Source organism: Erithacus rubecula, assembly GCF_903797595.1.
Source record: "Erithacus rubecula genome assembly, contig: scaffold_96_arrow_ctg1, whole genome shotgun sequence".
NCBI classification, from domain to species: domain Eukaryota; kingdom Metazoa; phylum Chordata; class Aves; order Passeriformes; family Muscicapidae; genus Erithacus; species Erithacus rubecula.
In genome coordinates, this window is record NW_027635362.1 from 165,001 (window position 1) to 660,310 (window position 495,310).

Here is a 495,310-nt window from a genome sequence, read left to right on the forward strand (position 1 = left end):
CCATCCATCCATCCATCCATCATCCATCCCTGTGTTGTGCTTCTGCTTTTATTGAGTGTTTATAATTATCCTTGGCATTAAAATTGGTTATTTTGATATTTTTTCACGTAGTTTTGTGGCAGGAAGAGTTCTGCATTATAAACAACATCTTCTGTTGATAATAAAAACTCCAGCGCTCTCCAGTTTGTAATGTTCTGGAATAACTAAAAAACAACAGAAAATAAAAACCTGTTTTCCAAACTGGCAGAAAATATCCTGAGGAAGTTCCAAACCCAGACTCTGTCATCTACTGAGAAAAAAAATGGTATTAATTAATGAAATTTCTCTTAATATTTGATCCAGAGAAAGTGCTTAAGGGGCTTTCAGAAGACAAAGATTCTCATGCAGCTGATGATTCAATGGAATCAAAATATGCTTTTTTTTTTCCTCTTTCTTTACAAACATCTGGTAGAAAATGAGCTTTCACAAGATGCTGAAAGACTCTCCTAAATCCCGCCAAATTTTCCCTAATAGCTCCTCTAAGTATCTCCGGAGCTTCAGTATAACCCAGGGAATTTTAATATTATTAAATAGCAGAAAATTTCATATTCTGCATAACTTCATCAAAACTGGTCTTTATTTTAAAAAGCTTTTAGAAAACCACCTTACAATTTACCCCCTAACTCAGATTTTTTTTCAGTAGAGTTCTTGATGACTTCTGCTAACATCACATTATTTTTGTAGGAGTCTTTGTGATTATTTCCTTTTGCAAACCCCAGAAAAAAAAAAAATTAAGGAAAGAAACAACGTCCATCTTCAATAATGTAGAAAAAAGGCAATGCCAGAATTCAGGATTTTTCACAGCAGTTGTGGCAGGACAGAACAGTGGCACTGGGGAAGTTCTTCTCAAAGGGGAATATCTGAAGGTATTTATAAGTACCAGAATTATTATATTTGTGGTTAGTGGAGGGACAAGCAGGAGGATGAAGCCTCCTACTCAAATATCTTATAATTTTGTGCAGCAAGAAGTGGGGGAATTAACAGGCTGAAAGTCTTGGTGCACGATCAAAACTGCAAGTTAATAAGCATAGCAGGCACTTGTTCAAGTGATTTACATGACTGGAATATTAATTTGTGAGGGTATAACTTTCCCTGGAAGGGTGGGGAGGGCAGCAGAGAGTGTTTTCTTAAATACCAGGATGATATAAGGCCTGGGTGGGAAAGAAGATGGGTGGGTCATAAGCTGGTGAAAATAACAGGAAAAAAAATCACAGATTTTGTGCACTGTGCTTTTGTAAGCACAACAGTGGAATTTGGGGAAATGCAGAAATTTAACTGCTCCAGAGGTGAGGCAGGAAACCAGGAAAAACAGGAGAAAAACCAGCTTGAAAATTGAAGCAAAACAAAACAAATGGTCGTCAAGAAGCAATTTTTCAATAAATACACAGATGGAGAGAGATTTTCTGGGGAGCAGGTCTGAGATATCCAGTAGATTTGACAACTCCTTAAAATACAATATTGAAAGCAGAACCATAAACTCTGCCAATGCAGAAGCAGGCTAGAAATGAATGTAGCTAAATCAGGCATATTTCAATGGCTTAAAACACAAGAGGAGAGTACAGGAAGTTGGAAAGTAGGTCAAACTACCAAAAAAAAAAAAAAAAAAAGAATTGAAAAAAAAGGGTAAGGCAGGACAAAAAAATAATATTAAATACAACTAGGCATTTCAAAGGCATTGTAGGATGAAGAAGAAAATCAAGGGAGAAAGTTGTGGATCAAATAATAAAAATATTCATAATCTTCTAGAAGACAACAAAGACACAAGCAGCAGCCAAGATGGATTTGTCCAGAGCAGATCATGTCAAAACAAACTAATTTTGTTCCATGACAGAGTCCCAGGCACCAGGAGCAGGAGGAAGCCTGGACATGGAACAATTTTGGCTTCAGTGGGTTTGTGTCACTGTGCCCCAGAGCTCCTGTGTGCAAGGCAGGGGAAACATGGAATTACTAATCAGCTTACTGAAAATGTGTTTGGAGAGCACAGGTGTCACATTACTGAAGTAGAAACAGATTATCAAATGGGATTTCACACTGGGGGCTCTTCTCTAGCCCAATGCTGTACGGCAGTTTTTAGAAATGGATTAGTTAATAAAATACAAAAGGTTTCTCTCCTCTGAAGGTGGCAGCAAGTGGAGGTCAAGGTCAAGGGCAGGGTGATAACTCAAAATTTTGTTGGAAAATTAGGAAAACTCTGAAAATCCCATTGAAATTCAATTAGTAAAGTCAGAATTACACCCTGAAGAAGTACACAGGGTAAGGACAGACTTTGTGATGGAGCTGTGGAAATCCAAAGTGAAACAAAACTCCAAAACCATCAGGGTGCTGTGAGAGGAGGTGGGCACTATTCAGGGACACAGAGGAAATACGGAGTAGTACATTTGAAAAGTTCAAATGCCAAAAAGTACCTGGAACTAATTTCAGTGCATCATTCTACTTTTGATTAATATAATAATATTATTATTATAATAATATAATACACAAAGTGCTGCAGTAACTGGATCAACCCTCTCCAACAGACCAGCAAGTGCTGCAAGTTAAAAACTGAGGAGGTGTGAAGTTATTTTTCCCCACACACAGATCTTAAGGTTTTAATAAATTTACCTAAAAGCCACAGGAACTTTATTTAATCTGTTTTTACCAGCCTCAGATGAGTGCTGCAGATCTCTACATCTCATTGACCGTGGTACTTGTAGCAATCAATAAAAATGTTGATGGTATAATGAGTAAATATAATAATAAAAATGAAAATGTAATGAATAAAAATGAATGAGCCTCTTCCCCTCTCCCACCTGTAGCTCAGTGAGCTACAGAAACTTTACTGGGAGACAGAAACTTTCACATCAGCCTCTGTCAGTGTGGCAGAATATAAAATATATGGATAGGCTGGAGGGCTGGAAAAAACACCCAGGTGCAGGGGATTCACACAAGGACAAAAAACATGATTGCTCTTGAGAAAATGTGATTTTTGATATTTGGCATTTAGGGTGCTTTACTGAGTTTTGGCATTAAAATACATTTAATCACTGGTGCCTACCAAGCAAGATAAGAGTGAGATTATTTGTGCAGAGGAACTTCCCACCAATATTTGGTCTTGCTGCCTTTCAGGAGCCAGGTGGGAGCAGCTAAAAGTTCATAATCCTGCAAGTTTTTTCTGTCAGGAGAGAACAGGAGCAGGGGCTGCCAGCTCCCATTCAATTTATTGGTGGGGATTTATTTCAATTATTGGTTCGATTTATTTACCAAGGTTATACAGAAGATGCATAGGGGAAAAAAATACTGTTTCCTCACTTGTTTCAAGTGCCTGGCACTTCTTTGCTCACAGCTACTCTGATTTTCTGCCCAAAACAGAAATCAGGGATTTCTAATCCCATCTCCACCATCCCTGGGCTACAGGAACATCCAGCCTGGTTTTGTTCCCTGTCCCTGCTCCTCACTGTTGGAATCACCTGGCTGCTCAGGCACAGCCTGTGGTTTTTGCAGCTTTTTTTGGGTTTGCACCACGCCAGGGATGCTCCGGGGCTCAGCTGGGCTGCAATTTTGGGGGATCTCTGGGAATTGTGCAGGTCCAGGATTCACCTGCATTCCCTGCCCCAAAAGCCTCTGGAGGGTGAGGAAACGTCCCCTGCCAGGGGTTCTGGACCCTTTTCCCTGATTTCCCTCGGCTGAAGCCGAGATTATTCCCCAGCACAATGGAGCTCACTGTCAGGAAGATTTTAATGACATTCAACCTGCCTTTCCCACGTCTTCTGATCACCCCATTATCCCTACTCACTCGTTATCTCCTTTTTTCCCAGGCCCAACCCCTTCCCCAAGCCAGCCTTGCCTTGGCTGGGATGAAGGAAAGGATCTTGCTGTCACCTTTGCTATTCAGAGGATGCTGCTGCTACCCGTGATGTCATCATTCAGGTAAAAAAAAACAAAAAAATCACCCCACATTCCTCTGTTTTTATTTCTGGCTGCAAAGAGCTGAGCCTATGGCCACGCTGAAATGAAAATGAAAAGGCCTGCCAGCACAATTCCCAGGCAGAGAGCATGATAAAAATATGAATTTTTAAATAACATTTGATCTTCCCCAAACATTTTTATCGTCTTTCCGACTGACGTACGTCTTCACAGCTATATAAAAACCTGCAGCAAAATTATTGGAAGTAGTTTTCTTTGATTAAGGACTCAACATTTGTGGTTTAGAATGGCTTTATAATTTGCTGTGGACAAGACAGATAACGTGATACCTCTTCCTCAACAATAATTTATAATGTATAATTTGGCCTTTCTGGATGGTTGGATTGGAATGTGTCCTAAATTACCAGAAGTTAAATCCTTTTATTGTACATGCTAAAAAATTATATTTCCTATAGAATTGCATTAAAGCTTTGGTTTTATTTTGAATTAAGGCATATCTCCCATGATGTTGGGACAAGAGTTCTGTTTCCATCTGTGATTTCACAGCACTGGCCATGGAGTGGAGAGGATTTTGGGGGCAGTGCAGTAACACTGTATACTGAATTTATTTAATTTATGGTAATAAAATAATACCAAATAAATGGAAGAGAGTGTGGACAATACTCTGGAATAATCCAAAATATTTGGATATTGGACAATACTTTGGAATAATCCAAAATATGTTCCCATCACCTGCTGGGACCACACTTGGGATTGGTTTTGGGTGAAAACCCACAAAATTCTGTGTGGACATCAGCCTACCTTGTGCTGCTCTCATGGGTCAGAGTTTCAGTCCTGTATTGGATTTTTTCCACATCAACCCATGGTTATTCCTCCTGGTCTTTCTCTGACTGATGGTGCAGCTTTCACAATAAAACAAATTAGAGAAATAATCAGCATTTAAGGGGCAGGGCTTGTCCCCAGAGCCCAGTACAGAACCAAAAAAGAGAATGGGGATGAAATTGTGCCATGTGAGGAGGGCAGAGGTGGGCTGTTGAGTCACCTCTAAACTAACTAACTAATTAATTAATTAATCATTAATTACAACCACTGAAATCAGATTGTCACATTAACACACCTATTCCAACCAGAGACTTTTGTGATACACACTAAAAACAGTCTGGTTATATTCAGGTATGCTGGTTTTTGCAGTCAGTGTGATGTGAGCACTGTTTTTATCTGATATTGCAGTGGTTCCACAGATTAAATGCTGGGCTGTCATCACCTCCTCTTGCCATTAGCCTTGTTTTCCTCATTAATAACCAGCCTGGAGCAGCAAGAGCCACCCCTGAGTTCAAGCATACAAACCAATTCCCTTCCCCAGGCTTTGGGGCTGAGGAGGGTGAGCAGAGACATTTCTGCTGGGAAATGTTTACAGCTCCACAAACAGCAGCTTTTTACTGCATTTCCTTGGTTTCACCCTCTCAGCCATTCCAACCCTGACACAATAACCTGATCCATGTGTACCAAAAAGCCCTGGCATATCCAAAAATATATATATAAAAAAACCCCAACAAATGTAAAAAAAAAATATTAAAACCCCAAAGTATCCTGGACCTGGAAAATCAGCCAAAAAAAATCCATGGGAAGATAAGTATAATGGAGCACAGATGATTAACATTTCTATTTAGCAGAATAGATCCCAGCACCAGCATCTCCTGTTTATTCCTCCCCATTCAGTCCAGTTTTGTGCATCTCATGTTGGGTTACATCTGATGAAAGAGCAAAGCTACAGTGGAGAAACAATGTACAAAAAAATGTTTGTAATGTAATATGAAAATGGTGTTCACAATTTTAATACACTGTAATTTACCACAGTGATTTTTTTTTTCCTGTGAAAAGATAATTTGGTATGAAAATCGTGCAGTACTTAAATAATGTAATTTTGATAATGACAGTAAAATACAATTTCTGTAAGGCAAGTGAATCATAAACTTTTTCTCATTCAAATGAAGTCTGTAATATGTCTGAATGCTGTCACTATTATGCATTTTAAAAATAACTCTGCCATGAACTATTATCGAATATTATTACATTTCAAATACATAACAAAAGCTAGCAAAGTCACAATACAAACATGTTGAAAAACCATGTTGCATTTATTGGGGAAGTAATGAATCCTGCAGGAGTGAGTCAAACTTCTTCCTCCAGACAATTCTATTACAGTTTTTTTGGTTGTTTTTTTTTTTTTTTTAGGAGCTTAACCTTAGCAACTGCCTCCCCACATTCAGCTGAAAACTGAGACTGGGGTGGGTGTTGACCTTCTGAAGATAAACATGAATTTCTATGGATTCTCGAGGTTCCCCTTGCTGCTCGAGTTGTGCCAGGATTTGCAGACAGAGGGGTTTGATCTGCTCAGGGTCTGCCCAGAGCTGAGTTAACCTGTTGGTAAAAATGCACTTTTTCGGTAAAAACGCACTTTATTGGTAAAAAACGCACTTTATTTTGCTCTGCTGATTTTCCATCACAGCTTGTGGAGGGAGCGCCGCTCCGGGGAGATCCCGGGGACACACGGAGCTGTGAGAATCCATTCCAGCACTTTCTGCAGGTCGGGGTGTTAACATCCAAAATTCCCGGTTTCCTTTCTTTTCCCCCGGGGCTCCGGGGCTGCTCCAGGTGAGGATGAGCACCCCATCCCTGCCCAAGCCTGCTGCAAACCCTGGGCATCCTCTGCTGTTTCCTCTGGAAATCGAATGTATAAAAATGTTCTCCCACGCTGCTCCGTTTCGCTCCCAAAGAAATGTTTGGGAGCCCGTAAATTCCGCTCATTCCCGAAAATTCGCCGGCCTGGAGCAGACAGAGGAGGGTGTGCCCTGATGCATTTGGAATTGTGTGAGGTGTGAAATTCGCTTCTCCTGGAAGGTTTGGAAAGCTAGGAGATTTTAAAAAAATAAAAATAAAAATAAAAATTATTTTCTTCCGCAAAGTGAGCAAGGGGAAGCAAAGATGAAGGATCTCATCTCTGGGACGGGGAGGGAGGAGTTGTGGCTCCGAAAAACATCCTCAGGACAAAAAGGAAAGGAACTGGGATAAATATTTTCTTTCTTTCCTCATCCTATTCGTAATACAGACAGTAATGGTTTGTTGCACAAAAAAACTGAAACAAATGGTTGACTGAGCTACACTGGATCCTGAAGCAACAAAAAACTTTTACAGATACGAAGTTCAACCCCCATACAAACTTCATGAAACAGCTGTTTCTGTAACTCATGGTAGAAACCAAGAACAGCATTTTTTGTGGTGGACAAAACCACCTTTTTTTTTTTTTTTTTTTTTTTTTTTTTTTCTTTTAAGCGGACTTAAGGTTTAATTTGAAAATTACCGTCATTTCATGGAGGTAGGCATGAAAAGTCTCTGAGGCGTGGGATCCACGATAAATACCTGTCCTGGTGGCTCCTGGCCTCTCGGTCGTTTCCTGAGCGGGGCACTAGGAGGCAATCTGCCATTGGAGCTGTCCTCCCTCACTCCAGAGCCGGGGAAAAATCAGATTTTTGGCACCAAAAGGCGACGAGCTCTCTGTGTGCCCTCCCACCCATCACTGCGTTGTCTCCCATAAACCATAAAACGGTAGGCTGGTGATGAAAAACACCTTCCTGACACTCCAGCCATATATTTACCCCGAAATTCCAATTTCTGGCTTGCCCAAGGTAGGAGCAAGCTGAAGTTTAGGTGCCCACAGCCAGCCTGCCTGAGTGGACATAAAATTTGTTTCCAGAAGCAAACCAACCCAGGTAGCCTGCACAAGGAATATTTGTGCACCTCCTCTCTGGGGGAGTAATCAGCCAAAAAGGGGCTGAGGTTGGAAAATGGTAATTTGGGTCCAGGTACAAAGGGCAGGAGTCGTGCCTGACTTTGCTTCTCTGTGTCCTTTTATTTTCATGGAAGTTCTTCTGCTGTTCTTTGTGAGCAAATGTACTTTTATATGTTTTTACATGCTTTTATATACTTTTACATACTTTTTTGTATTTTAATGTACTTTCATTAGTTTTATAAAGACCAGTATTTGGAAATTCTGAAAAGTCGAGGCAGGGCTAGAAATGTGCTCCTAAAACTCTCCTAAAAACTCTCCCACAAGTGTTTACTGAGACAGAAAGTTGAATTTGACTTGGCTACATTTGTGCTCCTTTTGTTTACTTTGCGTGAATATTTCAGCTAATAGGTTTACAGTTGGGATTGTTTACAGAAGCTGCACAATTTAAGCAAATAATTCAAAAATTTCACGTATATTTCAGAGGGTCGGACGCAAATTGTCCTCACCAGAGCCCCGAATAACAATCCTTGGTGTTTTTATGTATGTTTTATTATGCAATCATGACGTCAGGAAGGGTGTCTGTGCACACCTGGGTTGATGTTTAGTTAGCAGCTACCAGCTCCTGGTTAAACAGCAACTGCTCAGAGGGCACCACAAATCTCCCCCAGCACCCTCAGAAAGTCCAGGCACTCAGCATTTCCAGAAAAAAACAGATTCCCCCAGACCTGCCCATTCCTTGGGATGCTGCCCTTTGCAATCCCAGGGATTCCAGCCACTGGGAAGAGCTGGGCAGATCAAACGATGCAAGGAAACAGATTTGCACATTGTTCAAAGAAAACAGAGAAATTCAGATCGTGACAGAGGAAAAACCTGTAATAATGGTATTGTTCATCTGCCTAGTGCAATCCTTCATGTGCAAATTCCCTCCTGCAACCTTGAAATCTTACCTAGAATTTTGTCTTTTAGAGCCACACCCCAAACACACATTTTGGAGAAAAAAATTAATAATAATTTTGCGTGTCTATAGCATAAACACAATTAACAGTGGTGGCATATGGAATTAATGCTGCCTGTGAGCAAAGAGCCTCACAATGAAATCACAGATTTGCTGCTGTGCAGGTTGAAGATGTGAGCTTGGCTCAGCAGACAGTGGGTTTTTTCCATGGTCCACAGATTGTCATTCCATGTCTTGTGTCAGCACTACTGCATTAGGCAACCTCACCACTTGCATCAGCTCACATTAATATTATTTTTAAGACAAAATGGTCCTTGTTGTGATGCTGCCACTCATCATCAGAAACAATCGTGCTGCAGAACGTTAATATTAAAGTTAATATATGATAATATTACCATTTGTTTCAATAATTTCCAATGGAAACAACTACTGTTTCAGTGAGTCATTTTATTTTCTTGCATTTCCTGGCAAGTGCTGCAGGACTGTTTAAGGAACAGAAAAACAAGTTGGCTGCAGCTCAGAGGAGAGGCTTCTTCCATGGGCTGTGCTAGTTGGAGATTTCCACTGGAACCAGTGGTCTGCACTGGGTGCACAGTTTTCTCAGCTTCTAAACTAAACCCTCTTACACAGTAGCACTAATTAAAAACATTATTTAAAACTTCACATTCAACCCAAAGCCCTCAGTGAATATATGCATTTCCAGATCATTCCACATTGTGTAATATTTGGGATGTTGAAGCTTACTTAAAGAAGGGAAATAATGGAAAATGTAATCGTGTCAGTGGGAAATATATCAGATTTTCTTAACAGTTTGGAGAAAATTGTAAAGTGAAGTATGCAAAAGTAGTTCTAATTAATATCCAGTCAACGGTATGTCAGGGAAAAAAACCCTTCAAAGTTTTGTAAGCAATTTTGGCTCAGTTAAATGTAGTTGTTATTGGCCACTGTGATTTAGGACAGTAAACAATTTCACTATTATCTCTTTTCAGAAGGAATCAAAACTGACTCAAAATTGACAGCTGCTGTTACTCCCTTCAGATCTCAGTGAGAAGGTGAAACCTTTCTTCCCTCAGCTGGTCTGGGCTGTATTTCCACCAAAAACAGAGAAATTCTCCAGCCATTTAAACCCACCCAACCCTGTCGACCTCGGCCGTCCCCTCACCCTGATTTACAGCCTCATTAGGATTTTAATGATGTAAACCGAGGCAGAGCTTGCTCCTGAATCTTCCCCCCGGAGTGTTCAGCTCTGGGTGCAGGCTGTGGGAGCTGTGTGCCTGGGAGAGGGAGGCCAGGGAGGGTTTGGGGTGTTTTTTCTGGGTTTTGGGTCCCTCCAGATAAGCGGGCGGCGCGTTCCCCTTGTAAACCCTTTAACAGCCCCACGCGTGCATGCACAAGTGCAGCACTGTTTTTACAAGATAGACAACAATTCCTGCTTGCATATCTTTGTGGTGAGGGCATCCAGTCATCAGGCTAAATATATTTGGGGTTACTGGAGCTGTGAGGCTGCGGGAAGAGCAGGAGCTGCCCAGCTCTGGTACCTGGTGAAGGACAGCAGCTCCAGTCCCAAAAATCTCCAAAAGGGCAGCAAGTGAGAAAGGAGAGGCTTTATCCATCTATTTGTTTATTTATTTATAAGTCTTGCCTCAAAGCCTCATCCCAGAGCTCACGAAGGGAAAAAAATCTCATTAATGTCAGCAGCCCCAATCAACTCCTGAAAGAGAAAACACCACGAATCACTTTCAGTATCTTCTATAATTTTAAACCAGAAAACCTTTATGACTTTGAGCACCCTGTATATTAAACAGTGCTGTGAAGGATTTAATATTTATATTACACAAATCCCACTGTGTTTAAATGTATTTAAAGGTGCCATAAGCAGCACATTTACTCAGCCCTGTTGCTCATCGTGGTTTGGATGTGTTTGTAACTCCTCACACCCATGCCAATCAAAATCATTCACCTCCCACCTTCAAAATTGCACCAGAAAAAAAAAAATGCCTAAACTTCCCCCTGGAGGTTCATTTCCATATAGCCTTTCTTTAAAAAAAAAAGAAATATAAAGGATGGAGGAATCAGAATGACCCTGGGCAGTTGATTTGGTGTGTTGAGCTTGGAGTTTACCCAGCCCTCATCATTCCAATGCCAATGAAATGTTCAGTGTCATAGTTTTTATATATCATTAATGGATCATACATACTTTTATATATATATATAAATGTCATATATTAAGGCACCACAGTTGGGGAGCTCCAGACAAGGGACAGGATCCCCAAAATCATTACTCCAAAATCAGACTGTGTTCCATACAGAGAGGTTTGAATAACCCTGCACAAGAGGAAGGAGTTAATAATTTCTTGCTCCTATTAAATTAGGGCTGCTTGGGTTCTGAGTTTATTTTAAAGCACATTGAAGCTTGATGACTTTTAGTCATAGGTGAAGTGCCGCAGAGTCAAGAAGCAGAAGGATTTTTAAATATCTTACATAACTCCAGTGATATTTTTAAGCATATTAATTGGCAGGTGCTTCACACAAACACGGAGGTGACTTTCTGAAAATACAGATCTGCCCCTTGAGTACAGGAATTTTATCTGGCAGCTTCTACCAACAACTGAATTTGCCACCTGTAAAAATGAAGAAGGAGGTGGCACTCGTTTTTAGAAAGAAGTAATCAAGAGGAAGTTCTGCCCCCCCCAAACAAAATGAAGCTGTGAATAGACCAGGGATCAGGGAGGGAGCACGACCGAAATTAGGCAGTTTTCAAACACTCAGAGTTCAGGTACCCAGCCCCATCCCTCACAGCTGGGAGAGAGGTGAAAAAAATCTGAGTGTTCAACAGCAGTGCTGAGAGTAGCTGGCTTTTATTAATTCCCACCCTTTCTATGTGCAGAGCCAGCCTCAACACCCAGCAGAGAGAAACACCCACCTCACCTTGAGGGCGACAGCACTCTCCCTGTTTATGCCTTAAAAAAACACAAACCTTGGCAGAGCTTTTTTTTTATATAATTTTTCCCCTTTCTGTTGTTTTTTTTTTTTTTTTTTTTTTTTTTAATTTTTTTCCTGGGTATCTTAATTCTGCTGATGCAAAGCTGGAGTGAAATTACAGGTGCCTGTCTGTGGAGCAGGATGCTGATAAACAACTCACCACTTCGCAGTGGCTGGTCACATCTGGAGCCTTTTGGGATGCAAAAACTACCGGAGGATTATTGCAAAACTTAGAGCCGCTTGCGTTTCCATAACTTTTGTTTTTAACCTAAATTTTGTGGGTTTTTCCCCCCTCCCCTCTCCCCTCTATTATTTTTATAATTTTTTTTTTTTTTTGGGTTTATTCTAGCCAGCTCAGTCAGCAGCAAGGCAGAGTCAGACCTGCAGCTCTTGTCGGGAAACTTTTCCAGTTTGACCTTAGACTGAGACAGGCTGGTATAAAACCATGGAATGGTGGATTCTGTGTCATTAATTCCAGCTTATTTTGAAACTCCACAGCCCACAGCAGTCCCCAGCTCCAGCTGAGTTAGCACACGCGGTGTGCAGCACTGCTGTGCAGTCTGGAGAAAATAAAAACAAAAAGAAAAATAATCAAAAAATGAAAAATAAATAAAAAACGGCAACCAAAAAAAAAAAAAAAAAAAAAAAAAAACCCAAACAAAAAAAAACCAAAAGAAACAAAACAAAAAAACAAAACAAAAAACAACAGCAACAAAAAAACAAAGCAAAAAAACAAAGCAAAAAACAAAGCAAAAACCCCAAAATAAAACAAAAAAAGGGGAAAAAAACCCCAACAAAAACCTCCCCCAAAACAAACAAAAAAAACCGAAAAAACCCAAAACAAAACCAAAAAAATCCCACAAAAAACATAAAAAAGCCCAAACCCCAAAAATAATCAACCAAAAAACCTCCATAAAACTACAAAAAAAAAAAAACCCAACCATGGCAAATTTGAATTTTCCCCCCTTTGCATTATCCATAACACAGGAAATCAACACACATGGAGAGGTGGGTGGATTTTGAGGGCTGTGTGGATGGGGCAGCCAGAGTCACTCTGGCTTTTCCTCCCTTGTGTGTCACTCCTGCAAGGAATGGATGGCTACAACACTCAATTTGCTGCAGCCTTCTGCCATGTTCAAGGCACTCAGTTACCCCCTGTGCACTTCCAGGGGCTGGTGGTGAATTAACACCCATCCATGACATTATTCCCCATCCCTTTTTCCAGCAGGGTGAGAGGGGGAAACACAGAAAAAAGGTCTGGGGGAAGGTTCCGCTCCCGGCACGCAGCATCTTGAAATCCCTGCAAAATTTCCATCAGGTCACTGTGGTAATAATTATGCATGTATGCAGTTAATGTTCCCTGACTGCCTCTGATCCTCCGTGCCTGTTCCCTGCCTGTGCTCTCCCGTGGAGATCACACGGGCAGGGTGGAACACACAGGACTCCACGCCCTGGAAAAACCTCCCAGCCCCTGCTCCTGGAGGAAACCAGCTACAAATACAAAAGGGAAAACCTGCAACCCTAAATGCTAACCTGCACATTTATTTATAACCCCATGCCCCGCTCCTCCAACCTCCCCCCCCCCAAAATAACATTTAGTGCATGTTGTGTTAGAAATGTCTGAAATGGCTTTGATGTATTTTCTGTGATTATCCACAATTTCCTGTTATGTAAGGTATCTCTCAGGAGACTTCAGGCTCAGGAATAGGTTGCACTGGGAATTATCACTAAGATCTGGCCCAGTCTGGTTTTTTAGCTCGCTGAGCATTGCTGTTGTGCACAGCACTGTATTTTTCCTATACTGTTTAGTCTGTTTATATAAAATATTCACTCTGAATCCGAGAATGCTCCAAATTTATCCTCTTGTGGCACAAGTGATCTTTCATGAGAATCCATTAAATATAGTGGGTTTTGGTCATGGTTTGTTTGGGTGGTGGGTTTGTTTTGTTTTGTTTTGTGTTGTTTTTTCAAAGAAGACGTTGTCAAGTTGGGTCTGGCTTTCTTCCCCGTCCTGTTTGAAGGTCAGTGATCATTAGGGACAGATTTCTATCATGCACTAGGGATGCTAAGGCAGTGTCTGCAGCAGGAGACAGGCCATGATTTATCAGTGACTCCCAGGCTGCTCTCCACCCCTGTCCTGGTGAGGTGGTGCAGGGAAGCCTGGCTCCATTACCATTCCCAATGGATGGTGCTGAGCACTTTATTCTGTGTGATTTCAGTCCCCAGCCCTGCACACTCCTCCCAACCCATCAGGAATTATTTGCTGTGGTCCTTCTTGGCCAGTTGCTGGTGTCACCTTGGGGGAAGGATGGGTGTGTGCCTTGGAGCCACCTCCTCCTTCAAGCACAACGTGGAACAGATCATCCTTCTTGCACTCCCCTGTGTTTATTGTAGCATCTCCTTCTCAGCCCCACACCTCTCCTGGACTTTGTGCTCTCCTCTCCCTTTCCTCTACAGCTCCTGCATTCCAAGCCTGCTCTCCCAGCCTCATCCTACCTGGCTCCTCTAGCACAAAACAGCCTTCAGCCTGCCTGTTTGCAAGTATAAGTGCTTCTACAAAGAATTTTCAGCACATTCAGGGCTTTCCCCCCTGTTATTTCCCATACCTTTTTCCCTTCCTTGACATTTTTCTCTGCATGTGAGACAACTCCTTTACAGCTCCTTGGCTCACTGCAGAAACACCTATGGCTTTCAGATTTTGGCAGTAAAATGTTTTTAAGACCTATTTAAACTGTTGAATGTGCCAATCACATTAGTTTTATGTTAACCAAGCTGGATAATAGTGCACGGATTTCCTTTGCGATTTCTGCCCTACCAGTGTGGAGACAACAGGGACTCAGTTGATCCCTGCTTTCAGTGCTTTCCTTGTCTCCATCCTGCACTCCAAAAGGTAGCAGAGAAGCCTTCACATCCAGTTAAAACTGATTAAAACTGATTAAAAACCCTGTGCTGTTCTGAGGCAAAATTGAGATGTGGGTGCCTTGCAGCAGCCTCAGGGGAGCCAGGCTCCTGTGCTGTCACACTGCTGGCCACTGCCACACACCCTGACACACCTGCACCTGATGTCACATCAGATTTCACCTCGCCAGGGAGTTTTTTGGCTCTGGTGGCAGCAATCCAGAGCTCTTCCAGCAAAGCCCTGGCTCAACACGTCCCCAGCGCCGTCCTGCACCGTCAGCAGGCAGGGAGCAAGAACCACCAGGATTTACAGCTCTCCAGGTCCTGCTGATTCATGGGCAAGGCCAGAATTAAACTGTGCCATATCAGAGCTGTTCCCACCCCTGCTGCAGGCTGCAATATTTCCAGGCTCCTCTCGTGGTGACAGAGGGTGAACTTCACCTGTGCTGCTCGCTGACCTCCCCTGGAACCAGCACCAGCTTCTCACCCACAGCTTCACTCCTGCTTGTGGCTGGGATTCTGCCATGGAAAACTCAGTGAGGAGAGTGGCATCCAGATTCACACACGCTTTTCAGAAAAAGAAAAAAAAGGTAAAAGTTAAAGGCTGCTGTTTGACTGGGATTCATCGTGGATTGGCGTGGTGCTGCAGGAATTGCATCCCAGCAGATGAATTTCCCTGTCACTGTTCCCCCAGGCAGCTCTGGGATGCTACACTTGACCCTAAAGTCTTTCCTGACAGTGCCTGTGGTATCTCTGTGGGCTGGTAAACGATATAATGACCATGGTAAAAGGAGGGGATGCAAGGGTTAATGAGCTGCGAGTGCTTCTCCTCTTTGTGCACAAAACAACTTTGTTCCAAATTCAGCACATTCGGAGCCCTTATCAGAAAGGAATCTCCACTTGGGCACAGAAGACTCATGGCAAAGTGGGAATCTCCCTGAGAAGATGTGATTGCCAAGAGCTCAGTGGTGCTGAGCTTGTGGCAGGAGCACAAACACCTCTGTGGCATCCCAGCTCCACCCCACAGCAGCTGGCAGTGGTACCCAAAAAATCCTTTTGTTTTTTGGATGCCACCACGGCTGGAGCCCATCCAGCTTGCACAACACTTTGAAGAATTAAAGAGCTGTGCAATTAGTGCAGATGTTGGATTGCTAGGGCAGGATCAGGGCTGTGTTGTGCTAAGCCCTTCCAGACGGGTGGATAAAAGTCTCTGATCCACAAAGTAGACAAGGCATTAGTAGAAATACAAGAGATGAAGCTGAAAAAACAGAGGAGAGCTGGGACAGCAGCTCCCAGGTTTTTGCAGGCTGAGGGGCTGGCACTCATGGGCAGAGGAGGGGACAAGGAGAGGTGGCTCTGCTTGGCCTCACAGAGCACTGACTGTTCTTGCAATCACTGTCAAAGCTGGAGGAAATTGCTCCCATTTTACTGTTGAGATGTACAGAATGTGCAAAGCTTCCCCAGCATCCATAAACAGTTAAATGTATTGGAAAGCAGAGGACAAGAGCTTGCTGTTGTTCTTCAGCCTGAACTTGTGTTGCTTCCAGTGGCCACTTCACCTCAATAAAGACAGAAGGATCCAGGCACAATGTTTTTAATTACAAGTGGCATTTCTAAGCCCTCTGTGGTCTGTGCCTAATCCAAAAACAGTGACTTCACTTTGGACTCTGGCTTTGTGGATGCTCTGTGTGGAAGTCAGGATGCAAACTGGTTCCCATCCTGCCTTAATAATAGGTTCACCATCCAAAAAGGAGCTTTAAACACTTTACCTCAGTATTCAGACTCAATGTTCTCTCTCTGAAAAGGGTTTTATAACCCAGCAATAACAGTCTGCCTTTGAAAGTTGACTTGAAAGGTCTTAGGAAAGCTGGGGAGTTTTAGATTTGAAGCTTCCAGTGCTTAACTGTTGAGCAAGAGGTAAACAAATTGGCAGCTTGCACGAGCAGCTCTGCCCTGACCAGGTGAGAGGAGTCAAAATAGAGTCAACTTTGCAGAGGCAGAGCGTGCAGGATGCTCACCCTTCCAGCTGTGCTTGCTGCAGAGCTCCTGGGATGGGGTTTGGTGGGGCACAGCATGGAAAAGACCCCAGAACCAGGGGGAAAGCAGAGACAGAGAGCCAGAAACTCAGAGGAAAGGACCAAGATGAGCACTGAGGTCTGGTTTCTGGTGGCAGATGGCCAGGAGAAATATTTCTCTGCTGGGTGGGTAAGGGCTGGTCTTCTGCTGAGGTGTAACCAAACCCCACTGAGGCTCCCAGGAGCTTTCAAGGAATTGGCAGAGGCTGGGGGAATCCATGTGGAAAAAATCCCAGTTTTTATCCAAATGGATGTAAATGTCCTGATGGATGAGCTATTCACCATTTCCTTTGAGAGCATTGTTGGGCATCCGCTGTGAGGAGTTTTCCCTTTATTTCAATGACTTATGTATATTATTGATTTCCACACAGTTTGCCTAGTTGTGCTGTTTTCTCTGCAGTCAGCTGTTCTGTGTGAGCCCCAAGGATCTGCCTTTCCCTCAGGAAGCTCCTACTGGAGTCAGCTGCAATATCCCTGAATTGACTGGTGAAAGCCATTTGTGTTTGTATTCTCATGGCCTCTAAATTCTGGGACCTTGCCAAACCCTCATGGTCGCCTTTTAACCAAGCTATTTTTACTGTATATATATAAAAACATTAATCCTCTCGCATTGGCATCTGGACATTCTGCTTTGCTCCTTCTCTAAAATTACCTCTGTTTGTCAATACTTTTTTTCCAGGATGATGCCTCCAGAACAAGATGTCAAACCACAGCAGAATATTTTATGTAATGCTTCAGTGTCACTTTTTCTGGACGTGGGGGAGCAAACCAGCCTTAGCACAGTTTGGAATTTGAAAAGGGCTCTCTTTAGGAGGAGTCCTTGAAGAATGTACTGCTCAGAGAAGAGAATTCTTAGGAATTGTTGGTAACTTGGGCACTGAGCTCAACATCCATAAAAGATTATTTCTACGAGAAAGAGTTTTCTCACTGCCAAAAAGAAGAGCAGTAAAAAAAATAAAAAAAAAAAAAAAAATTAACCTGAAAGAGGTTTGAAAAGGGGGAATACAAAGTGTGTCATGGAGTGAGGTAGGAGTCAGCTCAGAGATGGGGCAGGTGTGAGGTTGCAGGCAGGAGGGAGCAGCCTGCCTTGCCTGCTCCTCCCAAAATAGGTCTGGGCAGCCTGGATGGCAGCTGCTCCCTCCCTGCCACGTCCTGGGAAGTGAGGGGAAGGTGTTTGCCTCCCCATGGAGTAATTCCTGAGCCTTGGAGAGCCACTGTGTCCCTCCCCAGACACGCAGGCAGCCCTTGTGTGGAGAAATGGGAACGTAGTTGTATAATCATTTCTATGGTGACAAGGAGGGAGAACATAACTTCGAGATGTTTAGAATAATAATGTGCCTAAGCAAGTGCATATTTTAAAACCCCTGCTGCTCGTGCATGAAAAAGGTCCTGGGCAGCTTCTGGCAGTGAGGAGAGACAGTTTGCCATCACCCTCCTCAGAGCAGCCTGGAAATTAATTTCCAGCAGCACAACTGACCACAATTTTAGCAGTAGATTTTGCACAGCCCTTTGTGGTAAACACTGTTAGCCCAGCAAGGGGTGTCTGGGCTTCCAAATGAGCCTGCAGGCAAGGGAGGGAACACCACAGTGCTGTGGTGGGCTCCAGCATCCCTGTTTTGGGGTGCACTCACCCCTGAATTCCCACTCCAAGTGCAGCTCTTGGAAAAGCAGGACAGGCTGTACTCACTCACATTCACCTGCTTGCCTGGACTCTTTCTGGAAAATAAGCCCTAAAATATTTCTAATAAGTCAATTTGTAAAGGGGCTTCCAGTTCTCTGTCAACAGATAATGGTTGTTTGCAAGCAACAAACGTTTTTTGGTAATTTGGGTCTGAATGCAAGACTTCCTTGGGAAATGTGGTTGATGGGATTCAAATTCAAATTGCAAGACAAGAACCAAGACTACGTATGTATATATACATATATATAAATATATATATATATACATAGGCACGTGTATATATATCGTTGTGTTCCAGGAAAGATGCACCAGGTTATTTTTAAAAGGAATAGGAATAGATGGGAAAGAAATAGAAACAAATAGGAAAGAACAGAGTGAATCCTGCCTTCTCTGAGTTTTCACACGGCCCTGTATGAACTGATTCTCCTCACAAACGCTGAAAAAAAAGAGAATACCATTACAGAACATGTTAATAGCTTCAGGAGACAGTGAATTGTGTGGAACATTGGCCATTCCTCCACCTTTTGCTTTGGCCTTTGGTTTTGGGTCCTTTTAACTCAAGTCTTGACGTGGTTGTCTTCCAGTGGCTGGAACAAGGAATGCTCAGATCTTTAACTCCAGGGCTGTGCAAGGCACTCTCTGTGTTTCAGATAGCTTGGACACCAAGCTTGTCAGATTCCCCTTCTGTTTCTCATAAACTCACACAATACTGCAGTCTAGGCTTCATCCTCATGCAGAGAAACATCCAGACCCATCCAAAAGACTGTTTACATTGACATCAGAGAGGATGGAAAACAAATTATGACATTTGTGTTTGTGCTAGGAGCCAGATACCGCTGGAACCATGGAAATCAGGGACAACATTCAGATTGGATGCTAGTATCTATAAATCTATTTTTAATTTCCAAGCAGAACCTAATCTGGGAACCTTGAAACAGTTTATTAGTCCCCTACTGTTCTGACATCCATCTGTCCAAATGCTTCTCAAATGAGGAGAGGGCTGTGGAAAATCTATAGGTATATATGAGGTAGGTTCACTGGAAGGGTTTAAAAGAAAGATTTTCTTCACTGCTTCCCTCATGGCCTTCAAAAAAATCTAAGATTTGCTATTTCCTTACTCCTTAGCAGCAACTGCTGGTCCTGCAGTGTTCCAAACCATCCTGGTTTAAATGGGAGCCTCAATCTTGAGCAGACAACACAATCTGACCTGCTGCAGCTGAATTCAGCACTTGTTGTTTTCCCAGACAAGACAACCACTTATGGAGGTGAAAGGGGATTCATAAAAGAGAGAAAAAAATTCCAACTGTAAAAAAAATAAATTAAAAAGGTATTTCTAAAAATTTATTTTAAAGAATCAGCATGTAGGGAGAAAGAGAAATATAACATAAATGGAATCTCCTTATTATTGTGTGTTTCTTTGCTGGATTAATTTGTCATTTCTTCAATATGCAAGTTACCTTTAATACAGCATTTTTTAAAAACAAGGACTGTGTTTGTCAGGATTAAATGTGCCCAGCCTCCAGTATCCAACCCAGGGCAATCCTCAGGAGCAGCCACTGATTGATGATGGAAAAGTGGAGTGCTTGGGGAGCCACATCACTCCTGATTCCCCTCGAGCCAGCAAGAAATCAGGGCCAAACTCCTTCAGGAATGGTGAAAAAGGAGGACCAGGGAGCAAGCTGGCACATGGAACATGAGCTGGCAGATGGAAATGAACTGCTTCCCTGATTCCTTGGAATTCCAGGCAATTTCTCCTTGTAAAACATTTTTGTCCCCACAATCTTAAGTAACAATTTTTTTTTTCCACCCTAAGGTGGGACACTTTTGGGCTTATGGGAAATTTGAATGCACTCAACAGAGAATGTCTAAAATCCAAAGTATGACCCAGATTCTTGCTAAGGCTACACCAAATAAAGCAGGTCTCCACAAAAAACCAATACACATGCCAAGATGCTGGGAAAATCTGGGTGTTGGGGCAGAAAAATGGCATTGGAAGGAGGAGCTGTGCAGGGAAACCAGGATGGTGTCTTTACAGAAGGTCCATGATCAGTCTCAGGATTGCTACAAGGGTTTTGGGCCGGGCAAAGGGAGCAATAACAAACTGAGGAACTTTTGGCATTTCAACTTTATTGAAAAAGGGTACAAAGGAACCACCTCTGGATATTGTAAAACTCACAAATAAATTCTTTACAGCTGCACGAGGCTAGATAACAATGAGAGCCTGATATTTCATTCCTGGCACAGTAAAAAATCCCATTATGGCCAATGCAGTTAGGGGTGCAGCATTCTGGGAATTCTATATAATTCTGGACCAAAACCCCCAAGGCCAAGGAGGGAGATTAAAAACTCCTCCTCTTCCTCACCCTTCCACATCCCTGTTTTCTGGTCAGGGTCTGGAATGCAGTGAGTTGCCATAAATCCATACCTTGAAATGCACTGGTCAGGCTGCTGGGAGAATATTTTGGGTTTTGTGTTTGTTTTCTTGTTTTTCTTTTGGTTGGGTTTATTTTTTTATCGTTTTTATTGTTTTGGTTTTGGTTTTGTTTTTTTTTTTTTTAAGAAAGGAAAGGAGAAAATGAAAGGGGAAAAAATAAATCAGAACATGGAAAGGAAATGGAAGGAATTAAAACATCTCTGCTTCTCAAGGCCACTTTTAAACCACCATGGGGAAAAGGGTGCCACAGGTCAGGCAAGTGCCATGAAGCTGGGCTGTAAATTTTGATATTTTAAATAACACAATTCTCCTTAGATTTCAGGCTCCTCCTTACTCAGATATCCTAGGAAAACACCGTGCCAGGCAGCAAGTCTGTGAGAACTCCAGAGGACAGAGCAGATGGGAGAACTCTCTGTTTTCTGGCCATTTTTAGGATGATTTTTGGGGGGTTTTGCCCATTGAACATGAGATTTTAGTTGGATTTTTCCCCCAACCTTTTTCCCACTCTTTTCCTTAGAAATCACTGAAATCTGGCTGGGTTTTGGGACCATATTTTTGTGGGTTTTGTGCAATTTTAGGAGTGTTTGGGCCATTTTTCATGAAGTTTTTAGGGGATTTTTGTGTTTTCTAGTGCAAATTTTTAGCCATGTTTCTGGGTCTTTAGGCTGAATTTCTCCTGGATTTTTCCTGATGCTTTCCCCAGCAATCCTTGAAACTTTCACAGATTTTAGGTATTGTAATGCAGATTTTAGGAGTTTTTGGGCCATTGTTCATGCAATTATTAAGAGATTTTTGCGTTTCTTGGTGCAAATTTTTAGAGATTTTTCTGGGGGTTTTTTTAGTCTGAATTTCTCCTGGATTTTTCCTGATGCTTTTCCCAGCAATCCTTGGAACTTTCACAGATTTTAGATGTTTTAGTACAGATTACAGGAGTGTTGGGTCATTTTTTGTGCAATTTTAGGGGGTTTTGGGACTGAACAAGAGGTCAGAGGAGCTTGCTGTGTTCAGCTCCCTAAAAAACAGCATCAGGATTAGACAGGGGAAGAACAGCTCAGAAACCAGCAGAGAAATTACCAGCACAGGATGTTTTGTTGGTTTTTTTTTTTCAAGTATACCATTTATACCCAGAAATGGAGAATCAAGAAACCTTTTGGAGCTCTCAGTTCACTCCCATGGCTTCTGCAGGCTCTCACAGGCTCCCTTTGGTTGCTCCAGAAATCCCAAAAAGGGTTAAATATATGTTTACCTTAGACCCAGCAGTCCCTGGAGACCCATTTGGGGTTGTCCTGTCTTATCCCTCGTGCCAAATTCCCGGAATTTGGCTTAAAATAAAAATGGTATGAATATAAGTCCTTTATTGAAAAAAAAAAAAAAAAAGCAAAAAAACAAAAAACAACAAAAAACAAAACATAAACAGAAATAACAACAACAAAAAAACAAAAACAAAAAACCCAACAACAACAACAACAAAAAAAAATCCCACCAAAAAACCAAACAAAAACAAAACAAAAAACCAAAAAAACCAAAACAAAAACAAACAAACAAAAAAAAAGCGCTTAACCTTGGTATTTAACTTTAATTTCTCATTGAACTTATCTGGAAGTGAAGCCAGGATGGACCTGACATGGATGCACACCACAATACAGACTGGTGGTGCTGATTACTTCTGTTCAGTCATTTCTTCCAAGTAACTCTCAACAAACATACAGGATTTTTCTTCTCTTAGAAGCCAGGGGGGATTTTTTCCATATTCCCATACCTTTCCCTGGCAGTCTGATATCAGGGCACTTAGCAAGTATTTCAGAAGGGAAGTCTGCAGATTCGTGTGACATTAGTTTCTCAATTAAATAAATAATTTCAGAAGAGGATTTTTTTATATCTTGACTGTTCACAAGTTGGTGTCATTTGACTCTCACTGCAGTCATTAAGTGAAAAATTGAAGAACTGGGCTGTGCTCCTGGTTTGTAGTTCATGCTGGAGTTCCACAAAGGCAGTTTCAGGACAGGGACCTCAGCAAAGGAAATGATGAAGCAGAAGTGCAGAGAAGAAAGGAGGGAGAAAGGAGAAGAGTTTGTTCTTTCCATTAATATTAAACTGTCCATTTCCCAGCTGCAGGCTCATGAAAAGGAGACTTCTTGGTTATTACCCAGTAATTCAAACCTTACAAACCCACCTCAGAACACACAAAGACAAGGTAAGAAAGGATTTTTTTATTGCAGTTTCATGAAATCTGATCCCCAGCAGAGCTCAGAGAATTTGCTAAGCTTTTGAACACATATGCAGACTGGTATCAATTTCTTTTTTTATTTCTTCCTCACCAGATGAACAATATATATGAACAATATCACGTGTGTGTGTGTTGAGAGAAGCAAAACATACATAAGAGTAAATTAATGAATAATGCTGTGATTTCCTTTCTTACTTTTAACACTGCTCTGGGCCAGCTGTTAAACAATCAGTCAGAGCTGGTACCACTTTGATTTGACATGTGCCAGTGCTTTTTATCACCACCACCCCCTCCTTGGGCCACAGGTCCAAAACAGAGAAATTTTCCCAGTTTTCAATATATTCTCAGCTGAACAGAAAAACCCCAAGTGGTTCATAAAAAGCAGAAGGAGCTTAAATCTTGGAAAATCAGTGGAGGCACCCTCGGTTATCAAGGACCACTGGCACATTTTGTATTTGCTGGAAAGCAGAGCAAGCCCACAGGCAATTGTTTAATTTTCTGTGATCCTGGAGATCCAGAAAAGTTAGCTCTTTGGAATTCTGAGCCCACAGAGCAGGCTGAGGTGATGTCCACCCTCTGTGGTTCACAGATATCAGCAGAGGCAGGGAGGGTGCAGAGGGGCTGGATGTGCTGAGGGAGTGTGGATCAGCAAGGGGATGGCACTTAATCCACCACTGTGTGCTCAGTAAATACGTGGGGAGAGAGAGAGAGAGACAGAGAGAACCATTTTATTCATCTCCTGAGTTCATTTTATCCATCTCCTGAGTTAGGTGTGAACTTTTAATGCAAAGACCTACCCAGAGAATAGAACATCACGCGTGTTTGTTTTACAAAACTGTGCAAAGGTTTGCCAAAGCTGTCACAGTGCAATAGCTTTGGCCATTTATTCTCCCAGATCTTCACTCTGAGCACCACTGCTTGCTTTGGAGTCTCTTTTTTATGAGCAGGCTTTAATAAATGTAAAAATCTTGAGCACTCTGAAGAGGTTATTTGCCCTAACTGTGGTTAACTCCAGGCTGAAGGGGAACACCTTCTGCTGTCATACTTGTGCAACACGAGTCCTGCCAGCCCTAGTGCAGGCAGCCTGGCCAGTGCAGCTTCACAAAACTGCATTTTGACTCATCCTAAACCCAAAAGAATCAAGTGTTTTAAATAAGCCTGTTGAAGTCGACAGCAGCCTGCATATGTCAAACCAACTCGGGAATTATCAGCAGCTCCATACTGGGATCAACCTTTTCCTGCAACATATTGCTGGGGCTACTGACCCTGAAAATAAAAGCAATTTTGATGCTGCTAATGTGATTTCTGGCTGGGCTTTTTTTTTTTTTTTTTTTTTTTTTTTTTTTTTTTTTTTATCACAGCACTAACTGCTAGAAGTGGCAGATATGGCACCACAGCAGCAAAGTCCTTTGTCACAAATCTCTGCACCCACAGAGTGGATCCTGGATCCACAGAGATGGGTGTGGAGCTCCATGCAGGATCAGGGTCCCATTTAGCCTCACATCCACCTGTATCCCCAGTTTTTGTGCTGTTTTTCTCCTCTTTGTTGCCACACACAGCACAAGGAGACACATTCCTGATGTGACACATCACTGAGCCAGCAGTGGTGACTTTCTACTATCCTTCAAATGATTAATAACTAAGGCAATGCACCTTTTTTCATACTTCTTTTTTTTTTTTTCCCCCTTGCACAGACTGGGCTGTCTGGTAAAATATAATTTCCATAAATTTAAAAACACCAGCTAACCAATGAAATCAGGGAGATGTCACATACTAAGGGTGTTAATATGTAGGCATAATTTAAATACAATTATCACCATAAAAAGTATCAACTCCATTCTAGAAGTAAAAAATATATGACCAGGGAGCAGAGGAAGACTGGTTTTGAAGTTTTCTTCATGAGAGGCAGCCTGAGCTCAACCCTTAGCCAGCACCAAAGTCACACACATGAGTCTGTGTGAGAGAGAGAAGCTGTGACAACCCCTCCAGTGGAAACAGCACCAGGGAGGGCTGAAACCACATGAAACACCAGGAAAAGAAGTTGTGGAGGAAACCAGTACACACAAACGTGGGGTTTTTTTTTCCATTGCAAGGTTCAGAGCGTGTGGCACTGGGTGCCCTGTACAGATAATTTCCCCATTCTGAACTGCACGTGTGAACAGGCACAGCACAGTGGGAGCAATAAACCCCTGGAAGGTTTGTTCTCAGCAGGTTTTGCTCCCCAGCTGATGGTGCTTGTGCTGTCTCTGGCCCCTCCATGGGTGAACTGTGTGACAGGAGGCTGCAGGATCATCCTGGCTCCTTCTGCACAGACAGGAGGGAAATTCTGGAAGCAGAAAGTGCAAGGGGTTATTGTGCTGTTGGTAAGCCTTTCTCTGAGACCCAGAATCACAGAGAATCTCAAGCTGGAAGGGACCCACAAGGACTATCCCTCCTTACCCCTGAGCTATAATTATTTTTCCCCCCTCCCTGGTGGAGATAAAGATTTTGTTTTGACCCGGCCATTCCTGCTCTCTCCATTCTCCAGTAACGATTTAGGACTCGTTCAATCACCTGAGCAACCCCTGCTCATCTGTATGGCACGAGAATGAAAAAGTCTGCAGAACCAGTCTCATAGTTAGACACTCCACAGGAAGATTAAACATTCTACAGAAGGATGAAGTATTCCTCAGAAAAGGCTTCAAAGCTGCCTCGGTCACGTATCTGTTGAAAAAGACTAAACAAAAGCGTCTCTCCCCCATGATATCTTGCCCAAAAAATCTTCCCAGCTACACAGCAATAAGTATAGATAACTGGAATTAAAATAAGGGGGTAGCACTTACTGAGTTAATTTCCTGAGTAGCCCTTTGTTAAGGGCTGTGTGAGACCTGCCAGTTAGATTAATCAATGGTTTTTGAGGATCAACAGAAGGGGCAGAAATGCAAAGTAATTGCACATATTACTGTACCAGTAAAACTGTGATCCTGTAACGTGACATTAAGTCAGTCTTGCACAGCCACACAAGCAATGTTTCACTGCAGATATCCTTAACATTAATCCATAACGTAACTAGCTGCAGCAGGAGAGAGGGGGAAAAAAAACACCAAACAACCCACCCAGTTTGGAGCTATCCTATATCTCAGACAGGGTGATATAACATAGCATATGCTTTAAAATGATAAAGACTTCCAAGAATAAGACACGGTTTCCAGAATAATATTCATACACGCCCAAACAAAAGCAAAATACTGTAATAATTGAAAAATTGCAGGTTTCTGTATCCAAGAAAAAGTTAAAGGGGGAAAAAAATCCAGCCCAAACCAGCCCTTTTCAGTGGCTTAGCTGGTCAACACTCTTACACACAAAGCCCAGTGCTCTTCCCTAAAACCGAAGAATTAATCAGCATTATGTAAGAGATTTTTATAACACTCTAAAAATACATTGTGAATTCCTTTCCAGTGTCGGACTGAGAAGCTTTAAAGCACTGCCACCCCTCATTCCCCCTTCCTCAACAAAGGCTGGATCTTCATTTCTGACATTGGAAACGCGAGTTTTGTCTGGGCGCTTGCGCCTCAAATCTCGTTAATTACAGCGCCGGCCTCGTGCGATGTTCCTGCTGGGAATGTTTGTGCTGGGAATGGCTCTGGAGCGAGGGCAGGGCATCGTCAGCCCGAGTGGGAATTCCTGACACTCCGCCCTTGGGTGATTTTTCGCCCGTATCTACCTGCTGGCCGGGCTGAGGTTTTGTCCCCACTTTTGTGGCGAGGTTTTCTTGCTTTTTTTTTTTTTTTTTTTTTTTTTTTTTTGAGTGTGACACCCCGGGACAGCGTTGTTCCCTCGCTCCTCTCCCCGCTCCGCTTTCCACACGCACGATAAATTAAGGGTTAGCGCCGTCCCCGCGTTTCCCACTGAAGGATCTCGGCGCAAAATTACGAAGTCGTCGCCTGAATGTTAATGGTAGCTTGGGAGGCAGACCTGAGAGGAGAATGAGTTTCAGCAATTCACATTTTTGCATTTCCCGGGGCTGTCCTGCTCGTGTCCCAGGCCCATCCCCTCCCTCCCCAGGTTCATCCCGCTCTGTCCCAAAACACAATTTGGTCTGCGGTCCTTCAGGCCAAAATAAACCACAGGGATGCAAATAAATCACACGGAAAACGGGAACAAAGCTGTAAAAGCCCCGTCCTGGGATGCATATCCAAAGGGCATTGCAGCTATCTCACCGTCACATTTTTAGGAAACACCTCAGCATTGTCCTTTGGAAGAGGAAAAATTCTCGCCTCACAGGGCTGACGCAACACCGGCACAGCCGCCTTCTGGAAATATCCCCCACCCTTAAACCACAAACAAATCAACCAAAACCATTGAGGCGAACAGAAGGGGAGTTTCGGGAGGGCAGTCCCGCCCGGGACGGATTCCGCCGCTGTTATCGGGGGTGTGAGAGCCCCGCTGATAGCAGGGGAGTCACTCATCGTGTCGGGCGGGTGATCCCGGCCCTGCCCCGAGGGCAGGCGAACATTCCCGAGGATATTCCGCTCTGGGACACCCAAACTTTTCCAGCTACCTGACCAAGGATGGCCATGCCCATGCCCTCTCCCTCTCCCTCTCCCTCCTTTGTTCTCTGCCCTGGTTCTCCCTCCCTGTCTCTCTGTGCCCTGTCCCGCTCACCCCGGGTGTCACCAGCCCCATTTGGTGGCCACCTCAGCCCCGAGGGATTGCTGAGCCCCAATGTGGGCAAAACGCCTCCCTTGGGTTCGCTCTGCCCTAACTTCTCATGTTCTCCGCCTAGTTTTTTACCACCCAAATTCACCCTGCATTGTGTTTTTACTTTGCTTCCTCGTTTTCGCATCCTTCATCCCCTCCTCCTTCATTTCCTCTGCTGGCTTCTCCTTCCCTTCCACTCACTCCTTCCTCCCTCTTTTTCTCCTTTCCCACTTTCTCCTCACGCCATAACCCGCTTCCTCTGGTTTCCTGGGTGTAACTCGGGAGCAGGAGGCTCAGTCCCGACCAGGGTGAATGATGTCAGCCTAATTTACTTCCTTTCCCTAGACCCACTCCAACCACACTCTCACACCGTTAATAAAAATAATAATAATTAAAAAAAAATCATATAATGGGGTGAAAGCCCAAGACAACCAACTTTGGCACAAAATGCATTTTGTCGCCGTGTGCTTTAATCTGATGAGTTATTGCGGTGGGTTCCAGGAGCACACACATCCCACTGCCACCAGCACCTCGGATCCTCCAGCCTCTCTCGCTCCTTCCTGTTGTCTCTGCTACTCCCTCGCTAATTTGTTCCAGCCGTTCATTAATACTCTCCTAATCCCCCCCTCCCCAGCTTCACCTCACCAACCATTCCCCTCGCTCCGGCAGCTCAGAATCCAGAGGATGTTTTTTTCCCCTCGCAGCTCCAACAATGATAAACAGATGCTGGTGGTCTACGTCTGGCACAACTTTTCTGCTCGGATTTTGGTCGGGTTTTTTCGTGGCCCTGGTCGTTCCTGACATTTGACTGCCAACGAGAAGGGGGGGACAGATGTTGGGTGCGTTTGACCAAAAAAAGAGGGCTTGGCATTAGAGACTTAAAACACCCAAATACTGCAAGCCCCCTTCCCACGGGTCGCACAGGGGAGTGGGTTTACAAGCTTAGGGGTAGTTTGAACACAAGCAGGCATCAATATCTGCAAAATTTGGGACTGTGGATGATGAGGAAGAGCGGAAAAATTCCAGAGCTTCGGGTACTTAAAAAAAAGAGAAATCAAGTTAACAAATGGCCCCAGTGGCTGCTCTCCCTCTCTCTGCGGAGCACGCAATTATTGCCATGTAACTTAAAACAAAAAAATTAAAAAAAAAAATCAAAGCATTTCCTTGAATTTTTCAGATCGTGGGTGGGTTTTTTAAAATTTTTATTTTATTAAAAACAAAAAAAAAAAGAAAAAAAGAAAAATTAAGCTACTCGAAGACACGCTGCTTGGGTTCAGGAAATGCTCCCTCCCCATATGCATCCAGGCCGGTCCCGGGTTTCGCTGTCCACCGTCCCCTGGGGGTGTGCAGAGACCCTCGGGGTGATTTTTGGGGTGCGGGTGCCAGTGGGGTCCGGCTACACACACACACACACGGAGCGCTCGGGCCGCGCCGGGCGCAGAGTCCGGTCCGCAGTTTGCGTCTCTCCGGCGCGCTCCCCGCTCGGCGGCGCGGCGGCGGGGGGCGCGGCGGGCGCCGGGAACAGCCGGTTGTTTAAAATCCTTCTCGAACCGTTTCTAATTCCCCCTCGCGCGGGGAGGGCGGGCAGGGCGGGAGCGGCGCGCGCGGGGGGGGGCGGGGGGATGGAGGCAGCGCGGGGGGAGGCGGGGCCGCGCGCGGCCGGATGCGCGCCCCGTCCATCACCGCCGTGAGGGGCGGGCCCGGCCAATGGCGGGCGCGTGTGGCGCCCGTCACCGTGGCGACGGGGCCGGTCCCGGGGAGGCGGTGATGGGTTGACAGGTGCGTGACAGTCGGGAGCTTCTCCGCAGGCATGTACGGCAAAGGCAAGAGCAACAGCAGCGTCCCGTCCGACAGCCAGGCCCGCGAGAAGTGAGTGGCCGCTTAACCCCCCCCCTTCCCCCCCACCCTCCCCTCACGGCCGCCCTCATTCCCCTCACGGACCCGCGCGCGCGCCCCCCTCACAAACTTTGCGGAGGGAAGGAGCGGGGGGTCCCCGAGCCGCTGTCCCAGCGCTGTGTCCCGACACAGCGGGACACCGCAAGGTGCCGGGACCCCTGCGCTAACAAAGAGCCCGGGCAGAGCGGGGCCGGGGCCGCGTCCCGGAGTCGCCGCCTCGCAACTTTTTTTTTGCCGCGGCCCCCCCCCATTGTTCGCTCTCGGGGGGCTCCCGCCGCACAAAGGGGAGCTGGGCTCCCGCTGCCTGCCCAAACTCGTGCTGCTTATTATGATTTCATTATTAATATTATTATTATTATTTCTAATTGCGCATAACGCGCTCCGGCGTGCCCGCTGCCCCACGGGGAGGGCTGGGGGTGTCCCCAAGAGGGGAAAACGAGGGGGTGAAAAAAAAGCCCGCAGTTTTTTTTGGGGAGTGGACGGCGTTCCCCTCAAGTTGTCCTGTAGCGGCTGCGACTTGGCGTGAGCCAGCCCGGTTTGGCACGGCGGGGGTGGAGGGGAGCAAAAGCCGGTGCGAGGAGGAGGAGGAGGAGGAGGAGGAGGATGGGGACGAAGTGTAGGAGGAGGGAAGGTCGGGGTGAAGCTGCTGAGAGGGTCCGGAGGCGGAGACCGCCGTGCAGAGACCGGCTTCGCACCTCTCTGTCCCAAAAATCGCATCGCCCCAGAGAGGGTTCAGCACCGGCCGAGGAGTTTCCCTTCAGGCAGCTTGTCTTGAACCTTCACCTAAAAGTTTTTTTTTTTGTTTGTTTGTTGGGTGTTTTTATTTTTTTTTTCCCTCTGTGTGTGAGTTTAGGAATTTTGGGTTTGATGGTGTTATTTGGTTTTTTGCCTTTTTTTTAATGTTGGGTTAGTTCTTTTCGTGCGTTTTTATTTTTGGTTTTGTTTGGGTTTGGTTTTTTTGGTGGTTTGGTTTTGTTGTTTTTTGGGGTTTTTTTAGTTTTTTTTCTTAAAGACTTCCCAATTCCAGAGGCTGGCATGCACGCTTCCTGCTACAGCAGCAGGCCAGGCATCTCTGTTTCTACAGGAGAGAGGGAATTTAAGGCTTTTGACAATTTCGCACCTAACTTTGCCACGGGAAAGTGAAGGGAGACGGAGGCAGCCCTGACGGGAAGCGTTAATTGCTGAGATGGAGCGGGAGACACAACTTGGGCTCTGAAATCTGATCAACTAGTGGCGCTCCTTAGTTCCAGAGGAGGGGTAATTTTAAAAATAATTGCCTAACCGGCTAGTGGAAGCACTGTTTATTTGTCTGAGCAAGAATTAGGGAATTAAACCATTTCCTCGTGCTACGTGGTTGCTGGTGTTTGTCAATACCCTCGGTAAATCACTGAAGGGCACAGTGGGATCTCACAGTGGGACTGAAAACAAATCCATAGGGCTGCTGTGCCTCGGATCAGATGAAGATCGTTGTTGTTTTAATTCTGCTTTGCAAAAGCTACTGAGTGCAAGCCGCACACACGAGTGCTCTGGTCGTGGGGCTGAAACTTTAAACGGTTTTCAATTGTATTCTTTCATTGCAGCTGATTTTTCTTCGGGGTTCTTGGTGCTGTAAAGCACATAGTATCTCGTTTGATCTGAAAATGCTTAATAATTTTCAGGGCAAGCTTGCCAAACTGACTTATTGCCAGGCAAGTAAGTAAAGTTGTGAGGACCTGCTAGATGGTGCTGTTCGATTTAAATACACGTTGTCTCCCACTTGCAGCTAACAGCTGGAAATGTGGGCTCCCCACGTGTAGATTATTTTATGCAAAACACTGAAGTGGTTTGTTTTTAGATCGTGGACCTGACAGGTCAGAAACTTCACGGTCGCATCCACTTAAAAGTGAATTCAGCTGGGAGTTAGAAACACCCTCCTTCTCCCCCCTCCTCCTTCCTTCAGTGAGGGAAAAATAAAAAATAAAAAAGAAACTTTGAGACTTTATAAAACTTTGAGGCTTTATGATGTGAAATACGTTATGTTTAGTCCACATTCCAGATTTTTTTGGTATTTCATCTGTTAAAATTTCTTCTTTCTGATCAGATTACTTCCTTGCTGTTTTCATATGCTTGCTTTCTGACTTCCAAAAACTATGATTGCAATTTATTTAATTTTTTTTTTCCTCTTAGGACATTGTTTTACAGCCATGCAATGCTTGTCACAAGGTGTTACGCATGAGTTTTTGTTCTGCTCAAAAAGAAGTGGCTGTCGAATTAAATATCTCTACAAAAACACAGCTATGACTTCTGCATGAGATTCTAGTAATTTGGAATTCAGAGTAATTCAGAGAAAAATACATATGTTTGACTGATACAATAAGTACTTATTTAATCAAGAAGAGTGGGATTATAATTATGTTTAACATCAAAGTTTTTAGAATATTCAACTGAAAATTGGTGTTTCTCCTCAAGATTTTAAGTGCCTAAAATATGTAGCCGATCTCCAGAATACACTTGTTGTAATTGAGGTGTTTTTTTTGTTTTTTGTTTTTTTTTTTTTTAAATTACTCCCTCAGTTTTTAATGGCCTGATTATGTGGACCTCTTCCCCATGAGAATGTGTGCCAGTGAGAGGACCAGGGTGTGAAAAGCTTATTTAGCAAGTGTGGAAAAGATGTGTGTTGTTCAGCTGCTGTTTGTGATATTTGTTGTGATAGATTTTACAGAACAGCCCAGTGCCAAGTGTGTCTCCTAGCACGGTGTCTTGCTGCGTGCTGCATTCAGTATTTGTGTCCTTTGAGGTTATGTAATTACTATAAAAACGAACAAGTTTTCGCCAGCCATTTGTAATAGCCCTTGGCATATTTTCAGTTCCAGGATGGCATTTGTTTTATGGCCCCTCTCTTTGTCCCTTCTGCTTGACCTCTGGGGTAAATCGCCCGTGTTATTTGGCTTCACAACACATGTGAAGTGTGGGTAGATGATTTTGGGGGGCAACAACACCGAATTCTGTGCCGGAGAGGTGCAGCACAGCTGGGTAAAACACTGAAGGTGAGGGCACACCATGCCTGTGTGGCGTGAGGAGAGTGAAGAGACAAAGATCACAGGAGTCTTTGTGCCCCTTCCTCTCTCCCTGGAACCAGCCGTGCCTTAATTTTGGGCTGCGTCCCTGCCAGTTGCTCAGGTACTGAAAAGTTGTGTTAGAGTAGCTCTTCACCACACCAGTGCTGTGCCGGCGCCACCTCAGACCCGACTACACTGTCAAAGGAAAAAAGATTAAAAAGTATCCACACATCCTATTTCCATAACACTAAAACAATAGTGTTATCTCTTCACAGCAACTGTGAACAATTTTTTTTTCCTGCACTCCCCTTATTCCTTTTAAAATAGGACTATTTCAGATTGGGAGCTTGGACCTGTCAACACTTCACTTCAGTGGTGAAACTGTAAACTTTTAATATTTGAGGAAAAAAAAGGACCAGACCACACAAGTTCCAGTCGCAAATGCAACTATCTGTTTACATATCAATAATACTTTACGTTAAAAATATGTATGTAGAAAAAACAGTTCTAAAAAACATAAAAGGAAAACTAAATTCTGGTGGGAATAGATGTTTTGAGTTCGGTTCTCTTCATATTCCAGTGGTTTTACAAACCAGTCCCCTTCCCAAGAAGCCCTTAGCCTTCTTGGGGCTTGGCAGACACCCAGATTTTGGTTAAAAACTAACTGGATAACTAGAGACTGCAACTTAATTTGTTATAAAAGGATGCCTTATCAAAATACTGTTTCTCTTCAGGTCTGTGTTGACAGGTTGGCTGTTTGTATATACAGTTGCTTTGAGTTCTTTGGATTTCTTTTTTCATTTTTTTTTCCCCTCTCAGATGTGAAAACACTGCGTTGCATGAGTTTACATAGATAAGTCTCCTTTTCCCACTGCAATGTTTGTAAGCTATGTAAAAATAAAATTCAGATGAAAATTAACTGGCTTCAGTGATGAATTTGCTACCTATCCCTGGGAAATGGCCAGCTAGTTTTTAAGTTCCTGGTAGTAAAACATACATCAATTTCCCTCCACCCCGTCCTTATGAAGGTAAACCTTTTAGTTTAACCCTGCCTGTTTTAGAGTTTGGGTTTGACATCTATCCATCAGGCCTGACTTTAAAAGTTGCAGCTGTGCTGCTCAGGCAGTCTGTGAACATCAGGCATTTTAGAATATACCTTTTAATAAACTGCAGAAGGGAGGGCTCAGGAAATAGTAGATACTTGTCAGTGTTTATTATTGGCCATGTGCTTCAGGTGCTCCCTTACCCCGCACAGGTGTCTGGGGAGCACATGAAAATGTTTCAGGTAATGTATGTGCTGCCATTCAGGTGAAACACAGAAGAAATTAATTCTGCTTAAGTTCCAGGCAGATGGTACTGTCACAAGTATTAAAGCAGCCAAGATTTTAGTAACTTTGCCGAACTTCCACTGTTTGGGTGGAAAAGTTACGATGCAATTTAATTTAAGTATTGTGCTGATTTATTTAACTATTTTTAGTGTGTAAAAGCTCAGTTGAAGCATGGTCCCTTTTGAAAATTGGGCAAAGACAATATGTTTTCCAATGTTTTAAAAGTTTTCTCAACTTTTACCATGGAAGACCAATGATGTTATCCCTGTCCTTTGGAACACTTGAAATGTGGTTGAAAAAGAAAAGGATGAGGGATTCGATTCCAGAGATGTGTGTTTCTCCATTTGCATGACAAAGCATCTGAATTTAGCCAGGATACAAGCCTTTTCAAAAAGATGCATTTGCATATGCTTAGGGTTTACTGACTGTAATCGCTGAATATTTCATCTTCGCTGGGAGGCAGCAGATCCTGGGATCAGAGGGGAGGAAAATTGGGGCTGGGTGGGAAGGAAAGTGGAGATGTGAGCAGCTGGAGCCTGCAGCTGTGACCTGCCAGGACACAGGGATAACAGGGAGCAGGGAGCAAACTGGAATAGAAATGGCCAGTCTGGAGAGGGGAGACAGAGAATCGCTCCCTGAGAGAGATGGCCCTGGGATCGGGGCTCAGGGATGATGAGGGGTCTGGGATCAGGGATCTGGGATCAGGGATCTGGGAGGAGGCTGCAGCATCTGGACCAGGGACACAGACCTGGCGAGAGGGAGCAGAGCCAGGACAGCCAGGAGGCAGGTCAGGAAATGAGAGGCTTTTGTTGAGTTAGGAGGAACATTCTGTCCCTCCAGGTGCTGGGAAATGACCATTCCTTTGCTGCCAGGAAGGACTTGAGAGAGCAGGGGCGTAAAATTTGTTGTCTCCGAGGTAAAACCGACCCACACCTATGAGATGGCAGCTGGCCGAGGGGTGTGTGACAGTCCTGGAGCTGTGTCTCAGGGATGTCAGAGCCCGGAGGGAAGGGGAGGATTTGCCATTCAGAAGCAGCTGGAACAGTGTGTCTCTGCAGTGTCTGGGTGCTGTACTTGCATTCCCAAAAATGTTCTTTTAACTTGGAAAATGCAGATATACACTGAGCGTATTTCTCACTTTGCCCTCATTTGCATGTTCACTGATTTTTTTTTTTCCCTCTGGAGAAAAAAAAAAAAAAAAGCTCTGGGGTTTTTATTGTGCAGGGAAGAGCATTGTTTTGGTAATGAGCAGCTATTTGATAATTTGCTATTTTGCTGTCTTGCGGTTTGTGCCTTATGGCTGCCTTGCTGTTTCATAATACGGCTGTTCCTACAGGAAGATTGTGTTGTTTCTTTGGTGCCCAGCTCCACAGTGTCTGAGCTTCACCTCTAAAAATAGGCATCAAGCCACTCCTGACCGACAGCCAGTTTGGAAGTGGCACTGAGATGAAGAAAAGCAAAAGACTAAAATGTTTATTGGCTGTTGGGTGCCCAATTTGAGCTATGTACCCCTGAATTTTTTTTTTTTTTCTTTTTCTCTTTTGGAGTATCACATAAACCAGAAATGCATATAGACAGCTTCCACTGTCTCTCTTTGCCACAGGATGAAATGCCAAAGGACCTTGTAGAAATGTAGTATTTTTGTGAAACTGCTGTCTCTCTCATGGATACACTTCAGACTGGAAAATGCACTCGGAATTATCCAGGGTGGAGAGCTGAGAGCTGCACACTCACCTGCAGCAGGGCCTCTCCAGGCTGCTGTGCTTAGGGAGGGAGACTCACAAATGCCTGGTTCTGTGGTTTGGTTCTGTGACTGAGCAGAGCCACTCCATGGGAGGGTCATTGCCCTGCACAGCCCCCTGTGGTGCTCTGCACGTAATGAGTAATGGCTCAAAACATCTTATTTTAAAGAATTTTCTGCTAAGGCTCCTTTGGGCATAACCAGATGACATGTTTTCTCTGTCAGTGTTCAGGAGCTACGTCTACAGAGCCTTCCAGCCGTGTTGCTTGGGTTTAGGACCACTTGTTTCCTGCTTGTTTTGGTGCACAAACATTCCAGGAAGGAATGCTGGTCCAGGCTGAGTCACAGCTGAGGGGTTTTTTCTGCTCAGTTGAGCCACTGACCCCTAACACCAGGTTGGTCAGGCAGTGGGCAGGTGTTGTTTCAGCTCCTGAGAGAAAATCATCCTCAGATACCACCAAACGTGTTAATCCAGAAGTCTTGATGACCTCTGTCCATGCTTCTCTAGTCTCTGAGATACTTCTCACTTCCAGTTCCAGGAAGGGAACAGGTGAGAACATAAAATGTCCCTTTCCAAGAAACTGAAATGTGGCAGTCATCAAGACCATAGAGTGCTAGCTTTCCACTTTCCAACAATTATAAAAATAAACTGAACATTTTTGTGGTGGGTCATTTTTTTCTTCTTTCACATCTTCTGTTGTTCTTGCCTCTGGACTGTTTGGTTTTTTCCCTCCATATTGTTAGTGGTGTACCCAAAGCAGAATTAAATAATTACCTTTTATTTGACATAATATAGATAAAAGTATGTTGTTAATACTCCCTGTAACACTTGCATGTTTACTGTTGTTATTGTTGGGGGAGCTGTTTGTTTGTTTGGGGCATTTTGTTTTATTTTATTTTTTAAATAATCAGTTTTTTCAGTCACACGCCCTCCAGGTTCTTTTTTGCAACACAGCTGCCTTGCCAATTATTCCCCATTTCATATTTGTGTATATGATTTCTTAGTCCTGAGCATGGTACTCCACATTTGCCTGTATTGAATTTTCTGTTATTAACTTTCCTCATTCTTTTCCTGTCCCCAGAAGGGCTTGTAATCTTTCCTGATTTGTCATGTACACTTCTGTATTTCTACATATCACTCATTAATGAAAGTCTTTTAGTGGAGCTGGCTTAGGGGGTAGGAAGAGCTCTGCTGAAACGTTCTCTCTTCTGTAGAAACATGCTGTTAGTGACTCTTCTATCATTTTTTTAATGTGATTGTACCCTGATTTTTCATTTCATGAAGATGTTTGCTGATGCAGGCGTCATGTAACAGGCTGACAGACAAAAGTTAAAATATTAACTTTTCCACCTGTTCCTCCTTGCCTACTGCCCACTCTCCCAGTTGAGCCAAACTGAACTGACATTACCTTTGTAATGTTGGCCTCTTGCTATTCTGTTCTGAAGGTGTTTCTGTCCCTGAGGTCGTTCCTTTCCTCTCCCTTTGCCCCTCCATTCCCTGTGCCCAGAGCGACCTGAGCCTCTTGTGGGGAAGCCTTTGGCTCCTCCAAGCCCCAGATGCTCACAGCTTTGACAAACACATCTCCTCTCTAGGAAAACCAGCCTAGTTTGTGATAAAAGAGCAAGCATTTAAATTAATGTAATTTATTTTGCCCCTTTATTCTCTAGGCTTTCCAAAGTTCAGTCAATATTTCTTTCGGCAAGAGCACCAGCATTGTTGAGGGTTTATTTTTAAGCTGGAGCCACCTATGGAAGAACACTGTGATACCACACTTTTTTTTTGCCATGCCTTTTTTTTCCTATGCAATTGCCAATTGAAAACGACAATTTGAGGAAATCCAGATTTCAGAAATCACATTTCTGATGGCAAGTATAGTTTTTCAGCTGTGGTTGTGGATAGTGAGAGTTGTTTAGCTCCTCCATGCGTTGAATTTGTGGGCTGCTTTATCCTGTCCTTGTTAGGCTTTAAATCTGCCTTTGAGCTTGTCTTTGCAGTTTTTGGTGTTTTTGGAGTGTGGTCTGGTTGAAGTGTACAGCCCTTGATGCTAACTCCAAACTCTTGATCAGGCCTACATTCCAGTGAATTCCTAACTTCCTTAAGCTTGACTGTTTCTTTTCTTCCTTTCTCCTATTCCTAAATAAAATACTATCTTTGAAAGAAGTTTCCAGCACGAAGAAGAAATTTTAAGCAGTTATGGATTACACAACGTCCTGTGCATTACATTATTTCCATTTGTTTCCAGTGCCTCTAAGTCTTGGGGGAGATTTCACCTTCAAACCAAACCAAACCCTTCTAAGTTTTATTTTGAAAATATAGAAGCAATAAGTAATCAGTACTAAGGAGTTACCAGTATATGTAAATTCCGATGCATGCAATTTTATTTTTATATTGCTATTGATAATGTCTTGTTACTGGCAGGTGTACTTTTATATTGATGTAATGAGTTTGGAAAGTTAATAAGAATGTTCCACTGCTGGAATTAAGCATTTTTACAGATAGAGGAAGACGGTAAAATACTGTCTATGCTTTCTGTGATGAACACCTTAATGCTTATAAAAAAGTGTTGAAAACCTGTTTTAGAGGTTAGGAAAGAATTCCAGCAACAACAGTGGAAAACTGAGGCAGCCTGTGTTCCTTTCCTTGGGAGGTGTTGTGCTTTCTGAGGAAGATATTGGAGTGCAGAAATGGTAGTTAAGTAATTCCCTAATAAATAAGTTGTTCTTGACAGTGTTGGGACAGAGTGGATCATGTGGCTGGCAGGGCGTGTGATTGTGTCATAAATACGGGAGGATTTGTGAGGATCGAGGTGAGGCTGCCACCTGATGCTCTTCAGCATATGTGTTGCTTTATCACATCCCTCCAGCAGCAACAGCAGGATTTGGGAAACCAAAGCCCCACCTGATTCCTCCATGCTAGATGATTGTGTTCTTCTCCCAGCTAACTCTCAGAGTGAGGCCAGCCTTGGGTGGCTTCTGTTTGGTCAGCTTGCGAGTTGAGGTGCTGCTGGGGAGGTGCAGGTGCTTTTTGAGTGGTTGAGTGGGTGAGTTACTGAAATTTAATGAGGTCTGTCAGGAATAATGAAGCTCCCTTGCCAAATCTGAAGCTGCCCTGGAAGTGAAGGTTGTGACTCCTATTGTGTGTCTCTTGAAATGTTTGGCTCCTTTAATTGTTTATTGCTTAAAATTTCTTGAAATGTGAGTTTAGAGATGATGCATATACTTGAAGGTGATATTTAAAAAACTAAAAGGCACTATTCCAGCCTGAGGAATTTAGTTTTTCCTGTGTGTTTCTATGCACATTGTAAACTAATACAAATATAGGCTGATTTTTTGGGTTGGAGCAGAAGTACATGATCAACAAATAAATACGCAGAGCTTGCACACAGGACAGTTGGTTAGCAAAAATACAAAGCTGGAAAAGATGAAGGTGGTCTTCTGATCAGGAGATGAAGAGCCATGTTTGTTAGAAGTTTGGAAATGTGCCTCTGGTGATGGTAATGGGATTGACAGCAGATCTGAAAGGTAAAACACTGTTGGTGTTCCTGACTTCTGATGCCGCTCCTCAAATCCAGTGTCACTTCTAATTGTGCTAAGTGTACATCTAATTCTTTGTTAAGGAAAGATGTTTACTTTTACAAGACCATTATGTGTAGGCATGTGCATCCACAAACCTTGTTATATATACTTCAAAATATCTATATAAATAATAGGAGGTATTATAATGCAGCAAAATCCAAATAAACAAAAAACTCCCAACCCCAAATAAAACTATGTTATGCTTCAAAGATGCAAGACTTAAATAATTTGTCCAACTGTAGTTGTGGAACATAGAAATGAAAGAACTATTTTGAATTATTTCACAGACCATCCTAAATAGATGATTCAAAACAAAAGCAGACTGGAGAACGGGATGCAGATGTATTCCTATTAAATCCAGTAATTAAAGAAAGTTGGTTTAAAATGTTACCCATATTCCCCAAACGGACCTGAAAGTATGTAGTAAATAACAACAAACTAGACAAATAAAAAGAAAGATAGATGTTGCCCTCTGTCAGGCTCTCGTTTAGGGAGAAAAAAACCCCCAAATAATAGACAGAAGGGGTTTTTTTGTCATAAAACTGGAAGTATTTTTCCTGTCAAACAATATAAGTGGATTGAGCAGTTTTTCACTCATATCACTATCTAGTAAAGCTCTTATGAAATACTTCAGGAAGTCAAAAAAGGACTTTGTGGTTTCAATACTACTTGGAATGTGAGCCAAATGAATGCATTTGAAAATGCAGGGTCATGCCTGCAGGAGCTTGTGGGAGTACCTGTTCCATATTTCAGAGAGCAGGTCATGCATAAGGGGCTCCCTGATGGAGCAGCACTGGGGATGATCAGCTGCAGCCACAGAGAAACACACGGAGCTTCTGGAAGTATTTTGGTATTAGTTTCTGTTTAATTTCTCTTTGCACAGTGTACACATTCAATGGGCGAGGCATAATTAGAGGGGCTCTCTGGTGTGGTGTGTTTTTACAGAGAGCTTTGCTTTCTGCAAATGGTTGTGGGCTGAAGTGAGCACAAGCACTTAATGCTCAGCACAAACATTGGAAATCCTCAGTAATTCAGGGCACAAGTGAAAAACTAATTGAGCGAAGTGTAGGGAAACCTAACCCGTGGCAGTGTCAGATGTGCCTCGGGCTTCCTGACACCTTATTCTGAGGCATTCCGAGGGTGTTGTGAAAGGAACCAAGAAACGAGATTAAAGGGACCAACAGTGCAACTTGGCAAAGACGTAGTTGTGTATTCTGCAGCCTCAACATGGAAATGCTTTCGTGTTCTTCCTGCCTTTGTGATTCACTTGTGGATTTCAACTAAACTTCAGTCCAGTTCTATGACAGGCAGCTTTTAACGAGCCCATAACCATCTTGGTTTCTCATTTCCCAGTCCAGAACCATATTTAAAGAGTTAACATAGCTGAAAGAGAGGCAACTGCTGCATTCCCCCAGCCCCAGTTTTTTCTCACTGTGCTACCTGTGTTTGTTTTTATAGGTGTATGAATGAATGTTTTATAATATTTATGTATCAAGGGTTGGTATCTTCCTCTTTAGAACAGGCAAACGGGCATCACTTGCATGTGTTGAATCACAGAAGCAGACTGGTGGGGAAAAAATGATGAATTAAAAGTTTTGATTCAAATATGGCATAATTACAAAAGGCATTTTCAGAGTTAATAGAGTTACTGCACTCTTGGTCCACTTTTGAGCTGGTTCAATGTCAGTCTTACACCCTTGTCACGTTGTCTGGTATGGAAACACAACATTTACTGTGTCCTACCTGTTGGTTGGGAAATAACTGCAGTCATTACACAGTTACCTCACCAAGGCTGATTTTATGTTCAACACCTGTATTTACTTCTCTTCAGGACCAACAAAAGGACTACCCAATAACCCAGCTTCTTAAAGCCAAGTTTTTGTTTAGAGCAGTGTGGGTGAAAGCCTCTGAAAACAGCAAAAGCAGTCCATATGTGTAACTTCTTTTTGCCTGGGAATGCACTACTCCCATAATGCTAATCTGGTAGAACAGGCTAAGTTTTTTCTTACCTTTTGACAGGCCAAGTGATCTGAAGAAGCTTTTGTGCTCCAAAAGTTTACTCCTTCTTGTTTACCCACTTTTTGGTTTGTGGGTTTTTGGTTTTTTTTTCCCCTAGTTCTTTTCATTTTACCTAGGTGTATGACAGAACCTCACAGTCTGTTTCCAGGGCTTGGGGGAACTCTGAAGGCAGCATGAAAACCAGGATGAAGGGTTCTATTCTGGAAGTGGTGGAGGGATCTCAGATGGGTGGAGAGCTGCTGCTCTTAAACCAGCTGGCAGATATTTTAGCTGAACACAAGCATTTGAAGAGGGCAGGACAGCTCTACCACTGTTTGAAACAATACAGAAGCCATCTCAAGGATCAAAGTGTGTTTGAACCCTCTTTGCCCCACAGCCTTATGGCTGTAATGGTAACAGATAAAAATTCTGTGTGTTCTAAGCTAATATTTAATGTAACTGGGTACTCAGATGTGCTGCTGGGACAAACCTTCCTGTCTCTTCTCTTAATCCACTGTTCAATGCAGGAAGCTTCCCAGATCCTCTGTGTGTCTTCATCCAACATGTAAAATTGAAAGATTACTGTTAGAAACTGTTAGAAAAAGCTCTTTCCAGGATGTGATACAATCCGTGAGTTATGCTGTGACACTCAGTGTCCTTACATCAGAGTAAAGGTTTTTTCTGTTTACATTCAAAAATTTAATTTTGATAAACAGTCATCTTCCAGCCTGCTCCTACTGTTTTGCATTTGCATTCTAGAGTCCAAGAATATTTGTTTCTGAGGTGGCTGGGATCTGAGTATTTCCTAGTGGCAGGGTTTTATGTTTTTTACTTACCTCATGCAATTTGTAAAATTAAGTAAATTTCATCAGTCTCTTGGGCGTTCAAGTGATGTTCAGATAACAGACTTACACCAGTATTCTCTTTATTTCCCGAGGTTTTATTTTGACAAGAACTGGAGATGTTGGTGTGCAGAAGCATCCTGCCCTGTTGTGGGATACTGCTGGGAGGGAGGCACTGGAGATGGCTCTGAAAGATCCAAAGCCTTTTGAGTCTCTGTACAAATTAATTGATTATGAAATGGTGAGACTTGTGATGTGCTTTAGCCAGATCATTTCTCTTTATGCAGAGTGCTCCATCCAGAACGAAGGAATGGGATGCCATTGTAAATTATTTCCTGGTTTAGTAGTCCTAAGCCCCCATGTTTGCTGCGTTTCCTCTGCAGCTGAGACAAGCCTGTCCTGCTCATCTCCTTTTTCTCTGAGTGTGGAAGGCTGTTAAATGTAGGTGGTTTGGGCTTGCTTTTGGATACCCTGCCTGCTCAAAAATGAAAGAACTGGGTGATGTGCGTGTGTCTGCTTGCAAACCAAAGCCAAGCTGGCTCTGCTAGTTCTGGGTTTTCTCATTTTACTGCGTCAAGGTAAGTTTGAGAAATATATAAGAAACAAAGAATGCAGCCGGTGTCTGGAAATATTGCTTGCTGAGAGGTGAATTTACAATGTTCATAGCCCTGCAGCTCCTGCTGTAGGTGTTGGGAGTCTTCTGGAGGAGCACCCCACTAACCTCAGGAGAAGGCTCCAGCCATTTACTCAGTGTTGTCATTTGGTGTCTCTGGAGCCCCTGAGGAGACACAGGGTCCCTCAGGGCAGGGGTGTGTGTGTGAGACAGAGCTGAGCTGGAGCTGGGAATTGCTGCTCTCCCAGCAGGACTCCTGCACTGGGTTTGCATCCCTGTCCCCCCTCCCCTCCTTCATGCACTGTGTGCTGCATGTTGAAAGGGGTGAGTCACCTCTTTTATTATGTTTTGAATACTTTCTCCCAAATGTAGTTTATTTTCTGCAGGGAAAGGAAAGAATTTATGCTGTCCTGGTTCCTTATTTTTATCAGAGCTCTTGCTAACAACTTCCAGCTGAGGGAGTTCTTGATATTTTTAGCCTGAGATATTTAGCTATTTGAGCCTCTCTACATGTTTTCCTCCTGATATATATTAACTGGAGGGGGAGGATGGTTCTTGTCAGTTAATATATTCATGAGCATGCCTGCCAAATTGCCCACACTGGCTCCCAGGAAACTGAACACTTCAGAGTTGGGGGGAAGTTTGAGTCTTGGTCTGAAGTATTTGCATCAGCTTCATTACTCCGTTCTCTGACTGATGCTGCCATAGCTGTGTGAAGCTTCACTGAAGCTTCCTTTTTATTTTAAGAGGTGGTGTTTTATAAAAAAATAGACATAATTGATTTCTGCTTAAAAACACAAAGAAGTAAATAAACTAAAAAGTGGAGAATCATGAAATGGGATATTGCATTAAAAATATAATTTCTTTGGAAATATCTTCTTTTTTTTTCTTTTTTTTTTTTTTTTCTCAAGTAACAGAATCCTCACTCTTACGACTAATGATGTTACTGTTTTATTGGTGGTCTGGCCTGTGGTCTGATGGAGTTCTTCAGTATTCCAGATATTGTACTTGATGTCACATCTTACAGCATTTTCAAGTTTCTGAATTACCTTACCTATGAAACCCACATGAACTCTGTTTTGAAAAAAAGTAATAAAAATCACTCACATTGACATTTTGCCTTTAAGATCCACTTCAGCCTATTTAACCAGAATTTCACAGATCTCACTGTCATCAGTTCTCCCTTTTCCTGATAAAGTTTCAGAATCAAGATGAAAAGCTGTAGTTTTGCCTCAGTGAAACGTAGTGATTCCAGCAACTGCCCCAGCATTGTCCTTGTATGGCCTGAAAGGGGCAGGTGGGAATCATGCTCAGTTTAAAATGAGAATTAAATGGCATTTGCTGTTGAATATGTATGGACATGGTGCCTTTTCTCTGCATCCCCTCCAGGTGTTTATGTTGCACTATACATCCCATGCTTTGCAGAGTGAGGAGGTGACTCTGCCTTCTCTGCAGAGGCTTTGTCTGAGTGCTCTGGTTCCAGTCTGCTCTGTGGCAGGAGCTGGAGCTGTATCCCATTAACTGGGACCAGCTGGGCACACTGCACTGGAAAGCCTGAAGCAGCTCCTCACCACCCAACGACTCCTTTTGGGACCCTGAACCTTCCAGCAGCCATTGGCAAAGCTGAGTGGAACCTTAAAGTTGGCATCTAGAATAGTGCTGTGGGTGGTGGGGTTATTTTGGAGGGTGTATGCCCAAAGGCTTTCAAAATTTTCAATATGTTTTTAAAAAGATATTGTTTAGTCCTTCCTGCCCTGCTCCTCTCTGAGAGTGGGCAGTCCCTCCTCAGAGCAGATCACTATAGTGAGATCAAAATGCCGGTTTTGATGGTAAAGACAGGTTCATGTTGTACCCTTAGCTGTCATCTCAGCCTTTTGGCACAGAGGGTCTCTGTGCACCTTTGAGCACATATATACGGTATGTAAGGTGGTTTTGGGTGAGCTGCTGCTGTTTGGAGCTGTCAGTCTCCTGCTCCGTGATGAGTGATGCTGCTGAGAAGCTGTGGGGCAGCACTAGCACCTCCAGAATGCTGTGTCTGGTGCTGAGGGCTTCTCCGTGGGTCTGAAGGATTAGCCAATACTAATCTTAAGCTTCTTAACACTTAGTGAGAATTCAGAATTTCATTACCTTTAATTGTTTTGTAGCAGGCTAATGTAATCACACTCTTGGCATCTTGGTTGGAAACTTCTTTCTCTTTGCAAATTCAGTCCAGTGTTTAAAAGTATTTTTTACAATATATTTTGTGTACTGAATTTTCTGTGCAGCTTGTTTTAAACTGCCATGCAAGTCACAGGGATCCTGAATAAATTTAGCAGCTGATTCAATTTTTTTGCCATTTGTACAATTATTTTTTCCAGTGGTCCTTTTTGTACATGAAAAGTTTTGATAAATCCTTGGGATAGGGATTTGTTACAGAAAAGGTGTAGTGAATGACTTCAGCTCAGTGTATTAAAGTTTGGTAGTCTTATTTCAAGCTTGTATTTTAAATCTCTTTTTCTGATAATGACCAGGCCGGCTCTCTGCTGATGAGACTTGACAAGATCGTCATCCATGTGATTTCGTTTGTTGTTTTCATGGCAGCCCTGGGGATGGAATTAACTGGAGCAGGAATGAAGCTGTGCCCTCCTCCAGAGCAACTTGGGCGCTGAAAACAGCAGAGATTTTAACAGATAAATATGTATTTATGTAGGACACGCATAAAACGCGGGCATCAGCAAAACCCTTCAGAAGCCCCGGTGGGATGAATGGGAGACAATCACCCTCCCGGAGGCCAGGTGGAGCAAGATGCACTGGAATTTGGGGAACTCCGAGTGCTTTGTCAAACCAGTCGTTAGCGAGTGCCTTCTGTTAATCTTCCATCTCCAGGTTACTGGTTTTGAAATTTACTCCTGCTGTTGTTTACTCCTGCCCATTGTTCACCTTGAGGGAAGCGTGAAAAGTACCTCAGGGGGCTAATGTTCCCCCACTCACCTGCAAAGGTCACTGGTTGCATGAGAAAGGGACAAGCACCAGCCTCGGGAGCTGCTCTGAAAAGCAGTTTTTAGAATTAACACACAAATTCTTGGAATAGACACATCAGGGCAACATTTTCCTAGTTAAGGTTAGTGTGTACTGAATGCTTCAGCTCCAGATTGAAGTCACAGGCACTGATTTGGGAGTTCGAGGATGCGATTTTTTTTTTTTTTTTTGATTGTGGTTTGGGTTTAGTGGGGGTTTTTTGTTGTTGTTCTTTTTTGGTTTGTTTGGGGTTTTTTTCTTTGTTGGTTTGGGTTGTTTTTGTTGCTTAGTTTTTGTTCGAGGTTTTTTGTTGCTGTTTGTTTCTTTTGCCGGGCGTATTGGTTTGAGGATTTTCTTGTTTGTTTTGAGCATTATTGGGGGTTTTTGGGGGTGCATGTCTTAGCTTGTTTTGAGGAGGGTGATACCACCTCAGGATCTCTCCATGCCGTGGTCATATCCACATTTTATACCCTATCCAGGTATTTGGTGCCTGCATAGAAGAATAGTGCAGGTGAATCAAGTCTGTAACAGATTAATAACTTTCTGAATCAAAACATCACATACTTTATCAACATTTGTTATGGCAACAGCTGACACATCTTGAAACGCGAACAGTATTTTTCTTCTACTGTTTTAAATAGTTTTGTGTGCTTTTGTGTGAAAAAAGCAGGAAAGCACATATAGGTCTGAGGCAAATGATGAAAAATTGCAGCCTCTCGATAAACTTTACTCCTGCATTCCTTGTAATTACTTCAGTAATGTTGGCTAAGGATGAATATAAAAATAAATCATTGCTACTCCTTGTGTTTTCCTTCCAAAAAACCCACCCAAAACTGTAATATTTGGATGGTTTAATGAGATCATCACTGTAGAAGTGTCATCAAACTTATGAACAAGCAGCAAATATTGCCTTCATTAATTCCATGTGAGGTTTTCACAAGCAGGCAAGCAATGGCTCATGTTTATTAAAGTGAATGGATAAGACTACTAAACAGTGAAAGGTGCTGAGAAGAGTTTCCTCTGTTTCAGTGAGTGGCCTTCCAGGGAAATGAGGAGGTGACTCTTTGGACTTAGATTTTCAAGTGTGGCATTGAGAGGTGAAGACAGGAAGGGCAGGGCTGGGTTTCCTGAGGAAAGTTCGTGGCCATCACTGGTGAGCAGCTTATCCCTGGTATCCCCACAGGTCTGGGAGGGAGAATGGAGCTGAGTCTGGCTTCTCTTCTGAGAACAGGGACAGAGCCCTGGGACAGCTGTCCAGGGAGAGCCTGGAATCCTCCTCTCTGGAGACATTCAAAACCCACCTGGACACGTTCTTGTGTCCTGTGGAGGAGGCTGTAGCACTCCTCAAGCCCTAGGAGGCAAAAAACCACCAGGGGATAACCACCTGGATTCTCTGCTATGTGTGGAGGAGAGGAGTGAGCTTTGTAAGGAGATGCTGCTTTTCTCTTCCTGGTCATGACAGATCTGGTTGGTAAAAGGCTTGGTTTTGGGGTTTTTTGGGTCTGGGTGAAAGGCCCAATAAATGGTAAGAACTCTTCACTTTGTTCACCATCAGTCCCAGAGCTCTCACAGGACTTTAATTTGTTCTAATGGTTGATGCCCATAATAAGCTATCTTTGGAAAATATATTTCATTAAAAAATATTTCTCCGTGGCTTTGCTCCTTCAGGGAGGACTGAGGAAATTGCAGGAATTCCCAGTAGAAATAATTTATAAAGGTAGGCTGTATGGGGCTCAGATTTCTGTTACTTTCACCGTAGCAAGACTTGTTCACCTCCAGATACTCCATTTTCTCCTCATGCTGCTCCCTTTCTCCGGCAGTCCGACATGCTAAGGGTGAAGAGAATCTGACAGACACCATAGAGATCAACATTTCCAAGTGCATCTCCATCTCTTGCAGTCTCATGGTTGATACAGTTCGAGGTTTACCCACCTCTTGACCCTTTTCAAGGGCATTTCATTTTGGGGTTTTTTGCCATTTCTTCTGGGGCACAGGAAGCAGTGTCTCCCTGGATTTAGGTTTCAGTCACAGTAAGGCTTGTGCTCTGCTGGGGAGAGGGAGCAGTGAGGAACCACAGAGTGGCCACCTCCTGAAAAGCAAGGACATTATTTAGGTCAGAAGCGCTGAGAAAGGAACACATTGTGAAATAATGCGCAGTTTTGTCTGTGCTGATCTTGACAGAGTTGTCCTGAGGTTCCCATTGGACTTTACAGATCTTCAGATTTGCTTGTTAGTTTGTTATTCTCATACATGCATTTGTTTCCCCCCACCTAGGATTGTTGCTTTGTAGTCTGAGGACACCTTCAAAGCTGTGCATCTCCAGGGACTCAGTCTTCAAAGGGTTGGATAGCTGCGTGAGATCCTGGAAGGGTTGTGTTCATCACCCTGGAGGGTGCCTAAGACCTTTTCAGTGACTGCAAATCCTGCGTGGGCTTGTCTTGTTGACCAAGCAGTGGAAAGACTGCATCACATGTACAGGCATGATGGAAACACCAGGAAATTCTCTGCTGTGTTGGCACTTCCATTTCCTTGCTAGAAAGAGACCAGAGGCTGCACATAGGGGATGTTGAAATTCCTGCACCTCAGTGTTGTCATTACAGCTGTGTTCTTTCCTGCTGCTCTCATCTCCAGCTCTGCTTCTCAAATTCCCTCCTGGTACCTCTCCCCATCCAGCTCTCTTGGCTGTCTTGCCAAGGATCTTACATGCCACATGTGTGTCATCTGTGGTTATTTTTCTCTGTCTTCCCTAATGTTTTCTTTTACCTGAATGTTCTGTGTTAGCTCGTTCCACGTTTTAAAAAGCAACAGTTAGTCTTGTCATCACTCAAAGCTTCTTTTTTTTAATTCAAATTACAGTTATTCTCTTGTCATCTTTCCCATGGGCTTCATAGGGGCAAGAACTTGTTTGGTTTGTTTCTCTGTTTGTGCATTCATGTTAAGTGAGATGATACATAGAAGGCATAATTTAGATCTGAAGAGGACATTTTATTGTTAAGGACAAACATTTTTCACATGCACAAAGAGCAGCCTTGACTGTGATTTATATTTCTCATTGACTTTAAATAGATGAGTAGTTTTGAACTGCATGAGTTAATCTTACCCTGTGAGCCTTTGTGTTTTTTGTGTTTTATATTTCCCTGGTGCAGTGTTTCTTTCCTGAATGAATCCAGACCACTGGGAGCAAGGAGTTAAACAGTCTGTGCTGTTTTATTCCTGATTAGAAATTTTTTTGCATGTGGTCTTACTTGCAGATGATTCTCCTGAACATGCTCTCAAAGATGAGCAACACAGGCAACACGTGTAGCTCCACTGATATTTTTGGGGTTGATGTTCCACCAGTTTGCTCAGATCTTGTGCTGCTCAGATAAGATGTGTCCCATAAGGAAAATTCCATAGGGAAAATTCTGAGTTTAATCAGAAAAATGCCACAAGTTTTAGCAGTGTTACAAAGCTGTGGTTGATTACTCACTGAGCTGGAGAAAAATACCAGAGAGGAGAGGTGCAAACAGCAGACTTCAAAACTTAGAGGGAAGTGTTGTTCCCTGTGTCTTGCCACTAAGGAACTTTCCTTGTGTTTTGCTGTGGTGTAAGTATTTGCTTTAAATTTAATGCAGTTCTCACGCAAGAAGAATTAACATTTAAGGAAAAAATCAACCCAGCACAGTGCCAGAAGGAGCCACAAAATGCCTTGTACATGCTAAAACTCTTAACTGATTTTAGTACTAAAAATATAAAGAACGTCAGCTGGTCTGAAAGAGAAGACTGACCCTCAGTTAATGTACAACATTATTTCCAAAGCTGTTGAAAGCTAGAGTGGCAAAATACACAGTTTTCTTAAAATTTTCACTGTCTCCTGGGCAAGTAAGGCACCCTAGGCAGCCATGCCTGGGGTGATCTTGTTAAAAAGAGTATTTGTAAGACACTCCAGCCTACCCAAGGTGAAAAATAAAACTTCTCCAACAGATGCATGACAGAGGTATGAAAAAACTTCTGTTTCCTCTAACCATAACTCCAGTTTTGTTAACAGTGCCATCGTAACAATTTTGCATAAATTTCTGGGAAATCCCCTGCATAATACTGAATTCTGAGATAAATGATGGGCTGTGCTGTTTGGCTATATTTTTATATCCCAAAATGTGTATTGCTGTTAAGTTCTTTATAAGTGGGGTTTGCTTCTTAATGCAGCAGTTAAAGTTCTGCAGACGCCTTCGTTGTGGGATTAAAGGCCAGTCCAGTCATGCTTTATAGTAAGAGTACATTTATAAATTGTTTATAGAAGGCTAATAAATAATTAATGTCTGTTATTAAACAGGTTACAGGCATGAAGAGTGTCTATTATGTATGGCAATAAGCACACAGTAGAAGGTGTTAAAGACAGTGTTTTGTCTAACTGCTGCCCTAAAATCCATAACAAATGACCCTTTGTTAAAATATATATTAAACATTTGATTTACTCAATGCAGATTTATAAATACTTTATAGTTAGTACTAAATATAATTCCAGGACTTGACTCCAGCCTTCTAGTAAAACTCCCTGCTGAGGAGGGAATGGCTTTCTGAGGTGAAATTGAAATCCAGAGCTGTGAATGCCTGGTGCTGTGCTGACAAGCTGTCTTCTTGTAATATACTAATAAAAGGATATTTTAGAAAACTAATGTGTGTTTTCTAAATAGACACAGGACCAAGTCAAGCATCAGTAATTTGGAAGATAAAGCAGAGTATTTTAACTTTAGTAGAAGATTCAGATTCAAGTCTCAGTTTAAATCACATTGAGAATAAGAAATGGTATTCCTAATGAAAAACAATTTCTGTGTTTAAACAGGCAGTTACATTTTCTTTATTTTTGGTGTTAATGCAGCCATCTGCTGATGCAAATAAAAATGTTGCATTTAATGCAGATTTCTATATATATGCACAGTTTCTTGTGAGATTTGTTTCTAGTTTTACCTTTTCTTTTGAAGAGGGAAACTTTTGCAGATCCATTATACACTATACTGAATTAATATGATAGATGTATTGTGAGGCTCTTTTTTAGTCATGGGTCTTTGTGGTGTGCCTTTCCTTGTCCTTCTGTCTTTGATGACAGCTGGTTGGTTTTGTTCATTTCAGGTATAGTCTGATTTTCTTTGTTTCAATCTGTCTCCAGTAGAGACAGGAGTGAAGGATATCCACCAATTCGCTGAGAACTGAAATTTCTGTGGTTTTTTAATCTGTTCAATGTCAAATGAACAGTTAATGCAGAAACAGGAGAATTCCTTAGTAAATCACAAGTGTTGGTTTCCTTTTCACTTTAATGCTATTCATTGCAAGTTTAATACCTTTTTCTTCACTCAGAGTTTTTGCAGTTGTTGAGAATCCTGCACCAACACTTCTTTTTGAAAAACTATTACAGTTTGATTAATAATTTTTCTTAATAAAAGCTTTATGTGGCATAAACACAGTTTCATAATGATTTGAATGTTATGTATTTTAAAACTGAAGTGGTTGTTCCTGAAAAATTATATCTTCTGCCTTTCTGTGTATAAAAGGTGAAACGGAGGTATAATTTGATTAATTTGTGTACACTGATAAAAATACATGATTGGTGGAAAGAGTAAAAGGATCTTAATAGGCTTTTGCTCATCAATTGGTGCTGGAATCGTGGAGAATCTTTGGAGCCTTGGAATGTCTCCCTCCCCTCTCCCACCCCTGGCAGTACCAACAATTCACACCACAGCAGAGAAAATGCTGGCAGGCTGCAGAAAAAGCAGCCCTTAAAAGAAAGTCTCTTTCCCCTTCCTTCTGCAGGTAAGAGTCTTGTCGAAGATAAGGATCAGCATAATCCCTGTTCTCTGCTATTTGTAATTCCCATGTGCTGACTTCTTACACCAAAATCTGCTTTCGAGAGTTTCCAGAGTAATTCAAGATTAGTTTCTCTTTCACTGCTAAGAAACAGGGAAAAGGAAGAAAGGAGGATAAAGACGCTAAATGAAGCATGGAATGGCAGTGTAATTATTGCAGTGTGTTTGGCAGTGTCCAAGGCCAGGTTGGACAGCTTGGAGCAGCCTGGGACAGTGGAATGTGTCCCTGCCCATGGCAGTGAGGGGACAGGAGGAGTTTTAAGATCTCTTCCAACCCAAAGCCTTTCCATGAATCTGGTATTCTGTGTATGCACTTTCGTGGCTCAAGATCAGAATCTCTTTAATACCACATAAATACCTCAAGTCAATTTCAGGTAGTGTGTAAACAGCATCCTAAATACAAATATTTGCTGAATCTTAATATTCTATTCATTTTTATGAGAAGTGAAAAACACATGGAATTTAAGTTTTTTTTAATGAATTTTTCTGTGTTCTCAAGCAGATTGATCAGAATTCTTTAAAATGTCACTGAGCAGAAATGAAAAACTGTACTCAAGAGTTTGCACATGAGCAATAAGCAAACTTGTGTTTATATTTAATAAAACATTTTTTAATTAGTTGTGAAGATTTTTTTTCTTTTATTATAGAAGATATGAACATGAAATGGTTTATCACTCATGATATATTGGAAAATATTTTCTGAAACTCTCCTTAGCAAAACTGCCTGAAATTCTTGCATAGAGCTCACCAGTATTTTTAATCTGTAAACCTTTGACTCCATAAAGACATCTTCACTATCTTTTTCCTTTTGATCACAAGCTGAGAGTTTTAAGTACTTCTTTGCTATGCCTGGAGTGCCAGGGATCTTGATTCTTAGAATTGTGCAATGGCTGTGGTCAGGTATTGGCTCGATCAGTTACATTAATAGGGCTGCAGCTCACTCAGACATAAACTTCTGGAACAATAAATTGTCAGTCTGTGAAGAGCCCATCTGGATTTATTTTACCTTATTTTTTTCCCGTTTCTTTTTCTCTCATTTTTATTCCTCCCCCCACTTTTTTAAACTTTGTGTATTTATTTATATGTTTATTTTTACTTTTCAGTGCCAACTCCTGGCATCCTAAAACCTGTCCATGCCCAGTTGAAGTCTCCCATTTGCCTGTTAACCTGCTGCAGAAATTGCATCTTGACAACATGACATTGACTTATATCCTGTATTTCCTGCTCTGCCTGCCTGTGAAGTTATCCATGAAGTTAACTTAATAACTGAATCCAGTGTGGATTAGAGCATTCTAGTAACACTTACTTAAAAAAAGAGAGAATTTTCTATTTTCCCCTGTAAAGCAAATGTAAGGCCATCCTGTTTTTTAAACTGAATATGTCCTGTACAGAAATGCGTTTATATACCAGTGTGAATTGGGTTCTGCTCATGGTAGAACTGGAATCCTTTGGGTGCATAAGGCCTTTAAATTTTGTTTGAGCAATAAGTGCACAGACAGAGATTTTGTGACAAATACTTTGCCTGTTTTCCCTGTGTCATGTACAAGCAAATACAACACTCTGTGTCAGTTCTACCAAACATCAGCTGTCAGTTCAGAATCAAATACTTCCTATCCTTTTTGTTTTGTATCTGGTTTCTTCCTTTCAAACACTAGCCAGTGGCAGCAATTTGGAGAGCTAGAAATTTTCTAGGTTTTCTAGACTGATAGTCAAACATTTGGTAGTAGAAATTCAGTACTCCAAGATTTTATTATTGCCGAGGTTTTTTAAAGTTTTGGTGTTTTTTATGTGTGGATAAACTCTTTGTGAGCCTGATTTTTAAATAGCTTGCTCCTGGTGCTGGGATTCTTTGTTTGGAAAGTGTTCTTACTATAAAAAAAAATAAAATTGTGGGAGGATATGGAAAACCACTGTGGTTTTTTATGACCTGCATTTTGAAAGGAAGGTGTTTCTGTTAACTTCCAGTTCACAGTCTAAACAAATTATCTGTAATGTTATAAAATACAGATCTTTGGGTATTAGACCATCCTTTGGGCAGTCTGAGAGGACTGGAGGCTCAGGTAAGTGATCATGTGTGAGGTGTAGCTCAGGTTGGAGATGTTGCTGAGTGGAAACTTGGAGTAATTGGGGGTTTTGGCTGATCCTTCTGGGCATGGTCCAGTCTGGGAGAGCAGCCAGAGATTCCCTCCAGCTCCCTCTGTCAACCAGGGTGTAAATCCTTGGGGAAGGGTGGCTGGATGTGTGGGGGCTCTGCAGGTGAGACCTGAGCCAGGTGTGTGGGGGCTCTGCAGGCAGGTGTGGTCTGGCCAGAGCAGGCTGTGTGCAGCTGTCCTGTGGGTAAAAACTGCAGTGATTTGAGGAGAAATCTGTGCTTCAGGTGTTGCACCTCCAGTTCAGGTGTGCTGAGAACCTCCACAGGTGTGCTCTCCACCTTCTGCTGTCTGGGCTGGCTGCTGTTTTGTTTTTCCTTTGTAGGGAAATGCCTTGAGTTCCTCCACCTCAGGCCCCAGTGCAGAACTTGCCACCCAGCAGGAGTCTCAAAGCCACGGGGGTGGTTTGTTCCCAGGAACAGCATCCCTGCTCCCTGTTTTGGGGAGGAGCTTAATGGTTCAGACAGGGGCTCATTTGTCATCTACTGACTCAAATACTTGGGTTTGTTAATATTGTTGCATGACTTTGCTTTCTTCACTGTTGTTGCAGTCTTTTCTTGGATCACTGATGAATTTTTGGATGCAGCCACAGTAACCTCTTATTTGCTATTTATCTTCCCTTGATATTTGCCATCTATTTTTTTTAATGTAGCCTAAAGCCCTGAGACTTGTCTGCACTTCTTTTTTCCAGGTTATCTCTAAAGAGGTTTTTCTAAAGAGACTCTCTTCACCAGTTCCCTGAATTTCTTTGACTTCTGAGGTCTGACAGCTTCATTCTGATCCTTTCAGAACTTATTCAATCCAGAAGAAAATTTTACTGCGTCATAATAACTCTTACAAATTACTTTCCCCCCTTACCTTTTAGGTAGAGACTTGTGGAATTTCATCTTGTGTGTCACCATCCCATATGATTCCCGTAAAATTCATGAGGTGAACATAGTTTCTGTCTCTTCAGGACATCCTACCAAGCTCTAAGTGCAGTTTGGCCTTTACAGAGTTTGCACACATAACTGGAGCACGCAGTGAGAGGGGGGAATGGCACAGTCTGTATTTAACATCTGCATCTGGGTTTAACCAGGATCTGCTGCAAAAGAGCAATAAACTCTTCTACCCAACATTATTGATAACACATACAAGGGAAACCAGCAGTCCAACCCTAAATATCCTGGGATTCTTTGGACAGAATATTAAATTTTCACTCTCTGACAAGAACTGGGGAAACTACCAGCAAAACCATGTGTCCTTGTAGGAGTCAGATACTCAGAAACCCTGATTTCTTTTTGTGAATGAAAATCAAGTTGGGTGCTGCTTGTTTGCTGGGGTTGGTGGGCACTGCATGTCCAGTCAGTGCTGATCCAACTTGTCCTTGGGGAGCTGCTCAGTGCATTCCTGCTCTCTCTCCCCCTCAGCCTTCTCCAGGGGATGCTGTAGACAGTTTTTTTTTTCTACTCAGAGCAGGCAGCTGCTTCGGGAACAGCTGGAATATTTTGAGCTTTCATATACCAATCAGTAATTCTGTGATTTTAAAGCTTTGAAGTTTGTATTTTGGTCAGGACTGTGCTTCTGCCTTTCTCTCTGATGGTGATTCCATGCTAGCTCTGTGCTGCTGCCTTTGCTTACTGCCAGGGCATGACATGAAACTCATTATATACAGCAAATTATATACAAGGGACAAAAAACCATGTAAAAACTCATTACTATCCCATTGAAAGTACTAGGGAAAACCAAGGTAACCACCTTTACTATCAGGAAGAGCTGGAACCTCAAGTATTTTTATAAAACTCTCAGCTTGCACTTTAAAATGTATTTTATTAGGGAACTGTTTTTTAGCTGCCATTTGGAATACTTTATGGTAAGTTGTGCAGTTTGTGTGGGTTAAGTCCAAGAAACTACTTAGAGACTACCTTTAAAAATCCATGTATTTTCATAAAATCTGTTACTTTTTCCCTAACCATGGACTAGGAAGCCTGTGAAACTGCTGGAAACCTTGAGGAATATATGTGCCAAACTTAGGCATAAAACTTATTTGAAATTCTGGAGGTCATCAAGAAAATTTGCCTTTTGATTAAGTATTTGAAAATCGATGGAAATTGTCCCATTCAGTTGTCCCCCATGGAGACTTCAGAGGAGTGTTTTGATTCTGCAGTTGTTTGGATCTGTAGCAATTTCTATGAGCTGAGACCTGAGACATGAAGCGACTATGAAATTCAGCCAGAGTCAGATAAAAACAATGTGGGGAACGCTGCAGTGTGACAGCACAAACCAAGGCATTCTTAGCAGATAAAAATAAGTAAACCCAAGCAATTAAGTGCATGTGGGAGAGACTGCAGACACCAGCACAGCACACATCTCTGATCTTTCCCGAAAGATCAGTGCACACCAGATACCTATTCAGTGTTTAGTCACACACTGGTGCTCAACTTAGCACGTGGCTGGAAATGGCTGTGCCAGTGCTTGAAGTCTGCAGGAGTTTAAGTAGCAAAAGAGTGTGAAATTAGAGAATGCACATACACACACAGGCAAAGAGTGAGCTGCAAGTATGTGAGTGAACTGAAAAACCCTTCTGTTGTTTATGTTGCTGTCAGAACAGTAACCAAGAGGAGGGTGGCCACACGTCAGGAGGTGAATTTTTGGGATTTCTTGCAAGGAGTCAAGTGGAAAAGAGACCAGAGGTGGATCTGCCTGCCCAGAGCTTTCCTTATCTGTGAAACTAAGGTGAACAAGGAAAAGGATCTGCTTATTTGGGAAGTACCACCAGTCTCCTGTAAGGCCCCCATTCCTCACAGCCCATGGTGCAAGCCTTGTGTGCTTGGATAAATGCAAAGAAAGTGTTTCCTGCTATGTGCAGAGTGTCACTCTTCCACTGGCTGTATTTGCAAAGTGTCTGAGGACATTTCAGTGCCAGGCAAACATCAAGGATCTCCCCCAGGACTGTTTCCTGACCAGTGCTTGGGTTCTACCCAATACCTGGGTGTCCCTAAGAGCACCACTCAGACTGCTGATGGTTCACAAATCAGCCTTCAGCTGGGACAGGCAGCACTAGAGTGGCCTGAGTGGAGCCTCCTGGCAAGGGCTCAGGCTGAACAGCCCAAAATGTCAGTGGTGGGATGTGCAGGTGACCCTGGGGTTGCTGCTTGTGCTAGGGGGGGCAGGGAAATAAATCCCTGCAGCCTCCAGGCCCATCATGGAGCACAGGGAAAAGGTTTCATGGTTTTCTCAGGCAGTGCTTGAATTTGATCCGGTACTGTGGCTTATCTGGTCTCTTGTCCAGTCCTCTCCTGGTGGGTGGTTGACAACAGACTGAATCATCTGAATCTCAGGTGAGATGAGTAGGAAAAGATTATATATACATTTATATATATGTGTGTGTGTATATATATATATACACATACATACACACACACACACATACATATATATATACATACACATATATATATGAATATATTAAAAATAAATACATAGGAAAAATTATATTGCCATATAAATATGTTAAAAACACAGGGAGAGAAGGGGAAAAAATTACTTTCAATATGACCACATAGGCCAGAAAACGTGGTTTGGCATATTAAATAAACATCCTTAGAAGGATTGTTTGTTGGTAAAAAACTTGGTAAAACCAGCTTGTCTCCAGGAGCTTTGGAGCAGGTTTCAAAGTACTGAATTGATGGATTCAAGAAAATTTGTTCATAAAAACTCTGCTTAAAACATGTGATAAGATTCAGTGCTACTTGCTTTTGTTTTAGGGAATGGGATTTGTAATTTGGATGTGAGATGAGTGAGATTCCTAGGATTTGAAATGAAATATGTATTTGAACTGAAGTCTATAAACATTTTTGAAAACAACAGAAAAGCAACTTCTCTGTATAGTTCAGAGTAGTAATTTGGGAATGCATGAGGTCTTCTGAAACATGGAGAGTAACATTTAAGATCTCTTCTGTGAAGTTGCTTTTCATTCTTGTTCAGCTGCTTCACTCAGACTTGCAATTATGTATAGATATTGATTTTCTAGTTCTTTAATTACTGTTTTGAACCCATCAAAAGTTAAATGGATGGTGTGCCATATGCTAAACTCTCCATACAGGAAGAGTTTTCAAAAAATTATGTCTTAACTATCTAAAAATGCTATAAATGCATCTTGGTGATGCTCAGATCTGGAACATTCCCGTTATAGATACTTTATTTTTTTACATCCAACATCAGATGTTAGCAGCATAAAGGCTCTTGGTGATGGAGGAAGTGGTGGGAGCACTTGTGTGATATTCAGTCTTAGTCTTTTGGATTTGAGTTGGGTGAGTTCACCATGTTTTCGTCAGTGGAAATACTGCTGCAAGGCTTGAGTTGTAAGTTCTCATTAAGCTAATTGCATCTCCCCATCTTTACAATGTAGGAATGTCATTTCCACGGCACAGTTAGAGGGATTACTGTTTATTTCCTGGTAATGTTCTGATAAATGCGTGGCTTGAGCCACTTAAAGGGTTATTTTCTGTGGAATTCAGTAGCAGCTTGTGGGATGTAGGAATTGTCTTGTCCAATTGCCTTGTCCAATTAGAGCAGGAACTTCAGGCAAAGTGCACCAGGTTAGCAACATGAGTCAGACAGTAACCTTTTTTGTTTGTTAATGGAGTAAATGTATCATCAGGGTACAGATGAATGTGTGCTCTAATTGTCTTGGCAGAGAGGGGGGAGCTCTGGCCTGTGTCATGTCTTTAACAGAAATTACTGCAGCATTGTCATAAATTGATTGGAAATATTTTTTCCTCACATTACTCATGGGATGTCAACAAGTATGCAAATGTGAAAATTCAACATATGTCTGCTTGCTGCTTCTGCACTGTTTCTCACACCAGTTTAATGAGTAAAAACTGTCTTTTTAAAATGTCACTTCAAACTCAAGTCTTTCGGTGTCGAAGACCACCTCACTAATACTTTCTTAGTCTTGTGCCAGGATGTGAAACAGTTTATTAATTTGTTCATTTTACACACTTGAACTGTAGTCTGGTTTTTGTCTTATTCTCTTCCTCGCCTGTCATTACAGTTTGTTTATTTGGTGTTCCTCCTTGTTACACAGTGTTGCACCTTGTGGGGCATCAGTTTCCCATTGATCCTTGGGCTGTGACACAGTGAAACATTAGTACCTCTCTTTTGATCTCTGCAGCGAATGCCTTTATTTCCGAATGAAGCCATAATATTGTTATGTTGTGTAAAGACTTCCTGACAGCACAATAGCAAGGGCTGGGGCAGCTGCACAGACCCAGTGACCCCGGTGGGGTTATTCTGTGCCGTGCTCCTGTCCCACATCTGTTGGTGGGATGCTCCCAGCTGTCCTGGCAGCATGGAGCTTACCACAGTGCATCAACCTGGGAGCCTAAAGCCTGGCTATTCTTTTACTGAAATCTGCCACCTTTACCCTGCACACTCTCATTAAACACCATTTCCTTGCGGGTTTGTTTAGCCCAGGAGGTAACAGCATTTTCACAGAGCTGGAGATGTTAACCGTTAGCAGCATGCTTAATTAGCATACCCTGTGTGCTTAGGTCAAAAGTTTTAGGGTTGTCTTTTTGTTGCAGTGTTGAAATGTCTTGTGTTTTTGGAGAAGGGACAGTGGGGACAGGCAGGGGTGTTGGGCTGTGCTGAAGCACTCTGCAGGTACCCCAGAATCTTGAGAGGAGGCACAAACTTCTCTGGGCAGTAAAGTCTTGTGCTGTCAGTGTGGGCATCAAGATGCCCTGTGTGCCCAAGCTTTCAGTCGAGGGCAGACCCGAGGGGATGCTGCAATCCCCCACAGCAAACCCAGGGTTTGTGCTGCTTTGCTTTCCTTCACGGGGCAGGAAGGATGTGATCACACAAACCCTTTTATCTGGGCTGCAGCCTTGTGTTTGGATAAGAACAAAAAAGGGACTCTCATAAGACAAATGAGGTGCTTTAAAACATTGCTGGGTATTCAGGATGTATTGGCTATGGCAGAAAAGCATTTATGCTCTGTCCTTTACATCTGTCTTAGATTTAGCCTACAACATTTATTGCTTAAAATTTGCATGATAGTTGAGCTGAGAAGAATTAAGTCAACTCTTAAAAGATCCTCTCTCCCTACAGTACTTGGAGAGTTCAAATTAAAACTAGTCACGTGTTTGAATTATATCTGTTTAATTTGAGGAAAATGGTACATCTTTGGTTTTGCTTTGCTTTAAAGTTGGACAGAGAGTAAAGTAAGATGTATATGTATTGCATGTACAAACAACTAGTGAAAATTTTTTTGGGGGAAGGCATCTCTGAGATTTTAAAACTTCACACGTGATAAGTCTCTGCAATAATTAGTGCTCCATCAGAGCCATGGTGACAGCGATCACACAGAACACAGCATAGGGTTTTGAACAGGAAGACACATCCTCTCCCTCTCTTCTTTTTGTAGTTATCTACAAGTTTTTGAAAGTTAGTAATAAGAATGTTTCAAATAAGAATAGCTGTGTATCACTAGGTGCATTCAAATACACTTTACTTCTTAGAAACAGCGCAGGTAGCTAATACAAAAGATCTTCTCCTCCTCCTTCTCCTTCTCCTTCTCCTTCTCCTTCTCCTTCTCCTTCTCCTTCTCCTTCTCCTTCTCCTTCTCCTTCTCCTTCTCCTTCTCCTTCTCCTTCTCCTTCTCCTTCTCCTTCTCCTTCTCCTTCTCCTTCTCCTTCTCCTTCTCCTTCTCCTTCTCCTTCTCCTTCTCCTTCTTCTCCTTCTCCTTCTTCTCCTTCTCCTCCTTCTCCTCCTCTCTCTTCCTCCTCCTTCTCCTCCTGGAAAGCCTGGAGGCTCTGGGAAGTCAGCTGGAGCTGTGGCAGTCGTTTGTAGCTCTGCTGCCATGGATCCCAAGTCTGGATGAATCTCAGGATCCGTTCCCTTCGCTGCAGAGCTGTGTTGTTTGGCCGTGCTGTGTGTCGAGGCATCGTCGCTTCTCCTGCTGTAGCCTGAAGTTTCCATGTTCTTTGGAAAAACCACAGGACTATTTTTCAAGAGTGCTAACAGCTTGACACATTCCACACACTAAAAAAGTTGACCTGGAAAAGCAATCAGTGATGGTGTATGAATATATTGTATTTACAGTAAGCACACTTGCTCAGAGCAGCACTGGGTCACTTGTTAGCTCACTGGGCACTTGTCCAAATATTAAAAATGTTGACATTAAGTAATTTGGGGGCTTAATAATGTTTTAATTAATGGCTCTTTAAACACCTCTGGTCAGATTGACCTACATGTCTAGTTGAAAAATTCTGGTAGAGGTAATAGATCTGGCACATTCAGTGCATTGTGGTTTGTGGAAGGCAGTGGGGCATACCTCAAATTTGTGATAACCCTTTATTTGTGTAGAAGAGGAAACAATAAATGCACAACACTAAATATTGTCCTTTCTGTTTATTTTTCAGATTAGCACTATATGTATATGAATATCTGCTCCATGTAGGAGCGCAGAAATCAGCCCAGACATTTTTATCAGAGGTGAGTTTTTTTTACATGACTTCTGGGGGTCTGCAAATGAACTTAATATGATTTAGTCTAGAATAAAAGTAGTGAGAACCTCTGCTTTTTTTTTTTTTTTATCAGTTTGCCTCAACCCACTGTTCCTTATCCTCTGGAACCCAGTTTGCCATGTCATTTTACATGATTTTGTGTGGTTTGTTATCCCCATTCACTGGGGAAGATTAATCTATTTTCTCTAATAAGTGGGCATGTTGGAGAACACTTCAATGGTACTCAGTTTTGATGACCTTTTAACTTACTGTTGATATCTCCAATTGTGAATGATGGGCTCTTCTAAATGTATTTTACATCCCACTGTCATACACTATCAGTTCTCCTTTTCTGAAGCACTGCTGATCTCTCTGTGCTTTCACCATGCTTTTAACCACTTCACTTCTTTTCATCTGTTGAATCAATGATGGCCACAACCACTTAGGTACTGCTTTTTTAAACACTTTCAACTGCTAATGGATTTTTTACCTTTACACAGTAGTTTTGGTGTTTTTTTAAAGAATCTTTTCAAAGACTTTTCATGCATGCTTTGAAGGTTGAAGTAAATTCTGTCTCCTCAGCATTTTACTTTTTCCCTAGAATACAAATGTATGTTGAACACATTGAAGTCTTCTGGGTTTATTATTGTTTTTAATCTTTGACAAGAATGTATAAGAGAAAAACAACAATAGCAGTAATTAATAATAATAATAATGATAGCGTAGTTCTAATAATAGGAATAGTGAGCAAAAATTGGGAATTGTCCTAGGAAAATTTGCTGCTTTAACTGATCTTCGTCCAAAAGCTAATACAATTATTATACTGGTGATGACATTTTGGAGATGGAAGAGGAGAAAATGAAAATTCAGAGAGTTGTTTGTGATGTTTATACAAAACTGACAAAGGATAGATAAGGAAAAAGGGTGGAATTATAGTAGGATCAGTTTATGTTTGCAGTAAAGCATGTTTTTGACAATTGTTTTAGCTCTGTGGTAAAGCATTGGAAAAATAAGAAATAAAATAATGCATAGTATCATCTTGGCTTTTCCAAAACAGCTGTCATTTGTAAATAATACATAGCACAAGGTAAACTTTGCTCACTTTGTTTTCACAATGTATTTGCAAAATGAACAGTTGGCAGAAGCATAGGTGGTATGACATCTGGATTTCCTGAAAACATTAAATACAGTGTCTTCAGACTCAGCGTCTAAAACTAATTCAGTTCTGAGTTACAGAGCCCCTCTCAGGTCTAAACAATGAAACATAAGAATATAAGTTTTCAAAATTAAGATTTGTACTCATCAAGAGATGGTCAGCATGGTTTAGGGACAATTAGTAGTGCACAGGTATGAGATATGAGCTGTGAGTTTATTTCCCTCACTAATTAGCAATGCAGGAGGATAAATGTGCTGACAGTTCTTGTGAATGGTTCTGTGACTGCCAGGCTGGATGCTCTCTCAGTTTGGGTGTGTTTCATTTTAAAGTTGAGCAGTTCAGAGTAATTCTAAAGCTGAATGTTGGGGCTTAAAAGAAGAGCACACATAGATTTTGTGAGCTGTAGGGCAGCCAGTGGTGTCCAGAGGTTAAGAGCCCTCTCTCACAGATCTGCCAGGGACTGTGGCTCAGAGGAATGGGACCAAATTAAAGGAAAATAGGAGCTGGATATCCATGAATCCACTGTGATACTCTATAACTTGGGGATGGTTGTCCAGAGAATCCCCGTGTTTTTGTCATGCTTTGTGTCTAGTTTGACTTTTGTATGCTTCCCTGGAGGAGTTGATCCTTATCCCACGTATTTTCTATCCTGGAAGTCAGATTCCAGCCTTGGATAATTCTACTAGCCTGGCTGGACCAGGTTGGTGGGCATTTCCCAGTTTAATCATTCCCTGGCTACGAGCTTAATCAGGACACTTGACAAGGAAGAGTTTTTTCCTCTATAAATAATAATCCTTGGTAAGTCTCATTGATCAGACGGACTACATCTGCTGTCTTAGACACAAGTATGGATATTTTGAAAAAACAAAACAAAAACCCTTGAAAAGAATGCCACATTTCCACGTTCCCTTCAGTCTCCTTCTCCCAATCAGTTTCTCAAGATGACATATCTCCCAGGACCCACAGAAGACCTGAACTGGGTACTTTCTTCACCAGGCCCTGTTTGAAGAAATAAATCTCTGCTTAGACATAAATGTGGATATTCTTCACAGACATAATTTTTACTCCTAAGTGAGTGATATTTCTGCTTCAGGAACTCCTTTTTCTGGTAGTACAATGCATCTCTTCATTATGTCACTTTGAACCTTTTTAGAAGTACTGTGTGTTCCTGATTATTAATACAAGTCTTTCCAAGACATTCCCAGGGCACATGAGGAGCAGCTGTGTCTCAGAGAAGTGTATTTGAAGAGTGTGTGATATCTTTGTAGTGGCTTTGGCTTTCAAATGTTCATCACTGTTTTCTGCCAACACTTAAGCAGGAACTTTGTAAAGTATGGGTTTTTTTGTGTATTAACTACTGTGTGAGGGATGTTGGTTTTCATTCTGTCAGCTTTACCAACTCAAGTAATAGTGGCTCAAGTTTATCTTTTATAAACAATTTAAAAGTGCAAAATTATTTTTTCATAGTTGTGTTCATATAATATATCAAAGTTGCATTAGGTTTCTTTGTGTCTAAGATTTTCTATATGGACTTTCATGTAAGTCCAAACAACATTTTTAGGTGTATGAGCTACATATTCTGCTATTGACAAAACTTGTATGTGTTTATATTTCCTAAAAATTGGAAATCAAGTGTGAGTTGAGAATATAAAATCTCTGAAAAATGCCAGCTTTAGGAAGGCCCCTGGCTGCATGAACATTATATCTACTTTTAATATTAAGCTTTTTATGTAGTTTTACATATATGTAAATTGATATATCTCTTTAAATTCCTTTCATATAAAGGCTGTTTAAGCATGTAATTAAAATAAACCTCTTCTTGTCTGCTATTGCTTCTTTCTCTAAAGAATAATATGGTTTGTGCTTTTAACAACTCCTTTTTTAACAGAGTTGGACAGGAAATGATGCTGTGTGTCATTGTAACTGAAGAGTTTGCAGTGCATTCAATGCCTTAGATCCACCAAGTTCTAACATGAGATATTCTTCTGGACAGTGTTGTGTGGGCTTTATTATAGCCCAAACAATGTAATTTTGGAGTTAAGGACAAGCTGCTGAATGGCATTGAAAAGGTGGTTGTGTGATTATAGTTTAGATACAACATTTGGGAAGTTTTGTAGAGAGGCAGATGCAGTTGCTGTGATGGGTGTTGACTGATGGGTTCCCTGATCAACAAGAAAAGTTTGAATTCATGATTGAGAGTAGGGAAACTGCATTTCCTTTTGAAACAACATAAAGCAAACCCATTTACCTTGGTGGGAAGGAAGTCCCAGGCAGTGCAGATGTTGAGCAGAGCGTGCCAGTGCAGGAAAACTGGCCAGAACAGCTGTACATTTTCCCTGGGTGGTGGGAGCTGGGTTATGGCAATGGTTCTGCCCTGCTTTTGCCACATTACCTGAGACTGAAGCACTCCTTGAGGATTATAAAACACTGCTGGCCCTGGCTGCGGGGGGAAGAGTGCCACCTGCTGAATCCACAGCATCAGTCCTGTGCACATGGGAAAAGACTTCAGGTTTTAAGGGTACTTTATCATCACATTTTAATCATGCATTTTTGATCTTATAATAGTACACAATATATTCAGAATTTAAAAAAAACACCCAGAGAATAAAATTCTAAACTATGCTTGCCTAGCATACGTGGAACTAATTTTAAGTATCAGCTATATCAATAAATGTAAAAATGTAAGTAAATAGGGCATCCAAATTGATGATCATAAAGCATCTCATAACGATGAAATCTCTTCCTCATCCTTTTTCTCTCTGAATTATGTAATACTTTTTAGTCATAATGATCACAAGAATCACAGTATAATCACAATATACCTCTTGTTTTTATCATTTTGTTTTAGATAAGATGGGAAAAAAACATCACACTGGGGGAGCCCCCAGGATTCTTGCATTCCTGGTGGTGGTAAGTACCAGTTTTCTTCTTCTCTGATTTTTATAGGATATGTTGATGGCCAGTTCCAGCTGCTGGAGGCAAGAAATTCAGGTGAATGCTGTAAAAAGTATGAGAGGATCAGGATTAAGAAGCACTCTCTTGTTAAGGAATAAAATAACAGAAAATTAGATACAGGAAAATTTGATACAGAAAAAGAAATAACAGAAAAAAGGTACTGGGTATTGGATACAGAAAAAAAAAAAAAAATTAGGGCATACTGCATTGATAAGAAAGAAGATGGCCTGGCTTTCCTTCTTCACCACCTTCCAGCACATTTTGCAGCTAAGGGACCATTCTAGATATCATAAATACTTGCACTTGGAAAGAATACACAGTAAATAGAGAGACTTGTAGATGTGAGGTTGCTCAGTCTGCAGTCCATAGCTGTGTGTGTAGAATTCCCCAGGGGAGAAGAGTGCTCATAGGCACTGCTGTGTAGCCATGGTCTTTATTCATTATTTTAATATATCCAACAAAGCTGTGTTTGAAGGAATGCAGAAGTGCAGAGAATATGCCCAGCTCTCAGGAGCACAAGAATTCACAGGTTTTGAAACAGTCCCACTTGAACCCAAATAATTTGCACAGCTGCATGGGAAGCAGGGTATCCTTCTTTGACCATTTTTTCACAGCTTTTGGTGTGTGATGGAAGCCTGGCAAGAACATGTCCATTTTATCTCTAATGTCTGCATTATCCTTAATTTTGATTTTGTGCAACAGAGTCCTCAGATTGTACACTAATCCCTGTTATGGTGCTGGATTAAGTTATAGAGGATTAAGTCTAAACCAGTAAGAAAAACCACTATGAAACTCCAACAAATTTTATTATTAAATATATTATTAAGTAATTCTAGCATACACAGTTTCATTCCAGAAACTTTGTGGTAGAACTGTTTGGTATATAACTCTAGTTGAAAGAGTTTGTGGAGGAAGAGTATCAGGATTATGAGCTGTAATACCCCTGCTTTTACTCTTTATGACCTGAGAACATGCCCACCCATTTTCTGTGCTTGGCCAGGCACCAGATCCTCAGGGACCTTTGGTTTAAGCACAGGACTTGGGCATTTGTCAACAGAAGCTGTGGCTACCCCTGGATCCCTGGAAGTGTCCAAGGCAGGCTGGATGGGGCTCAGAGTAACATGGGATAGTGGAAGGTGGTGGAGACTGGATGGGCTCTGAAATCATTCCAATCCAAATCATTCTGTTATTCCATGAACCTTGACCATGGAAGGATTCCCAGCTTTCTCTCCAGTTTCTTTCCATATTATTACAAACTCATTCCTTCCCATTCTTTGTGGAAGACATTTGAGCAGTAGCCAGAGGGATAAGATTAAATGCACAGTAATACACGTTGTGTTCATATATATTAGGCCAGATTCTTGGTCTGTAATGCAGTGGTATTAAAGGAGTACAGCACTGCTTGCCTCAGAGATCAGATGGCAGAACCTGTTTCTCACAGATGGTTTGTAAATCTAAATTCTTCCTTAGAGGTGAGTGTTCCCAGAGAGATAAAAAAGGACGTTTCTGTACAGAAACATCCATGGGGGGCATGTGCATGCCATAAAATACACATGAGCATCACAGTGACCCTCTCACCACCCCTGTAACCTCTTCCCTTTTAGTGTGTTCTGGGATCTCTACTGTGCAGCTCCAGAAAGACGAGAAACATGTGAACACTCGAGTGAAGCAAAAGCCTTTCATGACTACGTAAGTTCTGTGTGTCTTTACCAAGGCTTCACTAATTGCATGTATACATGTGACAGAGAAGTATTTCTGACTGCAGTGGCTCAAAAACAGGTGTTGGTCATAGGTAACTCTCAGTTTTCTGGGGATACCTTAGGAGTTCCTAATTCTTAAATTGCCAGCACAATATGGGTGACTCCTGGAAGCTGTCTCAGAGATCAAGGTGCTGTCCCATAAGGTAATGCAGAATAAAGAGTGTCCTTCTGTTCCCCATGCCAAGGACACCTGATGCTGGTCACAAAGGCATAGGACAGATGGAAACCTGGATGTGACCTGCCCAAATATCTGTGTTCTGTCAGTGTTAACTGTAGATGGAATTATCTCTGGCTTCTGTCAGGACCACCCTGGCTGAAACTGGGGTGGTTTGTATGTTTCTGTAACCTGAAGATTTTTTGTCCTAATGAACACTCAAGCATCATAGAACAAGTTAAATCGGGCAGGAATAAGATGACAAGAGTAAAGACAACAGGAGGAATAAAGGGCAGAAGTTTCATGACAGTTTTGCTGCCTTTGAGACTTAGTTCAAAACACAACAGGGAGAGTCTTGAGTGAGAGTAGTTCTCACAATACAACTGTTAAACCTCATTCCTTGAGTCTTTTCCAGGTCTGTCACACAAATACTGTCTAGTTACTGCCAAAAAATATTTCTACAGATAAAACTGAAATTAGACTGCCCTCAGCCCAGTGTCTTTCAAACACAGAACAGAAACAACAAAAATGATCCAGCAAAGTGACCATTTTCCATTCTCTGTTGTCAAAATCTGGTAATGGCTTGGCATCCTACATGTGAGCTAATGGTGATCTTGCCTTACTTGCAGTAAACAATACCTTAGACTGTGAATGCACCATCATGACAGTCAGAGATGTCCAGCATCTTTTACCAGTGTGTCTTTAACACCCTGCAGTGGTGGTTAAATTGTGAGGGTGACTGGTTAAGGAGCTCAGACAATGCTGCACAGTCATGTCCAGGCTAGGTCAACCACTAAACATAACTAATGAAAGAAGTAATTATCAGAGAGAGGAATGAAGTTTAAGGACATTTTGTACCCACAGAGTTGTTAAGGTCAGCCAACTTAGTAAGGCACATTCCTCAAATTATTTTTTAAGTATCTCCTGCAAGTACAATAGCTGTGGTCATTTTGTCCTAATCTGTTTTAAATATAAAGTTGTTGGAAAAATAGAACACTTAGCTATTAGTATTATCTACTTAGAATTTTGGTTCTGTGTTGTTAGATGAAGGTTTAATTACCCACTGAAGGAGCAGTTGTTTTATAGGGATAGTGTAAGACCATGAAGAATGACATTGGAGATTTAAATCTGGGAAGATTCAAAGCACAACAGCTGACTTCAGTGGGGAACACTGTGTTCTCAAAATAAAGTGTATGTAACAAAAGCCAAAAATCCAAAAAATGTAAATATTGTTGTGAAACAAAATTGTGAAACAAAATTATCAGCAAGAGGAAATTTTCAGTGAAAAAGTATTTGGAGTATATAAGGAGTCCATAAACCTTTAAGTTCAGGAGAGTTTAACTGATCACTAAGTTCACTATTGAGTTTAAATTTAGAGGTATACTAAAGAATCCGAGTAGGTGAATCAAAGTAGTTAGAAACATCCTTAAGTATGTTCCATTAGCAGTTCTAATTTCTACAGGCCTTGGAATATTACATGGCCTTATTGCTCAGTTCTGTCTTCATTTATGATCTGTATTGTCATAATTCAAGAAAAGTGAGAAAATGTGAGTTCTGTGTGTGATCGAATATTTAACTTATTTTATAAAGTAGTGTTTGATGAAGTAAAGATAAAATCTAGGTATGATTCTATTTGCACATCAAGACAGGACAAACACTTATTTTGGAAACAATTTGATTTATTTTAGAAATTCATTTACCTGGTGTTCGTAAAACCCATTCTCGCAATAATGTGAGGTGGCAGGAAAAGCTTTGCATTGCTTTTGTCACAGTTGTGATAAATTCATTTAATTCCTCACAAGACTCACAATGGTCCTTGTTATCACTCAGGTTTTGCTTGGGACAGTCTTCATCATGGTTTTTGTGTCTGGTATTTTAAGGTAGCATTATGAGCTCATGTCAAAGAGCTCATGAGCTCATGGTAGTTTTTGCAAGCAGATCTCACAGCAGAAGAAGATAAACATGTTAAGTGAAATCCTGATCCACACAGTGTCTTGCCATTGACTGTGGAGGGGTCAAAATCCCACCATCAGTGGGGACCATCAGCAGCTGCTGCTGGATTCTGGCTCCTGCTGAGGTTGAGGGGTCTGGTAAATCAAAACTCTGCTGCCACACTGCAGGTCAAGTAGCAGAGCATTTGTAGCTGTGCTATCATATCTGAAAACTGCTATTGTACGTACAAAACAGCACAGAAGGCTTGTTTATTAATTCATATGAGCAATTCAGAATTTTTTATTAGGCATGTGTTCCACTTGACCTAAGAAAAACCTTTCCTGCTGAAGGGGCGCGTGGTCTGGCTGCTGCAGACACGGCAGCTGTAGCTGAGTGGGCTGTGTTTGGAGAGGAAATAATCTTGTCTTTGCTTTTGTGGAGAGAGGAAGGCTTAGGGATGCTTGATGGAGGAGGAAAGCACTTGCAGATGATTTAATGGTTTGGAAATATTGCTGCCTCACTCGACATAGCTACGAGTCAGGCAGGAACACACAGGTTGACTCATAAAATGAATACACAGAAAGACTGAGTTTCTTTGAGTTTGCTTACAAGTTTTACATTACCTGAACTGCAACTGTAAGATTAATGCTGTTTGATTTCTCCCCCTCAGATAGTACATTGTTGCTTGCAGCACTACACTGCTCATCTTACTGAAAATCCATTGAATAGAAAAGCAAAGCCCTATTCTGGCTTTACAAAGATTTTCCATGCTCATCATGAGTTTAAGTATTTAAAGCTCCCTCGTATTTAAAATGGATGGCATGTTTATTTTCTGTTAAGATTTGCTACTGGATATGTGAATGAACAAAGTTCTGATTTTTGTAACATATTTTTATCAATTTTTAGGCTTGAAAAGATGCATGTCTTTAATGTGCATGTGCTGGATTTTGGAGATAGGTGCTGGCCTGGAAGTTTTGAGATACATGATGTAGAATTGGAGATTGTTTCAGGTGACTCAGGAAAGAAAACTGTTGCTTGCTCACCCAGCCTGCTAATACTGCAGGCATTTCAGTAGAAGTAGCTTCAGTTGAAGCAAAAAAATCCCCATGATTATTTTCCAAGTACCTGTTACTTTACTTTTTCCTGGAGGAAAACTTGAGCATGCTTTGAAGTCTTGTGAGAAATCATGTATATGGATGGTCTGAGGCAAAATTCAGTCTTCAGTGTTGAATGGTTTGTGTTTCTTCACGGTGTTCTGAGGAGATCTCTTCACCTCTCTAGTTAAGAGCTCATTTTTCCACATTTTGAGAACTGCTGAGAGAAGCAAGTTCCAACATGCATCTCTTTCCACTTCTTTCCAAGCTGAAAACTGGGTCCAAAAGGGGGAATTAAAACTGGATTTTTAGCAGCACCTCTTCTTCTGATGGCCACAAATCACCATCCTGCTCTTCCTCAGGCCTGGCCATTCATCCCCATCTCTGAGTTTGAAGGGGTGCTACCTGAAAAACCTTCCTTACAAGATGATTTCTGTACATAGCAGCTAAGATATTTTTGCTGTCCCGAAATTCCTGTGCTCCTGGTACTCTCCTGTGGCACTGGAAATTTTTTCCACATGGTGCTGGTGCAAGAAGGGGTTCACTGTGTCTCACTCGTAGCTATATTAAAATATTGATTATTTTCCAGGTAAGGTTTCATTAGTTCTTCTCCCCAGCTCTTAGGAAGATCAGTTCTGGTATAGGCAAAGGTGTCTGGTTTGTGTTTGTGTCTCCCAGAAGAATTCCATGTAATGCACAGGGGAGCAAACCAGAGACACTCCTTGTCCCAGAGACTGAAAAGCCTCATGAGTTGGGCCCACATCCCCTCTGCCCTCTTGGCACAGTTCAGTGCTGAGCTCTGTGACAGAGGGCTGTAAAATGTACCAGAGACAATGCTGTCATCAGTTTAATCCAGATTATTCATTTTGAGGGTCACAGAAATAAAATAGAAGTTACTGAGTAGAGTGTTTGGACATTTGAGATGGCTGATCAGTCTCTGTGCACCTCTCTTCAGAAAAGTTGAGTCTCTGCATTTATTTCTGTGTTTTAGGGGGAGAGAAATTACTGCTTTCTTCTCTGGACCCATCTCCCTTCAGAACTAAGATGCACTTGCACAGCCTTAATACCTCAAATCCGCTTAAGTAATCATTATCAATACTCAGTATTTGAGAAGTTATGAATGCTTTAATGTTTGTTTTGGACTACAGATTACCGTGAGAAGCCTGTGAGACTGTTCTCCCACAAGGACTCTTTTGTTTCTGGTTTCATTAAACTGCTGTCCTCCTGTGCCTTTTTTGCATCAAGGATGGAGGAACTTGTTTTTGTTGTTGGTTGCCTCACCATCTCTTGCCACTGAACCTTCTGCAGGCAGCCTAGCTAGGGCAGCTTTTGCTTCTGGGTTTATTGCTGAAAATTTAATTGTAGGTCTGTTTTCCAGCTGTCCAGCTCCATTCTGTGGAGAATGCATGTTAAACTCTTTCTGCTTAAAACAGAAATTGAGGAAAAAAAAGCTCCCCATCATCCTCAACCTCCCATAGAAGACCAAAAGATGACAAGTTGTACTGCTTTGCTCCAAGGCTCCACATCTGAGTTAACTGTTAATTCCTTACCCAAATTCTGGAAGGCCTTTTGCATGTTTACTGGTCATCACTAATCAGTGATTTCACCTTCAGATATGTTCTTCAGACAAATGATTTGTCTACTCAGTAGATAGTTCTTGTATCCAGGTAGTGAACAGGTTATTTCTTAAAAGTAGAAGAAATTTATTAAGTGGCCACAGCAGTCTTTTTGTAGTTAATATGGAAGTGAAAAGCATTTCCTTTCACACATTCATTGTTAATATTGCATTCTTTCCTTTTGTGTAAGTAGCATTCATACTTAATCGTAAATGAAGTGGCTTTCTTTACTGCTCTTTTCATTCTGAGGAGATCATGTCTCACACTGTTCAGGTGTATGTGCAGTAAAATGTGCTCTTAGTTATGGAAGCCAGAAGAAAACCAAGAATTTGCATTTGCTTTGAAATTTCATTCCTGAACACATTAGGTAAATCCATATGGTTAAAGACTGCACAACAATAATTAACAAATGATGCTTTTGCAGAACACTGTTTGGTGCAGTCTCACAAGGTGGTGCATCCTTCGCTTTACCATGTGTGCAACCAAAAATGCTGTGAACTTGAAAAACTGGATAAATGTTTAGGATTCTTGTCCTTGGTGTAGGAGCACTGTTTTGTCTACGTGGAGGCCAGTGCTCATTGGGAGGTTTGGGGTCTTACACAGAGTTTACACAGGAGAGCTGGGCTGCTTCAGTCTCCCATCTCCTTAATTTCAGTGCTCAGTAGCTGCTCATTAATGCAGTTGTGTGGAAAGGATTAGTAAAAGGCATGCTCCAGCTCCCAAAGTCTGCAAACAACATTGGCTGGTGTTAGGTGTTCATAAGTGAATATCAGAATATTGTACTGGATCTCCAAGAGTATGAAACTTTTTTGTTGGCTCACCAGAAATTTTTCGAAGTTGACCAATTTCTACTTCCCTTGGATTGCAGAGATTCCTTTTGCAGGGAAATCAGGATTAATTTCCAATTTCCTGCTAAGAAATCCCCCAGTTGAATTCTCGTTCTGACATTTTCATGAGGAGGGAAGATGTGCTGGTTCTGCTCATACCATCCTCCTTCATCATCCCTTCCCATAAATTAGTCAAGAATATAATGATTGGATTTGAACTGCTCTGTGTCACAAATGTTAATTTTAAGCTCTGAAATGTGTTGCTTCTTACAGCCAACATAATTTTTCTCTTTATAGAGGTAATTTCCCAGGTAATTTTGTGCATTGCCTCTCTTTTAATGTGAGAACTCAGCCACTTGTTTCAGAGAGAATAAGCAGCATTTCCTCTCCAAAATTCCAATTGCTCTTCTTTGAGTGAATATTTAATTTCCTTGGAATTTAGAAGTAAAATGGTTAATTAGTTTGAGCTCAGTGGAGGCCTCAGACAGGATAAGGAACCAATGTTTCCCCAAAGGTAATTTTGCTCCTCTTTCATGGTTCCCAGAGGGAGGCAGTGGACACATTTCTTTCTTTTTCCTTTTCTAACAACCATTTTAGCTTCATTTTCATTGGAAACAATGGGACATAACAGCCATTTTAATGAGGGCAGGCTTTGGGAACATTCTGTGTGAAAAATAGTATTTATTTAGAGTGGAGCACCAAAAAGATTTATATGCACTGTAAGCAGAACCATGCCAAATTTATAAAATGGGACAAAAATTGGCTTTCTTTTGCTTTGAGGAGAGGAGGGGGATGTGAAGGCTCAGGAAGTTAAGGGAGAAGTGAGTGATTGAAGAGATAGTGTGGATTTCACAGGATGAGGTAGATGCTGAAAGGCAAAGGGAAGTGGCTGGAATGCTCAGGCTGCTTCACAGCTTCCTAGAGTAGCTTAGTTTTTTTTCAAAAACAGGTAAAATCTAGTCGTAAGATTTTTAGTTAGTTAGGTTTTTTATATTGATAGACTAGATACTTTAGTTCATGATAGGTGTCTCCATTGATTCATTTCTCTTCATTCTGAAGTCAAAGACTTTCTTTAGAATTAAAATAAAGCTGAGGTCCTTCTGCTGTGAAGTTGTGACACGTGTCATTGCCTGGAAGAAGGCTCCACAGGAAATTTCTGCCCTGTTCAATGGGAATCTCAGGGTACTGCAATTTTTTCCCTGTGTGGTTGTCCTGATGAACAGCTGTTAACTTCAGCCATTTCTCAGAGTAATGTTGTTAAATGTATCTTGTGTAAAATGCCTTGCAATTGAATGAACTCTGCTCATTCAAATTTTAATTTTTTCATTTGCTCTAATGGATTATTTATGCTACCATAGTGAAAGCTGTATTACAGTTTAAATTTTAAACTTTAGCATTTGGAGTGAACTTAAAATCAAGGTTTCAGAGGAGAGAGGGTATTTTTTCTTCTACAAATGAAAGCACTTATGCATATACACACTTCATGTGGTGTGTTAAAAAATCTAATAATTCAATACACGGTAGTGTAAACCTTCTGGATTTTGGACATTGCCTCAAAAGTTGTAGATCTGCTTATTTTTAATTTATTTCACCTTTAAGAGTAAGAAGATACAGCCTACTGCAAGATTAAGTATCATTGAGAAATGCCCTGTTTCCAAACTTTTGTTTCAGTAGCTATATTTAAAAACATTTTACTTGTCACTGTTGACATACAGTTCATCCTTACTCATGGCAGAGTGCACACAGTATGTTCTTACAGCACTGCAGAACGTCACTGAAGGAGGTCAAGTTGTAGCTTAGTAACACTGGGAATGTTAAATGGACTAACTCTGAATTTAGGGTCAGAGATTCTCTGCAATTAATATTTAACACTGATTGTACATAATGCCCTACATCAACAGAGTGCTGCACAAACATTTGATCAATAGGGAGCAGCTGCTGGGTTCAGCCTTGCCAGAGCCCACTGCCTCCACACACTCTTCCTCCCCCTCGTGCTCTTCCTCCTGATGGCTCATCTTCCACACCAGGGTTGCTCCTGATGTTTTATGGTTCAGGGGTCTGCACTGAGCAGTCCCACTTTAGCTGGTCAGATCTCCTTGGGCTGAGGATGTTTTGTGGCTCTGCACTGATGCTATTTGGTGTTTGCCATTTTTTCTTTTCTGTGTTCTCTGTTTTCTTCACACATACTTTTGTAGCTCTGTAGCCTATTGCATCAGTGGCTCGTTTTCTCAGTAATTTTCCGTGCTCTTTCCCTGAACAAAAAGACAAATTCCAGAACTCCAAGCCCCAGGGGGTTCAAGGCCCCTATCCTCTCTTAGTTCTTCCTGGCTGCAAAGGTTGGAAACAGCTCTTAGAGATAATTTCATGGACAAAGTACAACTGGTAGCAAGAGAAAGACTCCAGGGAAGGAGCTTGATCTGGATGGAGTTCCATCACTTGTCCTCCTAATTGGTGCTTTTTCTCAATTACACTAATTTCCTAAAACCTGTAAAATGTCCTCCCCTCTTTGCAGGTGGGCTTTTATAGACACATTTCCATAACTGCCCCTGAAGGTTTTCAAATAAGGATCCACTCTTACTCTACCTCCCTACTAAAATTATCTCGAGCTTCATTTCCAGGCTGGGGAAAAAGGCAGCAGCAGAGCTGCCTCTGGTGCATGGCCATGCCTTTATCTGCACCAGGTTAAGCACAGCTGCACTGATGGGAAGCATTTTCCTTTTCCTGTTTGCCTGGGCTGCAGGCACTTCACCTAAATGCAGTCTCCTTTAGCCTCATGAAAAGCAAAAGTGAAAGTGAGAGTCTTATGTCTGCACAATATGCCAAACACAGATTTTGTTATCAGCTCGACTGCTCCGTTAATACGTCTAAGTGACTCATTTCAGACTTGCTTAGCACATTTCTGGAAAATCCAAGGACTTACAACTTCCATCTGCTCTCTAATACGATGAAAGATGAATCCTGAAGATCACAAATTGCAGGAGACGTGCAGCTCTTAATAAGAACAGCTGAACAACAAATGCCTTATGAGAGGTGGTGAAAAGTGAAGTAATGAGGAGGAAAGGCAGGGAGGCCTCTGGAGGGAACACGGATATCCATGGCTGACTAGAACTGTCACATCCAAACACCACACTAAATATGAGATGCACATTACATAACACGAGTCACAGGGAGCAGATTATGGTTTGTCTGAATTTTCTGCAGAATTAAGGCCTGGGTGTTACAGGCAGTCATGTTTATGTGGGTCCTTGGGTCTGCACAGGATGTGGTGCTTAGGAAGAAACGTGCAGCTCTGGAGATTTTAGAGGAAAGCTTGGAAATCTTGTTTCTTATTTTGAGATCTCTGCATTCTAAACATAACCACTGGGAACAGTAAACCAGCAGTGTATACAGATAGATAAAATAACACATTTCAACTCCATTTTCTCCCCTCTAGAGAAAAATTGAGGTTGTGACATAATCAAGGAGAATAAAAAATATTAAACTTGACTTAAGGTGAAAATCTGCCCTGCACTTAATCCTTGTAGCCTGTTTTATTGTGACCCCTCCTTAACTTCAGTGTACATCTCCAAAGTGCTGTCACAACATCCACAGACTGGATTTATGCCACTTAGGGAGGATACCTGTTACAAATTCAGATGCAGCAGTCTGTAACCCGTCACAGGCTCATTTACCCAAGAAAGTAGTTCTGTGCATAATTCACACCAGAAGAGGTGCATGACCTGTCTGGTTTTCTCTGACATAGGAAGTAGAAGACAAAGTTCTCCATAAGTTGGATAATAAATATTATCTTCTGTGACATAAAGGATCTGGAAAACATTTTCCAGTTCTGCTTTTAGATCTGAGTTCCATATTGCAGACCTAAATTTTAGTCTGAAATGTACTGGGATCTTAAGTAATAGATAATTAAGGGAATAATTAACCCCTGAGGTGAATTTTAGTGTATTTTCTACTTTAAAAGACTAGCAGAAAAATGCATAGACTGTGCATTTGCATACAGTTGAGTGCAACATTCCACTTAATAAATCAGTTTTACACGAGTGGGATTTCAGTGAGATTTGTAAAAGCAGGCAGTGAGTCTCTGCAGAGCACGACCCTGTTGGCTTGATCCCAGCTCTGCACAGATGTTGGGATCTGCCTGGACAGGTCCAGCAGCAGGATCAGGGGCTCTGGCCCTCGCCTGGCAAACAGTTTCATGGTCGAGTAGCATTTGATGTGTGAATATCCTGATTAGAGTCACTCGTGTTTGCAGTAGCAGGGTCAGAGAAAACAGTACAAATGCAGAGGGTCATTCCTGTTTACTGTTCAATTTTAGAGTTTCTTCTCTGTACCAAAACTATTCATTTATTTCATCTGGATTTTTTTCTGTATATTTGAAGCAAAGACACCCTTCTCCAGTTTTCTCTGTTGTGAAGAAAATCTCAAATTTTCTGTTTACAAGGACAAAATTGTTAAAGGGTGGCTGCTGGACAACCCTTAGATATCCCTGCAGAAAGCTTTTTGCTCCCTCTTATGATCTACTGTATAGTTTTTTGTTTATTTTCCCTGTATGTACAAGGTTTTGTGTTATTCTGTGTACACAGGGTGTTTTTGTGACTCCCACTGCCAGTTGCTTTATTTTTCTTGCTCCAGCTGCTGCCCCCCCACTGAAATATGGATAACATGTGTTGAATTTCCTCTTAATAGTAAAAAAATGTAGCTACTTGACATCCTTGCTGTCATATCCTGATAATGTGCAAGATTTTTTCTTCTTGGAACAAGATGGGTATTGTTATTTATTGTTGCAGCACTGTAGTATGTGAAGGGTTTTGTGGAAGCTGCTAAATCACGTTCCTGAAATTGAACACAGGGCTAAGCTTTCATTATTAAAAAAAAACCCAACAAAAAACGTTCTTAGCCTGATTATTTAGAAAGCATGACCTGAGCAAATGTTGGAAAATAATTAGGTACCAAAAGAAAGACATTTCCTCAGTAAAGCTGATATTGCTTCTATTCAGCTTTGTGAATTCCAGATTAGCACAAGAAAGTGATATTGAAGGCTAAGGTATCCAAGAGGGTGATTGCAGAGGAGGGCTTTAATAGGTTTTTAGTGTTCTACCCTGTTACTAGATGCCATTTCACACCTTAGGGTGAAATGTAGTTCTCAAACATTCATCATTAATAAATCTACTTTTTTCTGTTGCCACTAAAACACATAAACATGTGTAACCTTCCATTTTTGTGCAGTATGGTTTACAAAGCGTAATCTGTGGTTTAAGATTCTGTTTTAAAGCCTGGTTTTGGTTGCTTTATGTTTTTCCTAAGCTTCAGCAGTTGCAGCTGAGTTGTCTGTGCAAAATATCCATCTATGAAATGTCTCTGTGATGCTGCTGTGGCCCTCAGGCACCTCTTGAGCTACCTGGTGACAGAATTAGGGTTTTATGGAGGTGTTTTTTTATTAAACACGTGTGTTCAGCTGTGTTGTGCCTAAATCCCATGTAGACACACAAATTTTGTTGTGCAGAACCTTTACATCCTTCCAGAAGAGTCTCTTAGACCCCACCTCAATCTTTGCAGCATTTGTCAGTGATGATTTTTTGGTTAGTTTACATTTGTGGACTGGAAAGTCCTCAACAAAGTGTATCATTAGCTTTTGAGAAGCCTGTGACTTAAAAAAGAAAAAAGAAAAGAAAAAGAAAAAATTACCACCTTGTTATGCCTTTTTTCTGCTTTCTTTTCAATTTTCCCACTACCCAAATGCATAACAGTGATGATTTGTTAACAGTGTCAACTGGAAATGGCCCAGTCAACATTATTAACACCAAGTATAAGGTTTGAAAGGTGGTAAAACCTCTGGGTTTGTTCTGTGCCTTAAAAATATATTTAAAGAGAGCAGGAGCTGAAACAGGTAGTAATTTGTGTTCTGATGATTCTGACATCATGAATTAAATCTCAGCTATGCCTGCCTAAATTTTAGCTACTGGTACATGTTAATATAAGTACCCTGTCAATGGTTCTTTTTTTCTTCTTTTCTTCTTTTATTTTTTTGACATAAAAATGTGGAGTCTGCAGCAGCTGTTCCTGACATGAGATGAACTCCAGAGGTGCTCCAGCTGCCATAAATTAAGCTGCCTGTTCAAGAGGCTGAGTTAGGGTATTTATCTGTAGTAAGAATCTCTTTTCTTAACAAAAGAGCCTTTTTTCTTATTTTTAATACAGGCCTGATACTGGATTAACCAAACTCTGTACATCAGTCACATAAAAGAGGTGGTATATCCTGGTTTTGTCAGGAACTTTTTAGGTTAGAAAAGTTGCAGAAAGCACAGTAATCCAAATTAGATTGCTCACAGTTTTCAGAATTTCAGGCTGAGGTCAAGCCTGAAAGAAATAAACATTCATTTACAAATTAAATTTATTAGTGACTAGAAGCCACCTTAGAAAATGTGTCCCAGCTCTATTAAACAGGGCCTGGAAAATGCTGCAGTTGTTAAAATATTGCCTGGTAGCAGAAACTGAATTATTGTTTGTGGTGGTGTAAGCACTTCAACACAGCTTTGCCTAAACAGGAGAAGAATTCTGTAAGTTAGAATTGTCTTTTTTTGGTAGTAATGTGTTGCACTTTTGCTGAGTAATCAAACCATGGAGCTGTTGGAGCTGCAGAATGTCTCCATTTTTGTCTCATGAACAACACACTTCCTTGAACAATTAACTCTTGTGCCGTTGGCTGGTGCTTTATTTCACCCTGGGGCTTCTAGCCTTTATTTTATTTTTTCTTTTTGAGTTCGTTGTGGTCACATTTGGCTCCTCTGGTTGTCTTCAGGGAAATTTCAGATGCCCCAAATCATAAAATACTGTTGGAGTTGCTAATCCTACAGTGTGATTTCCACGGAAATAAAAAAGCTTAGCAAATCTTTACTGATGCTGACTCAGAAATTACATTACATGAGGGCAGGAGTAATGCAAAAATATGTGGTATTCTAGACTCTGTGAATTATTATAATTAATAATTATTGAGCTCGTAATGAAACGGAGTGAAGTTCAGTACAAAAGAAAAAAACAGTGACTGTTATGACACAATCAGTGACATTAAAAATGTTTTTAAAGTGCCATTGCTAATTTGTCCCATTTTGCAGAGACCAACCTATAGTAAATTAAACTTGGAAATCTCCAAATATATTTATTTATAAAGAATTAAAAATACAAGAGTTTCTTATAATTCTTTTCATGACACAGAAGATGTGTCCTAGATCCTCCTCAAGTTTTCCTGATTGTTTGATCTGCAATTGGAGTGCTTCTTGCATTTGAGGTATTTTCTTTTATGGAAGAGAAGGATCTTTTGGACCTGCTTCTGTGGCTCACACACTCTGGCAGGCATTTGGCATTTCCATACTGGGTGATTGGTTTTGCACAAACTGCAAGAATTGAGCTGTAATTCTGATATAACTAATGGGCACAAGTTATGGGAGTTGCTTTTGGTTGCACCTTCCCTCCATTCCTATGAAGTACTGAAACACCATGACTTCCTTTACAGATCAGAACAAGCATTATGTAAATTACTATTTAAAAATTATCATTATTTTATAATTTATTATTTTGATTTATTTAAACTTAGATAATCACACAGATGAGATGACCACTCTAAACACCCTTCTCTGTGTTTGCCTGTGGTAAATACTCCAAGACAAAAATTCTTTATTTTATGTCAGATTTGCTGTGTGGAGGCAGATATCCCATCATACACTTTAGTGATGTAACAAACCACTTGTATCTTTATAAAAACAGTAAAAAATGTCTCAAGTATTGCTTTCAAGCATGCTGAAATGTCAGACTTCAAACTGGCTATCAGCCTTGACAAAATACACAGATTTTCTCCTCCTTTTCTCAACCCACTGTCACTTTCTGGTGGTGATCCTCCACTGATCAGTGATTTTGCTTTTAAAATATATGTTTCTCCTTCTTTTTTTCCTTAACAACACGAATTCCTGACAAGCCAGGGCCTCTGCTTTAATTTTTAATCCCAGCCTGACAGACATTGTGATTCACTCCCTGTAACTGCACTAGAATCAAATATTATTGCAGATGTTTGATGAACCATAGAATTGGTTCAAGTCTCATTTCCAGTTACTTGGTTTCTAAATGTTCTCTTTGGGGACCCAAGCAATGCTGTCAATATTCTTTGTTTCAGTTGCTCAGCAGTTTGCAGCTTAATATTGTCGAGGGGTTTTTGTACTGGACCAGCTGCTGAAGTCAAAACTTGTTATGGAATGGAAGAAATATCCTATATATCCAGCCCTATATCCAGTGTCAGACTGTGGAAAAGGCTTTTATTTTAATTGCTGTGCTAGGTATTGATCAAAGCCAACCAATATTTCTTGTATCTGTGGTCTTGTTGGTAGCTTTTTAATTAAGCAGCACCCCCAAAATTAAGAATTCATTATTATATGCAGAAAGTTAAATTTGCTGCCTGAAGTAGCTGACATTCTTTTCTGTATTTCAGTTTTTCCAGTGGGGTTTTCTTTCCCTTTTATTTCTGAAGATATGCAATCAGCACATGCTGTGTCACTGTAGTACTTTTATTTCTGTGGCTGCAAAGTGAAATGCTGAATTGTGTTGAGTAATTCATGTGCTGTGGTACTTTTGTGCTGATGTGCTGGAACCAAGCTTTCATTTGCTGGTTAGTACAAAACCCCTTTTTTCTTATTAAGTTGCACTGTGTCTGTACATGGTCCTCAAACACTGCTCCCAGCACGAAGTCTAATACATAAAATTTTGTAAATTCACTGCTCTCCAGCAAAATCTGATTTCCTGTATTGTAGCAGAGTTTCTGGGAATTTCAGGAGGACTGGGGAAAAAACAAGGACCTAAATTGTCAGGTCTTATTTGTAAATCTGCTACTTCTGTGCCACTGTATTGGACACTCAGAGAGTCTGTTGCAAGGCTGTTTAGGTACTGAGTATTAAAAAACCCTGCAATTTAAACTCCCAGAATAACTGATCAAGACCCAAGATAATATTTTCCATAGGGTGATGTATGAAAAAAGCCCCTTATAAAGAATCAGTGTTGTTGCACCTGAAGTTGAATTTTCCAGTTGACTATTGAAAGAATAATTTTTGGAGGTAGTTTTAGGGAACCTTTTCTTAATTTTAATTTTTTTTCCCCCCAATAAAGATAGCATTTATTGTTGGATTGCACTGCAGTGAAACAGAAATTACATCTGCAAGATACCTAAACATACATACATAGCTATATCTGATGAGTGCAGGCATTATAATCCGTATGTCTCACAGCAGAACTGTCCCTAATTTCAGTTTTCAGTTGGTGACATAATGTCAGGCCCACCCATATCTTTCAGCAGCACTGGTGCTGAAAGCAATCCCATGTTCCAGAATTTATATTGCTGCTCCCCATAGAGACTGAAGGAGGAGGAGGTTATTTAAACCTGCAGCTGTGGTGGATGGGAAGAGGAGCTGCTTGAATGTTGACCTGCTGCAGTGTGAAACTGAAGATGGAAAATTCACTGTTCCAGTTGAGAACTTGTGGTGTTGAGTGTGGGATCAAAACCACTTCTAGATCAAGGTGGCTCAGATGTGCAGGAATTGCTCATGAGCCTCCAGCTCTGCGTGTTTGTACCACTGAGAAACTGGGATTCCCCAGATCAAAGGGGAGATTTTCTGGAGATAATTGATATTTTAAGGTAATTAACACTGTGGTTTTCTGCTGGCACATCCATCACTTGCTTTCCCCCCTGTGCCGTCTGACAGCAAGACGTGAAATCCCCAGCCAGCCCAGCTCTGCAGGAGCAAACACTGCAGGTCCTCGCCCTGTTTGCTCTGACTCCCGGGTTTGTCCTCGTCTAACCACATATTTGAGCAGAGCTCTTGGGTAAACTCTGCTGTCCTCTCTCTTTCCCCCTACCAACTGCTGTCCCTGGCAGGCTCCCAGCATCCGCTTCCTGCGGCTGCGGCAGCGCCGGGTCCCTGCGGAAATCCTGCGGCCAGCCCCGCTTCCTCTGGACACAGATCCAGCTCCTCTCCCTCCCTGCCTCTCTCTCCAGCTCTGCCATCCCTGCACCGAGCAGCTTCGCATCTCCACATCCCCCAACAGCTCCCTTGGCCATCATCCCCTGTATAATTTCACACAATTAATAAAAGCAGAGCACAGTGACACACAGTGTGACCTTTCCCCTCCTTTGGTTTGCCTTCTCTGCTCTCCCTCCTCAGTTTTGTTCTGTCACAGTTTCAGGAAGGGGTTGTAGCTCTCCTGCGCTGCTTGTTCCAGTTGTTCAGCTTCCTTCTCTTGCATTCTTTGCATAGTTCTTCACCTTTCTCTTATTAATTGCTATTCCCCCCGATTTACGACAAAAGGTTTTTAATCCTTCTTCTCCATAAGAACACACATATACACACACACAAAATATTCTGATTTCCTTTCCCTTAGCCACATCACTGTCATCAGCTTTTTACCTCTCACTGGTTGTGTTTGGGGTACCTCTTCTTCACAGGCATGAGGGACCTTCTCCAACTCAGATTTCACATGTTGTATTTGTGTAAAAACTGATCCATTCTTGACCTAATTCAGCCACGCCTTCCTTCAGTGCCATTGAAGGCTTGGCTGTGTGTTCACCTCCTGACATGCCAGATGTTCCTGCATTGTTTCCTACAGTGACCTTCCCTCATCTTTTAACCTTTCATCTTTCTGCCCCTTTTCCTCTGGGTATATTCACTCTTTGGTCAGTTCCAAACACAAACACAGCTCCTGTCTTCATCACTTTACCTATTCACATCTTCAGAAATTTATTTTCTCCAAATCGGTATCCTAGTCTTTTTCTTGCACCTTCTCTTTTGAGGTAAATGGGATAATTAAGATTCCTGTTTTCTTCTTTGACTGCCTGGCCCCTCAGCCTTTTAAACTTGGTATCTCCTTTCCCTTGTTCTTACCATATCCAGGAATTCTTTGTATAATTACAAAGAATTATAATTATAATTGTATAATTATTTGTATTATTTCCCAGTCACCATATATATATAGTCTCATTCCAGTTTTTCTGTAGAGCTGAAATTACTGTCTCTGCTTGACCAACATATTAATTATGGAATTGTGCTGTCCTCTGACCCTCAAAAATTTGGGGTTGCTGTAGCACCCAGAGCACCTCTATAGAAAGCCTGCCTCTAACTTGCAACTCACTTTATTTGTGCTTTCCACTGCTGGTTGTTGATTCTGTGCTTCAGAGATGACACTCTACTGTTACCAGTTGCCAATAAAAAGTTAATAACCTTCCATAATACTATTTTTGCCCTTCCTGCATAGATTTTCAAGTCATCATTCCAGTCTTGTGCTTTTCCTTTCTGTTAAAGAGAAGCTCTCAATATTCTCAGGCTTCACTTGTTACCATTCTCCAGATTAATCCTTAAGCTTGACTTCAGTGTCTAGACTGAGGGTTTTGTTTGTTTTCAATTTTTTTTATACATTAAAAGTCAGGGAATTGCACTGTTAATATGGTTTGTCTGCTGCCTGTGTGGTGGTCAGTATTTTCTCTTTCTTCCCAGGATGTATCCTGTTTCTCTGTATCCATCTGTTTCTAGTCCTGGCTGTTCTGGTAGCTGAAATATTAAGGGTATTTATCTGACATGGTAATTATTTTGCCTTGTCTTTGGAATACCTATTAGTGATTTCTTCAGAAACAGTCCTGCTTAGAGTCATTAAGAAGAATATGTTTGGTTCAGTGCAATGTAGTCCTCATTATATTTGGCAGAGCAAAAAAGAATTCTGGTCTTAACATGGCACGAGGATGTGTTGACTTGCAGAACTTGGACAACCTCTTTTTCCAAAATTTCCCATCTAAGTAGGATCTGTTCCACATCAGCCTGTCAGCTGCTGCCCCTCTATACCCTGGGGACAAGTTTTGTACAGCTACAGCTACCTCAACCTTCCCTCACAACAGTCTTTTAAAAAATGGTTATTTTGCTCTCTTTATATTGCTCTCTACATATCAGTTGCCAAATAAATCAATAGCAAGATTAAAACCATTGCAGGTAATTGTAAGTAATGAGAGCTCTGTGTATATTTAAACCAAAGGAGTACAGACCATTTTCAGTTTTTTGCAGAAGAGAATTTATTTTTCCAGATCTTCATAGTTCTGTTAATGCCAAATATTCAATCAAATATATTTATAAGTGATTGTGTCATAGGTAGTAAACGGGGAGGAAAACCCCAGTGTCCTCAAGGTGAGATTTTTGGAGTTTAATGTTGCAGCTCCTTAGAATCACAGAATTCTGGGATGGTTGGGGTGGAGGTACCTCAAAGTCCATCCATCCCACCCCATTCCTCTGCCCCAGGCTGCTCCAAACCCAGTGTCCAGCCTGGCCTTGGGCACTGCCAGGGACCCAGGGCAGCCACAGCTTAGGCTGGAGGGTGAATAAAACCTTATGACCAAAGATTGTACATGGAAAATGTTTAGAACAGGAAGTTGAATTAAAATAGATCAGACCAGTCAAAGTTGTGCCCTATTATAATAGCATGTTTTTGGAAAAAATCACTGGATTTCCAAATACCAATGTAACTTGAATGTGGAGAATTTTAGCTCTTCCTTATTATGTTTTTTTGTGTTAGGAACTTACAGTTGTGTAAGGAACAGTTCAGTGTTGTGTGCTGTGGGTTCAAATATTATAGTGGAATTGATTTAGAATTTTGCATTGATATCTGTTCAAGATTTAGAAACTTTACTTAATACTGTCAAGAAAGTCTTGTTAGTGTCATTAACAACATTATGAATGCAAAGGATACTACTAAATGTAATAGGATTTTTTTCCATGAATCTGATTTTATTTGCATTCAGCAGTCTTCTCTCAGTTCATTCTTTGCAGCCTCAGGTGTCCTGGTTATGAATCCATTGCTCTGGCTGTAGAAGGACAAACTGGTTTTCTAATTCTTTTTCCCTTTAAGTCTTTGCCCACCACTTTTGTACCAATTTTGCCACTTTTATACCTATTCCATGCAGAGGAGGTGTGGTGAACCCTTATCTCCCAAGGGTGCAAACCTCTAACCAGCCCTTAACATCCCTCTTCAAGTGCAGCTTCATGCATCCAAACTTCAGAGAGGTTCCACAAAACCTTAGAAATATTAGTTTGTTTTCTGTCCTTCCCAGCAGGAAGAGTAATCCTCCTTACTTAGGAAAGAAAAGTCTATTTTTTAAAGTTTATACTTGAAACTCATCACGCAATTCGAAATATCAAAGAGAAATTAAAAAGAAAACCTTAAACAAGAAGAAGCAAGAGCATGTGCATCTCTTCCTCTCTCATCTGTAAGAGAAAAAGAGTTCTGAGAATTGGATCTGGATAGATCTGAGGAAGAAATTCAGGAAGGATTATTCCCCTCGGGTGCACATGTTTGTTTTTTAAAACAATGATTGAGTTATTTTAATACTCTGGATGTTCATCCTCATGTACGGCACAGGAAAAATAGAATAAACAAAGGAGAAAATATTTTCCACTCAGCATCATTGAAAAAAAAAGAGCTGTTGTCCTCTCTATGCAGATTTGGAAGATCTTGTCTGAGTAAAATAGAGACTCTGTAATAGTAGAAAATCCAAACTTTTAAATAATAATATTAATAATGGTAATGATAAAGATTGAAAATGTAGATAGGAGTATTTGAACATAGCTTTAACTTCTTCAGTTAGCCATGATACAGCCCAAAAGTAAATTCTTGTCCACAGGTTCAGCACTGAGAGGTTAGATCTCGGGTGATATCTTCTTATCAATGTATTTTAGATAAGACATTTTTAGGTTTTCCTTCTCTGTGGGCATTGCTTTCTGTCTCTTTCCAAAGGAAAGACCCAGCTGAGTAGCAACAGAAGTTTTCTGTTACTGCACTGGAGAGGGAAATAAAGTTATATTTATTCTAATATAATTCTAATTATTGTTCTGCCACAGAAGGAAAAGCAATGGTAAAGCCACATAATACAGAAATTTTAAAAGTCCTCTGGGAAGCTATTCCTGGCATTGCCAATGACACAGAATTTTTCAGCTTCAAAGTCAGTCTATTTGGTGTGTGTGACTGATTTCTTTCATAATTAACCACCAGACTTTCAAGTATCAGAATCACTGTGTTTCATATATTGCAGAAATTATATTTGTCAGGCAGCATACAGAATAAAGAACAGGTATGATTGCACTTAAAACGTTTATTTAATCAAAGAATGTGGGAATAAGTTCAGACAGTAAACACAGACAGTGAATGTTGTTCCTGGTCTTTTCGAGTAGTCTGAGTATAAGAATTTCACTAAGTTCTTGAAATAGCAAAACAGCAAATGTTAAAAGCCATAAAAGAGAGCACTCAGAAGTTGTTGAGTGTGGTTTTCAGGTCTTGTGTATTTTGATGAACTCCTTCTCCATCAGCTGGTTCAGAGGTCGAGGGAGGATTTCCAGTGGTTTCCTTCCACTCCTTCCCTTACCATGCAGAAGGAAAGGATAACCTTGTAGTTATTTACACAGCTTTATCTTCACATGGGAGTCAAGAGGGGAGGATGGAAGAAAATGCCCCCTCTGAGGCAGAATTCTGTATGGAGATAATTTCTTTGCCTCAGGTTCTTATCTGTAACCTGGGCTTAACTGTCCTTTTCTCACATCTCCTGTCTCTGTTTAAAGCATAAATTATCTGTAGTAAAAATTACCTCCTTCTTTTTCTTTGTACAATGTTCCCCCTAATCAATTGTGATTTGTCTGGGTCTTTTTTCAAATCAAACTGCAAATGGTAGGTGATAATAGCCATACATAGCTCATTGCAAATTAAAAAAAAAAGTCTTAAGACAGGCTGAAATTTATTAACACCTGCAGGCAAAGGTTAAATAGAGTACAGATGTTTTGGGGCATTTTTCAGATGTGCTGTGTATTTGTGTGTGGAAGTGAGAAGTGAGGAGTGGCAGTCAGTCCATAGCTCAAGCAATGCTTATTTTATTCAAGTTTCACATATTTCTTTACACAGCTGGAAGATTTAAAGCCTCTCAGATTTTCATTCCCAAGTGAAAGAAGCTAAATAAACTGCATAATTCAGACATGAGCCAAGGAAAGGATACTGGTGTGCCAGCAGAGAGGGATGGAGAGTCTGTTCAATCTTGTCTAAATTGGTACAATAATGGAGGATTTCAGTTAGGAATGAAGTGGGTGAATAGCACAAAACTTCAGATATGTTTTTGCAACACATTAAAAAACTTCTCTAGAACAGTTAGTTGGAGAGCCAACATTACTCACAATTTAATATTAAATACCTAACTGAAGTTAATATCAGATGGAATGGCTGAGCCACCAATTTAATAATAATTACAGTATCATTAAATTCAACATCCTAGGGAGAGATAGAGAACCAAGAGGCAACACAGAGGAGACTAAGCTTTAGAGGAAGTAAAATCAGATAGTTAGTCAGAAAGACACTGATGTTAAAAGCTAAAATGGTCTAGTGGATGCATGGTCTGAGAAGAAACCAGCAGTTTGTTAAAGGTCAATGTTGCACTGAGCAGCAAGGACAGGAAGATAGGGTGCCTAACCCAGTGTCAAATGTGCTTCAAAGAAAAACACACAGAATTCTGAAGAGAGGTGATTTTTGTGAGGTGAATAGCAAGGAACATAAATTTCAGCGAGGAGTATTGAAGGGAAAACAAGAAGGGAAAAGAAAACTAAACCAATTTTCTAAGTTTATCAGAAAAAGCCTGGATAATAAACAGTCTGTTCTTGAAAAATCAGGACCCACCCCTGAGATGCTGCTCTGTCAGAAGAGGTGTAGAGGACAGGGTCTGGACCACTGGGGAGGATATTTTGCCCTGACTGGGGCCACCTCACAGGGTCACAGCTCTTCCAAGCATCCCAAGCATCTCCTTTCTCCCCAGGGCAAAAAAAGGAAAGAAGCAGAGGAAGTGAGGCTCTGGGCACAGCAGGTAATTTTTTTTTCTCAAAGTGTGTAGGAACATGACTTTAAAAACAGCCTTACTGGAACAACTGCCATGCAATAAGAAACCCACGACCTCTTTCAGTGAGTGAGTTCTGTGTTTAATAATCCTGACTTCTTGGAAACAGCACTTAAGTGCTGAATAATTCTCAGTTTTAACAATATAACTGTAACCACTGGCTATTGGATCTTGTGGTGCTCCAGTATGGCTGGTGAGCCCTTTATGATCAAAGATTTTCATCTATTTGAGTGCCTGTATCCACAGATGGAATAATTTTAAACAATCTCTGTTAGAAAATGGATGTTGAGTATCATGAATATTTGGTTTAGAACTTGTGTGGTTCAGCATCTTACACACTTCTTAAAATTGCCCTTGAAAAATCCCAGTGTTTCCAGAGTTTAGTGGAAGTGTTCTAACTGTTGGCATGCTGTTGTTTGATTTGCACTCCTAGCACTGAAATGTGTAATCCTGCTTACAAATAAACAATATATATTAATATAATTGCTATATAAATTATTTTATGCAGAAAATAATTGTTTTAAAGTATGACAAAACACACCATCTATAAAAAACACTGCCTAGTTGTTCATGTGATGTATAAATCCAGGGCTCAAACTAACCAGTTTTTCTGACACAAATCTCTTGTATTTAACATTCTTACGTTGTATTTGTGAGATTCCCCCCACACCCCACTCTTTCTTTTTGTTATAGGTATTTCTGAAACTGGAATTTGAGGAAGTTCCCTCCTTAGTTGTAAAAACCACCATATTTCTCAGTTTCAAATTATTTCTGATAACACAGGAAAATAAGCTTGTGTAAGGTTTACATAATAAGCAGGATGGGAATTGGTATGGAAAATTTTACAAACTCATCATGAAAAATGTTTGTTAGGGCCTCTTCTGGATTCTGTGTGCAATAATGGTCCCTGCAACCACCAGAGGTTTTCTTCCTTCCAACCCCTTGCCCATACTCTTATGATAAAAGTGCTTTTTGGGCCTTACAGAACCAGCTTTGGTTTGGGATTGCTTTCCAGAAAGGATTCTGAACAATTATTTCAAATGGTGCATTTGTTATGGGAAATAATTGCACAATGAGCTAGATTTATAATATTAGATGCTACTGATTTTTTTTTTCAATAATGAAGAGTAATTGTGATGCTTGTAGGCTGGGTGGGTAATTGGATTTTGAATGGTGAGGGAGGAGGTTAATGTTCTCTAAACTGTGCATGCAGTGCCTGTTGCTGGTGGTAGCTCAGCTCATTAAATTATTGCTGTTGGAGGGATGGGTGTGCTCAGGGCTGCCTGTACACACCATGGGAAGCTCTTGAGTGCAGAGCCTGAGCTCACAGAAGGCGTGGAAACATTCTGAACCAGGGCACAGATAAATAACCTTAGCATGACATTCATTTTTAATGTAGGAAAACAAATTTTATAGCTTTGCTGTGGCATAGTTTTTCATTTAACCCCTGCACTGATGAGTTGCTTGTTCCAACAGCTGATGCCTCTTGAAACCTATCTTATAAAAAAGATAAAATGCAGCAATATTTTCGGTCATTCCATTACTCCTGTGTAGCAGCACCCAGACTTTTATTCACTATCCAAAGTAGTGTCTGGTCATTTTATTTTCATGTGAAAATGTCCTTAGTTTAAGATATTTTTACATCTTAAAATACTCTTTTTTATGTAATAATTGGTGAGATTTTATGTAATAAATGGTGAGATTTCTAGTCATTGACAGGACTTTTTTGGTTTTTCATTAAGGTAGTATTAATGCACAAAACCCCTTGTATAAAGTAATATTTAAGGTAACTGCAGGCAATGTCTTCAAGACTGAGTCTCTTTGAGAATAAACATGAAGTGATGCAGTGAGAGTGGGGAGAAAGAAAATATCTCTGAGTATTGATGTTTGGATAATTTGTGGGAAAATGCAGTGTGAGCTTGAGTATATCAGGTCACCAACATTTTATAGCAGGAATTTTTTGCTGTTGCTTTACCCATTGTACAGTAATCTTAGTTTTTAGGGTTTGTTTGTTTGTTTGTTTTTTCCCCAGGAAGAACATATAAGCAGGCATAATTTTGTCTTTTGTGTCCTATCTTTGAGAAACAAGTAACTATTCACTAGAGTTTGTTTTCTGTTGTTACGTAAAACAGAACCACAGAATCACACACAAAGTGGTTTGGGTAGGAAAGGACTTTAAATCCCATCCATTCCCACCCCATCCATGGCAGGGACCCCTCCCACTGTCCCAGGTGCTCCAAGCCCAGTGTCCAGCCTGGCCTGGGGCATTCCAGGGATCCAGGGCAGCCTGGCCTGGCTAAACCTCCTGAGATCCCCAGGGCCACTCGTGGCGTCTCCAGGTGTCTCTGGATGCCATCCCGTCCCCAGGGCTGTCCCTGCACCACAGCCAAATCCCTCTCTCTGCAGTGAGGGCAGGATGGCGTGGGGGTCAGTGTCCAAGGCTTCACAGCAGGGCAGGCAAATGCCACCTGCAGCCCTCCACTAAAGGAGTCTCCCCATCAGGGCTGGGGGGGCAGGACTGGCCCGTGCTGAGGCCATGCTGCTGTCCCAAGTCACCTGCTGTCCCCTGCCTCAGCAGAGCCTCCAGGAGGGGCTGTCCCAGCCTGCCCAGGTACAGAGGGAGGCTGCTCCCAGTGTCCTCCTTCCCACTCTTTCCAGAGAAGGGCACCAAGCTTCCCTTCTGCCAGTCAGCTGGGACTCCACCTGGCTGCCAGGCATTTCCAGGGCTCTGGAGAGTGGCTTGGCCACTCTGGCCTTCTGTCTGACAGACCTGTAGAAGCCTCTCCTGTTATTCTGTGTGTCCCTTAGAGCTTCAGCTCCAGCTCTGCCTTCCTCACCCCAATTCCTGAGCAACCCACACTCACCCCCACACTCTTCCCAGGTCACTCTCCTTTCCCATTGCCTGTGCCTTTCCTTATGTCCCTTCACTATGTCCAGGAGATCCCTGCTCCTTGGCCTCTTGCCTTCCTTACCCATTATCCTTGCTCCTGTGGGTCACTAGCTCTTGAACCCTATGAAAATATTCCCTAAAGATCCTTAAGGTACTTCTATTTAACACAGAATCACTTCGTTACTGGCATCACATCAGCTGCATTTGTTTATTTTAGAAAGCAGCATCATAGATGTGTATTGAAAATCAAGGATATTCTCTTGATTTTGGACAGTTCTTAAGTGGCTCTTGCTGAAATGGAGTTTTCCACTTCTGTAGGTGGGCATTAGAAAAAGCACTTTGTCTCAAGTGCCTTCCCCTAACCTGCACAAGTGGGCAGGATAAGATGCCCAGATACCACCTGCTCACCTTGTGGATGAAACCAGATGTCAAGAAAATGTTTGTTTATTTCTGAACATGTCTGCCTTTTCCATAATCCCCCCACTTCCTTTCCGCTTTTCCTCAAATGTTTTTTCTTGGATCCTTAAAACCAAGCAAACGTTTTCTGGAATCTTAAAAATAATAGTCAGTCCTACACACATGCATGCTGCAGTTACATCCAGTCATGAATATTATACATGGTTTCAGGAAGAAATTGTGTGATAAAAAGGGTTGGATGTGAGGCTGGCAGCTCTGGGATCCCCTGCCTGCTCCTCCTCTTGCCATTGTCTTGTCCTGTTAACATTTCTTTCCCCGAACATGCTGTCCTGTAAAATAGGGAAAGTGAATATTGCCATCTCTGAAAAAAATGTTAATGGTCTTAAAAATTAAACAACATACATTATTAGCATTTTACATATAGAAATTGATGGAAACAATCTGAGTACTAACTTTGGTCTGGTTAAATTTAAAAAAAAAAAAACACTTTACCTTTATTTTCTGTCTTCTGTTCCCCCCACCCCCATTCTTTGCTGCTGGAACCAGAGTTTGACATTAATATTACAGGGCAGGTTTTAGCCAGGGTAACACTGTGTAGCTTGATTAAAATCAAGGAGTACAAGAGTATTTACAGTTCTGTTTGCTAGGAATTTATCTGGAGTTATTTTGGTAACAAGAGCCTTTGACCATGTTGCACAAGAGTGTTACAAAATACTGCTGTGTGGGAGCACAGGCATGAGCATCTTCAGCATTTTTTTCAACTTTTAGGAGAGTGGCAAATATAAAAGAGACTTTTGTGCAAAAAAACCAGAAGCTGGAACAAACTTTCTTTTAATGGATATGTATGTTTGTTTTAACTAATGATTTTGTATTAAAATTTGGGTAAATCAGTTGTCGCAACTTCACCCCTCCCATCCAAAATCATTAAGGGGGTTGCATTTGTTAATTTTATACATATATACATTATACATATATACATATATACATTATTTATATTTGTTAATTTTAATTGTATACAGATCTATAAAGCTTTGCTTCAAAAGATGTCAGAGTCAAAAGAATATGAATATGAAATATGAAAATGTTCCATCTTCTGGTTCTGCCAGTTTTCTGAATGTCCATTGTGAAATTATTTATGGTTAATAAATGGCCATATAAGCCTGATTAGCTTTCCTCCACCATTAATGATCAAACCTCTTGCCACTGTGTTTCTTTAATTCTATTACAGTCCAAATTTGTTTTACTTAATGCTCAGAGTTTTCCATGTCCCAGCTGGGATCTCACAGATCATTTCTGGGCTGATATCAGTGTTCTCCTTTGCTTTACCAAAATTACTTCAAATTTCACATTTATGTTTGCTTTCACTGTCTCATAATCACCCTTTATTGTTATATATTGTTATATATTACTATATATTTATTCTGCCATACATTGATTAAAATATATATTCTGTTAATTTGTTGGTGTGCTATCCATTTCCCAGTTAACACTTGATAAATTTTATCCTTTTGAGGGTCAGCCAGACAGCCCTGGGTTGGAAGAATTGTGAAATTTTTTTGAGCTTTTAGTTAGAAAATAACTTAAAAATGACCACAGTAGAGAAAATGCTCAGTGTTTTCCCTGAAAGGTGTCACAAATAGAAGGGAATATATTATAATATATAGAATATAGAATATAGAATATAGAATATAGAATATAGAATATAATATATTGCCTCTGACAGAGGCAAAAGTTTTTCTTCCTCTGAAATTGCTGACACCCTACTCCTTTAAAAGTCTCAGACACAAAGCAGACTGGCTCCTGGTAATTCAGTAAATGATGGATTTCAAAGCTTGAGTTATTTATTTTCTTAATAATAAAAAATAAATAGTTTGGTTTATATACTAGGAGAGTCTGAATGGTAAGGCCTTAATAATCTATGTATTTACATCTGTTGGCAGAAAAAAGGATTATAAATGTGAGTTTGATTTTTAATTTAATTTAATGTTTTGCCTAATATTTACAAATGACAAAAAATAAAGGTGTCATGATTAATTAATTTAGTTTTAGTCCTACTCAAATGGTAACATTTGCAGGTTTTGACATGTTTCCATCTGTCCACATGCTTACATTGTACTTTAATCTGGTTTATAATGTCCACCTACAAGTTTTTCACTCCAAGTAGTTTTTAGCACAAAATTAAGAGAGAAAATCTTGGCCAGGTTCACATCCAAACTTCTCTTTACATCCCTCAGTTCAGAATTTACAATGATTTTGTACTGAATTCTTACAGCTCTCTTTTTGAGTATCAAAGTGCTTAAATCCAGTCAGATAAGGTTTTAAAGCTCTTCCTTTATGAGATATTTTCATGTCAGAGCCATTGAATTGGTTCCTTTCACTTAATGGTCTCAAAAAAAACCCCAACAAAACCTGAAACCCAAAACCACAAAAACAACCTGTAAACAAATCTTTGACAAGGGTGGAAAGAAAATTCCAGTTACTGCTGTGAAGCTGTTGGGGTGGAATGGCCAGTGAGGTCCCAGGTCAGACCAGCTGCACTGACAGTGGTGCTGGGGAAAATAGGCAAATTTTGGGACAAGAGGGGTTATTACACAGCTTTAAAGCTTATTGGGAGCAGAACCATGGGGAATTCTGGTGTGCACCTCATTTTTCTGCATCATTTTTAACTTATGCAACTTCTACGTGCTCCAAAATTTTTTTCCACCTCATAAAATAGCCATTAATTTTATCTCTTTTTGATTTGTAAAAGAAAATAAGCTTTGGTTCAAGAGTAAGTTATCCTAAGAAATCACATCTGTTAATTATTTAATTTGTAGCTATGAATTTAATTACAATGTTTTTATCTTGTTCTTTTTTTCTAGTGAAATGGGATTTTAAATTCCACCTTGGATAGGATTGGTGCAGTCAAAACCTTCTGTTAATTCCATGAAAAACCTGAAATATATGAAGGTGTTTGTTAGGCTTTGCAGTCTGGAGCTCTCCCTCCAGGTCTTTGATCATATTCTTGCCTCTCAAATGCAGTGTGTTCAGGGAGACTAAAGATCCTCATATAACAATCCATTTCTTCCTCTAAATTAAAAAGAAAAGGGCAGTGTAAGTGAAATGCACCAAGAACATGTTTAGTGTATTTTCAAGTTGTATGAATAGTGCAAATTAAATGGGCAAATTATTTCAGAAAGCCATTCTACTGGGTGATCTGACCTAAACAAGGTTTGAGCAGAACACAGGAAATTCCAGGTCAAAATAAGGAAAACCTTTTTTACATCAACTATGACAAAAACTCTGGCACAGGTTGCTCAGAGAAGTTGTGGTGTCATTTTCTGGGATACTCAGAGCTTGTCTGGTCAAGTGTCTGCTCAGCTGACCCAGCTTTGGGAAGGCTGAAATAGAGGAATTCCAGAAGTCTCCTCCAAATTAAATTACTTGGTGATCCTATGGTAATATCTAGAAATGGGGATATTTGTTCTCAGTGCCAGTAATGTTGTCAGAACTGCAAGCATTGGAGGGATCAAAAATGATAGATATTAACAGAACAAAGCTGATTGGAAGAAATGAGGACTTGGTTCCAAGTCATACAGAATTCTTGGAAGCAAAGGGAAGTAGTTACAATTTTTTTTTCCACAAAAACCCACCTCTAAATAGTTAGTTTTACTTCACTGCATCTTCTCCTGTTGTCTCCTGCTGCCCCACAACAACCAAACTGATGATTCTGGGATAACCTGCCTGATTTTGAGGGATTTTACATGATTTTACATGCTTAAGAAAAGCTCTGTCTGGGCACAGACACGAAAAGCTCTTGGAGTGGACACTTTCATCTTGAGTTTTGAGAACAACTAGTACAGTAAAATTGTATCTCTGAGGAATTCACAGTTACTGAAGTTTTCAGTGAAGTGTGTTATTAGAAACGAAGCTCAATATCATGTTGAACAGTGTGTTACACACAGATATAAATGCAACTATATGTGAATTTTAAAATGAATATGCAAATGAAAATACAAGTGTAAAGGTATGCAAAATAAATCACAGCTGGATTGAATGAAAACCACACCATTCATACAGTAATGTTTTATGTCAGAATGACAAATCCTGATTGAGATTGCTGCAAATATTTGCACTAGTCATTCTTGATTTTAATCTCCAGCTCTCTAAACCATTCTGCTTTAGTTATGATGCTGCTCACCTGTGTTCTACAGTTATGATTCTTAGGTTAAACTTTGTTTGAATGTGAGAGATGTAAAATAGTGTCATGATTAAAAACCTCAACCATTTCATCAACTCAAGACAGTGATTTATAGGAATCTGAAATTTGGTGAAGGGTCACAAAAGTACTTGGACACCTTGGTTGCATTAAAGATTCATGTTTTTTCAAAAAAAAAAAAAAAGGTCAGTGGTGTTTCATCTACTTGGGTAGCACATTTCAGGGAAAATATCAGTATGTGATGGATCTGCAGGATTGTAACCATGAAATATTTTCTTGTACTCCTGTAAAAGTACAGCTGCTTTATTGAGTTTGGGTAGTAGAATTTTTTTACAGTCCTTGGAAGTGTATGTATTTGTGAGAATCTCACATTTAGCTACTGTTGGAGATTTTTCCTCCAAATCAAATCCATGAAAGTTTAGAGGGAGCAGAAGCAACAGCATCCAAATGCTGTTTGTACGAGCAGGAGTCAGACATTTCTGCCTCTGTGCTCCCTGTTCTGCTGCCTGGCTGCTGAAATCTCCCTGAGGTCACACCAAAAAAGGGTATTTGCTGAGTTTGATATGAAATCATCTTGGATATCAGGACATCCAGTCCTAAGTGGTTAAAAGAATCAGCAGGGACCTGCTTGTTGATATAATCTTGCAGTCCTTCCTGAGGGGAGCTACTCCTACCATACTTACCTTGAAACAGAGTTATAAATCTTCTGAGTAATCATTTATTACAGAAATAAACTAAATTCCCTGAAAACAGGAGTTGTAAAGTGAGTTGCTATAATGTTGTGTGCTGCCATCCTGTCACATGTTCTGGTTTTTGGGTGATTGTTTACATTATATTAATTCTATTTTGTCTCTAGGTATGTCCTTTATTTAAAAATACAGAGGTTACAGGAGAGATCAACTCAGGATATTTTTAAGCCTCACCAAGGGCTGTAATTTTTCAAATAAATCAGTGATAGGTAGCACAGGTGTAATTAATTTCAACTTCAGATGACACAATCTCTAAGTACCATTTAAACACATTACACTGCCATTACTATGACAATAATGAGCTTTAATTTATTGTCACTTTAAATTTTGGCTATCTTATCCAGCAGCATACAAAGAAATGCTCCTATTTTTAAAAATACTCAGCAACAGCTGTTGCTTTACCAGTATGGAAAAAAACATCACAGAGCATCTGACAAATAGAAGTTTAGATGCTGGATTTGGGGCTTAAATTTGTACTTTTGATTGTTGGGTAAAGGCACGAGGAGATTTGGTTTTAATACTTTGCATAAAATAATGACATTTTGCAGTAATGGTTTAAATTGTACAAGTAGTGCACTAGTAATGGTGGGAACTGGAAACACAATTAGCCTGGAACCAAAGAAAATGTGCTGGTAAGAAAGCTGAAAATATAGATGGAGTTAAATGCAGAAGGCAGAAAAATGAGTACGAGCTGAAAAGTTTAAAAAAATAAAAGTAGAGATGGAGTCAGAGGAATCTCAGTGTTCTTGATTGCCATCAACACTCCTTTGCTCCAGATAATTGACTTCTTTTCTCAGTGTCGCTCCCTTTTTATTCAGTGCTTCTGCTGCATTTGTGGGGAAGTGTCAGAGTTCTCCATTCCCTGTCATATTGCAGTGCTCGGTGTGGAGCTGTTCAATACAAGAGTTCTGGGTGTTGCTGAGTGACTGGTTTTGGTTTGGCAGCAATTACAGACTCTGAATTCCCCAGTCACATTATTCCAAGGCCAGTAATGGGCACGTGAACCTTAAATACCATCAATTTGTAGGTTCCAATCCCTGTAGCGAGTCCCAAACGCTGATTGTGTTCAAGTCTTCTTTGTGTGAATAAAGAATTGGATTTTCTATACTTGATTAATGGTGCATTAGAGCACACATGCTGAAATTCAGAAAAAAAACCCAAACACAAGGTTGTCTATCTTCCACTTTTACTAAAGATTATAGTGATTTATAGCTCTGGCAAGGCCCAGGTTGGAACTTTGTTTTCCATAACTCAAAACACTTCAGAGTGTGGGTTATTTTAGTTGTGTTTGTTGCCATTAATTAGAAATGGCTGAAAGATTGTGACAGGTTAGAAAAAGATGGAATTTGTTTAAGTATGACCTAAAGAACATCCAGTTTGGATGATCAGCAACAGCAAATACATGGTGCTAGTTGCAGGTGGAAATTCCCATGAGTGAATTTTATAAACTTTATAAAACTCGGTAGAAATCCCAAAGAAAACTATCTCCAGGTTCAATTTGCTCCATCACTTACAAGCTCCAGGCTTGTAATATTACAAAGAAATTGAAGTTTTATTTTGCTGATTTTGAAGAATTGTAAGCAAGACTTGGGTAGAATCAGTGTTATTTGGCCATGATGTATCTTACATTTTAAAATTTTCATTAGTCTCACAGAAGTCAGCTGTTGACAGTGAACTGTGTCAGGTTTTCATCTTTTAAGTTATTTATAATGACATTTCTGTTCATGTTCTCACTGAGCAACCAAAATGTTTTTAAACCAAAGACTTAAACCATGCCCACAGAAGTCTGCTATTGCATGTACAACGTTACTTGAGGTTTCCTGAAAGTCTGTAGAGAGAAGATTGTGGAGCTGAAAACCACCACTATGGTTATTCATTTTCATAATTACAGTTATTGATAAAAACAAAAAAAAAAAAATTGTGCTAAATGTCTGTGTCTTGTAAGCCCCTTCCAGAAATGGTGGTTTTTTCTGGCCTTAGAAGTGAAGCTCAGAAGAGCTGGCCTCCCAAAACCATGAGCAGCCTCAAGGGGCACTTCAATGTGATTTTGAAAGGATACATCTGAAATAATCACAGGGTTGGATTGCTGGCCAGGTATAGGAATTTAAAGTTTGAGATTATTAATCCCCTGAGATTTGCTGTGAACACCAGGTGGATTTCTCTGTCTGTGTCATTTTCAGCAGAGATTAAAACCCTTGTGAACAGCTCCAGATGCCACATGGGTCACCTGAATAAATTGCATTTAAACATATTGTTATTATCTTAATTTTTAAAAAAATTATTTCTAGGCTTGTGTGCCCATGTATTTCACAATGATTAATAAGTATTTCTCTACCACCATCAGAGTCTTGAATGGCTCCCCAGTCCCATCACCACTGCTCCTCTAGCAGCAAGAAGGTTCTGCTGTACCAAATCCTCTTGGATTTTGGCTGGTTTTATGAAGCTTTTTTCACTGGGCCATGCCATGCAGAGGTTCATCAATACCAAGTGTATTTTTTGAGTAATAATAATAATAATAATAACAATAAGCCAGCGTGGTCACTGGAAGGAGTTGAAACTGGGACCTGAGAGTCTTCTTCTGCCTCTCCTCTTGTTTTCAGTGTTTGGTAGTTTTTTGTAGCTCTACTCCTGCTTTGTGCAGGCTGAAAGGCTTCTTTCTCGAGGCTGTGTCTGCTGGAGTTGGGAGTCGAGCAAGCAAACATCTTCCATTTCCCATTTTCACCAGGCTCTCAATGAACACCTGGCTGCAGGGCTGTTGTTGAGTTAAAACCATTGAGCAGCTCCTATTTTATCTGTCCAGGCTGGTGTTCCTTTCCATCAGCCTGGTTTCCTACTGCTCCACCACTGACCTGGATCTGGACACTTTCTGTCACAGTTTTGTACAGAGGGCCTCCGGAAATGCAAGGAAAAAGCTTCAAAACTGTAGGATTTGAGCAAGATTTTTGCCATTTTGAATTAATCTTCAGCAGTATTTGAGCAAAACATACTGGGCACTCCATAGGCTGTAAATATTTTTACCTTGGTGCAGCAAATAAATGAAATAAATATAAGCATTGAGGTGGAGACATGAATCAGGGTAATGTGTGCATTTCAATGTCCTGGAAAACCAGGCAAAAGCTGACATCAACACTCAGATCTTTCTCCATTTTTTGAGACTTCGTGATTTTTGATTTTCAGTTATTTGTTTTTTTCGGTCTTCTTGTCTGATTTGCCATTCATTGTCATATTTGCCTAGAAATTTTATAACTTTGCATCTTAGCAAACTCATAGTTTATATATACTTCTTACCATTACTTAGTAATTGTTTTAAAAATTAGGCTGGTTTTAGCTGTGCTGAATGCAGGCCATGCTCAGAGTGATGTGACAAAGATTTTATCTCTGCTAATAAGGCAAGTATGAATACTGGTGTAATTTGGATCTAGAAAAATGCAGTATACCTTTGGGATAGATAGACTGGTTTCCATGACAACACTTTTCTTTTGTATTTTTTAGGCTAGAAATGATGGGCAGAAGCTGTTTTATTCAGCAGTGGTTAGGTCAGTCTTTGGTTTTGGTTAATTAAACAATGCCAGAATTCCCAAAATTCCTTGTCTTGTGATCTCCATGTAACCCGGCTGCAGCAGAGAAATAGACTGGAAGGTCCCCATTCTAAAGGGAATTGGCTAAATATTGGCAATTGTTTTACAATGATCATTATTCAGCATGGAAACAAATGGATAATCTTTCTTTTTCCAGTTCCCTGCTCCTCTAATCAATCTTTGCAGTGCAACAGTCGAGTTCAAGGTGCCTTGAGAGCTGTGAGTGCCTTAAACCACTGTGAGCCTGGGCTTTTAGTTTCAAGTAATCCTAATGACCCAGACTTATTTGTAATCATTGGCCACCTAATTCTTTTTTAGTCTTTGCTAATCTACTGTAAATTGTTGCCATATCCTGTGCACACACACATATTGCAAAAACAGGAGGTTCCACAATGAATTCTCCCAAATCCTCCTGACTCCATTGATTTATTTTTCCCTGTGGTTGTGAAATTCCTGTTGTTGTTAATGAGTTTCCCATATATCATATAATAACACTGAGGGTTTTTTTTTTCTCTAAAGCTGTAAAATAAATTAAATATAATTATGCAACTGACCTCGTTCAATGAGAGGAGGATGCTAATTTTCAAATCAATTCAGAGATGGAGAACTGATTTGCCATATTTCAGAATAAGACTTCCACCTGCTTTAGTTTTTGTTACAAATCTATAATTTCTACAGCTGCAGAAGGTGTTCACCACCTATGACTCTGCAGACTGTCACTGTGCAATTTTTCTTGTGTAAAATCCAATTTTTGGGGGTGTATCCCTTCTCATTATGAAGGCTCTTCAAATGTTGTCACAGGTTGTAAGATTTCAGTTTCTTTTCTCTTCTTAAACTGATCATGGAAGGTGTGAATTGCAGACATGCTTTTAATGTTGCTTCTTCAGATGAAAAAAAAAGAGCACCTTTTAGTTTTAATAGATTTTCATAGATTTTTGTACTTTTTCCATACAGCCATTAGCACAGCACCTTGGCAGAATGTGATAATATTTTAGCATCAGATGAGACTCTCACTTCAGTTATTTATCAGGGATTCATGTGCTCTCAAGTAGTCCTGTAGCCTCTGAAAAATCCAAAGAGTAGGTGATAATTAAAAGCTTATTTTTAAAAATCATCTAAAAATAATATAATGTTTTAGAATTTTTTTTTAGGACTTGCTTTTTATAATTTCATGTTCATACCTGTTCAGTTAAAGACTTAAACATGTCTTCAAACGCTAAATTAGGTTTAATTATGAAGAAAAGGCACTATTGATAGTTAAATAATCATGGGCATGTTTATACTTTCCTTTGCAATTTGAATTTCCAGGGAGTTCTTTTTTCCTTCCTCTCTTTGGAATTGGAGCAGAATTTATAATTTCATGTTCTTTTCAAGCTGATATAAACTTCATACCTGCATAATACTTTCCTGAAAAAATATTTTTGTTTACCAGCTGCTTTATTTCCTCTGTGTTTAGATTCTCAGAACTCATATCATTGAATTGGAACTTAACTCAGTAGGATTCTTCTTAAAAATTGATTGTTTAGTATTTAATTATTTAAGTTTTGAAACCTGGTCATCTTGGTATCTTCAAAGGTTGAAGTGAGTTGAGTTTCAGTGAATTTCTTCAAAAAAGAAATATTTAAATAAGAGAATCTTTAGGAAGCAACATGAAGAATGTTGTTTATCAAACAAAGAGCATCACTTTGTTTTTGAGCTTGGTTTCACAGACTTGTGAACTGCATGACCAGCCCTGGGATGTCTTTGTGAGGCCAACAAATATATCTATTTGATACATTTCTGTTCCAAGTGTGGTGGAAAACCATCTCTTTTTAAATCTCTGTTTGGATTGTGCCCATTACCCAAGGAAGCTTTTTAAGGACTGTTTATTTTACTAACATTGGCCACAATTTAACTTTTCTGCATCAGATGACTCCTATTCATGTAGAATTTATCTTTTTTTCTTTTTTTTAAGGTGTTACAACATATTTAATTGGAAATACCTTTTGAAACTATCAGGAGTCATGTACAGCGTTTAATTCCTTTAAGAGTGTGTTTATTGTAAATTGAATATTGAGCAAAAGTAATATAGCAAGATCTTGCTAACTGAGATGAGTTAATGCACAATGCACTGATTGAAATACAGATAATTCCATTTGGGCATCATAAAAAGCTGTTTTACTGTGGCAGCAATAAAAATTGAATGTGACTCCAGCTGCTTCTCCCAGAAGAAGAGAAATGGTACCTTCTTCAGGTTGTGGTGATCAACCAGAGCAGGTGTGGGTAAAACCCTGCCTTGCCTCTATCTTTTCATCATAACCCTTGAAGATTTTATCCTTTAATCCCCTCAAATGAGGCTACTCCCAAGCTTCTGGAACAAACTAAGAAACTTGGAGATGCTTCAGTGTGAGGCAGAGCATCCTTCAGGGCTGATCAAGAGCTTTGTGTGAGGAGACTGAAATGGGTTTGAAACCACCCCGGGCAGGAGCTGCTGCTGGGGCTCCTGGGGTCTGTCCCAGGCTGATTAACAAGTGAAAAATAAAGGAAAAGTTTGCACCAGGAGACAAAACAAGAGTTTCTTGTAAGACAATGTCAAGTTGTTCCTTGGACCTTTCTAAAATCATCCCTCAAAATTCTTCATTTCACTCACTCACTGCAGTAAAAAGGATCAGATGTTCGCTGGCCTCAGTTTTGTCTGACCTCAGTACCTGCTTGTAAGTCATAAATTAAATAATTTTGGAGTAAGAAGTTCTTCTTCCAACATAACTTAATTTTGAATGAAATTGACATAAATCTCATTAAGTAGGATTTAGCTGGGACAGATGCAAGCACTGTGGATGTCTGTAAGTGCACTCTCTTCTCTTAAATTCTGGGAAGGTTTTAACAATTCAACTTGCTCCATTTCTTAAAAATAACTTTATCCTAGGGTTTATTTCCCTCATTGCTACCAGGCAGTAAGAAGAGTCCAGCTGTACTTATTTTATATTTACTACACCTCTCTTCCTCTGGTGTTAACTAGCAATACTGTAATTACAGGGCTTTTGTTTTTCTGCCTGCTGAATAAAATTAATCATATCATGCTCATGATGCAGGTATTTTTTATGTGGTATCTGCAATCCCTGGCTTTTCTTTGTAAGAGAAGCAAGTGATGTCCCACCCTTAGTGCTTCCTTTCCTGCTGCTGAGGGGAGAGGAAGGAGTTGACAGTTTACACACAAGGTCTCCTCAATCCCCAGAGAAGTTATATCCTGCTTGGTCCAGAGATTTTTTGCACCCCCCTCCAAGTGCAGACTGCTGATGTCTATTAAGATACTCCTCATTGTTATTACTACACCAAAGAAACTATTATTTATTTAAATATGTAATGGATGTGCAAAGTTGTAGGAAACTGTTAGGAGCCGTTAAATGACAAGGTGACTTTTCAGTCTTGGTCTTTTTGGAAAAATATGTCAGGAGAGGCTTTAGTTTTACTTTGATAATAGTTTTTCCCCCTTTCTTAATTATTTAAATTTTGGATAGCCATTGCAATGAAGCTGAAAAGGTTTTTACTGTTAAGTACCAGTCCCTCAAACTACTGGATTTAGCTTCAAAACTACCCTGTGCAATGTGTATTAGCTGTAAATATTAACATTTCTGTTTCAGTGCTGTTATTAAAAGTCTTAACTGCAGCATTGAAGCACAAATGGACTCAATTTGTCAGAATTGAGATGTCTTACTTCTGGCCATTCAGTTCAGAAGGTTTTTGCTGCATCATGTGGCTCTGAAACTATATAAATGCCTCATAAAGGAGTCACAGTGGTGCAGAGCAGGTGAGTCTCTCCCTGAGGAAAAGTATGAGGACATGAGTATGATTGGTAGGAGATTAATGACAGTGTGAAAAATCCACGCTCAAACAGGTAGATTTGTGCTCCAGTTTAGAGTATGTAACATTCTGAATGTAGCAAACAAATGAAAAACATCCCAACTTATTTCTAGGGGCATTCAGTGCTAATTCCTTGCAGACTTATCCTGCTTTTCTGTGGAATTAACATGAACTGAAATTTAACCTTTCACTAACATTTCGTTTTGGGGAGGAAGAGATGTGGAAGGTTTTGTGCACGTGAGTACTTTCTATTCTGCTGGGAGTGATGTATTGTTTTTGTCCAATAGTTGTGTTGTGCAGGTCTCCAGCTTAGGTAGGGTTCCCATGACAAAACCTGGCTGGTGGTGCTGGCCTCAGCCCAGCTCATCCTCCTGCTTCCTGGAGAATTCCTCTTCAATAATTTAAACTTGTTTTGTTGTTCACAACACTCCGTAGGCATGTTCAGAACCGTGGCCAAAGGCTGCTAGTTCTGGCTGGTAATAACAACTGTGCTTCTTAAATGGATAAACAAACTAAAATGAAATATTTTGAGTTTTTTTCTTTTTCTTTTCCCCTTTCTTTTTGCCTTTTAGGTGTTGTACCTGGGCATCGCTAACACAATGTTTGTCCTCAGTGAGGAGCAAAGGAATTTAATCCTCATGGATTAAATCACACATTCCTGTTGCTTCTAAACATGGGTTTGTGTGGTTTCTCTTTAAAAAACAGGATCCTGTAATTAAATCCTGAGGCTCCACACGCCCTTTGTCACGGTGGTTTCTTGATACATCTTGATTTCCTTTGAACATGAAAATCTGAGTGTGTCAGACAGTGTCAGACACACTCTGAAATGTCTCGGTGTGATTATGAAATTGTGCTTATATTTTATCATATAAGCACGATAAAACAACAGATGTGTTGCAAAACTAGGAAGGGGATGTGTAAAGGTAAAATTATGTCAGTTATGCTTTTAATTATTTTGTTTTCTACACCTTTAGGACTCGTCTGAAATTAAAACTCTAACTGGCACATAAAATAACTCTGAGCCGTAGTTCAGATACAAAAGCTGGAGAAACTGTGGCAGGAAATCCCTCTTTTGTCACAGTTTTATCATTTTGTATGAGGACTGTGCCTGTGGCAGAGACAGGGTACTAGGAGGGACACTTTTAATCCCCATTCGTTTTTGCCAACAAGAGTTTAACTCAAAAATGTGTTTTGTTTTTCCAGGTTCCCATTAACTCTTAGCAACTAAAGTAAATCAAAAGAGGTAAAAAGGACTGGTGGATTGAGGAATTGGGAGGAACTTAAAGAAGGCAAGAAAACGAGGTGTTTTTTGGACAGGAAAGGAAAGGGAATGAGAACAGAATAAGCCAAAGCAAAAAAGTTGATTTTCCAGGTGCTGCAGCAGTCACTGGGGTTGTCAGAAAAGCCCATCTTGAGCTGAATTGCATTAAACTCACTTATTTTGTGTGTCTGGTGCTCCTTTGCAGGCAAGGTTTGCTCCTCTGAAAATTGAAAACAGGTGCAAAACTTCACTCCTCTGTATTTTTTTTTTTTAAACTTACGATGGTCCTCACTTACATTTTTGCAAAGTTGCCCCTTAAATTATTTACTGTAACTTGATTTAAAAAAGACAAGCAGCATGCCAAGAATGAATTGAGGTACTACAGTTCAAAGTATCTGATACAGAAGAACTACATGGAAAATTTGATTTTGCACAAGTCTTAATATCGACACTAAAATACTTACATTCTGATCACTGAAAATCTACTGCATCTTTAAAATAATGCTAAATAATAACATAGCAGGGTCAGTCACTGAGCTTCCATGAATCTGGCACTGGGTATTTTGTTTATTTTTCAGCCTCTGGATATTTCCCGGATTGGGAAATCCCTCAGCCTAAAAGAACTCCCAAAACAAACCGAACAATAAAAGCCCAGATTTGGGGTTTTATGAAACAGCCTCTTAAATTCAGAACAATAAAGCAAAATTAACAGAGTAAGCACATGGAAAACGCTCCTTACAAGGAGCTGTTGCATCTCCTGGCACGTTCTCCCAGAGGAAGTGATGAAATGTGGCTGATTTTGGGTGGCTGGAGCGCAGGGTGGGTGAGGCACAGGCAGCTGCCCTGGTGCTCCTGGTCCCTCCAGGGATGGATTCAGCTTTAATCCAGAGCTGTTCAGCCCTGGTTGCTCACGTAGGGCCGTGCTTTATATTAATGTGCTTCTCCTTTATTCAGGAAGTGTCTAATGGCGCTGGGGGGAGGGGAAACTCATTAGCTTCCTTCCTGAGTAATATAATTTTTATTTCCTGTTGTAGCAGCAGCCTCAGCCAAAAGCAACAGCCTAAAAAGTGCAAGGGGGGAGGGTTGCCTGTGCAAAACGTTCCCATCTCTGGAGTGACATGCTGGTTACAAGGATTCTAAGACCTGTGGGCAGTTTTAAGATGCCCTTTTCAGTCAGATTTTGAACTTTCTGCCCTTTCTTCTTTAATTGTGAGGACGGAGGTGACTCAGAAATGCACTAATGGGAGCATTTACATTTCCTTTCCCCATCCTCCTGTCCTCCTGAGACCCACAAAGGTCACCCCAAAAGCTTTCTGCCATCTCCAGGTGTTGGTGGGATCTGTTGGGTCAGCCTGGCCGGGTTTGGGGTTTTGGGGTGCCCTGAGTCTCCCTGCAGGTACCACACAACGTTCCTCTTGGCACAACTTAAATTGGAAGATATCAAGCAGCCTTTTCTTGCCTCCTGTAATTTTGTCTTGGCACTGTAGTGCAGCAAAAACTCTTTTTATTTTAAAACCTTGTTTCTTGCTCCAAAATAAGCAATACACTCAAAACTTGAGTGCTTGAGAAACACCACAGGAATGGGCACAGGTAGAGTTGAGGGTTGTTGGGGATGAGAAGGATTTAACAATTACACTGAGAAAAGTAATAAGACACTGGTTGGTTGGTTGGTTGGTTGGTTGGTTGGTTGGTTGGTTGGTTGGTTGGTTGGTTGGTTGGTTGTTTTTTTTTCCCCAGTGCTTTATCAATCCGTCTTTGTCATTGTCATGCTAAAAATGCACACTGTCCTGGGCATAAAGAAAAATGCTAAAAATCATCAAAAAACCTGTACAGGTTAATTCTTGTGGCTCATAACAGTTTGTGATAGTGTTACCTTAGCCTGAGAAGTAAAAAATTCTTTCCAAGCTTCATATTGTACATATCTAAATTGAGATATTTGTCACCTTTTCACACATTGTACTGTGTTTTAGGGTGGTTTTCAGTCTGAAAATTACAAGTTGTTTCACGCAGTCTGCTCTGGCTAGACTTTCACCCATCTGAAATAATTGTGCTAAATGTGAATTTTGCTATGTGTTCAATTGCACTAAGTGCAAACACAGGTTCATACAGGAATTAACACCAAACGGAGGCCACTAAGGGAAAAAAATAACCATTGGATTGTCCTTCTTCTATACAGACTTGGCACCTTTCTCTTGGATTTTCAGGCTGGAGTGGTAGCATTTTAATTATGCAGCAGATGAAATAGACCTGGGTAGGAATGAAATAGTCCAGACATTTTAAAGAGGTAGCCAAGTTGAGTGCATAGAACGTAAAAGCAGCCTCTGATGTGTATGATCTTGATCAGTAAATGGTAATTACAAGGAATGAGAAAAAAGGGTGATTTCTGGAAAACAGGTCCAGGAAAGTCCCTTCCATGGAGTGGCACTTGCAGAGAAAACCCAAAGTGTTTTCAGTTCATTTCTCATGAAGGGATGTCAAGTGCACTGGTGAGCAGCTCTGAGGTAATTGCAGGAAAGAAACTTCACCATCCCAGGAATCTGCAGTCCCTTTCATCAGCACTTGCTCTGTGCAGGCTATTAGGGTAGATGAGGCAGTTAAATGAAGAACTACAATTATCCACTGTTACCTGACACTTAAATTTTGTCAGCTTTTGTAGGAAGCATGAATATCCTTCCCCTGGGACCTTCTGCCTGCAGAAACCTGCTTATTTTTGTCTGATGGGCTGCTGTCCCCACAGAGTGAAAAGACTGGAGCTGTTTTGAGGGATTGAGAGGCTTAGAACTGGAAGTGAAGAAGAGGAAATGTGGAATTGGGGAGATTCTGAGTTCTCTGCCTTGGCTGCCATTTACAGCTATCCAAATAAAAGCCACATTTTCCTCCTCCTGGAAAATGCCTCTGTTGTAGTTTGGTACAGTGAGAATGCTTCAAATTGACTTCAGTTCTCATTTTCTCTTGTTTCCAGCCTGTACATTGCATAGTTCTCATTCTGCTGTGTTTTAACCTGAGTTTAAACTGAATTTCGAGGACACTGTGGGCCGGGGGCTGTTCAGGCAGCACATGGGTGACTGCTGCTCTCCTGTAGATAATTTTTTTAAATAACAGAGCTAAACTGGATCTGTCTGTACTTTTCCTTCTGTAAGCCTCTCTGTGTTAGCTGAGGAGGAAGCCAGTTTTTTATACATAGTGAAATATGGATTATTGCAGGCACTAAGTGCTCACATTAATCTCTGGTGTTTTAGGCCATCTTGGACACAGTGCTGAGGTGAAGGTGACCCTGACAGGTCTGCACTCACAGACTCAGCCAGGGACCTTGGGAAAACAGGCTTGCTTTTGTTTTGGATCAGTGTAATTTGACCTGATTTATTTATATAAACAAGGGGGTTTATACCTGCCTCACTTTGTAACGGTTTCTTCACTGCAAAATGTGCATTTTTACTGAAGATACATATACACATAATTCTCATTTAAACCCAGTCTGTTTCTATATGCAATCTGTGCATGTATAAAACTGTTTATGAAGGCAGTTTTTCATACCATATTCCTGGTTTAGCTGATCTTCTTTTTTTTTTTTTTTTTTCTTTTTAATGAAGTGCAATGAAGAATTACATGGTGAAGCAGAAGTTTTAGCAATCATTCCTGCATCAGCTGAATTTTGAATCTTGTTCCTTGTATAACATAATGTATTTAAAAATACACTGTCAGTGTTGCTGTTTTCTGTGTGGGTGACCCAGCAGTCCATGGAACAGCCAGGTGGAATAGCCATGCATGGATCACCACTGTCTGTGTGGGCACCCCCTAAAAACCTGAATAATAATAAAATAAGAAGGAGAATAGGATTTTAAATGTGTCCTTAAGAGCTGTAGGAGGTAGTTAACCCTGAAAGATTCAAACCCTCATTATCACTGCTATGGATTTTCACACCACGGGGTGTAAAATAATTGGTTCCCTGAGGAGGAGGCACCTGAGATAGGTTCACCTGCTCTGCTGTGTGACTTGGGAGTTTGGTCATGTTTGGAGCCAGGTTTTTTCCTGGCAGGGCTGTTTCTCCTTGCCCCAACCCTCACCAGCCCTGAGGTGCACGCTGGGCACTCACAGGCTTGATTTTCTTGGATCCAATTCCCAAAGAAAAGGAATTAACGTGGTTTTATTTTGCATTTGGGGGGGGGGGTTATTTTGGGTATTTTTTCTTGTTTGTTTGTTTGTTTTTGGTTATTTGGTTTGGGGTTTTTTTTGTTGTTGTTGTTGATTGGTTGATTGTTCTGTTGGTTTTGGTTTTGGTTTGTTTTTTTTTCCCAGAAGAACATCCAAAAACCAGGTCCTTGGAGGACCGAGCCTTTCACAGCTGTGCCTCTGCTGTCTGTGGAGGGTGGATGGATGGATGGATGGATGGATGGATGGATGGATGGATGGATGGATGGATGGATGGATGGATGGATGGATGGATGGATGGATGGATGGATGGATAATTCCCTGAATTCTGGTACCCCCTGGGGTGGGCTGGGGGGCTTCTCTTGCTCATGGAGTTACACTCCCTATAACTCCTTTATAGCAAATAATCACCAGCATGAAAATGTGAGGTCTTGATAAGCACAGTGCCTAATTCTGGTTTAGCACTTAGAGGTGTTAACTCTCTGCTCAACAAGTTACATTTATCCAAAGATAGATATTCAGGCAACATGAGAAAAATGAGATACTTTAGAGACTAGCTTTCCATGAGCTTTAAATTCATCCCATTTTCTTCAAATGAACACATATATGTTAGGGAATTAAGTATTTATTCTTTAGCACCTGCACACACAAGAAATACCATTGGTTTTAAATCAATGAAATCAGCCCAGAGAGTCTAAAGTGTGTATTGTGTTATGTACCACTAATTCCACTGATAATGGAGCTAATGTTCAAATAAAGCTCCCAAATGGATGCTTCAGTAAGTTTTGTCTATGAAAACAGGCTATCAGAATTACAGTGTTGTGAAGTCACATGTTCTCACATTTTAGGACAGAGGAATAACTTATGGAGCACAGACTTGGAAAGCAGAGATGTATCCATGGTTGCTATCTTAGTAAACGGTTATTAAAGAAGAATTTCATGACATGAAAGTCCAGACAAGAACACGCAAATGAACAAATTTTCAGGCTCTGGAGAAGCAGAAAAGCATTTTCATCATGAAGTAAATTCTGCAGTTCAGGTCCCTCTGAAGTAAAATTTAGCTCTTTGTGCATATGACTTTTCCAGTCTGCTACATATGGAGACAAAAATCGATTTTGAATTGTGAGAGAATTACTGAAGGGTTTTTGGTGTATTTTCCTTTCTGAAGTTGTGCATATATTTCCAGCATTGCTGAATCACTCCCAGGCGACCTGAGGATAACCCCAAACCAGGCTACTTTGCATTTCATAATCAAATTTTAGTCTTTCAGCTCACAGCATATTTGTTCATTTGTTTCATAACTTGGAAAGGACAGAGAGATACAGAAAAACTTTCATCTTAATAATCACTATATTCCTAAAATGGAAAAGCACTCGACTCATGTGGAGTGCTGGGCCATGAGAACTGGGATACAATACTCTGGCAATCTTAAAATCTTTGGAAAATAAAGTGGGTTTAACAATTAGATTAATTAAATGATTAAAAGACACTGTGCCAACCACTTAATTGCTAGGGGAAGTCGGGGTATGAGATAGTCTTGTCATACTAGTCCAATTAGCACAATTGTACCAACCATGAATTATCTGTAGAGCATGGAAAAAAATGGAAGAGCTTGATGGGGAAGAAGGAGGAAAGGATGAGCAGCTCCAGCTCCCTTTGCGCAGCGTGGCGTGCCTGGAGCACAGGGAATATCCAGCACCAAACAATCCATCTGAGACAGAAGGTGTGGGGCTGAGCCCTGCCCCGGTGAGGATGTGGTGGGGCAGGCAGGGGTCAGCAGTACTGCCATCCCAAAGGGAGCAGGAGCGGGAATTCTGCGCTCCCAGCCCAGCCGCTCGTCTCCAGGGACTCTGGAGGAGGGGTGTAAGTGTCACTTCTGGAAAAGAAGTCATTTTGTTGAAATATCACTGCAGCTCGGCTCCAGGCTCCAACAGCAGCAGCGTTCTGTGTCCTCAAGTGCCTTTTGCAGCGTGGTGGTTCCTGCTGGGCTGACAGTGCTGCTGCAGCTCCTGGGCTGGACCCTCACCTGCACACAGACACACCTGGCTGGGAATTCACTGCTATGGCTGCCCTCCCCTTCGCAGAACACGGGCTGAAAACAGTGCATCAATTCTGATCCTCCCAAAGAGCTTCACAGAAAGTGACTGGACTGGGCTGGGCTGCCCAGGGAGGAGGAGGAGGAGGAGTCACTGTCCCTGCAGGGGATTGGAAACAGGCTGGATGTGGCACTGAGTGCCTGGGGTCAGCTGGTGAGGAGCTGGCAGCTCATGGGGCACACCTGATGCTCCCAAAGGGCTTTTCCTGGCTTGTTCTGTGATCCTCTAATGGAGAAAGATGGGTATTCTGCTTTTCAGTACTGGTCTATTTTGGAAAAAAATAACCCAACAGAATGGCAGGTATTACAAAGAATATAATAGATTTATCTTAGGTTTACCATATCTACAACACAAATCACGCTAGCACTTTTTTAACAGTGAACAGTCCATTGATACCTATTCATAGTTCTTATTTTATTAACTTCGAGGAAATAATGAAGGTTTCTTTTAAATAACTTTTCTTTATTATCATAATTTTGAGAAAATCTTTTCTGGAAGTTATGTTCTAAATAATCCAAGAAGCAGCAGCTGAGAGATATGATGGAAATGCTGTCTTGTAACAGGATTTTGAAGTCCTTTTACACACTTATAACAAAGCTTTCCTCAAAATTAATTTTTATTCCATCCCAGTAGCCAGTTTTCACCACTGTAATGCAATTTCTCTGTCTCAGCTAAGCAGGATGAAATCCCCAGACTGGGGACTGGGATGCAAACTGTGATCCTACTTCAGATATAGGGAAGCTTTTGAGGTGGGTTTAGGGGTAGAACTATTTATAGGGGAAGAAGGATGGGTGAAGTGTCAGAGGGCACCTCCTTCATTATCATCATCATCATCATCATCATCATCGTCACCATCATAATCAACAGATCTGCTCTTCCCTAACTGACCGTGTCTGCTGCTTTTGGTGTTTCCAAGAAAAGGATTAAATGTGATTTTTTTTTTTCCCCATCTGCATTGATGGCATCACTATTCTTGTTCTTCTTTGTTACCCAATAAATAAGATGGAATGAAGAGAAATAAAATACCAGAGTCCAGATGAAACCATAGGGAGCTGGGATCAGAGGAAAACTGAGAAGTTGTAAGGAATGACCTTCCACAGTTGCACTTCTCAGGCTTGTGCTGTCATGTGAATGCCTTCCTGTTACACAACAGAAATTAAGCAGTTTAGACAAATATATATATCAGTGGAGCTATGCCAGGATTTAATTAGGTCTCATGATCCAGATCTTTCAAATTACCTGCCTCTTTCAGTGTGATGAATCCACCTCTTTTTGGGTATGACCTTCCAATCTGTGTTGAGTAAACCAAGGCTGCTCAGGCTGAGGGCTTTGGCTTCTTGGTGTACAGCCAAGTGTTCTAAGGCTTTGTAAAAGGCACAGAGACTTATTTAAAGTGTTGGGAGTTTTAAAAATTTTCTTTATTGTTGTTGAGAGTGATGAGTAGTTTTTTGTTCCATCTTGGAGAAAACAAGGAGGTGTTGCTAGTGGTTAATCAGTGTAGTTCCTTTAATACTTCTTTAATTTATGATGGGTACAAATAGGGAATAGGTACAAAACAGGAACTAGCTGATGTCTTAGAAACACTTGGTAGGGTACAAGTTGAAGTGTTTACAAAAGGAAATTTGGTAATTTTTTATGGTACTGGCTGCACTATGTCTGCCACTTCAAATGAATGACCAGAAATTGAACATGTGGTAAATGTGACTGGAAATAGTAATCATCCATAGTTTGTCTTTCCAGGAAAAAAACCAAAACCAACCAACGACTACATTTAAATTCCTTACTTCCCATAATTTCTTGAGTTAATGTACTGGTTATTTATCCCCTGTCCCCAGAAAAGGAGAAAGAAAAAAATACAGGCTGCAATTGTTTAAATGTTTGACATTTTTTGATTTTCCTTCTGACTGTACTGCTCTCATCAGCATTTCAGACATGGTTGTGGTTTCCCTGCATTGTCCTTCACATTCAACATTCACTGTTCAATTTGTTTGATTAACCCAATACCAGTGTATATAAAAATATCCTGAGATTCTGATCCTTTCTGCTCTGGCTCAGCTGATTGTGTCTGTACCATCCATGGCAGAATATCTTTGTCTGGAGACACTGAGCTTTGGTTACTTGTATGAAAATATGAAAATATTATATCCCTAAATGATCAGAGTAGATTTAGGGAGGAGGGTGAGGTGATGAGGCAATTGGGTGCCAGCACTTTTATTTGTAGGGTCCAACTCCTCCCCTCCACTATCCAGGAGATTACATCATTTGCCATCAGTGAGACTTCTTAAAATCAAAACTCTGCCTTGGGTGGACAAATTTAGTAACTTGTGGTAAACTGCCTGGTTTGGATAAAAATAAGGGAGTCTTACTGTAAGCAAAACAACCTGGAATTGGATGTCTGGGTAAAAGAAATCCAGGTGAGGAATTTGATAAAGTCAACTGATTTCTTTGTAGCATTCCTTGGTTTCAAGGAATTCTGTGTAAGCTTCTCTCATCAGCCACTTCTTGAGATGACATCAAAAAATGAGCATTGCAGGTTTATCTCTGGACTTTTATACTTCACATACTGTACTAGTGGAATAGCTAAATTATTTTACTTTACATTTTATTTACTTTGTGATTTCTTTATTATAAAATCCATCCTAAACCGTAGCTAGTTTTATTAGTTACTATAATAATCTAATTTACCATTGCCAAGGGTAGCTTGGGTAGAGAAGGAATGACCATAATAAATTTTACTGAAGTACACAGTTTTAATTAATAATTGTAAATTATTATAAATTAATTAATATAAATTCATTATTTTAGCTACAAAAGCAAATACAGATTTCCATTTTTAAGGAGGGAAGCTACTGTACAAAGAGTTTATACCATCTAAATTTTCCGATTTCATCTTTTTATGAAAAGCAGGGAAAGCAATTTGCAAATATTTAAAATGTCAAACTAATGGAACTATAAATGATGAACATCTTGTAAGGCATGCAAAAGGAGGCCATGGTTTGCTATGGGACTGTGGAAAAAGAATGAATAATTCATCAGGATAGAATAAATAAGAATATTTCCATGCAGCAGTTGCAGGTTTGTTTATTGATCTACCTGGTGGAAGTTCTTAAAAGATTCATTATTTAGCACAAGCTAGAAAATGTAATATACCCAAAACACTGAAAATACTTTATTTCTGGCTTTGGGACTTCATTGCCCATCTGGGAAGAAAATCCCAAACAAACATGAAAACAGAAAAAAAAGCCCAAAACAGTGCATTGCATAATGAAGGGTAGGAATGGAGGCTTCTGTAACTCTGAGAGTGTGTAACTGCAGAACTGTTAAGAGTTTTGGAATGGCACTGCAGTTGTCAGTAACCCTGCCCCACTTTGCACAGGTGTCTGTGACATGGGAGGGACATGCAGCCCCAGGCACTGGGGAGATGCAGAAACAGTGGGGGAAACCCCCTAATTATTATCTACAAAATTATAATGAAAATGTTATTTTCAGGTATATTTCTTACCAAACCTCTTTAGGACAGCAAATGGCTTACAGTTACAACTTTAATCCTTTTCTCCGTCCATTTTGGAATAGTCATTATTTCCTCCTCTATTTTTAAACTAAATTTTCTGTTCTATTTTTTTTTAAAACAATTTTCAAAATGGGAAAGAGCATGAAGTGTCAACAGCAAGATGCTGTATCCCTGTGTGAACTCTTCATCCCAAGGGGCTGTTCCCTCCCCTGTGACCCCAAATTCCTGGCAGGGGACACAGGACAGATTCCACAGCCAGGGAGAGGGATGATGGTGCTGTAATAAACCCCATCAGTGCCCCCTTAATGGGCTGCTCCTCCTTGGTCAGCCACTGCAGCTCAGGCTCTTTGGGGCATTTGGAGATGCTCAGGCTTTTAACATCATCGATTTTCTCCATCAGTGGTGCTGCTGTTGTCATCCTTCATCCAGAAAACCTGTACCTGCACAAGTGCATCCCACGTGCTCCACTCAGACTGTGCCTGTCATGGGTTTATTGCACATTAATGCTTGAAGAGCTCATATTTCCCTAAAAAATCCCAAACAACAACAAATAAACAAATAAAGTTTTTACTCCCATTTTCCTTTGGAAATGGAGATGATACAAAAGTAATTATTTGACACGAGTGGCAGTGGCTGGCAGAGCACCACCTTTTTTGGCCACAGATTCCCAGGCTGCTCTGGCTGGTTCGTGGTGGCCTCTCCCTGCATGATTTGTGGTTATGATTCCAAAGTGTTTGCTGCATCCAGCTCACCTAGCTGCCTCTCCCTGTCAGCTGCAGTTCTACAGTGTCTTAGCACTGGTCCTTGCATAAATCATACCCTTTATTAGAGGATTTCTTCATGAACCAAAGCCCTGCAATCATTCTGAAAACCAGCACCTTTTGCAGACTTTGTATTTCAGTGATACATTCCAGACTTTTGCAAAGAACGCTGAGCTTGGATGCTAAATATGTTACTGCTAGTTGTTCAGAACTTTAATTCTAAAACACAGCTTAAGCCATTGAAGAAATCTGTGGTGATTAGCTGAATGTTTCCTTTCTGCTTGGTTGAAAAAAGTCATCCCTCTTTTTGTGTCAGTTTTTAGATCTTTCCAGCTTTATTCTTTCCTTTCCCAGGTATTGTGCCAAACACCTGGAAATGCAGTTTCCAGATCTGCATCTTTAGGGTATCAAGTGTGAGTGCACAATAAATAGAGTGATAATTTAATATCTGTGTGTTTTGCAGGGCAGGCTTTGGCAGGTCATTAGTAACCTGCCAGTGGCTCTGGGAGCATTCTGGCTGCTCCAGTACTTTCACACAAGATTTTGAGCATTTATAGGTGATTCAGCCTCATGCCCTACAGAAACACATTGCAGGAAGGAAGAATGCTGGAAATTAAAAGTAATTGAGGTTCCAACACATGACAACAGAAGCAGTTTGGCTTCTCTTTTCTGTGACAATCTCCTGCGTGTAAATTGCCAGGAGCAATATTCTTTACTCACTTATTCCAGCTGAAGGATTTGCAAAGGTAACTAATTTCATCCTCTGATTCACTCCTTAGAAATCCCTTTTTTCTTTTCCCTTCCAAAACCGTAACCTGAATTCTTCTAATTTGTCATGGTGGTTATTTTTGGGGTTGGCAAAATCTTGAGCATTACCAGCAGAATCATGAGCACTCCTTCTTGCACTGTTTCTAACAGAGCCCTGTTTTGAAGCTTGTTGTTGTTCTGGAAAAATATTACAGGCTGCTTAAATTATCTTTAAAGTGCTTAGAAATTGCTGATAAAATGCATAAATTACTTTATGCTCTGTGTATATCCTTGTGCATGTGTGAGACTGTTCATATGCATAAGACAAGAAGTGTGCAAGTTACATTCACCTTGGTGCATGTAGAGACACTCAGATACAACATTTTAAAATTTAGTCAGGATTTGTCTAATTGGCATGTGCAATCCCTGGCACCTTTCCTCTCAACATACATTTGTTATTTCAACAAATCATGGTGCTTGTATAGACAAAAGTCTAAACTATTTTAATTTACCTTCAGATGAAACAATGGCATAATGACATATCCAGAGAATTACTTTTTGCACTTTGGTCAGGTTTGGGGCTTTTTGGGGGGTTTTAATGCCTACCATGCAATGACAAAGGTTTATTCTCCCTTTGTTCTTTTCAGAGTGCTGCAGCAGCTCCCAGCCCAGTGCTAGGAAACATTCCCCCAGGAGATGGCATGCCAGTAGGTCCAGTACCACCGGGGTTTTTTCAGGTATTCAGACAAAAAAAATTATGATTACAGGATTTTTAGGATAGAAAATCCTCTGTAATACTGTTTGCAAGTCTGTAGAAAAGGTCCTGTTCTGAACTGTCTCACTGTGTGGTGCAATATTTGAGAGTTTATTTTTAAACAGAAGTGGACAGGTGGGAAGGAAGGGACCTGACTGAAGAGTAGTTAATTTATGAAATAGTACTGCACAGAGCAAGAAATGGTGCCAGGCTTTTAGCAGAGGTCGAAAATGCTCGAGGACAATATTAAAATAATTTCTTATGATAATACATATCACATTCCATGGAAATTTTGAAGTCAGAACGTTGTTGGTTGTGTTCAGCTCTGTGCTAAAGCCAAGGGCTGGATTCCTGAGTTTTTGTGGGAATTCAGCCTGGGCAATGCAGAATATCCCACTGAGCATCACCCTGCCCCTTGAATATATCAGCCTCAGTACCTAAAAAAGTGATGTGAGGGATTCAGACCCTGTGCTGCTTCTGTTCAGTTTTTCCTGTGTGGAGCTAAACACTCATTTATTTTTGGGCAGTACCAGCACAGGAGATATGATGGTGGAAGAAATTCCATTGTAATGCAAGCCCAACATGGTGTTTGTGACCTGAGGCTGCACTGCTCCCAGGTTGGGCTTGTATCTCCTCCTCACCAAAATTCAGTTGTTTTCCCCCACACTGGCAAATTGAGGCTTGATTTGTAATACATGAATGAAAAGACACTTGGAAGTGAAGTGGAAAATATCTGGCTGCTGCCAGTCTCAAAATTCTTGGGAGGTGGCAAAACTAATTAATTACTTTATTTCTGCTTTTAGTGCTTTGAACAGCTGGTTAGGTAGGCTCTTTTGCACATGATTTTTGTCTTAATTTTTAGATTATATCAATATTTCACTTTTTTTTTGTTTTTAAACTTTAGCCTCCCACTTCAGTTGTGGTGTCAGAAGAATTAGCATTTTTTGTTATTGTCTATAATGACTGCTAGGATAGGGAAGGGGCACAGATAGGACAAGTGTGTGAAGTACAGAGGAGAGAGTAACTATTTTAAAGGTTTTGCAGGAGGAGGATGTGGGAGTTTTGTTTTTAGAAGCGTGAATAGACTTCTAGCCACTCCAGATCTTTGAAGATGTAAGAAAGACAATCTGATAGAAAGTTGTGTGTGGATAAAATCTCATTATAAGCCAGTATGTGGCTTGAGTCTGACTTGAAGCCACAGCATCATCCTGCTCTTTTTGCGAGGCTGGGGAGTGAAAAGGAACATTTTCCAAGACATTATTAATCCTTGCTCTAGCTGTGTGCTTAAGAATCCATGTAAGTTTGGAATTCAGGTGTGGTAGTGGGTGCGTTGATGTGTTTGGGAGCAATCCCAGCAAGGGGAGCTGAGCCAAAATCCAGAGGGTTGCACCCAGCGAGAGCCTGAGGTGTGTGAGCCTGTGCATGCACAGCTGAGCCCTGCTGCTGCAGTGGGTGTTGTCAGAAAGCACTTGGTGCCAGGCTCTGAAACCTTGCTCAGAGCTCAGCCTCACCAAGGTCAGCTCGCCCCAGGACAGGAGAAAGTGCTGGCAGACAGAGCCTGTTGTGTGAAACTGGGAAAAATGGAGGGGCAGCATCTGCTGCTGTGAAATGCAGATGAAAACACAGGCAAGAAAGGGAAATTTGTGGTGCAAACCTCCTTCCTTCATGGTGCTGCTGTTCTGGTAGACCTTTACCTGGACAGGCTGTTTCTGCACCCCCTGCTGCAATTCCTGTGATCCCAGGGTAAAACAATCCACAGAGAGCATGTTCTTGTGTCTCGCTCTGAGAGCTGGCAGCCCTCATTCTTCTCCACCCAGCAATTGGGAGCTGAGACCTGCCCCTGGCTCCTGGATTATGGCAGCAAACAGTTTGTTCTCCAGAGTCAGACCGCATGGGCAGAGCAGGAGAGAGGTGCCCGTGTCTATATTTAGTGCACTGAGACTTTGCTCCACAAAGGCCTCGTAGCCCGAAATTTATCTGGAAGGTCACCCTGGAATGATGAGGGTGCCTGTTGTTGCTTTCAGAAGTTGTTTGGGTTGGGCTGAGCTGAAGCTGCTGACAGCCAGCACCTGCCAGCTCTGCTTGCAGAGCTCAGGGGTCACAGATGATTTAAATTAATTTCTTCCCTTTTGGTTTTGCACTTGTGTTTTGGGTGGGCACCGAGCACTCACAGGAACACAAACAAAGTGGGATCATTGCTGCTGCAGTGGGTTCTTACCAGAGCAGGGGAATGTCAGTCTGGGGTGGGAAGAGTGCTGGGAATGAAGAAACACCAACAGGCTTCACTTTGGGTTGGCACTGCTGACCTCTAACATGATTTGTGAGACGTCTGTTTTTTATAAAAGAAAATAAATATATTTTATTTTCAAAAAATAATGCAGTCTGCTAGTATAGCAGAAATACAGGAGAATTATTATTTCTCAGACAGTATGTGGGAAAACTCTTCTCTTTGTAAAATGAGGTTTTCTCATGCAGGTAGACAATTAATGCTGATGTTAATTAGCAACCTGTAGCATTTGATGCCTGGTTTACAGAGGTAGAGGTTCTGAAGCCAGAAGCTGAATTTGTCTTGTCTCTCTCTGTAGTTGTACTTTAATGGTTCAGTTCAGGTGAGGGATGATAGTCACTGCAGTGCTGACTGTCCAGAAAAATGGCACAGTGCAGGGAACAGCTATTGGCATCAAATAAATGAGTTTTGGGGATTTTGCTTGTTTGTGGGGTTTTTTGTTTATAAGACAAATTTTTTGCAGTGTCAAAAGTGAAATTTGAAAAGTCAGTGTTTAGAGTTAGGATGTGCCTCAGTTTCCTCCACTGGTGTGTTTGTGTTTGAATGTAACTTTAAGTTCAGAGATACATACTTTTTGTCCTCATCTTCTCCCAGCCTGAGCAGCAGTGGGACTCTGGAAATAGCTCAGTGTGAAACAGAAACTGAACCTGCTCTGGTTCATTAGCAGCAGCACTGAATGTGTGGGGCACACATACAGGACTCTTTAACTCCAAATAGTATAACCCAAACAGCTGCTTTGGGCAACAGAAGTCATGAAACCATACTAGATTGCATAGAGGTGAGATGATTTTATTTTATACATGTCTGAAATGCCCAACCAACCCCAGCCTGAGGAAATACCTCATCCTTTTCCAGTTTTCCCATCTAGAACATCCTGGACATGAAGCTGAGGTGTGAGGAAGGCACTTAGCTACTGTGATAATAAAATAAAGAAATTTAGGACATTTTTTGGGTCATTTTTAGACATTTTTAATCCACATCATCTGTTAGTTTCTTCGTATGGGCAGTCATGGATGTCAGTGTGACCTGCTCTTTGTCCCTGGTTCTGGAGCCATGTCTGACTCTGATACAGTAACTGAGCAACTGAAAGACTGAGTAAGATCATAATAAATAATTACCTTTGGGTCTAATGTTAGTGCACATATATAATGTCAGCAGCTTTACAGAACCTTTACAGAAGGCTCTTTAAAACTCGTTTACAGTGAGTTAAACCTTCTGCTTGTGATCAAAGAGGTTCAGGTTGTAGAAGTCAGAGATTTTCAGGTTTACACATCAAGTCTTGCTGGTGCCACTGCTGCTCTTCAGGTACTGAGGACCATTTCCATCCCTCTCTGAACTGATGTTTTAAGGCAGCTAAACAGTTTGAGAGGTGCCACATTTCTGTTTTTGCAGATCATTTACTTGATCCTTGTGGACAATCCTGGTGTTAGTAAGCAAATGAGCAGAGGCCAGAGGGAAGCTTGGGAGCATGTGTTCATTGAGTTGTTTGGAGTTTTTAAACGGAGTGTAAACTATTGATTTCACAGGATTTTATTTGCCTTTTAGTTACATTTCCAGTCTTAGCACTGCTAAATGCAGAGTTTAAAACAGAGTGACATAGAATGGTTTGGAAGGGACCTTAAAGCCCCTCTTGTTCCAACCCCAGCCATAGTTCCCCAAGTTACTGACACCCAGCACTGCCCAGAGTCTGACCCTGGCTGCTGCTCATGCACTGCAATTAGGAGAAACATTTAAATGTATGTTTGATTAAACCCCAGCTGTCCTCAGCTGCTCTGCTCCATGGCTGTCCAAAGGCTGGCTTTGGACACACTCACCTGAGAGACCCTGCTGGGACCTGTAGGGGAAGCAGGTTGCTTTACAATTGACAGTTCACTTGTTTAATTTGGTAATTCTGTTAAAGTCAAATTCTAACACTTGTCTGTACCTTTTCACACATAAATGAAGCGCCCTTTCTTTTAAGCACATTATTTTTCAGCACATTTGTTAAAATCTCTTCAACTTACCACTAAGCATTATTTCTGTGGTGCCTGTGTTTTCTAAAGGGTTTTTCAAGTGGTTGGCTTCGTTCACCAACTTCAGATCACCAGATAAACTTGGAATGGCATGGGAGAGAAGTGTCGACACCATGTTTGAAATACAAATGTTACATATTCCTCTTATATAAAGGGGAAAAAAAACAGATCCCAAACCCAGCCCTGCAAAGTAATGTGAGCCTGCCTTGCCATCTAGTGGCAGCTGCTTGTGCTCATTTCAGCTCAATCCATATTATTCTCAGGTATTATTTTTAGCCTTGTTTGCCATAGTAGAGCTGACTTAATGCTTCAAGAGAGCATTATTACAGTAAGGCACATGAGCAAAAAGCACTTAATCTTCCTGCCTAAATAAATGTTTATCTGCAATGGTAGCACTAGGCAGCAAAATAAATAAATAAATTTTAAAATATAATAAATATATGAACATTTGTATTGGTTATATATTAATATATAGCAAATATATATCTATCATATGTAAATAAATATAAATTGAAGTTTATCACTTAGTTAAGTGAGAACAAGCAAAGTCAGCAAATTAAAAATTAGTAACACGCATCTCCTGCATTTTGAGCAGAAATGATGAGCTACTTACACATGAAAAGAAAATGGATTTGTAAGGTGCAGTATAAGGCTGTAAAATATTTTTGTGATGTGCTATTTTTGTTCATAGTTAATATTTACCATATTTACAATAAAGTTATGGCATGGTGCATTGTTGACAAACAAAAGTTTGTATTCCAGACACAAATAATGCAGCATTTGGTTAAAGCAATGTAAGGAAGGAAGATGAGGAGGGAGGAATCCCCCAGCACCTCTTTAAAGCCATTTTGGAGTGAATTGTCCCCTGGGAATTGTAATTTGTGCAGGGAATGAGGAATCCCAGTTCCAGCTGTGGAATGGCACAGCTGGCACAGAGGATGTGCCTGGTATGTGCAGAGCCAGCACCTGTATTTCTGTCAGTCTAAAAACATTTTGTTTCTTTTTAAACCCCTTTGAACTCTTTGAGCTCTCCCCTTAACTGCTCACACAGTCTCCTGGTTTTCCAGAGTTTCTCCTTGTTTTATCTCCCCCTCCCAGCAGCCACACCTCATTATCAGTCCAGGATCCACCACCCACCTCCAGTGCTGATCCTCCCCGTTTGTGCAGCATTAACTCTCTGTAAAACTGAGATAGTCACAAACTCAACAGCAGAATTAGCTGGATTTGGCACATGTTCACACCCAGCCTCAATTCCAGTGCAGCAAGTGGGGCAGGGGAAGGAGTGAAAACTTGAAGAATCTGAGCAGGGCAGATCCAGGGACAGAAGCCTGGGAACATCCTGGACTGAGAAAAGATGGTGATGGGAGAATGAAACATCACCAGAGCTGCATATGCAGCTTGTGAGCAAAGATAGCAGCTTTGGTAGCCCTGAGAAACTTTGAAAATAAGATTTTAGGGGGGATCTTTTTCCCTCTGAGTTTATATAATTCACATTGTTAGGAAGCATTTTATTGTATTTTTAGTATCTCAGTGTTTTGTCGATGTATCCACCCCAGTAGAGCAGTCTGGGAATGCTCAAATTCATGAAATTATATATCATATAATTCTTGGCAGAATTGGCATATGTGCATTTTTGTCCTCAGCAGTATCACACTGCATTTTAAAATATTCCATTTGTTAAAATTATTTTGACTTGTTGCACTATGTGAGAGGGTATTATCATCTAGAAACATCTATAAGTAGTTTGTGTTTTTCTCCTGTTTGGGTTCCTTTCCCTAAATACCAGCAGTAAAGTCAACTCCTAAAAAGTAAAGTTATCCAGGATCTGCTGGCCTCAATTATCCCACTCTGCAGTTGTGGCAATGCTTTTATTGCTTGTAACTTTTGGAACAAATTAAAACTACTCAGTTTGAGGAGTTAATCAGCCATTCCAAAGAATCAGCCATGTATCATAATCTGGTTTATCAGTCTGGGGAAAATGCTTTCAGTCATTTGTCTGGATGTTGTCTAAATTCTAAAAATTTAAATTATAAATTTAAAAATTTAAATTCTAACAATGCAGGGATTTTTGTTTTGGGGGAGTTTTTAGGGTGATACATCTTGGATGTTTTGGCTTGTCATGTTTGAAATACTCTTTTCCCTTCTATTTGCATGTAATAAAATTAATGTAAAGACTATTTACCTGGTTTAAGATTCACACAAGTAATACTTTTTATAAAATCTGAATTGCTTTCAAAAATTCTTTGAAGTATCATGTACAGAACTTAGCAACTTTATCTCCAAATTATGAAATCTTGAACATCAGATAATGATGTTCCCCACAAAGTGACACAGATGTAATAACAGTGCAATTCCTACAGATCATCTAAAAGCAGACCTGGCTTTCAACATCTCAGACAATTATTTAGCTGTGGGCCAAAGGTTTTGTTTGTTTCTTTGTTTTAAGCATGGAATGTATTTTTCATTTTTCTACGCCAAACAAGGTGTGTGTGGCAGTGTCCTTCCATATGGAGTTCCTTGACCAGGGGTAAAACATTGAATTTATTTTAAAAGCTGGTGTTGCTGTGACTTGCAATTCTGGATGTGGAAGGAGCTCTTCAATTTAGGAAGGAAAAAAAATTTGCTCAATATTCTGAATTAAATCAGACCTGTTACTGTTGCTGTTTATAAATTGTCAGTCTCCTCTTAGAAAACCCTAAAAACAGGAATTATTTTTCAGAGATCCTTTTCTGAGGCACAGAGAAGAACTTGCTCATGGAAATGGGTTTGGTCATCAGTGTAGAGAAATCCTCTCTCAGTCCTGAGAACAACACTTTTTTATGTAAAATAAAATAGATAAAATCAGCTGGTTTGGTTTGCACTGGTAGACTGCAAGACTTGCAGTGTGCAACCCAAATTTCATCTCTGAAATACTTCAGAAAAAAAACAATTTCAACTTTAGTCCTGTTTAAAACTAAAATGTGTTAATGAAGAGTGACTGTCCTGAAACTTGGGTGATTTGTCTCTGCTGAGGAAGATGCCACCAAAAAAAAAAAAAAATCACAGAGGAAACTGGAAAATTAAAAACAATGAAGTGAAAAATGAATTGCAGAATAACTTGGATAAATTCAATTCACACATGTTTAATGGCTCCCTGTGGTCCTCCTAGGAGGGCAAACCCCCTTTGGTTTGGGAATGGGAGATACAGGTGTAAAACACCTCCAGAGCATTTCCTAAAACACTGGAGTCTTAAAGAGAAATATAAAAATAGTGTTTAGCCTTACAGGAAAATGAAATAAAGATGGCCAGCAGTCTTATTTTTTATCATTTGGATATTAATACTAGTAATCATAACAGTAAGTGAAGCCAAACCTTTTAGCCCAAAGTTGAGTTTGGAAACTGAAAAGGTGAAGATAAATTGTATTTTACAGAATGTATGACTTGGCAATTGATTTTTAAACAGAGAGGAGAACAAAGATTTTTGGTTTATTTCACTTGTGATCATTTAGAACTTTTAAGTGGATAGATAGAAAGATTGGGTCATTTTCAGAATTAACAGAGGAAATGTGACTTTGTCCCTTGCAGCTTGAACTGTTTTCCAGTGTTTTTACCTCCAGTAGCAGCACAATTAATTTAAGATCACTTATAGTGTGTACAAATAAGGTCTGTGGTTCCATTTTCAGCTGCTAGGATAAGTGGTGTTTATGTTTGTGCTGTAGGTGGCTGAGTTATAAAAAGCAATTATTGCCATTTCAGTCCTTCTCCACACCAAGTGTGAAGCTGTGTCTCACCATGTGATTTTTAATTTGTGGTCAATATATTGAATTAAGTCTCCATAGGAATTGAAACATTTAGGATTACTTCTCCGGGCTGTTGGTTATTGTAAATTTTGCAAATTTATGTGAGACAAAATGTGATTGATAAATGTAAAGGTATGAGGAGAAACAGGATAAAAATGTCAGTGCAAAAAAAAAACCTGTATCTGGAAGAAAATAAATTACATTCCCAGCTTTTAACAGGGAAGTAAATTTAAAGCAGCAATGGATGTATGGAAGTATGTCATGCTTAGTACAACACCACCCTCTGAATTCCTTATTTCACCACAATTTATTGGAAGTGAAAATTAACCCAGATCATCATTTCAGTCTCCTGAACAACTGAAAAAGAGAGCAAGAACTGCTGGATTGGCAGAGAAACATCCCAGCCTCTGTGCCTTATTAACATCAGCTTCCTAAAATCACATTTTCTAGCACCAAAATGTGGGCAAGATCATAGCTGTCCTTCAACACTGCTCTCTCAAAGACTTTCCCACTGAAAAAACTTATTTTTTGTTGTGTTGAGAGCTAAACAAAACAGGATTTTACCAGATTTTGCTGTTGCACATCTCTCAGACCTGCATTAAACACTCAGGTTATGAGATACCCTTTGCTTTCCCTGTACACAGCTGGATTATTCTTGAGCAGAGAGAAAACAAAAAAATGCTGCAACTTCTGGCACTACCATTCAAGTTCCTGAGCTTGCCTTTCTTTAAAGCACTTTGAACAATTCAACAGGAAATGTCGCTGTAAGAGCAGAAAGCTTATTAAATTTTACATTTCACATCTTGATTTTATTTTGTGTCATCTCTGTTATTCCAGAATTCTAATACTTCCCTCCTTTTAGGTTTTTTTTTTATCCATCACTGTGAGTTGGTAAATGCAAATATTCTGCAGTGACTACACAAAGTTTTTTCTTTCTGCCTTCTTGTTCTCCCAGTTTAGTAGAAGATTCCTCTTCCCTTGCTCTCAGCTGCAGGATGGCAGTCCTCAGGATACTCTTTGGGATGCCAAATTAGTGAAATTCATACCTGTGGGTAGGAATTACAATGTATTGCTGTCAACAGGTGTTGGTGGCATCTCTGTCTCAGCAGTGGCTTAGATCTGGCTTGCTTGCCTTGTTATTTTGTTTTATTAATTTTTGAGGGGGTTTGTTTGAATGGTTGTTTGATTGGATTTAGTTGGGATTTGTTTTGAGGTTGGGGTTTTTCTCCATCTTTTTGGTGGCTGCTTGTTTGATTTTGTCTTGTTTTTTGGTTTTAGTTTTGAGGGATTTTGGAGGAGGCTTGGTTTTGTTAGTGTGTTTGGTTGGGTTTTTTTTAATCCAGTTGAGTCTTATATCTGTCCTTTGGTTTTTTTGTTTGTTTGTTTTTTTGCTTTGTGTTATTTAGTTGGTTGCTTGGGTTTTGCTGGGGTTTTTTTCTTCGCTTGGGATTTTTTGTTTGGGTTTTTGGGGGGGATGTTTTTTGGAGTTTTTGTTTGTTGTTATTGTTCTTTTTTGTTTGTTTAGAAGTGGTTCTTTGGTAGAAGTATTTTTTTTTCTGCTTTTCCAAACACCTTATCATGTCTGCCAGTTCTTGAACTCCATTGGAATAGTTGATTTTAGCCCCTCTGTTTTATTCCTACCCCACAGTTAAAGTTGCCCTCTGCATTATTGAGTATTTTTCCAGCTTAATTCCAAGACAAATAAGGAGTGCATTCTCCTGAAAATTTAGTGTGAGCATCCATTTAAGGTGCATTTAAAATGCTGAATTTTGAGTTACACAAGGCTGAGGCAACAGGCAGAAATGTCCAAGTTTTCAGCGTGCAAACATTTCAGAAACAAGATGTGAGTGACCAGTTCAAGGTCTGTGGTCACTGGTTTTGATTCAGTACAGGTATCCTGAGCCCAGGAAGTTCAGGGGTGTTTGTGCTGCAAGAGAAGGGGAAGAAGAAGCTGCCAAAGAGTTGAGAGAAGGATGCCTGCTGTGAGAAATGGAAGCCCACAGTGATTCCTCCCTAATGGATATTTCAGCAATTCCTAATTTAAAAAAAAAAAAAAAAAAAAAAAAAAAAAGTAGAATATTAAAGCAAAACTAGCTCAAATACTAAATGTCAGGTGTTCTGGAAATGACACGGGAAGTTGTGAATAAACACATGACACAAAGTTTCTCCTGCTTGAGTTTGTGTCTTTCAGAATCTGCCACTCAATAATGTGTGTGTGGACTTTAAAACTGCTCCCACTGTTATGAAAAACTGACAGTATTAAATATATTTTCATTAAAATGATGGACAGAATTTCTTTGTTGTCTTGTTGTCTTGAAGCATCTTGGTGGAACCTTTTTGTGGACAAACAATATATTGGTAGTGGAGAGGGAGAAGTTCAGTCACTCACACAAAAATGAGAATATTTATGTTCGCAATGGTGAATTTTTTGTGGTAAGCGAAACCATAGGAACAACTTGAAATCTGCTTGTCACTGATTGCAGTTCCACCTGAGTAAGGAGTATACATAGATACATTAATAATTTACAGTATATAAGCCTTGTAAAGGAGCAGGGGTTTTATTACTATTACATAATATTAGTAGGCTGATTCTGCTCTTGAGAGACAGTTCAAATTTCCCTTTTTTTTTTGAGCTGCACAGTTGTAAATGAAATTGAGTTTAGTTTGCTGGAGGAGGCAAGTCAAACCCAAGGTCCTCACTGGACTGGCTGCACTCAGTTGACCTTTGGGGAAATGGTTGAAATTCTAATTTCCTGACACTTCTACTGTTTCACCAGGGCCTTGCCAATGCACAGCCCTTTCTCTTTCTTATCAGAGGTTCTCACCATCAGAGTGTGCACAAAGGAGCCTCCCTCTTCTGCAGCACATCATTTCAACTATCTTTTTATTAATCTTTTTACAATTGTTATTGAACTTTCTTCTCCAGTTTGTAAACCCTCTGTACTTTAAATTGCTTTCTAGCACTGCTTTGAGTGCATGTTTATGTAGGTTACATTATTTCAGCTTTCATCTGATTCCAGGATGTGAAAGGTTTCATTAATTTATTGATGTAAGATCATAGGAAAAAATCCAGCAGTAATTATTGATAAAATAATTGCAGTTTCTCTGCTAGCTATTGCTAGTCTAAATCAGTCTTTCTGTCCCTGCACTCAGTCACAGCACACTTTTATCTCTTCATTTTCTTCTGGAGCTGTAGGTACTCCTGCTTGCCAAACCATCCTCTTCATCTTCTGTTTAGTCAGAAATTTGTGCCCTGTAGATTTGCCACTCATCCTCTTAGATTTCTAGGCTATTGCCACACTTTGGGGTGGAATGAGCAGAAAAGTGTAATGTTTTTGCTGCCAGTGGAATTGTGTGGGGCCCTGGCCTTGTTTGTGGGTGTGAGATTCCTCAGGAGTAGTCAAGAGCCACCAGAACCTCACAAGGTGTGGATGGTGTGCCAGATTTGGGTATAAATTGAGGTGTGAGAGAGGAGATCCAGTGTGTGAGCAGGGAGGGGTGCCAGGAGTGCAGCACTGAGCTGACATGACACTCAAACCAGCAGAATTCTGAATATTTACATCATGAACTGGGAATGTGTGCCCCACAAGTTAAATTTTGTAATGCTTTTTATTGTATTATGAAATAGCAAATGAAAGGTATTTGTGAATTCCCCTGAACTCTCCCCAAGAAAACTTTTATTTTCTGTTGCAAGGTTCCCATCTTTCCCCCTTTTCCAGTGGAAAGTACAGATGTCTGATTATGGTTTATTCTTCACTATTAATGCATTATGTTTTTTATATTCTGCATTTACAAGCTCCGAAACAAAATGTTGAATAATCTGTTGGCTGAGAACCTCTGAATTTATGTAATACTGCTAAGCATTGTGGAGCAGTGCTCAGGCTGGATGGGTGTGAACGTGGCAGTGGCACAGGGTGGCATTTACAGGATGAGTGGGATTATTCACCACTATTTCTTTTTTTCTTTTTATTTCTTCCCCTGCAGCCTTTCATGTCGCCCCGGTACCCTGGAGGTCCAAGGCCCCCTCTCAGAATACCCAACCAGGTAAGGCTGGCCCAGGCTGAGGGTTGTGTCCCTGTGTGCCTCAGTTCTGTGTCAAATTCCCTGCCCATTTCTGCTGGACATGCAAATCATATTTATTTCACAGTAAATACGGGATTATCAGTCAGAAGTGAACCTCATAAAGTGCTCTGTGGTTCCCACAGACTCTGTGAGGACTGTCTAAAAGCACTGAATTCCCGATTTTCTCTCGTCTCCATCAAAGGATGCACAATGCCAGGAGGCAAGGATGAGTAATGAGCATCAGCAAGGACCTTTTCTGCCCCATCTGTGAGAGGAGGGTTCTGAAAGCAGAGAACATTTGTGTTTTCAGGTTCTCCATAGTGCAGAGAGAGAAGGAGAAAGAGTTGTCAGCAGATGAAAAGTTAAACACAAGAAGACAAAAAAACATCAGTGGAGCTCTGAGAGGAAAACTAGGTCATTTACAATATTGGGGATGGTAGAAAGGATAAATGGAATGTGTATTTGGTTCAGCTTTGGCTTCCAGGACTGCCTTTCTATTGTCACACTATACTTCTTTTCTGACTATTTTTTATATTTGTGTAGCACAGTTTCAACAAATGTGTCGTTACTTTTGACACACTATCACCAGAAGGTATGAAATGTAAATTTCAGTGAGCTGGATATATCACTTGGTAAGACTTGCCCAGTGTTGCTCTACCTGGTGATGTTTGGGATCAGGTTCAGTTACATGTACCAGGGCTACTTTCTCACCAGGGCAGAGGGGAACTTAATTAACCTTGATGAAGTGATTATCTGTGCAGTGCCCTTAGTACTGCACTTCATATTTGATAACATTTTACTGCTGTAATTCAGTGTACTCCTGATTTTTGCACTTCCCAGTTCTGTCTTAGGCAGAGGTGTCTGAGCTCCTGAGCTGAGTGTTTGGGTTTCACACCCTCTGTGCCCAAGCTCAGTGAATCCTGGCAGGTGGGATGTGGTGGCTGGAAGCAATGCCAGCCTGCAGGTTTGGTTTCAGGAGTGTTTTTGTCAGTATTTTTGGTCCAGAGTGGAAGATAATAGAATCCCAGTGAATTGCAGCTCTTGCTATGTTCACATTACATGAAGTTCACAAATTGCTGCTTTAGCAGCACTGATGGGCACAGTATAGAACAATAAACTATTGTGGTGCAGCTCTGGGCACAATTTTGATTAGGTTTGGTCCTGGGATTGTGGAAGGAGGCCCTGCCCATGGCAGAGGGGTTGGAAGGAGATGAGCTTTAAGGTCCTTTCCAACCCAAACCTTCCTGACATTCTCAGGATACATTTTTACTGAAGATGTGGTGCTTTGAAATGCTAAATAGCACCTCATGGATCAGCTACAAAGATCCATTCATAAAAGTGTTTTTCTGCTTGACCCAGCTACAGGTAAAATCCTGTAAAAATGAGCTTTAAACCTAATTCAGTAAACCCAGAGGGCAGATTAATGTAGGGATTTACAAGCACATTAACTCTTGACTCAGAGGAAGCATCCAGGAATTAGAGTGAAAGGCGTGTGTTGTCTTTAACATGAATTTGAAGGCATTCTGTGTGTTGATGGTGTGTTTTCCCTGCCTCAGGCCCTCGGAGGTGTCCCGGGGAGTCAGCCCCTCCTGCCCAGCGGGATGGACCCCACACGGCAGCAGGGTGAGTGTGGGACCCTCCCACAGAGCTGTCCTCACTAACTGGCACATCCTCAGGCTTTCCTGTTAATTACAAACAGATGATCCGTTAAAAGCAGCTGTAGAAGGTGCTTGCATCTTGCATAATTAAAGCAGTCGTATTGCATATGTAAATATAATGTGTTTTATGTTTTACTTCCAGGTCATCCAAACATGGGTGGGCCGATGCAGAGGATGACTCCTCCAAGGGGAATGGTGCCATTAGGACCACAGGTATTTTCTACAGATGGTTTATCCTTAGTGATAGGCCTATTCTTAGTCTATATTCTCTGTCTTTGTGTAGCTTGAAGACACTCAGGACTTGTTTTCATAATCCTTTTTTAAAACAAAACTCCTGTTTTACAAAAAAATCAGTTCTGAGTTGCAGCTGTACAAAGTCAAAAATCTGTCATTTTCATTAATATTTGGAATTAAAACAGGAATCCCTCCACTTGCTTTCTTTAGAAAAGTGTGTGTTGTAATCAAAGACTGACACTGGCAAGGGAGACCAGAAGAGGAGTAGGTGTTTCCTCCTCCTCCTCGTTACTGATTATGCTGTTTAGGAGGAAAACATTAATACCCTCTAACTTTGCCAAAAACACCTCTCCAAATTCTCTGAAAGTTTTTGTTTCCTCCACTGCTGATCTAAATTTTGGGGCAGAGGTTTCAGTGCAGAGTGAGACATCCTTGTTGCCCCTTGTCCCCGTGGGCACCTCGAGCTGTGTCCCTGCAGAGCTGGGCACCAGTGCAGGAGGCTCTGTGCTCCCTCAGCTCTCAGGGGGCACACGTGGCTGTGCTGCTCCCCACTGCTGCTGCCTGTGTTTTGTTCCACAGTGTGCTTCTTGTGCCCACACTGTGTGTTTTTGCTTCCCTGTCTCACATAATCTCTCTGGTGGCTTCTCGTTTGAATAACAGCTACATTCTAAACTATTGAATGGCTTTGCCTTCCAAGTCTGTTCACAACTGTCTGTGCAATTTGGTCTTCTTGCTAAAAACAAGTTGTGCAGTTCTTCACAACCTCTGCTGTGTGACCAACAAAAAGTTTTTAAATATATTTTCTATTTTTTTTTACGTGGCCCTGGAAAGTGTTTTCCACTTTTGGAGGTGGAGAGCAGAGAAGCTCTGCTGTGCTGCCATATGAGATTGAGCTGATCCTTTATGCAGCACCATTAGTCACACAGCAGGCAAACCTCATGCCACTTTTTGCAAGGATAATTTTTCCATTTCTGCTGTCATTTAAGATCCAGTGTTTTTGTAAGCTTCCTTTTTCTTGTGCTCAACATCCTAACCTACACAAAATTCTAGGTCCACAAAACTTAAGTTTACAAATGACTCCATAATTGCATCACCAAATTCCTGGGCCACCAAACTCTGCAGAGAGCATCACTGCTCTGAAAGGACACCTTTTATTTAGGGGAAAAGAGTACATCTGCTTAGGATTAACAGTAATTACTGTTGGAAGTTAGATTGTCAGGTGGGACAGATTGTTCTGCTTATATTCCACTGAATAAAAAGAGGTGTAATTTATTTTTTGTGTAAGTAATGCAGTCAAACTTTGGTCATGATATCAGGGCATAAATTCATATTTTATGGGTGCTGGGAATTTAATTTGTTAGCATTGCTAGGACATTGATTATCATATTAAATACTGTTCATTTTGATTATCACAGACCTGGGATAGTGGAAGGTGTCCCTGCCCAAGGCAGGAGTGACACTGGATGGATTTAAGGTTCCATCCTGGGGTTCTGTGATTTATTGGAATTGAATGATGGAAAGAGAAGTGTAATGGCACATTAGAAAAGTTTTATCATGTGGTTTAATTTTATACAAACTTAATGAAATCTAGGTAGAAATAATACCATTTAATATCTTCTGTAGGGGGTTCTGATTTTGAATTGCCTTGGTTTAGTAGTTGAATTCATTATAGAACCTGACCCTTGCTGGCCATTAACTTGAGCTCAATGTGTGTAAATAATATAACTCCCCCTGAAACCATGTTAACCATTCTTAGCCAATTTCTGTTGTTTGTATTGTTTCTCCTTGGGGTTAATGATCCCGTTTCTTTAGTCAACAGTTAGGGAATCCTGAAAGCATGAATGGCATGGCCTGTCCTGGCAGCAGCTGCACAGGGATGTCATTAACCTGCTGTCCTTTCTTTCCCCCTCCTCTTTGGTTTTGTTTTTTTGTTTTGTGGTAGTCTGACCCTTGGTTGTCGTTGCAGAACTATGGAGGTGCCATGAGACCCCCTCTGAACGCTTTAGGTGGCCCGGGGATGCCTGGGATGAACATGTAAGCACCAATAAATCCTACTGTACCTGGGAAATGCCTTTATTGCATTGCAGGAGGAGCAGTTGGGATAGATAAGGCAAGGAGACTGTGCTTTGGTGACCAGGAAATGCAATTTTAGGAACTGTGAACTCACAGTCTTGCAGGAGCCTCTGCTGTCCTAACAAGTCTGTACAAATGCTCAGTTTCTTTCAGATATCAGACTTCAAATACTGGGAATATTTTGTCAATGTAATCACTGATATATCCTTGTATATATTTTAAAAAATTACTATTTATATTTCTACTTACTAAATATCTTGTGATGAATGTTTTTTTCTCTGCAAAATAAATCAGTACTTAATTGTAGCAAAATAGCCTTTGTGTAGAACTATTTATAAGAAAAAGAAATACACAGTTGGTTTGAAAGTCTTCCTAAACTGCATTCATATTTCCTTAACAATATTTATTTCCAGTCTAAACAGATAAAGGAGCTTTACAGATATGAGAGTATTTGTTGTCAGTGTTTCTGTATATTTCTGGGTCTGGAAAATCATCTGGTAAAAATGGATATAATCTGAGTTCAGATTTATTCCAGACATGGATTTAGTCATGGCAGAGTGTTGCTCCTTGTGTCCCTGAAAACAACCCCCCTTTTAAGTGTGTAGAAATACTTCAGATATAACATTAAGAAAGCAGTAAAGATTTCTATATGCTTTCTCATTATATCATAGATACCTATTTTACTCTAGTTTTTTTCTAGAAAACGTAAATAAGAAATTTTAATTTTCATTTCAAGTAAAAAAGCTACCATCCTGAAGAAGTCAAAGAGGTACAGAAATAGATAATGTAATTTTAAAAATCCACCATACTTCTGATTGGTTTAGATTTCCAGACATACATTGAACTCTTGAAGCAAATAAATTAAAATCTGTTAAAAGTTGTGTGTTCTTCTGTCACAGACACCACATGTGGGGATTTAAGACAATCCCAGGAGCCTTCCAGATTTATGTTTTTCAATTAAATTGATGTAGAAAAAATATTTAGACATTTGAAATTCAGTTTGAGTCAAGCTTAAGCACTGTAGAGGTTTTACTCAGCAGAAGGCTGAATTATAAAAAAAAACCAAAATTAACTTTTCAGAAGTAAAACTGAGGGATAGATAAGGTATTTTGAAACTATTTATTCACATAAATAAGAGCTTGCACAGGAAAAAAATGAAAAGAGTTTCCTGGATGACAAAAGATTTCCTGGCCTACCAGAATGAGAGAAGATGGAGAGAAGTACTAATGTTGCTGCTTTTTATAAATACATTTTATCAAAGGGTTTCTCTGAATTGTGATTCTTTGAACTGTATTTTCAGTCCATGAGGGTGTTTTCCTGCTGCCCTGGTGCCTCTGAAATTGCAGTGAGAGCTCAGAATCAGGCTGGGCTGGGGGCAGTGGCAGAGGATGGACCCACATTTGTCCCAGTGCAGGAACAGCAGTGTGGGTCACCTGAGGAAACCACATTTCAGCCCTTCATACCTGAGCGTTTCCTTTGCATGACAATTTTCCAGCTCTTCTTTTCCTGGGATTTTTGGCAGTGTCAAGTGCAGAAATGTGTGCTGCACAGAAACAGCTGCTGTTTAAAATCCAGCTTCTCCTCCTGTTGGAAGGTGCGAAGGGAAGCTGCTTTGGTTAGGAGCAGACTATCTGCCAAATGAAATGTTACCATCCTTCTGGGTGAGAAAGTGTTGTTTGTGGTCAGAAATGGCAGCTCCTAAGGCAGCACCTCAGTCCATGCAATCCACAAATGCTGGGTGATTCCCTGCTTTGTCATCAACAGCACCATCAGATTTCTGTTGGACACAGATGATGCTCTTCCACAGAATAACTTCATTTTAGCTGTTAGTTTTCCAGTTGGAACTTGACACAGTCGTTTTTAGGAAGATCTCATGTCTCTGCCAGTTTTTGGAACAAAAAGGCAGATTTCAGGGAGCAGTGTTACATTTCACTGGTGATTTTTAACACTCCGTGTGACCTGCAGTGCTGTCTCAAGCACTAAGAATATCTCAGTCATGCCTCAGGTTTAAAAAAAAAAAAAAAAAGAAAAAGGTGTGATTCTGTCTTTTAACTTCAATTCACAAACTTGAGTCTAGATGTTTCATTTCCTGATGGAATATATTTGCTTCTTGGAAAACTAAAATTTCAGACTTTTATTTTTTCAATCCAGGATTGACACTTACAGGACAAACTCTAAAAAAATTGCAGCTAAAAAATTGGTCACAGCTACATACACTTTGTGAAGTATTTTGGAATCAGTACTTTGTATGGTTATATTTTATGGCCTTGTCGGTACTTCCAAAATAAACATTTAATAAAAGACAAAAGACCTGCTTGCATGGAATTGGGGAAAAAAATATCCATTTTGGGGGGGTTTTATGTGTGTTTTATAAGCATTTGGCTCCACAAAATCCATGTGGCTTTCCAGCAGAATCTGCTGCAGTGATTTCTAAGTCTATACTGAAAGCAGTCCAATAAATCTGAAAATTCCAACAGCTTTTTAGATGAAAGGTGAGTTCCCATGTCTCAGTGTAAATTTCTGACTTTCCATATTCCTGTGGCTTAACCCAGTTGTGTCTCTGAGTCAGTACATATCACAGAAATGAGTGCAAGGGTTTGGGGTGAAAATAGACTTTTAAGTGTTGTTACAAATATTCCAGTTTTTTCTGAAAGAGAGGATCCAATAAACCAATGAAAAAAAATAACAACTAGAGGGAAAAAATGCTTAATATTTCATCATGTGATCATCAGCAGAGGAGAAATTGCTGAATATTTGACCTGAGGAGCATTTCTTTGCTCAGTCTTTCATTGAATGAAGCAGAAAAGACCATGCCAATATTCTTGATTTCCAGCATTCCAAGAATAAAGGCAGTGGAAACAAATTTTCTGTTGATTTTTTTTTTTTTTTGAGACAGTTTCTTTATGGTTTCATCAACAGTGTAATAAAAAAAAAAAAGATTCAATATTAAATCCCTCAGGCATTGTATGCACTTAATAGTTTTTATTTCTGCAAGACTTAAAAAACTTTCAGAACTCATTAATAAAGGGTGATTCTTTCTCTCTGTTTAAGTCTCTCTCCCATGCCTGGTGAGCTGCAGTGGTTAATGTTGCTTTTCTTCAGCTAATGAGGCCAAAGTGCCATGGAAAATGTGAAAGTTTTGTCATCTGCTCTGCCTCTCCATTGTCAGAGCCTTCATAAAGTGATTGAGTCTTGTTTATAAACAATCAGGAGCTATTGGCGCTATTAGAAATTAATAATTAGGAATAATTATGGGTTTGAGACATTGTGACTGTAAACATGGAGATTCTGCCTCTGGTGTGCCCAAGTCCCCTCTGAATTATTAAGAGATGAAACTTCACCCCCTAAGTGTTTTTCTGGGTTTAGCTGAGAGTGAGAAACTTGAAATAACAGCAAAAGTTGTGAGGAAAAACCCTCAAGAGAGTTTTCTGGGTTTAATACATCAAATTTATTATCATGGCTGTTGTTGTTATCATCATGGTCACCATCATCATCATCCTCATCACCATACAGGGATCATAGCAACATATTTTGTATGGCTTGTTCTGTAATAAATTAGGTGTTCCCAAAACATTTATTAGCTAATTGCACAGGTTTTACTAATGAAACCTAACTATACTGCAGTATTCTACATCCACAGTAAATAAATGCATCCTCAGTACTTCAGCCATGTGCTTAATTATGTGAGCAAGATTACTGGTTTCATGACAGAACATTTATTCATTTTATGACTTAAATTTATTTTCCAAGTAGTAATAAATTAATCAACTCAGCAAGTGATTGAATAGCACTGCAACAACAAAAATTCTGCTCTTGCACTTTAACTTGGTGTAGTTATGGCTTGTAAATATCTTAGTTTGAAAAAAGCTATTTCCTTCCTCTGGAAACAGGTTATTCAGCTTTTTTTCCTCAGAGCTGGACAGAGAATGGGGATGGTTCTGTGCCTCATCATTCTTCTTCTGTTTCAGGGGTCCTGGGGGTGGTAGACCTTGGCCAAACCCAACCAATGCCAATTCTGTAAGTAAATATTACAAATACATTTGACATGTTCCTGTGTTTAGGGAAGTATCTTCATGGCAGGCTCAGCACTGCTATAACATAAAGGGATCCTACATGAGCAGCAGTGTCTAGTGTTTCTCTAGAAGGCAGAAAATCTTCATTTTCATTCAGGGATCACATATCATGACTTTAAAAATGTCCATTTTTGGCACTTGCAGATGGATAAGGTGGGTCTGGCTTGCCCTCCTACTAAACAGTTCTTTCTGTTTTTTCACTTTCGGCTTTTTAATTCTATTAGTGAAGTTCTTTTTTTTTTTTTTTTTTTTAATTTTCTTATGCATGTACTGGATTAAAATGGATATTTTTAAACTGATAGTTAAAGTCTTTTCAGTCCCTGAAATCAATTGGCAAGTTCAATAAGAGGTTTATTTGCAACAATCACTTGGCTGACAAGTTGCCTGTAGAGAAATTTGTGTTTGTCAGTACAGTTGCTGCTCCCACAGCAGCAGCTGGCCTGTGTTCCTTTGGAGAGAATAACAGCCAAGGCAGCAACAGAGAAGGAAACCAGATTTTTCACAGGATTTCTCCCGAATATTGCCTTAAAAAAACATAAATAAAAAATGGAAATAAATGCCCATATCTTCTAAGGTGAAAGATGTGGTGGCTTCTTTTCCTTTTATGGTGAAGATTGTAATCAAAATAAAGTATTTCAAAGAACACACTAATTCATTTCATGCTTGAAGTCCTGCAGACTGAAATGCAAGTATGCCCTGCCTGAGTTCATAAACCTTTTGAACTACATTGCCTTAATAGTCTGATACCTTAACATTTTAATACTGTATTATTTTTATAGTCAACATTTTGAAGTTGCTGAAAGGAGATCTTTATTCAGCCAGTAGAGGTGTTTCCCCCATGATTTTAGCTGTCTTTAGTTCCCCTAATTGAACGAGCCTGGAGCCCATGCCAGCACAGAGGAAATCACTGTTTTTTCTGTTGGTGTTACAGATACCTTACTCCTCAGCCTCTCCTGGGAACTACGTGGTGAGTGCCTTCATGAGTGTTTTTTGGACATCTCCTCTCATTTAGGCAGGGAACAGCAGCCCAGATGTGCTGGCTGGGAGCTGCACATCTGGTGTGCCCGAGGCTTCCAGCACCTCTGGTGCAGATGTGGGTGCTCATCACCACACTGCCCTCTGAAAACGTTTATATTCCATTTATAAAACATTTATATATTTATATTTATATTCCTAATACTTCCTAATATTGTCTACAAAACTGACAGACAAAAGCCCCTTGGCTTCCTCACTGAAACAACTGAGAGAGTTGTACGAGAGTTTCTGAACTTCTGCAGGAAAAAGCTGTTGATGTGCAGTGCTGGGGTTTGTCTCTGTCACTAGAGATTAACTGTGTTTATTGTTTTAGGCTCTTTGTTGTTACTGCTGCTGCTGCAGTCAGGTTGTTTGTAGGGCTGAGGAGCTCTCCTAAGGCAGATTGTTTAGTCTGTTTTTATGACATGCACAGGGCTGGTATCACAGGGTGGTGAGGGAGGATTATAGAATTAAAAGCAATTTATTTTGCACTTTATTTGGACAATTATCTTTGGCAAAGGTTATGATTACTGCAGGAGTCTATAACTATAGGCCTCCTTTTGTCACAACTTAGTGGAAATAGACAAGATTTGCTGTCTCAAATTCAGTTCTTTCAATGCAGAACTCCACAGAACTCTCTGTATTTGGAGGGGGGTTTCTGCATTTGCATTCTATGTTGAAGAATTTAAATTTAATATTTTGTGAATATTTGGTTTCGTAGAGAGCAAGTATTTGGGGGTGAGAGCTGGGCTGGAGAGCTCCTAATGTTTTTTGTGAGATTTGTAATCTGGAATTATTCACTTTGAGAACTTAATAAGATTTATCTATATATTATATATCAATACAGACTAATATATAAACTTGTCTACTAATATATGAGTATATATAATATGTATAAATTTACTGATATATACTCTTTATACCTAAATAAAATTGTATTCTCAGAGTGAAAATAATTGATACCAAGAAACTCTCTAAGAGAAGAAGAAGCACAAACAATGAGAGTAAAAGGAAATATAAAATGAGATGCAAAAGTTAATGAAGACATGTAACTTTTCTCATAACTAATCAGTTAGCTGTTCCTACATGTCTTTGTGATGTTGGAAAATAGGCAGATAGAGCTTTTAAAATAAATCAAGTGAGTGAGCTTAGTACACAGTATATGGATAAAATGTATGTGGACAGCCTGTGATGCTTAGGAAGTCATACAGGTATGGATAAAATGTGGACATAAAGTTATGGATAAAAGTTAATAGGCAAAAAGTATATGGGCAGATATCCTGTAAGAAGACAGAGCAACCAGACCCTTGTAGTCACTGCCACTAATAATATATCCCTGTCTGAAATAGAGGATCTGCTGTTTTAAATGGTAACAAAAGAGAGAAAGTGCCATAATAGTCATATGGCAGTGGAAATAATAATTATTACTTGTAGTCTATGTATGTTTTATTATGGAAAGTCAGTATTTATTGACTTAAATTGATGTAGGCATTTTTATCAAAGTGGAATTTCATATTTTTTCATGTCACCTGAAGGGGTTCTACAAATGTAGGAAGTAAGATGTTAGGTTTCTATTCTTAGTAAGTGACTAGAGTAATTACAATGAAATTCCTGGAGAAATCTTAAAGAATCTTAAACTTTTCTTTAACAGCCAGAGCATTTTGTGTTTCTTAGTCTAGATCAGATTTGTGACATGGAAATACCCAAAACTTAAAAAAAATATGCGTTCCTTGATGTGGGGTTTTTTGTGTGTCTGCTTTAGGATTTTTCTAAGCTTTTAATTCATGCTGACAATTTTTATTCTCCCCAGGGTCCTCCAGGAGGTGGAGGGCCACCAGGAACACCCATCATGCCTAGTCCTGCAGGTACTGAAATATACATGTAAATAACATAATTATAAGAGATTTTAGGCTTTACATTATTTTTTTATTTAATGAAGAATTATAACTAAAGTATTTGGTCTATATTTTCTGTATCAGGTTTTTTTTCCCTACTTGCTCACTTCTCCAGCACAGGAGGTTAAGGAAGTTTCCTAACTGGCCATAAAAACTTACTGCTATAATAAGTATAATAACTTCATTGAATACAATTCCAGGGATTTAAATGAATACAAATAAAAATGAAAACCAAAACAAATTAAACCCTCTAAAAATGAACAAATTGAAAAAGGCAACCTAAGGTAAAGATATTTTGAAATTCTGTTTTCCAAAGCATGAAAACACTTAGAAATTGGCCACCTGTGAGTTTTGCCAAGGTATTTATTCGGGTCTGAGACCAACAGCTCAAATATTCCACAGCCCAGCCACCCCCTGAGGGTTCTGACATGAGCCACCAGAACCTGGGACAGCCAGGGATGCAAAAGGATCTGTTGGGTAAAGAACTTCTTGCCTGCCTCATTGAATATTAAAAATAACTTTATAGGTCAATTGTACTTTAGGGTAAAAGCTTTTCTGTTCCCCCTTTTCCTCAGACAGTGTCTTTGAATGTTGTACTGATACTGGTAGTCCTCTGTGTACAATGGAATTATTTGCTTGGATTAATGCGTAGAAAATCAACTGGGAAATATTAATTAGTAGACAAAACATTTGATTTATGTTCCTGCTGTACACAGAAGACCATTGGGTGTGGAATGGGCTTGTGGAGGTTCTGGTTGCAGAGTGCTGAGCTCCTTTTATTCTGTGCAGATACTGATTTTCCAGAATTGCCAATATTTTTTTAAATCACACTGTCCCCTTAGGGATGTATTCAGACTTTTGTCAGGTCATTCTCCTTTGGGTTTTTGTCAGTTTGAGGTTTTTTTGCAAGCATTGCACCAGGCTGCACCATGAAGGTGCAACAGCTACAGCCTCCCTTGGGAGTGAAGGATCAGCACTCACTGAAGACTTGGATATATCAAAATCATATGGACTTGACAGGGTGAGAGTGAAAAACTGTAACTCTCAGTCTGTGTAAGGAGAAGCTTTTTATCATTTATTACAGATGGAAAGCAAATTACAGGAATTGTTGATAAGAAACAAAATCCTGTTCTATGGGTAATATTGGAGATGAGTGAAGAAATTTAGAACTCCAGGAAACGGGGTTTTAGGAATTAAATAGTTAGAGATTCTTGATGATTTATAAACCTTTTAACAGTAATGCATAAAACCAGAGCCCAGAAGTAGTCACTTGGCAATTATTTCTTTTCATAGCCCTGTTGTGTGGCAGCAAGGGATAGAAAGGGAATAAAATCTGCCATTGTATTGCCACTGTGTATGGGATTGAGGCACAGTAATAATAAGAACAAAATGACAGGAAATGTATGAGGTGAGTAGTTTTATTGAAAAGTGTATTTTAGCACTTAAAATAATCTCTTATTACAGATTCAACCAACTCTGGAGACAACATGTACACTTTAATGAACGCTGTGCCACCTGGGCCCAACAGACCTAATGTAAATACAAATCTACTTACATCTTTCTTTGAGTAGTGCAGCCTTTTGTTTACCAAACACTGAGTTTCCAGCAGCTATCATTATTGCTAAGCTTTGCAATTTTTTGGGTGGCTCTTCAGTTATGGGCCTTTGGGGAAAAAAAATGCCAGTACAACTTAAAAGTAAATATATGTAGATTTGCTAAGTCATTATGCAGTAAACTGCAGATTGTTTGGCTATAATGGTAATGTCTTTTAAATGTGTGAAGAGCTAAATTTAAGGTTAATTATGTAATTGGACAGAAACTGCTCAAGTTGCAGAAGTGATGAGGAGCTTTCTGACTGAGGATAGGTCAGGTGGGTTTGAAAGCTGTTAATTAATCACTGATGGATTTAAGAGAGTTGTAAAATTCCCTATAACTTCAGTAAGGATAGGGCTGAGTTGCCACCAGCAGTCTGAAAAGTCAAAGAAAAAGCATTGAAGTAAATAATAAATTATTACTGTGTTGGATTCCAGCCTACAGAGATGACAGTCTCCAAAAATCATGAAATTGACCCAAAAAATGCTGGTTTTCAATCCTCGTGAAAGACCTTCTCTGAATGGGACCTGAGAGTCTCTTCTCATTCAGAGCTGAGGATTTCTCCTCACTTTTTTCCCCCCCTTCTCCTGAGGAATATTTTCTCTGTATTAGGCTGTGTGAAAAACAATTGTGGAGTTTTTAATGGCTGCTCCTTTTGCAGTTTCCACTGGGGCCAGGCTCAGACGGACCCATGAGTGGACTGGGTGGAATGGACTCACATCATATGAATGGATCATTAGGTAACAGTAACTGCAAGTATTGCCAGCGTGGTGAATTGTCAGTGCCTGTGCTATTTCCTGTGGCTCATTCTTGGAGCTCTGTGGAAGACAGTTTGATAAAATGCATGAGGAAAGTTGTATATACATCAGTAGGATGAAGGGAATGATTTGAAGAGGCTGTGGCAATGAAAATAAAATTAACTTTAGCTCAGTGATCCATTGTGAACAATGACAGTGCAGCATAGGCATCTGTCTCCTAAAGAGAATACTTTTTTTTTTTTTAGGAAAGCAATGTCCCTGAAATTTTAGGTTACTTTCTGTAGGGATATTTTACAGCCTTTCTCTACCTGTTACAATCCTAAAATGGGTAGTTGGTTTAACTACTAATGATGCACATTGCATTCAAATCAATGAAAATCTGTGTGAGAGGCAGCCACACCTTTTCCTGTTGTTTTCTACAGCCTGAGAATTTTTTCTCATTAGCTAAAATGAAAAATTAAATTGCAACAGTTATGAGAGGATTTTACATGTACCTAGAACATAATTTATCCTTCTGGGCAAAATAACTCCTGATAACATCTGTGTGTCTGACATTTTTAGAGAGAGAAATCATATTCCTTCTCAGCCCTAATTTGCCTGGCTATATAAAATAGCTGTTTCACTCTTCTCCCACAGCTCCTACATTTCTGGCTGTTTTCCTATGATACTCTTCTAGTTCTATACTCAATACTCTTCCAAAATTTGTCTTTCCTGAGAATGTATATCTTTTGCTGCTAAAAAAAAAATGCCTTTCTTCATTCATCCATCCTGAAATTGCATTTCCTTTATTCTCTGCTTTACCTGAGGTGAGAGCTACAGCATGTGAAAAAACCCCTCAATTAGTTTTCAATAGTCTTGCACTCATTGTATTTCATTTTATTTGATTTCCATAACTGCTCATCAGGATCATCTGTTTTCTCCTAAGAGATACTCAGTACATGAAGTGCAGCCACAGCTGATGGGGCCTCAGATTGATTGACTGGATTATTCTGTACCAACTGCAAACTTTTACTAAGTTGGTTATTTTTTAAAATGTTGGTGTTGCACTTTGTATTTTCTATGAAAAAAAATTATTGGATTAGCTTCAGCTAAAAACTAACTGAGCAACTGTCTGTTTTAATTTCAGGCTCAGGAGACATGGACAGTATTTCCAAAGTGAGTATCTAATCAAATATTTGGACTTTTTAGATTGTTTCACTCCAAACAAATTTCCTTTGTCTCCATTATTAATCTTTTCGTTATGCACCTTTATTATATCATATCTTAATTATATATAATTACCTGCAGTTCATAATCTGATTGATCATGTTGTAGTCTTTGATACTCTTAAAATAAATGAAACCAGTTCTAATAGTCAATTCTAGTCAAATGAAAATTTGGGACAATCCCCTTAGGGTGTCGCAGCATTGGGTTTGTCATCTCTGTAAGGTAATGTTAATATCTTAATCCTCAGGATATATTTCTGAAAACTAGATTAAGAAGTAGTTTCAGAAGAAGCACTGTTTTGATATCACAGCCATTAAATAGCTGGAAAAGGATTTGAGTTTAATCTGCAGGGATTTTGCATCTACAAAAATAATACTTGAATGCGTCACTTCTGTACAAATAAACTGCTGTGGATGTGATCATCATTAATTTAGGAATTAATGAGCTGATGTGGTATTGGTAAAGGGGCATAAATAAAGAGGATCCTGTGTTCTTAAGTTCTATAACATTTTCAGACTCTGCACAATGTAAAGTGATGGATGGAAAAGACATTGCCTCAGTTTGGCTGGTCTGTGCAGAGAGGGACTCAATAAAACCCTCCTGTGAGATGACCAGCACACATCACATTTATAACCAAAGTCTATGTTTTTTCTTCAGTATTCTACTGCAAACTGCAGCACTTTTTAGCAGAAAAAAGCCAAAACATTTCCATTTCCATGGAATAACTTTTAAAGCCAGTATTCCCCTTACATCTGTTCAGTATATGCTGGTACAGCTATCAGCAGCTCTGAAAACTTGGGTCCTAAACAATTTACCTGGAAGTCTCATAATATGTTAGCCTACATGGATAACTCATGAAAATCACATTTGAGCTATGTGTTTTTTAAGTAACTAAAAAAAAATGCTGTTAATTTTGCCTGTAAGACAGTTATTCATAGAAAATGGATCCTGTCCTGGCAGAATCAGTACAGCTCACAGAATTCATAACTTTCTAGAAAGATTTTGAGTAAATTGGCTGAATGGCAAAACACAAAGTTTTTTATGAAGTAAATTCAGATGCGGGCCATAAATTAACTGAAATTATCCATGTTAAATAAGCATTAATAACTTGTGTGCAATGCACATGGAATTTGTGCAGGCATCAGGGGCACTCTTGCTTTGGAAAATCCCAGCTGGAACTGTAGTGCTGGATCCCCAGTGGCCACAAAAGCAGCCTGGGGGAGTCACTAAAGTGGGAATTTTCCAGGAATTTGGCCCTTTGGGGCCTGTGTGGTGCAGCAATGGCAGAATGTAAAAGCTTAGTTCTACACAGAGCAAGGTAAAATAGGGGGAAATGCCCCAGGAACCAGTAAAAGGGCAGGAGCATTATATAAAACAAATGTGAGCAGGTCTTTATATTGCTGTATGTTGAGTCCAGGGGCAGTGATGTGGTTGTGTTGCCCAGGCCATGGGCTCCCCTGGGTTAGTGCCTGCTGAGGGTCCAGCAGCACTGGCACAGCCAGGGCAGTGGGTCCAATCTTCTCTGAGCTCTGGGTCTCTGAATATCTGGAGTGCTGCCTTCACTGGAGAGCAAACTTGATTAGCTGGTGTCAATAACCTCATTAGGATTTCAGTTGTGTTTGATGTGACAGCACTGAACGTGTTGTCCAGTTCTCTGAGGATCTCAGTTTTGGAAGTAGTGAATTAGACTGAGGAAAGCAGAAGGGCTAAGGCAGGGCTTTTGACCCAACTCTCTGAGCTTCATTTCAGATGCTGGTGAAGAATTTCTGCTTGCATGTCATGAATGTAATTAGTTTGGTATTTATATTTATATTGCATTCCATTTTTCTGGGTTAAAACAAAAGCCAAGGAAAGCGCAGTGACAGATGTAAGGATTTCATTGTGAGATCCATGGTTTCCCTCCTCTCTTCCCCTGACTGTTTTTCCACCATGAGTCTTCTGAGTAGGAGGTGTAACAGTGATGGAAAGAGGATTGCCCATGGCACAGGCATGTCAGGGTGCTGCAAAGCAGCTTTGTAGGAGTACCTGACTAATGGTAGTGTGTACAGCAACCGTGTGTGAGCTATTGATACGCAATAATTTCTATGGCAAATACCGTGTTTCATCCATTCTCCTTCTCAAGTTGCAGAGGTCACTGTGCACAATTTTTGAAAGGCTTTAGTTTGTTAGTATTTCAGTAAATTGTGACCATGATGAGCAGCCCTGAGGCACAGGCCTGTGCAAAGGTCTGTGTAGCCCTGATCCATCCTGCCTTTAACTACATCTTTTGTCTCTCTTTAAGTACATACTCATAACTCACATATGGCAGGGCTCACAGACCTGGCTGCATTCAACCACAGGATTTAATGTGGTGACAGAACTTCCTCATATCCCTGCTGCAGCCTTTTATAGCTTTTCTTCACTTCAGCAGAGGCAGATGCTGCTTATAGCCTGAAAATGAGGCACAGGTAAATAATCCTTACTTCAGGGAAGAGAACATTCCTTAACAGACTAAAATTAGTGACTGAATCCTGCAGAACCCTGCTGGGGCTGATTTTTCATCCTTGAGAGGCCCAGTGCACCTGAGTGCACCAAGTTCTGTGTGGAGCATACCCTGGGCACACCTGGTGAGGCTGGGAAGTGAACCGAAGCCTTCAGCACTGAATCTGTGTTTTGCAATCTTGTTTAACAGAACTCTCCCAGTAATATGAGCATGAGCAACCAGCCTGGCACTCCCAGAGATGACAGTGAGATGGGTGGAAATTTCCTAAACCCTTTCCAGAGTGAGAGTGTAAGTATTTCATTACCTTTGTTGTTGGATTGCAAAGGTGAACCTGTATGTATCTCCGGCCTTTTGTTTAGAAAAAGAAAATTTACAGGTTTTGTAGTGTGCTTGTAGTGCAGCACTGTGTCTTGCATGTTTTTAATAGTTTCTGAAAGTACAGTAGTGATTTAAATAAAAAATGCTGTGCAAAAAGCTGGAACTGGAATAGGTGGGAGGCACAGATTTACTGCAGAAACTGCAGTAGAAGGTCAGTGGAAAAGCAGGGTTTACACTGAAGTGTGTGATGCAAGCACCAGTAGATTTCATGTTGCAAAGATGCAGTGTGCTGTTACACCCATAAGGCAGAGGTTCCCACTAGTGTTTATTCTGGGGCAAATTATGTTTAAAAAAAAAAAAAAATTGAATGCTCAAAGCATCAAAACATGGTGTACATGTTTTACAGAGCCAGGCTGTGGAATTGTCATACTCATGTGCCTGAAGTCGGGTTTCTGAATCTATGTCTAGGTCCCTGAATAGGAGTGTAACCTCCTTACCTGTGCCAGGGGTGACCTGCAGCTTAGTAAACAGCTTCTGTTAGATCACAGCATAGTTGAGCTCCATGGAAAATTTCCTGGGAAGATTTTATGAGGTTTTGGGAGGTTTTCTTTTTTAGCTAGTGAAAAGGAAGAGTCTCTGCCAGTTAGCTGTTGGTGGGCACACATTCAGGTTGTGTGGAGTGTTGAAGAAAACTGTCATACACAACCTGAAAAGAGCAATGTTTATTATCTGCCAAAATGGCAGCAAGCACAGGATCTCCATGAAATGTGGTCCCTGCTCCTGGCAGCCCTTGGCTCCCAGAGTGGCACCCTCAGCTGTGCTGAGAGCAGGCAGGGTCACTGCAACAGGGAACAAGAGGACAGCAGTGGTGCTCTGCAGAAAATCAGTGTTCTCAGACACTTCCTGGGTTCTGGGTGCTGTTGTGCTGCCTGGAAGAGCCCTCAGCACTCAGATTTCTCAAGGTTTTGTTGAGATGTGTGCCTGCAAGGCAGGAGTGACACATGCCAGGGGTGTCCCTGTCTGCTCCCAGGGGCTGCTGTCTCTGGAACACTGTGGCTCTGTCATCCTGCAGAACTGCTTTACTGTCTGATCCATGTTTTGCCACTCAGCTGCTCAGAATAGGTGTTACCATGGAATCCTTTCTCAGGGAGATTTGCTGCTCAGTTCACCAGGAATTTTGGTTAGGGGTAGGTAGCAATGCAGGGCTTAATAACTAAGTTGAAAATACTAAACACCTTGAGACTATGCTTTGATTCCTTTCCCAAAGTGATTCCCCAGATCCTTGGCTCAGATACAGGAAATAACTTGATCAGGTGATTTGCTTTAAGCCTTGGAATTGATAGCCAGAGCTGTGTAATTTACAGGGACAATACCCATGTAAATTACTCTTTCTCTATGCTTGGACACTTGGAAATGACCAGCTTGGAACTTAAGACTTGGCAGAATATTTAGGGTACATGTGGTTTTGCACAGGCAAATTTACCTTACCTTTTTCTTCTGTCAATTTTCCAAATGCTGATCTTACTGCATTTGAACATTTTCCTCCACTTAGAGGATGTTAGACCAAATTAAGTGTTTTTGCAGTCCACAGTTTTCCATTTGAAAGCAAATTAGGTGTTTAGATGTGCAATTCTTCTTGGCACTGTGGTGTGCCATTGATTACTTTAATGAAGCACTGCTAACCTGAGGGTAGCTGTAGCTTGGGTAAGGGCTGCAGTTCAGTTTGTGTCACTGCATATAGTGTGATGTGCTGATTGGATTTTTGATTCACATAAAGGAGGAGGACCACTGGTCCTTGATTCATTCCCCTAAAACTGCTAACACAAAATAGGACAGACCAAAAGACTAATTTAATCACAGTCATACGTGTCTATGTTCCCTTCTTCCTGTAAAGTAATCAAAAACTCCCCAAAATCTTGTGTGATTCAGCTACTCATGAATGCAGCCAGTCTACTTCGGACTAGGACCCTGCCCAGGTAAATTCCCCAGCAGGCAGCACTGGGCAGGAAGGGGTGTGGAAAGCCTCAGTGAGGTATTGGTTCATCACAGCCCCCAGGTAACACCAAAGCAGCCCTCAGGGCAGCTGCCTTTGTCAGCAGTGGCTGGTTTTTTGCCTGAGAGAAGCACAGCAGAAGTTTTGGGAACACAAACTGCACTGCAGCCCCAGCAGAGGCTGAAGCACAAATTCAGGAGGGAGCACAGGAGCCTTTGCTGCAGTCCAGGTGTGGCTCTGCCTTCCTGGGGGCGGGGTATGAGTGTTTGTTAAAATGTGGATTCCTCTTTTCCAGTACTCCCCTAGCATGACAATGAGTGTGTGACCCGTTCTCAAGTGTCGCCATGAAGACCACAGTGAGTTGGCCCTCTCCAGAGAGCTACTGCAGAAGAAAAATATTCGTCCCAGTGTACAGTTTAACTAAAGGATCTCAGACACAATCAGACCCACCTGCTTTGTTTTTTTCTCCCTACCATCTCCCCCGTTTTGTCAAGGAAGTGGGTCCCAAACATGCTTGAGGCACCTGTAGAAGGAGTGGCATGCGAGGAGTGCCCAGGTGGAGCTGCCAGCACTGTCTGTGTGTACATGTGTGGGTCGGCGTGGGGTGTGTGTGTGACACACCAGGCACACACACACAGGCCCCAGGACACTGTAACATAGGATCACATGACATCTTACCTAGAAATCAGAAGTAGGGACTTTTATTCCATTTCTTTTTTTTTTTTTTTTTCACGTTTACATTTTAATTATTAAAATTTGCTTTCCCTCTCCCCTCCTGAACTGTTTTATGTTGCATATATCACTGCTTTATAAGTTATTTTTTAAGTTGAAGTCAAAGGATAAATTCTTTTGATTTTGTTAGTGTCTGCCATCATGGATAGGAATAAAATTGCTTATACGAGCTTTCATTACCTTGTGTTTGATACCAGCTACCCTGTGAATCACAAATTGTACTGTCTCAAGAAATAGAAGAAAGCTCATCTTAATTTTTTGGAGATTTTAGTAACTTCCGCCTAGTTTGGGGATTTTTTTTGATACTTTGCCTTTAAGAAAAAAAAAAAAAAAAAAGCACTGAAGGTTATTTTTCTTCTTTAATTGAAGCCTAATATCTGCAATATCTATTTTAAATGGAAGCCTGAATTTGATACAAGCTTCTCAGTTTATATAGAGTACTATAAGGTTACTGTAAGTGAGCTCCAATTGCTATAGAATCTAGCAATAAAGTGTCAGGGCTTCTCCTGCCCTTGGAATTGAGTTTCTATTTAGCATGGTCTTCTGTAGGGGTGGTAGTTAGTGGAAATATAATAGAGTCCTTATCACCAAAACATTTTCTAACAACTTACAATTATGTTTCCCATTTTCAGTGATTCTCAAACAAATATGAGCAATCCATTTTCCTAATCATAAACAGTATTTCCCAAGCAGATATAGAAAATCAGGTCACCCTGCTGCTTGGGTGTGTGTTTTCTGCCATATCTGCCAGAATTAATTCCCACAAAACTTCCCAGTCAGCAGCCGTTTTGGTGGGTTTTTTTTTTTTTTTTTTGAGCCAAAATGCCACAGTAAACTTTTTATGACTACTAGCCTTGTTGTGAGGGTGTTACCTTTTGCCATGAGCAGAAGAGGGTCTGGGCTCTTTTTTAAGGAGGACAGTTAGGTATGAAAGCTGGGGACAGAATGCAGAAAAAGGCCTAAAGGAAACACTTTTGGAAGCATTCCCATTTCTCTTCAGGCAGAGCTCTGAAACCAAGATTATGGTACATTTACTTAGTTCCTGATGATTTTCATCTCTCCCAAGAAAACAGTTTATAGTGGTACAAAGGCTGATGATCAGCAAGGCACAAAGTGGCTCAGCAGAAATTGGTGCCACAGACAAACAGCAAATTCCTCACTTTGAACTTAAATCCAGAAGAGCCACTTGCAAAGGAGCAGTAGTTCTGGGATGTGGTATTTCCATGTGCAAGGGGATTTTCTTTCATGAACTTGTGATAAAGGAATATCACCCATATGTGATGGGCTTCTGATAGCAGCTGGACATAACAAGATGTGTAAGGAATTCTACAATCTCCTAATTCATTTTTATTTCCATATATTATTATATATGTGTATAATATATGGAAATAAAAATATTTTACACTTTACTTTCCTGGTAGGGCTATTCAAAGATAAAAGTCTCAGAGGATTAAAATTATGGTGAAGTATCAAAGATCTTGGTTGCATTCCTTTTTATTAAGAACTACTTGATTAGATGTAAACATGACCTAGATAGTCATTATATGGTTTTGTAGACTGTATTCTTATTGATTATGAAGGTCACATTCATTTGCTTCTCTTTGGAAAACACTTTGTTGCTGTCTCCCAAGATGCTGGAAGACCCTGCTATTGGCTTGAGTCACAAATACAAAATCAGGTGTAATTTCCTCAGACCCTTTGCTGTTGTCACTAACACTGCTGCTGTGTCCCCATCACACCCAGAGTCCAGGTGTCCTTGCAGCCTTTGTTTGCCACCTGTATATCTGTGGTAGCCTTCCAGGGAGCTGAGGAATCTCCTGGCCCAGTTTCAGCCAGATGATGTCACTGCTGATGGACTAAGGTAGATGGGAACGTGCATCAAGTGCCAGAGCCCATTCCCAGGTCAGTGTTGGTCAGGCACCTTGGGAGCATGGAAGTCTGACCCTTTGACCTGTGCATGGAACTGCTGGCACAGATTGGGTATCTCTATTAAAGCATGTTATCCTCACTTTGATACAAGAGCATAATGTCCTCTCAGCACGTAATTTAGTCACTGTGTCCTGCACTTCTCATACCCAGGCAGCAGCTGATGTCACTCATGCTTTGTCCAGGGCTTCACCCAGCCTCAGCCAGGCTCTGCAGCTGAAACATTAGAACACAATCTTATCAACTTCAAAATTGCACCCTTTTTCTTAATGTGCACAGGGCTTTTTGCTTGTTCATTTTTCTTTCTTTTGCTTACAAATCCTTGGAAGATTTTCATGGTATCTGGAGTATCAATATGGAAAGAAAGACTATTCCCAAGCACTCCGTTTTTGCTCCCACTTACATTTTTTATGCTCCAGATACCAGGAACAATGTAACTGCTGTTTGGTTCTGTTCTTATGCAACAGCACTGTTGATAATATCAGAACTTGTCTGGCTGTAGTAGGAATTTTATTTTAAATATCTTCTCACTGGGTTTTTAGATAGATCCTGCTCTTGAGTATAGAAATAAATAAAAGGTGACTCTGTGAATAGGTCTTTCAGGCAAAGTTGAAATAAGCCTTTTTAAAAGCAGAAGTGATTAAATCTTAGAGTAGCAGAAATAAAGAGTAAGGGATCTCGTAGGCTATGAGAACTCTTGCAAATACTCCACCTTTGTAGAAATCGGCTGAAACTGGATTCACTTGTGAACATCACAGTGTAACCGGTGTCTTACCTGCTGCTTAAACCTATGGAAAGGAGTGTCCAGATCCAGATGTGTCTCCACCTCACCCAGATTTTATTGCTGTGTCTAAGAACGGGGCTTGAGGCAAGGAAGAGGCTGTCTGAATCACAGGTGAAGCATGTGGCCTGGCATGCATTAACAAAATACCTGGATAGTTCCATGAAAGGATTAAATTGTTTTCTTAACTATCTGAAAATGAAGAAAAACTGCAGTTGCACTTCCTACTCCCCAGAAATTCCATTTTTTATTTGGAAGCCCTCTGGTTGCAGAGCCCTGGCCACCCAATGTGTCACATGTGCAGAGACAGTAACGACTTCCAGGCTTTCAGCCTGCTCCCCATAATGTAGGATTGAATGTTTAATGTCCCAGGACATCCAGCTGTTCCTTTCCTTTCCAACAGGAACACACAATGAGAAATATATAGGCTAATAATTTATTTTAAATAATTCCACTTGGGAAGAAGTGATCAGAAGTTTGCTTAAGGATGCATTAAAGGACAGCTTCTTGAACTGCCTAAAACCAACTGAATTTTCCTCTGTTCTGTGGCTACCAAATGCAATACTGCACGTGCAAATGATTTGGAATTAGATTTAATGAGGGTCCAGCTGTTACAATATTTAGTGTTGATCACTTTGTTCAAAATTACTTTTCAGCTGATATATGTTGCACAGGTTTCTATTTCTGTGTCAGTTAATTATTAGTGTTTTCCCCTGTTCACAGTGAGCTCTGATCCATTGCTGTTGCTGTCATGGCTGAGTATGGACTGGATTCTTCAGTAATCCTACATCTTTGCATTTCAAGAGTGTAAAATATACCTTAATGATGTAAAAATTACAGATAAATTTCTCTTTAATTCACTGTAAGTGTTGATTTAACTGTAGGTGCTGTCACAGACACACTTTGCTCAGGCCTTAAGGATGGGAATCCAAACAAAGCTCATCTTTCAAATAAACCCCTATAGACTATTTCAACACTGTTATCTCATATTGAGGATCCAATTCATTATTTAGTAATTCAAAACAACTCTAAAAATTCAAAAATAAGTTAGTTAGGTTTAAATTTTGCTGTATGCAGCTCTCTACTTTTCAGATATTATTGGCACAATTCTATAAACTGCTGCTTATGCCAGTTCTTCTGAAACTTTGATGAAACAATTCACATCAGGTCATTTTTTCTTGTCAGATTTCATCCTAATCTGAGTCAAATATATTACTTACCTATGGTGTAACCTTGTTTGGCAGATGTAAAAGCAGAGTACATAGAGCAAAATACAGAGGGTCTGTTGAAATTACCAAAATAGCATTTCAACCTGAAAAATGAGAAAAAAAGAGTTTAAAATACTGCTTTGAGTGCAGTCCTGTATACTGCCTGCATATTGGAAACAAATTGCAGCACCAAATCTAGAAAAGATAAATTATATCATCTACTCAGCACATGAAAATTCTGATCCTGCCAACAGCTTCACCTTGATTTGAAATTGAGTCTGCACATAGTTAATTTTAAACAGATCTAAGAACACAGCTATTATCCTTCAGGAAATTAAAAAAGCAGGACTAGTAATCTAAACCCATGCTTGAACATGGACAGTGTAGAGCTCAAATTAAATCTTTCTTAAGCAGACATGATTTTACAGATTTTACCAGTGCAGGAGCATATTTATGTATCGATAGTAGTGAATGCAGAGCGGATTTGGCTTTCTTCTGTTTCTTACTTTATTAGAGCCTTGTTCACTATTACATGAACTATTTCTGTGAATTTGTTCTGCCATCCTGTTTTCTGTTGTGCAGCCATAGTTTCCCTCAACACAGCCAACAGTTTTGTAGTTTTAGTCCAAACTTCTGTTTGGTTGCTGTTCTTTATTTAAGCTTAAAATGTGTAAGAAAGCCTCTCATGTAATAGGAAAACTTGCCATAGAAATGTATAAAGATTTTCCTGGGTACATGTTTTCAAATTTAATAAATGCAGTTTACAGTTATAATTTGAAATGGTCACTTTCTAGCCACTATTCCAGTTTTGTGTGCTAAAGGAAATGGAGAGAGAAAAAGAAAATCACCTTTTTTGTCTTTATTTCAATTCAGCATTGTAAATATTTGCTGAAAGAAGTGGTTTTGGGGAAATCAGATCAAAAAAGAGACTTGCTGCCTAGTTGCTATTAATAATACAGCTGGACTCCATGTTGAAAGCTTCTTCCACATCCCCAGAAGTGTACTGCTTGACAGCTGATTAGCGTGAGCTTGTAGAAAGCCTGCTTCACAGTCAGGGGTTTGATTTGCCTGGCCGTGCTTTCAGGGTTCTGTGGTCTCAGAGAGGGACAGTGGTGGCTCGGGGGGCTCAGGACTGGGCAATCCTCCACAGAAACGAGGCGTTGGCTCGCTACCTCGCCGTTCTCTAGAGAACTCGCACAACTCTGCTTGCCTTGGGTTCCGGGGATCCCTTCCAGACTTTACAGTGCTGAGACAACGGGCTGCGTTTTGATAAGAGAAAATTCTGGCAGTTTTAGCAGCAGTTTTCAGTTTTTAGCACAGAACATGGGGATTTTGAAAGGTGATGTGTTCTCAATAGCCTGGGTGAACTAGGAAATGGACTGTACAGTGTAGGAGTTTGGGCTATTGCAGAGATACTGAAATCATCAGTAATCGCTTTTTGGTGGGAAAAATTATTGTTGTGGAACAACTGCTCTGATCCCTGAGAAGTCAAACTGTCAACGGGATGAACTGGGTATTTTAGGCTTTATTTCTGTTCTTTTAATCTTCATGTTTTACACTTTCTGTCTTGGACTGCCCCATTAAATGTACTGTGCCAGATCTTTGCAAAAAATAAGAGTATTTTGCCCAACAAACACGCAGGTGGTTGTTCACATCTGTAACTAGACCCCTGCTGTAGAGAGTTTATTTTATTAGAAGAAACTGAGTATAAACACCAGATAAGGAGTGGCAGTGCAGCATCCTGATAGCTCTCACTGCTCAAGATCAGGAAAGTTAGCATCCCACATACTTGCAAATTAGATGAGATGGTTCCTAACAATGATAAAAAATAGCCTGAAAGAAAAACTGATTCTTGTCATGCAGATTGGAGGAAAATAAAATCCCAAATCAGGATATATTTAATTGAGATAGAAACTTACTAAAGTTCTCTGCAACAGAGGCATGGAGCACATCCAGTGGTTTAGTGGGAAAGCAAAGTGGTGTTATTGAATTGTTGTCAATACACATAACATCCAAAAGCAGGTATAAGCTATTTTCATTTTCATTTTTCTAGTCTCTTTTATTTTTTCTGTTTATATGTTGTAGTTTTGATTTGTTTTGCATTTACATTGATGGATAAGGAAGAGAACACAAGTTCCTAAAGTAGGGCTGGAATGAATTAGGGCTGGAATTGGAGACATGGAAAAGTGGTGTGAATAAAGCTGGAGTTTTCTGTTAGTTAAAAATCAAGTGAATTTTTATATTACTATTTTTCCAGGACAAAAAAGCATCCATACAATAAACTTTGGCTCTCTCATGGCTGTTTAAGAAGTGTGAATCCAATTGCTGTGTGTGCTTGGACACCAGTTTCGAGGAAATTTTTAAATTTTATTTTAAATATCCCCTTGGAGTGCATCTATTTTGTGCATGTTTGGCTAAAACTACAAAAACAAACCACTTTTTTATTTTATTAATTGCTGTACACACATCTGGTTCTGGTGGGAAGAGGAGGAAGATTTGTTAGCTGGTGGGTAGCATATTTATGTGAATTACTTCAGCGTTGGTAAACTACTGTCAACTTTGTTCACATTGCACAAGATACTCTGTATTGTCTGTTGCTGGTGTTACAGCCTCGGTGATCCATGCATATCCTGTAAATTCCTGTAGGTTTTGTGTAAGAATTCTTGCCACCACTGCTTGCTACTGTAAATTCTTGTTTTGAAGCAAGAGGTGGCATTTGACTGTACAGCCATGTGTATTATATACTGCAGCAGTCCTTGTTCTGTCCTCTGAACTCGCTGTCCACATAGGGTTGAAGCTCTGTTAAGCACGCTTAGTGGTTTCAGAATTTATTTCAAACAGCAGATCTATAAGCCATTTACAGGAATATTAAATGTAATGTAAGAGAATTCAACCCAGTTCTTATCCTTTTCTGAGAGCTTGGGGTTGGATTTGAGCAGGCAGCTGCAGGTTTTGTGGCATCCCAGGTGCCTGTGCCTGCACACCTGAGAGGTGTCACACGTGTGCAGTGTCCCCTGGCAAAGGGGTGCCCCAGGCACAGCACCTCAGCAGCTGCTGCCTTTCAAAGATGTCTGAGCTGGTGTCTTTTTTATTCCCCAAAAACTGCGGTAGTGCCAAGACAGAAGCCCATCTCTAAGGGCATACAGGAGGCACAGAGCTCCCTCTGCATGTCCTTATCCCCACCCACCACAGGCTTTACCTTAGGTGGTGTTTGAAGGAGATTGAACTCTCTGTCTGGTTACCCAGAGAGAAAAATAACCTGAATTCTGGGACTCTGCATTCTTTTTTACAGTATTTTATGATACACAACAAAGACCTGAAAATGTCTGTGTGTTCTTTGCTGGTTTCTGACATCAGAATTTCAAGTCCTGTCTCGTCTGAAAGGCAGTGATGGGAAAAGTGAAGAAGCTTGGAAAGTTGAAGGGGATTCTTACTTGGATTATTTTAAATTCCGTGTTTCTATTGATAGTTTAATTAAATGAGTAGGCTAATCTTTAGAATCAAGGCAGTCTTAATGACTTTGCACCTTCACCCTTTCATGTAAGATTTTGAGAACTTGCAATAAGCGTTCCTCATGCTTACAGTCTGATTTGTAGATAAATTTCCTGTATTTCTACAGTTACTTCAGCCCTTTACAGAAAACAACAGGGCAATCCCAGTCCCATAGTCCCAAGTATTTGTAGGTGTATTTTAGACAAAAAAATTACTTTCAACAACATAAATGAAACTTAATGTTCAATGTTCCAGTCTCTGGAAGTAAAGGAAACCTCAGTAATTTTGCAAACCAGCAAGAATGAAACTTGTCTATATAAATACTAATGTAGAAAGTGCATGCAAAACTTGATACTGCCTCTGACCTTAATCGTTACTATTGATACTATTGGGGATCTCACAAATGTGTGTTTCAGAACGCTGTATTTCTCCTCAGTGTGTGCTTCATCCTCATTGCTGACAGCTCCTGCAAAGAGCCAGCCCATGCCGTAGCCAAGGCTGGGGATGCACAACTCCCACAGCACCATGGCTACGTGGACATGTGTGCGTGTTGTGTTAGGATGAGCACCCACTCCAGCTGCAAACCCTCCAGAGCTTGTGTGTCACTCCAGGGTGTGTTACTCTGGGGTGTCTGGGAGGGCTGCAGCCCCTGTGCACCACAGCACCCCATGCCAAGTGGCTCTGGCTCTTGCCTTGGGGGATCGTCATGAACTCAAGCCTCACTGTTTAATGTGTGACCAGCTCCTTGCCAGACTGTGAGCTGCAAAGGCAAGGGTGGTGTGGGACACTGGCCCAAAGCATGTCTGGCTGGGAGCCTCAGGCAGGGCTGGGACAGCCTGGATTGTCATGGTGATACTGTGCCACCACATCAGACTTGTTTCCGCTCCATGCTGTGGCCTGATTCATCCTGCCCTAATTTCAGCTGGCTAAAAGTTACCAGCCCAGGTGTCATGTAAATCAGAGGAGGGACACAAGTGGAGATGCAAGATTGCATTATGGCATCATTTGTCCTCATCACTGATGAGCAGCTGGAATTAGGTGGGATGAATCCAAGGGCATACAATTGGCTTCTCACACCTCTACACAGAAGTGTATTTATTTGAGCTTGGAATGAGCAAGAATAATGCAGCTCCTTTGAACCTGAATCCGAGTGACTTGCAGATGACTTTCTGAATTCAATCTCAAGCATGAGATTTCTGCCCTGTAGTGCTATATTCTTTACTTTTACTTCAGTTTTAATGAACAGCTGTAGCTTGAACTTGCAACTTGTTGGAACATTTCTAGAGGCTCTGCCCAGAATTCCTCACCTTTATTTCTTAAGTGAGCTTCCTTGTTACCTGCACTGATTCTCATTGGAAGCAATGCAGGGAGAAACCACTGCATAGATCAATCAACACCAGCAATAGCATATTGCATCTTTTAATTCAGCTGTGAGCTTGTAAGGTTCATACTTTCCAGGTGTGGCTAAAGATTCGTTTCCTGAGAGCTTTAGAGAATAAATCTAGAAGATCCTGATTGAGGATTGTGAGACTACATGTAGTAATGGTAGGATTTTTGGGGGCGGATCTTGTGATAAATGTGTTGGGATTTGAAGTGCAGGTTTGGAGATGAGGGAGTATCCCATGTCAGTTAGAGCAGGTTTGCTGGCAGCGTTGCTGTGGGTTAGCAGAGCCTGTCCCAGCAGGTTCCCCCTCTAGCTGCCCCTGATCCCTTCCTCCGTTACCTGCCGGTACGAAATCCTGACAGCAGTTGTGCCACTTGTGGTGAGCTGAGCAACAGCTCAAGGTTTAAATTCAAATGTTGTAGCTGCACCTTTCACCTTCATCAAGCGTCCACCTTCTCAGAGCTGGGCTGGGACAGCAGTCACCTCCACAGTTTCCCTGTAATTTCATCACACAAGAGTGGGTGTCACTTTTTATGCGTTTAACAGGAGCAGTATTGATCCGTTCACTTTATTCCCTAAGTTGTGAGTCATTCTCTGTTGGAAATGATACAGGTGATGTGTAGGTATGAATGGAAAAATTGAGATTTGTTTCTTACGATGAGCTGGTACAATTCCTGCTCTGCTGTTTAATATTTCTGAGTGCTGAAGTTAACCAAAATGCTGCCTTCATGGATTATCTCAGCCTCAGCTCTGCATGAAAATGGGTATGAATTTCCAGTTGCTGTTCCTGGTTTCTCTGAATTCTGAGCCAAAGGTAAAGCAGTGGGAAAGATTTTTGTGGCAGCCACTCACTAACAGCTTTTCAGATGCATAAAGCCATTCTGTCTGTCATCTGACAGTGTTCCAGTTTTCTCACTGGGTCACCATGTTGTCACCCAGTGGAGGAAAGGTGGATGAGCTCACCACCCGGGAAGAGTAGAAATGTAGCAAGTAGTGAGCTGTGTTCTCCAACAGTCCTTTATTTGTAGAGCTTCACTTTCAATTAACATTTGTACCTTCAGTTATTATTGTACCATTCACTATCTTGAGGTGGTATGAGCAGAAATTTATGAATATATATTATTTACCAGAAATATAGGCTTGTATTGTGCCTTTGTAATTCTCTTCAGCTTCAGTATATATATGCTACGAGCAGACGAACTTCTTCCCTCTTTTGGGGTGTTCTTTACTACAACAGTAGCTGATGGCTTCATTAATATTGGCTCTTTTAGTCTTCTGGGGCTAACATTTCTGTTTTTCTGAGTGAAAATGCCATAGTGCCCTCAGCAGACATAAGCACAATGACATAACACTGCAGTGCATGCTGTCTCTTAGCTTCTCTCTCTACACGTGCTTGCATGTTGGAAAATCTGAAGAGATGCTGTATAAATTGCTACATTATTTACCCAATACAGGTGGTTTTCCGCATCCCTTTTTTGCTCAAAACTCCCATTAACCCAGAAGTTAGTGATGGCTTGAAGGGGGGTTTTGGAAGCACAAAGGATGCAGGGAGCAACTCTTCAGTAGTTTACAGGCTGCTATAAATGTCTTTTCAGCAACGAAATGTAGCATTTTAGCAGTAACTTCCTAGTGAAAACACTGAGCGTGCTTATCACTTAAGATACTAAGAAAAAAAGTGTCAGACTGTGTAATTGTATCTCATATAATTTTGACACTTAACCAGTTTTATCTACGTGTTCATGCTATACCAACCAACACAGACCTGAAAGGTGACAGCCATGTTTTTTGTTACACAAGAAGTCACAGTTTTCCAGAGGTTCTGTTTTGATTTTTTTGTTTCTCTACCACATTTTCACTGCAGAGGTATTTTTCTATATAGTTACCTGAGGCTTCCTTTCACCAACCAAAAGAGTCTGTAGCCCTCTGCACTGTGAAAGGCAAAGCCCTGTGGAGAGACAGAGGCTTCGCACTTGCCCAGCAAATTAGCAGAAATTTCACCCAAGCCATAAAAGCCTCTTATGTTAATCTCTGTTTATGTAATTAAAGCAATTAGGGATAGGAGCTTCAGGAATAATGAGGTCTCTCTATCCTCCATTTACTCTCTCTGTGCTTCATAGGGATTTAAGGGTTCTTTTTTCAAGGCTCAGCTGTGTCTCTTCAAACCAGTGCAGTCTAAGCATCGTGTGAGATGCAGTTTATGGAGATAGCATTGGAGCGTGAAAGATTTACTTCTGGTAGCAAGGAAAAACGCATGTCCCTGTGGACATGGACACTTGCAAACAAGTCTGATACCGAGAATTAAAACAAACGCATTCGAGATGGTACCAGTACATCAGACTCTGTTCTACAGTGGGGTTTTTAGCTTTTGTCATTTGTATTTTATTTTGTGAAAAAAGGAGTTGGGGGGATCTCAGATCACATGGGGAATATTAGAAGTATATCACTCAACAATCATTTTATAAAGTCTAACTTCAAAATGCACTATGATTTATTACAAAAGTATATTTTCTTCTGTTTGCCGACATGGTGGTTCCATTTTGTGATAAGTTAAACTCAGCAGTTAATTTGTTGCACTGCCTGGCTGCATGAATTCATCCAGTGTACATACGTACCTGTGCAGCATTACTTTTGGGGTTTGTATTTGAATTTGCAGTATTGATTATTATTTTTGTATTTTACTTTGCCTCTGTTATTGGAATTGTAGTAAACATAATTTATACATATGATTTTACAACTGTTTTGCAACTGAAAAGTCTCCTTTAAATTGTAAAGTTTTATTGATGGATACTCATTAAAATGGTATAAGAATTATATTAACAATTGTTTTGTGTTTTGATGCTCTCTGTACATAAATATATGTCTATTTATCTGTTTAATGGTGCTTGTGTCTTGCAATTTTGGATACATTTTAGAATAAAGTTTCATTTTACAAGAAGTAGTTGTATTTTCACAAGCTGTGTCCCAAAAAAAAAAACAAACCCAAAACCAAACACCTTTTTCCCATAAATAATTAGGATTATGAAAGAAGTGTACAAAAAATATTGATAACTTCAGGCAGCAATGCATTTGTTTCTAGAACATAGAAGCATGCTGTCTACAGAAATGCACAGTTCTATATTGCAGTTGATTTACTGCAGCAGCTGTAATTACATAATAACTTAATAATATTTTAATTTAAAAATTTTTAAATTTCCACAACTATGCATTTTAGAGCACTTCTTGGTAAGTCTAATGGCTTTACTTTACAGAAGATTTATTCACATCTAGGACTGATCTCATTGTTTATTAACTGGAAAAGATGCACAAAGATGCTTCTACAAAAGCTGCCTTAGGTCCAGCTACTTCAGTGATGCCACAGGTGCTGTGGTAGCTGTCCCACAGAAAGTACTTTTCAAGTGGGAAACCATTGAAAAGCATAGATCTCCTCTCTGAACTGGGGCCAGCAATTTAATTTCTCTTTTTCAGCAGTGAAAGAACAATACCAACTTGGCAGGTATTACCTGAGCACCAAAAGCTGTAAAACACTGTTTTAGTGCATTGGAGACTGTGTGAGAAACTGCAGGAGTCAGCTTCAGTGGTTCCTTTGCAGTCCATTATGCTCCTTTAGCTTCTATCTCCTGTAGCTGGAGGGCAGAGGAAATGCAGCTTGTGAAAGCAGATAATCATGTGGGAAAGCTCATTTGAGAGTGTGAGCTCCCTGAGCGAGTGCCCAGGTGAGCCTGCCTTGGGCACTGCTTATTTGTATCCCTGTTCCACAGAGAACACCCCCTGGATGGCATCAGGCAGATCAGAGGTGTGATTTTGGAACAGCAGCTTTCCCTTGCTCCAGCTGCTTCCCTTTCCCCTCACCCCAAGCACGTGCTCCCCCCCCCCAACACTGAGCAATTCCAATTTTACTTTGCCCTCCTGTGATTCCAGTGGCTTTGTAGCTCCTCATCTCAGAGCAAATAAGAGATCTGTAACAGATCAGGCACCCCATCACTAGGTCTGTGTTTAACAACAGAGGTGCAGAAAGCTACCTGTAGAAGAAGAACAAACAGCATTATCTTAGACAATGCCTGGATGTGACAATGTAAACCTGCAAACAAATTTGCTAATTACTGGCCTAAGCAGGCAAAATGTGAATTAAGGGCTTTTTAATAGGAAAATGTTCAATTCCGTTTACAGACCTTCTAGCATCTAGGATCCACAGTGTGAGAAACTGATGATGTTTTTGTCATCTGGATTGAGCAGTTGAGGAAGGAGAAAAGACTGGGTGCAAACCTTTTACAGACCTTCCTCAGGTAGCAAGGCCATGGTGTCTCACTGCCATGACAGTCTGCTTTTCCCTTCACAGAAGCCAAAGAAGGAGAGAAATCCCAGTTAATTTTTTTTTTTTTTTTTTTTCCTGAAGCAACAGAACAAAAATAAATGTAGGGAATAGCACAATGTGCTGATTTTCAGAGCCAGGATCTTCTGAAATGTAACAAGTGAGACGGTACAGCCATGGTGTTGCTTGATAAAAAGAGTATGTGCATAGAAACAGAGATAGTGCTATAACAGAGCAGTGATAGTAACAGACCGTGTGGGAAGAGAACCCCTACTGCACTGAGAAACTCTGTCTTGGTTAAAATTCAAATTTTCCTGGCTGTTATAGGTTAAAGCTGGATCTTTAACAATGTTTAAATGTACAAGTGTTCACGATATAAACTCCTGGATGTATGTTTCTGAAAAACATGGGAAGCCCTCTCTGGAAGAGTAACTACCAAGAGGAAAGGCTGTAAGGAAAGGATACAGAAAACAGTCTTGCTGCTGCATTGAAACCACACAGCACAATAGTCAAATACAAGCCTTGCATTGTTTCTGAAAACCATTCACGGTTTATACCCTCTGCTACATTGCAGTAACACAAGCCCAGGCACTGAGCATCCCCTAGCTGGCTGAGCCTTCAGTGGCAATAACACTGTATCCGCGGTAATAATAAAACTTTGACCCTCTTCCTCAGGAACCTGTGTATTTTCACAGTGTGCAAGAACAGCAGCATCCTTACCAGCTGTGTGAGAAGGAGGAGGTCAGAGAAGGAGTTCTCTGTGAGCTCTTGAGCTGTTGACTCCTGCAGGGATATGTGACTGGGGCAGTGGCCACAGAGGTGGGAATCAAAACATTCATGCTGGAAGTGCCAGGGGTTCTGCTGCCTCTGGAGATGAGAACGTGTCTGCCCTGGACACATCTGCTGGGCTGTGGTTGGTGACAACACGAGAGGGCAAGACTCCAAAAGAGAAATAAAAATAAAAAATGTGAGGTTTTCGTGAGCTATGAGAATAAGCCAGGTTTGAGACATTTCCATAACAGTGGACACACCTGGTGGCAGGCTGCAAGGTGACCTCGGGAGTCCTGGGGCAGGAGTGGAGGCAACATCTAGTCCATGGTGTCCTGTACACAACCAGCACCTCCTTCACTGGAGCTGCTCAGCTTGGAGAGACCGTAGAGCAAGAGAGTTGGAGAGAAATTTTGTAAAAGGGTAGGCAGTGGCAGAACAAGGGGGAACGGCCTCAGACTGAGATGGTAGGTGAGGACGGGATTTTGGGGCAGGAATTGTTGCTGGCAGGGTGGGCAGGGCTGGGATGGGATTCCCAGAGCAGCTGTGGCTGCCCCTGGATCCCTGCAGTGCCCAAGCCAGGCTGGACACTGGGGACAGTGGCAGGGGTCCCTGCCATGGATGGGGTGGGATGGATGGGGTTTAAAGTCCCTTCCAACCCAAACCATGTCACGATTCCCCTCAGCACGGGCACCCCTCGCTCTCATCTCTTTTCCCTCACGCCGCTCCCTCCATCCCTCAGCCCCAGCGCCTCCTCTCCCTCAGCGCCTCACCTCCGGCCGCCCCCTCACACACCCTTCACCTCACCCGGGCCCTCCTTTCCCCACAGCCCCGTCCCGCTCTTTCCTTCTAATCCCCTCAGCTCGGGCTCCCTTTCCCTCATGCCAGGCTCCCCATCCCCTCATCCCTTCACCCCGAGCGCCCCTTCCCTCATGCTGGGCTCCCCATCCCCTCAGCTCGGGCTTCCTCTCCCCTCATCCCCTCATGGCGGGCTCCCTCTCCCCTCATCCCAGTCTCCCTCTCCCCTCACCCCGAACGCCCTTTCCCCTCAGCCCGGGCTCCCCTTCCCTCATGGCATTCCCATCTCCCCTCATCCCCCAGCCCTCTCCCCGTTTCCCCTCAACCGTCCCGCCCCGCGCTAGGCCGGCTCGGCCGGCCGGGCCGTTCCGCCCATGGCGGGCGGGCGGGCCGGTCCCGCCCCGCTGAGGCGCAGGCGGCGGCGGGCGCTGGCCGCGGTGCCGGCGGAGCGGGGCAGCGCTCGCCCATGGCGGTGTGCATGTGCCAAGCCGTGCTGCCGGCCCACGCCGGGCCCCGCGGCGAGCTGGGCGCGGGGCCGCTGCTGCGATGGATGGACGCCGCCGCCTGCCTCGCAGGTACAGGGCAGGGGGCGGCGGAGGGAGAGAGGGCTCTGGAGGCGCGCCGGGGCACAGGGTGAGTGGGGCAGGGTGGAAGGGGCCGCACTCGCCATGCTGTCCCTTCTCGGGGTCACCCCAGAGCAGGGATATGTACAGACTCTGCTGGACGGGCCCGGGAGCTCCGCTGCTCACCCTCTCTGGGCAGTCTGAGCTCGCTGGAGTTCTTCATCATGGAATCACTGAACACCCCACAGGGATCCCCCAGTCCGGCCCCTGGCCCTGCACAGACACCCCAGATTCCCACCCTGTGCACCGCTGGGAGCGGTGTCCAAGCGCTCCTGGAGCTCTGGCAGCCTGGGCTGTGCCCCACGACCCTTCAGGGGGAAGAAACCTCTCCCAAAATCCAGCCTGACATCCCCCTGACCCAGCTCCATGTCCAGGTGGAGCTTCCTGGCATCATTGCCTCATGTCACATTGCTGGGCAGCCGAGCAGAGCCTGCTCCTCGCCTGACACTCTCTGGCTGTTTGTACAAGGACATTCCCGTCTCGCCCACCTCTGAGCACACCCAGCTCCTGGTGAGGAGGATGCTCCAGTCCCCCAGACACTCCCGGAGCCTTCGCTGGCCCCGCTCCAGCAGCTCCACGTGTCTCAAGGAGCCCAGGAGATTTGGGGTCCGGTTAGGAGCAGACACCACGAGGGCGAGGCGTCAGATGGCTCCGGAGAGCGAGGAAGGCAATGGGAATGTGAGGATGAGGAGAATTTTAAAAAGGAGCAGCAGAAGGGAAGAAAAGAGGTGGGAAAAGATAAGTTAGAGAAGGAAGAAAACTACTAATTTAAGACTATTGGTACACGTGTGCCAAAAAAGAAGGAAAAGTGCCACTGCCTTGGCAGGGGATTGGACTAAATGGTCTCCGCAGGACCCTTCCAGCGCTAACTATTTTGGGATTCTGTGGAACAGTCACAAATCCAACCAACTCCGCGCCTGACTGTATCCCGGCTTAGAAAGCTTCTAAAACCCCCTCCTGTAACTTGTAGAAGTGACTTGTGAGCGCGGGCGGCAGGGGAAGCACGGCGAGATCCTGGCAGCGAGCTGCGCTCCCGGTGCTCGCACCAGCAGCCCTAAGGGGGCTGGCGGCGCTCCGTGGCTCCTGCCGGGGTGCCGTGGCTCTTTTCGGGGTGCCGTGGCTCTTTCCGGGGTGCCGTGGCGCTTTTCGGGGTGCCGTGGCTCCTGCCGGGGTGCCGTGGCTCTTTTCGGGGTGCCGTGGCTCTTTCCGGGGTGCCGTGGCTCTTTTCGGGGTGCCGGGTGCTGGGGTGCCCGTTCCCGGCGCGGTGACCGCACTCTGCCCGAGCGGGGCTCACACCGACACCCCGGACCCTCTTCTTTCAGGTTCCTGGGGGAGTGATTCCGTTTCAGCCCTTCAGTGTTTTAACTCTCAGCAGTGCTTTTTGAAAAGGGACTGCGGTTTCCCCTTGTATTTTCAGATGGAACTATTCAGGTATTGATAGAGAGCCTCTGATTTCTCTGAGCACCACTTGTGATGCTCACTAAAATTATGGAGCTGTTTGGGAGTGAGAGCTGCGTTCTGTGCAGTGCTATTTTCCAGGTTCCCTGTCTTGCCTCTGTCACTCAGGACTTCGGAGCAGAGGTTCTCTGTGTTTATACAGCTCCTACTTCACCGGAGATCTACCTTTTGACTGGAAGCTCTAGGTGCTATGGTCAAATAAATAATATATCATAATAACTTGCTATAAAAACCATCAGGTGATTAAATATTAACAGTAAATTAAATATTTGCCTTTTCCAGATTAGCTTTCATAATTAATACAAAAAGCGTGCCTTCTTTTTCACAGCCAAATGCATCCCAGGAAGATGAACAACAATTCAAATTTGGGTAAAAATATTTCACAGCAGGCAAATTCTGGTTTTGAATTTTTAAAATCTTGTCTTTATTTTTATATAATTCCTCCATTTTTGGTGCAGCACTAAGGACAAGTACTTAGCTGCTGTCCACTGTTGTGAATGAACTAATAACCTAAGATTTTTACCTACCACTAATCAGGTTTTTCTCCTGTATCTCAGAATCCTCAGATGACATAAAACTTCCCCACTGGATTGCCCTAGCTGATGCTCTCTGTCATGTTTTGAGGGAGAATGATGAGCTTTCTTTGAGCTTGCTAACACTTTGTGGCTCTTTCTTTCAAAGTGCTTGTTAGGGCTCTCTTACCAGAATGCTAATTTTTAGAAAAAGACTTTAGATAGAGGTTTTCAAACTGAATGAGATAGTTGCTGTCATCTAGTCTCATCTCTATGATGTTACCCATAAATATGATCACCCTTTACACCAAAATCACGATAAAAAATGTTAACTTTAATCTTATTCAGCTTTGTTTTTTCCTAAGGGGCGCAGTGCAGAGTTGCATTATGGTGTTCACAGGAGGAAGCAGGATCTGCTGCGTGCAGCCCCTGTGTCAGGCTCCAGCCCACAGGTGAATAGCTCCCTGCAGGTGCAGAGTGGTAACTGTGTGCCCCTGTGTCTCTTTTGAAGCTGAGAAACATGCTGGGGTGTCCTGCGTGACAGCGTCCATGGATGACATTCAGTTTGAAGAGGCTGCCAGGTACACAAACCAGCTGACTGCAGTCAGATGTTTTCCTTCTGGAGATTCTTGTTTGGCAGAGATAAACCCAGGCATTATAAAATGGGAGATAGCAGACCCGTGGACTCACCACAGACACAGGGCTAAGTCTCAAAATTGGTTTTTTACCTGTGATAGCCTGACCCACCCAGAGAGCAGATCCATTCCAGAGGGCAGAAATGAAGTGTTGCTACCTGGACCTGGCAATCGAGATGCCTGGTGATAAACTGATGGCCCAGTGCTCTCTGGCTCTGGTGAATGGCTGCAGGCCATGGGTTATCTCTGTTAAATAATGAATACACACCTATAAAACTTACTGCTATTAGTGTTTTTATTGTTGCAAGTTCTCATTTGGTTCACTTCTTAACATCTTTTTCTTTCAGCTCTTTTAGAAAAAAGAGGAATGTTTTACATTCACTGATCATTGAATCAAGTGGGTTTACAGGATAACACAGGACTGAATTTGTTGTAACCATTTTTCATACTTTTCAGTGGGATAAAAAACACTCTAGGAGGAAATGGGACCTTTATTCCTAAACTGTATCTTTACAGAAACCTAAAGCCATGACCTTGTGTGGTTGTGCACGGTGCAGTCTGGGAATTAATGAGAGGTTAGATGGGATAGACCTGGCAGCACAGAGCAGTGCAGATGCAGTTACTGTGGCTGTGAGCAAAGCACCACTGGCTGCCAGAGACACAGCTTAGTTTGTCAGTTTAAACCTCTTCATGGCATGAGTGTAAAATAAGCACCCACTCAGACTTGACACTGTCCATTAGAGTAGGAACTAGAACCAGTGGCAAAGAGAATGTAATTCTAATGAATCTAGAACTCAGAAGAGAATTTCTTGGTCTGTTTCACAATATTGAAGTGTTGGTCCTGCCTGGAATTGCTCTATATTTTTAATTTTGTCCTTAGAAAAAAATCCTGCCTGTGAAAATTAATCAAAGTCAGGGTAATGTTTCCCTTTCAGGTGTAATAGTTCAGATTTAGTATCTTCAGAGCACTTTTCTGTCCTGTTTCTTGAGAGCAGAACAGAGTTTCTGGAATATCATGAAAATACTTTTCCTTCCAAATTTGTTTCCAAATGTTTCTAGTTCCTCTTTCACTTGTAATACCAATGTTCAATTTGTAACACAAATTTTGGGTACAAATCTTGTAACTGAAAGAAATCATTTAAGAAATTATTTCTCTCTGTCAGGTCATCCCTAACGTCCTTCTTATAGCTTACTGTGCAATTTCCTAAATTTTGCCACATCTAATTAATCTTGCATAAATAAGAGTTCTTGCTGCTCTTTCTGATAAATTAATAAGATGGTTTTTAAATTACTTACTGTAAGGTTTATTTACCTAAAACAGATTACTAAATCTTCTGCAAGGATTAAGTCTGCTGTGCTTATTTCAGCTGAGATGTAAACAGAAATTGTCACAAATCTATACAGTTCAAAACTTAGTTTTATACCATGATAACCTCTTCCTTTTCTTGTAATGCACAGCAGTTCAGTTGTACTGATTTTAAATTACATTTATTTAGATTTTATTAGTGTTCTGTATGTGAATCACAATCAGTTCATTCAGCAAGTTTCTGACAGTTTTAAGTGGAAGTGTGGTGCTGTGTGACTTCTGTCCCTGCTTATCTGTAGATCTGAACACTCCCTATCTGGAAGGCACCTGGTGGCTCCCTTAGCTGTGAACTTGAGAGCAATTGCCTTAACAGTTTTTCCTTTGCAATGAACAATGCACAAACTGCCTCTGAGCATCTTCTGCAGAAGCTGAAGAGGGCTGTGCCCCTGCAGATGGTCAGTTCTTCCCACTGACCATTTCCCCTGCCACCACCCAAAGGATTCCACCTCAGTTCTTGGGTGTGAACAGGAGAGAGAAAATTGTTGAGTAGTTTGTTGTTCCTGTCAGGTCCTGTGAAGGAACAGGTTTCCTGTTTCCTATTTCCCATTCTAGTTCTGCAGTGGAATAAGCAATTTAGGTAAGCCTTTACCTTGAAATGTCAAAGCTTCATTCATCTAAGTTAGGAAGCCATTATTATTATTATTATCATTATTATTTTAAATAAACTGGGGCAATAACTGCAAAATCCTTTGCTGAAAGTGTTTTGTCAGTACCCCAGTGCTCTGAGTTAAATTTTACTTCAGTCTTGGCTGTAATTAGCTCCACTTTGCTTGCCCCAGGACTGCTTTTCAGCATTTGTAGCTCAGTGTGAATTCCCTGGAGGCAGTGGCCTGACACCCTGCACATTGTGTCCTTTTGATTCCTGCTCAATGGGAAAACTTGAGGGCAAACTGCCTTCCTTCCACCCTCTCAGCACAGCTTAGGGTTGGGATTGGAGGGGTTTGGAAACAAAGTTTGCTCCTGGAGCATTTAGGAATTCCAGAAGGAGAGATCGTTTAAATTTGCTTTGATGATATAACAAAGATGATTTAAAATAGAATAAATAATAAAATAAATGAAGCGATGAAAACAAATAATGCAAATACAAATAAAACAAATAATGAAAATTGTACATAATATGATGAAATCACACTAGAAAATAAAGTAAAAAATTCTATTTAGATATTTTGTAGGCAAATGGGGAAGAGTAGTTTTCAGAGGCATAATGTTAGCACAGAAGGGACAGGCAGTCCTGTTCTTGGCCAAGGCTTGGAACACAAACTCTTTCCCATCCTTTAAAGATGAACAAGAGCACTTTTTGTCCTGGGACTGTCTCCTCTTGTGCACATACCTGTATGCCAGAGGTGCATGTGGAGTGTCTCAGTGCTTTTGCAGCTACATGTACTCCGTGTTTCAGTGCAGGATGTGCTTTCAAGCAAAAGCCAAAATTTCTGGGTGTACCTGGAGCACACCTGCTGTCATACAGACACCAGCAGAGAGAAGGAATGTTACCATTAAGGCTATGCAGATCTCTGAGTGGCTGTAAATGACCAATCTGACTGGTGAATAACAGTGTTAAACTGAAAACAGTGAAAAATTCACTTTCTTTCAGTGAATTTTCAGTGCAGTGTGAAAGACACAGATTGATTAATGAGATATTATTCACTACTTTCAGGAGTACACAGAGGCAGATTCAGGCCCTTACAAAGCTGCATGTTTGTATGCTATAAGGTCTTACTCTTCCTAACAGGGTTGGACAAATTATTGCCATCAGAACAAAGGTGAACAGAGCATTCAAAACTAGCATGGAGGTAAGAGATCATCACTCTTTTTTTCTAAAGATATTTAAGGAGTAGAGCAGAGGTGGGAGCAGCAGAGAAACACAGCCTGGGTCTTTATTTGTTGCAGATATCTGAACAATAACACTGTCTAATGGCACTGCTTTCAGGGTGTTACAATTGTGTGTTTCCCATAAAATAATCCATGTCAGAGTAGCAACTGGACCCAAAAAAATTAAAGCATTTGGCAGGTGTAGTGGGCAGAATAGGGTAGGTGGTGTTGGTCCAGGCCAGATCCACTGAACAGGTGGAGTTCAAAGCATTTTTAAAACTTCTGATACAAATGAGTGTATCTCAGGTGTACACATGATCTTAATCTTCATACTGTAGTAAGCAGGCAATGCCTTGCCCAGTCACTTCAAATCAGAACTGAACTTTGGGGGTGCTTTTTGTGTCCAATTCCCATTATTATTAATGGAAGTGATACATCTCCCAGGTAATGTATTCCAAAAGCTTCTGAAAATCAGGAAAAATCAGAATTTTGATGTATGTCAGGCCTATGCCACAAGATCAAATACAGTGTTCCACATTCAAGTGTTTCATTGTGCCTTGCACCTCTAAGCACACGTTTTTTTGCATGTACAGATCTTAGAAACTGATTCAGATGGGGATTCCAAATGCCACAGAAGTAAATTGAAGGAAATATCCATAAAATTACATCTAAAAGTTTTGTCATTTTAGCCTATAAGTGATGCTAAACAAACATAAAAGTTCTGTACTAAAAAACCTTTCAGAGCTGTGTTAATATGATGACCAGAGATGTATGAGTGATTAGAGAAGTTTTTTTTACCTTTTGTCCTTTTAGGTGTAAGGGCCTGATAAAAGCTGCATTGTTTTGTCTCAAATCAGTTGACAATGATGTAAACACCTTTTTTGTCTCCTTCCTCCACCACCTTCTTCCTTGTAGGTTGGCATCAAGGTCACAGTACAGGATGTTTTGACTAATGCTGAAAAGATTGTGAGTGTGGCATATGCAACATATGTGGCCAAACCAGTTGGTGCTGGAAAGGTATTTTTCCTGTTTTCTCCTAAGCTTTGAGTGACTGAGTTTCTGTGAAATGACCCAGCTTTTCCAGTTGTGAAACACAGCAGAAACACTGTTTATTCTGATCAATTACAGGAAAAAAGCATAAAGTCCAGACTTTGTAAGACAGAATTTTGGGGGTTTTTTTTCCCCAGTTTGGTGCTGTGAAATGGTTAGGTTGTTGTTGTTATTATTATTATTATTATTATTATTATTATTATTATTATTATTTCCTTTTGCACTTTGTTCATTACAGAAGTGGGGTCTTTGTGAGGGCTACAATATTGACAGAGGCAAGCAGTGGAAGAGGGATCCTTGTGAGTCTCTCTTCTTTTCAGAAGTTGATTGCAGGATGGGATTTTTTATCCTTCACTTCCCCTCTTGGGGAGGTTGTTCAGACAGAATACATTATTTTTAAGCTCACTTCCAATCTAAATTGGAAGCCATTTATGTTGATTAGTTTTCACGCCAGGGCTGTTTCCTCTCCCCAGTGTTTGGGTCTCTGGAGGTGTTTGGAAATCAGTCATGGTACCATTGCCCTTCACATTACTGTGCCAGGCAGGCACTGCCTTTTACAGTTTTCTTGTGAGGAAGGCCAAACACTCCTCAGGCTCTCTTAATAAACTCCTTTACATGTGAAATTCTACTTTTTTGATTGTGAGTAGCATCATGGATCTGACTCTCCTGTGTCACTGAATGTGTTAATGACAGCACATCTGGCTGCTAAACATCCACTAGAGACTGGCAGAGTCATCCCATGAGCAATTAATACATCCAAGCACTACTGCTTTGTGAGGATATGGCACAGTTTGGACAAGAAACAGACTGCAGCAGTTTACTAAAACTAAAGCCCAGCTCTTGTCTCTGAAAGGCCAGTGGCTAAATTGCTACCCTAACAGCACTAAAATAGTATCAAGTAAGAGTTGTTTGTTTGATATCATACTCATAACATCAACCTGTTTACCTTTTGCCCACATTTCTGGGGAGATTAATTTGGGATTAAATTGGTGATGATTAACTAAGATTAGGCTTAAGACGGGAATGTCCCAGAGGGAGTTTGAGAGTTCAGTTCAAATTCCATCACAAACTAAAGTCTCAGAGACATTGAAAAATAATTTTTTCAAATCCACTTTTCCGAACAACTGTTTTTAAAACTGTACAGAGAGAATCTCAATATACCTACCATCTTAATTTTCTAACTGGGCCATCTGGGAAAATCTAGGAAGCTTTTGGAAAGGACTAGAAAGGAGGCAATGAATCTGCAAGAGGGTTATAGGGAAGAGTCAAAAATTGACAAACATCAGTGGCAACACTGCAAGACACAAAATGTTGAATTTTGCTTTGTGAATTATTTTAACATTTCTGAGGCTAGGTCTTCTAGACAAATCTGACAAGTGATTGCTCAGTGACACCTGTGCTGTTGTGCTGTAATTATCCAAATGTAGTAATTTTCTTAAGCTAGTACAAGTTTGGATGCAGTTTGTCATTGAACTGACATATACAGGAATTTGAATTGACACCACTGACCAGTCAAAGGAATTATTTTTCTGGTTCAAAAATTCCATCCTCAAACATTCATATTAAGCTCATCTTTTCCTCTCTTTATTTTTTAAATTTTCCTTAAATGAGAACTGTCTTAGTGTTCATTTTTCCTAAATGAACACTGTGTGCTCTCATTGATGTTTGTATTTAAAAGCTGAAAGCAGTTTGTCACTGAGTTTTAATAAATAATTCTGAAAGGATAACACAGAATCTCATGAGCTTTAGACTCTGCGCTTGTTGTATTAATAAACTTGTCATCTTGGACAACTGATAGCAAAAAAGTTGTAGAAAATGCTGATGCCATTTTAAGTTCAAAGTGCACTTTGTTAGGATTGTGAAATTCAGAGCTGTTGTGTTGTTTTCCTCTCCATTTGCACAGGTTGAGTTAAAACCTGTGGAGCTGCTGTCTGCAGAAGATCACCTGGAGCACAGCCTGGCTATTGAGAGGAGAAGGATCCGCCTGGGCTATGTCCAGGTGTTTCAGAAGCTAATGCAGGAGAGCAACAAGGAAGGTGATTTCTGTACTCACCACAGAAGGTGGAACACTTATGGGCAGCTGGAAGGAAGGAAGGAAGGAAGCAGATGAAACATCTCCCTGGGGTTGTGTGAGGTAGAAATGTCTGTGGCAGATTTGTGGTTAGAGGTGCCAGAGGCATGTTAGGCAGTTATTCTAATAGAATGGTATGTCTTTGTCTCTCACAAATTACAGATTTAAAAATGCAGGGTTGAAGGCCAATATTTGCATTATATAGGTGTGAAATACAGATCTTCACGTGTGTGAGGTTTCACAGGTCACACAGAGCTCTGAATTACAGCAGTGAACTTCTGTGACACCAGTTGTGATGTAGACAGAAGCATGAAATTCACTCAGGCTTATGGCCATGTCTTTGCCAGAAAGCAAAGTAAGAACTATGTTTATGCCCCAAGATGATTCCCAACAAGCAGAAGTTTCATTACATGGAGGTCATAACAGGTAAAAAAGTTAGAAAAGCTGAGCAAAGAAACAGGTTCTTCCTTATTTATGGTAGTAATTTCTGTTCTTAACGAAAGTTGTGCTCAAAAGTTGTTCTGTTCCCACACAAAAGAAATTACTCAGAGCAGTTAAGAAAATATGCTGGTATTTGGAAAATCTGAGCTGTAGCTCCATGTATAAATTACAGGCATTATGTGGCTTTGCTGAGGAGAGATTAAACCTGTTATAAACAAAGATCAAGCCTTAACGATTTAGTAAGACTTCACAGAACTGAAGAGTCTTGTTTGGTACAAGAAAACAAGCTATTTATCTTCATGGCAACTGTCTCACAGGGTAGAGTTTAATAACCTGAGTGACAAATCAGAGGTCAATGGGTTTTGTCTTCACTGCCTTTCCTGGAAACTTATTTCAAGGATATTATTGTAGCACTAACTCACCTCCTTAAGGAGACAGAACAAGCAGAGTGGGAGAAGAGAGAACATTGTGTGTAAAGACTGCTAGGTAGCAACACATGTACAAATCATACCCTGAAAGTGAGGTTTATTGGGTGAGTGCATCTTAGGGAGCACCTTAAGTGGGTCCAAAGTACAGGTTAGTCATATGTTTCCACATGCTTACATAATCACAAAGTTGGTTAATTATGGCATAAGTCAAAAGTACCATTCAGGTCAAGCAGCTTCTAGCACAGATAGCCACTTTTAGAATTACTTGATGTAATCTCATGCCTAAATCTTTTGCTGAGAAACATCACCGAAAATAATTGAGATTAGAGTGAGGATGCATGGCTAAACCCTGAAAGTGACATCAGAAATGCTCAGGTAGTGCAAGGTGATCACTGGTCCAGATCCTCATTTGTCTTCTCTGTTTGATATTGTCTTAGGCAATCACAAAATTTGTAGCAAGATGAAATAATCGTGTCCTGCTCTAACCTTAATTAAGCACATCTGTACAGGTGCCCCTCACACACAGTACAAAGCCTTTGACAGACATTTGGGTTGGTGCTGAGCTGCTCTGACAGCTCCTGATGGGGCTGTGCTGGCAGCCCTGAGCACCCTGAACAGCACATGGTGGGGCTTTGGCTGCTGCTGGCCCTGACATGGGGACAGGGACACAGGAACAGCCCCTGACACGGGGACACGGGAACAGCCCCTGACAGAGGGACACAGGGACACAGGAACTGCTCCTGACCCAGGGACACAGGGACACAGGAACTGCTCCTGACCCAGGGACACAGGAACAGCCCCTGACACAGGGACACAGGGACACAGGAACAGCCCCTGACAGAGGGACACAGGGACACAGGAACTGCTCCTGACAGAGGGACACAGGGACACAGGAACTGCTCCTGACAGAGGGACACAGGAACAGCCCCTGACAGAGGGACACAGGGACACAGGAACTGCTCCTGACAGAGGGACACAGGGACACAGGGACACAGGAACTGCTCCTGACAGAGGGACACAGGGACACAGGAACTGCTCCTGACAGAGGGACACAGGGACACAGGAACTGCTCCTGACCCAGGGACACAGGGACACAGGGACACAGGAACTGCTCCTGACACAGGGACACAGGAACTGCTCCTGACAGAGGGACACAGGGACACAGGAACTGCTCCTGACCCAGGGACACAGGGACACAGGGACACAGGGACACAGGAACTGCTCCTGACACAGGGACACAGGGACACAGGAACTGCTCCTGACAGAGGGACACAGGGACACAGGAACTGCTCCTGACACAGGGACACAGGGACACAGGGACACAGGAACTGCTCCTGACACAGGGACACAGGGACACAGGAAGAGCCCCTGACAGAGGGACACAGGGACACAGGAACTGCTCCTGACAGAGGGACACAGGGACACAGGAACTGCTCCTGACACAGGGACACAGGGACACAGGGACACAGGAACTGCTCCTGACACAGGGACACAGGGACACAGGAACTGCTCCTGACACAGGGACACAGGAACAGCCCCTGACAGAGGGACACAGGGACACAGGAACTGCTCCTGACAGAGGGACACAGGGACACAGGGACTGCCCCTGACACAGGGATGTGAGCATGCACTGAGGGCTGGCAGCAGCAGCAGCTCCTGCAGAACACAGCAAATGTTCAGCCTCTTGTTTCTTCCCTTGCAAACCACAAGGCTCTTCTGTGCCTTTCTGTTTTTCTTTTCACTGAGTCTGAAGCAAACTGCTCTCTTCACTGGGCTTTTTTTAGTCTGAAAGCATTCATTGATACATTGGTGCTGTGTTTCAGACACTTGTGAAGAGAAGGATGCAGTTTCAACTGAACATACTCACGTACAGAGCACTGAGCTTGTCCTGCCTCCTCATGCAAACCATCATGGAAACACTTTTGGTGGCCAGATCATGGCTTGGATGCAGACAGTGGCAAGTATTTCAGCAAGGTACTTCCCTACAGCATTGTCTCTGCGTGTGGTTCTAAATGGATGTGCTTTTAATCTTAAAGGTTTCACAAGGATTTGTTTTATGAGGAATATAGACCCAACCCCTTGTGACTTTTCTTCCTCCTCACATTACAGGAGGCCTTTGAACTATTTACGTGGTGCATCTCCCACAGCATGCCATGCCACTGAGACTCAGACATTATTCTGTTCCACATACAGACCCTAAGGCAAAAGAGGCTGTCATGCCTTCCTGGGAATCTTTGCAGAAAGCCAGCATTGGATACAGGAACAGACACCTGCCCTCCTTGTGCTTGGTGCAGTGTTTTAAAAACAAAGTTAGTTGTTTAATCAGGGTAAAACCAATGCTGGCCCTGTATCAAGTGACATCCAAAAATAAACAGCCTGCAGATATTCATGATGCCAGAAGAAAATCAGTCAGAGAAAGAGGATCCACACAAACAGATTCTGTTTTGTTGGTGTGTGCACAGAATGGATGCACAACCCTCAGCAAGTCACTTGACCTTTCAGTGCCCCTGAGTTGCACGTCCTATGGCTTGCAACAATTTTAGCAGTTTAAAGAGCTTGGGAATCTTCAGGTAAAAAGAACAAAGTATGTTTTGTGATGCTGCTTGCCAGTGTGACCCAGGCACATAATCATTTAATTCCTCTTCCCTGGAGTCAAACTGTTGTTTGTCTCCCTTCCTGTTCCTGGACACTGTACAAAGCTTCTTTGTAAGCAGCACTCAAGTTTCACTCTGAATTCTCCTTGCATACTGAGTGACCTAATTCACTGCAGGGACGTTAGATATGTTCTCCCTTTTTATCTTTAATAATTAAATGACTTCTCCATTCATTATTCATACGGTTTTGATTTGTAGCCAGTGGTTGTACTGATAACAACAGATTTTCTGTAGTGGTTGGATAAACAACTTGTTTTAGTAACATCAGAGTGCACTGACCTTACCCCTGTGTGCAATTCCAGTGGTTTGAAGGGACTGTTGCAGATTTTTGCCATAATATGACTCAGAATATTTTCTTGTTTTCATCTGATAAGTTTTACCTAATGTGATGCACATTTAGATTTAAAAAAGGAAGGGGAACATCAGCAAATGGAGTATTGAACAAGTTGTCTTTGAACTAATTAATGTCAGACATTATTACTCATGTTGGAAATTTCAGGAATAATAACTGGTGTCAGAGGCTGGTTGAAAACAGAGATGTTGTAGTTTTTGCTGGAGAAATAAAACTACTCTCACTGTGAACCCTTCATGAGGCCACTCAGAGTTAGACCCCACCTTTGAAGGTGCCAGGTGAGAGTTTCTATGGCCACAGGCTGTGATGGAGGAACAGAAGAGGAGGGATAACCCTGGAAAAATAAATTTCTACAGGCATTTTAAAGGTTACTCACTCTCCTTCTTATGTCCTCACTGCCTTTTTTTGGCTGGCCAATACATGAAAATCTTGCACATAGGAATAACACCATTTGAATATTAGTAATATTAACCTGAATTTGATGAATACTTTCTTATTCCTTACATTTGCAATAAAAGCATTCAGGGTATACTTTTCCAGGAAGAAATGAATATTTAAACCTGATTTCTGGTTTGTTCCTCTCCTCATCCTTATTGTGTTTGCATCTTTAGAGTGAACATTGTAAATAAAATCAACGCTTAGCATTTTAAATCAGAAGAGCAAATTATTTTAATTTAATTACCAAGCAATCCAAATGTATTAGACTATTGAAGAGATGTACCAGTCAGTTAATTAGCTGCAGATAATTGTGTGCATTTAACAACACTGGTACATTAGTTTTCAAAATGCAGTTGAGTTAAAAGCTAGGAGTGCTACAGAACTGTATTTTCAAATGTAGAAAACTTCACCGTGGAACAGTCTATCCTAGATGTGCACATGGGCTCCTTACTGACAGCAGTGTGTTGCTTCAGAGGCTAAAAATAAATGGCATGTGCTGGATATTGTCCCCTCTTCCTGTGATGCACAGACATCCCAGTAGAAGTGAGGGGCTTTGCATGCAGAACTGATGAAGAAACTTCATTTTTGCCTGCTCCAGAGAGCTTGGAAATGAGATTCTATTTGCACAGACTGCATCTGGTAGCTGATGGTTTTTTTAATTCTCATTTCATATCACACTAGCAGAGAGCATCTAAAAACAAGCCAAAAGTACAGATATTAAGACTAAATAAACTGGCATGACATTGCTTGGACACTGTCCCTGGTTCTCAGCTTTTCTGCTCACGTTTCCTTTAATTGTTTAAAGGCTTTAAGGTCTGGCATTTTTGCACTGCTCAGGAGCCTGCTCACCTGCAGAAATTAATGAAACTGTGAGGTAAGTGGTTACTCTGTAGGTAAGGGATTCATGGTCTGGCTTTAAGAGAGGGCAGTCTCAAGCAGTGAGAACTAATTGGTGTTTGTAAAATGTGTTGGAAATGAAACAGCATGATGTAAGTGGTATTATGAAGGCTGAAGCTTGAGTTCCATGCTCTTGGAGCTGAACAGGCTAACACAGGGTAGATCTGTGTAATTTAGTCACCTTCCAGGCCCTGCAAACCCCGTTTCTGTAGTCAGCCACCCTGGTTGTGCTTCCAGCACAGCTGTGTGATCTGCTCTCTCTGGCTTTCTGTTTCAGCCGCCTGTGTCACTCACACCCCATCCTGAAGTCTGTTAACATGTTCAAGTTCTGGGGGCCATCCTTCGTGGGGGACCGCCTGGTCTTCAATGCCATTGTCAACAACACTTTCCACAACAGGTAAAGCTCCTCATCTTGTCTCCCTTGGCATCTCCAGCACCAGCCTACACTCTGTGTTCCAGGTTTCATCAGTAGGATTTGCATTTGTGAATTACTGTTTTTCAGGTGTGACTTTCAGGGATGTATCTATATCTCTAACTGTCTGTATGTGCCTTTTCTTTGTTTCACTTTTATCAGAGGAAGTTTTTAAAGAAAATATTCTCTGACTTCCAGTTTAAAGATTATTTGTCCCATTCCTGCAAATGCAGATAACAAATATTCCTCTGAAATTCAGGGATTTTCAAGTGCTGAGTTGCTCCCAGAAATCTGATTTTTCAGAGAATGCCAGCTTCTTGCCAGGATCTTCCCATCTGGGCATTTGTTGACAGATCTGGATTCTATTTATTGCTCATTTTTGCTAATGCTATTTAGCTACTGCCATAGTTTATTTTATTTCAGAACTGTGTCTGTCCAGACTGAGTAACTGATTTTCTGTGCTACAGAAGGTGTTTGAGTCAGGCTTCCTGCACACCTGGAGGCACTGCAGTCCTTTTCAGCATGTCTTCTGCATCACCTGTAGCAGTTCAGTGATTTATCTGAACTTCCCTTTCAGTGTGGAGGTTGGTGTCCGTGTTGAGGCTTACAACTGTGAGGAGTGGATCAAGGACCAGCCACGGCACATCAACAGTGCATTCCTCATTTTTAGTGCTGTGAATGACAAAGGGGAGCTGCTCACCTTCCCCAGGGTCAAGCCCACGACACAGGTGAGTTCTCAGAGCAGGGTGCTCCCCACAGCCTGGCTGGGAAGCAAGGAGCAAGCAGGGCACTGCAGTGCATCTTCTGGCAGGAGAGGACAGCTCCAAATGAAGTGTTTGCCCTCGAGTGAGAGTTTGTTATTGTTAGCTTCAGTCTTCCAAAACTGAGAGGCTCAGTGGAGGGTCCTCATGACTAGAGATTCTGTGGCTGATGGGCAGAGAAGAAGCTGATGTGTTTAGAGAGTTTTCCACTTGTCTAGATCTTGTGCCAGTTCCACTGACTGTAGATGAAATGTATAAGAATTCAGTGAATAACTGTTTCTATAAACTCTTAACAAAGATGAGGAATAGAGTGAATGAAGAAGTCTGTGTGAATCAAATGCCATGATGTGGGTGGGCTTTTCAGTTCCTTTGACATGGAGATCTGTTTGTGATTCCCTGAAAGTGGTTCATGAAACACTTGAAACACTTTGAACGCTATTGTTGAATTATTTGCTGTGGTGACACCTGTCACTAATTTTCCTGCTCTAGTTACAAGAATTTTAGAGAGCCAGTTGTCACAGTCCGCAGAAATAAAATTATGTTTTAACATCAGGGACCTTGTTTTTTATAGGATGTGAACTAGGCAAAGAAATCAAGATGTCTTAAGTACTCATCTGGGCAGTAAGTTTCACTACTGCCCATTGCAGGCTATCCCAAGAGGAGAAACTGACGTTGAAAAATAAAATTTTTCTTTGTGCCTTGAACACCAGAGGATGATAAATTGGGTTAAGAGTTTATTTGGTGGGTGGCACATTTGGAAAGATCTGAATGTGTGTGGTACTCTGCCCAGCTGCAGAGACCAAAAACACTAGGAGGATGCTATAATGATACAACTCCTGTATCATAATGGTTTATTTCAAATTGTTTCTATATTGCTAAGGCATAAAGTAAACCACCAGTTTACTTGGGTTAGCCTGTGGAAAAAACATTGCACAAAGTATTACTCTTTAATTGTATTACTGCTCTGACCTTTACCCATCTATAATAAATAATTTTTAGTTGTTTGTTTTGTTCTAAAATAATGAGATGTGTTGCTCTCTGGTTCACTTTTCATGCAGGATGATGTGAGGAGGTACCATGGAGCTATTGCCCGGAGGAGGATTCGACTCACCAGGTACAGCTGGGCCATGGCAGGTCTTGATTTTGAAAACTTAATTTTATAATCCTCTAAATAAAATAACTGAACTCTACCTAACACATATATGACTCCTATATGGCTTACATTTACAAGTAATTTTGTTTCAGTGACACTGAAATTATTAGAGGCTACTTATCTCAAAATTACTTTGCTCTAGAGGTTATTTTGTTTCACTTTCTTTCTCAGAAAGAAAAAGCAGTTATTGCAATAAAAAAATTGATAAAGTACCTGCATTTAGAAGACACTTAGGCCTATAGAAAGTGATTTTTCCTAGCATACACAGACATGTAAAGAACGAATTTTTGCTACTATGTCTCTTTTTAATTATGTTTTAGAAAATGCATGCTATCTGCTAAAGGAGACAAGCCCTCTGATGCTTGGGAGACAAGCAACCAGGTAATCTGTAGGTGCACAAAGAGCTGTGTTGGTACATTTTTGGGGTGTGTGAAGCAGCTATCCAGGCTGTGGCAGTACAGGTTGAACCTCTGAAGTGTTGTGGCAGTCATGAGGAATGGATGGACGTGTAACAGAGTGAAATTCCTCTTCTAGAAAGAGAGAGCATATGATTCACTATTGATGTAAGAATAAGTTCAATACAAATAATAAAAACATGTCTTTAAAACAGGTGCATGCAAGTGGTCCCTCAAGGTCTCATGCAGGTTTATACCTCAGTGTCCCCAACTGTTATAAAAGCTGAATTCTCCTGCAGAGGAAGTAGTTTAGGGTTTTGTTCTTTGTCTTTATCCAGCATGGAATGTCTGAAAAATTGCAGTGAGGAAACCATCTAGCAAATGCTAAAAGTGGGGGGAAGAGATAGCAACAGAGAGATGAAACTCTAAAACTTTGTTTCTGTGGAAAGAGAGGTGAAATCATGTTCATTCCCAGATTCCCTACACCAAGTGTCTCTGGTTTGGACAGGAGGCACCATTGACTGTTCCTGTGTCTTGCAGTGAATGGTGTTGAACCTGAACTTAGATGGATTTGTAGATAAGCTAAATGTTGTTTCAGTGTCCAGTTTTTGTGGCCAATGCAGATTTTTTTTTTCTGCAAAACAATAAATGTAAATATGCACTTCCATCCACTGCAGCCAAACATAAAGAATGGATATATTTGCAGTTTCTTTGCTGTGAGCCTGCTGTGTAAAGGAATTGCTAAGATGGACCCAGCTTGGTAGCAAGTAAGAGGTTAATTTTCGAGTAGATTCTAATTACTTAAGAGGAAGATGGACAAAACCATAAATTCAGTGGTCTGAGAGGTTATCTGTATTGTCTCCCTGGTGGCCAAAGTTGTTCTTCACAGCTTTATAACTGGAAAAACTGAAAATAGTGTTTTGTTGTCCTTTAATTAAGATTGTTTTGCCAACAGCCATTGAGTGCATCAGGAAGCCACTGGAAGTGTTTTAATTCAGAAGCTACTGAAGTGTGTGTTCACTTGTAAGGAAAATAAACATTTGTTTTCAGTTGCAGCACAATGATAGAAAAAAGAACAGCTCATTTCTGCAATGTTCAGTGGAATACATACTTTTACCCCTCCATTTTCAGAAATGTATCTTGTTTTTCAGGCATATTTGAGTTACAGCAACATAGCTGCACTGACACACCTGGCAAGAAAACCAGGATGGGACATAACCAAGACTCTGGATAATGTAAGTGCAGGAAAGAAATTACAGAAATCCGAAAGCAAAGCACTTCCCTGTTTGTGAACTGGTGTTATAAGCCCAAAATCAGTGAGGAACTTGTGTAAACCAGGTCTAGCAGAGGAAGATGCTGCTAGGAAAAGCAGAAGAAAGTCAAGGGAAAACCTGGTGTTAACTCTGTTTCAATGCATGTTTTCTAGACAGTGGAGAGACATCAGGCATCTGCCAAGGCTGTTTCTGAAATGTGGGTAGTGACTGCCAGTTGGATCAAGTCAATCCAGAGGTGTTTTGGGACAATAAAAAATACTTGCATTATTTTATTCTGACCTCCTGTGCATCACAGGCTATGAAACAGTGCTTAGTGACTCTTGCATGTAGACAGCAAGATACTTGAGTAAGAGCAGATGCAAATCATAAGGAATTCCAGTGATGGCAAAACTACCAGTGCCTTTGTAGGTTGTTCCAGTGGTTAAAAGACTTTCAGTGAACACTGCTGTGCCAGATAAACAGCAGACAACATTGGTGCTGGGAAAAGCAAGCTGGATCCAGCTGGGGGAGACAGGCAGAGAGAACAACTGGGGTTGTTCATCCTGGGGAAGAGAAGGCATTGGGGAGACCTTGAAGCACCTCCCAGTACCTAAAAGGGCACTACAAGAAGTCTGGAGAGGGACAGCACAAGGGGGAATGACCCTGAAGTGCAGAGGATTTGTTCCCTTTTCCCTGCAGCTGGAATGACCCCAAGCTGACTGACAGTTTTTGGAGGTAAAAAATGGCACTCTGATGTCTTTGACACAAAACCACAAGACCTGTAAGGCTGTAGAGATAATCCAGCCTTGCTAATGCTCACTTGGTGAGAGGTGTTTTGACTGCTGCACCTCCTGCTTTGTTTTGTGATTTGTCAAGTCTAGAAGACTCCCAAAACAAAGTGATTTCTGTTCTGTGCCACAGAAGAATATTGATGCAGACCTCCTATAAATGGTTTTTAAAGCTCTTAAGCATTTAATTTTACACCAAACTTGACTTCAGCAAGGTGTTTGCTGGATTGTGTTGGAGTTTATTTCCTCTTCCAAGATAAAGGAGAGAACCCAATTCAGAGAAATACAAAATCTGTGTCGATAGTGAAAAGATTGTTCATTTTTGATGCAGAAAAAAGAAACTGAAACAAACCAAACAAAATCTCAACAATGATGATGAACCTTAGGAAATTTTCATCACTTGAAAATCTGTTAAACTTCTCAAGATTGGAGAAGCAAAAAAGCATGTGAATTTGGAAATAAAATCCTCTAACTCTAAACATTCTGTTGTACCCATCTTCTTCCATTGTAAGGGGCTTGTGGGAAGTGCCAAACCCTTCTCTTGTGTGTCCATTGTTATGTACAGGTTATTCCTTTTAAAATCTCTGTGTTTGGATTTAGGCCTATGAGTAGAAATAGACCCAAAATAATCAAGGTAAGATAGTACAGGTGTGGGACAAAAGATGCAAAACTATGATTTAAAGTTAGTTCTGAGTGCTCTGCTTCACAGAAGAGCAAGGGAGAAAAAGGAAGATATTTTGGAAAGGTTGGTGCTGGGATGCTCCAGGGGCAGGAGGGCTAGGCCAAGGTGTGGCTGATTTTCCTGGACAAAGGCATGTGGCATTTTCCAGGAACTCCTGAGAAAATCGCTCAACTCCCAAAGGGGTAACATTTATGCATCTAAACGTTTACAGCAATCATTCTTTGCTTGTAACACATGCTGTCTTGTTTGTTTGTTCTTCCCAGGTAAAGATCTGGACCCACGAGGAGGGAGCTGTGCTGTCATTCAAGGTGGAGATGCAGGTGAAGGTCCCATCCCACGTCGCCTTCTCGCTCCTGTCCGACTTCAGCCTCCGCCAGCGCTGGGACAGACACTTCCAGTGAGCCCCTGAGACTCCTCTGCTCTGGCACACACACTCGTGATGTGCTGCCACCTCCCTGCCCCCTTAGCAAGAAAGGCTTGAAAGAATTTTTGAACATCAAACATTCATTAGTCAAAGTATGGGTTTTGCTTTTTCTACTGTAGAAGCTAAAAATTTGGTTTGGGGTTAGTCTGGTTCCAAAATTTTGTCAAAAGAGAGGGATAGGAGACAGGGCATCTTTATCTGAAATGAGCACAGTTCCAATCCTAGACATGTGTATGTTAACTGACAAAAACTCCAAACAAGTAAAAAAGAAAGTTAAAAGTAAGAACTGAGGTGGATACGTTCTGTGTGCTAGTTTTAAAAATCGAGGAAAACCTGGATTCCTTCATGTTTGTGCTGTTAGGGATACTGATGGTCAGTTTCACAGTCAAAGCAAGAAATTAAGAACTGAAGTCCTTCAAAATGCATATTTTCAGAAAGATAACATGTTTGAAAGCCTGTATGATTGGAAACTGTTTTTGGAATGGCTCTGAAAGGTTTGAGGTTTTTTGTGTACCTTGTATGGTGCAGAGTAGTCATTAGAGACAGCTGAATTGAAATTATACCAACTTGATTTAGTGAAGCATTTTCACTTAGTTATTCCATCCTGAAAGATTTTTACAGGAGGGTGGAAGTTGCTCCTTAGGGATACTTGAAAATCTGCAAACTCTACTGAGTTTACAGCTTGTAACAAACAAAACCTAAACAAGTACTGCTGATGAGGTGCTGCAGAAAACCTGAATTTCTCAGTCTTGCTGCCATGCTGCTGAAACCTGAAAATCAAAGGTTCAGTGTCAGGATGGAGCCCATTTGCCCTGAGTTTGTTGAAGGAGCTGCTGTTAAATGTGTGTGTTAAATGTCTCCACAGGACGTGCGAGGTCCTGCAGGCTGTGAGTGAGGAGGAGAAGATCTACCACGTCACTTCTGCCCCCATGACAGGCCACCAGGCCAGAGACTTTGTGATCCTGGTGTCCCAAAGGCAGCCCTGCAGGCCACAGTGAGTATGGCAATAACTTTAACACTGGATTCTAACTCCAGACTTCGTGGGCACAGTCTGGTCACCTTGACCTGCCACTGGATGACAGAGATGGCACCTTATTTTCTTAGGAGTGAGATTCCTGTGTTGATGCCTGATTTGCATTGCAATGAAATAAATCCAGATCATCACAAATTTTTAGCATGGTCCAGTATGGATTCTTTGATATGACTCTTTGGAAGTGGGCCAATAGGCCAGAATTTCAAATGGGCAAATGGGGAAAAAAACATGTCCCAGAGAGCCTGTCAGTGGGCTGAAGCACCCAGCTGGGAGTTTGTTTTTCATTTGTTTGAATTGACTTTGTACCCCCATCCCATGTAATTAGAGTTTTTACTTAGTCAAGGAAGTGCTTGCAACTTCACATATTTATTGTATCTGTACATTCTGCCAAGTCCCTTGCTCATTTTAACATACCCCGCTTTTTAAAGTTTTATTATTTTTTATTAGATTTCCTTTTGTTCCCACATAGTGAAACATGCGCAAATTGAATCTTTTGGTGTCTGTTACATTTCTTCATCCTGTTTGTCTTCTCACATTCAGTAATTCTTCAAGTTAGCACTAAAGACAGTGTCCTGTACTGTGCTGGTTTCCCCCTCCATGAGGGGATTCAGTGAGTTTGGATACTTTCACTGTGCCACACTATGGACCCTCTGGGTAAGGGCTGTTCCCTGATGCTGTAAAGGTGGGCTGAGGAGAGCAGGGTGAATTAAAAAGAAAAGGTGGGGAATTGTTCTGTGTCTGCCACAGAGATCTCCTGGACTGGAGTCTGTGCTGAAGCCTCACTGAGGCTCAGCAGGGCCCAGGCTTTGAACCAGCTCCTCTCCCTCCTGTGGAAATGGCACGTTGTGGTCACTTCCCTGAGTGTTTCTAGCAAGAGGAGGGGTGTGATGCTTGTCCCTGCCCTGCAGGGAGCCCTACACCGTGGCTGTGAGATCAGTGACCCTCAAGGCGATGCCCCCGAGCCCGCAGTTCTGCAGGAGTGAAATCCTCTGTGCTGGCTTCCAGATCTACAGCAACAGCACCAGCTCCTGCACTGTGAGTAGCCCTGCAGGGCCCAGCTGTGCCCCCTGCCCTGTGCCCCCTGCCCTGGGGCTCTCACCTCACCTGAGCTGACAGTCTGCAAAGGGAAAGCAAAGCACCTCCCAAAAAAGTTCAGTCTGGGTGTGTGGAGTCTGTCTTGTCCAACCTGACTGTTAGAAATGAGCTCCAGACCAAGCACTGGAGGCTGCCCTGCCCCTCCAGGGTCACTGAGTCCTAAAGTACACCTCTAGACAAAGTGCAGTACTGGTCTCTGGTGCTGTCTCTCTCTTTTCACTGACTACAAAGGCCAAGGAATTAGTTCAAATTAAATCTCTCACTTGAACTTCCATATGCCAGAAATCACACAATCTGATTCCCATCTCTGGACCCATGCCAGGGGAAGGCTAAAACTTTGCCATTTAAGAAAAGACATTTTTGAAAACTTTCAACAGCTCTTGGTAGCTGCAGTTCCTTTTTTCAGGGAACAGCTTTGCTCACAAAGCACACATATTTAACATGTTATACAGTGTTTCTTGCCGCGCTGCTCTGTACATTTACCTGCAGATGCTGGAGGATCTGAGAGCAGCGAGGACACCCAGATCACTGGAGTGCTGTAAAAAAGGCATGCTTCTTGCAAAATTATTGCCTTCAGTTTCAGAAGCACTGTGTGCTTCTATTCACATCCATAAAAACTGTGGTACTCATCCACGCTCTGCAAAAAAAATGGCTAAGTTGCAATCCAGAGGCTTTTTGTTTAATTTACTTTTGTTCAAACAGGTGTGTTACTTCAATCAAGTGACATCAGGAGTTATGCCTTACTTAGCTGCAAATCTTACTGGCTCATCAAAATCCATTGAAGACACTGCTATGGAATGTATAAAGTTCTTAGAGCTGAAAGACAGCGAGTGCTGAAGTTAAAAACAGATTTCTGAAGGGACATCTGAAGATTATCAAGCAGTTCTGGTTTAAATTCCTGCAAGGGTGTCGATCATTCTTCTGTAGGTTACTTGCTTCAGATCATGTAGTCAGTATTGGGCTTCAGCCTGAAAATACCTGGTGCAAGCATTTTCTATCAAACCAAGCTTAGGCCTTAGGCTCTAAATTCAATCTTTAATTTAAAAAAGATTAAGGAACAGATTCTGCTTCTGATTGCATTAATGAATTTTATATAAATGGAGGCAGAACTTGGCTCAGTAGAGCTGTAGTTCATAAGACTATTTCACTGTTTTAATGCTACATTGAACAGAGTGGCATCCAGGCAGTTTTAAAACACTTGTAATCTGCAGAAACAGGGCTACCAAGTAGCTTTGCCAGTGCTCTAACCTGCCCGTGCAGGTCCTTGCACACCCATTATTTATAAACTGATTTCAGCCCTTGTAAATTAGTGTGTGCTTTAGTACTTGTGTGTTTATCTGTGGCTCCCAATAAATTATTGTTCCGAGGTTACAGGCTCTCCACGGGTTTCATTACAGGATTTTGGGGGTGTAGAAGGATGCCTGCAGTGCTGGTGGGTCCTGCAGGAGAGCTGTGAGCTCCAGCCTCTGTGCCAGCTGTGCCACTGGAGCAACTCCTGGATGCTCCTCACCAGCAAACAGTGCCCTGGAGGGGACAGCTCCAGGGGCTCTGCTGGGCTGTCTGCTTTGTTTGCTGCTCCTGTTTGAACTCAGAGATCTGTTCAGAGCCTTCTGGATCCTGGAGAGGACCTGGGGGTGAGGGGAGCAAAGCACAAGAGCTGCAGCACTGCCACACTCAGTGTCACTGCAGTGTCACCACTGCCAGGGTGAGAGCTCATGGGGTGCACAATTCCCACTGGGCACACCTTCAGCTGGCCCAGCAGCCAGAGCAGAGCTGCTGCAGGGATGTGCAGGCTGCAGAACCCCCCAGCACAGTGTGCAGGTGAGAACTGTGGCAGGGGAGGCACCGAGGGGAGCCCTGGGGGTGTCACCTCTCCCCTGGCCCGGCTCAGTCTGGCACAGCTCTGCCTGCCGAGCTGCTCCAGCGGGCTGTGCCTCCCCAGGAGTGCAGGGAAGAACACGGCTCCTGGCCTCTGGTCAGCAGCAGGGACCACAGACCCAGATCTGAACCTGCATCAGCATTTCCCTCAGGTGGATGACATGCAGCACCTCGCTCTGGGAGCACGGGCAGCCCCCTCCAGAGCACAGAAGGCACCAAGGTGGTGCTTGCAGAGAGGGTCCAGCAGCTGCCGCCCCCACCCTGCCGAGACGGCAGAGCAGCCCCGGGCTGCACAGGCAGCCCGAGATCCAGCGCTGGTGAAGAGAGACCCCGAGATCCAGCACTGGTGAAGAGAGACCCCGAGATCCAGCGCTGGTGAAGAGAGACCCCGAGATCCAGCGCTGGTGAAGAGAGACCCCGAGATCCAGCGCTGGTGAAGAGAGACCCCTAATGTTGGCTCTGCACACAGCCACAGGGACAGCCAGCGCCAGGCACCCACAGGAACGGACCTGCACCTTCTGCTTTCCAAACACCTCCTGCACCTCACCCTCTGAAATACCAGAGCGTGCATCTAGCGACTGCTTTAGTCCAGCAGTTACAGCTCAGACTGCTCTGCAGGAGCTGGAGATCAACCCCTCCTTAATTCATAGAATAGAAAGGGAAATGCTTCCTAACCTGGGATAAATGTCTGTTGCCAAAATGTCCACATTAAACGGATAGCTTTGAGCTTTTGTCCAATAGTTAATTAAAACCGCATAATTAATCCTTGGTTTCATTCACGTCCAATCCTCTTCCACATTTTAAAATGTGCTCTGATTAATACAAACTGAACATACACCCACTACCTCCATCTCCACAGCAGCACCAAGATACCTAAAACATGACCTCTTAACCACTGTATTCTTTAGCAGCATTTTATTAAAAATAATTACCTGTACAAATATAAAATACCTCCACACAATTTCATTCCCTGTATTTGTTTTTTTGCTGCAACAAAAGTGTGTGAGGCAAGTTCAGGATGCACTTCTCCAGTAATACTGATGGCTGCAGGAATTCTGGAGTTGGTTTCCTAATTTTTCTTTTCCATTTCCACCACTTTTTCTAAGGCTGCAGTTTCCATTTAAAAACACTAAGTTTGCCATAAAGCAGGCAGGTGCAATACAAAAAAAAATTATCCCCAGCTTACCAAGACGTGGAAATTTTTGGGCATTTTCTTTGAAAAAGAAGAGAATAAACTAAGAAAGATTCTCACGTGCTCTCCTATTCTTCAGGGGGGTGTGTGTGTTTCACCACAGGTTTCAGAGGAAGGGCTTGATTCTGTTAGTGAATACACTCAAATGACCCAATGTGCACGACCAGTCAGGTTTATGGCTGAGAATCAACCACAACCATCAGGAGCTGCACCCCAAGCTCAGCAGCCCACAGGGCTCATCTGTAACTGCACCACCAGACTGCTCGAGCTGGAACCTATGCAGGCATAAGTTCATTATTCCTAAAATGAAAAGGCAAAACCAAACTGGAATCCCACTAGAACCTTTAAAAAACACCCACAATTCCTTTAATAAAACAGCCACTTGCTGTGTTCCTGTTGCTCCCAGCTTCACAGTGAGCCAGGCAACTTTGGAGGACAAAACGGGAAAACGAGGAGAGACAAAAACCCAACAATTCCTCTGCAGCCTGCGTGATTTCCTGGATCCTGTTTGTGGAGTGCAGCAGTGCAGGAGACCTGCGTGGGAGGCAGGAGGCTTCAGAAAGTGACAACCTTGGGTGGCTTGGGCTGCGCCGTGCGCGGCGGCGGCGCGGCCGCGACGTCCTCGTGGTCAGCGCTCAGGCCGGGGCTCCAGCGCCCGACTGTCACCTGCTCTGCAGGACACAACACAGCGGTGACAGGGACAGCTCTGCCCACGGGGACAGAATGCCACGGCGCCCACGCCAGCCTCTGCACACCCCAACCGGCCCAGCCCGCCTGGGAAACGCAGCTGCAGGGCCTGGAGCCCTGTGCCTGCGCTCACCTGCCTGCCTGGCACACTCTGCACAACGCACCCCTGATCCCAAAGAGCATCACAGCTCTTGACAATGCTGCCAACTAACTCAGCTGGTTTTAACCAGCACCTCCAGGTCTGGAACAAGTCCCTTGGGAGAATACAGCCTTCATTATGCATGTTAAAATTACCAGAAAAAGGTAGGAAAAATCTGGTTACGGGCTTCTAAAGCATCAGTCACCCAAGTGGGCACAGCCTCTACTTGCAGATGAGTTTGGGGAAATTTCAGAGCCTTTTGGTGTCACAAACTTCTGTCATACCAATTCAGACTGAGCAAATTCTAAACTGGCAAAGCAGCACACACCTACAATCCTACATATGGTCTCTCTCTAAAAATACCATAAATATAGGATCAGATATAGAAAATGTCATATATATTTCTTACATAAATTTCACCTAAGTGGCTTATCATTAAGTGTGTCATAGAAACAGAGTAGGAAAATGCACAGCTGTGTCACCGCTGCAGTAACTGGATCATTCTTCAAACCCTTTTTTGATGCTTTGCCTCCTGCAGCACAGGGGGGTTTGGGGTATATAATTTAATTTTTCTACCCAGATGGAAAGCTGAGGGACACGTAAGAAGGCAGTTTATTAGCTGTGAATCCAGCTGGCCAGATCTCCTCAGTCCCTGTCCAGGGTGGCTGGCACACCTGCCTGCACACACCACCACCCTGCACCTGCCACTGGGTTCAGCTCCAGCACTTGACACGGGAATCTGCAAAAAGCAGCAGCCAGTTCTGCTGCACAGCTGCCAAACTGTGAACAGCAGCACAAATACAGCCAAAAAAATACAGATTATTTCATATGGCATCCAGATACAGACAATATGAACTTTCTTTTTAAAAAAAACAATTACCTCCGTTTTGCATTGAAACTTCCTGCCTCCTCCACACCCTCCCTGAGTGTTCCAACAACAGGTCACCTCTGCAGCTTCCAAGTTCTCTTCCCAAAGCCTTTCCCCTGACCACAGTCGTGCAGAGCAGTAGCTGAACACTGCTGGACCCACACCCACCCACACCCCCTGCAGCTCACCTGCATTCTGCTTCTCTGGGCAATCTTTCTTGAAGTGTTCCACAGAGCCACACAATTTGCAGCCCCCACCTGTTCACACAGAAAGTTGTTACTCATCTGAGGGGGAAAAAAACACCACAAAACACCCAAAAAACAGCCAAGCCAACGTCCTCCCTGTGTCTGCGAGGGACAGAGCTGTTTGGGATCACACTGTTCTGTACAGCACCACACCCCACAAACTCCAGCCACTGCTTACTGGGTATCTCTGATTTGATGGAAGCTCTCTTTTTGAGAAACAAGCTGAATTCTGCTGAAATCCATACTAAACATAACTTTTAAAATGGACAAGGGCTCTTGATAGGCAGATAATCCACCTGCAGGTACTGAGATGTGAAATTCTACACAATATAAACATCTGAAAGCAAGGTGATTTTTGTTCCACTTTTAACTGTGCTGGAAGATCACCTTCTGGAGTTTGCCAAGACCCCACATTTGTGCTGGGAAACACCAGGAGACAAAATGCTGGTTGTTGGAGCCAACAGAGAAGTGAAACCCTCAAAGTCAGACCCCAACTCCCATTAAAGTTACCCAGACTGAAGACAGTCTCCCTTTAGTGGGAGCCCCTGTTTTGCCACCTCCCAGAATCTTAAGCTATTGGGTGCACGTACATGTAAATACACATTCACACAGGATTTTGCTCCTTTGTGCATTGCCTGATACTGATTTGAAAATGCCACACTTTGCAGCTCGTCCTATCATTTAATACTAAAGCTACACTTAAAACAGAAATCCTCCAGCTAAGTATTTGACAATGAATTCCACAGAATTACTCTGCTTTTACTGAAAGATACACAAGAATTCTTTCTAGCCACATTCCCATTCACTTGCAGTGTTCTGTATCAGGTAAGGAGGACACAGAAATTTAATTTTACTGAATTTAGTGGATCAGTACACTCACCTTCAGCATACAACCCCTTGGGATTGTCCGGACACGACCTTGACAGGTGCCCCATCTCACCACAGATGAAACATTTTGCATATGGAAATGGCCCTGCAAAATCCCACAGGGTTTATGGTCCACATCAAAACCTTTCTGAAGCCACAGACCCAACACAGTGCCATGACAATATTTTATTACTGTCAGGCTCCTTGTTATCGTACTGCAAAATTTAAATTTCTAACCCACAGAGCCTCAGGGTCAGCAGTCAGACAATTGAGACCCGATGACTTCACAGCACCACAAATTGCTGAGACTCACCAGCAGCTGGATGCACCTTGGCTCTGCATTTGCTGAGGTCGTGCTCCGTGGACCCACAGCGGTAGCAGATCCCTGTCCCCATGTCCTGGCTCTCCAGCACTGCAGGACAATCAGCCACGCCGTGGCCAGGCTCTCTGCAGTGGAAACACACCTGGGAAGAGGAAAAGGCAGTGATTCTGTGAGCAGCACCAAAACCTGTAAATCCCAGCCCCACAGGGCCTAAAGAGTAAACACTGTTTTGTCCCCAGGAAAAAGCAGCCAGGAAGGAACTTTGTGCTCTGCCATCAAACGGTGCTCTGTGCCATCAAACCACGTTATTGTGGGCACTTTTCTCCTTCAACCACCAACAGTGTGACGAACCACACAAAGAAATTACCTGGGTTAGTTTCACCCAGGAACCAAGAGGGGCTGGGGGTCCTGGAAGGGGCAGGGGGAACAGTGCTGAGCCAGAAGAGCCATGTTAAACGCCACAGCTGGAGCTGAAAGACTTTTGCTCCATCTTTTTTTGAAACATCTTTTGTTCCAAACTTCACATTTTTCATCTGAAATACGTTGTGCCTGTGGCTGGGTAGGGAAAGAGATCTGTGCCTCCAACATGGAGTTCTCTTTTAACAAGAAAGAGGGAAAGTGACTGGGGGCTGAAAGGGGGAAATTTCAGGGGAAAATGCAGTGGCTATTCCCTGGATGAGACCCCACACACACACCACAGTCCAGGCAGGACTAACACAAGGCAGAGACCCCACAGCTCTGCCAAAATCCTTGCAGAAGAAGGAACCTTGCAACTGATTATCCACACAGCAGCTGAAAGGCAAAGGGGATAAAGGAGGATGTTCTGCAGTGAAATCCCTCTCTTTGGGCTGTCCACATTCCACCCCAGGGGCTGTCCTGAGTGACCCTCTCCAAGGCACGGCCACCCCTAACTGAGATGTGCGACTGAAATCACTGAATCTCCACCTCAATGTAAATAAAACAGTATAAAAGTGAGTTCGGAACGGGGAGAAGTTTGGGAAGAGCCACGGCAGCCTGTGGGATCAGCTGAGCCTGTCTCTTCCCCACAGCCGCCCTAGGCGAGCCAGCTCTGTGCCAGCTTTACCACAGTTAGAGTTTGTCTAGGGCTTTAATTAGATTGTTTCGGACACTTTAGCAGTCAGACGCTGACATCGGCATCCCTCCAGCCTCAACCCGCCACATTTCATTACAAAGGGTGTACGAGCTGGCACGCTGCCCACACGTGAGGGCTGTGATAAAAAGGCAAGGTTTGTCCCTTTTCTCCCCGCGGATGCAGGACAGGCCTCACCATGGCGTTCTTCTTCCTCTCCTGCCTCCTCAGCCTCCTGCTCTCCCTCCGCCTGTCCTTCCTCCTGGCCTCCTCCTCCTGCTGCCGCTGCCCGAACCCGTTCACGTCCTGGTTCTCGTACTCCTTCTTCCTGCGGCTCCTCCTGGCCGCCCGCGGCTCGGGCTGCGCGCTCAGCTGCTCCCAGGGGGTGGCGGGCAGCGCCCGGGCCGCGGGCGGGGCGCTCCGCCGGGCCCAGCGGGTCATGGATGGGCCGGCACCGGCACCGGGCCGGTACCGACACTGCCAGGGCACGGGGAAAGCAGCCGGGCCCGCACGGCCGCGCTCGGTGATGACGGCAGGGAAGGGGAGGAGAACCGGGGCAGGAAAAGGCGGAGCGGCAGGAGCGGGACGGGAGGAAAGGGAGCCGGGCGTGAGGGGAAATGGAGCCTGGGATGAGGGAAAAGGGAGCCCGAGCTGAAGGGAAAGGGGGCTCCGGGTGAGGGGAGAGGAGCTCGGGGTGTGAAGGGATGAGGGGATGGGGAGCCCGGCATGAGGGAAGGGGCGCTCGGGGTGAAGGGATGAGGGGATGGGGAGCCCGGGCTGTGGGGATGGGGAGCCCGGCATGAGGGAAAGGGAGCCCGAGCTGAGGGGATTAGAAGGAAAGAGCGGGACGGGGCTGTGGGGAAAGGAGGGCCCGGGTGAGGTGAAGGGTGTGTGAGGGGGCGGCCGGAGGTGAGGCGCTGAGGGAGAGGAGGCGCTGGGGCTGAGGGATGGAGGGAGCGGCGTGAGGGAAAAGGGCTGAGAGCGAGGGGTGCCCGTGCTGAGGGGAATCGTGACATGGTTTGGGTTGGAAGGGACTTTAAACCCCATCCATGGCAGGGACCCCTCCCAGTGTCCCCACTGTCCCCAGTGTCCAGCCTGGCCTTGGGCACTGCAGGGATCCAGGGGCAGCCACAGCTGCTCTGGGAATCCCATCCCAGCCCTGCCCACCCTGCCAGGAACAATTCCTGCCCCAAAATCCCAGCCAGCCCTGCCTGTGGCACTGTGTGCTGTCCATAGCATAGAGTTAAAATGTTTCTAAGACACAGGAATTGTATACAATGGATTCAGCGGGTGGGAAGAAAGGTTGGGTCTGGTAGGGCTGGGAATGGGGACCAGGCCCTGAGAACGAATGTTGAGCTTTGTCTGCACCTGCGTAATCATCATATGATGAATAATGTGACTGTTAAATATAATGATTTTTTGGTAATTGAATACAATTATTGTTTAATTGTAACAAGAATCATAAGAAAGAATGTTTGGGAGTCCTGATGAAAATTGCAAGAATACATGCTTGGATGAGATCCATGTATACGATAGAACAATATGTGTTTAATAATTAATATATAATCATATAACAAAAAGGATATGGAAACATATCCATTTCGAATCCATGCTGGAATCAGATTTGGGTTTGTACCCCTGATTCCCAGAGCTCTTCAATAAAAGCACCTGCATGTAATCATCCTGTGATAATGTGTTTCAAATGCTAACAGCCCCAGCCTGTCAGGAAAATTAACCCACAAACACCAGAGGTTCATGTCCAGAAAGGAGACAGAGGAGTCTTTTTGCTTTATTCCAATAAAGGGACAGGCCATGGGGCATTCACATTTTTGGATTTTTGGAGGACTCAGCCTCCTTTTATCCCAATTTCCCTCTCTCTTTCCCCATTGCTGAGGCACTTGAGAGGCACAGACTGCCCAAACACCTGACACCTGAGATTCCCCTCTCATGTACAACCCTCCCTTTAATTTTAATTCTTAGAGAATCCATGGTTCTTCTCCATTGCTTCTTTCATCTTCCAATATCCAATTTCATTTATCAGCAAACCTACAGTTTGTAAAGGCAAATATCGTTTTCCATTCATCAATGAGTGGAATCCATCTCTTTGTTTCATTTATCTCTCAGTGCTGGTTTTATCTACCAGCAGATCCACAGCTCGTTTGTTAAGACAAATCCAACATTCCTCTCAAAAGCATTAGTAAAAAGAGCTAAAATATATATATATATGAGAATATAACCTTGAAGAGAACCAGACAAACAACACTGAAAAACACTGAGCCTCAATTATCAATAACTGTCAAACTGCAGACCAGGGGCCTCGTGAGGAAACAGGACTCTCAAAATCACATCTGCATTATGGCATGTACTCTAAGAAGATAAAGTCAAATAAGCTAAAATAAATGATTTCCAGAATGGAAAAACTCAATGAATGTTTGAATATGTATAATACTCATTAATATGCATTTAACCAATTCAAAGAAAGAATAATATGTAAGAATTACAGTTAATGGTGTGCTTTTGTTTGGCAAAGCAACCCAGCCCTGGAAACTGTCCCTTTTATCCCTTATTAAACTTTTAAATGTTTTAAACGAGGGGTGACCTGAGCCAGTGTTCACAGAGGACCCCACTCAGCAGCTTAAATGAATGTTTATCAGCCAGAAAATGCTCTCCCCCCTCCCCAAATTCAGGCTGCTGCATCTCAGTTTCAGTATTTCACTAGATCCCTGTGGCATTCCCGGTTGATTTTATATAGTATGTGCATTATACATACACTGTATAAAAAATGTAAAGAATATTACACTTTCTCGGGTAGCTGTCCCTAACGCCTGACACAATCTCCCTGGAGCAATTTGCGGATTTTGCCGATTTTTGAGTGGTTTGGAGCCCACTAGAGGGAGGTGTGCACAAAGCCTGTTTTAAACTGCACCTCTGCCAGGCAGGACCAGCTCGTTCTAATTGTTCAAGAGCAATTAGAGCTGCCTGCAGATAAAAATGACTGGTGAACGCCAGGAAACAAAACCAGAAGGTATTTTATAATCTAATTTTTAAATTAAAAACACCTCCTTTGCTGATGTGGTTACTTACAGCTCAACCTGCAACTTGCTTTGCTTTCTGCTTTGGTGAAGTCCTGATTGTGCTGTCCTAACTTTCCAGCCTGGAATTTTATCTGTGTCTAGGCAGGATCAGCCACCCTTAGGATCCAGGCAGTGGAAAAGGTGTTTAACACCTTCCTGCTAAATCAGTCAGACAGCATGTACCTCAAATATCTCTTATTTGGGAGAGGCCACACCTGTTTAAATGTGCACTGCTTTGGGATTTGTTCCAGGGTGACACTACTGGAGCTCCCCTGTACCTGGGCTCCAGGTGAGTTATGAGCAAGGCAGCAGCAGTGCAAATAATTGTAATATTTTACGCCTTTTTCTTTCATATTTTCCTAAGAAACAGCAAATTGTCTGAACACAGCACAGTGTTCATATGTTCATCATCCTCATACTCCAAAAAGGAGGTTTTGTCTGCTGAAGGGATACCAGAATTTTTGGCTCTACACACAGAGCTGATGTTATCTTTGTTAACTTTTTTTTTTTCCTGCATGGTTTGGGTAGTTTATACTACTTGGCAGAGTGTCAGGGTGACATTTTTGTGGTTTTAATGTGAATGCAAGCCTGGGGAGAGAAAAGAAAATTAGCCCCTCTTTCCTCTTAAATTCTGTTACATCTGCAATATTCTGAGAGTCCTTTGCAGGTGGTTCACTTTGGTTTATTCTCCATAAGATCAAGAGATTGCTTAGCATTTAGTGCTCTGCTTTCTTGTCAGTGTTAAATGATTACCTGTGTTATATTTGATGTTAAATATTTATGGATTTTGACTGCTACAACCAGGGCAGCATTCTCCTCAGTGGGTCTGCTCAGCTGACCCTGGATGTCATTTCCACCAGGCTGTGCTGCTCACAAATGTGATTCAGGATATCTAACCAGAGTTTAAATAATTTGCTCCACTGACTTCTAGATCAACTCAGGTATTTATTGGTTTATATTCATGCAAATGTTTGAGTGCATGGATTAACTGAAGCCTTTGAAGGTTAAGGTCAGTGGTCAGTTATTTTATTTTTATTGTATTAGTTTTGTTTGGTTATTTACACTGCAGAGCTGCTGTTTGTTATTCTTAGATCAGAATGACAATCTGAGAAACATGGCTCAAGTAGGAGTATTAGACATGCACTGTTAGGGTGGCACAAGAATTTCCCCAGGTTTTAGTTTTGGTGGCTGCCTGTTAAACAGAAAACACAATTTTCTCACAGGAGAATGTAACTTTTTATTTTTTTTCAGAAACCCACGGTGAGGAAGTGAATGAATTCATTTGCACAGCACTTCACTTAAGTGAAGTCTTCACATCACAAAGCTGTAATTTCTAGGGTTAAAGGTATAAAGGAATAAGGGAAGTATGAGTTATCCTGCTGTGTTTGGATAAAAAGGCCTTTTCTGCAGTATTGGTTGTGCTTTAAAAACTGCTGCATTTCACAGAGAAAAGGAGGAAGAACAGGCTGAAACTGCAGGCAGCACAGAGTACAGATTCCTTGGGCAGAGGGATCAGCAAGGGAGAGTGCTCTAATCTTTTCTGTCTTACTAATTTCTTATATTCCTCTCAGCCAAGAAAAGGGTAAATTCCTAATTTCTACAGAAAAAGAAAAAGAAAGTAAAAAAAGTAGAGTTGCCAGTAGTTCGTGCAGTTATGGCCGAGTACCAGGTAGATTTTCAGTCATTTCAAAACCCAAATGTTGGTTCAGAAAGCAGAGCATAAAACTGCAATGAGAGCTAAAATAGATATTTCTTGAAGGTGTACACTGAAAATTTACAGCATTTTAAAACCAGAATACACATTGAATGAGCTAAAAATTAACTGGCATAATTTATCAATGTCTTTTTCCTCTTGGCTGGGTCCACCTGAGTTCCCTGAGCAGTGAGTAGATAAAAAAAACCACTTTCATTACCCTTGTTTACTGATAGATTTATTACTGTAATGTAACTGATATTTTCTCATTAGGAGCCCAATATTTTCCTGTAATAATTTTGAGTGAATTAAAAATGTGCTACAGTTATCAGCAGTAGGCTGGGCAGGAGGTGACTGTGCCCTCTGGGAAGATTTGGCTTGGTAGGACTCCTGTACTATATGCAGTGCATTTTGGTGTTTCCCACAGGCATTTTTGCAGGCAAAATAAGTGATTATTTAAGTCATTAATCTTTTAATTAAACCTTAGGCTGAAGGCGAACTGTAAGAGGCATTGCAGGAGGAAGATGAGCATGCAGGTCTTAAATTGCATTCCAGTGAGTCTTAATTAGTAAAGTAATTCTGTATCAATATTAGCTGTAACTCCTCGTGTTATGTGCTGCCTCTTGGTTGTGATGCTTCCAGAGAATGTTATGTCAGGTGTGCATTGACCTGTAGGAGTGGCAGAGTCGTGACCCTCCAGAGCCTGTTGTCAGCTTTTTTTGGACAGGCAGGGATTTCAGGAGCACAGTGTCACATGTGAGATCAGTTTCAGCTGATGTAGCTATAGAATTCACAGGCTGGTTTGGGTTGGGAGGGACCCTAAATCCCACCCAGTGCCCTGGCAGGGACCCTTCCCACTGTCCCAGCTGCTCCAGCCCCAGTGTCCAGCCTGGCTTGGGCACTGCAGGGATCCAGGGGCAGCCACAGCTGCTCTGGGCACCCTGTGCCACCCTGCCAGGAACAATTCCTTCATCATATCTCATCTAAAGTGCCCATTTCTCTGGTCTTGTAATGGGAAATTCCTGCCCAGCTCTCACCCTGCATGAACTGCCTAATGGAGCACAGGGCTTTGAAGGATTTGGGCTCTGATGGAGCTTGACCTGAGAGATTATTTCTGCTGATCCCTCGGTGCTTTGTCAAGGGCATTAGGAAAGTGCTTGAGGCATGACACAGAGCTCCTGGGGCACTTAATAAAATAAATTTCAAAGATTTATAGAAAATCGGTGTCTATCAGGAAAGAGTTTTATTTGGCAGAAAAGGACAGTGCAGTACTTGTGGCATGGAGAAAATAAATATGAGAAACAAAAAGTTGCATTTTATGCTCAGAGCTAGTGCACTAACCCCGCTTTTGATTTTTTAATATTTTCTTTTTGGGTCATTATCTGTCATTATCTGTATGCTTTTCTTTCTTTGTGTGGGCACAGAACCTTTCAGGTTGTTTGTTTCCTGCTACAGCCATTCTCTCTCATATCCACCTTCCAGCTGCCCCTGAAAGCACAGAGGGGCACAGCCCCTGCCCCCACACCTCAGCCCCAGTGTGGACTCCAAGAACAGAGAAAACTGTCCTGAGTGTTGCCATGAGGGAGCAGGACTGAGCAAAGACATCCTGCATTGACCTAATAGGCGTGTCACTGTCCAAGCTTAATTTAAAATATCAATTAGTGATGTGGGATAAAGAATGAGAATATGCCATTTGTATGAAACAGCTGAGTTGCTCTTGCTGAATATATAGAGATCATGGAGAGAGAGCAAGGTGACAGAAGTGGAAATTGTAGGTGACAACAAGCCTTTTCAAAATAATCCTTGTGAGGAGGAGTATTTTGGTTCTGAAGGATGTGCTTGGACACCAGGAATACAGAGAATGCTGCAGTTGGAGTAGAGCAGGGTGTAAGTCATACCTGGGTGTCCCTGTTTTGTGCAGACTTACAATTCCCTGTCTGGCCAGAGCACAGGGTGGCCAGGGCACTGCTCTGGGTAATTTGCACATCACTTTGCAGTGACTGATTCAGCCTGGGATCACACCTTTGTGTGGGCTGGGGGTCTGGAGGTGTTCTGTCCCAAAACACCCACCAATCCCACCCCACCCACAGTGTGGATCATATTATTTAGAGCCGTGCTTGCTGAGTTTTGGGTCTGTTCCAACATTTGACCAACCTTGTAGGGCAGAACACCTCTCTGATAGGTAACAGGGATTCCCAGTATCCTGACTCTGTTGCCTCCTGTCCTGTCACTCTGCACCCCTGTCTTGGCTTGCAGGGAAGGACATAACCAGCAGTGTGTATTCTGTCACCATCTTTAAACCAGCTGGGCAATCATCTTTATCTTCCCACAGCCCATCCTCCCTCCAGCAGATATCTCCTGTTCATGGCCAGTGAGTCCCAGGGCATGGCTGATCAAATTCCATCATCCCATGGGAGATGCTCCAGCCAGGGCAGGAGCCAAGCCTTTCCTACCCAGAGAAAAACTGACATTTGGGACACCAAGGCACCTTCTTTCCACTGGATTCCAGAGGAAAACCAGACCCTTGCACATCATCCCTGGAGCTTCAGAGGAAACTGCCCCTTCTCCAGGAGCACTGCTCCAGCTGAGCCACATCTGCCCCTGCAGGAGGATGCAGCACCATGGAATGGGACTGTGCCACCACCCTGACTGACTGAGGGTGTCAGCTTGGATTCTGGCTCTGGCAGGGCTGGGATTGTTCTGTGTAATACTGCATTGCTATTGGAATTGTCCTAGTGAAGGACTGTTATTCCTATTCCCATATCTTTGCCTGAGAGCCCTTAATTTCAAAACTGTAATAATTTGGAGGGAGGGGGGTTTACATTCTCCATTTCAAATGAGTCTTCTGCCCTTATTGGCAGATACCTGTCTTTCCAAACCAAGACGAAGTCTGAAGAAGACTCTTGAGCCTGGTTTCCCCTGATGCACACAGGGATGGATATCATTGAGATATCCTCTTAGCCTTCTCCTACCAGGCTCTGCCTCTGGAGCCCATGAGGTTTTCAGCAGCCCCCTCCCGCTGTGAAATGCTCTCTGAAGAGCAGCCCTGCTCTCCAGCTTTTATGTAGTGCCCTCAGTGGACTGAGTGATGCTCCTCATGCTCCAGGATGTTGTTGAAGGCACTGAAACAGCCATCAGCCCCATTCCAGCCCCTCAGGAATGCTGCCAGCAAGTGGCAGCCCTCTGGACATTGTGGTGCTGCCCATCAGCAGGTTTACAAATCAGCAGGAGAAAGCAAAATACAGGCTAGAATCTGAGGACACTTGGCCCACCGTTGGATGTTGTGTTGAGCTGAGAGTTTTGGAGAGCTAACAGTGAATTCTTTTCAGTTTTGCTTATTTACTTTCTATGTAAAATCAGCAAAAGTCTGTTTCCCTCCGCCAGAAATACTATTATTAACCACCATTTGGAAAGCCAGCATCAAAATGCTAGTTAATGTGCCCAGCACAGATGAGGAAGTGACAGCAATCACATGGAAGCTCCAGCCTGCTTTTACACTCAGCAGCTCTCCTTCTGAGCCAGCTCACCATGCTGCTGATTTTCAAGAGCAGCTAATTCACCATCCAGCTCTCAATTAGCTTCCAATTGTGGCTTTTAAAGCCTGCAGACAGTTAAGGGCCAGCTAATCCAGCCACAGCTCTGCAGATATGACTCACCCAGGGACCTTCCTGCATTCTGGCTGTGAAACGCTGTGTTTCCATATGCAAAACAGAGGCAATCAGTGGGATTGTGAGCGCTGGCTGTTTTTTTCCTTTCCGCGGTGCTGCTGAGCACATGGGGCCGTGGTGAGCTGGAGATGTCCCTCGGAGTGGCAGCACATCCTCAGGCACTTTGGGGAGCGGCAGCTGAGCCAGACCCCATTGCCTTGGGGGCTGAGAGCTGCAGGAGGGGGCTGGAGCAGGTTTAGGTGGGATGCAGAATATCAGCAAAATTATTTGCCTCCTGGATTTGGGCAGTTTGCTGCAGGGCACAGAGCAGAAATGAGCAGTGCGCTTATAGGAGGCATTTTAAATATGTCCAGGAGTGCAAGTGCTGCATAGAATTAGAGATTTGTGCTTTTTGCACAGCTGAAGTGAGACTATTCTTATCACCAACCACGAAAGGAGAGCAGTCCCCCCAAAAGAAGCATCCCGAAGTGGTTGTATGGGTGCACCCCAGTAAAGCTGCACCCAGACCAGTTTGTGCCAGTGCAGGCAGGCAGGGAGGAGACCCCAGGTGTCAGGTAGTGTTTTATTACACAATGCATTTATACAGAGATGTACAGGGGTGCCTTTCCATCAGAATGGCAGCCACGTTTACCCTCAGCAGCAGCTTCATCTCCTGCTGAACTGAGGCAGAGGAGGTGGCACCTTGATGTCTTGACCTCTTTCCAGTTTCTTCTCGCAGTCAACGAGGTAATTGACCCCATCAATGACAATCTGGACCAGCTCCACCTACAACAACAGGAAAGCAATTGTATTAACAGAGGATTTAGCTCATCTGTTCATAGAGGAGTGGGAAGTTGTGCTTGTGCTGTAAGTGAGGAGGGTCACAGGCAGCACTCCTCCTCTGGCACAGGGAGTATGGGTTGTGCAAAGCCACAGTAACTCCCTTCTCCTGCTGGCCCTGAGTTTGGACCACCAGCAGCAGAAACTTTTGAGAGGAATGAGGGATTAGTCTTTACAAACAGCTGTGGGTCTGCTGGTAGATAAAACCAGCACTGAGAGATGAAAGAAACAAAGGGAGAGATTCCACTGATTGATGAATGGGAAAAGATATTTGCCTTTACAAACTGTAGGTTCGCTGATAAATGAAATTGGATATTGGAAGATGAAAGAAGCAATGGAGAAGAACCATGGATTCTATAAGAATTAAAATTAAAGGGAGGGTTGTACATGAGGGGAATCTCACGTGTCAGGTGTTTGGGCAGTCTGTGCCTCTCAAGTGCCTCAGCAATGGGGAAAGAGAGAGGGAAATTGGGATAAAAGGAGGCTGAGTCCTCCAAAAATCTGACAGATCCCAGGGGAATGTCCCATGGCCTCTCCCTTTATTGGAATAAAGCAAAAGGATTCCTCTGTCTCCTTTCTGGACATAAACCTCTGGTGTCTGGGCACTAATTTTTGCAACACTTTCAGTTAAGTCCCTAACTGCCCTAACCAACAGGGCAGAAGTCCCTGTGTGAAGTGTTGAGCTGTTTCAAACACGACCCCCAGGAGGGTGCAGGGTTGCTCCCCAGGTGCTGCTGAGCAGGGATTTGTGGCCCAGAGTGTTCCCAGTTGGAACCCTGGCCACTGAGAATTTTAGATTTTCTGTGCTGACAGGCAGTGACCTCCAGGAGAACACTGCATTTGACCTGACACCGTGGAGAAACTTCCAAAATTGAATAATAGAACTGGGATCAGTTTAAATAGAAATATGTTGGAAACATGTTGGAAGACTTAAGAGTTAAAGGTTTTGGTATATAGTTATATATATAAAACAAGATGAAGGTTTTAAGGCATAGGTTTGTCCCTCTTCTTCACCTTCTTCTTTATAAATCTAGATGATATTGTGTGATTAAATAAAAAGTCCCCATTGTGGGCCACGAGTAGTTAGTTACTAAGGTAAAAATAAATAATTTAAGTAACATTTCATAATTGGACACTTAACTTTTAAAAGGCCCTGTTAAAAAAAAATTTTAAAAAATTCCATTTTTAGTTTGTTAGCTTAAAGTACTATAACATTCACTTCTTATGAAATTGTAGTACCAATAAAAATTAATAAACATCTAAGTCCAAAAAAAGAATACTATTTTGCTCATTTAATCCCAACCCTAAAATAAAAAATAAACCTCATTGCAGTGCAGGAGGGTGAGGACGCAGAGCAGCCCTGCTGTGAGTGTTCAGCCCTCCTGGCAGTGCCTGAGGGAGCACTGGAGGTCTTGCTGTGTCTCCCCAGCTCCCAAAACACTCCATGTTTCCAGAGTGTGTGAGCACAGAGATGTGAAAATGAAGTGGGAGGGATGCAAGGAGAGGAACAAGGAGGGTTCTCGCCCTGGTTCACACCAGCCCTGAGCTGCTGGGCCAGGGTGGGTGTTTGTCTTGGGCTGCAGCACAGGATGTGACCAGCAGTGTGTGTTCTGTCACCATCTGTGAAAAAACAGGTAGGGCAGTGTCCTTTATCTTCCCACAGCCCATCCTCCCTCCAGCAGATATCTCCTGTTCATGGCCACTGAGTCCCAGGGCATGGCTGAGAAAATTCCATCATCCCACTGGGAGATGCTCCAGCCAGGGCAGGAGCCAAGCCTTTCCTACCCAGAGAAAAACTGACATTTGGACACCAAGGCACCTTCTTTCCACTGGATTCCAGAGGAAAACCAGACCCTTGCACATCATCCCTGGAGCTTCAGAGGAAACTGCACCTTCTCCAGGAGCACTGCTCCAGCTGAGCCACATCTGCCCCTGCAGGAGGATGCAGCACCATGGAATGGGACTGTGCCACCACCCTGACTGACTGAGGGTGTCAGCTTGGATTCTGGCTCTGGCAGGGCTGGGATTGTTCTGTGTAATGCTGCATTGCTATTGGAATTGTCCTAGTGCAGAACTGTTATTCCTATTCCCATCTCTTTGCCTGAGAGCCCCTTAATTTCACAATCATAGTAATTTGGAGGGAGGGGGTTTACATTCTCCATTTCAAGAGAGGCTCCTGCCTCTCTTAACAAGCACCTGCCTTTCAAACCAGGACAGTGTCCTTGGTGTGGCTGGGACTGGCAGGAGGGCAGGGACATTCACAGTGCCTGAGGAGTGGCCATGGCCCTGCTGGGGTGGTCCCTGAGCTGTGGGGAGCATCCTGCCCCTCCTGCTCACCCTGCCAGGCTCAACACACACAGCTCAGGAATGATGCTGGCTCTGCAGCTCTCTGTGCTCCCAGCTCCTGAGCTGATGCTGTACAATTTGGGGTTTATATTTTTCAGATCCTGTTGTGCTGCTTTAGTGTATAACTCTAAAATCCTGTCAGCTGCTGTTATCCTATTTTATTCTCTCTAGGCCTGAAACTCAAGGACACCTCACTGTCTCAGACCTGGAGGGATGGAAACAAAAGTGAATTGAGGGGAGCAAACTTGGAGAAAATCACTTAATTATCTGAAGCTGTAATTGGACAATTAATCCCTGATACGTAAATGGACTAAATTTATAACTGTGACAAATTTGTGACCATTGTCCATCTTGGGTGAAGCCTCTGGGAGGCTTTTGACAGCCCAAGGTATATTATTGAAGTCTTTAATAAATGCTTGCATTTGTTCTCTTAACTCTGCCCAGCCTCTGTTCCAGGTAGCCATTCCAAGCCACCCATCAGAGTGGCACTGCCAGGGCTGGGATTCACTCCAGTTCCAGAGCAGCACCAAAATCAGCAATTCTGAATGGCAGGGGGTGGGGGTGTCCTTGTAACCTGTTTCAAAATTGCTGCAGAATAGAAGGAATTTGTCCCCAGCAGAGAGGTGACAGGTAAGGACCACAGACCCTGTGAGACAGCAAGAAAAGCTGGCATTTCTTATTGTCCATGACATGGCTCATTAGCAAACTTTAATGACTGGCTTGTTAAATCCAAGTGCAAAGACTAAATCCCATTGTCTCTTTATTGTGACAGTTGCTGATTTTCAAGAGATTTGATTTTGCTATGAAGCATTTTGGTGGCAATTCAGAGGTCTGAATTTGCAGCCTCCATAAGAAAACAAATTTCATATTAAGTTTGCATTGACCAGTAACTGAAGCAGTGCAAAAATACAAACAGTTTTATCTTGCACCTTTGGGAACATAATTCAATTCTACAAGCACATTTACCACTGAATGGAATTTATTTAATTACGTGCTGGAAAAATTGTATCCTATAACAAAACTTTTCTTATCCCCTTGAATATGTCTCATCATATTTAGATTTCAGAATTTCCAAGGGAGGGCTTGTGTCTTTTCTGTTCCCTTAATCCTTTGGATCCTTGCTGTAGGAGGCATCACTGACATCAGTGGAACTCTTCATATAGGCAAAAATTTGTAGGCTTAGGCTGTCTGCCAGCAGAACTCAGTTAAACATGCTGTGTAATCCTTTTTTTATTATTAATGTCACTTTAATATAAACACACATGCTGATGTGTCAGGTGTTAATAGATGTCTTTGTCACAGGCTGTTTTGGCAAATAATACAGCTTAATAGTATTTCACTCTTGTTTATTTTGTTCCCTGTTACTTATTTCATTCTAGATCCAAAGGTGCCTACATCAAACTTCAATATTTGGAGTTTCCAGGCATCTGCCCGTGGGGACACTGAAAGGCACATGTGGATCAGAAAGCCCAGCTCACCTGGCTGGGCTCTGTCCCTGTGGCAGGTGAGCCAGGAGGGGAGGGCACTGTGGGCTGGGTTATATTTCTGTTATGAAAACCTACCTAGAATCAGGCTGGCTCCAGGTCTTGGGGCTGCAAGGGCAGGATATCCATACCCATATCCATACCCATATCCATACCCATACCCATATCCATACCCATATCCATATCCATATCCATACCCATATCCATATCCATATCCATATCCATATCCATATCCATATCCATATCCATCCTACCACAGCATAGGGTTTGGGTCAGCCAGAGCTGGGAGGAGGCTGCAGCTCCCCATCCTCGTTATCTGTGCTCTTGGGAACTCTCTGCCTCCTGAAGTAGCAAAGCCTGAGGCTGGAATGGGCTGTGGGGCCCGAGCTGCTGGGAGGGCAGCAACTGCTCCAGGCTGCAGGGTCATTTCCAGGCTCTGGCACTGCAAATGTTCCTTCTCTCTGATGGCTTTGCAGCAAAAGTCTGAGGTGCACCCACTTCACTGGCAAAGCTCAGGGCTCACTATTAAATCTTTGCTCTGATTCAAATCTCTGATCTAAACACTCTGTGTCCTGTGCTGAGTCACACAGGATGTGTGAGAACAGCCCCAGCTCCTCAGCCCTGTGGAGTGGGAGCCTTGTGATGCTGTGTGACCTTGGAGAAGCTGAGTGACTCAGTAGGGAAAGGAGCACAACACCCTTCACCAGGTCTTGCTTTAGTGCCTGAGTCCCTGGGTGGGTTCCTGTGTGGATGTAGTAAATGTAAATGAGACTGATGCCATTGCAGATTTAATCAGCGTATGCAGCTTGATAACCAAGATGCCCTGGCAAGAGCAAACAAGAGTTCTGACTGAAAGAAGATTGGATCATGTTTGGCTGGTGGGAAATGGGATTTTAGTAAGTAGAAATGTAAAGTTTGTCTGAGTGATGTTTAACCCAATGAATGTAGTAAAACATTACTAGCTTTCCTGAGCTGGTGTATAAGCACTTGTAGTGCTCAGTGGAGCTGGATTCTGATCACCCTTCAGTAGTCCCCATCTCTCACTCAATAATCAATATTCCTACACCTGCATCTCCCCACGGAGATCCTCAGCAGGCATTTGTGCAGCTTGCTCAGGGCTGGGTTTTCCCTCTGCCATGGCAGGGGCAGTTACCAAGCGCTCCACGCGCATTCACAGTTTTCTTCCAGCGAGCATTTCCACTGGTCCAGGAGCAGAAACTGCCGAGCCCACCGGGTCAGCAGAGGGACCTGCCCTGTGCCAGCACGCACCTGAGAGGCCAGGGGAGCCTCAGGAAGGGGCCAGGAGGGGCAGGTTACCTCTGAGCGGCCGAGGCGGTCCAGGTTGGAGATGTCGTAGATGTCGGCCACGGCCGCCGTGTCCACGCCGCCGGTGCCGCGCTTCTGCAGGCGCAGGTTCTCCAGGATCTTGGAGAACCTGGGGTCCTGTTGGGAGAAACAGCCCTGAGCCTGCTGCCTGCCTCTGCTGCACCGAGCACAGACACTGCTGTTGGACCCGGTGGGTCTCTGAGCTCTCCAGAGAGAAAACAGAGTGCAGGGGTTGAATTAAAGCCTTTGGATGCAGTGCCGTATATTAAGCCACTCACACATAAAGCAGACATTTAAGTTAATAAGTTAGTAAGTTTTAGGCTGAGCTGTAATGCTTTCAGTAAGTGAAAGGTTTAGATTTCACAGTAGCAGTATAAGCTCTAGTGAAGGTTAACAAACACACTGGTATCTTCAGTACAGGCTCCAGGCCCACAGCTGTACACAGTGTTAAGACATTATAGAGCTACAGTAAGAACATTGCTTACATTTTTCAGATAGAACAAGATAGGTTCTTAGCAGCTTAGTAGTTGTATACATAACCTGGTGTGCTAAGAAACTAGAATTCTAACAGGTTAAGGAGTGGGGGTCTGAGTTTGCATCTTAGCTTGTTGGAAAAGTCCTATATAAGAATTTGTATTGGGAAGAGTTGGTGCTTTTTAGCCTTTGCCTTTTGCCAGGGCTTCCAGCCATTGGCTTATTGCAGCTGCTTTGCCATTGCTTTGATACTGCTTTGCTATTGCTTGTCTTCCTTTTGAGACTGATGTGCTTTGTGATAAGATGTGCTTTGTAATAAATAACCTTTTTAACTGTTAGCTGCTTTGCTTATTTAGGATAACCCGAGGAAACAGGAGCCAAGATCTCGGAGTAGGAGCCAAGCGCTCCGGAGTTGCTGCTTTGGAGCACCGGAGGTGTGGAATCTCTCAACTGCAGCGCTGCGATGCTTACACAGCATCAGCCAGAGGTGCGGGGTGTTCTCACCGCTCCCATCGCAGCCACCCTCGCTAGGCAGGCTGATTTCCATGACAAGCACGGCCATTTGCGGGTTACAGCCTGCTGGTTTAGCCCTGCGCTCCCCCGGGACCCCATCCTGTTACACACATCCTGGCAGCATTTCCCGCAGGTTCCACAGGCTGTCCCTCCTGCCCTGTGGTTTGTCCCCGTGCCTTGGCACACGGGAGAGCTGGCGTTTGTCACTCGTGTCGCGTTTCCACGCGTACCTTGCTGAGCCGGGGCAGCTTGACGTGGACTCCGGCTCGCAGCCCCGTGCCCAGGTTGGAGGGACAGGTCAGCACGTAGCCCAGGCGCTCGTTCCACATGAACTCCCAGCCCCTCTCCTTGATCAGCCTCTCCACCTGCGGGGCAGCACACAAACAGCGACACAAACAGCTGAATATTCAAATATCTTGTAGGGGGGTACCGGTGGAGCAGCAGGAATTTGCACCCGGGTGCAGTCAGGTCTGGGTGTGACACAAATGTTTGCACTCCTCAGGGACCAGGAGGGTTTCTTCTCATGAGCAGGGTCTTGCAGAGTCTTGGTCATCAGAAAACTCCCTGCCGTGGTGTTTTGGTAAAGCCTTAGCCCACGGAGCTAAATTTTCAAATAAGAGTTGTGGATTTTGCCATTTGTTTGTAACTCATTTATTCTGAGGCAAGTTTGCAGCATGGGATCCCAAAGGACTCAGGGAATACAAAACAAACAGAAGGAGCTGAACCTGAGTTTTGTGCAGTTTTCCAGCTGGTGTCATGAGAACATTTGGCCTCTAAATGCCACACTTCCACTACAAGGAGACAGCACAGCTTGTAGGTAAGACTTCTCATTAGTAGGTCTCTGACCAGAACTGACAAGAGAGTGAAATAATTACCTGTAGGAAAGTCACAAGGCTGTATTGCCCTTTGAATAACCTGGCACTCTGTTCACTCATCTATTCAGTATATTCAATATATTCTATACAATTTCAGTTCTATTACTATTATTATTTTTATAATTAGTCAGTTTTCTGAGGAGAACTGGATACATGAACCAGCTCATGCTGACAAGATTCCTACAAATGTAGCTGAATCCTTCAGGTCTGAAGAAGGATACGGAATAAATTATTCTGCTAAGATAATTTCTGTATTTTGTGAGGATAACACAACTGATGGTGGGAAGCTAGACCTGATTTTCTGCCCCAGACACCTGCTGAGGGCACAGCTCCCAAAGCTACTCCACCACTTTGCATGTCCACAGGTTGGCATGAGCTCAGTTCAACAGCAGAGGCTGTGAGCTGTGTCACCTGGGCCACCAGGAAACCCACCCTGAAACTCTCAATGACTACTTTGATGCCAACAGAGCATAAATCTCTTTTTCTGTGCCCCAAAACCCACTGCAAACCCTAACCCAAACCACTCCAGGGTTTCTGGGGATTACCTGTGGGACACAGTAAAGGTCTATTTCTCTGATAAATCAACGTGGTTTTTGTGCCAGAACAGGTCAGAGGGCTGGACTGGGCACAAACCCAACCTGAGTCACACCTGGGCTGTCTGGACAAAACTGTTTTAACCCACACCCTGTCCCAGAAATCCTTTCTTACAATTATGATTTTCTAAATAATACCCAGGAGCCCTGACTATCAGTTCTTAGTATTTTAATCACAAATCCCCATATCACCCCAAAACAGTGGGTCCTAAACCCTGAGCACAGCCTGAGCAGCCTCCACTCTGCTCCCAGCCTCAGAAATGAGAACCAGGGGTGACAGCAGTGAGCAAACAGGAATAGTGAGGAATAACAGACCCCTTGAGACACTACCTCCTTTAATCCACGGCAGAATCTCTCAAAGACACGTTTCATGTTGCCACCCTTCTCCATGGAGATCACCCTGGTGTGGTCCTCTTCATTAATCCAAATGAGAAATGTCTTCTCATTGTTGTGCCTAGTCAAGAGGGGAGGAAAAAAATCAATAGCTGTAAAAAGGCAAGCCCTGGGAAATAATCCTCAGCAGCCTTAGTTTTAAAAATCCCTAAAATCTTTAGTTTTATCACAGTCTTTCCAAGCAACAGAGGTGTTAGTAGAAGTGTTTTCTGGAGCTGGTTCCACCACTGGATCCCTCGTGCCTGGGGCATTCCAGGGTATATTGGGCAGAGTTTTCTGGTGGTGCTGGGCAAGGAAAACGTGTGGTGCTCCCTCAGGAGCACAGCTGGGATGCAGCCAAGGGAGAAGCCAAGCTCTTCACCCTCTGTGCTCAGGGAAGGGTTCTGTTGCTCTCAGGAAACCCAAATATCCACGTGCTGCCAGGAGCCAAGCAACGTGTGCTGACTTAATTTTGTTCTGCCCTACCTCAAACCCCAGCAGCACTGGGTGTCTGCATCCCTCAAGAGATATATCTGGGATATTTCTGCTCTGCCAGAAAGGACAGAACCCCTGGAAACACTCCAGCAGCCAGGGCTGCCTTTGTGAAGTGCTGGGTCACTTTTCCTGCCTTTTCCTCTGCTTGGCCAGTCTCCTACAGCATGTAGAGGGTGATGGATGGGATCACACCCATTTGTGCCAGCAGTGAAATATCACCAGGCTGAAGACATGGAAGTGAAAGTTCAAGATCACTGAGAGCCCGACTTCCAGCTGGTCTTTTGCTGTGTCTGCTTGTTCCTCCTGCAGTTGGAGCTGCCAGTGCAATGCTGAGCAGGTGCAAACATCCTGTGCCCTGGCACTGGGGTCAGGCCACTCCAGACACCTCCTGCTCAGCCCCCAAGTGCTGAGGCAGGGCTTTATAAATAGTCTGAGTTTGGCCTAACTCACCTCCCCTGTTTAGTTAAACAAGCGTCCCCATTGCCTTCAGGACCCTGCACTTAAACTGTGCCATTGCTGGCAGTGCTGCTGCTGGAGATGGTCCTGCAGCTCATAGGATCAAAGTCACCAAAAGCAAAATTATTAACACAATGTGCACACTTTTTGACAACAACTTTTGCAAGAGAAAGGCAGATTTTCAATATGTGGTTTACAGAAGTACTTTCCAATCACACTAATTTTTTTTTTTTCATTCTCCCTGATGTTTCAATGAAAAAGAAGCCAACACCCAGGTCAGTTTTATTCAGGAAATCCCTGGATAATAAATATGTTGTTGGTAATTTTGTTTTTAGAGACAATGAATGAGGTACTTCAGGCTTTATCCTTTTCCTTTTCCTCAGACTTTGATGGAGACCAAAGAGTCTGCACAATGTGGAACCTAACAGGATTGTTGAAACGAAAAAATCCTCACAGTCTTCCATCAGGCCACTGGGTTTCAAGGATGGTGAGGTCTCACACTATGCCTCAGAATGCTTTTTGCCTGTTTTTTTTAGCATTAGAGCTCCTGGCAATGCCAGGAGGATGGATGCAGATGCACTGCACAGCTTCCCCCATCCTCTGCTGTTGGTTTGGGCACTCATCTCTGAGTTTGGGCACTGGTTTTACCCATTTATATCCACAGCAGATATTATATTTGGGCCCAATATCAAATGTGCTGTGACAGAACCAGACCTAGAGCGAACCAGACCTAGAGCAGAGCAGGAAATTCAATTTCCCACCCAGCTCATTTGAAGAGAAGCATTTCTTTCATCCCCAGGCACTAAAACATTTCTCTTTTTAGAGCAAACTGGGCATGCTGTGAGTGTGGGGGCAGGGTTGGTGCAGGGTTAGAGGAGCAGGGAGCTGTAGGATGATCCTGGGGCAGGGCTGGTGCAGGGTTAGAGGAGCAGGGAGCTGTAGGATGATCCTGGGGCAGGGTTGGTGCAGGGTTAGAGGAGCAGGGAGCTGTAGGATGATCCTGGGGCAGGGCTGGTGCAGGGTTAGAGGAGCAGGGAGCTGTAGGATGATCCTGGGGCAGGGTTGGTGCAGGGTTAGAGGGGCAGGGAGCTGTAGGATGATCCTGGGGCAGGGTTGGTGCAGGGTTAGAGGGGCAGGGAGCTGTAGGATGATCTTGGGGCAGGGTTGGTGCAGGGTTAGAGGGGCAGGGAGCTGTAGGATGATCCTGGGGCACGGTTGGTGCAGGGTTGGAGGAGCAGGGAGCTGTAGGATGATCCTGGGGCAGGTCAGGGAGCTGTAGGATGATCTTGGGGCAGGGTTGGTGCAGGGTTAGAGGGGCAGGGAGCTGTAGGATGATCCTGGGGCAGGTCAGGGAGCTGTAGGATGATCTTGGGGCAGGGTTGGTGCAGGGTTAGAGGGGCAGGGAGCTGTAGGATGATCCTGGGGCAGGGTTGGTGCAGGGTTAGAGGAGCAGGGAGCTGTAGGATGATCCTGGGGCAGGGTTGGTGCAGGGTTGGAGGAGCAGGGAGCTGTAGGATGATCCTGGGGCAGGTCAGGGAGCTGTAGGATGATCTTGGGGCAGGGTTGGTGCAGGGTTAGAGGGGCAGGGAGCTGTAGGATGATCCTGGGGCAGGTCAGGGAGCTGTAGGATGATCTTGGGGCAGGGTTGGTGCAGGGTTAGAGGGGCAGGGAGCTGTAGGATGATCCTGGGGCAGGGTTGGTGCAGGGTTAGAGGAGCAGGGAGCTGTAGGATGATCTTGGGGCAGGGTTGGTCCAGGGTTGGAGGAGCAGGGAGCTGTAGGATGATCTTGGGGCAGGGTTGGAGGAGCAGGGAGCTGTAGGATGATCTTGGGGCAGGGTTGGTCCAGGGTTGGAAGAGCAGGGAGCTGTAGGATGATCTTGGGGCAGGGTTGGTGCAGGGTTAGAGGGGCAGGGAGCTGTAGGATGATCCTGGGGCAGGGTTGGTGCAGGGTTAGAGGAGCAGGGAGCTGTAGGATGATCTTGGGGCAGGGTTGGTGCAGGGTTAGAGGAGCAGGGAGCTGTAGGATGATCCTGGGGCAGGGTTGGTGCAGGGTTAGAGGGGCAGGGAGCTGTAGGATGATCCTGGGGCAGGTCAGGGAGCTGTAGGATGATCCTGGGGCAGGGTTGGTGCAGGGTTGGAGGAGCAGGGAGCTGTAGGATGATCTTGGGGCAGGGTTGGTGCAGGGTTAGAGGGGCAGGGAGCTGTAGGATGATCCTGGGGCAGGGTTGGTGCAGGGTTAGAGGGGCAGGGAGCTGTAGGATGATCCTGGGGCAGGGCTGGTGCAGGGTTGGAGGGGCAGGGAGCTGTAGGATGATCCTGGGGCAGGGCTGGGAGCTGTAGGATGATCCTGGAGCAGGGTTTGTGCAGGGTTAGAGGAGCAGGGAGCTGTAGGATGATCCTGGGGCAGGTCACACACGTACCAGATGCCTCTGGCGTCGGGCCAGTCACGGGCCATCCCAGCACATGTCAGCAAGGGGGACACTGGCTTGTCAAAGAGAAAGTGATCCTGGGCACCCCGCAGGGCCAGAGGCAGACAGAGACACACAGGAAACAAAACAGAGCTCCAGTTTATCCAGGAGGCACTGCCAGGCTGCCCAGAGCACTGTTTGTGAAGGCAGTGGGAGCACAAGAAAATCACTCAGCCTCGCTCCTTCTCCTGCCAACTAAAATCTCTCTACCCAGGTGATTTTCTTAAGTCTTGCAGGTGCTCACTGACACCTTTTTCCACAAACTTTTTTTTTCCCAAATGTAGGGAGGGATGGGAGGTGGGGCCTAAATCCACATGGGCACACCAAAGGATGGTTTGGAGGACCTGGCTCCAGACATCTTCTCAGCATTCAGACACATCTCAGCACAGGAGAGGAAAATTGGTTATTAAAGATTAAAAAAAATTTTAAAAAAACGAAAAATAAAACAATAAAAAGTGCTAATTCTGAAAAGGTATGATTCTCCAGCATGGGATTTAGATATTATTGTGAGCATGAGCTCAAGGAAGGAATTAAATCAGTGCTAATCTCAACCTTTTGGAATCTCAGGCTTGTTATGTTCCTTGACAGAAAACTCAGCACTTGCTGTGCCACCAATTTGCCCCATGATTAATAGTTTAGATTTTTCAAAATTAATTGTTTTGGGTTTTTTTTTCCCCCCCAAATATTTGATTTCCTTAAGTTTTTTGTGTGCTAGAAACCTGATATTTCTTAGTTCCTTGAATGCCGCCATATCAAATATTGGGATTTTTTTTGCTGGCAATGTTGTTGGTTTTATTCTGTTTTTGGGGTTTTTTTTATACCTAGAGCTTAACAAGAAATAGAGGCAATCAATCCAGAAGGCATATGATGTGGCAGACACATTGATGTGCTTTACTTCCTTTTTTCCCTTAATGAATAATGTAATAATTATGGTTATATTCTTCATTTAACTTAGGATTTCATCTTTGAATCCTTTGTGATGGACATAGTGCAGGCTGAACTCCAACCATGCAGGAAGAAAAGGTGCAGAGTTCTTCAAAGGGACACAAAATTTCCTTCCTCAGCTTGCTCCAATCAGAACAAAAATTCCCCTTTTTGCAAGAAAAGAGCTGCTAGTTTTCCTCACTATCATATGGCCTGAATCTGCAAAACACCAAATGCCTTCTGTGCTGAGTGCAACTCAAGTAGCACTGATTTGTCTCACTGAAATAAACTTTGATCTTGCAGAGCTCAAATGGTGCCTTTTGGAAGCTGGCAGGAATCCTGATCTCACAGAGGTGCCAGCTCCTGGAGGGTGTGAGGTAGGGAATGGATCTCAGGCTGCTACACCAATGTCTGAGCTCTGTAAATCTGCATTATCAATCACGAAAACAAACAAAATTAGATAATCTGCTCAATCAGTGAAGCCTTATTCCACTTCCCACCGGATTTAGCCTTAAACCATGAAGGAATTTCACTTTCCACTCTGGTGTTTCAACCTCTGCTTCCTGAGGAGCTGCCTTCTGCTGGGAATAAAACCCGTGATCGGTCACCAACATCTTGTCAATAAAAAATATTACCAGGGACATTCAATTAAAAAAGTTACTGACCTTACATAAATTCTTAACTGCTGGTTAATCCAGACACCTGTTTGCAGGGTTATAAATAGTTACCTTACTGCATCAGCTCCCCTTTGGTTGATGTTATGGAATAATGTGCCATGAATATAGCTAAGAGGGTACAGCCATTCCTTTGGACACTTAAAATGCACATTTCAAGCTTTGTTTGACATGTCACATGCTGTGACAAAATCCATGATGAAAATCCTTGTGTTTCCATCTGTGTGACAATGAAAACTCTTGTTATGGGCCAGATCCTTCAATTCCTTAAACACAACGAATTCACCTGGGTGCGATAAGCTACGGCCACTCTTGGGAAATTAGAATTAGTGTAGTGTCCACTTATGGAATTGCAGCCAAATTTTGGGAAATTAGCATTAGTGTAATTCTGTAGAGAAATCACAAAGCCCACTCCCACCCCCACAGCATGGGATGCAGATAGGATGTAATAGCTATTTAGTGTAATACTTTTAGTTAGAATGGTTAGTAATATAGAAAGTATCAGTGTTTCTGTCTAATATATAAAATATCAACCTTTCAGTTTAATATAGAAAGTGACAGTCTTTCAGCATAATATAGAAAATATCAATGTTTCAGTCTAATATAGAAAGTGTCAGTCTTTCTAGGACTAGTAAATGAGCAAGGAAAGGGGCTGAATTTATCCCTTCACTGGTCCAAAGAGGCAGCAGCAGCCGCATGAGCTTGATGTGACTTTGCTCTCTGGAGTACAAATAAATATAAATAAAAACAAATATGTAAATAAATATATAAATAGATAGAAATATATAAAATATATATAAATATATATAAAAATATATATTTATATATATAAATAGAAAAACATATAAATATATAAATATAATAAATATATAAAAATATATGTAAATAAAAATAAAAATAAAAATAAATTAAAATAGAAATAAAATATAAAAAATAAAAAAAATTAAAACAAAAATAAGAATAAAAATAAAAATAAAAATATAAATAAAAATAGAAATAAAAACAAAAACAAAAAGAAGAATAAAAATAAAAATAAAAGTAACAATAAAAATAAAAATAAAAAATAAAAATAAAAATAGAAATAAAAAAATAAAAATAGAAATAAAAAATATAGAAATAAAAAAATAAAAATAAAAACTAAAATAAAAATAAAAACTAAATTAAAAATAGAAATAATAATAAAAATAAAAATTAAAAATAAAATTTAAATTAAATTTAAAAAGAAATAAAATCCACGTTTGAGCCCTGCGGGGTGATGCACCTAGCAGACAGACAGACCGTGGGCTCTCGCCATCCCGTCACAAACACAGGTTAGTGGTGCGGTTATCCCCGCGGGCAAGCGGGGCTGGGGGGACTCACGTCGATGAGCTGCTGCTGCTCCCGCTCGGTCATGTTGGTGAGGCTGTAGTACTTGCCGGACAGGTCTCCGCGCAGGCCGGACAGCGCGGTGACCACCACGCTCTCCACCTCCCTGCGCTCGGCGCGGGAGCAGGCGGGCGGCAGGCTGAGCCCGCGGATGCTGCGCCCCGTGCGCACCCGCGACGACAGCACGTAGCGCTCGTCGAACTGCCCGTGGGTGATCTGCGGGGAGCGCGGCTCAGGGCGGCTGCGGCGGCACCCCGGCACCCCGCCGGGACCCCTGGGGGCACCACTCACGCCTGAAGGCTTAGCTTTCCTATTGTCCTATTGTCCTATTTCCCTATTTTCCTATTTCCCTATTTCCCTATTTTCCTATTTCCCTATTTCCCTATTTTCCTAATTTTCCTATTTCCCTATTTTCCTATTTTCCTATTTCCCTGTTTTCCTATTTTCCTATTTCCCTATTTTCCAAATTTTCCTATTTCCCTATTTTCCTATTTCCCTATTTTCCTAATTTCCCTATTTTCCTAATTTTCCTATTTCCCTGTTTTCCTATTTCCCTAGTTTCCTATTTTCCTATTTCCCTATTTCCCTATTTTCCTAACTTTCCTATTTTCCTATTTCCCTATTTTTCTATTTCCCTATTTTCCTAATTTTCCTATTTTCCTATTTCCCTATTTTCCTCATTTTCCTATTTTTCCTATTTCCCTATTTTCCTATTTCCCTATTTTCCTATTTTCCTAGTTTTCCTATTTTCCTATTTCCCTATTTTACTATTTTTCCTATTTATTTTCCCATTTTCCAGACTCTGCACTGCAATGGTGTGTAAATCTGAACTCCATACAGTGTCACAAGTTCTCCCCCAGCTCAGGCACACAAACAATCCTTTCCCAGCCCAGAACCAAGGACACGCTGCAGCTCCAGCCCCAAAAAGTGCAAACAGAGAATTGAGGAGAGAATCTGGGAGGGTGGGACTGCAGAGCCTGGAGCTGCAACTGGACAATGAACCCCAATGTGCAAATGGAACAAAACTGATAAAAGTGTGAAAATTGTGACTCAGAGTCCTTTTTGGGTTTGCTCTTGCACTGCCCAAGGTGAATCCTTTAAAGGTTTTTGATAAATCCCCGCTTTATTCCTTTAACTCTGTCCAGCCTCTGCTCCAGGGACTCTCCCAAGGCATCACCAGGAGTTGCTGTTGTGAAAAACAACTTTCCCTGGTTGAACAAACATGTTGGAGTAACCAGCTCCTCCCTCATGGCCCCCAAATATGAAGGAGTCCACAAAGATTTTGGGAAAGATGGATATGGGCAGAGGCAGAGGGCAAGGTAAGGAAGATCTTTGGAAGAGGAAACATTCAAAATGAGCTAAACAACCACACTGTAGCTGACTATGAAATACTGAGCTGCATGTAAGGTTTGATCAGGTGTATGTGGGGGGACTGGATTAAACTCCTGCTTTCACTCTGTGGCTTAAGCCCATGTCAGTCTGAGGAGCTGCAGCCCAGGGAATTCCATACACACCAACAAGTGTCTCCATCAGGTACATCTGTACAAAGCACTGTAGTGTGGGGGATGAAGAGGAGGGGCAGATGTGTGCATGGCCATCATGGGGACAGAGAGGGACACTGCTGTGAGCAGGGAGCTGCACTGGAAGGACACAGCTCCCTGGGAAGGCAGGCAGGGGACTGAGGAGGGGCTGTCACCCTTCAAAGTGCTATCAGGTGAGTGCAAGGTCACTAACTGGACTGCAGGAGAGCACACCTCAGCCTCTCCAGGAACCTGCTTGGCCAATCACCATGGGATAAACCCCTGGAGGGAGCAGGGGCTCAAGGATGCTGGGTATCATTCATGGATCAACTCCTCCAAACTCAGGAGTGATGCATCCCAAGAAACAGGGCATCACAAAAAACATCAGGAGGCCTGTGTGGATGACAAGGAGCTCCTGAAGAAGCTCAGACACAAAAAGGAACTCTACAGAGGGTGAAAGCAAGGCCAGGCATCCTGGGATGTACAGAGCAGCTGAGGCTGCCCTGGATCCCTGCAGAGCCCAGGACAGGTTGGGCACTGGGCTTGGAGCACCTGGGACAGTGGGAGGGGTCCCTGCCATGGATGGGGTGCAATGAGACGGGCTTTGAGGTCCCTTCCAACCCCACCATTTTCTGATGAGCCTATGATTTGTAAGCTCATGAACAGACCCACAGTGCCCAGTGAGACTGTGTCCCAAATGTTTGGTGCAGCTGGGACTGATTCCCTGCTGAGAACAAGGGATGCAGCTGGCAGGGCCATGACTGGTGCCCCATTTTCCTTAACCATAAAACTGGGTCTTCAGAGCTGGCTCAAGAAAAATGGAAGCCCTGTTGCATACAGCATCATCATTGGAATGGGCAGCTGAAAGCCTTTTTGTCAGTTTTATCTCAGTCCTACCTTGGATGCATCCAGGTCCGTGTGATGCTTCATTGTCCGTGGGTCGTAGCCATTGTGTCTGTTTTTAATGACAGGGTCAAAAATCTCAGCAAACACCTGTGGGGTGAAGAGAATCTAGAGAGAATCTGCAGCATCACAGAAACAGAAACAGAAACAGAAACAGAAACAGAAACAGAAACAGAAACAGAAACAAACAGAAACACATCCTCACAACAGCTCCAGGCAGAATTCCTGTCACCACAGACAGGAACCAGACAACCAGGCTGGGGTTTGGGGTGTGAACACCTTTTCCATAAATTTGGTTTAGTTGCAGGAAGGAGGGCAGCTGCTGCCCAGCAGGCTTTTTTTATTTTATTGCCTTCAGCTGGAGCAGAGGGGGCACCTGTGGTGATACCACATATTTCTGCTTTTCCTAAAAGCAGGGGAAACACCAGCCTGCCCCAGTGCACCCCATGGGACACAACTTGTCTTAGGAACCTTCCTCATCTGATGGGAACGACCCCACTGTTGGGGTGTGTGGAACAGAGGCCTCTCTGAATTCCTCAGAGAGCAGGAATTAAAACCTTTGGATGGAGTAAAGTATATTGAACCACTCATACATGAAATAGAGATATGAGCTTAAGTTCTAAATAAGTGAGTAAGTTTAAGTCAATAAGGATATGTTTTAAATGCCTTAAAAAGCAAAAGCCTTAGAATCTAGTGTAAAAACAGATTTCAAAAACAAGCTGCTGTGAGAGCTCAAAAACATAGTGCTAGACATAATAAAAATATAGTAGGAATATTGCTTACTTTTACAGATAGAACAGATAAGCTATATGCACAGATCATATGTAAACATAGGTATTATTGAACTAGAATTCTAATAGATTTAGAATAAATGCTCCAGATTTTTGTTTGTAGTTCATTGGGTAATTTGTAAATAAGAATCCATGTACTGGAGTGAGCTCCCTTGCTCTCTCTTACTCTACCATCATCATCATCATCATCACTACCCCAGGAAGAAGACAAATTAAAAAACAAAAAAAGAAAAGACTAGGGAGCATCTGCATTTGCTCAGGACTCTATACATGGCTGAAACTTTTGCTTCCATTTGGGACTGTGTCAGAAACTTTTAACACAGACTTTGTAGCTCTTTGACACGGATGTGCATTTACGATAAACAACTTTACAGCAATCAGCGACTGCTCAGCTCTTTGGAGACCTAAACCCAAAGCAATCCCCACACACCATGATGTCATTGGATACAGCTGGGAACCAGGGAAAAAACGGCCCTGAAGCAGTGGGTTTTTCAGCCTGCACAAGGACAAACAATTATAACAATGATTATGCACCTGCAGGGTGTGTGAGAGCCCTGAGTGTCTTGTGCTGTTTTGCACAAAGCATGTTTTCAAAGAGGTGTTGCCTTCTTGGACCAATGAGCCTTTTCTGTTTTGTTTTGCATGTCCTACCCTATATAAGTGTGGTGTTTCTTTAAATAAAGCTCTCTTTTGTATCTCCATTACATGAGGAACTACGTTGCATTATCTTTTTCTGTGGCCATTACAGGCCCAGGGAGAATTTTCCAGTCTGGCTTTCTCAGGCTCATCTAGGATTTTTCCCAAGCTAGAGGCCTTTTCTCTACTGCAAACACAAGAGGAAGAATTATAACAAAGATAAACACCTGCTGTATCCGTGAGAAGCCTGGGATGAGAGGTGTCTCCCTCTCTGACCTATGAACTGTCTGTATTTTGTTTTTCACGAACTGTCTTATTTAAAGCCATGGCTTCCTCCAATAAACTGCTCTTCCTTGTACCATGAGAGAGTGCCATGTTACTGTGTCCTTTCACCACTTGGTGACCCTGACACGTAACGTTTGGAGGTTCCACTGAGACCAAGATTTGGAGGTTTCACCGAGATCAAGATTCGGAGGTTCCACCAACACCAACACTTTCCGCCGCTCGCCTGCAGCCAAAAACGTGACGCCACGAGCGGGGTGGAACGCCCTTACCTCGTAGGACTCCTCGTCCCCAGCCACCATGCCCACAGTCTTGATGAAGGGGTGCCCGGGGTTGTCCACGCCGGTCTGGATGCACTGGTCCAGGGTGTAGCCGTTGGGGGTCATCTTGTCGCGCAGCCGTGAGTAGATGGCCGGGGTCAGGCACTCGGCCATGCAGTTGTTGTGCTTGCGCAGGTCGGGGTAGTCAGCACTGCAGGGTGAGCCATGGGTGAGCCCTGGCAGCACTCGGGGTGCTGAGTGAGGCTGGAGCCTGGCTGCTCTGGGTTTGTGTGCTGTGGGGTGTTTTTTGGGAGGGAAGGGAGGCTCTGGCTGGCACACCCCGCGTGGCTCTGCGCTTTGTGCGGAGGTGTGAGAGGGCACTGAGCCCCATCTCAGACAGGCAGCAAAGAGCACTGGTTTGTTCAGTCAGATAGATTTCTGAAATTTAGATGAAGAGGGGCTCTGCGGTTTGCAGCCCCGGGTGCTCTTACAGCTCCCTGGTAAGAGGAATGTCAGATTTGTCTTTATAAATGAGCTGTGGGTCTGCTCATAGATGAAACCAGCACTGAGAGATAAATGAAACAAAGGGATGGATTCCACTGATTGATGAATGGGAAAAGATATTTGCCTTTACAAACAAACTGTAGGTTCACTGATAAATGAAATTGGATATTGGAAAATGAAAGAAGCAATGGGGGAAAACTATGAATCCTATAAAAATTAAAAATTAAGAGGGAGGGTTATAAATTAGAGGGGAATCTCAGGTGTCAGGTGTTTGGGCAGTCTGTGCCTCTCAGGTGCCTCAACCCACAGGGAAAGAGAGAGGGAAATTGGGACAAAAGGAGGCTGCAGCCTCCAAAAATCTGAGAGATCCCAGGGGAATGGCCTTTATTGGAATAAAGCAAAAGGACTCCTCTGTCTCCTTTCTGCACATAAGCCTCTGGTGTCTGTGCATTGATTTTCCTGACAGTGGGCATCAGAGGGACTGTGTGACCTGCCAGCTGGGCAGTGCTTTGTCTGAAACACCAGGGCCTGGCTTAATGGCATCACTATTTGCAGAAAGCAGCCAGGGAAAATAAAGATGTTGGCCTTTAGCAAGGGATTTTTCAAGTCTGTCAGTCCTCAGCTATTGTGTACTAGTAGTGCTTGCTTTATGTACAGATATGCTATTTCTCTAACAATATATTTTAGCTGAGATTGTGTAAATCAAATAATAGAAGGAATCTGTCAGAGCCTGGCCCACATTACCTTTGGCAAAGTCAATCTACAGAGAAAAAGGTGTTTAATTAATTTGTAACCATCAGTCAGCCAATTTGTGACAGAATTAGGAGTATTTCCAGCACAGCAGTAACACAGGAGATTATTACTGCTTGCATGGAGAAAATACTTTCCCATTTCCCTGCAGAGCCCATTCAAGCAGCAGGTCCAATAGGTGGATTTGCAAAGCTGTTGGTCCGTGGTGAGTTAAATATAAAGATACAGTAATAATCCTGAGGCATTTATTGGGCTTGTTATCATTCAGCAGTGTTGGGTTTGGTTGGTTTGGAGGCATTTTTTGAGAGGTGATATTATCCCAACAATGCCTTAGGATTTCACCTTCCGTATTTTTCAAATCCTGTACTGCTTTAGTGTATAACTCTCAACTCCAGAAAGAGTGTTAGTTACTGTTTTCACATCTTGGTCAGACAAAACAATTCCTCTGAAAATCTAGGACACACCACAGCCTCAGATTCCAAAAAGTATAAACAAAAGTTGTGGACACTGCTGAAGGCTCTAGTTGGGATTTTCCCCAAGCTATTATCTTTCTCAGCTCCAGCTCAGATCTTCCTCAGGCTGGAGACTTTTCTCAGAGACAAACAAAAGAAAAGAAATTAATAACATAAACTAACACCTGTTTTTAATCCCAGAGCCATACGTGTGCTACGTAATGTTTTACAAAAAGGTGTTGCCTTCTTAAAACAATAATCCTTTCCTGTTCTGCATTGCACGATCTATCCTATATAAGTGCAGTAGCCTTTCTTTAAACTGCCTCTTCTTAGTGCTTTAGAAGTGATTGTGTGTGTGTGTGTTGCTGTATTATTGCTAATGAAACAATGCCAAGAAGTGAGCTGGGGGGAGCAAACTGGGGGTAAAAAAACCCAAAAAACCTGAAGCTGTAATTGAGGAGGATTAACACCTGACACGTAAACGGACCAAACTTATAACTGTGTGAAAAGCTGGTGACCACCTCGGGTGTGGGCTCTGGGAGGTTTTGGCAGCCCGCGGTGCGTGCGTTGCCGGCCTGCGGCAGAATCCCGCTGTTCTCCGCTCCTGTGCGACCCCGGCGCACCCCGCTCCGCGGGCGCGCATCCCGAGCACGGAGCGGCTGCGGCGGCGATCCCGGGGCGCTCACCTGGGCGGGAAGAGCTTCCTCTTCTCGAGCACGGCGGCGCTGACGTTGTGCTGGCCCAGCAGGTATCCCGCGGCCAGCGCCCCGGTGCCCGCGGCGGCGAGCAGCGCGGGGGCGGCGCGCCCGGCCAGCATTCGGCAGAAGGTGCCAGCCATGCTCCTGCGGGACACACGGGTCAGCGCCCGCTCCCTGCCGGGCTGCCCTGCGCCCCGCTCCCTGCGCCCCGCTCCCTGCCGGGCTGCCCTGCTCCCGCTCCCTGCCGGGCTGCCCTGCGCCCCGCTCCCTGCCGGGCTGCCCTGCGCCCCGCCACCACCCGCAACTGCCTCTGCTGCTGCACTGCGCTCTGCGGGGCTCCAGCCCGCTCTGCACTGCGCAATGCTTGCAATCTGTTTATAAATAATCTGATTATTTATATTTGTATGATAAATAATCTATATATAAATATATAATGTAATATAATATAATGTAATGTAATGTAATGTAATGTAATGTAATGTAATGTAATGTAATGTAATGTAATATAAGATAATATAATGTAATATAATATAATATAATGTAATATAATATAATATTATATTACATTATATTATATTATATTATATTACATTATATTATATTATATTATATTATATTATATTATATTATATTATATTATATTATATTATATTATATTATATTATATTATATTATATTATATTATATTATATTATATTATATTATATTATATTACATTACATTATATTGTATTACATTACATTATACTATATTATATTATATTATATTACATTTTATATTATTATATATACATATATATGTATATACATATATATAGAATATACATATATTATATGTAATATAATACAATATATATCATATATTATATTATATTCCATTCCATTATATGACATTATATTATATTACATTATATTATATATTCTATAATATATAATTTATATAATATATAAATTATATATAATTATAATATACTTATTATTATCATATCTATATTATATATCATACTATAATTTTATTTATTTTATTATAACTATTTATGGTATATTATTAAATATTATTAATAATTACGTATAACTATATTTATAATTATATATTACCTAAATATATAAATATAATTTTATATATATATATATATTTGGATTTTTAAAAAATAATATAAATATTTTAAAAATTTAGGTAAAAGGTTATAAATATATATAAATATATAGGTCTATAAATCTGAAAATATATAAATATATAAATATATATACATATAAATATATAAATATGCATGTATATAAATGTTAGTATAAAGAAATTTTTAAAAAATTAAAATAAAAATATAAAAATACAAATATAATTATAATTAGAATTATAATTACAAATTACAATTACAATTATAATTACAAATATAAATATAAATAATGTATAAATAATAGAAATAGTAGAAGTAGTATAAATAATATAAATTGTATATATAATCATATATCTATATTTATATTTATATTTATATTGATTCATTATATACATGTATGCATTTTAAAAATAAGTAAATATAGAATTAAAATAATTATATAAATAATCTAATTATTTACATAAATATAAATATATTATATTTATAATGCATAAATACATATTTTATATATTATAACACATTATATTTTACATATTATACATATACATAAATATTTTGCTCTTGCAAAATAGCAAAATTGAGACGATGTGCTATGCATTGCAACATTAACTGCTGCAAAAGTAGCCAATGCCTTTATTTGTGTTACTAACTGACAATGGTAAGAATGGCCAGATGATTTTATGAAATAGCTAATGTTGATTTGATGCACTGGTGGAGTCTCTTATCTGTATGATAACATTGAAGAAGGTAAATAAACATCAGAAGAAAGAATGCAAGGAGGGATTTACCACTGACCCTTTGGTTATCAAGAGCTGCCAATCACAAACAGGGCCTTGTGAAGAAATAAAATACATAAATTTCACGTATTTATAATACATAATTTAATACAGTTCACCCCACAAACTCATCTCCCTTAGCAGCTCGTACTCCTCTAGGATGTTCAGAGAAATTTGGGGATTTTGTGTATGTACACAAATACTGGCCCTGCTTAGTTGGGACTGTGACTGAGGCTGGCCAAGAAATTGTCATGTTCTGTGGGAGGCAATGCAGGTTCTTCCCGAAAATAATCAGATTTGGGTTAGAATCCTGGCTGTGAGCTCCTTAGGAAGATACAACTCTTGCCCAAATAAAGGACAATTCCATTAATCTAAGTTCCAATTTGTGTAACTGGCAGAAGCTTTTTCCTCAGACTGGACTTTTGTAAACCACCTTTGGGAAATGAGCATGGAAGAGCTACAAGAAAAACCAACCCATTACATTTTTTCCAGGATCTTCTGTTTCAGTTGTTTTACTAAAAGATTTTTCAAGTGTGATTTTTTTATGCAGCCTCTTCACTATTCTTTTGGGGATTATTCTAAATTCCTGAAATCTTTGGATTTGATTTTTACTGAGCAAATTCCCAATAATTTCCTGGTAGAGCTGGGTTAGTTAGAGCCAAACCCTTTATTTCTTTTTCCTTTTTGTCTTTCTTGACCAAAGACAAATGCAGTGTTGCACCTTTATCTTCTCACTCGGTAAGAAGTTGTTCTGTGCTTGAATATTTCTGTGTTGCAAACCTGTAGCTGTTTTCTACATCACAGAGATGAGGAACAGGATGTGTTCCAAGTTTGAGGTCATTTGTTTCATGTCCTCTGTTGTGAATTTTTTACCAGAACCTTTTTCATTCTGTCTCCTCCATGCCATTGAAACACAATATCCAGTTAATATAATGTCACTTCCAGAGAAAGGTGCTGACTGTTTGACAGGAAATTCACTATTTTTTCACTGAAAGATTCTCCCTGAGCCCATTAATTCATGTAGGTGACCTGCAGGACAGGCTCTTGTGACTGCAGGAGGATATTCCCTCCCAAAATGCAGTATGAGTGTGTTTGACTGTAAATAAAAGTCAAGTCAGAGGTTTCTGATGGAGCTTTTCCTGATCACTTCTTTTCTGTGTGTTTAGCAGATCGTTCCTGTGCCTTTTCACAGTGTAGCACCCTTATCCTACACTCTGGAAATATTTCCTTATGACTAATCTGCACAGAACTATTGTTACTCCTCAATCTCTGTGAAACACCTCGTGCATTTTCGCAGCAGCTCTGGGAATTTATAGTTCTGTTTCAGCATTGCGAGGAATGGGCTGGCAGTCCAAATCCTGTCCTGAAACCATCACAGCCGTGTCACAATCCCCACTGCAGGTGACGGTATCAGGACCCAAACAGCCCCAGGCACTCTGCTGCACCTCCACCAGCCTGGGGATTTTTGGGAATTTGTGAGCCCTGTGCTGTTTAAGGGGCAGTCATGGTCTGTACACTGATTTAATTGGTGTGTTTAGGAAGGAGGGGAGGCACAGCAGGGTGGGGATCCCTGTCAGAGCAGGGGCAGAAGCTCAGCCTGTGCTCTGGGTGCCAACAGAAACCAGAAGCTGTGAGCAGGGAGGGAAATGAATCAGCTGGAGAGCAAACAGCTGGGCTGAGCCCCTCACCCTCTCTGCCTGCCCATCCTGATGTGCCCTGCTGGGCTCAGCACTGGGGGCTCAGCCCCAGCCACACTGCCAGCCCCAGGAGCTCCCTGGCATCTCCCACTGTGGCTGCAGCTCATCCCAGCCCTGGGACACAGGCAAGGATCTCCTGACCCTCTGCTTCACCTCACAGGTTGTTTTTTTACCTGACAGACTCTTCTCTGGCAGCTCCTAGAAGCCTCCCACACTGGAGATGCCACAGACTGTGCAAGGTTGTCTACCTAAAAAAAAAAAAAACACAAAACAGGATCAGACAGAGGAACTTTCCCTCTTTTGTTAAAAAAAAACCCCACTCAGCTCTTCTTACAGTGGAAAGTCCAACTTTCTGAGGCAGCAGGGATTTGCCATAAATAATTTTGACTGTCTAATCCAAGGGTCTGGGGGAGCATGGAAGTCAGGACAAGGCAAACATCACCAGGGCTGTGGGAGAGTGAGTTCAGTTTTCCACCCCAGAGCTGTGGCTCATCACAGCTCTGGCCACAGGGGTGGGCTCCAGTTCTGGGAATGAACCACAAACACAGCACAGCCTGCTCAAAACCCTGTGTGCAGCTTAAAAAAACACATCTTTACAAAACGAGGGCACAAAATGAATGAGAAAACTGCATTGGACAGGAGGCAATATCACTGAAAAGGGAGAGTGGCAATTATTTTTTCCCTTCATGACTTTTAAGTAAAGCATTGCTTCAAAACAAACATCTTAAAAGATTCATTTGCAATGAGTCTGAATGGTCCCAAACTAAGGGGAGATCCTCATCACAGCTTTTTGCCAAGTCTGACCTCAAATCATGGATAAACCCAGCTCTTCTTTGCCCACAGAAACTGCCAGCTATCACTGCAGCAGGTTTGCTCCACCTTTGCCTCTGATCAAAGGAGTGTTTTTTTGGACAGGATTTCTGTGCTGTGATTCAGGTTTCACCACAGACCATCTTCAAGCCTCCCCTGCAAGCATTTCCCTTTCATCAGGGTAATTTAACCCCTGCACAGCCTAAACACTGGAAGTGCAGGTTTGTCTCTTGTAGCAGTTTCCTGAGTGTCTTCCCTTGTGCTCATGATATAAATTCCATTTTTGTGTGACTGTCTGTGGTGCTGCCACAGTGCAGCTGGGAAGGGGAAAGAACACGGTTTCAGGATCAGAAGAATTTTGAGTTTTAACCCTTGGGAAGGAATTGAGTGTTTGGCTGAGCTGACCAGGTGTGCTGGAAGGAGAACACCTCCCTTAGGAGGTGTTCAAAACCATTTAGAGACAGTATGGTCTGGAAAAGAGAAATAAATTCTAAGGGTTAATCAATCCGAGGTAAAAATAATTGAATAAAACTCTAATTCCTGGCCTGCATATCTGTTAAATTTGATTCAATGGCCTGTGATCGGGTTGTCTGCAATCCTATCAGCCCCACCAAGGTTTTTTTTTTCACTATTACTTTCATTTTCTCTTTAAACTGGAATGCCTTCTCAAAACACAGGACCTTTCTCCTCTTCTGGGGGATTCTGAAGGCACTGACAAAAAAATTCTTAAAGGGCTCTTGATTATGATTTATCCATTTTTAATTAAAATTTTATCTGTGGTAAGTTCATTAATTGCACCAACCTTCCTTAAGATTCCAGTTCTTTCAGTCCACCTCAGCCTACATGAGAGTTTGGGATTTATTCTAGACAGGACTAGCTGCATCTAAACTTGCACTGATTATTAGTGTATCATTTGTCCAGGAGAAATCTGAATTCTACAAGATTGGACACAGCACCCTGTTTTGGGTATAAACTTTAATGATTCATTTTTCAGATTTTTTACAAGACAAGATTCCTGGCATGAGACCTCAGCCAGGTGTCACCCAGGTAATGCTCTGCAGCAATAAAACCTTTTTTCCCAAAATGTAGTGGGCAAGCACACTAAGAGGCAGCTGTATCATGAACAAATTAAATTGTAAAATGAACAATATAATGATGTTTTGTGTAAGAAATAGAGAGAATAGAGCCCAGCTGAGCTGTTCCAGCCAGGCTGAGCTGCTCTGCTGCCTCCTGCCCTGTCTGTGCTGCTGTCCTGGCTGGCATGGGGGCTCAGGTTTCACGTCCCAGCCCAAATTCTACACCAGGTGTGTTTCCTGCAGGTGATTCCACCTGCAGGCAGGGCTGGGTTTGGGTTTCCCTCTCATTCCCTGAGTGTTCTGAGAGCTGCTTTAGGAGATGTGAGCCTGACAAAGGGTTTCCAGGACTTGCCTTGCACATTTCCCCCTGTAGGAGTCACTGAGTCAGGGGTCTCTCTCAATTCTTCAGAGAGAAATCAGAGTGCAGGGGTTGAATTAAAGCCTCTGGATGCAGTGCAGTATATTAAGCCTCTTACACATAAAGTAGACATTTAGGTAGAAGGAAGCCAGTAGTTTTAGGGTGAGCTCTGATGCTTTCAGTAAGTGAAAGGTTTCAAATGCCACAATTGCAGAGTGAGTTCTAGTGAAGGTTCAAACACATTGGTATCTTCAGTAGAGGCTCCAGGCCCACAGCTGTAGACAGGACTCAGACACATTACAGTTATAGTAATAATACTGTTTACATTTTTAAAAATAGAACAAGATTTAGTTTATATAGTTTATATAGTTTATATGCAACCTACCATGTTAAGAAACCAGAATTCTACCAGGTTAAGGAGTGCTGGTCTGAGTTTGCATCTTAGCTTGTTGGAAAAGTCCTATATAAGAGTTTGTATTGGGGAGAGTTGGTGCTTTTTAGCCTTTGCCTTTTGCCAGGGCTTGTAGCCATTGGCTGATTGCTGCTGCTTTGCCATTGCTTTGATAATGCATTGCTATTGCTTGTCTTCCTTTTGAGACTGATGTGCTTTGTGATAAGATGTGCTTTGTAATAAATAACCTTTTTAACTATTAGCTGCTTTGGTTTTTTAGAGATAACCAGACAAAGTCTGAGCCAGGAGCTCAGAGTTGGTGCTTTGCTTTCTGCCCAAAAGGAACCCTTTGGGTTGATCCCACAGGAATAATCCTGTGTCTGCAGGTCACAGCACTGACCCAGAGTCACAGCAGCCTGCAGGAGCTGCAGACCAAGGGCTCCCACCCTCCTCATCCTCACCCTGACCCACAGGGGGTGAGCAGTGCAGAATCAAGACAGAACCAAACCAGAATCTTGCCTTTCCCAGGGCAGAATTCCCTCTGGGAGTGTCCCCAAGGTCACAGCCCTGGAGGGCACAGCTCCCTGCTCTGACCAGCCCCGGACACTGCTGACCTGCCAGGGCTGTGTTTGGTGTCTGTGCCACCTGCCAGGCACAAAAAATAAAATTAAATGGGGCAAAGGCCAGCACCAAGGTGTGCAAACCTGGTGCTGCCTGCAGAGCAGCCCAAGGGATTGCAGGTGCCAGTTCAGGGCTCTTTGCAACCAAAGAGGCACCAAATAATATGTCTAAGTTAAAACAAATAAAAAAAAAAACCTCCAAAAAAGCCCCCCCTCCCCCTTTCTACAATTCCTTCCTTCACCAAGCTCAAAAAAAGTTTTTCTTCCAAAAAAAGTAAAAAACCTTTTTTTTTTATTAACAAAAGTGCAAAATAAACACTTCCCAGCACAAACTCAAATAAAACAAACCTAATCAATTCCCACAAAAAAAGCAACAAAATCTTTCAAACAAACTTCCAAAAGTAATTCCTAAAATTTAAATCTGTATTTTTTAAAGCCAACAAAACTTCCTAAAACAAAAAACAAACAAAAAAAAAAAAGCAGCTAAAAGCAAGCTAAAGCAAACCCAAAACAAAACCAAAACAAACCAAAGCAAAAAAGCAACCAAAACAACCAAAAAACAACTAAAACAACCAAAAAGCAACTACAACAACCAAAAAACCAGCTAAACAACAACAAAACAAATAAACAACCTAAAAACCAAAGCACAGCAACCAGCCGACGAAAAAACACCAACCTAAATAAAACAACCCAAAACAAAAGCCAACAGCTATATAGCAAAAAACCAACCAAACAAAAAAAAACCTAATCAAAACATTAACCTATAACAGGTGTCAGTTCAGGGCTCTTTGCAACCACAGCTTGAACCCCAGGAACTTCACAGCTGCACAACCAGCTCTAATTTACAAATAAATGAATAAATGAATAAATAAATGAATAAATAAATAAATAAATAAAACAATTAAATAAAAACAAACAAATAAATTTAAAAAGCCGGCAAAAATAAATAAATAAATAAATAAATAAATAAATAAATAAATAAATAAATTTAAATGAAAATAAATAACTAAGTAAATAAATAAATAAATATAAAATTAAAAATAATTTCCCCTGTTGATCCTTCACTTTCCTGAGCTTGTTTTAAGGAGGAAGCTTCCAGCTCCATCCTTCCCTGGGTGCTTTTTAAGCACAGGCATTGGTCATCCAATATTTCACACTTGCCTGGAGGGAAGGCAAGTGCCAGGGTTACAGTGACATTTCTAGAAATAGAGGTAGATTAAATATTTGAGCCGTGTCATGGGTGGTATTAATTGCCACGGCATGTGATGCTGAGTGACATTTTGGAGGAATGGCAGAGCCACAGCCAAAGTGGACAGGGCTGACAGGGGCTGTGGGAGCAAAGCTCCTGAGCTGGGCTGGAGCCCCACGTGGGGCAGGACACAGCTGCCCTTTCCCACCCCACAGAAATTCCCCTGAGCCACCCTGGGCTGGGCTGGAGCCTGCAGAGGGCAGGGGAAAGTTCTCCCTGGAAGGTTCTGGAGCCCCAGGAAGGGCTGCCATGGGTCACTGCTGCCTCTGGGGCTGTTTTGACACACCCAGAAATCAGTTTATTGTCTGCAGCACCCTGCAGCTCACACAAGACACACATTGAAACATCCACCCTCATAAACCAATATTGGTGATTTTTTTTTTTCTTCAGTTTCTCACCATTCACTCTCAGCATCACTCAAACCCTTTGGACCCATCTGGGTTTTGAGTCTCCAAAGTGCAGAAATCATTCTGGCCATTAATTACAGTGTGGAACATCTCCACCAAAAATACCAACCACCTTCCAGTTTCTTCCTCCTCATAATTGCAGAGGACAGACAATGGTTATAAAAACTTATTAATTTGAATGGAAAAAAAAACCCCCAAAAAATGAAATTTAAAAAATAAAATAAAATGAAAAAAAAAAAAAAAAAAATAATAAAATAAAATAAAATTAAAAAAATAAAATAATAAAATAAAATAAATAATAAAATAAAATAAATAAAATAAAATAAAATAATAAAATAAAATAAAAATCCAAACTATGAACCTGTGATCAAATTCATGTGAATAAACAAGACAAGGTAACTTCGCACAGGTCACACACAACCCCTTGGTGCCATCATGATTTTTGGTTTCTCTCAGCTGAAGGTCTGGCTGGTCAGACCTGACCAGGTGAGACCCAAATTCTCCTGCCAAAGCCCAGCCAAGGTGCAGGCACTGCTCACCCTGCTGAGCCCATCTGGTGCCATTTTGCAATAAAAACCTCTCATCTTCACAGTGCAGAGAGCTACAACCAAAACCACAAAAAACTCATAATTAGAGATATTTACTCTGAACTTGCTAAACATCTGCAAAGAGGTTCTCTTTCTCCAAATAAAATTGTTGCTTAAGGGTCAGCATTAATGTCTGGATTTGTGATCCTAGAGGTCTCTCCCAAACCCTGACAATCCTGTGATTGGGTTATCTGGAGGAGCTGGCACACACTTCCCTGCACCAAGCACTTCCCCAACCCAACACATTATAAAATTTGGTGTTTAAATTAACACCAGCAGCCTGTGGTGCTTCCAACCCATCTCCAACAACCCTTGCATTTGAAACGCTGCATTTTGGGGCTGGAAAAGCAGCGTTTGTGCAGCCACACTGACCTTGGAGCTGGAGGTGGGGATGTCCTGCTGCCTGCAGCGAGCCCAGAGTGTGGAGGGAGCAGAGCTGGGCACAGAGAGCAGCCCAGGAAACCTGAGACGGGCCAGGGAGGAGGGAAACCAAAATAATCCACTGCGGGGGCCAATCCTGCCCTGCTGGGTCCTGTGAGTGGCATTTCCCTCAGCAGGTGCCCTTGAGGGGAGAGGCAGCAGAGGGTGAGAGCAACTCCATCCCCAAAATCCCCTGGAGGGCACGGTGTGCACGCCAGGGATGGATGGACAGATGGACACGGACAGACAGGAGGGTCCTGCTGCTCCCCAGGCCAGCTCCAGCCAAAGGTCAGCCCTCTGGACAGGTCCAGAGCAGGGCAGAGCCACAGTTCCACCCACTGACACCCCAGGTGGGGCAGCACAGCTGGGATCACAGCACGGCATTTGGGATTTTCCCCTCCTCCTCTTTACTTTTTAATTCATGACATTAATTTTGGACTATCTGTAAGGCCAGAAACATCAAACAGCCTCTCATCCAGAATTACTGTTATTACATTACTATATTGCATTTAGAATTGCTGTATCTCTATAGCTATGTAGCACTAAATTACAGTAAGAAATAACACACAATGGTTGGGAATAATCAGTTTCATTCACCTGGCTCTGCTCCCACCAGAGCTGAAGGTGTGTCAGGGCTGAGAGAGGAGCACAGAGGCCAGCACTGTGCAGCTTTCAAACATCTAGCTTAAAAATCCTTGTCCCTTTGTACATTTAATATTCTTTTAGTTTTACATCTCAGTTTCCTAAACCCACGTTTCGGAATTTTGAAACTTTTCAAAACACAGACATCTCTCTCCCAAAATTGTTTGGGCTAATGGGAGCCATGCTCACCCCAATAATTAAAACCAAAACATCCATTCCAGATCAATGCATCTGGAAACCTCTCAGGCACACCAGTTTTTTATGAGCTGTGCTCCTGGTGCTGAAGGACAAAAAAAGCCAGCTGGATTTCTTGAGGTAACATGGGTAAGGAAATAAGGGCACAGCCAACCCATGGCTGGTGAGGGAGGGACATACCTACTTTTTACCTTTTACCTTTTTTTGATAAAGGCTTTGAACAGACCAGGACTTCCCTGGGAGCAGGTGGTGCCATGAAGTGCCTGCCTGGATTGTGCTGAGGTCCAAGCTGAGAGCCTGGGAGAGCAGAAGATGCAAACAAACCCCAGACTGTGAATTTGCAGCACAAGCACCTGGAAAAACACTGTTATAAAGTTCCCCAATGATTTCTGAAGAATATATCATTAATACTTATAAAACAGTTTGGCTGCACTGTTGGTCTGTGATCTCTTTTGTGAGAAACTCAGCTCCTGAAACAGTTGGGATGCCAAGGATCATCCATAAATAATGCCCTATTTCCATCTGTAATATAATTATCCAACAGCTCAGATGCTGTGGTGGTTTCATCGCTCCTGCTGGGAGGCAGCAGCAGCTGAGTGTTAGTTCAGGTGCAGCTCACATTAATCCATCTGCCCCTGCACAGTTTGCTGGGGGAGCTGCTGGGCAGGGGAGTCACCTGTGAGACAAATTTCTAATAGCCACAATTATTTAGAAGGCAGTTTATTTGAAGTCAAGGTTCAATAATTTGTCAGCGGGGACAGTCAGGAGTGATGAGCTGAGCTGCTCTGTGTGTGTGGAATTAGGGTTGGAGGGTGCTGTGTTTGTCCTGAGAGCTTTGCAAGGTCACAGGTGAGTGTCTGTCCTGCTGCTGAATCAGAGCTCTGCTAAATTAGAGCAGCAGGGAGCCCCTGGACACAATGTCCTTCATACCAGAGGCTAGACTGTGCCCTGCTGTAATGGCAATTCCTGGTTTTCCAGTTTCAGGGGTCTGGATTCCTGGGATTCAGAATAAGGCAGAGAGGCAAACACATCTGATACCCAGGGGTCACCCTGACCTGTCACTGAGAATTCCTCATGACTGTGGATGCTCAGTATCCCCTTACACAGTGATCTCAGGCTGGGGGAAAAAATCCCTTTTTGAGGGGATCCAACCCCTGCATCCCTCAGGGGCTGGGGAGAGAAATCCAGCACTTGGTGCCAGCCATGGGCACACACTGGCCAGGGGGACAAGCAGGCTCAGAGCAGCCCCCCCTCCCCGTCACACTTCCAGAAAAAAGCTCCTCAAGGACCCTTCACACATCTCCACTAAATAAAGAGCTCAACAAGGCCCAACCAGTGCTTTAAAAATAACCCCTGCTATTTTTAAGTTGTTAAAGTTGCTCTTCACAGGACATCCACTCCAGAGTAGAGGAAAGGCTGTCTATAATTAGCAGTGTGTTTTCTGGCTAAAGGGAAGAGAAAAGGTTTCCTACACATAGAACTGACCCTTTGGAAAAGCAGGAATGTCTGAAATCCAAAAAGTGATCCTTTTTTTGCTAGTTTTGGTTTTGTTTGGGATTTTTTGTTGGTTGGTTGGTTGGTTGGTTGAATTGGGTTTTTTTGGTTTTTTCCCCAGCTGTATTGCAATTCTGAGATGGTGATTGTCAAACCAGTAATGACCAGAAAACCACAGCTGACAAGGTATCACAAGAACCACACACTTCCAGATATCTGGAACTCTGGACACCTCTCCTTCTTTGTCATGAAAAACCCAGAGAGGAGTGCTTAGAGAGGAAAAAGGTGCTCTTTTTTCAGATGGTTTTTCCACTGGATATGAAACTTTGGCAGCAAACACAGTGGAATAAACCAAGCATTGCTATTTGAAATGGAATATGAGGTGCTGATAAGACTTTGTGTCTTCTCTTTCTGGAAAGGTTCTGGGTTTGCTCTGTGTGAAACACATCAAGGATCTCAATGTGATTTGTCCTCAATTCTATAAACACAGGACTTCCAGGAAGGGTAGAGTGAGAGAAGACAAGTTTTAGCAACAATTCTGTGTTTCTAGTCCATCCACCCAATCCAGGGGAAGTGCCACCTCTGAGGAAACAAACCTGAAGTGTTTTCTGCTGCCCCTGCATTTACCAAGCCCTGTGGGCAGAGCTGTGTCAGCAGCCAGGGGCTGGAACAAGCACCAGTCACTTTCATTCCTCTTTGAAACTGGAAATTTCCAGCACATATCTGGTCTTCTCAAATTTTACTCCTTTTAAGGCCACACTGAAGTAGGGCCAGAATACTGGAATGTAACTTTCAGGGCATAATTCAGTCTTCACAATTTTTATTTGTTATCTTGGCATGACCAGTCAAGACTAATTTCCTCACAGAGCTGAGGATTTTGTAACCTGTAGCTAAAGCTTCTCCTGAAGAAGGTGGCAGGGTGGGCAGGCTGGACACTGGGGACACTGGGAGGGGTCCCTGCCATGCCAGGGGTGGCACTGGGTGGGATTTAAAGTCCCTCCCAACCCAAACCATTCCATGATCCTAAAACGCCTTAGACTAAAGAAGTAAATCAACCAACTGTTTGGCATAAGTAAAATGAATGGTTCAAAGTGTTGGGGAAACAACTTGAAATGAAATTATCCTGCAGGACTCTTAAACAGTGCTGCTTGGGAAGCATTATATATGTATTTTTTTTTTCTTCCATTGACAGTAGTTGACAACTTCAAGGGTAGCTGCTCTCTCAGTTAATTTCAGTTTTTATGTGAAATACCAAAAATGTAAGCAGAATGGGGAAGATGTGGCCACAAGGTCACAAAGTACTGAATAGAAGCTTATTTTATTATGTCACTTGCTGTATCTCCTTCTTACCCAGACCTGCTGTGCCATTTCTGTTTACTTGTTTAAAATGTTAACTCTTGAAACAAATTTAAGAGAAATCTTTCTGTTTTCATGAAATTACTGAGTTCAACAGGGGAAAGCTGTAACAAGGGACTAAAGCATGTAACACCAGCTGGAGACCTGGTTCTATACTCCCAACCTCTTGTCAACTTTTTTTCTTCAATTTGCAAATCAGTTTATCTCCATGTGAGTTGTTTTCCTATCACAAAAGGAGGGACACGACCTACTTACAAACCACTGCGGTTTTTGCCTTTTCCTGTGTATAAAATGTGTCTTTACTGTTCTTTTAAATCCAGGAAAGGGCAGCAGCCCAGAGAAAGCAAGGGGTGTGTAGACACAAGTCCAAACCCAGTGTCAGTTATTACCAGTGATGCCCATGGCAGCTGCAATGCACCACGAGTGAAAAAGGAGAAAACTCATAAATTCAAACCATTCCTTCCCAGTATAGACCCAGAATTTTCCCCAATTTCTTTTTTCCTTTTCCATGACTTGCTTTTCTAAGGGACTCAGAAGTTCAGAAGGAGTAGATTGAACTGTTTATGACAGGGGTAAAATAATAAATGCCAATGAGAACTCCTGAAACTCAGGAAAGAAAAGAATGTTTATTAGCACACAGGCACAACACCTTGCCTGGTGTGCCTTACTAACAATACAAAGCAATAACCTCAGGTCAAGAGAGAAGTTGCAATACATGCAAAAACATCTGGATTGTGCACTAAGTAACACGTTTGATATAGGTACATCTGTCAAATAAACACACAGCTACTGTCCTAGGAAACAGAACTTCAGAGACTACCTCAGGAGAAAAGGTACAACAGAACAACAATCACTGAGCAGCATTTTGGACATGAAGCATCCTAGACAGAGACATTTGACCTTTGGAGGCAAAAACTGTAACAGGCAAATAGCTGAGAGCCAGATCCCCAAAGACTTATGAAAAGCTCTCGGTGAAGCCTAAGGTATTATCAGAATGAGGTCTGAAGGGTTTTGCCCTTGGTGAGTAAAATTATGAGTGGGTAAAAATGTCTCAGTGGGTGAGAGGTTTAAATCATCAAGGTTCAACGCTGTCGCTAAGAGTGGAAGGATGAAAGACTGAATGTTGATACAAACAAAACAATGTTTTTGTAAAACCCTTAAAATAAATAATACACATGAAGGAAAACTCGGGATAATTAACATGTCCTGAAATCAAAATCAACATGGTTTAAGTTAATAAATAATTAAAATAATTAGGTTCTTTTTTTTTTTTTTTTTTTATCCTACAGAACAATAATCAGTTTTAAAAACTAGGAAAGCAGAAAGAGGACGGGGACCTCCTCCTTACTCCGAAATCAGGGTGAGCAGTGCCAGCCGTCACCTGCTCCGTGCCCGTGTGTCACCGGAGCAGCCAGAGGGGAGGGACAGCACGGACACACACCGGCGCCGAGAGCTGGACGGGTTTTCAGCTCGGGACAGGGCGAAGGCGGGGGCGAAGGCAACTCTGACCCTGTGCCAGCCGCGGCGAAACTCTGCCCGCTGAGGAGCCGGGTCCGTGCTGCTGCCAGCGGACACATCTGGCGGCCGCGGCCACATCTGGGCGGCTCCGAGCCGCGGCAGGCGCGGCCGGCGAGAATCGCTTTATCCCCATAGCGGCCGGCCGGGCTCGGAGCATCCCCCGCTGGCTGCGGGCACAGAAGGCAAGTGGGGCCACAGGAGACCCTGAAGGGCCCGGCGGCGGAGCCGGGCTCCCCGGAGCAGCGGAGGCGAGGCTGTGCGCTGGGGATGCCGCAGCCAGCCCGGTGCTGAACAGCTGCTCCAGCTGTGCCCGCGCGGCCTCTCTCCTTGCTGTGCTTTCACCAAAGCATTTGTATCCCCAAGCAAAAACATCAGCGCCAGCCATCAGCAAGTCGAACACGACCGCGGCCATAGTGATTTTTAAACAATTTCGCTGCTGCTACGAACACAGATCAAGCATCCAGCTCTCCCGATTCCGACCCAGACTGGCCACGGGGGCAGGAGGCAACCTTTGGCATAGGAGCAGGATGTGCTTTCCCAGAGGGGTGATGGCTCTGGCAAAGCCCAGCCCTGCCCCGTGCCCTGCCCTGGCCACACAGCACAGCACACACAACAATGTGACAGGAGCACGCTGCACCCTGTAACCCTAACAACGACGAGGAGATTTGGTAAAACGGGGTACAGGCAGATAAAGCAGCACTTCATAGCGTACAACAGAGATGCCCATCCACACTGACAGCTGTTACACGTTTTGTTAACAGAGAAACAATAAAGCCAACATCAGAAATCACTTTTTGGACCACGTTTTCCCTGTTGCTCCATCACTTCAAAGTGAAACTACTGCTTTTGTACAGAAAATACACAGTCAGTTGGTTTTTGTGGTCCAAATAAACCATGCTCTTTTTTTTTTTTTTCTCCTCATATCATGCATTGGGATGCAATCAGCTTCTTGTCAATCATTAGTCAAAAGAAACAAACACTTTTTTTTTTTTTTTTACAATACAAAGCTTCTATAAGTAACGTTTCTACAGCAATCATTAGCCAGAGCTATTTAAAGTGTTCCTAGCATTTCCATCTCTCCTGCAGTCTGCTTGTCTAGTGGAGGAATTTTCCAGTATGAGTGACACCTCCCCATGCAGTTATTTACAAGGAGATGGTCCTTGTGGAGAAGGACCTTAATGAAATTTACAGTTGCTAAGGTACATTTGTAGATGCTGGCAGTCACACTCAGACAGAACAACTGGAACTCATTGTGCAGCTCTGGGCTGGGCCAGCAGTGTAATTAAAGTGCAAATAAAGACAAAAACCACAAGCCAGGCAGGTCCATTTTTCATGGCCAGCGTTAAGAAGCATCATGACTGTGTAAGATATGTCAGATCAAATAGGCCTAAGTCACAATCTATGCTAAACATCTGTCTCCCTGAGAGGATTTAAGGGAGGTATACGGTGATATAGCCCTATTTCTTCAACTGGCTGAGTATCATTGGAAAAGGACACTTTTCCAGCCAATTTTTGTTTTCAACAGTGCTAACACCTGTGTTTTATACTATGATGCTCTTCACAGCATTTGAGCTCACTTCCCATGCAGCTACAACAGGCCACTCTGGATGAGGAAAATACAAGAAGTACCAACTACTGTAGAAATTACATCTATCTATCTGGTACATCACAAAAGCAGAGGCTCTGGAAACATTTACGAATAGCACGTTTTCTCTAACATATACGCAAGTGATAGTTACCAGCTCTGATAAAAATACATACTTTGTGTTTGCTGGCATTTGGTGTTTGCCACTGACAAGTTCAATTTTACAGCTAAGTCAGTGCCAAATGCCTGACCCACAAAAAAAAAAAAAACAGAAAACCAAACAACCAGACATTTTTCAAAATACCAATTCCATGTAAAACAAAACTGTCACTCCAGCTCTGAGTGCTCACTGCTGATCACCACCTGCTGCCAGACAGACATGTATTTCCCTCCACAGTGTGTCAGAAAGTGCTCTGTAGCCTGACTTGACAGAGAAGCTGCAGGAGGTGCAGGAAAATAAAGTGCCTCTTGCAGGGCTGTGTGCAACGTCAGTCTCCATCCCCTGCACCACTCCTCTGGGTCCTCACCTTCCCAGCTGGCAACTATTTACAACTATTCCACCAGTCCTTGTGCTCTCCATGCTGCAAATACTCTCACTGATGAAAAAGATATTTACAAATAATTTCTACAGATACAATCAGTCACCTTAGAGAAGGCTGATGAGACATTTAAAGCCAAAAATGTTTTACAAAGAGTTGCATTAAATGTACAGCAGGTGTTTCTAACAACTGCAGATCTGAAGCTACTAGATGCTGCCTTAATACCACTCCAAAGTAGCAGATGAGTGCTAAAATCCTGTTTTTTCCATGAAATTGACACAATGAGAACACCACAGCCACTACGCCTCAGTGAATACACAGTTAGCCATCAACTCAGCCACCTCACTTTGCTTTTCCACCCTAATACACCTGAGTATATTACCACCATTTAAATCTGTACCCTTGAATTGCCACGTGAGATGGCTGCCATGAGTGCCTGTTCACAGGAAAGTCTCCTGCTTTCCACGAAATCATGATCCCTAATGCCAAACATGATCTTTGCAAAGCAGAAATCGCTGAAGCCGGGTAGGAAGGGTCTGTCTTCCACCTCCAACACTGGTTAGTGTTGCCTGAGAGGGAAAGGCAGCGAGACCCTGTGTCTCCTGCTGCAAGAGAGAGCTGTGGCTCTCCGAGGGGTTCTGTTGCAGGGCTGAGCGTGGTGGTGAGAGGTGCCAGGGCTGCTGCTGGCCGGGCAGGCGGCGCTCAGGCCGGCAGCCGCGGCTCGATCTTCAGCGACAGCTCGTACAGGGTGTCCTCGTCCATGATGAGGCTCTTGTCCAGCAGGTACTGAGTCACCTGGCGTGGGGAAACACAGAGGGACAGCATTACAACTGACACAGAAACCTCCCGGCTTGCTTTGCCTTTCAGCACATTTTGAGATTGCCTCGTGTTGTTTTCTTGAAAAACCCAACGGCTGCGGGCATGAAGATGCACCTGCAGCACTCTGAAATTAATTAGGATTAATTCCTCTTAGGGAGGGGCAAATCCTTTGCCAGGTTACCTCAGCCCAACAGTCTGAGCTGAGCCTTCTCTGAAGGCACTGACCAGCTTTGGTCATGGCTGCATCACTCTGAGAAGGATGAAGGGAGAAAGAATTGCAGGATGCCTCAGCAGGGGCTTGGGGCATCTCCTGACCCTCATCCCAGGATCTCAGGGCAGTGATAACACATCTCTCTCTGCATCCCTCACACCCTCGAAGGCTGCAATCCCCAGAGACCTTCCAAAGGAGCAAAAAACTTATTTATTTACAGGGCATCAGAGAGTCCCTGCAGGGTGAGGGTCTGGCTGCCCCAAGGACCCGTCCATGTGTCTGCCTGCCCTCTCCTCCAGGGGTGGGAGCAGCAGACACCCACTGCAGCTGCCAGTGAGCTGCACCCCACAGGACCTGCTGGCCCAGCCTGATGTCAGTGGCAGGCAGGAGCTTACCTTCTGCTGGTGCTCAATGCGGTAGGAGGTCTGCTGGAACTGGCGAATTTCCCTGATGATGTGTGAGATCTTTCAAAAGAAAACACAGATATAAGTGCAACCACAGTTTGGCTTCAGCTAAGCCACACAAAGCAAGCATTCTGCACCAAATTATTCCATTTAACTTGGGAGGAGGGGAGGGGAAGGCTCCTCTCCCAATAGCTCCCCAGGAATTCACCTTCCCAAATCAAACATTTATTCCTCATCCAGCCCTGAGTGAAATTTTTCTCTGCCCATAATGAAACCTCCCTGCTCCCTGCCTCGAGTCACTGCTGAAGAGTGAAGCCCTAAGATGGGCATTAAGCTGAGATTAGAGGAGAAATTTCCATGGCTCCCTCGGAGGAGCTGTTACAAAGAGCATTACATGGCAGTGGGAGCGGCAGCAACTTTAAAGTGCTTTTCAGACAGAGCAGAGCACACTTGGAAAAGAGCTTTGTGATTACTGCTTCCTGGTGAATCACTGCATTCCTGTAATTCTGGCTATGTCAAAAAGCTTTCTCTTGCTCCTTCACCAGCTCCAGGCAGCAGCTTTTGCTGTCCCTTCTGAGCAAGTAAACTGGGGACAAATTCAGGCTGTGAAAATGCCCAGCCTGCCAGAAGGTGGTGATAGAAGACTGGGTCGAGGAATTGCTCCCCAGTTGCTGCCTCTCTCACACAGCACCTTCTCCAAAGGTAAATCCAGAGGAGTCACAGTGAAATCAATAATTAACTCACACAATTAAACACCTGCTGGCGAAGCATGTAGGAAACTGAAAATTACCATTCTCATTTTGGAAAAATTGACAAGGCCTTCCTCAGTAAAGTTGGGTGTTCCTTCCTCAATGAATGCCAGGTCTGTCAGGTACATCCCAAGGTAGGGAACAGCAGGTGGGTTACAGCTGTAAACCAACAAATCAGCTTATTTGCCTGCAGCTACATTTGCAAATGCATTTTTTTTTTCTAATTTGTACAAACTCTCTATTACTTTGCCCATTTGTAATCAACGGGTTCCATTCCTTTCCAGGACATCTCCTCTGCCTTTGCTTGAGTTGTGTTTCCTCTGCCTGTGATAAATTGAATGCATTCTGCCCAATATCTAATATTAATGCCATTTTTAAAATATACCATTAATTATTTGGCTGTTCAGTTCTCAGCTTCTCTCAAGATCACTTGAGGTAGTTGTGCTACTCAATTCTGAAAAGCCTGCTTCCAATTACAAAACTCACAAAAACTCAGGTTTTTTGTGCAGCTGGAATCAATACATAAATTGTAGAACACTTCACATGGAGTATCTTGCATACTAAAATTACAGAATGTCAAACACAATCTGGCAAATCAATTAAAGAAAACAATGTTCAAGGACTACTGCACAAAAGAAGCAGGCTGTTTTCCAGCAGGCTGGGAGGCCACAGGAGAAGAAATATCCCTGTGCTTTTGTCCTCTCATAATTTATTTTCAGAAACAGAATTTCTTGTCATATAATGGGTCTGTGACCTGACACAGGCTTAGTCCCAAAGCCCTGAAATTCTTAACTAGAACAATCCTGGTTTTCATAAACACTTTAATTTATAAAGCTGGCTCTACACTTATTGAAAAAGTTTATCAGTGTAAGTGAAACCCCAACAGGGAATGTTCACACAGAAAAATAGTTTAATTTGTTTCAGTAATTCTCTGGAGTTACTATGTTTACCCATCAGGGGTATTCAATCACAGCATATTCAGCAAAACAATAATGCCAAATAGAATCAACCTAGAATTTAAAAGGTTATTAGGCAAAAAAAAAAAAAAAAATTAATTATTAAAGCTTAATCAAAGCCAATCAATCTTTACCATGAACTACCCACTGTTTATAACAAAACACAGTTGTATACTGTAGGGAGGCATACTTTTTGAGCATTTCTCTCAGGTTTTTAAATCTTCCTTCAGATGACACAGTCTTCTGAAGCTTGTCCATGAGTGCTTTTGTCTAGGAAGAAAATGCATTACAAATGTCATTGCTGGTGCACGTAAATGACTGGAATTAGATTCTAACAAAGGTGTAATTCACTTATCATCCCCACCCCATTTTCAAGAGTAGTACAACAGGCATTAGGAATTCAGCTTTACTGCAGTTCCTCCTGTCTTTCTGAAAATGGAGATTAGGCAGCATTAAAGTTTCCCCATGAGTGATACACAGAACCTGTATTTATGCTAATATTATTACCCTGCAGATGGAGGAAAACCCACACATTTATTGCATTAATGGTCTGGAATTCAGCTTTTTGTGCACACAAGAATTGAACAGATCCTGTGTGCTGCTGAGGATCCTCAGCTGCATGTACTGAAGTTGGTGGCAGCCAGGGGTGGTCGCTGCTGTGGAGCTTGCACTGAGCTGATTCTGCCTCCAAGTTCCACAGAAAAGATGAGTATGTTAATGAGAATATATCCATGTCTTACACAAATCACTGTCAGTGGGCACCCTGGCTCCTTCTTAAGTGAAAATTTGATTTTCAGCCTATTCATGCTACTAACTTGAGACTTGAGTGTAGAGAATGCTGAGAAATTCATCAAATTTGAAACTGAATTTCCAATTAAGAGAGAGTTTGCCTTTTACTTTCTTTTACATAGCAGGCTGATAAAAAACCCAGATTGCATTCCCAATAGGCACCAGAGGACTGTGCCACAACATCAATCTGCTATGGGTTTTGTTCCTTCTTTTTTAATTGAAAAGTTTAAAAATCAAACAAATTCTATCTATAAAACTTTTTAGAGGTAAACCCACTTACAACAGTTTGTACTTAAAGAATTTTTAACAGACTTTTTAAATAGAAGAGCATAGCACCAGATGTGAAGCAGCTCAGAAAAAGCTGACTGGAGAAGGTGGTACAGCCAGAATGTATATTTTAATTGTATTTCTCTGAACCACTTAGAACACAGAACACAAAAGACTGGATTATCTTCATCCTGACAGGCCTGCTCTTCATGTGTGTGTCTTGTTTTGTGGCTGGCAGTCATTCTCACAGGTTTTGCTGACATTCTCAGCAGCCAGGCAAAGGTTTAAGAGAGGTGTTCACTGCACCTAAACTTGATAAAGAAGACTTTACATCAAGTCAATTTCTGAGTAGAAAAGCTCAGAAATTTGAGAGGTTCTGATCTTCCTAAAGGCTTTCTGCACACGCAGGTCCTATTTTAGGCACCTGACCAGACTTTAACTACAGCTTGTAACCGCCCAGATGTGTCTATCAGAAAATACCTAAATTTAGTTTACTTGAACATGTCAGCAATTCAGACCAAATAATCTTTGGCACTCACCAATTTTGTTGAAGACATTTTGTACCCACACAATAAAAAAATTACATACAAAAGTCCTGGAGATGAAATGCCAGTCCCAGCAGGTGGAAAAGCAGAAATATTCACAGGAGCAGGGTAATGTCCCAACCCCGGGCACGGCGAGTGAGGGAATTGAGAACGTGCCGCGGCCACTCTGCAAGGACACAAACCCGTGTCTCTCTCACCTGTTTGGACACTTTTGCCCAGGTTTTCTTGAGCCTGTAGATGGCACTCCTGTTGAGGGCCGAGGTGATCTCCAGCACGCCGTTGTAGTTGTGCAGGCAGCGGCAGATGTCGGCCACGGCCACCCACTTCTCGATGGCGCTGGCCCGCGAGGGCGCGTCGGCGTAGCTCATGATCTGGGAGGCCACCAGGTTGCTCATCTGGCCATGCAGAAGTTGCAGCATATGTTTATTTTGTTTTATCCTATTCAGTTTATTGTTACAATGGTTTGTTCCTATGTAACCCTTTGTTTTCCCTGGTTGGTTTGTCCCCAAGTTGTATCTGCCCCTGAAACTGCCCTGTTTGGCATTCCCTGCCCCTTGTCCATCACTGTAACCCTGCCCCTTGTTCTGGAACCTTCCCTTTTCATCACTGTAACCCTGACCCTTGTTCCAGAGCCTTCCCTGTCCATCATTGTAACCCTGCCCCTTGTTCCAGTCCCTTCCCTGTCCATCACTGTAACCCTGCCCCTTGTTCTGGAACCTTCCCTGTCCATCACTATAACCCTGCCCCTTGTTCCAGTCCCTTCCCTGTCAGTCCCACCCTGGGCCAATCCCCAGTTGTTCCACCCCTTTGGAAATCCCCTATTACTCGAGGCCCCATTGGCCCATGTCATCCTTTCTCCTCCCCCTGCTTCCCTCATTGTTTGTAACCCTGTAGGACCCTGCCCTCCACTCCTCCCCTAAGGATCCCTTATTGGTTAATTGTTTGTACCTACCCCGATTTGCCCCTGTATTTAATCCTGGGCACAGCAGCACTCAGGGCTCTTTGCCCCAAACCCTCCAACCCTAATAATCCTTTAGAACACCAGAGGCAGTGAGCCTCCCCACCTCCTTTACCCAATCCTTGATGTGCGCCACTGAAGAGCCACTATCTGTAAAAGTTCTGCCTCCAGGAAATCTCACCTGGGGCAGTTCCCCAGAGCTGGTATGGAGCCAGTGTATTCCAAAGAGCTAGCCTGGGCTCCAGCAGCCCATGTCAGAGAGAGACAGGGACTCGGGGAATTGAAGCACAGCCCCTTCCAACGTGTCATGAACTGATGGACAAGGCAGAAGAGCCCCCAGCTAGGCATGACAGAAGCGACAGCTCTTGCTGAACCCCAGGGAAAGGACACTGGGAGCAGACCTAAGGCAGCTGGAGGGGATGGCAACAGGGAAAAAGGGCTGGGGAAGGTCTGCAAGTCATCAGTGATGAACCTGATTGGGAAGCCTCCCAGTAAAACTCAAGCAAAATGACGAAGGATCTCTCATTTAGGAATACAAAGGCATTAAAAAGAGTTGGTGTTACATTTCTCTGCAGAAATTGCAGTTTCTTCAGTGGGCTGAAACACACTGTGCTACAGTTTAAAATGTTCTGCTCTCCTAAACTGCCACTGAAATGCTGAGTACCAATTATTGGAAATGAGAATCTTCATCTGCTTTGATTTAGATGGTTAATCACAAAGAGGCTGCAGCATTCAGGCAGTCCATGGGGTTCCTAGAAAGCAAATCTGTATTTGAGAGTACTTACATCATTAAAATGTTGACTAGTTTTCATAATATAGGGTGTTCTCTCATTTTTATCCACTTTCATCCAGCCCTGCCCAAGGAACTCTCTAGACATTGATGGGAGAGAAAAAAGAAAACAAAATCTTCATAAACACAGTACGGAGTCTGTCTGTAACCACAGCCTAAGCAGATTTCAAGGATACCTCAATTTGCTGGAAGCTAATCACACAGCTTTACACTAATTCCAGCATCTCACTATACCATTTTTAATGCTGTCTGAAATGGTAAATATTGTAAAGAAGATTTATTTTTCTCTTAAATCCATTCTTCCCTGTCACCCCATCCTAATTTCCAGCATGATGACCCTATTTACACCTAGTTATAATTTTTTGTGTGCAAACCCTTTTGTCAGGGCTGTGCTGGGGGTGTGGTGGCTGCCCCAGCCTGGTGGCCACTGTCCCCCCAAGGGACACTTGTGGCAGGACTGTCCTCCCCTCTCTGGCTCAGACAGCTGCTGCAGATATGGGACAGATAATCCAGGGCTGGAAGGCCCAGCAAGGGTCATCTCTGGCCCCAAAAGGACTCAGGTCCCTGCTGAGAATCAACAACTTAGTCTGGAGAGCCAATGTGGGAAGAGATAGAAGAAATACTCTTGACTGCTTTACAAGCCATAAATGACACAGCAGTTATCACAGAGGCAGAAGCCTCCTACACCCTGAAAGTGTTGGAAATCTCTCCCTGGGGTTTGGACACAGGTTCTGTGGTTACTTCTCTGGGTATTGAGGGAAAGGATCTGGATGTTTGCCCCAACGACTGGATGGTAAGATCCATTGAATCCAAAGTTATATTATTTCTTCCCTACCTGTAACATTAATAGGTACCTTTAACCTTCTGCAGTATATACCTCCTAGAAGTCTCTTTTTGTCTTTATTCCTGTGTAATATTAGTTTAAGTCTTATGTCTGTTAGTTTTGTGTCTATTAAGTAAATAATTCACTCTATAATAGACCGAAGCAGCCATTATTGAAGAACTTGTGAACCAGAGTGGGTTTTGGGGTGCTGACCACCTCCATAAAGCTCCTGCCTGCTGCAGAGGCCTGGGCAAAGGGCAGGGACTGATCTAAACCCCCCAGAAGAGTTCCTGCCCCACTCACTCGTAGGGGATGCTGCGGAACACGACGTGGTCCAGCAGGGTGATCTGCTCCGCCAGCTCCATGGCCGACAGCGTCTCGAAGCACTCGGGCTTGGGGCAGTCTGCCTGCAAAACCAAGAGCAACACTGAGGGGGCTCCCCGTGTGCCACAGGGCAGGGGCAGCTGCCTGGGAACCTTCTGACAGGGTTGGGATTAACTCCAGGGTGAGGAGACATGAGGGTTAATAGCAATCGCAGACAAACACAAACACGCGGCTGGAAACTCAAAAAGCAGGCACACACCAGCTCAGGAGTGTGCAGGAAGGTTAATTAAACTCTGCACTCACAATTTCATATATCTCAATATCTTCCCCTTTTTTTAAATCTTGAGATTTCACCCTAAAGTACTAAAGTTATAATGCTCCAAAACCTTACCATCTCTAAACTGAAATGGACATTCCTGGTATTTGTATCTGTCCAGAAATACTTTACAAGTTCCAGTTTTGTTGCACTTCATTGACCCAAACACAAAATATGTCTATATTATATGAGTATTTATGTAGGAGTATTTATCTTTATCTCAAGATGAACTTACCATCTGAATTATATCCTCTATTTTCAAATGGTTATCGTCTTGATCATCCTGAGAAAGGGTTCTGAAAAATGAAGTACCAGGACATTCTACATAAATAAAATTGACCATGGTTTTGATGAAACCTTATCAAAGATCAACAAAATGGTTTATCTAAAATAAATCTTAAGTCTGCAATTGAGGAGATAAAGGAAAAAAATCTGTAACCTAAAAAGAAATGTCTTGCTTTAAGTAAAAGTGTATAAACTGTTCTAACATCAGAGACATGTAAGGCAAAATATTTCCATGGAGGTTTAAGATCTCTCAGCTAATGAATCCTGGAAATTGTCCTGTTCAGTGTCCCACACTGAGCTCAGAATGTGGAAATGGACAGCACACTGCAGCTTTTACTTGTAGTAAGGACTTGATTTCCTTTCAGTAATAAAATTGTTAATGAATGTTTCCAATTCTGCTACAGAAAACCTGTGATTATTATGGTTATTTCAGAATAATGGATCAAAAATTAATTAGGCAAAAGTAAGTATTTAACAAATTCCATCTACCCTGATGTAGCATATTGGCACATAATTACAAGATCTTAAAAATAAATGCAGACACACATCGAGAGGATCTCACACACCTCCTTCCATTCATTTTCAGCCTTCCAAATCCACACAAAATCCACTTTTTCAAATTTTATTTTTTTCCTTAAGGGCTGGAAACACCTTGTGTGTGACGGGCAAGACATGTTTACCTCTCCAGGAGAACCCTAAGCCTCTTGCCCAGATAATAACAACAGTGGAGTGCAGCCTCAGTGCCTGTAAATAGCCTGGCAATCTGCCCTGCAGAGCTGCTTATTCTGTGCTGCTCCTCCTGCCCTGCAGGAAGGTGGTGTTCACCCTGTGACAGGAATGGCAATGAATGCCACACTGGCCCTCTGCCCCAGGCATTCTCATCAGTCTTGTCAAATCCACCACCTGAGTTACTGAAATACAACTTTGTGCTGCATCAGGTTCTTGCCTTTGATGCAGGAATTATTGTATTTGTTTGATATGAAACATGGGATTCTTAAAAGACTGAAAACACTTAACTTTCCCCTATCTGTGCCTCCTGACACTCTCTACCATGACATCTCATATTTAATGTAGACCCTCAATCCGTCATTCTAAACAGATGCTTTTTTCCTAGCACAGTGGTCTCATGAAAAAAAACCCAAACCAGCTCTCCTTTTATCCATAAACATTCTTCAGTGAAATCTGCAGAGAACAACCTTAGCCCTGTGGACTGGATAAAGGTATTTTTGCCAGCATCAATAGCAGGTCTGTGCTGTTGCCAGCCTTGGGACACCCCAGTTTCAGCAGAGGACTGGGACCCTCACTGGGCTGCCCAGCCCTGCTTGGCCAGTCCCAGTGCCCTCCCTGGACACTCCTGGGAGCTGGGGAGAAGCAGATCCTGATGGAAAGAGCCACAAGACACAGCAGAGGCACAGAGGGGCTCTCCTGAGCAGGGTCACCCTTAGGGAGACTGAACAGGGTGACTCCTCCAGGAAGGAAAAAAATTATAGAAGAAACATCTTTCTAATTCTTAGAATCACCAGTTAAGATTCTCTCTTTGTGTCTCTCTCTGTGTCTCACTATTCTTCTGACCAGTTCAAATATTAAAATAATTTTCCACTTGAAAACATTAGCATGTGTTTTATTTATCCTTTATTTGTGGTACATAAAGCATATTAAAAAATACTTAAAACCGAGTGCAAGTGAGCCTGAAATGTGTTGTTTGGTGAGATCATACAAGGCAGATAAATTGTTCATCCATCATATTTTGACATCTGCATATCCCTCGATTTCATTTATGTTTAGTCTGAAAAAAAATAAGGAGAAGCTGTTTCTTGAAGCAACCTGGTTTGCTCCAGGTAGGTTTATCTATCACAGTTGTTCACTGCTGTTTAGTCTGAATTGATACTTTCCTGCTTCTTTATCAATTAAATTTTATCTGGATTTCAGCAGTCAGTAAACCAGGCTGATGAAATCCCAAGCAAAATGTACACTGAGAAGTTTGCCTAGCTTTCAGAACAGATACTGAATTAAAAAAAGCTTTTTTACCCTGAAGAGAAACCCTGTCAGTCCACACAACAGAAACCCCATCATGCAAGAAATACCAGCTGCTTTGTTTGATGACTCAAGGCATGAGGCAGCTCAGCATCTCCCATCAACATTTCCCTTGTCATTCATATTCTAAGCAGAGCCTTTTCCAGAGATGACCCTGATGGAACACAAACCAACCTTTCCTCCTCCTCTGCTCTCTGCTAGCAAGGGGATGGATTTTCCAAGGATGTGCATGCATGCAAAGGCTGGGACAGTTTGTAAAAAGACATATTTTTACCCAATATCCTTCAGGGACATATAGAAAGCACCACTGTTAAACCTCAGAAAGCTTGAACTGTTTTTATGAATGTTTGAAATTGAATTTTTAACAAGAAATGCTTGTCCTAAGCCCATTCTGCATTTGTCAGACTAAAGAGTAGACTAGAGAAAGTGAGATGTGGGGAAGCCAGGGCCACAGTGACAGCTGACAGGCAACCCAGAATTCTGGTAATATACATGTTTTGGGTATAATGCCTGCAGCAAGGACCTCTGCAGAACAACAGAATTTTATGGCACTCACTTAGCAAGTGGGTGAGTGCCTATTTTTATGAAGGGCACACCAACTGGATTACTCCTTCTTCCCATTTTCAACCTGTGCCAGAGAAACCTTTTGAATGAAAGTTTCATCAAAACTTCCACTTTCAACAGATCTGTGCTTTCTTATGAAAAGCACGCTGTCAGAAATGTTCAAACAAATTGGTTTCAGTAAAACAACAGTGAGGAAAAGCCCTTCAGTCCCAGATGGCTCACATTTCCCCTCTGAGTATGCTGGATGACAGGTCTCAGCTCAGAAGGAAGCCAGGAAGATGACAAGTCTCTGAGGAGCAGGGCACAGGCTGAGCAGCTTTCCTCAGAGCCAGGAGAGGAACAGAATCCCTGGCAGCACCTCTGACAATCTGCTGGAGGACAGACCCTTTGGACACCCCAGGGGATTCACAGCAAGCCCTTGCCTGAGCTCTGTCCATGGGGAAAGAGCCAGGATGCCTAAATTCAGAGAGTTTTGGGGGAGAGGATCCCCTGCATGGCAGGGAGGCACTGTGGCAGTGTTGCATTCCCTGCCTGCACTTTGTTCTGTGGCTTTGGTGCTTGAGGTAAACACAGGGACACAGGACAGGGCTCTTTGGTCATGCAAACCCTTCCCAATGAACCTGTGGAAGGCTGAAGGAGCTCAGGACACAATGTTCTGCATTGCAGTGGCTGCAACCTGCCAGGACAGAGTCCCCAGTGTGGTGCAGAAGAGGGAGGGAGGCAGTGGCAGGATGTGGAGCCTCTTCAGGGAGGCTCAGAGGGGCTTTGGCCCAAAGCTGAGCAGCTGTGGGTCAGCAGGAGCATGTTCCTACAGCACACAGTGATCTCTGGGACAAGCACCAGGCAGAGCTCTCAATCTGCCAGGGCACCACGGGGCAGAGCAAACCCTTCACACCCTCCTCCTGCACAGCCAGCACTGCTGTTGGCAGGGGAAATGTGGGAAAAGCTCTGCTCCTCTGGCTCTGCAAACCTGTGGGTCCTCTGGGCTGGTGCAGTTGTGCTGTTGAGAGGACACAGCAGCTCAATGTCACCTCTCCTGGCTCTGTTCATTTCCTATCCTTCACAAAATCACTTCCAGATTTGTAAAAGGACGTTTTCAACCTGCCAGGAAAGCTGAACGCCCTGGCAGAAGCTACTCCCCCATTTGATATTCTGATTATTGCAAGGCTGAATTGTCAGAGAGCAGCTGGTTCTGTGTGGGAGCCCAGGGCTACCCCTGGCCTCCTTGGGGGTCCCAAAACCCCCTGGAAAGGGTCTCAAAGACTCTTGAGTGAGACCCTGGTGTCACAGGTGCTGAATTCTAACCCCTGGGGGAAGTTGTCAGCACAAGGAGAATGGAAACAGGTCACAAAGGTTAGTAAAGTATAAACTAGATTGTTAGAACGTAGATAAATAGACTTTTGGGAATGTTTATGATAAGGGACACGTGGCCAAGATGGAGAATCTGGGGGGTGGACACCTTTTCCTCCTTCTTCTCCATGTCATCCATGCTGGGTGACACATTGGCACTCTTGGATTGGATGGGGTCAGGGCTGGACCATTTAATAAAATTGTATTTGGAACATTTTGTAAACATATAATACACAGTACAAACTATATAAGATAAGCCCAGGCAGATCCCACCATGGATGCCAGGCTGAGCAGACCCTGCTGGCCAGGCAAAAAGTCCCTGAGATAAAAAATAATAAACAATCCCTGGAACAAGAGAAAACCATCTCCTGCAATCTCTCTTTGGCTGCTTCAGGAAAAACCAGGGTTGGAACCACCTCATGTCCCTCTGGAGGCTCTTGGGGCACAGGAAAACCCCAGAGTGGGACAGTTGTGCCTCTGAATCCAGCACCAAACTGAGGAGCCCCTGGGTGCCCCAGCACTGACTGCTCACAGGACAGCAGGACCCTGCTCCCACCCCCAAATCCACTGAGGTTTTAAAACTTACAGATATTTACATTTTAAGAATGCACACTAAAATTTAAGGGCTGTGAGAAGAGCAAAGGAACGTGCACTGCTGTGTCAGTACCAAAGATAAAGTCACAAACAAACAGCTGCAGATTATTGCTGATATCCTGTAAAGGGAATTTGTGTGTGACTTTATCTGAAATTTAATTCACATAGAAGTGGGGTTGAAATATTTCCCATCACGTTGTCCTGCATCCATGTATGTTTAGCAGCACTGCCACTGTTGAAAAGTAAAGGAATTTTTAGGCAAGGCTAAAAGAAGAAACCATTTCCCCTTCCTTTTTCCTTTGCAAAAAAAAAAAAAAAAAAAAAAAAAATTAACATGAAATTTCAGAAAATGGTCATAAATTTGGTCCGAATTTTTGAAAAATTTGGAGAATTGGAAATATCTGATGAGCTGTATTCACTGGTGTATCAGACAGTGTGCTCAGGTACTCAGTAATCAGGTCTAGGAGGGGAGAGAGGAGAAACAATAACAACCATTTCCTAGAACTGCAGTAAAAGAATGCAAATGGAGACAATTCATTGTTTACACCTAAACACAAACATCCATTTTTTGATGCAACTGCTGGTGGAAATTGGCTGATTTGAAATAGGGCACAGGAAATTGTTGACCACCTTGTATGGCAGAGGCCTTTGATCCATCCATCCTGCCAGAACAGCCCAGGTTGTTCTCAAACATTTCCCTCAGAATCTGAAAGTTTAAAGGCAATTTCACCCACTCTGATAGAACCTAAGCTGTCACACACATTATCAAAACCCTCATCCTTCTTGCTCTTTTAACAAAGAAATATATAAAACAAAGTTAATGTTTTTACTTGAAAGAGCAGCACATGCAGTGTTATTAAAAGGAGCATTATTTTTTGTTCCTGTAAAAAAAAAGGTGCTTTTAATGCTTTAAATAGGAGCTTATCTGTGTTTCTTATCTCTTTGATATTTGTCCTCACAAATTAAATTTTCAGCCATTTTTTTAATCTATCTGTTGGAAACCCATTGAATGGTCTTAGAAAATTCAGACATACTCTTATTTATTGCACACTTATTGGATTACCTGCAGAATACTTACATGAAAATTAAAAAAGCATGCCATAGATTTATCTGTTTTTTTCATGATATTTCATTTTTAATCACTCCTTAGCCTGCAAATGTTGCAACTAATTTATTTATTTTTTTAATCACTGCTTAGTCTTTAAATGTTTGCTGCTCCTCAGGATTGCATAACAATGCACATGAAAACCAGTGGCTATAGAATATTCACAATTTGTAGACAGAGCTGTTTTCACTCATCCTTGAAGGCTGAACTCATGGCTGTCAGCTGTTCTGCAGCAAAGCTTTCCAATACAGGTATTTTTATCAATGAAACTTGAAACAGGCTCTGTTCTATGGCTCATAAAACACTTACTAATCCTTCAAAATTAAATACTCTGGAGGAAAACCCAACCCTGTGAATTCTGTGATGCACAGTCTAGTCACTCTGTGCTTCAGTTAACCTGTGAAATAATTAAAAATGCATTTACCTCAGTATGTTGGCAGTAGCTTTCCTCTCCTGTGGCAGGAGGTCAGGGTCTCTCAAAACTTCCTCCAGCAAATTTAACACATTCATTTTCAGCTCGTTGTTCAGCTCAAAATCCTGAAAGGAAAAAGGAAAAAGGAAAAAGGTTTGCTACCTTTGTGCTTAACAGCATTGATCAAACAACTGAGAGGATATACTTTAATGAGTTTGCCTATTTTTTTTTTTTTCAAATAAGTTGGAAGATTTTTCTTCCAATGTCTTTGCAAGTATTTAGAGAAAGCTGTGGTAGGGAAACTGGCCACAAAAGTAGGATCTCCCAAAGGCTGGGATTTTTCTCCTTTTTGAGCTTAGCCTTCTGTGTGGAGAAGGGATGATCAGGTAACCTTTTTCTGAATTCTCACCTGGATTGTTATGCATCTGCCCAGGACCCACAGCATCCTCTGTCCCCTCTGTGTTCACCTGCAGTCCTGGCCCCACTGCCTCCTCTCACTGCTCTCCTGAGTTTCTGTGCTCATCTGCCTCCCCTCTGGTGTTTTTTATCTCACACCCACCCTGTTGGACAGCTCTGCTTTTTGTGCACTACTCAAATAATTTCACTGCACGAGCTGGCCCTGCACTGCAGAGCTCCAGCATTTTAATTGCTTTTGGGGCAGACTGATACCTGACACAGGACTGCAGTTCTGGGACATGCAACAACCACTGAAACTGATCTCTGAATTTGGGAAAACCACGAGAAGAGAGTATTAGACATTCCACAACCACAGAACGTGCAGGCTCTGAGGTGGGCACTCACAGCCAAGGTAGGCTCCAAAAATTCTTGTGTTCAGCTCAAAGGTGGCATTTGGATAGGAAAACTAAACCCTCCAGCTGCCTGGTGCATCAGATCCTCCCTGATAACCCACAGCTCCTCACAGGAGGACAGAGTGTGCACAGCTCCCTCCTGTTTCCACGGCAACTGGAGGCACAAAAATTGGGAATATTTGGCACTAGAGAGTCGTGTTTGGCTCCCAGAGAACCCCCAGAGCCCCCCAGAGCCCCCCAGAGCCCCCAGAGCCCCTGCTGTGGTGAGGGGCTCTGCAGGTGTGGGGCTGGGAGCAGCAGAGCCCGCCCAGGTGAGCCAGCCCAGGTGAGCACAGCCCAGGTGAGAACATCCCAGGTGAGCACAGCCCAGGTGAGCCAGACCAGGTGAGCACAGCCCAGGTGAGCACAGCCCAGGTGAGCACAGCCCAGGTGAGCAAGCCCAGGTGAGCCAGCCCAGGTGAGAACAGCTCAGGTGAGAACAGCCCAGGTGAGCACAGCCCAGGTGAGCCAGCCCAGGTGAGCACAGCCCAGGTGAGAACAGCCCAGGTGAGCAGAGCCCAGGTGAGCACAGCTCAGGTGAGCCAGCCCAGGTGAGCACAGCCCAGGTGAGCCAGCCCAGGTGAGCAGAGCCCAGGTGAGCACAGCTCAGGTGAGCCAGCCCAGGTGAGCCAGCCCAGGTGAGCAAGCCCAGGTGAGCCCGCCCAGGTGAGAACAGCCCAGGTGAGAACAGCCCAGGTGAGCAGAGCCCAGGTGAGCCAGCCCAGGTGAGCACAGCCCAGGTGAGCAAGCCCAGGTGAGCACAGCCCAGGTGAGCACAGCCCAGGTGAGAACAGCCCAGGTGAGCCAGCCCAGGTGAGCCAGCCCAGGTGAGCCAGCCCAGGTAAGCAGAGCCCAGGTGAGCCAGCCCAGGTGAGCCAGCCCAGGTGAGCCAGACCAGGTGAGCAGAGCCCAGGTGAGCCAGACCAGGTGAGCACAGCCCAGGTGAGAACAGCCCAGGTGAGCAAGCCCAGGTGAGCACAGCCCAGGGGAGCAGAGCCCAGGTGAGCCAGCCCAGGTGAGCCAGCCCAGGTGAGAACAGCCCAGGTGAGCAAAGCCAAGGTGAGCCAGCCCAGGTGAGCACAGCCCAGGTGAGCAGAGCCCAGGTGAGAACAGCCCAGGTGAGCCAGCCCAGGTGAGCCAGCCCAGGTGAGCAGAGCCCAGGTGAGCCATCCCAGGTGAGCCAGCCCAGGTGAGAACAGCCCAGGTGAGCAGAGCCAAGGTGAGCCAGCCCAGGTGAGCACAGCCCAGGTGAGAACAGCCCAGGTGAGCCAGCCCAGGTGAGCCAGCCCAGGTGAGCAGAGCCCAGGTGAGCCATCCCAGGTGAGCCATCCCAGGTGAGCAGAGCCCAGGTGAGCCAGCCCAGGTGAGCACAGCCCACAGGAGTTTCCAGGAGAACCAGAGCACTCCAGACAGGTGGAGCCTCATCTGGGAACAGGAGGGAACAGCTCAGACCAGGAGGGGAATCAGTGCCCACCACAGGACGTGCCACAGCCACCCCTGCAGCATTTTTGGGAAAGGTTTTATTGTTCCAGAAATCACCTGCCCTGGGTGTTTCCCTCCTGTTGCAGCATCCCCTCTTAATTCCTCCAGACTCTCCTCACCTGGGCCTCAGCTAATTAATGCTCTAGAACCAATTAATGTCTGTGCCTTATGTTTCTGGAGATGTTTATTGGTATTTGAGGGTGCTGAAGAAGAGGAAGCTGCAGCATTAAGCTTTGGATGGGGTATCAAACATTGAGCTCAAAGACAGGCAAAAGTGATTTCTGGGCACTGCACTCAGTCTGTTTCCTAAAACACATTTTGTACAGCCACACTCTGAAATGCTCCCTTAGGAGCTGTTTGAGCCTGTTTGCAAGGAAAGGCAAGAGAACCTTTTCATATATTTGAGGTATGGAAATGGGACTAATTGGAGAAAACACAAGGATTGTAACTGAACTACATGACACTGCTGTGCACTCTGGTGATTTAGCAAAGAAAATAATTTGAAATATAAAACTATCAAAACTTAGTTAAGGGAGAAACGTTGAGTCTGCACAAGCCTAAGCAACCAGTGTAATTCTGTCAGAGCTTGTACCTCAGTGGCAAACACTGTATTAAGAGGAGGGGTGTCTCTGCAACAAAAAAATCCCAAATGGGCAGCACAAAGCATTTCCAGCTTTTGCATGTTTACATGCTAATTCTTTTCATTATGAGAATTAATGATTTGGTCATTAACATTAATAATTTGTTATACTGGGTGATGTCCATAAGATAATAGTGCTGGATTTGCTGGGGAGACTCAAATTTATCGTTTTCTTTTTTAAAAAAATGTCATCTGCTTCTCATAGTGTGATGAAGCAAAATAAAACTATGAAAAAAGGTGGGAATCAGAAGAAAAATGAAGAACTAATATCTTTTTCTAGTGAAGGTTATTTTAAGTGGCACTGAAATTCAGGTGTGATAAGCAATATATTTTTAAAAAATAGGGAAAATATTGCATTTAAACATGCACATGTACTTAACTTTTGTAGAGAAAGGTTGACATGGAATGATACAAACACCAAAATACTTAGCAACCAATTCTACATATAATTTAAAACTAACTAAATAACTCTAAATACATGCAGATTATCTGTATTATGGGTGTCTCGTGTGAATATTTATCTGTTTACACTACAGCACACTTAGATCCACAGGTGGCTATTTATGGCCCTAGATCTATGTGTATCACAGCTCTCTACATAATTTTACACCACTCTTTTTGACTTCTAGTTCTGATTTACAAATCAGAGAAGGAATACAGCTGGTCAGACAAGAATCCTTCCATTCTCCTGCAGGCACACTTCAATCTGACAGAGGTTCAGTTCTTCATGACAGAAAAACTCTAATATATTTTAGAGTTCACAGTAGCCTAAAGATTTGTGGGTATTATTCAGATTTGGAATCACTGGTCAGAAGAAAAGAAATGCAGCAGAGGCAGAAGAAAGCCAGGAAAAAAAGGCTTCACCATGTTAAGATGCCTTTTTAAACTAAAAAAAAGTTGATTTAGTGTTGGTGGTTTATAGAGAGAATGTGTTTTCAAGATTTGACACAAGCTCAGTGAAACCCCAGAACTTCTCCTCTCCCCTTTGTTTAAATGCTCCTCAGTGAGAGGAAAATGCATCTAAGCAATGGGGGAGCACTGAATAAACCAGACAAGTAAAATCAGGTTAAAACATGGGAACATGATTTATGTTTGAGCAGGACAGTGAGAAGATCCACAAAGGGAGAAGAAAGAGGCAGGAGGGGAGAGAGATCCACTGCAAGACTTTCTGCAGGGAATTTGGAATATTTGTAAGTAGATGGGGATTGCCTTAGTTTTTCATCTATCTGCTCTCATGCCAAAAAGAAAGCAGGTAATTATTTCAGTGGCAGCAGATGAGTGAGTCTGAATTTTGTGCACAGCAGATCAAACACTGCCAGATTCAGTGAGGTCCCTCCACTGCTGCTGTCCTCTACTACAGCATTTCATTTGGAAGCATAAAAACACACTTCACCTACTGCACACAACTGTGCTGAGCAAAAACTTCACATGCAACAAAGCACTGACACAGGTGGGAGGCAGAGATAAATGGAATTATAAAAGGCTTTGAGCCATTGTAGCTCATACAGCTCTAGCTCATCCTGAGCTAGAAATAAGTCTGGCTTACTTCAAGGAAAAAAACTGTTCCAAGGCAAGGGCTACAGGTCCTGGGGGCAATTTGGAATGTCAAAACACAGTGCATCTTGCTAATTGTAGCTTAAATGTTTGTTCATATTTCTGCAATTAACTTAGTATAAACTCACCAGACATGTTATTCATTACTTTATACCATTCAGTATGAGCTAAGTGGGACTCATATAAAGGATTTTATACCTATTTTTTCATTCCAATGAAATGGAAAGAAATGGAATTGGCCAATTCATGTGAGCTGTTTTTAACTAACTGAAATAATCTTTTCTTAGACAAGGCTCTGTCTCCAGGTGTTCTCCCCAGTCCCCAAGTGCTGCTTTTGACCTGAGGCCTTGGAGAAGGCTTCCAAAATTAACAGAACACATTAATTAATTGATAAAACTAGAATCACCAGTGTGTACTTTGAATAGAACTGTGTAATATCACACAGTGAAGGATTTGAAGTTTGGAGTTTTAAAATATAGCAATAAGTAAAAAGCAAGATGAAGGTTTTAGGGCAGAGGTTTTCTTTCTTTTTCACCTTCTTCTTCCTGGGTCTAAGTAGGATCTTGTTTAATTGGACAGCAAATGCCACACAGGTGTTTAGTTACTAGGCCAAAAATAAAAATAATTTAGGTGTTAATTCTTATTTACACAGTTTAAGTTTAAAAAAACCTCGCAACAAGAAAAACAGATTGCCTTTTCACCATTTTTACATTGTTAGCTAAAAGTGCTGCAGCACTCACTGTAACATAAATAAGAATTAACAAACATCTAAATCCAAACACAAAACTCCGTCTGTCATGCTTTTAATCCCACCCCTAACTAAAAAAAAAAAAAAAAAAAGGAAAAAAAAAAAGAAAAATAAAAAATTTAAAAGCAACAGAAGCAGTGTGAACAAGCCCCTGGAGAGGCCAGATGTGGCTGTTTCTCCTTTAGGCAAGCTCACTTCAATCTGTTTGCCACGGGAGCAGAGTTTCACTTTGCACCACGAGTGTTCAGAGAAGAGGCAAGGAAGTATTGTTAAGTAAAAGAAGGATAATAAAAGCCATCCTGAGTCTTTCTGCTCCTGGCCCCCTTTTTCCTTTCTGTTTTTCCAGCTGTGCAGAGTTTTATGCTCCCTCTGTGTCTCCACCAAGGCTCTGCTCCCAGGGATCCTCTGCCTCATTGTGCTCAACAGGAGAACCCTGCTCTGCTCCCCTCTGTCACATCTCAAAGACAAAATGTAAACATGAGCATTCTGCTGTTATTTAGGGAAAAAAAAGAAAGCTTTGCTGGCTTGCAGGTGTCTGAATGGAAATAGAAGAAAAAAAAAAAAAGAGAGGAGGGGTATGGAATAAAAAGAACAGAAATGTAAACAAAACAATCTGGAGTACCTAAAGCTACCTTTCATACTGTGCTGCTTTTGGCTGATGAGCAGCACAGGTTTGGCTGCTCTTGCCCCAGAAAGCAGGGTGGTAAAAACAGGGAAGGATGTGTCACCTCACCTGGGGATGGCTTGTCCCCAAACTTATCTGGACATTCATTAGCTCCTTCTGCCCTCCACACAGGGCTCAACATCTGGCACTACCATTGAAATTTAAGAGGCTTCTGCACTGTATGGCCCAAGTTTTAAGAGCAATTAATTATTTTTAAATAACTGTTTAGCATGATTTCAAGATAACAAAACCACTGTGTGAAAGCCCCTCCACACTGAAAAGGCTGATTAATTAATTTTAATGATTCTGTTTTCTGCTCACAGACAATTCTACATATTAAATGCTGCCTGTGCTTATATAAATTAAAGAAAAAAAAAAAAAAAAGAGCAGGTCTAAACCATCCCCAAGTGTGGTTTTGACACAGCTGCAAGACAGTGGAATATAAAGAGGCACAGATATTAATTGGTTCTAGAGCACTAATTAACCCATTTGGTACTACCAAAGCCAGACAGAGGGAAAACAGAATCAAAATTGCATGTTTATCTCTGCAGGCATCCACTTATTTTCACTTATTTTGTAAGCTGGGGGCTTTATTTTTTTTAGAGTTCTTTTAGAATAAAACCTGCCCTTTCTTTTGAGAATCAAACCTGCCCTTGGTTGCTCATGAAGATGCAAGATGTCTCAACCAAGTTTGCTGAGTATCCAGAGAACAATGGAAATACCTTAAGACATAAACAGTTTTTGTCAGGTATGTTGCTCTTAAAGAATTTCAATGCTGATATAATGTTTTGTCATTTTGGAAACTGAATAAGGATTTCCTCACCAGACACTGGTGGCTCAGGATCTGCACTTTTTGTTACTGTAAAATAAGCTTGAAGTTGCTGCTCTTCCAGGTCTCTACATCTTCACTGCCAACATTTCACATCATTTGGCCAGATAGTAATTCTTCACTAGTCCTCCTTAAACTAGTCCTGTCCCATATTTTTTGGCAGCAACTAGCCAGTCTTTTCTGCTTTGCTCAGGCCTGCCCTTTCTCTCTCCCTAGTCTCACAAATAAACAACATAAAAAGCTAATTATATGCTCTGCTGCCATAGCATTTCTTACTTTCCAAGCCAAAGCCCTTGCATTTTAAATTATTTGTTATACTGTAGGAACAAATGGACTAGGAGAGCTAAAGAATCAACATCTGACACCTTTGCCATGGAAAAAATAAATGGCAATGAGAGTACAGGGAGTGCAGGTAACAGATTCCACTTTGAAAATGCACCATGATGCATTAATCATTGTCTTTGTCCTCTTCATATTTTTATTGGTATTTTCACAATACCAATTGTAAACACAATGCAAAAGCAACTGCAAAAGAATTCAGTGAAACTACTTGTAGACATTGCCTAATGTAGATAGAAGTTTCCACATTTCCACAATCACATAAATTTTAATTAGAATAGAGGATCAAATCATGCCATAGAAGATATTAAATATGAACTGGAACACAATAAGCACCTAGAGTAACACCAACTGTAATAACAGTCTGCTGACACTTCTGTTACAGCTCAGTATTTGCTTGATTCTGACTTCAATTTAACAGGGAGTCAAAACCTGGTGTACATAGGCTGCTCCCAGTAACTTGAAATGATTAATCACTCCCCTGATACCAAGAGAGATTTTAGTGATCTCTTCTGGGCTGTTCAGCTTTCCAAACCATCCAATTTTTCCACTTACATCTCTTATACTGTGTTAATTCTCCGGCAAACTTAGCCTCTATGAAAATTAAACCCTTCACATGGGAAAAAGGGAATTAATTTCACATAAGAGAGTTTGACATGGCTGCAGTTATTTGAGATGAAGTGGCAAAGCAGCCTCTAAGTGCCATGAAGCACCAGCTGCACAAGGTGTACAGAAACCCCTTTCCTTTCCTTTCCTTTCCTTTCCTTTCCTTTCCTTTCCTTTCCTTTCCTTTCCTTTCCTTTCCTTTCCTTTCCTTTCCTTTCCTTTCCTTTCCTTTCCTTTCCTTTCCTTTCCTTTCCTTTCCTTTCCTTTCCTTTCCTTTCCTTTCCTTTCCTTTCCTTTCCTTTCCTTTCCTTTCCTTTCCTTTTCCTTTTTTTCTTCCCTGAAAATTCCCTATTTTCAATTCTCTTCCACATCCAGTTGAATTTCCTCAGCATGTTTCCCACCTGCCAGCCCAAAGGATGCTTTTACCTATGATATTGCACAAAAACATTCAGGTTTCTTCCTTTTGCCACCACAAACCAGAGCCCAGGTGCTGCCAGGGCCATGGACATAGTTCCCTGTGCATGAATCACCATGAATAAATAAATGAAAATAAACTTCTGCATGACACCATGAGTACTTTAACAGAGGCAGAGCAGCTGGGCTGGGCTGGCTGTGCCATAAGCAGTGAGATATTGAGGGTTCCAGGGTGTGGGAAATAGGAAAAAAAAAGGTATAAAACTCTCAGAGAGCTGTGTGAGAGCAGATCTCAGGATGGAGAAATGCAGGAATGCTGAGGATGCAAGGACAAACAATAGGGCTGTGAGCTGTGTAGAGATAGGCAACAGGAAAATATGTTAAGCAAGACTGTAGAAAGGAAAATATGACTGTAGAAATGTGTAAGTTTAATAATGAACCTTTATCTATTGTTTTGAGCTATTACAAGCATTGCTCAAAGCAAGATGTACATGTAGCTTTATTAACTGCTCTGAGTAAATGCTTGTCAGCTTTTAACATTGTTCTGTTGGCCAGAAAGTTGTTAAAAGAGTTTGTAACTGAGAGGAATATCAGATTTGTCTTTCCATACAAACTGTGGGTCTGCTGGTAGATAAAACCAGCACTGAGAGACAAAAGAAACAATGGGAGGGATTCCACTGATTGATGAATAGAAAAAAAGATATTTGCCTTTACAAACAAACTGTAGGTTCACTGATAAATGGAATTGGGTATTGGAAGATGAAAGAAGCAATGGAGAAGAACCATGGATTCTCTAAGAATTAAAATTAAAGGGAGGGTTGTACATTGGAGGGGAATCTCAGGTGTCAGGTGTTTGGGCAGTCTGTGCCTCTCAAGTGCCTCAGCAATGGGGAAAGAGAGAGGGAAATTGGGATAAAAGGAAGCTGAGTCCTCCAAAAATCTGAGAGATCCCAGGGGAATGCCCCATGGCCTGTCCCTTTACTGGAATAAAGCAAAAGCACTCCTCTGTCTCCTTTCTGGGCATGAACCTCTGGTGTCTGTGGATTAATTTTCCTGCCATAACCAAGAGGATTTTAGCTGTGGTTGTCAGGGTGAGAGCTTTCACCATCTCTGTGTCTCAGTCTGTAAAATGAGGCCAATGAGTCTGGAAATCCTTAAAATCTGAGGGTTTTGGGAAAACTGCAAAAATGCAAGCCTCAGAGACTCTGTAGTCAGAGCTAAGGTGCAGACACAAGGTTTGTCAGCAGAAAAGTTGTATGAGGTGTAGAAAGCAAGGACAAATAGAACAATGGTCTGTCTATTAATGCTTGGCTAGAATAACTCTCTAAGCTGCAGAAAAGTTTATCTAACAAGATATTAGGAAGGTCTAAGCTTAATAATGGAGCTCTGTGCATTGTATTTTAAGGCTTACAAGCAGTACTGTCAATATGCTTTTGTTTGTTTTGACTAATCAAAAAACTTTCAAAATGCATTGTAACATTACACTCTGCTGCTGAGGAGGTGAGCTGCTGGCATCTTCCTGTTGTCCCAACTGCATAATGAGACTGATGCTTGAGAGGAAAAAATAGAGGCACTGTGCTGGGTTGGTGTGTCCAGCAATGTGTGTTTATTCTGTCCCATCTGCTGACCCAGGTGGGGCAGTGCCCCTGATCTCCTGGCACACATTCTCTGCTCATGGGCCATCTTTAAACCAGCTGGGCAATCATCTTTATCTCCCCACAGCCCATCCTCCCTCCAGCAGATATCTCCTGTTCATGGCCACTGAGTCCCAGGGCATGGCTGATCAAATTCCATCATCCCACTGGGAGATGCTCCAGCCAGGGCAGGAGCCAAGCCTTTCCTACCCAGAGAAAAACTGACATTTGGGACACCAAGGCACCTTCTTTCCACTGGATTCCAGAGGAAAGCCAGACCCTTGCACATCATCCCTGGAGCTTCAGAGGAAACTGCCCCTTCTCCAGGAGCACTGCTCCAGCTGAGCCACATCTGCCCCTGCAGGAGGATGCAGCACCATGGAATGGGACTGTGCCACCACCCTGACTGACTGAGGGTGTCAGCTTGGATTCTGGCTCTGGCAGGGTTGGGATTGTTCTGTGTAATGCTGCATTGCTATTGGAATTGTCCTAGTGCAGAACTGTTATTCCTAATTCCCATATCTCTTTGCCTGAGAGCCCCTTAATTTCAAAATGACAGTAATTTGGAGGGAGGGGGTTACACTCTCCATTTCAAAGAGAAGCTGCTGCCTTTACTGGCAGACACGGACAGGCACGTTCCACAGCGGAGCCGCCCCGCTGGTGACTTTGTACATAAACCCGTGGCTTAGATGAGATGAGTCTGATGGAAAACAAGCTCTAAGACAGCCCCACCTGCTTCCACAGAGCATGTGTGAGGAGCATGGTGGTGGGCAGAGGTGCATACCTGTGAGTGCTTGGACACCCAGTGGCGCAGCACGTTGAGGACGCGGTTGGTGGCGGCTCGGCGGATGATGAACTCCTTGTCGCACGTGCGCTCCGAGTTGTTGAACCCTGCACACAAACAAACCCTGCAGTCAGTGCCCTGGGGAAAAACAGAAACTGGGAAAAAACACTGAAATGCAACAGGGGTGGCCTGGGTAAACTGAAGGCTTGTAGGGTATTTCTGTGCAATGAAAGGAAAGGTGCATGGCAGACGGCGAAATAAGAGCGTCTAGACCAAAGAAACTCTGCAGCATCAGTGCCTTGCCCATCACAGCACAGACACCTCCCAGGCTCTGCTTCAGCAAAATGAAGCTGGAAAACTCACTTTTCTAAAGCTGAAAAACTCAGCTTTACCAAGGTGAAGAATAATTGCCCGCGCAATTAAATTTCAAGGCCAGCATGGAAGAAATAAAATAGTCTATCAAGAAATAAAGTGTATCAAGAAATAAAACCCCCCTGAAAACAAAGAAGGATTTTTTTTAATTTTTTCAGTATGGAAGGAATTTACAGCAAAGGAAAGAATCATACCAATGCTAGCTAGGCCTGTAATCAAGCAGATTTGAAAAGTCAAAAGGGAAACAGGTAAATTTCAGAACTAGTAAAGAACAAGGGGAGGAGAATAGCTTAAACACAGGGGAGAAAAAGGTCAGTGGGAGAAATCTTCCTTTACAAGAGCAGTACTGTACAGGCTCTACTAATCATCACTTCAAATTAGTTGTTTGGTGATTTTTTACCACTGGGATGACAAAAAAATGGCAAGATATATGGAAACAGATTTATAGACCCAGCTGCCTGAAAACTAAGATTTTCCAGATGCAGCATTTCCCCACTCTTTTTTTATGGACAATTTTTTTCTTTGGCAGCAATATTTATTTATAAATAAATAGTTTTAATAACAAACAAGAGATTTTCTCCCTACAGTCATATTACTGCTTCTCTTTTTATTGTGCTGTAGCTTTATCAAAAGTAAAATCTATATGCTAAAATGAGGATTAGATGATTATTTTAATAATAATGAAATCGCTACACTAAACCCCTGAATGTCTTTTTAAAAACGATAACTCTGAAGATAGACCTGAGAAGCTTTCATGTTTCTGTGTTTCTGTCAGATTTGCTCTTGCACTGTGCTGCTCTCCATTCCATCAGTGCAGAATGCAGGAACAGCTGGGAACAGTCTCCCATATGACCAGTACTTTACTGTTTTTTTGGAATAAAAGCTGCTCGAAAGCCCGTGTTTTATTATAAATAGCACAGGCAGATTAAACTTCTATTTATTCTGTGGTAAACCCATTCTAGAGGCTTATATTAGTTTTGCTCTATTCTTAAAACAGACAATCCAGAAAGTCCAAACTGCTGCTCTGTATTTTTAGCAGGATAAGCAAGAGAGGAAGTGTTTAACTGCAGTTTCACATCTTTACTGCAGGTTAGACCACAACTCCCAAATGTATTTTCTATCCACACTTGCATTTCATGGGCATTTTTAAACTATGGCATATTACACTGCAGATGGCATATAAGATTCAATATCAAAGGAATTTCAATATTGAAGCATTTTAAGCAGTCTCATTTGCTCATAAAGAGAAAATCTCTGAGGCTTTTCTCAGCAAAAGGTAACACAGGCAACGTTTTGTATGTTAATTTTGTATGCTTTTTGTAGTTAACCTATGGCAGAAGCAGTTAGGAACAGACATTATAAACTGTTCAATTAGCCACTTAATTGCAGCAATGAAAGTCACAATGAAAATTATATATTAAAGCAGCAAAGTCTTTTCCAAGGTAACATTAAGGAAAAGAAGTTCAGTCAGCTAGGAGGAAAAGAGGGAGAAGCCTACAGAGAGAGTTTTCAGTGAGCTACCAAATAAAAAATAAAAAGAGGGAAGGAAAAAATTAAAGCCTCCAGACATCACTTCAGCTAACCTGTGTGTTCCTCACAATTTCACCAGTTTTTAAGCAGTAATTAGCTGTTGCAGAGAGTGAGCAACACGTTCACCCAGACCCATTTTCTCCATACTTGATGCTGATGTGTTGAAACAATAAATTGAGATCTCCATTTGTGAGAGAGAAGAACTGAGGTGAGCACAGCTGTCCCCTCCTGTCAGGAGCTGTGCAGAGCCAGAAGATCCCCCCTGATCCCCCTTTTCTCCAGGATGAGCCCCTTTCCCAGCTCCCTCCACACCTCTGAAAATCTGGATGTGCACACTGATAAGAACAAATAATTTAATTAGGATTCTGGATGGATCCAGATCTGATGGTGAAACAATCTGAAACATGGTAAATATCTGCTCCTCTCCTGAAGGAAGCAATCTTTCCACATCAGAAATACCAGCAGTATTTCTAGTTATTAATCATCTAAGTGGGCAGCTGCCTCAGTGAGTGCTACTTTCAAGTAATGTTTTTCACCATTATCTGTTGAAATTAATATGTACTGATTCCACAAATAGTATCTTCACATAATGGTGATGCAGAACTTTTACCACAGGCTGTCAAACACAAAGTTAACCTGACAGCATTGCTATTTCACTGAATTACCTCTTTCAATATTATTTAATCACTCTGTTCATGTATTTTGTCTTCAGATTGTATTATGCAAAAAAATCCAGTCTCACCTTCTCATGTTTTCTTTTGTACACTTCAATAAAAACCTTTTATAGCTTTCTCTATTACCAAGGATTAAAAAAAATAGCTGCTGAATAGACATAGAGCTTCACATTAAAGACTTTATTAAGAAGCTAATACTTTTATAGCTTTTATATACCTTCCACTATCACCAAAGATTTAAAAAGAATGTGCTGGATAGAGAGATAAATTACAGTATTTAAAATCCACTTTATCCCAGAGGAACATTTGTATCATGGTAAATTCTGCACCATATACTTTAAAGAAATTAAACATGCACATTTTCTCTTCTATTTCAGTTAAGATGTCAGAAACTCTGGCTCCAGTTACAGAATTTCTGCATCCAATAGATGTTCCTGCCCATGGCAGGGGGTTGGAACAAGTTGTCATTAGGGTTCCTTCCAAACCAAACCATTCTAAGATTAGTCTGAGATTAATATAACAGCACATGAATCCTGACCATAGTAATTAACTTGTCCAAAGTTTTGATGGTATAATAATAATATCCACTTTTAAGGGTTTATCTACACAAAGGGAAATCTGTTCACAAGAACTGGTGCAAGTTATTCAGAGTCATGAAGTTCCTGGTGTCTTTCTTAGCAAAAAACTTCATTTCAGGGGCTGACCTGAAGTGCCAGATCCAATGAACCACCCTGGAGTCTGAAGGTGTGTTACCACCCAGAAATGGGAGAAAAATGGGAGAAAAACCACCCTCCAGACTTTGGGGAGATCCCAGCAAGCCCCACAGAGCCCCAGGGATGAGGAAGGAGAACATTAGCACATGGCAGGTCATCCAAACTGATGGATGCACCCCAGATTTGTAGCCCAGCCTCACCACTAAGCCTGGCTTTAATCAAACACCAGTGCTGCTTTCTGACCTGCACGAAGCAGAAGGACAAGCCCCAGGATGAAAGGGGCACAGCACCCTTCATCCACAGACTGAAACTGAAAAAGCCTCTCCAATATAAGCAGCACATAAGAAAAGGCTTCCCTGTGCACAAGAAACCCACAAAAAGGAATAATATATATCTCTATATATCTATATCTATATATCTCTATCTATATATACCTTGACAAAAGTTTGGATGAGTGTTCATAGATTCCCCCCATTATTGGTCAGACATTCTCAAGCAAGTAAATGGGTTTCACACATCTCCACAGAAACATGTCAGAAAATGAGCATTTTAGTGTTGGTAAGAAGTCCAAATTGCCAGTGATCCTGACTTCCCCATTTATTTGTTTATTTATGATATTGGGCTGACATACACTGACCAGCCAAAGAATGGCAGAGCTAGAAAAGGAAACCAAATTATCCCAGATTTCTTACCCAAACTAAACAATGCTGTGGGTTTTTATATGAGCAATCTGAGGCTTGAGAGCACTAACTGCAACATTTAGGCACAGTCTTTTGCTTACCTCAGTTTATAAACAGGAATATTTAATTACTCACTAGTCCAGCTTTGATTTTATTGCACAAAGGGTCAAAAACTAATTCAGCATCAGGACTGACTGTCAAGAGCCAGGAGCAATCCAGAGCCCAATGCATTTCAGGCATTTAATTTCACTTTCACTGGTCCTTGGAACATATGAAATCATTTTGTTCTAAGAAACATGCCACTGAAAATCCCTGTTGCAACCACCCACGTCAGAAATAATTCCAAGTATGCATTTGATTCTTCTGCCTAAAGCCTCTGCCACACATACAATCTAACTATCAAATCAAGTCAAGGGATTATGGTTTTAGCAAGGTAAATCCCAGGGATTCACATGGGCCAGCTGATGTACAATAGTGTAACACAGATAGAGACCTAGTGACTGCATTTGATTTCTGAAAAATATTAAGGGAAAGGTTGGTAAACTATTTTTAAATGACCCTTGGTTTAAAAAGGCTTTTTCTAATCAGAGAAATTTAAAGAACACAGCACTGAGACAAAGCAGTCATGTCAAGATTATGCAGTAAACTTGGACTAAATCCAGAAGTCTAAAAATACATCAGTCCAGCAAAATAATTTTAGTTTAATGGATGGGAGAGAAAGGTAAGTGGCTAAAGAATACCTTCAAGACCAAAACAGTATTTTATCTCCTCATAATAACACTAAGGTTGCTCTGAGAATTATTATAATCTATGAGATTATATGCTTAAAGCATGACTACAACAAAGAATGAAAATATTCCTTTAAGCTCAAAGAAATATTCAGATTGAAGATTTGTCCTTCAAAAATCCTTAAAAACAAGGTTGCAGCTATAGCTATAATTTGCACACACTCTTGAGATTTCTGGGTTTTTTAATAGAAATATTCTCTTAGGAGAGCACATCAGTCTCATTCTTGAAAAATAAATTTTTAAAAATTGCCAAACGCTGAAAACATACTTGCCATTACGAGTTACATAATTTATTACTAAAAATCAGTAACTCATCTTAAAGTAAAATAACCAAATACTGTGCATTTTTGTGAGCTAAAACTCAGCAGCAACACGAGAACATCCTGTCCTCCTCTTCTTCTTTCAGCACCAGCAAAGAGAAACAACAAGGAGTTAATGTAATAACCAAAACCACTTAGATGTATCTTCAAAATCACATTTATTTGCACACAGGAAGTATTTGTGTGTGCATCCATGGGTAAACTCATTTTTAGGTGAGTTTTTCCCAATTTTTCTGGTGAAGCCTTAGACAGAACCACCCAAACCTTGTGTCTTTGCTCATGGATGTGCCTGTAGGAAGCAGCAGATCCTGAATTCCAAAGGCTGTTGCTGCCAATTGTGTTCTCAGGTTTCTGAGCACCATGACAAGTGTGCAATGTGACAGCAGATTTCTTTTTTTCCTACAACTTACATAAAAAAACTACACTGAACAACTGACAAAGAAGAGCCTTTCTGAGCAACTCTTAGCAATTATATTGGCAAATCTTTAGTACACCTTGGACTTCTTTTTTCACTGCAAAAATGTTTGAATTGTCTGCTATGAACAGTGACAAGAATGGCAACACTGCAGCTGATATTTCTTTGAATTTTTACATTTGCCTCTTCTCCTGCTACATCTCTTATCTTTCTGGGAGGAGATAAGCAATTTTTACCTACTGGTGTTTTTCTGCATTTCAAATGATCTCTAGATCTTGATTTCTTTAATGACACTTCATCTACACTCAACTTGCTCTATCATCAATATGAAGAGGAGTACAGCAGATATTTATTGCATAATGTTCACAGTCTTTTCAAGAACTATTCAAAGGAAGCTTTCAGATGCTTAAAGTGCTCAGTGCACCCTACCACAAAGAAAAAAGTTAAAATACAGGCTGTGATAATGTACAGATAAAAAGAGAAAATCACATAAAATGGCTTTTGGAATTTTTACCTTTAGTTCATTGAAGTTGAAGGAAGCAGTTTGTGAGATTATTCATGTTTTTATAATGTCAATAGGAATAGAGGTTAAATGGAAAGGAGGAGATAATTGCAAGGAGCCAAATGTATCATTTTTCAGACCATCTGTGAACAGAGAGTTGACTGTCATGAAAAACAAAAGCTGGCAAGATGCACACCAGTCACCAAAAAATGTCTGAACAAAATGTCCATCTCACAAGCAGCTCCAGACCTGGGCCACAATGGAAGCTTGAACCAATATTAATTATGCATGCAACACTTGATTGCAGGGGGAATGGAATGAAAGGAAAAAAAGGCACAAAAATCCTTCCCAAACTTCTCTCTCCACACCACTACAGCTGCTAGGACTTACTGCTATATCAGGAAACAAAAGTTTCACAGCTCTGTAATTCAGAAAATGCCCAGTGAAAATACTTATTTCCTGAGTAGCCAGCACCTCCAACAAACTAGAGTAAGACATTAATCCAAAATAAAGGAATACATAAGTAAAAGCAGGAGATCCTATATTTCTGCTAAACAGGATGGAAAAAAAATAATTTTCTCCTATTTCTTAATTCTCAGAGTAGGGATCTCTTGAGGTAAAACTTTTAAGTTTCAAGCCATTGTCCCAGAAAACTGCAAATGACATTCAACTGTTTAGCCACTTATGTAAAGTTGCAAAGGAACTATTTTTGTTAAAATTTGTGAATGAGAGGCTGGAGCAGGGATCCCTGCAGGGCATGACCCCAAACCCTCAGAGACCCCATGTCCAGCACAGCCCTGACCACTCTGCTGTGGCAACAACCCCTGGGCAGCTCATGGATAACCCTGCAGCCCCAAAAAGGGACATTGTTTGGGGCTAAACTGATTTATTTTTTGGTCACACAACCATTTTCAGCAGAGAACACTGTTGGTTGTGGAGTAACTCAGTGAGTGTTTCCCATACTGAGTTTTTAATTGAGGTGGGAACTTCAGGGAAGTTCAGTGTGCAGGTCTCAGTGCCTCTCAAACCTCTGTGAATCTGCAGAAATGGGTCTGGGAAACTCATAAAAATGTGTCCCCAAGGGGGAACCAGTGCTTGCTTAGCCAGTTCCTGCCTACAGCCATTAGTCACACAAAAATGACAAGGAAAAAGACTTGGCTGTCCTGTGCAAGGGACATGGGGAGGTTAGCAGATCCTGCATCTTTATTTTCTGGGAATTAAACCTGTTAAATCCCTGATTGAAGGGGGCATTGGGAGAGTCAGAACACAGGCAGGATTGATAAGCAGGAATTTGAGGGCATCCTGTGTCTCTGACAGCAGGTGAGGTGCCTGCCCCTGGAGCTGCACATGAGAACCCACAACCTGAGGAAGCACAGGTAAAATTACAGTCTTCTACCAACTGCTTAGAATAAGCCTCATCTTAATCTTTACTTGGGATATCATCATCAGAATTGTTTTCTTTCATGCCTGGAGTCAGAAGGAGGAAGATCCACAAAGCTTTCCAGAAAATTACTGGAGTGCAGAATACTATTATTAACATCAATGTTTATAGCACTATGCTGAAAACCAGCTACAAAATGACACACATTTTCTGGTTTTGCTCCTGACATGGATGCTTTTATACAAACTCAGGAAGAAATAGACACCTTTCCAAAGGTCAGCATGCAGCTACTGATGCAATTTGAGGCATTTAGAAACACCACAGGACTGGATTACCCAGCCAGCCACATATTGTAGAATCCAGCTCAAATCACATCAGATACTGTTTGCTTGCCTTTCACATAACAAGGGAATCTCTGCCTGTCCTCTCTCAATGGAAAAAAGAAAGCAAATATTTCCCTTACAAGGCTTGCTGAATTCCAATCTTTGCCAAACCCCATTCTAACTCAGCTGCGTACACCAGGATCTCCATGCCAGGAATCATGATGGTGCAATGCCAGTTTGTTATTCCTGTGTTCAGAATCAGGGGAATCCTCCCTGAGCCGGACAGCTGATACCCCTGAAAGCAGAACTGTGTCCACGTCTCTGCTGCAAGACAGCGACAGCCGAGGAAATTCTGTGTGGAGAATTGGTCAGAAATCCATGGACACAGCTGTGGATATGGCTCAGCCTTGTTGCAGGAGAGCAGCTCCTGCTAAGGAGCAGCCAGGCCTTGCCCTTAAGCAGATTTTGCTGAGCAACAGTGTTTGCTGTTAAGAGACTTTTGCAAAAGCAATGCAGCTAGCATAATTTGCAGAGTTAGTCGATAAGTGATACATATGCCCATTGTTCAATCAAGGCCTTAACTTCCAGGGAAGCACATAGCAAGCAAGGTATAACCCTGGGATGGATACTATAATAAGTCAGTATAAGAATAATTATAATTATAAATATAAGAATAAGGGAAGTAGCAGCCAAGACCAGCAGCGAGGCAGCACGTGCAATTTTTAGCTAGAAATTCAGTAGGCGTGATTATCTCACACTCACAATAACCAATAATAAGAGAAGGCGTACATAGCAAAAACCAATAGGATTGTACTAATATGAATAATGCTGATTTATGCTATGTTGGGCTATAAAACTGTCTGATGCTCTCAATAAAGTTGGATTGTGCTTTACCAATCACATTGATTGGCTGGCTGATCCCCTCGCTATTCCTCCACGAGCAGCTCCGCAATTCTGCATCTGTTTAAAGCACCCCGTGTGTCTGCACAGTTTCCATCTCAGGGCCAGCAGGATCCCACTGGGGGTGTGTGCAGCCCTGAGTGGCAGCACAGAGGGAAGGGTGAGTGCACCTGGCAGCAGCAGGAGCAGCCACCGTGTCCCCTCCAGCACACTCGGGGCCGGAGCTCCCTGCATCGCTTGGCACGGGCTCTGTCGCTCCATTACTCCAATTAGTGCCACTGCCAGAACAAACAAAACAAAAATATTGTCACACTGGGAGCTGGCAAGTAGTTCAAATGACTGCAGAACAAGCTCTGCTGGTCACAACCCAAAATAAGCCAAGCAGCTCTCCCTGAAAACTTCCGCGAAACTTTCTCATGATAATTTTGATGTTTTTAAGTAAACAGTCTTTAATCAAGCTGCACCTGATTTATCAGAATGGAAAGACCCACTGTGGATCTTTATGAAACATGAATTACTACTTCCAGCTAATTTTCACCCCTCTAATGTTGTGAGAGTAAGCAAGCAGGGCTAAAGTGTGTCAGACTGAGAGCTCAGGACTCATCTGGCTCACCCTCAGTGCTCACAGAGCTTCCTAGAGAACTGTCATTCTGGAAACCACAGCTGTAATTTACAAAGGTCCATTCCTATTTGCTCTTGCTGTTACAGTTGGGTTATGTTACAGCTGACAAACTCCTACAGCACCTCTGAGGAGAGGAGAACATCCCATGCTCATTCCAGTGGCTACCCAAGTTGACACTTTCACAAAAGTATTTCCACACTGCTTATCTTCTGCATTCAGCTGCTCTAAAATTGAGGTTTGGCAGATCTAAATCCCAGAAAGTACTGAAAGGGCCTGCAATGTTTCATCCCAGGCAGTGATCACGAATACAGTAATAGCCAGCTCAAAATAAATCAGACATTTACAGTGCAAAAGAATTACACTCTCCCCTTTCTACATCTCTTCTTTCACTAATGCACAGGTTATGCACATAGTTAAATCACTAAAAATCAGTGAAATGTAGGCTATAACCACCTTTTTTTTACAAAGTTTTAGATTCAGAAGGGAACTTGATCCCTCCATAGACAGTGACACAAAGGCAGGACCATCAGAACCCACAGGCTGTAATAAAGCCTCGTCCAGAGGGCAGAACAGGGAGTGGGAGCACCAGGAGGGACATCTGAGTGCCCAGGAATACTGAACTGCTCTGAGGATGACTCCACTTGCATTCAGCACCTGCAGCAAATGAACAGAGCAGGTTCTGCACAGTGAGAAGCTGCTGCAGCTGGAAAGGTCTGGTTGCTTCTGCAGGCAGACTGTGAGAGCTGTGCAAAAGCAGAGGATGCCAAGAAATGGTCTAGCCAACAGTCAGATCAGTTTTTCTAACCTAAAACTGAGGGCAATTTAGATTAAGATTTCTTCTTCACGAAAAGAGAAGGAGATAAGTTACTCAAGCCAAAGGTAATTTAGCACAAGAGATGTGTGCAGTCAGTTAATTGAAAGGGGTCATATATATGCAATTAATTTTTGTGTAGCAGCTTCAAGCTGTCATTTTAATCACTCCTCTAAATCACTAAAATGAGAGAGATTAAACCTGTCTGTCCTTCTTGCTAGCCCAGGGCAGATTTTCCTGTGTAGATCATTATTTGTCAGAGATACTCCCCCAAAGACTCTTTTTTTTCCCCTGAATCTTTCTCACCCTCTGCCTCTCACATGTGCTTTAAAAAACAAATGCTTGTACTGAGGAAGCCAGGCCCTCCTGCCAACCACAGCTCCCATCCCACTCCCATCCTGTCCCATAATGTCACCTTGTTCTGGTGAGAAATGGGACCGAGGAGGAGGAGGAGGAGGAAGAGGAGGAGGAGGAGGAGGAAGGCAGCTTTGAGGCATGCTGGAAATCCAATGTACCAGCTAAAATCGTGTTGAAACAGTGCTGCTGTGTGTTCATTAGGGAACAGCTCGTTTGTTTGGGTGCAAGTATTTGCTTCTTGTCTTATGGGAATTGAATGTATGGGGAGATTTTACCCTCCAGCTTGAGTTGAGGAAGACATAAGCTTCTCAAAGTTATTTTAACTTATCTGTTAAAGAAAAAATATCCTAACTTAGTTTAGATCTTGAATTCAAGGATTTTTGTCAAAACAATCTCCTTGAAGCTCGCCTTCAGTAGAACAGTTTGCAAAATAAAATTACTGATTTGGGAATCCATGACTTTTCATCAAGTTGTGTTAGACATTCTCAGGAGAGAAAAAATCTATGCTTATATAAGAATTTCCCACTTTATTAACTGTTAACAAAAATGGCATTGTCCTGCTAACTTGGCTTCATCCACACAACTGTTCAGAGATTTTAATAAACTCAAATCTCCTCAAGTCACAGAAAGCACCTCCATATCTTGTGAGTGTTAACAAGTATGAGAGCCTCCAGAGACAGCACTTTTGGTAAAAGAACACCAAAAAGTGCTTTTTCTTTAAAAATCAGTGCATGAGATCTTACTAATGCTGGCACTGTGCACTGATTCTGCGCAGAACAGTTGTAAATAAAAAGTTAAGGAGTGAAATTAAAAAAAAAAAAAAAAACAACAAAAAAAAGGCAACAGCATGTTTCAAAGAATTGTACAAAAATAAACCAGGGAAATTCACAAGTTCTAGAAGCCACAGGTGGAAGAAATGATTCTCCATGTAAATGGTTTTAATCTAGTGCCAGGGTTTGTGTGGGTGCTGTGTAGATTACACTGCTGTTGCTGTAACATCTGTAGGATTTCTGCAGCAAGACTAGGGATGATTGGTGAGTATTTTGGCAGGAGGTTCCTCTCCCACGTTTCCAGTCTCACTGCTTGTTTTGACACTGGCTGTGTGACAGACTTGGAGAGGGGAGGAATTCACTCCTGAGGAGATGGGGCTCCCTGCAGCTGCAGCTCTACTCCAGGACTATTCATGGCAAAGATAAAACAAAGGATTACCAGCATACCTGGCAGGATGAGACCACTCACATCCAAATTTTTGTAGGGACTTTTCCTATTATAAAGCAGACGTGGGAGCAGATTAAAGAACTTCTATGTGGATTTTGTCACCAATTAAAGCAGGAATCAAGAACCAGTTTTATAGAGGTGCATAAACACAGTGAGAAGAAACTGCTGAACTCCATTCCTATACTAGAATCTGTTAGTATTGCTATACTATTGTTATAAATTGGGAAAGAAATAAGGTGTGCAACAGCCAATTAAGTGTGAGAGAGCACAAGCCATGAGCCATCCCTCAGAAGAGAAATGACATGTAAAAGACAGAACCTACTCTATTTATCCCTGCTGTGATTATTATCATGCATACAAAACCCCAAGCTGTGCACCTGGGGTGCCTTATTTAACTTTCTGTACTTTCACTTCATGTTTTTTATCTTTATAATGCTGTTAAAATAAACTACTAAGATTCAAGTTTTCTCAAAGAGAACAGGAAAAATATGTTTAAGATAGGTAGAGATTAATATTTAACCAAGCAGATGAATTAAACAATAGGAAAAGTTGCACGGCTTGGTTGGCATCATCAAAGCAGTTAACTGTAAAATAAGGGGAAATAATAGCAATAAAATCAGTAAGTTCAAAAACACCTGCAGAAAGGCATGAGAACCTGAATCATGCTGATTTAGGGAGAGGTTTAGTCACAGTTGAGGACCACCACAGGCAGTGCTCCCCTAAGTGCTTATCTAAAGAGAGGCAGAGCCAATGTACATCACCTGAGAGCTGTCCAGGGCTTTGCACACTTATCAGTTTATAAAGTTATTGTTGGATGGGGACAGCAATGCTGAAATGCTGTGGCCAGAGCTCTCCACAGAAGATATTTGCAAGTCCTTCATGGCTGGTTCTGAGAGAGTGTGTGAGTCTTGCTGTGAGTCTGTTACTTGGCTTGCCTCAGTGCATCCTAGTCAGAACTGGGAGATGGGAAGGGGAGAAGAGCTAAGGCCTCATACCCCAGGAAAACAAAATAAAACAACCAGCAGTAAACCCCAAAGATCCCCAAAATAAAAGAAAAAAACTAAATAAACTAATATATAAAGTTTTAAAAACAACAGCAAAACACAAAATGGCCAGAAGGCTTCAGGGAACAGTGAGGACAGAAGACACACAGGTGACTTGCACCTCCTAATTTCCCCCACAGCCTCCAGCTGATTTCAGCTGCTGATCCTATTCTACTTTTCTACTTTTTAACCTTCAATGACCCCTGCTTGCAGGCAACTCTCCACTCTGGAACCCAGGTGAGTCTCTCCCTTCGGAGTGTCCCTCAGCAGAACCTCACTGAGCTTCTACTGATTGCACAGAGTCACAAAGTCCTGCCCAATCTGAAACCTGGCCCCAAGGAAACCATCTGATGTGTCCTACATCCTGCATCAGAGAAGGCAGACAATCATGGAATTACAGAATTTATAGGGTTGGAAAGCACATCTTAGGGCACTGAGTCCAGAACTTTACCACACCACCGAGTTCCCTGCTGCTCCCCTGCCCTGGCAGCCAGCCTCCTGCAGAATGCCCTCATCAACCCTCTCCTCTCTAAACTTCACATGCACTGAAGTCATTTCATACCTCACTCCCACCTTTTTCCAGCTCTCATTCCCTCACCTCAATCAGGATTGTTCTTACTCTTCAGTATTGGTGCAAATTCTGCATTTGCACCGTGGCACTGTAATAACCTTCCCTGTTCCTTTCCATACAATTCCTGAGGTTTTCTTGACCTTTCTGGCTCATGCTGAGCACCAAGATCATTTCAGGAAATTACCTGTTCTCATCCTCAGTCCTAAGCCAGTTCTTGTAGGTGCAGAGCTCAGACTGTTTTGCCTTGTATGCATCACTTGGTATTAATCAACACTGGATTTCATCTGCCAGTCTACTCATGCTCCACGTAGGAGTATTGCAAATGACACACATCACTGTGTCTGCATCAGGGAAGCCAAGGAATGACTGAACAGAAAACAAAAAACCCCACCAATGCCATCCACTGCCCACAACTGATTCACTGACTGGTCGTGTCCATCCTACAAAGCAAACAGCACCAGAAAACACTGAGAAAAATAAAGGCATTACTTCAAAATCTCACAGTCATGATAGCACAGACATGGGAAATAAATAAAATTTGGTTTAGCCAAATTTGAACTTCATGACTCTGCAAATTTAGTACTACCTCTATCATGAATAATTTTGATTCTGGTCTGGTTTGTAGCCTTCAGTTTTCCACCATTACAGGTGGGCACTGGATTACTCTAATTTACTCTTTTCCAGACATTTTCTTGTCAAATCTGCTGCACAGCCTTCTGATTTTCATATCACTTGGGAGCATGACCTTTAATGAAGAGTTTGCTTAAACAGCAACACAAAAAAGAACTTATAAATGTCAGGAATGTTGTTCTTCCCTTTCAACATTCCCAAGCTTTGGTGCTCCTTCTAATGACTGCATAATTGAAGATTGTATTTGCTCTCATACCTCAGTGTTATGAATATTGAAAAGCAGTGATTTTAACAATACAAAAGCAGTACTTCTTTAATGGATTTAGCTCCTAATGGGAAACCCAGTGTTTTTCATCCCTACTTTGCTTTCTAAACAAAACGTACCAGGTTAATTAATAAAGCAAATTGTGTCAGTGATTTCATTCAGGATCTGATTCCAAAGGCAGATAATATTCATAATTGGAATAAAAATTGCTAAATAGAACTTTGAGCCAGGGGGGCCCAGGTGGCCAAGAAGGCCAGTGGCCCCTGGGCTGTGTAGGGACAGTGTCCAGCAGGGCAGGGCAGGACTGTCCCTGAGCTGGCACTGCTGGGCTCCATCCCCAGGCTGTGTCCAGCTCAGCTCAGGCAGGAGCCCCAGGGGCTGCAGCGTCCAGGGAAGGGAATGGGGCTGGGAAGGGGCTGCAGAATTCCTGAGGGAGCTGGGAAGGGGCTGCAGAATTCCTGAGGGAGCTGGGAAGGGGCTGCAGAATTCCTGAGGGGGCTGGGAAGGGGCTGCAGAATCCCTGAGGGGGCTGGGAAGGGGCTGCAGAATTCCTGAGGGAGCTGGGAAGGGGCTCAGCTGGAGAAAAGGAGGCTCAGGGCTCTGCACAAATCCCTGGCAGGAGGGGACACTGGGGGGATTTGGGATCTGAGGGAACAGGGACAGGAGGAGAGGGAACAGCTCAGGCTGGGCAGGGCAGCTCAGGGTGGAATTTCAGCAGGAATTTCCCCATGGAAAGGGAGCTCAGGGTGGAATTTCAGCAGGAATTTCCCCATGGAAAGGGAGCTCAGGGTGGAATTTCAGCAGGAATTTCCCCATGGAAAGGGAGCTCAGGGTGGAATTTCAGCAGGAATTTCCCCATGGAAAGGGAGCTCAGGGTGGAATTTCAGCAGGAATTTCCCCATGGAAAGGGAGCTCAGGGTGGAATTTCAGCAGGAATTTCCCCATGGAAAGGGAGCTCAGGGTGGAATTTCAGCAGGAATTTCCCCATGGAAAGGGAGCTCAGGGTGGAATTTCAGCAGGAATTTCCCCATGGAAAGGGAGCTCAGGGATTGTAGTGCCTATTCCTGGGGGTGGCACTCAGGGTTCTGGGCTGGGGACAAGGTGGGGATCAGGCACAGTTGGACCTGATGATCTGGGAGGGATTTTCCAGCCTAAATGATTCTCTGATAAAGTTTCTACCACTGAACATCACTCTTTTTAAATCTAAGCATCATGGGAAGTACACAAGACTAAGAAGAGCAGTGATCCATGCCCTTGCAGAAGTAATTTTGTCCTGATGTCTTCTCACCCACCAGTCAATGACCAGAGCTCTAGACATTGTGGATACAAAATCCACTGAGATTCACGGGGATCATTTCCTGTCTTACACAGATTTTCAGATTTTCACAGGTGATTGTGAGACTGGGGTTTTCTAAGCAGTTTCTTGACATGCCAGTGGGAAAGAGGCAAATGTGAGTTTACAGCTGGATTGTGCTTTGTCACACATAATCAAAATGAACTGTGGAATTGAGCATGTCAAGCCAAAGGTAAAATTGATTTTGTAGATGTTTAAAAAATTGTTGTTTATTTGCAACATGACCTGTGAGAGGACCCTGTTAGTAGAAGATATCAATATGTCAAAGGGTACACAACAAGATAAGCAGCACATTCAAAACTTAAATCCATGTTTTATCTTGCACTAAATGACTTCAGAAATTGCTTTCCAAGGAATATACAGTATACACTCCCAATAAGCAAAACTGCATACCACCACTGGACATAAAAAATCTTATTTTAAAGAAATAAAATCTTAAATTGCAATTGAATTTAAAAAAACCCAAATATGAAAGATATTATCTGGATGCTTAGCAGATCATATACAGATATTGTATATGATCATATGAGACATATTAATCTTCCAATAATAGTCTGGATTAGAAATCAACCAATAAGGTTGGAAAAGGGCCTTAAAAATACCCTTCCACCAAACCAGGTTGCTCCAAGGCCCATCCTTGGACCTGAGCACTTGCTCATGTTCACACAGAGGTGTGTTCCTGAGCAATGCTCACCTCCTGGGACCCTGTGTGCCACCTGTGTGTGCCAGCACACCTCACCTGGCGGGCTCCCGTGCCCAGCTGCAGCTGTGGCAATGGCAAAAGCAGAAGCAGGAGACACTGAGCAGTGGCTGTTGTCAGCAGTCTGCACTGTAAAGGGAAAGGACAGGAGAAAATTAACTTCTGCAGGCTTTTTATCGATCAACAGCAAGACTCAGAATCTTCAGGAATGTTTGTAACTTTGTGAGCATTGTATTTATTAACACTGTCGGATGATTTTCTGTGAAATACAACACAAGTATCATAATCATATTTATCATATAATCATATAATCATGTCTGTTGTATTTCCACACTGATATAACTAGTATTTCTATAGAAAAAAATCTAAGACACTGCCAAGGTGAGGAACAAGATATTAACCAAATAGGAGAGGGAAAAAAACAGATACAGGAAAACAATGGCATTGAAAATTAACCTAAACAAAATATTATGTCAGAGAATTAAGCATATTCACCATCACTGGATTCACACTGGTCACTGTGCAGTTTTGCATATTTTAGCAAACTTTCTCTACAGGGAGTGCTGTGAACATTGTCTGGAACTAAGACTCAGATAATTTGACACTGCCCACAGTTTCTAGCACCCAAGTCTTGCCTTCTTGCCACGAATGTGCCCAATCACAGAAAAGTAGTATTGGTTTAAATCTAAAGTGTCCTGGCAACTTATTACCCAGGTGAGAAGCCTCTGTTTTGGGCTTGTTTTAGTCCCAGGTATGAAACACCTGCCCAGAAATCTGGCCTGCAGGAGCTGGCAGCATTTTAAGTCTTCATGGACACAGCTCACAGCCCTGCTAATGATTTCAAAGAGCCACGTGAGAGCTATTTGAGGAGCTCCAGCTCTCAATTTTCCTCTTCAATTGAGCAGCTTTTTCAAATTTTGGAATGAATAATGTGAGACCATCTGTAAATGTTCAGTATTACACAAAGAAACAGACACAGTCACTCCCCATTGACAACAATGGGTGTTGTGTGTTTCATGATTACAGATGGTGCCCAAAATATGTCCCCTCATCAGCTGAAAAAAATATGTCAGAGTCTTGAGAGTTCTGTGAGAACAGGACTGATTCAATATTAGTCCTGAACTTGGGCACATCCTGCTTGAGCTATTTCAGAGCACTGAATCATACTGAAGTCTCAACACGCTTCCACGCCTCATTATTGCCGCTCCAATTTAACAGGCACACTTCACATTTTAATGGCTTTTTTTAAAAAAATATATTTTCAACACCTGAGAAACAAGAAAAACACAAGCAAGCCAGATGATTCAGACTGCATGCCTGCCTTGTGCTGCCCTGCAGAGATCAGAGGTGCTGTGGCTGAGCTGTGTGAAGCTCTCACCTCCGGGCTGGCGGTAGCGGAGGTGGCGCGGCGTCGAAGGGGATCTGCACGGGGACAGCTCTGCAGTGTCCACCACTGAGGAGCTCTCAGGAATGGTCCTGTCCACTGACACAGATTCCAGAACTGCTGCTTTAAAAGAGAATAAATGTCAGTACTGATGGTTGTGCATCATTTGTTTTTAATGGTTGTTTCAAACAGTGCCGCTCCTGTAAGCTGCCGTGAGATTTTGGCATTAATGCAGCAATAATTATCCCCTGGATGGAGTTAAAGGAGTGGGAAAGTCTTGTACCAGTTACACAAAAGCTCATAAATAAAGAACCTGGTGAAAACCAGCAAGTTGTCAGTTTTAAAGTATGTTGGATAAAACTGCACTTTCAATCAGGAGAACATGCAGTGACATGCACATATAATAAATAAGGGTATTTGAACTCATAGGTGTTCTCTGACCTAGAGAAAATAATCCCTGTTGAATAACAAAATGTAATCAAAATCTGTCCAATAAAACTGCCCAACAGCACTGGAGAGAAGACTAGACCACGGTGGAGTTCTTTTATCAGAATAATTTTAAAAGGGAATGGATAAACACTACTTCTAAAATGAGGGAAAACAAGCTGACAGCTCTGCCTGCAGCATAAGCACCATGTATGTAAAGCTAAATATAAACAAAAACTTTGGAAAACAGAAACTCTGAAAGCAAACAATTTTGGAAATAGGCAAAGAATGTGAAAATCCCACCTTGTAAATGGACAAGAATCATAGAAAACAGCAATCACCACAATAATATGTCCTGGAAACAGAATATGTGCAGTTGTATTGGACTTAGAGTAAGCCAGAGCTGTTTTTTTGGAACTCTGGCAGTATCAGAGCAACAGGACTACCCATTTCCATACCCCTATGATATTCCTTTTTAAACTTACTCATCTTCCTCAACATGCTGCATGCAGCTGGGCAACAAAAAGACTGCATACTGCAGGACAGAGCCTTGTACGTGCAAATTCCCCCAGACAGAGTGCAGGCTGTTCAGCAGGAGATCCCCAAAGGGGAGGGAGACTGCACTGACAGCAATTTAGCATTTTTATGGGCTCTGGCCATTTCCAAATGTTCCTCGTGCTGTCCAGGTAACAGCACAGACCACAATGAGAAACCTGAACAACTCCAACAGTGGCCACTGCCCACACTTGGGCACAACAACCTGCTCTTTACCACTTTACAATGTCTAGAAAAAATGCTACAGGTAAGACAGCACTTATCTGTCTGAGATTAATTTTAATGCACATTAAACTGAATATTTATATTTTGGGATATGCTGTGCTGTCATCACATTGGTTTGAATATGGCTAAAGAAGAATTAGCTCAACTTTGCATAGAAAAAAATTCTATTTTATATATATTTATATATACATAAATAGTCTGTTATGCAATTAATGTAAAAACATCCAGCATACTGGATATAATCATGGATATATCCAGCATTATGCACAACAGCTAACCAGTATGTTTTGGAAGTGTAAAGCAGGAGCAAAGATCACAGAATTACAGAACATGCTGAGCTGGAAAGAACTCACAGGATCATCCAGCCCAGCCCCTGTCCCTCCACAGACACCCCAAATCCCACCCTGAGCATCCCTGGAGTGCTGTCCAAACTCTCCTGGAGTTCTGGGGCTGTGCCCATTCCCTGGGGAGCCTGGGCAGTGCCAGCACCCTCTGGAGAAGAACCTTTCCCTACAATCCAACCTAACCCTGCCCTGACACAACTTCAGGCCTTTCCCTGGGTCCTGTCCTTGTCACAGGGAGCAGAGATCAGAGCTGTCCCTTGGGATGGAGCTGCAGCCCCTGCTGAGCTCTGCCCTCAGGTTCCTCTGCCACTCAGCTGCTCCTTGTATGGCCCTTCCAGACCCTTTACCACCCCCATGTCTCTTTCACACACCCTCTAACAGCTTCAGCTCTTTCTGACACGATGGTGCCCAAAACTGCCCCCAAGACTCAAAGTGATGCTGGGCCAGGCACCCCCAGGACAGGGATGTCCCTCCTGGCTCCAGGACACGGACCAGGACCCCCAGGTCCCATCCCACTGCTGCTCTCCAGCCCCTTGTTCCCCAGTCCCTCCATACAGCCAGGGGTGCCCACCCCAGGTGCAGAATCCCCCCTTGTTAAACCCCACACAGTGGTGATTCCCCACCCCTCATCTGCTGAGCTCTCTGCCCTCGAGGGAGCTGACAGCTCCTCCCAGTTGAGGATCATCAGAAAACTTACTCAGTACTCCTCAGAGTCCAGAGTCCAGGCTGCTAATGAAGATGTTGAAGAGCACAGGGCTGAGGACAGAGCCCTGGAACCCCAGCAGTGACAAGTGCCAGCCTGGTGTCACCCCAGCCACTGCCATCCCCTGTGCCCACCCCACAACCCCACTGCCCACCATGTTTTTATCCAGCTGTGGGCTGGACCATTTCTCCAGATGGATCCTGGGAGAGACTGAATCAAAAGCTTTGATGAAGTCCAAAAAAATCACATTACTGCCTCTCCTGGGTCAGCCAGGTGTGTCACCCAGTCATAGGAGGAAGTCAGGTGAGAGCAGCAGGACCTTCCCCCTGTGAAGCTGTGCTGACCCATTGTTGCCAGTTGAATACCTGTTTGCTCAGCTGGTAGGGAAAAAACAATAATTATTCTGTAAAATCACTGGCCTGTGGAACTGCATAATGGGGATCATGTTAAACATCAACCAAGAGAGGAGCAGGAGAATACACCATCTCCAAAACAATGAACTACATTGGTTGTGCCAACTCAGCTCCAGATTTGGGAAATAACACCCAACTCATGGGGTGGTCAAGTGTCACTTCAGCCACCAGAGACCACTGCACAGACCCCTGAGACAGACAAACTCATGTGAGAAAGGAAGGAACTTTGATGACTTTGGGGGGATGATTGTCATATGAATGTTTTTTCAGGAAAAACCTGTGAGCATGCATGTAAAAGCCTGGGATCAGGAACCCTTCCTGTGGTCAGCTTGCACAAAATTTCAGAGGAGACAGCCCCTCATGCCCTCAGCTGAATGAAGAATGGCTGCTGCTTCCTGCTGCACTGCTGTTAGGGAAGTTTTGTCCACCTCTCAGTAACCCAATGGCTCCAGGTGTTTTTCTGTACCTCTCCATGACCTTACCAGGCACTGCAGTGAGACTGATGGGCCTGTAGTATAAAGGATCACCTCTCCTGTGCTCTTTGAAAACTGGGACAATGTTAACCAGCTTTCACTCAGCTGGGACCTCTCCAGATCTGCAAGACCATTCAAATATTGAGAGAAGCTTCACAATGGCATCAGTCAGCTCTTTGAGTATTCTCAGATTAATCCCATCATGTCCCATAGATTTATAGGGATCCAGCTGGTGCAGCAGATCCCTACAACTTCAGAATCAACTGTGAGTTTATCATTCTGAAGCCATGATCATTCAGCTCAGGGCACTGGGACTCACGCAGAACATGCTGAAGAGAGGTAAGGAGAACAATAAATATCCCTGTCTTGTCAAACTCCCTATTTGTGAGGTGAGCGCTCTCATTCTGGAATAGGCCAATGTAATTTCTGCACTGCTTTTTGCCAACGTATTTAAAACCCTCTTTTTATCATCCACCCCCACCCCCCAGTTCTGGCAAGTTTCAACTCCAGTTAAATTTTGGCTGCAAAAATTTTCTCCCTGCAGAGCACCTTCTCTGTGTTCTCACCCTATCACCCAGCCTTCTCCTGCTGGGCATACACCTTCCTTTTCTGCTTCACCTCCAAAAGAAGATCCCTGCTCAATCAAGCCAGCCTTCTGTCTCATCTGACTTTCAACATTTTGGAATAGCCTCTTCCTGTGCCCTTAGGAGATGATGCCTAAAATGTGACCCACTCTAATAGACCCCAACAGCTTTGGAAGAATTTTCCCAGGGCTTGTGATCACTATTTCCCTGAGCAGCCTAAAGTCTGCACTACTCACGTCCAAGGGTGAAAATTTTCTGACACTTCTTGCAACAGAGATTTTAAACCCAATCACTTTGTGGCTGCAGTAGCAAAGATAGCCAGTAATCTTGTCATTCATGCAACCCTCTCTGTTAACCAACAGCAAATCAAGGAGGGCAGCTTTCCCCATCAGCTCTCCTAGCACTTGTGCATGAAGTTGCCATCCAGGTGTTTTAGTCGTCTCCCAGCCTGGACTGTACCAACTGTGTGATGCTCCCAGTTGTTTTCTAACAGGCTGAAGTGTCCCAGAAGGACAAGGGCAGTTGACTTGGACACATCCCTTAGTTGCATGGGTGTTATAATTTGGGCTGGGAGATCTACAGTAGAGTCCCACAGAGACATCTGTATCCTTTCACTGCCCCTCAAATCTTACTGTGCTGGGTTGGTGTGCCCAGCAATGTGTGTTTATTGTGTCCCATCTGCTGACCCGGCTGGGGCAGTGCCCTGATCTCCTGGCACACATTCTCTGCTCATGGGCCATCTTTAAACCAGCTGGGCAATCATCTTTATCTTCCCACAGCCCATCCTCCCTCCAGCAGATATCTCCTGTTCATGGCCACTGAGTCCCAGGGCATGGCTGATCAAATTCCATCATCCCACTGGGAGATGCTCCAGCCAGGGCAGGAGCCAAGCCTTTCCTACCCAGAGAAAAACTGACATTTGGGACACCAAGGCACCTTCTTTCCACTGGATTCCAGAGGAAAACCAGACCCTTGCACATCATCCCTGGAGCTTCAGAGGAAACTGCCCCTTCTCCAGGAGCACTGCTCCAGCTGAGCCACATCTGCCCCTGCAGGAGGATGCAGCACCATGGAATGGGACTGTGCCACCACCCTGACTGACTGAGGGTGTCAGCTTGGATTCTGGCTCTGGCAGGGCTGGGATTGTTCTGTGTAATGCTGCATTGCTATTGGAATTGTCCTAGGAAAAAGCTGTTATTCCTAATTCCCATATCTTTACTTGAGAGCCTCTCAATTTCAAAATTAGAATAACTTGGAGGGAGTGGGTTTACATTCTCCATTTCAAAGAGAAGCTTCTGCCCTTATTGGCAGACACCTGTCCTTAAACCAGGACACCTCTCTACATTCTAACCCTTCCACTGCATACAATGCCTGCCTCTGCCTCATCTGCCCTGCCTGCTCTCCCTGGAGTCTCTAACTGTTCAATAGGGCACTTCAATCACAGGACTCGTCCCAATAAGGTTTCACTTCTGCCACTGTTGTCAAATCACTGGAAGTGGGCCAAGGATTCAAGCTCCTCTCATTTGATCCTCATGCTGTGTGTAGGAACAGAAACACTTCAGCTGTGGTCTGCAGTAGCCAACACTTCCCACCAGTGCTCAGTTCCTCAAGTTTTGGTGCATCACCCCACTGCCTCTCACTACACAGCCTGGTTTTATTCCTTCTCCCTTCCAAACTAGTTTAAAGCTCTATCAACAAGTCCTCCTAGCTCCTATGCTAGAAACCTTTTTCCCCTCTGAGAGGTGCATCCCACCAGGTGTCAGCAGACCAGGTGTTGTATAGACCATCTCATGGGCAAAATAACAACATTATTCTGATGATGCCAGCCCCTGCTCTTGATAGGCAGCTTCCCACAATGCTACACTGGATAACTTGCCTGTTAAAAAGGGATTTGTTGTTAAACAATAGGCAACATTCTGTAAACACAATCCCTCAGCATAATGAAACATCTAATTTATTAGCAGGGCACTGCTAATTCATCAGTAGGGTGCAGACATGACTTTTCAATTGTATTTGTCTTACTTTGTATTTGGTAATCCTTTTCTTTTTTCCTCTCATTATTTTTTTGTTTTTATAGTACTAGCAACTCAAATTGAGCTACATTTTACTCAGACTTACACATCAAATTCCTCAGACTGTAACCCAGGTCATGTACAACCATTCTAAAATATTACTTTTAGGAATAATAAAAGAAAATTAAATTGCATTGTCTTCTGTTTAGTGTAACAACAATAAAGAAAGATTACTGCAAACTTCTATTCCAATTCAGAAGATCATTCCTCTATCCCCAAAGGAGAAATAATGCCTACTTCTGTTTCCTGTAAGACGAGCTACTTTCTTGCTTTGCCATTTATAACTACAATGCTCCCAACCCTAGATGCCCACACTGAGATTTTTATCAATCAACTTCAGCCCTCTGGAAGTAAAACCTATTCCAAGGTGCCTTACAGAATCCAGAGAGGAAATATGCATTTGCTCAGGAGCAATTAATCCATTTTAGACTTGTACCTTCTGGAGGGATAACCAGGAGACACTCACACCACCTGGTACAAATGTCACCAATGTAATGAGCGCATCACAGGCATTGTTTATTTGGATTAGTGATGAAATCTTCCTGGAAAACCAGCCATCTAGGCAAACATGTTAAAACCGTTAGGTCTTTCTTTTTAACTTAATATTTCACTTCCTGTAGTGCATGGTACAACTCAAAAATCTCTCCCCTTAGCAAACACAACTGGCATCAAATATTCCCTTCTCTCTTTCCCCTTAACACTGCACTGAAGTGAAAACAGAAAAGGTGTTGTGGGTTGGAACAGGATGAATTTTAAGGTTCCTTCCCATCCAGAGCATTCTGTGATACTATGACTTTGCCATGCTGCTGCTTTTGGGAAGAAGCAGCAAAATCCTGGGAACAGAGAGCACATCACAGCCTTGACCAGAGGAGCAGCAGAGGGGCAGGACTGTCCTCCCCTCTCTGGCTCAGACAGCTGCTGCAGATATGGGACAGATAATCCAGGGCTGGAAGGCCCAGCAAGGGTCATCTCTGGCCCCAAAAGGACTCAGGTCCCTGCTGAGAATCAAAAACTTAGTCTGGAGAACCAATGTGGGAAGAGATAGAAGAAATACTCTTGACTGCTTTACAAGCCATAAATGACACAGCAGTTATCACAGAGGCAGAAGCCTCCTACACCCTGAAAGTGTTGGAGATCTCTCCCTGGGGTTTGGACACAGGTTCTGTGGTTACTTCTCTGGGTATTGAGGGAAAGGATCTGGATTGTGCCTGAACAATTGGATGTTAAGATATATTGAATCTTAAATTAGATTATTTCTTCACTGGATGTAACATTAAGTTTACCCTTGTGCTGTATACACCTACTAGTAGTTTTCCTTTTTCCCTTATTCCTGTGTAAAATTAGTTTATGTCTGTTAGTTTTGTGTCTATTAAATAAATAATTCACTCTATAATAGACCAAATCAGCCATTATTAAAGAACTTGTGAACCAGAGTGGGTTTTGGGGTGCTGACCACCTCCATAAAGCTCCTGCCTGCTGCAGAGGCCTGGGCAAAGGGCAGGGACTGATCTAAACCCCCCAGATCCATTACTTGTTGGAGTCAATGAGTCAGGGGTCTCTCTCAATTCTTCAGAGAGGAATCAGAGTGTAGGGGTTGAATTAAAGCCTTTGGATGGATTGAAGTATATTAAGCCTCTCACACATAAAGTAAACATTTAAGTTAGTAAGTTTTAGAGTGAGCTCTAATGCTTTTAGTAAGTGAAAGGTTTCAAATGCCACAGTAGTAGTGAGTACTGTAATGAAGTTGAAACATGATATTTTCAGTAGAGGCTCCAGGCCCACAGTTGTAGATAGGACTTAGATATTATAGAGCTATAGTAAGAATATTGCTTATATTTCTCAGATAGAACAAGATAGATTGTATGTGCAGTTCTACACGTAAACTGGTTTGCTAAGAAACTAGAATTCTGACAGGTTAAGGAGTGGTGGTCCAATTTTTGACTTAGCTTGTTAGAAAAATCCTATATAAGACTACATATTCAAGAGAGTTGTTGCTTTAGCCATTCTGGCTTCTAGCCATTCGCTTTTTGCTAGCTGCTTTACCATTAGTTTTTGCTATTGCTTGTCTGCTTGCCTGTTGAGAGTGCAATTTGTAATTAGAGAGTGTGCTTTGTAATAAATCACCTTTATAACTACTAGCTGCTCTGCTTATTTAAAATACCCAGCAAAGCAGGAGCCAGGAGCTCCGGAGCTGGTGCCGTGGAGCACGGGAGGCTCTAAGAGCCCCGCACGTGCTGCCCTGTGTGTGTCAGTGAGAGCAGGCTGGGCTGCAGTGCTCATGCTGTGCAATACCTCTGCGGATGCTCCTCCTGAGCTTGTTGCACAGGTCCAGGCGTGGGTTCTCCAGGCTGTCCTCAGCTGAGCCCGGGCTCTGCTCGGGGGACGACAGCCCCCGGCTCAGGTCCAGCGGCGCCTTGCTGCCCGTGGGCGGCGGGGACGTGGCAGGGCTGTAGCTTGAGGTAGGACTGCTGGCCACAGAGGAGGCTGAGAGGTCCAGGGCACCGATCCTGGAGTTGAGAGGGGAGGTCAGGGACAGCTTGCGGGTCCTGGCAGGCGAGGAGGTCCTGGAGAGCGACAGGGGAGGAGGAGAGGAGAACTTGCGGCAGAGATGCGGCGACTTCCCGTCAGCCAGGAACTCCCCTCTGTTGTTCTGGCTGGTGGCAAAGAACAGCTCCAAAGACCTGAGAGTCACAAACACAAAAAGAGCAACAGTGGCTCAAACAGATTTAAGTGAAAGCACTTAAATTTTGAGTAAATCTGCATGGCACTGCAAAATCTGTGTGACACTCAGTCCTCAAAGCCTGGGCATACAGCTGAGACAGACCCTCCCTAAAACTGATGTCCTCTTTCCACACTAATTATATAAATATCTCTGTAGCTGTTGGCTTTTGCTTTATGTATTGATTTTTGCAAAATATTACTAATCACAACAATTTTGATATAGTACAGTTTGTAACACTTTTTGACTCCTTTAATGTAGTACAATTTGTCAGCCTTTATGGCCAATGCCCTGGCCTGTGAAGCTTAAGTATGAGTGTGATAGATATATACTATAGACTTTTGCAAAATATTAAAATAGAGACTATGAGTCGTGCATTGTAATGTTATGTGCTTTTATTTGTGTAACTAACTGACAATGGTAAGAATAACTCAGATGATTTTGTGAAACATCTATGTTGATTTTATGTACTGGTGGAGTACCTTATGTGAATGATAACATTGAAAAGAACCAAGAAAATAAAACACTGAAAGAAAGAATGCAAGGAGGAATTCACTACTGACCCTCTGGCTGTCAAAAACTGTCAAAACATAAAACAGAGGCTTTATGGAGAAATAAAATATGTTAATTTCGTCTGCAGCTCTGTTAAGAGGAAGGGTCAAGGGTCAAGGCAAGCAAAACAACTCCCAGGACATGTAAACTCAAATGAGTGTTTGAATATGTCATGGTCTTGGCTTGCAAAGCAGGATGTAGTCAGCAGTGTGTATTCTATCACATCTGTTAAACAGCAGGTAGGGCAGTGTCCTTTATCTTCCCACAGCCCATCCTCCCTCCAGCAGATATCTCCTGTTCATGGCCACTGAGTCCCAGGGCATGGCTGAGAAAATTCCATCATCCCACTGGGAGATGCTCCAGCCAGGGCAGGAGCCAAGCCTTTCCTACCCAGAGAAAAACTGACATTTGGGACACCAAGGCACCTTCTTTCCACTGCATTCCAGAGGAAAACCAGACCCTTGCACATCATCCCTGGAGCTTCAGAGGAAACTGCCCCTTCTCCAGGAGCACTGCTCCAGCTGAGCCACATCTGCCCCTGCAGGAGGATGCAGCACCATGGAATGGGACTGTGCCACCACCCTGACTGACTGAGGGTGTCAGCTTGGATTCTGGCTCTGGCAGGGTTTTGGGGGATTTTTTGGTAATACTGTATTTTTATTTCAGTTTTTCCTGGTAAAGAACTGTTATTCCTATTCCCAACTCTTTGCCTGAGAGCCCCTTAATTTCAAAATTATAATACTTTGGAGGAGGAGTTTTACATTTTCCATTTCCAGAGAGGCTCCTGCTTTTCTTAACAAACACCTGTCTTTCAAACCAAGACAGTCATGAATATGTTTTTTAACCAATACAATGAAAAACTATACAAGAAAATTGTTTAAAACTAACTGCTGTGCCTCTGGCAGTTTGCTAAGCACCCAGCACTGTTTCCTGTCCCTCTTATCCCTTATTCAACTTTTAAAATTTTTAAAGAGCAAGAGCTGTTTCTCCCAATATTATTCACAAGCAGAAAATAATGAGGAAAAACTCCCACAGAACAAACAACAACCGAGGCTGTGGATCTTTCCCAGAAACCTGTGACAGAAAGGTGACAGGAAGGTGCCACCCCTGTGTGTAGGAGTCAGTGAGTCAGGGGTCTCTCTGAATTCTTCAGACAGAAATCAGAGTGCAGGGGTTGAATAAGTTTTAGGGTCAGTTCTAATGCTTTTAGTAAGTGAAATGTTTCAATGCCACAGCAGCAGTGAGTGCTCTAGTGAAGGTTCAAACACACTGATATCTTCAACAGAGGCTCCAGGCCCACAGCTGCACACAGTGCTTAGACAGAATAGAGCTCTAGTAAGAATATTGCTGACATTTTCTAGGTAGAACAAGATAAAGTTTACGTGCAGTTCTATACATAACCTGGTGTGCTAAGAAACTGGAACTCTACCAGGTTAAGGAGTGGTGCTCTGAGTTTGCATCTTAGCTTGTTAGAAAAGTCCTATATAAGAGTTTGTATTAGGGAGAGTTGGTGCTTTTTAGCCATTTGGCTTTTAGCCACTTGCTTTTAGCTATTTTGTTATTGCTAGGTCCTTTGCCATTGCTTTTTGCTATTGCCTGTTGAGACTGATGTGCTTTGTAATAAACCACCTTTTCAGCTATTAGCTGCTTTGCTTATTTGAGATACCCGACCAAGTGGGAGCTAGGAGCTCAAAGAAAAAACCAAGAGCTGGGAGGAGGAGCCAAAAACTCCGAGGAGGGACCAAGAGCTCAGAGGAGGAGCCAAGAGCTCAGAGGAGGAGCCCAGAGCTGGGAGGAGGAGCCCAGAGCTGGGAGGAGGAGCCCAGAGCTCGGAGGAGGAGCCCAGAGCTGGGAGGAGGAGCCCAGAGCTGGGAGGAGGAGCCAAGAGCTCGGAGGAGGAGCCGAGAGCTCGGAGGAGGAGCCGAGAGCTCGGAGGAGGAGCCCAGAGCTCGGAGGAGGAGCCGAGAGCTCGGAGGAGGAGCCCAGAGCTGGGAGGAGGAGCCGAGAGCTGGGAGGAGGAGCCGAGAGCTGGGAGGAGGAGACGAGAGCTGGGAGGAGGAGACGAGAGCTGGGAGGAGGAGACGAGAGCTGGGAGGAGGAGCCGAGAGCTCGGAGGAGGAGCCGAGAGCTCGGAGGAGGAGCCGAGAGCTCGGAGGAGGAGCCGAGAGCTCGGAGGAGGAGCCGAGAGCTCGGAGGAGGAGCCGAGAGCTCGGAGGAGGAGCCGAGAGCTCGGAGGAGGAGCCGAGAGCTCGGAGGAGGAGCCCAGAGCTGGGAGGAGGAGCCCAGAGCTGGGAGGAGGAGCCAAGAGTTCCACAGTTCGGTGCCTGTGGGGCACCTGGAGCCCGCAGAGCCCGGCTCACCTGACGGGGATGGAGGTGAAGGGGCGGCGGTAGATGTCGGAGAGCTTCTCCAGCACCACGGCGGCGGTGGTGAAGATGCGGTAGGTGTGCAGGAAGGTGTTGAGGAAGTCGATGCTGAGGAAGCGCAGGTCCGTCAGCCGCTCCAGCAGCCGCTCCACGCTGGCGTAGCGGATCTGCGGCACCTTGCACGAGTTCAGCGTCTTGCTGAAGCAGATGTCGATGTCATCTCGGTGAAGACGGGCGTCAGACCTGCACAGAAGTAAAATTTAAAACACTTTATTAACAAGTGATGATGGTTAAGGTGATGCCTTAAGTTTCAGCTTTCCTGTTTTCCAGGTTACTGCATTAGTGACTCTCACCTCCATACACAGTGTCTCCTCCCAGCTCAGGCACACAAACAATCTTTTCCCAGCCCACAACCAAGGACACGCTGCAGCTCCAGCCCCAAAAAGTACAAACAGAGAATTGAGGAGACAATCTGGGAGGGTGGGACTGCAGAGCCTGGAGCTGGAACTGGACAATGAACCCCAATGTGCAAATGGAACAAAACTGATAAAAGTGTGAAAATTGTGACTCAGAGTCCTTTTTGGATTTGCTCTTGCACTGCCCAAGGTGAATCCTTTAAAGGTTTTTAATAAATCCCTGCTTTATTCCTTTGACTCTGCCCAGCCTTTGTTCTAGGTGGTGTCTCAAGGCATAAAAGGAGTGGTACCCCTTTACCTGTTCCTATTTACCTGAAAAGCAGCAAATATTTATGCACTATTGTGTTTCACCAGTACAAGCAAAAGCTTAATTTTCAGTGATACCTGCTTCCATGACTAAGGGAACTTAAATTTTATTTTTGGCAAATGCTTTACACTTCAAAGCCTAAGAAACTATTAATTATGCTTAAATTTCTGAAGTGGAAGAGGTGGCAGAACTGTCCCCTTTAGTCTTTTTCAAGCTATTGTGACATAGGTCACAATATTAGTAAAATCCTACTATGGTATAATTTATTACAATGCCTTCTGCTGGGATCAAGCTTTATCTAAAATAAAGTAATGAATCCTGAAAAAACCCAGCAAAATTAACCCTTTAGCTAGGTTTAAGGCTTACTTGCAAATTAACACCTGCCTTCAGCTCCAAAAATAACTTTTTGTTTTAAAACAGGAAAGAGGGAAAAGCACAAAACACCTCAAAATTCAAACCAGAAACCAAGAAGAGTCTTTGTTTGAGTGAAAAAACCAAAACACAACCAATTTTTGCTTGGACATCAAAAAAATAGAATAATTTCCATAACCGTGTCCCTAATGGGGAAGTTTTTCTCCTCAAATTCTGTTCTGCATTGTTTGTAAATAAACAGGATGAATACTAAGTAAAACATCTCTCAATATACCCCATCTTTTTGCTAAAAATTATTGGATTTTCTCAGAAGAAAGATCAGGATATTACACACAATTCTACACTGTATTACATAAAAGAAACAACAACAACAACAACAAAAATCTTGCTTCTTAAACTGGGCCAATTTTTTGTTTGTATCATCCAATGACATCTGGCTCTGGAAGTCAAACTGTGCTGCAAACCAGGCAAATAAAATTGAAAGAGGAGAACATCAGATTTGTGTCTCTTGTGAAGGTCCTGTATGTTCTTTAGAACTAATTCTCCTTTCTGTTGGCACTCAGACTGAAGTCCTGCTGTACTTTGAAAGAGGAAAGATGTACTTTAAAAACTCAGCAGGTCACAGAAGTGTTTACACACTCAGGAGTTCCTGGAATAAAGCTGAAGACAAATAAAATGCCTTATTTCCAGGGATCAAAGATATTTGCCCTAACAGTGCATTCCCAGATGTTTTCTCTCTCCCATTTCTAAGCACTAAGAGAAGAAAGAAAAAAGCTACAGAAAGGGCATTTGAGAAACCAAGAGATGTGACAGATAATAGTGAGAAGGAAAATAGTTTAATGTCTAACCCTATGTTTCATTCACTTATAAATTCATTGGCTACTAATAAGTAAAACTCATTTTTAAATTATATAAAAGAAAATCGAGATATGTAGAAGATCCAAGTTGTGTTGAAAATCTGGACTCGTACTGAAAATACCTCACTAGACACAAAAAACACTTATTACAATAAATAAGTGAGACAATCCAAAGGTGAGGGAAGCAGCCTTATAAACTATGATGCCACATTGATGTCATCAGTAAAAATCATGAGAGAAAATGATTTTTTAACAGAAATACAGAGACCAAAAGCTTTGGCTAATATAACAAAATACCTTTGGAAATGCTACTTGTCTGCAGACACATAAATTCTGAAAGCATTTTTTAAAATCTCCAATAACATTATGAAATGATAAGGAAAAGCTAACTGAAAACAAAATCATTCATCTGAGGTGTAACTGAAGCCCACTATTCAAAATCCAGAAAAACCTGAGTTGTGATCCAACACTGTGAATTAACAGTTCACTGTTCTGAGTGAACCCTATGATTCCAAGAAAGGGATTTGAAAATATAAGTTTTGGGATACAGAATTGGTTCCATTCAACCAAAATGGGAGAAAAAAAAAATTAAAGGTTTGAATTTCTAAACACATACTTTCTCTTGTTAAAATTTTTATTGAAGAAACACAACAATGTATTTTGCTTTCTGTTGCACTTACTTGATCATATGTGGCACTGTGACTTTGGAGTTTTCTTCAAACACTATTGTCATTAATCCATTGCACCTTATATTATCAATGCACTGTGAAAATAAACATTGAAAACTGTTAAAACCAAAACATAGAGTAGGGAGACTTATTCCCACATTTCTCATATCCCTGTAAGCTGGAATCATAGCTTTTGCAGGGTATGAGCTGATTAAGACAAGGTATTTTCTCAAATGAAAAGCAGTGATGCAAGAATTAGAGTCGACATGCTTCTCTAGCCTTTGCCTCTCAGGGTAATCCGTTCAGCAACCTTTTATTTCCACATGATTAAGTATTTTGAGTTGGAAGTGATATTTCCTTTGAAGCTCCTTTGAAAGGGAACAAACCTCTATTTCTAGTATTTCCTGAAAGAGTGTAAGCTTGAGAAATCAAGACCACAAGAAAGTCAGGATGCTTTATGTTCCAAGGGCTATAGCAATACCCTAACCTTTACTCTGTGCAAAAGACCAGGAGGGAATATAAAAAGCATCCAGAAACACACTTGTAAAAACAAATTCAAGTGGTGCTCCTTGTGAAACACAGCTGTGAGGAAGCTGTCCAAGCTGCTCCCTGAAAACTCTTGTATAAATGTTTCAGGCTAGGCATTGGGAGGGACTTTCATGTGAATTTTTATGTAGTTCAGATGAGCCCAGAGAAGGGAACGGAGCTGGGCAGGGGCTGGAGACCCAGGAGGGGCTGAGGGAGCTGGGAAGGGGCTGCAGAATTCCTGAGGGGGCTGGGAAGGGGCTGCAGAATTCCTGAGGGAGCTGGGAAAAGGCTGCAGAATTCCTGAGGGAGCTGGGAAGGGGCTGCAGAATTCCTGAGGGAGATGGGAAGGGGCTGCAGAATCCCTGAGGGGGCTGGGAAGGGGCTGCAGAATCCCTGAGGGGGCTGGGAAGGGGCTGCAGAATTCCTGAGGGAGCTGGGAAGGGGCTGCAGAATTCCTGAGGGGGCTGGGAAGGGGCTGCAGAATTCCTGAGGGAGCTGGGAAGGGGCTGCAGAATCCCTGAGGGGGCTGGGAAGGGGCTGCAGAATTCCTGAGGGGGCTGGGAAGGGGCTGCAGAATTCCTGAGGGAGCTGGGAAGGGGCTCAGCTGGAGAAAAGGAGGCTCAGGGGTCCTTGTGGCTCTGCACAAATCCCTGGCAGGAGGGGACACATTGGGGAATTTGGGATCTGAGGGAACAGGGACAGGAGGAGAGGGAACAGCTCAGGCTGGGCAGGGGAACTCAGGGTGGAATTTCAGCAGGAATTTCCCCATGGAAAGGGAGCTCAGGGTGGAACCAGCAGGAATTTCTCCATGGAAAGGGAGCTCAGGGTGGAATATCAGCAGGAATTTCCCCATGGAAAGGGAGCTCAGGGTGGAACCAGCAGGAATTTCCCCATGGAAAGGGAGCTCAGGGTGGAATTTCAGCAGGAATTTCCCCATGGAAAGGGAGCTCAGGGTGGAATTTCAGCAGGAATTTCCCCATGGAAAGGGAGCTCAGGGATTGGAATGGCCAGGGAGGGTTGCAGTGCCCATCCCTGGGGGTGTCACCTGGAGGTGGCACTGGGAGCTCTGGGCTGGGGACAAGGTGGGGATCAGGCACAGCTGGGACTTGGTGACCTTGTAGGGATTTTCTGACTTCAAGGATCCTGGGATTCTGGGATAACTCAGCACTGCAAGCCTGGAATTCACAAGTCTGACAGAGCATCAGATTTATATGGTCTGCAACAAGTACCTGCTACCAAACCCTACAGGACTCTTGTCTTCATAATACTTTCTACTTTTATTCATACAGATATGTATGCACAAATACATTTATGTATGCACTACCTCCTTACATCAGTAAAAAGGAGTTTCAAAATCTATCACACACATTTATCTTGACTTTGAGAATACATGTAGCCTTCAGACTTTGGAACATTTCATAGCAGAGCAGAGACTGATATCGGGTTGCTCAGACCTGATAATCACAGGTAATCTCCTCAGCTTTCAACTACATCTATAGGTACAAATTTAAAATATCATCAATGTCGTTTCATGTGGGTTTCAGTTCAGGATTTTAAGATCATTTGGAAAGTGCAGCTGCCATAATTCACAGTATAATTTTGTCAAATCATTACCTAAAAGCAGTGAGAAAAACATTTAATAGAAATACTTATATTTCTCCTATTTGACCTTGTTTCAAAGAAGCCCTTAGCACTAATCATGGTATCAGACTACTCTAAAAATTGTTATAATTTAGGCTAAGAATAGACTTACTGATGTTCTTAAATGGTCTTTCTGTGCCAGCAAACAACTCCAATAACTTTACAATGGAACAACATAATTCCCTGATAATCTGGTTTGCAAAAAATTCTTCAATCAGGTCTGTCTGTAAAACAGCAAGCTGAAGCTCATACTGTACTTTGAGATTTTTATTTTCCTATTTTTGTTCTTTGGAAAATGTTAATCTAGCACAAAGCAAGTCAGAATTCTTATTTTTAAGCAATTTCTACTCATTATGATGATGATTCATCTGGAGATGTTGCCAGCAATGATAGCAACTGTGGAAATTCATGACATTCCATGCTGATATTCCTCTAATCAGCTATTTCTCTCTAAATTAATTGAGGATTGGACCTGAATTCAGAACGACGAGAGATCTATGTTCTTGTTCATTGCATAAACAAAATACAAATAGCCTTGATTTAGCTCTGGTTAACTGGAAGTTCAGGTTTCTTTTTTGATTGCATTCAGCTTCTCTCCACAAATAGATTATGACGAAGTTTGTCTATTATGTTTTTAACTAAAAGCGATTTAAAAAAGCAACTTATCCCTGACATTTAAAAATTTTTAAATACCCTTTTTGTTTATTCACGACATGGACAGTTCCTGCACACTGACAGAATGCTCAGAAATTATTTATCATGTCTTGTTAGTATTCATTTTTTATGGAAAAAAGAGTTTATCCCATTTTCTTACTTCATTATTGATGTGATATAGCATCATTTTCAGACTAGGACTCTCAGTGGTTTTTGATCTGTATGAAAATCATGAATAAACCAGTACTATCCTTCTTCTTAAATCAAAATGTGTCTGGATGGGTTCTCCTTAGACATAAAAATGCTTATGTATGCCCGTGGACAATTTTGAAATTTATCCCCCTATTTCTGTTTTTGAGCAACAGAGACTCAAACGACTCAAACACAAGGGCAGAATTTGGAGGAGAGCAGGCAGCACTAAGGGGTTTTCCACACATAACACAGCAAACCAAAGGTGTTGAGCAGCCCTGAGCCAGGCTGGGTTCCAGAGGCACACAGTGAAGGGGGATCTCAGTGAAACCAGGTGAGAAAAGCAGCGAGGTACCTGGCTGATGTCACTGGTCCAGGCAGCTTTCTCCTGCCGTGACGGGGCCAGGAGGACAACTGTGAAAGGAGGAGCATCCGTGGGCTCCACGATCAGCTTGAAATCCAGGTGCCCAAACACCTGCCCAGAACCTTTTGCTTTACAGCCAGAGGGGGAGGAAAAAGGTCACAACGTGAAACGTCAGAGTATGAGACGGAGAAAACATTTACAATGGAAATTGCTTTAAAACATTTTCCTGAAAAAGAGCAAATCCATTCAGGCATCCAACAACTCGTTTTGTTGTTCACATGTGCCAAGCACAAAAATGCTGGGATTTGCTCTTCAAGGTAAAGTTTCTTATAACATTGTCTGCTAATACAAGCTCACCGTGCTACAAGCATCATACAAATTAACGAAACTACTTTCACAATTCAAGTACAATACTTGACAAACTGCAGGATGGAAGCCAAAATAAGTAACAGTAAAATCAGCCTGAGACTGTATTTTTAAATTCTGTTTGAACAAGCTTGCAGTCCAGATTTGTGGGGAGCCCAAGACAAAAATACTTCCCATTAATTCTTTAAATCACTCAACCCCTGTGTATTTCAGAAAACTAATTATCTGCTACTTATCAAAGGCTTTTTTACTTCTTACGTTTTTATTTTAAATTTTTGTTTTATTCTCCAAGATGCTCTGGGTGAACTTGAATACAAAAGTCAGCAAATAATTTGTCACACTTCTCCAGCCAACCCTTTTGAAAATCCAGTAAGGAGTGTTGACAGCAGGAAAAAATACAACAAAATAACCCCCATCCCAGCCAGCATGTTCCTTATTGGAACAGCCATTCTACTGAATCAGTTTTACACTGTATTCTACTGGATTCACAAAAACATATCTATTTGCTCTTATGAAAAAAATAAAAAAGGGTACTAATTTTAGGAAACTAGAAACTGTACTTACTACTGACAGCTGAATTTAACTTACAATCATCATCACTCGCTTCTGTCTCCTCGACCAGTGTGCATTCTATTAGAGACAGAACACCTCCTGTCTGTGGAAACACAGCACATTTCACACAAATGGTATTTATTCCCATTTGTCACAGTTTTTTTTAAATGTTGACATGCCTTACTCTAACATTTTACATTATTCAGAGCTCTAAGGAAGACACATCAATTTCATGATGCACATTTTTTCCCTTAAAGAACTAAACCCAAATAGATTAAATGTAATGCTTTTCTTAATCCTACAGATCAATAGTTGAATGCACAAAATTTCTTTCACTTTTATCACACTGTAATTTATGGCACACACAGACTTTTCACAAGTTCCAGAAAAGTTAATTAGAACTTCTTCTTCTGAATTTAAGTGAAATGCATACAAGGTTTTTTAAAGGTTCCATTAGACTCTATTTATTTTGCATAAATGCTCGAACCATTTAAGAGGTGCAAAATGAGAAAGCACATGAACTTTAATAACCTTTGGTATGCCAAATTAAAATTCCATTCAATATAATCCACTCCTTGAACTACCAACATCTCTTTACCAGCAAGCCAGCACCATGAAAGCCTGGTTCTCAACAAATATAACTATATTGTTCTTAGATGACATTTTAGTTTAAGAGAACATGCTGTTCAGGAAAACAGAATTCACTGCAAATTAATTTTATTAGAGCTCTGGAAAATGTTCTTTGGCAATTCTGCAGGGCTGTACTGACTGATTTATGCACTGAAAACTGACTTAAATTCAGTGCTACATACACTGAATTTATCCACTACTTCAAACAAATAGAAGCATCAATACCTAGTTTCTAAATCCCCAGTTTACTAGAATTAACTGGGTATAAAAAAAAATGGGCTGAATTCTATTATTTGCAATTAAAAGACAAAAGCAGTTAAACACTGTGCACTACCCCACTTCTGTCCATAACCACTAACGCAAAGCTCAGGTGAAAGCCATAAAACAGCAAAATGCTGACAGTTCAAAGATGTGCTTTCATTTTGCAAATGAAATCATAAAGTCCATACCTTAAGAAGATGCAGTTTTCCTCCTGAACTTCTTGTACAAATTAAGAAGTGCTTTGTAAACAAGAAGCATTGTCTTTCTCCCTCTTTCTTCAAAGACAGCGAGCCCAGGCGAACTTTACTCAGCTTGCCCCTCTCAACTGAGGGGACCTGGATAAGGGAACCTGGTAATGAAGGTGACAAATTTACTGTATTCCAGTAATATTTAGTAGGCAGTACTCAAGTTATTAATTCACTGAATACTATTATGTTAATTAAAGCAACTGTTCATTCCAGTATCAATGTGTATCAGTGTCTCCTTCAGGCACAAGTCAATCTCATTTTTTACTGCACAAGTTCCCTTTGTTTCCTATAAATAGACTCAAGTACAGTCTAGACTAACACTTGTGTACATGGCAGGATTAAATCTAGGGCTCATTAGGCAATTAAACACATTAGGAGGCCACAGATCAGGAAATGTGGCTGAACAGCAAACAAGACTTTGACAGACACTACACCTGCAAAAGACAAGGCACTTCCAAACCAAACAGACAGAGAATGGAAAGAACATGGAAAAGCTCTTTTTGATGGAAAGGAGTTTGTGTGTGCCCGTGTGCAAGAGAGATGGAAATGAAGCACATTTCTTCTTATCTTGTACTGCATAATTGTCAGTGCTCCACAGCTCATCTGAAATGTGTTACCAGTAAAACACTCCCGAACTAAATTGAACCTGCTTACATAACTCTGCATTTTGCTTTGCAGAGCTCCAGGCTGGGGACAGCTCTGCTCCTCAGCTCTATCACATCTCAGTCTGTGACCAACTTTTCCAGATTGATCCCACCATGTGTATCACCTCCAAATTTGGAGCAGGAGTTAAATTTGGTGGTGAAGTGCAACTCCTCTGTAGATTAAACAGAAAGATTCCTGCCATACAACTTGCTGTTAGCAGACAGGGCAGCCAAGAGACCTCCTAGTCTCATTCCCACACATCTCTCCTCACTATTACCTTTACACTGGCTCGTGTCTTGTTCCAGCATCACTAATACAGCTACACCAGAAGGAAAATAATGCTGGGAAGATAGGAGCAAGGTCACAAAGCACAGCAGAACAAGCAGGAGGAGAAGGCTTTGTCCTGCCTCTTCCAGGAACGAGCTAGCACAGCTGCACCAAAGCTCAAGGTAGTGGCAGCATCCTGACACAATGCCAGCCTGGCAGAATTATCCATTAAATAATAGATTAGCAATTCTTACTCTGTGTTGTCTAAAGAATTATCTTTCTTGAAGTTCACATATGCAATCTTAAATTAAGAAACAGAGAAATTGCAGTAACCAAGAAAACTGCTATTTATCTACATTTCTTATACACTTAGTTTTCTCTATATATTTGAGTAGCTTTAGGTTATTAATATGTAAACTTTTACTAACATGGGAAAACACACAGACATTTACCATTTGGACTAAACGTGTATAACACATCTTGTGTCACCAAAACAGAACAGTGGAGTGCTCTAGAATTCTGCAAAGGAATTTGGAACATTTCAGATTCACTTACATTCTAACTCAAACCCATAAAATGTTTATTGCCTGTTGTGCATTTCCCCTGGACAAACAGCCAACCCGCCTCAGCTGTAAGAGAGAGGGAGGAGATAATTTCCATGTGTTGGAACAGTGACTTTTCCACATTACACTGACTGTCCCTCAAGCCCCACTTCAAGGCTAGCATATTGGAAACAGCTTCCAGACAAAATTCCCAAGGTACTTTTAGTCCATAAATTCCATCTTTGCATTTAGGGTAGCAATATTCAATCTGTATCTTTTGTTTCTGCTTTGCTTAGCAGAGTAATAGTACCTATAAAAATTATATGCTTACAGAAGTAAGTTTGCAGGTGATTTTTGTTTATTTATTTGTTTTTATTTTCATTAGAATGCTTTCAGGACTGACAAACTCTGTTCTGCCACAGTGGGCTGAAGGTTAAACAGTGCTCTTGCACAGAGTTGAAATACTGTTTAATAAGGTAAAACAGAGCAAATGCCTCTAAAAGCAGAAAACAGAGACTGCATTTTCTGTCCTCCAACTTGCAGAGAGGAGCACATCTACACATTCTGCATGGCTGACACCAAGCAAGGACCTTGGGCATTCTCATCAGGCTTTAGTGGTTAACAAAACTGGGCATTGGCTCTAGCACAGATTTCCTCTTAAGGAAAAGAAATGGGCACAATTGGCCAATGTACAGATGCAATGAGCAAGTGAAGCTAATTTTAGAACATTTACTAACAGTATAGTTTGGACAATAATGTAATCCTATGAATTTTTATCCAGCTACAGGGCTAAGCACTTCCAGCACTTCAGCATTTCAACAGTCACACTCTCAGCCTTGGCTCAATCCAAGGAATAAAAAAGGCTGTATTTATAAACAAACCCAAACATTCAGAAGTCTACATTAAGATGTCTGATTTACCAACTCAGTCTAGCTTCCCCTGGCTCTTTTCTATTGTTTGAGAGGTGTTTAATTTGTTTTTCTTCTCTTTTCTGTTGTTTGTTTTTATTTCTCAAAGGGTTAAACCCTGGAAGAAGTTGCTCATTCAGGGAGGCTGTGGAATCTGTCTTTGGAAACAACAAAATTGTGACTGGACATAGGAGAAAGCAAACTCCTCCAGCTGGTGCTGCTTTGACACTGGAATTGATAATTTCCAAAGTCCCTTCCAACTCCAGCTAGTGCAGGATTTTGTGGTTTTGATATCTTTATCAGCAGAGGTAAATTCACAGCAGCTGAGGGCAGAAACATCAGAATGTTTGAAGGCACCAGAGGGGCTCAAGTGTGCCCAGCTGTTTGGATGCCAACAGATTTGAGACTCCCCGAGTGTCCTTTAGCCTCACAAAGAAAATGTTCTTCACTTGTTTGTGTGCCTGACTATAAAATCTGCACCTAAGTAAGAGGCAGGGAAAATCAGACCCCAAGAAACTCACAGGAGAATTAACAATCTGCATTGTAAACACTGCCAGGGACAGTTCCTGTGGTTTCAACATGTACAACTCAACAGAACAACCTCTTCTTAAAAATGCAAAGTCTGTGACACATAGAAAAGTTGTAATTAACATCCACCCAAAAAAGCCTCAACATAGGTAATGGCACCTCTCTCCTGTTTTAAACTGAAAAAGACATTCCAATGCCTATCTGCACTAATTAACACAATAAACAGAAGCAACTGAAACCAGAGGAGATGGACATCACTGCCAAAGTGACCCTACTGTCAGATGTAAAAGGAAAATGGGCTCCATTACTTCATTTGCTTTATTCAGATTTCTGCCCTTGCACAGAATCACAGGCAGTGCAGGTTCCACCAGATAATCTGATACAACCTTCTGTAACACACACTCCTGTCCACTGTCCTCTGACTGTGCCTAGAAATAAATCTGAATTTAATTTACTTACAGGGTTGGCCTGGGCCTAACATGTCAACAGTAATTTGTTCAGGTTTATTTCCATGGAAAAAAAAATTCTAAGTTTTACTGATGAAGCAGTGGGTACACAGACAAAACATTATCACTCAGTCTTAACAGGAAAACCCCAATAAATAAAAAAACATATTTGCACTATATATTGTAATAATCTTGAAAAAACATATAAAATTTAATTAGATTTCATGGTACATTTCATTAGTCAACCTAGGATAATCAAAGCATTATAATTTTATGGCTGTGGGTGCAAAACAATTTGTTTTTTCTCTTAAAGCCATATTCATAACTCTTACAATACCTCACAGATAACAAATGCATGCATTTAATGAATAATCAAGTCATTTAATAGGGTTTGTAAAAACAATATTGTTAGTGTATTTTAAAAATAATACTGGAAGTTATTACAGAAAATTTCATAGTTTGACCACATAACTACAAAAGCAGCACAAAAAGCATTTCAAAATACACAGAAAGCTTATTGATCACCAGGTGCAATATGGCCCCATCAAATACCAGAGGTTCTGCTGAGGTTATCTGGAAAAGGCTTGTGAAGGGATGCACCTAAATTATATTCCTAACCTTTCCTGAGTATATGTAATGCTTTTCAGCACAAAGGATCAAAACCTGTCACAATCCTGCACTACAGGTCTGTAGTTACTGTGTACAAACCCAGTAACTTACTTTAAGAGATCCAGAAGTAAAATATTATATAAATGGGAGGAAAAAAAGCAGTTAAAGTAAACACCACCAGGAAAGAATTGTAACTAATTTGCAGCTCCTGGCAAAAACTGTCACTAGTTTAAAATGGAAATGTTATTCTAGCATAGTTTTTTTGGAACTTAACAACAAATTCCACCTCTGCTGTAACTAATTTTCAACAGAAAGAGTTTCCAGAGCTACCATGAATAGACAGAAAGGAAAAGAGTGCTGCTCTTCCCCTGCTCCACGCCCTTGGGACCACAGTCCAGGCAGAATGTGAATGGGGGCTTTGCTGCTGATTTCCATGGTTCCTGAAGAACACAGCCCAGAGCTGAGGTCCAGCCACAGCCCCAAATCACCTGTTTGCAGGCATTTTGTGGCACCCTGCAGGAACTGGGGGCAGGCTCAGGATGCTGGCACTGCCCAGTGCAGCGCCCAGCCTGACGATGGCCGTGTGAGCCCTGCTGCCCTTCCTGCAGTGTTTTCCATGGTTATTGGGCAGGTTTGCAGAGGAGTGCCTTACCCTGGCGAATGAAGGTCTGGCTGGTGTCCAGCAGGATGTCACAGCCCTCCACTATGGTCCTCTCTATGGCCAGGTTCTTGCGGATGTTCTCCGTGTCACTCACCTCGTCGTGCATCACTCTGTTGGGGACACAGCCAAAGGCACTTTATCTCCCCACAATCTGCCTCACACCTGCTGTGTCCATCAAGACCAAGTGCATGCCCTTCACCACCCACGACAGAACTGATCTACCCACCCAGTGCCTCATCACTCTTGCCTTTTTTCCTCTTCTTTTCCAATCATTCTTGTGATCATTTTGACTTTTCAGCAGAGACAATTTTTCCAGACTGGTTCAGTGGCTGTTCCTGAACACATCTGACAAATACCAAGCTACATATACTCCACAGCTGTCAGAAGAAAACCTGAACCTTAATGGGCTGGGCTGCCACAGACAGGGAAGGGTTGACTAGAATTGTGTAGGGCACATTGTAGATTTCCTCTCTATGGATTTAGGGTCACATCTGTCCCTGCTTCATCTTTACATTCCATCCCATCATTCCACTTCTCCTTTCTCCTTTCCTTTCCTTTCCCTTCCCAAAACTTCCCAAAACTTCCCTTCCCTTTCCCCCCCAACATCCACAGCCTTGATACTTCACCATTTCCTTTGTCTTACTGTTTTTTTCATAAGTATCCTCCCCTGACAGAGAAAAGTACTGATTCTTTTTTTACATATCATCTTGTAAAGATATTTTCCTAAAGTGGGACTGGACTGCACTTTCTGGGATCTCCTCCTCCCTCAGAACTGCATTACATGAATGAAAATAAGCCCCTTTATTTTTATATTTATGGTCTATACTGACTTTATGAGCAGGGAGGGTCAGTCAATCTCAGAGTCCAGTTCTGAATGTTTGGTGATGAATCAGTTGGACCAGCAATGAACTCTGACTTATGAATGAAGCCAGCCCAAAGCTGATTTATCTGCTCATGCACATCTTTTACAACTAAATATTCTCCAAGCACATCTTTAGTGAATATTCCAGACACTGAGTATTTATATCCTGGAGTTCACTCATGGTCTCTGTTGACAGCAGAAAACTGCATTTCCCAGAGAGGAGAACCACATTTCTCACTGGGCTGATGAGAGGAACATCTGAGAAAGGTCTGGGGGTTCAGAGAAGAGGATTATTTTGCAGGTTTCCACAGGGAACATCAGTTCTCAGAATCTATCTTTACTTCCTGCTTCTTTGGCATTATTTGAAGCATATATGAAAGTAAATTTTCACATGAGCACACAAAAATTATAACACAGATAGAGAACTAAGTACTTTCTAAGACCATGTTCATTTAAAATGCCCTTTTCTCTTCAAATTGAGAACAATAAAATTCCTTTATGTAAAGGAAACTGCTCTGTTCATAACCCAGAAGTAGGTGGTTTCTATAGTGATTTTGATTCTCCCCTAACCAAAATTCAAGGAGACACTTGTAGATTTAAATTTATAAAAAAAAAAAAAAAAAAAAAAAAGAAAAAGAACAGACAGAATTTACACTTTGATAATTTTTTGTTATTTTTACTTATCTTCTGTTTTGGGTTTGATCCTTTTCTTTAAACTATGTATCTTTTTTAAAGGAGCAAAAACAAATAAAATAAAGAAAAACTGGTTTTCCTTTTCAAAATTATCAGACATAAGGTAGAAAAATCTTACCTTGAAAGTTCTTCTAGTTTAGATTTAGCAAATTCGAGGCTTTTTCTCTCAACGTGCTCGTGTGGTGTGTGAGCCAAAAGTTCATGAAGTGTTATAATATATCTGGGAATCTTGAAACCAATAAGGTATCATGTCAGTAAATCCAAATATATACCTTCCCTTAATTTTAATACATTATGAGTATGTAAATTTCTTTTGACATTGAAAATACCAGGTGACCTGCCTTCATTCAGAGAAAATTCACGTTGCACAAAAGGAGATGGAAGAATGTCCAGTATTTGACTATTAAAAGCTACAGGGTTACAAGGACTCTTCAGAGCTTTTAACCACAGAAAGAAGGACTCTTCAGAGCTTTTAACCAGAACCAAGTGATGGTGCAGCATAACTAGTCTGACAAAACAAGATTTATGTAGGAGGAGAGGCAACATTATGCTTATGTGGAAAGTCATCAGCAATGACATAATAACATTCCTCTTCACACAGGAACAGGACAATCTCTTTACCTCCCCTGACCTGGTTTCAACTGAACCCAAAGAAACCCAACTCCATAAAAACTTTTAAATATACCGCTTCAAAAATTAAAACAGTATTTCTGCAGGTGCTAGGGGCTTCTTAGGTTAATATGAACAAATACCACCAATGTAAGTGTCACTTATGTGCCCTTTTAAATGTTTTTTTCTCTATCTGGCTTGCCAATTACTGCACAAAATGAGGGGGCTCACTATTCCTCTGATGAATAACACGTCAGGTTAAATGAAAAATTCTCAGGCCAGATTCTTAAAGCAGCTGCAAATATCTACTCCAGTCAGATCACAGTAAATAATCAGGAGGGTAAGTACAGTGTTCAAACTTCTACAGTTTATTTTTCATTTTTTAAAGACCAAGTCACTGGAGACCAAAGCAGGGAGAAAGTGAATTTCCAGTAAGGTGCTTATGGCTGCTCTAAGTTACTGAATATCATCTCTCTGTGTACTTTATAATCTGGGGTCCTAAATCAAGGAATTGCTCCTTGCCAATTTTCTTTGGTGCCATTCTCATCCCACACTTCTCCTTAACATTCTTGACTGAACAATGATGAGCCAGCATAGCTGGCAAAGAGATCTCTACAGGCAGAGTCTTGGTGTAACAACAAAATGTATTAAACTAAACTAATTTCCAGGAGAGTATTTCTAGTTAAGCAAAAGGAGCCTTCGATCAATTGCAACACCAGTAACATACAGTGAATCCACCAAACAGTAAAACCAAACAGACACAAAAAATACACAGGGAGTACCTGGAACATGGGGTAGGTGAGGAAAGTTTCCAGCATTCGGCCCTCACATGCTGGGTTGGCCTCATATTGCTTCAAGAGTTTGTCAAAATCTCTGTTTTGCTTACAGTTTGCCAGCACTTGTAGGCTATATTGATGATTCCGAACAAATTCTTGATATATGTTCAGCATTGGCAGCAGAATGTCAAATAAGTCAGCTAGAAAAAGCAGAGAACATGCCTTTTTTTTTTCACCCAGCTACCCATGTATTGAAAATGCATTTTTAAAGAAAGCAGTGTTTTCTCCAGAAGTGAATTACTATAATCAGTTCTGTTTCCAAAACATGACAATTTAGAAACATTAAACACAGACCTTTCACCTGCCTGGTAATGGTTGCTCTGATTACCTAATGGACAGATAGTATTACCAAAAATACAGGTTTAATCAATACTTAGGGCAGAGGAATTCTCACATACAGAGCATTACTGCCCATGGGATTCCCACTACACCTGATCTTGTGGTTTTAACTTTGCAAATGCATTCCTTCCAAAAGGGACTTTCAAGAAGTCATGTCTTTAGAAAAAAGAAAAAAAATCCCTGCTGAATTTTCAAAAATAAATATGCAAGTTATACCCCCACAGAAAATAAAGTAACTTACCTAGAATTAAGGTAGGCCAGTTAGCTATTCTTGCTTTTAAGCCCTGGTGAAATATCTCATGAAGAAACATGATTGTTTCACTGAAAAACAAGTATTTAAACAAACAAAAAGACAATTCTGGTTTTATTTTCTGATTAATAATTCATAGAGAAACATCTCTTCCTCTTTTGCACTTGGCTAGAAAAAAAACAAAAGACAATTATTGTTATGGAAATAAGCGCTTCCTTTTATTGCATTGTTTAAAAATACTAGCTCAGTGCTGCTAAAAAACTCATAGTATTCAATATAAACATTCTAACACTGTATTCATATTCTAACAAGGGAAAAGAAACCTGCCTCATGACTAAAGGAACATATTCTATTTCTCAGAAGTTTGGGGCAGGCTTGGATGCAATCCCAATGCTGTATCTAACATTAGATGCCTCCTGGACTACTTGAACATGCTCATTACAGCAGTACTTGGATGCCTAAAGAAAGAACATTTTTTTTTTTTTTGCAGGATATGAAAAGACAAGTGAGAGGGAAGTAGACTCCTTAGGCAGGACAACTGAAAACAAAAGCTTTGACATTGTCATCCTCGAGGTCTTATTGGGATCATATGAGGCCACTAAGTCCAGTCATGCTCTCTTAAGAGAAAAAAAGAAGTAGGAAAGGTGACAGAAAATGGTGAGAACTGCCCCAAGAGGCACCATCTGCCCCTTTTTTCCCCTCTAGCACAGAATGTAGGAAGGTAAAGAGGTCATGCTGGTTCCCAACAGCATCAACTGCAGCACCTTTGCCTTTCAGCCCTGGAAGCGCGTCTGGCTCAGTGACCCCATCAGAGCCAAAACAGGGGCCAGGACTCAGCTGAACCAGAATGGGAACAAGCAATGGGGAAACCCACCAAAAAAACCTCCCAAAGCAACAAAAGAATCACAGATCAAACCCCTATACCTGTTGAGGAAAATGCTACTGACGTCGTCGTGGCTGATGGGCGGCTTCTTGGAGCTGGCTGCCATCCTGAGGGGCCGCAGGAAACAGTTCACCAGGACATAAAGCTGGTGCACATACTCCGACTCAGCCTCCACCATGTTGAAAACTATCTGGTTCCTCTTCCTCATGCTCTCTGCATGAGGAGAACAAATGTAATCTTGGACAATGGTTTTCCATTTTCTTCTGCACAACCAGCCCCGCATAAAGCTCTGAACCTAAAAAGGGATCATGCAGACAAAGAAAGTGAGGAAAAAAACCACATTTCTTAGCATAAGCTCTTCACTGTAGAAACAACCCTCAAAATGAAAAGTCTTTGCTCAGAAATAAAAACGTTCCCTTATTGATATATAATTGTTCTGTAATTAAACATGTTTTACATTTCTGTTTGTTAAGGGTCATAGTTGTTGCCAGGAAACAGACTGTAAAACATGGCATACATAGAAGGGAATCTTTCACTGCAAGCTGGAGTAATTGTCTCCTTCCCACTAGCACCAGTGCAGTTCCTACTTCCTCCTCCTAAAACATTTCTCTTACACCCCAAAGGTATCCTGCAATACCTCCAGGTAACACATTCCAACACAGACTCAATATTATTATTGACAGAATTCTTAAATGATATTTTCAGCTCAATTTGCTTTCCATTTTGAACAGATCACACTTGGCATGTGTATTTAAAGCTATGTATCAATACATTGCTTGGTATCAGACACCAAGGCAGCAAACATGGTATTCTAAAAGACAGATTTCTGGCATTCTTAAAAAGCATCTCTGTGTCATGGAAAAACCTAACTAAGCATATCTATTGAAGCTGGAAGTGGATCAAAGGTTACAAAAGAGGTCTACATGTGGGGACAGGAAATTTCATTATATCTGTGCCCTGATCTTGATGTGGAGATCATTCATCTTGAAAGAGAAGTGCAAAATTTCACTGGTATCAGTTTGCTCTGAAAAAATAACTTTAAAAAACCCAGGGGACCAACTGTCAAAATTGCAAAGATGTAGAATGCAGTGTATCACATACATATTGAATGCTCTCTTGCTACTACAAGAGGCATTCCCAGCTTCTGCCACAATGGCTGATCTACACAAAAAGGAAAACCAAGTTACCAGCTCAGTGCTGACCCTGGCTCCAACTGCACACTCCAGAAAAAGACAGAAAATAGATGTGTTCCATAAAGGATTTTATACAAATACATCACCAGATTAAATGTGGCTCTAAAATATGTATAACTGAAGATATTTAAGGAGGGGCAGAGTAAAGGAAGACTTGCTATTTGATTATGCTTAAAAAATAATCAGTAAAACTAGACAGACCAAAATATGGAAGTATAACCCTCATCCCACCCTTCTCCCTTTAAGCACAAAATACTTCGTGTTTACCTTCTTAATTTTTTTGATATCTGGATCTTCATCTTCCTGGTTGCCTTGATAAGGTCGCATTTTTTCCTTTGTTTTATTCAGTGCTACAATCTGACAAAACCAAACAGTCATTAACTGCTTCCTTGAGTTAATGAAACCCTTGGTTGGAGAACTAACAGAACAGCAATTTGCCCTTTCCCCAGCCTGCGGAAGAGGCACAGAATGACCAGCACACATTTGGGGACAGGGACTGAAGCACTTCAGCCCAGTACAAATTCCTGTCCAGCTGGAAGAGGGACCCAGAACGAGCAGGTTCTGCCCCCAAAACTAGCTGTGCCTTTTGGACTTTATCACCCTGGGACTGTAACTAGCTTTTTAACAATATCCAGGGAATCAGAGCAGTCTGGAACAGTCCTTAACACCATCACAGCCCAACTCAAACCTGAGGCAGGGAGGAAACAATGCAATCAGTGGCACCCACTCTGCAAAGCAGTGTGTCATCTTAAATGCCCCAACAGGAGAAGTAGCCCAATCAGCCCAAGAGGACCCAGTATTTCAAAGAAAATTATTTATCCAAGGAGTCACTGGGGGACTGGGATGTATTAACTTGGCTCTGCCATTTTCACAGAATGCTATAGAAATACTGAATACCACTGATGCCTTAAGGTTTAGTTTTCCTATTTTCCAGACTCTGCACTGCAATGGTATGTAAATCTGAACTCCATACAGAGTGTCACAAGTTCTCCCCCAGCTCAGGCACACAAACAATCCTTTCCCAGCCCAGAACCAAGGACACGCTGCAGCTCCAACCCCAAAAAGTGCAAACAGAGAATTGAGGAGAGAATCTGGGAGGGTGGGACTGCAGAGCCTGGAGCTGGAACTGGACAATGAACCCCAAAGTGGAAATGGAACAAAACTGATAAAAGTGTGAAAATTGTGACACCTTTTTGGGTGTAGCCATGGCCTGGCTCTTGCACTGCCCAAGGTGAATCCTTGGCAGGCTTTTAACAAATCCCTGCTTTATCCCTTTATCTCTGCCCAGCCTCTGCCCCAGGCATGCACCCAGGAGAGAGCTCAACCCAGTGGCTCCTGGTGGCTGTGGCACTCACCTCTGCCTTGAGCCTCTCGATCTCTGTGTCCTGGTCCTCCAGCTGGTGCCGCAGCTGGTTGGCCGCCACCTTCTCGGTCTCCACGATCTGCACCAGGTGGATGTACTTCTGCATCAGCACCTCCCGCTCAATCAGGATGTCTGAGTAGCTGACAGAGAAAGCACAGCTCACTAAAAACAGACACACTGGATTTTAGTGCTTTTAGTGTGAGAATGCTTCTGATCCTGAAACAAGTGGAAAAAACAGGAACTGATGCAGACAATAACATGTTTTAAATTATTCCTCTTCCGTGCCTAAAGAACTGTTCATAATAATCATTCTTCTTGGTGTGATAGCTAACTCTGCAAAACTGTTAGATATTTATTATTGTTAGATACTTGCCATTGTTAGATATTTATCTATTATTAAGTACCTAGGATTAGTAGGTATTTAGAATAGAGACTTCACAAGCCAGAGGCCTTGCAAGCCTCTAACAGGGGGAAGTGATGCCTTAAGGTTTAACAATCATATTTTCCAGACTCTGCACTGCATTAGTGACTCTGAACTCCATACAGTGTCACAGTTTCTCCTCCCAGCTCAGGCACACAAACAATCCTTTCCCAGCCCAGAACCAAGGACACGCTGCAGCTCCAGCCCCAAAAAGTGCAAACAGAGAATTGAGGAGACAATCTGGGAGGGTGGGACTGCAGAGCCTGGAGCTGGGACTGGACAATGAACCCCAAGATGGAAATGGAACAAAACTGATAAAAGTGTGAAAATTGTGACACCTTTTTGGGTGTAGCCATGGCCTGGCTCTTGCACTGCCCAAGGTGAATCCTTGAAGGGCTTTTAATAAACCCCTGCTTTATTCCTTTAACTCTGCCCAGCCTCTGCTCCAGGGAGCCTCTCCAGGCATCAGAACCCCACCATGGGACATGGACAGATAACAGGGCCACAACAACAATAAACCTGCAAAGCCACACTTTGGCTTAAATTATAATGTGCAGCTTGATCATAAACCACCCAAATTATAACCACCAAATCATCCAAACTGAGTTTAATATCCTTTTTATGGCACAGTACCCAGTCTCACAGTATCCAGCTATTGAGAGCAAGATAACTGCACTTTTTAGGAACTTCTCATTTTCACACTAAGCCCAAGAATTTGGTAAATTCAATTTGTTTTATTTATTTTAAGGTCTTGATGTTTTTCTGTCTTTTTGGGATGACTTGGGGGAGCATGTAGCACTTCATCAGAACTATTTCTCTCCATCTGCCAGATCTCTTTATGGAAAAATTCCCATCAAAACTGTCATTTTAGTGTGCTAACACATTTTATTCTTTAGGCCATTTTAAGACTACTGAAATAAATGCCTTTAGTCAAATCAGTGTTGGTAACCACAGTATCAGCCTTTCTTTCAGCTCTTGGGCAGTTTTCCCTGAAAAGGGACAATATCCCTAGGGCAATTAGATGCCACAATCAGAGCACCATGTCAGAAATGCTTTCCAGCATCAGGTAGAGGAGAAATCAGTGTCTCCCTGTGCAGCATCCTCACCAGACTGACCAGAAGTAAAATCAAGACACTTCACTGTCTCTTACCTCAGGAAAGTTGTTCCTTCTATCTTATAAATTTAAGTAAATTTATAAGATAAAGACCAAACAAAACACAGAAGAATGGAAGCCCTGAATCATTGATACGGGATCCCTTAATTTTGATATCATGTCTTTTTTTATTATTGAGTTTGAGCACAGGATTTAACAAAAGGAACTTTTGGGTTGCAAATCTCTTCCTTTTAAATTTCTTCCTGCTTGTTATAGCACTCATAAAACAATGAACATTTGCTATTAAATACTGTGAGGCTCTTAAAATGGCAGTAATGTGCATCCTCTACAGTGTGGTTTTCCTGTAAATATTTACTTGTATTTCAATCAGTGTTAGTGCACTTACACACTGGAGGGGGCCAATATTAAGCACAGCTATTGAATTCAACACCTAACCAGGAAAACAAGCTTAGATTTAAATAATTAGAATAAGTTCCCACAGCTATCATAAAGTAAAAGTTCTTCCTCCTTCTACCAATCATAAAAAGAATAAAAAGAGAATTTAATTCTATTACATTTGCTGTTATATTTTGACTACTGCAGAAGTAAACAATACACTGGAAAAAGGAAGGTTAGAGCACCTCTTCCAACAAGTAAAAAACATACATAAATAAACCTGTCATGAAGCAATCCTCTTATCACTGAGCTGTGCAAGAAACAGCAGTGAAATATGAGATTAGTTCTTTACAAAATAAATTATTATTGAAATTTTATTTCACAAGAATTCTGCGGTTTTTTCATAAACCAGAGTACTTCCTCTCTTCACACTCCAAAAGGAATTTTAGACAGTGTCCAAATTAAAAGCACTAATAGTGTCTGAGTTAGCAGTAATTGTTTCACAATATTATTAAGATGAAAATATACATACATATGTTACATATGTAACATACATAATAAAATTCTTTGACACACATTTACAAATAGTCTTTTCTATCTAAAACCAAATCCAGATGGGTGAAACACTTTCTTTTTTCTAAGTATCCTTGTCAATATATTCTAGAAGTTTTGCTACGAATTGTTTTCAATACAGAATTTGACAGGTTTCACTTCTGTTTTACTCTAACTGAGGAAAATAACAGGAAAATAGTGGGACACAGACTCACAAAGGATGAACTGCTGATGCAGGAGACAAGACATTGTTACATACCCATGGTTTTCTTTCACTTCCTTGTTTCCCCATTTTGGGGAAGAAATCTATGTATATTTCTTAGATTCTTTAAATGCATTAAGCTGGACTTCCACAGCCTTGTTTTACTGGGGAACCAGAGACTTTGCTCGGGAAGACTGAAGGTTTTGTTCTTCTGAGATGCTCTTAAAGCAATTCAGTGGGGTGGCTTTGGCTGTCTGAAATGTCAGGCTCAGCCTAGAAACCAAACATCTCCCTCACTCCCATAATTAGCAGTACAAAGAAGAGTTAGAAAGGCCTGTGTACACCTACACTAACTTGTAACAGTCTAAAATAATTTTCTTTCTCAAAACTACTGCTGAGAAAGGAAAAATTAGAGGCTTTTGGAATAAACTTCACACACTTCTCAGAGCCCTTTGCATCCATCTCTCTGCATACCTGAATAGAGATCACCATGTCCAAATATGTCATTAACATCTGAATATCCAGAGTAATCTCAGGAGCCTTACAGGATGACACAGTATAAAAACTGACATGAACACACATGTATAAAAAATCCACGTGCACAAAAAAGAGAAAATTGAACCAAAATGTTCAGATGTCTAAGGAACACAGAAAAAGACATAAAACAACTTGCAAGCAGCCAGTCTAAGTCTGGTTTTCTGTCTGGGGTATCATTTAATAGAAAGAAACAATTCCTGCAAACCACAGTTTATATGAATTTGTATTAATATTTTATTGAGGAAAGCAATTCCATTAAGTCTAGTATAGAATAAATATCCTGAAAGCTTAGTCTGAACCTGCCTGTTCCCATCATCTGTAGGGACAAGGCTCAAAACAGGTATTTCAAGAAGCTGTGATTGACCACCACCTACCACATGGAGAGAGGAAAAAATGAATAAAGCCCTGAAAAACTGCTGCACCATTTGTGCTGACATGCTCAGAAAACACAGGAAAACTGGAGAAAGTTTAACCATAACCTCATTATTAAAGTCTCCTTGCTCTGTCAGCAAGCCAGGATAGAAGTTCCAACAGAGCTACCAGCAAAAATTTTGGAGCTCTGTCCCATGAAACAAGACCAGGAGCACCTTTGCACTAAAGCTGTTCAGCCTCTGTCCCTGTTCCTGGAGCAGATCCCAAATCCCCCCGGCTGTCCCCTCCTGCCAGGGAAAGGTTCTGGTAAAACAGAACTGATGCTCAAAGAGGGAAGCCCAGGATGCTGCTGTCCCTGAATGCCACCAGCACCACCAAAAAGCCCTGCTCCTTTTTCCACCCCCTGGCAGTAGGATGCCTGAGGATTTCAGCTTCTATAGTTTTCAAATCCTGTACTGCTTTAGGGTATAACTCTGAACTCCATACAGAGTGTTAGTTACTGTCTTCTCATCTTGGTCAGACAAAACAATTCCTCTGAAATTCAAGGATGCCCCACAGCCTCAAAAAGTATAAACAAAAGTGAATTGGGGGGAGCAAAGTGGGGGTAAATGACTTCATTACCTGAAGCTCTAATTGGAGGATTAATCTCTGATACATAAATGGACCAAACCTATAATTGAGTGGAAAACTCATGACCATTGTCCATGTTCTTTCAGCCCAAGGTGTATCTATTGAAGACCTCTAACAAATACCCACTTTATTCTTTTAACTCTGTCTAGCCTCTGTTCTAGGCAGCCACTCCAAGGGGATGGAGGTCCAGGAGACACAGCTCAGTGATTCCTGGGGGGCTCACACTGGGTGCATGTACTGAGGCACCCTCTGCCTCACTTCCAGCCCACCACAAAATCGTGGTGATCACAGCCTAAAAACCAGCCTAAAAGCCTAAAAACCCAGGTAATACAGCTTCACTGAGTGCAAGACATCCGTACAAGGCAGCTCTGAGCTGCCACACTGAGCTTACAACCACCTGAAAACCACTGTGTAAAATACACACAAAGTGTGCCTGCTAATCTGAGGGAAAGCCTTTTTGCTTCTGGCTTTTTAAATTTTAAATTGCCAGTTAGAGGGCAGTAGTTCCTCATACACTTTCAACAGTGACCCATGTGAAAGAAGCATTCTCATTTTCCTCCCTGCTCTTCTCCCATATCACCTGTGCAGTGGAAGAATGAGATTGATTAAAACTAAGCTGGCAATAAATTTAAAAAAGCATATTTCCTTTTCAAATCAGTTTCCCAATTAAGTTAACAATTGAGCCTGTATGGAAGAAGGGTTTTAATTGCCACACTTGGTAAATGCAAGACTTTGGAATAAGCTGAAGTAGCAAAGTCAAATAAATTTTATTAAGACTGCATTCATATGAAGAAAAAAATTGAGCCAAATGCAAAAAAAGCCTTAAAATATTGAAGATTTTTTAAGAGAGAATTATAAGTATACCTCAGGGTATTGAGGGTGACACAGATTTTTTCATAAGAGAACAAGTTCTGGAACAAAGCCAAGAAAAGGACTTCCAGATGCTGTCACTGGCAGAGGAATTAGGATTTGCCAGGAATAAATCCTCCTGCCCAAAAATGTATGTCAGATGAAGCCAACCATGCTCTGCCATTCTGGATATCATTGAGAAACCAAAATAGGGAAAATTCAAATAAATTGGAAGGAGGAGAAAAGTAAGTACATATGTGGAATTAATAATGAGATTCCACTAAAATATACTGGATTAAATATCCCAGTTATTGGTCAAAAGCCAAACAATCTCCCATGTGAGGAGAGAGGTCCATGAACAGAAACAATGTACAACATCACAGAAAAGAAAAGATCCTTTACTTATGTACTGGCATCCAATTAAAATTCTGATTTACCCAGAGTGGACCATGGGGTGCACTGAGATTGGAGCATCCTTTTTTCAACACTGTTTATAACTGACAAAAAGTAAATAAGACATGGAAGAAATTTTGATGGCTACAAACATGTAATGGAGAAGGAAAAAAAATAAAAAAAAAAGAAAAAGAAAGCAGTCCAAAATTAGATTTCCTATATGTCAATCTATGAAAACAAAAAGCCTCAACTACCCCACTTGCATTGTCACAGCTAACACAGAGATTACCACAGGTCCTTGTGAGGATAAGACCCTCTGGAAAGCAATTACATATTTTCCTTTCTCAAATAGCAGCATATTCTCAGTGAACAAGATGTTCCCAGGTCTGTTTTCAATATAAGAGCAGCAGCAATCTTCTCAATGCCTCCTATAATTTGTAACCAAGACACCTGAGATGGAGAGCACAAAAAAGTATCTTCAAAGTGCTACATAAAATGCCATTCATCTGTTCCCAACAAAAACTTTAGGTTAGGCTCAAGTCAACAGTGGCACTTAAGAAGTTGCCAAAACTTCTCCCACTTGTCAAAAAAAAACAGATAAACTAAAGGGAAAAGGTCTAGATCATGACACAGGTAAAATTCAGTCCTTAAAGAAAATCTGTGCTATTTTTTTCAATTAGGTTGGCAAGAAAAGTCTTACACAACACTCTAAAACTATTACTTTAGCCTCTTTTTATATATCTTCAGCAAAATACCCAATGGTTTAGTAACTAATTAGAAACTCCAGGCTGTTCTGCTCAACACAATGCAAAGCAAACAAAAGCAGCTTCCAGTTGTTTAGAAAATCATCAGAGCAAGAAGATAACCCACAATAGGGAATGACACTCCATGCTTGCCAACTAAATGTTACAATTTAAAAAGAAAAGGTGAATAAGAAAATTCCCCAAATGGCACAGGACTATGAGAGTGTCCCTCATGAAGATGTCCATAGCTCAATGTCATCTGGAGGTAGGCTCAAATAAAGAAGAGACACTCAAATAGTAAAAGGGATGGAGATAAAATACTGATCTAAGCTACCTCAGAGAGCCAGCTGTCCTGTAAAGCCTGCAACTACAACTTCCTGGTGGAGTCAAAAGTCAGCCATCCTGACCCTGAATGTCACAGCCAGCTTCCTCACAAGCTCTCAATATTTTCAGCTGTGTATTGTATATCATTGTCTTCATTCTGTGAGAGCTTATACCTCGAAAATATGTGTGTGGCACATTTACAGGCTGAACTGCAAGCATATACAAAAATATTCACCTCATGTTACAAAACTTTTCTTGCTTAAACATCTTTCATGTTTACACACCTTTTTTTGCTTTTACACAAGGTAATGGAAAACAATCCCAGAACCCCAGGATCACTGAGGCTGGAAAATCCCTCCCAGATCATCAGGTCCAGCTGTGCCTGATCCCCACCTTGTCCCCAGCCCAGAGCTCCCAGTGCCACCTCCAGGAATTCCCTGGACACCTCCAGGGATGGGCACTGCAACCCTCCATGGGCACTGCCAATCCTGAGCTCCCTTTCCATGGGGAAATTCCTGCTGAAATTCCACCCTGAGCTCCCTTTCCATGGGGAAATTCCTGCTGAAATTCCACCCTGAGCTCCCTTTCCATGGGGAAATTCCTGCTGAAATTCCACCCTGAGCTCCCTTTCCATGGGGAAATTCCTGCTGAAATTCCACCCTGAGCTCCCTTTCCATGGGGAAATTCCTGCTGAAATTCCACCCTGAGCTCCCTTTCCATGGGGAAATTCCTGCTGAAATTCCACCCTGAGCTCCCTTTCCATGGGGAAATTCCTGCTGAAATTCCACCCTGAGTTCCCTTTCCATGGGGAAATTCCTGCTGAAATTCCACCCTGAGCTCCCTTTCCATGGGGAATTTCCTGCTGGTTCCACCCTGAGCTCCCCTGCCCAGCCTGAGCTGTTCCCTCTCTTCCTGTCCCTGTTCCCTCAGATCCCAAATCCCCCCGGCTGTCCCTTCCTGCCAGGGAAAGGTTCTGGTGAAACAAAAGTGAGGCTGCAAAGAGGGAAGCCCAGGATGCTGCTGTCCCTGAATGCCACCAGCACCAGGCAAAAAGTCCTGCTCCTTTTTCCACCCCCTGGCAGTAGGATGCCTGAGGATTTCAGCTTCTATAGGTTTCGAATCCTGTACTGCTTTAGGGTATAACTCTGAACTCCATACAGAGTGTTAGTTACTGTCTTCACATCTTGGTCAGACAAAACAATTCCTCTGAAATTCAAGGATGCCCCACAGCCTCAAGCCCCAAGAAGTATAAACAAAAGTGAATTGGGGGGAGCAAACTGGGGGTAAATGACTTCATTATCTGAAGCTCTAATTGGAGGATTAACCCCTGCTATGTAAGTGGACCAAACTTATAACTGTGTGAAAAACTTGTAACCATCATGGGTGCAACCTCTGGGAGGCTTCTGACTGCCCAAGGGGTATCTATTGAAGTCCTTTAATAAATACCCACTTTTATTCTCTCAATCTTGTCTAGCTCTGTTCCAGGTATCACTGCAGAGCATCAGGCACCCCACAGCAAAGGCTGTGGCCAAAAAACAGCGCAGGGATAATCCAAAGGGCTGTGGCTGCCACGACGGGCACGGCCGAGCCCCGAGCCAGGGAACCAAGGCACGGAATGACGTGGCCACACAGTGATGCCTTAAGTTTGGCTTTATAGTTTTCAGATTTTGTACTGCATTAGTGTGTGGCTCCATATAAAGTGTCACAAGTTCTCCTCCCAGCTCAGGCACACAAACAAACCTTTCCCAGCCCAGAACCAAGGACACACTGCAGCTTCAGCCCCAAAAAGTGCAAACAGAGAATTGAGGAGAGAACCTGGGAGGGTGGAACTGCAGAGCCTGGAGTTGGAACTGGACAATGAACCCCAAGATGGAAATGGAACAAAAGTTGTCAATTTGTGTGAGAACTCGTGACTCGAGGCCTATCTTGGGTGTAGCCATGGCCTGGCTCTTGCACTGCCCAAGGCGAATCCTGTGAAGGCTTTTTAATAAACCCCTACCTTATTCCTTTAATAATTCCTCAGTAATTGGGTCCAGCCTCTGTTCCTGCACTCCAGGCACCAAGGGTAGCATGCTGACAGTGTTTGACCGCATTTTGCATTTTGGCCCCACTCCAGGCGAGGCCGAGGTCCCGCACTGCCCAGGCCGCACCGGGCCTGCAGGCCCCGGGCCTCACCTCACCCGCTCTAAATCAAAAACTACGGGCTGCCCGTGCTCCAGCTCTGAAGCAGAACCACTTCTGTTCACAAGGCTCGTGTCCTAAGCAATTCAGGAGCTGCCTGGCTCCCTGTGCGTTACCATGGCACTGCAGGCTGGCTGGGGTGAGTGTGGATGGGAGGAGGCTGCAGAAAGTGCATTTTAGCAGCAGCTTTGCCTCCACACAACACTCCTCAGGCCTTCTGTGAGACGCCTTCCATCCTCATTACACCCAAACTGTGGCCCCTTGCCACACAGACCTCCCCTCAGGCACAGACTTCTGCATGGCTCAAGGTCCTCTCCACAAAATTGTGCTGCAGGTGGCTCAGAATTTCAGTTTTGAAGCCAAAATTGTATTTGTCACGCTTCGTCATCCTAAATGGCTTGACCTCCCCTCTCTCACACTTACTTCTCTTTAAGGAAAATTAGTTTTTAAGGGAAAACTCATTTATTCATCTGTCATATCATTACTTTCCTCATTCACATGACACACTTGTCTCTAACAGAAGACTAATCCTAGGGCTTGTTTCTAATAAAATAACATTCTTCCTGAACTAATTTCAACTGCAGCACAATTGCTTATGAAACATAAAAGACAGTGAAACAAGCATTGACTGGTATATGTGTTTTTTTCCTATAACATACTCATGCATTGCGAACAACACACAACTAATACACGGTAACATTTATTTCTGTTTGGAAGGTGGGTTTAGATTTTCAAAGTATTACCCGTTTCTCTGTAATAAAATGGATCAGAGGGTCACAAATCAAGTTTCATACCTTGCTTGGTGAATAGCTTCTACCCACTCATCTCCATCAGCCTCATCTTCACAACGCAGCTCCAGTGGCTTCTGCCCCTCATGGCCAAAGAGAACAGTAAAGTAATGCTGCAAATTAGAACAAAGGGAAAAAAGAGACTCCTAAACAAAAAAAAAAATATATATATATAGAATTTTTAAAATAAACAAAAAAACAACCAAGGGAAAAATACAAAACACAAAATACATCCCACCCAGCAAATAAAAAACACCAGCAGACCTTCCACTGTCAGCCCAATGTGCTGCCAGCCCAAGGACGATGTGTTTTAAGTTTTAGTCTTGAAACACAGATTGAAGTCAAAACTACTCTGAAAATATTCCCCTGTGTATCAAGGTAATAGCTTTCACGTATTTATTGCTAAGTTATTGTTCTTAAACTTCCACATCCAAGACAACAAAATACAGTTCCCTAAAGAGCTCCTGCAGGAACAGAATTACAGTGGGGTGTCTGTAGTTCTCTGCCACAGATTTTAACGTAAAACTTTCCTCACAAGCCAGCACGGGCACCCAAGCCTGGAACCACCCCAACCTCCTCCAAAAAATGCAGACTGTGCACTGGCTCCAGCTTATTCCCCACCTTCCCAGAGGAACAGGGGCCCTGCTCATCCATCACTCTCCCAAAACACGTTTGCCCCTCTCTCAAGAAGCCTCACCCATAACTGCATCACAGCCACCTTTTGTTTGCACCAGAAAATGCTGTTCACCCCAAAACTGTCATGCTTCCCAGTGACATTTCTTGTGTGAAGGTGTGTTCCACAGAGCTTTGAGGGAGGGTTTTGCTGCTCTCAGAATGCAGCATTAGCAGATTCAGCTAGTGGGGAGGGGAGCACCACCAAGTATCTACCCAGCTCTCATTTCCTACAGGGACAGTGATTTACAACCTTATTTTGCACAGCTTGTGCACCAACTTACAGCCAGGCAGCAAACAGACTTCTTCCAGCTCAGATGAAAATAAGTCAGAAAATATTCTACATAAACACACCTTCAATTTCCACAGGTGCCTTAAATGCACCTGTTGGAAATCCAGATGCTTCACAGGCAGCAGGACCAGTGAGGGTCATAAAAACATTTGGGTTTGGCTCTGAGGTCATTCAGGAGCAACTCTGACTGAACTTCTCTGGATCTCTCCACTGTCCTCACTGCCCAGAACTCCCCCATCCCTCATCCACATCCCCACCTGTGCACAGGGAACAGAAATTCCTGTCTGGGCTCCAGCAGCCAAACTCAAGCACTTGTACATTTGACTTCCTTTTGGGCAACACGAGCACCAAAAAAAAAAAAAAAAAAAAAAAAAAAAAAAAAAAAAAAAAAAAAAGGCATCCCAGGAGGAGAAACTATTCACTTGTGTATTGCATTAACTTTTTAACCATCACTACACTTATACAAAGCACTCTTCATGCAGAAGACCACCAGAACTGCAGGATTGCAGACAATCACCACAGAAATGAGGCCAAATCAGAATGCATTCACATTTAACAAGCTTTAACTAGAGGAGGTTCAGGCTCAGATCTATTGAGTTTCAGAAATTAAACAGCTCCAGAGTCCAAATGAGGATTAATAAATGAGTAAAAGGACAATCTTATAACCTGTGGGGTTTCAACAAAGCACATCACTTAAACCTGAATGTCATGAATAGGAAAGAAAAAACCATTTAATCAGGTCCATAGGATTCTCCATAGCAGTGAAAGATAAAAACTTTTACAACAATACAGCACAGTTGAAAATAACCTACAGCACAGTGAAAAGTGCAGTAAGATTACACACAAATGTGCTCTGTTTATAGAGTGGAATAGTCTATTTTAAAAAGCATATTTAAAGATAAATCACACTGTTCAGCACTGCACATTATGTAACAAGTTATTTGCGTTTCATAAAGCTGTTACATATAAAATTAGAATAAAGACTCAAGTGCAGACAAGCACTGGATTTAATCCCATTGTGTGGGGATTCAAGTTAAAGGGAGAGACAATACCAGAGTCCTCCCTACTTGTGAAGTGCAGCAACTCAGACCTCTTTAAAGCAAGACTTGCAGTGATCTCATGTCACAGAATTTAAACTTGGAGGTGTGCAGCTACCATGGTGACAGGCACGCCAGAAACACACAGTTAGACCAAGAAAATGCCTACATTTAACTAACTTAGGGGCAACCACAGTAGGTCTGGACATCACAGAAGGCATTTGCTTTGAAATCACCTACATCTGTCAGACCCTCAAACAGGCATTTTGCATTGCAGCCTCAGCATCAGCTCTCACTTCATTTATCCAGAAATAACCAGCTTTAGAGCAAGCAAAATGCAAGAAAAATATCATAACGTGCCTCTAAAAAGAATCTCGAAGTCATCTTCGAATAGTCTTTTCAAAATAAATGCTGCTCATTTTAAAAACTAATTTACTACAAGAAAATAAGATGGTATCTGTGATGCACTATTACATTCTCCAGTAAATGATGTATGTGAGTGGGCCTGTATATATAATTACACAGAGACAATATAATTTTAGCACTGCCATTCAATGCCAAACAGTTTAGCTTGCACATCTCTGCAGCACAGTACAGGTAAAAAATACCCTTCTGCATACACACCATCCTTCTCCTGAAGGGAAAACAGTAAATATTTAAGCACTGTAGCACATATTTACATCAACTACCCTCATCACCATCATTATCCCATCTGTTGGACACCAGGAACACACTTGTGCTTCAAGTTCTGCTGGACAATTTTGTTGTTCATATTTATTCTGAAAACCACTGGGCCCATAGAAGGTGATATGAACAATCTGTGTTGTGACATACAACAAATCAAGTAATTTCATTCCAAGGCGTCTTTTCAGCATTCTGGAGCACACAAGTGACATGGCAAGGCTCCATTTGCACAAAAATACCTTTGGCAGAGTTCTTCAAGGAAAAGTTGATAAAAAAGAGGAGGGAAAGCTTCAAGTACCTGGCACAGGTATGAAGGCATGAGTGACAGCCAAGGAAGGAGTTAAGGGACATGAGGAGCACTGCTGTGTGTCCCTGTGCCTGGGGCTAGCCAGAGTTTCTCCCTGCAGGGAAAGGAGGAATGAGGAAGGAGCAGATGGAGACAAGACTGGAGCCAGGCTCAGGCTGTGGGTGAAGAATTCCTGCACCTGAGCTGGGCTGTGCAGCAGCTCACAGCACAACTCTGCCCTGACAAAACTGCCCAAGCCATGGCAGTGCTCAAAACAGGCACCAAAACCTCCACAGCTGCCAACAGTTCTCCTCCAGAGGAGGAAAAACACTATTGCTCTGATTGAAAAAAAAAAACAAAAACAACAAAAAACAATTAAACAAACTCTCACCAAAAAAAGAATAAAAAGAAAAGAAAACCACAGCAGAAGTGTACAACAAAAACCAGCAAGCAAACAAACAAACAAACAAAAACATACACACAAAGCAACCCCACAAAAAGCAAAAGCCAATCCCCCAAAAATCCCCATACCAAAAAAAAAAAAAAAAAAAAAAAAAAAATTGCCTGAAAATACATGGCCTGTAACAGAAATACTGCTTTTAGACCACTGAGATCCATTAGTGGTGATGTCCCAAAGAACCCCAAACTGAGGCAGCCAGAGGAATGAGGATTCCCACAGAGACAGAGGAGCTGCTTCCCCAGGGAATGCCACCTGGCAATTCCCCTGCAAGCTCCTGCCTTCAGCTCCTCGTAAATTCAGACAGCTTTGACTGCCCAGGAGGCAAAAATTGCCATTTTAAAACTTAGTTGTGCCATGATCCCACTATTTCCTGATTTTTCACTGATTTATTGCAGGCCTGGTTTAACTATTCAAGCCAGGACACTGACAGTAAGTTAAAAAGAAAATTATAGGCGTCAGTATTGATGAGAATGGAAACCAGAGATGAAAAGCAATGGCAGAAAAATTGTCTGTGTACCAAGACTGCTACCAAAACATTAAGAGCCCTAACAAAAGCCTGTCTTCAATATCTTCAAAAGCTTAATAATTTGCCATGTATTTAAAGCTTCTATTCACTACCTGATGTTTGCAAGGGTGTCTTGCAGACCTTTGATGCTGAAAAAGGGTGGCAGAGGTGATTAATTGAAATTTAACATGACAAGCCAGAAATATTTCTTGTTCTACAGGTATTTTCATTTCAGAATCTGGAAGTCTGTGTGCAACCTGAAAAGCAAGTAAATTACTGAGCAAAAGAGAACAATCACTGCAGCAACTGCAAACTCCTCAGTAATCCCAGGAGAAAAAGCAGCAAATTGCAGCCTAAATCAAAGCAGCTTATGCTAGCCAAGGACACATTAACTCATGAAGTTTTCAGATGTGTTCTACTGACAGTATTTTGTCCAGCTTCTGAAACACAAAACAAAATGCGCATTCTGTATTTCTCTGCATCCTGGGGAAATGGAAGGGAAAGAAGGGGAAATGCTGGGAAGAAGGCAGCATCTCTAGAAGGGAATTAGTGGGCAAGGATGCATGTGTGCACATGAGAGAAACGTCTGTGGGAGAAGGCAGCAATCCCTCACAGAGAGGGATTATTTACAGCAATGTGTGGTGTCAGGACAAGGGGAATGGTTTCAGCGAGAGGAGGGTGAGATGGGATATGGGAAGGAATTGGGATATTGCTCCCTGTGAGGGTGGGAAGCCCTGGGTTGGGATTCCCAGAGCAGCTGTGGCTGCCCCTGCATCCCTGCAGTGCCCAAGGGCAGGCTGGAGCAGCCTGGGATGGTGAAGGTGTCCCTGCCATGCCAGGGATGGAATGGATGGGCTTTAAAGTCCCTTCCAACCCAAACCATCCTGCAATTCCACGGCTGTGCCAGCAGCATGTTGGTGGGCAGGAGAATGCTCCCCTCTGCCAGGGAAGATTCCCCCATGCTGGGACTTGCTGTGCCACCACTCCTGGCAGGAAACCCACATCCCATTGCTGTTAAATTAGCACAAGAGCAGAATAATGACAGGATGAGAATTCATTTTAAAGCTTCCAGGGAGATCTACTGAGCCAACACATTTCATGCTTGTATCACACCAATTAGTAGAAGCTATAATGAGAACAGGATTAGTGGACATCAGAATTAACACGGTGTACTCAGGAGCAGTCAGATGGTCTTTGTGCAAGGATGGCATCTCCTGTAAACCCAGAGGAGCTCTCAGAAGGGCTGAAAAGTCTTTGGACTGCCACAAAAATGGTTTTCACAATGATTTTGACAAATATTTAGGGAAATGCTTAAGCATCTAGGACTTAAAAGAAAAGAGTCACTCCACAGATGAAAAAAAAAAAAATCTGATCAAAAACTAGGAACCAGGGTTGGAATACTGAGCCATCTGTCAGCTCTTAGAATGAAACAAAGTCATCAAAGGACTTCATCAGGGAATTCTGTTAAGGACTGGGACAGGCATTACAAAGGATGATAAGGTTTGTACATTACTTGAGATAGTAATGATGAGAATCTATTATTAAAAACTTCTACAGAGCTGAGTTACTGGACAGCAAGATGCGAAACTGAATTAATTGTCACAAATGCAAAGCCACACATGTAAGGAAAAACACTCCCAGTTTCACATGTGGAAAGATGGATGCTGTACTTCCTACAGGAGCAAGATCCCAGGAAAAGTTCCATGAGAACACCATCCCAGTGCTCAGCAATGGCAAAATTAGCAAATCAGAATACAGGACTGACTGGGAAAAAAACAGAACAAAGTGAGCAAGTGAACACTACTAAATACCCGAATACTGTGGGTACTTCTGGGCTCTTCACACAAACATAAATCGGGAAAGGTTCAGAAAAGGACAGAAGTGGTGTGGAAAGGGATCAGCATGTCCCAGCTGGGTAAGTAAAAACCTAACCTGGGACTCCAGAGTGCAAACAAAGGACAAGGGATGATGGTTTTGAGGTGAAGGAAGACAATTTAGGCTGGGTATAAAAAAGGGGTATTTTACCCCTTCAGGCTGCCCAGGAGGAGGTGGGTGCCCCATCCCTGGAGATATTCAAGGTCAGGCTGGACTAGGAAACCCTTAAAAAGCCCCTTCCAACCAAAATGTTCTGTAACTCTGAGGAAGGAACAACTTTGGGAATACAACATGAGTCTGCAAAACCAGGAGATGTGCAGTGGATGGATAGGGTGTCACAGGTCTATTTCTTTTCCAATTAAAAATAAAAAAGATCTATTAAACAAAGGTCAGAGAAAACAGCTTCAAAACAAACAGAAGAAAGTGGTTCTTCACAGAGCTGGTGTTAGTCTGGTTGCTCTGTGACAAAGGAAGTGGTAAATGCAGTGGCAGTGATTTGCAGGGAGACCAGAGGGCTCACTGTGCAGAACACACAGAAATCACATATTTGGAATGCAAACTGTCCTGAAGCTGAAAATAACTGGAAAGTCATTTCAGAGGGGAGGGAAGGGAAAAGTAAAATAAATATCAAATGGATACCTTCCCCAGCATGTCCTCACAGGCACCATGTGGGACAGGTAATTAGAGAGGATGGACCTTCGGCTGAAGCCTTTCTCATAGTCCTAGAGGGGCTAATTAAAACTTCCCTTGGTGGCATGGGAGCCTTCTGCAGCCTTCAGATTGCTCTGCACCTGATTATAAACGAGATGTGCTGGTGCCTTCATGAAGTGCTGGCTCTTACAAGTTTACTGGAGCTTTTCTTGCTGATTTTGGGTTTGACTTTGATTCTTTAAAAAAAAGAAAGGAGTAATTTACAAACCTGGCAGAGGGACACTGGAGTATTTCAGGTTCTGTGTTTCTTTCTGGTGGATTAAGGAGGTTTCTCTACCATTTTAGTATTACTTCATTATCCTGGATAGGCAGACATCTGATACTGAACAGAACTACAGAGAAAAACAATTCTAGAGGTAAATGAGAAGAGGGCTTTGATCTGCCAAGAGTACATTAGAAAATAGTGATTTGGATCTCCCACACTGGGGATATTCAGGCTGTGGTATCTGCTTTAGCCTCAAACTAGACAAATAAAAAATACCTTGCACTGGGTGGGGGTTGGGATAGTTTGATGTCTCTTTTCTTCCACTAATATTGAATTAATTGAGTGCCAACCTGCCCCATAAAGTCTATTCTGGCATCTGACAGTGAACTGCTTCCTGAGCCATCCTGCAAATATTGTCTGGCCAAGAACAACTGAGGTAATTACATGCAATTATGCAATCAACAGTTTTCCAATTAGGGAGATTACACATAAATGCACCCTGTGCTATAAACTCTTACTCTATTAGAAAATACTGTGCCCAACTTGCATGTAAAACAGGAGTCAAGGAATACACAAAGGTCACTGAGGACCCAAACTCTCCTGCAACTCTGCTGACTTGCATTGAAATTACACCAAATTACAATGCTTATAGCATTTGTTTTCATGGATGAGAGAACCAGGCTAATATGGCCCCATCTGCTCTATTTTCAATGCAGACCATTTCTACTTCAGCAGCAGTTTACCAAGAGGGAAAAATCCTGCCGCAGAAAAGGAAATTTTAACAAGTAAAGCCTGCAGGAATGGGCGCAGCAAGTAAGTGCAGCTGAATTATTCACTAATAATAAACTGAGCACGGGAACCTTCCTATCAAAGTGCGTTTGACACAGTCCAGTGGGAATTCCCTGCCAGAAACCACAAGCCTTGCTTCCCAGGGACCCGAGAGCTGCCTTGCAGTAGCAGCAGAGTCTCTAGTAAACACTGCCAGCCCTGCTGCCTCCCCTCCCTCCCACATGCACCAGGGCTCCTGGGGCTCCACTGACACATCTCTGCATCTCATCTCCCCAGGTGGCTGATGCTGTGGCTGCCTGATGGCTCAGGATACTCCTACAGGCTGGATTCCTGAAAAGTGGAGAGTCATTCCTACACAGCACGGCCAAATCCAGGCTGCCCAAGAACAGAGGCACAGACAGAGCTGCCCCAAAGAGCTGGTGGTGGACACAGCCAGCCCTGTGCTCCCCCTCAACCCCATTCCCAGGAGTCTGATCCTCCCGAGCTCCGGGGAAAGGACACACAGCACCCACACAGCAGCTCACACCCCAACACAAAACACTCAGGCTAACACCTGCTGCCTCTGATCCCTCCCAGCTTCAGCTTCTCTGTAATACATTCCTTATGCTGGCAAAGGAGCAACCCTTTCCTTGGAAAGTGTTGGTTGTAATGGCAATTTCAGATGTTTTCAGGACACACTTGTTCATGCGGAGGGTTCAACAAATGGTTCAAACTGTGGGGACCACAGCAGTGAAACGTTTGCAGTGCAGGTGATGGAGAAGGAGCACAGAAATCCCATTTTCCCTAGGCGTGACCCCTCACTCCTTGTCCCTGCCCCCATCCCAGGGTTTCAGCAGCTCCCATTTGGCCCAAACTGGGGGGAATGAACACTCCACTCAGTCCAAATTCAGGTCACTCCTCAAGCTGAAGGGAACCAAGACTACAAGCCCTACCACGTAACTAACCACAGCACAAAGAGTAGAAATCCAACTAAATTAGCAGAAATAGAGCTGTACCAGTAGAAAACAGCAATGTTCAAACTGACACAGCAAGGACAAATGGGGTAGACTGACAGAAACAGACCAAAGCCCAAACTGATTATTACTGTAATCACTTGCAGTGTTCAGCATTTTTCAGGACTCAAAGCTTTCTGTGTTTTGCTCTTTTTTTCCACCCTGTCTCATTCGCTCACCGGTTGTCTCAACCTTAACCTTTCTCCTTGTACTGACAGCCTTCCCCTCCTTGTCCAAACAGCAGCCAGAGCTCTCCAGCCCTTTCCTCTGAAACCTGACAGTGCTGAAAGCTCCTCCACACCAATTCTGACACAAACCTCAGCATTTGGCTTGCCCTGCAGAAGACATCCCTGTATTTTAATTAAAAGATCAGACTTTAAAGGCCAGAAGGAACATTTATAACCTTCTATTTTGATTACTTATGTAATATGGGCCAGAAAAATCTCTCCAGAGAGCTCCTGCATCAAACACAGAGGATCAAGAAGAGACACACGCCCTGCTTCATCAATCCTAACACGGAAAGTAATGAAAAACCCTCCTGAGCCCAAGTTAAATTTTCCTATGCAATAAATTATCCTCATGCTGAAAACACGTAGCTTCATTTTAAACAATGAGCAGGCAGGTAAATAATGAAATTATGTGAACAGCCTGGATTTTTAAGCACTGTGCACTGCAAGAGTGAAGCCTGGCCTCCACAGCAAACACTGTCATCACAAATGCACCAAAAATAAAAAGGAAAAAAAGATAAATCCACCCCAGAGCATCCACACGAGCAATTTCTATAAAGCAAACAATTTTGATGTATTAATTTACAGGAAGCAGATTAATTGACTGTCTTCTAATTACATTCTGAAAATATGCAAACACGAGATTTGACATTTTCAAAGCTCTTTACAGACAGTAACTAATCTCCAAACTCCTCTACAAGGTAAGAGTTATGGTGCCCATTTTAGACACAAGGATATGTGCAAAGATGCCCAAATATAGATCTGCTGTAAAAGAGTTAAACTCCAGATTGCTATAAACAGAGCTCCTCTCCCTGAAGGGAGCCAACACACGATAGGGAGGCAAGAATAAGAAGTCAGCACATCTCAGACCTTGTTACACCCCTGTTATATATAATAATTTCTATCTATAAACATTTTCAGAAGAAAACCAAACACTTGGAATTTCAAGCAATTGCAGTTTTCTGCGAGATGAGGGACAAGACTGACACAGTCACACACCAACACCAGAGACTGGCAGGGCTCTGAGGGAAAATCAAAGGCCACTGCAAAGAGCCAAGTGCAAAGTTTTCATGACACCTGAGGGATTTTATGGGATGGGAAAACATCCTTTTGTTGGCACCACGCTCCCTGACAGCCACACTCTGTGGTTAAGTAGCCCTGGAGGGTCAGAATCTCATCACAGCCTTGTAAAAAAATTGGCAAAGAAAGTGCCAGGCTCTGGCTTTGAGCAAGAGAAGATAATTTCAGCACCAGAGCCTTAATCTCCACCTTCCATTTAGCATTTTTAGAGGAGCACTGGCTGGCCAGGATCAAACCCAGGAGGGCAGGGAAGGACATTCCAGAAGGCACAGAGCAGAACACAGAGCTGCTCTAACCACAGCTCTCAGAAAAACAGGTTCTTCAGCAAAATTACATTTCCCAGCCTCGCCCCCAAGGACTGTGAGTGGAAAAGTTCACATTGAGGGAACCTCTGAGCAGATGGGGCTCACTCAGGTGCACGGGGAGATAAAACATGACCTCCCCTCAGGGAGGGATCCAGTGATTGAGTCCTGTCCTGTCTCACCCACCAAGAAATTGGATGAAATGTCCATGACATTTCTGCACACATTCTTCAATCTACTGTCCTCCAAATTCTCCAAGTTTGCAATAAAAAAACCCAAACAACCAAAGTTAAGAAAAAAACCCAAAAAAACCAAAAAGACCCAAACAAAAACAAAACAACAACAAAAAAAACACAAAAAAACCCAACAAAATAAGCAAACAAACAAACAAACCCAAACAAACCAACCAAATTAAAAAAAAAAAAAAAAAAAAAAAAAAGACCCCAAATAAACACAAATCAATGCACCTCACTTTGGCCAAGCAACAATTAAGATGATTCATCATATGACAATCCTTCCCAAATCCCCAGGACTTCTGACTGTCCATTTTCAATTCCTGGTTTTGCACAAAGATTGCCTGAAATTTCCTTAACTGTTGAAGTTATGTAAACATCCTGTAACAGTAAATACTGCAATACTCCACCTTGCAAATTTAGCAAATAAATCTCACAGTGACAAGGGCCACAGCCACATGTCCACCAACATATTTTAAGAAAGGTAAAAATTGATTTGCACTACACCAACCATGAGCTGAAAATTAAGTTTTCAAAGTTTGGCTGGAGATTGCTGAAATGTGTTCCAGTTTTGTGTCAAACAAAACTATGTCCAGGCTGTAAAACCAATAGCATTACAGATAGAATCTACATTTTATAATATTTACTGTCAAAGACGCATTTAGGTATTCAGTTTTGAACAATTTACCCAATTGGAACTGCAGCACATGTTTTCAGGTTTTTACTGCTATGTCCCCAATTATATTCACTGTGCTATACTCAATAGCTTAGAGATTTTGGAGTTGATCCAGTTTGAAGGTTTCCCAGTGTGAAGTACTTTAAACATAGAGACAATATACCTAATGTTCACCCAAATTAGTGTCATGATACAGCAAAGGACAGGTTGAACTTTGCTTTTTAAGTAATTCAACAATTACTCATATTCTGTGATAACAGTGTAGAAATTTTCACATCTTACAGAGAGTGCCTGGATTTCTGCTCCCCCTCAAATTGGGTGTGAATGCTCTGCTTTCAGCCACACCAAACAGCAAAGTTTGTACAAGAGGTAAATTAATTACTTATGGCAGAAAGTGCAATCCCTTTCTCACTCACTGCACTCATTCTGGTGTTCTCACTCCTTGGCAGAATCTCCCACCCACCCAAAAGAGAGGAAGGGGCTTGAACCAAACAGACCAGAGGGAGCTGGAGAATCACAGCCACAGAACCATGAAATTGTAAAGGTCAGCAAAGGTCTCAAAGAGCAGAGCCCACCCCTGCCCCAGCACTGCCCCGTGTCCCCAGGTGCCACACACACAGCTTTGAAACCCCTCCGGGGATGGGGCTCAGCCCTGTCCTGAGCAGCTGTGCCAGGGCTGCACTGCCCATTCCAGGAAGCAATTTCCCCAAAATCCACCCTGAGCCTCCAGGTGCTGCCTGCCTAGGACTGCTCTTGGCTGGCACTGCCAGCTGTGCCTTGCAGGGAGGTGACATTCCCAAATGTATGAGACTGGAGATCCCCAAATGCCTGTGTGTGCACAGCAGGGTCAGGCTCTGCTCTGCCAGGACAGCCCCACAGCAGAGTGGCCTGGGAGGGGACAGCAGCAGGTCCCTGAGCCTGGGACACCCCTGGGCACTGCTCTGCCCTGGAAGGGGATTGATCCATTGCAGAAAGAATCCCAGAAAATCTGTGACAGGAAATGGCACTAAATAGCAGCAGCCTGAGGCCATTCCCTCTCCTCCTGCCCCTGTTCCCTGGAGCAGATCCTAAATCTGTCCCCTCCTGTCAGGGGGTTGTGCAGAGCCAGAATTTCCCCCTGAGCCTCCTTTTCTCCAGCTGAGCCCCTTCCCAGCCCCCTCAGGGATTCTGCAGCCCCTTCCCAGCCCCCTCAGGAATTCTGCAGCCCCTTCCCAGCTCCCTCAGGAATTCTGCAGCCCCTTCCCAGCCCCCTCAGGAATTCTGCAGCCCCTTCCCAGCCCCCTCAGGAATTCTGCAGCCCCTTCCCAGCCCCCTCAGGAATTCTGCAGCCCCTTCCCAGCCCCCTCAGGAATTCTGCAGCCCCTTCCCAGCCCCCTCAGGAATTCTGCAGCCCCTTCCCAGCTCCCTCAGGAATTCTGCAGCCCCTTCCCAGCCCCCTCAGGAATTCTGCAGCCCCTTCCCAGCCCCCTCAGGAATTCTGCAGCCTTTTCCCAGCTCCCTCAGGAATCCTGCAGCCCCTTCCCAGCTCCCTCAGGAATTCTGCAGCCCCTTCCCAGCCCCCTGAGCCCCTCCTGGGCTCCAGCCCCTTCCCAGCCCCATTGTGAGCTCCTCTCAATCACCCATCAGATGAGGACACCCCTCACCAACTCTCCATTCCCAGGGCTGTGGCAGCTCTGGGTGTTGAGCAAAGAGGTGCTCTCATTTTGCACACAGCTCACAGAAGGATTTGTGATAGAAAAGCTGAAGAATTGATGCTTGCTTTCCATGTGACAAGCACCTTCTGGCAGTGTTAGTTAATCCTGACCTCTGGCAGCACCTTTCTGGTAACAGAGGGCTCCAGATGTTCCCAAACTGCTGTGTGACAGCAGCATTTGGGTTTGTCACTGCCAGCAGCTCAGAGGCCATGCTGGGCTCTGTCACCAGACCATGGTTTGAGTCTCTCAGCACTGCACTGCCCTGGCACACGAATTTAAATAATGCTGCTATTTAGTGCCATTTCCTGTCACAGATTTTCTGGGATTCTTTCTGCAATGGATCAATCCCCTTCCAGGGCAGAGCAGTGCCCAGGGGTGTCCCAGGCTCAGGGACCTGCTGCTGTCCCCTCCCAGGCCACTCTGCTGTGGGGCTGTCCTGGCAGAGCAGAGCCTGACCCTGCTGTGCACACACAGGCATTTGGGAATCTCCAGTCTCATACATTTGGGAATGTCACCTCCCTGCAAGGCACAGCTGGCAGTGCCAGCCAAGAGCAACCCTAAGTGGGCAGCACCATTCTGGAGAGGACAGAGTTACAGAAGGGTTGAAAAGTGGGGGCAGAGAAGCTCAGGCATCACTTTCTCTCTCCCAGAAGAGAGTAAATTGTAAGCAGAACAATGGGATTTTCTGTTCATTTCCCACAAAGAGAATATTTGATGTTCCTCCTTCTTATGCAACCTCAAATTTTGCTTTCTATGTCAATACACATCCCCAGCAGCAAGAGCTTTCTCAAGCTAACCTGAATAAATACAGAGATTTTGGGCTCCCAGGGGACATCATCTTCGAGCAGGAAAGCCTTCCCATTGTTGCTCTTCCACAATAAATCCTGTGAAGCCCTGGCTTGAGAAGTGCAGAGCAGCATCCTCATCTCTCCTCTGTGGCAGGAAAAAGGCCAAATTTATTATTTTTTACCATTTTGACAATTCTGTTTGATAGCTGCAGTTCATTAAGTCTTGAACTTGCCATACAATTGAAAAAAAAACTTTTAAGTAAAGCTCTGCTTTCCACTTTGTTTGTTTCACAGTGTTTTTCGTAACAAATTGCTGAAAAATCTGGAGCAGTAAATGAAGCAGTGGCAAAACCAGCTTCAGCTTGGATCCAAGCAGAATTATTTTGGGGGATGTTATTGCACTTTCTTTTAGTGCTGCCAGTACCAAGTCCTAGAATTTGTGATTTCTTCTCTTCTACTGCAGTTTTGATAAACTATACTAAAGATTCACATTTCTTATATCATGTAATAGTACAGCCTGAATGATCAAAGAAGTATTCACATGGAAAATGTTGAAATTCAATTTGCTTCACATTTCTTTTTTTCCATTTGCACATAAAAGTCTTGGTTTTAACTGAAATCCCTCTTCCTGTCAAGCAATGCACATTGCCTGGTTTTACTTTTAATTTTAGCCAAAATTTATCTTGTTGTTGTTGTTGTTAAATACAGAAAAACACCCTGTCTTTGAGCCATCAGTTTCCATCAAAACGTCTGAGAAGCAGTTTATCACTCAGATCTGCATCTAAATACAAACAGTTTCTGTTGCTTTTTGTTCTTAACTCACTGGAATGTATTGTGGGAAGACTATGTCAGAAATTCAATTTCTCTTCTTGAAATCCTCTCATTTTTCAGAGCTTTGCAGCCCACATGAATATTACCCTTTTCAAAGGCAGAGAGCCACACAGCAGTGTGTAAGGATGGAAAAACCAGTTTTGCTGCTGATAACAAGGAAGGGAAACCATAAAGAACATAATTTTCTGCATTAGCAGCCATACAGGGCATAATGTAAAAAAATACAGTAGAATTCATCTGCAGCTTTCAGGTCAGTTAAATGCCTCGATCACTTTCTTGCTGAAAACATTTTTTTTTTTCCCTGCAGCAACAGATAGAATATTTTTTAAGTCATCTTTTCTCAAAGACTATTTCTAACAAGAGGAAAAATACTACTGAAATCTTCTGCTTTGATTTACACCAGAGCTGGGCAAGGGAAACTCCTATTTCCATGCAAAATAATTCTAACAAGAAGGTGAAGAGGAGCAAGCAGGGACACCTTCCCTGGATTCTCCCCCTTCTTGCCTTCATTCTTAGAATTCTATTTCTGACACCTCCTCCCTAACTTTTGTAATTTAATAAATTTCATTAATCAACTTCTTTGTTCTAGCAGTTGCATAAAATGGGATGCTACTACTATTACTGCAGGAGTTGTAGTAATTATGGAGATTGCCATCCTACTGCCTGACATGGTGTCAGAAAGATAACCTCGTTCAGGCTTCTCAGAGAGGAAAAAGAAACCCACAAAGCAATCCCTATCAAGCCCTTAAAATACCTTTTACAAAGACAAAACAATGCAGAAGTCTTTTGATAACTAAAGAAAAGTTTTAAAGTTCACATTTTGAACAGAACTGGGGAACCATTCTGTCTTGTAACATCCCATTTTTGTACCTCCATGCAAAAAAAAATTAAAAGACATAAAAAGCACATGAATTGACTTGCCTGCTGTAAAGACACAACTGATGGAGCCAGATGCAATGAGGGAGAAAAATGAGAAGAGGAAGAACACTGCTCAACCAAGTTCAAGCTGCAAGGTGGCATTGAGCTGCAGCTGTCTCAAGAGCTGCTGAGTAAAACCACATATATAGCAGTGTTATAAAATAATTTATACAATTTATATGTCGTAAAATATTGTAACGTGTACAAACAGAACACACCACAGAGGCACGAGAGGTGGCCACCAGCTGTGGTTACAGGTCTTGCTATCCTGGCTCAAATTGGCCACCTGCTATCCTCTCTGTGGCCACAGCCAATTGCTGCTCCTTAAATGATCCAGAGAATGGGGAAAGAGCAGAGTGTTCCCCAAAATGGGCCATAAAATCACAAAAACACAACTTTCAGGGGTTGCTTTCAGTGGCTATTCTGTGATTGAGGTGCCAGTTATTCCCTTTCTAATAATTTTAAAACGAAGACATGCTCTATTATAAAACACAGCAGACAGGAGTTCATTCTTTTCTTAAGAGAAACAAACCTAATTTTGTCTTGCAGTACAACTAACCAAGTTTACTTCTCCAAAAACTGATGGTTTTCTAGTACAGCACCATCTTGAATAGCTGAACAAATCTTTAACACTAAGAGACGTGCCACAGCTCCCTACATTTTTACAGGTTTGCCTTTTAGATATTTCAAGTTACCAGGGAAACCCTTATCTTGTAAATATTTATATCAGATAATTCTTTAAATTTCCACAAGTGCTGATCTATGCCATTGCTCCAGCTACATGACTACCATTGAAATGTGACACACTGAGCAGCAACCTGCTCATAATTCTTTAGTGCAGTGCATTGATAATGTCATTCTGCCAAAGTTCCTAATAAAACCAGCTGCAGGGAATTCTGCAGCCTGGAAAAGGGACAGTTGTCCCCATATATTTTGGGGCCAGAAACACCATGTTCTGCTTAGAGGGTCAGTCATCCAAATACAGGTATTTGCACTGCTGGGTGGAGGGTTGGGGTGAAGATTCTCAACAGCACCAGGATAATTAAGGATAGGTGGTGATTAACTCCCAGCAATGCCTCCTCTGATTTAGCTGGCTGAATTGGGACCACCATGCTGAAAACCTTGTAATCAATAAAATAAATGCCAAGCTTCACCTAAATGCAGAGGACCGTGGGGCCTGGCTGAATTCACTGAGGTTAAAAAGGTGCAATCCCAATCCCAAACCACTATCCCCAGAGCTTTTCTGTCTCCAAACAAGTTTCCAGGCACTGAAAGCACACGACATGCTGAAGGTCCTTACAGAAATTCCTGTTGTTTCTGCTCAGCCCCTCCTGTGTTCCACCCCCACTGCTCACTGCCCTCACTTCAGGGTTTTCACCGTCCCATGTGCAGGATGAGGAGCAGCAGTTCACATCATCTGCCCCTTGCAGAAACTCAACAGAGACAACCAAAACCTACCAGACATTCTAATAACGTTGTTTTCTTTGTACTGAATAAACAACGTTCTAAAGTTTTTATCTATTACTTCTGAAAAAGAAAAAAGAAACCATAAAGCAGATGCAAACACAGATCAACAAACATGTTATCATTATCATGCAGGTACCTTAGGAATAGAAAATTTGTATTTTCTGTCTGCTATCCTAATTCTTTTCCACCCTTGAATGTTAAAGAAAATAAACACTATATGCTACATATCAGGCAGGCTCCTAAAACAAATCAAAGAGTTGGAAAAAAAGTTTAGTATCCCTTCTGGAAGATTTTCTGAGATATACTTTCAAAGAGTTGCTCGTAGGCATTTCCCTCCTCAGTCTTTTTTTTTGTTTGTTTGTTTTGTTTTTTGGTTTTTTTTGTTTGTTTGTTTTTTGGGGGTTTTTGTTTTTTTTTTTTTGCATCCCCACCTACCATCCTCAGAAGTCCCCAGTGGCTGTTGCCAGCACTTTGATGGGTCCCTACAACTGTTGGTGCCTTTTTGGGCTAAAAAGAGGCCAGACAACATTAAGGGAATAAAAATCAGTTCTATTTATGGAAGGGCCTTCAGGTACATTTAGCCCATCCAGGGCTACACCCAAAATGGACAATGGGTCACAGGTTTTCACACTTCTGTAAATTTGGTTCATTTGCAGATTGGGGTTAATCTCCCAATTCCAGCTCCAGGTAATGAAGTCATTTACCCCAAATTTGCTCACCCAATTCACTTTTGTTCCCATCTCTGGCCCTGGGGCAGTGAGGTGTCCTTGATTCCCTTGGAGAGGAGTTATTGTGTCTGCCCAAAATGGGAGAGAGCAGCCAGCACTGGGTGTGGAGTCTGGAGTTAAACACCAACGAATTGCAGGATTATAAATGTATAATATATAGAAGCCAAAATCCTGAGGCATCCCTATCCCCCAGAACACCTTTGGTTTGATCAGCACCTCAAAGCTGTGCTGCTTTGGCTGATCAGTGCCCTGCACCTCGGAGCTCAGGGCAGGGACAGACCCACTGTGGTGGCCACACACCTGGACAGGCAGGTGTGCAGCCCAGACTGCTCTCTAATTAGCTCACTCCATTATTTTTCCACATGCACTCATCCCTCTCCCTGCCCTAGGCTCCCACAGCCATCCTGTGCAGCCCCAAAAGCTGTTCCCCACCTCCCATAAGCACAGCCCTATTCCCAGGTGACCCCAAGCCCTTCTCCTGATTTATCCTGCTAATCCTAGTCCAGGTGGAAATCCAGTCAAAAAAACCCACTGGATTTTGTGTGGCTAGCTGCCTGGGAAGTCATTCATTGCCAATTTATACTTGCTTACTTTTATTACAGGTGGCCATTCCAAATACCTCATGTACTTAAGGCACATAACAAACTTTGGCAGAAGTCCAATGTGAAAATTCCCTGAACCACAAAAGAAAGCTCTCACTGCTGAATAGGAATCCTGCCACCATGTAGTTTCTCATAGATTTTTTTTTTTTTAAAGAAAGGCTAAATGTATTGTACACATACCCAGAGAAACAGATTTTCCTTGAAAATTATTTTCCTCTTTTGTTGTGAAATTATTGTGTATGATTAAGGCATGCTGTGGGACAATAATTGCTTATAAAAAAAAAAAAACTGGCATATTTCCATCGTGTGTAATTCATGTAATTCCCTGGAAAACTCTACCCAGCCATCACTTGCTGAGCCCAGGAGAGAGTGGAGACCAAACCCTTGGTGGTGAAGCTCACTTTCACAAAATCCACACTGAACCTGCTGGAATCATCCCACAGGAATTATGAATGGCACATAATTGATGAAGCAGTGCTGCCATTGTCAGTGATCCCATGCTCTGCAGCACCTGGAAAACTCACACCACACACCAGGAACCACTTTACAGACCTGAGAGTGGGGCCTGACCAAGAGACTAATTCTAGTGCTGCTTTTCAATAACTTGTTGGGTTTTCCTTTTTCAATAGATTAGATGACAGTACATACTTAAAACAAGGATATCATTCCTGCTGGTTGTCCTGATTCTGGAAAACCAAAAACTCTGGGCTTGCTGGTGATGTGGCTAACCCTAGAAGAGATTATTCGAATAATTATTTTCACATTATTTTCACATATCCCGTGTTAGGGACATGGGAGTTACACAGGGCAACACTAAGGGTGTGATGGGTGCCAAGTACAGTAGGAAAGAGTTATTCCTGCCACATTTGGAGGACCCTGATGACAGGAGCTGTGCAGGCACACCCCATAAAGCACATTTAACCAAGTAGATTTAGGAAGATGTTTCAGGACTGCAGGCAGGAGCTCCTCCAGGTGATGACAGAGGGTTAAATGGGCTCACTTTGGAAACCTAACTCATGAATTTTTCAGAGCTTTGGGACACTCTGCCACACTCTAAAAGTTAATAAATTTAATATTTGCTAACACAAAATATATAAGATTTTATGTAATATTTAATAACATAAAAAATACCATTTTTAAGGTGAATACTTGTATTCATCTATGTACCCCAGCTCTAGAAACAACCTACAGTCAGCAAACCTTTCCAAAAACCAGGCTCACAACACCCCAGATTTCCTCTGTGCCCAGTGCAGGCAGCTCCAGGAACACCCAGCTGCACAATAAAATCCTGCAGCTTCTCCTGCCTGTGAAGGGGAACTTTATTAATGCAGAGAGAGAGCAAAGATTTCCAGCACAGCACCTGGCAGAGGGCAAGGGGCATACAAAGAAAATTAGAGGGGTTTGGGGACTCTGCTGTGGTAAAGAACTGGAGCCCACTGACAGTCACAGCCATAAGAATTTATTCTTATCTATATTCTATATATATATTTTATATATATATAATATATATATTCTACATATATATTATATATATATATTCTATATATATATTCTAAATATATTCTTATATATATTCTATATACAGCTCCTGTTCAATATAAACACTCTCCTATAAACCCCTGAGTGAGTTTCCAGTATCTAAATTAGTTGTTCCCCTTTAAGTCCTTACTTTAAAAAAATATAAAAAAGGAGGAATAAAAAACAAACAACCCCAAAAACAATGTTATGACATACTCCATTGTGCCACATTGTAATCCCAACGTTGAAAACAAGACAGGGTGCCAATAATTCCAGGCTGAAAGTTTCCATAATTTTACCTCAGCAGCCCTGTGCTGGTCTCAAATAGTTCATGGAAACTGCTGGTGCTCTAAGCACATCTAACACACTCCAGTTTCCCAAATAACAACTGAAAATGAACATGCACCAACATTTTCATGACATGAGTAATCTACAGTAGAAGCTGCAGGTTACACATTAAATATATGCAGAACTGGGTGCTATTGCTGATATAAATATTAATTGGATGGGTTCATGATTCAGGGTGTGTTGGGAGGGCAAAGGGAGCAGCCTGAATCTAATAATTGTTTTTAATCAAATGAGTCAATAATGTTTGAATACTGTTCCCTGGAAGCTCCCAAAACTCCCTTTTAAATATGTTTCCCATTAATTATCCACACTTCCCTCAGCACTCCACCCCACTCATATCCTTCCTGACCTGGGTGACTTAAAAATAACCTTGAATCAAGAAAGAACACCAGGAAATATAAATGGAAATGGCAGCTGATCAACCCTTAATAAAAGGTACATGGTATTAAAGCAGATCAGGCACCTGGTCCCTCTTGATATATTTAGAAAAGTCTACTGAAGACACTTGGATTTAATAATCCACCCTGTGAAATTACATCAGGTAAAGGACAGACATTTAATTTATGTCTTTGATGCAAGACATAGCATTCATGTATTTTTGTGAGACTAGGTGGAGTAGGAATAAATGAAAGTTCACAATGTCCCAGCTTTACAGGGGATGCACCTGCAGCACCAGGCAGGGATTCCCCAAATACACCCCAGAGGGAGGAGATTAAATAAAAAACCACCTGGGTGGACAGCAGGGAGAAGGAAAGGGCAAGGGAAAAACCTGAAAGGAAATAATGGGTGAAGAAATGACACATGCTGGAGCCAAGGTGAGTCTGGCAGGGTCTGCTAAAACAAAGAATTTATTTCACATTTCCCAGGGCACCAACACCAAGCCTTTCTGAAAACACTGATGCTGCTCAGCACAAGGGGAACACAAAAGGCAGAAAACCACTGAATTACAGATATATTCCAAGAAACTCAAGACAAGGGAAAAAAGGCTTCAGCCTGAGTTAGCAGCAGTTATATCACATTCTGTTCATTAGCACAAAAAAAAAGTTTAAAGTTAAGTTTACTCTAGTTGCACAATTTTTTCCTGCCACAATTTAAACGTGAGCCAAGCCAGAATGACTATTTCAAATTTAAATCAGATGGGAAGCGATTAAAAAGAAAACAATCTCTTTCACTTCCCCAGCAAAAAAAAAAAGAAAAAAAATAAACAGAAAATACATGCCATGGTGCACTAACATGTGCATTAAAGAAAAAAAAAAGAAGGACATCAAAAGCACAAAAAGACAGAAAGAGTTTCCATCTTTTTATTTTGCAGCAAACTCTTTAGAATTCTGAATTTTTTGCTACAGGTCTGAGCCAATAGTAAATTTCTTCCAGAAAGAAGACAAGACTCATCACTGCACAGCAGCTTGAAACAATGTCCTGGCATATATATTTCTTTTCACACGTGATTCCACTTCCTGACAACAAGCAGAGAGGAAAATTTAAGAAAGCAGAGTGGGAAGCCTTGCTGGTTTTCCTTATTAAAAAAAAAATTCCTACTATTTGGGCCAACACTCCCATCTTAGAACTAAATGTGCTGGGTGAAGGTTCAATATTCAATTTCACTATCCTCGGGGCTGGTCCTTCAGGGAGCTCCAACTGCTGGAGGGTACCAGGCTGGCCAAGAGTGATTTCCCCTTTGGGGTCCCCAGTGCCCACCCCAAATCACCTCCCTGCCCTCCTGGGTGTGGAAATATTTCCCAGGAGGATTGCTGGAAATGGCAATACAGTTACTGACTTTCCCATTTATGTACTGGCTTCTGCAATATATTATTGATCACAAAGATTTTGGTATAGTACAATCTTTAATCCTTTTAACTGCCTTTTATAATCTGTCAGCTTCTGTATGCATCACATATCTTACATAAATTGTAGCATGATAAATATAGCTGAGGCCTTGGCATAATATTAAAATAGAGACTGCATACTGCTAAATACTTTTATTTGTGCAACTGACTCAGATAATGGTGTGCAACAGCTATGTTGATTCAATGTTTTGTGGACTCTTATCTGAATGATAACAGTGACAAGAACCAAGAGAAAAATTTACTACTGACTCTCTGGTTATCAGGAACTGTCAAAAAACAGAATAGAGCATCAAGAAGAAATAAAATGCATTGATTTAATCTACAGGATGGCACACAGACAAGTCAAAGGTTAAAACCAAGCAAAAGAATTCCCAGAACATGTAAACCCACAGGACTGTTTGGATATGCAAAACCCTCATGAATATGCATTTAATTTATGAAAAGGATGTGAGAAAATTGTTTTAGCTAGCAGTGTGCTGTTCCCCTGAAGACCTGGGGGAAATCTGCTCTCCTCCAGTCCCCAGGAGCTTCTCCCAGTCACTGTGACCACTCAAGGTTCACTCTAGCAAAAAGCCTGGGTGCCACTGGGCTGCATTAGGAAATCACTGAGTATGGATGGATTCCAAGTCAAACAGGTTTGTGTTCCTGAGTCACTCAAGAATGTAGAAAATGCACAATTTTTGTCTTGCACCATGGTAATTTGTAGAAAAAAAAATTATCTGTTTTTACTGCGTGTAACTGTCAAATGCTGACATTACTGTAAGGTGGGAAAGTATAAATATCAAAACGTATTAGGAAAGAGGAAGAAACACAATTAAAAAAGATGAAATGCCTTACACTACTCAGAATAAGAGGGCTTGGTTGCTTACACCTCTCCACCCACCTTAACAGCAGCAGCAGCAAGGCAGGATCTCCTCAGCCAGGAGAGGAAGGGAAATAAAGCAAGAAATAAAACCTGGTTGCCCTGGAAGCTGCTGAAGCAGCTGCACAAATTGGACACAAAGGGCTGAGGAATCCATGAGAAAGGACACAAAACAGGAACTGAGTCCTGCACAGGGTCTTGGTGACACCTGTGGTGATTTTCTGTCCATTTTCAGCACAGGGTCTGCCCAGGCTCCCACAGAGCTCCCATGCTGGCCATGGGACAGCACCACCATCAACAACTGTGGGGCAGAAACAGCAGTCAAAAGCAGCTTGAAATTTACAGGGGGCAAAAGAAATGCTGGAAGGAAAGGGTCAAAGAGGGGAACACCACAAAGAGAGCAAAGGTGTGAACAAACATGGGATGTTACCCCAGCAATGAATGGCAATTACTAAAAAACTCATACATTCACCCTCCTAATGCAAGCGGTATTAGGGGGACCTGCTACAATTACAAATAACTCGCTCACAGAAGAAATATCAGGAATAGAAACTCTTTCCAGTTCCTGGCAAGTGCATCAAACCCTGAGAGCAGCAGGACCAGGGAGGACACACCTGCAAGGTGCAGAGGGAAATGAAGCCATGGACTGGAGAAGGAGCAGCCCAGGCACAGGAAAGGGCACCTGGCACCTCTCAGGTGTGCAGAACTTGCAGGTGACAACTCCTGGGAGCTGTCAGGTGCCAGTGCAGCCCCAGCTGGGAGAGCTGAGAGGACAAACCCACGCTGATGGTGACACACACACGGCACAGATGGATGGAATTCCCTGCACCAGGCTGGGCTGTGCCTGCAGAACTCACAGCAGGCAGGAAACTGATTCAGCAGGAGGGGTGAGAGGGGCTCAGGAGGCAAGTGGAGATAGATGCAGATAGCCCAGAACAGGTAAATGCTCCCCATCACCCAGGCAATGAGCACACGCAAGAAACACATTCAAACACCCTCAAAAAAAAAAGTGAAAATAAAATAAAATCAAAGCCACGTTTGCAGAAAGTCAATGAGCTTTAGGAAAACCTGTCTGAAATCAGTGCTGGGAAGATACTTTATTTTTCTCCCCCTCCTTTCCATGGGAGGTAAATATATTTATTTGTCTTGCACAGAACCACCTGGTATCGCTCTCAGTTTGTCAGGTTGACGCTTTTTTGGGCTACCTGCAACCAGAAGCAGACAAAATAAAGAGAGTAACAGGCAGTTGTATCTATTGAAGGGCCGACAGGAACATTTCAGGCAGGTGAAGCCCCTCTACACCCAAAATGGACAATGGGTCACGGGTTTTCACACTTTTGTAAATTTGGTCCATTTGCACATTGGAGTTAATCTCCCAGTTACAGGTAATGAAGTCATTTACCCCAAGTTTGCTCCCCAGCTCACTTTTGTTCCCATCTCTGGCCCTGGGGCAGTGAGGTGTCCTTGATTCCCAACCTGGAGAGGAATTGTTGTGTCTGCCCAGAATGGGAGAGCAGCAGCTACACTGGGTGTGGAGTTTGGAGTTACACATCAAAGAACTGCAGGATAATAAATGTATGAAAATATAAAAGCCAAAATCCCGAGGCATCAAGGTGTCTCAGGGATGCAGAGCAGCACCCAGGCTCTCCCAAACCCCTCCAGCATCACCCCAGAGCTCTGGCAGCTGTGCAGCCCCTGGCCCTGGTTTTCAGTGGGTTGTGTTTTGGTTTTTGGGGTTCTTTTTTCTCAGTGTTTGGCCTCAGGGTGCAAAGCCAGGCAGCAGAGCTCAGAATCTCCTTCCCCACATCCTGTGACCCCTCTCATGGCATCACTCAGATGCTCCCCAAAACTAACACCTTTATTTGCACAGTGGGGGTCGAAGGAATTGCTGCAGCAATGGCCAGCACAAACCCCAGCAGGTCTGGTGCAGCTCAGTGTGGGTGCCTGTGAGACAAACCATTGATCTGTGGTGTCTGAGTGGCACTATTGCCTTTTAACCACTACATTCTGAGACTGCTTCTGCCAGCACACCCACTCCAGAGCCAAGCTGGGTCCCCAAAATAAGGATTATTTACCATTATGAATCACAAGCACGATTCTCTGAGGACTTCACAAGAAAGGAGGCCCTGCCGTTTCTGTCAGCCATCACACACTTGTTGGGCCAAAAAGTCACAACTGCAAGACCTCAGTGACAAAAAATCAACATAAAAATCAGGGCTCAGCTCCAGCCCAGGAGCCCTCCCTTGCCTGATGCTCCTGATCAAGCTCTCAGAACAGGAAACTGCTTCAGGTGTCAAATGATTATCAACTGTTTATCCAATTTCCCTTCACCTGCACCCACAATCACCTGCCTGACAGTGCTGATGTGCACAGGGGTCTCTGCTGGACCCCTCCCTCATTTCCTCTCACACCATTCTCTCAGGAAAACCCTGCAGTTGTTAGATTTTTGTTAGATTTATTAGGAGGATGCATTTTTAATGGTTCACTGGAATTGTTCTGTGAGCACCAAACTGAAGAGAGCCTGAGTGGTGCTAAAGAAAGCTGCAATTTTCTTGTCATGCCTGATCTTCCATGAATGCATAGGGTTAAAAATAAATTCTGGTTCCCTTCTGGAGGAACATCCTGGCAAAGGTGCTGTACATGACCCCCACAATTCCAGAGGAGAGAATAAAATATAAAATATTTGGCAATTGCTGAAACAGAGAAACCAGAATGGAGCAGAAACAGGGGTCACCTGCAGCCAGCCTAAAAGTCCAACAGGGGAGGAGACAGAAAACACCAGTGGTGTTTGAGACATGGGAAAAAACCTGGGAAATGTCAGAAGAGATGCAAACACCCACCCTGGGATGGGGTGACCAATTCCCCACTGCCCCAGGACCCAGCTCAGGTGGGGCTCCCAAAATCTGCCAGCAGCACCTGTCCTGCCTCCCACACAGGGACAGGACCTCAGCCCCATCACACAGAATAAATAACATACAGCCCATAACACAGAATGCCAAATACAGGCACAGCATTTCAAAAACTCAGCACGGTGAAATAAGTACAATGAATTAAAGGAATTCAGTGAGCTTGCTGAGTTTGAGCAGTTGCAAAGGAAATCTTGCAGTAATTCAACAACTTGAATCACACTACTTCAAGCCTGCAGGACAATTATTCTGATTGTTTCTGTCACTCAGACATTTTTATCACACTCAAAAATCTCAGTAGCCAAAAAATGGACAGAAGTCTCAGTTCCACAGCACCATGAGAAAAAAGGAGAGAATATAAATTCCAGTTTTGTTTTCAGTAGCTACAGCATTTACCTCTTAAAACACAATCCAATTTTATGTCTTTTAAATATGTAGTGGAGCGGATCAGATTTACCACACACAAAAAAAACACTTCCAGAAGTAAAATTAAAAATGACAATATAGCTCAGCTCAGAACTGGCAGTTTATAAACACTTCCTAAAAAAACCCAGTTGGTTCTGAGCTCGTGGCAAACACCAAAAAATACTGAAATGGCTGGACTGACTTGGGGAAGCCTCTGCTTCTATAAATACAGATTCTGTAGCTCAAACAGAAAACCTTACGGGATTGGTAAACCAAAAAAAAAAAAAAAAAAAAAAGAAAAAATTTAAAAAAATTGGAAGCTCAAATGGAAGCATATGTTCCTACACATTTAGTGCAGAGGCACAGTGTTAAAAAAACCCATCCCTCCATCAGAAATGAGTGGTGCACAGAATGAGGTGCTCCCTAAAATCTCCTGCTCCTGCAGGGACAGGGACAGGCAGCTCTGCCCCAGCACTGCTCTCCACCCTGACAACCCCTGCCAAAAACACCAGAAAAAGAAAAAAAATAACCTTAAGAGTCAAATCAAGGTAAATTGAGACAAATGAAGTGCAATTATTCAGTAATTTAGGGACTGAGCTGCTATTTTTGTGCTCAGAATTTGCTTTCTGCAGATCTCCTGGTAGATCTGAGGAATTAAACAGATAAGGGCAAATCAATGCAGCTCCATCAATAAGGGAGACACAATGCAATGAGCAGTGGCACTGCAGGAGAGGTGAGGAATGGAATTAGTGTTAAACATTAGGAGTGCTTTATTGAGGTCTGTTTTCAGTGTTCTCCTCCCCAGAGCTGCCCCAGGCTGGGACTGTGGCACACAAACCCTCACCACGGTCATGGCTGGGGACATTTCTGCTCCTTGGGTTTTGGATTTTGCATTTCCAGCCAGGTCTGAGCTGTGCTGCAGCACTGACATCTCACCTGCTGGACAAAGCAGCTCCACAAACCAGCCCCTGCCAAATGCCACTGGCCTTGGGATCTAATTATCATACAATAATTAAATTACAGGCTGTGCACTTCTCTTAGCCCACTGCAATGTTTGAGGATCTTGCAATGCCTCGCAGGGAAAAGCTGAGGATTCAGCCCATGGTTTCTAACCAATAAAACTCTCACCAAAACCTGGTCTTGTTGCCCTCAGCCCTTTAATTATTATTCAGATGGGGTCTCTGCTGCTTTTCACCCTCAAGGGGAACCAAAAGAACAGAAAACAAAATGGATCAGGCTCAGGTTCCTGCCCCAAGCCACTGGATGGGGATGGAAGGTGTAATAACAAATTATTAAATGTCATCAGTGTTCTCCAAACTGTGTCTGTGTGGATTCCACTAACCTTTAGCAGGAAGGCAGGTCAAAAATAAACCACACCCTGCCTGTAAGTCGATTATCAGCAGTGCAGGTTCCCCACACATGCACAGATAAAAACAACAACACGACAGAAAAAACTCACATTTTCAGGAGTTGGGAGGAAATGCCCAAATTTTGGCAAAACTGCCATAAACATGGCTGTGACACTTTCCTGTTCTTCTCTTTATTCACAAATTGTGCTCAGCAAGCAGACACAAAACATTTCTCAAAGAGCAGAGCTCTGCCCCTGGATAGATTTCAGAAGAGTTTTTGTTTGTTTGTTTGTTTGTTTGTAGTTTTGAATTGGGTTCTTTTTAGTTTGTTTCGTTTTTTTTATTTCCCACCTGTTGCCTTAGGTCACAGGGGACACTGTAAATTTACTTCTGTTGAAGGTAATTCATTTTAAAAAAAGTTTGGAGAAAACCAAACCACAACACATCCTTTTACTTCTTGACAGATGCTGAGAAGAAAAACTCATCTGGTATTTTTTTTTAATTTCTCCCAAAAATTCTAAAACATGGTGGTGTCTGGCCTGCCTTCCACTGGAACATCCCAGGGAGTTCCCTGCCCACAGCAGTAGGATTTATGGACAATATTAATCCTAAGGGTGCCAAAAACCCCAAAAAACTCCTCAGCCATCTCCAGGATGCTGAGCAAGGGGGGGCTGCCCAAAAAAACTGAGTAACTTTTAATTGGTTCACCTTCATTAAAACTGCCCTGTAAGTGCTGTTGCTAGGTTAAACAAACATTAAATTGGCTGAGAGAACAGCAAAAGCTGTTGGGGCATGTGCCAAGGACTAAGTGTAAAGCAGGGACAAACATCACAAAATCAGCAGAAAATCACCAGAAAATCACCCTGTCCTCTACAAAACCAGAGCTGCAGTAGGCAGGAAAAAATTCAAATGATTGGATTCTGTTAATCTGTGGGGACATGGACCTAATACTGCATTTAATTTTGCTAAGTGGGAGGAAGATTATTGCAGGCAAGACACAAAGAATATCTCTGCTCCAGTCATGAGACATTTACAACCTCAGATACTCTGAGAAAGTTATTAATTACAGTATCAGAACATTTCCACGTATTCAATGCACAGTTATGAAAGAAACTAAACACAAAGGCCTCCTCCCAGTGCAGACAACAATAATAATGTTAATATTTATATTCCTCTGATCACCTGTTTCCATTAGTATTTTAAAAAGTATCTGTGAACTTGCTGGATAAGAAGTGCCAGCCTTCTGTGAAGCACTGCAAAAAACATGATTTGGGGGATTTTTGGTTTACTTTAGGAAGAGACTAACCCCTCACCTGCACAGAGCTTTGGAAAGAAAAGGTGAAATGTGTTCCCTCCAAACTCTCAGTGCCACAGTGAAGGAATCCTTGGGAGCTGCACTTGTTTACAACCCCCAGCTCCCCTGGGAAGAAGCAGTTTAACTAAAACCAGAAGCTGTTCTGCATGTGGTATTTACATGTCCTAATTTGCTGTTTTGAAACTCAGTGTCTTCCACCTTGTTGTTCCTTCAATAAATCTATGTCTCCTTTTCTCTTTGTCTGAAATGTGAAATCAGAGTGTACAGCAACACCTGTTTGGTGCTTATAAAAACTCTCCTGAAATGTGAAGGAGATCAAAACACTCCTTTAAAAGCAGGAATTCCCTCTGCAGATCATTTAGTGGATGCTGCACACTCAGTTTGATCACAGAATATCAGTTGATCCACTCTTTATGCAGCCATCATTACGACAAGTTCTGAACTTTTAGCTGATTTTTTTCTTTGCAGCAAATATCCCTCTGAAGGAAAAAAAAACAAAAAAACAAAAAAAAAAACCATACTAATGTGTTAATGGAGAAGGCAAAATAAATTCATTCTGCTGTGGCAACTGTTTTTAAGCCCTTAATTCTGCAATATTGAAGCAAATCTCATGAAGGCATTTGGCATCTCCCAAGGAATGGAGGCTCCTGTTGCCCCTTAACATCCCAGCAGGGTGAAATGTGCCACTGCCCTGGGATGGCACACCCAACCTGGACACACCAGTGCCAAAATCCTGTGTGTGCAGCACAGCACAGCCACACTCAGCTCTGACAGCTCACAGAGCTTCACCTGGCCCACAACCAACACCCAAACAGCTGAAAACTGACAAGGAAGGGATCTGCAGGCTAAGGAAAACAAAACTTGTATTTGCCCCACAAGCTTTGTCCATAATCTTTATTATGTAACTTGGAGAAAATGCATTGCTTTTCCAAATGTCCACTCAAGGTATGCTGATGAAGGTCCCTTGTGTGAGTAATTCCTCTTTCTCTCCCTCATTTGTGTAATTCTATAGCACGTATCACTCTAATGTCTAAGTTACTCCGGTAAATAAAACCCAGAGTAAAGAAGATAACTTTTGTCTTTTGCCCCTCCTCAAGAGAAGAGATCTGATTCTCTAAAAACTGCGAAAGAGCCTGGTTTTTTGGGGTTTTTTTTCCATTGCATAAATACAATTGCATTGTGAAATCAAAGCAAATTAAATCTATGCAGTATTTTTTCACTGCCAGGGGTTAGCATGTGCAATATTGACTTTTCATCATCATCTGATTGGAGCAAGTTTGCCAGCCTCTGTTAATAAACTGCAGGTTCATTGTTAATTGCTTTACACCTTTAAGAACACGAGCACATTTTCTAAGTGGAAAAGGCTGCTTGATTTTTGAATACTTTTTTTTTTTCCTTGTGATGGATCAGTTTCAGTCGCTGAGGGAATTTCCTGTAGACCTTAGCAAAGATTTGTATCTCTATGTGTATATACAAACAAGGGTGCACTTTAATGAGTAAACATATGTGAAAGCTACTATCACTCAAAAGCTTTGAATAAAGCTTGAGATCAAGCAAAAGGTGAACAGAAATGGATATTTCCTGATGATCTCTTGAAAATTCAAACTGGAATCCCATTAAAAAAAACCCCAAGCATTCTCCTGCCTCTTTAATAGCAGTCTGCTATTCTTTAAAACACCCAAATAGTTGATGTCTGAAGCAATAAAAGCTCAGCTTCCTGCCCTGTAATTATTACTAGATGTAATTATGAACAACTCATTCATCACTATAAAAGCACAACTTAGGGCTCCCAAAGAACAGGCATGGAAGGGATTTATTTTCAGGCAGCTCTGCTAGTCAAGCTGTAATTTAACAACACCGCTGATAAACAAGTGTAGTAAGCCAAGGTAAAGAAGGCAGGGCAACATCCATGTCTAATATCTTCTGGGGATCCTCCAGTACTCCATTTACAACCCTGTAAAAACAGAGCTGCGAGCAGGAGCTGGAGGGTGAATGTGACATAACTACAAGCACCAGCTCCCCAAAGTTTGCTCACTTAACCATGGCACACCCAGAGGCTGCTTTGGATTATTTACAGGTGGGGAGGGGAAAGCACAGATGTTAGACCAGGGTCTGAGCTCTCCTTGCGAAGTTCCCAGCCCGGGGGAGCTCAGAGATGAGCTGGGTTTCAGAGCAGGGCTGTGTCCCTTTCTCACAGGGGTGAGGCAACACCTGCTGCGGCCGCCCCGAGTTCCCCAAAAGCGGCACCGCATCCGCACACACCCAGAGCGGGGCAGGAATTGGGGTGAGGAGCGCGGCTGAAGGCTCCCGCTCCGCCAGCAGCCGCGGCGGGTTATGTAACCCACGCGAGTATTTAACCACGCTCTGCTCCGGCACTAGCGTGTCAAACACAGCCGCCTCGGGCAGGCGGGGGGCAGGAATCCGGCATTCCCGGGCTGCCAGGACAAGGAATGGCCCCGTGGCAGCCGGCTCGGGGCTGGGCCAGCATCCCCCGGCGGGCAGGGCGCTCCCCACGCCGCGGGATGCTGCGGGTCAGCGCCGGGGCTCGCACCTGCCCGGGGCCGCAGCAAGGGCGAGCTGGGCGCCGGGACCCCCGAGCACGGCTGGAGGGCGGCAGCCGAGCAGGGAAGGGCTCGGCGGCTCCTCCGAGCTGCTGCGGGACTCCGGCCTGAGTGAGGAACGCGCGGCAGGAGCGGCGAGCCAGCGCAGGTGAGACGATCCCACCTGGCCGGTGAGACTCCGCTCGCTGAAATTCGGCGGGGGTGCAACCGCACGAGTCAGGGAGCAGCCAGGAGTCACCGGCCAGCACTCCAGAACCACCAGAACCACCAGAACCGCCAGACCCACCGGCTCTGCCGCCGTGCCCTGCGGCGGGGCCGGGCCGGGGGCGGCACCCGGGGGGGCGAGGGGGCGGCCCGAGGCCCGGCCGGTCCCTCCCCGCCTGCCCCGCGCCCTCCACCCCCGCTCCGGCCGCGGGGCGGTACCTGCTTGTCCAGCGCCGCATCCCTGCCGCTGCCCGCCGCGCATCCCTTGGGAGCGGCCACCCGCTCGCAGTTGCAGCCCTCCAGCATGTACATGCCGGCGGGCCGGGCGCTCTGCTCGCCCTCGAAGTAGAAGAGCACGTTCTGGTAGAGGGCGAACCACTTCTCGTGCCAGCGGTTGGTCTCCGCCGTCTTCTTGCTGAGGTAGCCGCGCTTGGTGCCCTCCTTGCGGGCCAGCAGCGCCAGGTACAGGGCGTGCCCCTCGTTGTACCGCACGCTCTTCTGCATGGTGCCCGGAGCCCCGCGGCCGCGGCGCAGCCTCCCGGGCGCTCGCCGAGCAATTCATGGGCTCCGGCACGCACCGACGGGGCGGCCCCGGCCCCGCGCCCCGCCCGAGTGTCCCCCGGCCCCCGCCCCGCCCCGCCCCGCGCCGCCTCCCGCCGCCCCAGGCACCGCCGCCGGCGCCCGCCGGGCCCCCGGCCGCTGACGTGGGGGGATCAGCCGTAAATCCGCTTTGGAGAGCGATTTAAAGAGCAAAGTCGCCGCCGCCGCAGCGCCCGGGTCCCTGCCCCCCTCTCCACCCTTCCCCCCATCCCCGCATCCCTTCGCTCTCCATCCCCGCATTTCACCGCTCTTCATGCCCCCATCCCCGCGTCCCTCCATCTCCCCACTGCCCCCCATCCTCCCATCCCCGGATTCCCCCATCTCCCCATTCCCCCATTCCTCCCCTCTCCATCATCCTATCTCTCCATTCCTCCTCCATCGCTCCATCCCCGGATTCCCCCAGTCCCCCCCTCTCCATCTCCCCATCCCTCCATCTCCCCGTCCCCCATTGTTCCCATTTCCCACTCCCCCATCTCCCCATTCCCCCAGCCCTCTCCATCCCTCCATCTCCCCCATTTCCCACTCCCCCATCTCCCCATTCCCCATCCCTCTCCTCCCCATCTTCCCGTCCCTCGGGGCCGGGTGCGGAGCGGGTTCGGCGGGGGGATCCCGCGGGCAGCGCTGGCCAGGAGCCGCGGGGTGATTTTGGGGCTGCCCCGTGGTTTCTCGATAGTTTCCGCCTTGTCCATTCTTGGAGCGAAAATCTTGGAAAGCGGCAGGGCCGGGCGAGCGCGGCGGCCGGAGCCGCTAACTTCGCTCCCGAGCTGTGCCGAAAGAATTAAAGCAAAACGCAGCAGAGAAGCCGGGGAGAAACACCCAAAACCCGCCACTTTTAACCCGATATTCGCGCTGATAAAGGTGCGGGGGAGCGTCCCAAATCGCATCCCAATCCCCGGGTGTTGTTGGGCAGCGCAGGGAGCTGCGGGGGCTCGCCTGCCGCCAACGGGACCATTTACAGACCCCGACTGTAAATCTGTGAAAGATCCCGGCTGGGATCTTTTCTAGACCCCGACTGGGATCTTTTCTAGACCCGACAGGCGGCCGCAGCACGGGACTCCTCTCCGAGGAGAGGGCGGCTCGCAAGTGCCAAAAAGAAAACCTGCCAGGTGTGTTGTCACCGGCAGCAGGTGCGGTCCGGGTCCCGCACACCTTAATTATAGCAGATAAACTCTGGCGAGGGAGCTGGCGTCCAGAATTGCTTTACATGAAACACACCAATATGGAAATTTCTGCCAACTGCGGCACGCCGCGCCTTTAATTTAGCGACTTAAATTTCCTCTTAGGGTTCTTTCAGGAAAAAACCTTGGAATTCTTTCATTTGAGAACGTATTTTGCATAACGTAGCTTCTCTCTCTTTTGCTTTACTGTGTCTCATGAGTTCAAAAAGAAGAAGAAAAGAATAAAAATGTGGAAGTTACAATATTCAGTATTGCGGTATAATGCAAAGAATGAGTTAGAAAATATTTCCTGTGTGATCTGTGTCAGCACCTGTGGTTTAGTGTGTTATCTGCAGGAACTACGGGCCCATGCAGGGTTGGAAGGCTCTCAATCTCGTCAGCAGAGAATTTGTATTAGAGAGAAACAAACGGATACACAAACCCTGATGCGACTGGCTTCGATTGCCTCGAGTCTCCAGAGAGCGAAATCTGAGCCTGGCTCATCCCAGCCGGGTCTGGGCAGGGCTTGGGGTGGCTGCAGTGCCAGGAGCCTGTGCTCCATCCTCACCTGGCCCTGCAGGTGACATCCCGGGGTGTCATCCCCTGTGTGCCTGGTGGCAGCCAAAGGCAGGCAGGGAGAGCAGCAGGAGAGCTCAGACACTCAGAACCAGCACGTCCACAGCACGGTGAAATCCTGCAGTCCTGGCCCAGGCAAACTTCCAGGCTCTTGTCCCAGTTTATGTAATTTGTGCTTTAATAAAGCTGCTGCATGAATCGAGAGTGATCACACCAGGTCACCTGAGACACACACACAAAAAAATAAACAAGTTTTCTAAAGAAAGAGAGGGTTTTCTTCGACCACATCATTTTCTCCTCGACATGCAGGCATTTTTCCCAAGATGAAAATGTTGAATATGTCATTGCACAGCAATCTATAGGCACTAAAGGAGTCTAATATTCCTGTTCACAGCAGTGAATGCTATTTGTGTAACCATCCTTTATTGTCCTTTATTGTTCAAGTGTGATTTAATTCTCTCCATGATATTATCTTTATTACTTGATCATTCTTCTACAAGGACAACCTGCCTTTTCTTCCTTTAAATGTCTACAACGTACAAATGAATGCATATACTACCTAATATATCAATGTATCTATCTATATGGGATTACTTTTAAAAATTCTTCATTATCAACATTAAAGAAGGGCTTGTTTGTGCTTTTTAAAAAAAGGAATTCTAGGCCAAATTCATATGTATGAACACGATTGAGTTATATGTGCAAACAGATGTAAAGGAATCCGTGGATGTAATTTATTCCATGGGCCTCTGAGGAGAAGAACACACAGATAAGCACACTGTTTTACTTTATCTCATATCCCAATCTTCATTTTATTGTATCTCAGTTCTGGAGGATTCATTTATAAAAACACCTGCCCAGCTGCTGCCAGATGTTGCTGTGGATCTGCAGTGGAAAGTGGTGGGCCTGTGTCAGCAGAGACAATTTGACCCAATTATCCTGCATTTAACCTGAAATTTCCTTTGGGAATAGTCCAGTGCAAGGTGTTCAAAGATGTCCTAAGGGGGAAATGGATAATGCTGTGCTGCACAACAGTGGAATTGCTGAATCCCATACCCAGAAGGGATTTGGGGCCAGGGCAGTGAGCTGTCAATCCTCTGGGTGACAGGAGAACCAGTTTAGAAATCATTTAAAATTTAGGCTTCTATTCTGAAAAGCATTTTGGAAGAAGTACTGTTAATATAGAGGTAATAAAAGCTGACTAAATGTAATAAAAAAGCTACAGAGAGGAAGTTGTTACACTGATGTTTTTATGTCTGTTTTCTAATAGATGTGCTCTATGTCTTTATATATTTATTCGCCACTAAATCACTATTTGTGTTTTCATGTCAAGGTAATGTATCAAACACAAAGCAATTTAGTAAAGCTGTTGAGAACTGCAATAATTTATGGAGAAAAAAACCAGTTTCACCAAGAGTGCACCTCCACGTGTCCTCTTGCAGATTGAGAAGCAGAGCTGAACCAGTCTCTCCCTGTGATTTTACTCACTTCTGCTGATCTAATTGTTTACTCTTCCAGGCACAGAGTATAACTTGGCAACCTGAAAAGTATTTGTAATATTCAGCTAAGATTCACTTATCTGATAAAGCAGGAAAATTTTGAAATACACACTAAATATCACCTTAAATTAAATATCAATTCTATGTCCTGAGTATCTTGCAAAGAGCTTTGGGTTTAAATGCAGTTGATGCCATCATTGGAGATTTACAGCTCCTGCTTTGTGGAGCCATTTTTGGGGGAATTTTCTTGTTAAATCAATTTTAAGTCACAGTGGTAATTCATTCCTGAGGGATTCCTGCTCAGTGGTGTGAGAGGGAGGTGGTGGCACAGGTGTCCATGAGATTCCCCCCTTCAGGAATCTCAGGCCAACACTCAGTGGGAGCTCCAGCAGAAGGCAGGCAACTGAAAATCACCTGGTGTGCAGGTGAGGATAACGTCAGCATCATCAGCATCATAACAACAACATCATATTATTTTTTATTATCATGCCTTAACCTCAGTGCAAAATGTTGGAAAACCACAGGAAAACCACCCAAGCCAGGAGCCCCTCAGTCTAAGCACAAGATCAGAAACCTGGAGGCAAGAAGAAAGTGCAGGGACTGTGCTGCCCTTTGTGACAGGCAGCATCCCCAGGACACAGCTGGCACATTTGCTGCTGGTACTTTGGGAGAAGAATAGCTAAATAAGGTTGTAGAGCAACTTCAGAAAGGGACAGTTTGGTGTGTCTGCAGAGGCCATTGGTGAGTTCTTGCCTGTGGTCAAGGACAGCATGAGAAAATACAAAGGGCTGTTGAAAAGAAATGAGGAAAATAAATGCGTGGCAGAAGGTGTCTCACAGTCAGGCTGGAGAAAATCAAAAGCAGAAGGGGAAAAAGAAGAGAAAAGCTGGAATCAAGGGACTCAATTAAACTGGAGAAATAGCACTGGTTAGGCAGGAGGCAAAGGCACGTGGGCTGAGGGAGAATCCAGCCTGGCTGGCAGAGGGATGGTGATGAGTGGAGGGCACAGAGCAAACAGCAGAGTTGGGGCTGGAGGAGACAGAGCAGGGGGGAGCTGGAGAAAACAAAGCAGAGAGTCCTGCTTGGAATGGCTGGAGCAGGGTAGGAATGAGCTGGGAAAGGCCCTGGGGTGAGAGCAGGACCCTGGGACAGGACAGAGGGGGGTGGTGGGCAGCACAGGGGGCAGAAAGAGCAGGGTGTTGCAGGGCCAGTGCACTCAGGGAAAGGATTAGTGGGGAAGGAAAGTGGCATTTCAAGTGTGGAAATGCTGGTAGTCCAAGTCAGCACTAAAATAATCACGTGGGGAAGAAAAGACAGCAGCTTTTCTCCTTAAGCCTGTTTTCAGCTGGTTCCTTTTCAGCAAGGGTTTGCCAGCTGGGATTAAAAGGAAGAGCCAGGATCCAGCTTGTTGACCAGACGTGTTAATTAAGAGTTCCAGGACTATTTTATTTAATACAGATGCAGTGAGCATTAGCTAAGAACTAAACAGAGCTTCAAAACTTTTTTCACATGCCTAAAATTTTCATGTAGGGACACACTCTGACTTGTTGGAAATATGACAGAGCTGAGCCCTGGCTTCTAGAGCTGGTAGAGATGACTCCCTTTTCCCCTGCTCTGTGTAATGAGAATTTCACAGCCCCTGTGGTTAGCCTGGGGTCCTTAGGAAGGGTATTGTCCCTCAGCTCACAGATTGCTAAAGCACGAGCCTGTCTGGACGTTCTGGGGAGAGATGTCAAGTCAGTGCTCTCAGTGTTCCAAAGCTTTGGCGTGTCCCAGCACAGAGATTTCATAATGCTCTCCAAATGTGAGTGGGGAGAGGCAGAGTGCAGGCTGAGCTCTGAGAGCAGGGGTCAGCAGGCACTGCCTGGGACTGCTCTCACTTTCAGAAAGCCCTTGTAACTGGGAAAATGGATTTAGAATTAAAAAGGCATAGTAGGATAAATTTCCTTTCTTCCCCCCCCCCCCATTCCATGTGAACTGAGGATAAATGCAAATCACCCTTTGCTTGTTCTGTCAAGACACTCTCAGATATTGGCATAGAAATAGGAAAAATGTGTAAAATACTGAGGCACTCTCATTTCTGGGGGAAAAGTAAGCCCCACAGATTGGAAGGGAGATACAGAGAGCCATCTGGAATGAGTAAGTAACCCTGGGAAGAAATGGTGATGTTTACAAGGCCTGGTGCTGATAGTGAGGATTCTCTCCATCTGGCACAAAGCCTGCAGATAATCTGCCACAGGGGTGCATAATTCAACAGGAAAAATCTGATAATCTGCAGGCTGCATCCCCTGCAGGAGCCCTGAGAGCACAGTGAACGTCTGCACTGAGCAGGGTGAGACCCTCAGACCCCAAAAATGGGTTTGTGGCAAACGGGAGCCACAGAGACCCAGCCCTGCAGGGCACCTAAATTCATCTAAATGAATCTGTTCAAATGCAGCTGGGGCTGAACAAACGCCTGGAGAAAATGTGAGCAGCAGCAGGGAAAAAATAATCTTACCAGGCTGTAGGCAGATCTCTGACAAGAGTGATCTCAGACAATGTTTTCACCCCTCACACACACCAAACAACATCTTGTTTAGCAACAGCAAAGAAACTGAGCTTAACATCAGTTCCTGCTCATTTTGGGGATTTCTGGGCAGGTGGGGAGGGCACAGCAGGTGTCTGTAATTGCTGTTGATAATTCACATTCCTCCTGGTCCACATTTCTGCTGTTCACATTCTCAGATGAGAAGTTTTGTAGCTGCCTGGGAGGTGTGGGTTGTAATTTTCTGTGGGGGGAGGAAGATTAAAAAAAAAAAGGGGGGGGGAAAAAGTGAAAAAATAGCTCAGAGAAATACAATTTGAAAAAAATAAAATCACCAAATCCATCTGCAATTGTGTCAAGAACTCACATAAAATTTGTAACCTCATCATTAATAGTGGAATGTTTTCCAGGGGATAAGTATATTAATTGCACTTCAAATTTATGCATATATCTATTTTGAACAGAATACAAAATGAAATACGTATTGTACTTGTCACAAGGCCACTGCTGCTACAAGCTAAAATGAGCAAAGGCCTGAATCCACATCAAAGCACACTTCGTCTTTTAAATGCAGAAATAGAGATTAATTCACAAGTGTTTTCCCCTTATATGCATAGTAAAGAACATAAAAATAAAATAATTTTACCCAAAAATAAAAATAAATTAATGAATTTCTGTTCACCCCTTTATTATTATGTCTGTTTTTAAGTCTTGGGTAATGTGTATTGTTTCAAATGTTAACACAACCCTTTTGTTGAGCACTGGGGTTGCAAGAGGTGCTGAAAATTGTAATTATTCCAATTTGCCATTTGATTGAATCAATAATAAACTTAGCTTGTCAACATTCAAGGATTTTAAGTGAGATTTTTCCTTGACTGAGTGGTGCTTTTTTCACTAGAGAAAGAAGCAACAAGAAAAGACTTCTCTTGATGATCTGTATGTACTCTTTCTATTTCTGACTCTGGTGTTTAAAGGCTTTGGGGAAATAATTCTAAATTTCTGACCATGTAGATGCACAGATCACATGCATGGTTTTGTCAGTTATTAAGAAAGGCTAATTATATAATTAGAGTATTCTTCAGGAAGAGAAAAAAAGCATCTGGAAGTAACACATCCTATAGGCAGCTCACAGCACAGGAAAATCAGGGATGTGCAGAAACCTCTAAAAGAGTTCTCCAACACTCTGGGGAAGAGATGGATGAGAGTTAATTGTATTTTTGAACAGTTTTCCCCATTCTGATGGAGAACACACCCTGGGTAGTTCCACAGTGCTCTCACTCAAGTTCAACTTGTGTCCAAAAATACCATCCTCAATAAATTCTGACAGAAATCTCTGTGTCTGTGTATTTTGCCCATTTCCATGACACAGATTATTAATAATTATTAATTAATTAGTTAATTAATTATTAATAAATTAATATATTTATTAAATATTAATAATCAATTAATGTTATTTATTATTATATTTTATCATATCATATAACATGTTATATAATATAAAATAATATAATATAATATAATATAATATAAAAATATAATATTGTATTATATTATATTATATTATATTATATTATGTTATGTTATGTTATGTTATGTTATGTTATGTTATATTATATTATGTTATGTTATGTTATGTTATGTTATGTTATGTTATGTTATGTTATGTTATGTTATATTATATTATATTATATTATATTATATTATATTATATTATATTATATTATATTATATTATATTTATTATTAATATATTAAATTATTTATTACCTATTAACATATTGTAGTTACCCTATGGCCTGCTGATCTCTCCCTTCCTCTCTGCTTGCTCCTCTGCAGTGGGGCTGTTCTGGAGGCTGCAGAGGTTTCCAGTGCCTGGGCAGTGGCTCCTCCATCCCCAGCAGGGACAGGTTTGTGCCAGTGCTCCTGCCTGGGATGCAGGATGCTGCAGGGCTGGGATGGGTTGGGCAGGTTTGTCCTAAAGGAGCATCCAGAGCAGCAGGGACAGTCTGTGCAGGGCACTCTGCAGGTTATTTATTCCCAGAGCCACAGGAAGGGTCCCAATCCCTTTCCAGGAATGCTCAGAGTGAGTGGGAATGGCACACAGAGCTCCATCCCCCAGCAGAAAACACGGATTAGGACAGGTCCTGCCCCGAGTTTGGAATTTCCATGGAGTGAGTGACTGGCCCCTTGTCTCTGCTGGGTTACCTGGGGCTGGCCCAGGGGACACCCCAAGAGCCCTGGCACCCCCAGGTGAGCACAGCCCTGTCCCTGTGCCAGCCCCGGGGGCAGGGACAGCACTGGGCACCCACAGAATGCCATTCCCAAAAAAATAAACAACAGCCCAGCACCTCCCTGCTGGTTTGGAATGGATCCTGTGTGACTAACCCTACCTGCATCTGTAGGAGCTCTGGGCAGCTCCCACTGGACTAATTTCACCATGGTGCCTCTTCATCCACAGCTGCAGGAATGGTTTGGACCTGTGATGAATTACTGACTCACCTCTGCCTTGGTCACACAACATACAGATAGTTAGAGATGAAGGTTTTACTGTTTTCTGTGTTTTATAAAGGATTTTGTTCAGTGCAGCCTGTCCTTTCTTCCTAGCAGTTAAAAGATCTTAATTGCCTAAAATTAGAGCCATCAGACATGACTGAAACTGAGTTATTACATAAAAGTGGGTATGAAATATAGATGGAATATATATCATTTATATTAAAAAAAACTATTGTTCTGATTTCATTTCTCTGCACCGTTTCTGTGCTCTGTTGTCTTGGACTGTTATTGCTCCAACTTGAGCTGAGCTCTGAGCTGTGCATTGTCAGCCCAACGTGGATGTACCCTATGAATTATGTAAGTCTATTAACATATATGCATCAGAATAGCTGTTAAAATTAGAAGTACAAGCTCAACTGAGGAACAGTCAAGAAAAGGAGTTGGGTAAAAAAGTTTGGAAGAAAAAGATGAAAAAAAATTATGCTGGTTTCATTTGGATTTATTAGTAATATTCACTGTTCTCCTGGTTTCTTCCCAGATGGAGCAAGACTTCATAAAGAAAACAATCAGGAAAATAAAATCTCAAAGTGCTTGTTAATTCTGCTACTCATAAAACATGCTTTTCTCAGCTAATCTTCTTAATTAATCTAACAAAAGTAGAGCTACACACAGATTTCCTGCAGTGCTCATCTACCCAAATTAAAAAAAAAAAAAAAAAGTATATATAAAAGTAATGTGAAATATGAATCTATTTGCATTACAAACAGGAGTTTATTCCCCAAACACATTTTTCATTACAATCAATTACATTGGAAGTTTAGGCCAAACACAGCTTGTGGTGAAAACAATCATGCACTCAAAATAAAAACTACTTAGGCAGAAATAATCAGGGCAGTGGCTGCGGTGTCAGGGTGCCCCAGGGGGATTGGGCAGGGCGTGGTGGCCCCTGGGCACAGAATTTGGCCACACACTGAGCCCTCAGTCCTGTCCTCGAGGCAGCAAATCCATCTGCAGAAACAGAGAGCACAAGAAAACAGAGACCTCAAAAAAAAAGGGACCTCCAAAAACAGAGACCTCAAAAAACAGAGACCTCAAAAAAACAGAGATCTCAAAAAACACAGACCTCAAAAAAACACAGACCTCAAAAAACAGAGACCTTAAAAAACAGAGACCTCAAAAAAACAGAGATCTCAAAAAACACAGACCTCAAAAAAACAGAGATCTCAAAAAACACAGACCTCAAAAAAACACAGACCTCAAAAAACAGAGACCTCAAAAAACAGAGACCTTAAAAAACAGAGACCTCCAAAAACAGAGACCTCCAAAAACAGAGACCTCAAAAAACAGAGACCTTAAAAAACAGAGACCTCCAAAAACAGAGACCTCAAAAAACAGAGATCTCAAAAAAAGAGACCTCAACATCTCTGCTTCAAACTCCTCACCTGGGCTGAAGGTCCTGCTGAAAATGTTCAGGCAGCAGCTCCATTGTTTACACAGACAGAAGACACACAACAAAAAATTAATGTCCTGCAAACACCAACACCCTGTGATCTTCTTGTCCTTAAGCAGCTCCAAATGAATAGAATAGAATAGAATAGAATAGAATAGAATAGAATAGAATAGAATAGAATAGAATAGAATAGAATAGATAGAATAGAATAGAATAGAATAGAATAGAATAGAATAGAATAGAATAGAATGGAATGGAATGGAATGGAATGGAATGGAATGGAATGGAATGGAATGGAATGGAATGGAATGGAATGGAATGGAATGGAATGGAATGGAATGGAATGGAATGGAATGGAATGGAATGGAATGGAATGGAATGTAAATAGAATAGAATAGAATAGAATAGAATAGAATAGAATAGAATAGAATAGAATAGAATAGAATAGAATAGAATAGAATAGAATAGAATAGAATAGACTAGAATAGAATAGAATAGAATAGAATAGAATAGAATAGAATAGAATAGATTTGCACCCTTGAGCCTTTGAGGAGGGGTTTGGCAGGACAGCAATCTTTCCTGACTCCTGGAATTCCCTGAAATCCTGTCTAAAACCCAGGAATGCTGTACATGATCCAGCCCTGTATGACCCAGTGCTGTGTGTGTAAAATCTCAGACAAGGCAGAAAGCAGCCTGGAAGGAGCAAGGAGCTCATCCCTGTGCCCAGGGCAGGCTCAGCCTCCCTGCAGGGTCAGGGGTCTCCAGGGCTCAGGGTTTTCCTCCCCAGGGGCTCCAAACCATCTCTGCAAGCCATCAGCTCTCCTCCCTGAGTGTTCCCCTAGCACACACCTGGGCTTTCCTTTCCTCAGGGGCTCTGCAGCACCTGCTGCCTTTCACCACCCAGAACCTTCCTGTGTCCTTCTCCCTCCAGATTTGTCCAGTTTTTCATGGGTCTGGGTCTTCACAGAGAAAAAAAAAAACGGTTTTGTAAAATTGTTCCTTGCATGATACATCAGTCTCAAAGGTAAAGTGTTTACAATATTAAAGTTATTTCAGTCCATGCTAAAACTCTCTGGCACAGATTCCTGAGCAGGAGCTGCAGCAGCTCCCTGGGATTTCATCTCCTGTTCTTGTTCTTCTGTCTCCTCTTCCTCTCCTTCCATGTGTGAGGTGGAAGTGATGATGATGATGATGATGATGATGGATGCCTTTCTCACCCCAGTTCAGGGGGTTTTATTTGTAAATCATCCAATAAGCAAGAAAGACAAACCTAAAACATTCCTCCTAATGTTTAGAACCCTGGTTCTATAGTACAAAAATAGTGTTAATTCTGCCATAACTTACACATATAGCTCAATCTATTCACATAAACAGTTCTGTCTGCTCTGCCTAGAAAATACCAGCAAGATTCTTACTATGTTTTTATTATGTCTGGGGCTGAGTTTCTGAATTTTCAACCAGGCCTGAACCTTACACCAGATTCCAGGGATTTTTCCTCTCTTAAGGCACTTAAAGCCTATCCTTACTTAAAACTAAGACTTACACTCCTATTTCATATCTGTCTGACTTAATGTTTCTACTTACTTAAAAACAAACCTTACACTTCTACTTCATGTCTGTGTGGCTTAATATATTTTGATTTCTCTGAAGGCTTTAATTCAATCACTGCATTCTATTCTGTCTCTGAGGGATTTTATGCACTCCAACAGAGATTAAACCACCCTGCAGAGCTTCACCTTGGGCCTGTGTGGTGTCACAAAAAGCCTAAATTTAGGCTCTCACATAATATTAAAATAGAGACTATATAATATTAACTTTTGCAGAATGCTTTTATTTTTGTAACTAGCTAATGATAGTAAAAGTAACTTAGATAAGTTTGTGGAAATAACTAAAATCAGCTGTATGATTAAATAACATTAGAAGAACCACAGAGATAACATCACAAGAAAGAATATAAAAAGGACTTGTACTACTGACCCTGCAGCCATCAGTAATTCCCTGATTGTCATTATGAGGAAATAGGATACTTGTTGTGAAGGAATAGCATGTACATTGTAAAAAATAACACACATGGCTCCCAAAAATCATATCTACACTATTGCACAATGAGTCAAGAGTGGAGCAAAGGTAAGAAATTCCCAAAACATAGTAAAGAACCCAAAGAAATATTTAAATATGTATAGTCTTCATAAATATGCATTCAATCAGTGCAATAAAAAAAATACATTATATATATAGAAAGTTGATACAGCTAACTGCTTTGGGCAGTTTGCCAAGCACCCCAGCAATAGATATTATCCCTTTTATCCCTTATTAAACTTTTAAAAATTCTAAAGAGTGAGCCTTGTTTTTCCCAATGAGAAATCTGCAAACTGACACTTGAACCAGGCAAGAGGACAAGCTGCTGCTGGAACACCCAAATCAGAGCAAAACCTCCCAAAATCTCAGCTCAGAGAGTGGGATCCCTGCCCAGGGGTGGGACACAGGTGCCCTTGGGGTCCCTTCCAGCCCAAACCATTCTGTGATTCATGGTTCATTTTTGGGGATGTGAAATCATTTCTGAAGGGACACAAATGCATTTAATGAAACTAAACCTTACTTGCATCAGGCAAAACTTCACTGCCAAATGCCAGCTTTAGAAACCCCAGTGATCCAGCTCACAAGACATACCTTAGACTGTATTTTCCAGGAGAAAATCAGCATTTCTGTGGCTCCATTTTAGTGCTTATTTCTCGTGTAGGAGTGGTGAAATCACAGCTGGGGTGACAGTGTGTTCATATATGACCTTCTTTTGCTAATAGTGTTAAAGTGACTTTGAACAGCAAGAAAAATCAGCTTGCAGGTGTTTAGATAGTGACTCTTACTTCAGGAACCATATTTATTCATCAACTGATTACAAAAATAAAAAGCCTTGCTGGACATGGAGAGCAATTGGCAATACAGTTTGATAAATAGATGCAGAAGGAAACATTGATCTTATTTCTGTCTGCCTGAGAAAAGCAGTAAGGAGAGGGAGTGCAGAGCTGGAGGATGAGCCCAGGATGGTTTGTGCCACCTTTTCTCCAGCAGGATTTTGGCAGCAGAGGGATGGGGATGCCCCAAACCCACAGGGATGGGTCTGTGTGCTCCTGGCAGCTGGGAAATCCACGGGCAGAGGAACCAGGGAGGCAGCCAGAGTCCCCAGCAGCTCCTGATCCTCATTCCTTTGGGGTTCCCAAACACATCTGGAGCAGGGTTGGAGCCTGGCCCCTGCCCTGGGTGGGGAGATGCTGTGGGAATTGTCACACCCAGGGAGAACTGTCACCATGGCTGGGTTATCCAGGCGGGGAGAGAGGGAAACCTCACTGCTGTGTGCTTCACCCATGGCACAGGACAGGCTTGTGCTGATTGTTTCCCACCACATGGACCCCAAGGAAACTGCCAGGACCGAGCTCAGGGTACACTCTGTCCCCAGGCACAACCTGCAATTTCCATTTGGGAAACGCTAAGGGAGGAAGTGTAGCTTGTACAACTTATCTGAACCTATTTCCCAACAATAACTATTGTTCACTCCAGCAGCTTGACATAATGTCATTTGTTTTGTGAAAAATAAATACAATTTGCAGCCCGTAACTGTAGTGAGACATACTGTGATTTAATTAGCAGCAGTAGATGGATTATTTTCATTGCTTCTGAAAGAAATCATCATGGTTCTGTTTGCAGAATGCTTTAAAAACTCATCTTGAAACCCTTGAGATGGTGTTGCATTGGTTGGATTCAGTTCCTAACAACTTTAGCTGAGTTATGAGAAGCTGTGGCTTCCATATGCTGAAAAGAAAAGTTAATATCCCTTTAATTTTTGTGAAGTAGCACACACACCCACCATGGTTCAGTAGAGGAGTCTGCTTTGAAACCAAGAGAAACAAGGTTGTTTTTTTCACTTGTGTCCTTCATACTAAATCTCTGTGTCTTTTGTTGAAGTAATCCACCTGTGAATCCTCTGAGCATGTAAAACAAGCTGATTTGTTAATTGAGAAAGTGTAGATTTGGTCTGAAAACCTGAGGCATAAAGCTATGCAAAAGGAAAAATACATAAAAAAAAAAAAAGAAAGTCAAGATATATTCCTGCAGAACTTGCACTCTGTTGTGAAATTTTATTTTCATCTTTTACTTGCTACAGAAATTTCCCTCCATGAGTGCTGCAGACTATTTACACTGAACTTACTCTCACCTGCTTTGCCCAGCTTCCAGCCCTCCTCTCCATTATTCAGTGTTTCCCTTATTACTGATTTTATCTGTGCCTTTGATTCACAAATACAGCTCTGCAGGAAAAGCAGTGTGCTTTCCAAAGTGTGCTTTCCAGCACCTTGAATCAACTTCCCTCTCTCCTACAAAAACACCCTAAAACCTAATCCTAAAACAGGCTAAAATCACCAGCACAGAGAATCCCCAGAGCCACTCCTGCTCCTCCTGGGGAAGGTGCCCAAGGTCCTTTCCTGCCCAAACCATTCTGGGCTTCTCAGTCTCCCTGTTTTTGGCATCAGCCTGGATTTGTAGCTCCCAGGGGCTGGTCTCACCTGAGCCCCTCCCCAGGCAGGTGTTGGTGGTTCCAGGTCTGCAGCAGGCTCAGCCTGGAGCCTTTTCTCCCTGAGTTGTTCCTGGTTTACACTTTGCACACCTTTAAGGATTAAGGGGTGGGAGGGTGAGAATTGGTGCCACCAGTGCTGCCTTGAGAAGCTGCTTTCTGCCCTCACCACTCCATGAACCCAAGAACTGACTTGACTCCCCAAAAAAAAGTTGTTATTTTAAGGGTGTGGGAGCAGAGGCAGGCTTTACCTTAGTCATACCTGTAACAGCATGAATAACAGGCTCTCAGGGTGGCTAAGATAAAACAAATGATGCCTCTAATTATGCAAATTAGAAACCAAAGGAAGTATCCCTTATCGTGTTGTGAACAACAGCACCTTTTTCTCCATGTAAAGCCATGAGGCAAAGGGTTCATCATCAATTTCTGTGCAGCAGCCCTGGTGTCAGCAAGGCCCTGAGGAGCATCCCCTGTGTCCAGCCCTTCTTTTGCCCATTTCCACACATTGCTACCTGCACAAAAATTACTTGCCTCATAGTCAGGATTCTTGTCAGAACCCTTGCAGCACGGGGAGGATCCTGGTCCAGCAGCAGAAACAGCCTGAAGGAAGGATTTGGGAATTCCCTGTGCCAGCCACAGCTCAGCACAACCCCAGTGCCTCTGACTGCCACAGTCCTCAGAACTGACCCGAAATAAATCCCAAAAAAGAGAGAAAACACAGGATCTGAAGGCAGGGAGTAAGACCTGAAGTTTCTGTTAGCATTTTCCCCACTGGATTGGGGGAAGAACCTTTTGGGACCAGCTGGGTACCTGGGCTGTCAGACTGTGCACACTGCTCCTGGAGCTGCTGGCAGGGAATTTGATGGGGAGAAGGGAATTTAAATGCAGGAAAGAGGCTGAGAGAGGAATTGTTCATCCTGGAGAAGTTCCAGGACACCTGAGAGCCCCCACCTGTGTGCCCAGAGGGGCTCCAGGAGAGCTGGAGAGGGACTGGGGACAAGGGCAGCAGGGACACACACAGGGAATGGCCAGAGGCAGGGCTGGCTGGGATTTGGGGCAGGAATTGTTCCTGGCGGGGTGGTCAGGGCTGGGATGGGATTCCCAGAGCAGCTGTGGCTGCCCCTGGATCCCTGCAGTGCCCAAGGCCAGGCTGGACACTGGGGACACTGGGAGGGGTCCCTGCCATGGATGGGGTGGGATGGATGGGGTTTAGGGCTCCTTCCAACCCAAACCCTTCTGGGATTTCGTGACTCCAAGGGCAGACACCCAGGGACCACAGGGCACATTTGGACATTTCTCCTCCCATGTCCTGCTCTGTGTGCAGAGGCACTTTCTGGCTTTGGCACAGGAATCTTGTCCTGCTTTCTATCATTCAGGGAGAAGTGATGTGGAGAAATGAGCCAAGCAACTCCTGTTTGGTGTTTTCCTGCAGGCTGGCTCTGAGCTGTGGCTGTCCCCTCTCCAGGCACACCCAGTGCCCAAACACACCCCAAACTCTGAACATCCCTGCTCCATGAGCAGCCACCAGCACCCCAGAGCAGATCTGGATTTCTGGAGGAAAGCCCAGCTCAGGGCTGTGGGCAATGCTGCTGCTTGCAGGAATCAAACACTCACGCTGTGCACCCAGAGATCCACCCCAGCAAGACTGCAGGGATGTGAAACTGATGCTGTGCAAACAATATCTGCTCTTAAAGGGCAGGACTGACAGACTGCTGCCTCCTGCTTGTGTGAGAGGTGAAGGTTTCTGCCAGCAGATAAGGGCTGCATGTGTTGGTTTTGTGTTTTCCACAAAGGCTGGAATGAATTGTCCTCTTGAAAGCCTTCGCTTCACACGCAGAATGGGATGGTCTTCCATTCTGAATAACATAAAAATTTGTAAAAATCCTTGAACTACATTTTGTTTACAGCACAAAATGAATTCTTGGTGACTCTGCAGAAGGGAATAAAAAGCCTTGTTGAGAATCAAAATAGACAAAGTGTCTGTCAGTGGATGACTCTTGGGTAAGAGGCTCAGGTACAACCAGAAGTTAAAACATCCCTGCTAGCTGCTTCCCAAATCAGGCTGAGAATCAGTGTCAGAACAGTTTAGGCTGAAGGGACCCTAGAGCCCACCCCCCTTCACCCCCTGCCACGGCAGGGACATCCCCACTGCCCCAAGCCCAATGTCCAGCCTGGCCTGGGACACTTCCAGGGATCCAATCCAGCAGGAATTTTTAAACAGCTGCCTCAGAAAGGATCTAGCTCAGCCAGAGCAGTGTCTGCCCACAATAACCTGTGCTGTCAGGTGCCCCTCCAGGGATGTGTGTGTGTGAACAGCACAGCACTGACCCCACAAAGCTCTGTTCCCTCAGCACAGGGCACAGCTCAGGGAGGATTTCTGGCACCATCCCATGCCCAGGGGCAGAGCAGGGCAGGGCAGAGCCTCCCCCAGCCCCAGCTCTGAGCTGCTCCACCAAGCCCAGCTCATGGTTTTGGGGTGGTACCAGATAAAAAGTGTTTTATGGTTCATAAATGTGGTTCTACTCTCAATCATTTGGGATCCCTTCTGGAGATTCCCTTCCAGTCCTGCAAGGCTGTAACTCCAGATCACTGTAGAGCTCTGACTGCCCAAGCCTGGCTTTGTGTGCAAGTCTGGCAAGGAGTGGAGCTGGGGTGAGCCAGGGGTTTGTGCTGGGACCCTCCAAAGGTGAGTGCACCATGCACAGCCCTGGCTGCTGCAACAGGAGCAGGGTCAGCAACACAAACTGCACTTTCCCTAAAGCTCTGTCCACAGCTTGTCAACCCTGAGGCAAGTTCCTGTGTGTTCACAGGAACACACTGTCCAGCTCACGACCTGTGTGTGACAACACCTCTTTGGCACTGCTGCAGGACCAGGATTTGCTCTTGCAAATAATTTGCCTGCAGTCCTGTTGGGAGCCTTATAAACTATTCTGACACTCCTGCCAGCAGAGGAGAGGCTGTGTTGCCTCAGGTCCTGTCAGAATCTCCATTTCCACTCTTGCTAACCCAGCCCAAACGCTGTGCCCAGCTCCTGCAGGGTTGTGTCAGTGATGCAGAAAGAAAAAGGCACAGGAGAGAAAAGGGAAGGTTTTAAATCCTTGGTGGTGACCACAGAGATCTGCTGAGCTCAGGGAAACTCAGCTCTGGACACTTGCTGTGAACTTGTCTCAAAACTTTGGGGACCTAGACCTGACAGACCAAGAGACTGAGATGTGAAAATGTGTCAGATATTTATTTATTCCTTTATTGCAAAGCTGTGGGGATCAGCAGAGCATTAAAGAATTGGTGTGCAAAGGTGGGGAAGACTCAAAATGCTTCTCCTTGTTGCTCTCTTACCTACACTTCAAAAACACAGAAGACAGAAATTATCAAATGTGTGACTGAAAAACAGCTGTACAGGTGATGTCAGCTGAGATTTGGTGACACACAGGGAAAATAAATAACAATGACTTCTAACCCAGAGCCCAACAGACCCTTGCTGCAGTCCCTGGGAACATTTTTAAGGGACACTGGAGGTTCAGCTCCTTGTGCTGAGAGTGGGGCAGGGTCTGGGTGAAATCACTGACCCCAGGAGAGAGCCCAGGGCTCAGGAGAGGGGTCCCTGCACCCCTCAGTTCATGGGGTGGGTGGGGTTGATGCCTTAAAAAGCCTCTAAAGGGGGAAATGATGCCTTAAGGTTCAGCTTTCCTGTTTTCCAGATTACTGTATTAGTGACTCTGAACTCCATACAGTGTCACAGTTTCTCCTCCCAGCTCAGGCACACAAACAATCCTTTCCCAGCCCACAACCAAGGACACGCTGCAGCTCCAGCCCCAAAAAGTGCAAACAGAGAATTGAGGAGACAATCTGGGAGGGTGGGACTGCAGAGCCTGGAGCTGGGACTGGACAATGAACCCCAATGTGCAAATCGAACAAAACTGATAAAAGTGTGAAAATTGTGACTCAGAGTCCTTTTTGGGTGTAGCCATGGCCTGGCTCTTGCACTGCCCAAGGTGAATCCTTTAAAGGCTTTTGATAAATCCCTGCTTTATTCTCTTAACTCTGTCCAGGGAGCCTCTCCAGGCATCAGGGAATATGAAATCCAGAGCACTGCTGGAGCCTGCACTGAAGGAGAAGAATTCCCCTTAGCTGTAAGGAGCTGCAGGATAGAGGAAAGTTTACATTCATTTAAATTTCTATTTAAATAAAGTTTAAATTGAAATTCTTTAAATTACAGGATGTGAGGCTTTAAAAAAACTTATTTTCTGTTGAGCAGCCTCCTTCTTCATCAGAGGGAAGAAAAAGGCAGCTGTAGATGAGATGGTTGCAGCACACACCACTGGGGGTGAAGAACAGGAAAAAAAACATGTAAGAGTTAAAAAGGAGAGGGAAGGTCCATCCTAAAGATCTCAGGTGGAGATTTTTGTCTTGCTGCTGGGGAAAAGGGGGGGAGGAAAGCTGCAGCTTCTCAGCCACCAAAGGAACCATCAGCCACAGGTCCCTTCTAAGCCTTAATTGCAATGCAAAAAAAATGTGTCAAAAGGCTCACACAGACTCAGTTTGCAATTTAATTAAAGGATTAGCAAAGTTTTCTTTCCCTATGTGGGAGCTAGTAAGAATAGGAGCTTGAATGGGAGATCAGCTCGTTTAACACAGCTCCTTAATTGCATTAATAAGGCCTTTGCTGAGGCAAAGCTCTGCAAACAGAGCCAGGATTTCACTTTATGCAGAATCCTCCTCATCAGGGAGGGGATGAAGCACAGGGGGACAGGAGCAGGCAGCAGCTGTGGGTGGGACAGGGACAGGGACAGGGACAGGGACAGTCCAGCACTGGGAATGCTGCCTCAGGCCACCTCTGTGCTCTGCACCTTTTCTATTAAAACTACTGTGAGATCAGTGTGGGGAAAAAAACATACAAATCACAAGCTGCTACAAGGAAAAAAAAAATAAAAATAAACACTGCTTTTTCAAAAATGAAAAAACTCTTTTAAATTAAACTATTATAACCCTTAAAGCGTGCCCCGTAATTAATATAATCCTCAATAATAGTTCTAAAAAACTGTTAAAGGCCAAAAATTTTAACATAGTAATCAAAATTCCATTCTCCCAATTTATCACTTAACACCAAATCCACAAGAAAACTGTGTCTTGTAAAAAAAATCTACGTTAACTAAAACATAAAGTTAATAAAAAACTATTTCACTATTTTAAAAATAGTAAACTAAGTTGTTTTCTAAATGTTTTCAGTGTAAAAAAAGGTATATAAAAAAGAAAAAGTAGTCCAAAGTTTTATTTTAAGTTCTTTTTTACATATAGTTTCTAATAATAAAGTTCCTCTTTGTACCATTTAAAATTAAACGTTTCACCTTCTTCCTAATTCTACGTCACAACAAAAAAATCTCAAATCAAACCAAAACCACTGCACTAAACTGGTGTATTGCCATCCCTGGAAATGCACTTTGTGGGTAGGGTGTCTTAAACCAGGACCAAAATGCAGTTTATTCCTGAATTTCTGTGCAGAGAGCAGCACAAGGAGGAATAATTCCATGTGCAGGCAGAGGGAGAAGCTCAGCACCCAACTGGAACTTTCATTTAGTGTTACCTAAGAGTGAGATAATTGTATCTAGTGATCTTCATGGCACACTCTTGAGTTTTGGCTCACCCTAGATGTTGGGATTATTATGATTCAGAAAACCCAGCAGTGATTTCCAGCTCCTTATCGCTGATTGTGCATCTGAATTTTGCTGTGTGTTGTGTTTTCCCATCCCTTCTTTCCCAAGAATAATCCACAAACTGACTGTTTTAAAAATAAAAATAAAAGGTTAAAAATTCCATCAACATCAGAAGTGTTTTTTGTTATTGTTACTAGGGGCAGCTGCAAGTATATTAAATAAAAACAACCTTATAACACCTGAAAAAACACTTCTACTTACTCTCAAGGAAACATCTGGAAAGAGGGCAATAAAAAAATTACAGATTCCTTGCAAGTGTGAAAGAACATAAATATTTGAAAATTATAAATGTCTTAAGTCTCTCTCTACAGTTCATTTGTGGCTGAAGTCTCAGTGAACAGCCTGGCCTGCAAGGACTTGCATCTCAAATCAAGGTCATTGTTTCAAAAATTGCTAAAGATTTTTAGGAAGTTAAGAAAATATTCTTTGGAATGAAGGAAGTCCTACTTCTCTCTGTGCAATGTAATCCACTAAATCTTTATTTCCCCACAAAACATGAATTTATATCAGAACTACTATGATATTTCTACTAAAATAATTTAATTAAATTAGCAGTATTTTCACATAGAGTAGAAATATCTGGATAATTTACTTTCACATACTTACCAATACCAAACATTACTTTAATTGCAGGAAACCCACTTTTTGTAATACCAGACTCAGGTGACATTTCAGTGATCCCTAAATTGATTTATCCACCTTGTAAACTTCTGTGTTAGCAAATTCATGTCACTTCTATAAATACCTCTGGAAAACTGTGCAACACAAAGGAAAATCCTCTGGAGAATTCCCTGGGTGAAAGTTGTTGTCTGGCAGCAATAAAGGCAATTGCTGCTGGTAATGTATTTTGGTTTGCACATTCTGTAATAGGTTTTTAAAATAAGCAAACACAGAGGGGTGCACCCATGTCCCTCCCTCCCACCCACCCCAGGCTGTGCCAGGTTTGCTCACCTGGGCTGGGAGTCTGGAGGCAGCACTGCATTGAGAGCAGGGCAATGGCAAAGATCAATAAACTGCATTTGAAACGTGGATTAAAGTGCAAAATCCTGCAGCAGAGTGTGCTGTGTGTGCAGCTCTCACGGCAGAGTTTCACCATGCCAGAATGTGCTGGGAGGCAGAGGCCAGTACCCTCTCCAGGCTTCCAAAACCTGTAATATTTGGGAAATGAGACTTAAACCTTCCTTTGTGAAGGCACCCCAAGACTAGGATGAATTCCCAGTGTCACCATCTAACACAGCCACTCCTCTTTACTCTCAGAGGATCAAACCTGTTGATTCAGCACACAGACAAAACCTTATTATTCTGATTTTCAAATAGGACCAGCCTCCCAAGATGATCCCACTACCAAAACCTGTACTTGACATTCTTTCTTAAGATGAAGATTACCATGCTGGGACTGAAAAGAATAATTAATAAGGAGAACAAGAGCAGCTTCTCAGCTCTCTGAGAAGTACTATGAGAGACAGAACCCCCAAATTAACCACAGCAGAAGGATTGAAGACAAAAATTTCTTATGAAAGTAAAGCTTTTCCCTGTTTTTTAGTAAGTTCTTTATACCCCAGTGACTCTCCCAAGGCTGAGGAGGGTCTGTCTGTCTGTCTGGAAAATCTCCTGAAGGCCCAGACCCAGCAGTGTCCCTGTCCCTTGTCACAAACTGCCCCCAGACCAGCAGCAGTTTGCATGGCCTGCCATCCTCACCGCACATCCAGCTGGCAGGAATCAGGCAGCAGTGAATGAAGCAGTGCCCTCAGTGCATCTGGCGTGTCTCAGACCCCACGGGACAGCCAAAGCTCCCCTGGGGACAGAGCAGGGCTCTCCAGCACTACTGGGCTGCAGTGGGACCACAGGCACCAAAGCTGCTGACAGCAACACCAAATCCACTCCCCAGGCTGAACTGCACTCTGTGTTTCTTCCACTGCATCCAGGTCTTTTTTTCCTTCCTTGTCAGAGCATATCTGAATGCTCCCTCGAGGGTGAAGAATAGAAGTGCACTTAGCACATACAGGAATGTACAACTGGCTCACTCATTCTCTTTGATGACACCGGGCAGAGTCTTGAGGCCCCGAGCTGTGAGCAGCAGAGCTCTGTGCTCACTGTGCTGACAGTGCCTGGCTTACATAAACACACACCTGCAGACACACCTTGGGAGACTCATTTTCCTCTTCAGCTGGTCCACTGGGAGGAGAGGCTCCCACTGGTCCCTGCAGTTTGTTTCACTGATGTCCTGCCACCCCAAGAGCCTGGAGAGAGTTGTTTGTTTAAGGTTAGCAGGTGCTTATGGCAAGTACAGAATCACCCCCTTTGCTGCAGTCCTGCAGGGCTCCCTGGCACAGGGTCAGTCTGAGGGACAAGCCCTGCCACCAAACTGCTCCTGGGGTCCCCTGGGGCTCCCAGTGGGGCGGGGGCTCCCCAGGGCTGCAGGCAGCCCAGCCCAGCACGGCTTCAATTCCACAATGCTCTGACTGCCTGCTCAGCCCCAAGCATGTCCACCACTGTCCATTCTCACAGCAATGTGTGCAGTCTGGTGAGCTGTAGGGAAAAAACACTTCCACACCAACCACACTCCCAGGTGACATTTGGCTGTGGTAACTGGGAATTTAGAAACTGAGAAGCCCTTCTGAATTTTTCAGCCTAACGGAGCACTGAGGGTGCAGCTGCACACTATGAATCATTTTCACTCACCCTTACAATATCCCAACACTATTTTTGGGATTAAGTCTATCTCCAGACCGTGCCAGACAGAGGAAAGATCAGGAGGAAAGGATGCTCTAAAAATTCAGGGAGTTTTTAATGCATTAATATTGGAACAAGGAAAAAAGTCTCATTATAATATCCACTGTTAGCAGTTGCTGGCTGTATAGCAGAGTTGAGACTCAGCTCCATTTTCCCAACACACACAAATAATTGTTCAGAAATCAAAATGCAATAAAGGTGAAACACATTGTTTTATTTATAAAAACATTACCTTGTAATTTATCAATAATTTTTTCATGGTTTTCTAAACAAAATGTATCTGATCCCCATAGACAGTTTGCAGATAAAGAGAAGGGTGAAAAGCAAGGGATGTGGAGAGAGAAAATTTCACATGATGCAGCATCTGTGACTTCTCAGAAAGCAAAAAAGTCAAAAGTGCACCTGGAACTACACCCTGATAAAATCCATGAGTCTCCAGACATGTATTTTGCACCTCCAGTATCTTCCATCCTTAACCATGATCTCAGGATTAAAACCCATCCTCCCTTTCATCCTCAGATTCACACATATTTTTCCATTTCTGTAGATCCTGAGAATCATTTATCTTCCATGCTTCAGCAAAGGACTTCATTTTTTTCCTGTGGGATAAAAAAGAAACCCAACCCTAATCAAAACACAGTCATATTTTTAAGTGATGCACATCAAACCCTGAAAGTCCTACACTTATCTGCAAAATTTTATACACAGTCCAAAATAGCACAGCTCAAAATTTTATGTGATCTTCAAACAACCAGTTAATATTTTCTAAGATATGTGTTCCTGCTCTAGGTCAATTAATTTCATAACTTAGAGCACCAGCAGCATTGGCAAAATTATATAAACCAATGGTAAGAACCAATTGTTAAAGGAAATAAACAGCATTGTAGTCAGCCCTGTTTAATTTTCATAATTCAGTTTGTACAAATTTGTATTTGCAGGATCATAAAAACACATTCTCAATATAAATGAGTGTGCACATCCTTCCTGTTTCTCCTTAGCATTGTTTGATTTTTAAGAGCTGTGACAAATTAAGTTTAAAACGGGTTAACACACATCGCCGACGACAGTAATGTCAAAACTGGATGAAATTACTCAGTGGATTTACTTAAATAATATGAAAGTGATTTAAAAAAATAAGACAAGGCATCTAGCCCATGGGAGTTGTGGCAGCACAAGGGCAGAGCTCCCAGCAGGTCTGGGTGTGGTTCCCACCACACTCCCAGAAACAGCAGAGTGAGGACACTGCTCCACATTCCCTTGTTTTTTCACTTTTGCCAATTATGGACTGGTATTTCCAATTAGCCACCACATTATTTTCCTTGTCATGTACCTCCAAATGTATTTATTTTGCTTTATTAAGAGGGGATAAAAAACTCGTTAAGTACCGAGCACTGTCGAGTTCCAAAGTTTGCACCTATAAATAATTAGTAGTCAAAATGTTCTCATGTAAAATTATCCTTTCAGGATTAGGTACAGCCATCAGACAACCATGATCTTGGTTCATTATGTTCCTAAGAGGCTATTTGAATTTTGCTCATAGGACTGCCACGGAAAATAATAGCAAAAGAAAAAAAATAAAACATGTGGAAATGGATATGAATATCTAAACTGTGCACGTAATATTACAGGATTTTCTAATCCATTATGCCACTTGATACACACAGGAATTTTCATAACTACTGTAATATATAAGGTACAAACACCCCTGAATGAAAATTGGATATCAGACAAATATTAAAGTCCCCAGGACTTTCAGTAAAAATCTGGGTATTTGTGGGGGCAATCAAAATATATTATAAATATTTATTTTCAAGTTAAGCCAGAAGAAGAATGCCCACACTTCCTTCTACACTTTAGTATGCAAAGACAGTTTCCACTTCCCAAGTAAGTAATAAATACTTTCTAAATTGCAGTCATTAGTATTTTCACTATCACTGATGAGAATGTAAGTAGGTATTACAGAAGGAAGTTGTTTTTTTTTTCTAAATCACATTTGTCCTGACCTTTTCATGTTCACTATTCTCTCCAATTCCTTTGATTTGTGAGCTGCTTTCTTCAAGATTTCTTCAGGAATATCTGCCAGTTTGGCAACATTTAGCCCATAACTCCTTGCAGAGACTCCTTTAGTTATTTGATAAAGAAAAGTGATAAATTCAGGATTCTCTTCCACTTCAGATCCTAAAAAAATAAAACCAAAATTAAAACCTCCTCCATGTGGCAAATAGATAAGTCCCCTGTCCTGATCAGCTTACAAAAAAGCAGATGACACAATATGAAGAATTATTTAGGGGAAAGGTTAATGGCAAATACCAATAGCAAGTCATTAAAAAAAAATTACAAAATTCTACGATGGTTCAGTGAACAGGCCTTTATGACGCCTCTTAAGAACAGGGACCATCATATTTCAAAACAGTTCCAAAGCAATCAGATGTGTTTGTGCCCTCCATGGAGTGCTGAATTTTGGAGCTGTTTGACACAGCAGGAGGAAGACACTGGAAACGCTCTCTGCTAAGTTGGGCAGCCCTTTGAATTTAAATCCTTGGGAGATACAAAGCACATCCTGCTTGTGAAACCCCATAAATAGCAAATGTTTTCAGACAGCAAGATCTTCCAGAGAAGGAGCTGCCATATGTTTGATCCCTAATCCCTCCTCCCTAATCCTTTGTGTTTGGCTGCTGTGGGAAGCTGGATGCTGGGATGTTTCACCCACCCTCCTGAACATGTCCAGGAATGGATGTCCCATTTCCAAGCCCCCTCAACCTGAGACTGCAGTGAGAGTGGGGGTATCACCTTCAGCTGAGGTGTAAACTGTCACACTGACATCCTGAAGGATTTTTGATTTATTTTTTAATGTATTTGTAATCCTGTAATTCGTTGGTGTTTAACTCCAGACTCCATATTCACTGTGAGCTGCTGCTCTCCCATTTTGGGCAGACACAATAACTCCTCTCCAAGGGAATCAAGGACACCTCACTGCCCCAGGCCCAGAGATGGGAACAAAAGTGAGTTGGGGGAGCAAACTTGGGGTGAATGACTTCATTACCTGTAACTGGGAGATTAACCCCAATGTGCAAATGGACCAAATTACAAAAGTGTGAAAACCTGTGACCCATTGTCCATTTTGGGTGTAGCCCTGGATGGGCTAAATGTACCTGAAGGCCCTTCCATAAATAGAACTGATTTTTATTCCCTTAATGTTGTCTGGCCTCTTTTTTGCCCAAAAAGGCATCAACAGTTGTAGGGACCCATCAAAGTGCTGGCAACAGCCACTGGGGACTTCTGAGGATGGTAGGTGGGGATGCAAAAAAAAAACCAAACCATTGGGAAAAGAGTGAGGAGGGAAATGGCTATGAACAGCTCTTTGAAAATCTGCTGGGCTGAAAAGGTGTGTTGGGCTGCAAGGATGTTACCAGCAATGTGTGTTTATTGTGTCCCATCTGCTGACCCGGCTGGGGCAGTGTCCCTGATCTCCTGGCACACATTCTCTGCTCATGGGCCATCTTTAAACCAGCTGGGCAATCATCTTTATCTTCCCACAGCCCATCCTCCCTCCAGCAGATATCTCCTGTTCATGGCCACTGAGTCCCAGGGCATGGCTGATCAAATTCCATCATCCCACTGGGAGATGCTCCAGCCAGGGCAGGAGCCAAGCCTTTCCTACCCAGAGAAAAACTGACATTTGGGACACCAAGGCACCTTCTTCCCACTGGATTCCAGAGGAAAACCAGACCCTTGCACATCATCCCTGGAGCTTCAGAGGAAACTGCCCCTTCTCCAGGAGCACTGCTCCAGCTGAGCCACATCTGCCCCTGCAGGAGGATGCAGCACCATGGAATGGGACTGTGCCACCACCCTGACTGACTGAGGGTGCCAGCTTGGATTCTGGCTCTGGCGGGGCTGGGGGCTCCATTCTGGGTTTCAGAGAGCCGTGCTGGCACTCTGCCCTCCTCGCTGCGGGTGCTGACCTGCGTGCTGTCCGTGCTGGCTGAGCAGGAAGGCTGTGTGGTAGCTGCCCGTGGCCCGCGGGTAGCGCCGCTGCAGCTCGCACACGGGCGGGTAATGGGTGACGAACAGCGTCAGGGCCCGCACCTGCACGCACACACAAACCTCACTCACTTACTTCTACTTAAAGTACAACTTTACTGTATCTGTGAGTGGCTTGATATACTTCAACCTATCTAAAGGCTTGAATTTGATTTTTGCACATTGGTGCTTCCCTGGAGGATCCAGAGAATCCCTGAGCTTACTGACTCCAACAATCCCTGAGCTGGAACGCGGGGCCTTTCCCCAGCTTCCCCCATTTTCCCCAGGCCCCGTCCATTCCCCCTCAGGCCCTGTCCATTGCCCCCAGGCCCCGTCCATTGCCCTCAGGCCCCGTCCATTCCCCCTCAGGCCCCGTCCATTCCCCCTCAGGCCCCGTCCATTCCCCTCAGGGCCCCGTCCATTGCCCTCAGGCCCCCGTCCTCCCCCCAGGCCCCCGTCCATTCCCCTCAGGCCCCGTCCATTCCCCCTCAGGTCCCGTCCATTGCCCTCAGGCCCCGTCCATTCCCCCCAGGCCCCGTCCATTCCCCCCCAGGCCCCGCCATTCCCCCCCAGGCCCCGTCCATTGCCCTCAGGCCCCGTCCATTCCCCCTCAGGGCCCCGTCCATTCCCCCCAGGCCCCGTCCATTCCCCCCCAGGCCCCGTCCATTCCCCTCAGGCCCCGTCCATTCCCCCTCAGGCCCGTCCATTCCCCCCAGGCCCCGTCCATTCCCCCCTCAGGCCCCGTCCATTCCCCACCCAGGCCCCGTCCATTGCCCTCCGGCCCCGTCCATTCCCCCTCAGGCCCCGTCCATTCCCCCTCAGGCCCCGTCCATTCCCCCTCAGGCCCCGTCCATTCCCCCTCAGGCCCCGTCCATTGCCCTCAGGCCCCGTCCATTCCCCCCCAGGCCCCGTCCATTCCCCCTCAGGCCCCGTCCATTCCCCCTCAGGTCCCGTCCATTGCCCTCAGGCCCCGTCCATTCCCCCCCAGGCCCCGTCCATTCCCCCCCAGGCCCCGTCCATTCCCCCCCAGGCCCCGTCCATTGCCCTCAGGCCCCGTCCATTCCCCCTCAGGCCCCGTCCATTCCCCCCCAGGCCCCGTCCATTCCCCCCCAGGCCCCGTCCATTGCCCTCAGGCCCCGTCCATTCCCCCTCAGGCCCCGTCCATTCCCCCCCAGGCCCCGTCCATTCCCCCTCAGGCCCCGTCCATTCCCCCCCAGGCCCCGTCCATTGCCCTCAGGCCCCATCCATTGTCCTCAGGCCCCGTCCATTCCCCCCCAGGCCCCGTCCATTGCCCTCAGGCCCCGTCCATTGCCCTCAGGTCCCGTCCATTCCCCCTCAGGTCCCGTCCATTCCCCCCCAGGCCCCGTCCATTCCCCCCCAGGCCCTGTCCATTGCCCCCAGGCCCCGTCCATTGCCCCCATGCCCCGTCCATTGCCCTCAGGCCCCGTCCATTCCCCCTCAGGTCCCGTCCATTCCCCCTCAGGTCCCGTCCATTCCCCCTCAGGCCCCGTCCATTGTCCTCAGGCCCCGTCCATTGCCCTCAGGCCCCGTCCATTGCCCTCAGGCCCCGTCCATTCCCCCTCAGGCCCCGTCCATTGCCCCCAGGCCCCGTCCATTCCCCCCTCAGGCCCCGTCCATTGCCCCCCATGCCCCGTCCATTCCCCCCCAGGCCCCGTCCATTCCCCCCAGGCCCCGTCCATTGCCCTCAGGCCCCGTCCATTCCCCCTCAGGCCCCGTCCATTCCCCCCCAGGCCCCGTCCATTCCCCCTCAGGCCCCGTCCATTCCCCCCCAGGCCCCGTCCATTGCCCTCAGGCCCCATCCATTGTCCTCAGGCCCCGTCCATTCCCCCCCAGGCCCCGTCCATTGCCCTCAGGCCCCGTCCATTGCCCTCAGGCCCCGTCCATTGCCCCCCAGGCCCCGTCCATTCCCCCCCAGGCCCCGTCCATTGCCCCCCATGCCCCGTCCATTCCCCCTCAGGTCCCGTCCATTCCCCCCCATGCCCCGTCCATTCCCCCCCAGGCCCCGTCCATTCCCCCTCAGGCCCCGTCCATTGCCCCCAGGCCCCGTCCATTGCCCTCAGGCCCCGTCTATTCCCCCTCAGGTCCCGTCCATTGCCCCCCAGGCCCCGTCCATTGCCCTCAGGCCCCGTCTATTCCCCCTCAGGTCCCGTCCATTCCCCCCCATGCCCCGTCCATTCCCCCCCAGGCCCCGTCCATTGCCCCCAGGCCCCGTCCATTGCCCCCAGGCCCCGTCCATTCCCCCCCCAGGCCCCGTCCATTGCCCCCCAGGCCCCGTCCATTGCCCTCACGTCTCGGATGAGGTGCTCCAGGGTGGCGTAGGCGATGGCGATGCCGTCGTGGGTGCTGGTGCCGCGGCCCAGCTCGTCCAGGATCACCAGGGAGCTGGCGGTGGCTCTGCGGATGATCTCGGCCGTGTCTGACAGCTCCTCCATGAAGGTGCTCCGGCCTTGGTAGATGCTGTCTGCGGCGCCCATTCTGCCACAGAACACAAAAACCCATCACAAAAAATGATCCTTCTGCTACAAATCTCTGGCTGCTGCCACAAACAGAGGAGAAGAACCTAGACAGAACATTATCCATCCAGCACACACATCTCCTACCTTCAAAAACAGAACCAAGGCACTCTCCTTTTCCCTCAAGAAGGGAAAAAAGCCCTGCTTTTCCCTTTTCCCTGGAACTTCAGACAGTCAGCTCACACAAATTCCATCAGAAGAAGTGGAAGATGAATTTACTCCTTTGGTTTGTATGGGTTTTAATGCTAACAACACCCAAAGGTATCCAGTACTGGCATTTCTGCACAGTGGGAGCTGCTGTGATCAGGTATCTGAGCAGCCAAACAGCACAGCAGCGACTTCCTCCAGGCACTAACAAAATAACAATTATTTCCTCTAATTGCACAGGTACACAACTTTAACTAGCCTGCTTAAACAAGATTTAAAGGTATTTTAAGAGCTCTTTCTTCATCCTGTTGAAGCACAACCCTTAGCAGCCTCCAGCCAGGTCAATTTCTCCACACTCCACACAACTCTTCCAGCTCTGATTCAGATCCACATTACCCTCAAATTGTGAATCTGTGGTTTACATCTGACAAACCTGTTGTTAGTCCACTCTGGCTTTCCCTTTTCCTGCAGCTTTCCTTACCCGTGCAAGTGATACCCATTCTGTACTGAAAAAAGATGATTTCTTTTTTGCATTTCTGCTTTTGAATTATATTAATCACATTAGAGCATCCCTTCTGAGACAGGTCATCACGAGCAAGCCACTGAGGAGGGATGTAAAACTGGATTTATTCACTCTTATCAGCCAATATATGGTTACGTTCAAACCACACTGATTAAGGAAAACTGACTCATGGGTTTAGTATATTATATTTCCAAATTTAAAAGCTGGCCACAACAATATTGAGAGCCAATCAGAACCTTTGAGGATAAGTCCAATATAGCTTTTTTTCTCTGTCTTTTGCTGGGTCTCTCTCTCTAATTGCTTCTGTGACCTCCTGAGGCACCACCAAGACACAAATAAATTTATGAGGATCTTATGACTAAAACGAAGCAGGTTGGGCCCCAGCACAACTATGATTTGTATATATTCTCTGGTCCCTGCCCTGAAAATCTCTCATGGTGTCATGCATAACTGCATAATAAGCAAATCTTCAGTAACAAATTAACTACTTTCAGTTGGAGATAGACATATGAGAAAATTGAGTTTTTATTTCGTTGAGTGTGTGATTAAAGTTACACTCCCACCCCAAAAGACAGGTGATTCTGGCCACAAGCTAATTCAACTGTACATGATTTTGCTCTGAATTAAATATGTAACTCAGGATAATGAGGTATTGTGAAATCAACATTTCATTAAGCCACTTAGTGCTGCAAGCCTTTCAGATGCTGGGTTAGGAACGATGAACATTTTAGTGGATTTCTCACAGTGCCCCCACCACCCCTGTGGCCCCTGGGGTCAGCCACAGATTCTGCTGTAAAATCAAACAACCCCCCTTACTGCACAGATCCACAGAGAACAGGATAACTTGGGCCTGGTTTAACACTATTAACTGAAAACACATTAATCAAATGCTTTTTATGTCTGAACAATCTCTGGCTCCTTAATGAACAATTTCAGTGCTAGCTTCCGACCCTGCAATTAGTGGCATTATTATATTCTCATTTCTTACTTGGCTTTTCCTGACAGGGACAGCATCTCACAGACTGTCTGTTGTGTGCCTGTGATGATTACACACAGAGCTTCCATTTTTCTCTGGACTGCATCATTTCCATAGTGCCCACAAAATATTTTAGCCTGTTTTGTATCTGATTTGCATTCACAAAAATATTTCTCTGAACTTCCTCACTAAATGCTCAAGATACAAAGAGAAATTAGTATTATCTTTCTCTTGTTGTTAAGGACAGCTGGAAAAGAAGTCTTTATTTTCAGCATCTTAAAACATTCAAATCCAACTTGGTCTTAACTACAGATTAAAAAGCCCAGTGTATTTTTAAATTACATAAAACCTCTTAAATATCATCAATTGAAAATGGATAAAATTGTTCTTTCTGCCTCTGTCCTTTACACTAGAAGAATTATACATGTTTTTTGAAGAAACATGCTGAGTACTGTTAGCCCAGAAATAAGAAGGAAGAGAAAGATTTAAAAAACCCTCCAAACCCTAAAAAAACAGAGGATGGACTATCTCTTTTCAGTGCTCACTTCAAGTAGCAAAGATTCCTGTCAAAGGCCTCAGAAAAAAACAACAGAGAGGCAATGTTTTGTGAATTAATTTTCAGAGGGTAAGTTAGAGGATATAACTGTGCTACCTCTCAAAAGAAACTATCCCACATGTTGTCAGGGTTGGCTTGGTTTTAGGATCACAGTGTGGACCCCAGAAAGTTCATTTTCCTTCTGCTTCACTGTGCATCTCTCACGCAGTTTGTGAATATGAGCAAGCAGCCCAGGAGCTCACAGTGGTAACAAAACCCAGCTACATTCCACCACATGAATCCCAGAAAACAAGCTGCAAAGCCATTCCCTGGAGCCTTATTCTACTTACTGATTCCTACTCTATGAAATACTTAATGCTGGAGAAAAACCCCAAACTTAATCTACATTTTCCCTGTTATTTTCCATAATGTCCATCTGAGTTTAGAAGCTCACTCACAATACTTACTGCAAAAAAAGGAACTTGTTGCAGAAGAATAAAGCAATAATTCAAGAGCAATCGACATGAAAAGAAAATTACTGAAAAAGACTGGATGTGTCATTTGGTGCCATGGTCTAGTTGACGTGTTAGGGCATGGGTTGGACTCAAACACCTTGAAGGTCTCTGAGGTCTCTTCCAATCTGGTGATTCTGTGCAAATTACTCTTTTCTCCAAGAAAAATGTGTAGAACACCCTCAGCACCAACAAAAATCCCTTTCTATGATTGAAAGACAACACTGAGAATACCATGAATAAAATAAATTCATAATGTAACTTTACAATTCCACTCACTCCCTCCAACAAGCCCCTTTGAAATGTCATTTCGAAGATCACTGCCTTTGCACAGGAGTAATTTAAATTAAAATAACCAGTTTACAAAAAGAAGGCAGGATTAGCTATGCTGTTGCTCTGCAGTTCACCCTTTGTCCACAGCCTGTCTGTGCCCACAGCAGTGTGGTCAGCCAGGGCAGTGGGGACAGGCAGCCCACCAGGGATGGCCAGGACAAGGGAGATGTATTAAATAATTCCTCAGGAGACTGCATGTGCAAATTTTTAACAGCTCACTGGCAAGAAAATAATGCTTCACACTCCCCCACAACCCACTGGTACATCGTCCTCTTCATTTCCATCGAGATCTCACTGATGCAAACCAAAAACTGACATAAGAAAAATAATTTACAGAAGCTGTAATTACAGAATTAGGAAGAAAAAGTAAGTGTGAGAGAAAGCATGGCTATCAGGATAGTTATTATTTTTGCATTATTCATGGGTGACTTCAAAGAAGTGTGCCAAGTTAGATGGGTGATGACAGGGAATCAAAGGATGCTCATGACATAAACCTGTTCTCAGTCTACATGCTACACGTGCTCAACCACTCCTACAACTGCTTATCTGCAAATTTAAATGAAGAAATACCATTTAATACCATTAATTAAATACCTAATGTTACCTAATGTAGGAGAAAAGCTGTTGAGCAGCCTGGCAGAATGCATTCAATGTAAAACCCATATTGTAGATACGTGATCCTCTCAGTCACTGAGAGATTAATGAGGATATTAAATGACTCTGAGGGACACAAACTTTGCATTATTCTACAAAGAAAAACGAGTCCAAAGTTATTTCAATACTCAGTTTCATAGTGGTTTTTACATCTTTTTTTCCCCTTCTCAGTATCAGTAGGTAACTGAAGCAGCCAGAACAAATAATCACTGAAATCCTCCTTTCCTTGCAGGGCTGGCCCACAGGGGAATGCACACACCAGCACCCCAGCGTTTTAAAAGAAACATTTCTAACTGGATTAACTTTCAAGATGTGAAGTGCATTGACTTTTTTTTTTCTTTCTTTTTTCTTCCTGAAAGCCAGAGGAAAGAAAAAACACCCATGGACTCGATTTTTTCAAAAGCTTCAGCTGTACTGACAGCACAGGTAGCCCTGAGCTGAGATGACAGAATCTCTGTGAATCAATTCAGAATCTCTGTGAATCCATTCTGAGTTACAAGAAGTTACCAGCACCCCCCATTCCTGGACTTTACAGACTAAGAGAAACTCAGCTATTACAAAGGGTTATGTTACATCACCTGAAGAACACCCAGTAAATTTGCTTTCTGAAATTCAGCAACGATACTCTCAGAAACATTTGAACTCCTTAAAAATACATATGACATTGCCTAGGGCAAATACATCACCCACTCTTAAATTACCCCTGTAAATGTTACTGATGGTCAAGAGACAAAGTGCAAACATTTTCCTGAAGGATAAATTATAAGAGCAGATATTCAAATTAGGGTGTTTCTTTGAGTGTCATACTATTAGCCTGAAGAAGGGGAAAACAGAGACAAATCAAAACCCTCAAATATGCAGATTTGCACTCAGTGCTGCGGGACACCAGGGAGGGAACTCAAGGTAATTAAGTTAATGTGCATTTGTAGCTGAAGGATTGAGGCCAGGGGGGATTAAAGAGCAGGAACTATAGCAACAGAGTAGGGACAATGGCCGAAGCACTCAGCACGAGTGAACTTTTCCCCTTTAGACCTGTGGACACCAAGGACAATCCAATTCCAACTGTGACTGGGTCAAGTGACAGGATGGAAGAGTTTCAGAAGGGTAAATACAACTCAGGCTCACTGCAGAACACTGGGAGATGCTCCAGCCAGGGCAGGAGCCAAGCCTTTCCTACCCAGAGAAAAACTGACATTTGGACACCAAGGCACCTTCTTTCCACTGGATTCCAGAGGAAAGCCAGACCCTTGCACATCATCCCTGGAGCTTCAGAGGAAACTGCACCTTCTCCAGGAGCACTGCTCCAGCTGAGCCACATCTGCCACTGCAGGAGGATGCAGCACCATGGAATGGGACTGTGCCACCACCCTGACTGACTGAGGGTGTCAGCTTGGATTCTGGCTCTGGCAGGGCTGGGATTGTTCTGTGTAATGCTGCATTGCTATTGGAATTGTCCTAGTGCAGAACTGTTATTGCTAATTCCCATATCTTTGCCTGAGAGCCCCTTAATTTCAAAATTATAATAATAATTTGGAGGGAGGGGGTTTACATCTTCCATTTCAAAGAGAAGCTCCTGGTTTTTTTGGCAGATACCTGCCCTCCAAACCAGGACACCCATGTACAAAAGATGCAAACCTCACACTGCAGATGCATGTTTCTGTGAAATGAACAGAGACATGAAACCAAATTAGCTACAGATACATGCACAGCCTGGCTTAACTCGTTCCTACAGAGCCACAGAGCACTGTCAGAAGCAGTTACAGCTCAAAGGTACTGAGATACATCCAAGACACAACTTTTCTTGAACAAAATAATCCTTCCATTTAACAATACCAACTACAACTTTTCCTTTTTTTTTTTTTTTAATTAATATCCAAACCAAAGCTATCTCCATGTGATAAAAAATGGTGCAGTGTACTTAATACAGCACCCTGTTCCTCCCTGAAAGATGGGAACAATTTACCCCAGAGGTGCAATTATGTGATTGATTGTGAGCATAAATGAAAGGCTTAAGTAATTCTTCTTACTCTGGCAGTAAACAAAAATACAATTAAGGAGGAACAAAATGAAACAAATTACTGTGCCATAAAGAAGTAATATTTGTGAAAATTACTTTGGGGTTATTGACAGCTAAAAGTTCTGTTTGTCTGACTCACTGTGCTTTCAATACAAACAATACTTTTTTGGCATGTCAGTATAAAAAATTCTCATGTGGACTTGCCACTCACTTGGGATTGCTTTGTGAGAACAGCTCCCTACTTCTCTGAACAATAAATAAATCAATGTACATGGCAGAACCACTAAGCATTACCACATACATACAAAATAAACAAAGATCCTAAAATGTACCTTTGATTTCTTAATTTTCTGACCATTATCTTTCAGAGTCTAACTGTTCAGGCAGATTGAGAGACTTTGTTCTATTTGTTCCATTTTTTTTCCAAAGGAAGATCTGAATGATTTAAACATTTATTTTCAGGTTTAAAGAACTTAAAAAAAAAAAAAAATCTCCAAAATTCTGGTCAAAACCAGGTTATATACAAACAAGTTGTTCAGATAAACTCCTCCACAGTTTTGACTTAGCAATCAATCTCCTGGTGATTTCTGTACACACCTGCAGAACCTGCTAAACACTGCTGTCACCTCCCCACTGCTTTCACAGCCTAGATTTTCATGAAGATTATGAAGAAGCTGACTAGATAAACGTTTCCATTTGCCTGAGATGTTGTGATTTTAACTGTTATTTCTAGGAAAAATTATCATCATCATCTTACCCTGTAAGCTTCCAAGAAATCACTAAAGCTTAATAAAGAAATAAATGCAAGGAAGGATTTTTTAAAAGTGTAGACTCTGGTCTTTAGAGTTAAAACAAAAAAAATTCACAAGTGATGTAAAAATGAGAGGCAATACTTACCTATTCCTATGCAAACAGGACCATTTACAATAGTGGTGCTTGTTACTTATTTATTAGTTTAAATACAGCTATTTCCCCCCTCTGTGCTTCACCTGTGCAGCTCCCTTCTGACAAGCAAATAAAACTGGTGGAATGAAATTAAGTGTAACGTGGTTTGCCTAGTTACAAAAAGTTGAGGATTCATTTTGCCATGAGAGGTCATTCCATCCTGTGCCCTCTCAGGAGTTCTTACAAAATATGCTCTTAGCAAGCCTTGGAACATTTTAACCTTAAAGTAAATCTAAAAGCAATCTAAAGTAAATCACTCTATTTTAAGTATCTTTCAAACTTGAATGATGGTGGTATTTAAATGAAAAAAAGAAAAAATTAAATACAAGCATCCCAAGTCAATTGCCCAAATGCTTGCAGGTATTCATACAATATTTGCTTTCCATCATGACTTTAAACCCTACTGACATTTCTGATAATGCCATAGTTATGTAAATTTTATCCAGTTAAAATAAAATGTTTGTCTACCTGTTTCTTTCAGCTCCACACACTTGTGAAACATGAAATATGACTTTGCCAAGCTGTCAGAATTAAATAGCTGTAAATGCATTCAGGGTGGTGACACTCACAATACATTTATTATAAGGCATGACCTTTTTGAGAGTAATTCCACATTTACAGATCAGAAAAACAGACATTTTAATAAACCATACAGAAGAAAGTACTATGACTTGTTTGATACATGGCCTCTCCAGAAGTTCAGAGTAATGAGGGCTGAGTTTTCTTGGTTTGTTTTTTTTTTAAGAAACCCTCTATGTCTAAACTGTCCTCTAAGCCTTGACAGCAAATCTTTCCAGATATGGGGAACAAACAGGCTGAGGGCTCCATGCACCCTGCACAAGCCTACAGGGACACAGCCTCAAACATCCCCCTGTTTTCTGCCCCATAAATCTCTTTTAGGTGACACCAGCCAAGGCACAGGATGAAAATGTGAGAGGAGCCACAGTGCCTGCAGGTGAATCACGCCAGAAATGTCACCTGGGGACACAGAGATGTCCCCTCCTCTTCCATCTCCGTGGATCCAAGTGCATGTGAGTGATGTGGCTGTGCTCACAGGATGGAATGAGCAGTGCCAGGCAGGCACTCAGACACTGATCTGTTTTTAATGCCCTTGTGCTGTGTGCCACAGCGTGCAGCACTCACAAACCCCCGTGGAAAGGGCCACACCTGCTCTGAGAGGATTTCACATCAGCTGCAGATCCCACCTGAGCAGTGGCACTGCAAGGCAAGGACAGCCCCCAGCTGGCAGAACAGCTCTGAGCTCCCACTCAGAGGGACTCTGAGGAAATGTCCTGGCTGCTCCAGCAGCTCCCTCAACATAAAGAGACTGAATCTCATCAGTGTCACCGTGCTGTGCCAGGTATGTGGACAGGTAACACCACTTTTCCTGCAAACTGGAATGAGGAGTATGTAAAAAACATGCATGGTCACTCTGTCCAAGCACTGGGGAGGCAGGGACTGCTATAAACTCTAAGTTCTTCCTATGTATCCATAAGGAGCTAGGCTTAGCATGGAGATAAACACAAGGTTCAAAAGAATCTCCCTGCCTTTCTTTATTTCATGGTGGTCCCAGGGCAAAAGAGGAAGAGGATCTCAGGTCTTGGCTTTTTCTAGGAAAGGGTCAAAGAGGGAATATATGGCTCTCTGCCAATAGGATAGGGACAGGAGGGAAGAGGTAAGACCTTCCTTATACCTCTGGTATTGGATTACAACAAGGGGCAGAGTGTTCCTCATACCTGTTCTGCTTCTTGCAAAAGAAGGATTGATTATCTGATGGGCAGTGCTGGGCTGCCTCCAATGCACAGTGTCACACAGAAATGAGTGAAATACCCAGGCTGGATTAACCACAGAGTGTCCTGAGCTGGAAAGGACTCACAGGATCATCAGACCCACACCTGGCCCTGCACAGACACCCCAAATCCCACCCTGAGCATCCCTGGAGTGCTGTCCAAACTCTCCTGGAGTTCTGGGGCCGTGCCCATTCTCTGGGGAGCCTGGGCAGTGCCAGCACCCTCTGGGGAAGGGTTTCCCTAAAACCCAGCCTAAGCAGCTCCAGTTGCTCCTGTTCCTGTCCCTGCCCAGAGCAGAGCCTGGAGCTGCAGCACCTGGCGTGGGACTGGCCATACCCTGAGTCCTGCACACAGCCAGGAGTGCTCCCAAGGGTGACACAGCCTCGTGGATGTGCTCTCCTACACCCTGCAAAGGGCTGTGCCCACCACCTGAGCTGTGTCACACAGCTGGCAGGACAAAGCTGACACTCCCAAGGACCTCAAATGCAATTTTCAACAGGGCTTCACTTGGCAAGGCTCTCAGCTGTTCTGTTGTTGCTTGAAGTGACCCAAATCCCCTCCCTTTACTGACCCCACCAACCATGTCAGAAAAGCCACTCCGAGGTACAGACTGGGACTGGACCTTGGTGGCTGGAATTTATGTGACCCAGTGGTGAGGGGGATGAAACTCCTCCATTATTTCAGTGCTCAGCTGTCCAAAGAACTTTGTGTTCTGGTTTTAATTGAACAAACAGCTTTTACACGTGTCCAACATCATTATACAAGAACAACAGATTATAAGATACTGAAACTGTGATGAAACTTCAGAGCTGGGACAGATTCAGGAGTCCATCTCAGGGACTCTTTATACAGATATGTAATACAAGCTGCAATTAAAAACATCCCTCCTAGCCAAGGGGAGAAATCACCATCTGTTTTCACAACTTTTTCTTACATATAGTGGAATCTGAAACAAGTGAGTACCTCCTAACTGCAGACTCAGCAAGTGCCCTCCACTTTAAAAATGCATTTTAATCAGTTGTCACAAGAAGCAAATGCAGAAAAAGTTCTTTATACCTAGGTACAGATGATGTGATGGGACTATCCCAAGGCAATTGTCTCCAAGTGCAGGTGAGTGCTTGCCTTGCATGAAGTGGAAATGCTGACCTGCAGCTTCTCCAGGCAGCCCCCACCTGCACTGTGCCCCACAGGCAACTCCAGCTGCATTTGATACCACAGATTAAAGCCATGCTGAGAGTGCAAACAGCAAGATGAGTGTTCAGACAGACCAGGAGCATGAGAGGATAACCTACGTGCATCTGAGGGGTGCCTGTGTTTGCTGCTGTCACCCTTCAGAGGAGGCAGAGCCCTGAGGGGCAGCTCTCAGAGGACACTCCATTAGCTCACACAACTGAAGCTGCTCCTCTAACAGCATTTCCAGCTTGGCTGGGATGAAACATCACTGGAAGGTGTGGTCCACTCTGCTAGCTCCCTGAAATAAGTGAAAATAGCTCTTATTTCTACACAGGAAGAAAAACCCAGGCAGGAAAGTGCTGCAGGAAGGAAATTACTCTGTACTTGTACCATCACCTGGCACTGGCAGGGGCTGTTCTCCTTCACAGGATTCCTTCTGATGGCAGCTTGTGATGTCCAAACAATTGATTCTCAAAGTCTTGAAGGCACTTGGCAATCTGAACTGTTAATTAGCTTGTTTATTTGAAGATGGTTTGCCTTCAAAGTGCTCTAGCGTTCTCCCCCTCCCTCCCAGTTTTGACCCTCATGAACAGCTCCTGGTGGCCACAGGGAGCAGGATAAAACCTCCTAGCAGTGGGAAATCCTACAAATAATTAACTAGAAGGGGAGAGGTCAGTTTTCTGAACACCCCACCTCCTCAGGGCATGATTAGCCCAGCAGAATCCTTGTCATTAATTCCTCCATACATGGATGTCCACCCTTGCTTTGTCTCCCTACTCATACACACACATTAATTTCAGTGTCTGAATGACTGAATTAGAACTAACAGAAACTGAAGGTTGATTTTGAAGTAGAAAATGAGCCTGTTTACTGCAAGGAGAAACCTGGATGGGAATTTTCAAACATCAGACAATTAAATATCCAAATCCCATTAGAAGTCAATACAGATGGGATGTCAACCTCTTCCAAACCCTTCTGAATTTTTTTAATACAATGCCATTGATTAAGTTAAAATTATTTAGGAAAAGACTGCAAGAAAATATTATCCCTTACTGGAGAAGGGGAAAAAAAGGAGGAAAATACTAACCAGCAAACATCCTGAAAATCCTGTGTCCTCCCCTAGTCTGGACTAGGCTCAGCACTGTCCCCTGTCTTATCTACAGGAAGAGAGATCACTCCTATCTTCACTCTACCTGTAAGCAATTCCTCTTGCATCTTACAAACATTTAATGAAATCCAGTACTTAAAGTCAATTTAGAGATGCTATCCTACAAAAGCACCATATATCACAAGGAATAACCATAGTAGCAACCTTTCAATTTCCATGGAAACCCCACTTGGAAAACAAGACACAAATCCTGGGGACACAAATCCCTTAAACCTATCTAAATTCACACTTGGAAGATGCAGTCTACAAACCCAAAAAGGGGCTGCAGGATAAAGCACCAGAACTGGAAAAGGTTTATTGTGCAGAACTCCTGGTAATCCTGGTGCACAGAACCCCTCAGAGCCTTAGAGAACACTGACTGATCCCTCCCTGCATCCCTGAGCATCCCTGAGCATCCCTGAGCATCCCTCCCTGCAGGGGTGTCACTAACAGCACCCCAGCACTGATGGGAACACTGACACCCTCCCATGGTAAGGTGTTAAAGTATTAAAAATACACTGAGGTGATCAGCAACAAAATGAACATCCACTCTTTTCTGCAAGACCTTGTGGCCTGGGGGGGAGTGCAGAAAGGAAGTTTACACAGCTGTTATCATAAAAAGAAATGTAGTAACAATAATAATAATAATAATAATAATAATAATAAATACTATCAAAACAATACCAACCTGCAAAACAAAGCACAGAAGATGAAAACACAAAACCAACAAAAAACCAAACAAAACACCAAAAACAACAAACAAAACCCAAATAAACTGGGTAGGAGTGAAAATAAAGTCTCTCTGATCTCTTCCAGGTCATTCCCTGCCAGAGGAGAGCACAGGGCAAAAGCTGAGGCTTTAGAAAAAAGGCATTAAAGCTCAAGCAGGATATAACATGTGGTAGCTGATTTATTGATTCATTCCTCAAAACAGGCATTAAAAACTATTTCAAGGGTAACTTCCTATGGCTGAGAAACTCCCTGACTGCAACACCACATTAACCTGCCTGGCAGACTGAGATGTTTAAGACCTTTACCAGAACCCTGGAAAAAACAAGACCTACCCCAAAAAACCCCAAACCAACCAAAAGAGAGATGCCTCCCTTTTGGATGGTCTCTATATCTTGAGCAGAATCTGCTAACCTTTTTCTTTCCTTCTTCTTTTTTTTTTTTTTTTTTTTTTTTTGTTACCTTTTCACTGATGTATGACCTCTTCTATCTTAACAATGTACTATCAATTTATTCCTGATTAATACTGAGTCAATTAGTTTACTCTTAATTGGTGGTGCAATTACAAGAATTTCAGCAATTCCTCCACATAATACATCTGGTGTTTGACACATATCACATTGAATGAGGAATGACACATCCAGCTGAGTTTCCAAAATAATATAGACAAGGAAAAAAAAAAAATTCAATTCCCTGTGTTAGAATGTGACTGGGCTGCAAATTACACAGTTTGAAACCTCACAGAGTAAAAAGAACACTCTGTATCTGCTTGGCTGAAAGTCTGAAAGAAGTTTTACCTTTGACCACACTACTTTATCAGAAAGGTTGTGAAAAGTACTTGGGTTTTATTCCAATACAGAGAAAAGTGAAGTGGAATTGGGGAAATACACTGGGGAACATGCAGAACACAGATAAAAAACCAATTTATTCTCTTCCAAGGGGGCACAAAACAAAACATCTCTCCCAATGACTGTGTCATATTTCTTAGTATTTCCTGCAGAAATCATCCTTTAGCAGTGACAGTCTAGGAAGAGCAGAGGAAAGCAGAAACTCAGGTGGAGAGTAACTGATTTACATGTGTATGATTAGAATTTAGGGAACTGTGAACCAGAGTGAGGTGCTCCAAGCTCAGCCAGAAAACACAGAGGAAGACTAAAATAATCTTCAAATGTTTATGATGCTCCTCCTGTAATGTAAACTATATCCTGGGTATCCCTGTCCCCCTCCAATAAATGCTGACCAGTCCATCACAGTGGGGAAAAAAGGGAAGCATTTTGAATTCTCATCTCCAGTAACTTCTGGGAAGAGGATACAAATTGTTTGCTGATGTGCCTAGCACTGCCTGCATCAAGGTGAGATTTTAATTTGTTTTTGTTGTGGCAGAGTGGAAAGTAAGCACACAGCACTTTTACAGGAGGAAGCAATGGCAGGTGAGCAGTAGCTCAGGTTCTTGATTAAAAGTTCCCTCTGGAATGCACACTGGTGTCACAGAACAGGAATTTCCAGAAATTCTACCTTAGGCACCTGATTGCTGTGAAACTTATAGCCACAGATGATAATACATCTCAAATACCACCAGCAGCACAAAACTTTGACTAATTAAAGTCATTATTAAAGAAAAACAGGGAGAAACAGGGCTAATAAACACTAGCACTATTAGAGTATGATACACAGAGTTTAGACTCCACTGATAATTGTTAAGAATTACTCAGCAATATTTCAAGAATGAGATAGTGAAATAAACTGTCACTATTGATTCTTAACAGGACACCAAGTGAGTTTAGCACTGAGATTACAGGAAGGAGATTAAGCATGGGATATATGCAGCCCAAAATTTTCAGTCTGTAATATTGTGAGTATACAGAGCAGAGTTTCACAGCAGATATTGTGACATGATTTTTCTGAGGTGACAACATGAATTTCAGGGGAAACATTTGGCCACCACCCAGCAGCATCCATTAGGTTGAGGTATCCATTCAAGCTAGATACTTGGATATTAATCAAAACAGACACATTAAAATTCTTATCCTTTGAAGATTCAAAGATCACAAAATAAGTACCACAGTTTACCAAAAATCTGGAATCAAAACCTAGCAAGAAACCTAATATGCCTTTAAAATGAAAAAAAAAAAAAAAAAAAAGGAAGCTTCAGGTACAAATTCCCAAGTTCGAAATGAAAAGTTAAATTATACTTTGATATACACACCCCCTGCCACAGTAGCATTTCCATTTTTGAGGGGTTACCTGGTAAAAATTCCATCCACAACACCAATTGTGGCCTCTTCTGCAGGAACAAACGAGCCAATCTGTGCCATGACTGTGATCAGTGCCACCTGCTTGATGTAGGAGCTCTTCCCTCCCATGTTGGGCCCAGTTATTATCATGACCCTTTCACCATCTCCCTGAAACACAAAACAGTGGTGAAATACATGGCCCTGCACATGAAATTCTGGTGTGCACATGTGCCTAGAAGGATACAGGACAAGTCTGCAGGGCTAAATGTTCTTTTTCTTTCTAGGTGAACAGCTCTCCTCCATTCCTGGAGCTCATCACATTCACCTTTCCAGATATTACCAAGCTGCAGATGCACCAAAATCAACTTTGATTTCTCTTGAGCAGAAGTTTACAGCACAGCCAGCACTGCCCAAATCTGGCTGAGGTCTGGATTCCTCTCCAGTCTGAGCTCTCATTGTCAAATGGGCAATTTGGTGGGCAGAGACCTGACCTGGATTTTACACTCCTAACTGCCCAAAATAGCTACAACAAGCCACCAAGGCATTCCTGAGCCTGGCAGTACTGAGTGCAGCACAGATGCTGAGAGCACACCATGATCTCCATCAGTCTCTCCCATCATTAAAACCAGATCCAAGAAAATGAATCAGATGCAAGAACTCAGCTCTGAGACTCCCCATGGTACAGCTTCGTGTCTGCAGCTCCAGAACAGAATTCTCTTCCTCTAGTGCTGGTACAAAATTAAAACTTGTCCATGAACCTACAAAGCTTGCTCAGAGCCTGAGCTGAGAGCAAGAGCTTAAGTTATGCCAGGACATCACACAGCTAGATTTTCCACGGGGTGCACGTGAGGAAATGCCCAAGTGAGGATCTAAACAGAAGCCAGCAGCCCCTGGGAGGGGCAGGGGACACAGGACAAGCTGTGCATCATGGCATTAGTCACACCACTGGGAACTTGGCACTGATCAGGCACTGAGGCAACAGCAACCAACAAAGCCCCAAGCAGCAGGTCTGACAGCATCCACAGACTGGGGGTTCAGCTGGGCTTCCACTCTGTTTATGGGGACACACCAAAAACAAATAAGACTGTCACTTTTGTTATAATTCAGGGATTGGGCAAGGTACAGAACATCAGTATTTATTACATGTAAAAAGGTGATCACTCTTGAGAAAAATCCTCATCCATACAGAAGTCACAATACAGTTAAAATGTATTTTTACTCTCCCTCTCTCTTTCTCTCCCTCTTTCTTTCTTTTTTTTTTTTTTTCTTTCTTTCTTGGGAATAAAGGAATGGATGTAACAAAGTGCACACGACTACACGAGAACAAAACTCGTAACATTATAGTTTCCAAAGTGTAATTCAGTACTGCTACTAAAACTTTGTCAGGGCTCAACACAACAGAATCTGCAGCTACTCAAACCCAGGATGAGTTCACAATCTCATCTGCCAGCATCCAGGAGTTTTTTGAAGTGTCTGGTGTGTGTGCAGGCTCCCCCCAGCCATGCTGTGGGACTGATGGCTGCTCTGGTTTTCAGAAGGAACATCTGCTCCAGTACCAGCCAGAGAACCCCTCTGTCCTCACAGCTGATGCAGCCACAAGCAGAACTCACTGGAATTCACAGCTCAGGCTGGAAGTTCTAAAACAACCCACAAATGTTTCAGGAGGAGAGGGGGAATGGAAAAATAAGCTGTTTATTTCAGGGGATTTAAAAAAAAAAAACCAACAAAAAAAGAGTTTTTCCTCAAGTTAGATATTTGACAACATTTCAGCTGAAAACATGACAGGAGATGTATCTTCCTGCTGATTCAAACACATCAGTTGAAAACTGGAGATGCTTTAATAAATTAGCTCCCACCCACCTCTCTCAAGAAAAAGAGAACTCAAAGAACTGTAGAAAAAAAAGTGATTCTGCCATGATCACTTGGTTTTGTAATACTCAGTATTTAGAAAGCCAGCACAAGAATGGGACTAAAGAGGGAAAAGTGCACGATGATTCCTGAATGACATGATGAATTTTTTTGGAAGTGCCACCTGCCGCTTGTTTGGAGTTGAAAAATAATTTTGAAAACATTCTCTGAGTTATTACAAAATATCTGTATCACTGTTCAGTAGAGAGCAGCACTTAAAAATGTTCCCCAAGAAATACACAGAAATTTGAATGCTGCTTTTACAGCAATGTCCCACTCTGGCAACTGCTTCACACCTCTCCTACATTTATTGTATAAAGAGGCAGAGACACCTCAGAGGTAAGTTGTGGGGGCATCTTTTATATTCATTAAGAACAGATATTTAATATTTATAAAAGTATATCGAGAGATAAATATTTAATGAAAAGCTTCAAACAGGAATGTAATTTAAAAGACAGATTTTAGTTTAGCAGGAAAAAAAGGCTGCATGACACTAATATTTCCATGAAAAAGGAAACTGCACAGTCGAGAAATACATTTCAAAAAAAAGCAATCTTAGAATTAATCTGAAAAATTAAACCTGTAATATGTACTTTTCATATTAAAAAATTCCAAAATTTAGGTAGAGTTTTGACAAAATGTAGAGTCCCTAAAAGAACACTGTTAAAAAACCCTTTGATTATTGGTTTGTTTTTTGAAAATACCCATTTGATTGAAACACACATCTTCCTAATTCTGAGATTACCTTTCTTTTCTTTATGCCTTGAGACTGAACAGGGCTCTGAAGAGAGCATGTGGCTGCAAGGAATGAGCAGAGGGACAGCACAGATGTGGTGACATCTAGCAACCCCTCTCTGAAATGCAGCCTGCTGATTCTCATCACCATTTCCCTCCCTGCCCCAGTGATTGTGGGGCTCAGACAGTTTCTGGCTGTGGGAGCCCAGGGCTACCCCTGGCCTCCTTGGGGGTCTCAAACCCCCCTGGAAAGGGTCTCAAAGGCTCTGAGGGAGACCCTGGTGTCACAGGTGCTGGATTCTAACCCCTGGGGGAAGTTGTCAGCACAAGGAGAATGGAAACAAGCTGCCAAAATTAGTGAAGTGTAAATTAGATTGTTAGAACGTAGATAAATAGGTTTTCTTCAATGTTTGTGATAAGGGACACGTGGCCAAGATGGAGAATTTGGGGGGTGCACACCTTTTCCTCCTTCTTCTCCCTGTCATCCATGCTGGGTGACACATTGGCACTCTTGGATTGGATGGGGTCAGGGCTGGACCATTTAATAAAATTGTATTGTATTGGGAACATTTTGTAAACATGTAATACACAGTACAAACTATATAAGATCAGCCAGGCAGATCCCACCATGGATGCCAGGCTGAGCAGACCCTGCTGGCCAGGCAAAAAGTCCCTGAGATAAAATATAATAAACAATCCTTGGAAAAAGAGAAAACCATCTCCAGCAATCTCTCTTTGGCTGCTTCAGGAAAAACCAGGGTTTGAACCACCTCATGTCCTTCTGGGGTGATCTGGGGCACAGGAAAACCCCAGAGTGGGACAGTGGGCACTTACTGAGAGATTGGTGGTGTTTGGAACATACTGCTGCTGCTCTCCCAGCAGAACATCAATCACAGGGTGCCTCCCGTTTTTTATGATGATTTCACGGCTGTCCCGCACAGTTGGTCTGCAAAGAAGGACAGGAATTAATTTCAGTGCTCTCTGTAGCTGCCTGTGTGGAGATACTGTAACTCAATCCTGCAGGGTGGTCACCCGTCAGGTAGGTTTGAGTGGAAAAAATAAGAGTTACAAGAACTAATTGCTGCCATCAAGTATTTCTGAATGAAATACTTTCTAAAGAATACTTTCTCTGGGAAAAAATACAGCCACAGAATTTTAAGACTGGAAATTAACCAGCACTTTGATTGGACTTCAAAGGGAAGATGTGGGCAGTGAGATTTTTCTGGGGTTGAAGAATGATAATGCAATTTAAAAGGAAAAATGAAATCAAATAAATGGCCTCCTACAAACACAAAGCACTGGGGAAAGAGGTATAAACTAAACATGGTGGGGGGTTCAGCACAAAGGTAATTCCAAGAGCTGTGGAGCTGAGATGAAACCAATACATCAACAGTCTCAGGCCTTAGAACACCTCTTCAACAGCATCCCTTAAATTCACTTAAATTGTGCAGAGTGGACACTCAAACAGCAGACTGACCCCTGGGCTGCCCACTCCATCTCCCTCACAGCCCCACTCCTCTGCTGAGCCCTGAGCAGCTGCCTGGGTGAGGGAGGAGCAGGAGGGGCTCACCTCTCTCCAACAGCCCTGCCTGTCCCCACAGAACAGCAAACATTCCTCAAAATAACCGTGCAGTCCACTCCCTCCTTCAGCAGCCCTCCAGAATTAATTATTGACACCTTCCCTGCAGCTCAGCCTTCACTGAGAAGACTCCTTCTTGCTAGTTTATAAGCTCTAAGCCACTCTAAAATTCAGTGAATTATTTAGATTCTGCATAGTGAATTAATCAGATTTCAGTTTGTTTTCTCATCTGAGTATACCGAAATAAGTGAGCAATTATTTTCAAAGAGATTTTGACAGAGAGACACACAAGATCCCAAGAGCCCAAAAGTGATCAATATTATCTTTAATGATGCATCAAACTATTTTCAGTGGATTTCTCTTCATCCCCTGTCTGTGTGTGGGTCTTGGGCAGAGGCAGCAGCTCAGCTCACAGCTCTCACCCTGAGCCAGCTGAGGCACCCCCACTGCTCTGCAAGTGCAACTAATATTTACAATTAATTACCTGAGATACACCTCTCAAACATACCTGATACCCTAGACTCTGGGGTATTAGAATGATGCAATAAACTCAGACCTTGCTGAGAAGTAAAAACTTTTTTTTTATAAAAAAGTCCATGCAAAGTCCAGCATTTATCTGTGTGTAAGGCATCATCTCCTAGATTCAAACTACAAACATGAGGATGTTAAATTTGAGCTCTGCAATATTTACAGATTTGCATTAAATCCAGAAGTGTTACTCTGCAAAATCAGATTAAGTTGAAACTACTGTAAACAATATTAGTAGTTTTTTATCGTGGCACGTATATTAAAACATAATTTATTTTAAATGTGCTCCCATAATTCCATATAAAAATTAAAAATTGATTACCTGCAGTAGTCCCCTTGTTTGGCCACCTGGGCCAATGAGAACAGGCAGTCCAGAGTTGCTAGGTGACAAATGGCTTTAGACACAGGGTGATAATGTTCACTGAAATGGCTGCATCAAAACAGGGAAAAGTTACAGAAACAGGGAAAGAAATAGTTCTGTGCAAATACAAAACCACCCCATGCTGGCTCCTGACAGGGCTCCTGTGCTCCTTGAATCACCCTGATCCAAAAACCCCACCAGTGAAACAGGTAAGAGATGAGGACCTTGATCAAGGTGAATTATTTTTAAGGGCAGAAAAACAGGAAAAATTAAATTCATTGAACAGCTCCCAAAGGGTCAGGAGTTGATCCCTGCTGCCTAAATGAAGTGTACAAAAATGCCACAATTTATCAGAATGTCTATAGAATGCCAGCAGGGAACCCCAACTGTTGATTCAGCCTCAGCCATAAGTTACAGTCAAAAAGGAACCAACTAAGAGTGTCTGATCACAGGAGTTGTCTAACATTTAAAAGAATTATGGTATCTACAAAATAATTCATTTTCAATTTATGGTGCAGTTTCCCTAGTACAATAATGACATTATCAAGAGAACAGTTTTCAGTGGGGTTCTTTCCTCTGGAAATTCCTCTGGAATTTCTTTTTTTCCTCTCTCCTAGCCTCAAAGCTACAATATAGAATATAAAACCAGCAGGGGAGCAAAATTTAATAAACAAAGACATAAATGAATGGAGGGGTGGGAAAGAAGAGCTCTTTCCTGCACACAGGTCTCTGCTTTGTGTCTGCTGCTCTCCTACATTACTGAGAGCAGACAGGTGAACTTGGAGAGAATTATTTTACAGAACTGCAAAGGAAATACAACTGAGGAAGTGTGAATTGGAATGTTCTTCCAGTTTCTACTCAATTTCAGAATTTCTGGGTTCCTAATGTGAAGAACATCCAGTGAGACAACTTGAGGAGGGACTTGTTAAGATCTTGCAAACTAACACTGCAGAACAAGAAGAACAATTTCAGTGGTTCTGCAATTCATTCAGGTAAAAAACAACAGATACTGAGGCAACTGACAAACTAAAGGCATTCAGAAGTTCAGCAAGTATTTTTTAAATGTCCTTCTTAAAGATCCTTTGGCTAAACAGGTAAATAACCCGACTGAAAATTGTGATCTCAGACAAACACATGTGCCAGATGTGATGCACAATGAAACTCCCAGCACTTCCTAGCAAACTCTCACAGTCAGGGTAGCACACAAAACATAAAAAACAATAACACTACTACATAATATTAATAAATAATGCAATAAAACCAACTAGATTCAGCTTCACTCAGAGTCAATTGTACTTTCAGATTGTCAATGCAGTGATACTATTTTTCAAACTTTGGGAAACACTTGTATACTTAATGGTGCATTTTCACCCAAATTTTGAAGCACAGAGGCATGACTGCTGGTCTCAGGATTTGGGCTCAGAGGCCTTGCCCACAAATGCTTTAAAATGAAGACCAACATTTTAATTGACTGCCAAGTTAATGTATTTATAAAATATAAATTTATTTATTAACGCATTTATAAAATATAAACCTATATATACAATATCTTTATGAAACAGGTGTTTTGGGTTTCTGCAGCTGTGTGGGAGCTTGCACTGCCTGGGTGTGTTGGGTTACAATACAGGATGTGCCCAGCAATGTGTGTTTATTGTGTCCCATCTGCTGACCCGGGTGGGGCAGTGCCCCTGATCTCCTGGCACACATTCTCTGCTCATGGGCCATCTTTAAACCAGCTGGGCAATCATCTTTATCTTCCCACAGCCCATCCTCCCTCCAGCAGATATCTCCTGTTCATGGCCACTGAGTCCCAGGGCATGGCTGATCAAATTCCATCATCCCACTGGGAGATGCTCCAGCCAGGGCAGGAGCCAAGCCTTTCCTACCCAGAGAAAAACTGACATTTGGACACCAAGGCACCTTCTTTCCACTGGATTCCAGAGGAAAGCCAGACCCTTGCACATCATCCCTGGAGCTTCAGAGGAAACTGCCCCTTCTCCAGGAGCACTGCTCCAGCTGAGCCACATCTGCCCCTGCAGGAGGATGCAGCACCATGGAATGGGACTGTGCCACCACCCTGACTGACTGAGGGTGTCAGCTTGGATTCTGGCTCTGGCAGGGCTGGGATTGTTCTGTGTAATACTGCATTGCTATTGGAATTGTCCTAGTGCACAACTGTTATTCCTAATTCCCATATCTTTGCCTGAGAGCCCCTTAATTTCACAGTCATAGTAACTTGTAGGGAGGGGGTTTCGCTCTGCGTTTCAGAGCAGCTGCTGCCTTGTGCAGGCAGGGGCTGCAGCAGGGGCTGCAGCAGGGGCTGCAGGCAGTGTGATGCAGGCAGTGTGATGCAGCAGGGGCTGCAGGCAGTGTGATGCAGGCAGTGTGATGCAGCAGGGGCTGCAGCAGGGGCTGCAGGCAGTGTGATGCAGGCAGTGTGATGCAGGCAGTGTGATGCAGGCAGTGTGATGCAGGCAGTGTGATGCAGCAGGGGCTGCAGCAGGGGCTGCAGCAGGGGCTGCAGGCAGTGCGATGCAGGCAGTGTGATGCAGGCAGTGTGATGCAGCAGGGGCTGCAGGCAGTGTGATGCAGGCAGTGTGATGCAGCAGGGGCTGCAGCAGGGGCTGCAGCAGGGGCTGCAGGCAGTGCGATGCAGGCAGTGTGATGCAGCAGGGGCTGCAGCAGGGGCTGCAGGCAGTGTGATGCAGGCAGTGTGATGCAGCAGGGGCTGCAGCAGGGGCTGCAGCAGGTGACTCACCCCAGGAGGCTCAGCCAGGCCGTGGTGCTGGCCAGCAGCAGCTGCTCGCGGAGCTGCCGCAGCGCGCGCTGGCTCTGGGCGACGAGCGGCGGCTGGAAGCGGCTCACGGCTCTGGTGCTGTGGGGACACACACAGGGCTCGTTGGCAGCACAGGTCCCCAGCAATCAGCTGCACGCAGCCACATGCACAGCCACACTGGTTTCCCTGCCTCTGGCAGCCGGCGGGACGGGCTCTCCCCGCGGCAGCAAACCCCACTGAGCACAGTGAGCTCTGCTGAGGAGGAGGGGTGGCTCAGGCACCACTGCCCACCCTGGAGGCTCTGAACCATCACCCACATCTCTACAGATGTGCTCAGCAACAGCTGCCCGAGTGCAAGACTGGCTGATGCACAACGAGCAGACAAAAACTAATCCGCTGCAGAGAGGAGAACTCCGTGAGAAGCCCGAAACAAACACAGTTAATACAGATTGTCTTGCTCGTTTTCACTTGAGATACTTGCTGTTTATTTATGTATTTTCATTAAGGACTCAATTTGGCATATCCAGGCGTTCTTTTACAGAATCCAGATTAGCTGTAATTTGTTCACCATGTTAATTCTGTCTGATCCGTGCACTTCTGAGTATTAAAAGAAGTTTAATTAAAACTGAATTGACTGTTAATTCTTGCATAAGTGAACAGAGCATCACAACAGAGTTCAACTTGGTGAGAGATGTCTGTGCTCACACATTACACACTGGAGCTTATAGAAAATTCAGAACTTACATGGAAATTTTAAGTTTCATGCACTCAAACCATTCAGACCATAAATCAAATTACTGAAAAGAAAAAAGCCAACCACATAAATCAGTCCATCTCTGTTTCACCTGCTGAAAAATTATCCAAATCAAGCTTACAAGTACACCAAAGTAAGCAGGACTGGTCTGTATGAGGATCTGCATAAGCAGATGCTTGCACAGCTCCTTTAATCTTTCTAAACAGTAACAATCAAAACTGTATGAAGGATTTGCATGTGCAAGCTACAGGCACAACGGAATCAAGGCCATAGATCTGACACCAGTGCAAAGACCTTGAAGGACTAGGTGAGTAATTCTGTGTTTTGAGGATGTGCTGTATAAAAACAAATGTTGTAACAAATCAATTTTTCTCAGGTTTTTTTTTTCTCTAATTTTAAGTAGTAGAGTTACAATTTGGTTGGGTTTTCAGCTGAAAAAAAGGCTCCAACAAACCTTAAGACATGGGACAATGAGAATGTGCATGTAATTAATTCTAATATCAAAATACTTTGTTTTTTTCTTCTACGTTAAAACAGAACAAACTTCAAATATATTTTACATACCTACTAACCATAACCCAGTCAGATGGCACAGATGATTTTTGGGAATTCTTGACCTCAATCAAAAACTGAAAGAAGAGAAATGCAATGTTACACACCATGGGAAGTCAGGAAGATAGAGAATCAGAATCATCATTTACCCAGAAACTGCAAGCATCAGAGGAAAACCATATTGAGCCTGAAGACAAGGGGCAGAGTGGAAGGTAATGTTCTTTTCTCCCACAAAAAGAGCTGGGTTATGACACACACAGCCCCTCTGCAGCTCAGTGAGTGGGGGCCAGGGAAAGCAGCAGCAGTGTCAGGATGAAATGCAGTGAAATCTGTGTGACGTGCTCATTTCATGTGATTCATGCCAGCTCTCTTTGTGACAATAGCCTGAGGTCCTGGGTGTCAGAGAGCTGAGGCATTCTCACGTCACAGAATTCAGCTGGAAAACACATTTCCTGCAGAGATTAGGTTAACACAGAACGTGACCACGTTTAAGGAAAGCCACAAGAGCCGTGTCTGGCAAAACTTCTGCATTGTAGCTAACAAGATTTAGATAGAAACTTCCAGAAGAGCCAGCAATCATCCTCGAGAACAAACAGGGTAACAATCCTAACACAAGAACAGAGCAAGACAGAGTGCACGAATTCTTAATTCACCCAAAGCTCTTGCAAGGTATTTCTCTGTTGTGAAGGAGCATTTGAATTTTACATCTCTCAGCATGCTGGAAGAACAGTACCATACAGATCTAAGGAAGAAAGAGCTCAAATCAAACAAATTCCTGCTCTAGTCCTGTGTTCTATTCCTCCCAGACAACTGAGGAGGAATTACTCCTTCCATTAGTTCCATTCCCCTGGTACCTTTTCCACACCAACCACATTCTCTGACCCCTCTCTGCTGCCTCTCTTGGTGTCTGTTGAACAAGCCATGAAATCAGAGCTATCCTGTCCCCCAGCCTCCTTTCATCAGGGCACCCAGGCATCTCTCTCTGCAGAGGTTTTGAGCTCCTCTGAAATGTCTGCAGTGACTGTAGCCTCTGAACCCACTTTCCAGCACTTTCTGGGATGCTCTCCTCTCTTTGATCAGTTCCTCTCTTTCCCTTTACTCCACACAGATGGCAGCTATTATTAACCCAGCTTTCCTGAGAGAAACCTTTCAGATGCTGCTCTTCCTTGCCTCAGACAATACTCAAACACACTTTTCCACTTTTCCCTTGGGTGACAGCCCACCCCACTCCTGGCCCGTGTGTTTCCTGCTCCCAGCCTCACCCTCAACAGGAACATCCACTTCAGCTCTTTATCAAAGCCTGCTGTCTCCAACCCACCCCTTTCCTCCTTGCAGCATTTGCTCCCTCCTGTGCCTCTTGGATCTTTCTCAGCTTCCTGAGTGCCCCACGGGCCAATTCCAGCCCCTTCCCTCCCTGTCCTCACCCACTCCTCTCTGCTACTCACAGCTCTGCTTCCTCACCCCCTTTTTTCCCCACTGTCAGGAAAATTAATCCACAAACACCAGAGGTTTATGCCCAGGAAGGAGACAGAGGAGTCCTTTTGCTTTATTCCAATAAATGCAGAGGCCATGGCACATTCCCCTGGGATCTCTCAGATTTTTGGAGGACTCAGCCTCCTTTTATCCCAATTTCCCTCTCTCTTTCCCCATTGCTGAGGCACTTGAGAGGCACAGACTGCCCAAACACCTGACACCTGAGATTCCCCTCTCATGTACAACCCTCTCCTTTAATTTTTAATTCTTATGAAATTCATAGTTTTTCCCCATTGCTTTTTTCATCTTCTAATATCCAATTTCATTTATCAGTGAACCTACAGTTTGTTTGTAAAGACAAACATCTTTTTCCACTCATCAATCAGTGGAATCCCTCCCATTGTTTCTTTTATCTCTCAGTGCTGGTTTTATCTACCAGCAGACCCACAGTTTGTTTGTAAAGACAAATCCAACTCCTCTCAGCACTTTTCTGCACAGCTGGTCCTGGGTTCCTGCTCTCAGTTCCAGAGGACAATGCTGAGCAGTGCCACCCCACTGCCCCTTCCATTTCCCCACAAACCTGGCAGGGTCTGTTGTGTCTGTTTTTCACCACTGCACCTCTCAGCTCTCTGGATCACATCCTGCCAACACTGGTACAAAAGCTCCAGTCCAGAACACCATTTCCAAGAATTAGAACTAAAAACAACACTCATCATTCTTTAATACTGTTCCCTCTTCTCTCCCCATCTTTCAAATTACACTCTGACTCAGTACTTAGAAATCCTTTCACCATTCTTCAAATTAACCAAATGCTGTGCTTCCTGGTTCTCTGAGAGTATTCCAGTGCTTAACAGCCATGCAATTAACCTTGGGAGTGTGTGTTTTTACGAGGTGCTGCTGAACCAAACTCAACTGCACTAATGTGTTTCTATTATTTAAGCCACCCAAGTGATTGACTTAGCAAATAAAGGAGTCACACGGCAAGACAGCTGCTCTTCAAAGTTGCACAAAAGATTACAGTCAAATGCCCTCATGAAGCAGCACACTCAGTGAATGGAGTTCCAGCTAGGTCCTGCTTTTAAGCTGTTTTCCAGGCAAGATGGGTACAGTCATACATAATAAACCCCACAGTACCTCTTGACCCGAAACTGTAACATACTCTGCACAAGGGTTCTTGATCTGTTTACGAATATCTGGCAGATGCAACTGGATTTTAGAGAGCACATCCTGGATCTCCTCCTTCTTCTTTCGGATGGCAGGGAAGTCTGTCAGGTCCTTGAACAACTGTGTTTTGTCTCCAGCCCTACCCATGAGAAAAGATAAAATAATGGTAAGAAGGAGAGAGATACACCTCAGTTCTGCCAGCTGCATACATCCTAAGTTTGTAATTTTAATTTGTTACTTATTTATTTATTTGTATTTCATTTACTCATTCTATTTACTTACTTAGACATATATATATGTGTGTGCTATATATATACATATATATGTGTGTGCTATATTTATTAGCTTATTTACTTATTATATTAATTATTATTATAATATTTTAAAAATGTATTTACTTATTTATTTATTTGTGATTTTTTTCATTTGTTTATTTGAACATTAGCTTAATTCCCTTCTGAACACAGATTTTTCAGGTGCTTGGTCATAGCCCAGCCCATTTACTGAAAGCTGCTGTACTCATGACAGGAACAAAAAGGCACTTTGTGAACAGAGCACCCCAACTGCTGCCAACACCTTTACTGCAGCTGAATGTCAAACTTCAGGTGATTTCTGCATACCATGAACACACATTTAGAAATTGGCCAGATTTGGGCACACTTTTGTAAGGATTGCATGGAAAAAAATCTCCCCCTCAAGGCCCTCATCAAAGCAGAATGCCATCAGCAATTTTCCCAGAGCAGCTTCCTTCTTTTGTCCAGAAAAGATTACCCAGAATACTTTCAAGTACATGCAAAACAATGCCCTTTTCTAATTTCAGTGCCAGAAAAAATGACAGAACTCTTTTGGCAGCACTAGCTCAGCTCAGGATTGAAACCTGAATCAAGAAATGCCACTCAAATGGTTAAACTGGGAAGCTGAACTAGAAATTGAAAATACAGCTGTCAACAAAAATAACAAAAATGTAACTTACCCTGGTAAGTATCAGGCAAAATAAAAGGCAGTGAGATCAGCCCTAAGTTAATTGCAATATGACTTTACATTTTAGAGCCAATACAGAACTCTGCAAGTTAATTATGTAACTACCTTGAAAACTAATAAATGGAGAGCAAGTAATTAGCCAACTGAAAGCATTTTAACATGGAAGCAATAAAAAAATCTAATATTCTCCTTACTCCACTACCCCTCTGCCTGCAAATGGAGCCACAGCTGGAGCCAGTGGCAAGGCAGGTAGCACAGAGCTGTGCTTGGGCTGTGCACTCCATGGTCCTTGGGATTGCATAAGTGACACTGAGGATGCCATTTCAAAGCACAACACTAATTTTTAGAAACGATTCTGTGCTAATTAGGCTAGTTTCCATGGGAATGCAAGGCAAAAAAAAAAAAAAAAAACCACTAGTAGCCAGCAGCTGACTGTGAAGACTGTCTCTGCTGTGTGACAAAAAAATTTTAATGTTGACAGTTTCAAAAACACAAACCCCAAAATCTCCAACTCTCTGTTATAAAAAGTAAAAAAACCTGGAGCAAAGAGATCCTTTTGGGAACAATCACAGGATTTTATCCACACCTCACAACAAAAATAATGTGTGATGCAGTCTGTGCACAAGTGTGTGTGTGCATGGATGGATGTGAGTACAAGCCATGATTTTGATGAAAGAAATGTTTCAGAGTAAAAATAATACTGCCACATACATTTGATATACATAAAGGCCAGAAAGCAGGCTGGTTTAATCATTCTGAATAAGTGTAAACACAACATACCCATTCTACAGATCATTTATATCTTGTGTACCAAGACAACACCCCATGTTTTGAACATACCTACTGTAATTCAGATTCAGTCTGTTTTGGCACAAACTGTCACAACTATAATGGGGCACCAGGCATCAGCAGAAATCTCAAAATCCCACCTTGCAATGGGCAGAGGAAATCCTTCTGCCCTTCTCAGCTTCTAAATTTACACAACACCTTGGGCCCACCCCTAAATCAGATGCAAATAAAACAAAGTTCTAGGCTTTGACTCTTAAATTTATTTTTTTCAATCTCAGTTTGGGAAAAGATAAAAAATGCTTTATAAATAAAGCAGATGTTTATTTTTAGTGTGTTCTGAATGTAAAAGTTAAGACCATGCCACAACCCCAGCAAAGAATCCAGGGCTAATAGTGGAGGCAGCTGCTCTTCAGAGCAATACACAGCAAATTATTTAAAGATATTCTCCAATTTAATTAATATTAATTCCAGTTTAGCATCTTCTTCAAATGTCTTTTTTTCTTCATGAAATTTTTGGACAAAAATGTTGACCAACATTTCTGGACAACAATGGACATAATTAAGACAAAAAAGGGCAGACAGCTTTGATGAATTCTCACAAAAATAGTGGAAGGCATAATGCTGACAGCAGAGCTGCTACTCTGCTGAAGGTCAAGTATCTCTTCAAAAGGAACAGATTTTCTTTAAAAAAATAAATTAAAAAGCTGTTAAACAAATTAACATAATGCAAGACATATTTTCCTGTAAATTCATGACCCAAAGCAGGTGAGAAACTTCCAAAAAATCATTCAGGCAACACAGTCCCTCATTTAGTCTTAACTTTAAAAAAAGAATGTAAGCCATAGTAATAACAACCTCTGCTTTAACTGACAAGAACTGTGCAAACATAAATATGAAATAAAAGATATGAAACTGAGGTGTGTTAACCCAAGATGCATCATTTGCACAGCTGAACACATTTAGTCAGAAAGCCAATGGGGCACAGAACAACCATGTGTTTCTCTACTTACCTGGCTGCTTCTTCATTAAGGATCTTTAAATACTGTTTTACTGGGGAGAGAAGGTCTGGGATTTCCAACAGTGCATTTTTCAAGAGAGGAGATTTCACATGGGAATGTATGACTGGGACAGAAGCTTCAATTTCCAAGTGCAGACGAGACAGGGTGCTGACTATCAAGAAGAACTCCTGGGTGGAGCACTGGGAAGGGAAGCAAAGCCTGAATCATTACAATGCATTACATTTTCACCAAGAGCCTATTTTGCTTTTTCAAAAAACAGGATGCAAATAAAGTGCATGGACAGTAACAGAGCAGCCCCATTAATCAGGGGGGTTAATTAATCACACCAATTGTCTCAAGCCTTGTCCATGGAATTTGTCAAGAGGTGATCTCCAGTGTTCCTGTTGCTGGGGGCAGAAGTGCATACAAAAGCAGAAAAAGGGGAAATAAGGTGCCAACAGCAGAAAAAGCAGGTTGGGTGATTTCAGGAGCATCACACCTTGTCCACGTGGTGCTGGAAATTTCCAACAGGGCTGGAAATCAAGGACAGGCACAGAGAGACTGGGAATAAGGGAGGGAGAAGAGAAAACAGAGAAAGGGTGTCTTGGGCTGCAGAGCAGGATGTGCCCAGCAGTGTGTATTCTATCACCACCTTCAAACCAGCTGGGCAATCATCTTTATCTTCCCACAGCCCATCCTCCCTCCAGCAGATATCTCCTGTTCATGGCCACTGAGTCCCAGGGCATGGCTGAGAAAATTCCATCATCCCACTGGGAGATGCTCCAGCCAGGGCAGGAGCCAAGCCTTTCCTACCCAGAGAAAAACTGACATTTGGACACCAAGGCACCTTCTTTCCACTGGATTCCAGAGGAAAACCAGACCCTTGCACATCATCCCTGGAGCTTCAGAGGAAACTGCCCCTTCTCCAGGAGCACTGCTCCAGCTGAGCCACATCTGCCCCTGCAGGAGGATGCAGCACCATGGAATGGGACTGTGCCACCACCCTGACTGACTGAGGGTGTCAGCTTGGATTCTGGCTCTGGCAGGGCTGGGATTGTTCTGTGTAATGCTGCATTGCTATTGGAATTGTCCTAGTGCAGAATTGTTATTCCTAATTCCCATCTCTTTGCCTGAGAGCCCCTTAATTTCACAATCATAGTAATTTGGAGGGAGGGGGTTTACATTCTCCATTTCAGAGGCTCCTGCCTTTACTGGCAGACACCTGTCCTCTTATCCAGGTCAAAGGGAAACCCAGCAGTGTGTAGAAAAACCCAGTCCTGTGTAAAGTGCTTGTAGCTGTTGGCAGCTCAAGCTCTGCCTGGCTGTGTGAGGAGGGACAGAGGACTTCCTTCTGTTCTTTTTCCTTTTTTCTCTTCTATTACAGCAACCTAGAATTTAATTTCTGCACAGGACTGTATGGTGACCAGTGTATCACTGCTCACAGAAGAGGTGGACTAGAGTGAATCACCATTTCACAGACCACATCAACATTTCTATTTTGTCATCCTTCGTCTTTCAATTTCTCCCCAAAAGTAAACTTTTCTTTCTCTTTCTTCCCAAACTCAAATGCAAGAACTAAGGAATCCTCTCATTTATTACACTGCAGTTATTCCCAAGGAATGTCTGCACCCAAGCACAGAATCAAGTATTAGCCAAAATGCAATTTAAGCACAGTCAGGAATTCAGGAGGTACACAGACTCTGCACCCTGGATGTTTCTGGAAAACCTAAGCTCATCTATTTTACTGAACCAGAGTTCTGTGGGGCAGAGGAGACCCATTAGGAGGTTTCCCTGAAAATACTCCAATTTTTCTGTGTTATTTTGGTTCTGCTCTCAGGCCCATATATGTTCCAATACACTGAATGCTTACAACTACTCCATAATGCAACAACTCTCATCATGTAGAAGTATTATCAGACAGCACAATTTTCCTTTCCATTAAATTAATCCAAGTATCTCGAATTTTACTCTTTTGTATTACACTAATTGAACTGTTTCTTTGCTGCTAACACCCTTCAAATGCCTCTAAGCCTTTTATTCTCCTTTAATCAATTTAATAGAAAAAAAAAAGGTCTTTCAGTCTTGCTTCATAAACTATCCATTATCCTGACTCAGGAAAACTCTGGATTTCCTCTACACTTGCTGCAATTTATCATAATCTTTCTGATAATCTGGGACTTCCACTTTGCAAAAGTTCTGACAACAGAATTAAACAAAATAATAAAGGAGTAAATACGTTAACAGTCTTTGAAGAAAAATTGTAAAACAATTATAAATGTCAGCTTGGATTCCCAGTCAAGTAAAGCACTTTCTGAGTGACTGTATCATCATCAGCCACATCCACGAGGATGAGGGATAAATTCCTGCCAGAATTCTTGTTCCTGGAGGCTGCAGGGTGATCCACACCTGCTGAACAGGGCAGCAGAATGCTGCTCACAAACCTGCAGACCCACAAACACCCCAGATCCACAGGGGGCCTCTGGGCTGGGGCTCACTGCTCCTTTTAAAGGAGGGAAAAAAGAGGAGGGAGATGTTTGTGGTACAGGTGAGAGCACCTGGCTGAGGTGTTTGCCAGCAAGGATGAGGATGGTGAGGCTCAGGCTCCCCTGAGAGAAGAAAGCTGAATTTCAAGGCAGCTAAAGCAAATTTGAAGTGATGACATTTGTTAATAAACATGCTCAGGCTCCTCACATCAGCTCTGACAGCCTACAGGACTTCAGGAGCCCTAATGGGTTAAAACCTGTTTGATTTTGTGACTACAGACTTTGGGGAAAGGGAAATTCACTGTTTTACTGCAAACAACCTTACTAAACAGTGTTCCCAAGAGTGGGGGTGAACATAACTCTGCTGTGCTTATTCAGAGTGCTCCTGCTCTCCCTCACTCCATCTCAGTAACACTGCAGGACTTTGCATCTAAAATTTAATGTCTCCACTGCAGAAACAATTCTCTAAGCAAACAGACAACTTGGAGCAGATACATTCAAGTAACTCTGAAAATCTGGGCTCCATTAGAGAGGGATTGATTCCATTCAAACCCTAGGTAAGCTCACAAAAGGTACATACTTAAAAATTAGTGTTATAAATTAGGAGCTTTTAAAACACAGTAAAATTTGTTTACATAAAGCAGCATTAACAGCATTGCACTCAGAAAATATTCTCACAAGCTTATCCAATGCTGTTTTTGAAGTCTGCTTTTGAGATGACACCAATGACAATCAAAACTTCTCTGGCACTGGAGAAATAACCTCGGAGCTGACAGTGATGCCCAACAACAGTTTGAACCAGCAGTTTGTCAAACTGTCCTGAAAATGGATGCAGGAAGGATCACAGAGATCTCACACCCTCTCAGCAACACTGACAGCCATTCAGCCTGTTTGCATTGCTGAAATTGTTTCCAACAGAGACACACAGCTAACAGCCACTAAGCACTCCCTCCAAGTTAAAAGCATTTCAGAATTTAAAAAAGAAAAAGCTATCCAAATGCAGCATACATTTATCACTCCTTTCAAACTGTAATACCCACCTTTATCTCTTTAGCATAGAGAGCAGGATTTGGTTCAGGAAAAATGAGGTACTTTTACTTTTAAGATTATTAAGTCCCCTTGTTATGACTTTATATTAATCAGCTTAATGGGGAGCAGTTTGCTCAAATCAGCATTTAGCATTGTAAACCTAAAGATATGTGTAATACACACTCTTTAAAAGATTAAAAGTGTAATATAAGCAAGATGTGCATGACATTACCACAGTAGGAAAAAAAAAATTTTAAATACAAGGTGTGTGTTAGCTGAAGTCAAAGGATTGTCATATGGGGAAAATCAAGTAATATCTAACTAAAATTATGTTTTACTACATGTGGTGGTAAGTTTTGATTATTGGTCTCCCTCCTTAGGTAAACAGCTCCCCTTTAATCTGTTTTGTACATGTAATGGCCAATTGTTATGATAATTTGTTTCACGACTATGCTTTAGTGAAAAAATAATGTTTATTGAGCAAAGGGTACAAATAAGATAAACACTTATGGGTTGAGCCTGTATAAATATTTATCTTTTGAAACACACTGGAAACACAGGCATGAAAGCATCAAGAAACACCAGGCTGGCCCTGTAGGACACAGTTCTAGAAGTAGAAATGTCATGTTTACTTGGTTCTGGTTTAAAAACCTGCTCGCTGACCCTCTTTGCCACACTCCAAGGCAAGGCTGAACAGTCCCAGGAAAAGCAAAGTCCTGCCATTTGCACTTTCCAGTGATGCCAGGAGGAAATGTCTGTGGTACAAAAGGTGCTGGGTGATTTGGGGATTCTGAGACAAAAGCCACACAGCTCCCTGTCTCTCAGATTCCTTTGCACTCAGTTTCTCAGTGCCACCCAGAAGTTTTCCAACACCTCCTCCCCAGGCACCCTTCCTTCCCCAGAGAGAGAGGCCCCTCTGCAGTGAGAGCATTTCTGCCTGGTGAGGTCAAGAGCTGGACCTGCACAAACTCAGAATTGAGAATTGCAAAAGCAATTCTCTCTCCATGGCAACTGCAATATTGCTCTTGTCTGCTGAACACTCCCACAGTCCTTTTCCAGGCTGGGGCAAAATCACAGCTGAGCTGTGACCCACAGGGTAATACCTAATTCCCACTGCAAAAACACTGTGCTAATTCCAGATTATATACCTGGGGAAAAGCAGAAACTTGGTGGTTTGAGGCAATGGGGACTCGTGAAGGGCCAGGTTAACAACTGACACTTTGAATTATGCTATCAGATATTAACTTATTAGCAGGCTTTCAAAAAATAAAATGAGTGATTCAGACCAGGAGAACAGATAGTTATGTCCTTGACCACAAGAGCTCCCATCAGGATGCTTTGCCTTACAGACCATTGTTCTGCCTTCATTTTCCTCTGCCTTCTCCAGAGGTTACTGGTGCACAGGGCTTTGCACAACAGAATTTCTGCAGAGGCTGACCTGAATGTAAAAAACCATTCCAAACAATGTTTGGGATGACTGAGACACCCCAGCCATCCCTGAGCACTTTGGAGTCTCCCTGTGCAGCACACCTGCTCAGATAATAACTGCACTGAAGTATAAAGGGCCTGGAAGATTAAATGCTTGTCACATTCACCTGTTTTTCCTGCAGCTGACACTGAACTAACAAGAAGTATATTCTTTCAGTTCTACTCAGAGTCTTGGATCCCTTAATGGAATGAAATCCCACTGGGAAATGCACATCTGGACATAACAGAACTGGAAAGGTTCTGCAGTGGGAACTGGAATGGCAGCATTCACTGGGGGGTGGGGAGAGGAACACAAAATAATCCATGAAATCCAGTTACTCCATGTTCTTTAATACATACCTGCTCTGCTGGACCTTTCTCCAGGCTCCATGCCCCCCATCTATGCCTCAGAATTGTTTTCCCAGAGTTTGCTTTTGATTTTTCATTCTCTCAGGGACACTGCCATCTCCTCAAGTCCTAAAGGTTTTGAGGGATTACTCCTTTCCAGTGTGCTCTGCACAGCCCAGGCTTTTACCAGGGGAAGCACATCCATCAAATGGAAAGTGTGTGCTTAGAGCTTTCACCCCTCATTTACCCTTTTTGGGGATTCTGCTGGAGCATTTCTCCTCTCCTGCAGCTTCCTTCCAACATCTGACTCACTAAACACATCTTCATGCTACACAGGCTGCTGTTCAGACAAACTGCATTGTCACCTCATCTCAAAAGCCAAGAAAACCCAGGGTCTCTGCATGGCTCCACCTAAAAGGGAGCTGAAAGCTGAGAAAGGCAAGCAGCTCTTCAGCAGGGAGTGACATCTGAAAAAATAAGTACATACAGAAAATAAAACCAAGCAACTCAAAGCAAAAGAAAAAAAGAAAAACAAAACAAAACAAACAAAAAAAAAGTCCCACAGGGCAGCTGCAGAGCAGTTCCAGGATATTGTGAAATGCAGATATGTCCCTAAAGACAGTACTATGTATGAAACCTGAAATGAGGTAAACCATTGAAAAGCAAATTATCTCATTCCTGGGCAGTTGTTTGGACAAAGAAACCCAGCAATTGTATCATGTGAAGATGGTTCATTTTAGAGGCTGGGCAAAGTGGTGCACACTCCCTCTTTTCACAACCTTCCTCTGGCTGGACCTCTGTATCCATTCACTGAAACACACGAGCCTTTCCCACAGCCAAACACTGCAGCACTCCAGGGCTTGAAAACTGTACAATAACTGGCTTTCAGATTTTCAGAGACAGGAAAACCTTATGCTGTACCATCCAAAGAAATTTTAGCTTTGCTCTTGTTCTACCCATCTATTCCATTACCTAAAACAAACTGTCAAAACCTCTAAGCAGAACAGTGAAATAAAAGAACATGAAGTTCTCCACAGGTTCCACTGGCACATTAATCTGCTTCAAGTAAGAATTGTGTCTCATCACTCATAAGTGATTCTTATTAAAATGTGGATGTGAAGTCCAAAGTAGAGAATTTATAAACAAACCAACATTCACTTGCAAACAGCTAACTTCAGCCAAGTGGCTCCACTTGCACCTGTGATTTTAGAGAAGCATGTGGAATGCAAAGCTTTGGTCTGGGAGGAATGAGGGATTTGTCTTTACAGATGAGCTGTGGGTCTGCTGGTAGATAAAACCAGCACTGAGAGATAAATGAAACAATGGGAGGGATTCCACTGATTGATGAATGGGAAAAGATATTTGCCTTTACAAACAAACTGTAGGTTTGCTGATAAATGAAATTGGATATTGGAAGATGAAAGAAGCAATGGGGAACAAGCATGGATTCTATAAGAATTAAAATTAAAGGGAGGGTTGTACATGAGAGGGGAATCCCAGGTGTCAGGTGTTTGGGCAGTCTGTGCCTCTCAAGTGCCTCAGCAATGGGGAAAGAGAGAGGGAAATTGGGATAAAATGAGGCTGAGTCCTCCAAAAATCTGAGAGATCCCAGGGGAATGCCTCATGGCCTCTGCCTTTATTGGAATAAAGCAAAAAGGACTCCTCTCTCTTTTTTGGACATGAACCTCTGGTGTTTGTGGGTTAATTTTCCTGACAGGTTGAAAGGCAAACAGCAATTCATGGCAAAAGGGCCTGTTGCACCATCCCACCTCGCTGAATCCAGACACTGAATCATGGGGACTGCAGATGTTTTCCTGTTACCATTAGAAATCCAAACCATGTGCCTTAGAACCCTACCCAGACATTTCTTCTATCAGCATGTCACTGACCACAAAGTAAGATCTTACCACATCTGATTTTTAATAAATCCACATCCCTTTAATATATTAGCCTCAACCCTGTTAAGCAGAAAACATTTTTAAACAAACATGCAAAACCAAAGAACTACACTGAGACACAATGATGCTGTTTAGAAAACAAGGATGGGAATACCTTCTTGTGGAAAACACTGCAGAGGCCTCTCTCCAAGTCTGGCAGCTTGCAGAGGAGATTCTGAATGTGACCAAACACGCTGGATTCTGACAGGAGAATTTCAGACACAGCGTCAAGCCGGGCATTTATCTCACTGCAAAAGAACAACAACATTAAAACTTGTGCTTCTCTGAGGGGAAGGGGAAAACATTGAACCTCTTCCTTTGGTTTGTTTGGGGTTGATTGGTTTTAGTCTCTGAGCAGGTTAGCAAAAGGACTGAGGCATGCAGAGAATCTTGGGGCTTGGTTCCAAATGCAAGCCAGGCCCTGCCATGAGCTCATTCTCCCCTGTCTGTGCTCACAACAGCCCAGGACACATTTCAGAGCCCAATCCTGCAGTTGCTGCTGGAGGCAGAACAGCAGTGGCACTGAACCCTGAGGGCCCACCCCAAATGTCCAGAGAAGCTCAGGAGGATGGGCAGAGGGCTTGGAGCCCACACCCCACCCCATGTACCACACTCCATTCCAGCAGGCTGCAATTCCCCATTTTCCCCCATGTCTGACCCTGGCAAGGCTTTGGTAATTACCTGGATCAGGACTCTGTTGGGTTTCTACCCTTTTTTTGCTAAATCCTCTAACATTTATCTCCTATTTCAGGACTGAAGTCAAGGAAACATCCTCCTGCACTGAGGAAACACTTTTTTAATGAGAAGAGGTGATTCCTTAGCTCTTGGCAGGTTCCTTACAATCATATTCTTAAAAGCAAAGGTCTGCAAAAACAGACAACCACCACCAAGTTTCACCCCAGTCTCCTCTGTATCCTTCCAACATATCCATGGACTGGCTGCAGATTGCAGTTTAAGGGGAAATCAGTCCCTTGCTGCAGACACTCCACATCCCAGACAATGTGTGCAAATATCCAGCCCAGTTCCCAGGGACCAGCAAGATCTCAGAGCTCACCAGCACAGAGGGATGAGAACTGAGGATGCAATCTGAATTTAGGATTTTTGGGAGATTGCCTGCCTTGCCCGTGGCTGTTCCTGCAGAGGTTTCAGGCCAGTTCCCAGTGTGGCTGCTCATAAATAGTGTCCATGAGGAAATCAAAGATATTAGGCTCCTCCAGAGGTTGCAGACGTTACAACAGTCCAGCAGCCAGAGGCCTCTGAATCTAAGAGTCCTTGAAATTTTATTGCACTTCATGTGAAAGGGGGAATCATGCCTGGGTGTGCTGTCAGACAAACACAAACCTAGCAGCTTCCATGTGCCAGCAGTGTTTCAGTGCCAGGTTTCTTCATGCCCAGCAGTAAAACCAGCTCCTCACCTGCCAGGGACAGCACACCCTGAGCCCAGGGCAGCAGCAGGATGGCTCTGCCCACCTGGGACAGGTGCAGCTCCAGCCACAGAACAGGGACAGCCTCAGCTCTGGCATCTCACTGCCATCCCCCACAGCCCCACAGCACCCCACTACCCAAAAAGGGGCTTTTCCCCCCAGCCCTGAGGAAATCACAGCAGTCAGACCTGGCAGGCACTGCTCAGCAGGTCACAAGAACACCCGATGCAGCAAAGCCAGCACACACATTTCTGAATTTCCCCCCTTCCTGTGGGCAGCCAGGCACCTTGGAAGCAGCTCCAAGGGCAGCAGGGTCCCAGGGAGGAACGGGAGCAGGGCTGACACAGTGACAGAGGCACACAGCAGCTCCAGCAGCAGCTACACTGATGTCCTGGAGGGTCACTGCCACCACCACAATTCCATTTGCACACAGGATTATTGACATTTGCTGCACTTGAAACCCTGGAACACTTCTCCTCCACATGAGGGAGTCCTGAACTGTTAAATTACAAACATATGCACCTTACAGAAGATAAAAACCTTTGCTTTTCATTATAAAAAAGCACTCTAAGCAGCAGAACTCTGTCACTTAATTTAAACAGCAGAATTACTATGTGGCCAACTGGAAACTGGCAGTAATATGTAAAATAGATGCAGATATTTGAACAACTCCTCCCTGCAAAGCTTAATCTGCACTTTAATCATCCTCACATATGGCTGTGTTACTGGAGCTCCAGTAATCTAAAACTAAGCACCCATACAGTTTTTCTGCTTTAATCCCACAAATAAGAAAGGGTCAGGAAAAAGGCATTCAAATGACCCATTTTTTCCACCTGTGAAGAAAACCTAGTGGGATTCCTATTGCAAAATTCAGAAAGTACAGCAAGGAATTGCCTAAAACACCATGTACCCATGAGGAAGGAAGGACTGGGACAAGATATCATAAAAATAGATTATGAATTTCAAAGTACACTTTTAAACTTTAAATATTTAGTTTTAAATTAACAAACACTTGACTGAGTGCCAATATGTAAATATATATATTACACTGACCAGCTGCCAAGCCATTTCTAAAGGAATTTGTTCTGCACTGCACACAACAAATTCCTTTATGCAGCATATGTAAAGTACATTCTGGGGCTGCATCCCTGCATGGTCTGGAAAAGAATTCCACCACCAGAAAACCTGAATCTAACATTATGCAAAGAAACCCAACAGCCAGCTGAACTGGCTACTACTTCATGCTGCATTTAGGTGCAGTATTAGCCTGTTCTTTCTCATCTGTACAAACCATGTCAGCAATCTGAGCTTTATCCAATTTTCCAAGCAATCTTCTGTGGAATAATGTAACATAATTCAGTTGACTAAAAGCAATACTCTTACTCCTGCCACACCCCCCATCTAAGAATAGCATCATTAATACAGTGCTAAAATCACTTTTCAGTGTATTTAAACATAACAAAATCTAACTGCAGAATTGTTATTGCAGTCATTTAAAAGAACTACTTTAAGTGAAATAATGAGATACTCCCCTGCATTATTCTGCTGCCAAATAGTGAACAATAGTGAAAATCAGAAAATGTGAGGAACACGTTTCAATCCTGAGCTAAAGATTATTTTGACAAAGCAGAAGGCTGCAGACACTGCACAGAATTAACATCTGGGCAGCCCAAACAGGATTGCTGGCTGCTGGTGTGGTAACACAGATCTGCTGGTCTCTCCTGCAGCAAAGCAAGCCTAACTTTTTTAGATGTGATATTATATCTTTATATTTAAAGCAGAGTGACACTGATATTGTAACTGCTATATAAGAGCTAAGGATTTTCATTCATTTAAGGTATTATTTAAATACAAGGTAAATAAATATGAATTTATCAGCAATCTCTTACCTTATGCTAAGTGTATACAGTATGAATTTATTCATCATGCTAAGGACATGACTCAAGAATAGTGTATACAATCAAAATTAATTTTATTAAATCCATTCCAAGAGAACAATGATGTGCAGAGCTGTCAGTCACAGAAATCCAACCCCTTAAAAAACATTAAACTATCTTTGCTTTCCAAGGGCTGTGCTATCTACATCCAACCTTAGCAGCATCTTAAATGCAACTGTAAAGAATGAAAATGTCTGATTTAAATCACTGATATATTATGGGGCTCTTTCTGACATTCCCTTGGACTATGGCTCACAAATGAGGATTTGGGATGAGCTGATTAAGTTAAAGACCAAAGGTGCAGAGTGCTCCCTGTTTTAGACCACTGCCCTTCATGGCAGGCAATTAATGGCACCAGAGGCCACAGCCTGGTGGGATCAGCACTGTCAAAACCCAGGCTCAGACAGCCCAGCCTGCACCAGCCTGGGCAGCCACACACAGTGACCCCCACCCTCCCTGCTCCAATCCACCTCCCCTGTCCCCTTCCCCCGGTCAAACCCTCTGCTCTGAGCTCACCCCACCCAGCACTCAACTCCCTGCCGGGTCTGCAACTCCATAATCGATTTGTGGATCCTCAAAGCTCTGTGCTTCCCCTCCTGCCCCTCCAGGCTGGATGCCACCCTCTCCTCTGCCTGTCAACCCAAGTGCTGGCTCAGTTATGGCATCAACCCTGATCTGGTAAACTGTGGCGTGACCGCTGGAATTTTATCCATTAGCACCAATAAAAAAGTAATTACATCACAGTCAGTGCGGTGAAAGTTAAGTGAAACCTAAACATTAAGCATCCTTCTTGATCTGTTCAGTTGCTCCTTAAGTAATTGACTCCCAAAACTCCTGATGCCTCTCCAGAGAGGTCCAAGAGCAGAGGACAATCCCCCTGAATGGACCTCAAACACTGAGCAGCAGCACACAGGCACCCTAAACTTCAGCTTCACATCTGCTAAAAGAACGTCCAAAATATGCAAAATGGCAATCAAACACTTTTGTTTATGTTCATACACTGTATTTCAGCTATTTGTGCTTAAAAAGGGAACAATTTGCTACTTTAGCCAACATGAATGAATGCCTGATTGCTCCATTTACAAGGAATTAGACACAGCATTCAGAGGGACCAAAACACAGCTAGCAAAAATGAATCAATACATCTGATGATGCTGCAATCTTTTTCTTTCCTACAACAATTTTGAGATCTCAGGCATATGCTGTAACCTGCATTTGTGCATTTTATACTGGCACTGATTCTATAAAATTGTCATTCTTAGGAGGAAAATTTAGCCCTGATGTAGGATCAGTGGATTTTATTCACAAATTCCTGCTGGGGGGGAAAAAAAAAAAATTCTAATCCTGCTCAGGATGAAGATGGTATCAAATGGGAACCCATTTAAGTCCAAAATAAGATGGGTTTTTTTCAAGGATATTTAGACAGTTTGTTTTACTGCCCTGATATTTTAATTATGAGAACAAGGACAAAGTCAACCTTGAAAGACTTTGCTTTAGAATCATACTTTGTGTACAAAAGTATAAATAAAGCAGCACTCAATACATTAAAAGTGAGAAAATTTAGAACAAGGCACTATTTTATTTCAAAAGCCATGTCATTGCCAATCTCACAGCAAAGGGATCTTCTTCTTCCTACTTCTATAGTATATATCCTCCAAGTAAGTCATGTTGCATTAGTAATGCCAACTCACACTTACTCTTCTTCAGGAGTAAATAAGGAACTGTCTTTAGTCCTGAACTGTGCAGTTCTGAATTTGCTACACTGACAAAGCATATTCAGACTAATGGTAATTATCAATATCATCCTTCAAGGCTTTAATATTATAAATAATATTATAAAAGCATCATCTCGTCCAGAACTGGAAGAAAGAGGGGACAAAGTACACTGGAATCCCAGGGAAAAGAAAATGGAAATCCAGTTTTTGAGAGGTAATTAACATTCTGGTTTCTCTGAAACACAAAGCAAAGGTTGCCATGTTTTTGGCAACTGTCTGAACAGATACAACATTTCTCTTTTCTTAAGATTTAAACATCAACTTTAACCAAAAAAAGATCAGGTGATTTTGCTACAAATAAAGGCAGGCACACCATATGTAACACTGAAAATCTTAGAGAGACATAAGAATATTAAACAAATACAAAGAATATTAAACAAATACAATCTAGGCACTTGAGTGTCACTCAGCCTGTTTAAACTATTTCAAACAAAAAAACCCTCAAAAATCTGTAGAGAACACCCCAAAGAGAGAGATTACTGTGCAAACTAGTATGCTCACACCACACACCCTTCCAGTTTATCTCACACACGTCCCTAAGCTTTTAAAATTTGGCATTAGAAATTCTTTTAGCTCAAAGGGAGCACTTTTCAACAGAGGCCAACAGCAGCCAGGCTCTGTCCCAGTGCCTCCCCCCTTCCAGCTGTGCAGGCATTCCAGCTGTGCAGGAGCAGAGAGGAGGGTGGGCAATCACCTCCCCTGGCAGTGCTTGCTGCAGCAATGCAACCTGCAGATATTCCCTGCACTGGCTGTCGAGTGCACCATCCTCAGGTTCTGCTTTAAACACCTGGCCACAGCTTTATGAGCTTTGCTCACTGATCTGCTGTGGAAATACCAGCCTCTATCTAATTGTGCTGCTCCACTCATCTGCCTCTTCCAGTTCAAAACTCCTTGCTCACTCCAGCCAACGTGGACAAGGTTGTGTGTTTGGCAGAAAACAAACTTCCTAGGAATTGTGAGAGAAACAGCAGCTGAGTAAGGCACAGACATAAATTAATACCCAGCCAGGGAAGGAATGCAGTATTTATCTGTCTGTTTGTGTTGCAGGTGGGTGATCAGCACTCCTGACACCTGGGGAAGGGAAGGAAGGAGGCAGTGGGTAACCATGGACAATACTGACAATATGGATTTGGATATACAATACTGGAGCCATATATCCATTAGGGATATGGATATATAATACTGGAGACACATATCCATAAAGGGATATGGATATACAGTACTGGAGACATATATCCATAAGGGATATGGATATATATAATACTGGATACATATATCCATAAGGGATATGATATATAATACTGGATACATATATCCATAAGGGATATGGATATATATAATACTGGATACATATATCCATAAGGGATATGATATATAATACTGGATACATATATCCATAAGGGATATGGATATATAATACTGGAGACATATATCCATAAGAGATATGGATATATAATACTGGATACATATATCCATAAGGGATATGATATATAATACTGGATACATATATCCATAAGGGATATGGATATATATAATACTGGATACATATATCCATAAGGGATATGATATATAATACTGGATACATATATCCATAAGGGATATGGATATATAATACTGGCTACATATATCTATAAGGGATATGGATATATAATACTGGAGACATATATCCATAAGGGATATGGATATATAATACTGGAGACATATATCCATAAGGGATATGGATAAATAATACTGATAATAAAGACAGGACACATTCTGCAGAGGTGAGGTTTCAGACTGGTCATGTGCAGGGCAGTGTCTGTACAGGACAACATCCAAAACATACAAGAAAACAAGAGATTAAAACCAGAGCCAGGTTTGCTCAGCCAGGCCTGTGACAACCTTATCTTTCTTTAATGAGACCTCCTCATGCAGCTATCAACAAAGCTGTGACTTTGACATCAGCCTCACGGGTTCTGAGACCTGTTCCCCACTAGGAAATAAATTATTTTTGTGGCAAAGGTCACAGCTGGAACTCCGACAGCTGTCCTGAGCCCTTTGGGTGCCCTGCTGCCTCTCCTGCCCTGGGGACAGCAGGGCACCAGGAACTCTCCAGAAACTCACCCAGGAACTCTCCAGAAACTCACCCAGGAACTCTCCAGGCCTTTTCTCCTTTTCCATCCCCTTTTCTTTCACTGCACTTACAGACACCAGGTGAGAAAGGCACTCAATGGAACTCGGATTTCAGAGGTAAGATAACACTTCTACAACCCACAAACACCCAGATTCTGCAGGAAAACAACCCTCCTCATTCTCCCCATAAAGCTCAGTTGCTGGTGACTGATACACTCTTACCTCATTATCTTTGTATACCCAGGTGAGTAAGTAAGGGCATTACACCCCTCTTGGTTAAAACTTTTTTGCCATTTTTTTTTCCCAAATGTACACATCTTGTCTCTACATGTATTGCACCACTGATGGTTTTGAAAGAGTATCTTCAGGTTTGCCCAAGTGAGTCTGTACACATTCCATCTTTATTCAACCTAATGTATGGTTTCTTCACAGGAAATTTAGTCATCATCCCAAGTGATTTTCAACTCCAAGGCATAAAGCAGTAATTACACCCTCTCACTTCTTGATACACCTACTCACTGACTGGAAAAGATGCAGAGCAGAGAAGCCTTCCTTCCTCTGAGAATGTCACTCCAGGAGGCACAGGTGTATTACAATTACAGGAGGTTCTCTGAGTGCATTTGTGTGCATTACTGAGAACAATATTGCCAGATGCCTGCTGCACCGACTATGTAAAATTACAACTTGAGAGTCAGAAAGGGGGAAGTACACAGAGCAAAACAGCTTTTTTAGCTCCAAGCAGGAGTGAGGAGCACCATCACCCCAGCCTGAAAATGCCAAGCATCCCCCTCTGGAAGCAGGAAGGAGCAGAGGGCTGGGAGAAGGAAAAAAACCACAAAAAACCTGCAAAGCTGGTTTAATGCAAACTGAAAATACTGCTGGCAAAGAGGGAGTGAAGTGCTGGGCAGGCAGAGGCTGCTGTGCTGGAAGGAGCTGTGCTTCCCCTGGAGCCCCTGCCCGCAGGCTGGCCACTCCCTGGCTGGACACTCGGGGGTCACTGGGGTGGTCACTGGGGGGGGTCACTAGGGTGGTCACTCGAGGGATCACTCGGGAGTCACTCGGTGGGTCACTCAGTGGGGTGGTCACTCGGGGGTCACTCGGTGGTCACTCGGGGGGTCACTCGGTGGGGTGGTCACTCGGGGGTCAATCGGGGTGGTCACTCCGAGGTCACTCGGGTGGTCACTTGGGGGGTCACTCGGGGGGGTCACTCGGTGGGGTGGTCACTCGGTGGTCACTCGGGTGGTCACTGGTGGGGGTGGTCACTCGGGGGTCACTCGGGTGGTCACTCGGTGGGGTGGTCACTCGGGGGTCACTCAGTCGGGTGGTCACTCGGGGGTCACTCGGTGGGGTGGTCACTCGGTGGTCACTCGGGGGTCACTCGGTGGTCACTCGGGGATCACTCGGGTGGTCACTCGCGGGGGTGGTCACTCGGGGGTCACTCGGTGGTCACTCGGGTGGTCACTCGGTGGTCACTCGGTGGTCACTCGGGGGTCACTCGGGGCCGGGTGCTGCCCGGGCCATCCTCAGCGCTCTGGCTCCCTCCGCTGACAGTGGCTCACACCAACCCGCACGGAGCACAATAAACTCCTCCATTTGCACCTTTTATCCTGCAAAGATCCCGAATTCCACCCAAACGCTTTTCATGGCACAACGCCCTGATCACCTTCCCTGCTGTTCAGGCTGGTTACAGCAAAACCCTTTGGAAGTGGGTAAGATACACGATACCATCAGAAGAATTTAAAAAAATTAAAACCACAAGAATTAAATAAAAAATTAAAATTATTTTTTAAAAAGGGCCATTGAAATTAAGCTATGAGAAAAAGGCTAATAAGAAAATTCAGCAGTGATGCTGCAGAAGTACAGTGCTTTAACATACTAGATTTGGTCAAGAAAAAAACAAAAGGTTCTGAAGAAAAGTTGTAAATCATCAGCAAGATGCTAAAACACTGGTATATGTCACTATTTAAACCTGTCAAAAAGTAATAAACATTAAAACTCCTTTAAATAGACAACTTCAATGAACTCGACATTGAAAATGCTCAGGAAACACTTATTCAAATGGATGGATCCAAAACCTCAAAATGTAGGCAAATGCACCCCATGGACTCAACACTGCTATTTACTACACGTTCAAGCACAACACTCAAATCGAGCCTGCAAAGAGAAATCAGAAAGGATGGAGCCCATTTCAAAACTGAGACAAGGGAGAGCCAGAATACTACTGCTACAAAGCCCAGCATTCCTAAAGCAATGATAAATCAAAATACAGGAGTGGCCAATAACGATCACATTTCAGTGTTAACAAAAAGGAACTGTCTCCTGATCAATACGTTGCATACAGGGATAACAGAACATCCACAGCTACTTTAGAATAAATTAAACACATTAGGGATGTAAATACTTGTGAAGCAAGAAGACACCCAACATGAATTGGCAAGTTTAGATAATCCCAGGTCATCCTCATTGATTGAAAAAGGATACAGAATTTGATTTCTGCAGAGGAATTTCAAACTTGGTGCAAACCCAGAACTATTTATCTGTGTCCAAAAGAGAAATTATCTATTTATCTGTGTCCAAACCTAAATACAACACCCACGATTCTAGAGGGTCATCTGCTGTGGATCTCAGGTCTTCTGGACAAGGAAATTCACTCAAGATCAGAGCCAGAAGGCAGAGGTTTGCCCAGGACAGGCACCCAGCTCACCTGGTCTTGAGGAGGGGCTGTGTCACCCATTTCTTCAACCTCCGACGTCCAAATGGAGTTTTAGTATGATCCAACACCCACAGCAGGCTTCCTTTTGTTTTCATGTCAGTCTGAAATAATGAAAATAACCTGATTATTTTCAACTGAGCAGCCAGTTTGGCACTGGGAGGATCATTCAAAACATTGTGTTTGGGCTTTAAGATGTGGCAACTGTACATTAATTATCAATTGTGTTCATCAACAGTGCCTTGCATGAAGAACCTCCAAGTCATAAGATACTTAAGTATGTTTTTCCTTTAGCTAGAAAATGTTTTTTTATGAAATGATAAGGACAAATTAACCAGTGAAAATAAGTCTGGGCATAAAGCCCTGAGCAGGAGCAGAAAAAACTCTACTGCAGACATCACCCAACTGCAGGTGCTGAAGAAATTAAATTTCAGGAAAGTTCTTTGTTAGTCAAAGTGCAGCAAGGTTCCTAACTCATACTAAAAACTCATACAGATTAACTTCACTTGTGCTTCTGAAAATGTTATCTCCCTCCAGTCTGAACCCATTTAAAATAATTTAAGACTTATGGGTCGGATTTGCAAATTTTATCAACCTCACGGGAAAAGCGGGTCAAACAGCAGTGAAAATCTCAGCATTTATTAAAAAAGCATTACATTTGCCCTTACCTGATTCTGTAAAATTTCAAGGTTTTTCATTGTTGTCCCATTAATTGTCATGTGTTCAGTTTCACTGGACAACCGCTTGAAATTGCTGGGGAGAGAATTTCAGATGTGTTACATCTGAATTAAGATATAATCATATCCTATATGATATAAATTAAGATGTTATATCTTCAATTTGGGCATGGGCAGAACACTGAGACACTGACAGGTTTCTCACATTAGAGAACTCAACAGTTATACAAATTTTTAAAAGTCAAGCGAGAAATTAAAATCTCAAATAAATAAAAGAACTGAACAGTAATAACTTCTTTTAACTTTCTGCTTGGGAAAATGAAATTTCAGCCTCACTTACCCATTTCCTAGAATGACTGACAAAGCCCAGAACAAAATGCAGCCCTCCTGCTATCTAACCCTTCTCCACTAAATGGTTAATTTATTCACTTTACAATTTAGCAGGACTAACATTAATATCTCAGGAATGGAACAGATTTTTAACACAACTGATGACAAAATCTATCAAAATACATATTACTTTTTATTACTACTGCAAATTTAAACAGCCTGCAAGTGCTATTATGTAGAGAACCAGAAACAGGGGAGATTGAAACTATCTGATTTTGTTATGATATGAAATAACCATGACCAAAATTACTTGACTTTTTGATACTCCTCAGCACAGTTGGATGAGTCCAACCCAAAGGTTCTGCTGCTTTAGAATCACCATTAATAAAAAAAAAAAAAAAAAAGATATTAGGTGTGCAATCATATTAGATCTGAAAATCCTTTCAGGCTCAGACACACGCAGCAGTCAGGACTGAAGTGCAATATCCTCACTAAAAGCCTCTGACCAACCAAGTCATGATTGTCTGGGCTGACCATCCTGCTCAGAATCCAGGACATTCTTTGTCCTGCTCTGTCCTACACTAAGCAGAAACACTCACTGGACAAGATTTTAAACAGTTTTCTTGACTTTTTACAAAAAGTTTTTCAGTGCATTCAATATGAAACCCTGTGGAAAAGTACTTGAATGCTCAACCTTTTCCTGTTAGGCACACACAGCTGCATTGCTGCCACACTAAAAACAAGAACAGCACCAAAACTTGCAGAAATATGAAATATTCAGAGACTAATCTTATATATTTATGTTGTATGCAGGTGCTTGGGCCTGCTACCAATTTTTTTCCTAAATAATGGGTCAAATTAGAAGTATTTTCCACAGAATTGTAAAAAAAGCAGATTCAACTGAGGGCCCTGAAGAAGTTTAATGACAGCTTGGAAGTACAGCTGACTCAGAACTGCACCCATAGCCATAATTATTCTGCTTTGTGTGCTATTTCAGAAACAAGGAAGTTGACCAGCAAGAGAAAACAGTGGAGGCAAAACCAGCAACACTTTCCAAATTACACAATATTGTAAGCAACAAAACAATACTTCTTGTTTATTATCTCCAGTAAAAACTGCTGATGCTGGCAAAATGTAATTAGGAATGATTTCTGCTTGGCTCCCACTCCATCTGCTGCTCCAAAAGCACCTTTCTGCACCCAGGACCTGCTGCAGTTTCCCAGTTTGGCACTGCTCTGGTCTCTCAAACCCAGCTGGGTGAGAACCAAGCCTTCCACCTCCTCCCCAAAGCCAAGAGCAAGCTCCAGGATTGTGGATTGTTCTGGTTCTGGTGCTCCCACCCTCCCCCTGGCTTTAGAGCACCCAGCACAGGACACATTTTGCTCACAGGAGTCTCTCAAGACAATTCCCTCTGCTCCACTGCACAGTGGGTTTGCTCTTCTTTCACAGTGAATTTACATTTCCTTCACATCAGACAAGCTCAATTTGTTTCCACAGCATAAATTACGTGTGTCTTGCATTACCCAGGTGCTTTCTTTCTCTGAGTTACTTCACCCTGCTATTAAACGTGGTAATTGAGAGTTTGGAGCACATGAGTAACAGCCAAGATCAACGGCAGGATATGCCCAACCAACAATTCCACATGTCACAGCACAGAACATGTTTTGCTTCCACCCACTCACCTGCCTTCAGCTTGGGATCAGAGCTCGATGAAAATGTGAAAAAACCCACAATCTTTGTAAGGAATTTAGAGAACCAAATGGCAGGAGAAGGTTGTGGTAACATTTAAGCCAGGGCTGGTTTTGCAGCAAAGGTCTGAGCACGACCTGTGTGTGAAATGCTAATGCAGTGCCAGCAGCACTGCCTGCACTGCTGGAAACAACCTTCCCAAAGCCATGCTGACAAGGGCACAAGGAAAAACTCCTGTGCAGGTGCCACTGTGACCCCAAAGCACACACCTGCAACAGTCCCTGGGGCTCGAGCAGCACCATCCCCAGAGGTGGAAAGAGCTGGCAAGCCCAGAGCAGTGTGCCCAGGCAGGGAAGGCAACCCTGGCTCACAAAAAGGAGAGTAAACACACAGGAGCTTTAGGAGTCTCCAAGGGAATGCTCATGAGAATGAGGTTCCTTCTTTTCCAGGGCAGGTGAGTGTGGAAAGGTTCCATCCCCAGACTGCAGCTGCTCCTGGACAAACTGGATCACCTCTGCCATCTGCACTGCTTAAGGGGTCATAAAAAAGAGAGAGCAACTTTCTACACGGTTAGGACAAGCTTTAAACTAAGGTAGGAGAGACTTAGTTTCGTGAAGGAATTGCTCCCAGAGCAGCTGTGGATCCCTGCAGTGCCCAAGCCAGGCTGGACACTGGGGACAGTGGAGGTGTCCCTGCCATGGCAGGGAGGGGACAAACCTGAAATGATGTGATGCAAACCAGCTGTGATTGTGTGCCTGTGCCTCTGAGCAGCCTGCAGGGAGGGGTGGTTTCAATGCTGTGCCCATTATCTTCTCCACAGGAGACAATACATGTAATTTCATACTCGGTTATCTCAGCCCAAGTGCATGCATGTATTTACATCAGCAATTTCCAACTACTTTGATTTTCCAAGTCTCTAATGTTTCTGAGTGAAGCTGCAAGGCACCCTGAAAGCAACAGATTTTCTTGGCTCAATTACCTTTCACAGAGCTCTAGAGTCTGTGTCTTTGAGATCTCTAGGGGTGAATAAACCACAGAATGAACCTGCACACACAAGAAATGCAGGAATCCCTAAAAGCTTTAGGAAAAACAAGTCTCTCTTCAGAAACACCAGGTTTTTTAGGTTCATCAACCCATAACACATACCAAAGACATTTACCACAACCTGTGTAGCAAAGGATGTCCAGCCCATGAGTGTTTTGTATTTAATTAACCAGGTTTAAACTCCTTAGTGAATATTTCCACAGGGTTAGAACTTTTGATCTAAATCACTTTTTGTTTTGTGTATTATTTCCTGTATTTCTTGAAGTTCATCCATCACTGTTCAAAACCTACAAACTGCTATTTACAAAGCCTCTCCTCCACATCCAACATGCTGGAAAACATAGAGGTAAAATGGAAATACACCAAGACACATTCCCTCAGCAACTGCTATGCAAATGATTTTTTCAAACAAAACTGGGTACTCAAATGTACTTGAAAACATCTCCTAGATGTGTATCAACTTCTTGACAATAAAAAAATATATTTAATGAATTTGTAAATAAATTTAATAAAGGTCTCTCTGTATCTAAAGGTATTAGAACACACTGATTAACAAAAACTTGTACAATTCATTATTAAATTTATTTTTACTTGCTGCTGGAACTCTAAATCAGCCTGGCCACAGCTCGGGGACATGCTGTGGTAAAAATCTTTATTTCTTTGTAATGTTTTGCTTTTTTCAGAATCCTCAAAAGTAAACTTTAAAGCTTCACTGGAACATTATAGCAAACCCTGTTTCCCCCCACCAATGTGGATCCTTGACATGCATGATAGTCCCTGATTCTTCCTGCTAAACTGAAATAGAATTTTTTTTTTCAGCTGGGAAAAGAGTGTTTGTCCACAGAACGTAGAGAAGTGTAACAAATTTTTCTGTCATTCTTCCTACCAAACAGGTCTTCCTCTTTCTTTATGTGTCTGTGACACACAAACAAACTGAAAACTACCTCACAGCTCCACTTCATGCTCTGACTTACCTGCATGTGCTCACTGACCTGTATTCTTCTAGGAATTTTAAGTTGCTTGACACTGCAATGGAAGTTATTTCTCTTCTGTTTCCTAATTCAGGACATTCATGATCCTGACATAATTTGATTAAAAGTTTTTCACTGTTCAGTGTTTAGATAGCATCTCACTGGCATTAGGAAAAATACAGAAGTTTATTTTGCCTGAATATTTGGCTCAGTTTGTTGGTCCCCATGACACACTTCAAGCAGCAAGTGGAACTCAGTACTGGGTAGTCAGAGCACAAAGGCTTTAGAAACAAACACAGCAGAACCAAAAAAGTTACCCAAAATAACTTTATCCCAAAAAATGCTATTTTATTTCTTCACAGAACATCACCAAGATATTAAGTGCTTCTTTGCCTTTTCTCTCAGATGCTCATACATTCCCCAGAAATCCATTAGAGCAACCTTCAGCAGCAAATGTCAGTGCTAAGATTTAGTGCTTTTCCTTCCCAGTCTATAATGTACTTGATTTTAGGATGCAGCTGTTACAAATGTGACTGACTGCTGCTACATAAGCCTCCACATAATTATATTTGTCCTCTGCTACTGAATTACTTCTACATAGAAGATGGATTTCACATTTTCTCCAGATGAAAGAACATTCACCTCCTGGGTGATTGCACACAGGGCACTGTGACACCAGTGACCCACGGGCTGAACACAGAAATGGCATTTCCTTGGAATTCATTTTCCTCCTCAGAAGTTCTACAAGATTTCTCCACCTATGCCAGCATATTAAAAAACAATTTTTTTTTTTTAAAGGCAGTAAAAGAAGACAAGCAGGCACACCACAGTGCAGGAACACCACAGATGAGCACAGCCCTTGTTGCATCAGTGGGGAAGATGCCACAGGAATTTCTTCCCCTGTAGGTCCAGCACATCAAACCTTTTGTTAACATTCAAATACAATGAAGAGAAGGGCAACTTAAGCAAAGAAATCCATCCCAAAACTCAGAACACATGTACAATTCCCAAATATTTTGGTGGACACCTGGAAAAGTGTTTGAGCAGTGTTTAAAGCTGGCACCTGCAGCTGGTGTTTTAAATGCAGCTGATAATCTAATTGGTGATGTAGGGAGCCCCTCAAAATCAGCCTCAAACTCTCAGGATACCACTCAACACATGAATGAGCTACAGATTACATAATTCTAAGTTTCCAGTCAGCAGCCAGACTGGCTTTATTAAATCCTGCATACTTTTGGGACAGAGGAATACTGACACAGCTGGGAGAATGTTTTGCAGAGGACCCATGACATGTAAAGCTGCTTTATTTAATAAAATATTTAATAAGCCTCAATGATATTTTCAAAGCTGAGCCAGGTAGGGCAGCAAAGTTTTATACTCGTGCAAGGCAGGGCAAGAGAAGCTTTAGCAGTGACATCTTTCCATTTTAATTTGATTCCACTGCACAAGCCTGTCACAAACCTTGAGCACCCATCTCAGCACACCTAATAAACCCAGTGTTGGGACTCTCCATGTTTGTGTGGTTTTGCAGTAACTTCAATGGTTGTGCTCCAGCAACAGCTTTTGATCCTTCTCCCCACTCCTACTGACCAATGAGTGCAGCCAGGATTCTCCAGAAAGCCAGGATGTGTTAAATAGTGTTCTTTAAAACTCAAAAAATCCCCTCAGTGTTCTGTAAAACAGCACAAACAGACCTGCTGAGCACTGCCTGAACATCACAACACACCAGAGTTTATACCTGCCTCCACACCTATGGAAAGAAAACATTTTTATTTACACATTGATGAAACTGCAATCACATCTGCAAAGCTAATTTGCAACAGCAATTTTTTTTTAAAGTTGCCCAGAAAATCCCTATATTTTGGTTACACACTAAAACTGAGGTTGAGATGTGACAGGTGATACAAACTTTAAAATTTTGTCCCTAGTATCCACCAGTTTTGGCATCTGGTTTGTTTTCAGCACCAGCTGGCAGCAGTACATGCTCATTCACATCACTGACAGTAATGTCTACACAAACATACTTAATAAAGGTTCTCCTGAAACACCACTCAAAGAAACCACTTGATTCTTTCAGTCCTGATTAGGAAATCAAATGTAAGGAGTAATTTTTACAAAGACTATGTTTATCACTAGCAGGTTTTTCATTACAATCAGGGACACTGTCTGCTAGAAGTTGCAATAAGTGGTGTTTTGAATTGGAAATTTATATAGGCAACTTACCTTGGATTGTAAAGCATCTTTTCCAAATTAAATTCTTTGAGATACGCAATTACTGCTGCCAGAGAGCAAATAACAGGCTTATCCAAGCTTAGTATTACAGATAGGTTTTGAGGACCTAAAAAAAATAAATTTTCTTGTTAAATGATTATTTTCTGGTTTACTCACTGGCTTCTAGTATGGCACTGTAGAAAAAGCATAATCTGCTTTTCAATTTATTCTAATAGAAATCTGTAATGCATGTACAGTGTTTTATGACATCTATAAATCAACATAAAGCAAAGCTGCAAAATAACACTTATGGTTCCAAATAATGCAGAACATTACAGCAGTGTAAACACATTATGAAACAGAAAACATTTGACTCCATGGGTTTTTTTTCACAGAAAATGACTTACTGCTGGCATAACAAAGCTCTAAATATACAACTAAGAATGGAATTGTGACATCTTCATTTCTGTGCACAGTGCTGTGTTCCAGCTGCAACAACAGGGAAACTCACCCCACGATGCCACAACATAAACTGGTATTTTTAAAAACCCTGGTAGCTCAGGCTTTTTTCAGGATGTTTTTAAAGCTGTTCTCCTGTCAGATAACACCTACAAGAACTTTAGAACTGGGTAACAAGATTGTTACTCCTGGGGCAGGAAGGAGGGCCCAGGGAACCCCCAAACAGCCACCCCCACCCATGGGAAGGTGATGGGAAGATGGCTCTGAGGGTCACCACCAAGCATGCAGAAAGAAAGTCATCAGGAGTGGCCAGCAGGGGAAACTGTGTTTGAGCCACCATGGGGAGACTGTGCTTGAGAGAGCTGGGCAGGGAGAAACCCAGTGAGGTGCAGCAAGGGCAACCACAGGTCCTGCACCTGGGGAGGAATAACCAAGTACCAAAACAAACTGGGACTGACCTACAAGACACCAGCTCTGGGAAGAAGGACCTAGGGATGCTGGTGGCTGACAAGTTGACTGTGAGCTGACAGAATGTCCTGGAGGCCAGAAGGGCCAGTGGGATCCTGGAGTGCACGAGGAAGAGTATGGCCAACAGGTCAGGGAGGGAATCCTGCCCCTCTGCGCTGCCCAGGTGAGGCCCATCTGGAATGCTGTGTTCAGTTCTGGGATCCAGAGGCCAAGAAACACAAGGAGTTGCTGTAGAGGGTCCAGTGAAAGCCATAAGCTTTCACTTATTCATGATTAAGAGGCTGGAACATCTCTTATGAGGAGAGACTGGGAGCTGAGCCTGTTCAGTCTAAAGAGGAGGAGACTGACAGGGTATCTCATCAATCCATATAAATACCTCAAAGGGGTGTGGAAGTGAGAGGAATGTCAGATTTGTCTTTACAAACAAACTGCAGAGCTGCTGGTAGATAAAACCAGCACTGAGAGATTAAAGAAACAATGGGAGAAACAATGGGATAAAATAAACAAAGAGATGGATTCCACTGATTGATGAATGGGAAAAGATATTTGCCTTTACAAACAAACTAATAAATAAAACTGGTTATTGGAAGATGAAATAAGCAGTGGGGAACAAGCATGGACTCCATAAGAATTAAAATTAAAGGGAGGGTTGTACATGAGAGGGGAATCTCAGGTGTCAGGTGTTTGGGCAGTCTGTGCCTCTCAAGTGCCTCAGCAATGGGGAAAGAGAGAGGGAAATTGGGATAAAAGGAGGCTGAGTCCTCCAAAAATCTGAGAGATCCCAGGGGAATGCCCCATGCATTTATTGGAATAAAGCAAAAGGACTCCTCTGTCTCCTTTCTGGGCATAAACCTCTGGTGTTTGTGGATTAATTTTCCTGACAAAAGGATGGGGCCAGACTCCCTTCAGTGCCACTGCTGCAGGGACCCTGCCTGGGCACAGGGATGAAGCCCTGGGTCACCTCCAGAGCTCCCTTCCAACCCCAAATATCCTGGAATTCTGTGAACTTGAGAGACATTTCAGATGTTCAATAATCCCCCTCAGCTGTTATGTACATTTAAATTTAAATCTGTCTAAACACACACCTTCAAGCTATGAAAAAAAAAAAAGTAATGGTAGCCCTTTACACAGAAATGTGTTCATTTCTATTTAAATAATGTTCCTTTTCCTCCAAGCTCAGCATAAGATCCCACTGTGCAGAAAATGAAGCAAAGGTGGCCAAAAGCCTGCATGAATGTGAAGGCTAATAGGATGCTGGTTCAAAGATATTTGGAATGAAAGCCCTGTGATGTCAGGCACTTCTTTTGCATAAAAATCTGAATGAACATACCTGCACCACCAGGCACCTCTTTTGCATAGAAGTCTGTAACCCTCTGGAAGGCATGGCTGTACTCAAAATTGAGGTTTTCCATCCTTTCTATCCTAATTCTGTCATCCTGTAACCTGCAAAGAAAAAAATACTTGACTTCCAGGATTTTACACTCCCTTCATGAAAAGCACTGAAGGAGGTTACAAGGGTGCATTTTCTTTTGTCTTTGCTTTGTTAGGAGCTGAATGGGTAAAGAATGAAGAGATGAGCTGCTAAAGCAGGCTGAAAACATTTTCACCTGTGCAGTAGTTTTAAAATGTTTATTTTAACCTCTGTGCAAACAAAGCAAGCCCAAACAGCAGCAAGCACAGCCACAAGAGAGACTGCAAGGGGTGGTCCAGCACACCAATCACAACAATTATCTCTTCTTAAAGACTTCTGATGACCAAACACTTACATTATTACCCTATCTTATTGCCATATTTAATTACCTCTTGTCTTGGAAGATTTTATTCCATGCTATGGAACTAAAGGGCTGGATTTCTTTTAGTGTTTTTGCAGTTTAGGCAGCCAAGGATGTCACTCCTGATAACCCACTCCTGCCAGCAGCTCCTCCCAGTTTAACACACCAGGTGCTGCTTTTCCTAACTGGGTGCTGAAATTAAGACTGGATGCTGCTCTATCACTGCAATTTTCACAATTGGTAAGCACTGGGCAGATGTGCTGGTTAAAAACCACAGAGCAGAGCCCCTGTCAGCCCTGAGCACAATTCCACAGTGAGCACTGAGCCAGGCCAGGAGAAAGCTCCAGTGGGAAGACACACACAAAATCCACCTGGCCTCAGGGCTCTCAGTCTCTCCCACACCCCTCTGGGATGTGAATTAACAGAGTGCTTGGGGAAGACTGGAATTATGCCAATGAGAGGGACGTGTGGGTGTTACAGCATGGGAATTAATCAATAGCCCTTTAGCAGGGCTTTCCAACTTTGCAGGAAAAAGCAGATTTTCTGCCTTACATTCCTCATGCTCCTACCTGAAAGGATCAATACATCCCTCAGGCCCAGCTCTCAGGAATGAGAGTTGATTCCCACAACACGTGTCCAACTAACCAGACCTGTCCCAGCACTTGATCCTCTCCCTGCCTTTGTTTCCACTGACTGAGCAAATTAAGTTTTCAGCCTTTATCCTCTGTGGGACTCCCATCTCCCCAGCCTTCTCAGAATGAGCAAACATTCTTCAGGCAAAGGCAAATACCAGCCCCAGGCAGCTGTTTTCCTGCCTGCCATGTTCCCCTTGCTCAGAGCCCCACACAGGGTGTTTGGGGGATTTGATCAGCAGGTGTTTCACTGCAGAGCTGCACAAACACCCCTCCAGTGCTGCACCAGGTGAGGGATGACACCTGGAGAGCAGCACAGCACCTCTGAGTCAGCCTGAAAACACACAGGGGTCTTTCTGCTGACCCTCTGTGAGCAGGGACTTGGAGAAGTATTTTTAAACAAATATTTTATTTTTCATTTCCACCTCTTTATGTTTTCACAGCAATGACTACAGAAAAGCAAGGCTTAACAAGGTCTGCAGAGCTGATTTGTAGAAGAGAAGTCAAAAAGGAAGTGGGGCATATTTCACTGAATGGTTCATGCCACACCTGTTTGTTTTCTAATGCTTAAACATTAATTGGTGTCATTTTCTTTAACACATTTGTGATTTTCTCCCTTTTTACAACCAAATGTATCCAAGCATATTCCATATTTATAACCAAATGTATGCCAGAGCATAAGACTCTGGAATATGATAGTTACCATCAACATACATTGAGTGACTTCTGTGACAGTATTTTTGTTTATCAATGCTATGAATGGGAACCATGTAAAATTATTAACTCCATCTAGAAAGATCTTCACAGATTTTAACATTTGTATTTCAGATACAGCAACCTTATATATGTATATATATGACATTCTGATTGAGAGTATGCACCTGATATTTTAGATAAAGTAAAAAAAAAAAAAAAGGAAGCTGTAGAATCAATGTGCAAAACCCTAAATTTTTATTGAGATGTATGAGAACAAAGTTTGCTGCAGAAGGTTTTCATGTGTGTCCTTTGTGCAGCAAGCTGATCACCAAAGGCCATTTTCCTGATTATAGGCAGGATGGTATGTCAATGCTTATTTTATCTCTCCAGCCACCAATGCCCATTTAAATCAGAAGTCACCTCACCATCAGTTTTTGTAAACATCACTCCTGTCAGAAGCTCCAAATGAGCTGCAGCTCAACCCTTCCTCTGGAAAACAAGCCATGCTCTCAGTCCCTCAGCTTGTCAGATGCTGGAACCCAGAAATCTGGGATTTTTGATCTTTCTGAGCTTTCTGACACTGACCCCCAGGAGAACTCTGCTCCTGACCTGGGGCCCTGGAGAGGGATTCCACATTTGAGTGATGGAGTCACTGGTGTCTTCTTAGAATGGAAGTGTGTGATCTCACATGCCGAAGGGTTTGGAATTTGGGGGGGTTTAGAATACAGTAATAGGAATGAGATAAGATGGAGGATTTTGAGTGGTGTCTCTTTCAGTGCTCATCTTCCCTCTTCTTCATGATTTCAGGTAGTTTCTGGTTGGACACTCAGTGCTGCACTGAGGGTCATGGCTTTGGTTATTAGGTCAAAAGTACAAATAATATAGGTGTTAGTTCTCTATTGGACTGTTTGGCTTTAAAAGACCTTGTAACTAGCTGGATTCAGCTCCATTTTGCTCACTTTTAGCTGGTAGCTGGAAGTGTTACTAAACAATCTGTACTTTAGATAAGATTTAATAAACAGCCAAGCCCAAACACGAGAAATTAATCTTTTTTGTGTTTTTAATCCTGACTCTGAGTGAAGGCAGGAGAAAATGAGGACAAGCCACTAATTAACTGGTGCAGACACCACATTTACAGTCAGACCTCAACTCAGCCCCTCAAAGGTCCCTGTCCTCCCCTGCCCATCCTGCTGGACTGGACAGTGAGTGACCAGGGCATGGAACAGAACACCCTGCTCCTCCCACACCTGGCATTTGGTGCCTCTGCTCTCAGGATAAGCCACAAAAGCTGCCCAAGGGCCTCCCACAGCCAAGGACCTGAAATCAGATCTCATTTAAAGGATGGCATCCTGCAACACACACAGGGACACACAGGCTGCAATAATGCAATAATATAATCATGTAATAATGTAACATGTGCATCCTCACCTACTCTGTGACTCTGCAGCTGGAGGGACTGATTTATCTGCCACTCTCCTGGCAAAGTGAAAAAGGACCAGCACTGCTGGGTTTAATTCCTCTATTTATCTGACAGTTCAACACATCCACTTAAAATTCACAGCTTAACAAGTGCTGTAGGAAAAATATTTAAGAGAGAATTCTCAGTTTGACAGAAAAGTCTCTTAAGAAAGACATCTATAAAAATGCTAGAAGCTAAAAGGAAACAACATAAATAAAACTAATTTGCAGAAACTGACTCAAGATATCTAAAAAAAAAATAATAAAATCTTTTATTAAGAATGAGCTTCCTTCAAGCACAAGAGCTAACTGCAGTTTGCTGAATGAAGCAGGAATCACTTCATTGCTGCTCCACAATTCACAATTAAACAGACATAAAGTGAATAAAGGCTTACTGCAAAACAGACACGTCCAAAATGAGTTTGCTTAAAGTTCAGCAAGTCCTCCTAAGGACAGCAGGTAACTGCAGAACTTTACCTTTCAACTAAAATCCTACCACACCCATTCTGCTTCAGTACAGTCAAATGCAGAGGTGCACAGACCAAAATTTCTCTGCCCTGTATCACAACAACAAAGACACCAATGATGCAGAATTTGGGAGGGTGTATGCTCCTAAAACTTAGTAAGAAATTTTTACTTCTGATGCTAAGCCCATATCTGTAAAGCACAAATTATTTATTTAATTTTTCCTGTACAATTTACTCAAACTGCTCTTTTCCCTGCATTTCTCACAGTTTATTCTGCTGGGATGACCAGCCTGCCCCTGCAGAGGGAGAAATGCCAGCAGTGCCCAGCAGGGCAAGGCAACCTGAGTGCATTAGTCCTTCCAGACTAACCCAGGCACATGGTGCCCCCCTCCCTGACCAGCCTGGCAGAAACTGCATTTCCTTTCCTTGTCACCACTGCCTATCCCAGGGCTCAGGTCTGGGTGTCTGTGGGAATGCACAACAGCCATCCTTCCTTTCCTGGTGAGTCTTGGCAGGGAGCTGCAGCAGCTTCTCTGGCAAAGCCTCTGGCACATTTCCAAGCAGTTGTTCTTTTGGCACTGAGCACACACATTTTCAGAAGCACAGCTCTTGCTGCTGCCAGAGTCAAGTACTTCCCCACGATTGCTCTGAGCAGATTTCAGGTGCCAGAGATGGAGACTAAAAGAAAACAGCAGCACAGCACCTTCTCTGAATATCTGACACAAACTGCTGCAGCCCATGAACACCAAAATCACCACATGGATGTTATCAGCATGCTCTATAGAACATTATACATATACAAATATACATATACAACATCTGCTGCCCCACAGGACCTCCAGCTTCCAAAACAGCCTATCCCAAACCCCTCCTGAATGCCAGAAGGTGCTGTAAAGCCCAGAAGCAACTCTGACACACTTTAATACACATATATGTGTATCTGTTTACTCATATGCACATACCCATACAAATATATATACACACACAGATAGAAACCTTTTTCTGTCCAAACTACCAACATTTCTCAACACATTTTCTGATTTTTCTCAGGAAGAGCTACATCTGAAAAGAAATCCAACCACACTGACAAGCCTGGAACCAAGAAATTCTAAGACAACATTATTTTAGGTTTAGGAACTCAGAGGCAGGAGCCAAAGAAATGGAGTAAGGGGGTTAGAGAAAAGCAAAGGGCCGTGCATGACACTGCATCCCTCTGTGAGGGCAGAATTAGATGACACAGGACAAAACTCAGGTATTGCAGCAGCTCCCACAAACAAAACTGTTCTTCAGGCTTCTTCCATCTGCCTGTCTGAAGAATGGGATGAGACACATTGCACTCATGTCTTGGAAAGTACAAAGGATGAAGAACTGCTAGGAAATTATTTATCAGCTAGGAATAGGTAGGATGAGCAATAGTGAACACTGCAATAAGACAATCCCAGCACGTCATTTTAATTCCCCTCAATTGCAGAGGAGCTGGTTGCAGATCCTGTAGCTGCTTGATCTCAGGGAGCTCATTGCACAGCTCCACACAGAGCTGCTGTGCACAGCATGAGTCAGAGGCAAGTACTCTCACCAACAGGCACACAGGCTGGGGAGCAGCACTCAGGCTGGCTGTGAAATGAGGGGAGGGCTGTGCACAGCCCCACAGCCCTGGCAGCACTCTCTGCCCCTGCACCACCACACAGGCAGAGAGAGCACAGAGAGCCCCAGGAAACCCGACCCAAAATGTGGACAGAAACCACCTGGAAGGCACCATCTCCACCATGATGTGTGGGGTTGCTGTGCCCAGCAATGTGTGTTTATTGTGTCCCATCTGCTGACCCGGCTGGGGCAGTGCCCCTGATCTCCTGGCACACATTCTCTGCTCATGGGCCATCTTTAAACCAGCTGGGCAATCATCTTTATCTCCCCACAGCCCATCCTCCCTCAGAGTGCAGGCATTGAATTAAAGCCTCTGGATGCACTGCAGTATATTAAGCCACTCACACATAAAGCAGACATTTAAGTAGAAGTACATTTGTAAGTTTTAGGGTGAGCTCTAATGCTTTCAGTAAGTGAAAAGTTTCAAATGCCACAGTAGCAGAGTGAGTTCTAGTGAGAATTAACAAACACACTGATATCTTCAGTAGAGGCTCCAGGCCCACAGTTGCACACAGTGCTCAGACACAACAGAGCTATAGCAAGAATATTGCTGACATATTTCAGATAGAACAGCATAGGTTGTATGCATAGCTTATATATAACCTGGCATGATAGGAAACTGGAATTCTAACAGGTTAAGGAGTGCTGGTCTGAGTTTGCATCTTAGCTTGTGGAAAAGTCCTATATAAGAGTTTGTACTGGGGAGAGTTGGTGCTTTTAGCCATTCTGGCTTCCAGCCATTCACTTATTGCCACTGCATTTGCCATTGCCTGTTGAGACTGATGTGCTTTGTAATATGTTCTTTTTAATAAATAACCTCTTCAACTATTAGTTGCTTTGGTTGTTTAGATATTACCCAGCAAAGGTGGTGCCTAGAGCACCTCACCCTGTCCCCTCCAGCTGCACCCTGACACAGATGTGCTCCCGCCTGGTGAGCCAGCTCTGCCCCAAAACCAGCAGCTCCTCCAGTCAGCAAGATGCCAACCAGCAAAAATCTCTCTCCTTGCAGGGCTTCAAACAAACTAAACAACTGTGCTTTTGGGATTACTTACACATTCAAACCCCCCTTTTGTCCTCAAGGATGGAGCATTTCATATCCCTGTGTTGCCCAAGTTTTTGCCAAGTCATAAACAAAATGTTAATTACCTGTGTTCTCTCTCCCATCAGACAGGGTCATTTTCTGTGTATTCTTTTAGAGTGAGTCCTAAACTTCACACAACAGTGTACAGCTGGACAAGCAAACTACAAAAAGGGAGTAATCAGTCATTTAATTCAACACCAGCTCTTACTATTGTGTCTGGTCTCAGCTGCTTTGCAGCTGCAGCTCTGTGTGTTTACAGCACTGCAACCCCTGATACCACAGAATCCCTCTCTGGTTCTCTGCTCTTGTCACCACTGTTGCTCTGCTTTGTAGTCAAATATTAAATCTGACTTCTGCTCACATTGGTAATATTTTTAAGTGAGCTCAAGCACACTCATTCAGGATGCCACTTAATACTATTTTAGTTTATTTTTTAATTACCAAGCCTTTTAAAAGGCTCTTTACCAAAAGGGGCTTCTAAAAGCAAGTCTACACCACCAGACAATGGGCTGGCAGATAGAAAAGCTGAGTTCTGTATTACATCCTGTATAACTCAAGATTATTACCACTTTACCTTGCACCATTTTGGGGGGAAAAAAATCAGCTTTGAAGTGCTTAAAAATGTTACCAATAAATTAAATAATAAGAAGAGCATGACTAAAAGAAATAAAAATTTCTGGACAGGCAGAGCAAAGGAAAAGATGGCAGAATAGCCTTGAAAGAATTAGTTTTGACACTCTAACACCAAAGTGTGGACTATCACCTTGCTCTAAACAGCAGCATTTCTACTGCCCCCCTGAGCACCCCACAGCACCATCAGTGCCTCACACAGCCTCCCCAGGTGAATGCAAGCTCTTTGTTCCACAGGGACACGTGCTGTCTGATCAAACTTGTCCCAGCTGACAGGAACATGAAACGTTCTCATTTTCCACAGCAAAAGCTTCTGAGCACAAAGCACTTTCCTCTGTCTCTCTTGTAAAATTTCTGCAAAGGCTTCCCACCTACCAGATCTCTCAGTGAAGCTGTAACCATTGTGTTTCTGTCAAATCTCTGCCTACTGTCATCAGCACTCCCCATCACAGCCCCTCTCTGGCATCAGGCTGATGGAGGAAACAGGAGAAAACATCTTATTCAAACACTTACTTTCTCTAGCAGCAGAAGCAACACTCTAAATTCAGCTTGAACAAAGCCAAGATCAATGCTTCATGATATTTCCTAATTATTTTTATTATCTCCCCTTCCCTTATGCTGCGTGTGAGCACAAAAATAATCTCTCAGGCACTTTAATTGCAACATGTTTGAAATAGCACAGGCCCTCAAAACACTGGAAGTTATGTGGGTCATACACAGACACACTTTGCTTTGTCCACAAAGTGTTTCCCAGGTGAGGCTGTTTAATTAAAAATTAAAAGCAGACAGCTACAACATAACATACTTCTGGAAGGAATCTTAAATTAGCCCCTTCCAATCCAAATTATCCTGGGATTCTATTCTAGAATTGAATTCTATTCTATTCTATTCTATTCTATTCTATTCTATTCTATTCTATTCTATTCTATTCTATTCTATTCTATTCTATTCTATTCTATTCTATTCTATTCTATTCTAGGGATTACTGCTGAATTAGGAATCAGATTTGCCCAGGTAATGGTAAAAGGATACTGTACTAGCACAGCATCAACAGGAAGTTAAATGGAAGTCACCAGCAGCTTAGGAAACATCATTTCCAGTGATTACATAAGAAATAACTGAGATGGTGACAGACAGGGTCCATCCATGTCTCTGCTTTAAACCAGCCTGAGCTGACCTCCCACACTGCTACCACTGCTCTACCTGCCAAAAACTGTCAGGAACATAATTCCTGCTCTTTAATCAGCACAAGAATTGCTGTGGAAACTTAGAAGGAGCACCACCATTCAGCACAGGCCTCACAGGAAAGCACATCACTGCCTCTGCAAACAGCCAGGCCACACCTGGACTCAGAAAAAGGGAAATCAAAATTAGCCCATGTTACCTCAGTTTATTTCAAACACAAAAGGGAAGTGTGCACACTGCTATGTTTTCAAGCTGTGCTGGTAGGTGATTACACACAGCACTCAGGCACAAGACCTGCAATTGTTCTTTAATTCTTTGTGTATTCTAAGAGGTTATAATAAAAAGAAGAAAAAAAAAATCTAAAATATTTATTCAGGATTTTGATCACTTTTTATATTTTGGCACAGGTAGTCTGAATTAGTACCTTTGATAATTAACTATACTCAAAATAAGTACCTGGTCTATACCCAAATCTGAAAATTCTGGATACCTGCTTTTCTGGGTATTAGCCATAATTAAAAAAAAAAGTGGAAAATGCATTCATTCACTGAAGAGGAAAAGATAAAACAACATGGTGATTGCATTCCATTATTAGGAGGCTACAGCATATGTCAAATGAGGACAGACTAAGGAAATTGAATTCATTTGGCATGGAGAAAGTTAAGAGAGCATCTTCCACCACCCAGAGGGCATTCAGGAAAGCCTGGAGCAGATTCTGGTGAGAGGTGCATGGACAAAACCAAACAGCCATGAGCTCCATTCCCTTCCCTCAAGACCAATTAAAGACTCTAACAGGTGATGCAGTGAAGCAGGGGACTTCATTTCCTTGAGCATTTCCCAAAGTGGACAAAACAAGTAACACCTGAGGTCCAGAGAGCTCATCCAAGCCAAATTTTCCCAAGATTTCGAGAAAAAAATTATTCTAAGAAACTGTGTAAGTCATCAGCTGTGTACCAATTGCACAAATAAGAAGAAGAACAGAGGCACTGGCTGCATGTTGAGTCTTATTTTCTTTTTTCCAGGGTCAGGATCCAATGAGCAAGGTGGTAATTCTTGTTGGGACTCGGATGTTTATTGATTCTTATTACATTACAGTCCCACAAACTGTGAATTCTATAGCACATCAAGACAACAAACTAAAAATGGAGCTCCATTTCTCTCTCTACAGGGCTTTTTAAGGACAAACTGCCCAATTAAGAAATCCTAACTAAATTATTTTTACTTTTAACCCAATAACCAACCACACATGGGACTTCTCTACCCAATCACACAAGATCACCCAAACCCATGAGGAAAACAAAAGGTGAAGAAAAAGGACAAACCTCCACCTTAAAATCTTCATCTTGTTTTATATATATTACTATATTCTAAAATCTTAAACTCCTAAGTTTTCCACCATGTGATATTACACACTTCTATTTAAATTACACCACCAATAATCCCAGTTCTATCACTCAGTTTTGGAGGCTTTCTCCATGCATTTCCCAGGTAAAATGCAGTGTTCTCCTGGGGGTCAGTGACTGTCAGCACAGAAAAATCTAAAATTCCCAGTAGCAGGGTTCCAAGAGCTGCACAGGCAGAGCTCCTGCAGACCCTTCTGTGGCACAGAGGAGAGTGCACAACATCTAATGCACTGCTAACACAGAGCTCTGGGATGGGTCTGGTGCTGCTCTGTGCCAAGGTTTGTGCCCTGAGCAGAAAACTAAGGGGTTTTCCATGCAGGAATTCCCTTTACATGTCTTCTTGTGGAGAACTTCACACATACACAAGGTAAGAGATATGTCCTTCCCTTATCTGTGAGTAAACTCCACCTGCAGCAGGAACTGCAGGACACACCATTTCAGACAAATATCCACCCACATCCTCCAGCTGAGACTGTGGCACCAGGTCTCTTCTCTTTTCAGATTTTGGCAGGTGTAACTTGCTGTTCACATTTCATTCTTCTCTCACTGCCACTGACAGAACCACTTGAACCAACTCCAGCTGAAGGGATCTGATAGATTATGTAACTGCCTCATCCTTCCCTTTCTTCTCCCTGATTTGGAGGCTCCACATTTGGGACACTAGCACATTCAAGTACCCTCCACTCTACAGAAATAAAAACCTTAAAGCCACAGCAGGATCTTCCAGACGTCAGCATCTGTAATTACCAACGTCATCAGAGACCTTAAAAAACTCCAAGTATTCAACAGCTCCATCCTAAAAATCAAACCCTCTGCTCTGAAGACATTTCAATAACCCATCCAAATTTGCCTTTGCACTTGGCCTGGACCTTGCAAAGCCTTTTTACACTTTTCCAAGAAAGATCCAGCAGCGTGATGCTCCAGTGCTTTGTCCCTAATGACCTCACAGCCAGATGAGGCTGGAAAATTGAATTACCCTGAATTTCCTCCAGAAATGTCTCCATCAGAGCTCTCCAGCTGTGATTCAAATAAAAAAGACTCCCAATTCCAAGCTCAGGGAGATGCCACCTTCAGATATAAACACAATAGGCAAAGTTCTGCTCTAACCCACTCCTTTCTTCTCTGCTGTCACTGGTGTTATTCTCCCTCAATGCTGTCAAACCAAGGCAGCACTTGGAACAAAACTTTTAAGACATGAGTAGGGAGCTGAATATAACAATAAAAACAAGTCTGAAGTAAGCAATTAAGAAGCAATCTGAAGGAAAGCAAGAGAAGACAGGAAAGAGCAGGAACCCTTATTGTTACATGTGTTAACTTGGCAATTAATACTTTCATTCTCCATTAAAAAATCAGAAGAGGTGTCAGGGTTTTGGTAATGTACATTAATGCCATGATATTTTTAATAATTTACGTCAAACACAAATGTGGCTCTCATCCATCTAATTTTTTTTTTTTTTTAAGCCCTGCAAATGGTAGACAAATGTCAAAATAAGGCTTCAAATCCTGAGAGCTCTGTGCCAGTCACCAGGAAGACCAAGCTCAGGTTTCTGGAAGCAGGAAGAAGCTGCTGAGTTTGGTCATGACTTGCCTTGTGGTTTTGGCACAGAGTGTGGGTGGCTCCAACCCAGGAGCACTGAGATTCCCAAACACCTCACAGCTGGGAAACTGGGACATGGGACAGGTCCAGGAGCCCTCCTGGCACCTGGGGACAGCCCTGTCCAAGGAACCAACACTGTAAAAAAAGGGACAAAAATCCCTCTGCTCATGCAGGAAGATCTGCTCACCCCACTGGAACCTCTCTGCTGAAGCAGAATTTGGCACAGGGAATTTCTCATCTCCCTCAGATAAAGAGCTTTGTGTGTTTTGCAATGGTTTTAGCAGAGGCTTGCTGGACAGAAAACAGGATACATCTGGCTGGTCAATTACACTTGCAATTAATGTCTCCTTTGATAAGCTGATACAGATTTAAGAGGCCATTAAATGTGATTAATTGAACCTGTTAATTTTTCAACAGATCATTTCAGGCTTTCCTGTGAGATGTACAAAGATGTTTAAACACAGCCTTATCTCTAACAGAATAAATACAAGTAGAGTGTTAACAATTATACCCCCCTGTATAAAATATTTTCTTCTTATGCCACATTCCTGTAATTCAAAGTGGGATGTTTTCACCAGAAACTGTTATTTACCTTGATTTTCTGTTCTGTGAAAAGCTAATACAAGAGAAAAACCAAGGCAGCAGCTCTTCCCAGGGGTTAATTTAGCATGTAACTTAACAGATGCTGTGCACTATGTATTCTTTCTTTCCAAGGATTTACCATTAAGGAGACAACTGCAAAAAGCCACTTGAAATACTCCACAAACGGGAAAAAAAAACATTTCGAGGAAGAAAGTGAAGGCATCTTGGGTTAAATGGTATGCTTTTAAGAAAAAAAAAAAAAAAATTCTAAATTGAAATTCAATTTACCTCATGTTTACACTTTGGGGGCTGGCAATGGTTCAGCTCAAAACATGGTTTTAAGTATCACAAGGCTGCACATCATCTCTGGAGAAGTGAGCTGAAAACTGAGGGGGCAGAGTTTTGTCTTTGTTCTGCCTGGGATTTTCAAATAAGTCAAAAATTGAAGAAAAAAAAAGTATCTTAATTCTACAGACAATGAATATTTACTCAAACTTACAATTCAAGACCTAAGGAAAGTGAATAATAAATCTATTACTAAAACCAGTTAAATGGTTACAATATTAAAAGGAACAGAGGGATAAAACTACTAAGTGAAACTGAGGGGTTTTGCCAGATAAAGGATTTTTGTTCACAAGACACATGGTTTTCCCTTGCTTCAGTACCTGTCTTTCAAAATACAAGAGGTTTTTGGCATAATCTGCCTATAAAGAATGTTCCCAATGGAATCCCAAGAATTCCTTTCACCCACATAACATGAACATGGTTTAGACTCTGCTCATGGTCAGTGATGAGACAGAAGTATCTGAAAACACATCTCTATTAATACACATTAATTCCTTCGTATTTTTGAAACCCTTCCTGTGTCTGGGCTGCAGCAGAAGGATTTCAGATCCTACTGAGCCCTCTCTCAAATGTACCACTCTCAATACAGCCACACACAGGGCAAGTTCTCTTTCTTTAAAAAAACAAACAAATAAAAAAGGATCATTTTCAAAGAAAGAGGTTTCTTGGTGTTTGTGAGTTTCTAGCTCCTGCTGCAGCTCTCTCTGATGCCCCAAAAACTTTTGCAATGATCACATAAAAAGAGGCTGTGGGAACACAGCCAACTCAACCCAGCAGCAGCACTCCAAAGCTGCTGGTGAAACTCCATTCTGGGGACTCCTGAGCACATTAAAACCCAAACCTGCTACTCTGCAATTAGTGACATCTGATAGTATGCTAATTATACACCACAGGATGATTAACTGATAGAGTGGGTAGTTTCCCCTCTGCCATGGCTCACAAAATTACATCATGGCTTTGAGTACTGAACAGCAGATTCCAAAATAAGCATTCCAAAATGCAACTTAATCGAAGTTAATTACAATTGTATTTGATGGTGACATTTATGGAAGCATTTCTTTGCCCAGACAACCCAAGGGCACTGGCACTCAGACTGTGGTGCCAGATCAGTCTGTGCCCTGGCTCTGGCTGGCTCCAAAAGTTGAGCTGTGTATAATTTCTCACACCCAGACTGCTTTGTCATTTTCACCTAGACCAACCCAAAGCACCAATGACAGCATTTCATTTCAGAGGAAAACGAAGATGGTTTTCTCTCAAAGCCAAGAGGAATATCAAGTGCATTATACTGGCAATATACACAGGATGCTTTATGGTAAGGCTTAACTTCTTCACTTCAAGATGCCAATTCTTGAGATATCTTTTCAGACCATTAAAAGAGCTTAACAAATCAATTAATACTCTAAGTAAGGATTTTTTTGACAGCTATACAACTGTTTTCCTTAAATTAAAGGCTTTTTTCCTGCTCTTCCTAGCTCACTTACAAATGAGTATTTTTTTTGTTTGTTTGTTTTGGGTTGTTGGTTTTTTGGTGGTTTTTCTTTTGGTTGGTTTTTTTGGATTGTTTTGGTTTTTTTAATAGTGAACACAGCACCACCCTGGGAATGAGATGGATGGATGGATGGATGGATGGATGGATGGATGGATGGATGGATGGATGGATGATGGATGATGATGGATGGATGATGGATGATGGATGGATGTGGATGGATGGAATGGATATGAAATGGCTGATTGGAATGGATGGATGGAGATGGAGGATGGAGGATGATGGTGGCTGATGGATAATGGATGGATGGATGATGGATGGATATGGGATGATGATGGAGTGTGATGGATGATGGATGGATGGATGAATGGATGGATGATGGATGGATGGTGATGACGGATGGATGGATGGATGATGGATGATGGATGGATGATGGGATGGATGATGGTGGATTATGGATGGATTATGATGGATGAGGGATGATGAATGAGGGATGATGTGGATGGATGGTGGAGGGATATGGATGATGGAGGGATGGATGACAGGAGGGTGATGACTGGATGATGAAGATGGGATGGAGGGAGGGATGGTGGATGGATGAGGATGGAATGGATGGAATGATGATGGTTGATTAATGGTGGATGGATGATTGATTGATGGTGGATGATGATGATGGATGATGATGGTATGGATGATGATGGATGATGGATGGATGAAGGATGGATGATGGATGGATGGATGAAGGATGGATGGATGGATGATGGATGGATGGATGAAGGATGGATGGATGGATGATGGATGGATGGATGAATGGATGGATGGATGATGGATGGATGGATGGATGGATGATGGATGGATGATGGATGGATGATGGATGATGGATGGATGATGGATGGATGATGGATGGATGGATGATGGATGGATGATGGATGGATGATGGATGGATGATGGATGGATGATGGATGATGGATGGATGGATGGATGATGGATGGATGATGGATGGATGGATGATGGATGGATGATGGATGGATGGATGGATGATGGATGGATGGATGATGGATGGATGGATGATGGATGGATGGATGGATGGATGGATGGATGGATGGATGGATGGATGATGGATGGATGATGGATGGATGATGGATGGATGATGGATGGATGATGGATGGATGATGGATGGATGATGGATGGATGGATGATGGATGGATGATGGATGATGGATGGATGATGGATGATGGATGATGGATGGATGATGGATGGATGATGGATGATGGATGGATGATGGATGATGGATGGATGATGGATGGATGATGGATGATGGATGATGGATGGATGGATGGATGGATGGATGGATGGATGATGGATGGATGGATGGATGATGGATGGATGATGGATGGATGATGGATGGATGATGGATGGATGATGGATGATGGATGGATGGATGATGGATGGATGGATGGATGGATGGATGGATGGATGGATGGATGATGGATGATGGATGGATGGATGATGGATGGATGGATGGATGGATGGATGGATGGATGGATGGATGGATGGATGGATGATGGATGGATGATGGATGGATGATGGATGATGGATGGATGGATGATGGATGATGGATGATGGATGGATGGATGATGGATGGATGATGGATGGATGATGGATGGATGATAGATGGATGGATGGATGGATGATGGATGGATGATGGATGGATGATGGATGATGGAAGGATGGATGGATGATGGATGGATGATGGATGGATGATGGATGATGGATGGATGATGGATGGATGATGGATGGATGATGGATGGATGATGGATGATGGATGATGGATGGATGTTGGATGGATGATGGATGGATGATGGATGATGGATGGATAATGGATGGATGATGGATGGATGATGGATGGATGATGGATGGAGGATGGATGATGGATGGATGGATGAAGGATGGATGATGGATGGATGGATGAAGGATGGATGGATGGATGATGGATGATGGATGATGGATGGATGGATGGATGATGGATGGATGGATGATGGATGGATGATGGATGATGGATGGATGATGGATGGATGATGGATGGATGATGGATGGATGGATGATGGATGGATGATGGATGGATGATGGATGGATGATGGATGGATGGATGGATGGATGGATGGATGGATGGATGGATGGATGGATGATGGATGGATGGATGATGGATGGATGATGGATGGATGATGGATGGATGATGGATGGATGGATGATGGATGATGGATGGATGATGGATGGATGATGGATGGATGGATGATGGATGATGGATGATGGATGATGGATGATGGATGGATGATGGATGATGGATGGATGGATGGATGGATGATGGATGGATGATGGATGATGGATGGATGATGGATGGATGATGGATGGATGATGGATGGATGATGGATGATGGATGGATGATGGATGGATGATGGATGGATGATGGATGGATGATGGATGATGGATGGATGATGGATGGATGATGGATGGATGATGGATGGATGATGGATGATGGATGGATGATGGATGGATGATGGATGGATGATGGATGGATGATGGATGATGGATGGATGATGGATGGATGATGGATGGATGATGGATGGATGATGGATGATGGATGGATGATGGATGGATGATGGATGGATGATGGATGGATGATGGATGATGGATGGATGATGGATGGATGGATGGATGGATGGATGGATGATGGATGATGGATGATGGAGGATGGATGATGGATGGATGATGGATGGATGATGGATGGATGATGGATGGATGGATGATGGATGGATGGATGATGGATGGATGGATGGGATGGATGATGGCTGGATGATGGATGATGGATGGATGATGGATGGATGATGGATGATGGATGGAGGATGATGGATGGATGGATGGATGGATGGATGGATGGATGGATGGATGGATGGATGATGGATGGATGGATGGATGGATGATGGATGGAGGATGGATGGATGGATGGATGGATGGATGATGGATGGATGGATGGATGGATGGATGATGGATGGATGATGGATGGATGATGGATGGCTGATGGATGGATGATGGATGGATGATGGATGATGGATGATGGATGATGGATGATGGATGATGGATGATGGATGATGGATGGATGGATGATGGATGGATGATGGATGATAGATGATGGATGAGGGATGATGGATGGATGATGGATGATGGATGATGGATGGCTGATGGATGGATGATGGATGGATGATGGATGGATGATGGATGGATGATGGATGATGGATGGATGGATGGATGGATGATGGATGATGATGGATGGATGGATGGATGGATGGATGGATGGATGGATGGATGGATGGATGGATGATGGATGGATGATGGATGAGATGGATGATGGATGATGGATGATGGATGGATGGGATGGATGGATGGATGATGGAGATGGATGGATGATGGATGGATGGATGGATGGATGGATCGGATGGATGGATGATGGATGGATGAGATGGAAGGATGGATGATGGATGGATGATGGATGGCTGATGGATGGATGATGGATGGATGATGGATGGATGGATGGATGGATGGATGATGGATGGATGGATGATGGATGATGGATGATGGATGATGGATGGATGGATGGATGGTGATGGATGGATGATGGATGGATGGATGGATGGATGATGGATGGATGGATGGATGGATGGATGGATGGATGATGGATGGATGGATGGATGGATGGATGATGGATGGATGATGGATGGATGATGGATGGATGATGGATGGATGATGGATGGATGGATGGATGATGGATGGATGGACTGTTCAGGAATCAGGAACCAGTTGCATGCACACATCCCGAGGGCAGTGGTGAACCTCAGTGACCAGTGGAGTCCCTCAGGGGTCAGTGCTGGCAGATATTCAATATCTGCCCCCGTGACACAGACAGAGCATCCAGGGCTCTCCAGATGAGGACAGAGAGCTGAGGGTGCAGGGACAGCCCTGAGGGACAGGATGGCATCCAGAGACACCTGGACACGCCAGGATTGGCCCCTGGGGATCTCAGGAGGTTTAACCAGGCCAGGGGCTGCTGCTGTCCCTGGGTTAGGCCAGCCCTGGGTGGGGTCCAGCTGGGACTGAGCAGGTGGAGCAGCCCTGGAGGAGCCCTGGGGGCTGTGGGGCACAGCTGGGACCCCAAAGCCAGATCTGTGCTGGCTGAGCACAGTGAGATGGCAGCAGGCTGTCAGGACAGTTTTCCCTCCTCTCCACACCCCTGCACTCCCCAGGGCATCTGAGAGGAAGCAGGTTGGAGGGGTGTCACCTGTACCCTCCCCAAGGTCCCACCTGCTGCTTTTCTCTCCACCTGAAGGTCCCTGAGCCACAGCTTGCAGAGGAGGCTGCAGGAGCAGAACAGGCTGCTAGGAATGCCTGGAATCTGGCAGGAAGTGGGGACAAGGACACCCAAGACACATAAACAGAAGGGCAGAGACAGGAGGAGGTGGCAAAGACTCCAGAGAGCAGGAGCATGGCTGTAAAACAACAGGCAGGAGGGACGGAGGGGCAAGAAGGTATCTTCCACCTGACAAGCCAGTCAGGCACAGCAAAAAATCAGAATACACTCAAATATATTTGCTAGAAAATGTTCTTCAGTACATCTATCTCTCTCTGTAGAAAGCCATTCACAAAGCTGACAGCAAGTATCTTAAATAAAATCTTCTTGCCTTAAAGAATACTGTGCTGCTAAGTATTACAGAGTTAATTGCTACTGTAGTGATCTCAAATTCTGTGTTAAGAACCCAGAAAATATTCATGTGAATTTTGAACATCCAACAGTCATTTGTACTATTCCAAATTCCCAGAGGAAGAGTCCATGCCTAAAGCACACTACTCAGGAGTCTAATTTACCAAAAGCCTCTTACCTCTGCCATACATAGAAAAGAACATCTGTTAAAAGAGACAAACACTGTCAGTCAAGCACAAAATTAAACTGCTAAAGACAGTCTGAAAGATAAACCCTGTTCCTTTCTGCAGTTCAGCAGATGGATGGCACATAAAAACCCACTCCAATTTCATTCTCTTCAAAACTAAGAACACAATTATATTCTGGGTTTATGAAAAACAAATAAATGTATGGGTTTTCTGTCTTGCCCAGCCCAGGAGGGGCTGGGAACCACAACTACAGGAGCATTTACTCTCCTCATTCCTTATCTCTGCTGCCTGCATGTCAAACATGCAGAGAGCCTCAGCCTTCCTCTCTCCCAGGATGTCTCACTGACATTACTGCCTAGACTGAAGCTGCTGAATTTCCAACTCCTGGCACTAACAAGGAGGGCAGGAAGTGGGGGAAGAAGTAATGTCTGAGAAGTCACAGCCAAAGTATCCTCATTCACTGCTTCACTGGGAGTTATGTTCCAAGTCAGCTTCAAAACTGAATAAATTATGAAAAAGGAGTCCTTATTAAAACAAAACAGTAGGACTTTGACAAATATGCCAATATTCATAGTCTAGTAAAAAAGATTTAGTCTTGCACACCAGCTTTAAGAGCCTAAGAGTCAGTCTCCATTTGAGTATGTGAAAAATCATGGCATATAAATATACACTGAGAGAAAAAAGAAGCAACATCACAACCAGAGAGGACAAAACAAAATATATACCATAACTTACATGTCACCTCCTACAGTTTCTGATCGGTCCTGTAATAATAAACCAAACAGTTGCCAAAACATACAAACAAAGCCTTTAAAGTTTTACTTCTCCTGTTTCTGCTTACAAGGTAGGGGTTTTTTTTCCTACGTAAAAAAGTAACTTCTTGATACCAAGAAACTGGACAAGCATCAAGCTCAAGACTTCATTGTTCTTCATTTAATAATTTCCATCTCTAGTGGAGGGGAGGAAAAAAATCCAAACCCATGAATATTACTAATTAGTGCAGTAATGCTACAAATATAGCTTCTGGACACAGCATGTTTTCCATGCTTTGCAGCCACATGAGAAATAATGCAGCTTTGAACAAGGTGTGAGTCTGGGGAAGCTCATCAGAGCTTTGGCCTCAGGGAAATTTACACAAACACAGGGGCTGGGCAAGGCAAGGCCTGCAGAGGCCAGCTGTTGCTGTGAAAAGTAATGCTAACACTTCCTATCTAATTTATCATCCAGGGTAAGAACAGTGCACTGCACTGCATTTGGACACAGGGCTTTGCAACTGCCTCTTCATGCCCCTGCAGCAATGTCTTGGCTTGGAAAGACCAATGGGGACAGTTAAGGAAGGCAGGACCCACTCTTGAAATGGAAAATGTAAACTCCTTCCTTTTGAATTGCTGTAATTTTGAAATTAAGGTGTTTTCAGGCAAAGATATGAGAATATGAACAACAGTTCTTTACTACAAAAATTAAAATTTAGTAATACAAAGTAGAAACCACTGACAGAATACAACTTGACACTGAGTCAGACAGGGTGTTAGTAGCAGTCCTATTAAATGGTGGCTGCAATCTTTCTGGAGTGACAGATGTGGTTCTGTTGGGACAATGATCTTGTAAGGCTGTAGTTTTTTTGAAGGTCTAGTGGTGGGCCTGGTCTTTTTCTGGGAATCCAGTGGAAAGAAGGTGCCTTGGTGTCCAAATGTCAGTTTTTCTCTGGGTAGGAAAGGCTTGGCTCCTGCCCTGGCTGGAGCATCTCCCAGTGGGATGATGGAATTTTCTCAGCCATGCACTGGGACTCAGTGGCCATGAACAGGAGATATCTGCTGGAGGGAGGATGGGCTGTGGGAAGATAAAGATGATTGCCCAGCTGGCCCATTATTAGGAGATATCTCCCAAAAAGATAAGAATCACTACTCTACCTGGTTTTTAACAGATGGTGATAGAACACATACTGCTGGTTACATCCTGCACTGGAACCCAAGACAAGCAACAACCCCATGTGCATTGGGGGAACAGCAGTTTCACCTAGAGGATGTCCCAGACTGTGAGGGGCAGTCAGGCAGCTGTGCCAAATAAATACACTTTACCCACAAGCAATTTGCCAAACCAGATGTGAGCCCCACAGTCCCCTCAGCTGCAGTGCCACAGAAGACAACAGTGAATGCCAGTGTTGAGAACAGCAGCAGCTCTGACTGACACAGGATTAAACTGCAAAAACACCATCCAGCAACTCTTCCAGGTTACTGCCTGGGGTGATAATCCTGTGGTGGGATTTCTCCCCTGTGCATTCCAAAGGAGAGAGCTCTGACATGGCCACTTCAGGCAGCTGGCTGCAGAGTGGATTCTCAGCAAGACACCTCTCTGGTCAGTAAAGATCTACTCACTGATGCATTTGGGGCTTGTACTTACAGAAAACAGCTCACGTGCTGGTTTTGTACTTCAGTTGCCTTTTTTCTTCCCTGCTGTAAATTTAACTGCTTGTGGCTTCCACTGACACAAAACATTCTCAAGATGTTTGTCACAGCTTGCCTTTCACTTAAAAATCCGTGGGAATATCACTAGCTACACAAACCTTGAAACCACTGCTTTTTATGATCACCAGCCCTTTAGACACTCTGCACTCCTCTGTTCCATCACTTAATGTGCAATGCTGCTTACTCTCACTGTAACCCTTTGGGGCACTGTTTTTGCCACTACAACCCACCTACAAACCTCAGGAGCTGAGCTATGTAAATAAATGCACATGCTCTTCACAGAAAAAAGAAATTCCTCAACATCAACTACATGAATGCATCCTCTGATCTGAGCAATCAGCTGTCACAAATAAAGACCCACAAAATTAAAAGCATTTTGTACACAGTTACAAGTCAGAGTTCATTCCAGCTGAGCTTCTACTTGACTGATGACATAAATCCCTAACTCTGTCCATGAGAGCAATTAGCACTGAACAGCACCATTGACCAAATGCAATAAATCCACTACAGCTCACTCTAAGAGGCCATGACAGAAACTGGAGAGGAACAAACCTGCAGAGACCTCACCCAACACAGTTAAAAGCAGAGGCCACTGCTAAACCAGAGGGCTATTAGCACTGCACTTAGCAGAAAGAGCTTGACATTATATTTGCAGAGGTCTTGAAACACAAATTAAAAAGGCTTGTGTTGAACATAATGAGGGAGCATCAGCTGTTTGAGGGGTTCCATCATGCCTGGAGAGGGAGGATGTGTTTAATTCTCAATGGGTCTGAAAGAGAAGGGAATTCCAGGGAACCAACTCCAAGCCAAAGACTACTGCAGGACTCAGGAGAGAGCAGAAACCTGAACCCCATATTCAGGACCTTGGAGTCATCACAGGGCAACAAGCTGCAGACTACCTGCAGCCCAAACCAAACAGGGCAGACCTGGGTGAAATGCTCTGGGTTAAACGTTACTTTGTGATCAGTGGGTTTCCACAGGGTGTCCAAGATACTACAGAATGAAACATGGCAAAAAAAAGGGGAAATGGGAAAAAGAGGAACAACAGAGCACTACAAAGATGCACCGAATTTTTAAATGAAACTAGTGGGGGCAACATCAGAGGGGCAAAAACACCCCAAAGGAGCCTCAAAGACAATGTCAGGAGACCAAAACAGGCTGGGTTTTAAAGCAGACATGTTAAGGAGGGTGGGTGCTGACCCTGGACTAGAAAGAACTAGGAGTACAAAACACTGTGTTCTTCAGAAAAAAATACAGGTATTTTCTGAAGGCAAGCCTTTTTCTCTGTTTTCTAGAAAGAAGGAAATTTAAACCATGAAAAGATTTTGCTCCAGGCGGGTCAGCACTTGCAAACAGATGTTATTAACAGTTTGGGAACAGTACCCACCAGAACAGTTTGTCCTGAAACAGTTTTTGTAACCTACTTTTAATGTAAGCATTGCTTTTGAGGGAAGGCTCTCCACTGGCCCCCAGCTCAGTGTGCTTGAATAGTATTTTCTAGTCATTAAATCCACCCTAGAATAGCAAAGAAAAAAAAAAACCCTCACAGAAATGGAAGGCAAGCACAGAGACTTTCAACTCTTGTCAGTGTAATGGGGCACTGAACCAACTCAGGGTTGCTCTCATAAAGCTGCAGTGCTTTACCTTAGCTCAACACTTTATTACATTCTTTTGGTAACCATAAGACCAGTTTTTGTGCTGGCCACAGCACCTTGCTCACTCTGTGCCAAGTTCTAGTACAAAATCCAGCACCAAATCAGCCCTGCTGCAATTCTTACACTATACAGAAAGAGCAGAAATTCTCTCCTTTTCCTTTTCCTTTTCCTTTTCTTCTCCTCTTCTCTCCTCTTCTCTTCTCTCTTCTCTCTTCTCTCTTCTCTTTTCTTCTCTTCTCTTCTCTTCTCTTCTCTTCTCTTCTCTTCTCTTCTCTTCTCTTCTCTTCTCTTCTCTTCTCTTCTCTTCTCTTCTCTTCTCTTCTCTTCTCTTCTCTTCTCTTCTCTTCTCTTCTCTTCTCTTCTCTCTTCTCTTCTCTTCTCTTCTCCCTTCTCTCAACCTCTCCAAGCTCTAATCTCCTGAGACTATTTTTCTCTCCCATATTTACCCTGTTTTATTCATTTCAGTGTTTTCCTGCTGCATCCCTGACACACAAAGAGATGAAGAGCCTTCTTGAACCACAAGATCTAGTTCCCATTGTTTTGGTTAGAAAGGTCTTCAAAAAATTACGGAAATGAAACTTTTTACAGCCCATGGAAGATTCTCAACAAGAGGTTTTAGAAAAGAGCTGGTAAAGGATGAGATCACCAGGTACTGAGCCAATAACTGAACTTGAATACTACAGGCATCTCAATATGCATTACAATGAACTCACCACTGTACAACAGAAAACATACAAAAACAAACCTAATTAAAAGCACGAGAAAGCAACATATTGAAATCACTTAAATTACTATGAAATACTTCAGGGCCCTCTAGTGGTTTAATCTTTGGTACGAGAAGAAAAAAAATCCATAAAGAATTGTTTTTTAAAAAAAATACTGAGGTGCATTGCAATAATGTGTTCTACTTTTGTTACTCTCATGTAATTAAGGGCATTTGGCCTGGAAAGCTGCTCAGCAAATTACCAGAAAGGTGAAAAAAACTACAAACTAATCCCTGTTCACAAAATCAGATAATGGGCAGCATTTTTTGTCTTCATAAAAATGAGAAGTCACTCATTAACATTCTCAACTGTGCACAACCAAAAAAAACAAAGAAAAAGGAAAAAAATAATCACAACCACTCTCCCAAATTCATTCCAGAATGACTATTTCATTCAAAATTGAAATGTCAAGCTTTAAACTAGCTCTCTACAGCACAAAACTGTGTGGTTAAAAAAGAAAAAAGTGAAAAACTGAAATTTTCTCCAAAAAATTGCATCTGCAAGGTTTCATCACCTCTCTTCAGAAGACAGCCTCATCCTTCATCTATCACCCTAAAAATTACATCCTACTCTGGCTTTACTACACAGGAAAACTATACAGAGAACAGGTAACAGATTTCCTCTTGAGATATGCCAAGAGAATTCAAAGCAAAGAGGTGATCAGACACAATACCTCCAGTTCTGTACCCAAGATGGTGTAACAGGACAAAGAGGATGAAATACCATAGCAAATGTTTTCTACACCTATCTACATTAATAGAAAAGGATTCTGTTGTTTTTCAGAGACCTCAAAATTATGACAAACAGGGAAAGAAAGCCACATAACACATCTTTTAGATCTGAAAGGTAAATGTAGGAGCCTAGAAATTATTCCAGCAGACCCTGTGATCAGGAGTGTGGTGGCAGGACCATGATAATGACCATGTTAAGTGCACAAACCTTTCACAGGCCAGAGACAGAAGCAATGAACTTCAGTATGAGTACAACTCAGCAGCAAGAGCCCAGAACTCAGTGGGATCTGGGGAGTTCTGAAGCCAGCAGGAAACCGCAGCCACTCTGGAAAGGGCCAGCACAGAATGACACATCCATACCTGCTTCTGGATCTCAGCTCCACCAGAGGCTCTGGGAAAGAGAACCCCAAACACCACACCCCCAGAGAACTCACCTCATGGAGGTTATGCTGTGGATGAGCTTTTCAGATTGATCTGACAGCCTCGATGGAAGGATTATTTCAACTGGCTGCAGGCGCAGAACGCGACTCTCCAGCTCCGAGCGGGAAGCGCCGTCCCGAAAACTGTCAAAAATCACTTCTCCTGTGGTTGGCTGGATGGCCTGCCAAGAAAAAATATATACACATAAATCCACTGAGCAGTCACGTTTTCAGGGACTGCTGCAGAGGCTCAAACTGGTAACCAGAAAGAAAATCTGTGGTGTGGAATTATACAGCACCCCCACACACAGTGGAAGCGGCACATCAAAAAACCTGAATGTGCTTTTTTTCAAACCCATGATACAATAACTTCAAAACACTAACCAACTTTGTCTTGGTAAGTGGCAACAATACCTTACAAATGTAAATGTGCTCCTGTTGTTACCAGTCCACCACTGTACAATTTTTAATAGTAGACAAATCTATTAACTGAAGTCTATGAAATGCACACGTAATTCGAACTGGAATTTTGTTGTTCTCTCCCAGCAGCAGCATGACATTCAAACAGAGACACAATCAAGATACTTTTAAATTAATTCATTACCAGCTGACTGGGCTTCAGTTATCACTGTGTTTTGCTGGTTCAACAGGACTAGGTTTAATCTTCACCATAAAAGACAATACAAATATGAAGTGTAAGTGGCAAGAAATCCCAAGTCTCTTCCTCTAAATAATGGTATTTTGTAGAGGAAAAAAGTGCTCACAAGCTTTAAAATACTGGCCCTAAAAATGTTTAAATGTTGACAATTGCAAAGCATGATTTCCCTATTGTATTTGGTTAAAATATTAATATGTTTTCAAGTGAAACAGCTTCAAAATCACTTTGATAAATGTTCAACTACCAACTCCATACCTTTTCTGCAGTTTTCAAACATAAAGCCACCAGAGTTCACACATAGATGTCTTACCTGAAATGCCTCTTTTTAGGGGAAAACAAAAAATCAGTTCCCACTCCCCCACAAAATAAAATCTGAAAGACCGAACAGTCTGAATTGTAACAAGGTAGCCACCCACCTCCCCAGAAAAAAAAAAAACAGAACATATAACAAAACCACCCCAGACAGACCCTAAAATACTGACTCCTGAGAAAGTAACTTACCATAATGCCTGTAACAATGTCACCTTTCTTCCTGTCTTTGCGGGTGTCTCCATTCTCAGAGATGCAGAGGAGGTAGTTATCAGGGACATCTGCTGTTACCTCTTCAACATCTAGGGAATCATCCAGCTTCAACAAAGGGTTCACATGTAACAAATGTTAAAAAAAAACAGCACACAGATTGGGGTGGACTATTCACAGGTCTTTCCAGGCCTATGCCTTGTACTCTCAAACATTAATTCAACAATATTTTTAGCACCTGTTATCTAGTAAATTTGTTTGAGAAATTAAATTAAAAACAATAGGTAGATAAGACAGGATACAGGAAAACAAAAAATGGAAGAAAAGAAATTAAATTCATTGGTTAAAAGATGTTTCTCTCTTATTTTAACATCCTCTAGGCAAGACCTGGAGGACACTGCAGATTTGGTAAGCCCACTCCATGACTTCAGAAAGCAACTACAGTAAACACAACAAACCTACAGCCCTGAGGAGATTAAATTGTTTGTCAAGACAGCAAAGAGTTTTACCACAACAATAAAATGAAAGGAACTTTCTTTCCTGCTGCCACTCTTGTGCCAGCCCAGAGCTGCTCATGTTCCATCCTGCTGCTAACACTAGAATCAAGGCTTCCCAAAGGTTAGTCTGAAACCAAGTTTATTTGAAAAGGATATCTTCTCCAATAAGTGTAGACTTAGTGTAGAGGGCAGTCAGCTTACGGCTGAACAGAGAGCTTTTATTTTCTCCAGCAGCTTTCAGTGCTGCAGTTTCCATTTGTTTTATCACTCCAACCTACAGGCAGATAAACGAGAAAAAAAGTTAGACCTCTGGTAATAAATTATTATTTTTATTATTCTACATATCCTGGTAATCTTTTAAACAACAAATGCATAACTCAAACTGGAATATATCAACAGAAAGGGCTCTCACATCAATCCCACTAATGACATTATAAGGCACTACTCTTCCTGACCCTTTTCCTACTCCTGACTGCCCTCTCAGCTTCTGTACCTGTGCCTCTCATGCTATTTTGAAACAATTTAGCTGGACATCACTGCTTATTAGAGAATGGTTGTTTGCATCCAGTTTAGAATCAACAAGTCCTTTTCTTAGAAAACGAAGCAGAAAAAGAGGTTATCACCAGAAATCCACAGAATTACAGGGATTCAGAACAGAAAGAACAGAGGAAAAATAAAGGGGCTGGGATGAGAAAAACAAGGATGTGATGAATAATAAAACAGGGAGAGGATATTTACATTGCTCCTTATTAAATGCTTATTAAAAACTGGATACAGAAACACTGACAAAAATAATTGTTCTGGAACTGTTCCTGAAAAAACGAAGATACTTCTCTGAATCGGCTAATGGTTCATGACACCCCCAGCACAGAGAAACAGAAACAAAGGGAAGCTGGCCATTTCTACTGCCTGAACCAGTGATAACGAGCTGCCACTTCTCAGGCAGTGGTACAAGCAGTGCAAGTTCTCTCGGTGTGTACTCAATTAGCAGGAGTCAGGGGTAACCTTGTGTCCCTTGGCGACGAGGCGGCGCACATGGACGAACAGCCGGTGGCTGGGGATGCTGGCAGTCATGAAGTTGTGATCCAGGTGACAGTAAATGTTCAGCTCTTTGGCTGCAATCTGCAACAAGGGCCAGCCAACGGGTCACAAAGTAATTTAAGAAGGTAAGGGGCTTATCTCTATGACAACAGTGATGCACAGCTGCAATTAAAAGCTCGGTGGCGGAGGGAAAACATTCCAGGAGAAAAGCCTGGAGGGGCCCCTGCACCTTCCTGTCCCAGCAGTGCCATAAACAGGGGATTCACTATCACAGGCTGCAGGTGTCAGGTTTTAAGGTTGCACCTTGATCTTTAGCACTGTGAGGTAAACCACCCACACTGCACACACACAGGGTCTGAAACACAGCTCAGCAAAAGGTCAGATGGCTTTCACGGCACTGGAAACGCAGCAGGAATGAGTGTTTAGTTTGTGGCCAGAAAGATGGGATTAACCTGCCCAATCAACTAAAACACTGAAAAATCAATATTGAACAGCGCTGGAAACCAAAGAGCAGCAACACTTACTGAAATGTGACATTATCATGTGTGATTTGTACTGTCTCTTTGCCCCTCAGCAAAAAAAGGTGCTCACTGACCAGAGAATGTGGTGTTGGGCAGGACCTGCAGGCAAAGGCTGACCCGTCCATCTGAACAGCACATTTCTATTTCTGGACTCAAGTGTACACCAGCAAATGAGCAGCCAAATTACACAGCACAAATATAATGGGGAAAATGAATTCCCAGTAACCAGGCAACATTTCTCACTGGTCTCAAACATGGGAATAACACCAAACAAAGGTTGGTAGCAACGGCTTCGGGACAGATCATAAGAAAAAGCATCAGGAAACATTTATGAACCATCCCTTTATAATTATGTTTGTTACATAGTCCTTTTCAGTTCCTATAGATCTGCCATGTGCAGGTGCCACATGCAGGCTTGCATTCAGGATGCTCTCTGCACCCAGGCTGTACCTGATATATTCATCTTTTTAAACACCACTTGCTCCACTGGCTTTCAATCTAAAGGATTCCTAATGTCTCACATTACAGTTATATATTAGATATATAATATAGCAGATTTCTCAGCCATTAACCCAATTCACCTCCAAAACTTTTTTAGCTTTAACTCTGACAAAAAGTTATTCTAAGAACTCACCTTAAACTCTCAATAGACAAGACAGCAAGCACTACCACATGATTACAAAATAATAAACACCAATTTGGCAAAAAATGTGTGTATAATGGCTGGTCTTGAATTTCAGCATGCAGAGATTTTTCATCCCGATTTCAAGCAACAAAACAAAACAAAGGGGCCCTTAAAATTTACACCCCAAAAGAAGTCTCCCTTCCAGAACTGGCCACAGACCTAGAATGACACCAGCATAACGCAAGTGTTTTTCCATAATCTTGAGAAAAATTACCTCTGCATCTTGTCCAAAGAACCTGTATTTGTATCCACATTCCACACACAAAATAGCATCTTTGTACTTTTTCTTCATTTCTATGAACTGGAGTTCTAGTGGAGTGTAAATGCTTCTGGTTCTTTTATTAAGATTTGTATCTGAAGAATTCTGAGAATTTTCGTGGGACTTAAGAGATGCAGAAAACTGACTAAGATTACATTGTAACTCCTCCTGAAAATAAAAGATGGAAAAGTATAATTAGGAATCATCCAACAATGAATTGCCCCCTCCTTGGTTTGCACTGACTGCAGAGCTAAAGACTGCTCTTGCATTGAAGAGACCCAACTGCAGCACAACTACTGAAACAGGATATATAGAATAACATATACTTGCAATGAAAAGGAATCAAAAAGTCATGAAAGCCAAAATTAGTTAGTCCTCAGACACCTGAGGAGAAATTAGAACACACACAGCACAGCACAGACCAAGACAAAGCAGGCTGCAAAGACTGGGCAGTTTAACTGGCCATACATTGAAATAAGGATGAATTACTGGTGCAGTTTACAGGTGAGAAACTCCAGCACAAAGAGATCAATGATGTTCCAAAAATCCACAGTAAATCAGAAAACAAAAAAGTCTGGGTCTCAGCTCCCTGTCTCAGCCACCAAAACCATACTCCTTCTCCAGTCTGCACCTCCTCTGTAAGTTCAGCAAACCTCTCAGAACAACTTAAACACAGAAAATCTACTACAGTTTCTAAAGCCTTAAATGTGAAAGGCTTTGAGCCCACTCTGTCTGCAGTTTATCAGTTACAATGACATGTAGCCTATTCTTGCCAAGCAACTGCACCTCTACCACTCTGTGTTGCTCTGTATTGTCAACAGTGATGGGGTCAGAATTGCAGAGAAAAATGCTGAAAAGTGCTTCCCTTACAGCAGAGTTCCTCCTCACTTATATCACAAGATAAGTACAGATAATACTGGTTAAAAAAAAATACAAACACAACACTCTCCAGAAATTTTTAAAGCGTATGACTATCCAAAACACAATTGATCAGGTTGTGCTATAAATTCTGCACCTGCAAATAAATCCAATCAACTTCCATTTCTACCAAAGGTCCATTCGGATTAAATAAAGTGAACAGACTGTTAAACAGCAATGGTAATTCAGAAAAAAAAACCAAAAAAACCACACAGAGATAGCTTAAATCTTGTACTTTGGGTCATGTACAAAGAGTGCAATCAAAGAACAACTGGGGGAAAATAGCACTTAGCAGTAACTGCAAAATCCAGCCCAGCTCAAATAAAGCTGCACTGCACCCAGAGCCTGGGTGGCCTCAGGAGCTCAGATGTCTGTGCTGCAAAACCCTCAGCCCACAGCCTTTGGTGCAAGGTCTGTACCAGCCAAACAGGATGACCTTGTCTTGTTTTACAGGAAATTTTCGTGACAATGCATGTGAAATAAGGGCATGAAACAGGGCAAAAGGAGTAAAAACAAGCACAAAACCTGGAGAGAGTCAGAAGTCACCAGCTGGAGGACACAGAGAGCTAAAAGGACCCTTTCCAAGGAAGGCAGGCCAACCCTGGAATCAGCTTTCATAACCTCAATCCCTCACCACAGCAGAATTCTCCTGCCACAGGCTGCTCCCTGCAGCATTTGGGCCTCACATTCACACAAAGCAGAAGGGGACAGGCCTCAGGCAGGGAAGGGTAAAAACAGCTGTACAGCTTCTCATACAGCTCCTTCCCTCAAAAAGCCAGGTGTAGAACTGCATCAAAGAGACCTGAACACATCCAACTGAGCAGGCTAAACCCCAAACCCCACAACTAATGCCAACTAGCCCCATAAGTAAAGGGGAAACAAAATACTATTACTCACGTCTCTTGACTTGCACTATACATAATTGTAATTTTTCATGTGAGCTAACCGTATCTTCTGCAGATGAAAAAACAGTGATACCTTTACTAGATCTACCAGAAATTAGATTAAGCCACATCTCAGTGATAACCCTACACAGTATTTTTGCAAAGAAAGCCCATTAGAAGTTTGAGAGCCCACATTGCAATGGGTGGAAGTGAAAGCAAGCTGAGCAAAGTGCCACTCTGAACACGTGTTTTAGGGTGTCAGAGCTTCCCTCACAGGCACAGTGACACTGACAGGGCTCCTGTTCCCTGTGATGTCCAATGGTATCACTGTGCAGCCAGGACAGCCACCCTGCTCACCACACAGAGAGCTCCAGGGAAACATCTGCACACAAACACAGGTCTGTGGGGTCCTGCTGCACCATCCCACATCAAGCACAGCTTGGGAGCTTGTGCCAAAGCTTGCTGGTTTAACTCATAACAGGCCATCTCCACACACCACAGGGCCACAGCTCTGCCTACCTTCTGTGAAGCCTTTGGGCTGGCGTTCCCAGGTGGATTTGTCAGCTCTGAGCTCCTCCCACTGGGACATTTTTCCAAACTCAGAGATCCTTTCCCCTGAAGGCCATCCTCCCGGGCTCTGGCACCCTGCTGGTCTGAATCACTGCAGAACTCTCTCAGCCTGTCCAGAGTCTGCAAACAGACACGGGGCTTCTCACACTTCTGAGGCTCTTCTTTGGTGAAAATTCACAATAAAAACACGTTACCAGTGAAAATTCACAATAAAAACATGTTACCAACTTATTTTCTAAAAGAGATTGTCTATCAGAAGAACATCAGTAAGCACAGAACACAATCATTTTGCTCCATGTCTCTCTTCCCTATGCACCCTCTCACACTGTAGTATTTCTGTCAGCCTGACAGAATCATGCACTTAAACAGCTTGGTTAACTTCCCTGGAAAACCAATATTCCTCACTTGTGTGCTTCCTTCTGTGTGGGAAGAGATGCATCATTACTTTTTGGACTGACAAGTGCACATAAATTTAGCTAAGAATACTGGGAATCAAGCAGATTTTCTTTCAGTACATTAAAGTACAAAATATCGCTTCTTGATGTCCTACAGATGTTTCAAAGCAACACAGCAACAAATTTAATACTGTTTCTATTTTGAAACTTGAGAGGCTAATTCTTTCTATTGAAATCTAATGAACTTTATATTCACTGGTTTTTATACCAGCATTAACTTACTAAATTCTCTGTTCAAAGCCAGATGGAGCTCAGGCATTTCTGAGGCAGTGGAGCAGCCGACAATGAAAAACTTATTTATTGGCTGCCCATGCTTGAAGGTTTGCTAACAGTCAACTCACTTTTATCATGAGTCCTCAGTGGGTTACAGATCTCTTCCAGAGTAATCTGTCGTGCCTTGGCCTTCTTTTCACAGGGTTCATTGCTTTCAGTAGATGTGCTCCTTTTTGTGCCAAATGTAGAAGCCTGAAATACAAATCAAACCAGTAAAGTTCAGTTACCTTTTCTGCCTGCTGTTCTCTGAAAGACAGTAATACAACCAGCAACTTCATAAGAAGTTAATGCAAAATAATCCAACCTCCCATCCCTGGATTTGTTCAAGGCCAGGTTGGAGAAGCTTGGAGCATCCTGCTCCTTAGCTGTGTTCTGAAATATGCAGTTAGAACACTTTGTAAACAGAAAATCCATCTTTTTTTGTTTCATCATTGGTGTTCTGCAAGAAGCTTCACTAGATATGAAGCTTGTAAACCCAACAAAACATAAACTCTGCACAGAAGCACACAACTGCAGGTGCTTTCAGCAGCTTGCATCCACATTTCATATTGCAACCTCAGATGGCTTAACCATGGAATTTCAATTTCATTAGAACCAAACAGGAACTCCAGTCTCACCAACCAAACCCAAAACCTCTACATGACTAGCAGTTTTCAAGACCACTGTTAAATACCACTAATTAGAAAGTTTTTTCTACAAGGGTAGAAAACTGTAACCTTTCAAAACTGCACCTTTCAAAATGTGTTTGGACCAAAGGCAATCAAAATAGCTGACTTGAATCAGAGGTAGAAAACACCCAGCATAGCTGGAAGGGGCTGGAAATAATAACTACAGGGAGACTGGAAAATACAAAGTCAGAATGAAATCCACTTGCTCAGACACAGCCACTTTTTCCCAGTGGTGGCACAGGGAGGATCTGCCTACCAGCACCCAGAGCTCGAGTCCCTTGAGCTCCAGCACCTGGGACAGGAGCAGGGCTCACTGCCTGCCAGAACTGCCCAAATCTGGGATTCATCCCTCAGTGTGCCACAAGGCCACCCTGGAGAGACTGACCCTGGGTGCTCAGGGTGTTCAGCACACCCCACTGTCCCAGTTATCCCAGTTATCCCAGTTAACCTGCCCTGATTTACACTCCTTACAGAAAGCTGCCCTGTGCCCCAGCTGTTCCTGTGTTCAGTGACCAGGGATTGCCTCCAGCTCTGAGCCCAGGCTGCACAAGTTTGCATGTATGGAATGGATGTACACCAACGTCCTGATTTGCATCTTTAAAACCTGCTAATTCAGGCACTCTTGTCTAAGGGATGCAGTTGTTGCCTGTCCCACTTATCAGCTGTCACTGCTTGCTGATCAGGCTTCAAAGTACATATAGACCAAACCTCAGAAAACATTCTCACTTGTGATACATAGTCCACATTCTGAAAAACCAGGACAGGACAACGCTGGAGTGAAGCCCCAATGACACGGACCAACATGCTGGCCTTGCCCAGCTCAGCACACTGTGCCAGCTCAGCTCCTCCAGAACAGGCACATGCTGTTTCACGGAATGGCAGAGTATTTGTGAGGGTGTGTGGGGATGATGTGGCCCGTTCCGTGTGCAGCTGGGCTGGGCTGGCTCCTCACAGGGACACCCCGGCGCTCCCTGGGCAGCTGCTCAGGGCTCTCCATGCACACCAGCTCTGCTCTGCTGGGCTGCACTGATGGCACTGCTGCTCACGCTGCTCTGGCAGCACGGAGCACAGCCCGGCCCATCCTCTGACAGCCCTGGAGATGTCTGCAGGATTGAGGGGATCCCTCTCACCTTCACAGCCTGAGCTCCCGCAGGCTGTGCCCAGATCGCCTCTATATCTCTCTCTACCCCAGCAGCTCCGTGTCCTTCCTGCCAGGCTCTCCCCGAGCACCCGGTACCGGAGCCCTGCTCCACACCGCCGGGCCCCGGGGCCGGGCCGCGGACAGACCGGGACAGACGGACAGACAGACCCCGGGCCCGCCCCGCCCCGCGCACCGTGTCTGGGGGGCCGCGCTGGCCGCCGCTCGCCGCCGCCCCGAAGAACCTGCTGAGCACCGGCTGCCGCCCGGCCGCGCCGCCCCGCCGGCCCCGCGGCATGGCCGGGCCCGCGCCGCGGCGCCGCCTCCCGCCGGATGCGCCCGCTCGGCCCGCCCCGGCCCGCCCCGGCACGGCCCCGGCAGTGCCCCGGCAAGGCGCGGAGCGGCCATGGTGCGCTCGCTCAACTCCATCGTGGCCGTCAGTCAGAACATGGGCATCGGCAAGGACGGGCGGCTGCCCTGGCCGCCGCTGAGGTACCGCGCCGCGCCCCCCAACCGCACTACAGCTCCCAGCCTGCCCCGCGCTGCCCCGCCGCGCCAGCCTGCTGCCGCGCGGCGCGGGGCACGCTGGGAGCTGTAGTGCTTGAGGGGATGCTCTGAGAGGCGGGAAAGCGGCGGCGTGGCGGGAGCGGGGCTGTGGGGTTGCTTTTAGTTGGGATATCTCTCTTGCCGTGGCCGCAGGTTGTCGCTCATGAAAGCACATGTGGGGAACAAAGGTCCTGCTTCGGTCATGGCACCGACCCAGCCCCATGCAGCCGCCCCTCCCCGGCCTCCAGCAGCGCTCCCATCACGAGTGGGGTTTTTTTGTTGAAATTAGAAAACTTATAGGAAGAAAAGTTAGAAACTAGAGATTTTATTCTTAAGACACGTTGTAACGCAGTTCGTGCTTCCTCGGCAGGAATGAGTACAAGTACTTCCAGAGAATGACGAGCACGCCCCGCGTGGAAGGTAACGTGAGGGGTGCGTGGCCCCGGACACCCAAAATTGGGGATCCTGCCTTTCCCTCACACCGCACCCTGCCCGCACCCGTCCCACCGGCTTTCCAGCCTTTGTGCTCCCTGGGGTTAGATATGGAAAGCAGATTAATCACATATTTCAGAGGAGATGCAGGTGTTCTCTTAGTTTTCAAGGCCTTCTTTGCACCACAAGAACAGAAAACTTCATCTAAAGCATACCTAACAGGTCTTTACACGAAACTCCGAGTTAAACTGGGAAGGTTTTCACCAGCTGCGTAACCAGCAGAGGTGGTTTGTTTTTTCAGCCTGCATTAGCTTATCTCAGTTGTTTGCTGTAGCTCAGCCTTGGCCATTCGATCCACCCCTCTGACCCTTGTGACAGTAATTTTGCTGAGTTTTCTGAGTGCTGGGCCAAATCCACGCACCAGGAAATTCAAACCGTGCTGATGGGATGGAGCAGAAACACTGCAGTTGTTGGTCAGCATGGTCACTTTTTCGTGGTTTGTTTGGGGTTTTTTTAATGTTGTTAAACTCATTTGTTTGGTAAAAACTCACTTCTGGTCAGCTTGATATATTCCCTTATTTTGGTCGGGTGCCCTACTCTCATTTTCTGATTTGAATGTCTGTTCCATAATCCACAAGGAATGCCTAATCTCATTTTGAAACAGTTGTAAGTGAAAGACTTTACATATGTTTTGGAGACCTGATTCAGCCCTTTGCAACCTTGTGTGTACAAAAAAAGGACAGAACACAGCTGACGGTTGTAAGCCTTTTTAGATGTCTGCAAGTTGCATCATACCTGGCACAAATAACCTGTTACCAAGAAAAAAGATGTTCAGAATATAATTACAAAGAGACATTTTGCTCTATCCTGCCTGCAGATCTTTTGATAAGCTGTGGTCTTGGATGGTAGGCAGGTGAAATGCTTCATAACCAGACTTTTTAATGGATTATGCTGCCTTAAATCTTCACACCAGGGATGCCACCATTGCCTCTGTTGTGTCTCAGCCTAGAAACAACATAGAAAGAGTGGCCATGTTGAAAATGTGGTTTTTTTCCTCTGATTACTGATTTTCCTCACAGAGAGAAGCATTCCTTTCCTTAGCAGATTTACATATGAGAGGTAATCAGGTTATGAATGCCTGGATTTGGTCAGAAATTATATTTATGTGTGAATGTTGGAGTATGATTGATCACCTGTAGCACTCCAGCTTTACATTTAACATGACTGGTTCTTCTATAAATTATTGTGGGTTTCTAAATCTGTGTGTGACTCATTTGAGAGGTGGGGGCTGAGCTTGTGCTTTTGCTGCCTGCTGGAGAGGGGCTTGGAAGGGCAGGGGAAGTCCATCAGTGTCTCTAAACAATTCAATTCTCTCCTGCTCAGGTAAACAGAATGCACTGATAATGGGTAAAAAAACCTGGTTCTCCATTCCTGAGAAAAACCGTCCTCTAAAAGACAGAATTAATATTGTGCTCAGCAGGGAGCTCAAGTAAGTATGGTAAATAAGGGCCCTGTCAAACAAATAAAAGCCTGCATCAAAAAGTGTCTGTAGCATTACAACATACATAAGTTCCAAATGTAACATTTTTGATACCTGGTTATAAAACATTTCTGCTGTTGCTTCTGAGTGTTACAACTACTTTACTCTTAATTTTTAATTTTTTTAAAATTCATTCACAAGGTAATTGTCATTACTTTGCATCATGAGTACTACTTCTAGCTCTACTCACAGACCATTTGACAATTTTCAATAGTGCTTCTGACTAATGTGTTTAACTGTATTTCTCTAGTTCCTGCTGAAATTGGTGGCCCTTAATCCATTTTTTGGAGTTTGTTTTCATTAGGGTTTGTGGATGAATTGTCCTTTTTCAGAACTCTCTTCTTGAATGCATCACCCACAGTCACACAAATATTTTTAAATACAAATGTCCACTTGTAGTGCTTTATTGCTTTGGAGGATGTTGGTGGATTTGCAGGTGAACATGTGGGTGGACAGGGAATACTGACTTTTCAACTGGTTGCATTGAATAAAATATCAACATTCTGGAATTCAAGGCAAAATCTACATTTAATTTCTTGATTATCTGTATTTAATTATCTGTTTAATTTGTAGATTGTATATTTACAGGTGTGTAAATTTCTCAGTTACACTTCTTCAAAACACAGGTTGTGAAATTCCAGTTTTTTAATTTATGATGCCTCCTAAATTATGATTAAGCTGTGATCTGTTGAACAATCCTTCCATCAGATGAGACTTCTAACAAAATTTGGCAATTACAGGCACTTCAAAATAAATAACTAAGGTGAAACATGTAGTTATTTGTTAATTCAGCAGAGCACATTTTGTGTCTAGTTTGTATTGGTGATGCTGATGAATCGTCCTTTATTTCTCTAGTAATAGAACTTTGCTTTTTCCAGGGAAACCCCAGAAGGAGCACATTATCTTTCCAAAAGTCTGGATGATGCTTTAGCTCTTTTGGATTCACCAGAGTTAAAAAGTAAAGTAGACATGGTTTGGATCGTGGGAGGCACTTCAGTGTACAAGGTACATTTAGCCTCCCCCTAAATCACTCGTTTTGTGTGGTGGCAGGAGGGTGAAGTTCCTATTACTGCTGCTTTAGGAGGTGCTTTCCCTTCACATTACCAGCAAACTGCAGTGATTGCAGCAGAACAGGTCTGAGAGAGTAGGATCTCAACTCTCAAGTTCAGAACACCCGTCCACAAACTGAACATTGCTCTTGCCAACGGGCCAGTGTCACACTGTTGTGCTTTTGAGAGCTTTTCATAAGTACTAAATTGCTGGGTTCTTTAGACAAAGCCCAAATTGTTGTGTTTATTTAGTGAGCCCACCTTGTTATGTTTATTTTACTGAGATTGCTGACTGACCCTGCAAAGCATGTGAAAAGAAAAAAAGGGAAAAGTGCTCCTGCTTTTTTAGCCAGAGTATGACACTATACATGTAAATGGGATAGAAAATAGGATTTGGAGAGAGCTAACAGGTCATGATGTCAGCAGTAACAGGAGATAATCATGCAACAAAAGGTCGAACTCACTCTGCTTTCCCATCCATCAGTGTTCCTACTGCTCCCACTCCCTGGGTCAAGAATTATAAAGCAAATTCTTTTAGCAGTAAAAGAAGCAGTGCTGCTGTCCTTTAGTCATTGCAGGCATGATGAGATACACTCCAGTTGTTGTTCAGCCCCTGGACTTGAGATTGCTATGACAGTGCCATAATGCACCTGGTGGGAAGTCAGGGATGATGCTGTGCCCTGTGTGCAGGGCAGGAAAATGCCTTCTTCTGGTGCTTCTTGCCTTTACATTTTGTGTTTTTCATGAACCTCTTCTCTGTGTCTGAGGAAATGCATTTTTATGGTAAAAACAGTGAAGCAGTTAGAGATTGCTAAGGTTATAAGAGGATGAGGTGCATTTGAAATGACATTGTTGATCCTCATGGTGAAGCCCAACATGTATTCAATGGGCAAATGCATTAAGCCTACATTCAGATGGTATTTTACAGAAGAAATGTTCTTGGCTCTCAGCCAAAGTACAGAGGGTTTCTGGAGAGGGCTTCTCCTCACAGAGCTGCCCAGCAGCAGCCAGAGCCAGCTGCAAGCAGCAGCATTTGCCCCTTCTCTGCCACAGCCACAGGTTCAGCTGTAAAGAGTTACTGCTCCTGCTGCTTCTTCCAAGAGCATCTGTCTTGGAGGCTTCTATTTTAACGATTTTTCCAGCCTCTGGCTGATATTTGGAAGAAAACAATGCCTTTTTTTAGACTATTACTCTCCAACACTCGCATTATAAGTTTGCAGTTTTGATTAATAATAAATTGCTATGTGTTATTTGTGCTGATCAGTATTAGGGAATGTGAAAAGTAATAGGAGACCTGTTTAGCCTGGACATGAGAAAGCATTGAAAGAGATGGGAATGTCCAGTGTGGAGAAGAGGAGGCTCCTGTGTGAGCTCAGAGCCCCTTCCAGAGCCTAAAGGGACTCCAGGAAAGCTGGAGAGGGACTGGGGACAAGGGCTGGAGGGGCAGCACACAGGGGATGGCTCCCCGTGCCACAGGCAGGGCTGGGTGGGATTTAGGGCAGGAATTGCTCCTGGCAGGGTGGCACAGGGTGCCCAGAGCAGCTGTGGCTGCCCTGGATCCCTGCAGTGCCCAAGCCAGGCTGGACACTGGGGAGAGTGGAAGGTGTCCCTGCCCATGCTACATGATGAGCTTTAAGGTTCTGTCTAACCTAAACTTTTTGGTGGTGCTAACATTTCAGCTGTCTCCTCCTGTTCAGGCATCTAGTCAAGACATTTAAAAGGAAACTTTAATTACATTAGGGAGAAATCTGAGAGTTTTATACAGATTCCTGCACTTAAACTAGCTTTGTGATGGTAACTGGAAGGGTTTTATGGGGAACATGCAGGTCTACCAAAACTGTAAGTAGTATTTTTAGTGCCTGTAGTAAAGATGCACAAAGGATTTTACACTGATATTTCTGTTATGCCATGTAGAAATGTGTGGGAAATAAACCAGCAATTGGTAACTGAAGTGAATGATGTTATTCAGTAGTTGTAGGTATTTGGTTTTAAAGCATTATTTTGATCTTACTGGTTTGTGTGGCTCAAAGGCTGAGAACTGATTTTGTTAATTAATACAGGTCTGTGCTTGTCTGTAGAAAGGCCTACCCCATTTTGATTATTCAGGCTGTTACAGGACTCTCTTACAGGAAACCAAGTCTATTTATACTTTCTGCTGTCAGACAGAAAGGATGTTCACATGAGAGTTTCTTGTTGCCCTTTCAGATCAAGGGAAGCAGTTGCAGGTGGCAGATTTGCAGGTTGCCAGTGGGATCTGCCCCCAGCTTCTCTGTTGTGGCTTTCTGTCTGACCCTGTCATGCTGTGGGCATGGAGCATGGTCTGTGCAGGGTAATTGTTCTGTGGGTTGCTAACTCCTTAAGGCACAGTGGTTTTCCACTGGGATCACTGCAGAGTGAACCACAGGCACCTGTATCACTTACTGGGGCTGCTCTGACAGCTGTCAGAGGCTGCTGTGGGTGTCAGGAGGAGTGGAAGGAGGGGGATTTCAGGACAGCACTGCAGCTGCTCTGCCCAGGTCACTCTGTGGTCCTTGGCACAGTCAGCTCAGTCTGACTGGAGTGGGGTTCTGGAGGCAGGAAGCAGATGCAGAATGTCCTGAAGTGTGGGTGCACAACTGAGGGCATCTGTCAGAAGCTGCAGCAGCAGCTTTGGCATTGCCTGACAACACCCTCAGGATCCACATCGTTATTTGAAACGGTGTTTTATTGTCCTGTGGAGCCTTCTTACACAGCTCCTAACCTTGGCACGCTCTGATCAATTAATCAGTTTGGCCTGGGGAGTGCATCCTGATCAGGGCTGTTCTCACCAAGCTCTGGGGACAATCCTTTCAAAGAGTGTTTGTGCAGATGATGTGAGCAAGGAGTGTGCCGTGACCTTCCAGGCCTTTGCTGGGTTGTGTCCCACACCCTGGTGGGTGCCCTGGGCTGCTCAGGGTGTCTGAGCACTGTCCTGCTGTGCCAAGGTGCCCGAGTGCCCGTTTGGGACAAGGTGTCCAGTCTGTCTCAGCTGTAAGGGGCACTAGTGCCCTGTCCAGCCTTCACCAACTGAGGCAAACCAAGGTGCTGCAGCATGAGCTCCAGGATGGCATTTTGGGACAGGGTGGCCTGCCAGCAGTGGGATAGAGGCAGGGATTGCTGCTGTTCACATCCTTTTCCTCCTCAGGCTGCAGAAGAGGGAGGGCCAAATCTCTGAACATTTGTAAGGACACAGAGCATCCCTCTGTTGGTTATGCCATTCCTCCCACTGCCCCTGGGTTCTGCAGGGGGTGGGAGGGTTGGCATCAGCTGCCTCAGGCTGTCTGTGAGCTGCAGTGGCCATCCAAATCCTCATGATGGTCACTGATGCTGTGCTCACACACTCCAGGAAACTGTGACTTGACCTCTGCAACAGGGAAGGGGGGAGCAGTGGGGGCAGGGAAGAGCTGGGTGGAGAGTTGGTATTGGCAGGTGAGAGCAGGAAGGATTGAAAACAGCTCCATCGTTCAGTGAGGGTTCAGAAAAATTCACATGGGCATCATCTTCCTGACTTTGACTGCTCACTGATCCCCTCATTGGGTTTATTGTCTCCTAATGCAGCCACAGGGCGGTAGCAATGCCCCCAGGGAAGCTTTTGGACTTGTGACAGCACAGGTTTGCCAGGTTAATTTGCTTGGCTCTTAGTGCAATGCCATCTGGATCCCCTCTGCACTGTTCTGGATCTCCTGAGTTGCAGGAGGAGCTGGGGTTGCTGGTGGTTGTCTGAATGAGGAAAGAGGAGCCCAGCAGTGTAGGTTGCAGCAGTTATGAAGCTCTTATGCATCATGGCAGACACTCATTTTGTGTGACACTGATTTTGTGTGAGCACTTCATGTCTTGGGGGCTGTCTGCTGACATCTGAGTGCTTCTAGTGTGCTGGAGGGCTCGTGGTGCTGGCTCACTGCTTGGTTCTGGCCCTGGAGTCCCTCTTAGCTGTTAGAACTCACCAGATGTACTGGAGCACAGTTTCTGGCTCAGTTTCATCCCCAGGAAATTTTATTCATGGATATCAAACCTGCTCCCATGTACAACTCAAGCATGGTGAGTGGGAGCACTTGGAAAACTCATTAACAGTTGAACTCAATGATCTCAGAAGTCTTTTCCAACCTTAGTGATGATTCTATAGTTCTGTGATTGCAAAACCAGGTTTCTGATCTGAGTTAAGACACTGCTGCACCTGTGTGAAGGTGCTGTCTCTTGAGAGGTTCAGGTCTTGCCTTGGCTCTGAGAAATAGTGCACCCTGAACACCCCAAGGGAATCAGAAGGGCTTAGGCTGGAAAAGGCTTAAAGGCTGACATCATTCCAATCCTCCTGATATGGTCTGGGACACCTTCCACTAGACCAGGTTACTCTGAGTCCACTCAGTATAAATTATATCAGTCTCTTAACTGCATTTAAGCTGTGTGGTTTAGGCAGGTAAAAAACAAGGTTGAGGTTTTACTAGGAGTAGGACCTGTAAGCCCATCACATCCTTAAATATTAAACAGGATATTAGAAAAGCCAAATAAAGCCAACAGCAACAAAAACACACACATAAAAATACACAAAAACAAACAGACCCAGGTGTCAAGTTCCTTATATGTGGTATGGTTTCTTGATGTGTGGAGTGAGTATGTCAGCATTCCATCAGTTCAGCTCAGTGCCTCCTCTAATTTCTCTTCAGTCCCAAAAAATGGTGAAACCAATGGAGTGGGCTGGACAGGGCAAGACTGACTTGAATATCAGCAAGGAGCTACTTTATTCCTTGTGGAAATGACAGCATTATGACAAAACTCCTTTGCCACCCTGCCATGTCCTCAGTAGTATTTCATTGAGGCAATGTCGGAGTCCAGGCCTCCCTTGGAAGCTCCATCTGTGGAAGGTTTTGTGTTTGATACAAAATTTACTTCTCTGAGGTTGCCTGAAGTTGCCTTGGGAGATCAGGGAGGACCAGGTGTTCCCAAGGGAAGGGATGCTTGACCCCAGGGGCAGTGACTGGAATGGCAGGAGTCTGCCCTGGTGGGGCTGGGGGCAGTGGGACAGGTCCAGGGGCAGGTCATGTCCATAACAGGTCATGCCTAGGCTGGGGCTGACCAGGCAGGGCTGTGGGCACAGGTCAGGATGGCACCCAGGGGCTGATTTGCTGTGAAATTGAATCCCAAAGCAGGGGAAAGTTGCCCTGAAGAGAACAGAAATGGAGAACCGTGTTTGTCCTTGCCTTTTGTGTGCTCACTGGGCACTCCCAGCTGCTGAGGAGGAATGTGTGCCCTGAAACCAACCCAAGCTTGTTGCCCTTCCCCAAGCTCTTTTCTCTTTGCTGTTTGCTGGTCATGATCCACCTACACACACAGGTCTCCAGAGCTGGTCTGGCAAACTGGGGAGGCATTTGCACTTCCTTTATGAATGTGGGGACAGTGACACAGCTGGTTGGTTCATTCAGCTAATGAAACCATTTCCCTAGAACAGAGGTCACCATCTGGTCTCCCTGGGGTTAAATTCAAGTTTCTTGGCAATACCTGTGGTCAGTCCCTCCCTGTGCTCTTCCCTGGCCTGTTGTGGTGGTAGACAGTTCTTGATAAAGCTGAATTCTCTCTGAGTTGGATAAGAAGTTGATTTGCTCTTCCACTACAAAGCAGAAGTGTGTCTCTTGTTTACAGAACACAACATGTTTTTATTTGTGAAGCAGGTTATTCTTCTGTCATTTTGCAAGTGTGACTCTTCTTATCTCCCTGTCCTTAAATAAAGAAAAATACTAGTATTTGTGTACAAACTGGATGGACACCAGTTCAGTGCTGTTCGGTGCTTGTGTGCTGTGACTTACCCCTTTCATTTTTAACTGTTCTCTAGTAGAACAGCTTTTCTACAAATTAGCCTCTCAGCAGTGGCTAATTAATGTTATTGGATTCCATTTGTTGTTACTCGGTCCCTGTGCTTGTTGAAGTAGTACCTAATAGCCTGCTGCATGGTGAGTCACCTTCCACAAAGAGCATTGCTCATTGCCAGTTCAAGCAAAAGGCAGGAACAGCTACAAGCTTTTCAAAAATGGATTGTAACCAACCCTAGTGTAGCTTTTCATGGGTTATTTTAATGCCCACAAAGTCTGGAAGAGCTGCTGTTTTACGATCTCAAGGCAAAATGTGTATTCCTAACTCCTGAATTTCTTAGTGAAAAACTCACCTAGCAAACATTATTTTAGAACATTTTCATCCAAGGAGCTTTGAAATGTAAAAACTGTCAGCACATGTTACCATTTTGCCACAATCCAGAAATCCAACTTTGAAGTTAAACTAAGGGGTAGATTGGTATTTGGAATTCCGAAAAATACAGCACAAATCCCTAGCAGTGATATTAAACATCAGAGCAAATTACCTTGAGGTATGGGCATCTCTTACCACATAAACCTTCCTGTCTCCCAGAGAAGTGTGATTCAGAAATTGCCTGTTGCTACTGGGCCTGCTGTTCATTTCTTCTCATAGGATTATTCAAATTTTGTTCTTAACTTCCGTCAGATACCCCAGACTCTGAGAACAGGTATTGCTGCCACTTACCAGGTGGAACTGACACAGGGTGAAATTACCCCTTTAGAAAGTGCTCTTCAGCAGAGTCTAAAAGAGGAGATTCAGAGTGTAATTTTCACAGCTTTGCTAAAAGCCTGTGATACATAAAATTGTGACTGAGTTTGTGTTGTTTCTAAAGGCAGCAATGGAGAAGCCAATTCATCATCGATTGTTTGTGACAAGAATCTTGAAAGAATTTGAAAGTGACACATTTTTTCCAGAAATTGACCGTAAAGACTACAAGCTTCTAACAGAGTAAGTACCAAAATGTGGATCAGGCTTGTCTTCAGAATAATCTAATTTGAATGTTTTAAGGGTTCTGTTAAGGCCATGTTGGTTTGAGTTTGAGGTGAATTTTTCCCCAGAATCATACTTGACTTATGACCTGGAATGGCACCACACTCTACACAGATTTTCTTGGAACTTGCTCTGTTCCTCAACTTTTGTATGATCTTCACATTAAGGAATTTTCCATTTCAGTTTGCTTCAAATGTAGCTTTTTCTTACTGTTTCCTGGTTTAGAACTACTCAGGTATTTACTAAGCTTTGTAACTCTCGGTATGTTTTTAGTAAATAGTATTTGGCCTCTAAATGTCTTTGATAAATTGCCAAAGATTAATTAAATGATTTGACTGGGGAGACCTGACCTTTATAGATTTCTAAGGTTATTTCTTTCCTCCTGAGAAAATTACTTCTTCCTGACACACGTAGTAGGAAAAGGTGTACACAAACTTACAGTTTCTGCCATTCACTGTGGTTTCTTCTACATTATCGTTGTCCTATTCCAGTTGTGCTTTTATGTCCTCTGCAGCAAGATTACATCCAGCAGGCACTAAGGAAGCAGCAAAAATTCAGACACCTGCCTCAAGAACCAGGGAGGATTGGACCTGTTGCTGTTGCTGCTGCTCCTGTTTTGGCTCTCAGCTGGTTACAGACCAGCAATGGAAGAAATAAAAAGTCTGAGGGGTGAAACTCTCCCCAGGGGGCACAGGAGTGGATTAGCACAGCTCTGGGAGAGGACAGGGGAAGAGGGATGTGGGACAGACGAGGTGGGTGGGGAGGATGAGTCACCTTCTCCAACTCCAGTATATTCTGAACTACTCTGTGCTCATTTCAGTGTACTGAGATCTGACCCAAAGCTCCCTCTCTCTCCTGGCTGCTCTTAGCTATACGTTGTTTTTGGCCAATGTACTGAAATGAACATTGGTGTTAGAACATGATTTTGTAGAATAACAGGTAATTTCCTCACTGAAGTGGAAACCTGACGATGCCAAACCTTACCAAATAAATTTAAAATGTATCTCTCCCTCAAAGTCAGTATTACTCATACGAAATCCTTGTTCTTTCACGAGAAGATGAAAAGATTTTTGAAAGTGTCTATTAATAAGAAGTGGCTTAGAAAACCTGGAATATAGAGGTGCTCATTCTATAGTTGCAGTCACCTGCTTTAGTAATCTCTTGCAGACTTTTAAAAAGCTTTGTCCTAAGCATTTCCTGTAAACCAATGTAGAAAAAGCAAGATGAGAAATAAAACTGTTCCATAATCTCTTCTTCCTTGGCAAACATTTTGAATAACATATTGGAGGCTTTAATAAAAATGTTGGGTATTTCTTTATTAAGCCAAAAACAGGTGTTGTTTTGTGTCAGAATATGATTTCTTGGTCTAAAAGATGTGCATATAAATCATGGGTAGTAGTCAATAACATTCCTAAAAACAGTATACCTGTTATAAAGACAGTGCTTGCATTTTTTTTTCCAAACAACTTGCTTTTCTGGTTGATTAGATAAATTACACGTGAATCACAATGATAGTCTTACCTGCTTGTTGGCTTTTGCTTTTTCTTCTCTCTCCCTAGGTACCCAGGTGTCCCTGCTGATATCCAGGAAGAGAATGGGATCCAGTACAAATTCGAAGTGTATGAAAAAGCTGTTGTGGCACAATAAGGGAGGCATTTTGCACTTCTGTGTAAGGGCAGTTATTTTAAACCATGAAGTTTTACTGAGTTTAGAGATACATTAAATTTTTGAAGAAAATCATGTCTGATGGTAAAATTGATCAGTAGTGAATAATCCCAGAAACCACACCCCACACTTTGAAGGTCCAGCCTGCAGAAGGGGGTCTGAGCAATTGCACAGCAAAGGTTACATGTTGTGTACATTCAGACAGCCTTTAAATGTGTGGGTGTGGAGGGAAAGGTGAGCAAGCCCGGCAGGAGAAAGGGAATTGGGAAGTCTCAGGCAGCAGTTGAGGGATGCACAGATCCAGGACCTGTCACTCCAGGGTGGGTCCCCTCACAGAGGCCACCCCTGCAGCCCCCCTGCACCAAGCCTGGCCACATAAACCCAGCAAGATCTTGCAAAGAAGCATTAATATTCCCTAGGTTCACAGCTGTGTGAAAGCTTTGCTGCTCTCATAAAAACTCACTGTGTCAGTTTGACCACAGCCACTTGGAAATGGAAGAAAATATACATTGATTTCTTAAAAGTCTGTGTTTCCTATGTTCCTGCCAAACATTATAAGTGAAAATGCAGTTTGTCTGTCAGTGTGATTTAAAGTAATCTATATGACAATATGGATTGTCAGCAATATTGGAGTGGTTCTGTTTCATCTTTATTAAATATAGTTAAATACAAAAATACTAAAAATATCAAATAAACTGGCATCATTTACATTTGTGTTCCCTTAGAATATGAGCTATGAGCACCCCTTGAATTTCCCATGGCACTTTACTGCCTAGCTGATAAAAAAAGTATTTGTTGAAGTAGCTGCTCTGAGTTGTCTCAGTTTTCTGTTTCCTTTGAAACTGTAAGCACTTCCCTGTATTGATCTTCTTGTTCCATGTGCACTGATGATACATGGATCGATAAAAACAAGTTTATGCTTACATAATGCAGCAAGAAGTCTCCAGAGTTTTAAATTGACAGCACATTGTTGAAGGGGAGGAAAGAGACTGCTGCCAGGGAGATGTCTTTTTTTGTTTTTTTATTTTAAATACATGTCACAGTGACCCTGGCAAGAGAATAACCTCCTCAGAGGGTTTAAAACATACCTGTTATAAGTCAGTGTTGAAAGCTCTGACACTTTGCAAAGTACTGTGTTTAGAACAACTGACATTTATTAAAAATGGAAGAAAAGACTTTATGCAATGTTGAGGCCAACATACATTAGAAACTTTTTGCCTAAGTGCAGAGATAGGGCTCACTGAGGCCAAGATGTTTTGCTGCATCATTTCAGTCTCAAAGAACTTTTAACTTGGTTGCAAAAACAAGCCTGCTGAGAACATAAGTGGTTACTCTTGATTCTTTGTGGACTCACTTAGTCCTCTCCAGATTTAACTATGTCGTTTGTCAGATACAACAACAAATTAAGTTAATTGACGTTTCGTGGAAATGAGAACTTCTGAGTCTCCTGCTTGAAACTTTACAGAACATAATGCTGTTCCTGTAGTGTGGCTCTCTGCCACAAAGATGCATTTTTGTTTGCTTTGGTTTTTAGTAGAAGCACTGGATTTGGACAGCACCTTCTGTACCACAGCTTTTCAATATACAGAGCTGCGTCGAGAACTAGGAGAGAGCATTTGAGTGCAGTGAGGCTGAACCCAAAATCCTGTTCACCCACGGACAGACACCCCAAGCACCACTGTAACCACACCAAGGTTAGAGTTCCCTGTGTCAGGATGGCACAAGGGAGTGAGCCTGTGTGCTCAGCAAGCACATGCAGACTGTTTGCTGCTGGGTGTATTGTGACAGTGGTTCCCTGGCCCCTGCTACCTCCCCAGGGTAAAAATAAGTCTCTTTTACTGAGCCTGAAGGGAAAAAAAAAAAACCCAACGTGTTCCAAATGCATCTTCCCCATGTTTTGTTTACTCTGGTACCTCATTGATGAATGATTCCTTGAAAAGCCATAGATTCTCATTATGTCCAGTACTGGGGAAAATGTCATGTTTTTACCCAGTTCCATGCAGCTAAGTGCCATGAATAGCATAGTGAGTGACAGTGTAATTACCAATCACCAAGAAAAGTCTATACAGGTATAATTTAATCCCTCTCATTCATGCTTTCCCGGGAACAAACTGTTCCAAACATATTAAAATTTTAATTTCAAGGACAATACTAGATTTAGCAAGATAGCCAAAACCAGAGGGTTTGCATAAAAAGTGAAAAACAAAAGTAAATGTTTTTATTGCTTTTCTATTACTCATTATCTCTTATCTGACAGTGGACAGTGATTTCCATTTGGCAGTAGAAAGCTGATGTTTTCAGTAGTGTTAGAGCCACAGTGTATTCAAGGTCAGAGCTGGGAACATTCCAACAACAAATCTCTATCGTGGACAGCAATCCATGGAAAAGAAAGGTACACTCTGAAAAATAAGTTAGCTAATTTAGCAAATAAAATACTATTAGCATTTCTACAGAAGAGCAGGGGAAAAACAGGAAGGAGAGAATAGCAGTGATTATCTTATTCAGGTTATCTGAGGAAAGCACTGGTAGCACTTGACATGACATCTTGATGGGGAACAGACAATTGTGTTGTCTTCATCGGGCAACAGCTAATTTGCTGAGGACTTAAACCTAAGCCCAAATGTACTTTGAGTAGTTAAAAAGTTCTGCCAGCAGAAGGTAGGAGCAGACAGGCAGCAGCTGACTTGGAAGGATTGTTCCTTAATCAAGACAGAAAATTAGGAGAGCAGAGGTGACAGATGAGGTGACAAATCCTGGTTAAGTACAAAGCTGGGAGATGCCTCCCTGGCTGTTCAGGTGTGCAGGAGCTGTCTCTGCGTGCCCTGGAGGGCTGCAGCAATGAAGCCAACCAAGTTAGGGAGAGGCTGAAGGAGCCGCGTCCTGAAACAGAAGAATGGAAGAGGAGAAATAGAGCTAGGAGGAAATTGATGTTTCTTAGAAAGATACATGGTTTATCGTGTTAGTTTGCCCTGCAGCCACAATTACTAAGAAAACAGTTTAAGAGTGCTGTGGGGTTTAGCACCTTTAAGATGCCGTGACAAAGTGTGTCGTTGCTGAGGGATTGTCAGGATTTGGGCGTTTAGAAATGCTCAGCTGGAGCTGCTGTCCACAGCCCGAGCCCGTCCCATCCAGCGCCTCCAGGGGCTGTGGCTGTGCCCGCCAGTGCTCTCTGCTTCTGGGACTGCATGTGGCAAACCTGCTCGTTTCCCTCTCCTCACTTGTCTTCAGCTGGCTCTGCGTGATCCTGGGCCATTCTACCCTCTGCAGATCATTCTGTCTCCTTTCTCCAACATCAAAGAAAAACTCATGCAAGAAGCCTTTTGTTAGATTAATTGACGTGGTTGGAAAAAGGATAGATGAGCTCTCAAGCAGAGTTCTATTATGATTACATTTTCAGGACTTTTTTTCAAGTGTCTTGGACAAGAGCTTACATTGCAGAAGTTGCCTGTTCATCACCAATTAAATTGGGTGGGTTAAAGTAGATGGTCTTTTCTCACACATCTTGTTTTGATCTTTTCATCATTTAATGGTTTACCCGCAGCATTTGTATGTCATCTTCAGTCCTCTGAGCTGTGGTCCTCGCCATTCTGTCCCTTATCTCTTCAGCTGTCCCATTGGATTGAAAATTTACAGAAATTCAGAGAATCGGGCTGATCAAGAAAAATAGATATTTCAAATTGATGTCTCTTAAGTATGTGCTTATTTCTGATTAAGTAGTGGTGAAGAGTTTTTCTTGAAATTAGGCCATATATTTGCCTAAGTAAGCAAAGGTGCAGGTACAAAAATCAGTATTTTCTAAGTGATATGCTGTGGGGAAAAAAAAAAAAAAAAAAAAAAAAAAAAAAAGATGGGGGAAAAGTAAATACAAAGTGAGAATAAACAGAGCCTGGGGACAGGAAATGAATGATCTACCATTACCTATGGAGCCCTAAATCAATGTTTTTTCCTTCCCTGAGCAGTTCAGTTTAACAAATTCCTAAAACCAAGCAGAGTCTTTTTCACTAAGCAAGCCATTAATTCAGGAGCCATAAAATCATTAGTAAATTATGTCAGTGATTTAATTGAGATGGACACTTGCATGAAAACAGAGCATTTTGATGTTCATCCTTCCTCCAAATGCAGTTTTCCACACAAAGCCATGCTGGAACATTGGCATTTGTTTCGGACACAGTCCCAGTGGATGGATTACCCTTCAGTGGAGATCCCTGCTTCACCTCAATAACTTAAAATGGATTGGACCACTGAATTGCACTAAAGCTTGTTCAGTTGTACTAAGAAGCGCTTTAGAAGAGTTTAGTCTTTTTAGTTGTGTATCAGTAGCTCATTGAACACTGCCAAAAAAGCTCCTGGAAATGATTTATTGTAAAAACAGGTTGAAAAAGAGCTTCATTTTCATGAAGGTACCTTTAATCACAATGCCTCTTCTTCTGTGGTTTTGTTCAAAAATATTAAAATGTGGATCTGGTCCCATCAGCAGTCCTAGGTGGAAAACTTAATTAATGTAACATATCCAAGTTTTGACAGCCTTTTTTTTCCCTAATTAATTTTAAGACTTTTTTTTCTCTTGCATGTTCAGTCGTTTATCATGGTGGAATGGAGCCCGTTTGACAGGAGTCTTTACTCACTGAGTACTTTTGTGCATATTGCTATTTCAGCCAGTCAAAATTCGATTTCTTTAGTGTGGACTCTCAGTGTCTCTCATGAAATTATGGTTATCTTTCTGATGGAATCATGTAAATTTTTTCATTGCAGACCAGTTTCACAGTAATTTTGCACAATTTATAGTATTTTTTTCTAGTATGTAATTCAGATTATTTTTAAAAATGCCCTGGACATAAAAGTACAGCCAACATTCTGCTGCAATCTAAACAACAATTTATAAACGTATGTATGTATGGGAAAGATTCAGCTCTAAGGATGCTCACAGACAGTGGGAACTGGCAAAAGAGAATTATCCCAAGTGATGATTTACAGCACCCAGGAAGGCAGCAGTTAAACTGTGCAGCCTTGCAAAGGCTTGTGCCCATGGAGCAGACATTTATTGCAATATGTCCTCTAAAACTGTTAGAGGGAGCCCTGCTTCCGTCACCAGCCACAATTATTCCTGCAAGTGTCACAAGTGCAGTTCCCACACACACTCAGTTTTTTAATCGAAGTACTTGGCAACAAACCACCAAACACTTCAGGGAGATTATTTATCCGGGCAGAAAGCTGTGTGTCATAAAGAGGTAATGAAAGCAGGCCTGATGGGAGCCAGGAGATACCTGGGCCCTGGCGTGGGTGACCCCAGAGGCTGCGGGCAGGGACAGTGCAGCCTCCAAATGGGAAACAAACCAACAGCACAACAAGGCACTCCTCTAGGCTTTACATTGCACGCATGGCATTTCTGTGAGACACTTCATGGACTCCTAATTCCTTCTCTTTGGTTTTGGTCATTATTTCTGAAGCACAAAAACATAGCACTCCACTTCTCTCTTAGACCTCTCCACTGATGTCTCTACATCACTACCATAATCCCCTTTCAAGATTTTGAACAAGCAAGCAGCTGTGCCTGCTACATTTAAGAGATATATTTTTAAGAACACTGTTGTTTACGAGTGCATTCCTCTCAGCAAACAGTTCCAGGACAGTAAATATCTACCTCTGTACCTAATGGCTTAGAATGTATTTAAGGTAGTAGACGATAAAAATCATTTCAGGGTTTGGGGGTTGTTTTTTCAGTCATCCCAACAAAACCAAGTTAATTAGTCTTCTATATTTTCCCATTCATTCACCACTTTGAAAATAATTCTATGCCCTAATACATAATAAAGTAACTGAATTACTGGAATGACTTACATTAGATTATATCATGTTCCACAATTTACATGGCAATGCATTAATACAGAAGTAATTACATATGTAAACACTCATGGCTCCTTCCCTTGAATGAGTTCTTGCTGGTGTAGGCTAAGCCTGGCCAGTACCAATCAGACATGATGGTGTTAACAATTCCTCATGGGAACAAAATCCAAAACTAGGCAGAGGTGGGGGTGTCAGATCTAATTTAACTATTCCCACTCCTTTCTTTCTTTTATTAACCTGTGAACAAAGTCGAGCAGCTGACCAGGATCCCTAGGAACTCAGGAAAGGCCCATATGTGGTTGGTGACACTTGGGTGCCACAAGCCCTCAGGTGTGCCTGGACTGCCAGGTGCCAAGCCAGGGCTTTCAGCTCACAGTCCACTTCCCAAAATAGGGCTCCTGTGCTCAGGCCTGCCATCCAGTGCTGGGCTTCCCACAACTTGCTGGCAGCTGGTATCCTCAAAACAAAATATGTCATTTTCCTGCCTGCCTGCCCATGCTTGGGCACAGTTTATCAGGAATCGCCCACCTGGGGCTCATCAGGTCTTGGACAAGCAGCACCTGGGCTGAGCTCCTCCTGAGTTACCAAAGACACTGTCTGCTCCCAGGATCTGCTGGCTAATGAACAAGTCCAAGTGGACAAACATTTTCCTTATGGAGCATTCAAAGAAAGTTACCAAGCAGAATTGCAGTCCGGATGGAACATCACTGTGACCCTACAAACATTGGTCCTAAGGGAGACTTTCCCTGAGCTCAGGGGCATTTCCCACAGGGGTGAACCTCTGCAGGGACTGTACTCACCTGAAGTCACTGTCATGCTTCTAGTAAATTCTATGGAGTCCTTTGTTAAATTATTTAAATTAGGCTGTCAGTTTAGGGCCGTTATGTTTGAGTGCTGTTAAAAGCTTTAGGTGTAAAGCTTTAGTCAAATCCAAGGCTGTGTACTGAACCTGTAACTCAGTGACAGGGGCTCCCTTATTCCTCTGTATCCTCAGCCTTTCCCATTCTTTCTCTTCCTCCTGTGCTCAGCCCTCACATATATCACTTCCATTTGGTTTTAATTTTAGATTGATTGAGTCTAGATTTCGATCTGTAGTGAGTAGTAGAGTGAAGCATACCAATGAACTTCGCTGCACGTTCACTTTTATATGAAACCTTGTGATTCTTTGAGCAACCTAGAACATTGATTTGTGACAAACATTTTCAGTCAATTAATATTAGAATTCTGCAACCATGAAACTTTCTCCTGGTACATATCCAGGTAGCCCAACAGTCAGTGAAATACAGGAGAGATATCAAGTGTGATAAACAAATATGCCATGTGCATATGCAAACATTTTCTGTGTTTTATAATAAATTTTGTGCTGCATGGATGTGTTCCATGCTCTGGCTTTCCACTCTCCTTCACTTTTAGCAGGAACTTCTTGATACCAATAGTTGTTTTTCTATCCAACCAAGGGTATCCATGGTGATGTTTATAAGAAAAAATCTAATTATCTTCATAAAAGTGTTCTTCCAAGAGCTGGTTTGATACAGTGATTTTTGGGGGTTTTTTTTGGTCAATGATTCATGTTGGCTATCAAGCTCAACAGCACAATGCAGGCAAGGATGGAAGAAGGAATAAGGAAGGGGACATTTAGAGCTGCAAGAACTACAGAAGTGGTACTGTTTCAGCAGCAAGAGTGCTGGTATATACACAAGTGTACACTGCCTCTCCATCTCACAGAATTAACCCAACAACAGGACTGTGAAGAGCAGCAGAGTCCTGAAGAGTGGGTGCTCAGTACACATGCCTTTCTGAGGCTGCATGGCAAAGAGAATTAAGAGGGTGGATGAGGCAGAGAGGAAAAGAAAACAAAGGTAATTAGAAGGTGCAACAGGCAAAAAAAAAAAAAAAAAAACAAAAAAACCCCAAAAACAAAAACAAAAACAAACCCAAAACATCTGTGGACATTCTCCCAACTTAGTTTTTGAAAGAGAAGGTTAAAGACTAAGTGAGGAACCTGCCCTTGGTATGCTGTTTGTCTTAGTGACTTATTCATACAATTTATCCAGCTCTTAGTCATGACGGTTTCTCATTGATGCTGACGTGCACTTTTAAAAAATAGCAAGGCACGAATCCCGTTTGCATTGGTCCTGGCAGCTTGTGTGAGCTGCGATGCCGAACCGGGCGCGGTGAGCCGGAGCTGCGGCGGGGCCGCGCCGGCCGCTCGCCGCGGGCTCCCCTCAGCCCGGGCGGTGGGTGTGCCGGCCCGGTGCCTGTCCTGCCCACGCACCCTGCCGTGTCCCTGCCGGCCCGGCCACCCTGGACAATCCCAGGAGTGGAGAGGGTGTTCTGGCTGTTCCTGGGGGATCAGGAGGCTTGGGCTGGATGAGCTCCAGAGATCCCCCCAGCCTCAACCAGACTCCATCTTTGTCAAGGTGTCCTAAGCTTGCGCGGAAACCCAGAAATGTCTTTGACCATGGTGACCAGGAATTACTGCAAAGTCAAGCTTGGTCACACCTGAGGGAAGCATCTCAGCTTCCTCTCAGCCCCGAGCAGTCCTTCCCTTGGCGGTGAGGACGGTCCCGGGTGTGTTTTTTCTCCAGTCCCGGGTGTGTTGTTTCTCCTGGGATTGCAGAGCCGGGCCTGTGGGGCTGTGAGGCCGTGGGGGAGCAGGACGGCTGCAGGTGTGAGGGGACGGGGTGCGGCGGGAGGGCTGAGGGGCAGAGCAGGGTGTGTGGGATGTGAGGGGCCTGCGGGTCTGAGGGATGTGGATATAGGGGAGGTGAGGGGGAGCAGGGTGGGCACCTCTGCGGGGTTGGGGCTGTGAAGGGACACACGGGGTGTGGAGTATTTTTGGGTGTTTGGGGACATACCAGGGTGTGAGGGGTACTTTGAGGTGCTGGTCTGAGGAGTATTTTGAGATGTGTGAGGTATTTTGGGGTGATGGTGTGAGGGATACTTCGGGGTGCTGGGATGTGAGGGGTATTTTTAAGTGTGTGGGGTGTGACGGGATATTTTGGGGTGAGGGATACTTTGGGGTGTGAGGGGGTATTTTGGGGTGAGGGGTATTTTGGGGTGAGGGTATTTTGGGGTGAGG

The 495,310-nt window shown here is 42.8% G+C and overlaps 7 protein-coding genes and 2 long non-coding RNA genes across 21 annotated transcripts; 3 read left to right on the top strand and 6 right to left on the bottom strand.

Annotated features, from left to right (window-relative positions):
- Positions 1–24,174: 24,174 nt before the first annotated feature.
- LOC306816900 lies at positions 24,175–26,743 on the bottom strand. Its single transcript, XR_013777807.1, has 2 exons — positions 25,482–26,743; positions 24,175–25,310 (listed from the first exon to the last, which is right to left on the bottom strand). It is a non-coding gene; the product is annotated as an uncharacterized lncRNA (long non-coding RNA).
- Positions 26,744–29,305: 2,562 nt separating this feature from the next.
- SSBP2 (single stranded DNA binding protein 2) lies at positions 29,306–149,903 on the top strand. Of its 6 annotated transcripts, none has more exons than XM_079333348.1 (17): positions 29,306–29,533; positions 61,093–61,165; positions 65,181–65,242; positions 66,892–66,976; positions 117,449–117,538; positions 129,618–129,677; positions 131,252–131,318; positions 131,496–131,566; positions 133,554–133,621; positions 137,629–137,677; positions 138,665–138,700; positions 140,558–140,612; positions 142,107–142,177; positions 142,897–142,975; positions 144,120–144,148; positions 146,871–146,969; positions 149,288–149,903. In XM_079333348.1, the coding sequence occupies exons 1-17, from the start codon at positions 29,475–29,477 to the stop codon at positions 149,315–149,317; spliced, it is 1,083 nt and encodes a 360-aa protein (XP_079189474.1). In that variant the 5' UTR covers positions 29,306–29,474; the 3' UTR covers positions 149,318–149,903. The 6 variants fall into 6 exon arrangements, with proteins under 6 accessions (XP_079189474.1, XP_079189477.1, XP_079189475.1 ...); XM_079333347.1 differs by having other exon boundaries at positions 29,313–29,533; positions 133,530–133,621; XM_079333349.1 differs by lacking the exon at positions 117,449–117,538 and having other exon boundaries at positions 29,311–29,533; positions 133,530–133,621.
- Positions 149,904–161,949: 12,046 nt separating this feature from the next.
- LOC306816902 lies at positions 161,950–163,640 on the bottom strand. Its single transcript, XR_013777808.1, has 3 exons — positions 163,545–163,640; positions 162,790–162,843; positions 161,950–162,138 (listed from the first exon to the last, which is right to left on the bottom strand). It is a non-coding gene; the product is annotated as an uncharacterized lncRNA (long non-coding RNA).
- Positions 163,641–164,815: 1,175 nt separating this feature from the next.
- On the top strand, positions 164,816–188,484 carry ACOT12 (acyl-CoA thioesterase 12). The gene is made up of 15 exons (XM_079333346.1): positions 164,816–164,965; positions 167,495–167,564; positions 170,714–170,774; positions 171,709–171,810; positions 173,747–173,879; positions 176,607–176,757; positions 179,402–179,521; positions 180,114–180,264; positions 181,356–181,411; positions 181,771–181,831; positions 182,997–183,080; positions 184,832–184,965; positions 185,858–185,986; positions 186,934–187,060; positions 187,823–188,484. The coding sequence occupies exons 1-15, from the start codon at positions 164,857–164,859 to the stop codon at positions 187,955–187,957; spliced, it is 1,623 nt and encodes a 540-aa protein (XP_079189472.1). The 5' UTR covers positions 164,816–164,856; the 3' UTR covers positions 187,958–188,484.
- A 1,414-nt stretch (positions 188,485–189,898) lies between these two features.
- Positions 189,899–194,887, bottom strand: ZCCHC9 (zinc finger CCHC-type containing 9). 2 transcript variants are annotated; one of them, XM_079333354.1, is made up of 5 exons: positions 194,607–194,887; positions 193,310–193,460; positions 193,010–193,102; positions 192,073–192,141; positions 189,899–190,856 (listed from the first exon to the last, which is right to left on the bottom strand). In XM_079333354.1, the coding sequence occupies exons 1-5, from the start codon at positions 194,847–194,849 to the stop codon at positions 190,819–190,821; spliced, it is 594 nt and encodes a 197-aa protein (XP_079189480.1). In that variant the 5' UTR covers positions 194,850–194,887; the 3' UTR covers positions 189,899–190,818. The 2 variants fall into 2 exon arrangements, with proteins under 2 accessions (XP_079189480.1, XP_079189479.1); XM_079333353.1 differs by having other exon boundaries at positions 189,899–190,861.
- An 8,504-nt stretch (positions 194,888–203,391) lies between these two features.
- Positions 203,392–303,957, bottom strand: CKMT2 (creatine kinase, mitochondrial 2). Of its 2 annotated transcripts, none has more exons than XM_079333337.1 (10): positions 303,951–303,957; positions 224,813–224,968; positions 222,433–222,631; positions 220,446–220,541; positions 218,023–218,244; positions 215,018–215,103; positions 211,604–211,727; positions 210,036–210,170; positions 208,810–208,935; positions 203,392–203,608 (listed from the first exon to the last, which is right to left on the bottom strand). In XM_079333337.1, exons 2-10 carry the CDS (start codon positions 224,962–224,964, stop codon positions 203,489–203,491), a joined length of 1,260 nt encoding a protein of 419 aa, XP_079189463.1. In that variant the 5' UTR covers positions 224,965–224,968; positions 303,951–303,957; the 3' UTR covers positions 203,392–203,488. The 2 variants fall into 2 exon arrangements, with proteins under 2 accessions (XP_079189463.1, XP_079189462.1); XM_079333336.1 differs by lacking the exon at positions 303,951–303,957 and adding an exon at positions 228,585–228,655.
- On the bottom strand, positions 240,782–356,636 carry RASGRF2 (Ras protein specific guanine nucleotide releasing factor 2). Of its 6 annotated transcripts, none has more exons than XM_079333332.1 (27): positions 356,237–356,636; positions 324,655–324,761; positions 315,160–315,307; positions 314,072–314,161; positions 312,653–312,906; positions 311,720–311,799; positions 311,086–311,279; positions 309,813–309,922; positions 308,131–308,249; positions 303,474–303,634; positions 302,431–302,497; positions 301,468–301,604; positions 298,113–298,195; positions 295,475–295,723; positions 292,136–292,524; positions 284,043–284,168; positions 282,704–282,793; positions 266,496–266,602; positions 255,966–256,078; positions 249,845–249,905; positions 249,273–249,376; positions 248,142–248,226; positions 246,596–246,793; positions 244,988–245,067; positions 243,883–244,000; positions 243,084–243,152; positions 240,782–242,453 (listed from the first exon to the last, which is right to left on the bottom strand). In XM_079333332.1, the coding sequence occupies exons 1-27, from the start codon at positions 356,519–356,521 to the stop codon at positions 242,361–242,363; spliced, it is 3,717 nt and encodes a 1,238-aa protein (XP_079189458.1). In that variant the 5' UTR covers positions 356,522–356,636; the 3' UTR covers positions 240,782–242,360. The 6 variants fall into 6 exon arrangements, with proteins under 6 accessions (XP_079189458.1, XP_079189457.1, XP_079189456.1 ...); XM_079333331.1 differs by having other exon boundaries at positions 284,043–284,171; XM_079333330.1 differs by having other exon boundaries at positions 302,407–302,497.
- A 22,875-nt stretch (positions 356,637–379,511) lies between these two features.
- On the bottom strand, positions 379,512–474,627 carry MSH3 (mutS homolog 3). The gene is made up of 24 exons (XM_079333333.1): positions 474,500–474,627; positions 472,566–472,689; positions 471,719–471,930; positions 469,353–469,565; positions 467,897–468,013; positions 467,046–467,165; positions 466,377–466,520; positions 465,233–465,399; positions 440,595–440,707; positions 438,350–438,464; positions 432,084–432,168; positions 431,410–431,519; positions 421,573–421,705; positions 414,206–414,393; positions 411,396–411,564; positions 408,801–408,865; positions 407,465–407,581; positions 404,668–404,775; positions 403,073–403,184; positions 399,606–399,763; positions 385,656–385,842; positions 383,289–383,412; positions 381,327–381,501; positions 379,512–379,922 (listed from the first exon to the last, which is right to left on the bottom strand). Exons 1-24 carry the CDS (start codon positions 474,599–474,601, stop codon positions 379,814–379,816), a joined length of 3,267 nt encoding a protein of 1,088 aa, XP_079189459.1. The 5' UTR covers positions 474,602–474,627; the 3' UTR covers positions 379,512–379,813.
- A 32-nt stretch (positions 474,628–474,659) lies between these two features.
- On the top strand, positions 474,660–486,459 carry DHFR (dihydrofolate reductase). Its single transcript, XM_079333344.1, has 6 exons — positions 474,660–474,795; positions 475,220–475,269; positions 476,665–476,770; positions 477,700–477,826; positions 484,562–484,677; positions 486,279–486,459. The coding sequence occupies exons 1-6, from the start codon at positions 474,710–474,712 to the stop codon at positions 486,364–486,366; spliced, it is 573 nt and encodes a 190-aa protein (XP_079189470.1). The 5' UTR covers positions 474,660–474,709; the 3' UTR covers positions 486,367–486,459.
- Positions 486,460–495,310: the final 8,851 nt, after the last annotated feature.

Coding starts and splice junctions, on each gene's coding strand:
- SSBP2 (XM_079333347.1), top strand. CDS start 29,475: ATGTACGGCAAAGGCAAGAGCAACAGCAGCGTCCCGTCCGACAGCCAG. Junction 131,567..133,529: donor TGGTGCCATTAGGACCACAG/GTATTTTCTACA, acceptor GTTTTGTGGTAG/TCTGACCCTTGGTTGTCGTT. Junction 142,976..144,119: donor TCATATGAATGGATCATTAG/GTAACAGTAACT, acceptor TTTTAATTTCAG/GCTCAGGAGACATGGACAGT.
- ACOT12 (XM_079333346.1), top strand. CDS start 164,857: ATGGCGGTGTGCATGTGCCAAGCCGTGCTGCCGGCCCACGCCGGGCCC. Junction 164,966..167,494: donor CGCCGCCGCCTGCCTCGCAG/GTACAGGGCAGG, acceptor TCTCTTTTGAAG/CTGAGAAACATGCTGGGGTG. Junction 179,522..180,113: donor AACAACACTTTCCACAACAG/GTAAAGCTCCTC, acceptor CTTCCCTTTCAG/TGTGGAGGTTGGTGTCCGTG.
- ZCCHC9 (XM_079333353.1), bottom strand. CDS start 194,849: ATGACCCGCTGGGCCCGGCGGAGCGCCCCGCCCGCGGCCCGGGCGCTG. Junction 193,103..193,309: donor CAAGGTGCATCCAGCTGCTG/GTGAGTCTCAGC, acceptor GGGATTTTGCAG/GGCCATTTCCATATGCAAAA. Junction 192,142..193,009: donor CAAGGGGTTGTATGCTGAAG/GTGAGTGTACTG, acceptor CTGTGTGAACAG/GTGGGGGCTGCAAATTGTGT.
- CKMT2 (XM_079333337.1), bottom strand. CDS start 224,964: ATGGCTGGCACCTTCTGCCGAATGCTGGCCGGGCGCGCCGCCCCCGCG. Junction 222,632..224,812: donor AGGAAGCTCTTCCCGCCCAG/GTGAGCGCCCCG, acceptor CTCACCCTGCAG/TGCTGACTACCCCGACCTGC. Junction 210,171..211,603: donor TCTGCCGTGGATTAAAGGAG/GTAGTGTCTCAA, acceptor GCTGCCCCGCAG/GTGGAGAGGCTGATCAAGGA.
- RASGRF2 (XM_079333327.1), bottom strand. CDS start 356,521: ATGCAGAAGAGCGTGCGGTACAACGAGGGGCACGCCCTGTACCTGGCG. Junction 249,906..255,965: donor GCTACTGCCAACATACTGAG/GTAAATGCATTT, acceptor TTCATTTTTCAG/AACCCTTTCTCAGGATGATC. Junction 243,153..243,882: donor ATTTTTCCAAAATGAGAATG/GTAATTTTCAGT, acceptor TTCTTTTGAAAG/ATCTCACACATCATCAGGGA.
- MSH3 (XM_079333333.1), bottom strand. CDS start 474,601: ATGCCGCGGGGCCGGCGGGGCGGCGCGGCCGGGCGGCAGCCGGTGCTC. Junction 407,582..408,800: donor GACTGGGTTATGGTTAGTAG/GTATGTAAAATA, acceptor GTGTCCCCACAG/CACCAGAGCCGTGAGCCGCT. Junction 385,843..399,605: donor GTGGATGGAATTTTTACCAG/GTAACCCCTCAA, acceptor GTTCTGTGGCAG/AATGGGCGCCGCAGACAGCA.
- DHFR (XM_079333344.1), top strand. CDS start 474,710: ATGGTGCGCTCGCTCAACTCCATCGTGGCCGTCAGTCAGAACATGGGC. Junction 474,796..475,219: donor CTGCCCTGGCCGCCGCTGAG/GTACCGCGCCGC, acceptor CTTCCTCGGCAG/GAATGAGTACAAGTACTTCC. Junction 476,771..477,699: donor GTGCTCAGCAGGGAGCTCAA/GTAAGTATGGTA, acceptor TGCTTTTTCCAG/GGAAACCCCAGAAGGAGCAC.